Source organism: Tripterygium wilfordii, chromosome 12 (genome assembly GCF_013401445.1).
Source record: "Tripterygium wilfordii isolate XIE 37 chromosome 12, ASM1340144v1, whole genome shotgun sequence".
NCBI lineage: Eukaryota > Viridiplantae > Streptophyta > Magnoliopsida > Celastrales > Celastraceae > Tripterygium > Tripterygium wilfordii.
In genome coordinates, this window is record NC_052243.1 from 3,248,866 (window position 1) to 3,791,978 (window position 543,113).

Consider the following 543,113-nt stretch of genomic DNA (forward strand, 5'->3'; position numbering starts at 1 on the left):
CAGAATGTCTGATTCACGTCAAGAAATGTCGATTGGGTCAAGATGACCTACACAGAAACAAACTTGAGTTGAGAAAGGTTCGAGTTTGTTCTGAGGGGATCTCTCCAATGATGAAGTCAGTTTGGTATGCTATCAATGGGTAGTGCTCCGAGCTCTCCTTCTCTCAAGTAGCTATGAAGTGTGCAAGGTCAAGATCATTTATATAGTGCTAGAAGTACTCTTATATATATATATGTTATGACTCTTGTCCCACATCGGTTGGGACAATGATCACTATGTGGTTTATATGGGCAAAGCCCACCCTCAGCATGCAACAAGACATTTTTCTAGGCTTGAGTGAGTTGGGTTTAACCCATTTGCTTGGGCCTAAAGAGGAATAAGGCCGAGCGGACACGATGTATCTACGAGAACTGAACAATCCAAAGCGGACAATAATGTTGACATGTATGGGGGTGTGAATTTTCGATATGGTATCGGAGTAATTTGGTCCTATTAGACGTAGCCTCTACTCCACTTGTTGGGTCTGGCGTAACCCAACCCACAAATGCGGGGTAGTGTTATAACTCTTGTCCCACATCGGTTGGGACAGACCACTATGTGGTTTATATGGGCAAAGCCGACCGTCAACATGCAACAAAGCCTTTTCTTAGACTTAAGTGAGTTGGGCTTACCCCACTTGCTTGGGCCTAAGGAGAAACAAAGTCGTGCGGGCCCGATGTATCCACGGAAACCGGATAACTCAAAGCGGACAATATTGTTGACATGTATGTGGGTGTGAATTTTCGATACTATATGCATCACATTTTCAATTAAATACACCCCATTAAGCCTTTAAAAATATACTAAAGTAGAGTGTGCTTGGTTAAAAAATGGTGCATATAGTGCTCATCATATATATATGAGTTAAGAAATCTAATTTTGGTAGGAGTAAATATCTCAATTTTATGATTTTTAAGCGGATTTTAAGGATGATGAATCTTATTAAGATTCCTTTTTTAGTTAGAGTCGATCTCCTTCAAGACTCTTGATTCTCCTTAGTGTTTGGTCACCCGAGATGACATAGCTTGGTTTAGTACCGAGATGTCCTCTCAACTTGTCCAGATTGCTCGAGTGCCCCTTACTCGGATCTGCCTTGGTCAGCGCTTCGGGATGAGCATCGAGGCACATCGATTCACGTGTTAGCTCAGCTACTTTGTGCCACACACTGTTCCTAGCGTCACGTGTTGGTATTCTAGTGGAGGGAGAATATTCTTTATTATTGTCTAATATATTTTAAAATCATTGTTGTAAAAAATATATTTTGATCTATAATATATATAATCAAAATTATTTAAGAATTGAATATTTTAAGTCATAGATGATGGTATAGAGGAGCCGATGTAGAGTATTGTTAAATTGTGATCCCGTTATATTTTTGAGAATTTGATAAGAGGTGTTGATGTGGATACTCTTACAGTCTACCGTACTCTCTAAATTCAATTTCTCTTAGCTTCTTTTTTACCTGCTAGATCCTTAGGGCAAATGCAATGGTGAAGTGGTATTGGGCCAACAAAGATGTTGTCTTTTGCTGATGTGGCTGTATTGTAAAATGTGTTTTGCTTATGTGGCTGTATTGGGATAAGTGTTTTGCTGATGTGGATGTATTGATATTTAATGTTTTGGTGTAGTTTTGTTGTGAATAATATGGAGGAATGGAATGTTGTTGGGTTGGGTGGAAAGAGAAAGTGTGTGGGAAGAAAAAGTGTATAGAAATTTGTGTTTTGCTGATGTGGCTGTATTAGAATACGTGTTTGACTTGACTTTTTGTGTAATAGAGGTGGGACCGGGTCAACAAAAATGTTGGCCCAATAAATTGTTTCTTATTGTATTAAGTCATTAATTGCTTGGTGAATCAAGGAAAGCATATTAATTTTTGTGCTGGTCGTTCTCTGCTTTCAATTTTTGAAGTAGTTTTGATGAGCCTTAATAAAAGTCTCATGCATCATGAATGTCATATATCTTTTACTAAAACTGATGATTGATATCAGCGGATCGATGATCCAAAAAGAAGTATATTAGATCAGTGATCTATGTGCATGTTGTATTGGCAAAAAATCGTCATGGACTAATTTCTCAATCAATGCATGACCCAGTCAACAAAGTTGGACGAGACGTCTGTCAACGCACAATTTGACCAACAAAGTCGAACGAGACGAACCCAAGTCAGACAAGACCATAGGTGTTCAAAAGCCCATAAGCAGCCCATATTCGGGCGTCCAAGCTAAGCATCCCATACTCGGGCATCCAAGCCCAAGTCGATCAATCACCAAGTCGGTCAACGGAATCATAACAAGCCTAAGGCAGCCTAGCCCATGGGCGTCCAACGTCTTCTAGAGGCCATCAACGGACGACCAAACCAAATACTTTCAATGCCATCAACTGTCGATAGACGACGCCCAAATCGGTCAACGACCAACTTGATCAATGCCCAAGTCAATTAATGTCCAAGTCGATCAACACTATAGGTATCAATCATCTGACTCAACTTCATTGCATATCATGCATATACGTGCATATTATCAATCATACAACTAAACCATGATCCCTTGCTCTGACTTGGCTGCCCCAAGGCAACGGTCGTCTGAGGCCATTGTCAGATTCAACCTTAATAAGACAAATATGACCTTTAAGCCAAGCACGCCGAGCCAGTGGACCTGCCACCAGTACCTGACATTGAGCCGTCCAACCTTCGTACGATTCCACTCATGACCAACCAAAACAAGCCACGCATCCCGACACCCAACACCACCTTCCCACTATTACTGTATTATGTACTCTCTGTCAGTCTTTGTCGTCACGCAACTCTATTATAAAACCCCCTTCTCTCTTCGTAAGGGAGGACCTTTGAGATTTTTTGACCTGAGAGCTTCAGACATTCACTCTCTGGTTCACTCACCCAAAAAAAGCTCTGAGCTTCTTCAACCTCCAACCTTCCACCTTCGATCCTCCATCATCGACCAATATCCAGCTTATATCTTGCATCTCTTCGGCTGCATCATATGATCTCCCATCTTGCATCTCATGTTGGCATTTCATACTTTACACCTTCAACGGATTTAATTGACTCCGACATACTTGCATTACTTGACAATTACATACTCACGCTCATACTTCACACCTTTGATCTCTTACCTTACATCTTTTATATACTTACTTTACTTGACTTTCTCCGATTACTGACTTGATCGTCGGAGGCTTTTTGACAGATACCCCACCGGTGCCCAAGTCGTTTACTCTCAATCTCACTTTGTTCTACAGGACCCCACCGTAGAAGGGTCAAGATAAATTACGTTGACTATCCAACGATTGTAGATTCAGACATCTACACATGTCTGGCTCGTGGAAGAGCTTCATACTAGCTAGATTAATGGTGAAATTTCTTTTTCTTCTGCTCAGTGAATTAAGCTTCTTCCATGGTGAAGCTTTTGTGTACGTTGTATGGCTGAGCTACATTAGGATTAATCCACAAATCAAAACAAACATTGTAAGCGTCGATATTCATGGATCTTTTTAATTTCCCCGATGAATCATATAGCAAGCGAAAAAGATGATATTGTAGTTTTTCATTTTCTAAAGCCAACCAGCCAAGGCCAAGCCAATGATCATGCTAGCTACCTCCAGTCCAAAGGAAAAAGAAGGGGGAAATTGGATAACCAAGTTGCAGAACTAACCACAAGAATAATATATATATATATATATAGATATAAAAGAAATTAATTGAATACCTCTTTATATAATAAAAAAAAGGGAGAGCTAGAGAGAGTTAAAAGAATGAAAGAATGAAAGAAAGAAAGATGTACGCAGAGCTTCTTTCTTTTCTCCAGGTTGACAAATTAATCTAACTAGCTAGCAGCTAGGGTTTCTTTTCTACAAATTTTCATTCTTTCTTGTTGCTAGCTGTAATTGATGAAGAACATGCATGCAAGCTAGCTTCTTGAAGCTAGCTGTTAATGAAGAAACAAAGGATTGTGTAAAAAAACAAAAACAAAATAATGGGGAGATAAAATAATCACTACATTCGCATGTCAACAGTCTATTTATTTATTGTCTTAACACTAAGAAATTGATTCCACAAGCAGTAACGGCCGACTTCAAGCACTCTTCCTATATATAATATGAAGCTACATTATATATATATAAAATTAAAAACGCTGACTTCAAGCACTTCCACTTGCATTATTCCACCCAAACAAATCCCCAGTAGTCAAACCTGCAGGATGGTTCCCTATATTCACATTTCCAGCTCCCAATCCCATATTGACTCCACCCTCCCCCAACTGCCCACCCCCTCCAGTCACTCCAGAAGACTCATGAGACGCCGTAGTCTCCTCCTTCTCCAAGGACAACCTCTCAAACACGGCATTGGAGAACGAAGCCGCCATCAAAACCACTGGCCCCGAAGCCACCAGGGGCCCCACCACCCTCCCTCCGACAACCTCCCCCTGCCCTCCTGCCAAGAAAATAGACAATCCCCCCGCACCGGGAGGTGCAGGAGGCGGAAGCACCGTACCTGTAAGTGACAGTATCTCGAACCTACCGTGTAGAGTGAGCAGCTGGCTGCTGCCCCCTAGGCCTGGCTGACGCAAGCTGACGTTAGAAACACTCCCGCTCCCATTCATGAAGCAAATCCCTCTCCCTCTCTTCCTGGCGTAGACAGAGACACTCTCCACGATGTCCGCTCCGTTTGTGATCTCCAGCACGTGCGATCGCATCGCGTTCGGGCTGTCGCGCGTGACTATGACTGGGGCTTTCGGTTTGTTTTTGGACCCCGGGGGACGCCCTCTAGGACGCCGATTATTGGAGTTGGTGGCGGAGCTAGTGGCCCCAGAGTCTAGATCGGGGTTTTGATTGGAGTGGTGTTCCTGCTGTTCCTGCTGAGGATCGTGAAGGAGGAGGTGGGGATGGACGTAGGGTGGAGCGGCGCCTGGAGGTTCGTAGGTGGACGCATGATCTAGTCTCTCCCACCACTTATTCGCCAGCATAATTACTTCTTCTTCTTCTTCTTCCTGATGGATCCGATGGAAACTTTGTGGACTTGATAAATTAGATCTGGACTTAAAAAGATGGCTAACCTAAAGCATAGAGTATTGGAGAAGCCCCAAAACTAACTCAGGAAAACAATAAATTAAGACACTACCGACCCATGGGTGAAACCCTATATATGCACATACATGAGTTTGTGGGATCCTATAAGAAATACTGGTCCAAGCTCCAAGGTGTGTGTATATATATATGTATGTATATATACATGATGATGAGATCCAAGAGAAGACATACATGATGACATGCATTACATGCGTTTGTCAAAGTTCCCAAAAGAGTGACCGCTGTTCAAATGACAAATGAAAGACTTTTCTAGTTACGAACAGTAATGGTGGAAAGCCATAATCCAAGCTAAATGTTGGCATGTTGCTGCTATTACACTCAACACTAGCTAAATCACATTACTCTTTGTTAATTACCTTTTTTTTATTTATGATAATGAGATCAATAATATAAAAAATAAAAATGACAAGTAACAATGTAAGTTTATGAATCCGGTGATATATTTTTGCTTTTGAAAAGATGAAATTAATTAAAAATAAACATAACAAATCTGAATTAGATGCATAGTGTATAGTATATAATCTTTTTCTTTCATTTTCAACACTTGAAAACATAATCTAACAATTAAAATCATGCGGCAAGTGAGCCGTTGGTTGAACGGCAATTACATTGTATGTAAAGGATCACCCACCCATTAGGTCGTGGGTTCGAATCCTACCTCTCCCCAAATCCATGTTTCAAAAAAAAAACAATTAAAATCATGCATACCTTATAATTTGCTATTTTTCTAAAAAATTTAAAAAATCATTTTGCAAGTTAAAATGATCAATTGGAAACCGTACAACTACTTAATTAATAATTGGAGAGGATCTGGATAATCATTTGGATGATAGTTTATTTGGTGAATTTCTTTAAGGTCAAACCATATGGATTTTGAAGGTTTTGAATTTGATTTTTACCGAGAGTAATCCCTTATGGCCATGTGTTGGGTCTTGCCCCAACTCAAATTGTTGTTTGGTGGAAAAAAAAATTGCTCGCAAGACATCTCATTATTTACCATGATTTGTGTGACAATCAATTAATCATGGAATTGAAAATACACTAAGTGTCCGTTTGACACACAATATATTGTTCCAACACAATATATGGTTGGGCTACACCAAACAACAATTTCATGGTTAGAATTCCTATACAATTTGAATCCGGGGGAGTGCCGGTGCACTATTGCACCGGCTATTAACGGTTCGTTTTTTAAGTCGTTGGATCTTTAAGATTTGCATCCAACTATTCTTACGGTCTAGATAACGAACCGGTTAATAGGCGGTGCATTAGTGCACCGGCACTTCCCGGGTCCGAATGGAGATTTTGTCACAATGTATTGTTCATTTCAAAATTGTCCATAAATGGACAATTCTATCACATTTTGCAATCATTTTCCATTTATTTCCAAGAATTTACTTGAACTACCGCTAATGCCCTTTTATCACCCTTCTTATCCAGATACCTTGATTTTCATCTACAGATCAAATTGTTGTTGTTTGATGAAAATCACAAACAACTAAAGACATTTTTGCAGAACTCTTTACTTATTTTTTTAATTATAATAATTCATTTAGGTAATTGGGTAATTATTTTGTCAATACAAATATTTAAATAATTACTAATATTTTATTTTGCTATTTATTTAAAACAATTAAATTTAAATGCATAATATATTGCACGTAATTTACAAAACAATTATAACACCATATGTGCTACAATTAAAGTATAACTAAATACCTATCAACATTTTAATCACCATATCTACTACCATTTATTACCATTATTTATAATCTACAATGTATATTATTATCAAAATGACCTACCAAACCAACCTAACAACAAGACTCACAAAAGTGATGAAATAATAGCAGAATTTAGGTCATGATCCATCCTTTCTTTAATACGTCAAATCATGTTCTAGTCCATGAATTTTCAATTAACAAAACAAACACTCTTTTTAATATTTAATAGAAAATTTTGGATCATTGTTGGATATATATTCCACTTTATGTTTTGGAACTATTTTTTTGACAAAGTAATGGTTTTTTAACCAAAAAGTGGTATGTGATCTAATTCAAATACAATATAATTACCCTCTTTTTAAAATACATTCAATCATGAATCATGTTGCGTTATATAAGTTTTTTAACATTAATTTCTCATGTCTAATCTGAATATATATAAACGTTTTCCATTATATATACATATAAACGTGAGTATATATTATGGTGGCAGTGAGTTTTCGGGAAATCGGATGATAATAGATTGTGGCAGGCAGTAGTAGCCCAAAGGGAAGAAGAAGGCGGCATGAAAACAAAGGCGGGCTAGAGGTCACGTGCGGTCAAAAGGTCAGAGATGACCCTGATGTGTCGATACCACGTGGAAGTTGTCGGGACATTGGTACTTGGTCAACATTAGTCTAACTCAGCATGGGAGAGACACTCAATTCTGGGGGCGGCAATCCTATAATGGTAGTTTCGTCTGTCCCAATCGATCTCTTACCATATATGATATACGAATGTCTGAAAATTCAAATACTCGTGTTGTTATCACCAAAAATCGTCATCCATCTTAAATCACCATTGACCATGATTAATCACTTATCATTTAATCGCTACTAATTCCTATAGACGTGGCGCATGAAGTATGAAGCTCTAAAATAACGTAATTAATAGTTGATTAGCCTCGAGACACCCACTATTTACGACAATAGATCTGAAACAATTAACCTTATCTTGGACATTACGACTATAAAAGAAGGCTTTCGACAATAGGTAAAACAGGTTTATCCTTATCCTAAAGAATATACTTTCACTTGAGAAAAACACACATGATTGACTTGATCGTCATAGTTTCTTTGACCAAAACCCTTCCGGTCAAGAAACTTCTAACATCTCTTGTGATTTTTGTAGGATTATTAATGCCCTTCAATCCTAAGTCTATGATTGTGGAAAATTTTCCCCATAGCATACATCTCTAGACTCCGTACGTAAATTATTCATTTCACATTTAGAAGATATATATTCACTGCATTCGTTGAAATATAATCATCTTGGAGCTAGAATATATTATGTATATATGCATATGGCGAGGTGTGTTTTATGTATATGTAATCATGTAGAAGCTGAAATGAAAGGTTCATGCATGGAACCACGTCAGAATCCAACACAGTAACACACAAGTGGGAAACATACATGTAGGTAGACCTCGGCTGACGTGGCCATCACAGACTGATCGGCTCGTCAAATCAAATTATAGTCATGCATGCCCCCACTTAGAGCACTTGCAATGGTGTTATTTTATCTGGGTCAACAAATATGTATGGGGTTTCGAGTTTTGTTGATGTGATTGTATTGGGTTTTGTGTTTTGTTGACGTGGCTATATTGGGAGATGTGTTTTATATTGAAAGATTGTGTTTTGGTGTAGTTTTATTGGGGAAAACATGGAGGGCATGAGAATTTGTTGGCCACCATGTTGGGTGGGAAGGAAAATGTATAGAAATTTGTGTTTTGTTAATGTGGTTATATTGGGAGATGTGTTTTGTTGATGTGGTTGTATTGAGAGATGTGTTTGACTTGACTTTTTATATAATAGAAGTGGGACCCAGTATAAAATTTTGTTGGCCCAGCAAATTATGACTACTACAATTGCTCTTACTTCGCATAGACCTTTTTGTTACCCACCTCAGCATGTTTCTTCGAACAACTGAGTGGGTATAAATCTTCGATCTTCAAAACAATTCACATTACACTGACAAATAAGATTGCATGGATTTGACAACTAAGACTGGATCGAAATTCATGTAGGTGAAAATAAAACTCTTCGAAAACCCATAATATCATGTATAAAAACCCCAAAAAAATATTCTCAATTGATTTGAACTCTCGACCCTACTTTAGCATTCAAAAACGTAAAGATACAACCACCTCTGAGCTATTGCTACGGTTGGCTTCACATAGACCCTACACAAACAACAATTTATCGATCGATTTCCAGCTCTGACCCCACCCACAACATATGGTGTCCGCCTGGATTGGAATTAATTAATCCCCACTTGCACCATACGTCAAAAATTGTGTATAGGGTTTATGACTTTATGCAAAAAGTGAAATCTAGGCAAGTGGATCGTTTCTCACTAGCAGCCAGTTCCAGACCCACTGGATCCTGTCTCATATACCCTTTAAGTCGCTTTCCATCATTTTATCATCTACTTAATTATTCCTTCACTGTACTTTGAGAGTTTTTCACCTTCTCCATCAAGTTTCTACTTTCAATGTTGTCTGCATCAATGGAAGATAACACAAACATATATATATATATAGCAGTAAACAATCGAAACATTTTCATGAAGCCAAGGCATCAGACATGCATGTGTATACACAAAGCTATTAGCAAACTAGTATTACAGAAATACAAACAATTCCCAAATGCTGCAGACTTTTAACCTAATATATACAATATTAGTTTGTAACAAGTTGTCTTCCACTAATTCTATGGTTGCAACTTGCAAGAACCCGTGAGCATTCATACCTCATGGGCGACTTTCAACTTTCTTAAGTTCTTACAACTTGTAAGAACTTCCAACGTTTTACATTAAACAAAATTAAAAGTACAAATAATATATATATATATATATATATTGGTAATGGGTAAAAATATCGGTGTTGAAAGTTCATTATTGTTACCGATACTGATATTAACGGTAAAAATACCATACCAAAGAATTGACAACGGTATAGCAACGGCAACGCACACTCTTTTTTGGTGACTAGAGGGTCGATACGGTATTTCAGTAAATACCATTATCATAACAACCCTAGATAGAGTTAGAAATAGGGATAAGTATCGCAAAAATCCCCTGAACTTATCAAAAAGGGTCAATTGAGCCCCTAAACTTTTTTCGGTGTCAAATCAACCCTTCGACTTCAAGCAACGGTTCAAAGAAGCCCTTCGACTACTTTTCCGTCATAACGGAGATGCCGTGGCCGTTAACTTGTGACGTGTAATTTTTTTGTTTAATTAATATTCCACATGGAAATATTTATTGATATTTTGTTAACACGTGGAAAACAAAAAAAATCAAAAATCAAACTAAATCTTATCTCCTAATCTCTCTTGTTCATTTTTCGTCTAAGAACCTATTGAAGTTAGTTTTGTAACAGTACAGGAATAGGAGGAAAGCTTATCTTATTCAATATGCAAGATGGCTTTATATACAGCCATATAGAAGGTAACAGAAAAGCGAATACAATGCTATTCCACACAAACGTGGGTCATAGCCAAAGAACAGGTCAGTACCCTGATTTTCAGGGATTATTAATAACATAAAATTGAAATACTAAGTCAACACCTAAACTTTCGTAACATTCCCTCCCTTAAACTGATGACTCTGTCTTCAGTTTACTCCTGGATCCTGACAAACACCCAGCATCATACGCAGCTTCTCAAAAACAACTCTTGTCAAGGGTTTGGTCATGATATCAGCTAGTTGCTCTTGAGTACGACAATGCAGCAAAGTCACAACTCCATCTCGAGTCAGATCACGAAGAAAATGATAGCGAACATCGATATGTTTGCTTCGACCGTGCATGACAGGATTTCTTGAGAGCTTAATAGTAGAACTATTATCACAGTATACCACCGTAGCTCCAGTAGGGACATGATTAAGCTTTTCTAACATTCTTCGCAACCACACGGCCTGACAAGCACAAGAGGCAGCAGTAATGAATTCAGCTTCAGTAGTGGAGAGTGTGACTACAGGCTGCTTCTTTGAGGACCATGATACAGCTCCAGAGCTTAGCAAAAAAAGCAAAACCTGATGTACTTTTCCTATCCTCCAAATCGCCTGCATAATCACTGTCGGTGTAGGCAAGAATCTCTTTATTGCCACCTTGTTTATAAAAAATTCCATATGTAAGTGTCCCCTTGATATAACGGAGCACTCTCTTAACAGCTTGGAGGTGGATTTCTATAGGATGTGCCAAGTACCTACTAAGCAAACTAACAACAAACATAATATCAGGTCTGGTAGATGTTAAGTACATCAAACTTCCTACCATTTGCATGTACAAGGTGCTTTCCACTGTCCTGCCAGTAGAGTCTTTCACCAACTTGAATCATGGAACAATAGGATTAAATACGGCATTGCAACCAACCATATTAAACCTTTCCAACACCTCCTGGGCATACTTCTTTTGACCAAGAAAAATACCATCAGCTCGTTGTAGAACTTCTAAACCAAGAAAATATCGCATTCGTCCAAGATCCGTCATATCAAATTCCTTCATCATGGAATGTTTAAAAGAGCTGAACAAAGTCTCATCATTTCCAGTAAAGATGAGATCATCTACATAAAGACACACAAGCAAGAAAGTACCTTGTGAAGATTTTTTGAGAAACAAAGTATGCTCATAAGGACATTTCTCAAAACCTTCCCTTAGAAAGTAAGCTTCAATGCGACTGTACCATGCCCGTGGAGCTTGCTTCAATCCGTACAATGCTTTTCGTAAACGATACACCTTCTTTTCTGCTCCTTTTACCACATACCCAGGGGGTTGCTCAATATACACCTCTTCATTTAACTCACCATGAAGAAATGCAGACTTAACATCTAATTGAAACAGAGACCACCCTTTTTGAGCTGCTAGAGCAAGTACCAGCCGTATGGTGTCCATGCGAGCCACAGGTGCAAAGACCTCCTTGTAATCCACTCCATGTTGTTGCGTGTACCCTTTGGCAACAAGGCGAGCCTTGTATTTGTCGACTTCCCCATGCTCATTGAGCTTAGTCTTGTATACCCATTTCACCCCAACTGTTTTTGCGCCACAAGGAAGATCTGTGAGGTCCCATGTATTATTTTTCCGAATAGCTTCAATTTTGGAGTCCATGGCACATCTCCATTTGGCACTTTGAGCTGCATCCACATAGGATAAAGGATCCTCATTAACAAATAGAGCAAAATTACATTGATGATCATCATCAGAGAAGCCTTCGCCACTGTCATAGTCACGCATCCAGATTGGTGGGTGTCGAGGACGCCTTTCAGTAGGACTGGAAATGGAATCAGCAGTTGTGTGTTCTTCGGCAGCTTGATGCTCCAGACTCTCCTCATGAAATCCTCCAAGATTATCAGTACTAATGGATTCATTGCCACCAATCCCACCTGAATTGTTTTCTATGGCTCATTTTGGGCATTGTTGTTGCTGTCTTCATCTATATCACTCCAATCAAGAGATGCTTGAATTGCTTCAGCATGACTATCATCCCAAGGCCAACTTTCCTCTTCATTAAAGATAACATCACGACTAATAAACACCTTTTGAGAGAGTGGATCATACAAGCGATAGGCTTTGGACTCCTCGTTGATGCCCATCAAAACACATTTTAAGCTCTTACTATCCAATTTCGTGCGTTTGCTATCTGGAACATGAGCATAAGAAAGACACCCAAACACACGAAAATGAGCAACATATGGTTTAGTGCCACTCCATGCCTCTTCTGGAGTTTTATTCCGAACTGCAAATGTAGGACTTCTGTTGAGAACATGTACTGCCCAGTTGACAGCCTCGGGCCAAAAAGTTTTGGGAACTTGTCTACTGGTGAGCAGACTTCGAACCGTGTTCATGATTGTCCGATTTTTCCTTTCGGCCACTCCATTTTGTTGAGGAGTGAAGGCCGTGGTGAGTTGACGATGTATCCCATTGGTTGCACAGAATTCAAGAAACTCATTTGACGTGAATTCCCCGCCTCGATCAGTTCGCAAACCCCGGATACAAGTGCCAGTTTCTTTCTCAACCTTTGTTTTGAAAAGTTGGAACATTCTAAAAGCATCTGACTTCTCTGTTAAGAAAAAGACCCATAATTTCCGGCTAAAGTCATCAATAAAAGTTAAAAGATACCTCTTGTGCTGTTGGAGATAGGAGAAATTGGCCCACATATGTCCGAATGAAGGAGCTGAAGTGGCTGCGATGCTCTCCACAAACTTTCTCGCGGAAAGGAACTTCTGTGTTGTTTTCCCAGCACACAATCTTCGCATAACAGGCTGGAACATTGCAGCTGTGGCAACCCAAGAACCATCTGTTTTTGCTGTAGAGTTTTGAGGCCTCCAAAACTTAAATGGCCATACCGACAGTGCCAGAGATAATCCAGATTTTGTGTAGGAGTAAGAAAACAATGTTGGGCAGGAAGTTGAATCTTGGCAAGAATGAGAAACATCCTATTGAGAGACATGGCTGTGTCGATAGTAAGACCTCTCTCGGGGTGGTACACCTTACACTTGTTATATTGAAATAAAATTGCTAAACCTTTCTCCTGTAGTTGGCCAATGCTTAAGAGATTGTTTTTCAATTCAGGAATATAAAATACCTCTGTAATAACTTGAGAAACATGATTAACTTGGAGATGAATGCGGCCTTTTCCCATTACGCCAATGCTGGAGTTGTCGCCCAGCTTTATAGTCTTGCGAAAGTTCTCATCCCGTTCAGAAAAGAATTCCTTGTATCCGCACATATGGTTACTACAGCCCGAGTCTAAGAACCATGCCGCTTCATCAAGTGCTTTCTCAACATGAGCCATGAGAAGCAGCTCCATTGTGCAGTTGTCAACTTCAAGAGTATCAGATTCCTTGTTCTCCGCAACATCAACATATGCCATGAGAAGTAGCGGTTCAGTGATCTTAGCAAGGTTCAGTGATCTCAGCAAAATGGGCTTGTTGCTCTTTTTCCTTGCCCTTCTTTGGACATTCATACTGAAAATGCCCAAGGTCATGACAATAAAAACATTCAACAAGTGATTTGTTAATACCTTGTCTCCCACGCCCTCGTCCCCTACCGCGAAAGACACTTCCACCATGACTTGTTTTGCCAACACTGTTGTCATAGGTAACCTTTAATGCTTGTTCTTCCACAACGTGTCCTTGCATGCGATGTTCATGAACCAATAGGCTGCTTTGCAATTCATCAATGGACATAGTGTCCAAGTCTTTGGACTCCTCAATGGAGCAAACCACATAGTCAAACTTTGAAATCATAGAGCGTAGGATCTTTTCAATAACAGTAACATCAGTCATCGGTTCACCATGAAAACGCATTTTATTAGCAATAGTGAGAGTACGAGCAAAGTAGTCAGATACTGTCTCACCTTCCTTCATATGAAGGATCTCAAAATCCTTACGAAAGGCCTGTAACTGTGCTCGTTTGACCCTTGCATTCCCTTGAAACTTTTTCTTCATAGAATCCCAGATTCCCTTCGAAGTCTCCTTGTCCAAGATAGTCTCAAGGATTGAACGATCGATGGCCTGAAAGAGATAATTCTTTGCTCGGAAGTCTTTTAATCTCTGATCAGCCACCCCCTTCTTTTGTTCATCCGAGAGAGCAACATCCTCTGCTGCAGTAGAAATTCCAGTCTCAACTACCTGCCAATATTCTTTGGAGCGAAGGAAATTCTCCATCAGCATGCTCCAATGATCGTAGTGCCCATCAAACCGTGGAATTGCTGGTTGAACAAAACTTCCTTCAGTTGTCATCTTTAGCTGCGGCTACAAGATAAAAAAAAAACTTCGATTCAGGTCCGGTTAGGGCTCCGATACCAAATATTGAAGTTAGTTTTGTAACAGTACAGGAATAGGAGGAAAGCTTATCTTATTCAATATGCAAGATGGCTTTATATACAGCCATATAGAAGGTAACAGAAAATCGAATACAATGCTATTCCACATAAACGTGGGTCATAGCCAAAGAACAGGTCAGTACCCTGATTTCCAGGGATTATTAATAACAGAAAACTGAAATACTAAGTTAACACCTAAACTTTCGTAACAGAACCATGTTGAATTTTCTTAAACAAAACCCATTAAACTCATTCTCCAATTTGTCATCCAGAAATGCAAGTCCATGGTCAACTCCAAATCAAAACCCCCAAATGATAGCCTTCGTCACCTACCTTCATTTCAAGCCAAAAACAACCATGGAGTTATGCAGAAGCTACCCGATTTGGATGCCAATCCAAGGAACCCGTTAGCCATTCAAATCGAGTCTCTAACGAAGTCATAAATCCTACCTGATTGAGAGCTGACAACCGAATCTGCTTCGAATCCTAAAGCCAAAGAAAAACCCCAGAATGGATTCCCAAATTGAAAACCCAAAGTATGAAAACCCCCAAATCAAAATCCACACCTTGAGGCTAATCGATCAAACGACACCGATCTCAAAAGCGGCTATTCGTTTACGCGTTCAATTTTTCGATGGCGAAGTTCTTTGAAGGCACAGAGCAAGATGATAGTGGGGGCTAGTGTTGGAGGTTGAAGAAGAGATAGGAGGAGGGAGAGAGAGAGTTTGAGAAACTTTTTCCATTGTTTTAAAATTTTGGTTTATCAAAGGCCATGCCAGCAAATACACCTATTACTAGTTTTTAACAAAATAAAATACATGTCAGCAAATGGAGTCCACGTCAGATATTTTTAATAGCAAATTGATGGAAGGGCAAACGTGGATCATTTCTTAAAGTCGAGGGGTTGATTTGGCCCAAAAAAACACAAAGGCCCAATTGACCCTTTTTGATAAATTTAGATGCTTTTATGATACTTATCCCTTAGAAATATATTAAAATTCTTAATTCATAAAGATACAACCACTTCCTCTTTTATTGTTTAATGTCTCCTACTTCAATTTTCACAACACTTCTCATCGCCACACCATTATTTCTACATTGTACATGACCAAACCATCTTATTAAACATTTGTTTCACATTCATAATTCAACTGAGAGTACCCCCCAAACCTTACTCGAATTCTCTTGTTCAACCTATCCCTCCTTTAGAAGCTACACATACAAGTAGCTAATAGTTAATGAACAATAAAACAACACATGCACCTGCCAATTATTAACTCAATTTAAATGCACCTGCCATTCTATCTAGGGGCTAAGTACACAAGAGAGATATAGGAAGCTGAGAAGCGAGTCCAACAATGTGTCGCACGAAGAAAGGTACGTGCTTATGATGGCATTGACACTTTTATATAGAAACGGAATGAATGGATGCATGGTTGGAAGCTCACATGGGGAATGGAGGGGTAGACACGAAAATATGAGCGACCAACAAACAAAGGGTCGGATAGATTTGGATATACTTCCCTAATTGCAAAACTATCCACGTAGAGATCAAGGAGGTATGCCAGATACATTTTACTTGGTGATTTCATCATTCTCAGTCCACTCATCATCCAGCAACCTCATAATTTTGGAAGCTTATCAAGCGGAAAATAATAATCTTCTGAGTTTTTAATTTGGGTGGAGCACAATTCAGATGGAGCAAAATGGTAAGTTTCATTCAAGGCCGTATATAGATCTCCGCAATCTACCCCCATTCCAAACCCCAGGTGTTCTGAATTCAACTTTAAATCTCGCACATCACAAATATGATGATGTCGAGTAAAAGAACTTGAGCATATAAGACGATTAAAAGATCATGAAAACTCATACTGTGGTGCTGTTACGAACTAAAACTGACATATATGATATATCCAAATAGTTCAATACTGTGACCCAATATTTAATCTCTCTAATTCACAAGATAATTGTAGCGCTACATTCTACATGTGCAGAGCAACAAGCACAGTAGCGATGAATCGCTGATGCTAGGAGCGGCACATGAGCAATGAGACATACTGATCGCAAAATATACATGTGCTTCAGCAAGTAAACTTTACAATTATATGCTGCTATTAATTATTGAAATACTACATATTTACATCATTTCAATCATCAAACAGTTAAGCTGAAGCAATTTAAAAGCATAAATATACATATTTTGTAACCCAAATCACAGACATGCAGAATAGCCAGAGAAGATTGATCATGAACCAACGTCGACAATGAAGCTCTCATTCTCTCTATAAAGCCAAGAAATTATTCCAAGTATACATCAAGAAATTGATCTACGGTTCGGCAACAACAAGAAGGGTGTTCAAAACTGCTTTGTTAGCTACAAAACTGTTGTGGACTGATGTCCACTCAAACTAAAAAGAAATATCCATAACAACAAACTCATAACTTGGCGAATCATGAGAAATCAACATCAATAATCCTCAAAGCTAACTTACAAGTATGATATTCTTTGAACTTTTATTCTTCAGGCTTCTTATATCTTTCCCTGTTTCCGAATATCAAACCAGTTTCCTGCAAACAAATTGACCCAAAACAAGATAAATTTCACGATCAAACAAAACAAGTTGATAATCATTTAAGCGAACACAAGGAATACAGGAGGCGGGCAATCGAGCAATCACCTGGGGATCAGGAATCGGTTCTCATTTCTCCACATAGCGATATGGATCGGGTGATGCAGCTGCAAGTACTGCCCTTTCCTGCAATTGGAAAAAGAAAGGACCTTCTCATCAATTCATCCCTAGAAACCCTAGAAACAGAGCTTTGGATTTCACTCATTCAAATGGGAGAAAGGTGGAAAACCTCTTGTTCACGTTTGAGATCTTGGGAGGGCTTGACCCAGAGAAAGTAAGCGAGGGTTCCGGCAACGACCCAGGAAGCGACGTTGCTTGGCCCTCTAAGGCCTCCCATGGAATTCCCCAAGAAAGACCTACAATTCCCAAACGTCCTCTGCCAACCGCTGGCCATTGACGGAGACAGGACTTGGATGTTCAACTGGAATCCACCACACTTGTGTACGCTTATTCTCAGTCAGAATTGTGCACAGACGATGGAGCAGTGGTGGGAGGAGTAAAAGAGAGTCGGCTTTAGAGGTTGGTAAGGCGGTGCATTAGTGCATAGATATAGAAGATGAAAGTTTCCTTTTCTGGGTCGATGATTCGTTAGTCGTACTCGTAACTACCAACTACCAAGTTTGCGAGATTGTACAGAGGCTGGTTGCAGTCTGTCCGTTTCTTAACTGGGCTGGCAGTTTGCCATGTCTAACTCAAATCTAAAGCCCAGATAATTAAAAATTGGGCCCATCAAGAGTGGGCCATCCTTGCCAGCCCAAGAAGACGGCTTGTTTATGAGGGAGACTTTGGGACCAAAAAGTAAGAGAGGGTAGGGTTTCAATTCCATTATATTAAGTTACCCAATAAATTCAGTAATTGAAATCCTTAAACACTCGTGTTATCATAAGATGGATTAAAACCCATATAACTAAAAAAAAACACAAAGACGACCATCTCTAGACACTCTCGGACGATACAGTCTTACACCCGGAGATTACCGGACAACAGTCGAACGATTCTGTACTCTACAGGATTACATAGATTGAACAAAAAATCTTCACATAAATTACGCATTGAATGTACATCAAGGATATTGGCTTCTCCTTCAATAAGAGAGGTCAATCTCTCTTAAATCTGAGAATCTCATAATTAGAAAACAAATATATCATATCTGAGAGGATCCCTCTTATTACTTTAATGCAAGATAGCATGCATATTGTTTTAATCTCTCTCTTAAATACCCAACTCTACCCACGTTACCTAAATCACATGAGTTTGTTCACTAAGCATTTTGATCAAACATTACACAACTTTGAAAATTCAACCAGCCTTGTTTATCTTATGAACAAGTCAACAAACTACAGTCAAGTTGAGAACCACGAATAATTCGGATGACACTCACGTGTGTGATATCTTATAGAGATATCGAGTTCGAACCTCCACATCCTCTTTCTCTGTATTTTTTTAAAAAAAGAAGAAGCTACAGTCAAGTTTATCTTTCATGACGTTATTAATGGGAATACTCAAAAAGTTTCGTGACTCTTTATCATTTTTTCTTCCCTTTTTTCATTCTTTTTTTCTTTTTGTCAAAGGAACAAGCATCTAATAATTTCCAACACAACTTTGGGAGGTCTAGTTGGTTGTAGAAATTAAATTATAAAAGAAAAAACAAGTACAAAGCAATTCTGGAATTAATTATATATAAAACAAATCTGAAAGTAATTACAAGCCACGAATGCCCCAGTGCCATTGAAGTCATCTGAATGGGAGGTCTGGTTCTTGTGTACAAAGACGACAAAATAAAATTTAAAATATTAAAAAAAAATAAAAATCAAACCACTAGGACTAGGACCACTACCTAACACAACTATGGTCCCAAACTACAAAAGTACAAACAAATAGCACCAACTAACAAAGGGGAGAAAAAAAGGAACAAAATTTTAAAAAATCCCAATTAGGCACAACACAGAGGGGCCACCATCGCACAACAAGATTGACCTGCTTCCATATAATTGCTGGCTTTACAGCTATGAAAGCGAAGCAATGAAATGTGCGCGACAACCCCCCTGTTTTTCTTCTTTCGCCGAGTTCTCTCTCTTCCTTAGTTTCTACCTCTTATTGGTGGTTTAATAATGGTTTTAAGAAGCAATCTTGGAGACATCCTTGCTAGATCTGTTGTATTTCATATGACTCTTCACGAGCTGGCCGGCTGCAATGGCTGACATTAGGGAAAGTTCTCCTGCCAAAACTGCACCTGCGATAATGGTCGCCAGGAGTCTTGAGTTCGACCCTGGTGACTCTTTGTTTGCACCCTTCACGCCAAGCAAATTCAGGCAAGCAGACTGAGATGCGAGTTGAGTACCGCCTCCAACTGTACCCACCTGATATAAAACAGAACTCTTGTGAGCTACGGAGAAATGGATAAACCATTAAACCATTAAATAGAAACCTCAAGTACCTCAATTGACGGCATGGTCACAGAGATGTGAAGATCCTTCCCATCATTGACAGGTTCCATCATGGTGATGCAGTGAGAACTCTCAACATTTTGTGCAGGATCCTGACCAGTAGCGATAAAGATAGCAGAAACAATATTGCTAGCATGGGCGTTAAATCCACCAAGAGTGCCCGCAACAGCAGACCCAACAAGATTCTTCAGCATATTGAGCTCTACAAGACTAGAAATGCTGGTCTTAAGTACCTTTTTAACCACCTCTTCCTTGATAATTGCTTCACAAACAACTGACTTCCCACGACCTTCGATCCAGTTCACGGCAGCAGGTTTCTTGTCAGAACAGAAGTTTCCTATCCAATCGAGAAAGTGCCAAGTATCACAAAAGTAATTAGTTTCTTTATTAAGATGATGTTAGGACCACTAGTGACGTTTCCATACAATGAGGAAACATCAACCCAACACAAGAAAAAAAATCAGCATTTGACAATGACTACCACAATTAAAGTTGAGCGAAATGGAAGACAACAGCTGAAACATGCAACTATGGTGGTTGTAAGTTGTAACAGTAGATATTGCATAATATTGTTGAGTATATCAAGCCAAAACAAATAAGAAGTTGAAGAGAATCAAGACATCATTGAAATACAAATAAAATTGACTATTACGAGGATGCTGATTACCCCAAAATCCAAAATGTTAACAAAAAAGTGCTGTTTTTCTGATCACTTTAAAAATAAAGCCACCTAGAAGTCTGTCAGTATTTGTCATGCAGAGCCCTCCTATGACAGCTTTTCACTCTTATTATCTCTCCTTAAGAAACAGACATTTGCAAAACTCCCTATTTTCTCCCCTTGAATGGATTATGCTTAATTTAACTTAGATTAACATTTCAATTTGACTGGTTTAGGCTTTTGTAACTTCTCATTCAAGGTAATTTGTAAATAACTATTCTTTAATGGATAATATGACAAATGAGGAATCAACAAGTTACCCAATAAACCAACCCAAAGTAATTCAGGAAGTATGGGTTGTTGAACCAAGGAATGAAGGTAATATAAAATAATGATGACCGCATAATGTAATATAAGTGCATCATTAAATTTATATGAATTTGAGTTATAGCTCCTTTGGAAGAAAGAGACATTTATGAAAGTAAATCTTTTCGTTGGTTATTAACATAAATTCAATCAAAGCTATATTCTTACTGCTGTTACAGTCTAATAACCTCATTTATGAACAATAGTTCAATAAAACTGCACATAAAGCCAATTCACCAACTGTGATACGAAATGAAAACAAAAATCAGGGATGGTGACCAGAGGAGGGAAAAAAAACTTACCAGAGATGCCAATCACATCCATGTCAGGAAAATCGTTCTGTAGGTATTCGAGGACATTCTGAACCCCCTTTGAGACCATATTCATCCCCATTGCGTCACCTGTGCTGCAGCAGAATCTCATAAACAGATTTTTCCCAGCGATGGAACAATGAACACTTTGAAGCCTTGCAAATCTACTTGACCTGCAACAAAGGAACACAAACTCTTAATTATGATTCTTCCCAAAAAAATTGATTCCCAAACAGAGTCAAAATCAAAACAACATAATCATATGGAGAGATCTTTCACAGAACGTAAATCAGACTAACCTATTGAAAACGACGGCCAAGGTATCCAAATTATCGGGATTCTCCATGAAGAACTTCAACTCCGCTGCTCTTCTGGCTGACCCGAACCGCACAACGGGCGCCCTGGTCATGCCATCCTTCAACAACCTGCTGGTAGCACCACCGGACGCATAGATCGCTTTGCAGCCTCTATTGGTGCTTGCCACCAGGCACCCCTCCGTGGTCGCCATTGGTATCGAGTATTCATAGTCGTCCAGCAGCAAAGGCCCAGCGATCCCCACCGGAATCTGCACGAATCCTACCGGCATTTCACAGCACTGACCAAAAATCGACTCGTAATCAAATCCTTCCAATGGCAGCCCCTCCAGCGACTTCCCCGTTGTCCTCTGCAGAGCCTCGCGGCGAATTGCCGCAGCTCGTTTACAGTCTCCGAGATTGGATTCGAGCGAATACGACGGGATGGTGCCGTCGACGACGGATTTGACTATGTTCTCGTCTTCTTCAGAGGCTAAAGTTGTAATTAATGGTTCGGGATTGGGCAGTTTCGGAGGAGCAACAGATATTGTGGCTAATTGCGCGGGAGGACAGGTGACGAGGCGGTGATTATTGACATAGTTAGGATCAGATTCATCGTCGAGGTCCCAGGGATCATGAGAAGCGCGTGCGATGAATGACTGCACGAAATCGACGCCGAAGAAACCGAGGAGGTAGATAAAGGAGGCGATGAGGGATACGATGGCAGCGATCTCAGAGAGCGTAACTACGTGGAGGGGAGTGGAGCTACGAATCTTATCGCGCCACCGATGGAGGAGGTAGTAAGCGACAGAGAAAAACAACGTGAAGAAAATGGCGTTGGTTAGGTAGAGCGGGAGAGGAAGCGCGTCCGATGCTTTCGGGGTCGGAGATGGAGACTGATCATCAATTGAAGAAGATTGTTGTTTGTTGTCGCTGTCCTTAACACGCTGGACGCCGGCGGGAATCCGGGAAGGTTTAGGTGGCCGCCGGCGGAGGTCCATTGAAAGGGAAGATCGAAAATGTGATAGTAGGCTTTGGCCTGGGCATGAGCGGCATTAGGAGGACTTTATAGGAGCGCTTGCGACGAGTGCTCCACAGTCCACACGTGTGGTGATGAACAGAACAGCACCAGCATTGGGAAAAAGGGAAAAAAAAAAAGAGAATTACAACTCAACATGACCCGTTTTACACGTGGTTGATGGGGTCCAAAACCCTCTTGGGGGGACGACCCCGCGTTCATACATTTTGTATTTTAAAACATTGACGGAACGAAAAAGAAAAAAGATATTAATTATTACAATTGTTGAAATGTACGCACTTAAATTTAATGTGTATGTGATGTCCTTCGTAACACTTATGTTAACGGAAAATATAACCAATTCAATGGACCGATGCAGCTAGTGGCTAACCCAGCCCATTAGCACAGAGGCCTTTTTTTTTTTTTAACACTAAGTAGGTATACTAGATACCTATGACAAATTGAGCTTTAGACCCTTAATCAAAAAAAGTTAACCCCGATCCACTAATCGTAATCCAACCCATTAATTAACACTCATAAATTGCTCTTAAATTGTCAAGCCCAAACCAACATTCATAAGTTATCAAGCCTAAATCCTCAAATCCTCTCAATATCTCAACTCATCTCTCCTTCTTCCACTAGTTAAAGGAGCCCCAAGCCCCAACATAAAGAACCCAAAAACAATTCTGAGAACGTTGCCCCTGCATCACTTTTATGTCCCCAGTGTCCTTCAAAGAATGATGCTTTTGATTATCGGGACGGGAACTTGGATCTTCACTACTTGGCAAAGAACACGAACTGACCGAGGGTTCCCAAGTCCCCGGCAGTTCCAGCATAAGAATATTGTAATACTCGACAGTCTTGCTTAGCAAGATCCGCGGCTATATCGTATTGAAATTCACCTCCTTCCTTCGCCATCTTAGCCGTTGGAACCCCCAAATCCATAATTTATGCTATCATATGCTTTCCTCAGCGCCCCGTTTATGATGATTCGATCGCTGAAGAGGCCACTTTGGACTGGTGATCAGAACTGGTGACTGGCACCAAGGCTGATTGCTTCCAACAGCCACGTTGATTCCCTTGCTCAATTTGTGTTCAGAAAACTCACATCGGGGATATTAGGTGCATGGGAATTTACTACCGCGTTGATTATGGATTTGAAATGTTTATCACGACAGATTATTTGTTTGTTTCATATAGTATTATTACCCATTCTGCTTCAATTTACAAGTTTCCCAAATAGTTTTGCATTAAAGAATTAACATTTAATTGCACAAATATTCATAAATGGTACAACGACGTTAGTCATCCCAACAATTGGTATCTCAGGATCGCAGTTACTGAGGTGTATGGACATCATTTAAAGTGCATGTAGAGCTCATCACATGCACTTTTATTTTCGTCCATACACCTCAACAACTAAGATCACTGTTGTTATGATGAATATATTTTTCGTAAATGGTATCCCGACTCTTACTTATCTGTAAACAAACAAATAAATAAATAACACTGGAAAACTATTACAACTTTAAATCATCTGGAAAATTTTGGTGGACGATTTTGACAGTATAATTAATACTAGCACCTAAATGCTGGTAAAAAATAGTTATAGATATGGTGCCTGAAATCCTGGTAATGTTTGATTATACTTTTGTTGGTAGCATTTATGTTGTTAAAATTATTGTGGCAAATTACGTGTATGATGTCTGGAAATTTGGGCCATCAAATTGATGTTTGGTGCACCATCAACATTAATTCTACCTAGTAGCATTAATAGTGGTACAAAATTGTATACTAAACGGGTTATTAGTTTTGGTTGCTTGTTTGGGTTATGGTACCACTTCACTTCGTCGTCTGGTTTGTCATGATACTAATAATGGTAAGATGTAGGTCCCTATAATTTGGCTTTGAGTCGGTGAATATAAGGACCACCGCAAAGCCATGCTCTATGTGCTTCGAATTTTTATAAAACATTCTGTATATATATATATATATATGTGTGTGTATCTTTCAACCACATATAACATATAACATATATATATATACTTTAATCTTTTATCTAACTTCATGTATATTTATGTTTTTTTTTTTTTATTACTTGGAACTTGGAAGAAGCATTGTGTCCATATTTTTCTGTCTTCCTTGCTAGTTTGCACCAACCTTTGCTACTTCCAAATTCTAAGGCAACATTAATTTATATTTCTAGTTTTTTTTTTTTGAAACGGGAGAGGAGAGATTCAAACCCTGGTCATCAGAGTGATACACATCATCCTTGCTACTCCAACTAATGACTCGGGTGTAATTTATATTTCTAGCTACCTACTACTCTTTTCAGTTTAAGTCTTTAAAATTTTCATGGCAATAACGTAAGATCACCGTCCATTTGTCTGTCCATGAAGACAATTAATTACTACTTAACAAAAGCTTAGATTAGGCCTAAATGGTGGGTTGAAGATGATGCACGTAAAATCTTATGTGTACAACTTAGCAACTGAATAACTGAAATAATAGTTGTTAGGATTTTTATCATTACTGTAACTACAAATGAATTGCATTGATTGATGATGAGCATTATATGCACTCCATTTTTTACTAAGTACATCACATTCCAATGTATTTTTAAAGGGTTAATTGAGTGTACTTAGTAAAAAATGGAGTACATATAGTATTTATCTTGATTGATAAGGCTGCGGAGGGGATTTGAAGTGCAATGGGTAATCAAAATGCAAATTAACTTCTGTTGGTAAACGTCTGTCTCCAAGTCCAACGGAGAAATCTTGGAGGATGAGGACACAGATTCGATGGAACCTTTGATGCGATGTAGCTTGCTAGCTAGCAGCCTTGCACGTCGAGTGAAAATGGTGTCCATATATCTATATATGGAATGCTATCAATTAATATATCGTACTTGTCGTCTAGAGAGATGATGGTGATGCATGCATTCTCATTTCTTTGGCATTGACTCCCGATTTGAAGTGATGCCAAAAATAGTATGTCGGCAACCTCAATCAAACTTTCTTTTTTCTTATCAATTTCGAACCACTCAAATCAGAGTTTTTTTTTTCCTACCTTTGCTTGTTGGGACAACGTGTTGCTCGTTTTTTATTTATTTTTTCCCTTGTTTCTTACGAGTTGCATGTCTTTTGAAAACAAGAATAAACTACCTCACATCTCTCAATTGTTGTGAACACTCCCAAGTCCCGGCCCACCCTTTCTTTAATTTTCTGCCCACTCATTTTGTCTAACCGAACAAAAGTAGAAGAAACGTTGGGCAACAAACTCACCACTAATTTCATATATCTTATTGACGAGGGTTGTAGTAATTGGACAATATATTCAATATCAAAAGCATCAAATCAATCCACGTGTAAGGGTCCAAAACCAAAAGGTTATGGTAATTTCAAGCACAAGTTTACACACATAATTAGACTATATATATACATACATACAAAATTAGTTTGAAACCATGACCTTTTAGTAGTGGTCGTGTCCTTATTATAATTTGCTATTGGTTAGCAGATATAGCCCTACTATGTGGGAGATAATCGAACCTGTTGAAACAGACAAAAAAAATAAAATAAAGGGCAATATTAAATGGCCGACTGGTTTGTGTATTTGTAAAAGCATGAAATTATAAAGCAATTGAGAATGAGAGATAACTTGGTTGGTCAGATTGTCTGTCCAGGACCTTAAGGTCTAGGGGATATGGCTTAGCGTGTGTGTGACCTGTGGGCCTTTGAAAGGAAAAAAAAAAAGAATTTATAAAGCAATTGCTCATAAAATGGCCTAAATATAAACCAGAAACATATCAGTTGAAGGCTAAATTAATTGATAGGTTTTGCGGAGCAAGGTCGGCCCGGATTGTCTGACGAATCATTAATTATATGATATCAATCTGAAGAGTTCCGAAACATATCACATCAACTTCAAATCCCTAAACAGATAAACTCAAGTAGATACAGTACTGTATGTTAGTGGCCTTGACCTTTTGAACAGTAATGATAGAGCCTTGTGTCTCGAGCCTCTCAGTCGATGTGCTTCGTTTAAGGGTGCAAAAAGAAACAGGGCCTAGTTTGGGCTGTAAAATAGAGTCCATTTCATAGAGTGTCCGAAGTGTTGAACTTGGGCTATTATTAAACGGACTTTGTTTGAACCGGATGGCTGGTTTACTATTACTTATTATTCAGTACTAGTTTCCAATATTTTTTCACCAGCACTAGCATCTCTATCTGTTCAAATGCTTATGTATTGATCAGTGGACCTACACACTGACTCTCAAGAGGATATATTGTCATCACGTGAGAAATTTTTATGCATGTAAGATATTCAATTAAGAAATTTATATAGTGTCGTTATCGGTTAAGAAAAAACTCAAAAGACGGTAACTTAATTGATTTTGCACTTTTATTAAATACAAGTAAACAGTGACTGAATAGCACTTTTATTACACAAGTAAACAATTGACTCAAGACATTAAACACAAGTAAACATTGACTGTGAAGACAGAGTGACTGATTTATCACTTTTATTGAACACAAGTCAATTGGACCCTCAAGACTTCTTCTGTCAGCCAGAGTGACTGATTTAGCTCCAAATTTTCTTTCCATGAAATCACTGGTTCCCATTCTTCAACGGTTGAATTATAATCTGAACACCATGTTGTGGCTGAAGAAGAAGAACCTGAATTGGAGAGTGAGCATAAGTTGGCGATAGCGTGAAGCTATATCGTTGCAGAATCATTGAAAGAGCAATCTTGGCTTCACTGAGTGCAAAGTTGTAGCCCACGCACATTCTGGGTCCAATCCCAAACGGGAAAAACGCAGAGGCATCATTTTTGGTAGCTTTTGCTACTCCTTCTGCGAATCTCTCTGGTTTAAAAAGATGAACATCTTCTCCCCATATCTCCCGATCATGATGGAAACTTATGATTGGAAGATAAATGCTCATTGTAGATGGTAGATTCATGTTTCCGAGTCGAACTTCTCGATTAACTTTCCGGATCAGTCCCATTGCAGGAGGATACAATCTCATTGTCTCATTAAGGATCATACTCATCTGCCCAAAAGGTGAAAACAGAGAAAATTAGTAACTAATTATGTACAAAACTAATTTTAATATATGGGATTGCGTTTTTTTCTTACAATTTTGAGCTTGGAAATCCCATCTGGGTTCGGATTTTGGTCGCCGAATAGATTCTCAACTTCTCTTCTTGCTTCTTCCTGCCAATCTGTATTGAGTGCTAGAAGCAGAATTGTCCAGGAAAGCAAGTTAGTAGTGGTTTCTTGTCCGGCGACGTACATTCCCCTGCACTCATCAATCACATTCTCCACTGCAATCCTCTTGGACTGATCAGCATCATGGCATGCCTTCAAGAGTAATCCAAGGAAGTCTCTTCCATAATCCTCTGCTTCTCCACACATCACTGTCTTTTCTCTCTTCTTTATTATTTCTAAAATGGAGCTTCCCATTTCGCTCACGAGCTTCTGCGATTCCGTCTCGCCGCCAGTTCCAAGTATCTTACTGCACAGATCAGGCAGTGATTGATTAGTAAAGAATGGTAATTAATGTATTAGTTAAGTATTAGTTAATTACCTGATGGTTGAAGACCAGAGGTTTGAAGGAGGTCTGTGAGCTATCATAAGCACCTTCCTTATCTTCTCAAATATGTCCTTCCCTTCAACAAAATTGCTTCCAAAAGCGGATCTTGAAATCACTTCTGATGTAAATAACTTGAATTCTTGAAACACCTCAATTTCTCCACCTTCATGGTTTTTCCATCTTTTTAGCATCATCTCTCCAGTAGCAACCATTTCTGGTATCAAATTCATCTGAAATATATATTGTATCAATTGTAAGTAAGGTTTTAAAGGGGAATTCTTTTATACGGTGCCCTTCAAATTTACGGGTGTTTCATCTTAGTCATTGGATGAGATTAAAGGTGATAAAAAAAATTAAAACACTAGACTAGTTCAAGTCGTACACAGGACATCGGATTCCGACAACTGTTTCGGGCGAAAACTGATTAGGGATTGTGCGCCTCGTTGAAACAAGTCAAATGCTACCATCAATGCCCGAAGAGGAAGTCAGAGTTGGCCAATCGACAACACAAAGAGGAGGCGGTGCAGCTATTTCAAGCTCAATTTCTGACCCGATTGAAGTTGTGACAGGTTGGAAAAGGTTTGTCGCGGTCAGGATCTCAACTTCAATAGTATGTTGTCCGAAATGGTGGGCTAACAACAATTTTTGGTGTTGGGGTCACCGACGGTTAATTTTGTGACATATTTTTTTTATTATCTTTAATCTCAACAGTTGGCTAGATTCAAGAATTGAGTTTAGAAATCCTATAAACTTTAAAATATACGGGTGTCCACACGTGAGAACACATAAGAATTTATATATCTACTATATGAGTAGCAATTGTAAGTAAGTAAGGGGTTGGTTAATTACTTACTTTTAAGGTCTCTCCATGGAAAGCATGATTGGCTATTTTGCGCATATTGGACCATTTTTCACCCTCAAATGACACAAGACTATTTCCAATAAGCTTCTTGATATAAATGACTAAATCTCCTTTTGGGTATGCTTTCTCCTTGTTATTCAGTACCTCTTTCACAAGCTCCCTATCCGATACAAACAAGTGAGGTTTCGTACCAAACCAGAACAGGAAATTCTTCCCTACATTGAACAAACAAACAGAAAGAGCTTAATTAATGAACCTGCATGATGAATTAGATTTCAAGCAATGAACATATAATGTGAGAGAGTAGTCTGATAATTAATACCATAAGTGTTGATCCAATGGTCATAGTGAGGCTCCACCTTTGGGAAGATGTCATGGGAGAGAGACATGGGTCTTGGAATGGATAGCTTCATTTGCATCATCTCATTTACATTTCCATACATGGATTTGTAAGGAGGGCCTTTGATTCCTTGTGCTGCCATTTGGTTTTGTAGCTGAATGGGTTTCCACCATGCATTGTAAACAAACTTGAAGAGGAGGAAGACAAGGTAGAAGCATAATGGGCTAACAATTACTGTCCACATAATTGTTACTCTAATTTCTATATTTGCTTTGCTGTGGGGAATCCCTAGAACTCAAAATGTGCCTCTAAGTTGCTCAAGCTTTGTGTTACTTACATATATATGTACACTTGAGAGTGTATCTATATATACTCCCTTGCGGCAAGACATGGCATCTCTCTCGATGGCTTCGTCATTGATGGCTACATACACTACTACTTTCTTTTTCTTCCATTACAGACACCGGGCAGGCGGCCACGTGTTTTTTTATTATTATTATTATTTTTTTAAGGTCTTGATAAAACGCCCTCTCTGTCTCTCTCATTTTCTTTTTATGGTTCGATGGCTTCATGGTTGATGGCTATAGGCTACAATATTAATATAGAGATGTAAAGTGGGCCAAAGTGGGCCGGTGGGCTGGCTTGGTTTTATTGTGGCACATTAGGCTCAGCCCTTGGGAACTTAATGAGTCGTGCCGGGCCAGCCTATGAATGTCAAAATATAAGGCCCGACTCATTAAGTGCCAAAGAGCTGAGCCTAATATACTGTGGGCCTGGCCTTTTTGAAAAAAATCTTAGTTTTATTAAAAAGTCTTAAATAGAAATTAAAATGATGACTGATGCAGAGATCCAACCCAATTGTTAGAGTCCTTTTAAAAAAAAAAACACCAATTGTTAGAGAGAGAGAGAGATTGTTGAAGAAGATTAGAAGATGAGCCACTAAGAACATGTCCAATGGGTTATCTAAACTCTTATTTATTTTTAGTTTTTACTTTTTGACAACCCAATTTTAGGGTATGACTCATGTCACTCAAATCAATTTTAATAATTTTTTATTCATTATTTTGTCTCTTTTCCTTGAAATAATAGATTAAAGTTAAAAGGTAATTATGTTTAAAATATTTGATGTGATGTTGAAATGAAATATATTGTTAGAAAATTGACAACCTAAACTAGATTTTTATTTAAAATAGAAAAAAATTGTGTATCCAAAATAGGATACAGAGTCGAACATGCTCTAAGAAAAAAAAAAGGTCGAAGATAAAAAGACTTTTTTTTTTTGCTTTTTTTCTTGCCTTCCTTTTAATAAATAGTAGTGCTAGGTAACCCATGGGAGCCCAAGTATCTTAAACAAAATTTTAAAACTTTTTAACTCTGAAAATACATATTAGATTTTTAAACAAAAATACATATTTAGAATCAGTGCATAAAGTTATTTCTAACAAAATCCATTATCGATGAGTTTTATCGGTAAAATCTTAATTCCATTGTTTTTTCCGATGAAATTTCAAAAAAAAAAAAACAATGAATTCATAACTAAAACAATGAATTCTATACTGCGCTTTAAAAAACAATGAAATTTATATTAAAACAATAAATTTTGGATAATGAATTTTGAGATAAAAGAGTGGAATAAAGTTATTCCATTGATTAAATCTGTTGGGCTACCAAATTGATGGGCTACATGTCATTTTCGTTTAAGAAAAGCAAAACCCATAAACCAATCCAAAATATTTTTATTCTTCTCATTTCACATTCTCTTTATGCATTCTTCCATCTAACTTAGTAAATTTGGCCAGACGGGTCGTACCAGGCCTAGCATGTCCAAACATATTTTGTGGGTCGGGATCTCCGATCCAGCCCACGCATGTAAAGTGGGTAGGGCCTATCACGCCCCGTTGAATTCGAAGATACGGGCAGGATCGACCCCAAATGAAGCCCCGACCCACTTCACATCTCTAAATATTATACTAATCCTTACGCATTTGAAAGGAGTCCAATGGGGTCATCCACTATTGGGAACTGAGATTGCTTGATTGATTGATTTTGGTGGGAGTTTTTTCAATTTGAGTTGTCTGGTTATGAGGAAATTAATAGATAATTTGTTTGATATTATGTGGTCATTGGCCATCAAGAATGAAAGATGGCTTGGGAATTTTTGAGTCAAGAAAGCCGCCTATAAAATAGTGGGTAATAAATAATTGCCAAAGCATTCCACATTGGGAAAGCATTCCAAATTCCTGAAACCCTAATTTCTAACCGCATGCTTTTATTTTGTTGGTTGTTTCTGGAAGCTACCTTAGCCGCCTACCTTTAATAGAGGACCAAACGGATTATTACTTCGTTGGGCCCACTAGTTGAACATTCATTAGGCCCATTCGTTGAATACGGTTGAGCTTTGACATGGATTTGATGAACTTTCGTTTGTTGGGCCCACTAGTTTGATATTTGTTGAATTGAACACGCCTGCTAAGAAGAGCCTAAAACAGTAAAATGTTATATGTTAATTAATTAATTATTAGCAGAATTACACTGTTCTGACTTCTGATGGACTTGTCACCCAAGTGGCCAAGCACATATATATATATATACATATATATATATATATATATATTATAAACTAGTAAACAAAACTTTTCAGTCTTAGCTTGAAATAAATAAATCAAAAGGTAGAAAAGTATTGAAAGATAAGGAATGTGAAAACGTGTTTACAAGTATTAGCTTCTCAGAAAGAGGACTCCCCCTTCCAGACATAATTATTCATATTATTCCCGTTCACGTTCTCGTTCTTTTTCCTATCGTCAACCAAACATAATTTTAAAGTATTGTTGGAGCTGCTAGAATGTAAGTTTAACATGAACTAACAAGACATAATATGTATATATGTATATATATATATATATATGTATCATCCCTTTCTAGAACATTCATTCACGAATTAATTAAATTAATTTCATCACATGTGAGATGTCTGACGACTCCTCCACGACTTTTTAACATACAATATTGTCTATATAAGTGTAATTAAGGTTGAGGTGGTAGGAGAATTATAATTAAGCACACCACTCAAGTGTTAAGAGAGTTCTGAGCTAGCCAGCCAGCAAATAGAACAAGCACAATGAGTGATCTAGGAAGCTTAGTTCCAACACTAATTGTTACCCCAATATGTGTGTACCTACTCTTCATGCTCTTCAAATTCCTTAACGTTGTATTGTGGAATCCAATTCGCATACAAAAGTTGATGGCTTCACAGGGAATCAAAGGCCCTGCTTACACATTCATCCATGGAAACATGAAACAGATGAAACAAATGCAGAGCCAATCCATGGCCACACCTTTAGGTCTCTCACATCACATACTTCCATGGGTTGAGCCTCATTATTGCTCCTGGATCAACTCATTCGGTAACATTATTAACTTCATCATTTTCCTTTCATTTCATTAATGTTAAATGATTTTCTATCCTGGATTTATTTATATATGTATGTATGTATGTATGTATCAGGGAAGAATTTCTTGTTCTGGTTTGGTCCGGAAGCAACTCTGTATGTGTCGGAGGGAGAGCTAGTGAAAGAGATACTGAACAACAAAGAGAAGTCATACCCAAAACGAGATTTGGCTCTTCATGTCAAGAAGCTTATAGGAAATAGCGTTGCTGCACTGTTTGAAGGTGAACAATGGACCAAGATGCGCAAATTAGCCAATCATGCTTTCCGCGGAGAGACCTTGAGAGTAAGACGGCTTTTACATTATTGTTAGAATATAGTATAAATGATGTGAAACGTCCCGATCCAACAACTTATTGCGTTGAATGGTAAAATAACGAATCTTAACATTAATTCTATCGGAGAATAAGTAATTAGCTGATATATTGTTGCAGAATTTGACACCAGAAATTATTGCTAGTACTGAGATGATGCTGCAAAGATGGAAAAATCATAAAGGTTGCGAGATAGAGGTGCACGAAGAATTTAAGTTATTGACATCAGAAGTGATTTCAAGGTCTGCTTTTGGGAGCAGTTATGAAGAGGGGAAGGACATCTTTCACAAGTTACAGGAGGTGACCAACATAGCCACCAGACCTCCTTCCCTATTCTTCTGGTTCAATGGCATCAGGTACGTACCCCTCCTAGCTACCTTATTATATATATATATACTTGCAAATCTGTCCCATATATATGTTAATCTGCTTAATTATATATTTATATATTGCAGTAAGATGCTAGGAGCTGATGGTGTAAACGACTCGGAAAGGCTTGTTCAAGAGATAAGAAGCTCGATTTTGGAAATAATAAGGAAGAGAGAAAACAAGGTGATGACTGGAGAGGCAGAGTCTTATGGGAGAGACTTTCTTGGATTGCTTCTACAGTCTTGTCATGATGTTGTTGATGATGAATCCAAGAGGACTACAGTGGATGATGTGATTGATGAGTGCAAAGGAATGTACTTCGCCGGACAAGAAACCACTACTAACTTGCTCTCATGGGCTGTCATGCTCCTGGCAATCCACCCAGAATGGCAAGAAGAAGCAAGAAAAGAAGTTCAAAACATGTTTGGCAACCAAACCCCAAGTTCAGATGGCATTTCCAAACTCAAAATCGTAAGAAATTCATTGCATCAGCAAACAATATTATGGATTCCAGTATTTTTTGTTCCCGTTATCCCGAATGATGGAATAGACGCACACAATTTCACACTCGAATCCTTAACATTTTCTGTGTGATTAATTCCTTATTTAATTTCTTGATCTGTTTTTTTTTTTTTTGGCAGATGAGCATGATCATCAACGAAACGCTGAGACTGTACCCACCTGCATTGGCAGTAATCATAAGAAAAATTAACAGAAAAGTTATACTGGGAAACCTCACTCTGCCACCAAATTTGAACATTTACCTCCCAATCGTCAAATTTCATCATGATCCAGAGATATGGGGAGAAGATGTTCATCAATTCAAACCAGAGAGATTCTCTCAAGGGATTCCACAAGCTACGAATAACAATCCAACTGCATTTTTTCCATTCGGTATTGGACCCAGAACTTGTGTTGGCTCCAACTTTGCAGTCACCGAAGCTAAGGTCGCTCTTACCATGATCTTACAACGTTACAGCTTCAAACTCTCCCCGGCGTACGTCCATTCGCCAGTACAGGTTCTTATACTCCGGCCCCAACACGGAGTTCAGATTATACTTGAACCATTAATGCAGAGTGCATAACACAGCCAGCTTTCCTCGAGATTTTTAGCTATTATATTTACTATCAAATACTCCATAATGGATCCATCCATGTACTATTTATGAAATTTCCCCTGTTTTCCTGTTCAATATTAGTATATGTTTGAATAAAACACATCTCTTAGATTTTCTAAACTCATCTTGTTGACTGAAAAGAAATGTTTTTATTTTTAATAAAGTTACTATTAGGGGTCCACGCGGTTGGTTATTGTCGATTTTTTTAATTTTTTTTACCCTATATCGTTAACTGGACCGAATAATCAGTTTTTTTGCGATAAGGGGGAGTATCAATTCTTGATCCAATTTTTCGCTTCAATTCTCTACCAAACTCATGTTAAATAATGAATTAAAATTTGTGATTGAGTATTTTGGTATTCATAATGTTAGAATATAATATATTTAACTTTTTTTTAAAATACTAAATTTTAAACCATAAACATCAAAATCTTAAGCCCTAAATCCTAAAGACTAAAAATTAAGCCTTAAACTCTAAATTCTAAACCCTAAAATATAAATTCTAAATACCAAATCATAACCCCTAAACTATAATATGTCATTTTAACCCAAAAAAAAAATGACATATTAGAATTTTGGTCGGTTTGGGCCGGACCATTTAAAATGGGCCTAATTTAATGAAATCAGAGATTAAAGTGGCCCTTTCCAATAAAAAAGATGAAACAACAAAATTATGTCAGTTTTGAAGGTCACGTGAGGGGAGAGGGTTGAATATTTATAGAGAAACGCAGAATGGACAACAGTCTCAAACTCACAACACCTTGCATCCATCTGGTTTGTTATTCTACGAATTGTCTCACTCAGTTCCTCAGTTTCTCCACGTCTCCTGAGAAATTCATCCAAATCCAGAGTCCAGTCTCGGGCATACAAGGCTTAACTTGATTACAGTGACAGTCAAAACCGGGCACTGCAGTCGAATTTCTTTCACTAGCGGCGGCCACAGCATCCGAGGTAAACTCGGCAAGACACTCCTTTCGTTCCAAATCAATTTCGCTTGAAACGCCAAATAAATTATTCAATGTTTCAAACCCATTTAATTTTTTTTTTCTTCTGTTTAATCTCTCTATTGAGTGCAATAAATGGATTTTTGATCGTTGTTGGAGTGATATGTATTTTGGATCAGATAAGATGCTTGCTTTTCTGTTGACTTGAGACTCCATATTTGGTGTTGCTATAGTTAATACGACGTTAGGATAGATGAAGTTTATAAGAGTGTTGAAGTTAATTATCCAAAAAAAGAGTGTTTAATTCACCCAAAAATTTGTGCTCCCCCCCCCCCCCCCCGGGTGTCTTCTACTGTAATATCAATAGTGGTGTTAGCTGTATTTTGGTTTGATAGTTAAGAGTCTTCGTTAAGAGTCTTCGTCTGATTCAGTTCCATCCATCACAGCTGTAATGGGCTTCCGGTTTGCTTTTTTTATTGTCTTGTAAATGATCTGTGACGACATTTAGATCATCCAATTGTGATCCTACAAAAGATATTCTATGCTGAATGATAGCTTTCCGTAGTGCCAAAACATCTCTCAATCTTGAAAATGAAATGCAGCTAGTGTTCTATTATGGACCTCTGTGCAGAATTTTGGATCATTTTTTAGGTTCCTGTGAATAGACTGTAATTTATTTATTATTGTATGGATTGTAGGTCTGGTCATCTGCAGTATCTGAGTTCTGAGCACAAAGATGGGGAGTGTGGACGGAGAAAAACTCAGGTTTTGCATTGACAGAGGGGGGACGTTTACTGATGTTTATGCTGAAATTCCAGGTCATTCTGGTGGTCGAGTTTTGAAACTTTTGTCTGTTGATCCATCAAATTATGACGATGCGCCAGTTGAGGGTATTCGAAGGATTCTTGAAGAATACACGGGGCAAAAGATTCCCCGGACTTCAAAAGTCCCCACCGATAAGATTGAGTGGATACGGATGGGTACAACCGTGGCAACGAATGCCCTTTTGGAGAGAAAAGGTGAAAGGATCGCTTTGTGTGTGACACAAGGCTTCCGAGATTTGCTACAAATTGGTAACCAGGCTCGCCCCAACATCTTTGACCTCACTGTATCGAAGCCGTCAAATCTCTATGAGGAAGTTGTTGAAGTTGATGAACGAGTTGAACTTGTGCTTGAAAAGGAGACAGATGATAGACATTCTTCCTCGTCTCAAGTTAAAGGGATTTCAGGTGAGCTTGTAAGAGTTGTGAAGCCACTGGATGAAGAATCACTAAAGCCTTTATTGAAAGGTTTGTTGAAGAAAGGGATTAGTTGCTTGGCTGTTGTCTTGATGCATTCCTACACTTATCCACAGCATGAAATAGCTGTGGAAAAGCTAGCTGTGAGTCTGGGTTTCAAACATGTGTCCTTATCTTCGGCTTTGACTCCCATGGTTCGAGCTGTTCCTCGTGGACTAACAGCTACTGTTGATGCATACTTGACCCCGGTCATCAAGGAGTACTTATCTGGGTTCATATCCAGATTTGACGAAGGGCTAGGCAAGTTGAATGTTCTTTTTATGCAATCAGATGGAGGCCTTGCACCAGAAGATAGATTTTCTGGGCATAGAGCAGTTCTTTCTGGTCCTGCTGGTGGTGTTGTTGGCTATTCACAGACTACTTTTGGCCTTGAAACTGAGAGGCCTCTTATCGGGTTTGACATGGGTGGTACATCTACTGATGTGAGCCGTTATGCTGGAAGCTACGAACAAGTTCTAGAAACCCAGATTGCTGGTGCCATTATACAAGCTCCCCAGCTTGATATAAACACTGTTGCTGCTGGTGGTGGTTCAAAGTTGAAGTTCCAGTTTGGAGCTTTTAGGGTGGGGCCTGAATCGGTGGGTGCACACCCTGGACCAGTTTGTTACCGGAAGGGTGGGGAACTGGCAGTTACGGATGCAAACCTGATTCTAGGATATGTTATTCCTGATTATTTTCCATCCATCTTTGGCCCCAGTGAAGATCAGCCATTGGATGTCAGAGCAACCCGAGAAGAATTTGAGAAGCTCTCTAGTCAAATAAACTCCTACAGAAAGAGCCATGATCCATCTGCAAAGGACATGACAGTGGAGGATATTGCACTCGGATTTGTTAATGTTGCTAATGAAACAATGTGCCGTCCAATACGGCAGTTAACTGAGATGAAGGGCCATGAAACAAAGAACCATGCTCTTGCTTGCTTTGGAGGTGCTGGGCCACAGCATGCCTGTGCTATTGCTAGGTCACTGGGTATGCAAGAAGTTCTCATTCATAGGTTCTGTGGGATTTTAAGTGCATATGGGATGGGACTGGCAGATGTCGTGGAAGAAGCACAGGAGCCATATGTTGCTGTATATGGATCTGAATCTATTGTGGATGCCTCTCGTAGAGAAGCAATGTTATTGGAGCAGGTGAAGCAGAAACTACAAGTGCAAGGATTCAAAGAAGAGAACATTACGACTGAAACGTACTTAAATTTGAGATATGAAGGTACAGACACTGCTATCATGGTAAAGGGACAGCAAAATGATAATGCAGTGGGCTTTGATTATTCCGTGGAATTCATGAAGCTATTTCAGCAAGAGTATGGATTTAGATTACAGAACAGGAATATTCTCATATGCGATGTAAGAGTTCGTGGTATTGGAGTCACTAATATATTTAAGCCTTTGGCCATAGAACCTGCTTCCGGCACCCCAAAACTTGAAGGTCTCTATGAGGTTTACTTTGGCAATGGTTGGCATGATACTCCTCTATTCAAACTGGAAAATCTGGGGTTTGGGCATGTCATTCCTGGACCTGCAATCATCATGAATGGGAATAGTACAGTGATAGTAGAACCCAACTGTAATGCTATCATAACTGAGTATGGCAATATTAAAATTGAAATTGAGTCCATCATAAGAACTGTGAAAGTATCAGAAAAGGTTGCAGATGTTGTGCGGTTGTCGATCTTCAATCACAGGTTTATGGGCATAGCTGAACAGATGGGACGGACATTGCAGAGAACATCTATATCAACAAATATCAAGGAGCGGTTGGATTTTTCTTGTGCTCTCTTTGGCCCTGATGGAGGGCTGGTTGCTAATGCTCCTCACGTTCCAGTGCACCTTGGAGCTATGTCCACTACAGTTCGGTGGCAGCTCGAGTACTGGGGTGACAATTTAGATGCGGGTGATGTTCTGGTTACCAATCATCCCGCTGCTGGAGGCAGCCATCTACCCGATATAACGGTTATCACTCCTGTTTTTGATCATGGGAAATTGGTATTTTTTGTGGCCAGTAGAGGACATCATGCAGAGATTGGGGGTATTACACCTGGAAGCATGCCACCTTTTTCTAAATCCATATGGGAAGAAGGAGCTGCCATAAAAGCATTTAAGCTTGTGCAGAAGGGGGTTTTCCAAGAAGAAGGCATTATTAAACTTCTCCAGTTCCCCTGCTCTGATGAGTTAGCTCATAAAATCCCTGGAACTCGCAGGCTTCAAGATAATTTATCAGATCTTAGAGCACAAGTAGCTGCAAACCAGAGAGGAATTTCACTTATCAAAGAGCTTATTGGGCACTATGGTTTGGACACGGTTCAGGCTTACATGAAATATGTGCAGCTTAATGCTGAAGAAGCAGTTAGAGAGATGCTCAAGTCAGTGGCTACTAGAATTTCGAGTCGTTCAGATAAGCTTGAAGAGAAAAACTCGATAACCATCAAAGAAGAGGATTACATGGATGACGGGTCTATTATTCATTTGCAGCTAACTATTGATTCTGATAAAGGGGAAGCATTTTTTGATTTTAGTGGAACAAGCTCCGAAGTTTATGGAAATTGGAATGCACCAGAAGCTGTTACAGCTGCAGCAGTCATATACTGCCTCCGGTGTTTGGTGGACGTCGACATTCCTCTCAATCAGGGCTGTTTGGCTCCCGTTAAGATAAATATTCCAACTGGTTCATTCCTTTCCCCGAGTGATAAAGCTGCTGTAGTGGGAGGCAATGTGCTGACGTCTCAGAGAATAACTGATGTTGTCCTTACTGCATTTCAGGCCTGTGCTTGTTCACAGGGATGTATGAATAATCTCACTTTTGGGGATGATACTTTTGGATATTATGAAACAATTGGAGGTGGGAGTGGAGCTGGTCCTACCTGGAAGGGAAGCAGTGGGGTCCAGTGTCACATGACCAATACCCGGATGACTGATCCAGAGATTTTCGAGCAGAGGTATCCGGTTCTTTTGCACAAATTTGGACTTAGAGAAAACAGTGGTGGAACCGGAGTTCATAATGGGGGAGATGGACTGGTGAGAGAGATAGAATTCAGGCTCCCAGTTGTAGTTAGCATACTTTCCGAGAGGCGTGTTCATTCACCAAGAGGTCTAAATGGTGGAAAAGATGGGGCTCGTGGAGCGAATTATCTGATTACAAAAGACAAACGAACAGTTTACCTTGGTGGTAAGAACACAGTTGAAGTGCAGGCTGGTGAAATCCTTCAAATCCTAACTCCCGGTGGTGGTGGATGGGGTTCTTGTTGATTCAGCTTAATGTTTCATTTGTATTTCTTTTATGCATTGTCATATGTGATTCCTTTTAATCCTCATTCCTCAGAGTAAAACACTAGTTGGCATTGATCAATGTTACAAGATCATCTTGGGGCTTTTAATAAAATGACATTCGTGGTTTCTTATCAATTAATAAAAGAATGTTTGTGATGTTTGGACTACAGTCCTGATTTATTTCCTTCTGCAAAACTTACGGTTTCACCATGTGAATAATGTGTTGTTTCTAGCAGAACTGGTGGCTGAAATTGAGCCTTTGAATCTTTTGAAGATAAAGTTGTTCCTTTATCTAGTCTGTGAGGTTGACGCACTTCCACTTGTATACGAGAATCCTGAAGCAAAGAGAAGATACATATGTTTATCGCATGTAGTTCTACAGGGAGCGTTGGAGGACAAGTTGAAGAACATGTATCCTAATCTATGTAGCACGGACACTCTGTTTTGGTCAGAGCGTCGGTGTTCGACACGGACACGTCCCGACACGCTCAAAATACATTTGGGACACGTGAATCTGAGTATCCGATTTTTTTTTTTTTTTTAATATTGGATACGTTTTCGACACGTTGGGGACACGTTTTTGTATTTTATTTTTAATTTACTGAAGGATTTTTTATTTTGTTATAAGATATTCGATTTTTTAAATACTTTAATGAGTCTTATATTATGTTTGATTTTTTAAATACTTTAAGGATTTTTTAATTTGTTATAAGATATTTGATTTTTTGAACTATCTTAATTGAATTATATTATGTTTTAATGTATTGTTGTTTTGGACAATATTGATTGAAATGAAATATATGTATATATATATAAAAAAATATAAAAAAAATTAATCAACATGTCCCCAACTTGTCCGTATCCTACTTTTTGGAAAAATCATGTGTTAGCGTGTCCGTGTCGTGTCGTGTCGTGTGTCCGTGTCCGTGCTACATAGATCCTAATTATACAATCCTAAAAGGTATAGCCCTGAGTTGTGGTTGGTTTTCTTGTTCCCTGCATGCATGTGAGGACGGAATCATTTAGGTAGATGAATACGCGAAACTGAGTTCGGAGAAGTTGCAGAACTTGGATGGAAATGACAACCATTGGAGGAGACCCTTGTCGATTGTAGGAATTATGAAGAAAATGCATCCTGCTTATAATCTAGATTGTTACGCTCAAGGTTCATGCCCATCCCATGCTACAGTTCTCCTTTTCCCTTGCCGTTATATCAACTCAATTCTTATGGCTTTCATATCATTTTCTTTTCTTTATGATTATTGTATTTAACAAAGATCAAAACTTACTTTAACTTGTCTTTAGACTCATATAGAACAAATTATATTACGTAATAAACAGTGTTTTGATAACAAGATCCATTCGCTAAGTGCCTAATTCTATTCTCGACTTTAGCCTATGCACCTGAGCAATTTATTTTCGGTTTGTATAGTATAAAATATTTTATTCAACACACATTGTTTAATATGATCCATTCAAGAAGTCTGTGCAAGCTCGACTTTAGCCAATGCACCAGATTCTTCATAGTCTTTGACTGCATCAACCAGTGTATCTTCCAATGGTCTATACTTCCATCCCAAGTTCTGCAACTTCTCCGAGTTCAAGCTCACCCCTTCCCCTTCAGAAAAACTGTCATGAGAATAGAACACAATTGAGCATCTTCATAAAGAGGGAAAACAGGAGAGCATGCAAGAAAGCAATAATATTTCAGCGGCTCCAACATTTTGGAGCTTATTAAAGGAGGATTAAGTACATGGCTCTCCCTTCGCAGCATGTGGGATCTACAAAAGGTCAGAAGTAAGAGATGCAGTTTCACCCAACATTCCAGGTATAATTTTTACTAATCATATAATAGTCAATGTGAGGATTATAGAACTGTTGAAAATGGATGGAGAATATCTCTAAAACAAGGGTATCATTCATTTTGATTACCTTTTAGGGTAATTGTAATAAGGATACATGTTCTTCAACTTTTCCACCAAATCTTGTTCTCTAATTTCATGTGATGAGCATATGTATCTTCCCTCTGCTTCTGGCTTCTCATATAACATTAGAAGTGATTCTGCTGTATCGCGCACATCTACCAAAGCGCGATGTCTATTTTCTGCAGATTCAGAACCATCTGCTTCCAATGGAGATGAGATTAATTGAATAATCAAGGTGTCAAAAAGAAGGAAAAGAGAGATAAAAGGTGCTCATCGAGTCCAGTTTAGAAGAACCTTTCAAGATGCGTAGGAGGTATAAGCTACTAGAATTCATGGTAGGTTGCAGTCTTGGCCCAATAATTATAGATGGACAAACTGTTAGGATTTTCAATTCACTTCTCTTTGCGTACTCCCAAGCTTCCTGTTCTGCTAGTGTTTTGGCAACACAATACCATTGCTGAAGTTTACATTTGATGTAACAGGTACCCTGTTAGACTAGATTGACCGAAAGACAAACTGGAGAACAAACTACACAATTGCAGGTGGTTCTAATCAGATACCTCGATCGACTTGCAGAATTCAATATCGGACCAGCAGTTCTCATCCATGACTTGACCTTTTGAGAGATTTGGGTTCACTACAACAGCACCTATGCTTGACGCATAGACAACTTTGTTCACCTTTGCCTTTACAGATGCATCCAGTACATTCAACGTTCCTTTTACAGATGGTTCAATCAGGTTTATCTGCAAAAAGTGATGATAAAACAGCCACTTTTTTTGGTCCGGATTGAGTTACTAACTCATACCGTAGTTAAGAAATATAGAGACTTGCCTTATAATTGAGAGCACTGATTAAACTGGGTAGAGGAACAGGACAGGCAATATGGAAGACACCACTACACCCAGCAATGGCAATGCAAAGACCATCATAGTCCAGTAAATCTGCCTTGAAGAGCTTCAGATTCTCCTCAGCATGTTCTAGTTTCTTCAGGTGTGTATTCTTATCATCCTCTGTGAAAAGAAAATGAAAGTTACAGAAAATTTTCGAAAGATTGCATTCAAATTAAACTAGTGGAACTTACCTGGGTCTCGGACAGTTCCATGGACTATGTAACCCTTTGAGAGGAGAAACTTGACAACCCATGATCCCAAATATCCTCCGGCGCCAGTCACACACACTTTTTCTCTCTCCACCATCTTTCCGGAGTCCGGACACAGAGAGTTTGATTCTTTTCCTGCAAACAGTTCTATTTCAAGCTGCTACAATGATACCCTACTCTATCAAATTGATGTTTATAGGAACGCAATTTTGTTCTTTGCAATTGGATTTACTTGAAGAAAAACTGTTCACATGCTTCCAAGGATAGGAACATTTGATGAAAACAACAATATATATTTAGGTAATAATGAGAAAGACTACCTGTCAAAGAAGCATCTTTGCCGGAAAAGGAATCCGAGAGCTGACCGCACCAGTCCAATGCTGATATAATGCAATAGCATTGCCCACATCAGATGCCTGGAAAAATGAGAAGATGTCATTCTCTTACCAGTATACATTTAAATTGTCTTTCTTCTTGTTACCTGCACTATATATGCTTTTTAGCCTATCAACTTATGCATTGTTTTTTGTTTGAATTCTATACATGATGGGGGGTAATTGTAGCATAATTTAGCTAGTTTCAACAAACTGTGTTGTAAAAGTGCATTGTTTTGCAGAAGTTAGTATTGTAGACCCTTGATTTTTCTGAGTTCTGAAAGGAAGTGTGTGTGCGTGTGTGTGTGTGTGTGCAGGTGTGGAGGGTACTTGGCCATGGAGCTTGTGAAGTTTCACTTCTCGAAGCTGTTCAAGAAAGACTTGGTGCACTGTGAGAGTCGAGCTGTTCTGCCATTTCTGGGTGCAGTAGCGTTTCCACATTGCAAGCCCATTTCGTCCTGGAAGTTCATTAATTGTAAGGCAAGGTGCAAGCTTTCTTAACAGCGTGACTAGGGTGTCGATCATGCCATTAAGAATTAGAGGTTTTATGATCATTATTGACAGGTAAAATTGATCCAACCAGCTGTGAAAGCAACACCGAATGTATTATCAAAGTTAGGGGTGGCAAAACTCTCTCTCATTCGGATGATCGAATTCGTTTTATCCGGATTAAACATTAAACCAAGTTTGGAGTTTGGACTTAAGTTATATATCTGAAATTCGGGTCCAAATACATAAATCTTTCCATTTACTTGTTCGAACCCTAATCCGGATTAAGTTATATCCGGATTTAAACAAATTCGAATTTGATCAATTAAATACGTCGGAAATCTAATCCGGATTAAGTACATCCGAAATCTAATCCGGATTAAGTTGTAGATATGTAAATATCACGTAAACACCTATTGTTCGACTCATAACTGATTTTTGTTTGCCCCCTAATCAAAGTGATAAACGTCTGTTGCTATTATTATGGTCTCTGCCCCCATTAACTCTCTGGAAAATTGCAAGGAGTGGTGGGCCTTCTGGTCCTTAGAGGTCCAACACTGCAGCTCTGACATATGTGGCCCAGAACAGTTGTGTTGTGCCCCCACTGTAGCCCATCTAATGATCTGCTGTGATTGGTTTGACCTCTTATGGTGAGTTTGCCTACTGGTGATGACAGCACTCTAGGAAGGGGAAGGAGGATATACCCTGTGCACAGCTCTGTTCTGCTCTGCATCATCCAATGTGACGAAACTCACCTTCTTGATTGTTAGCGGGGCTAAAATATTATATATGTCTTTAAACTAACATATTTTTCTTGATTATATCCTTAAATTATAAAATTTCTTTATTTTATTCTTAAACTATTGTTTTGTATATCATTTATGTCCTCAGTCAGCTTTCCGATGTTGATTCCCCTGAAAATGTTGAATAAAAATAAAGAATAACTTTTATTCATTAAGTTTACACTAGTCAAATAAAAAAATTAAGAAATCAACCTAAAATCATCTTGACTGCATAGGCGGTGGGCATGGCCATCGATTCAACGCCGCCGACGAGCTCACTTGCCCTTCGCAGATTCTCTCTCTCTAGAATTTGCTTAGATTTGATCCCTTTAACCAAAAACCCAACCTTGTCTATCCTAAAAGGCTTTGATTTGATGGATCTATAGATCTAAAGCGTTCAACCCACATGTATTGCTCTGTTGCCTTTAGATCTCCATCATTTTCATTCGATTTTTGATTTAGTAACTGACTGGTTCTTGCCAAGCCAGAGATGTGTTCGGTTATTGGGTAAAGCTTGGCGGGTTTAGGGGGTGTCCCCCCTGGCTTCGTCGGGATCGGCTTCGGATGGAGAAAAGTGATGTTGTTATAACAAGTTTGGTGGTTCTGGAGGTCAATTTGGGTCTGGATCTGATCGGCTTGCTTGAGCGTCATGATCTCGATTTGGGCAACAAGTTCCTTCGATTTCGTGATTTTTGTTTTTTTTTAAATTTATGAGACTTTCCACCTCAATTATCTACCTGTCATTATTTTTTTTTTAAAAATACACATGGATGCCATGTCAGCATTTTTATCAGACTCAATAGTTTGAGGATAAAAATGATGTACAAAACCATAGTTTGAAGGTAGAATGGAGAAAAAAAAAAAATTTAAGGACAAAATCGAGAAAAATATGATAGTTTAAGGATATATATAAAATTTTAGTCTTGTTAGCGGTGAAAACTCCATCACTTTCATCCACGGCCAACTCCAAAATATGTTCTCATTCTTCATAAATCATTCCACCCATGGATTAAATTCCAATCTTAATCATATGCTTTTAACCAATACATGTTCATTTGCCTCATGCTTGTTAGTTGGTGCCATTGATTATTTTGACACTAGCTCTAAAAGATGAGCAATGTCAAACATGCTCCAATGAAATAAGGGAAAGGATGCGCCTTCCCTTCCGTATTTCTTCAACTTCGACTTGTGCCATGTCCACCCTGTTCCTCCTCAGCGTTGGCTGGTAGTCTCTTCTCTGTGTTTCTCTCTCCTTTCCAAGAAAAGATTCTTCTTTTACAAGCCCCATTGACCAACCTTTTCCATACACAGACACCCCACATCGTGCTTTCTCTTTCTTTCTCTATTTCCCAATCCAATCCCACCACCGACCTCACCAGGCCCATTTTAACCTAATTTCTTTACGGTTTTTTCTTTTCTATTTTCACTTTTGGAACCCACCTTTTCGTTTTCTTGTCCGTCGTAGGATTATTGTATAGTTCACCTCGTCTTTCCAGTGCCTTCTCTTTCTCTGTGTATAAAAATTAGCTTATTGTATGGATTCACTAGGGTTTTAAAATATGTGTGTTCATGCCCCTTTCCACTTTAGTAATTAGTATCACCCCGTAGCCTCCAATTTGATAACCCTCTATACAAAATTCGTCCTTGATTTTTATATCTCAAATTGAATTGGGTATTTATCTTATTGATTGATTAATCGAATGGCGTATCAAGGAATTCAGGGACCGAGCTCGGGATCGAGTTCGAGTTCTGGGTTTCAGTACTTGAATTCTCCTTTTGGAGATACCACCTACACCAAGGTCTTCGTCGGGGGACTTGCCTGGGAGACGCAAAGCGAAACCATGCGACGATACTTTGAGCAATTTGGAGATATTCTTGAGGCCGTCGTCATCACTGATAAGAATACTGGCCGATCCAAAGGCTATGGTTTTGTGAGTGTGTATTGTTCTCTTTTCTGTTTCATTTCGATTTTTTTCTGGATAAGTTCACTCACTATGGGCATTAGCTCGATAGCGCTCTATTGGTCCTGTTTACAGCGCTAAGGAAGATAATTTAGTTGCTATATTGTGCCATCGATTGTCATTTCAATGATTACTAACCTCGTCTCTTGTGACTGTATTACATTTATGGGTTTATGACGTGATACGGGTTGATGTTTGCATGGAGGGTGTAGGTAACTTTCGGAGACCCTGAGGCTGCTATGAGAGCCTGTGCTGATCCAGCTTCAATCATCGATGGGAGGCAGACTAATTGTAATCTGGCTTCACTTGGGCGACCACGTCCACCACTGCAATATGGTATCCTATATTATCAATCTCATCATTGTCTGCATACCCAACTGAAATATAGCTTCAAGCTTCAAGTTCTGTAAAATGTGGTTGTGTATTACCATTGACACTCAAGATGCATTTGTGTGTTGTCCTGATCATTTTCCCAACTTTTTTTCCACCCCTTTTAAGTGCATAACATGGATGAACTGTCTGTATCTTCTTAAAAATAGTTTTTAGCAAAATCATGTCATCCATTAATGTGAGCCTTGTTGATCAATCTCTTATTGTACTACTTTTCCCCTGTGCTCTCCGCATTTGTTTCATTTAGGACGCATGAGACCTGCTAGTCCATACATTGTAAGTGTGCAAGCTGCTCGGGGGGCTTATGTTGGAAGTTTTGGTAACCCACAACCACTTTCTTACAGCTATCAACATGGACTGATGTATCCTCCGTATGGGTGAGTTTTGCATTCTGAAGCTAATGATAAGATAATGCCAAAGATATTGCAATCTGAAGACTGCTCGGTTTACTAGTCCCGTGCCAAATAGAATTGATAATTGTTTCATTTATTGGAGTTCGTGTGGCTTAAAGTTTTTGGTGTGGGGCAACCTTCCTTAATATGTTGCATGTGGATGAGTAACTCTGACTGTGTTTTGAAGACATCTTTCTGCCACATGCTATGATCTGATAACTTTGGTTGGACAGTATAAGAAGAATGGCTGTGTGGAGTTCAATGAGGATAATTGCTTGATCTTTATGCTCCAAAAATGGCTGAATCTCGCTATATAGTTTCGTATCTCACTTTTGCCTACTTGTTCAGTGATTTTTGCCTAATCTGTGCATCTTTAATGCATGCATGGGCAGTTTTGAAATTATGTCAATATTTGCCTTCATAGCAGTCAGTTCTCCATTTAAATGGGCTTAGTTGATTCCCCTGTACCTAATGTTTAGACCTGATTAATCAATCTTGCTTTCTTTTCATATATGCCATCATGTGGATACACGGTGGAATGATTGGTATCGTTTTGTACAATAGGGTACATATCCTTTGCAGCTACACTATTCTATTCATCTTTTCTTTGTCCCCTGGCAGCTTTTGGATGTACCAATCACAACAGAACTTCTTCTAGGCGTCTTTGTTTGCCTAGGAGTACTTTCCCCCCCTCAAATACAGGGTTGATAATTTGATATAGTCCAAGTGCAGTGTTGTGAGTCTTGTGACATGTTATGATTGGTAAATACTAAATAGTAATTGCAGGAATCAAAATGTGGCAGCTGCAGATGATAAGTGCCCCCAGCTCAATGTCTATTGAACAGGCAACAATCGATACCATGGTTTGATTAGGAAAAATGATAGAAAAGGAAAATGCCCCCTACAATAAAGTATTCTTTTGTTCTTAGGGTGATCTTACTACTGAACTATTGGTGGGTGTCCTTTAACAGTCCGTTTGTAGGATAGGAGCACCGAGCACATTAGCCTCTAATTTCTTAGAGGAACCTATATCAATGCATCATGTCTTATGTCATTTGTCCCTTTCCAACATCTTGTCTCTGAGTTTTGTTCTTATTTGTACATTCAAAATTCTGTTTGAATGTTAAATCCTCTGAATACCCTCAATGGTTTCATGTGTGCAGGTATGCTACATATGGACACGAGTATGTGTACCCACAGGTATAGGGTGCTCCAAAATGTCTTCAATAACTACTTCGTCCAACGGTTAATAATATTTTCATTTGTGATGCTGTCATGAACCTGATACTCTCTTCCCATCCTCTGATAGGGTATCTACAACCCTTACATGCAACAGTACCTTCAAATATGTGGAGTTCCTCAAACAGTTAATGCAGCCATATATCCTAGTGGACAGTTGGGTCAAACCATTCCTGGTAGTCATGGTTATACAGCAGTTCAAGGATATGCAATTCCAGGTCATCAGGTTGTACAATTTGGTGGACCTGGCGTTAGCGCAATAACTACTTCACCCATGCCCACAATTCAAGGACCATATCATACAGGTAATCTTTTGTTTTCACCTTGAGAAAGTATTATTATCATGCCAATGAGAAGTTACCCATCCACTGTGTTGTTTGGTGAATGTATAGAATGCATAATGATGTCAGAGGACATGATATATAGTGAAAAGTATTCTCCTTCTTTGTTTCCCTGTATTGAGTTCATTTACACCTAATTTTCTTTTCAACCAGTTTAGGGAACGTTTAGAATGCAAAGTGACCACAGAGGGCATAATATATAATGAAAGTTATTCGTGTCTTCCTGGTTCTTAGTCCAACATCTACACCTAATTGTCTTTCCAAACAGGTTGGACTCAACATAACCAAATGGTTTGGGGAGGCAAGAATTGAATCCATGATGGCTAGAAGGCATGACCTGAGATCAGTGATTTAAAGAGAACATGATTTAGAAGCTTACTTTTGTTTTTAGGCATGGCAACACCTGTACCAGCGCAAGCACATTTTATAGTTCCTGCTTCTTCTCAGTTTATGCAAGGTAGTGGTTCTGACCTGACGGCTGAGTGAGGGGTTGATCAAGGAAATATTATGGACATCTTGCTTATAACTATGTCATATTGCTATCTTGTCTCCACTAGAGATGTAACGATGCCTATTTCCAGGTATCCTTAGATTGCAGCAGGACTAAGAGTGGCGGACTGCTACTTGAGTGGCAGGCTTCGAATCTAGCCTTGCAAATTTTATATTTTGCACTCTAGAGGTACAAAACTTTTTTTAAAAAAAATTATTTGTGTTACTAGCATTGCATTGCATTGCTTATGCCAGTTATGATCTTGATGGAATGAAAATTTGTACATATATGCTGAATGGTGGCGCCCTTTTTAGTGAGCCACTCATTAACATTATTAATGACTGCCAAAATATCTGATTTTTTCCATTTGCTGGTGCCACTCATTAACATTATTAACATCATCAACATTGTATAGTGATTTGTGGACGTGATTTTTGGGGTGTGAACACAGAGAGATCTTGCCTACGAGATATTCTCCTCGTCTTAGTCATGTTTCTTGGATTAATTTTTCTTTGAAGATTCATGAAATGTCCTGTATGTACCTCTATTAATGGAGTGAATCACAAAGGAAATATAAGATTGTTAAAGTCCAGCATCTATATTAGTATGGCCCTTTGGTCGGGTGGCAACTAACCCTCAACTTTGACCATCCCCTGCCTATTGGTTGGGCCGTACCCACAAAAAATCAGGCATCTATGCAAGGTAAGTTGATTTTTTCCCGTTTCTTTTTCTACTGAGATGTGGCTGTGGACTGGTATCTCCTGCCTAATTGACAGTATGCCGCAAAGAAGTTTTATTTATATGCGATCTTCGATATATGTGAACTGCCATTAATGTTGTATATATTGTATTTTGCAGGTCATACATAGTCATGCTCACCAGGGATATTAGATGTCTGATGGTGGAGAAGGAATTTGGAAGATGTGGAACCATCTTCCTCCACCTTTGTGCATGAAAAACTCTCTAAATACTGCCTGTACTCTCGGGATGAGTGGTTGGCAGCCGTGGATTGGTGGATGCTGGAATCGGTTTCTGGCAGCCATATAGGAATAAAGACGCATGTAAAAGAGATGTGCATGTTAGAATCAACATATGATTCTTTCATAGTCTAGTCCCCAGCATTTGGGTAGAGTCTCTGGTGTCTAGTGTCCTACATTGATCATGTTCAGTGCGTAAACAAAATTGGACGTCGTCTACAAATTGCTTATGACCCGGTTGTGGGTTGAATGTACTTTTCGTCACTGAAAGATTGTTCATTTTTCAACTTAGTAATCGAAATTTCATACGTTATGACTTAGTAATCGAAAGTTTGAATTTGTTTCAAATTGGTTGCTAGATTTGTGTACGGGCACGCTCATGTGTCCTGGTTGTTTGGCATTCTTGCTTGGGGATTGAAAATCTCAAATTCGTAACCTGTTTGGAAGAAATTCGAACTTTTGGGACTAAATGTAAAAGTAGACAATTTTTTAGGGGCGAAAAAGTTACGAACACCCGTTGTAGATGACGGCGAAGTGGCCAGTGGGTATCGAAAAGCAGAGTCCTCTCCTGTCTCCCCATCTCCCAATGGCCATGGCCATGGCCATGCCCATGCCCATGAAGTCACCCATCGAACTGCCAACAACATCAGGAACCTACGCCGCCACCACCACCACCACCACCACCACCGCACCTTCTTCTCAGGTTAAGCCCCAGTTTTCCTCCACCTCTACCGCAGGCGCGACCAATCCTCGTCCACCGACACCAGATGCTGATGTCATCTACGTCCCCAGCTACTCCAGTAAGTTCCTCCAAAAACACTAGCCCGTGTGATGGTGCGCAATAACCATCGCTTTTCTTCTCAAGTTAATTCCTTTTTTGTTTGTGTTTAATTAGGGTGGTTTTCATGGACCGGCATGCACGAATGTGAGGTACGGTTCCTCCCGGAGTTCTTCGATTCGCGGTCGCCTTCAAAAACCCCTAGGGTTTACAGGTACTATCGGAACTCCATAATTAAGCTTTCTTCAGGGAGAATCCTTCCAGGAAGCTTACATTCACCGAGGCCAGAAAGACGCTGGTTGGAGATGTGGGATCGATTCGTAGGGCTTTTGATTTCTTGGAGGCGTGGGGTTTGATAAATTACTATCCTTCGGCTTTGACCAAGCCATTAAGATGGGAGGAGAAGGAGACTAAGGGGCAAAGCAGTGGTGGCACTGGTGATGCTGGAGTTGGTTTCTTTGATTCTTCTTCTCAGGTGAATAGGGAGACTACCAAGAGGCTGTGTAGTGGATGCAAGTCCGTTTGCAGCATTGCTTGCTTTGCTTGTGATAAGGTCACTCGTCTTACTACTTACTATGTAATATTTTTCTTGCATCTAAAGGGAGAAATAAATTGATCAATTATATATTTAAATTGAAATGTTGGAGATATTTTGTTATTTACTCTCTTATGTTGGATGAATGGATAATATTTATCCTGCGTGCCAAATTGTTTTATATTGTAAAGATCAACCAATCTTCGGAATTCAAAATATCTCAAGGAACTAGTTTGTGGGGTTCAAATTCATACTTGCATACATGTCTTCTATTGACATTTTCTCATATTTGTTATTGATCAACAAGGAGTTGCATTCCTGTTTTGGGTGTTTATACATATATTGGAGTGTTACTCCTTTGACAGTCTGGCCCGAGGAGATTATAACTAAATATTGCAATCTCTTTTGGCTGCGCAGTATGACTTAACTCTTTGTGCACAGTGCTAGGTACGTGGCAACTATCGTGTTGGTGTCAATTCTTCAGATTTCAGGCGCGTTGAGATCAGTGAAGAAACAAAGGCAGATTGGATGGAAAAAGACACCTTATTACTTCTGGAAGCTGTTATGCATTTTGGTGATGACTGGAGAAGAGTTGCGCATCATGTTGGTGGTAGAAGTGAGAAAGACTGCGTCAATCATTTTATTAAGCTTCCTTTTGGGGAGGAATTTTCTGGTTACTTAGACACTGGGAAGATGGATAACAAGTGTCACCAAATGAAGGACGAAAGTGCTGCTGAATGTGGATTGGAAAGTATTGGTGCATCATCTCCAAGCAAGAGAATGCGTCTTACACTACTTGCAGATGCTAGCAACCCAATAATGGCCCAGTTATGGATTTTGCTTAAGGTTGTTTAGCGGGATTGGGAAGGGTGAGAAAAAAGATTGGGACTTCAATAGAGAAGCAAGAGTAGGACGTTATTAATGTCGAAGCTTAGCAAGTTGAAGTTATAAGAAATTATATAAATATAATAGGAGTGGATGAATGTAGGTTCCATGATAGAAATGAATGGAGTAAACATATACATGTGGTGGATTTCCAATGATGTTCTCATAGACTCGTGAAGCCAACCCCAAACTTTTTGGGATAAAGGCTCGGATGAGGATGATGATGACGATGAGCAAGTTGAGTAATTTCTTCCATTCACTTAAACGGGAATAGGGCATCTTCATGAGTACTTCCACGAGTTTTAGTTATAGCCCTTGCCTTGATCGTTCACAATCCTATTACCATCCAGATCTTATTAAATTTACTTATGCTGAATTTCTTGAATGACCTGTTTGATTATAGCATCTAAATGATTAGAAAGTCAATTTAGCATTTGGCTCTAATGGATATGAATAGTGGCACTTTCTGAATCATTATTGAGAGTGATCATCTAAAATGGTTGGCTACTTGTAGATATGCATCCAAGTTACCAAATATGAGAGGGCATGTGATGCATTTGACTCTAATGAGATTTTTCATTTGAAGTGTTCTTGTCATCTACAGCATCCCAATATTAGCGATGCTTTATGCTATTGTGTAAAAATGTTTCCCAGGCTGCTTTTCTGTCAGCTTTGGCTAGTGTGGAGGTTGCCAAAGCTGCTGCTCGGGCAGCTGTGACCACTGTGTCTGAAACAGACTCTAAAACTGATGTAGGGGTTCCTGGTATCCTGGCCAAGAACAGTAGACAGCAAGGTATGGCTTTTTTGTAAGTGTTGTGCACATATTGCTGAGACAATTTAACTCTTAGAATGATTGCTGACTTTCTGATGTAGGAGCTGATATTGCATCTAACAGGGACACCTCCCTAACTGCAATGGAAGGAACTCGTGTAGAAGCAAAATCAATGCTTGACAAGGAAGGACAAGATCTGGAGAGAGCAATTTCAGGAATTGTAGAAGTGGAGGTGTGTGTGTCAGTGTGTGTGATTATTGTTCTTTCAAGTCTTCACTGACAAAGTTGTTAACTATTTGCTAAGATTTAATGGTATTGCAGATGACAGGGATTCAAGATAAGATTGTTTGTTTTGAGGAGTTGGATATGCAGATGGAAAAAGAATGGCAATTACTAGAGCAAATGAAGCAGCAGCTCTTTGCTGATAAACTTAGCCTTTTATTTCACACAAGTTGTTCCCCAAATGCTGGAGAAAGTCTTGGTGCATACTACTGTGAGAACAGATTAATGATTCCAAATTCTCATATTTTTTATATTTGTCAAATGGCCATTATTTTATTTCCTTGCCTTGGTATCTATCTCCATCTGACCATCTGTAATTGTACAAAGTGAGAGTCACCCTCTGTATTTTGCAAGGTCTTGTATCCTAATCAGGTGGTGTAAAAGTATATGTCACGTTACTGTATCTGATATATGTTAAAAGGAATTGTATTTAGTTGGCAAATGCAGCCATAACCGTCATGTTAATCACTGTATATAATATATAATAGTCTGCTTCTGTTGTACCAACCATTGAATGTCCAGGGCTCTAACCGGAGCTATGAAATCGCCCAGCCACTACTCATGCTGGAGCAGCCACCAATGTGATTGTACGTACTGCAAGAGAGAATGCAAGGATAAAGAGAAGGGAGGCCTAGGAAGTACGGCCCTCCAGCTCGGACACAATGCCTCCGTGAAGATTGCTCTGTTCCGCCTCTAGACGCCATTAATGCTCTGCTTCTCAATCCGTCCGTCCCCAGCCCAGGCTCTTGGTATTAATTAATAATTATTGTATTGCAAAATCTTGGCCCAGTAACAATCTAATCTTATTCCATTATTTGGGCCATTACCCCATCTATGGGCCCATTACTCTGGCCTCAGAACCCTCGTTTTCTTTATTAATTTAACGGTACAGTTGTCCATCCATGGCTGTTCTGTTCGAGCTGTTCCTCAATGTGTGTCTCAGCAAGAGTTGGGTTTTGAGCTCGCTAATCCTTGCAAGCGAGTTGCTTTTTCATCTGTTTAACCCTAAAGGTAATTCTAGACCCACAAAATCGAATGTTATTCTTCGTATGCTGCTTCTTTTTTCGTCAATTTCATTTTAGTTTCCGGGAATTCATCTGGGTTGTTACTAATGCTTGTAGCTTAAATGTCAAGTTAAAACTCGAAGGAGTGTACCCATCTCCCCTAACTTTGATGTGAGCTCATAAATTCTCAAATTTTCTATTTAACTTCATTTTTTCTGAGTTTGAATTTTCTTTGATCCACTAGTCTTCTATTCAGGGTTGCATGTTAGTGTGCGTTAGGTTCTAAGAACTAGTCTTGCTTGAATTTAAGCCTCTCTCTGCCTATAAGTTTGAAATTATTTTACAAGAAAGCTCGCAGTTGAGGAGATGCACTGGTACATTCAATTTTGATTTCTACATATTAGTAGTTATTGCCTTATTGGGGAGATGCACTGGTGTTGCAAAGATTCAAGGAAGATCTGAAGATGAATCTGTCTTTTAGTATACCTGTCCATCTCAAGAGTTCAAATCACCAAAAGAGTTGAGAAAATAGTATAATTGATTATATGATATTTAGTCACTGGGAGAAGAGCTTGGCCATAGGGTTTCCTTCTTTCTGTCATTGAGGTTTATTGATTGGCGAAGAGTCAGGGTTGAGACAAATGTTTGTGATTTTATACTTTTTTTTTTTTTTTTTTGTGTTTGTAGTTATAGATCCCGCAGCTTCCATTTTTGGTGTTCATGAGGACATTTGATAAAGATGAAATGATGCATTTATGAATTTGTGTTACATGGTAGTCTTGATGAGAGATTGCCAATGCGAAACATATCTATATACTGCATTTGTTTTCTTGATATTTTATCCCGAAATTGGAAACATAAAGGGCCTAGCATTTATTGTATATATTGTGTGATCGCATACGTTTCTGTAATGTTAAAAGCAGCTCATGATTTATGGTCAATAATGTATTGTAGTTGTTGGGAAAGCTAAGCTCTAAGCATGGACATTCAGTCAAGTACTACTACTTGCCGAGACCCGTTCAATGAATCATCATTCAGTAACCAACTTTTCTTGATTAACTTCATTATGGGAAGTTACTTGGGTCCTGATGTCTACTCTGATATTCCAAGACGCTCGGCATTTCAAAGACTGGCTCAATGTTTGCCACCATACACTGCAAACAATCTTGGCAGTTCATTTGTCAGCTTTTCTCAACTGGAAAACTTATATTACTATGTTCTGAGGAAGGCTCATCCTAATCTGGTTTTGAAACCGAACGTGTTCCACACTTATCTAAATGGCAATCTGCCTTTACCAAGCTCAGGGGTTCCAAAGGACTGTAAGCAGTTTACAAGTTTTTTCCCTCCGAATCTTCATGTACTTAAACGACACTCAGATAGCTATGGCATTGTGAAGGGGATTGTTCTTATTGGTGAACCGCTGACTTCATACATGGAGAAGGATGATTTAGAAAGATTCTTATACTTATCGGGTATGGATAATTTGAAGATTGATGTTAACAATCTTCAAAATTATCGATGCAATTTCAGGAAAAGTGGTGAAGAATTTGAGCAAAGTTGCACAGCACATGATGGGGAGGAAATTGCAGCAACTATTTCTAATGGAAACAGTAAAGCATCTGAAGAATTTCTGGAAACCTATAAAAGAAGGCGTCGCTGCGACCTGCTTCCGACACCAGCATCTCATTGTCTTGTTCCCTTCTCAAAATATGAGACCGAAATGGGAGGCAAATCAGATGGACATGTCTTGATGCCCCTGACAACAATTTCTCATTTGGAAGAGCATACTCCATTCCAATCCATTACTTTCACTGGGACAGCGGAAAATGGGATTGCTGGGCCGCCATTTGGTGCTCTTGAAATAGGGGTTAGCAAAGCTTCATATTTCTTTCGCATTGCTCTTCCTGGGTCCCGAAAGGATTTTGGTGAGTCTTTCTTTACCAATTACCATCTTGGTCTTTCTTCAACCGCTCTTAGTGTTGCTTTAATTGTTGGAGAATAAATTGTCTAGCTAGAGATGCGGATAGTTAATTAGGGGCATTTCTCCTTGCAAAAAAAAGTTACAGATATCTGGAATAAGCAGCAGATCATGATCATAGCCTCATAGGTCATTTTATCGATTGACGACAAACCTTTGTCTAGGATTTGCTTCTACTATACAATATTTAATCTATAATTTGTTTTGAAGTGCCAAAGACATGCCTGTGAGAATAGAATATTTGTTTTCTTAGCCCTACTTGTGCTTGTAACAGAGTTGTTACCTCGATACAGTGCTCTCACCGATACTTCTATGGCAGGTCAGCTTAACTGTGAGATTGAATCCAATGGTAAAGTACGCATTGAAGGCGCGGCAACCACTGGTGGAAGGAGTAATATTTCATATTCAAGGGTTTTTGAGATGAACTTGCAGCAGTTTTCCATGCCTGTATCATTTGCACTTACTTTCCATCTTCCAGGACCTGTTGATCCACGGCTATTTTCTCCCAACTTGAGATGCGATGGCATTTTCGAGGGGGTTGTTGTAAAACACCTGTGTTCAACTTCTTAAACAGTAACATATGTATATTAATCCACTTAAACTGAACTGCATGCAGCTACTGCTTTGGTGATTTCTGTATAGGTCTGGCTCCTCCATGATGGTTACATTTTGGTGAAGTAAATTCTCTTTTTGTAGACTCCAATAGGGGAACCTTCTTTGGCAGATTATATGGAATCCTATTGAAACTTACAAATAACAACAGCACAAGAGTTTGATCTTTCAACTAATCTAACTGGCATCATGATTTGGGGTCCGTTTGATAGAATGGAAATATTGATGGAAAAGATATGAAAAAAAAATTGAGATTAATGCTATCTAATATGCTGTGAGGTGTTTTGGTGTATTAAAAACTAACGCGAGTGGAAAAACTATTGAATTAAAGTATTATAATATTATATTTTATGATTTACATATTAAATTTAATATAATTTTTATTAAAATTAATTTTAAGCATTAATTATTATTATATCAAAATTAAAATGATTGTCTTAAAATATTAATAAAATGATTTATTAATTAATTTTTAAAAAAATGTAAATGATTTATTTTGTATAATTGTTAAGTATAAAAGATTTATTAAGGGTTAATTATACTTTTTATCACTGAAAGATAGACGTCGTTCACTTTTAACACTGAAAGATTTTTTATTACGAAATCGTCACTCATTGATTGAAAATGAAACATTTAAGGGATTCCGTCAGAATTGTTACAGTAACAGATAGGGTCAATGCTTAGGTAACAAATAGTCAATGCTTACAAAATTGATTGTGCTTATTTGGATGACAACTTGGCACCCAACTCATCAATTGCTTACGTGGCTGCTGATGTGGCATTTAGGGTTTAATGATTTGTTGCCCATCAATTTAGAGACTGAGATTGAGTGATGACTAATTGGGAGAAGTTCGCAAAAAAATCATATCAAGTTTGAATAGCAGACGAAGACGCAGCTTCTAGGAAGATAATAAAAACGGATATGAATGCGAGTCCAATGGTGGTCAATGATTGCAGGGAAGCGAAGCAACAGCAACTTCTGGGTTGATACCCCTTGAATAATAACCAATAACAAATGAGCCCAAAATAAGTCAAAAATTCATTGATAAAATCAGCTTCGTCTCTTCGGCAACTGCTATCTTTCTGCGATTTCTGACCTCGCTTGGTTTCGGTGATGCCAAATCTGATTGTTTCTGTCTCTTCGATTTTATTTTGTGTGATAGATTTCATTTGGTATGTGTGTAGGTGTATCCATTGTTTGCGTCTTTTGGTCTTGTAATAGGGATTTAGGGTTTTCAGCAACGTTGCACATTTGCAAACGAGGAGAGAGAAGGGAGGGTTAAAAAGAGAGACTAAAACTTTAGGAAGATAGATGTAAGAGGTAAAGTCAAAAGTCATTTTTTATTAAATATTTTTTATAGAAAAATTTAGGTGGAATTTCCACGTAAGTATTTTTAATTAATAATTATTGAATTAATGCCAGATCAACAGAAATCTGACCGAAATGGTATGAAATCTGACCGAATCCCTTAAATGTCTCATTTTGAATCACAATTTTGTAACAAAAAATCTTTCAATGCTAAACGTCAACGATATCTATCTTTCGATGACGAAAGGTATAATTAATCCAATTTATTAATAACCAACTAGAGTTGGCTTGGTTAACAATCGGTTGAGTTAGGCATATGTATGTTCAAGGTTCGATTCCAATCACAAGCATAATTCTTTGTAGTATTTTAAAAAAAAATTATTAATGAACTGCCACCAAATTAGGCTATTAGCCATAATTAAAAATTATTAAGTAAAAAAAAGTAAAGAAAAATAAATAAAAAATTGTTATCAAATTTAAAATAAAAAAATATTTTATTAAATATAAATTATAACAAAACTGTATGTAAATATAAATATAAATATATTATTAAATATATAAATGTTCAGTGGGGCCTACATTTTTTATTTGAAAAGGGGCTAATCTTGTAATGATTGTGGAACCCACGTTTGAAAAAAAATTTTGGGAAAATCAGAGACCGGTACATTGAATTGTATTTAATTATAAAATGATACAATCACTAAAACATCATTTTAAAAAAATTTATTGGACACCTATTTTTATCAAAATAACCATCATTTTAAAAAAATTTATTGGACACCTATTTTTATCAAAATAACCTCAAATTTCTTTCAAAAAATTGATACCAGGGGTTGCAATTTCGTTGTGGCATCTTATATTTGTCCTTTTTGTCAGCTCCATGTGCCCTTGATGTCTAATTTTTTGTAATATCTCGTGGACTCGTCCCAATATCTTTTTTGTCTTTCGGGTAAAGCCTAAAGAAATTTTAGAATTAGACTGCTGATGTGCTATTGGATATGATTGCAGTTTCTATGGCTGCCAATTCGACCCAGTGTGGAATTTGTTGAACTGATATAATAGTAATATTTTTAAACAGAAGGTTCAATTTAGTATTCAATTTATATCTTTTCCTCATAAAATCATGATACAAATATTGGAATGTAAATTTGATTGCATTACATGTCTTTCTGGTTCAATGATATCATTTTAGTGGATTTTTGGTGTTGGTGATACTATAATGATACATCTCTACAACTGTAAATGTGTATTTTATGAAATTGATATTATTTTGATGCAATTGTAGTCCATTTGCATTACATATTTTTATGGTCAAGTGATCTATTTAATACTATAGTGATACATTACGGTATTAGTATAGTAGCTGATACTATACTGATACTATATTTATACTTTTTACCATTTCCTAAAGTCATGTCATTTCCTAGAAATTTAGTTTTATTAAAGGTCTTTCTAGTTCAGTGCTTTAATTTTAGTGGATTGTGGTTTGTTAAATAGTATTTTTTTGGTGCACAAGTGTTTTTTTATCTAGAAAGTTTGGATAAATGATATTATACTGATACTTTTTACCAATTTTTCAATAATTTTTGTCGACTCACATGTATGTTATCTCTTGTAAGAAGAATAATACAGGTATTGAAAACCCCTAGTTTTTGATTAATTTCTAGCTTTTATGGTTGTTTTCTGCGACCAAAGTGCGGAATCTTTGGTTATACGTCTTCGCTTTGTGTTGAGGACTCGAATCGTACCAAGAGAAACCAGATCTTTGCTTCAAAGCCCATCGTTTAGAGTTTCTACGATTGTGACATAGTAAATAAAGAAGAGTGCAACCAAAATTCAGGAGAGCTACGTCAGCTTGTGCCTTTTGTAGATCTAGGGATTTGATTTGTTATTGAGTGGATGAGCTGAGTAATTGACATTATCTGCTTTGATTTTTTTTTATCATCAGCCTAGCAAACTTCAGATCTTTAGTCGAAGAAGATGGGTATTGTAGGTATAAATCAAAAAATGTGCCAAGTCAGATGACCAAATTTTCCTTAAATTACATTTTTTTTACAATTTTAAAAAAATTTAGGTCCTTTTTAATTGCTTTTAGTGTCAATTGAAAGGTTTAGTAGGCGGAAACGCCTAAAAGAAGCTCCCAAACGGATCCGCTGGTCGGTGCAGCGGCTCCGCCCACCAAACAGGCAGTGGTCCAAGAGAGATGAACTGACAAAGACGTATAAGTATTCAATGGAAAATTTCTTTGTAGGTGGGCCGGCCGGCATTTATTTCCCAGTCTAAATAATATTCTTAACAAAAAACGACATGTAAAGGAGGCAAGTATTACATTTAACTTAAACCCAACGAAACCCCCATAAGGGTCCCACCAGGTTCTAGCTGGAGGAGACTTTGACTACCTACCTACATTCTCTATCCTTTCGAGTCCAATTTACTGCCTTTTTTTTCTTTTTTGTAAAATTATTGGACTATTTTTAGTATTTTACTGGTGATGACCACCGACATTATAATATTATATAGTCCTCCAAAGACTCCGCTAAATGAAATTGTGGACGCAGCATTTTATTTCAGGAGGACAAAGTCATGTGGGTGTTTCACGTTTGGGTCAGCATTTTTAAAATTTTTTATTTACTAGGCCTTCCAAAAGATGGAAAACAATTTTAAAAATCAAAAATTTATTGAATAAGGATAATAATAATTGAAAGTTTATTTACAAATGTACTTGATAATTTTTCATATTTTGACAAATAGCATGAAAAATACATTTCTCAATGTATACAACTAAATTATCATGACAGAAAATGCTATTTATACTATAAAGCGATTGCGACTAGTATAATTAATATCAAATTCATAAGTTTATAAACCAATGTGTATAAAGTTATGTCTTATAGTGACTAGTATCAATTTTTTTTTAACAAGACCACTTGTTTCGTTCAGTGTAGAGAAATTAATGCTAGAAGATCCCGTGATAAGATAAAAGCTTAACCAAGCGATTACTCTTAGTGCAAAGACAAACCTGCAATATAGACTGCGGATGCCGATTGAGGATGTAGGACTTGAGATTGAGAGATTTAGAGTAGAACCGAGTCTCGTTGACATAGAGGGAAAGAAGAAGAAGAGCGTGAAAAGGGTGAGATTACTTTCAAAATATTTTGAATATGTATTAACTATTCAAAATATTACAAAGTATTATTGATATTTAAAAAAATCCAAAAAAATCAAGTGCCCCCATGTGTCCATCCTTGGCTATAACTATTTGGGAAGAATTGACATATCAAAATCAAACGCAAAGCATAAACCATTATCATGACCTAACCACATAAATAAAGACAAACATGACATTTCAAAATAACTTGAGACGATAATCACTTTGCATGTACGGGATCGATCCATTCATTAGGGCGTGGGTTCGAGTCCTACCCCTCCCCAAATCTCTGCTAAAAAAAAAGAAGCAACGAAAGACTCCAAGAGGTAAAGAATACAAACACCTTGCATTATTTATCTACTGAAATTACAATGCTAATTAAAATTAATTAATCATAAACCCTCGTCTGATAATTCGCATCTCCATGGAATCATACATACATCCATCCAACTCACACCCTAAAGTCAAAAAGTCAAATCTCCCATCACATCATCATCGCCCTCCAGGAAACTACGTACCTTTTACCTCCCAAGCCCTATCACAGCTGCCTTATATAGCATTGCTTTCTTCAATTTCTTCTCGAGTCCCAGCAAAAACAAAAATGGCGTTGAAGGTCCTTTCCAGGCTAGACACAGCTAGGACACAGTACTACCACTTCAAGGCCATAATCATAGCCGGCATGGGCCTCTTCTCGGACGCCTACGACCTCTTCTGTATTCCTCCAATCATGAAAATCCTAGGACGAGTTTATTACGAAAACGACTCCGAAATCCCCAGCTCCATAGTCTCCACACTTGTCGGCATATCCCTCCTCGGCACCGTAATTGGTCAACTTGTGTTCGGTCGATTGGGGGACAAGATTGGGAGGCGAGGGGTGTATGGACTCTCATTGATGATCATGGTCCTCAGCTCCATCGCATGCGGATTCTCAATCTGCACCACCAAACGCTGCGTTTTGGGGAGTTTGGGCTTTTTTAGGTTCTTCCTTGGAGTTGGGATTGGAGGGGATTATCCTCTGTCGGCAACGATTATGTCGGAGTTCGCTAACAAGAGGACACGTGGAGCGTTCATAGCGGGAGTGTTTTCGATGCAAGGATTTGGGATTTTGGCCAGCTCGGCCGTCACCATGGTGGTTTGTGCGGTGTTTGAGAATACCGAGAAGGTCGAGAAAGATCGGACGCCGGCCTCGGCCGATATTGCGTGGAGGTTGATATTGATGATTGGTGCAATTCCGGCTGCGCTTACCTATTATTGGCGGATGATGATGCCTGAAACTGCCAGGTATGTTTTAAAAATAAAATAAAAATAAATTAAATTAAATTTCGGGTTATAAGTTTCTACGTCAACTATATATTTTGTCTTCAAAAATAATAATACTCAGAATTGGTATCTCAGTCAGGTATCCCAACTATTAACAGTTGCTGTTGGCATCCCTCATTAATGTTTTGTTTTTTCTGTGGAAAATATATTATTGGAACGCCCACAAAATTGAAAAGTCTTCCGCCAGATGAAACAATGTATGCATCATATGCTTATTGTTATACAAGTACACAGATAATCACAATTGTTGTTTGTTTGATCAGATACACAGCTTTGGTAGAGCAAAATGTCCTTCAAGCAGCAAAAGACATGGAGAAAGTTCTGGAAGTTCCCATGTCAGAAATAGCAGAAGATTCCTGTCCATTCCCTCCACCACCACCATCATATACTCTCTTCTCAAAGGAATTCCTCCGCCGCCATGGCCGCGACCTCTTCGCCTGCGCTGCCTCGTGGTTCCTTCTTGACATAGTCTTCTACAGCAACAATCTTTTTCAATCTCAAGTCTACAATCACGTCATACCCAAGAAAGTTGATGTAAACGTCTACAGAGAAACCTTTGATGTAGCTTTGCTTCAAGCCATTGTTGCAGCTGCTTCCACCATCCCTGGCTACTACTTCACCGTCTATTTCATCGATAGAATCGGACGAGTTAAGATTCAGATTATGGGTTTTCTTTGCATGGCTTTGGTTTACTTTGCTATTGGAATACCTTATCCTTTCTATTGGAATGACCATACAAATATTGGGTTTATGTTTTTGTATTTTCTCACTTTTTTCTTTGCAAACTTTGGGCCTAATACTACAACTTTTATAGTCCCAGCTGAGCTGTTCCCGGCCAGATTTAGATCAACATGTCATGGGATTTCAGGTGCAATGGGAAAGGTGGGTGCATTGATAGGGTCTATAGGGTTTCTTTGGATATCAAAGAATGGTCATCAAAATGGAGATCCAGGAAAGGTTGGAATGACAATTGCTTTGATAACTCTTGGTGGGGTTTCAATTTTGGGAATGATTGTGACGTATTTGTTTACTAAAGAAACAATGGGGAGATCATTGGAGGAGAATGAGAATGAAGAAGAAGAAGATAATGGGTTTTGTTTTGTAAGATCTCTTCCCAAGTTGAGTAATCTGTCTTGCTTTTCTGCTGGTGATCAGGTTAGTATTCCAGCATAGTCATGGAATTATTTTTTGGGTTAGTCTCTCCGTATATGTAATTCTGCTGTACATATGTAATTGGCTTAAAGCCTTTCAATTCGATTTTGTATATGAAAGCAATGTTTTGTTAATTACAAATACATACATACATACATATATATAATTATATATATATATATATCTGTGTGTGTGTGTGTTTGTATGCCTTCGTTTTACTTGGTAATTGAATGGCAGAGAAAAATAAGGTGATTAATCAAAGTCAAAGAGAGAAAAGAGATACAAGAGAAGACCAAATGTGAATTGTAGGATGAAAACATATGCAATAAGATATAAATATATGTCACTTCTTTTTAATAGGATAAGAGGCCATTTTGTTGATTCCACAGAGTCCTTCAGGCTTGCCAGCTATGTTCCTCTTCATCCTTATGTACCCTTTCTCTCCCCACTTTGGCCCCCAAGAATTCTTAACAATAATGTAATCCAAGCCCTTGTTTGATCCGTATCCAACGGCTGCAACCCCATGGTCTAATTCGACTCCACAATGTCCATCAAAAACACCCTGTCATGTCAAACGAGTTAGCTAGTTTTGGTTAAAAGTTTCCATCTATGACTATCTGATGTATTGGTTTTAACTACTTACACCACTGTAAAATTGGAAGTCTCTACCGGAAGCGTCAATAGCGACGCTAAGAGGCTGATTTGCCAATGCCTTCAACAGGTTCTCTCCACTGTTTCGAGGTACATCCCGGTAGCTGTCGATGGTTACAACATCCAATTGTTCCTGCAGATTTTTTGTTATATATATATCAGCTCAATAAGGTCAATTGGTAACCAATGTTATTCAACAAATATGTGCTCAAACAATAAAAATAAATTTATATATAATGAGTAACGGGTCGTTGACTGAGATGGTGAAATTGAGCGCGGTAACTCTTAGAGCAAGTGGGAGATCGTGAGTTCAACTAGTTCATGGAGATTGCGGTGGGAAGTTGTGTGAGTTCCACGTTATCAAAAAAAAAAAGATTTTTATAATGTTATGTACCTTTGTCATTTCGCAAGTGCCCTCTTCCATGATATATGGGTAGTCCTCTTCTTTGTGAAGTCCACCATTAGAGATTATGTAAGCAAATGCATAATCCATAAGGCCTCCATTGCAACCATTGTTGTAACTTGTATCACAATCGATTAGCTCTTGCTCCGACAATGAAGTCAAATTTTTGTTAACAATCTGGTTTATTCCTTCCACTGCCGCCACTGTCGAAAACGCCCAACAACTACCACATGAACCTTGGTTCTTCACTGGAGTGACTGCTCCTTTCTTTCTCCAATCCACTGACGTCGGCAGCTCCACATAATCTCTGTACTCAAACTCCTCATCATCATCTCTTGATATGTTTTCGTTGCTGATCTTCAATCCCAAGAACTTGTTCTTGAACTCTTGATGGCTCAAATCAGCATACTCATTGAGTCCAAGCCAGTAATTGCTCGTCTTCTTGTTAGTCTCCTCAATGTGCTTCAAATTATCCTTGAAAATCTCAAATCTTTCCAGCTTCTCCTCCAAACTCTCATAAACCTTCTCGTGCTTCTCTATCCATGACTCGAACAGCTCAATGAGCCTACCAATGGATGTCAGGTCTTCCGGAGAGAAACCAACGATTGAAAAATCGCGGTTAGGAGAGGCTGCTGATGAGGAAGAGAACATGAATGTGGCAAAGGCAAGAAAGATTAAGATCTTAGAAGAATGTGAGAGAGCCATTTTTAGGTAATTAATTGGAGCAAGTGATGAATCATGAATGTGTGTGAGAGTTAGTGTAGTGGATGGTTTATATATATAGGTCTGTACGTTTTCTTGGATTAGTTCGTATGTTGCGTGCAAGTATATATACATATACGTATATATTGGAATAGTAAGTCTTGAAGATTGGTTTTATGAGACATGACTTTGACTCCAAGAAACATATGTTGTTGACTTATACGAGCATGACCTAATAAATACAGGGAACACACATCATTCACAGTAATATATATATATATATATATATATATATATATATACACACACACACTTGGGCCTGAGTTCCAAAATGTGTATAAGTGGATACACATAGACTCGGCCCATATTTGGTATGTTGACTGATTGGGCCTTGACTTTTGGGCCTAGCTTGGGTTCCAAGTTCCAAGATGGGCAGAAGTCCAGTGAAACAGAAACAGTTGCGTGAAGGGGGGCCGTTAGTTAATTGCAGGAGAAGGAGGTGCCGTGCAATAATTGGTAGTTGCTTCCTCCTCTCCTAATCTCCTTCCTTTTTCTATTAAGATATTTTACAGTGCAGGAGCAGATCGAACTCACTGCCACAAAACGACAAAATAAAATAAAAAATATAGAGAAGAGACATGCATCAGCATGAATGGTCCCATACCTATCATTGATAGGCCAATTAGATTATTTACAGTCTGAGTCTGAGTCTGCACGTACGTACGTGTGCAATTCATTTCCCTTCAACTCCTAACCCAATGTATGTATGTATGTATGTCCCACCTCATTGTCTATAATTCTGACAAGCAATATGTCAAAGTAACACTCGATCCTTGTTACATGTTAAATCAAACAATAATAATACAGTAAGGAAAAAAAACAAGTCAACCCATCATGAGTAAAGAAGATGGACGGCCATGATTGACAGGCCAGGAGAGAGTATGTGTATCTATACTATATATATGGTGTCGTCGAACAGTGCTGTGCATGTTAATATGAGATCGATTTCTACTAATTTCATGCAACAAATGCATTAAAATTTAAATGCTTCCAACTCTACGTATATTCAAGTCTTAATAAATAAATAATAAATAATTATATATATATATATTAGATTTTGGCAGTCAAATAATAATATCTTATAATAATATCTTTTACTTGGTGGAGTTAGTAAAGATCTGGAAGCTAGGCATAGTTTCAGTTTGTGTGTATGTATATATAGACTATAACAATGGCAGGCATAGTAGGTTAGGTTATATATAGCTCCCCCTAGCTTTGTATTATTACCTGATCATATATAATATTACACGTGCAACGCCGACACTATTTATGGCATGAACAGAGATACAGATAGATACAGATAGAGAGAGAGAGAGAGAGATCTCATCATCAATCAGACTAATTCCTATTTTTCTTTTTTTAATTTCCACAGTCTGTTTGTATAATTGTATGGTGCTGAATTATTGCAATTTCCAAAGTGTGTGTATATACACACACACACACGGCAAGCACCCATTGAGGGCAATCTAGAGTAACAAATATATAGCAAATTAAGGCAAACGGTGGAAAAAGAGTAACGTAGAAAGGTTACATCCAAACACTCTTAATATATGCGCATGGTCGGTCGGTAGTGAACATACACAAGGGAAGAAGTTGCAGCATGATTTATTGCAAACTAGTGTTGGATGTTTCCTTTTACAGTGGACATATATGCGTTTGGAGTCCAGGGGAGAGAAGACAGAAACTCTGCTTGAATATTAAGAGTGCATGATGATGCCACTGAAGTCTTCCACAGGAGAATGTTATAAACCCACACCCTAAACTACTAATTATATTATCTATTTTCAAATTTTGGTTCTTGTAGATACATTGGATTATCCTCACAGATAGCAGTTTGTTCCTCATGAGCATGACAATTGGGCTGAAGCCCAAGTCATTAACCCCATGAAAAGATACTTAGTTGCTAGTATTGTAAGTGGGTTTGTACATATATACTCATTAGAAGATTTATGTCTTATCGATGTGGTATCCGGGAATCCGGTACCCTTTAAATGAGTTATCAGGCGGGTCACTCCATTATCAAAAAAACTGAGTCAGTCAAATCCGATCCGATAATCCCGTCTGGGGGGTCTTAATAGTGAAGTTGCTCAAGCTACTTTTAGGCCCACTGGAGTGACAACTTCACCTGACTAGATTTAAGTTGAGTTAAAACACAAAATAGGATAGAAGGAAAAACTAAATTTTGTGAGAAACAAGAGAAACTCGGGTAAACTCTTTATTGTTACATTATCAATCTAAGAAGGATTCCTCATTCCAGTGAATGATTGAAGAAATACATACATTAAGTAGGTAGCTGTTAAAACTGTTTTTTCTGACCCTAATAATAAATGCGTACACAGTAATATTATTTATATGGTCTTGATTTTATACAAAGGTGGAGATGATGACCTTACTGTTTCAGATGGAGCTATTGCACACTCTTTTTCCTTCTTTACTGTGTTTTGTTCTTTTATCTGGTAAGTGTAGCTACCTCTTTTAACAACAAAAATCACACTCGCACGCATAAAATTAGATCATAAAACCAATGCTTCTCCGCCCAACTTTCACATTTAATTCCAAAAACCAACCTTTTCTCTATAATTTTATATATAATTTTGAACATTTTCAGGTGAGCTCTAGCTTCTGTAGGGCCCTCTAAGATGTATATATAAACTCAAAACATTTCTCTTACCCACTAGAAAACCTTGTAGAGAGCTAACCCCATTTTCATCTTAATCTGTATAGAAATGTTGGGTGCGGAAGAGGTAAATGATATCTTGAGTGAGCTGATCAATGGTGAGGATAATAATGGTTTGCCTCCAGGGTTTAGATTCCATCCAACTGATGAAGAGCTCATAACTTTCTACTTGGCTTCAAAGGTCTTCAATGGAACATTCTGTGGAGTTGATATTGCTGAAGTTGATCTCAACAGATGTGAGCCCTGGGAACTTCCAGGTCTGTATACTATACATATATATACACACACACATACTATACATAATACATACATTTAGGTGTTAGTAACTTAATTTCTTTCCCCTAGCTTGATTTGAAATGCCCAATATTTGAGTAGTGTGAATTGAACAGATGTGGCAAAGATGGGGGAAAGAGAGTGGTACTTCTTCAGCTTGAGAGACAGGAAGTACCCAACTGGGTTAAGAACAAACAGAGCCACTGGAGCTGGCTACTGGAAGGCCACTGGGAAAGACAGAGAGGTTTGCAGTGCTTCAACAGCTTCTTTACTTGGCATGAAGAAAACCCTTGTTTTCTACAGAGGCAGAGCTCCTAGAGGTGAAAAGACCAAGTGGGTCATGCACGAGTACCGTCTAGACGGCGACTTCTCCTATCGCTACAAGTGTAAGGTACACTCACCTCCCTCTCCCTCTCTTTTCTCGATTTAGCTTATTACACCGACTTTTAAACTTGAGTTGAAAATCAATATAACCGCTCTAACGGAACATTTGTCTCTCCCTAGGTTATTTGTGTGGGGTAGTTTGTGAAAGAGGCCATAAAATCTGTTACTTAATGAATGGTTTGTGTGCAGGAGGAATGGGTCATTTGCAGGATTTTTCATAAAACAGGGGAGAAGAAAAATGGATTTTTCCAAGGACATGGCTATCTCCTAGAATCTGCTGCTTCATTTCCCTTAATTCCTAGTTCTTCTTCTTCTCCGCCTCCATTGCTTGAAACACCCATTCACCAAAAGCCTTTTCTGCTTGATCATCATCATCGCCATGAAAATCCTGACCTTAAATACCTAATTAACACAACTATTTCACAACCTGATCAGCTTCTTAAAACAAATGTGTTTGCACCCTCCTTTTCACCTGCCATTAACAGCAGCTCATCATTATCAGCAGCAGCAGGAGCAGCATCACCATCTATGCTCCTCAAGTCCCTTCTATCATCATCACATCAAGATTTCACTGTTCCCAAACAGTGCAAGACAGAGGCCAACTATAACTTTTCACATTTCCAATTACCACCTCCTGATGATGCTGATAACTTGAATTACTGGATGCAAAAGATTACTAGTAACCAAAACCCATATCAAAATCCCCTGTTTTTTGAAATGGGTTGTGGTAATTTTCAGGTATCATCAACAACAGCTGGAGATACTAGTGCTTCTACTGTTTATGACATGTTTGCTCCAGTTGGCTCTCAGATGATGTAAAATCCTCCTATCAGAGTCCCAGCTAGAGATTCTTGGCCATTGGATGTTTAAGATCCTCTCTTATATAATATACATATATATTTTTATATAGTAGATTTCAATTCATGGACCTATCCATGTAGAAAAACTGGCCTCCTATTGCATGTCATGAATTAGGTGACCCTAGCTGGCTCTATAATATGGGTTCTCTAGGGAGACAGAGAGAACCCATGTTGGATCAGCAAAGGTATGCATTGAGAGATGGATAATGACAAATTGGTACGAACTGAAGACATGAAAATCAGAGTTGGTTTTCCATAACTGTTCCCAAAGACAAGACTTCACAAGTCTCTTTATGGGCCTTTTCATAAAATAAAATAAAAGATCTTCCTTCCCTACTATTGCTCTATATTAATCAAACACAATCAACTACTACAACTTTTTAGAAAATTGGCTTTGATCTCAAATAACCTTTCTCATCTAGGGTAATAGATCATCTCCATTAAGCAAAAACTGGTTGGATTGCTAGTGTTTTGTGCAAATAAATCAGTTGGAACATTTCACAGCAGACTAGGCATGGCATCAAAAGAAGAATCTTCTATTTAACTTGTACTCCTAGTCCTGGAACTAAGAAAATTAAAAGAAAGATTTAGTACTCAAAAAAGGAGAAGAAACAAAAATGTCAAAAGGTAGAGTCTTTTTACATACCCTGCTACAACGAACAGAGTCCATGGTCACTGTTGACATGCCAATCTAGCCGTCAAAGACATCCCTGTGGCTGTGAGAGAAATAATACTTCAAAATGACTATTTCAATTACCAATTCAGAAGGACGTAGAATAGCAGAGCACAAATGGTATACACATCTGTTGTAGTCGTAGAAGAGGAGTACGCATGGTTAGGACTTAGGAGAGTCTAAAACAGAGACCCCTGGAAACCTCATACTTGGCCATCAATGGCTCGTCTCCTTCAATTGATGGGCCTGGAACTTCACTATTATGGGCCGGGATCCGAGCCCCAGAAGATAGGTTTAACTTTTGGCCTTTTGGGAATATTAAGTCTAACTGGGCTGGGCACTAATAAGAAGAAGGAACTTCAGGTAATTTTTACCTTCATGATGGGCCTACAACTTAACATTTTAATGGGCCTTGATCCAAGAATCAAACAGTCGTAAGGACCTAATATGGTTTGAGCCTTCTATACTATGGGCCCGTTTGGATCAGCCTTTTTTGGAGCATTTATACTACTTGCTAGTGCTAGTATAAATGCTCTATGTCAACCAAACAACAATTTACGACACATATTCCGAGACAATTTTTTGCAGCATTTATACTACTTTGTGAAATGCTCCATCAAAGAACAATTTTACAATTTTTACCCAGCTTTTTCCAATCTTGCCCCCAGTATATTGTTGATTTACCAAATATACCCCTGGATGACCTAATAAAATTTAAATAACTTACCAAATAATGTATACCCTTTCCAAATAATGTATTAATTAAATTTAATTAACTTGGTAATTTATTAATTATTTTATAATTTATTATTTTCTTCAATTAATTTAAATACATTTATTGATTTTATAAAATTTGTATGTTTGTATACAGGTATACAATTAAAATGTCTAATACCCCTGTGTAGGTGCCAAAAATGGTATGGCCCCACCTGGTCACACATCGACAAGATGAGCTAGATTGTCTAGGCCCCCAGGTTAACTATCACAGTTAGGCCCGAACCTAAAAGTCAATCTTTGGGTCCATATACAATCTAAAACATTATTTACTACGCAGTATAAACAGTATTTTGACACCAAAACTGTCATATTCTCTGACACTTATCTACAGGATCTTTATAACTTTATAGACTGGTTACTTTATTATGATCCTTCCTTAGCATGATGGAACTAGGTGTCAAAGCATCCGCAGGTGTTGGCGACCCAGTACAGTCGCCAGAACATAGTAATGGCGGCGCCACCTATAAGCGCCATTACTCGGACTACCTCACTCATAAAGCAGTTCTTGTCAGTCTAATCTACAGCCGATATTTACAGGTGTGACTGGCTCACATCCTTAGGTATGACTTTCTTTCATATACATATCTATTCATTAAATACCGCCTACAAAACTTCCATACTATCATCGACACCTGTTTTAATTATGACATATTGTTACTTTACCGCTTACCCTGACACAACCGAGATAGTAGACTTTCTATACACTTCCTTCATACAATTTGGTCCAATGATATAACTGGAATGGAGACACAATTCCCGAGGTCGATCCTCGTTCTCTATTAAGACCCCCCTCTTTTCATATGTGGGGGGAGAGGGTTTTTTCTAAACAAACGAGACAACACAACAAAAACGCTTGCTACCAACTCCAGAAAAGACCTATTCAGACAAAACACCTAAGACTATAGCTGGTCTTCCATCTCTAACAAGTACTAACTTGATCGTCGGAGCCTCCACGACCGGCACCCCCCAAGCCAGTTAAGGAGCTTTCACGATTTGCTTTGTTGTGAAACTTGCAGGATCCAAGGCTGCAAACGGACCCCACAGGAAGAAGGATAGACCTTTCAACTATTGTAGAAATCTGCTCCTACACCCTGCACGTAATTTATCCAATATGCTACACAACACAAATGTTAATAGTAAAAGTTCAACCAAACACCTACGCAGCATTCAAGCAGCATATCTGCTACTAAAATTGTCCAACATTTCTGCTACCACCATTTCTGCTAGAATATCTGCTACTTTACAAATGCTCTACCAAACTAACCCTATATCAACCCAAGAAAAGCTACAGCCCATTAATCCAATTTCTGAGTCAAAAGTCAATCTAATTCGAGTACCGCCCAAACAACCCTAGCAAGCATCCCCAGGAGTCATGGACACAATTCCAAGTTTCCAACTACCAAACAAACCTGGAATGGAAACTGGAAAGTGCAAGAGAGAGAAAATGTGGTTAGCTTCACGGGAAAATAACTTAGTACTTGCTAGAAGGAACAAGCATTTATTCCTCTGGGGACCAATCCTGTCTAATTCAAGGAAATCATTTCACTCACTCTAATGGCCATACAAATTTCCTGGTTTTTGAAAGACCAGCAAATGCATCTATAATCGTCATTCATGGCAGTTTCTCCACCTCAGAACTCTTCAACTACCTGAAACTCCTTGTCTTTTTTCTTCTGCTTCTTCTTTGTTTCCTTGTCCTTTCCCTCTGCAAGTAACCACAACAGTATAGCATACACAACACCTTGTCTCCGGCAAATAGTTTCTTTTGATTCAGAAATGGCAGCAAACTCCAATACCCAGTTGCTGGAAGAGCTTGAGTCACTTAGCCAATCCCTCTTCCAAACTCATATATCTACCACCAAACGTAGAACTGCCTCCTTTGCAGCTCCAAGAACTTCAGTTCCATTCATATCTGCTGTAGATGAGATCAAAACAGCAAAAAATGAAGAGAAATCGAATGCTAGATCGCGTTCCAGGCGCATGTCCTTGTCTCCATGGCGTTCAAAGCCAAACCTTGATGATGAGGATGAGCTGAAGGACCAAGGAAAGGTAGCGAGTCAGCCACAAATCAAGGGTGTTGAGGAAACTACTATAGAAAAGAAGGGGATTTGGAACTGGAAACCAATACGAGCTCTTTCACATATTGGGATGCAGAAACTCAGTTGTTTGTTTTCAGTTGAAGTAGTGACAGTGCAAGGCCTTCCATCATCCATGAATGGGCTGCGTCTTTCTGTCCGTGTTAGGAAGAAGGAAACCAAGGAAGGCGCTGTTAACACAATGCCATCGAGGGTTTCACAGGGAGCCGCTGATTTCGAAGAGACCTTGTTTGTAAAGTGTCATGTGTACTGCACTCCTCCTGGCAATGGAAATCAAATGAAATTTGAATCGAGACCATTTTGGATTTATGTCTTTGCAGTTGATGCAGAAGAGCTTGATTTCGGACGAAGTTCTGTCGACTTGAGTCACCTGATTCAGGAATCAATACAGAAAAGCTTTGACAATTCTCGTATTCGACAATGGGACATGAGTTTCGATCTATCAGGAAAGGCAAAAGAAGGAGAACTTGTCCTCAAATTGGGATTTCAGATTATGGGAAAAGATGGAGGTACTGGTATTTATACTCAGGCAGAGGGATTGAAGTCGAATAAGTCAAAATATTCATCAACTTCTTTCGGCCGTAAGCAGTCAAAAACATCCTTTAGCATCCCTAGTCCAAGGATGACAAACAGAAGTGAAGCATGGACTCCTTCAATGACAAAAGCTGCCGCAGATCTTCAGGGAATGGATGTCTTGAATCTAGACGAGCCAGTTCCGGTTCCTGCGCCTGCCCCGCCAGTGAAAAAGTCAGAAAAAGTAGAACCAAAGATGGAAGATGATATCCCAGACTTTGAAGTTGTGGATAAAGGAATTGAGATTCAAGAGAACGAAGAGACTGGTGAAGATTCATCTGAAGCAAACACTGATGTAAAGTCAGCATCAAGTGAGGTAGTTAAGGAGATTGTGCATGATCACTTACATCTGGTCAGATTAACAGAGCTTGACTCAATTGCTCAGCAGATAAAAGCTCTTGAATCAATGATGGGGGAGGAAAGAACAGCAAAGATGGAAGATGAAACTGGATCACAAAGACTGGATGAAGAGGAAGAAACAGTGACAAAGGGATTTCTTCAAATGCTTGAGGAAGAAGATGCTTTTGGATTCAAGCTCAATGATCCTGAAATTACCCTCCTGCAGCTTGACGGAGCTGATAATTCAACAGAAGCTGAATCAAAAGTGCATCTTCCGCAAACGAGGGATGGGGGCTATTTGGCTGCCATGAATCCTACGGATACTTTAGTTGAAAGGAAAGACACTCCAAGGCTAGCAATGCAGATGTCCAAACCTATGGTTATCCAATCACATAATTCCGCAAATGGGTTTGAACTATTTCAAAATTTGGCAGCCATTGGACCTGAAGAGTTCAGCTCCCAAATTTTCTCATTGATGCCAATGGATGAGCTGATAGGTAAGACCGCAGAACAGATAGCTTTTGAAGGCATTGCATCTGCCATCATCCAGGGAAGAAACAAAGAAGGTGCTAGTTCTAGCGCAGCACGTATCATTGCTGCGGTTAAAAACATGGCAACTGCAATGAGTACTGGCAGGAGCGAGAGAATCTCAACAGGAATTTGGAATGTGAAAGAAAATCCACTTAGAGCGGAGGAAATTTTGGCATTCTCATTGCAGAAGATTGAGGCAATGGCAGTGGAAGCCTTGAAAGTTCAGGCAGATATGTCAGAGGAAGATGCTCCCTTTGATGTTTCTCTGCTCAGCGAAAAAGGTCATGATCGACCCCTGGATTCTGCTGTTCCACTTGAGGATTGGATCAAAAGATACAGCTTGATTAATCCCCAAGAAGAAGCAGGGGAACCAACAACAATCTTCCTAGCAGTCGTTGTCCAGCTACGGGATCCATTAAGACGATATGAGGCAGTTGGAGGCCCAGCGGTGGCGCTTATTCATGCTAGATATGCCAACACAAAATTGGACAAGTATGATGAGGAAAAGAGATTCAAAGTGACAAGTTCCCATATTGGAGGGTTGAAGGTAAGTACGGGAGGAAAGAAAAATCTTTGGGACAGTGAGAGACAGAGGCTCACCGCCATGCAGTGGCTTGTTGAATATGGGTTAGGAAAGGCAGGAAAAAAGCGAAAACCTGTGTTATCAAGAGGGCAAGATTTGCTATGGAGCATATCCTCGCGAGTAATGGCTGACATGTGGCTTAAAGCAATGAGAAATCCAGATGTACGGTTTGCAAACTGAAATGAGACTTTCCATTCGGCTCTTAAAACCTGGAGTAACATTCTGATCTGCATTCCGGCAATGAAAGGTTAGAGCGAAACAAATATTGTTATGTGCACACATACTCTGTTGCCTTACAATAGTAGGCTAGTAGCAATAATTTTTCCTAGGAAACCTTTACTAAACAAGGATTTCAATGTATATGATCTGATGCAGGTGCAAGTAGCTTTGCAAAAATATGTTTGTAATGGAAAAACATTCTCAGTTCAGTACTAGAATTGATCTACACTTTCCCATATTTATAATTTAACACATGTCAAGTGTAAAAGAAGAAGAGATAATGCTAGATCATGGTCAGATGCGGGCTTTTTATTCATTATATACAACCATCAGTTTTAGGCAGGCGCGCACACACACAGAGACACAAGACGAGTTGGAGGTTTTCAATAGTAAATAAACAACACTTGTGCACAAGGCTCTCGCTGTGGCGGGTCAAGGATAGACAAGATGTACGTATATCACACCGCCACATAATATGTGGAGAGTATGTTTCCATGAATTATACTTGTGACCTCTAGGTTGCACCCCCGCAACTCTGTCATTAGGCCACATGGTAGCCGTTCAAGAAAGTCATGGCAAGTTCTCATTCTCATAGCCCCAAGAACCAACAGAACTAGCAGCATCAATATGCTTTCTATTATCTTCTAGTTAACTGTTAATCTCATCCAACATTCTAAAAATGAACTTGATTCGCGGGGGATTAGTGTCATATGCAGGGAACACATCCAGGATTCTTGTGGATTCATCTTCATTTCATCAATTTTCTCACACCGGCAACACCTTCAAATTTACAAGACTCTGAGTATATATTTATCAGTAAAACATAACTTCGAGAGCTTTCCAATCCAACTCACGTAACTTCCTCAAAGAACATTACAATGGATTCGACGAGCACCAAGCAAAGCTCCCCAAATTGGATTTCTCCAATACCATCACAAGCCTTCATTGCACCAAGAGGGACGAAAACCTCTACATTGTCCCCTAATTTCCTATTACGAAAATATCCAGACATAATTGCATTTCGTGCATACAGAATCTCTCGTATGCATTTTATCAAACAGTTCCTCTGCTACCCTCATCCGATCTGAATCAACCAAAAAATCAATCATGGTATTCCAAGTAATTACAGTACTCAACAATAACAACAAGAATACAAGTTCATAAGATGGTTTTGGAGGAAAACAGAAGAGTTCAAACCTGTAGAGATTAGCTGGCATCAAGCTTGCGAAAGGAAGCAGAAAGCGCATTATTTCGTCAATTCGTAGAATCTCTGCGAAAGGGAAATGGAGAGAAGAAGTTCGTTGAGAAGGTCTTGCAGTGGGGGAGAGCCATGGGAGAGGAGCTTCAAAATCATCAACTGGCTACACAAGTAATAATAACGGCTTTTCCATCCCTCTTTGAGATATAACGACCTGGGAAATTTTAAATGCAATCACTTTAAATAGGAAATTAATGACAATATTACCAAAGGGTTTAGTGGTTTTTTTTTTTTTTAAACCGGGAGAGAGATTCGAAACCTATTCATACAAATCATCCTTATAACTTCAACTAGTAAAAAAAAGTAATACGAGGCAGGAGCTATTTATATTACTCTTAAGTGTAAATTATAATATAAATAAAATTATTTATATTACAACGGGCTGGACACCTTATGCAGTTTAGGAATTTTAAGCTTTATCATATATTTATCATTTTAAAAAAAATTTGCGCTTAGCTTTTCTCGGACGCTCGCCTAGGCGTGGTGTGCGTGTTGCGCGTTGAGCATTTGATAGGTGGTGCGCCTCTAGCCTTTGACAACACTAATTTGAACTACTTGTGGTTCTCCAAGTCTCACACTCCTTAAGAGAGGCAAATAAAATCAGCATAATTTATTTACTTTTTTTTAACATGTAGGATAATTTATTTACGTTATTTGTCTATCATTCTTTGTTTCTAAATAACGATTAATTAGTTTAGTGTTAATTTTTGAAGTCAGACAAAACAATATGGATTTGAGAGCTTAAGAGGTTTATTCCATTGATTTAATCAATAGAATAATTTTATTTCATCACAAAATAGACATCTTATGTCTATTTTATGATGAATTTGATTTTTGTTTAGAACAAAAAAAATACTGTTAGACTCGTAAACACGATCAAAACTCATTTATAATTTTATTTTATTTATAAATTTTTTTGAATGGTTTATAATTATTATGGTGGGGTTTGCTGTAATTTGTTTTAGAGCAAACCCCAGACACCCATATGCATGTGTCTTTCATGTGTCATGCGTGCTTAGGAATTTTGTCCAAATTATACAAGAAAATTTAATATACATCCATAATGTTTTATGTAAAAATTATTGTTTCCTGTTAAACACTAATGAAAATTATTTTATAAAAGTTATTTTCATTCAAAGATAAATTCCCTTTTCTATATTGAAAGTTAACACCTGTAGGCTTTATGTAATCAAAAGCAAAGAAAAGATAAAGGCGTTAATATCAAATTTGTACACTGAAAAATGGTGGTTATTTCAATTTACATATCAAAAGCTAAAATGTCTCGATTTAATTGTCGAAAAATGAAAATGTGGGAAATAAGTCACTCAGGCAAAATTTCTTAATTTGACCGTTAAATAAAGATTTCACATGGATAATGGTTTTCCATGTGGAAATAATGGGTGCATTTTGTGGAGTAGTTGAATTGATTTTCAATGTTATCAGAAAAGTTGTGGGAAAAAAATTGAATTTAAAACTGTGAGATGTTTGGTTAACTAAAAGCTTACTCTAATGGATAAATTGTTAAATAAAAATATTATTTAAATTTATAATACTATATTTTTATAATTTTGATAATATATTTTGTTATTAAATTTAATTAATATATTATTACTGTACTTATTTTGTACTTATAGAATTATTGTAAATAATTTATTATAAGGATTTAAGTTATTTTATTGTAAACATTTTCAAATATTATTGTCAAAATAATTTATTATTTATATATTAGGCCCATTTTAGTTTTTTTATAAAATAAATATTTTATTAAATATATATTATTAAAACAGTGGGATCCACTTTATTTTTTTCAAAAAAATAAAGACATAATCATTCACGTGGGGCCAAGTGAATTATTTTATGATTTTTAAAAACAATAGTGTTAGGTAGCCCGTATAGTAGTAGCCAAAGACTCGTATACAAAATTTTAAAGCGTTTTAACTCTTAAAATACATGTTATATTTTCAAAAAAATTACATATTCTAAATCGGCGCATAAAGGTATTTCTAACAAATTCCATTATCGATGAGTTTTATTGGTTGGATCTTAGTTCCATTAGTTTTTTCAATGGAATTTCAAAAATAATGGATTCAAAACTAAAATAATGAATTATAGATTGTGATTTAAAAAACAATGGAATCTATATCAAAACAATAAATTTTGGAGACTTATGGGATAAAACTTAAAAGAGTAGAATAAAACTATTCCATTTATTAAATGGATAGAATAAATCTATTGGGTTTCTATAAGCTACCAAACTAATGGACTACATGTCATTTTTGTTTTAAAAATAGAAAGTGGAGTTGTGAAATGCAACGAATCCGCACGTTTGGTGCAGTAGAGCCACCATTGCATTAAACACTACCAATGGATTTCCCCCCGAAAATGACAAGTAGCCCATCAGTTTGATAGTCTAAAGGAGCCTAACAGGTTTATTTCATTGATTTAATCCACGAAATATCTTTATTCAACTCTTTTATCCCATAATTTATTATCCAAAAATTTATTATTTTAATATAGATTCCATTATTTTTTAAAGCATAGTGAATCCATTGTTTTTGAAATTTCATTGAAAAAAACAATGGAATTAAGATCTACCTTATATAACTCTTTGACAATGGATGTTGTTAGAAAAAGCTTATGCGTTGATTTCGAATATTAATTTTTTTAAAAATCTAACATGTATTTTAAAAGTTAAAATGTTTTAAAATTTTGTTTAAATTATTTGAACTACCACTGTATGGGCTACCTAACATTATTGATTCCCTCTCGCCAAATCTCCTACCAAAAATCCAAAATAATGATTTTCCAACAACCAAAATAAAAAAAACTATGATTATGAAAAAAGAAATAATATTATAATCAAGAAATAATATTAAAAAGTTATTTCTTATTTTAATAATCATGGTTTTTATTCGCTAATCAATTCAAATGTAAAAAGTCAAATTTGTTGTGGTACATGTCGTTTATCGGTTGCTTGACACTCGACGGTTTTTGGAAAGCCATAGATGGGTTGCTGTAATTTGTGGGAGTAGATTCCGGAAATTTCTATGCATATAATTTCCTTTTCTTGGTGGGTTTTCACTCATTTATTATCCCTGGATCGTCCTTAGACGGGGACTCTGGTTGTGGCGTTTACAGATTTTTATCAGTGAAAGAGTCTCTGGGTCTTGACCAGAAGTACCATTTGAAGAGTGTGGGTCAGTGAATTTCTGTCGCTGCTGACAGGTGGTTGGGTTGCCTTTCTCTGTTTTCAATCATGAATCATGAACCTTTACATCACTTGGCAAGTCAAATTTTAACTGGTTATTTGATTTCCACAAGTTAATTTATGGTCTGTACGTACAGGTATCCCGTTTAAGAAAACAGTTCAGGTTCTTGTGTTTCATATCAAAGCAAACGGACACTTCTTTCGGGCCAAAGTTCATTGCTTTTTGTGTCTAAGCTTCACTCTACTTTCCTGGACTATCAAGAGGTGAGCAATCTCGAAGATCTTGATTTTCGGGTTTTTTCTGATTTAGTGTTTCTGATACGTACTGTGCTCTTGACGCACAGTATCTCCTGATAGAGTAAATGGCTTGCTTGTTGATTTTGATGGTTTTGGTGAGGGATATAAGATTTAATATAAGACTATTTACTGAAACAAAAAGTGTAGTAGATCCGCTATCGTTTGATCAGTGCCCTGAGTTCTTCTTTACTTGCAGGGCATTTGAAGAAACCTAGTTTGATTCTCTGGTGAAAAGATGAAGGTGGCTGCACTGGTGGCTATTGCTGCTACGATTGGTAACTTTCTGCAAGGATGGGATAATGCTACAATTGCTGGTAAATCTTCCCAGTATTTTTTCTAATTCTTTTCACCGTCACACTATTATCCTTGAAACATTGCAGTTTGAGGGATCATATCTCCCTAGTCACACTGAACGCCAATATTCGTACATGTATATATATATATGTATGATATTATCTACAATGGTGTTCCATTTGACTATGGAAATGTTGATCGTAAAATTTGGGATTTCAACGTTGATGTTGAGTAGTGTAGAAGATTTTTCTGAAGTTCATGGTGTGTTACCCTCCGCATTTCGATTTGAACAGTTTTAATTTATTTCTCTAGGATATGGACTTTGTTTCATGTTCCCGCTAGTTACGAAAGATATATTGTCTTGGGCTTTTTAGTTATTGGTTCCATGATTGTTGCTCTTTGTTGGTGAATTTCAGGGGGTATTGTTTACATCAAGAAGGACCTCGCTTTGGAAACTAGTGTAGAAGGTCTTGTAGTGGCTATGTCACTCATTGGAGCCACAGCCATTACGACATGCTCAGGGGCCATATCAGATTGGCTTGGTCGGCGTCCAATGTTAATCATCTCATCAATGATGTATTTTGTTAGTGGTTTGATTATGCTATGGTCTCCCAATGTCTTTGTCTTATGCATAGCAAGGCTGTTAGATGGATTTGGTATCGGTTTAGCAGTTACTCTAAATCCGCTGTATATCTCTGAGACTGCCCCGTCGGAGATAAGGGGATTGCTAAACACTCTTCCACAATTTTCTGGTTCAGCTGGCATGTTCTTGTCATATTGTATGGTTTTTGGTATGTCATTGACGTCATCACCAAGTTGGAGGTTGATGCTGGGGCTACTTTCCATTCCCTCTGTATTATACTTTGCCTTAACAGTATTTTACTTGCCTGAATCTCCTCGTTGGCTCGTCAGCAAAGGCAAGATGCGCGAGGCAAAGCAGGTTCTCCAGAGATTACGTGGCAGAGAAGATGTTCAAGGTTTATTCTTTACTCTCTCTGTCCATCCACTAAGGCCCACGCTCTACTTAAGCTTTATGTTTTAAAGTACATTGATCTTTTGCTTGATATATAAGCATATGCTGGGATCTTTCATAAGTCTAACCTGAATATTTGATTGTAGTCGGGTTCGTCTCTTAATTAATACTATTCAGGATCTCTTCCGAATTCCTTAAGTTGCATTGGGTGGAAGTATATTTAATATTTCGCTTGTTCGGGTGGTATAATTTCTTTTATGTGCTGTTATTAATCATTCCTATTATGTGGCCTACTAGTAGAGTTGTAGGGGTGTAACCTAAAGGTCACAAGTTCAATTCCTGGAAATTGTATCTCCACATAATATCTGGGAGTAAGGTCTGCATACATCTTGCTTGTCCCGACCCCACCCAATGCGGGAGCCTTGTGCTGGGCGGTGTTTACCTTTTTATTAATCATTTAATCTCCTTAAAGCTTGCTGAAATCATTGTATTGGACTATGGGTGATTTCTGAAAGATTTGTTGCCAAATTTTCCTTAAGATCTTTCAAATGTTGAGAAACTTTACTTTGTTAGGTGATTAGTATAACTCCACCTCTTTTGTGCTGCTTGCCCTATTTTGAGGGATGATGTGTGACAAATTTCGATCATGGATTTAACTTAAGCTGCTTTATGCACAGGTGAGATGGCTTTGTTGGTTGAAGGCCTGGCAATAGGGGGTGAAACATCCATAGAAGAGTACATTATAGGTCCAGCTGAGAACGAACATGCTGATGGTCGTGACGCTGAGAAAGATAAGATCAAATTGTATGGCCCTGAAGCTGGGCTTTCTTGGGTTGCCAGACCAGTCACGGGACAGAGTTCTCTTGCTCTCGTTTCTCGCCATGGCAGCGTGGTGAACCAAAGCACGTCATTTGTGGACCCTCTTGTGACTCTATTTGGTAGTGTTCATGAGAAACTTCCTGAGACAGGGAGCACACGGAGTATGCTTTTTCCAAATTTTAGTAGCATGTTCAGTACGGCAGAGCATCAAGTAAAAGATGAGCTGTGGGATGAAGAGAGTCTTCAAAGACAAGGTGAAGGTGAAGGTGAAGGTGAAGGTGTGGACTATACTTCAGAGGCTGCCAAGGGAGACTCTGATGACGATTTGCGTAGTCCATTGATTTCACGTCAGACAACTAGCATAGAGAAGGATATGCCCGATCCTACTTCCCATGAAAGGATTCTGAGTATGAGACCCCATAGCAGTCTTATGCAAGGAGAGGGAGAAGCAGTTGATAGTATGGCTATTGGTGGTGGTTGGCAGTTGGCATGGAAATTGCCTGAAAGAGAACGTGAGGGTGAGAGAAATGAAGCATTTAAAAGGATATATTTGCACCAGGAGGGAACCCTTGGGTCCCAGCGTGGATCTCTCGTTTCACTTCCTGGAGGTGATGTTCCTGTTGAGGGTGAGTATATCCAGGCTGCTGCTCTGGTAAGCCAGCCTGCTCTTTACTGTAAGGAGCTTCTGGATCAGCATCCCGTTGGACCTGCAATGGTTCATCCGGCAGAAACTGCTTCAAAATGGCCAACTTTCTCTGCTCTTTTTGAGCCAGGAGTTAAACATGCATTGATTGTTGGGATCTTTATTCAGTTGCTTCAGGAGGTATTTCATTGTCCATTTATCTCACTTATTCTCCCTTGGAGTTGAATTTAAGTAGTATGGCGTAGATTTTATCCATACTTGTAGATCGATTCTGATTTCACTTCTTAAATTGTCTCATTTCCTCCAAAAAGATGCACCCTTTGAAATTACTGAGGAGAGTTTTTCTTATGAATAATATCCAATTTATTACTTAGGAGAGTTACTTTGACTTTTCCAGTAAATTTTAGTAATTAACAGTACTTGGTTTATCAACCTTGTTAGTTCTATATATGATAATGAAAGTAACAGAACAGTGCACGTGATTCTAATATTAATTTTCATGAAACAAAACTAGTGAATTTTGATTCTTTGTATTTTGTAGAAAGATTGGCAAGTCGTCATTTTTCTGTCATCTAGGACCTAAAATCACTGGTTCTAATTTCAATGCAAACGATTTCTCCTATGTTTCCCATGTCACGTGGCTTTTAAATTTTCCATTTTTTTTCTGGTTGAGGTTATATCTGTTTTGTTCAGATGCTAAACCAGTTAGCTCTCTTTCTATACATTGTGCAGTTTTCAGGCATTAATGGGGTTCTTTACTACACTCCTCAAATTCTTGAGGCAGCTGGTGTTGAAGTTCTCCTAGCAAACTTGGGCATCAGTTCTGAGTCTGTTTCATTCCTTCTTAGTGCAATCACAACCTTCCTGATACTTCCCTGCATAGCTGTAGCCATGTGGCTAATGGATATCTCAGGAAGAAGGTGATTTCCTTAATTCTTTTTTGCTTCTCTACTTGCAGTTCTACCGTTTTGAGTACGCTGTCATTCTGCCACTATGCTTCTTTCAGACAACCAATATTAGGTGTGAAGACTCTGCCTTTGTTTATTTATTGCATTTAAGTCGAGGTGACACATCTTCTTCTGTATGAAAGATGTAAATTCGATCCATGTGATGACGTTCAGGCATCATCCGCTATTTGAATTGTCATGGTCAACCAAATAGTTTTCCTGGAGATTCTTTTCCTAAAATTAATATTTATCACATCACATCTTGTGCACCCAACTCCTGCACTCAAAGATGTCTTTTATTTTCTGCCTCCAGGAGAGGAAATAGCTCCAGGTTTTCTGTTGTGGCAGATGAATACATTGTTTCTGTGGTTTTCCATGCTTCTTTCGTTTTCTTGTATTCTTACCAACACGCTACTTATTGCAGGAAGCTGCTACTCACTACAATCCCTGTGCTCGTAGTTTCACTCATTATCCTGATCTTTAGCCAACTTGTCGACCTTGGATCGGCAGTGAACGCAGCAATCCCAACTGCCTGTGTCATAATATATTCTTGTTGCTTTCTCTCGGCCTTTGGACCAATCCCCAATATACTATGCTCAGAGATATTCCCCACGAGAGTCCGTGGGGTTTGCATTGCCATCTGCGCCTTGGCTTACTGGTTGGGTAACATTATAGTCACCTATACATTCCCAGTGCTCCTCAGTTCAATAGGCCTAGCTGGCGTCTTCGGCATTTATGCAGTCGTGTGTGTGATTTCTTGGGTTTTCGTATACTTAAAAGTACCAGAAACGAAAGGGATGCCTTTGGAAGTCATCACAGAATTCTTTGCTGTTGGTGCAAAAGCTGTTGATACCAAGAATGACTGAGGAAATCATGGGAATAGTACATCAATTCTCTGGTCTGAATTTTCTGTCTCTCCCCCTTCTCGTTGCCTTAGCCATTGCATTGAGAATCAGGACCTAGCTTGTAGTTAAACCAGGAAGGAGATCGTGCTATGTTTCATAGGTGACGGTGTGTTATTTGTGAGAGAACAGTGTTTCATAGGTGATGGTGAGTTATTTTTGTGTTTACAGAGAACAGTTATTTGAGTTTTTAACTTGGATATGACATGTCCCGCATATTTATCTACTTAAAAATTATGTATTGTCAGCGACTCATTGTCTATGGAACGGAACGGACAAGGTGGAACTCACTGCAGTGGGCAGCACTAGAACGGACAATGACCCTTGTAGTGGAAGTCACTTTAGTAGACATCACATGCATCTATTCTGTTTATTAAATTCGAAAAACTATGTGAACCTCACACTGATAAATAGGCTAGCATTTGTTATCTGTGATTAAAACTGTAGAGAAACTGCGGTGATCTCTATTGTAGGAAACTCTACTTGTCAATAGAAAGAACACGAGCTGTATCTAAAACGGTTAAACTACGTCTTCATGCTGATGAACCATCTTAATGGCTGATTCTGAAGGGCAAATGTGAATATCTATTCATTCGTCCTCCGTAGGGTGAGAAATGAGTTGCAGAGCAGGTGAAGAACAGCAGTTAAAAATAGCTTCTTACCGGGATTGGCAAAGATATATCATGATCTTTAAGACTAAATTTTAAGACCAATCAGCCTCAAACGGGCCTAGCTCCAAACCTGCTCTGGGGATCGAAGTGATCAGAACTCAACATTGAAAGAGAGAAGTGATAGAAACTTAGCTTCGTTGTTGTCCTACTCCTATTCTAAATCAGAATGATGCTGCTTAGAACGAATAACATATGAAGAGAGCTGCCTCAATAATCAAAGCAAAATTGATTCACTAAATAAGCTTTTGAACAGGATCATAGAAGTAAACAGACGCTACACAAGCATGTTGGTTGTAGTTATTTTCCAACACAAAAATCCACAATGAAACATCCACATTGCTAAAACGAACTCACAACGTGTCTGTTGAGGCAGGTCAGCCATCAAGACTCATACAATGCCGCCATTCTATATTTCTATTTACAATCTGATGTCCCTGTTTCCTCAGATGATGAACTGCTCTTGAAGGAATTGGGGCCATCATCCAATCTAGAAGAGTTGGAATCACTCTCTTGATTACTAAAAGGGTTCTGTTTTGTAGGCTCGGGTGACTTTGGATTGAACTTGAATTGTCTCTCAAAATCTTTCGCACTGCCAGTGTCGATCACTAATTTATTGAGTTTTTGATCCTGTAAAAATTAAATTAAATTAAACGAGAAAACACAACTTGAGTGAAAAGCACTTGGAAATGGAGCACTGTGTGCACCAGAACGTCAAACCCTTGATTCAATGATGAGGATGACCGATACAACTAAAATCAAAATTTTATGACTAAAAAAATTCATGTTTGAAACAATTATGAACTGGCATTAAACACGAACATATATGTAAATATCATCTGATTCTATTCAGTAATACAGGATCAAACACTAAGCTTACACCAACAGAGTGTATTTCAGCCATGAAACACTATGTCAATGTCCAAATTAACCATAAGTTAATTAGGCAAGTAAAATGATTTTATATAAGCTGCTCAATATTTGAGAAAAGTGTGAATTTTCTTTAAGTGAAGAGTGCCAATACCGATTCTAGTTGTAACCTTATATCTAACGAGTAAAGTGTAAAGAGTACTCACACTTTGAAGTGTTTCAAGTTTCTTCTGCAATGCCTCATGCTCTGCCTGAATACGAAATGGAACACCATGTTTTTGATATACATTGTTCTGCGCCAAATCTTCATCAATGTCACTGGTAGTGGTTGCAAATGGATGATTTGCAGGAATCCATCGGATTGTATCGGGATCGACATCAGGAGGTATCAAGTCCCCTTCCTTGAGGAATACGGTAGGTCTTTTCCACTGATATGCCCGTGACCTTCTTTTCCGATGGATATCTTGCTCCTGTTCTGTTAGAATAACTGGAGCCAAGCGATAAACCTTTCCACACATCTCTATGGTAGAATTGCTCTTGCCAACTTTCACCATTGGATTATTGAATGGGTCTTCATACTTCAAAGGCTTTGAGCTGTAGAAAGAGAGCACCACATAATTACGATCCCAAATCGGCACGTACACAACCAGAAATAATCATGGCATGGCCAATTCAGAAATGGATACATTATGAAGATAATTACCTGTATTTCTAGACTAAAACCATATATAATTCAGCACTAACAAGTAACAACTCTAGAGAATCAAACGAGTCAAGATATTAATCCCATCAAAATAAGGAGTACCATGAATCATTTCGCAAAATTAGAAGATTCAGGAAGCCTTCACAGTTCAAACCATAGAAAAGCAATAAAATTTCCCAAGCACATAAACACGGCCAACATTTAACAGGGGATTGGAATAAGAATCCTACATGCCTCTTCGATCAGATCTTAGCTGCCCACGTCTGACAAGATCAGCCACAGAGCCCGGATGGCTGTACCTTGCCTTCCTCGACACGTACACTCTCACAGTAATAACCAAAACTACAGTTGCAGCCAAAAAAGCCATTGCCAAGCTACTTCCAGCTTGCCTTCTCGCCTGATACAATCAGGTTTTACGCATCCGAGAATGCAAAAAGAATTGATGAGTTGATCAACCAAAAAAGCCCAAAACAAACAATGATTTTATAGCATTTCAAAACCCAATCATATGCAATTATTAGAAAACAAAACAAGACGGAGCTCATAGTGATAGGATACAACAAGATTACCACAAAAGCCACCGGAGGCAAGGAGCGAAGAAGCCCTTGAAAGTTGGCAATTGGGTCTTCTTTAACGGTGCCGTTTTCGTTCTTGACTTGCTCATCTTGGGATTGCTGGTCACCTCCATTGGAACCGCCAATTGCTCTCAATAGGAACTTCCCACTTTCGGTGGTCACTCGAGCACGGTTTAAGCGACCGAATCCGGCTCTAAATTTCTCCGCAGCAAGGGAGACCAAGTGCTTCCTAGCCGAAATCGACGGCTATGAAAAAAAAATCAACGCTTTAGAGCTTCAAAACAAGACGTATTGAAATAGCGAGAGAGATAGAAACTGAAAATCACCTGAAATGAGAGAAACTGGAGCTGGAGAGTGTAAATTGAAGCCATCTATGGATGACTTTGTTTCATACTCTACAAAGATTGGGGTTTTAGGATTTTCAAAAATTCACACTTTCTAGTTTCTACAGATGAACATGTGATGTTGGACCTTCCAAATCTGGAAACCCTTGTTTCAAGGTTAAAATAGCACCATCTTACTCTGGTCTTAAAGGATGTGTCTTGGTAAGCTTTTCACTCGAAAAGTTACCTCAGTGTTGATTACTTAAGAGTGACCAGTAATATATGCTTCTTGTTTTGTTCAGCCTGTGCCTCCCAAGTATTTTAGAACTAGTGACTCAAACAAAGTTGAAGACATCTGCATTATCATACCTATGGATGGGAGTCCCAAAAGGTGGTGTGTGAGGTATAGTGCAAAACATAGCAGACTGATTGGAGGGTGGTCCATTTTCGTGAAAGATAATCAGTTAGAGGTGAACGATGTTTGTAAGTTTGAGGGGGTGGAGCAAATGCCTACTGTTTTGAAGGTTAACATACACAGGAAGTGCTGCTAGCTAGCTGTGCAATAATGGAGGAGCAGAGCTGCCTATGTTTCGTGAGGTTTTGGAGTTGGGTCTTGCTCTGATGCTCTCATTTGGTTTCTGGTGGTTTAGTTCGTTGTATTTAGGGGTTCGTTTTGCCCTTCTAGGCATGTGTCCCTGAATTGCTTGTGAATGGTTGTTCAATTTCTCTGTTTTGGGTGTTTTCAGGCCTCCTTTCAAACCTGTTCTATGAACAACAGGACTAGTCCTCTGGTTTTCTTTATGAATTTGCTTTATAGCTGATTGATCAATTCCATGATTTAGAAGAAGCTTTTTTCCTTGTTTAAGGACTCCGAACCACTTGAACAGAACAGGTAAAAATCTCCATCCTTTCTCTCTCAACATTAAAAAGCATAGGTTCAATTCCCTTTTCCTTGCTTAAAGTGCGCCTTATCTACCAAACAACAAAAACAATGAAAAACTTATGCTTATTAAACTGATCAAATCATTGCGTTCTGCGAATATCTGCAGTCTTCCTAATCAGTATCAGCTAAACAGCAGCGTATTTGACTCGGATTACACAAGATAAATCTTCTAAACTTAAAACACCTTACATCAAAAAAGGTTATATAAAGCTCAAGGTTCTATAGATCGTATCTTAAATTCCATCTACCATTCATGTCACCATTGAGTGTCCAATTATTCTCCTTTATCTGCATATACGGAACCTGTGAAAAGAGAAGTTTTAAAATTTTGTTTAAGTAGCAAAAAAAAAAGTCGAGTTGAGGCAACTTAACAACTAGAAGACGAAAATAGAACATTCAAAAATAAGAGATTATGGTTCGCTAAAAGGTGTAATCTAATCCATGTAAGGTGGGCAGGAGATTGACAATGAGAAGAACTTACACCATTGAATTCACTGTCGGAAAAATATGCAAGGGTAATTACTCAGAGCACTTGGCCCCAAAATAACCCCAAACGAATAGATAATCATAATCCCACCCCCAAAAAGGAGAACAATAAATAAATAAACAGATTACGAAAAGGAGAAGGACTATGAAAATGCCATACACGTGCCCATAATTATGAATGGAGAGAATCTACCTTGTCAAATGCTTCATAGCCAATTTTAAGCCTCACATCTTGGTCTTTCTGAAAATTAAGTAGGCTCCAAGTAAACTCAGCACCTCCTTTATAATTTTTCTGTCATGTGACTTGAAAATATTAGCAGCACAGAGAAGCTAAAACAACATTTTAGGATCCAAGTTTTAAATAAACTGTCTATTAATTTGGATTAAAACATGGAGGAAAAATCTACATTATCTAAAATTACAGCTTTGAAACTGCTGAAGAGACGTAACGACAGCATTTTAAGTTCATCAAACAGACCAAAAAAATAGTAGAACCAATTCAGATTTCGACAGAATCGAATTAGAAGTATTTCTAAGAACCCAAATAAAAAAGGGAAAACCAAAAGCACCAACCTCTCTGAATTCTTTATCGACATCACACTGCCCTTTGATGACAAAGCTTAGCAAATCATCACTAGTCACAGGAAATGACATCTTTCCACGTACACTGTATTGGAGCTTCTCATGTTTACTATATTTCACTCCTACACCAAGGTTTGCTGAAGCCTATATTTGATACATCGAAAATCTTATAAAAAAATATCAATTTGCAATTTTGCATAAAGGTCTTAATTTTGAGTCTGAGAGTAGGGAAGGAATATACCTCTGGATAAAAGTGTCTTATCATCGCACAAAAATAACTGGGGGCTCCAATTCTTGTATCTAGCTCTCCATGAAGCTAAATAGAACATAGAAAAAGAAACTTATGAACATTAAATGCTGAGTTTGAAACTAACATCAGTGCAGACATTTTAAATCATTGAAATTCAATAAATACAAAAAGTTTCATATCATCATCATCATCAAAGCCTTTATCTCAAACCATGTTGGGATCAGCTGTTTCCATTCAATAAAATCTGAAAAGATGATTGCCTGAGTTCACATGAATGCGAGGTAAAACTTTCCAAATTATTCTATCTTGTCATCCACACGCAATAGCACCAAATATAATATAAAAAATCACACTGCACATTTTACTAGAGAACTCTGAGAAATCCCTTGTAAACACAACACAAAATGCGGTCTGTGTCACGAAAAATAAAACAGCCTTCAATGGCACCCTATTTGCAGTAATGTGGATACAGAACAGTCCATACTATTCTCCATATCACACTTAAGGCATCAAAACCTACTTAAATCCTAATGCAGAGAACAAAACCCCTCTCAAATCACATAATTCCTTAAAGTTCCCCTATCAATCCAAATTTCAAGCATCCCAATATGAATTCAAAATTTCCAGTTTATACAACAACCATAACCTTCAAGGCTTCAACAATTACACTAAAAACCCAGTTCAACTTCGCCTTAATTGTCACAAAAAGAAATAAACTTGAGCATCAAAATGACGAGAAACATGTAATTCAGGAATAAATTGAGGTACCTGGAGGTGGGTTTTGGAATCGATAAGTAGTTTCTGCTTAGCATGGATTCTCAGGGCTTTGTAGTCTCCTCCGTACCTCAGAGAAGTTTCCATTTGCTTTCTCTATTCAATTCCTCCAGCAAACACCAAATGATTTGCCACAAACGCTATCCAATCCAACCGCTATAAGCCCTAGCGAAGCTGAAGATTGGTATTTGGGCCGGTCTCAGAACCTTTCTCCATTTTGGCCCGCTTAAGCACGCCCTCTTCTTTTGTGACTGCCCAACTTTTAGTTCAGGCCTTCCGCCTTATATTGGGCAGCCCATTATGATGGTGGGCTCATTCTAATATGGGCTCTAATCTAGCAGTCTCGCACCAGTTGACGGAATCCGGGAAAAAGACAATATCCATATTCCTCAAATGCGCTTTGATCGACAGAAACTGAGCTGAACGGAGGCTAAAACGAGCGGGCGACGATGGGGTTTCTCCGGTTCAGTTTGCTTCTTTTCACAGTCGCTCTGCTTACGTCAACTGCACTTTCCGATCTGATCCTCTCCAAGGTCGATCGGTGTGTAAGTCTCTTCTGAAACCCTTGATTTCTGTTCGTTTCTCAGTAAATTTTTATTCTTATTCATTCGATCATTCTGGAGTGCATTTGATCGGTTGTGGTCGGTTCATGTTTGTCTCCTCGATTAGCTAGTGTCAACGTTTAAATCGTAAATCAGAGTAAGATTTAAGAAAGTAATTTGATGAGTTGGGGGATTCTATGGAATTGTTAATTAGATTTTCATTTATTTTGAGGATACTGATTATTTACGATCCGCTATTGCAGATTGATTTGACATCACAAATTGTACGCATTACTTCGACGCTGAAGGTGACTGTTTAAACTTTAAAGCTGCCTCCTTGTTTTACTTCCTATTTCTGTTGTATAGTACGTTACTACAGCTTTTGTGTTTGTTAATGGTGATCTTATTGTTCCTATTGTGCGATATATAGGTGGAGAATCCAGATTCTAACCCAGTTTCGGAGGTTTTGCTGGCCTTTCCTGAGCGGCAAGCAAAAAACTTGGCTTATTTGACGGCAACACTTCATGGGGGCAAAGGGAAAGCAAAAACTTCTGCTGCTACTCTCCCTGTTGAAGTTGCCAATCCAAATGGAAAGCCTCAAGGCTTGAATTTTTATTCAGTTTCATTGCAGAAGAAACTGGTCAAAGGGGATAGCTTGATTTTGGATGTGTTGGCTGTATTTACCCATGCACTGCAACCATTTCCTGAGAAGATCACCCAGGCTGATGTCCAGCTTGGTTTGTTCCAGGAGAGTGCACACTATCTGTCTCCTTATGTGGTCAAGGTCCAATCTCTTATTGTTAAACTGGCTGATACTAGGGTTGAATTCTATACAAAATTGGATAACACAAAGATACATGGTTCAGAGATCAAATATGGTCCTTATGAGAATCTCCCTCCTTACTCATACTCCTCTATAGTGGTTCATTTTACATGCAATCAACCGTTTGCTGTTGCCAAGGAATTGGTGCGCGAAATAGAAATTTCCCATTGGGGGAATGTACAGGTCACAGAGCATTACAACGTCGTCCATGCAGGTGCTCGAAGCAAGGGTGAATTTTCCAGGTTAGTTTAGACATCATTTTATGCGTTTGTGTTGTGACTGCTATGCTAGTTGAACGTTGGATTCTGACTGTTTTCCTTGATGCTACAGGCTTGATTACCAGGCGAGACTCCAAATCCAAGGTGCATCGGCAATTAAGCAACTTGTTGTGAAATTGCCACCCAGGGCCCATTCTGTTTACTACAGGGATGAAATTGGAAATATATCAACTTCTCATCTCTGGGGTGATTCTAAAAAGGTGGGTTTTGTTTCCACATGGAGCTGGTTTTCTTAATTACTATTCCTGATGTTAACTTGAGTCTCCTATTTCAATTGCAGACTGAATTATTAATTGAACCTAGGTATCCCATGTTCGGTGGTTGGAAAACTGCTTTTACAATTGGATATGGTCTGCCACTTTGGGACTTTTTGTTTGAGTCAGAAGGAAAGCGCTTTCTTAACATCACTTTTGGTAGCCCTATGGATGAGTTGGTCATTGATCATCTTATTGTGAAGGTTAGTACTATATAATCTAGCATCCACAAATCGAATTGTGTTTAATTTGTTCTAATACGTCCAAGGATCTATGAATTGAATATTAGAACACAGAACACAGAAACCTCTTTATGTTGAGTTACAGAATGCAAATTGGGTATGCAGATATTAGCCACGACTCTTAACACGATAATCACATCATCAACCTAATCTTCGCTTAACCAAGGTAGAACCATGGAATCAATGTCCAGTGTATCATTTTAATGAGCTCAGGTAGTTTAGATTGCATTGACGGAATCAGTTTAGATTGCATTGACGGAATCATATTAAACAAGCTGTTTTTTACAAAGACTGAAATAAAAAAGGAAGGGTGATCCCATTTCTGAGTTCTCTTGATTCTGCAAGTCAAATTTCTCGAAATTTTAGCATGGTTAGAATCTGAATTTGTAAAATGTTTTTTCTTATTTTTTTTATTTTTATTTCTGGTAGGACTGTGATTGCAGGTTTAAGATATGGCTTTAGTGTAGCATGATCTCATTGTGACTTCAATCTGGACTAGGAACTATATCTGAACTTAGATCCCTGCTAGGTTAGATTTTCTCCAGAAAAAGTCATTGAAAAACATGATGTGGCCGTCTGGGACTAATTCATCCCATGTGCTTAAGTATAGTATTTATTTCAAATTCCTTTTAAGTTTTAACCATGATTTTATGTCAAATGTTAGTGATATTGTACAAGCTGTTTCCCTGTGTTTGTGACTTGATATTGTTGAATTACAGGTTGTTTTGCCTGAGGGTTCAAAAGATATTGTTGTTTCTTCACCATTTCCAGTAAAACAGTCGGAGGAGGTATTATTAGTCTTTTGATTTCATATTTTCTTTCATCCATTTAGTGTTTATTGGAAGTTTTCCATCTATATGTTAAAATTCAAGAGTTCATAATGGTTTAATGCAGGCTAAGTTGTCCCACTTGGATATTGTTGGCAGACCACTGGTTGTGCTGGAAAAGACCAATATTGTGCCAGAACATAATCAGTATTTCCAGGTATTCTTATCGTCTCTTAATGGTTGGATTTGGTCAGTGAAGGCTAGCATGCGAGTAGAGATTTTTGTTTCCAAATTAAAAAACTTATGATGACACCTATACTTCTTTTTTGGTCTCACTTTGAGTTGCGCAAAAGTTGGCCAAAGCCTTAAGGTCGGAACTGCATGATCTTCTTGCCATATATTTCGGAAGCATTTATGCTTTACTAGTTATCTGAGTCTTGTGTTAGTGAGCTATATTCTAATAAGTAGATTATAAGATAATTTTTTTCGTTTTCTCGAACTATCAGAGCTGTTGGATTATCAAGTTTTGGCAATTATGGGTTTTATGGTTTTAGTTATTCCTATTCCAATATACTGTTGTTTGTTGAGGTCAAAGGTCCATGAGCATTTTCTTATTCATAATTATGTTTTCATCACAACAGAAATCTCAAGATAGAAATAACAAATGGAGAAAAATAAAAGAAAATAAAAGGTTCTACGTAACATTCTAAGGAATTGTAATAAATAAGGCAGCAATTGTTGAGGGCATTATTATATGTAGGTATCCATGAGTATTTTCTTATTTGTAATTATGTTTTCATCACAACAGAAATCTCAAGATAGAAATAACAAATGGAGAAAAAGAAAAGAAAAGGCTCTACGTAACTTTCTAAGAGATCGTAATAAATAAGGCAGCAATTGTAGAGTGCATCATTATATGTACATATCAATGTTTTCTAACTTATTGAGACTCGTCTTGGGGGTGGCAGTAAAAGCAATGTCATTATCAGTTAGTTAATTGGCTTCATCTCATAAAAGAAAGAAAAGTTCTAATATTCATATCTCAATTTGCTATATTATTGTTCACAGGTTTATTACAGTTTCAACAAACTTTCCATGCTTAGGGAGCCACTGATGCTTATTTCTGGATTTTTCTTTCTATTTGTCGCTTGCATCATCTATATGCATGCTGACATGTCAATCTCCAAGTCTTCTGCCTCATATGTGGCAAAATTGCAGTGGGATGAGGTATGCAGGTTCTCATGTTTTATATGTGTTTATAGCAGTTGTCTTGTGTGATTTGAATAAATTTATGTGAACAGTGAACTTTACGTTTTGCATTATTAAGGTGCAAGCAGCGGTTCAGCAAGTAGAGAGTATTATCTACCGATGCCTAACACTGCATGAAAAGCTAGAATCATCACTGCGGAATCTTTCAAGAACAGGTGATGTCGAAGCTTGTAAAGCTGCTCGCAAAACATCTGATGCTTCATTGAAAGAGCTATCAAAAGAGTTGAAGCCTTTGATGGCATTTTTGCAATCTTCTCCTGCTGCTTCTCAGATATTGCCCAAGGTCTGATTACGTCGTGTTGTTAGTTATGGAAATGATATGTTTGCTCTGGTACATATGTCTATTTTATCAGAGATGGTTTTGACGAATATATACTGGTCGTCTGTTTAGGTGGAGGAGCTTGTGGCAAAGGAGAGAGAATTGCAAGAGAGGTTAATGACAAAACACTCCGCTGCGGTGGATGGCTACGAGAAGAAGTCCGGAGGACGGGAGATCGAAAACCGGGTTGCTGCCCAGCAGCAGAAAATTGCAGCCTTGAGGCAGGGGCTTGAGGATATTCTCGAGTTCATCGGTGAAATATAAAACAGAACTTGTAATAGTGCTTTAGTTTAGACACTTAGAGCTTCTTCACAACACTGCGATCAAAATTTTGTTGTTATCTAAGAAAAAATCAAGATGGGCCAAGTCTGCATTTAGCCAAGGTTTCTTGTGACGTGACACTGCATTTGTTTCAAACCAATACGCCTGGTCCCGGTACTTCACATTCTTCTTTTTCCACGAGAACTGTATTGGAGTTACTTTCCTTCAGGTGGCATAATTTGCAAGAGCTCAATGTTCAGCTCAAACATACTCCCTGGCTACAGAGAAACAATAGTAAGAAACTCCAGTTAGCGTAATATGCAACTAAAAACTTGTTATCCCTAAGAGCCCTAAAGTCTCTAATGAGAAGGGATGATCTCGCATCATTTCTTCCAAAATCCCAAAACCATGTGAATTATGGCATATTCACCATAATTGCAGTTGGAATAGAAATCAAATCAAGAATCGCGTTCTTACCGGGATCTCATTCATTCCCTTCTGGCCATAGCCTGCCTCTGGAGGAACAATCACTGTTCTCTGCAAAGAGACAAGCATTGACAAAAAAGGAACCAAGAAGTTTAAAGGGAAGGAGGAAAAAAGGCAGGAGAAAAAGAAATAATATTTGATGATTGAGCCTGTTATATAAGTACACAAGAAGAAGCTATCACCTTTCCCCCTACTTTCATTCCTTCTGTAATTGAGTACAGAGCTGGTGGGGGTTTCGGTGCAGCCTGAGCAGAAAACAAACCATTTGGATTGTCCACAAATTCACGCTTACGTTCTTTGCCTGGACGATCTCCAACCTTGAATTCATATGGCTAAACAAAGCAATTATATATGTCAAGATGATGTATTCTTTGTTGTTAAAATACATGCAATCTTTGGAAAGAATCGATCAATTTCATGGGGAGGGTGAGGAGAAAAATTGTCTGCAGTGTAGAAAGTCAGAGACTACACACAGGATCAATTTTAGACAGTACTCCAACGGGTGAGCGTACCGCCAACTTCTCCGCCTCTCTCCAGATACACACTAAAAGCCAAGCATGAAAATGGGTATAACCTGTGCAATGATACGATTTCCAGCTAAAAGTTTAGATTCTCGACTAGACACAGCAGTAATGTTCCGATATAAGCAGTCAAAGTGCACCTGCAAAGGAAGAGGCGGAAAGAAGAGCAAGTTCAAATCACAGAAATACGAGAGCAGACCGGCTTCCTATTCAATTAGTTACACACCTGAACTCTTGATCCTTTTTCAGCTACTGGGCCCTTTCCCTCAACTATATCGTAGTATCTCAATCCATCAGCTGCTATTTTGACATGAATAAAGCAAATGAAGTGTTAAGCTATGCTTCATATCAACATGACAACACCACCTTTTCCTTCCAATGTTTGCATCCACCACATGGATTGCATCTGTTACAAGTATTATTGTTCTCTAAGCATTAAAAAAAAGCTTTATAGCACCTTAACTCTGGAATTCACAATGAAGGAGAGAATTAGTTGCAGGTGCAGGGATTTTAAATGCAACACTTCATTTTTATACTATTTGATTTATCATACTTCTTTTGCTCCATTAACTCTCTGTATTTATCAGCTACCAACATCTATCACGTCTTTAACATGGTTAGAATGAAAATAAAAAATTATATCAGAGTTTCAGATGGATATCCATTTAAGCTTCTCTATCTTGGAATAGCTGTAGCTCCTCAAAACATTTTAAATAATAAAAGAAATCTTGAAGCAGGGTTACATAGGTCTTAAAAGTTTCATTAGCAGTTGAATGGTATATGTATCATATCCCTATGTAAACATCTTCTCTTCTTTTCAATAAGAATAGTTGCTCGCTCGTAGTCTTGTTCGTGCTTTTTTTGTTGCATTTTCATATTTCCTAAATTCAACTACACAAACAAGAGCAGTTATCAACATCATTGGCACATACCGCAGCATATTCTAATCCGACATCAAAGATCAAAGTTGCTATTCAACCAGCGTGAAACGTACTATAACTTTAAATTAACCAAAACGAGAGAGAAAAATTAAACAAGAAGCGCAGAACTTGCAATGCATTACCATATCTAGACCCAAAAAGAACATGAAGAGAACTAGGTAAAGTGTGGGGGCATTATTCATCAAAAAATCTGGCACAGGTCTACAAGCTCATACTCACAATTTGTGGTTCAAATTCCAAATTATGCTTAAAAGGTTGTTCCCCATCAATAACCCATACCTACATTGCTAACTTAGATAACCCTAATCATATAACTTGATATATAGGCAGAGAAGCAGAATAAACAAAAGGACCATTAACAATTACTGGAAGAACAAGAAAACCCAATTACCAATCAACAAAGCATGCCCGCACTTCAAACCCTAGCAAACGCGTGCTAAAATTGATATCACAGCAAATTACAGCATTAGGGATGAGTGTCAAGTTTCAACAACAGCAAGAAGAAGAAAGCAAAGCAAAGAAAAACTATCAAATAAGATACTTACGGCTGGTGAGATAGTCTTCAAGAGGAATACTCTTCTTGTTGCGTCTCTCTCTGGCCTCTGATAACTGGGGTAGTAAAATGAGGCTAAAAGGCAGTGAAAGGATCAAAATCCCACATCTTCTCGAAATGGGTGTTGAGAAAGCAACTACCTTTGGTTGGTGAATCCCTTGATCATTGATGGGTTTCGCACAGACTCGAAGATGATGATGCAGGTGATCATCAACGGTTAGTCTGTTTAAGCTCCTTACAGAAGCCATGGCCATTGGACTCCAGCAAGCTTGTTTAAGGTCACAAAAGACACATCTCTATCCACAACCGTCTGCCCCTAACGAAATTCAGAACGTCTTCATATATTTGTGGCGGGCGTAAATGGGCTGGATGGGCCCTCAGGCAAGCCCAATTTATATGGGCCACCAGGCCAACCACACAGGAGTTCTAATCGTACCAAACCCAATTAGTCTTGTGGGTTTCAAGTATCACCCATCCAGCCCAATTTTCCTGGGCCACCACACAGGAGTTCTAATTGTACCAAACCCAATACGGCCATCAGATTCTTGTGCGCATAAGTTTCCCCTTAGGATAGTTGGAGCTGTCAAATCAACACGAGTAGAAGTTTCCCACCGAAAAACAAGATCAGTTGGATCAAAACCTAACGTGTACCCGCAATAATAACTAACATGTGTATCTCAACAACTACATAAACTATAAGTGGTAGAAAGGCAGTGATTTGATCGACTATTTATGACCCATGAATTGGGGTGTTGGGGCTTTGCTGTAATAAAATTACAGTAGGCCCAGTTATAATACCAATGAATTGGGGTGTTGGGGTGAAATTTTTTTTATTTGATTTTGAAAAAATTATAGATGTGTAGTTTATGATCTAATGAATCCAACGATATATTTTTTTGTCAAAACAAAAATCATATCCTATATGAACTGCTTAACAATTTTAGACCATCAGATATAAACTCAAAACATTTGGTATCTGGATCGCGATGAATTTGATTTTTGTTTCGAACAAAAAAATATATTGTTGAATTTGTTAGATCATAAACTATACATTTATAATTTTTTCAAAATAAAATAAAAAATTTTTGTGGTTCAATCACCTACAGCAGGGTCCGCTGTGGTATGGCACCCCCCATGAATTGGGTATACAATCAAAACTAACAAAAAAATTATCAATCTTCAAATCCCTATAAACCAATAGAAAAGCTAGCCAAAATATTACAACACGGATCATTTGATCTTGTGCTTCACCAAAGTATGAAACTACAACAAAACTGTGATGCTCAGTGAATCAAGGTCCAGATAATAGGTCTGGGAATCCATTGTTATCGTTGCGCTGGCGCTGTTGATCCCCATGAAGATCCACACTGGCGACAATGTTTGCTGTCCGATGAGGTGATGTTGTATGTGCATCAATATCAGACAGTTCAACACCAACATTAGTTGAATTCGGACGCCTATGATTCGCCGGAGAATTCACCAGTGAGTCCCCCGGGCTCCCACCAAGAACCCTAGTCCGCATTTCTGAACCTTCTTCAGTCTTTTTCTTTGCAGCCTTTTGGTGCCATTGCTTTAAGGCCTTAGATGTCTGTTCATCAAAAACTGACCTCTTCATGGTTGATCCCATCTTCACACAAACAAATATCAAGAAGAGTGTTAGTGAGATGATCATTTGCTTAACAATATATGAGAAAAAAATGAGGATCAAGGATGAATTTACCTGAGTGACAAGGGCATATAGAGGAAGTGTGCTGTAGCTGCATAGAAATTGAGCTCCAATCCTAATCAATCAAGAAGTTCCATTACTACTTGTACTTGTAAATGCAATGCTATCAGTTAACTTGGCTTGAACTTACCCGAGACAAACTCTAACAATCACATAAGTAAAGTTGGAGTGAAAGCAGGATTCCAATCCAAACTCATACTGCACCAAGAAGAGAAAGGTTAGAAAATCAAGTATGAAGGAATACGAGGCGAACCAGAGGAGTGGACTATTACCCATATCCAAAAGAAATATGTTATCTCGAATGCATTCTGTAAACACAAAGCAAAACAATCAGGCAATCAGCTGCAGGAAGAGAAACTAAAGAGCAATTTGTTGCCAGATACATTTACAAGAAGTTGTTGAAGCACCTGAAAGAGGACAAAATGGATGAGATAAAGGACTAACGGAGGCCAACTGAACCAAAAATGTCGGTCAGAGACTTGAACGAGAGGTATTCCTTGGACGACAGCATGTTTTTCTTGGATTTCAAGTGCCATTTGTGCTATAATAGCTTGGAGCTTTGTCCCAACTGCTAAAGTTACCTTCAGCCAATCCAATGGTTAATGATTCTCTTATATTCCAACATCGTTGGCAGAAATGTTGGCAAATTATAACTTACCACTAGAGGAAGTATCGATATCCACAGCATTGCCTGCCATCCTGAAAAGAATGAACGCCAAAATTTAGTGCCAGAGAAGACCTAAATTCTGACGGTAATATGAAAAGAAAAGGAATAAAAAGGACTAACCATCGACGTTTACGAGCAGAAATAACACCACAGAAGCCCATAATAGTGGACTACAGGCATTAAAAAGATGTTAGTTTCAAGAACACCAGAAAGTTACCTCTGCATAAAATTTTCCTGGAAAGGAAAAAATGGTTTTCTGACAAACAGATTATAAGCAATGTTTACCTGATTCCAACGACCACTTTGAAATCGTCTTCCAATGACCTTTTAATATATTTTTGGAAATCGAACTTACTTCCAGGTGCTAAGTGAACCTAATGCCAATCAATCAATACATTTACACAAAAAGTAAAAAAGCATAAAAACACTAAGTCAAAAGCTCTAGCAGATTAAGTACTCACAGAAATGAATCCATGTCGCATTGTTAAATAATCGGCCCTTCTAACAGACCTGGAGAACTGCCGCAGGAAGCATACCTGCATTGAATTTCCATTAAAATGTAAAGAAAGGAATTTTATAAAACAAAATGAAAAACATAATTAACAACAAGTGAAACATAGTTCTTACAATATAAAACAGCGCAGGTGTTTTCGTCCAGAAACTATTGTGACCTTTTACAAATGAAGTCTCATGAGTAAGCCTGAATCTTGCAGGATCTGCATAATTAGCAAAACCCAGTTCAACGATTATGAAAATTTAGAAATAAACAGTAATTTGGCTTAAAGAGAACCTGCAAAAATCATATCAAAAAATTTACCATTCATCATTTCATGATTTCTCATGGTCTCTTTTTCCCAGTCCTTCCATCCACGGATCTGCTTATTAAAAAATTTGTACTTACCAAGTAAAACTTCAAGAATTGTAATTATAATAAATAACCATGGACAACTAACCAAAAAGTCATACCCACCTTTAGTTTTCCAAGACCCATTGTTATGCAACTGTATATCACATGAAACACGGCCAAAAAGAATATGAAGATGTGCAACTGGTGCAACCCGTTCACTGAAATAAGGGGTAAGTGCCCCTATAGACAACAAATTACCAACACATTAATGGCCACAGGCAAGGAAAATTCCCTTTTATCGGGTCATTTTCTATATTATGACTAAATTATCTAATCAAAACAAGGTATACGTTCACTTCATATTGATAAGAGTGGTGAATTCGAACTATATGAATATTCATTCTTTGAACTGACCTCCTTGCAGCCTACAGATGGAGCACCACCAGCCAAAGATCTACGTTCGAACCATAAAAGCCTACGATGATGTTCCTCTTTACCCCCAGAAGGTACATTGCCATATTCATGCAAGTCAGCAGCAGGATGGTCATGGGTGAGTCCGGGTTCATGGACTGCACTGGGAGGTTGATGACCCGGACCATGTGTTTTCATATAAACCTCATTTCCTCCAAGTGGACATGGTAACATAGTATCTGCAAATCTTGTGGGAATACAGAATTTGGAAATGTAGTTTTGTCCGAATGTCAGAAGTAGGGATATGAACCCTAAAACCATAAGCTCTGCAAAGGAATGATCAGAAGAATAGACACAATTCAATAATGGAGGCACAGAAACAGTAAAAACTGGAAGGGGAACAAAAGGAGAGAAACCAATAGCAATTCATTACCATTTTTAACTTTCTCAAGAGCTTCAAATAGAGCTTTTTTCTTCCTTTCTTGAAAAAACTGAAAATGAACACAGCATAATAAGTACTAAACTACAAATTCAGGATGATTGATTAGAGTCTTGAAGTTGGTACAAATAATGACAATATTAAAATCACACATCGGACTACTATAACCCAACCGAGTGGTTTATAAGCAAAGATCCACTCCCTCTCATACAACTAAGGCATTTTACGGGCTTAAGTACCATAGGCAACGACCCAGATGAACAAAGCGGTGCGGGTTTTGTGGTGTTGGGGTTGGATTTTCTATCAAACAAACCTATTAACTTGATTAAACCCTCAATACCCATAGAATTTGTAATTACAAAGAAATTAGATCTGAAAAAGGGATCCATGGTTTAATTCACCACATATAGTATTCCTTGAGCACATATCAGTTTCTATACATAGAGGGAGGGAAAGTAGAGGATGAAGAAAACAAAAATATGAAAGTTTCTCTTACCTCCCCAATAAGGTGAAGAACTTTCTCCAGGATGATAGAGATCACAATGATTCCTGCACAAACTGCAGAGACAGCCCATGTCGGCGTCCGATCGAGCTCTCTTGCTCCATGGGTGGCACCTCCTGCCATTTCTCAAATCTCTATTCAAGCTCCTTCAAAATTTAAAAAAAAAATTCAAAATTTTTCCTCTAAAATAGATTAATCAAAAATGAAAGGGGATAATGTATATCATCTAGGAAAACCTAATCTTTCTATTAGATTTTGTTGCAGAGAAATGTGGTGGATGAATTTCCATCAACATTGGAAACGTTTTGAGAGGTTTCAAGGATTGGTGTGGACCGGTTTGCTTGTCAGTTGTTAACGGTATTGAACCGGGAACGTACGGAGGGGAAGAACAGGCGGGTATTGCTCAATAATCTCGGGTTTGCCTGTGGGCTGGAAGGACAATCACTCTAGTCCAAGCTCAGCCCAAGGTCAAGTTCTACATCTTAAATGGGCCTAGTTTCGTGCTACTTTGTAAAATCGCATATCTTTGGCCCACTATTAGAATCCATGGGTTTCAGGCCCAAATTACAACAAACTTAATTCTAAAAAAAAATTGAGAACACCATCTACAGAGCTTACCTATTTTGGACAGTTAAGTTGCGCCTAAACTCGAGCGGAACAGGCCGTGCGCACAATCTACAGACAAATAAGTTGGATTGAGGCTCAACGCGAAACCAAACGGGAGATCGAATCACGAAAACCCTGCACACATAAGCCCTTAGCCAAGGCCGATAACCGATTGCGCTATCCCAGTTTGGTTAAATTACAACAAAACGATCAATAGCGTCCATCATATCCTACCCTGCAGCGCACAAAGGCATCCAATCACCAGAGAAGCAATTATGTATGAAAGGTAAGTAATTTCACAACGTTGTGTCAGAAACTCTTGATTTCTATTGCTCATGAATTTCAATTCTACCTAAGATTATAAAAGCTCTCTGTCCTAGCAAGTATGAATTCCAGAGAGTATTACAGTAATGTGCGTTAACAACATGGCACGGTTGATCCGAAATCCGCAGTGAAAAAGAAAATCAAATGGAATTAGAAAAGGGAATTTCTTCTATCTGTGAACCTGGAAAAACAATTCAGTTCCCCCTATGAGATTGGTTTTGCTGAAGGTCACTTGGAACAAACACAGGGAGCTGGCCACCCCTATGAGATCTTCCCTGCTGCTGGTAATGACTTGACATGGCATTTAGATCCTGGCCAGCAGTCAGTGAACTGTAGTTTCTTGCCCCTCGGTTCTGATGTTCATTGACAAGAGGGCCACCGAAAAATATGGATTGACCCGTGAACAAAAGCTCAGTTCCAGGAGCCTGGGAAGAAGAGCCAACAACTCCCGAAGATGAAGAGACAAAGCGTCCAGCTTCTTGATCCCAATAAACTGAACTTCTCAAATTTTCTGCAGTACCCGAGTTTTTCTTCATAGGAATTCTCATTACATCTGCCTGAGCAGCATATTCATTCCCCTCATTTTGTTTCACTGACCAAGGAGACTGATCAGCTGAGGTTCTATACATGGGGTTAAAGTGATCTACGTTTGATGTTTGTTGCTGCAATGGAGAAGGAGTGAGGTTGGAAAGTCGAGGGCTGCTGAAGTTACTAAGACTGTGATCGCATGTCTCAATATCTTCCCTGCTAGCATGACTAGGCAGATATGAACTCTTGGAAGCAAATAACCTTGATGTCCCTGCTTTCGTATTTTTGTTGTGAAACCCTTGATCAGTACTTATTGGACTGCTTCTTCCACTTGCATTGCTGCTGGATAGCTGATCAGCATCATATGGATGGTGCCGGGAACTTACGGGACGAAGCACCGAAGATGATGCTCTAGCCTTAGCAGCTGCTTTCACTGCCTCATTAGAATCAAGTTTTGCAAGTTTCCATGCGCTGATTCGAACAGGTCGTTGGGATACCTTTATCCCCTTGTCAGCTGGTATTGCATCCGGATCAACAGTAGACGGTAAGCGCCCTGGCTCCAAATGTGGGATGATTTCATCCTGCTCATGGATGACCTGTAAACAGAGAATCCGCACACCAAGGATGTAAGAATAGAATATCGCCCGAAAAATAAACAGAAAACATGATACTTCGATGAATGTTCAATGGTTGTTTGCCAGATGAATATATTTTCAGTAACACCAAAGATAGTAATCATTATTTAAGATCTCACTTTAGGCCCAAAAGTACCATATTTAACAAGGCCATTTAATATAAATAATCAAATTCTCAATGCAAAGACTCACAAACAAGAGCTTCCAACACATATATCAAAGTCACTCCAATAGGCCTACTCTAATCGTAAATGATAAAAACCTGATACATATGATTAGCAACACCTGGTGTTCATAGAAGGATGTAATATATGACAAGATATAGAGTTAGCTAAGAAACACTAGCAAGACAGTAGCAACTATAGTTCATTTTTTTCACTAATGACATATAATGTCCAGATTGAACTCACAAGTCATGACAATTTAGAGAGATTAAGTCTGCTGTATGCACAATGTTAGCAGGTCCAAGTTTCAGAAAAACTTGATTATAAAAGATTAGAGGTACCTGGTGGTCCATGAAAATTCGTGGAGGAGTACACCAAGCACCTTTATATTGCAAGCTCATTCCAAGAGAACTTCTGCCACTTATCGCAGTTACAGCTGAACTTGTTGGCGAAGATGGTAGAGTCTGTTGATCACCTCCATCTACAGATGGTCCAGGAGGTTCGCTTTGTGTTCTCATAGCAACGACATATTCATATGTTGTGATACCCTGTAACCATAGGTAGGAACATTTCGCCATTTGAATATTTAATAGAGCAGCTTCATAAGAAGCAGAATGTAGGTGCAGGTTGTTTAAGAAACACACCTTCCGGAGGAGAATCATATGGAAAAAGAACAATTCTCCTAGAGGCACAATAGCCAAAAGCGAAACGGCTGTGCATAGCCCCTGCAGGTGATTACATAGTTAATTTTTTGTAATATATTAATATACACATTAAACAGAGAGGCTTTTGGATGATGGAAGCATTATGGACTTCCAAGAATTTGGAATGCATAAAATCAACATGGGAGAATCTTGATCTCGCTGGTGCAACAGACGCATTGAAACCGTATAAATGGGGAATGCCCATAAGTTATTACAATGGTTTTAAGTGATAGAACAAAGGAGTGCATGAAATGGTATTAATTCTTTGGCAAGACAGAATTCATTCAACGGATTCTTACTACTTTCTCATATGGATTCATAAAGCTGAATCTGACCCCAATTATGGGATAAAGGATTTGACAATGATGATGATGACTATCAGTTATTTATGCCCAACAGAAGTAACTCCGTATCATGATGTCATCATAACATGTGAGAGTAACAGCATGCATCAAAAAGATTGAGCCACAATGGACCATATAAAGAATCAAGGCCAGTTCCAGCGTAGGATTCAATCAACAGAAGCAACATTTCAAATTTTCCATGAATTTCAGTCATCTGTTCTATGGATCCCTTGCTGTTTCTTAACCAATAGTGATCAGACATGAGGATTTTTTTTACATCCCAAAAAAGGTAAGAAAAATTATACATGCCAACTTGAGAAAAATTATACCATTTCTTAACCAATAGCGGCAGATGAGCCTGATCATATATGCCAACTTGGCGAAAATTATAACAGAACCAACAATATAGACAAATGGCACTAACTACTAAGTATCACAAACTGCAACACCATCGGTCTACAATTTTACCATGTAGAGATTGTGCATACAAAAGAAGCAGGATATTATCTAAAAAATAATTAACATTTGAAGGAAGGAAATCAAGAGATCTACCACCACAGTGGCGAAGGGGGGACGAGAAAATCCAACTCCGAGTCTTTCTGTTATCTGATGCTCTGTAGTGTTTCTGTCCACAAAGCATCGAACAAAGACAGCAATACCCACACCACATTCAACGGTGAGCTGCATTGCAGAAACACGAGAGAATAAACATATTACAAAACTGCCAGAGAACGAGGGAAACAAGAAGTTCAGACTATTATTGTAAACACGATTCATACCCAAAGAAGGCTGGCTGCCATTAGGCATACAAAACTGAAATAGTTTTTCCTCCCAACACAATTATTCAACCACTGCACAACAAAGAATAACAGATTCATTCAAGTCCAACAAATGGATAAAGAATAGTAGGAGAAATATCTTCCCAAAACATGATAAGGGGTTACTTACTAACAGTAAAGAGAATATATCGAACATAAGCACAAGCAGAGTATTGGATCAATTTATAACCAAGCGAAATTACAATAACGGTGCGAAAGAGTTGCAATTATTTAAGCAGAAGATACTAATTTGACCCTTCAGCATAACTTTAAGCTTCTTTATTTTGTATAGTTCACAGGGACGAGGATTGGTGAAGAGCTTGACCACTTGAACAAGGGCTGCTCCTCAAATCGGTTTAACATCGAATAAGTCAGACTCAATGAAGCTATATGGCACAAGGATGAACACTTAATCTTACCCGACAGTGATGATCAAATCCATCAACACATTTGTTGCAACTTCTGCAATGTTTACTGAACTTCCGTACCTGAAAATAGACAATCAACATCATAAGTCACTAGTAAAGTATGCAACAGAAGTTTCTCCAGGTGCTGCATTAACTCGATAAAGCTTCAAGTACAGGTTACATATTTGAAAAGTTATCAAGACCTCTCAAACTCTTAGATCACAATGCTACCTCTTTTGTTTCAGTTCATTGGCACTTCATCTTCTTCCTTTTCTTTTCTTTTTTCATGTTTTGTGGGAAAATATAAAACCAACTTCAAAAGTAAGCAAATGAATGACCTTTGATATAGTGTCTCCTATACCTCAGCATTGCACAAAGTGCAAAACAGAGCCTCTTCTTCTCGAGATTGGTGCGATAGCAGATTTTCATCACTGCGACAATCTTCTCTTACAAGAAAACAACAAAACAAACCACCAAGTTTTGAGCACCAGCTTGAGCCATGTATATCAGACTTTCCTCCATTCTTTAATCTTATCTTGCTGGGTTCTTCAAAGAAAGATTCATTTCCTGATCAACACAATGACACTTTTATAAGAAATAAAAGGAAGATGGCATGTATAATATGCTGTCATATACAATAAATGACTAGATGATAATGAGTTTCACTATCTTTTTGGTCAAACATTAACAAATGCCTCTCTGTCTTCTTTTGAAATTAGATATCCTGGAAATTAGACACCTTAAAGTACTCTATTCCTACAATAATAGACAGGTCCTCAGTTCAGATTCGAGAGGCACAGGAAGGGTATCGCAAACATTTGCGCCACCTATTCCGTTAAAAACACCTCAAAGCATCCTCCCAATGGTAGAACCTGATCTTGAGAACCTTTCAAACAGATAAGCAACTGGAAAGAACCTGACAGACCTGTGTTGTTGTGAGATTTGTAGGATGAAGTCTTGTCAACTTCAAGCAGTATCCCAGGATCAGCAGGATCAATAGCTGTGCATCTTACATAAAGAATAAATACAGAGAATGCCTGAGAAACAAAAGATAAGCACTCAGATAATGTGAAAGAAAGTAAACAAGCTAATATAGAGAAACAACTGGAACTACTGGGAAGCTAACTTCGAGGAACCATTAGAAGTTTCTAGAAAAGTGAAGGCATGCTTACCAAGACCGAATAAACGCCAACAGCAACGTATTCATAAGTGTCCTTCCCAAGAAAGGGAGCGAAGAAGGCGTAGTATGCAACAGAGAGCACAAAAAAGACTGTTATAGCCACAATCTGTCACCATGAGAATATGTATAAGACATTGATTGCCAAAAACAGATAGAAGGGAGGAGATTATCCCATTCATTCCCAAACTTCAGAAACAATAATATACTATTGCTATACGGGGATATGAATATAAACTTCTCAATGCCAAAGTTTTCTACAACAATCATATATGGTTAAAGGAATGCTGCCTTGTAATCTGATTCCATTTCTATTTCATAAGTATTGAAGCATATCCCCAAATTCTTCAAAAGAAGACACAATGTGAGGATTTGTCGGTAAATAATGACACTAGACATACAAAAATGACTTGGTCAGAATTCAATGTGTTGGCTACAACAGACCTATGTTTGCACACAGCATACACAGACACACCCAAAAAGTAAAAACCTCCTGCTCATTTGAGTCTAATAAAACCGAGGGCTAAGTTGCTGAGGGTAAGCTTTCAGCTTCCATAAGTGATAAGTCCATGAACAAAAAAACATAAAGCATAAGAATGAATTTTTTTTTCTATTTCCTGTTACTTGGACCTCTCTTGTCCTTGAGATCTCCTACTTCTAAAGTGAGAGAAAAAAATTTGCATCCTCCCAAAACGCAACAGTTATCAACTAGTACTCGTTCAACCAAAATTTAAAAGTCGCATTAGATTTCAGGGGGACAAAACAAAAGACTTCTTAACCTGCGCCAAATCCAACAGAGACAAAAAAAAATCCCGAGGAAGAAGAAGAAAGGAAGGGAAAAAAAAGTGCCGGAACATTTATATCGCGGTTAGTTTGACTCTTGACAGATGAATGAGACAAGTACAGTAGCGCCTTTGAAATATTAACTGAGAAAAAGAAATCAGAAATCACCCCACCCCACACACAATATCCTACGAATAAAAATCTCAAATTTGATCAAATCAAAAGAACCAAAATTTTAAACGAGATGCTGAAAGGAATGGAAACCCATTAATCCAGAAATAGAAATTGTACACGAGAAATAATATTTAAGACAGCAATTGCCATGATCTATAACCCCCATTGCAACTCAATAGCCAATAAAACAGTCTACATTTCAAAACAGTAGATTGAACAGAATGTAATGGACATATAGAAACGAAAACGAGCGAAAAAAATGTAAAAATAAAGGCTACCTGAAATGTGTGGAAAGGTAGTTGCCATCCATGACGCCGCGCCATACTCCAGCAAACTTAGTCCAAAACTAATGAATTAAAGCCACCTTCTCCCTGAAAACACAACCATTTCCGGCAAAAACCCAAAAAATCACAGTACCATTTCGTGCTCAACGACGGTCCTACGTTCACCGAGAAAACCGGGTCTAACGTCGACCCAAATGCCAAAATCACGTCTTTACACTAACCACAAACTCCGTTTTTAGTTTAAGGACTCGTTGAGTTCGAGTTCCATGGATCAAATAGCGGCTTGGGAGAGAAGAAGAAGAAAGAGAGAAGTCCAAGAAAATTTTTCTTTAAAAAAAAGAAGAAAAAAATGAGGACTGTTGTTGGACTTGGATCGATAATTATGTGTTATTTAACGCTGTTTTGCGCCGGCTTTGAAAGTAATCTTTTCCTTATTCGTTATACGTCCCCGGAAAATCACATAATATTTGAAACTTCTGGTTTAATATTTTTCATTTGCAAAAGAGGGCTTTGTTTGGTAAGTCTTGATTCTTGAATCTATGGAGTAATGATAAATCACACTTTTTGTGGAAATCAAATCAATGCATTCTTTTTTATTGCCTACTTGAATCTAAATAGTGGGTTTTAAATATTTATGGTATTTTATTTTATTTTTTGGAATTTTTTTTTATAGGGATGATAATGAAATTGACATTTTTGTTGACCTGTCAAAATCAAGAAACAACCATATAAGACACAAAATCATTTTGTGGTCAAATAATTAAAATGGTGTACTTACTATTTAGCATTCATTCTTATTTTTGGCAAAAATAATATTATTATGAAAAATTAATAGAATTAAGATATTTTTAGAAATATGCAACCATGTTACCATGGAGATATTTCAACAATTGAAAAAAAAAATTTATGTAATATATAACTACTCAGGGCGACTGAGTTGGTTGAGGATGAATCTTTTCACATAGGGATCTAACTTCAACTCTCCACATTAACACCGTACAACTTGACAAGTATTGTATTTGAAGAGGGTTTTACAGAGAGTCAAAGACCCATGATTCCTCGTCAAAAGAAGAAAAAAAAAGTAAGGCCAACAATATGGAATATTTTACATATTTTCGCCTTTTAGAAGTTTCTTTGCAAATAAGATATCAAAAACACTTTAATCATGATAACTTTCATTGTTCCATTGGCCTAATAATAATGAAGAAAGCATTGTTATCAGCTTTTAGTCTTGGTCTTGTGTTAATATTACTGTATCCTTCTACTCTGCAACTAATCAGTAGTACTGCTTTCATTTGATCTGATAAGTTTTAAAAAATTTATGTTATGATGTCTATACAATACCAAAACTATGATCAGCAAAGTGTAGGCAGTCTTCTTCAAGGCTTGGTAAAAGTGAAATCATCCAGATTATGCGATTCTCCGCGTCCTTGTTGATGCTCTTGTCTGACAGATGTTTTTCCCTGATGACTTGAGCCTTCAAGATCTGAAAGCTCTGTATCTGAATGATAAGATACCGGGGAATTGCCAACGCTTTCGATGTCTGCTTGATGGGACTTGTATTTGTAATTGTGAAGAAGATGTGCTGGTGAAGCAGTCCTGGAAGGTGTGGTTTCTCCACTCATGAAGCCAGAAACAGAACCATCAACTACTGCTCCGTTTCTCAGCTTCTTCTTGTCCTTCGCGGCTTTCCTCCATTTCATGAGAGCCTTTGCCGTTTGTTCCTCAAAGATTGCTTGCTTCATGTGACTTCCCATCTGTAGTATAATGTGGATCACAGTCAGAAACTTGAATTGAAACAGGCCTGGCTACCCCAAATGGAGCCAAAGTAGCTGGTAGTTACCTGTGTTACCAAGGCATAGAGAGGAAAAGTAATGTAGCTGCAGAGGATTTGAAGTGCCACCCCAAGCAAAACCCTTCCCAGCATCAAACCCAGATTTTCATGGAAGCAAGATTTGATGCCAAACTCATACTGCATATATATATATATACATATCACAAACACTCTTTAGAAGGCATTCTTTTTTGCTTTTCAGTTTATTTTATACAATTGAAATGAGTAGAGAATCATGCAGAGTTTGTAGTAGTACTCACCAATGTCCACAAGAAATATGCCATTTGAAAAGCATTCTGCGTCAGCATCAAATCAATAACAAAAGAACATCAAATCGACAGTAGCATAGCAACGATTGTCTAAATAATGCTCGAGCCAATTGTACTAATATTACAAGGAGCTTCAGAAGATGCCTACCTCAAACAATGTATACTGTATCAAGAAGAGAATCCATTCGGGACGACTGAACCAGAAGTATTTGTTGCTTGGCTCCACCAGTGGAGCTCCTCTAACCACAGTACTTCGATCTTGGATTTCATGAGCCATCTCCATGATTATCAATTCAAGCTTCGTACCAACTGAAAGAAGTATCTGTGTATGCAAAATGTTCGGAAAATAAGATCAGAGAACTAATGAGTTACGATTAGATTCATCACATCTTATATAGTGTAGTTCATGTGCATTGACTTACAACAAGGGGCACCAATGTTATCCAGCTAAGTGTATACCAATCTGCACATTATTGAATCCAATGACTAACAGTGATTAATGTGTTTATTTAGGCAATCATTAGAGAAAGAAAGCGAGAGAAGCTTACTGTAGACATTTAGCAGCAAAAAGATCACTGCACAAGCCCATAGCGGAAAGCTGAAAAATAAAGAGGAAAAAAAAAATTGATAATGAGGAATGATAGCATTGTAAATGAACAAGATTGCCATGCTGATACTGGCTAATGGTCTGTCCAGTGTAGTTTGTGCAATAAAAAAGAAATTAGTAGAAAGATCGAGAGAAAGAGAGACCTAATACCGACGACCACCTTAAAATCATCTTCCATAGATCTTTTAATGTACTTATGGAAGTCGAATTTGGAATTTGGAGACAAATGTGCCTGTGAAGTTCATGAAGTTAGTCAGGTAAGAACTCAAAAGTGAGCCAAAACCAAGCAATGCAAATGTGGATGGAGAACCATACTTACAGTAATAAATCCATGTCTCATCGTTATATAATCCACCTTTGATATTGATCCAAAAAATTGTCTAAAAAATGCCACCTGCCAAGATTCAAGACAAGCCGATTGGCAGTAGAGCAATGTTATGACCTATCCAGTTATGTAAGTTTAGGACTTTGTATCAGTAGAAAAACTTACAATCCATCTAATTCCAGGTATTCTGGATATTCCAGAATGACGCCTCACGAAGGAAGTTTGATGGGCGAACCTGAACCTTGCAGGATCTAAAGAAAGAACGATTTAGGGCCCGTCAAATCCAATTTCACTGGCATATCAGATCATTAACCTTAATGTCAAAAAATAGGAATACCATTAGTGAATTGATACTCGATGGACGATGTTTCTGATTCCCAAGCCTGCCACTTCTTCATCTGATCAAACAACCGGTAGATCATTAGGCCTATCCAACATTGGGGTCATAGATTTGAAGGAATCAATAAACTTACCTTGGCTTTAGCCAATGCAATGGTGAGGACACTATAAAGAACATGGAAGACGGCAAGGACAAATATAAAGATATGCAGTTGATGCACCCCTGATTGTGAAATCAATGGTACTTTGTTCTACAGTCACAACACAGAAACATCAATTTACTACGAGTTTAAAAAGCCCCGTTTCTTCTTAACAGATGCTGGCTTCCTTAATTAGCACTACCTTATTAGAACAATAATCACCTCCACCTCCAGCAGCAGCCAAAACCCTGTGCCATATTACATTCTCAGCAACTGAAAGTAACTTTCTCCGGTCATCACCTCCACCGTCTCCATGATCTTCACTATATGCGTTCTTCACATTGCATGGAAGCATGGTGTTTCCTAGGCTTTTTGGGATGCATATCTTAGATATAAATCTTGTACCAAAAGTGAGTAGCAGGGATATGAAGCCTAATAACATTAACTCTGCAAATCAACCATAATTTATCAATTGAGTTAACATGTCTGTGCATTAGCATTCTCACTCGAACTCATAACCATCAAAGAGAAGCAACGTGAATGTCTAGTAGTTACCGGCTTTTATCTTCTCCAAGGCTTCAATCATGGCCTTCTTCTGCCGCTTCAGAAACCACTGCCATTCACCAAAAAAAAAATCAAAGAAAAAATGTCATCCATGGATGGAAAATCATGTAACTTCAGGCCACAAACATACATCAATGCACACTAACCTTTCCAAGGGAATGAATGCCATGCTCAATTGCAATAGACAATAACACAAACACAGCACAGACAGTAGCCACTGCCCAGGTTGGTGTTTCCTTCAAAGACCTCTCTCCGGCAGCACCACCAGCCATGGAATCAAATCAGAGTTTCACTACTCCTTCTCTCAGTTAAAAAAATTGGCGACAATGTCAATTTATTCAATCCCTCAAAAAAGCTTGGAAATACCGCGTCTTGGAGTCCATCAAATGCGCCAAAATCTTGCATTGGACAGCAACAGTTGGTATTGGCGATCCTGCTAGACTTCTTCCTTACGAGAAAATATAAAATCAAAGCCGGCCAAACACAGAGACTACACATATCCATCAAAATTCGGCATTTGTTTTACAAAGATGCTGTCTGCATGAGGTGCAAAATAGATTGATTATAATTGATTGTAATAATTATAATCAATTGTAATTGATTTCTAGAGATCTAGCTAGTTGACAGTCTAATGATTTATTCACCAAACCCATTGTTGATAGAATCATGGGTGGCGAAAAAATCCGGTTTCGAGTCGGTTCCGGAACACACAACATTACGTATTTACGAAATATTTACATGTCTGAACTCTAACCCAGATTAGATTTCAAACGTAATTAATTGATCAAACCTATATTACTTTAAACCCAGACAAATAAATCGGATAACAATCGAATCCGGGTTAGGGTCCGGACAAATAAACCGTTGTGTTTTGGGTCGGACAAATTAGGTTAACCAGATCGAACAAAGTTTTACCACCCCTAGACAGAAGTATACAGAGAGTGAGAGTCAAACAAAACATTGATGGGGATTTCAATGCATTATATTACAAAGCTTAGTTACTACGTTTAGTGCCAAAACAACCGTCCAACCACTTCAAGATTTTCTGGGTTAATTAGAAAGTTTGGATCTTTAATGAAGATTTTGACCGTCTTTGGCTAGTCCGTCAGTTGTTTAAAGGTCATTGTTTTATCAATTATCTAATATTTGATAATAATAGGCATATTCCATGATTTGTTATTGCTTATTATTCCTCTTTTGAAAATTAAGTAATTGGTTTAGAGGACAACGAAGCCAACAATGTTAATGTAGTGACAAAGTAGGAAAGAAGAATAACATAGAGAGTTTACCCTGGTTCGGACTCACTTCATATGTACAATACAACAATAGTCTACTATGACATTTCGAGATGCTTACAAGATGAGTTTACAAGAGTATTTTCGCTTTCTCTCAAACTACTCTTTCACTTTCTTTCGCAACTCAGACATAAAACGACAACGTATATCACAACATATCGTAAAATTGTTCAAGCATATAACTCCCTGGAGATCGCAGCACCATGTTTCGCTTGAGAGCGAAACTAGTTACTCAAGCAACACGCTCTAGCTCACCAGTAACTGCACATGTTCACTCGAACGAGCACTATAATCGCTCGAGCACGAATGTCCCTGCAGTCTATGCCCGATGTTGAACTAGCTTTGCTCGAGTGCGCCAACCAACCACTTGAGCCGCAATGTTTTTGACCAAATTCTCATAGCATCCACAATGGGGCTTATTTCAAGTGCTCCAAAACTCACTTTCTCCATATATTTAGTGCTATATATCCACAATAATAATGGACACTCCAAAAATAAGCAAAATTTAGAGTCACTCCACATTTGAAGTAACTATTAGTTGATGAATAGTTGACTATTTTGGGACCCACTTGTAGTCACATCAACACCTTCTGTCTCTTTCCCTGCATTTCTCTCTCCTCTCCCTCCCCCTCTCTCGCAATAGCGACCAAGATTGAATTTTTAAGTGCTTGATATTTTTTGTGCCATTGTGAGTGTATTTTTTTCTAGTACTTGATATTAACAATAATGCACAAGTTCTCATGTATATGGAGTGTCTCTCTAGCATGGATCACTATGTGGATGCTCTCAGCAGCTTCAACATTGAGCCATACTTTATTTTGCTTAGGGAAAATAAAAATTATATTATTTCCTTTTCTTTTTGTTTTTTGAGTTGTGGGCTTATAAATAACAAACACGAGCCCACGTTGTGAGACCCATTGGGCTGGTTTCCATTCATAAATCCCTTATCCGAACACACTTTCGGCCCAACAAAAACAAAGAAAATCACAGGGTCATAAAGTTCGATCTGGCTGACATATCAAGAGACGGGAGACGAAAGTTCATCATCATTTCCATCTCATTGGTGTAGAGAATCGTTGGGAAGCTTGGGTATTATCGAAGACATCTGCTTCGTTCGTTCGTTTATTTGTTGTTTTTTTGCTGGTATTCCATATACAAGCACCACAAGTCACAAGCTCCACGGTTCATCTCCTCTCTCTCCCTCTGTAAGACATAGAGGCAATGACTTCCATTTCTACTTCCCTTTCTTTGACGAGAAACCCACTAGACTCACCTGGTACTTCTTCAAAGACTTTCCTTCTTGATCCGATGCTACTGTTTCATTTTATTTCCGTACTCTTTATGTATATTTTGTTTGGTCTGTTTCTTTTTGATCTTATTGTGAAATTTTTTTTTGGGTTCTTGTTATTATTTCAGTTTAATTTAATGATTATAACTTAGCAGATATTGCGATATTTCTTCAGGGATCTACTTATATTTTATGTTTTTCTGGATCAGATTTTTGTGGGTGTCATAATGTTAGCTTTTCTTGTTTTTTGGTTCATTTATTCATCTGGGTTTGGATTTCTGCGACTTATACCAAATTTAATGAGTTTCAAAGGCATAGTAATCAGAATATCAGAAGATAGTTTTTTAGCGGAATAATGGTTTATGAGTAGGATGTTTGATCCAGATTAATAATATTTGAAGAGGTGTAGAAAGTAGAATGAGAAATAATAGCTGTTAATGGTAATTGCTACCACTGAATGACTGTGGTCTTTTTGTGGCTATGACTATGCATGATATATTCCTTAAGTAAGCCATTGTCAGCACAAAATGCATATAATTTTATATAGATGATTGGCATAGTCAATAAAGGATTTTCTGTATTAGATGTTCCGGGCTTTTAATATGAAGAAATTCCTACATATTTGTAGGATAGGTTCAAAAAAAATTTGTCCTTGGATGTATTTTAAGTTCATATGCAGTTGCTCGGAATGTAAGACTTGAGTGAACCACATGGAACTCTTAAGGGGCAGCTATTAACTTAATATTAACGCACAGAAATCAATTCATCCGTTCCTCTCTTGAGGAAGACATGCGCAACCCTGTTTCGGAAGGGGCCTGCTCAATACTCATTTACATTGACATCCCACACCTAAGCCGATCTGATGTTTAGTTTGCCACTCTGCCAAATATCCTGGTTGGAGCTGCCAAACATTTAAGCAACTTGCCCACATAATAAATAGTCACACACCCAAATGCAAAAAACTTACCTGGATACATTCATTGTTATGATTCACTCACATACTTAAGGATAGGATCTTGTGCCCCTATTGATGGTGTCTAAGCAGGCTCTTTATTCAACTTACATCTGTGGCCTTGTTATCTTTCGAGAGTCGATGTTGAGTTCCAAAGGCGTAGTTGGTACTTATTCTGGAGCCATTATCTTTGGGAACATGTTTTGATCACATACTATGTTCATTTACACTGTTCACTGTTGGTAGTGCAATACTGTTTATCTTTTCTGTTTTTTGGAATATTTTTGCAGGCTTGCCCCTAAAGCCATTGGAAAGAAGTCTCGGAAATGCTCGCACCACGAATGTGTCATTTTGCCCAAGTCATCCTAGGAAAGCACAACTATCCACCTCTAGAGGAACACTCAGAATTCAAGCGAGCTATCGGTAAACTTGTCATGACTTTGAAATTTGAATCTTGAAGTTATATGTCTGACCAACATGTTGATGATGGTTTTGACGATGATGCTGATTTGTTTGGGCCCTTTGGGGTGTTCGTGGGGGCAGGGGAGAAGATTCTATATATACGGGATTTTGTAGTTCTTGCATTTAAAGATGACAAGTTATTTGTTATATTTTCAAGCCCCTTGTCCTTTTACAGTGATGACGGAAGGCCAAGCAATGGAAGTGTCTTTGTTGGTGGTTTTGTCTTGGGAGGACTCGTAGTTGGTGCCCTCGGATGTGTATTTGCTCCTCAGGTATTACTAAATAATTAAAAATATACCGCCATTTACCCTTAAACTACTTTTATTCGATGGCGATTCATTACTATTTCATAAATTCCTATTTTCGTTTCTCTTTACAGATCAGCAAGGCACTCGCTGGCACTGACCGAAAAGATCTCATGAGAAAACTGCCTAAATTCATCTATGACGAAGAAAAAGCTCTGGAGGTAGGCTCTTACTCATGAATCTATCTGTTATACTTGAATCTTTCCATCGTAAAGGTTTTATAGTGGCCTTCGCATTACTTCTTGTGGCAGATTCGTAACATTTAAGTTGCAGCATAATCTCTCGAACTTTATATATGATCGCATCTTCTCTTTATAGCCGAACACCTATATACTTCTCCTTTATGTGATGAATTTTGTTTGCATATTGCAAAGCCATTTGGTGCCAAGAAACTTAGTCCATTTTGATATCTTTGATCTACAGAAAACAAGGAAAGTGCTTGCTAAGAAAATTGAACAACTGAACTCTGCAATTGATGAAGTTTCTTCTCAGCTCCGATCAGAGGATGTCCCAAATGGAGCAGCTGTGAATTCAGATGAAATTGAAGCAGCCATTTGAGATAACTCTTCACTTTTACATAGAATTGAAAACTCTGAAGTGGAACATATATGTTTTGAGTCATTGTGTTTGTTCTATGTTATGCTTAATAACTACGTGTATTACATGATATAATATTGACATGGAAACATGCAACTTTTTCAAAAATGATATTGAAAACCAAATTCTGACAGAATTTCCAAATTTTTAAACTCTGTCAAAAACTAACTCTACCGAGGCCCAAGGACCGTCATGAACCTTCAAGCCTCTTGCAAGGAGTAAAGGACAACATTTTTGTCAGAAATTGAAAACAACAAAAGAGTGAGGATTAAAAAGGGGCTAGAGCAATAGTAAGAAAGAAGAGAATAGAGATTTAACTCGGGTTAGAGGCTTTGCAACAGAAGTCACTGTAATTTTCCTCCAGTTTTAATAATAAATGTACAATTTGTTACAATTTTTGCATCCGGTAAATGGACCGAACATTTATGGTAACTACTAGAGTGACTTTTAAGAGCATTCGCCTTGGTATCTTTTAACAGATTCTTTATTTTATCTATAAAATGTTACTTTTTGACAGTTTACAGATTCTCTATCCAACAAGTACTGCATCAGTATCTCTATTCTAAATCTCTACAATATTAAAATAATAGTTTCCTAATATTTGATTATTATTATGTGTTAGTTATTTGCATACCATATATTGCTCAACTCTGTGGGTTATGAAGGTTTGGGCGAAGAGGCATGAGATGCGGTGACTAGGGTGGAGCCACGTTGAGGTTGAGGTGTGACGACTTGAGCGGTGACTTGAGCGGAGAGATGTGAGTGACGACTTGTGAGGATGAGATCAAACAGAGACAGAGACGAGAGTGAACAGAGAGACGGAGAAAAGCGAGGGAAGATGAGACGAGAGAGTAGTGTATGGAGGGAAGACTAATAAAATATTAATTTTTGGGATAGCGATCGTTGTAGGACTGCAATAACTCTAGCGCAAATATTAGGTTTGTCAATATTATACAGATCCTTTACAGATACCAATGTAGAGTCAATTTTTAACAAATCTGATGCTTTTTAAATATATAATAGAGACCCACACTGGTTTACAGATACCAATGTGAGTGCTCTAATGTAGGGGCTCTCGTCCTTTTTTCTAGCCTATTATGCCTACTCACAATACATAATAAGAGACTTCCATTTATCCGATCATAATTCAAATTGATTGAGAAGGTGACTCGTATATTGCAATCACAAGCTATCGAGAATCCATTTGTAGTTAGTCAATCAATCAATGGACTGATGGGCCGATTGTTGATAACATTGTAGTGGGCCTAGTGGCCTTGAATGGCTTTTTAATATGTTTGTCTTTTGAAAATCTAATATGGGTCTAAGTTGTTGTGCAAAATCACTAAATCCATCGACTATGTATCAAGTGATTGACTAAATCAAACAACCCAAGCTAGCAAATGCCCAGAGAACAAGCCATAAAGAGGTAAAGAATACAAGATTTGCGTAGTTTGGGAAAATCCTACATCCACGAAAAATAGAGATTCAAGTTCACTATATTTGAGAAGACTACAAGGTGAGAGACTCACCCAATACAAGGAGAAACAAGTCCATTATAGATACGAGATTGCTCTCTCAAGCAATCTCTCTCTCACAAGAAACAATATGGAGAAAATTACAAACACAATAACTCACCCCACTCAAGACAATCGGAACCCAAGAGCTGCTCTCACACCTATTCCTTGGATCCCCTCACTCCCTCTCTCTATTTGCGACGCCCACCCAATTGGGTTATGAAAAACACTACAAAATCAATTTATACACGTTGTCTCGAGAGTGCATTTTTGCGATTATTATCTAGACAACACTTAGAGCATGTCCGGACAACACATGGCTTCCTCGAGCATATTGAAGTAGTAAAGTGCCTCTCAACTCCATGGTGCAATCCTGCTATCCGGACATCACATATCAAATTGAACCAAATTCCCACATAAACTTGGACCTTCAAGCTCGCGCCCGTAGAATTTTTCCACCTAACTACATCGTAAGTTGATCCAACGCCCAACAAGTGACCATATGAATATTGCTCCAAGTGGGAATCGAACATAAGACTTTCTGAATTAATACGATTTGACCCCAATGAGATTCACACGATTATTGATTGATTTTGTTTAGAATATAATTTACTTTTCAACAATTAATAGGATGCACTTGGACAATATAAACCTTTCAATTCAAGTAGGGAGTCATTTTATGCTTTTGATTTGCTTGTGATGGATGGGATGAATTGGAGCAAATGAATCAATGGCAGTTACATTAACATTTATTTGACTTGAATGAAGAAAATAATGAAGTGGGTTGTGGAATGTAATGAACTCGTGCAACCCAACAACCACCCAAAACTCATCATCAACCTTTCTTTGGGCCATGTCAACTACTTTCCATTTCCAAGCATTAAAATTTATGTATTTATTTTTATTTATAATTAGGAATTAGTTAATTAGTATTACTTTCTTTCCTTTGTAATTGGATGGTTTCACCAATTTAAGTATGCTATCGACCGCGCTAGATCGAAAACTGTTAATACACGAGGGCGAGCAACGGCCTTTTTCCTTAATCCAATTACACTACGCCACGTGTTCGTCCTCATCCGATGCTTCTTGATCACTATAACGGCGGTTAACGAACCGTCCAACGTCCATTCATCGAAGCGGGAAGATCTGACGGCTGAGACTTTACGAACTAACAGATAATCATCCCAATCAACCAACAGATCCACCAACCACAACTAAGCACGTGTCAGCAGGCCATCTTCTCTTTGACAGCTTGGAATATCCACCGGTTACCTGGAATCGCCGGTAACCAAATACCAACCTCTTTCTCTGTCTATATTTTCACTTCAACGCCTCTGCTTTTAGTTTTTTATTTTTTTTCTTCTTCTTCGACGATCTATTGAAGAAAGGAACGGAGAAAGGCGAAGGAAAGGATAGGAATCATCATCCTCAATTGTGAGAAATTCTCCCTCACTGTCAACTTTTTCTACACCCTTTTTGATATTTGTGTTATTGGAGTCTTATATCGGATTTTTATAGATTCTCTCTGGTGAAATATCGCTTGGTTGCACGATTGTTTGTATTAGTTTGGTGAAAGTTCGAAAATTTTGCAATTTTTAGGCGTGTTCTTTTTATGCAGTGGATTTGGTGTATATTATTTGATCTGGGAATTCACTGAAATATTCGAGAGTTGGTGAGGTTTTTCTGTCGATTCGTATTTAATGTAAGCTTTGATGGTTTGGCTGAAGGGTTTGGTTTTTATTTTTTGGCCGAATAGTTGTTTGGTTTATCAAGGATCTCTCCAAGAGTGAGTTTGCTAATTTTTGGGCCAATTGTGAAGCATCTAAGTCAACTTTGATTGGAAAATTTTGCGCCTCTTGATTTGGGATTTCGGTTTGATTATACAGTAACAGAATTGTGAGAAAGAGAAACCCGGGTTGTTTTGATTGAGAGTGTTTGTGCTCTGGACAATTTGTGTATGATTGAGAGGGGATATGGCAGCAGGTATGGATTTTTCTCCTCCATTTACCAGAGCAGAAGGTGGGTACAGTAAGGATAATGTATCAGCCAGGGAAAATGAGAATCCTGAGAATTTAGATCATATGAAACAAACAACAAATGGGAAACCTCCAAGGTGTATCTCTGTGATTCGGCATTGTGTGAGCTCTACAAAGCTGCTGCAGGCCACTGATGTGGTAAGTTATTTCTGGCGTTAGTAATCCTCATTTATGTGATGGCGTTGTTTTGGGTTTGCGTATTCAAATCCTATTGATTTGTTGGAGTTACTAGTGCTTATATTAAAGATAAATTTATTTGAAAAGTATTTATATTTTTTTTTATTTCATCTCCATTTTGGCTGTCCATGTTGCACAAGTTCATCAACAAAATAAGAAATAGAAGTGAAAGTGGGATTTATTTGTAACTTTTGTTTTCTTTTTGCATTCTCCAGGAATTGGATATTGGAATCATTATCAAGAAGTCGCCTTTAGATACAAATACAGAATTTTTACCTGTGTTCCGATCAGGAAGCTGTGCTGAAAGAGGGCCCAAACAGTACATGGAGGATGAACACATATGCATAGACAACCTTACAGAACATCTGCATGCAACAGCAGACTTTCCTTCCCTTGGAGCTTTCTATGGGGTGAGCTTTTCGTTTTCATGCTGTACTTGTCGATGAAAGGCTGTTCAAACACGAATACTTCTTGTTAGTATATAGGTTCTTCTGTGTAGTACCTTTTGTATTTATTTTTATGTTTATCGACTCTATCCTTTAGTTTTAGTTAGTAGTTAGTACCTTTTGGTGAATTCAGTCATTGTTAGTTAATGTATTCGTTTTTATGAAGGACGGGAGTTGCGGCAGGTTTGTGAGCAAGTGTTAAAATTTTACCAAAATCTGTTAATGTGAATCCAGTAGAGAATATTGTTCAGGCATCCCAAAGCGAAACAGACATATACAAGCATGCAATGTCATTGGCATCCAAAATCTGTTAATTTAAAAGCCAGGAGGATATTGAAAAGAGAAGACAAAGACCTAAAAAGATATGGGTGCAATTTGTTTTCTTTTTATGTAGACTCTCTGCTCTTCATGCATGTAGTATCTGGGCTGTTGCTGCTTAAAAATTGCTAGGATGTTAAATAGTATTTAGCAGAAGTCTGGAGAGACTTTGGACTTGCTGTAGGGAATTTTTTTTAGAATCCTGGAAGTATCACTGCCCTACAGTTGATCTGATGGAACACTCCCTTATGGAACATGTTTGCGCTAAATTTGCTTCAAAAGAATTAATATCGAGCCTGGATTTATTTTATAAGGCAATGGAATTTTTACTGGAGAAATGGGCTGACTGAGTTAATTTTCATAATACTGTATCAGGACCAAGTGAGATTTTTTTTAAAAAAAAAAATATTATTGGCTTTATAGATAAATTTTCTTTTCTGTGCCTCGTCTGTTACAAATCTGTCACACACCTTTTTTATGTCCCTTGACACTAAAGATCATTTGTTCTTTAAATTTTGTAGTACTTGATACTGTACTGACTTTGGGAGGTTATGAAAGACTTCATTGCCTTTTCCCATGTTCCTGAGATGACAGTTTCAATTATATTTGGACAGGTGTTTGATGGCCATGGTGGTACAGATGCGGCATTGTTTGTTAGAAATAACATCCTTAGATACATAATTGAGGACTCACATTTTCCAGCATGTGTAGAGAAGGCGATTAAGTGTGCTTTTGTGAAAGCGGATCATGCATTTGCAGATGATGGTACTCTTGATATCTCATCCGGCACGACTGCTTTAACTGCCCTTATTTTTGGAAGGTAATCCACTATATGATGAGAATTTCAATCAACGTTCTTGAATTGAGATTTGAGGCTATCTGGATTTTTGTTTTATTTTTCCTTCTTCTTGGAACACTTTGCGTCCAGGAGCTTAATTGCACCCAATTATCTCTGATGTAAATATACCTTTTGCAGGACATTGATTATTGCTAATGCTGGTGATTGTCGTGCTGTGCTTGGGAGGCGAGGTAGAGCAATTGAGATGTCCAAAGACCACAAACCAAATTGTACATCCGAAAAGCTAAGAATCGAGAAACTTGGTGGTGTTGTTTATGATGGCTACCTCAATGGTCAATTATCAGTGGCACGCGCCCTCGGTGATTGGCATATGAAGGGACCCAGAGGTTCTGCTTGCCCATTAAGTGCTGAGCCAGAATTGCAAGAGATGCATTTGACTGAGGATGACGAGTTCTTAATAATGGGTTGCGATGGCCTATGGGATGTAATGAGCAGCCAGTGTGCTGTGACAATGACAAGGAAAGAGTTGATGCTCCATAATGATCCTGAAAGATGCTCAAGAGAGCTGGTAAGGGAGGCACTGAAACGCAACACTTGTGATAATCTCACTGTAATTGTCATTTGTTTCTCCTCTGAACCACCCCCTCGGATAGAGATCCCTCCAACCCGAGTTCGGAGGAGCATATCCGCTGAAGGGTTGAATTTACTCAAAGGTGTATTGGACAGCAACTCATGAAGAAAAGGGCAATGATCAGAGGAGAAAAGGGCAATGGTCAGAGAAGGAGCATCAAAATACATCGCATGTTACAATTGGCGAGGACATTTTTTGGCCGAAGATGCTGCCTTCCCATGGTGATTGGCCTCATGGCTGACAGTCAGTGATCATACAATTCTTTTGAGTTAACAAGATCTTGTATATCTGAGTATATTTATGTTGTTGTACCAATGTCAAGGACTTTTCCCACTTTTTCTGATTACCAGGACCACTGTCATAATTCTATCTCCGGTGTACATAATTTGACAGTTGAGAAGTAAGTTCCCTTGTTCATTGAAATAGTCGACTTTTCCATTGATCAATCATTAGATCAATTGATAGGGATAATGAGTCTTTCTCACGTACTCTTTAACAGTTTTGTTTTGTTGCATGATTGCTAGTCATGGCCTCACTAATCAGGAGCAGGCAGTGATATGCAGAATCAAAGTCCTGATCAATTAGCAGGTTCAAACCATAGAAGCACAGGTACAAAGCAACGATGCGATCCGACTCTGGCCAAAGCTAGAATTTGTAGTCATGTAGAAAACTGTATATGTTTAAAACAAATGAATTTCTCACATCAAATAAGAAATATGTGTATACGACAATTAACTACCTACAACTTACAGTTCACAAACCAAAGCCATAAGTAGGCTCAAAACTCCTAAGCTCAAAGGACAAAGTACATGCATGCAACTCCTTGAACTCATCAGGTGCTCTGAGTAAAACACGGGAAAAGGCCTATCCCACATTTGGAAAGATACCGGAGAAATTCGGTATCTTATCAACATGCTTCAGCGCACGCTCAGCAATCTGCCTGGTACGGTAGTCAGCATGCTGGAAAGCATCAACTAGTGCTGTGCTCAGATTTGGATCTCCAGAAACCTCATATGCTATACCATCAGTCCTCAAAAGCCTCTCAGTAGCCCAAACTGCCCTCCTCCTCAGGTTTTCTGTCGGTTTCTCGTGTAAGAGATCAAGTATAGGCCTAACACCATCTACCTCCCACAAAACCTGCACCCCCTGTTCTATCTCAACCCCATCGTCCAACAAAGTAGAGAGTGCTGCAAGTGCTGCCTCAACTACCTTCTCATTTCTGTGATCTAAAAGTGCAACCAACTTCGCCACAGCCTGTCCTTCTAAAAGGCAAAATGTTTCCTTCAGCGAACATATTCCGCGGTGGAGTCGGCACGATCCACTTATGAAAGTCTGTTTACTAAAGCATGGAAAAACTGAAGCACAAAAGCCAGGTGCTGGCAAATCAGGCAATTTCGTCAAATTTTTGGATTCTTGGGATAAGTTTTCCAATGCCATGGCAGATACCATCTGTACATTGTCAAGTCCATTGGACTGAAGTAGTTCAGTAAATAGGGCAGTAATATTGTGCTCACGGCAGAATGCAATGGCATCTGGCTCATCAGGCAAGACAAAAGTAACCCTAGCAAGTACCCTAACAAGCCCTTCTAAGTATGGTGTCATAAAGCGGGTGCCTCTCATCTCTCCTTGCCGGATCTGTACCACTCTAATGATGATCAGCCGAAAGGAACCTTCATCTAGCATCTGCCGTGTGAGGCCCAAATCCCTCTCTGGGAGTTCAGCTAAAAGGCCTGCAGCTGCTGCCTGCTCTTCAGTGATCCCTATATTTTCTGATATGACACTAATTAGACTGCCAAGCTGTCCAACCGTGCCACGCAGGGCATCAGCTAGTTCCTGACCCATGTGTGGAGAGAGATTTTGGAGAAGTTTTATAGAAGCTAGTTGCAAATCCCTCTGGGGAGCTTCAATGAACTGAACCAAACTGATAGTAGCACCAGAGCTTTTAATGGCAGAAACAACACTGAAAACAGTGAACTGTGAATTGGTCAAACCAACAAGAACCTGAAGAAGTTTACATTCAATAGCTGGACCAGTGTTGCTAATTAGATGAAGTAGCTTATGGACTATCTCTTCCGAAACCAGAGTCTGGTGGTCAGAATCAACAGGAATGGAGTCGAAGTCATAACCTGAGTTCACAATATTAGCGAGAATTGTTGCAGAGACCTCTTTCAATCGTGTGGGAAGCTGATTAGTGCCAACAGTAAAGAGGCCCTTGATGAGAGGGGGAAGAATTCCTGATTCAATCAACACTTTGGCACTTGGATCAGAAGATGAAATTTGGTTGAGAGCTTTCAAAGCAGCTTCTCTTGACTGCATGTTACCACTTTTCATGATATTGATCAGAGATGGACCCACAGTTTTAGCCACATGGATTTTCACATCATTGTTCAAAACCAGATCACCAAGGTATGAGGCCATGGACAGTTTCGCTTCTTGTGAGCCTGCAGGCATTCATTTTAGTGAAAGATTAACACAATGTTTATATGTTCAGAACAGATCTTGACAGTTCAAAGTATTCTGAACAACCATTAAGGATTAAAGAATTAGAATATACACCAATTATTAAGAAAGAGCATATTCTTTTGATAACCAAGACTAAAAAAGAAACTAACAAAAGGTGGAGGGGTTGCAGATTAAGCTACGACTATGGATTCTACAAAAGAGTGGCATGTGCCATCATTGTAAATGTAATGCACAGGGAGCAGCAAATAGAAAATAGGATGCCTTTAAAAATTTGAGCCTAACCGAGGATGCAAAAATGTTAAATCTCGTGGATTCTTTCATTTGTTTAATCTACCAATCTTTTATGTTTTTTCTGCTACTAGCTTTGTTGACAAAAACGTTATGTCCCAACTGAATGAGAAAAACTCTACGGAAAATATGAATGCATCTCAAAGGAATATCAGCAACTGTAGAAAACATTATAACTTCTATAACAAACAAATATAGAACATATTCATGTGTTTTGCAACGAATACAGGGAAGTATTGGGAAGAGCAAAGCAATGTTCAGGTATACGAGGATAGCAGAAGCACCTTCAAGGATTTGGTTGAGAAGAGGCTGCAATCTGCCATTTTCAGCCATCTTCTGGACATTGGTCTCACACCTCTCCAGATTTTCCAATGTTTTGTCTGCCTTCTCAACAGTCAAAACATTTTCTGATTTGCTGCTTGCCATTCCCACCAAAATAAGAATTGCTCCATTGACTGAGCCGATCTTCTCACACAGGACGTCAGACTTTGAGAGCTCGTACAGCAAAGAAACAGCTTCCTCCCTCTCTTTGGATTGCTCATGAGATAATAACTTAACGATAGTTCGGACGGTGTCTCCCTCAGCCAGTACTGCCTGCAAAATGATGAAAACCCATTATTAGGCAACAGTGAGAACATTTAGACTATTGGATCACATATAGTAGACATAAAAATCAGCAAGCCTGTAATGACCTTACTATCAGCATCTTCCTCAACCACAATTCGAAGGGTTTCGAGAGCTATACACCGAACTTTCCTGCTGCTACTCTTCAACAAGTCAATAATCATAGGAATAAACTCAGCATTGAGCACAACATGCTTATTTGACCGGCTTTTGCGGCAAATATACTGGACATGCTTCAAAGAATACAAAACATCACTTTCTGGACTGGCTAGATTCAATGATCGAAGGGCCAAATCAAGCTGAACAGCATCATTCCTAGCAGTCCACTCTTCGATGGTGTTCCGCAGAGCTATACTGGCCTTCAGCTCTGTACTACATAATTCTTTGTGAGTCAATGGGCAAACCGGCCTCCGACCACTCTCCTTGCATTCCTTGAACCACTTCTCAATCGCTTCACGTTCAAAAGTCTGCCCATTTTCTAAGGTGACAGGATCTACCATAACTTGTTTAGTCAAAGGGCAAACAAATGCATCATAAATAGGCTCAACGTGCAGTCTCTCGAAATTACTACTCACATCTGACTGGCTACCAAAGTCATAACTCCCATCCCAGCTCTCAGCCATGTTACCTAAATTACTCGCTACAAGAAAGTAACATTGAAAAGTTGGTAAATGGGTTTATCGGCACTCATCATAACAATACTCACTAACAATGGGAAAAAAAGCAATCAATCATAAACGTTAAGAATTAGAATCAGCCACAAGAAGAATAAAACAACATTAAGCAAAACCAAAGCATTACATGATCTGTATGTTATTTTCTCAAGGTTGAAAGAAAGCAAAGGAATTGTGTTTAACGCAAATAAATGAAACAGCCATAGTTTTCCACTTCCATTTTCTGGCTGAAGGAAAGCCTAGAAAATGAAACAACTACCAATCAAGTAAAATGGTCGTCCTAAGATCCTAAACAACCAACATAATGATAAACAACAAAGGAAAATTTGGGAATACAAGAAATCAATCAAATTGGGTATGAACCCAGCACTTAATAAAATTAAGGGTACAAGAAAAGCACAAAAATTTAGGAAAAAAATAAATTCAACCCTAAGTGGGCTGCAAAATTTATCTCAGAAAGAGTTGGAATTATTCACTATGAGAAGTATTGCATAAACTGACCAAGGCACTAGAAATAACCAATTTCACATTTGAATCAATTTCCCTTAACATATGAATCAGATCAATTCTAAAATTGCAGTCAAACATAAGTCCTTCAATTACATAAACCTTAGTTTCATCTACTTAAATCAACATTACTCAGATGTATCACAACATCAAAGCGAAGAAATGAGAGAAGACCCACCTAATAAAGAGACGATGAAACCCCTTCAGTGACAAAAGCCTTCAAAGCCAATTGTGGAATCCTCGAGAGAAATAGCTTCCAGAACCAAATTCTTCTTCTTCCATTCAGCGACCAAGAAAAACCCAACAAGAAAAGATAAACCAAAATCTGGGTTTTCTTTGTAGTCGGTTTAGTAGGAGTTAGAAAGGAGAGAAAGGGCTTTAGTTGAAGAGAATCGGAAATTTAAGGATTTCCTTAAGAGGGAGAAACCATCAACAAGAACCAGACAAATTACCCCACGATATAAAAAAATAAAAAAAATAAAAAAAGACAAACAATAAATTGTTGACTGAGAAGGAATAGTCTTTGATTCAACGCGTAGCAGAGAGAGAGGGGGATTGTATGTGGAGCTGGACAGTCGCCTTCCACAGACCCCACCAAGCTTGAAAAAAGAAAAATCTATAATATAATTGGAGGGAACCAACCACTGTAACTACCAATTATTCTCTCATTAAAAGCAACTACAGCACGATTGGAAACAAAACGGTGCGCTTAGGGCCCTAAAATGTCATCCTAATCATCATCCAAGCATTTATCCTAAAAATTTATGATCGATTACATGGGTTTATGATAACATCACCGAAAATCCATCACACGTATATAAAGAAAAGAAGTTTCTTGTTTTTCATTGTATATGTAATGGCAAACATGGTTGTTGTTGAATTTGTTCCATCATTAAAGATGTTAAAGCTCATCCATATACAATAAAGTTATGTATCTATGTTTACAACATCAAGCTTCCATTACTTCAAATCCATACAAACATCAAGACTAAATAGCAATTCTGATATAGTTGGCCGCCGCCATGGAAAGAAAAAGAAATCAACTGCATACCAAAGGACACACAGTCAATACTTACTACCATGATACCGGAGGTGTTTCCATTAGAGCATATTCTAAGCAGTAATCAAAGAGTCAAAACATGGTTCTGTAATTGTCTATTTTGTTATTTTTTCTCCTAAAATTCCTATATCTCATGCGATAGGAAGCCTCTAATCTTCAAGTTCCATCAACTTCTATGCAATCACAGCAAGCAGCCATCCGAAGAGGCTGTCATCCACCCATGTTTTGTTGTTCTACCAGACCAAAGGGACGAACGCTCCCTGGAACTTCAACTTTACCACCCATCAACTGGTCAATTCCTACATTCAGGAATCAAAGAGAAAGAAAACAAACTTTAAAAATTATTAATAGAAATTCTAGCCTTCAAATATCTTGCGAGTATAATTTTGCATCAACATATCTATCTCTGTGCATGAATGCATATAAATAGATGCATACTAATTATTGATGTGAAGTTCAATGAGGACATAACTTTCCCCAAGGTCGTGAGTCCAAGATATTCATCCCAGTACCTATCTCAGGACTTTGGAAGAACATATGTTCTGCTATCGGAGGAGAGTTCTCATGGTACTGAGTGTCTTCTGGTTTTGTTGTCTTCTCTTTAGTGAACTCATCCGCCTCTTTCTCCACTTTTGAATCTCCATGGTTTGGAGCTGATATTGGTTGCTTTCTTTTCGAACGTGCTCTCCTATTCTGGAACCAATTATAGACATTTGTTTCGGTGATTTGGCCATGTTGTGACAGTTCAGCAGTTATCTCTTTGATCTTTTCCTTGCTAGGAGTTCCATCGCATAGATCATACACACTCTCAAGAAATTGAAGTTGCATTGGCTTTGGGGTCCAGCGTTGCCTGGCAGGGATCTTCAGCCCAGTGCCCATTAGTGGATCAGAGTATATATTACCAACCCTCATTCCTAGCAAGAAACAACTATATGTTTAAGATAAAAGCACAAAAAGCATACAAATCCGTAAAGTACAAGATGAGCTTAATCTGATTAAGCAACTAGAGATGTATATATGCAGTGACCACTCAACAAGTCATCAGGACTCTTTACCCTTTAATATCAAGAAGTTTCTAAACGGAATGATAAAATTTTCCAGCAGGTATTTAAGCCACACGTCCAAACTTCAAAAGCCAATAGTTTGACTGAATCCGGTATTATAAAGTTCCGTGTCCAGAAATTAGAACAATATCTGAGAACATGCTAGGGGAACAAGTAACTGCAGATCTCCATGATATCATAAAACCAGCAGAAAGGCTATCAACTCTGTGAACTGCTTCAATTCGTGTGTGAGTATGTATAATTCACATAACAACAATGGAGCACTAACTCTTAGCGCAATTGCACGTTTCGATATCTAAGGTGATCAAGTGATGTCGAGCATAAGCTCTTACTAGAAACCAATTATAGAATCTTATGACATTAGATGTAACTTTGATCTATGTTAAACTCAATGAAGTAATCAATAGTCAGAAAAAACGAAACAGTTGCTATGGTAGCGGAATTTCCCACTTGGGACTTGTTAGGGTAGGCAAGAATGTCTGATACTCTCCACTTCTTTAGCTTTTCCCTTCCATCTTTCTGTTATTTTACACCTGATTGAGAGTTAACACCAGAAACTCTAACCCAACTTAGCAATACCAAGATGGTAATCACCACTTCAACTCCTTAAAACTATCGTTGGGCTTAATTAATAATAAACTTCAATTAGCTCTGTGAATCTATGAAAGTGATCTTAATTATAGGAAAATAAGGCATAAAAAAACAACCAACACAAAGATCATAAGAAACTTGGGAACATAGGAAATATACAACAGCCTCTAAAAGAAACTTGATTTGATACATCAAAATACAGCCTCTAAACTCCGAATTGGGGAAAAACACATAAATCTATAGAAACTTAAATAGCTCCAATATGCATATACTCCATTCGATCAATAACTAAAACACCCTTCTAAGAAAATTAATTCCTCATTAAATACCAACACTCTGGAAGCACGACCATACAATAACCCAACGTAGCCAGTTCAGATAGAGACCAACACTGAATCAACAGACACAAAAAGGGGGAAAAAGGCACAAATCCAAGAGCTATAAGTAACAGAGAAAAATAAATTCATAGACACAGAGAGAGGGAGAGAGTGATTACCAACAATATCCTGTTGAGCACAATAGGTTTTATGCATCTCCACAAGATGTTCACAAATTGTTGCATACACAGATATCTGCTTTCTCAAAAGCTCCATTTGTTCATCAGTCATCACTTTCGCACACAACCCATGTTGATTTTGCCCATCAGTTTGAACTAAAAACTGTTCTTGATGCTTACTAGCACCACTGGACTCCATATTTTCAACAACCTCCACCGCCTTGGTCAATACACAAACCCGCTTTTATACTAAACCTAGTTCTCCGACTTTCAATCTTCTCAAACAAAAACCACACTCATAAAGGAAAGAATTAGAATGGAAGCAACTTTCATTCTTTAAGGAAACACGAATCATTATAAAAGTTTTTCAAAGGAAATACCAACAAAAGCGACTGGTAAACGCGCTAATTAAGGGGGTCTTCCTGAGTTTTCAATAATATTAACAACTCTCGAGGTTCTGTCATTGATGTCATCCGTGTGTGAAAGACAGGGCACATAATGGGTCCGCGGCCCATTTTCATATCATGGGCTAGCCCGTTTACAAGAATAATGAATTTTACATCTTTCAGTTTTTCTAATATATTATATCCAAGCTAACGACTCAAACCTCCACAAGTATGACAGTAGTGACAAAATATACGTTAGAACATATGCTGATGATTTATGTAAGAGTATCTAATGTAAATTTAGGGTGGCAAAAAATCAGTTTCGAATCGGTTGACTATGCAAATGTTTACAAAATATATAGATATCCATACCATAACCCGAATTGGATTTCAGACACATTTAATTGACCAAACTCGAATTAATTTAAATTCGGCCAAGTAAATCAAATAATCATCTAATTCAGATTAGGGTTCAGACAAGTAAATTGGACAAGATTTTTTGTGTTTGGACCCAAATTTCAGACATATAACTTATTTTCAAACTTGGTTTAATCCGAATCGGATAAATTTGATCATCCGGACTAGACAAAGTTTTGTCATCCTTGTGTAAAATAGGTTGTAAGGGTGTTTGGTGAATTAGATAAGAGAAAAATTGTTGCCACATAAAAGCTTGATTTAATTGACACTATTTTTTTTATATAAAAACAAGATGATATATTAACGAAAATGAAGAAAGTTTGCACAATCCTTCGCAAGGGAAGAAGCAACACTAGCTGGAGCCTCTTCTAACCAAACAGAGAAAGGCCCCAACTCTTGAGCTTTTGCCTTTGAAAAGACTGTTGTTCACCTCGAATTGTGAAGACCACTAAGTTAAAGCTCACCTGGTTGCCTGAAACCAGTGAATTAATTAATCTCTCACTGTTGGAGTTTGACTTTCTGATTAACTGAGATTGTCTACTCATCTAACTGCATATATAATGGAATCTTTGGATGTTATGATATCCTTCATATTATGAGTTATGTTCAAATGTATAAAAACTGTGTCCAAGCAGAAAGTCTACAGTTGGGGTGTACCCTTCATGTGATGAAAATTTTCCTAAAAATCTTCGTTCGGACCGTTTTCATTTACTCAGATCAAGCATAACGATTGTGATATATATATTTTTATATGTGTTTCTCGTTGATCAATTGAAGCAAGTAATACATTTGAGAGTGAGTGTCTTTGAGAGCTAGAGATGAAGCTTGGCATATAAGATACTGATATATCAAAAGCAACATTATAAATCGATATCAATATTGTTTTAATTGTGTATGCAGAAGTGAAGAAACAAAGTACATGACATGACATGGCATTTAAAGAGTCGATGCATGCATTATTACTTCCTATCATTTGGATTTGGATTTGGATTTGGAGTTGGAGTTGGAGGGGATAGATATAAGACTTGGAACATGCGGAGATGAATAATAACCATGATATCGCCAATAGTTGGCTTGACTATCACTATCATGGAAGTATTGAAGGTAAAACAATAGCTCTCCCTGCTTCATTAAAGACCAAGGAAACAGTATATGAGTATGGAGGACATCCCCTTCCTTAAGTGGATCTTGTTGGCCGGGAAAAACATATTTCTTGGTCCAAGACTCTTTCACCCCATACTCTGTCATCATCCATATCACCAAATCATCCGGGAAAAAATCTACGCAACAAAGGCACCCACCTAATTTGATTATCCCAAAGACATTCTCTGTGATGCTACCTTGGTGATACCTTGGCTTGGCAGGCCCCGGTAGAAGTTGAAAATGTTCACTTTTCACATCGAAACACAGAATACAGTCTTCCTCAGAGGCAACTACCTGCTGCCCATAAGGCGCATGAAGGACTCCTTCAACAAAAACCATTGACATGTAACCACAAAACCGGTAAGGCACTTCCCCAATGCTCCTCCATGTAACATCTCGAGATCCGACAGTATAAATTTCACTCAGCTTAATGTTTTTGTAACACCACATCCTGAGAAAAATTATTATTATTATTGTGAGGATCATCAAATTCAGTCAAGCCAAAGTCACCTGGAAGATCCATATTGCCAAAGATGATGGTTGATCTGCGAAGGGTGGACTTTTGAAGGTGAAAGCGGGTGAATTGAGGGGATTGGATGATCTCAAGCCATGATTTACAGACAGTCTTGCACACAGAGAGGGTGTTGATGGAGAGCTTTGCTAGGATGTCCAAAAAGACATCGTACGGAAGCGTTGAGGATAAATCATCAGTCGTCATTCAGTGGAGTGGAGGAAGGAATGCGCCCAAACAACAAACAGTAAATAGTCTAAACCCTCGACAGACCTGACCTTATAGGGATCACAAATTGACAATTACAATTGGTTTGGCTGTATTTAAATAGTCTTAAACCCTAGACAGACCTACCTTGTAGGGATCACAATTGGTTTGGTTGTATTACTATTTAGCAAGCCCGCCCAAAACTTGCAAACTGAGCCTAACATCGGTAAATTCATCTATCTATCCATCCATCGCTGGCGGTCTTACTCCCTCGTCCTACTTCCCAACTGTCAAATTAATTGGTCTGATAATCTCCACTTCTTTAGCTTTTCCCTTCCATATTTCTCTGTTATTTTACACCGATTGAGAAGGGTAGGACCGTAGGAGTGTAATCATTAAATTTGGGTTCTATGCCTGTTACTTTATTTCATAACCTCTGTTTAATTCAAATGACCTTATTATATGATCCCAAAATCTTACTAACACTTGACCAGTGCTTGTGCTTGCCAACTGCCACTTCTGCTGAGCACATGCAAGTACTTACTGATTCAAGATTGTTTGTAATCCAGTATTAGAGCACGGATTAGGATTTACTGTTCTCTGGATTTAATTTTGTCTTCTTTTCTTTAGTTTAGTTCCACATAAGTTTGGTGAGCACGGATTACGAGCTATTGTGTTCGTGGGATTAGATGGAGAGGATATCGAAAATTGGGACTATTGGGACGAAGTTCAGCTTTGAGGTCTCAAAAGTTGTTGAATTTGACGATAAACATGTGTCTTTGAAATACAATTCATTCAGGACTGAAAAGGGACAGCCACCAATCACTTTCGTCGTTGGAGCACAGGAAACAGAAGATGTCCATGTCTCTGAATGTCATTGCCTTTTGATTTCTGGTAATTCCCATGGTATTTCTACAGAAAGTCTGTGGCACGAGGTTAAAAAGGTTGGCAATTCTCTTAAGAAAATCCATGGTAAGAGTCTTCTTTTTGATCAAGTGGGGGGTTTTTTTTTTTTCTAGCTCTAGTTCTAGTAGAAAAGATAATGGAACCAGTGGGGTGTGTAGCTTCGGAGAAAATTTGGTTTACGTTGCAATAGCTTATATGGAAGAGTGCACTTGAGAAAATCTATAATTTCAATGTCTTGAAGCTGAAAGGAGGAAAGCGAGGTCCACTCAATGGGATGCTACCAGATGGAAGAGTTATATGTCAGCCATTCAATCAAGGGAGCTGGAAAGAGGCTTGTCAATGTGGATACTCCCAAGGCCAAGGAAGAAATGGAAAGAGGCCTGTCAATGTGGATACTCCCAACACCAAGGAAGGAAAGGTGCTTGAATTAAGATATGGGGATAGGGGTGCTCAAGCTCTCTAGATTGACTTGTTCGACTAAGGAGATAAAATTTACAGAATGGGTTAGATTAGAAATCTAGTTTTGATTCAATAGAAGATGTAACTGTCTCTGTAGTAATCTCATTTAACAAGATTCATTAAAGCATGCTAACCATCCTTTTATTCCTCTTCCTCCTCTATTGTGAGGCAGACATTGATTCATTGGTGATATGATGAGTCGGTGATATTCATCATTCATAAAGTGTTTTCTAGTTATAAGGATATTAAAAAAAAAACCCAAAGATTTCAATTATGCAGCCTATAAATGTATAACAAAATATAATGGCCTCCAAAGACCGTGAGCTAACTGTCAAGGATGTAAATGGCTCCAACAAAGGCATTCCAACAGTTAGCTATCGGATATGTAAATGTATGTAATGGCCTAATATGGAGATGTATAACCTTCTAGTGGCGGAAGCTCTCCAACAATCAGGTATCAAATGCAATGGCCTAGTATGTAAATGTATAACCTAGGTATCATGTATGTAATGATCTAGTATGTAAATGTATAACCTCCTAGTGGCATCTGTTGCCGTAAGGATAGTTGTCTGCATATTTGCATTCTTCCTTCTTGTAACATGGATGCCTGATGACTTGAAGCAGCTCGGAGGGATCGTGAGTGAACATACAGTGGTCACCGAAACGACAGGTGACGTTCCATCTTCAGCATGCCTTGACTGTAGAAGATGACTGGACGCAAACAAAAATGATTCAGTGACGCTTACCGCAAATCAGTTTTGTGAATTTATATAAGAACTCGCTGAATAGCGTAGCCAAATAGTAACTGATACACTCAAATTATTTAAGAACTCACAGGCATTCGACAACTAAAATAGGGAATAAAAACATGATTCAGTCCAAAGAACATCTCAGAGTGAGCGAATTGGCAGTGGTCAAACACAAATCGGTTTAGAACAAATCACTTTTCAACATTTTAAACTTAAATTTATATAAGAACTCTGCTGTAACTCACATATACAAGCACAACGGCAGCATTCAATCCTTGATTTTGGATCAGCATCGACGGACGACCGAGAGGACGGAAACCAACAGGATTCAGTGATGCCTGCCGCAAATCAATTTTGTGAATTTATATAAGAACTCGTTGAAGAGCGTAGCCAAAAATAGTAAATGATACGCATAAATTATTTAAGAACTCACAGGCATTTGACATCTAATTGACAGTACAGCCCAAAGAACATCTCAAAGTGAGCAAACTAGCAGTGGTCAAAGGACAAATCAATTTAGAACCAATTTTAAGCATTATATACTTAAATTTATATAAGAACTCAGCTGTAAGTCATAAATACAGGCACACCGGTAGCATTCAGTACTCGATTTTGGATCGACAATGACGGACGACCTAGAGGACAGAAATCAACAGGATTCAATGACGCCTGCCACAAATCAGTTTTGTGAATTTATATAAGAACTCGCTGAAGAGCATAGCCAAATAGTAACTGATGCAAACAAATTATTTAAGAACTCACAGGCATTCGACAACTAGAACCGAGAATAGGAACATAATTCAGTCCAAAGAACATCTCAAAGTGAGCGAACTAGCAGTGGTCAAGCACAAATCAATTCAGAACCAGTTTTTAGCATTATAAACTTAAATTTATATAAGAACTCAGCTGTAACTCACAAATACAGGCACACCGATAGCATTCAGTCCTCGATTTTGGATCGACATTGACAGACGATTGAGAGGACAGAAATCAACAGGATTCAGAGACGCCAGCCGCAAATCAGTTTGTGAATTTATATAAGAATTCGTTGAAAAGCGTAGCCAAAAATAGTAACTGATACACACAAATTATTTTAGAACTCACAGGCATTCGACAAGTAGAACCGATAGTAGGAACATGATTCAGTCTAAAGAACATCTCAGAGTGAGCGACCTGGCAGTGGTCAAGCGTAAATCAGTTTAGAACAAATCACTTTTCAACATTTTTACATTTAAGTTTATATAAGAACTCAGCTGTAACTCACATATACATGCACATCGGCATCATTCAATCCTCGGTTATGGAGCGGCATCGACGGACCATCGAGATTATGGAAATCACAGGATTCAGTGACGCCTGCGCAAATCAGTTTTATGAATTTATATAAGTAGTAATTGGTAAACACAAATTATTTAAGAATTCACATGCATTCGACAACTAGAACCTACAATAGAAACATGATTCAGTCCAAAAACATCTCAGAGTGAGCGAATTGGCAGTGGTCAAGCACAAATCAGTTTAGAAAAAATCACTTTTCAACATTTTAAACTTAAATTCATATAAGAACTCAACTGTAACTCACATATACAGGCACACCGGCATCATTCAATCCTCGGTTATGGAGCGGCATCGACGGACGATCGAGATTATGAAAATCAACAGGATCGACTTGTTAGACTAAGAAGATAAAATTTACAGAATGGGTTGGGTTAGAAATCCAGTATTGATTCAACAAAAGATGTAACTGTCTTTGTAGTAATCTCATTTAACAAGATTCATTAAAGCATGCTAACCATCCTTTTATTCCTCTTCCTCCTATGTGAGGCAGACATTGATTCATTGGTGTTATGATGAGTCGATGATATTCATCATTCATAAAGTATTTTCTAGTTATAAGGATTTAAAAAAAACCGAAGATTTTGATTATGCAGCCTGTAAATGTATAACAAAGTATAATGGCCTCCAAAGACCGTGAGCTAACTGTCAGGGATGTAAATGGCTCCAACAAAGGCACTTCAACAGTTAGGTATCGGATATGTAAATGTATGTAATGGCCTAGTATGTAAATGTATAACTTTCTAGTGGCGGAAGCTCTCCAACAATCAGGTATCAAATGCAATGGCCTAGTATGTAAATGTATTACCTAGGTATCAGGTATGTAATGACCTAGTATGTAAATGTATAAACTCCTAGGGGCATCTGTTGCCGTAAGGATAGTTGTCCGCATATTTGTATTCCTCCTTCGTGTAGCATGGATGCCTAATGACATGAAGCAGCTTGGAGGGATCGTGAGCGAACATACAATGGTCAGCGAAATGACAGGTGACATTCACTCTCCAGTGGTTGACATTCACTCTCCAGTGGTTGCACAGTTCCATCTTCAGCATGCCTTGACAGTAGAAGATGACTGGACGCAAACAAACATGATTCAGTGACGCCTGTCGCAAATCAGTTTTGTGAATTTATATAAGAACTCGCTGAAGAGCGTAGCCAAATAGTAACTGAGACACACAAATTATTTAAGAACTCACACGCATTCGACAACTAAAACCGGGAATAGAAATATGATTCAGTCCAAAGAACATCTCAGAGTGAGCAAATTGGCAGTGGTCAAACACAAATCGGTTTAGAACAAATCACTTTTCAACATTTTAAACTTAAATTTATATAAGAACTCAGCTGTAACTCATAGATACAAGCACACCAACAGCATTCAATCCTCGATTTTGGATCAGCATCGACGGATGACCGAGAGGACGAAAACCAGCAGGATTCAGTGATGCCTGCCGCAAATCAATTTTGTGAATTTATATAAGAACTCGTTGAAGAGCCTAGCCAAAAATAGATAAATTATTTGAGAACTCACAGACATTTGACAACTAACTGACAGTAGAATCATGATTTAGTTCAAAGAACATCTCAAAGTGAGCGAACTAGCAACGGTCAAGCACAAATCCATTCAGAACCAGTTTTAAGCATTATAAACTTAAATTTATATAAGAACTCAGCTGCAACTCACAAATACATGCACACCGATAGCATTCAGTCCTCGGTTTTGGATCGACATTGACGGACGACTGAGAGGATAGAAATCAACAGGATTCAGTGACGCCTGCACAAATAAGTTTTATGAATTTATATAAGAACTCACTGAAGAGCGTAGCCAAATAGTAACTGATACACATAAATTATTTAAGAACTCATAGGCATTCGACAACTAGAACCGATAGTAGGAACATGATTCAGCCCAAAGAACATCTCAGAGTGATCGAACTGGCAGTGGTCAAGTACAAATCAGTTTAAAACAGATCACTTTTCAACATTTTAAACTTAAATTTATATAAGAACTCAGCTGTATCTCACAGATACAGACACAACAGTAGCATTCAATCCTCGGTTTTGGATCGACATAGGCAGACTACTGAGAGGACGAAAACCAGTAGGATTCAGTGATGCATGCCGTAAATTAATTTTGTGAATTTATATAAGAACTCGTTGAAGAGTGTGGCCAAAAATAGTAACTGATACACACAAATTATTTAAGAACTTACAGGCATTTGACAACTAGAATCGACAGTAGAAACATGATTTAGTCCAAAGAACATCTCAAAGTGAGCCTTCTGGCAATGGTCAAGCATAAATCAGTTTTAAGCATTATAAACTTAAATTTATAAAAGAACTCAGCTGTAACTCATAAATACAGGCACGCCAGTAGCATTCAGTCCTCGGTTTTGGATTGACATTAACGGATGACTTAGAGGACAAAAATCAACAGGATTTAGTGACGCTTATCACAAATCAGTTTTGTGAATTTATATAACAACTCGTTGAAGAGCGTAGTCAAATAGTAACTGGTACATAAATTATTTAAGAATTCATATGCATTTGACAACTAGAACCGACAATGGGAACATGATTCAGTCCAAAGAACATCTCAGAATGAGCGAACTGCCAGTGGTCAAGCACAAATCAGTTTAGAAAAAATCACTTTTCAACCATTTAAACTTAAATTCATATAAGAACTCAATTGTAACTCACTTATACAGGCACACCGGAATCATTCAATCCTCGGTTATGGAGCGGCATCGACGGATGATCGAGATTATGAAAATCAACAGGATTCAGTGACGCCTCCGTAAATCAGTTTTATGAATTTATATAAGAACTCACTGAAGACCATAGCCAAATAGTAACTGATACACACAAATTATTTAAGAACTCATAGGCATTCGACAACTAGAATCGGCAGTAGGAGCATGATTCAGCCCAAAGAACATCTCAGAGTGATCGAACTGGCAGTGGTAAGTACAAATCAGTTTAAAACAAATCACTTTTCAACATTTTAAACTTAAATTTATATAAGAACTCAGCTGTAACTCACAAATACAGGCACACTAGCACCATTCAATCCTCGGTTTTTAATCAGCATCGACAAACTATCGAGAGGACGAAACCCAGAACCAGCAGTAGGAACATGATTCAGTCCAAAGAACATCTCAGAGTGAGCGAGCTGGCAATGGTCAAGCACAAATCAATTTAGAACAAATCAGTTTTAAGCACTATAAGCTTAAATTTAGATAAGAACTCAGCTGTAACTCACAAATACAGGCACACCAGTAGCATTCAGTTATCGATTTTGGATCGACATCGAAGGACGACCAAGAGGACGGAAATTAGCAGGATTTAGTGACGCTTGTCGTAAATCAATTTTGTGAATTTATATAAGAACTCGTTGAAGAGCATAGCCAAATAGTAACTGGTACACACAAATTATTTAAGAATTCACATGCATTCGACAACTAGAACCGACAGTAGGAACATGATTCAGTCCAAAGAACATCTTACAGTGAGCAAACTGGTAGTGGTCAATCACAAATCAGTTTAGAACAAATCACTTTTTAAAATTTTAAACTTAACTTCATATAAGAACTCGGCTGTAACTCACATATACAGACACACCGGTGATAGGTATGATAATTCCTATTATTTTTGGTAGAAATCTCCCCCTCTTAAGCTTCTTTTTGATAAATAATGAGTATGTTTATGTGTTGATTTATATTTTTATAGGTTAATTGCAGATTGTATCAAAAAGTGGAAAAAAGGGCTGAAATAGGCACGACTGGAGAAAGAACAAGTCTTCAAGCTGTTCTGGGTGAATTTTAGTCACGCCTAGGCTTCATTATTTGCTCCCAGTCCAAGAGGAAGAGATTTTGTGGGTGAAGAAGTATGCCTAGGCGTAAGCCTAGGCGAGGTGCGCCTAGGCACATGATTTGTGCACGCCCATGATAATTTCATTCGCCCAGTCCAGGAAGCAATGATTTGAAGGGAACATAACTTAAGAGGCTCACGCCTAGGCGTGAATTCAACACGCCTAGGCGCAAAAGACAGCTTTTGGACCAGCTTTAATTCGTGATTTGCCCTAGCCGTAAAGGACTTTTGACACTTCAAACTGATTTTCTGGAGAGCGAATCAGCCCAACTTGAATCTTCTCAACTCATTGGGTTTATTCATGCTTTTCTCATCTATCATCTTTTGTTTTTCTCTCCCTATGTGTAACTAAACTACTTGTACCAAGGCTAGGATGAAGTCTTGGGTTGAATGATTTGTATTTGACTTTGATTCACATATACAATAGTCGATTAATGGGTATAAATCTTGTGTTTTTGTGCTGGATTGCAGATTCTTCATACTCCTTGTGTTTGATCACCACTTAGGGTTTGAATGAAATTGTTTGTTGAATCTACTTAGATGGTAAAATGTCAAGTAGGTTATGCTTCATGAAACTCATGATTATGAATGCGTCTCCCTTTAATTAGGTGACGATTTGTATGAACCCTTATCTCTATGGAACTTCATTAATTCCTATGCATGTTTAGACCAATAGGATGACTAAAATGTATAGTAACATCCAACCTAGACCAATGAGATGGCTAGTAATTGATTTTAGGGAGATTTGACCTAGGTGCGCTAGTACCGACCTAGGCACGGGTTCGTTATTCCCGGATTGCTATTGATGTGTGTGAATCGGTTTTGTTGCAAATCAGTGACGCTTGGTTGATTCCGAAGCCTTGGTGCTTCTTTCTTATCTTGAATCTTATTCCATTTCTTTTAGCTTGTTTAGTTATAAATTGCATTAGCTCGACTTGCATCCTTATTCCACGAAAACACCAAAAATACTTTACTGTTTGCTTGTCCTTAGTTAATTACTGAACAAAACAAACTTGAGTTGATCTTTACTTTGTTTGCACTGTCCATACATACATACAAGTATACTTTTGGATTAGACATAACTCCGTCCCTGTGGATTCGACCCTTGCTTATCATTGTACTGTAGTCGTCGACTAGTACACTTGCTAGTAAGGTTAATTTAGACCCAACAACCGGCATCATTCAATCCTCAGTTACGGAGCGGCATCGACGGACTACCGAGATTATGGAAATCAACAGGATTCAGTGACGCCTCCACAAATCAGTTTTATGAATTTATATAAGAACTCACAGGCATTCGACAACTAGAACCGACAGTAGGAACATGATTCGGCCCAAAGAACATCTCAGAGTGATTGAATTGGCAGTGGTCAAGTACAAATCAGTTTAAAACAAATTACTTTTCAACATTTTAAACTTAAATTTATATAAGAACTCAGTTGTAACTCACAGATACAGGCACATCAACAACATTCAATCCTCGGTTTTGGATCGGCATCGACAAACTACTGAGAGGACAAAAACCAGCGGACACAAGAAGGTTAGTTGATTAATTCTGCATTATTTTATACATGATCTACTATAGAAGTTGCATTATAAAATAGTGTGTGCATGGAGGAAAAAAAGTAACTAAAAGCAGGTAGGGGCTCATAAGCTACCTTGAGTTCACTAAACCCTAAACTCTTAATCGAAACCCTAAACCCTAAATCATACCATAAATCTTAAACTCTAAATCCTAAACCCTAAACATTAAATCCTAACTCCTAAATCCTAATAACGCAAAAAATTCAAAGGAAATTTCTTTTTTGTGGAGAACTAATAGAGCTGTAACTACAGCTAAAATCACTGTAGCAAATCTTTTTTCTTTAATTTCTTCTTTGAAATCTCTTTTGTACTCTTTTATGTTTGTTCTTTTGTCCTTGCCCTTTTCCACTGGTAGCCCTTTTCGTGGTGGTCTAGTCCAATCTCATACCTAAATGAAGTTGAAGTCGATGTCCACGTTGGTTGTACTCAGTGGGGATCTTTCACTGGGTTGAGGCTTACCCGCACCATCAAATCCACTTGTAACTCTTTCCATGGCGATCCAGTCCAGTCCCATACCTGGACAAATGGAGATTCAAACACCCACATGTGCAATACTTGGCCTAGACTGGACCTTGGCAGCTAGGGATGGCAACAGGGAGGGGCGGGGGTAGGTATGCCATCCCCATCCCTATCCCCGAACCCCATCCCCGCCCCGTGAGATTCGGGGGTCCCCGTCCCCGACCCCGACGGGGATGGGGATACCCGGACCCAGACCCAAACCCGACGGGGGAGTTCAATTTTTTTTATATTTAAACTAGTATTTAGAGAATTAGAGTGTCAAGATTATCAAACTAGTATGTTTGAATATTTAATTTGTTATAAACTTTAAAAATAAATTATATTAATATATACATCGTAGTATAAAGTATTTAACTATTTATACTATAAAATGTATCGGGTTTTCTTAGGGTTTATGACTACATAGGGTTTACTTATGGTTTATTACTACATAGGGTTTACTTATGGTTTATTACTACATAGGGTTTACGTATATGATTATAATGATCCAAATTACAACAAAAAAGATATTTTGGTTTTGTTATTTAGTTAGGGTTTAGGACGTATCAAGTATATTTGAGTTGATGAATTGAAATGAAGTATTGAATATATAATTATATATAATATGGACTACGAGAGCATATCACATATTTAGTTAGGGTTTAGGAAGTAGGGACTTAGGGTTTAGGTCCTTAGGAAGTAGGGTTTAGGGTTTAAGAGGTATTGAGTATATTTGAGTTAATGAATTGAAATGAAGTATTGAGTATATAATTATCTATAATATGGATTAGGAGAGCATATCATATATTTCATTATGAAAAATATAAGAAGATAAGTATACTTAATACAAATTAATATTCATATATATATGTACAATATATGATATAATATATATGATATATATATATATAAATGTATATTTATTTATTAAAGTATTAAGTTCGGGTCGGGTTAGGGGTCGGGTATGGCATTACCATACCCTACCCATCCCCAAAACCCTAAACCCGGGTGGCACCCGAACCCGTACCCGCGTGTAGGATTGCCATCCCTGATAGCCAACTAACTCAATCCGTATTGGGCTTTAAAAGGTTACCCGAGTCCCCTCAAACCCGGATTAAGAACAAAAATCTAAAAGGCAGTGTGAGGGTTGTTGAGAGAGCGAAGCAGCACAAAAGAAGACACAAGGATCAACTCCCCTCAAATTTTGACAAGGATCGATGACGTGGCATTAAATTTGCCAAATCCCGCCTGAGCCTCAAACCCAAATTTTCATTTGGTGCGCAATTGAATTTCAATTTACTCTCTTAAAACCAAATATCTCCGCCTTGTCGACTACTACACGCGCTCTCCCTCTATCTCTCTGAAGACCAAAACCTAGTTCTTCAAAGGTAGGTCTTCGCCGATTCTGATCGATTCTGGCTGATATTTGATGATCTACAGGTTATTTTTATCGATTTGTGCTGTGATTTTTGCTGATCTGGCTTTTTGAACTGCAGAATTCGTCATGAAGGGAGGTAGATCAAAGGCGGAGACTAAGAGCACCAAGTGAGTACACGCCATTCCTCGAATCGATTTTGCTCAATTTCTTCCTCCTATTGGTCCTTGTCATGAGTCGTGGATCGTCGATTTCTATATATTAGATCTAGACAATTTTAACGGAAATTCGTTCGTGTTCTGAATACTATTATTCATGTTTCCCTTCTAATAATACTATTTGCTTGATTGAATGATGACAGGCTTGCCGTGAATAAGAAAGGCCAAGCTGGAAAGAAATCCGGAAAGGCAGCCAAGGATCCTAACAAACCTAAGAGGCCTGCAAGCGCGTTCTTCGTTTTCATGTAATTCTCAACTTCTTCTGGTTCGATCTGTAAATTAATTGTTGTTGAAGCATCTGTTCCTCTTGAGTAGTATTATATGCGGGTTTTCAGTGAATTTTATCCGCTCAAGTTAGTTCGATTATTGTAGGGAGGATTTCCGAGAAACATACAAGAAGGAACATCCTAAAAACAAATCCGTTGCCGCTGTAAGTTTGCGTTGGTTTTAGCCTTTTATATGTGTCAGAGGTAGACGACAAGCTGCTGATTGTTATTATAGTTTCGCCCTTTACAATCACTTTTGTTGCATTATTCAGGTTGGCAAGGCTGGCGGTGACAAGTGGAAGTCATTGAGCGATGCTGTAAGTAATTGATTGTCTGGTTACTGTGTTTTAATTAACTTTTCTTATGTAGTAGTTATTTTGATAATTTAGGAGAAAGCCCCTTATGTGGCCAAGGCGAATAAGAGAAAAGATGAGTATGAGAAAAACATGAAAGCCTACAACAAGAGACAGGTATTACCAATTTTTACTAAATTATGAGCTTGCTTGAGTATGCTTAATTCATTGTTGATACGAACTTGTTAAATTGTTGTATCTAGGCTGAAGGTCCGAAGGAGGAAGAAGAAGCAGAATCTGAAAAGTCAATGTCTGAGGTGCATGATGAGGATGATGATGATGAGGGCAGCGAGGATGTATGTTGGAATGATACTTTATTGACTTTGATAATGTTCTTGTTGTGACATTAGACTTATTACCTTGTGTGTTTGATGCAGGAGGATGATGAGTAGGGATGTGCTTAAGGGAAGTAGCATAGTGCCAGTCATGTAGGCTGTGACAATGTTCCAACATCTTTTGTTAATGGTTTGATATTCTTATGTTAACTTTTCTTTTGGTTACTCTATGCTCCCATTGTCATTTCGTCGTATTAGAATGTAATAGCTGTAAAAGGGAGATTGGCCTCCATGTGTACTCTCCATCAAAGCCTAATGATTTAATTAAGTATTTTGGGATTTGTAGAGGATGTTGTCTCTTTTGTGAATATGTTTTTGTGCACTTATTTTGGAACTATTTTTTTGGGATTGCGATTTCATTTTGGATAGTTTTTTCCCCTCGTGGAAGTAGCCATGTTTTGAAATTGCTTTACTTTTGTATCTGTGTTGTCTTTATGGTTGGGGTGTAAAAGATGACGGTTTATAATTACTTATTGTTGGTACTTCTATGCTCTTTCTATCCTTGGTTTTTGCCATTCTCTTGTGAGACATTTGTATATATTTGATAATATGAAATGTTTTGGTTTACTCCCATGGATTATTATGTATTTTCCTGCTGTTACTTGATTTTATTTACTTTTTGTGATCTTCGTTCATTGTTTTGGAAGTTAAATTGATGCTCTCTTTCTTTCAAACTTTTGTTTAAGACAATCATACAATGGTAGCAGGAATCTTTGATGGCATCATTATATTAAAAGTTGCCTTCTAAGTTCTTTGTGGTTGTACATGGCCCGCACTGCCTTTGTGCCAGCTTTAGGTATAGAGTTCTGTTTTGCATTTCATAGAAAAACTTTTGATTTTTATTATTACCTTTTGCTTTCTTGTGTTGTTTTTGTGCATTTAAGTTAAGTGGATTCTTCGAATGATTTTTGGCTTGCACCGATTCCCTTTCAACTGCAATGTTAACCTAGTGAATGTTTATGAATGTTTAGACTCTTTTTGGATCATCAAATTTCCTTGTCTAGGTTCTTTATATTAAGGCATTATGTATTATAAGATAGTCTGATACATACAATTGGATTGATTCTCGCTATTAAGCTTTTTTTTGTATTGCTTGTTTAGAAGTACTTGTATGGTGGAAATTTCTGGAGTCCAATTTTGCTTGCATAGTTTTGGTAGCCTTTTAAATGAATCTCATTGCTGGTGGCTTGTTTCTTTTAGCTTTTTAATTTTAAATGTGAGCTTATTGCCGTCTGAACTCTGAATTGCTCGAGACTATTGATATTTTTTTTTGTTAGCCTGCTTGTTTGATTTGATTGGTTGTCCCATATGTTACAAAGCTCCTGTCCGTACTCCAACTACTCTGGCCACCCGCCTCTGTATGGTGATTGATGCCTTGCCTCTAATGGGATATATGCATTGTTCTGTCTTATTGCTCCACTGATACGTCTGTGACACTACACGCTTAACTGGACTTCCTTAAAAATCCTTGCTATGGCCTGGAAAAAGCTATTTTCTCCGCTGCTCCAACACTTGCAAGTCTCTACCAATTGTGCTTACGCATGTATCTGTTTCGTTGTATTTGTGATTTCTCGCAACCTGAAAGTGCAAGCTGAAAAGTTAAGACATAAACCTCAGTGACTACCGCTTACGGCATGCTCTCTTTCTTTTAAGGTTCTGTTTGCTAATGATTGACATTGCCCAAATTGCTCGTCTTATTTGGAATTATGCAAGCCGCATCAAAGGTTTGCATTGATGGTTGAAGAATCAGTCTGCTATACGTAGTTACTTTGCCAATTAATTGGATGCGAATATGCGATTGTGTGGCCCATTGATCTTATTTGATCTATCGACCCTGGGAGCAATTACTCATTTTCTTTAAAGTTTGTGGGCCTCATGGGCTGGTCACGTTTAATCACTAGTCAGTCAAAACCCATAAGGCCCATAACCAAGATTTGATTCACGTTTCGCTCATGTCGGCATGCATGAACCAAGCAAACCAACTACCCCACGCAAGCATAAAGTACGTGTGAGCAGTTTCACGCGTACCAAGGCACAAGTACCCATAGAAAGTTAGAAACAACTATTAAAAAATTTTAAAATAATAATTTTAACGCCCGAGGGCCGAGAGAGGGAGGAGAGGATCAACGCCAATGGGCCGTCTGGAGGAGGTCCCAGCACCAACAATGGAGACGAAGAAAAGAAAGAAGAAGGGGCGCCCTTCTCTTTTGGATATTCAAAAGCGTACTCTCAAACAAGAACAGGAACAGCAACAACAACTACAACGGAAGTCTGATTCGAAAAACCCTAATGTCTTCTTCGATTCGATTGAGATCCGGAACAGCCGATCCACCCGTCGAAACCCTAATCCCGACCGGAATTCCCCGACACTGGAGTGGATTGGCGGAGAAGATGACGAAGACGAGAGGAAAGAGAAGAAGAAGAAGCCGTTGATCGGATTGAACTTGCAGAATCATAATCTAATTCACGGTGCCTATGGGTCGAATTCGGACATGGATGGCGAGACGGATCTTAAGAGGCAAAGGGTCGGCGATGGTACTCCCGTATCTGATGCAATGGTGATCATCATTTTTTGCACCTTCGCTTCAAATTGATAAACAATTTTCTTTAACCGAAAGAGTAACTCTTTTTTATTTTGAGAAATTAAAGGCAATCATTTTATTTTGGTGATTTTTGAGATGATTCTTTCTTTGTATGTTTTAATGGGTTTAAGGTTTGAATGTTCATGGGAATTCGCGCGTTTTTGAAATCTATGGTGGGGTTGTTTGGATCTGAGGATTTGAGTGGATGAGGTTGACTCGGACAGTTTTCTTTGAGGGACGTAAATTCTTTATTTATTAATTTACTTTTTTGAAATCTGGGTGTTGCGTTGGTGGGTTTCAGTTTTCTATTTTTTCTTATATTACTATTATTTTATTCGTGATTATTTTGTAATTAATCTTCGCAAAATAATACTCAGACAATAGTGTCTGGAGTGAAAAGCTAAACTTTGTCTCTTACCAGTTTTGTGATTTTCGGCTGTACTTCCATCTTCTTTACTATAATATTCCTTTGTATTTCTTCCATAAATTCAATAGTTTCTTTTTCTTTCTTTTCCTTTTTTGTCTTTTTGGGGTCTTATGGGTGATTTTTTTCCTGACTCTGTTCTTGCAGGGTGGAAGGATTTGGAAAGCGACAGATACTCTTCACGGTATCAACTGTCAATCAAATTGAGTTTAATGAAAAGGAATTGTTGGGGAATTTTAATGTTTGTTGCTGTAATTAATTGACTTGTTATGATAATGTCATTTGCATGTGTACAGGCTCACCTGTGGAGTCTGGCCCCACTACACCTTTGCCCGACAAAAAGTTGTTGGTTTTCATTCTTGAAAGGCTTCAGAAGTGGGTGTTGTGTAGCTTATGCGGTTTTCTTTGTGGCGTACTCTAATTTTTAGGTTGGGTTTGATCGTTTTTGTTTTAATCTGCTTGTAGGAAAGACACTTATGGGGTGTTCTCTGAGCCAGTTGATCCAGAGGAGGTCTGTATTTTTTTGTGTATCCTGTTAATCTTTACATAAATGAATAAACTTTCTTACTTTGATGAGGAATTGACTTTTGGAACAGCTTCCGGATTACCATGACATTGTTGAGCACCCGATGGATTTTTCTACTGCGAGGAAAAAACTAGATGGGGGAGCTTATTCCTGCTTGGAACAATTCGAGGTTGGTTTTGAAATATGTGTTTTGCTATTTTGGGTGTGTGTAACCAATTTAAGGCACTGGAGTTCATATGTTTTATTTGTACCACTGAAGCAGGCAACATGAAACGTTTCCTTGTTCTTGTGGTGATGCAGTTTTGTTTAAATAATTAATGCAAGTTATCTAGTGGTTCTATACGTCTATTATTTGTTCTGGCCTCTGGGCAACCATTTACTAAGATTTAGGCCCTACTGGGTACTGGCATTACTTAAGTGATAGAAAATGCAGAATGCAGATTGCTGAAGCTGTGGGACACTCGTTGGCATCTCTGTCCATTTTTAGTTCTAGATGTGGAAGAATTTAAAATATCTTTAGACACATTCTCTGTTGCCATTCTGAATATTGGACTTTAAGATTGTATTGTAAATTGCACACATGAAAAGCAGAGTTTAGCACACATGAAAAGCAGAGTCTTACTTGTTTGGCAAGCCTTTTTAAAGTTGATAGAGCATGGAATAAATGGTTTTTCTTTTTGTAGCACGTGGGTGCGGTGGTGGTTGAGGAGCGATGAGCTTGTTTAGAAAAACATGTTGGTCTGTGAAGTTTTGTTTTTTAAAAGCTTCTGTTTGTTTCCTCTTTAAACCTTGAAATGCCCTCTTTAATTAACTGATTGAGGCCATCCTTTTGCCTTTAAGCTTACTTTTACAACTTTTCTCTGTGTTGTATTAACCAGCAAACTTTGGGATTCACTGCAACTTACTTGCATGGCATTTACAGTTATTGTTATTATGGTATCTAAAAACATGCTTGGTTTGTGGTACTGCTGCTTCCATACACTTTTTCAGTACTGGAGCACTTTTTGCTCTAATCATTTGCATTGATTTGTGCAGAAAGATGTTTTCCTGATCTGTTCCAATGCAATGCAGTACAATTCATCAGATACTATTTACTTTCGTCAGGTTTGGCATGATTTTCACAACGAAGTGTTGCTTCCATAGTTGGATTTGTGTTAATGTTCTGTTGAGATTTGTGATTATTGTTCCAGGCACGATCCATCCAGGAGCTGGCTAAGAAAGACTTCGAAAATTTGAGACAAGATAGTGATGATGGGGAACCACAGCCCAAAGTTGTCAGGAGGGGTAGGCCTCCTGGCAAGGGCATCAAAAAGTCACTTGAAAGATCTCTCTTTGACCGTGTTGGTCCAGAGTTTTCTTCAGATGCTACTCTTGCTTCTGGAGGAGATATTTCCAGCTGGTCTAATGGTTATAATCTAAGAAAATCTACTGCATCTAAGTCCCAGCCTGCTGATGCATCAGTCTGGCACTCTTATGGATCTCACAGTGGGGAAAACCATGCTACTTGGTCATCTGAATGGGAGAAGGAATTCCCAGGTGGGGGATTTTTGTTTATTCTGATCATCGCTGTTGCTTTTATCTTAGTTCTCTAGTTTGCCCAACTAATATTATTCTCTCGGCTTTTAGCTTCTGTTGTGAGGGCTGTGATGAAGTATGGGAAGAAACATTTTGCAGTTGATGAGAATAAGCGTGACACCTATAAGCATCCAGTGACTTCTGTGCCATCTGTTTGGACTACCTTTGATGGAGAACTGGATCAACTAGTTCCGGTATGTACCTTAAAAAACTTTGTTATGCTTATCCTCATCTTTTTCTTTCTCCAGAATGGGAAGCTTGAATGTTTGATGATATAAGAAAATTGTTGGTTACTCTGACTTTGTCGTTGTTATCAGCTAGATGCTTATATATATACATATATATGTATATGGGTTATCTACAAGCTGTCTACTAGATGCTAGTATTATAAGATGGACACTTTTTAGCTGGAACCTTTTCTCATTATTTCCCTTTGTACTAATTATACATCTCTCAGTCATGGTTAACCTTTTTTATTTTATTTCTTCAAACATATCAGGTAGGTGTAGGTTTGGAGCATGGTCATGCCAGAAGTCTAGCTCGATTTGCGGCAGATCTTGGGCCTGCTGTATGGAAAGTTGCCTCAAAAAAAATTGAGTCTGTTTTGCCTTTCGGACTCGGGTATGGTCCTGGGTGGGTAGGAGAGGACAAGGCAGATGAATGCTTGGCATGTTTACCTTCTGAGAAGCAAAATGTCTTTGACAACCGCGTACCTAATGACCATGTAGGTGGACTTCCACCCTCTTGTGGAGCTAACTCAATTGTTGCAAGTAGATTCCTTTCGCAGACTAATCGAGACATGAAGGAAGGCGTCGCAGGACCAAGTTCCCAAGGCGAGTTAAATTCATTGGATGGCGGCCTTAATGGAATAAAACATGTAGGTGCTTTCCAGAATCAAGCGAAACCCGTGCTTCATTCCAATATGAATGGTTTTAGTGGTGGGTTTGGCCATAATTATTTATCTCCAACAGGGACGCTAAGAATTGAAACACCAACAGAAAAATCTAGTTTCGACTCCACTGCAGTGCCTTCTCATTCAACGTCTGGTAATGATTTTGCTTCAAGCAAAGCCAATTTGACTGGTAATTCTCGTGAATTACACTCTGGAAACTCATCAGCGGCGGGCTCTGGCTTTTCATTACAAACGGTACTACCCCATGCAGCAGCTGCTAAATCTTCGTGGCAGGGATTGTCACCGTGTGGTAAGCAGGATGCCCCTCCATTTTCTCCTGACCTAAACGCTGGGTTTCTGGCACCAGGATCACCCAGTTGTACAAATGTTCCCATTGGTTCGCCACAGCAGCCAGATTTAGCGTTGCAGCTATGAGAACATGGCTGTTCATGATCTCTTATAATTTGACATGGTAGATTCTCAGATTGAACATCGGTCGATGATGCCATTGGTTGTGGCATTGGAAATCTTAGGGAAATATTTCATCTGTACAGATCAATATATCATTATTCTTTCCTTTCCGAGGTTCAAAACCTCGCAATGTGTCGTAAATTTGTGTTCTTTAGATTGAGATATCCAGAATTTTTCATTGGAATTTGATGCAACATGGGTAGTATAGAGTGTTTGTAGATTAATATTTGAATTCATACTACTATTTTTGAGCTGCCGACATTCTTAATGATAACTATGATTGACGGGAAGTGAACCGTCAGTGTCAAAACAGCCAAATCCAGCTGCCACGAAGGGTAAGAGCGTAAAATCATACTCATCGTCCAACCAGAACGTTTGAGTCTTCGAATTCAAAGAGAGCAGCGACCAGAGAGATGGCGCCTGCCCTTCGGAGTAGTGAGAGTGAGTAGAGAAAGAAAGCAAGGAGAGCGACTTCTGCATAAAAATCCATTAATGTGCTGCTTTATTAGTGTCTTCTCTCTCACCATATATATTTAGGACAAACCTACCGAGCTTCTCTCTTTTGCCCCCTCCCTTCGTGCCCTCTTTACCTATCATCTGCCACCGAAATCAGCCCAGAGCTATTTTATTTAAATTTAATTAAATCCAAATTGTTTTGTTTTCTCCGTGGAGGTTTTTTTGGTGGGTGGGTTGTATGTGTAGATACATATGGACATGGTTTATAAGGAGTGCTTGGTTTTTGGGTTTTACTGGTATTTCGGCGGGCTTTGCGAATTGAGATCTTAAAAGACTGTACATTGTGGGTGTTTTTGGGTTGGTTTTTTTCCCTTCCCTTTCTAGGGTTCTTTGATCTCTCTCCAGGTTCGGAGGGAAGAGAATTCGAAGCCCATACCTCTCCTCTTTCTCTCTCGAATTGGATTAGACTTTTTATTTTTCTGGGTTGATTTGATTCCTTTGAGAGAAGAGAGAGAGCAAATGAGCTGCTTTTCCTGCTTAACTCCACATGGAAAGGATATAAAGGTCGATGTTGAAAGTAGGTCTCGCTGTGGTTCGTGTGATTCTGTTAATTCCTTAGGCTCGTTTTTTAATCTCCTGTCATGATTCACTAAAATGGGGTGTCCATGTTTTCGTTTGTTTATATTGATTTGTGGATTTTTGTTGTTGCAGGGAGTGGAAAAGGAAAGTCTAAGGTTGTAAGTGGTGGTAAGGATTTTTTTTCTCCATGTATAGCATATTGTGTAAGAAAATGTAGCTGATGTGGACTTTGTTTCTTTTTGTTGAATTGAGTTTTTGTTCTGGTAGAGAATGAAAAGTTGAACGGCAATGGCCATGGAAAAAATAGCAGTCAAACAAGCGATGGTGGGGCGCGCAGCTTCCCATTTCGTGAGCTTGCAACGGCGACAAGGAACTTCAGGGAGGCCAATTTGATTGGTGAGGGGGGTTTTGGTAGGGTTTACAAAGGTCGCTTGGAATCTGGCCAGGCAATATTCAACCTTTGTCACTTTAATTAGTGCATGTGCATGATAATCTCAACTGGTCTTGTAGGAATGTATACGGATCATGTTTACCGTTTATTGATTCCCTATATGATATATCACTGCTCTGTGGAAAGCTAGTCCATGTATGTAATGCCATTAGATGGAAGAATACTCTGTCATTATTATGTTTTTAATGTTCTCATTTGTCAGGGTAGTATGCTTTGTTAGCGTCTTCGAAATTTCGTTTTGGAATGTAAACAATGCCTTTATATGGAATAGATCAGTTGTACATTTGATGATGTACTCATTGTGGGTTTAACATGTACAACACCTCTCTAGATTGGAACGTTAATAACGTTTCTTGACGAGAGAATCTTCGTGTCAATTATTCGTTCTATTTTATTTGTGTTGACCGCTTTTATATATGGCTGGTTCTTGAAAGTATACTTTGTGAATTTTGGTAATTCCTTCTGTTATAAGAATATATTGTTGCCATTATCTTTTTAAAATATATGAGATTATGATTATCAGTTGCTTTTACTGTCCAGGTTGTTGCCATCAAACAACTTAATCGCGATGGTCTTCAAGGGTTTCATGAATTTATTGTGGAAGTTCTAATGTTGAGCCTCTTACACCATGTTAACCTTGTCACTTTGATTGGCTACTGCACTGCTGGGGATCAAAAACTTTTGGTTTACGAATACATGCCAATGGGTAGTTTGGAAGATCATCTTTTTGGTAAACTTCTCATGCATTTTCTTAGCTGAATTTTTCTTCCTTGCTGCCAAATGAAAGGAAATGAATGTTCGAGATATAGTTTATTTCTGTTAGAGGCCAATTGTACGAAATATGTCTGGTATGCCTGAGTTGTTAATTTATTGGTGGGTTCAACTAAAAGGATACGGTTAGACATGGAAAAATGGACCTCTGTTCTACTAGCTAGTAGCCTTTTGATTTCACTTGAGACAGGGTCATACATGAATGAGTAGGGCTGATTGCTCCTAACAATGGATTCATGTAGACGGCCCCAAACTGATTGGGACAAAGGCTTTGATGAAGATGATGATGATTTGTTTGAGGTTTAGAATCCCATCAGCCAGCAGATGAGCTGCATGTCATTAGAAGATTGATATCCAGTGTTAGATCCCCATAACACAAGATGTTCACATTCTCTCATAAAACAGGTTGCTTTATTGGTTAAACATGCAGATTTATGCACCCGCATAAGTTTCTTTTTGTTTATTTCTGTTTTTTCTTTGTTTTCCTGTAGATTATAGACAAAAAATTGTGCATTTTAATGTTTGATATGCTTTGGGTTGTATCATGTGATACAGTATTTGAATCCTAAGTTTTTATGTTCCACTCTGATGACTGATTTTGCTAGACATGTTAAACCTGGATTTCTGTAATGCTAGTAGTGTAATGAAAAACTTCTTATCAATTATTATCACATAGATGATAGATGTCTGCTTGGAATAGTCTTTTATGGTTATGTCTTTATGAGTGATTTGATATGCACCAAATATGCCTTCTGAAAATAATTTATTAATTTGGCGGGAGATTATAGATAGGTCTCATTTAAACTGATTTTACAAGATATGGGAAACCTGGATTTTTAATCCTTACTGAACTTTAAGAAAAAGACTACATGCTCTTGATGTTTTTCATCACCATGTATTAATTGCCTCAACCATATGCCAGGGTAGGATTGTCTCGTTTTAGTTAGATGGTCTTCAATTCATAGTTCATACTTCTAAAACTCTGCAATTTTATGCATCTTCAAAGTTGAACCGTCAACTACTATACATACTTCAAGCCATGCTACTGATTCGGGACTCTCATCTAAACGTAGTGATGGATGTGCGAGCAGCTCAGCGATTGCTTAGGTTGGCCAAATGTATGAGAATCAATGAGAGAGGTCAAATATATGTATTCTCAACCGCTGCTAGCAAGCAGTTATTGTGTATTTGCATTGTTTCAATTTCTTCTTTAATATAAGATAAGATTGAATTGGAATGATTTCTTAATTATGTACTTCTAGGTTTCCTTCTTACAAACCCACAAGTCCAGGGAAGATTTTTTACAATCTGTTTCCATTTTACTGTGGAAATGGATATGAGATTATGTATGTCGCCTTTTGTTCAGCAGCACTGTTTTTGAACGTTGATTGGAGCTTGCATTGTGATAATAATGTAAATTCATTTACTTAATCTTCTGACATCTGATTGCATGCGAAATTTAAATCATTTCAACATCATTGTTAGCAATCATATTTTTAATGTAGTACCTTTTTTCCAGATCTGGACCCAGATAAAGAGCCACTGAGTTGGAACACTCGCATAAAGATTGCAGTTGGTGCTGCCCGTGGTCTCGAGTATCTGCATTGCAAAGCAAACCCACCTGTTATCTACCGCGACTTGAAATCTGCAAATATTTTGCTAGATAATGATTTCAATCCAAAATTATCAGATTTTGGACTTGCAAAACTGGGACCTGTTGGGGACAATACGCATGTTTCAACCAGAGTGATGGGAACATATGGATATTGTGCCCCTGAGTACGCAATGAGTGGCAAATTGACTGTTAAATCTGATATTTACAGCTTTGGCATGGTTCTTTTGGAATTAATAACGGGTCGGAAGGCCATAGATTTTTCTAGAAGACAAGAAGAGCAAAGCCTAGTTAGTTGGGTGAGTAAGAGTTTCACACTTCTGTTTTATTTGCTTTATAATGGTTAAAATTCATTTATTTTTTCTTTTTCAGTCAAGCTCTAGATTTAATTTCTATGTTTGGCTGAGTAATTTGATCCCTTTACTTTTGCAATTCTAAAAATTCTGATTATGCCATCTGTTTTCTTTTTCTGGTTCTAGTCTCGTCCATTTCTGAAGGATCAGAAGAGATTCCCTCAATTGGTCGATCCTCTGCTGCAAGGGCGGTGCCCTCGTCGTTGTCTGAACTATGCAATCGCTATCACTGCAATGTGTCTAAACGAGGAACAAAACTTCCGCCCTTTTATTGGGGATATTCTTATGGCACTTGAATATTTGGCTTGTCAGTGTAGCAACTTTGAAGCACGAGTCCACAATACCACGTCTCCATCAACATTGCAGCAAACGTGAGGCAACTCGTCTTGGGGCCTGTATCTGGAAGTAGTCGACATCTATTTCCCCCTGCTGGAGACAAGCTCTAAAACCCTTCTATCACCTTGTATTATTATCGTCTGGCTTGCTGAGAGCTCTCGGAAATAAACGGAAAGAAAGGGTACTTATGATATCCCTAAGGAAAAGCCCATTGTCGTCGTTATCATACTAGAATGAATTGCTTTGAAATGGCAACCTGTTTAGTGTCAACATTGATCATTTGATTGATTAACATTTGGAAAAATGAATTGATCTAGTATACCTAGTTGCAGGGAAAGACATTGAGACTCAATACATATTATTACATACAGTCTTACAGTAGACAGATATGGATTTTATTAGTTTCTCTTCTACTTGTCTGTTTTAACTTTTCATTTCTTTACCTAGTGGAGGAGCATGACACTATACTTCCTGACATAATAACCTAGTGAATTTCACATTCTAACTTATCTTAGATGTGCTCCTTGTGGTTGCAGGTAGGTCGCCCTGTCAAACCCACATGGAATCTCGCTAGAGCAAATGTTGCATATATATATGAATCCCAGGCTTGTTCTTGTTATATATATATATGTATGTATGAATCCCAGATTGGTTCTTGTTTTCATGTATGTGTGTGTATATATTTATATATATATTGCATTTTGGGGATTGGAGTCGGGCATTTTATGTTTATGATGAAAATTAAATGATAATAGCACGGCTTTGTGTGGTCTTATTTTACCTTTAGACATAAAACTTGACTCTTTTTTTTTTTTGCTGAGAATTGCACTACCAGATTTACGTATTTTGGACAGTTAAGTTGGGCATAAATTCGGGTCGAACAGGTCACGCGAACAACATGCCGACAGATAAGTTGGATTGAGGTCCAACGTGAAACTGAACGGGAATAGATCTCATTGGGAATTGAATGACGGAAACTTTATAAAGATACGTCTTTGGCCGAAGTCGATAATTAACTGGGCTATCATAGTTTGGTGGCCTTGTATCAAATTTGCCAGTTTAGTGATTGATGGTTTGATCACCAGACACTTGTCAAATTCGAGGCTGTGGAGTGTTACTCAAAACACTCTCCTGGTTAGACCAATTCATTTGGAGCTCAACTCAATCACCTTCAATGATTCTTCTTTTGAGTAAAATAAGGTGAATAGTCAATTACATAATGACCTACTCTTACTATTAAATCATGAACAATATTAATTATTAGAGTTATGGCTTGTTCAAAATGTCCTTAATTAATCTGGGATTAACAATTTTTAAATCATTTTTTTTCTTAGATGACATCATTATTTTTCTATTAGGACAACCTTGGTGTGATCAATAACTATACATTATATGAATAATTGAACAGCTTAAGAGGAAAGTTTGTTTGTCCTGTCTAGACCGAATGAGACTAATGATGTGTTTTTTTATCAAAGTTAACCATACCAGATAAAGAAAGCTTGAAAAAAAATTAATTAATTTAATTATAATTTGTGACACTTACTGAATAAAGTAACTAATTTTTAAAAAATAAAATAAAGTGTGTGTGTATATTCTTCACTTATGCGTGATATATCTTTTGTGTATACTATATAGTATGTATTAACATGACCAAGTCATTCCTAGGATAGTTTACTTATTCAATATGTGTGTGTGTGTATATATATATAGTGGTGGAACCCATTAGTATTTAATAAAAGTCAAGAATGGGAAACCATGTGCCTTGAATTTCCTCAACTTGAACCGACCATCAATTAAAGCTCTTTGTTCATTTACATTTACAAAAATAATTGTTAGAAGGATAACATGATTTTCGGATTTAAAGATAAGATATACCCTTAATAGAAATTAAATTTAGGGGTAGCAAAAAAATCGGTTTGGGATTGGACAACATCACGTGTTTATGAAATGTTTATATCTCGGGACCCTAATCCTGATTGGATTTTGAATGTATTTAATTGATCAAACCATGATTGGTTTAAATCCAGACAATAATCTAATACGAGTTACAATCCAGACAAATAAATCAGATAAGATTCATGTGTTTGAACCCGAACCCAGTTTTAAACTAGACAAAAATTTTATATTTGGACCTAGATTTCGAACATATAATTTATGCCCAAACTTGGTTTACTCTGGGTCGGATAAATTCTGTCATTTGGACCAGACAAAATTTTGTCATCCCCAATTAAATTGTTCCATTAAAATGTTACTCGGGGTGTGCTTGACCTAACCCACCTCTTGACCCGCCAGATAAGCTACTGAAAACGAAGACAAATAGTGACATAAAGGGGAGAGAGACGGGAAGGAGAGAGATGTAAATGAGAGAAAATGTTTCTCATCTTAGCCGTTGATCAGAATCAACAGCTGAGATGTCTGCACTTGAGAATTCTTATATATATATATATATATGTTAAGATTAAAATTCCACATCGATCTAACATAGCCTAGACAATGAGTTTATAAACAAAGTTTAGTTTATATCACATTGAAGACACATTTTCATGAGGCTAACAACCAGTGACAACAACTCATGAAGAACTATGTGGGAACATGGCTCAAAGCCAACAGTATCTCTAAAATTTTTTGTGGCAATTTCAACTTTCAACACTATACATATATAAATATATATGTATATTTTTGGTGGACCCCATTCCAAAAAAAAAACATTTATATATACATACATACATATATATATAAATATCTGTCACGCGTAGTTTTTGGGTCCCTAAGGAAGTTGCTTTTGATCTTCTATCCCAAATTATTTTATTATTTTTATATTTTATAATTTCCTTTTTTCAAAAAATTAATCACAAAGCCACATATAACAGAATTGATAAGCATCCCAGTAAAAAGTATTCTAGAAATGGATGTGTCATTCATTGATTCAATCATAAGGTTTTATGGATCCTTACACTTACATCAATCAAGGGACAATATCTATTACTGATAAGGATCCCAGTAAAAAGCATTTCAGTAATGGATGTGTCACTCTTTGATTCAATTATTCGGTTTTGTAGGTTTTTATATTTACATCAATCAAGGGACAAAATCTATTATTGAGATAATAGAGATGCTTTTTATTGAAATCCCTGACATTTTTGCACATATAATATGGGGCTACAAAAACTGCGTGAACCACAAGCGACTTAGACAGGAACACAAAAAGTCCAATTTTTTTGTGTCGCTAATAACTTTCTTTTTTTCCTTCCACTTTCTTTGGGTTGTTTCTTCCTCAATTTCCGAGAGAGAGAAAAAGGAAAGAGAAAGAAACAGTCGTCTTTAAAGTTTGAACATCTCTTGCATATCTAAAATCGTAGTATATTTGGAGATTCTGAATCCAGGGTGGGGGAAGAGAGGAGCAAATATGGGAAACAACTGCTGCTTCAGAAGTCGTCCAGTAGCAGTGAATCATCATAATTCAGACACCACCAAATCCAGAAGCCCAGGTGAGAAATAATCAAAGCTTCTTGATCTGTTTGGTTTGAGAGAAAAATGCCCTAATCTTATAATTTCCCAGAAAACCCTTTTCACACTTTCTTCAATATTTTATGTCTTACTGTTCAAAACATCAAGGCAAGTCAGAAACCATTATAGTCTTTGTTGCTTCATTGGTGTGCAGAAACAGAGAGGGCCGAGAATAGCCAAGAAAATGGAGGGATTATGGTCGGAAAGAATATTAGTGAAAGCCAAGAAGATGTCAAGGAAGAAGTTCGTTTGGAAAGTGAAGCAAATACTTCGACCACAACAAAAAAAATCATGCCATCAAGTGGTAGAATTCTTACACCAAACCTTAAAATCTTCACATTAGCAGAGCTCAAGAGCGCAACCAGGAACTTCAGACCAGATACAGTGCTTGGTGAAGGTGGATTTGGGAGGGTCTTCCGGGGTTGGGTTGACCATAAGACATATGCACCTTCAAAGGCTGGTGTTGGGATGGCCGTCGCTGTTAAGAAGTCAAACCCTGATAGCTCCCAAGGCTTAGAGGAATGGCAGGTCTCTTTTTTCTTCCTCTCTCTTGTTTTTTTTTTTTTTTTAACAATTTAAGCATTGTTGGTCTCAATTATTTCAAATACTGAGATAAATGCACACGATTTACATCCATATCAATATTTGACATAATTGAGGACATGGGTGTCCCTAAGGGCGGACGACATGAGCAGTTTTCCAGAGCCCCATATTTTTAAAAATTAATAGTGTTATAGTAGCCTCAAACTCATCTGATTAACCTACGATATTTAATATTTTAAGAAGTCCACGATTTTTACTTAATATAAGCATTAAAACCTAATTAATTCATACCTTTTTGAAATTCTGTTTGTGCAAAATCATGGTGGTTGAAAAAGTCATGGTCACACTGTGTATAGCTGCAGTTCATGTACACATCGACATAGTTGACTTAGCCAAACATGGCACAATCCCCTTTTGAGTATTTGACGTGAATTTCTGTGGAAAAAGCTGGCATTGCCCCCCCATGATGGAACTTTCCATGGTTGAATTATTAGCCCCCATTTTCTTACTAAATTTATGTGGGTAGCTAAGCTTGCGCGAATGTGTATGTGACGTATTTGCTTACACAACTTGATTGAACTAAGACCCCGTTTGGATGCAGGCGGAAGTCAAATTTCTTGGCAAGTTTTCACATCCTAACCTAGTCAAGCTCTTGGGGTACTGTTGGGAGGAATCACAGTTTCTACTTGTGTATGAATACATGCAAAAAGGGAGCCTGGAAAACCACCTCTTTAGAAGTAAGAACCATGTCAAATTATGTATGCATTGAGAGTTAATTATGAGTTCAAAAATGTTGAGGATTTCAGTGTTTTTTGTTCCAGTCATCTCAAATGTTGATATGGACACACATGATTCATATGAGGTTCTTCTCAATGTTTGAGAAATCGTGTGTGTTCTTCTCAACGTTTGAGATAGTTAAGATAAAAAAAACAATGACATCTCGTAAGATTGTTGTTATGAGTTAATTTTTTTTTCCTTTTAACTGAATGCAGATGGCGGAGAGCCACTTTCTTGGGAGACTCGACTTAAGATTGCAATTGAAGCAGCAAAAGGGCTCGATTACTTGCACACTTCGGAGAAAAGTGTGATATACAGAGACTTTAAGGCATCCAATATTTTGTTGGATGGGGTAATTGCTCTTTACACTCTTGATTTTGGTTCATTTTACGATGTTAATTAATCATTTGGGTGATAGTTTAGTTGTTGAAATTTTATGAGATCCAACCACATGGGCTTGAGAGGTCATTAGTTCGATTCTCAGTGGAAGCAATATTATTGTGACCATGTGCTGAGCTTTGACTAAACTTACCCTATTATTGGGTGAGAAATTTTTGTACTCACAGGCTTGATAGCATGAGTTTAGGCCTAAATCGAATGTTCAAAAGGCAAACTTAATTATATGACGTTGTTCTCGGTTTTAAAAAAAAGAAAGTAGTGTTGATCAAATAGTTATTTTTTCATAGAAATGTCTTTTAGGTTTATATTTATGTATGCCCTAAACTTTTGCAGGCCTTCCATGCAAAACTTTCTGATTTTGGGCTTGCGAAATTCGGCCCATTAAATGGCAACTCTCATATAACCACTAGGGTTATGGGCACGTATGGTTATGCAGCTCCAGAATACGTTGCTACTGGTAAATAAATACAGATTTTTGGGATCTCTATCACTACTGTTTTCTTCCTATTTAGTCGCCCGGCCCATACCATTTTGAACATTGGGCCAGGGCCTGTCGGAACTTACTTGACTAACAATTGAACCCTAAATTTGCAGGTCACTTATATGTGAAGAGTGACGTCTACGGCTTCGGTGTGGTGTTGCTTGAGATGTTGACAGGGTTACGAGCCCTGGACACAAATCGACCCTCAAACAAGCACAATCTGGTGGAGTGGGCTAACCCATCTCTGTCTAGCAAAAGCAAGCTGAAGAAAATAATGGACCCAAGGCTAGAGAAGAACTACCCAATAAATGGTGCAATGAAAGCAGGTGAGCTTATACTGAAATGTTTGGAAGGCGACCCCAAGAAGAGGCCATCCATGAACGACGTTTTGGATGATTTGGTGAGGATAAGTGAGATGAAAGAGAAATCAAAGGAACGGAAATCCAAAGATAAAGAGAGTCATCAACGATCACCGATTCATCGTAAGCATGGTGGTAAGGATATTCCATATATATAATTCTACACATCAATATCGAAGCCTGATGTTGTAGTTATTGCAAAGAAATGTAAACGAGTATTAGTGTACGTATGTAGTTCCATATTAATGGACAGATTTTGTATCATCTTTCGTTTTGAAGCAAAGCAATGTTCTTTTTTTTTTTTTTTTTCTTTTTTCGGAAGCACTATATATCCTTAAACTTACATAACTATGTGTGTTACCACATAGGCATGCTAACAAGACAATTTCAAATTCATTTTTCTTTTTCAAAAGATACAAAAATCAGTCATCACTTACTCTTAAAAGTAAAACCATTATTATCTCTCTCCCTCCTCTCTCTCACAACCAATGACATTCTCTCTTTGTCTCTCACAACCAACGTCGGATCTCCACCTCCGGCCACCAATCTGACTGCCATTGACGCCAATGGAAGCGAGCCAAGCTGAGTTGGGATGGACATAGTGAGTTGGTTAGAGAATAGAAGCAAAGATTCCAACGAATGAAGGTTAGACAAAGTTGTTGGAATGAGACTCGTGAGACCATTCAAGGAAATATCAAGGTGCATGGGGCAGGTTCTTCAAACCACCGAGTACAGGCGCAAGTGACTCACTACTTCCCTTGTTCCATCCACTGAGTTCCTCCCACAAGGGACTCCTCTCCATTTACAACAATTTGGGTTCTTTTTAGACCAATCACCCAAAAATCCTCCTGGGTCTTCTGTAAATGACTTCTTCACCTCCAAAGAGGGACTATATAGTTTTAATTCATGTTGGTGCTTATAGTTGCAACAATTGAAGAGCTCTCTATTCATGGGTCTTTCATATCTTTGTATGGGTTTTCATGGGTCTGTCATATCTTCGTCTGAGTTTTTATGTGTGTTGTAATAATGTCATCGTGAACCCACTAGTACGGATTGAAATTAATTTTAGATGGAATTTTTATGGGATTTTATGCTGAGTTCTTATTACACATCAAATTTAATTAATTACACTGTCAATATAAGTAGTTACACTGTCCATTAGGACATGTAATAAGGAACTGTATCCATTTAAGATAGATAATCCCAATAGGATATTGCCTTACTACATTGTCCAGTTGCAAACATTGAGACTAATCAACATTTTTCAAAAGAGATCTCGAATCAAGGCACTTTCTTCATTTTGTACAATGTAATCAAACCTTGTAGTGACTTATTACATTGTCAATATAATTAGTTACACTGTCCATTAGGACAGTGTAATAAGGAATTGTATCCATTTGAGCCAAAGCATCCCAATAGCATGTTGGTTTTTGTTTTATCTGTTGCTAATTATTGCCTCTTTGTTGTTCATAACATGCATCATAGACTAACAAAGATTAACCAAAATAATGAAAGTTGGAAGCCTTTGTTTTTCGGGTTACAAAATGCACGAAAACAACATGTCTTAAAGACCCAATTGAGAAAGAAATATGAGAAAATGGTATTGATTTTACTCCATAATTAATGTCTTTCAATCAATAAACAACATGTTAAATGTCTGTAAAATATTAAAAACAAAATAAACAAAGAGCCTTATTACACTGTCAGATTCCGACGACATTTCTGACCAAAAAAAAGGTATGTAAGATACTCTTTGTCGAGATAAGTCCAATGGTGATGTTGGTTTCCTCTAAGGGTGGTTGGATTGCCCAAATCTAACGATATTCCTCACGGTGGCCGCAAACTTCCGAGCATGATTTTGGCAACTACGGTTGACAAAACTCATCGGGGTTTGTTGGGTTTTGTTCCTCATCTCTTTTGTGGTTTTTTTGGGACCAGCCACGTCACGAACAGTGGTCGGACGATAAAAACGCCATGTTAGTAGTGTGTGACCTCGGGGTAGAAGAGAGAATTGAGAGAAAATAGGAATAAAGAGAGAGAAAAAGCTAAATCATGTTTTTTCTTTTTTTAAAAATAATCTAGGTGGCATGCCACATAAATTATGTAAGTTTATGGATGAGAAAATTATGGACATATATCATTTTGATTTTTTTTTTGACGAAGGAACTCACCGAAGATACAATTCAACATACTGCACTTCAATACATGCAATATACGCAAACTACATTGGTCGATTAAGTCTTGGACCGAAGCCCAATGTGGAATAATGTCATATCGCCAGAGTTGGTATCAGAACCTGTGACCTTCCACACACATGCTAAGAGGTTTATACAGCTAATTTAACCATTTGAATCAACTATTTTTTGTTGCAATAAGAAAACGAAGTCTATAATGATCAACACACTCTGCTTGTGTGCCGAAGCTCAAGAGCTGAAAAGCATTTATCCAAAGAACATCCCAGAACCATGCATGTGACCTATTTGGTAAATTTGGTGCAAGAATTTTTAGCTTGCACAAAATCTATTAGTTTGTCTCTTTTTTTTTTTTTTTTGCATGAGAACTCGTGGGATAATTGTAGACAGTTGGATATAAACACAAGACATTTTATATTTTGATTACAATATTTATTGGATATAAATTCAAAACATTTTATATTTCGATCATAATGAATTTGATATTTATTTTGAACAAAAATATGTCAATGGATTCGTTATGTTAAATACTACACATTTCTGGTTGGGTAACCTCCTCCTCCGGATTGTTTGAGAACATGATTGGAGATGCGCCAAGGAGGCTTTGAGAGTTACATGCATAGAAAAATGATACATATATATATATATATATATATATATATATATATATATATATATATATATATATATATATATATAGGAGATTAAGAGGCTGATTTTGAAAGGGTGCTGCTATATACATCCCTATTTTTACTTCTCACATCCCTTTTCTCAGGATTGGAACCTTTATGATTTAACTCTTTTTTTTGTCAATTTTGCGAGTCATTATGAGGCACACGGAGTGCGGTATCGTGTTTCCTATGTGGGTCCTAGACTTAACCCAACCGTAAAATTTTGCTCGTTTGACTAGAGCCACGTGTTAATACATTGAACATGGAACACGAGGAAACATAAAAGAAAATATATAATACATAGAAGAGGGCGAGCTGGTGATTCTGCAACAAGAGGAGATCAGTGACAATTTGAAAGACTTCCCCAACAGTGCCGTAGGAAAAATCCTTTCTCACCGGATCTTGAATAAAACTGCTGTCCGAACAGTCTTCCGTAGAGCTTGGGGTTTTGGTGACGATCTCCGCATTTTTGACCTCGGCCCGAACTTCTTCCAGTTCATCTTCCCCAATGAATTCGCACTAAATCGAGTATTAGACGAAGCACCGTGGTACATGGATAATCACCTATTAGTTTTAAAGAAATGGGAGCTGGGTATGAGTGTGGAAAATGCTAAATTTGACTCTTGCCCCTTCTGGATCCATGCCCATGGTCTCCCACTAGTTTGCCATTCCCCAAAAGTGGCTCAATCTCTGGGTTCTGCAGTTGGTGGTTTTATCTCTACAGATGATCGGTCTTTTGGCAAATCGTCCAATGCCTATTTACGCTTCCGGGCATCAGTCTACTTAGACAAACCCATTCGTAGAGGCTGCTTTGTTCTTACTCCGGATGGCTCTAAAGTTTGGGTCTCTTTTCGTTATGAAAGACTGATGGAGTTCTGCTTCTACTGTGGAGTTCTTGGTCACGATGAAAAGCGGTGTAGCCTCCACTTTGAAGCTGTGAAGCACAACAAAGATGTTTCGTCACAATATGGCCCCTGGCTCAGTACTGCATCAATGGGGGGCCGGCATAAAAACAGTAATACTTCTTCGGGGTCAAAAAACAACTCTGCTGGTTCCTCGCTGGGTGAATCTGGGAAAGCCCACACAACTTACAAGAACTTGAATACAACAGCTGAAGAAGAAGAAGAAGGTTCCGTTGGATCCATCCCTGTTGGAAGAAAAAATGGGCCCACTGGAACTGAGAAGCTGTCTGAACCAGAGATGGAGAAAGTCCAATCGAGCTTAGTGGATATTGGGCCCTGCAAGCAGGATTTGGGAGCTAATGAACGACTACAAGCTATTTCTAACACTCTTGTTGGCACCGGGTCAAGTAGTGGTATGGAGTTCACCTCAGGTGGTACCAATACCTCTGGGGCACCCACCCCTTTGAATCAACATCAGAAAGCTGCTGGCTCGAAACAGAGGAAAGGATCACGTTTGAAAGAAAAAGCGAGGAATATCAGAGTGCATACCACTTTAACCCAGATGGAGGTGGATAAACTAGATTTGGTGGTTGGATCTAAAAGAACCAGAATAGAGGAGCCTGATAACTCTATTCCCAAGAAATACAGGCAAGAATATGTGACTGGTGCAACACCCTCACACTCTTTATTGGCAGTGGCTGCCCAGAATCAGCCACGCCAGGCGCAATGAAAATCATACTTTGGAACTGTCGGGGGTTGGGGCACCCTCGCACAGTTCATGCATTGCTCCGGATGGTGCAACATCATTCCCCTGATATTCTCTTTCTATCTGAAACCCGTCTCTCTTCTTCCTCCTCTGAACGTCTCCGCCTCAAATTGCAATTTAACTTTTGCTTTCCTGTTTTACGCTCTGGATTGGGTGGTGGTTTGTTGGTCATGTGGAATGCCAGCTGCCCTTTGACAGTGTCCTCTTTCTCCTCTTCCCACATTGATACTGTAATTAATTTACAGGATGGTCTTTCCTGGAGATTCACCGGAATTTATGGTTCTCCTTCTACTGGTTCTCGTCCGGCTTTCTGGTCTCTTTTGCGGCGGTTAGCTGCTGCCTCTAGTCTTCCCTGGGTTTGTGGAGGGGACTTTAATGAAATCTTATCAAACTCTGAAATTGCTGGTAGTAATGGCAGGGCTGAATACTTGATGCAGAATTTTCGAGATGCTTTACAGGATTGTGCTCTTTGTGATATTGGTTATTCTGGCTACTCCTTTACCTGGTCTAACAATCGCAGTGGGACTGCCTTGGTTGAGGAACGCCTGGATAGAGTTGTTTCGTCGGATTCCTGGAGTCAACAATTTTCGGGCGCTTATTTGCGCCATCTGGCTTCCCCAGCCTCGGATCATTCTCCTTTATTGCTCACTATCTCCAGAGGTCCTACTATTTCTAACAGATCCCGCCGCTTCCATTTTGAGGAATTTTGGTGTAAAATTCCAGAGTGTGAATCTATCATTAAGAATTCTTGGATGTCTGTAAAGGATGACCACTCTATAAGCAATATTGCAGCTTGCCAGTCTTTTTGTACTTCTTCCCTGACCTCTTGGAAGTTTGCTTCCTTTGGGACTCTTGAGAAAAATATTCGAAGTAAAGAAAAATCTCTTTTAGCTTTAAAAAATAGTGTTGGCTTTCGTCATTCCCATGTCCTTCATGATCAATTGCTTAGATTGGAAAAAGAGCTCAATGAATTATATTATTGGCAGGAGGTTGCATGGAGACAACGTTCTCGGCAAAATTGGCTCCGCTTTGGTGATCGCAACACGAAATATTTCCATCGAAAAGCTAACCAACGTAAACAACGGAATTTCATCTCCGGTCTTCGCTCGGCTGATGGTTCTTGGATTGAGGGGGTTCGTCATTTTGAGCCCATTATTCTGGACCACTTCAATGCCATCTATACTACTTCTAATCCGTCATTACTTGAGCACCTTTTTGAAGATTTTGAGCCCCGGATTTCCAATGAAATGAATGATGATCTAATGGCTCCCTTTACTGCAGAGGAGGTCAAATCCATTGTGTTCAGCATGCATCCTACAAAATCGCCTGGATCTGATGGTCTCCCAGGCATTTTTTACCAGAAATATTGGCATATTGTGGGGAACTCTATCACTGAAGCTACTCTAAATTTCTTAAATGGAGGGATTTTCCATGAACCCATAAACCACACCTTGATTGCTCTCATTCCAAAGGTGCGTTCCCCTGAAAATATAACTGACTTTCGTCCCATTAGTCTTTGCAATACTATGTACAAGATTATTTCTAAGTGCTTATGCAGCAGATTGAAGCCTATTATCTCTAAAATTATTTCTCAAGAACAGGGAGGTTTCATCCCTGGTAGGTTGATCTCTGACAATCTGATGGTGGCAGCTGAATCTTACCATTATTTGAAATGCCTTCGACAAGGTCAAAGAGGCTATATGGCTCTCAAACTCGATATGAGTAAGGCTTTTGACCGTGTTGAATGGGACTTCTTGTTCTTTATGATGGCCCGTATGGGGTTTAATGCCCAATGGATTTCTCGGATCAGGACTTGTGTGACCTCTGTCACCTTTTCAATCATTATAAATAGAGAGATTCGAGGTTGTATCCATCCTACTCGAGGTCTTCGTCAGGGAGATCCCCTCTCGCCATTTCTCTTTCTTATATGTATTGAGGGATTATCTCACCTTATTCACCAGAGTATCAGATCCTCTTCTCTCCATGGGATTAGAATCAGCCGTCGGGGTCCCATTATCTCACATCTTCTTTTTGCAGATGATAGTCTCCTTTTCTGTAGAGCAGATTTAGTGGAGGGCAGGAAATTGCTTGATATTCTTCATCTTTATGAGCGCATGTCTGGCCAATTCCTCAATGTTAACAAATCCTCAGTTACTTTCAGTTCTAATGTCCGGGATGAGCTTAGAGTATCTATCAAGAATTTGCTCTGCATGAATGATGCTAGAACTGACTCCAAATATTTGGGCTTACCTACTATGATCACGCGCAACAGAAGAGAGTTACTTAGCTTTATCAAAGAGAGAATTTGGGGCAAGTTACAAGGTTGGAACGAAAAGCTTCTCTCACAAGCTGGGCGGGCTATTCTAATCAAGGCTGTCATTCAAGCTATCCCAACCTATGCCATGAGTATTTTCAGGTTCCCCAAAATCCTTTGCGAGGAAATCAATAGACTTTCTAGAAACTTCTTTTGGAGTGGAAAGACTGATGTTAGAAAGATGCATTGGATTGGTTGGCAGAAGCTTTGTACTCCTATGGCCAGTGGGGGTTTAGGCCTCAGGGATATGTTCCACTTCAATTCTGCTCTTTTGGCAAAACAAGGTTGGCGCCTTCTAACAAATGAGTCCTCTCTCTACAGTCAGATTATGAAGGCTAGATACTACCCTCACACTTCCTTTTTAAAAGCTTCTCGAGGATCTAATCCTTCTTTTGTGTGGTCCAGTCTTCTCTCAGCCAGGGATCTTGTTTCTCGTGGGGTTCGGTGGAGAATTGGGAATGGAGAATCAATTAATGTTTGGAGTGATCCCTGGATTCCTGACCATCACTCTGGCATTCCTACCCCTCTAAACTATGTCTCAGAAGGTTTGAAAGTCTCTGACATTTTTGATCAAACTTCTGCCACTTGGGATTGCAGCCTGCTCTCTTCTCTCTTTGATTCACACTCAGTTGCAGCAATAAAAAGAATTCCACTCTCTCAAAGGAGACCTCGGGACAGCTACATGTGGACTCATAATAGGGATGGCCACTTCTCAGTAAAATCTGCTTATAGACTTGCTTTTGGTTTCTCCCTTCCATTGGAGCAAACTCAGATTACAACTCAGGAGGTTCCGTGGGCCAAGCTAAACAAGCTCTCCCTTCCGCCTCGGGTCCTTAATTTTGTATGGAGGTTGGCTCATAATGCACTACCAACAAAGGACAATTTAATCAAGAGGGGCATTGAGGTCAATGGTAGATGTATTTGCTGTAATTCTGCTGATGAATCTAGCTTCCATCTTTTTTGGAATTGCCCATGGACTGCTCCAATATGGAGGCAAAAAATTGCCACAGTTTGTTCTCTAATTGGCTCTACCCTCTCCCCACGTTATTGGATGGCACAATTGATTGCTTCTCTTCCAAAGGACTTACTAGAAGACTACTTCAGGTTATTCTTTTACATTTGGTTTGGAAGGAACAGTTTACTCCATGAGAACCTTTTAATTCCTATCCAAGATGTCATCATTAAGGCATCTTTTCTCAAGTCTCACTATTCCAGTTCCCCCCCTCAACACTCTCCACCTCTTCCTGCGTCTAGTCATTGGATCCCTCCTCCAGTAGGGAGATTGAAAATAAATGTTGATGCAGCTTGGTCGGTTATTAATTCTTATGCAGGTGTGGGGGCGGTTGTGAGAGATGCTAATGGGGTAATATTAGCTTCTAGCTTCAAACGCATTCCCTCAGCAGGGGGAAGTCTCTATGCAGAAGCTACTGCCTTTCTTTTCGGAATTGAGCTAGCCGTGGCCTTGAATATTACTAGCTTTATTCTTGAGGGCGATGCGCTTATTATTGTCTCTGACCTGAACTCCAATAGGACCGTGCTTGCCCCCTATGGTTCTTGTGTGGATGCCGCTCTTCTCCTTTTGCAGGACTGTCACTGTGAAATAGTCCACACCTCTAGGAGCAATAATCAGCTAGCTGACTCCTTGGCGCGTCATGGAATGAACTGTTTTGATTCTGTTATGCTCATGGGACATGTTCCCCACTATTGTAATATCTATGCTATTGCTGACTCTTCTATCTAATGAACTTTTCCTCCTCAAAAAAAAAAAATGCAAGAAGAATATAGTTTGTTTAATTTTTTAAGTGCGTTAATATATTTTTTTTAAATTTTTAAGTGTTGAACATGTCGCTAATTTCCTTATTCTCAGGAATCAGGTAGACATAGTTGTTCATCTCTTTACAACACCCCACCACTTCCTACGCAAAGGATTCAAGATCGAGGTCAATTGCCCATGAGCTTGCATATCGTAGTCAGTTCCCACCTATATTACATCCTTATATTATGTTCATAAAAGATGTAAGAGCTGATGGAAATTGTGGCTTCCGAGCTATTGTTGGATTACTTGGTTTTGGAGAGGATGCATGGGTAAACGTCTGACATAACTTGATTGACGAGTTGAGAACGTTTTGGGCAGAATATGTTGATCTATTTAGTGGTTATGAATGAACCTGTTTCATTACAACTCACTTGACTTTTGGGAATCCGATAGACCAACACCACTTCAGAACTGGATGACAATGCCAGACATGAGTCATTTGATTGCTTCAAGGTACAATGTCATATTACATCTCCTTAGTTTTGAACAGTACTTAACATTTTTTCCACTGCGATCAATGCCTCCCCCATCGCATGAACATGTTACTATCACTATCGGGTTCGTTAATAATAATCACTTTATCCAGATTGCCTTGATAGAGGGTTATTCGATGCCTCCCATTATGATTCAATGGTTTACATACAGGTATGATTGCGCGGCTGCATGGTTTACATACATGTATGATTGCACAGCTTTGACAATGATATGATGATGATCCTGGTAAGTAAGTAGGTAGAGGTAGGGTGGGGTGTTTTAGAACAACTCTATTTCCTCCAAAATTCATGCCCTGACTTTTTCGACGCGTGTGCATCTGTCTCTGTAATTTGTGTAAGAACACAAGAAAAAATACCTAATTCTCAACATTATAATTGTGTCTAGCTATGCCTTATACATGGGTGGAGGTGAAAAAAGTAAAAAAAGGAGTGTGAATAGTCCCGTCTTTTTGAAAACACATGCGAAGGTAACCGTTAAGGCCACCCTTCCTTAGAAGGAAGGCAACCTTTCAAATCTGGGCGAGATCCAAAGGCTACAATTTACTAGCCGTTAGTTTCAAATAAATAAAAATAAAAAAATTGGCATGTGCGGACATATATCCGCTGTTTCCGTCTCAATTGCGGATGTACGGTTCGTCAGACAAGTCACAGCGAGAGAGAGAGAGAAGAAACAGTGAGAAGAGAGAGATAGATCACACTCCACTGCAGGATTCAATGGAATTATTTTGAGTGGTTATCTCTCTCTTGGGTTTTGTGATTTTTCGACGATCGACGACAGAGGGGAACACCGGGGCAACAAGCTTTGAGTTTGATTGGGTATTTGATAGGAATTTCATATAATCGGTGAACAAATTCTGGCGAGATTCTTGAACTTTTAGGTGGTTTTTCGTTTTCATGTTTTGGGTCTTGGTATTTGATATTTTTTCTTGATTGGTCTTTTGTGTTTCTTGCAATTTGATACGTTTTTGAAGTGTTTCTTAGTAAGGGCGTTTGATGGGTTATCTTTTATGGGTTTATGATTCATACTGCAGAGATATGGCTGGATCGGATGAGAACAACCCAGGTGTGATTGGGCCCGAAAATCTTCAAGGTAATGAAACTAAATCCCTGGATGTTGATATTGTTTCGGGACTACCTGTTTTGTTCAAACTATAAAGAAATTCCGTTGAAACCTTAAAAAGAATAGAGGACTTTGTTTTTGAATCTACAGGGGGATTATTGCATGGAGGAGTAGGGAAGTTTCCAACGGCCACCACAGGACACAACCGGAGAGCTTTGAGCAATGTCAACCGAAACAATATTGGGGCTCCACCTTATCCTTGTGCAGTGAACAAGAGAGGACTATCAGAGTACTTTTCTTACACCTTAATGCCTAAAACCTTAATTGGATGATGAGAAAAAAAGACCAGCGACAACTATTTTTTCCAATTGGTGTTGTTCTGGTCAACTAACTTAGCCAAACGAAGGAATTTGGATATTGAGTCCTAGTTTTTGAGTTGTCATTTTTATCATGGACATTTCCTACGTCAACCAAAGAGATTTAGAAGATGATTCATCCTGATTTTCATATGTCATAGTATTTATTTTGTTATTTTTCCTTGATGGTTAGAAGAAATGCTGCGATATGTGATAAAAACCCACCTATTCCGGCTCATCGACCAATTACTAGGTTAGTAACTAATGTCTTTGGATTTTGAGACACTTTCTTATGTGATTCCCAACTTCATCTACTTATTAGCTCTGCTGTTATCATTTTTGCTGTATGTTTAGGAAGTTTGCTGCCCAGATGGCTAACATGCAACAACAAAAACTGGAGGTAACTCTTGATTGCAAAGAATTGGAATTTCTCGGCTATATAGAGATGTATAGGGTTCATAATGAGAATAGAATATTATGGTTATTTCTTATGACTTTACCTAGGCAACTAAGAATTCACTCCTGCCAGAAGATAGTACTACTGTCGATGTAGAGGACTACAAGGCAGCTGGTGATGTACCGATGTTTGTGCAACATACAGAAGCAATGCTGGAAGAGAATTACTGCATGGCATGTGAAGACCTTTTTTCTGTAGTGAGTGCATTCATGAGTTATAGTTTTGAATTCTTGTTCAGGATGCCATTGTTGTTGTGATTTGATGCAGGAGGAGGTTGAAATGGAAGATGTAGTTGAAGAGCCAGTGGTGGACATAGACAGTTGTGATAAGAAGAATCCACTTGCAGTTGTTAAGTACATTGATGATTTATATGATTTTTACAGGAAGACTGAGGTAATTGCTTCATTTTTATAATGCTGTGCTTTACTTGAGTTCTTTTGATCAGCTCATGGAGAAGGGTAGAAATCGATTTTCTCCACTCATTATTTTGTCTGAAAATTCACAGTGCTGGTGGATAGATCTTGTAGTCATAGTGCAGACTAATAGAATTTGGCATGTTTGGTGTTCTCTTCTAGAGGATTGACAGAAAGAATGCGGTTGCTTTGATTTCTAGTCAATCTATAGGATCAGGTGGAATGAATATCAGGGAGAAGGGTAGATATTCTTTTTGTTATATCAGTTTCTCTCGGAGGTCACAGTGCTGGGGTAGATAGATTTCATAGTCATAGTGCAGATGATAGATTATGGGACATGGCCTTAGATGTTGTAATGGGGCTTGTTTTGGGCTCTGGTGAGGACAATACAACATGGAATGAATATCAGGGAGAAGGGTAGATATTCTTTCTGTTATATCAGTTTCTCTCAGAGGTCACAGTGCTGGGGTGGATAGATTTCATAGTCATAGTGCAGATGATAGATTATGGGACATGGCCTTAGATGTTGTAATGGGGCTTGTTTTGGGCTCTGGTGAGGACAATACAACATGGAACTTTATATTTTTGCCATTCCCTTCCCAATCTTGTTGGATCATATGGAAAGATGATTGATCCTTTCACAGTAAGCTAATGTTGAATTTCTAACATTCAAAAGGAAAAAAGTGGGCAGCAGGCATATTAAAATAACTAACACTCCTGTTTCAAAATTTACATGTAGGCTTCTGGCTGTGTCTCACCGAGTTACATGCTGCAGCAATTTGACATAAATGAGAGAATGAGAGGTATTCTCATTGATTGGTTAATAGAGGTACGTAAAATCCTTTGATCTTTATTGGAATGAGATACTCGGGAGATGATACAAGGCACTGTCTCCTCAAGTTTGAACAGAGCTAATGAGTATGTTTGAATTATTAAACAGGTGCACTACAAGTTTGACCTAATGGAGGAGACCTTATATCTTACCGTCAATCTCATTGATCGATTTTTAGCAGTTCAACCAGTAGTGAGGAAGCAACTTCAGCTTGTAGGAGTTACTGCCATGCTTCTCGCATGCAAATATGAAGAAGTATCTGTCCCGGTTGTAGAAGATCTCATTCTTATATCTGACAAGGCTTACAGCAGAAAAGAAGTGCTCGAGATGGTATGCCTTTCAAACCAAAATTAGTTATGTTTCAAGAATTGATTTTTTTTTTATTCTGATTCAGTGAAGGAATGATCTGCAGGAGAAGTTAATGATCAATACCTTACAGTTTAATCTATCCGTTCCCACTCCATATGTGTTTATGAGGAGGTTTCTGAAAGCCGCCCAAGCCGACAAGAAGGTTCTGATTAAATTGCATTTAGTTTGTAATGTTTGGGAGATATATTAGGTTGATTCTGATTAAATGAATGACAATGACATTGAAACAGCTTGAGCTACTCTCGTTCTTCATGATCGAGCTTTGCCTCGTTGAGTATGAAATGCTCAAGTTCCCACCTTCTTTGTTAGCTGCCGCTGCAATTTACACAGCTCACTGTACTCTGAGTGGCTCTAGAAAATGGAGTAAGACCAGTGAGTGGTACACCAACTACTCCGAAGAACAGCTATTGTAAGCGATTTTTACATTTTGGTAGCACTGAAAGAAAGTTCTTGACAAAGCAATAATTCTGTGATACTTTTTTTTGACCGACTTGTTCGCTCGGGTTCTATTTTTCCAGGGAGTGCACAAGAATGATGGCTACTTTCCATCAAAATGCAGCAACTGGGAAGCTAACGGGTGTCCACAGGAAGTATTGCACATCAAAGTTTGGTCATGCTGCTAAAACTCGGCCTGCCAACTTTCTCTCGGAGGTCCAAGACTAGCGAGCCGAGGAAGAGAGGTTTACTTACTGAATTCTTAGCCAATCAATGGTGGGGTTGAAGATGAAATGGAGCAACATTAGTTGCCCTGTACATAGAGGCCTTAAGTAGGAGGTTGATTATGTTCATATGTGCCTTGGTGTGGATGTAGAGAAAACAACTGTTTCTTCTTCTTTTGCCAGAAATAAAAAAAACGTTCCAGATTTTTTTCTCACTTTACGACGAAATAAGTTAAATCAAAATATGAGACCACAAACAAAAATATTGCTTCCGTAAAAATCGAACTCGATCTTTCAAGTCTCTACAATTTCACCCAGAAAAATTATTAGTCTCCTGATTCATATACATATACAGGGACCTAAAACATTTAACGGCCACCTCAGAATTAAAGTACGGATAAGAAATTAAGGGGAAAAAAAATCATTTTCCTACATAAAATTATGATAAGTGATAAACATCAAAAGACGACGGATAGATATAGTGCAGCTGTGTATAGCTGTCATGCATATCTGCCACATGTCATCTTCTCCACTCGAGGCTATCTATAGCATCGATAGCTCCGAAAATTTCCAAATCAAGAAGGAAAAAGGACAACTGAGGATATCTTTTTGTGATTATTTTTTCTTTTCCTACCTGATGAAAATCGTGAGTCGTCGATCAATCGCTTTCTGATCTATATGCGTAATCTCTGTAAGTTTTTTAAGTCATGTATGGTTTTCGAGCTTCGTGGTGAAGTTGCTGGCAGAGGCGGTCCCATGTATATTCTTCCAGGTAAGGATCGGATAACCCACCATGAAATCTTAGTCTTTTTTGTTTGGTTCTTGTTGTCTTTTTGTTGGGTTTTTGGTGTTTGCAGATAAGGCCAGATTTGCAGATGTTTATCGTACTTTGATAAAATTGTGGTGTAGGATTAACAACGAGTTTAAAGATGTTGTGGGTTAAGATATTTGCCAAGTTGAGGGGGGTTCTAGCATTTTCTGGGTTCCTCCCAGATCGTGGTGTTTCACTTGTTACTCGTCTAATTAGATTAACCTAAGACTGTTTCTTGTCAGCATCTTAAACATATGGTTCTGGTTAATGTCAAGCTCTAGTTATTTGTAATCTTGTCTGCTTTTGATTGATTTACTCTCTTTATTTTTAAAATGTAATTTTTTACTATTTTTGTATGATTGGAAGATTATCTATGTCTATCCAGATTGACAGGGCAGTGTTCCTCATGGAATCTTAAGTTCCTTTAAATATTGTTGGTTTCCTCCGGGTGACTATCCACTGAGTTGAAGACGTCAGGCTTTCTACAAGGGAAAATGATGGAAAATAAAGAGAAGAAGTTCCTTACAGTAGCGCCCTTTGAGTGTGCTTGGAGACCGGATTTGAAATTCCGGGAAGCTGGTAGGGGTTGTGTGGCTTTTGAAGCTTTCGCTCACAATGATGTCACTGTTGTGTTCCGGGAGAATGTTGGGAGCCAGCATTATCATTACAAGAGAGATAATAGCCCTCATTACACAGTGATTATTGGCAGTAACAGGAACAGGAGATTGAAAATTGAGGTGGATAATAAAACTGTGGTTGATGAAGCTGGAGTAGGGCTGTGTTGTTCTTCAGCATTTCAGAGTTATTGGATTAGTTTTTATGATGGTTTGATTTGTGTTGGGAAAGGAAGATATCCATTTCAGAATCTTGTCTTCCAGTGGTTAGATTCAAATCCAAATTGCAGCGTCCAATACGTTGGACTCAGTAGCTGGGACAAGCATGTGGGGTATAGAAATGTCAATGTGTTGCCCCTTAAAGGAAACCATATATTGCTGTGGAAGCAAGTGGATTACGGTGAATATAGTGGGGAGGAGAACAGTGACGAGGAGTTGGAAGATGCACAGATAGGCTATGAAAAATGGGGCCTTGAAAATTTTCTCGAGAGTTGGGAGTTGTCTGATATGTTCTTCGTTGTTGGTGCTGAGGAAAAACCAGTGCCTGCTCACAAGGTGGTCTTGCAAGCATGTGGTAACTTTCCTCTGGCTTCATCTGGTGAAGATGTTATTCAGTTGCAGGGGATAGCATATCCAATTCTACATGCACTTCTTCAATATATCTACACAGGAAGGACCCAGGTATATTCCATATTTACGTTTCTTCTTAGGCTCCATGTGTTCTTTCTTCTCTCGACTCCCTCTGTTGCTTCTAGTTTTTCTTGCTGGCTGCTCGTTTCTGTCCTATATTTTTGAAGTTTTGACTATGGCCTCTTGGATAGGGACGGACTACTTCTTGGTCTACTGCTTTCGGTTACAAAAAACAAACCAATTATTGTGATTGTATTTCATTACTTTTTTTTAATCCTTTTGCCCCAATACATTTCAAAAATTTCAGCATTTGTTGCTCGGTGCATATTCCCCCACCCCATTTTGATATTTTCATTTGAGGGGATGGAGAATGATAAGATATGTTAGTTTATATTGATTTCTCAAGTGTGATGTTGTTTTATGCAGATTTCAGAATCACAACTAGGTTCTTTACGGGCTTTGAGCTTACAATTTGATGTAATGGCATTGGTGAAGCAATGTGAGGAAACCATGGAGCGGTTTAAACTAAACAAAAAGTTGTTTGATTCTGGAAAGAATGTGGAATTGTCTCATCCAAGCTCTAGGCCACAATGTTGTGTCTCATTTCCCTCGGGACTTCCCATCAAGATGCAGAAGCTGAAACAAATGCAATCGATTGGCCAATACAGTGATGTACACATTTATATTGATGGTCATGGTCTTGTTTCACAGCCTCACAAAATCATTCTTAGTTTGTGGAGTGTCCCATTTACAAAGGTGTGTTAACTTAATCTTCTTTTCCTTTTTGAGTAATCTCCTTTTGCACATTCTAGGACATGACGATGTGTCCTTTGGTAAAATGGCCAACCACTTGGTAGAGAAGGAAGGATTTACTTAATGAATTGGAGAACTATTTTGTGCTTCTGTCTAGTATGTATGCTTTTGAAGAACTTTTAATAGAGTAGTTGATGTAAATTTTACACTACTACTGTAAATTTTCTTTAGGATTGAGAGAACTTTCGTAAATTTTCTATGAAGTTCTGAGGAGGTTGGATCAATTATCCTTCTCCTCTCAGCCTATCACCGAGTGTATGCAAGGACTCTCTCCTCAAAGGAATCTCTCTTATAGCAATTTTGCATAAAAACTTCTTTTGTTTTTTTTTTTTTTAAATTCTGGGGCAAGCAAGCCTTTAGGTAGAGGTTTAGAACCATTGGTTAAGGAAACATTAGGATTCCTAAGCCAATCCTAATCCTGACTGGCCTAGAACTACATAATGACTTGAAAAAAAGGATCTGACTGAAAGGGAAACCTTCTTCACAAAGGTCTCCTCGACTCTTTAAAAAAATAAACAATAAAAAAACAAAATTAATGGTCTTCCTGCATCAATAGTACAAGATGCTTTTCTTCTGAATGCATAATGCATCGCTGACTATAATTAGCCTTTGATAAATTTTAATCTATGTAAATGTTGCCTAATTCATTTGTTGGTTTCTTTCCTCTGATTTTCTCTAGAAAGAAAATGTTGATGTAAGTTGAGCGTGTTAACAATTGTCTTTAGAAGTTTATAATGCTCCTAAAGGAATTGATTCCTGGGAATGATTCCAAATGAAAAGAATAGTTTCTAAAGAAAATTGTTGCATTGACAGATGTTTACAAATGGAATGAGCGAGAGCATTTCCTCCATGGTTCGCTTAAAAGACATATCACCAGAAGCATTCAAGGCGATGCTTGAATTTATGTATAGCGGGGAGCTGGATATGGAAGATACTGCAGATTTCGGTACCTTGTTACTTCAGGTTCTTTTATTGGCTGACCAATTTGGAGTCACGCTTCTCCAACAGGAATGCTGCAAAACTCTGTTAGAATGCCTTTCAGAGGTAGTCAATCATTATCCATAAATCTGATTTCAGTGATTTTGTTTAGATCGTGGTGTTGTATTGTTATTGCACTGTGTTTCTTGTGTGACTAGAATAATATGAGCGGAGAAGTCACTTGCGAGGTTTCAGACTTCTGAAAACAAAGAAGAGAACCCTGTTATGATAATGAATTAAGATATTGACACCTTTTCATGTACATATTAAATGCAGGGATGGAGTTCTACTAGTGGGAGGTGGTCATACAACAACAAATTTTCTATTATGCACAAGTTTATTGGACGAGGAAGCAGACATATTTGGCCAAAGTAATTGGCATTTAGTTTCTGAAGCTAACCATTGAACTTTTTTGCAGGACTCAGTATGTCCAATCTTGAAAGCGGTTTCATCGATCCCATCATTTAAACTTGTCGAAGAAACATGTGAGAGGACATTTGCTATGCACTTTGACTATTGTACTACTGCAAGCCTCGACTTCATCTTGTTAGACGAGACAACTTTTATCAGTATCATTAAGGTGGGTTCTCATTTTTGAAACTACGAACTTAGTTTGGAACTGGCTGCTCTCAAGGTGATTGATATAGCCGGACTAGAACACTTGGTCAGTGCTGAAGACCAAAGAAAATTATTAAATTAATCCATACAACTTGGATACTTCATGAATATATTTGACTATTGATATGAGAAGTATCAACAAGAAAAATAGGCTTTACCCCCTGTTAATTTTGTTCTCCTACAAAGTGGAGAAACATTAAGGAGTACGTACTTCTGGTTTGTGAAGAAAAGGTTAGAAGCTTTATTTTTCTTTTCCTTTAGTCCGGATTTGAGTGGTTGAATGATTGATATTGAACTTGGGATGTAGTTACATGGTTAGTATATGTTAGAGATTTCAAGAGATCAGCAACATTTCACTGGAGAGCTGAATTGCTTATGACATTAAATTATCTGCTACTAACTACGGGAAAATTGCAGTTAATATCTGGTTTACTTGAGACGTATGCCCCAATTTTCTAAGCAAGATTTAAGTTAATTGCTGATGCATAATCATAAACTAGCATCTCAGTGTGATTAGTAAGCATCTCAGTGTGATTAGTAAGCATCTCAGTGTGATTAGTTTTGTTCTGTTAGGGTGAATCTGTATAGATAGCTGCAAACATCTCTTATAATAGATCATGGGTATTGCAGCATCCAGACCTGACAGTAACATCTGAAGAAAGAGTTCTTAATGCAATATTAACGTGGAGCACCAAAGCTAATGAATTGTATGAGTGGGAATTGGTCGATGAGCTACTGATAAGTTCAACTCCTGAAATCGTTTTCACTGAGAGGCTTCACTCGGTTGATGTTGCGTTGCCATTCGTGCGTTTTGCGTTGCTTTCTCATGCCTTGCTTAAGAAGGTATGTATTTAGTAGTTCTTGGATATACAGAGATTGCCCAACCTTGGAAAAAAGATGCTGTAATTGGCTACAAGCTTCTTTTGACTATTGTTTTATTCATCAACCTTGCAGTTGGAGACGAGCAATCTTGGCAGGCATATTCCTGCTTTTGGCATACTTGTGAGTTAAACATATTCTTCTCATCCTCATCCCTACCCCCATCCCCCCTCACCTCCTCCTCCTCCTCTGACCCAACTTTCGTGCATTTATTGTTAGAAGATATAGTTTTGGGACAAAATATATGAATTTACAAGGCAGGCATTGTTTTTTTTTTTTTTTTTAAATTAACATCGTTTGATATTTATTTCACAGGTGAAGGAGGCCATTGATTCTGCAGAATCTGGATTGGCAAAGTCTGGAGAGGACCAAAAGTAAGCAAGAAAGAAAAGTTCTGAATTTATTTGATTTCATTTGTGGACTTGATGAATCCCATTGGTGTGCTTCCTCCAGTTACTAGCAAATTATGGGAATTTTTTAATTCCAAAACTATCCATTACTGATCTATTGATCTCAAGTGGCCAACCTTGTTTTATCTTTGTAAAAAAAGAAAAAAAAAAGTGTTTTATCATCAGTAATCCAAAAGATAGGTGCAGAAGATCTAAATAACTAAGTCTTTCTCACCGCTGCAGTATAAGATTTCAACATCGGCAATCTAGTTTTAAAGAGCTTCAGTATATATGTGATGGTGACAGCAATGGAGTTCTGTATTTTTCTGGCACGTCATATGGGGATCATCCCTGGGTTAATCCTGTTCTCTCTAAGGTGGAAACCTATTTCTGCTCCCTCTCTGTCTCTTCATTTAGGTTTGGCATTCAATTCTCAAATGGGCATTTCAATATTGCTCCCTGTGCTCTTAATTTGCATGTTACAGAGAATCACCATAGCAGCAAGCAGTCCTACTTCAAGATACACTGACCCCAAGGTGTTGGCTTCGAGAACTTACCAGGTATGGTAAATCAAAAAATTCCTGTGAAATCCTTGTAAATTGTGGGTTTTTATTAGATGGTTATTGAATAGTAGTCTCTACATTAGGGAACATCTTTTGCTGGACCTCGCATGGAAGATGGACATAATTGTGCATGGTGGATGGTTGACATTGGCCAAGATCATCAGGTTACATCTCTATGCTCTCTATTTCACTTGCTTTTGAGTTTGAGTTGATAAATTCATTGTTGCAATTGATGACTGTTAAATGCACTGTGAAAGTATCACAAAAACTCCAAGTCGTCAGATGAGATTTAGCGGAGAATTACTTGCAGTCTTTGTTGGATTAGAAATGAAAAATCAATGTCATTGTGAGTTATGGACTCAGTTTCACTTCAGAAAATGGGTATATATCTATGTGCATTATTACCTTTAAATGTTTGGCATTTCTCGCATGTTAAGATGCACGGATTCAGTTGATATATGTTTGAATAGAAAAAGCACGGACTAGATGTGCTTATAAGTTTCAATACATGCCTCAGGAGTTCACTGAGAGGATAAGAATTACCTATGAAAATCAAATCTATACCCTTGTCAATCGAAGGAGCATGAGATTATGTGCTTTTTATCATTTTCACCTAAACAAAGATATTTCAAGTTGTTAAATCATTGTCTGAGGGGCAATAGGCCCCTTTTCTTGGTGAAGAACTGCACCAAGTTGAGCCAATAAGTTTTGAGAAGAGCAGTATATAACGTTTTGATGGCTGTTGGATTACAATACAATACAGTACGATACAGTCTATGTAGGATACTATTATCATTGCATGTTCTTAAATCCCTGGTTATACTAATCGTCAATGGAGGGATATGTGAATCCTGAATTTCCCTTCTGATGCCGGATCTTTAATTGACGCAGCTTATGTGCAACTATTACACTCTGAGACAGGATGGATCACGGGCTTACATAAGATTCTGGAATTTCCAGGTAACGGCAATCTTCAACTTCTTTATTTATAAGTCCTATATAAGATGCAGAAAAATGTGATGACCGGTTCAAATGGTTCTTGACTGCGTTCCAGGGCTCTCTAGATGGGAAAACCTGGACAAACTTGAGAGTTCACGAAAATGACCAAACGATGTGCAAGCCTGCGCAGTTCGCCTCGTGGCCTATAATCGGACCAACTGCCCTACTCCGGTTTAGGTTCTTCAGAGTTGTTCTGACAGGTCCCACAGCAGATGCTTCTAATCCATGGAACTTTAGTATTTGCTTCTTAGAACTCTATGGATACTTTCACTGAAGAGTTGGTTAATTCTGGCTTGTATGATAGAACTTCTCAACGTCTGTGTGATATAGAATGCATTTAGAAAATAAAGTTGAGAAACAAGTACTCAGGACATATGCTAAACGATTTTGTTTTTTCTTTTCCCTGTGAGGGAATAATCTCCTTGAAGAAAGTTGTTGTCAAAGGACTCGAAGTGTTTTAAGACAGATTTTATTTGTGGCTGCAAGCGAGTACACGCTTTCACAAAGATGCACCTAAAGAAGACCATACTGACATATAATTAAACCATAATATTGAAGCAGAATTGATCCAAAATCCAAAGGATGGTAAGAGCATCCACATCAGATTACCTAAACATGAGTCTGTCTGTAAAATTTAGAGATTTTGTCAAAATAGAGCTCTGCATCAGATTACCTAGAGGTTCCCTATTTTACAGAATATGAACAGTAGTTCCCTACATCTAGAGAACCACTATTCACTTCCCTAAACATAAAATAATATTTTTTACTACTTTATTTTCTCCTCTCTCCTCTCTTCTCATTTTTTCCCTCCTCTCTCTCCTCACTCCTTTCTTTCTCTCTCTTCTTTCTCTCTCATCTCTTTCTCTCTCCTCTCCTCACATTTTGACTCCTTTCTCTCTCCTCACTTTTTCTCTCTCTCTTCTTTCTCTCTCCTCTCTCTCTCCTCACTCCTTTCTTTCTCTCTCCTCTTTCTCTCATCACTTTTTCTTCTCTTCTTTCTCTCTCCTCAATTTTTTTCTCTAATTTTTAATAACATTAATTTATTATTTTAATTAATATATTGTTTTAAATGTAATTAATTTATTATTTTAAATAGAAGTAGTTTATATGAATAGAATAAATAAAGGAAAGAGAAATAAATATTATTTTAATGCAATAGAGAATATGATAGGTAATCTGATGCAGTGTTGATTGGATAGGGAATCTGTAAAATAGGGGAAAGTGACATTTTGTCTGTATTTTAGGGAATCTGTTAAGAGAAACTGATGCAGATGCTCTAACATTTGCAAGTCGGCAAACACAAAAATCCTAGCAATACTCGATGATTAAGTAACATGTTTACATTTTTTTCCCTTCCCTCGAAAGCATAACGAGAACCATCCTCTTACACCTTCTGTAGGTTTGATTTGAGACTAAAGTTGATAGATTGGAGTGATCCCGCACAGCGGAAGGGGAAGGAGAGACATTAGGAGGGGACCCTACCTCCGAACAGGAGGCGCTGCACCTCTACCTGGTGCTGCACCACGACCAGCAGATTGAGCCTGAAAAGCAAAACAGAAAAACAAAAAAGAGTTCAGGGAACTTTTATCCATATAAAACTTTCAAACTCTGACCCACAGCATGGACCCCTGGTTTTGGTTCTCTAATACAGCAATCGAAACACCCCAATCCAGTCCATTCATCCTTACAAACCAAGTGCACATATTGTATCATTATCCTTTCAATTATACTCAGTGATCATGGTGGGTTCCGAGAAGGGGTCAAGGATGGGAAAAAAGCACAAACTAAGATATGAAAGAAATATTGAACTTACTTTAGCTCGCATGGCAATAGCTCTGCCTCTACCAACTCCAAGTGATGAGCCCTTACCCTTTTAGAAAGAAAGAATTGTCATAAACAATGAATCGATTGTAGAATATAAAAGGTATCTGAAAACATTTAAGCGGAAAAATACCTTGATTCTGGCATCTAAACGTTTGAACATCGGAGCATTCTTCAGCATGTCGGGTATGACCATGAACCTGTTGAAAATGAAACTGTCGTCAAAAGGGTGCCATCTAGGTTCTGAAAGCAAAGAAAAATAAATAAATAATGATTCAGATACCTGACTTTACTGCCTCGGATAAAGACATGCTCAAGCTGTGACACCTTTCCATCCTGTGAAGGGGCCAACAAAAGTCAATTAAAAATATATCAGGAATATGAATTGAAAGGATCAAAGGAAAAATAATAATCAGTCAAGTTGAAGTTTACAACATCAAAGTCAAACACTCTAGCCAATGGTGGAGTCACATATAAGTTGCTACGACTAGGATGGAAATCAATCACTCATTTTAATGCAGAAGAAACTAAATAGGAGCATGTCAATCAGGAGCATTTTTTCTTCAAGAGAAAAAAAATTGCCCTAAATGGCACAGAGGGGGAGAGGATGCCCAATCATTTACAAGAAACGATGTATACCAAAGCAAAGATAGCGTGTTTATCTACGTTGCATGTTCCATTGTACCATAAGCAAAAGAAAGATAACAATCTACCCTTCAAAATATCGAAGTGAACTAGGGGCCACTAATCAAGAACAACCATCATCCTAAAGTGCTACGAAAACCACATTAACATTTATAAAAATCTGTCATAAAGAATAATCAAGCCTAGGCTTATTCAACTATAATAATGCACACAACTTAAAGTGCTTAAGATGACTTCCCCTGAACATCTTCCTTATGATAATCCTCATTACTAATGTAGCCTGATCAAGTTTTGAAAGCGAAAAAAATTATTTGGAATATCTATCAGCACCATTAATGTTATCAAAATTAACAATCTTCCACCAAGAATGGGGAGGAACAGGGATAGGAGACATCACCATCAAGAATCAGTCACTACTCCTCAAATGGGCACGGATATTCTCACAAAGGATAATGCAACACGGAGGAATGTCATAACTGACAAATATAAGCTATCGGACTGTTGTCTGCTGCCCAAATTCAAATCATTCAAGTCTTTCTGCACTATGGAAAGGTGTGGTGAATACTCTGCTTGACAGAGATTCAAGTATTGGGAAGGTAGTGATTGATGGCCTATCGTATTCAGTGGGAAATGGAACACGGATAAAATTCAGGACAGATAAATGGGTTGGTGATGCAACACTAAAGGACAAGTTTAGCAAGCTATTCAATCAATCAGTCCAGGAGGAAGATTCAATTGAGAAATTGGGTTCCTGGAGTAATTAATTGCTGGATTTGAAATCTAAAATGGAAAAGAAGACAATTTAGCTGGGAGGAAAAACTTGAAAGGGCGTTGATCCTATGGCTATCATTCTTTATATTTTTTCCTTCCAGAGGAGACAGAATAGAATGGAAACTAACTACATCTGGTGCTTTCGGTGTGAGATCGCTATGTCAAGGTGTTGAGAGGCTAGAAGCTCAGAATGAGGTGGTTTATGCTCCTAGAGTCTGGAAACTATATATTCCACCTAAAGTACAATTCTTTTAGTGGACCTCCTTCACTATCATGACAGCTCGGAACCAACGCATCCCAAATTTAACTAGGGTTTTATACAACTACAAACACAGTGCAAATCTAGCACCCCGGTCAATCTAATAATCATGGTCCAAGCGTTTCTCAGAAATCGATTAGGGTCTATCAACAGCTTTCAATGTTGAATAAATTTCACTCACCTAATAACTCGAACCAACTGAATCCCAATTCAAGAAGCTAACGATCAAACAATCTCAGAAACCTAGGGTTTTATGGAAACTAGAAAGCGACCAAACAGAAACAAAGAAAAAGGCTATGAACCAGATAATTTACAGTGAAAATGTACCTTCGCCGTGTAAGTGATGTTCTCGAGCTGGCAATTCCAGTTATCTTCACACTCGATCATGCTCCCTCTGTAAAGCTCTCCGCTTTTCAGCTCCACCTGTACCACGTGTCCTGAAGCCTCGTGCAGTAGCTTCACTGGAATCCCCAAGCTTCTGCTCATGGCTTCTCTTGTTTCTCTCTTTTTTCTCTACACCAAAACCCTAATTAAGCCCAGACTCGCTGTCCGTCACTCTGTGGACGCTATATCACCGCGCGGTTACGCTTACGCAGACCTATGGGGTATTTGTGTGTTTTAAGAAAATATTGAGCCCTTTTCGGTAATAAGAAATATATATTTTGTACTGAAATTATTTTTAACGGCGAGTGAGTTGTCACGTGGAATATATCCTTTGCTTTTGCTTTCAAAAGCCATCAAAATCATAAACGATTGACGATGCAGATGGCTTTGATTGGGAGAGGTATCATGTACATGTGTTTCCCACTGATTCCTTTAAGCCTCCATGATTAAGAGTTCTTATGCTTGTTTAACTTTAAAGTCTCTTGCTTTAAGAGATGAAACGGAGAGACTGATCTGGAGAAGATGTACAGTTCTTTGGGTCTAGCTGCCACGCCCTTTCTTGGGTTCTCCTCAGCTCCCTCTGTCAAGGACTTCAAGAGGGTATTTTTAACGCTAATGTGAAAAGTTTTCAGTTTCTGTTGATTTTCTTGCATTTTTTGTATTGGTAATGGAGTTGATTTTGTATTTGTAATGGAGTTGATGAATCTCTTGCTTTTGATCCTTTCTTGGTATTTATAACATGTGTTTTCCTTTAAAGCAATGCCTATTTTGTATGTCAGATTTTGTAGCATTTGGGTTGGTTGTATTTTGTTCAATACGTCCTTCAAGCATGATTTGGAAAGAGCTGTATTAACGAAACATTCTAGTTGAGATTTTGCTAGGTTGGTAGAACTAGATTCTCAACTTTTCAATTTGTGCAAAATGACTGCATCGGTTGTAATCATGCTATTTCATTTACTGGAGTTATAGAGATCGAGTTTTGATTGGAAACAAGCTATAAGCAAGATTTAAATTTAAATATAAGCTGTACTTGAGTTAATATTGATGCAAGAATCTGGCTGTGTCTTTCCTGAATTCCTTTTGTTTTGACTTTAACACCAATGCATTTAGGATCTAGGAAAATACAATGCAACTGATGAAGCTCCACTGTGACTCATCCCTGCTATGATTGCCTATTTCCCTTAAATGTACCATATCAGTTTATATAATCTCTCAGCACACCATGACCCATGAGCTCTTCTCCGTACTTGTAAGCTCTATCATTTATGTTCTTCCATAATTCCATTCATATGGAATTCATGCTAAGTAGTGATTTCATTTATTTGCTTTCTAAGCATTCTATATTCTTTGAGATGCTGTTTATTTCAAATGCCTATATTCTTCCATGATTTAGCTTATTTAGTTTCTTGACGGTTTGTATTTTCATTCTGGTCAATATTTTGTACAGGCTTCAGGAACTAATCCCTGCCTTGCCAAACTACATCCGATTGGACTGACCTATTGCTCCCCGAAATTGGCTGGCCACCAGATATTGACGTTCCCTTTGAAAACCACAATACACGGAAAGGTATTTTAGTAATTCAACCATGGACTAGCTGTACATGGGAACATGTTGTCTAGTAGTAGAGTTGCAGTGGTGCAACCTAGAGGTCACAAGTTCAATTCCTAAAACTGCCCCTGCATATATTATGTGGGATAAGATCTGCGTACATCCTGCCTGTCCCCAACCCCGCCCACTACGGGAGCCTTGTGTTCATTAGTTGTTGTTTACCTTAGCATGGACTAGTCGTGAGCCAAGGTTTTCAACTGAATAATGATCTATTATCTTTATATTGTCCAAACTATTGTTCAAGAATTTGTAAGTATTGCTTAGTCCTATGACTCCTAATATACCTTAGCTAAGTATTGCTTAGTCCTATATGTACGTCAATATTGGGTGGTTTGGATCATGGAGTGGATTGATTCTTGATTAAGCTAAAGTTTCCTTGTAGAGTACTTAATTACATGGAAGGTACACTTGAATATTGTAGCTTCGAATTGTGGGTCAAAGCCAAGGATTCTTCATGATAATAATAGTCCGTTGTTTGTGGGTTATCCAAAGTGCTGTTTGAACTTTGAGATCTGGAGGTCGACCATTGCATTGTTTCCTGCATAAATTTGCTCATTATGTTGTTAGCTTTCTTTGTTGGTTAGCAGCAAAGGTAATAATTAATTCCTGGAATATCATGGGTGCCAACCATGTTTGGTTATCATTAGTTGAGTGCACTAGCAGAAACAGATTTGTTGTAATTATTCCGCAGATGTCCTTCTCTCTCTCCCCAAGAAAATGTCCTACAATCAGTATTATACATGATTTAATCATGGCTGGTATATTTTTGTGACTAGGTGAAGCGCAGTTTCTCGATCTCAGCAGTTATGACAGATGACAACCCCGCATCAACATCAATTGAGGAAGAGATGGAAAGCATTGGCATTCTGCATATTGATCCTGGTTTGGAACCATTTAAAGATCACTTCAAAGATAGACTGAGAAGATATTTAGAACAGAAAAGGCTTTTTGAACAACATGAAGGAGGCCTTGAGAAGTTTGCACAAGGTGACTTTTAGTACTGCGAATCTGCGATTATATTTCTTTTTGTCTTCCGCATTACTAACATATATGAAAATGCTGCTAAATACTTCCATGTATGCTACCATATTGATTGAAGCTAAATGAAAGAGTTGAAAATGGTTCACCTAGATTTTTCTAGTATATGATGCAATAACTTTAATGGAATCAGCTATTTTAAATTCCTTTACTGTTTGATTGGCTTGCTCCTGTCTTTCTGTATTTTAAGGCTTATTTGATATCCATTGTTCGTATTAATTCCTTCTTGAGTGTAAAATTCGTTTACCTTCCTCTATGTTTTAGGCTATTTGAAATTTGGGTTTAACAGAGAACAAGGGAGTATTGTGTACCGTGAGTGGGCTCCTGCTGCTCAGTAAGTTTGTTGGCCTTATTGTGGAAGCTTGCCAATTTTTTATTGTTAATATTTTTTTAATTGTAATTAGAAGTTTTGCGCTTTGATATGTAGGGAAGCTCAAGTTATTGGGGACTTCAACGGTTGGGATGGTTCCAACCATAAGATGGAAAAGAATCAATTTGGTGTTTGGAGCATCGAAATACCCGACTCTGATGGAAATCCAGCCATCCCTCACAATTCAAGGGTTAAATTCCGGTTCAAGCATGGTGATGGGATTTGGGTTGATAGAATTCCAGCATGGATAAAATATGCCACTCAGGACACCACCAAATTTGCAGCACCATATGATGGTGTTTACTGGGATCCACCACCTCCAGAAAGGTGAACTATGGCTTTCTCAAAATTTTCTGTGGAAACACATATTTATCAAAAGTCCAATGCTGTTGGTCGTTGCAATTTTGTGATCCAAGGTTTATACATACTTGATCAGCTTGTTCTATTTGGTTCAAAAATAAGTGAAGACATAATTTTAGAATTGTTCAATATTCAGTTGTGAATTTGTGTTTCAGTGTCAACACAGTTTTCAGTTATCAACTGGAGAAGCTAAATAAAGTTTGGGGAAATATGTAGTTTGCTCTCTCAAGTCATGAGCTTGTGAAAGCAAGTTCTTTGTTGACCCATTCTTCCATTTGTCGTGCAGGTATCAGTTCAGGTACCCTCGGCCTCCAAAGCCCACCGCCCCACGAATTTATGAGGCTCATGTTGGAATGAGTAGTTCAGAACCTCGGGTTAGTTCATACAGAGAATTCGCTGATGATGTTTTGCCTCGTATTGCTGCGAATAACTATAACACTGTTCAGTTGATGGCTGTGATGGAGCATTCTTATTATGCATCATTTGGGTATCATGTGACAAACTTTTTTGCTGTAAGCAGCAGATGTGGAAGCCCTGAGGATCTTAAATATTTAATTGATAAAGCCCACAGCTTGGGTCTAAGGGTCCTGATGGACATTGTTCACAGTCATGCAAGTAACAATGTCACTGATGGCCTCAACGGCTTTGATGTTGGCCAAGGCTCACAAGAATCATATTTCCACACAGGAGATCGAGGCTATCATAAGTTATGGGACAGCAGACTTTTCAACTATGCTAATTGGGAAGTCCTTCGCTTCCTTTTATCTAATTTGAGATGGTGGCTTGAGGAGTTCAAATTTGATGGGTTTCGGTTTGATGGGGTAACTTCCATGTTGTATCATCACCATGGAATCGACATGGCATTCACAGGGGATTATAACGATTATTTTAGTGAGAAAACAGATGTCGATGCTGTTGTTTATATGATGCTGGCAAACTGTCTGATTCGTAATGTTTTGCCAGAAGCAACTGTGGTTTCCGAAGATGTTTCTGGTATGCCTGGACTTTGTCGTCCTAACTCTGATGGAGGGATTGGTTTCGATTACCGCTTGGCGATGGCCATCCCTGACAAGTGGATTGATTACTTGAAAAATAAGAGTGACGGAGACTGGTCAATGAAGGAAATAGCATGGAGCTTAACTAATCGGAGATACACTGAGAAATGTGTGGCTTATGCTGAGAGCCATGACCAGGTATTTAGGCCTTGCTTTCTTGTTAATTATCTATTTCAGTAATTACTTATTCTAAATTCTAAATTTGGCCCTGTGGGGAATTCACAAGCGTCAATTTGCGAAATAATTTGGGAAAAAGGAAACAATAAGAGGAAGTTGGAAGACATCAATATATTGATCATTGCTGATTACCTGTTGTTGGAAATTTCTCCATATCATGTATGCCTTCGTTTGCTTTATGGTTCTGTCATTGTGAACTTTCACACATCTACGCAGGCTATTGTGGGCGACAAGACTATTGCTTTCTTCTTAATGGATAAAGAAATGTATTCAGGCATGTCTGCTTTAGTGGATGCTTCGCCGACTATTGAAAGAGGAATTGCGCTTCACAAGGCATGTCTTTTACCTATTTTTTGGAACTTTTTGTGGGTCTCTACCACACCTGAGAGTTCTATATTATTTCTATAACTATCTTCTACTACATCCCCTATTATTGCGCTATACAACTCATATTCAGCCACATAACTGTCAAGTATTAAGCAGTTGTGATTTTGGCCATGCTAGATACATCCACACTTTAAAGTGTTGTCTTTTCATGGATCTTCATTTTCTGCTGATTCTCATTGTTTTCATTACATTTGCAGATGATACACTTTATTACCATGGCATTGGGAGGTGAGGGCTACCTAAATTTTATGGGAAATGAGGTAAAGGCACTGGTCCATGATCCGCCTGCTGAAATCATAAATCAATAACCCCGCAGTTATATATATATATTTTTTAACATAAGATGTATGGAATGGTATGATAATGATATTAAGCACGACCTTCTGAGGATTTCAATCTCAGAAATGAAGCATTTTTTTCCTTATATTTTCTGAGAAATAAATGCATGGACATGTAATAATTTTTAAGTGTTAAACTACTTATGGTGAGTGCACTTTATAGTTTGGCCATCCGGAGTGGATTGACTTCCCAAGAGAAGGCAATGCATGGAGTTATGAAAAATGCAGACGCCAATGGAACCTGGTAGATTCTGAGCACCTGAGATATAAGGTTTGATATCTGATGATTCTGATTTAATATCCTCGGTGCATTTAGATAGGCAAAACCCTCTTTTGTAGCAGAAGTTTGTTGCATGTAGTTCTTGACACAGAAAGTCCAACCAAATGTGCTTTCATATATAATAGGCCATACATGCATGTGATGTGGCATGGACCTCAGAATCTAATGCTTACTGTCACAATTAAAGGTCATGATCTTAGAGGATCAATGATAGTCCATGTCAAAACTGTAGAATCTGTTTACACTAATGAACTTGTTTCCATTGTGGGACGCATGGCTTTCCAGGAAAAGCACTAGTTGTAAAACTTCTATGATGATACATGATATGACTTAATAAGAAAGGATTGTGTTCAGGTGCATGCTCTTAGCTCATGATAACCATCCAGCTTGAGAAATCTTGATGAACCTTATTTGCACCCCACGGTTTACTAAGTACACCCCAAAAACTTGCAAAAAACCTAATCTATCAGCACTCCCACTGTCCCTACCATTCTCAGCCCCAAATCCTTCGCTCCCTCTTCACCTACCTTCCCCAAATCCTTCTCTCCCTCTTCCACAAACCTTCGACAGAGACCCACTCCCAATCTCACTCTCGAATGGCCCACCGGTATCCTCTCCGCCATCAATGGAAACTTCTCCTGCAGCAAGGTGCATCTATGGGAACTTCCCCCTAAACGGCTTCCCAAATGAAAAAATTAACCTTTGCTGGACCCTTTGTCTTTCAAAATCCACTTCTGATGAAAACTAGGAACTCTCATCTGAGAGTTGTTTCTTTCCGTGAACCTGAATATAATAAGAGACTTGAAAGTGAGTTTCTAATCTGAATGTCAATCCTTTTGTTTTTGTCCTTGGCCAGCCGGGTCCTTACTTAAACTTCGGTGGCTATGCTGTTGCTCATAACCCAATTAATTCCCTTAAGCTTCCGAACTGCTACCCAAACTTTCCTGGTCCAGGAGCAGTGCATCAAAAGGTGATTGATAGATTCTTCTTCGACTTTGCAGAGAGGAACATCTATGGACAAACAATTGGTGATATGAAAATATAGTGTTCTAAGGGTGTAGACTGTGTTTTTTTAGAAAAAACACAAAATGGGGTGAACTCATAATTGTTATATTTTTAGGCAAGGTTTATTTAGAGTGGGTTGTCCTCATAAATAATGGGGTGCAAATAATGTTCATCGAAATCTTTTTGACAGTCATATACAGCATAATCTTTACAGTTGCACACATTATTCTCTGTCTTCTTATTTGCCTACTTATCATTATTGTGTTTTATTGTTTTTCAGTTCATGAATGCTTTTGACAAAGCCATGAATGAACTTGATGAAAGGTACTCATTCCTTGCATCATCGAAGCAGATAGTGAGCAGTGTAAATGAAGAAGATAAGGTAGCGATCCTCCTTGGTTATTCCATTTTTTCCTTAAATTTAAGAATGCACTACTTGGCCCCAATATCCACGAAGCAATTCAAACCTAGAAGAATATTCAAACTATAGTGATGGTACTGTGGAGCTGCAATGTGATAATTGGGTCAATACTTCTTAGAGCTTGATGTATTCAGTAATAGGTTCTCCTGATGGTCCAATAGAAGGGACATTTTGGCCAATTTTTTCAGTTATTTAAGTTATTTATAGTAATTATACAAAGTCAAAAAAGATCCTAATATGTAACTCTAGTTCTATGAGGCATGTTTTTCCCTACTTTTTCATCTCCGGAGACCCACAATAGATGTCAAGAGAAGAACAATAAAATCTTATTTTACCTGGCTCATAAGTATTCACAAGAAAATTATCCTTATAGATTTGCATGACATTAATTTACTGACAAGGATGACATGCAAATTACTTTAAAGCAGACTTAATAACAGATCAGTTCACTTTCTCTGCTGCATTAATGCATTGATAAATAGTTTCATGCCACAGGTTATTGTCTTTGAGCGTGGAGATCTGGTTTTCGTATTCAATTTTAATCCAGAGAACTCCTATGATGGGTATGTATATCTTCGTTTGGGCAAGACATCTTCTGTGTTCCCATGTTTGTGTTTTCGATAAGAAGTAATAGCTAGATGGCATATGTCTGGTTATCAAACAGCTATGAATGGTTATTGGTTTTTGATGATAACGTTATTGTTTTGGCCTTTCTGCACCATTTAGATGACCCATTATCATTGAACCATACAGGTACAAAGTAGGTTGTGATTTGCCTGGGAAGTACAGAGTTGCACTTGATAGTGATGCATGGGAATTTGGTGGCCAAGGAAGGGTAAGTAACCTTGTGTTATATGAATCTGTCTGTGGTGCTGAAAGAGAGTAATTGAGAATGGTTAAAATAAATAGCATGCTAATCCGTTAACATTTAATTTCTGGTTCAGTTGAATACAACTTAACCTAAGAATTTAAGCGGAAAAAGTCTAATCTGTAGTCCATCGGCATCTGTAGATGCCATTGAATCAAATTGGAGCCCATTGCCCAAGTTGCTAAATCATAACATATTGATAGTTTCGTGTAACCATGATTTCCTTTATGTGCATGCACTTGATGATTTGATTGGTTAAATTAGTGGCATCTTTTCACTCAGATGGAGAAGGGGAAAGGAATAAGAAGAGTGAAGTTCCAACACTAACATGGCATTTAATGTCTAATATTCCTTTTTTTTTCTCCCATTAATTGGTTGTTTTTAATCTCGTGGAGGTGAATGCTTGATCAATTTTTTTTTTCTGTCAGGTGGGTCATGATGTAGATCATTTCACAAACCCAGAAGGAATACCTGGAGTGCCTGAGACAAATTTCAACAACCGTCCGAATTCCTTCAAAGTTTTCTCACCGGCTCGAACATGTGTGGTATGATTATACCTTCAAATCTGCAATACTGTTATTTGTTAACATTGTCAAGACTTGGATGGGCTGGTTTAGACATCAAGGATAGCTCACCCTCTCATTTGTACTTATGGAAGAGTTGCTGAATAATTCTTGTATCTATAGGTTTATTATAGAGTTGAGGAAAACATTGAAGGGAACAGCACTAGTGATTTCATTGACGATAATGAGAAAATAGCAACATATGCTGAGCAGGAGAGTTTCGAAGAGTTGGCATCTGTCGAGGGTGGTGACATTGTTCGAACCAGTGTAGGTGACCCAGAAGCAAAAGAGATGGGGAAAGGCCATGTTGGTTCAAGCAACATAGGGGAGACAGAAATAAAAGAGTTGGTTGAAGGGCCAACAGATGGCCATGTTGGTTCAAGCAACAATGCAACATAGCAGACACAGAAGTAAAAGAGTTGTTTGAAGGGTTAACTGACGATTAAGCATCTTCAACATACTGATCTACGCTTTTCGTCTGTTAATCCTTCACTCTGTTTATACAATAATAGCTCTCTCTGTGAATAGGGTTTGTATTATATTAAATGCCAGCAGTGGTGATATTTTATGGTTTGTTCATGTAGTGTTCTTGTGCTGGGATTGTGTATAAAAACTTCGGATTTTCGATATTTGGTTCAGTTCTGCAGAGGACCAACATAATAACTCTTACTGTCATGTACAATTGATGTAAGTTTCTCAAACATGGTAAGTTGAGTCAAAGCCCAATATATGGGTCATAAGGGTATTGTGTCGAGTGAGAATTAATTCAACATCTTATGGGTTCATATGGTTTGATGCGAGAGAGGTTCATCAAAATGCTAAACTCATGTTTGGAGAAACAAAAAATGCTCTGTAAAGACCTGCTCTGATGATAAAAAGAGCAGATAAAAATTGTTTACACAGATATTGAACCAGATTTAAACCGCAAATCAACAAGTTTACCCTAATTTTTTTAAAAAAAAATCCATTCAATCTGACTTTTATTACTTCATCTATGAAAAAGTTTCATACTTTCCTGACCCTACGAGCAGTACCAATTTTCTTCTCTGCGCCAAACAGAGACCTCTCAGAGCTAACCACAGGCAGAGGAGGCTTCTTGTTCTCTTTAGTCATACTTCTCAGCATATACCTCGGCGTCTCCATAGTCGTCTCCAAAGAGTACGCAGCCGATACTGACTTCCTCGAGCTCTGAATCTTCTTCGTGTCCCTTCTCTTCGAAGATTCCACTGTAACTCCAAGATTGTATGCAGAACTGATTTTCTCTTCCTTCCCTGGTAAGCCTTTCTTTCTCTTAAGCCTCTCGTTCCTCCTCGCGGAGTACTCTTCATAGAACCTGCCTCGCTCGAACAACGGAGATGAGTCAGTGAACTGGCCGGTGTTTTCCCCGGCGGTGCCTCCCAGTTCGTTCTGAACTTTCTTCGCCAGAGCTCGCAACTCACATGATATGGTGCGGTATTCGGGTCGGAGATCCGGTTCTTCCATATGGTAAACCCGGCTTGGTTTCTGGGATTTCGTCAACGAACCTAATCCAAATCAAAAAAGTTAATCAAAACCCACAAAAAAGAGAGAATAAATTTGTGCAAATATTTGATAAGATCTACCAGGTGGGGTTTGCAGAGAGCTTGAGTTGGATTGAACGGAGAGTCTAGGCCTGAGTCGAATAGGCGATTTGGCCAGAGGTGGCTTGCGATCGAATTTCATCCTCGACATTCGATGAGATTCAGAGAGAACTGTACACCGAGAGCGAGAGAGAGAGAGAGAGCCGACGATGAAGGTTTTGTTGTTTTGGATTATTTTGTCTCTGTTTCTGGCTTTTATCGGGGGGGACAAGGCGTCGGTTTAAATTTGAAGAGAGAGAATGAGACCGGGCGTGCCTAAACGGTCATTTTTTTGATCCAATGGTCTAGATTTGTTAGATATTTGTAGTAATGTTGATAGGTGAGGGGTCAATACGCAATAATGTGATTAGCTTGCCATATGGAGCCAAAATTTCCCATTAATGACTGGGATTATATTGAAATCGAATGTGAAGACTTATAAGTCTATTGGCATAACTTAACCGAGCGATATATAAACAAAGGTGAAGCACCCTCATACAACAAACGTGTTTCTTTTGGCTTAGGTATTATAGATACGAGCATGAGAACACTTATTTGCATATTCGTGATTCTGAGCGAACAATATTTATTGATATGTTTGTATTTGAATTTCGAATAAAGAAAGAAATATGTGATATAGTGATTTGAAAGCTTAGAAATACTAATATTTTGTATCTTTTTTTTTTTTAACCTCTTAAGTTGTAATAAAAACTCACGATTCACCATGGATTTTCATTATGGTTGTAACCGACCCAAAATAATTAGAGTTAAGTATTAGGCCTCCAATTCAACTCCAATTACTATTTTGTGTGGTTGTAATGATATCAATTAGCAAATTTGAAATTAGAGTTCTTTTATTGGCATGGCATGATTCATCCACAAAATATAGGAATTGAAGCCTTAAAATTGCGGATTTACAAGGTGCTTAATGATATGCACATATTTGATCCAATTTTTGTCCATATTTCTATATTCGTTCTTGGTATTTTTGATGAAATTGGGTTGATAGTACATGAATTCTTTGTGTTTTTATTGTAGGAGAACCCACGAGAAATTATGAAGTGAAAATCGCGTCATAATGGAGTGAATTGAAATTGAATTTCATATAGGACCGCTCGAGCGGCCTAGTATTCTACTCAAGCGCCCCAGAGAGATCGAGCGGAGCATAACAGAGTTACGGGACCAGAAGCTGAAAAACTCCTTCTCTCCAAGCTTTTGCAAGGATCCAAGGAATCAAATCTTACTACCAACAACAATTCCATCAAATCAAGGGGATTTTCTTCAACTCTCTTCCATGATTTCTCTTCTTAGATTTATTTTTGATACTTAGAAGATGAGTTGTAACTAAACTTCTTCACTAGGGCTTGATGTAGCCTAGTATGAAATATTGTAAGTATTTCAATTTAATAATGCAAAGTTTTGGTTCAATGATTCATGTCTTTAATTACCATGCTTATAGTATATTGTTTGTTTGATTGTTCGATCACCAATTGAATGCTCAATTAGGCTCATCTAACTAGGACTAAAGAACGAACTGAATTCACGTGTCTTAGTGGAACCGAAATTAAAGAAATCAATTATCGGCTACCATGAATAAGGTTTAGGGGATTGATTGGTTGTTATAGTTCTTTAGATCGTAATGAGTTATTAGCCTTGGGTTAATGACTGCGAACCGAACAGGATTAATCCATTGTTAATAATATTTGTTGACACCGCGAACGAACGAACCAACATATTTAAGAAAGAATCAACCCTTGAATTAGAACCATAATTGTATGTTTGCTAATTGAATACTTGTGATAGGATTACTAGGTGAAATCATTGTCCTAGTGTTCTTCTTTTATTGGATACAAAATCTGAATTTTATTTCTTTGCTTGTTTATTTTATTTACATCAATCAATCTTTCATTCTTCTGTCTTTTCTCAATCATTCATCAAGTTAGATGCATTAATTAGATTAATTAGTCCATGTGGGATCGACCTCGTATTTGCATACACTGTACTATTAGTAGACTCTTGTGCACTTGCGAGAATTTATTACATCACTTAACCTACATTGTCAAGCGATTGTCACCTCTACGAGCTGGGGTTACAATCATTTTAGTCGTTGGTTGAGATGGTGAACTTGACCACTGTAACTCTTTGCGCAAGTGTGAGATTGTGAGTTCAAATCTCATGGATGTTTTCATTTTCACAATCTACGAGATGGGCACTTGCTCAGCTTAGCGTGTGCGAATGTCACCCTGCATTTTCTTCCCACACTAGGCCTCAAATCTCAACTAATCCACAAGGGTTGCAGAGTCTCCCATTTGGCTTAGGATTTACTAACCAGTTGTCCGGTGGGCAGCTGGGTGAGTTCCACATGACCACCAAAATTAAAGATTTAGAGAATCACTTGGGTGATGGATTTGTTCTTGAATCCCTGTGTGGCTAAACCGTATGAATTCAAAAGATCTTGAGTTTGATTACGATGGGGAGCAATACCCTTGTGGTCACATGCTGGGCTTTGGCCCAACGTACACTGTTGTTCGATGAGAAATTCTAGGTGCGGGTCTGAAACTTCGAGTTTAGACCCATATCGAATATCCTAAGGGCAAAACTTATATAATGTTTTTCTTGGTTACCAAAAAAAATTAAGATTTATAATTTATGATTTTTTCCCTTTCAAAATCTACTATATTGTAACATTATAGCATCCAAAATACTCAAAAAAACACATTTAACATGTTTTGGGCTGGAATTGCAGCCAATTCTAACTAAAAAAATTGTAATCCCCCGTCCCCACGACAACTCCCCTTCTGCTATTTTCAAAAACAAAATGAAGTAAAAAAAAAAAACCTAATGGGCCAAATTCAGTATGTCCCATGGTAAGCCCAGGCTCAATTTTTAGGAAGATCGAAGATGGGCTCGTCTTATTTAAGATGTATGGTTTAGATCCTTGTTCACTTCGCGCTCAATCAAAATGTTCTAACCTGTAAAGGCACCAACAGACCCACTAGGCCATTAAAACACAAAACAAGAAATATTTTTAATTTCAAGAAGAAAAGGTCCCACAACTTTGTTCCATAACTGAAAATCTAGATATATGTTCTAAATCCACACCTCATTACAATCAATTATATTGTTCATTTTGGATTATTCGATTCTCATAGATACATTAGATCAATACGAATTATTTTTTCCAAGCCTAGCTATCAAAGGCCGAAGCCCATGGGTCAAAACGCAATTCATTTGTGCTTGAGAAAAGACCTAATTAGTTGTAAGGGGTGGACTTTACCCTTATTAAGTGAATATTCACATATCCTTTTATGATGTGAAACTTATGACACTCCAAGTTCTTGGGGTTTGCTATAATATTTTTTACAGCATATCACACTGTAATGTCAATCAATGGTCAGATCTAATCCTAATGTATCTAATGGCTGATATTTTAACAGCTGAAAATAATTAATTTCTTTCTCTCTCATATTCACACACACAAACGCTTTCCTCTCTCACTCTCACTCCGACGAAGAGATCTCGCTCATCGAAATGACTCCATGTTTATGATCTAGATGATAAGTTCCTAACAAAAGGAAATTCCAGATAAAATCAATCCTACTCCATGTTTGCAAAAATAGGTGAAACCAAATCAAACCCAGAAATCCACTTACTCCATGTTTGCAAATCTCCATTTTTGAGCACCCAAGAAACATGATTCTCAAACCAAAAATCATAGTTGCATTCGCGGTTCGTTTAGGAAGTTATTACCAAGCCCAAAAGAAGATCTCTTTGAATAGATCTGTTCGTCGGAGAAAGACCGAAAGAAAGTAATAGAGGAAAGCGTCTTTCTCACTAGAGAGACAATGAAAGAGAAAAGGAATAAGGAGAGAAGAAAAGAAAGTGATATGTTCGTCTGGATTTGGGTTTGGGAATAGGAGAGAGAAGAAAACTTAATATTTTTTAGCTCTTAAATTATCAACCATTAGATACAATATAATGATCGTTGGTTAGTATTACAGTGTGATATGCTGTAAAAAATAATACAGCAGAGCCCTGGAATCCAACACTCCCCTGTATTTATGGGTTGGATTATGTGACACCCAACAAATGGAGTAGAGGTCATATCTAACTGGATCGAATTGTTTCGATGTTATGTTATAAATCCACACTTGCATATAACCAACTATGTTGTTCGATTCCCATGAATACATCGAGCCTGTATGACTTTGTTTCTCTTAAATCTAACTATTAAAGTCCGAAACCCATAGGTTTAAACGAAACTCATTTGGATTTGGGAAAACTTATTAAAAGGAATATCCACACAACCTTTACGATGTGGGCACTTCTAACAGCTTTTGCATCGAAATGAGCTTGAAATTCAATAATTGAAGGTATCAGAACAAGGCAAGTGAGCTCAACAAGAGAGAGAAATGGAGATTCAGATAATAATATCCAAACAGAGATCAAGCCTTCTTCTCCAACACCTTCTCACCTCAAAACCTACAAAATCTCTCTCCTTGATCAGTACGGACCTTCTGGGTATGCTCCTTTACTCCTTTTCTACTCTTCTGCGACCCAAGAAACCATCTCCAACCCATCACAGATCTTAAAACAATCTCTTTCACAAACATTAACTCATTATTATCCGGTCGCCGGAAAGATTGGGGACAATCTGTCCATTGATTGCAACGATGAAGGGGTTTTATATATCGAGGCTAGAGTAAATTGTTCTTTGAATGACTATCTCAGCAATCTCGATGCACCATCGATATTCAAATTCTTTCCAGATTTGTTTAGGTAAGTAGTAACTTCAGGAGCTCCTGTTGCTATTGTGCAAGAAAATGTGTTCAGTTGTGGTGGTATGGCGTTAGGCGTTCTTGCCTGGCATGTTATTTTCGATGCAGCAACTCTATCTGCATTTCTTAGGTCTTGGTCTGCTCGTGCTAGACACTCTGTTGAAGAAGCTCTGTTTCCTGATTTTGCAGCTTCAACCCTCAAAATCATTCCTTCACAGAGAATCCATATGCTATACCATCTCGTCTGTACGAGTCGGGTCCTTCTGTTGTTACAAGAAGGTTTTTCTTCGACGAAACGGTCATAGCAAATCTTAAGGCCCAAGCAACAAGCTCTAGAGTGCAGAAACCTACACGCACAGAGGTTGCGGCTTCAGTCCTCATTAAAAGCTTGACGGCTGCATTGAAGATGAAATCGGGAACCCAAAAGCCAACTTTGATGAATTTTCCAGTCAACTTGCGACGAAGGGCTACTCCACAGTTACCGGAAACTTGTGTGGGGAATCTACTTTTGTTCACAACTCTATTGTCCAAAGGTGATGAAGAGTTGGATGGCTTGGTGTGGAAGATGAGAGAAAGCGTGTCGAGAATCAATGGCGATGTTGTGAGGAGCCTTCAAGGCGATGGAGGGTGCTTGAAGTTCACTGAGATTGTACAAGAGATTCATGATGAATTGTTTTCCGACTCTGGGAAGGTCAGTATTGGGCTCAATAGCTGGTGTAACTATGGGTTATACAGTATTGATTTTGGGTGGGGGAAGCCATTGTGGATTCCGGTTCCTGGTTTCGGCATCAAGAATTATATGTTTCTGATGGATACAAGATATGGTAATGGAATTGAAGCATGGGTGTCATTGGATAAAAAAGTCATGGCGGTGATTGAACAAGATAAGAAGCTCCTCTCTCTGGTTTCTTTAGACCCAAGTCCTTTAGAACTAGGAAGTAAGAATTTTGATTCATGTCTTTCCCTTGCTGCTGATGTTTTTTTTTTCCCAGCAAACCAAGCCAGCCAGAGACCTCTGCAAGAGTGACAGCGGAGGTTAAGATATTATCCAAAGAGTGCATTAAGCCTTCTTCTCCAACACCCCATCACCTCAAAACCTATAAGATCTCTCTCCTTGATCAGCTTGGCCCTTCTTATTATTGTTTTCTACTCCTTTTCTATTCTCCCAACAAGACACCATAGCCGAGAGATCGCAAGTGTTGAAACAATCTCTATCAAAACTACATTAACTCGTTATTATCCATTGTGGTTGGCCACCTTTTATGTATGAAATTGGCCAGTCTGATGCAACAAGCAACAAAGAGGACTTCCAACAAACACCTGGAATGCAACCTTGATAATGGAATTGAATCATTGATACTTTCCCAACAGTCCAAAATAACAACACAAGACATAATAGAACAAAGGCCTCTGAGAATCATTCATTCCCATCTTTGAGACTCTCTCAACTGCAGTTCTGACAATACCCAGCATTAACAAGCTACCAAAAGTAATAACGCAGAAAAAACAGAAAAAAGTTACATATATGGCTACTTGTCTGTAGCTTGGGCTGGGCTTGGCTTCCAAAGTGATGCTTCGTGGGCTTCCTGACTTGGGCTCCCTAACTCCTACTCTGCAAGCATCAATACAAATGTACAATTACAAAATTACAAGACATTGGTAATGGAATTGAAGCGTGGGTGGGGTGTCATTGATCCAAGTCCTTTCCTTTGTTGCATGTTATTTTTAAAGTTGTTGTTTAAAGCCTTGTCCAATTCCTTTTTCTTTTGTGTGCTCACGTTTGACGGTTCGAGTTTGGGTTCATAATAAATGTCTAAAGGACAAACTCGTATGATATACATGGTTATAGCTACGACAAGTACTTCATCTTGTTGGCGACATTATCAAAGATATAGAAAATCTTACTTGTTAATCATATTAAACATGCCTTATTTAGAACATGACAGATTGACAATCAACTCCAATGAGGAAAAACTAAACACAATAATTGACACTTGATCCACAACCAACCGGCGGACCACAGAATTTTGTGTCTTAGGAGCTTATATATATATATATAGGCAAAGAGAATGGGGCATATCTAGATTCTAAGCTAGTGCAATCAACAAAAATAATTTATGTGAACAGCATAAAAAACAAAAGTCACAGCAGAAATAAGATCCCAAAATATGTAAGTAGCGTTTGAACAGACAATGAAGGCGGCACATTGGTCATATAAGAACAAACCTAAACAGGTGTACAGCAAGAGCTTCAATGGTGATGGTGATTGTTTGTCACAATAGAAAATGTCAGCATCGTTTCTAGAGAAATTGTAGCACTTGTGAGGTTTTCAGTGGAGTCGTGAGAAGGAGTTTGCAGCAGTGTCCAGGCGGCATTCATTTCTTGATGTCTCATATCAGTGTTTCATTTCATATATATCGTTATCTACTGGACTGGTCAATCCACACTACTACTCCACACACTTTGTTACATCACGTCTCTCTGCACTTGTAACATTTTGTCTGTTTCAAATCAGTCCATACCAACTCATAATATATAGTTTGAAACCAAAAAAATCGCTTTGTTACCATTTGATAGTTTGAACATAGAAAAAATGTTTGTTACTAGTTTGAAAGTTTTGCTTATTACATTATGCAATTTGACACTACAGAGGCTCATGGTCTGCCCACTCACGTTGAGTTCTCATGGGCGTTATAGGATTTAGAGCATTGTGCGATTTAACACTACAGAGGCTTGTGAACCCACCCACTCGAGTCGAGTACCACAATCTCTCACCTAGGCACAGCACCAGCTCATACTAATCAAGGGCGAAGCTAGGACATAATATGAGGAGAATAGCTAGGGTTGACACATGATTTTATGTTAGGGTGGGCAAAGTTAAATGAGAGTCTAGGAGCAGCGTCCCGAAATTTTTTTGAATTATCTATTAATTGTACATTCGAAAGTACGAAAAAATAACGTTAAAAATCAAAAGTTTTAAAAATATGATAAGTAATAATAGTCACATGTCTTCTTGTCTCAACTATTTGAGCATGATGTGAAATAAGGGGTCTAAATTGACAATTCATGGGATCTTTTCTATACTTTACTATTTACTTAGACCTACTTAAATTTTTGAGGGAGTTGACGTCCTTACTAATATGAGAATTCGCCTCTGATATTAGTTTGAGCCTAAGAAAAACGTTTATTACTAGTTCGTAAATTTAACCACTCATATTATGCATTTCACTTCTTACCCTAGCTAGGTGATGTGAGATTTAGAGCACTGAGCCCTCTCGTCACTCGGTAACTCACTCAACACCACCAAACTTGTGGCCCCAACCCCATCCACTCGAGCCGGGTACTACACACTTGCCTGCAAATTTATGTCATAAGTGTAGAAAAAATACACCACGCTCGTCTGTTGAATATTTATGCCGTATTAATGGATGATTGTGATTTGTGGCATTTGCATCGTGGACACCTTAGTCTAAGAGGATCAAGATAATGAGGGTTCGTTCAACCACTTGTTTCTTTAATGCCTGCGACATTAGCAAGTTTCAGTCACTTGACGTAAAACAGTTTACTCAATTGGAATGATCGTAAGAGTGAAAATGACTCATAATTTATCTGCAAATATCAAAGTATGAAGATTCCCTCCTTCAAGAACCAAGGATAAGACAAAACATAGCACTATACATACATACATACATCTATTTTATGCATAAGTTTCATCGATCAATACTCAATTAATCTTTCTATAAATTAAGTCCCAAGTTCTTGTTTCATTTCATCCAACAATGAAAATGGAAGTTCAAATTACATCCAAAGATACCATAAAACCATCCTCTCCAACACCTCCACACCTTAGAAACTACAAGCTCTCACTTCTTGATCACCTTATCCCAGCTCCTTATGCACCAATTGTGCTCTTCTATCCCTGCAATACTGACTATGTAATTAGTCTAGACTTGCTAAGACAATCTCTCTCGAAAACACTAACTCGGTTTTACCCGCTAGCGGGGACGATGAAAGACGACCTCTCTATCGATTGCAATGATGAAGGAGCCTATTATGTTGAAACAAGAGTGAATTGTACTCTTGATCACTTCCTTACCAAGCCTGATCTCGTGTTGATTCATAAGTTCTTTCCATGTGATCTAATATTGAAGGAATCTGCAGGGACTTTTGCGAGTAATTTTCAAGTGAATGTGTTTGAATGTGGTGGCATTGCGATTGGCATATGTATATCACACAAGGTGGTCGACGGTGCTGCACTGAGCACCTTCATCAAGGCATGGTCTGGCGCTGCCCGTGGATGCGGTGAAGCAATATTGCCTGACTTTGTTGCCAGTTCTCTGTTCCCGACAAGCGATTTATGGCTTCGAGACTCGTCGATCGCCATGTGGGGTTCATTGTTCAGACTAGGCAAGTGTAGGACACAAAGATTTGTGTTTGATTCCTCGGCGATAACCGGTCTCAAGGCCAAAGCAAATCTGAAACTCTGTCCTACTCGTGTCGAGGCAGTCTCGGGTTTCTTGTGGAAGTGTTTGATGAATGCCTCTGAGAAAAAACATGGTTCTCCAAGGCCTTCTTTCTTGACTCACTTAGTGAATTTGCGCAGAAGAATATCACATCCCACGTTGGAGAATTCGATGGGGAACCTCCTCTGGATAGCAGCCACTCGATGCGTGGTCGAGCATAAGCCTGGACTGAAACATTTTGTTACTGAAGTGAAGGAGGCCACATCGAAAATCGACGGTGAGTTTGTCAAGACTCTAAGAAGTGATGAGGGGAGTTCTGTGATGTCTGATTCATTTAAAGAAATAGGTGAATTGGGAAGACAAGGAGTAGAATGTTTTGGGTTTTCAAGTTGGTGTAAGTTTGGGTTCTATGATGCTGATTTTGGGTGGGGAAAACCTGTCTGGGTCAGCAGCTTTGGCATGGATGGTTCGGTATTCATCAACTTAATCATGTTGAACGATACAAGGTTTGGCGATGGAATTGAAGCTTGGGTGACATTGGATGAAGAGGAGATGAACATTTTGGAACACAATCCAGAGCTCGTGGAGTTTGCATCCTTGGACCCAAGTCCTCTACATATTGGTGAGTCCAAGCCATGCTGTTGAGAAGGCTCAACTTTTCACTTGGAAGCCAAAAAGAACTTGTGATCTCACTCCTTTGGGCTGTGTCTAGTTCATCTAGCATTGTAATGCTAATAAGGTGCCCAATCCGTACTTATCTTTAGTATAACTTTTAAGTGCAACTAGTTATGTAAATTTGATGTTATGGAAAGTAAATGGTCTCTCATGATCTTTTCCTTGACATGCTTTTTGGCTAACAACACTGATAGGGATCTCAAAAACAGAAGTGATAGAGATCCAAAAATAGGTATGATCGGAATTCTAACCGTTGGTATCTTAGTTATCCTACATGTGGAGTAGAAAACAATTATGATAGGAATCCCAAAATTTGATATCTTAGTTATCACAGCTTGTTGAGTAGTACGTACAAGATTTCATGTGCAGACATGCGGAGTTCATGAATTCAATTGGCTTGTATGCGTCCAACTCAATAGCTCGAATATCAATTATTGGGATTTTTATCATTCGATCCCAAAAAATTAGTTTTCTAATTATCCCAAATATGATGTGTCAAACTCTGAACGATTTACTTTATTTTCAACTTAAAAAAAAACGATGTGCTGAATTAGTAATCTAAGAATGGCAATGGCCCGGGCCTAGTTGGGTTATGTCATGGCTCATGAAAATGCAATGGGCTTTCTGGCCCATGAATAACAAGGTTTTAGAGTAAAAAAAAATTATGTCAAAACTAATTTATCAATTGAACACGACGACTGAGATGGACAATCTGGGCTGCACCATGATTGTCCATCGTTAAGAGAGGATTACAAAGTAGAACAGTTGGCCAAAGAATTCAGGACTAAAAATCACCTGATGTTTTATGCAAATTATAGCTGTCCATTTATATAGGAATCTTGCCTCTTCTTGCTCTGGCTCACAATGATAATGTGCTTGAAAATTTACGAGATTATGTTTCCTACTCTCTTCATTATATGTTTCAGCAATCATTGCTTTGATGGCGCGGATGAATGATGATGGTATGCAATTCAGATAGAAAGTCACATTATTATGTTAACAGCTTTGCTCACAAATTAGCTAAATATATGTGCTAATGATTCCTATTAGAGATGAAAGAAAGAAAGAAACAACTGGTGCTCAAAGCTCATGGATAATTAAGTCTGCTACTGGACTTCAATGTCTTTGCTTCACTGAATAATGTAATTGTGTACTGATGTTTTGAGGTCAAAACCTTAGAAAGCTCTCTGGTCATTGGTTATTCTTTGAAGTTATGCCTCTCGACTCTTGATATATCTATGGTGGAGCCTCATAGTCATGGAGCTAGTTTGTGAATTGCTTCAGTTTCAAAGGAAAAAAGAACAAAAATCTTATAAATGGGACATGTTATGAAAACTGCATCGTAAACGTACGTTGTATTCCATTGTCAATAATATACAATTACAATGAGTGATACATATTTTCTTTGCCATCTTAGGCAGTGTTAGAATTACAATTCAGGATTTCATCGGTTCATTCAACTTCCAAACTGTCAAACCGCCTGATGTATCGCCAGTAAAGAACAGACCCTCTGGACCAAGGTCAATTGCTTGTACTTCCCCGCCGGAGAATATCTTGTCCTTCTCCATAAACGAAGGTAATTCATAGCATCGAACAATTTTGTCGTCGCAGGAGCATAATAAAATTGGTTTACCTTCTGCATCACTCACCCCACAAAGAGCAAGCGCACCATGTTCCACGTCATGGGTGTAAGTCACCTCCAAGTTGCCATCTTCAGTAGCAAACCAAACATGTATCTTCTGATCCAATGAGCAAGACAGCAGGAATTGATCCCAACAAAGGAGTGACATTACAGCAGCATTGTGCCTGTGTAATGTATGTGTACACTGTAATGTGATCAGATCCCATGCCTTGATTGTTCCGTCCAACGATCCCGAGTAGAGCCCCTTTACTCCAACAGTCAGACATGTCACAGCAGAAGTATGACCTTGCAGAGAAGCAGAAATCTGAAAGGGAGGATCAGTTGCAGAACTACCCTTCCATGCTGTAATAGTACCATCTTGTGAACCAGCAAAAAGAACATCATTCCCAACAACCATGGCATGGACCTGCCCAACTGGTCCTTCGAGGCTGTAGTCCACACAAGTCTGAATGTTGCAGGCCTTAACAACGTTCGGCAAACCCAGAAAAACCCATGGACCTTCACTAATTAAAGACCCAATTTCACTCCCAAGATTCACTAATTTCACGCACTGGCCAGTACTGCAATCCCAAACCTTCACTATTCCATCTATGCTGCCTGAACAGAGCTTGTCAGATTCAGCTAGAAGCGCAATCCCAGAGATGGGCCTTTTGTGCCCTTCAAGCTTCGCCAATATTGAGAACCCGTCACCGTAAGAACATGAACGCAAGTCCTGGCATCTATCTCCTTTCGCACTTTCCCCGTAGACCGAATTTCCGCAAACCCTATTTGGGGCCTTTTGTTCAGAGCAACTACCAGTAGGCGCCGTGCTTGGAAGTGATGAGGTTTTTGAGTAATCATAATTGGTATTAATCTTCCTTGGCCGGTCCGGCTGCTGTTTGGTTCTGCCATGAACGGAAGAGTGCGGGCCATGCGGGGGCAATTCTCCATGAACGAAGTTACAGGGGTTTCTCGTGCACCTTCCAGCCAACCAAAACGAACAGACGATGCCCTTTTTACGACTTGTGTATACTCGTCCAGGTCTAGTATAGACAAATCTTTCAGGCCTCCGATTGAATGTAGTCCTCGCAGTCTCAGTCGCCATGGTGAAAATACTTGATGCGAAGCGATCACAACAAATAATGAAACGAGGGGGACGAACCAGAGATTGAACTTGTGTCGAATTGCTTTCAATGGTGTGATTTATATGTAGGGTTTCGAATTTCAATTACTAAATCCTAATCGTATTATGATTCAGACTGCGTCACAACTGTATACTGTATATGATATGAATCATATGATAGGTTAAATCATGGAGAGATTGAGATTACGGACGTCACAAGGATTAGGAATCCTTATTATATTCTTACAAACTTTCTTTCAATCATCTTCGGGTACAAATACTGACAAGCAACAGAGTTTTCTGCAAAATCCTGACACCATGACGGTCATGAAGAGATGCCACTACGACGTGCTGGGTCTTCAACGCGACTGTTTAGAGGAGCAAATCCGATCGGCATACCGGAAGCTCGCCAAAGAGCGCCACCCTGACAAGAGGTTCCAGTCCGGACTGAGCGTGGAGAAAGCCACGGCCAAGTTCCAAGAACTCGTTAATGCCTACAACGTCCACTCCGACCCGTTATCCCGTGTCCAGTACGACCGACAGGTCCACCACCGCCGTATCATCTTTTCCAATGCGAGACCCAAACCAACACCAAAGCGCGAACCGACCCGGAAACCCAACACTAAACAACCAGCCAAATTTCCAATCCCCAACTTCTCATTCATGTCCAACACTGATTTCTCGGGTTACGGCGCCACTGGGAACGGGTTCTACAAGGTGTATTCGGATATATTTAACAAGATACACGAAATCGAGGTGGAATTTGTGAAATTTTCCGGGGCGAGTTTGAGATCGGTTCCGGAGGCTCCGAATATGGGGAATTCGGATACTCCATATAAGGCAGTTAAGGGGTTTTATGAATACTGGCTAGGGTTTAGTACGGTCATGGATTTCGGGCACAATGACAAGGAGATGATCAAGAGGCTGAAGGCGAGGCAGGAACACAATCGGCGCGTGAGGAGTTTGGCAGCGATTGCAATGGAGAAAGACAAGAGAATGATTGAGGTGGTAGAGAAGAACGAGAAGGAGAAGGAGAAGTCGAGGCAATGGATGGAATGGATCGTGAAGAACAAAGTGGAGACGGAGGATGTGCGGCAGTGGAGAGAAAAGATGCAGGAGCAGATGATGCAGAGACGAAGGAGGTTTGAGGCACGGTGAGTACTGAGATATGATATCAGGCAACAATCGGAAGAATCATTAGCATTATTTGGCCATGCTTAATGACGATTATTGACAAATTTACTTCTTCCACAGGCCAATTTGATTCTTGAGGAGGTATAGTTCCACAATGTTATTCTAACTGTGAACTAGATTTCATTGAAATTTGTGCATTTTTTTGTTGTTGAAGTCAATTTGATTTGGTTTTTTTTTTCCTTGTTAATCGAGAACACTTATCATGTGGATATCGGATATGAGTCTAAATCGGACGGACTCGCGAGCTACGAAATTTCTCACTTACGACATGGTAAGTTAGGCCATGGAATTGATTTGTAAAACATTGGAGATTTGGTTATTTCGCTTTCTTATTTAGTTGATAGTTTTACTCTGTTTTCCTTTCCAAGTCAGTAGTACAATTTCATACATCGGTTTTTTTTGTTTGTGGAAGTTAATATATGGGAATTTAGCCATGCCTTTGCATGCTTTGGTAGTTCAGAGCAAGAAGACATAAGTGTGCATGAAACCAAGTCTGCCTTTTCTTATAGTAATGTCTATTAGCTTCAACGTGGACTTGAAGTCAGCACGCTCCTTTGGATATTTGCTTGCTTGAATGGTGAATGATGACTGGTTTGTGGGAAAGGTGAGTACTTGGGTGTTATCATTCACCTCCCTGATTAACTCCCTGTTTGGATTTCAGTACGCTCTTTGGGTAATGCTCATTTGCTTGATGTATTCCTGATATGCAGATTCTAATTCTATGGGTCTACTTGTGATGGGATCCTTGTTGAAGTTCATGGAAGTTGCTGGTAGTGGCGGTCAAAAGTTGTCTGCTCCTGGATCTTCAATAAGCATGGCTTTGGACCTCTTGCAAATGTCCATGAATGTGTCTCCTTGCGTTTGGCCTAACCAGCCCCCGCCCTCCCATACTGAGCCCCAACAACTAGTTTTCCCCATGATGATTCCCAGAGAAACGTACTGCTAACCCATTCTCACTTTCTGATACGTAACCAACTAGCTCACTCCCTTACAGCTTAGAGTCCACACCCAACCCTCTCTTAGTGAATACCACTCCACCCATATATTATTACCATCTCCACCACCCTTCTAGATTTACCCAGCAATATCGTAGTCACTCAGATGCCATCTGCAATCTGAAGTTGGATGTTTCCCTTCATAGACAGCTGCAGTTATGGATTACATCATAGCCATGCAATGAATTCAAATCCTCTATCTACGCCTGACTTTGTGGAATGATTCACTGCATTGTTTCTTTCGCTCCTTGTATGCACAAACTTGCATTGTTGCTAAGCCTGAATACCATGCATTGAGGTCTTCTGTGCCATTTTGCATGGCCTTTTAAGGTTTGTCCATCATCCAGCTTATTCCGTTTAAAGATTTAGATTCAATTATATGTTTAATCCCACAACTGTCTTGTAGATTGGCGCTAACTTCAATTGAATTTCTGATGTCTTTGACCTCAACTTCATTTGAATCTAGGGTTCGACGGGGTTGAAAAGATACACTTGAACTTCCCTGCTTCATCCCTCAACACACCTCCCATACCAGCTTTCCCTGGTTCACCTTAGCAGCACAATCAACATTCCATGTCAACTACCCGCTTGTGGTTCTACCCATTCGCACTTTGGTCTGTGGTACATTTTTCTACTCTCATGGTCCAATTCATTAGTATATATATGTGTTTGGTATTGGTAGTCATAGGAAAAAAATGCCAAATATAATTTTGAACATTTACATCCATCTGGGTTAATTTGTTTTAATAAATTGAACAAATCCCATCATGAATTATTACTAAAAAGGTAACTTTTAATTTCTTATCACTTGTGTGTTATGTTACTGTACTATTCATCATTGTGACTCCTTGCACTGACCGCAAGTTCCATGATATAGATGTTGAACATGCTTCATCACAGTCAATCCGTTTATGAATTCTTTTCTAACGTTCCAAAAACATGAGAGATAGCCTGCAAGGTAATGTATAATCGGGTATTATGATATTGACTTTGAATTTGGATGGTGAAGCCAATTTGTGCTAGCTTGTGTTGTTTCTCCTTAATCGACCCATATTGTTTCATGAATTCTATTGTCATTTAAAAGTTTTCAGATGCCCCTAAGCCTCTCTTAGGGTTGGCTTGCAGGGATATCCGTGGTTCAGGACAAGGAACAATGGCTGAATAAAAACAGGTGATCTCGCTCTACAAATTCAGGTACAAAATTAGTTTTGTTTTCCATTGATGTTCTTGTGATTTCATGTTTTTTTTCCTTTTAACTCGCTTGTGCATAGAAAGAGTGCTTTAGTTTTAGCGGACTCCACTAATTTGAATGTTCAAAATTGTCTGCCTTCCCTCATGTAGCACACCGGACTACCCAACTCTTCTTGTAGTGGGCGTAATGGGCCTACTATATTTGTAGCCCAATTTGTACTCTTCTAGGTCTTATCTTTATAAAGCCCACTTAGCGATTGAGGTGATGTGTCAATGTCACTGTAACTCATACCTAATTGAGTTGAAGAGCACTCTTAATCTCTAAACAACTCTCGAGCTTATTTGAGCGTCGGAGAGATCCACGAGAACAAACTCAGGGCCCCCGTGATGAGGATCAAGGAAGACTGGTAAAAAATGCCTATAATCGAGCTCATAGGATGAAAAGATTAAGGATGGACGTGAGCTGGACAGTCACGAGGAGGTTGGCTTGGATGCCATGTAGACTTTCGTGCATGGGAGCGAGATAATGGATGAAAAGGCCACGTCAGCAGAGGAACAAATTAGCCAAGAATCATGTGGATCAGTTATCGTAAATATTACATAATAATAGGACTCTGTTTGTCCAATAGGTTACCACCTAAAAAACATGTTGTTGTGTAATAATCCCAAAACATGAATAGGAATTCCTATATTCCACATGATAAAATGGCTTCTGAATATTGTGCATCGCATGTGCACAATTTCTAGGGAAAATACGTAATAATTTCTAGAATCATGACTTTTGTGATGAAAAATATTTAATGATCTTGATACACCATATCATACGTTGGCGTGGTGCTAAATTCACGGATATCATACGTTGGCGTGGTGCTTACACACCCAACGTATGGTTGAGGATGATTAGAATTGACTTATAAATGAAACCAGAAATACCTTTTTAGGAGGAAATCAAACTCCACTTCTATATTTGTATTTTCTTTTTCTTTTTCATGTCTGATCCCGTAAAATATTCTTCAAGACATTTTTCTTGATTTAAGTGAACTGATCCAAAATCCGCTTGTCTCTCAGATTCTTTTTCTTCTTCATTTTTATTCTTGACTTCAATATTTTTTATTTTTTTCATTCGAGAATGATAATATAAAAGTATCTCTTTTTTTCTTTTTATTTACCTTATTTTTTTCAAAAACATTTTCATTCAAATCAAAAAGGAGTAACTAGAACCATTGAATAAAGCAACAAGTTGGTCAGACTTTCTTAAGCAAAGCAAGACTATTCATGAATACGGATACTTACACCCACACCACACCACACCACACGTTTGTGTATGGATATTAAATTCACAGTCAACTCCTCTGCTAGAGAGTAACAATGGAGGTTGAGATAATATCCAACCACTGCATCAAACCCTCATCACCAACACCCCATCATCTCAAAACCCACAAGCTCTCCCTTCTTGATCAATTAGGCTGTCAAGTACACTTCCCTGTACTCCTCTTCTATCCCATGAACCAAGTCACAACAGAGCTTGCAAAAATTAATGTTCTCTCTCAAAGATCATTAGTGTTAAAACAGTCTCTGTCCGAAACACTAACTCGCTACTACCCCCTCGCTGGGAAGATTAAGGATGATCGTTCCATTGATTGTAACGACGATGGGGCACATTATGTTGAGGCTAGAGTTAATTGTGGTTTGCTTGATTATCTTAAGCAACCTGATCTCTCAAAACTTCCTAAATTCCTTCCCTATGAGAACCAATTTAGTGAGTTAGGAGGTCATGTTGTTTTAGTACAAGAAAATGTCTTTACATGTGGTGGTGTTGCTATAGGCACTGTTGTTTCACATCGAATTTTTGATGGAGCAGCGGTAAGTAGATTTCTAATAACTTGGTCTGCAATTGCTCGAAACTCGAGCGAATCGACTACCCTTTTCCCTGATTTAAATGCGTCTTCATTCTTCCCACAAATTACTACACTCCCAAAAGATTTACCTTCTATGTCAAGTGTCTTTCTCAGAACAGGCAGATCTATTACCAGGAGATTTGTGTTCGATGGATCCGCCATAGCACACCTCAAGCACAAATCAAGCAGCTCAAGCTTGCAGAACCCATCACGAGTGGAGGTCGTGTCTGCGCTCTTCGTCAATTGGATGACGGCTGCTTGTAATGCAAAGTTAGGTATGTATAAGCCTACTATGATAACACATACAGTTAACATGCGTCGAAGGGCAACGCCACCATTTCCAGAAGGTATTTGTGGGAATTTTTGTTGCCTCGCAGCGACATTAGTAGAAGGTGAGGAAACAGGATTGCCTAGTATGGTGCGCCGAATAAGAGAAGGAATATCGAGAATCAATGGTGATTATGTGAAGAAACAGCAAGGGGATGGAGGATTGGACAGCATTTTGGAGGGTATTGAAGAGATGAAAGAGTCATTTTGTAGTGGAGCACCTGGTGGAACTGGACACATTGGGGTCAATAGTTGGTGTAACTTTGGGTTATATGGTGTTGACTTTGGGTGGGGAAAGCCTTTATGGATTCCCTACGTTGGGTTGGAGGAATCTAAGACTCTGTACAAGAATGTGATTGTTCTCATGGATACTAGGCAGGTTAATGGAGTTGAAGCATGGGTGCGATTGGATGAACAAGACATGGCTTTACTTGAACAAGATAAGGAGTTCCTTTGTCTTGTCTCTTCAGATCCAAGTCCTCTAGATATGGGTGACCCCAATTCAAGCCCTTGAAACTTTCTGTATGATTGAATAAATCATATCTGAAATCGTATAGATATGAGATTGTACAATTATAAGGCTAGTTTGGTAGAGCATTTGTAAAGTAGTAGATATGCCAACAGAAATGGTGATCGTAGAAATGTTGGATAATTTTAGTAGTAGATATGCTGCTTGAATGCTGGGTAGGTGTTTGGTTGAATTTTTGCTGTTAACGTTTGTGCTGTGTAGCATATTGTGATAAATACGTGTAGGGGTATTATACATTTTAATTGTATACATTGTATCCAAACATACAAATTTTATAAAATCAATAAATTAATTTAAATTAATTGAAGATAATAATAAATTATTAATCTAATTAATTTATTTATTAAATTAGAAGGATTTTATTAATAACACATTAACACTATTCATTCCTAAGTTCTTGTATTGTAACTCAGTTTGAAATCCATAATCAAATTGACAAGACATCATACCAATAAAAGAATCAAAACATAAAGCAGGTTTGCAATCCACCTAATAAATCCAAATTCAAAAGTGATGGCAGTAGAACAAAGACATCACAAGGCATGATCATACCAATAAAAGAATTTCAAACAGAACAATTGGTTGTAATGGAAGGATTATTTTATTCGAAATTCACAACAGCGGGACAAGAACTCAGTTTGCAATCCATAATCAAAGTCACGACGCATGGCACAATAAAATTCTATTATATAAATACAAATTCACAAGTAAAAACATAGCACTAGAACTCAGTTTGCAAATTTCATTTGATCAAATTCACAAGGCATGTTAGAATAAAAGAATGAAAAACAGAACAATAGGTTCGTTATACCATATCCAGTTGCAAAAATCATATAATAATTCGTAATACCATATCCAATTGCACCAAGAACATTAGGTTCGAACACATGTGGGAATTCGAACAGATTCATACATGAACCCATAGCGATTGATCGATTTACGCGGTGAGGGAGAGCAGTTTGAGATGGAAGAAGGTTACCTTTTGTCGAATCGAAGTTATTATGCCGTTTGCGGTGGTCATCGACTTGCCGGTGGACTTCGTCGGTACAACGTGGCGATGAGATTCATTTCGTGAACAATACGGCATAGCATATCAATTAGCCCTAATCGTACGTGAAGGATAACTTCAATAGAAGAAGGGTATAACGGGAATTAAGTGAAAATCATGGGGACAAATGAGTTCATAAATGGTGAAATGCTAGTAAAATGGTCCAAAATAAAAGCATTTCAAAAGTAGTCTTTTATGCGGTCAAAAAGCTCATCGATTTTTTAGTTCAAAATTGTTGTTTGGATGTTTATTAGCATTTATACTAGTAAAAAAAGTCATCCTAATGGGCTCATAATGTTACTGTTTCGATGTTACTGTTTTGAAAATGTAACATTATACAATCAAATAATTTAACTTATTTTCTTAATCCTCTATGTTTTGAAACTGTAAAACTATACAATCAAAATATTAGCATATCAAAATATTATTTTCTTAATAATATATAGAAAGCGTCTTTAGTTTTAGAGGGGACTCCACTAATTTGAACGTTGAAAGTTGTATGCCTTCCTTCATCTAGCACACGGGTGACGGGACTACCCAACTATTCTTGTAGCGTGTTTAATGGGCCTAGTATATTTGTAGCCCAATTTGTACTCTTTTGGGTCTTATCTTTCTGCCTGTTTGGCAGGCGCCTCTGCCCTGCAAACAGACGAAATTCATTAACGGATCCGTTGGCACATGTCAACGGATGCTGCCTTGTTTTTTTCTTCATTTTTTATATGTGAAGCCCACGTTATCATTATGTCTCTTACTTTGTTGCATAAATTAATGTGGGCCACATAACTTTAATAATATATATTTAATACATTATTTGGTTTTATAAACAAGCTTTTGAGAAACAGTAAATATTTTGTCAATAAATTTAATATTTATAAAAAAAGAAAATACATATTAATGAGCTTAATATTTTACTTCTAACATTCATCCACTTTTAATTATATTAATATTTTTTATTAATTTATGAGATTTTAAATAAAAATAATATTAACATTGCTAGTGTAATGTGGGCCCGCCCACAGTATTAAACATATATATTTAATGAAGTAATTAATTTATGGAATAAATACACCTTAAATATTAAATTAAATTCAATATTTGTAAAGATTTAAGTGCAAAATTAATCAAATCATTCGTTTAATAAGAAAATGATTAAAAATTTATTATTAAATTCAAGACAATACTTTTTAATCAATAGTTTTATTTTTAATTCTTAAAACATCTCACAACATATTTCACAGCTTTAAGCTCCTATATAAGACCCACATAACGATTGGGATAATGTATCAATGTCAATGTCACTCATACCTAATTGAGCTGAAGGGCGCTCTCAATCTCTAAACGACTCTCGATTTTACTTGAACATCGGAGATATCTCTGAAAACAAACTTAGGGCCCCATAGCTTAATATTCTTCTTATGTAGGTCATCGAAGAACAGTCAAAGTCTACTAAAACAACGAAATGAAAAGTCATATTTCTTCCCTCTATTTCCTTTAAAGTAGAAAAGATTTTCCTTTAAATGGTGTGGGAGTTATCTTCTTCTTTCTTTTCTTTTTTTTTTTTTTTTTGGTCAAAACCAAATAAAAGGTTCTTCTGTCTAAGTTCCAACTATCCTATCATCCGTTGATCATGAAAAAGACTAATTAACATCTATATAGACTATTTAATTTACAACTAATTGAATTCCTACAATCTATGAAGTTGACAATCCATCGATGAATCAGATCCATTTTTTTTTTAATTATTTTTTTTTGGAAAAACTCTCTAAGAAGTTTCGTGGAAGAGTCCCAAGACATGGATAGGAATTACCATATTCCACATGATAATGGCTTCTCATTGTGCTTCGCATGTGGACAATTTTCTAGGGAAAATGCATAATAATTTCCACGATCATGACTTTTTGCGAGAAAAAATATTCAATGGTCCTGGCATATCATATCATAACGTTGGCATATTGGCGTGGTGTTAAATTCATGGATGATTGAGGATGATTTGAAATTTGACTTGTAAACTAAGTATTTGCATGTCCAACCATCCACGATTTAACATCACAATCCATATCCATGAAATGTCATACTACTATTGATGTTGATACACCACAGCATCAGCATGTGGCGTGGAATATGAGATCCACCGAATATTTTCTCATGTGTGAAAGCAAGTTGGCGGAAATCGAAATTTCCTTCTGTACTAATTTGTTAACGCGTTGACCACGATTGGCCAGACTTTCATAAGCAAAGCAAGGTTATTCATGAATATGTCCAAATGACTTCTCGTATACAACACGCATACTTACACCTATATAAACATGTGTGTATGGATATTAAATTCACATCCAACTCTTTTGACTGAGAGTAACAATGGAGGTTGAGATAATATCCAACCACTGCATCAAACCCTCATCACCAACACCCCATCACCTCAAAACCCACAAGCTCTCCCTTCTTGATCAATTAGGCTGTCAAGTACACTTCCCTGTACTCCTTTTCTATCCCATGAACCAAGTCACAACAGAGCTTGCAAAAATTGATGTTCTCTCTCAAAGATCATTAGTGTTAAAACAGTCTCTGTCCGAAACACTAACTCGCTACTACCCCCTCGCTGGGAAGATTAAGGATGATCGTGCCATTGATTGTAACGACGATGGGGCACATTATGTTGAGGCTAGAGTTAATTGTGGTTTGCTCGACTATCTTAAGCAACCTGATCTCTCAAAATTTCCTAAATTCCTTCCCTATGAGAACCAATTTAGTGAGTTAGGAGGTCATGTTGTTTTGGTACAAGAAAATGTTTTTACATGTGGTGGTGTTGCTATAGGCATTGTTGTTTCACATAGGATTTTTGATGGAGCAGCACTGAGTAGATTTCTAATAACTTGGTCTGCAATTGCTCGAAACTCGAGCGAGTCGACTCCCCTTTTCCCTAATTTCAATGCGTCTTCATTCTTCACACAAATTACTCCACTCCCAAAAGATTTACCTTCCATGTCAAGTGCCTTTCTCAGAACAGGCAGGTCTAGTACCAGGAGATTTGTGTTCGATGGATCCGCCATAGCACACCTCAAGCACAAATCAAGCAGCTCAAGCTTGCAGAACCCATCACGAGTGGAGGTCGTGTCTGCGCTTTTCGCCAATCGGATAATGGCTGCTCGTAATGCAAAGTTAGGTGTGTATAAGCCTACTATGATAACACATACAGTTGACTCGCGTCGAAGGGCAATGCCACCATTTCCAGATGGTACTTGCGGGAATTTTTCTTGGTTCGCGGCGACATTAGTAGAAGGTGAGGAAAAGGGATTGGATAGTCTGGTGTGCGGAATAAGAGAAGGAATATCGAGAATCAATGGTGATTATGTGAAGAGACTGCAAGGTGATGGAGGATTGGACAGCATTTTGGAGGGTATTGAAGAGATAAAAGAGTCGTTTTGTAGTGGAGCACCTGGTGGAACTGGACACATTGGGGTCAATAGTTGGTGTAACTTTGGGTTCTATGGTGTTGATTTTGGGTGGGGAAAGCCTATATGGGTTCCCTACGTTAGGATGCGTCAATCCAAAGATCGATACTTGAATGTGGTTGTTCTTATGGATACAAAACAGGGTAATGGAGTAGAAGCATGGGTGCAATTGGATGAACAAGACATGGCTTTACTTGAACAAGATATGGAGTTCCTTTGTCTTGTCTCTTCAGATCCAAGTCCTCTTGATATGGGTTACCCCAATTCAAACCCTTGAAAATTTCTGTATGATTGAATAAATCAGGTACTACCATAACAAAAAAAGAAAGAAATACTAGTATGGGTTGTAATTTGATGTTTCTTGAGCATGTGTGAAATTCTGTCATTCACTTTTCTGATGGTTTCTTGATTTCATGTTCGAGTTGAATTATGTTGGTTAATGTAGTTTGTAGTCACTGTAAGATTAGTCACGTTTCAACTCGGCCATAGGACTTTCCAACGTTTCAACTTAGTAAGTTGAAGTTTAAAAGTGTTCCAATTATGTTGGTTAATGTAATTTGTAGTCATAGCAAGTTGAATTATGTTGGCCGAATGTAAATCGTCCACACAAACATTGTAGTTAACAGTCAACCCCCATGTAAGCGGGTTACCGACATTATAGTTTGTACATTCGATGATCGAGTTGGAACGTGACCAATCTTTTTATAACTGCAAGTTATATTAACCCGAATTTGACAGCACGTGTATCGACGGTTTGACCTATGGTGTGGAGAGTCTTTACAAATTCAGGTACAAAATTATTTTCGTTTTCCATTGATGTTCTTGTGATTTCATGTTTTTTTTTTTCCTTTTTTTTATCAGACACACCAACACAGATTACACACCACACTATGACAGACCAAAAAAATGATACGGTGGATCATGACCATAATGCAACCAGCATTGGAAATCAGAAATAAAATGCGTGGGAATGCTGCCTGAAAGCTTCAAAGCAATGGCCCATTTGGCGAAAGCATCCTCCCAGGCATTTTTCCTTTTAACTAGTTGTGCATAGTGTAGAATTGTATGTTTGGTTTACTCAATTGAGTGCCCCTGATGTCGTATATATCAATACATTTGTAAGTTTACATAAATTACCTTTGTATAGATATACATTAATATATAGAAAGCATGCTTTAAGATCCCTTTGGTAGACAATTTTGACTGTAGCATATATTGTAAATAATAAATGGTGGTAATAAATGATAGCAGATATGGTGATTGAAATATTGGTAGCTGTTTGGTTGTACTTAGAGATGGTAAAAAAAAACCAATCCGAGCACTATCCGCAGGGTACCCGATCCGTTTAAAACACGAAAATCGCTCCCATAGGTTTTGGAAACTGTTTTGGTTTTGGTTTTCATAACCGTTTTATGGTCGGGGTTTGGTTTTTGATGTTGGGTTTAGGGTACCCAAACCTTTTAATAAAAAGATTTATTATAGTAATAATATTATAAATAATCTATAAAGGTATACTACTAGGATACTAAATTATAACATGATAAAACATATTGAAAAGTATATATTAATAAAACTAATAAAACTATAAATTAGAAACATACCAATAAAACTATAAATTGTACTAATTTCAATTATAAAATCATAATTAATATAAATCATACTCCATATTAATTTATATTAACATAATCATCAAAGAAAAAAAAATATTAAAAGTTAAATGATAAACGGGTACACGATGATAAACGATTATAGAATGATTCCGGGTTTGAAAATTTAAATGTTTTTTTAAATGGTTTTGATATAGAGTATCTTAAATGGAAAGTGTTTTGATATTTGCTAATTGGAAGGGTACCCGAATGTCATCCCTAGTTGTACTTTTATTGGTAGCATATATTGTGTTAAAATTATTGTATAATTTACGTGCAGGGCGTTTTATTCATTTAAGTTGTAATTGATTTAAATAAATAACAAAATATATTATAAACAATTTCTAACAGGAATAATAACATTATTAAATAAATTAAATAAGATAAATATGGAGGGACATGTATTGACCAAAGAAGTCTGTACTGGGGACCACACCAGTAGTTGAGCAGCCAAAGAAATGAGAAACGTAAAAAGCTGACATAATTTAAGGTAATTTTGTAATCCGTTTCAAAATGGTCATATTATTTCACTGTAATTGTCTCGATAGATGGGCCCCGAAAGGGCCGTTTGTTCAACTTAACAATATATGGTGAAGTAACCATAAATTGTTGTCCAAACGGGGCCTTAGTTTTGGAGGACTCCACTAAGTTGAATGTTCAAAATTGTATGCCTTCCCTCATCTAGCACACGGGACTACCCAACTCTTCTTGTAATGGGTTTAATGGGCCCACTATATTTGTGGCCCAATTTGTACTCTTCTGGGTCTTATATTTATACGGCCCACTTAGCGATTATGGTGATACATCAATGTCAATGCCAGTTATACCTAATTAAGTCGAAAAACACTCTCAATCTCTAAACAACTCTCGAGGTTACTTGAGCGTCGGAGAGATCCCCGACAACAAATTTAGAGCCCCTGTACCTTAATATTATTTTTGTGCAGGTCATCAAAGAATAGTCGAAGTCTACTAAAACGACAAAATGAAGAATCATATTTCCTCTCTCTATTTCCTTTAAAGTACAAAAGATTTTCCTTTAATTATCTTCTTCGTTCTTTTATTATTTTTTTTTTGTAAAAACCAAATAAAGGGTTCTACAATCTAAGTTCCAACTATCCTTATCGTCCATTGATCATGAAAAAGACTAATTAACATCTATATAGACTATTTAATTTACAACTAATTGAATTCCTACAATCTATGAAGTAGACAATCCATAGATGAATCAGTTCCATTTTTTGTTTTTATTTTTCTTTTGGAAAAACTCTCTAGGAAGTGTCGTAGAAGAGTCCCAAGACATGGATGGGAGTTCCGACATTCCACATGATAATGGCTTCTCATTGCACTTCGCAAGCGGACAATTTCTAGGAAAAAGGCGTAATAATTTCCAAAATCTTGACTTTTGTGATGAAAAATATTCGATGATCCTATACACCATCTGCCTTTCCACAATGTTCCCATGAGCGAAACGTTATCGGTTGATACTCTATCAAACAGCATAGCGTACATAGGAGATTTGCTGTCATTTTGACAACGGATCCGCTAGCATAAAAAAGAAACTCCACATTAGAGCTTTTTTTGATGCTAACACTCAACATATATTTTTTTTTCAATTTTTTTGTGGGTCCCACAATAATCATTATGTCTTCTTCATTATTTAATACATTTAAATGTAAATTATATATTTTTATAATAATGTGGGGCCCATGCTCAACTCTTATTAATTAATATTTGTTATTAACATAAATATTACAATAATAAAGTCACAATAATATAGAAAAAATATTTTACAATATAATTATATTAAATTTACAATATAAATATTTTAACAGTTTAATACTTAAAACTACTTTTTAACAGTTTTAATACTTAAAATAAAAAAAAATATTAAAATTTTATTAATTAATAATTAAAAATATTTGTTAATTAATACTTAAAATTAATTTGAATGAGAATTATATTTATTAGATTTAATTTAATATAAAAATAAAAAACTAATATTCAATATTTTATTTCAACAGTTTTTCCGTTAGCATAACTTTTTTTTCACCAAACACCTCACAACATATTTCACAGTTTTAAACTCGACATTTTTTTCACACTTTTTCTATTACTATTGAAAATCAATCTTTCTACTCTACCAAACAGAACTCATATTATATGTTGGCATGGTGCTAAATTCACGTATGATTGAGGATGATTTGATTTGATATCACAATCCATGACATGTCATAGTATTATTGATCCTGGTACACCACATCATGTGATATGGAATACTAGAACCACCGAATATTTTCTCCAAATGCCAAAGCAAGTTGGCGGAAATCGAAATTTCCTTCTGTACTACTTTGTTAACCCGGTCACCACGATTGGACAGACTTTCAAAAGCAAAGCAAGATTATTCATGAATACGTCCAAATAACTTCTCGGATACAACACGCATACTTACACCTATATAAACATGTGTGTAAGGAAATTAAATTCACAGTCAACTCCTCTGCTAGAGAGTATAGTAACAATGGAGGTTGAGATAATATCCAACCACTGCATCAAACCCTCATCACCAACACCCCATCAACTCAAAACCCACAAGCTCTCTCTTCTTGATCAATTAGGCTTTCACGCACACTTCCCTGTACTCCTCTTCTATCCCATGAACCAAGTCACAACAGAGCTTGCAAAAATTAAGTTCCTCTCTCAAAGATCGTTAGTGTTAAAACAGTCTCTGTCCGAAACACTAACTCGCTACTACCCCCTCGCGGGGAAGATTAAGGATGATCGTTCCATTGATTGTAATGACGATGGATACAAAACAGGGTAATGGAGTAGAAGCATGGGTGCAATTTGATGAACAAGACATGGCTTTACTTGAACAAGATAGGGAGTTCCTTTGTCTTGTCTCTTCAGATCCAAGTCCTCTAGACACGGGCGACCCCAATTCAAACCCTTGAAACTTCCTGTATGATCGAATAAATTGGATCCTACCATAACAAAATTAAAAGAAAAATACTAGTATGGGTTGTAATTTGATGTTTCTTGAAGATGTGTGAAATTATGTCCTTCACTTTTCTGATGGTTTTCTCGTTTTTATTTTCGAGCTGAATTTTTTTGGTTAATGTAACTTGTAGTCATCGAAAGATTGACCACGTTTCAACTCGATCGTCGAATGCTCAAACGTTTCAAGTTCGTAACTTAAAATTCAAAATTGTCCCAATTTGGTAACTCGAACATATTTTCTCATTTTGGAACAATCAACCTGCTTACGGTATGAGTTGACCAAATGAAAATCATCCACACAAGCATTGTAGTTATTGGTAAACCCCACATAAGCGGGTTGACCGTCTGATCTTGGGAAAATATATTCGAGTTATTAAAATGCAACAAATTTACACTTTAGATTATCAACTTGAAACGTTTGAACATTCGGTAATGATAATTGAGTTGTAACATGACCAATCTTTCGATAACTACAAGTTATATTATCCCGAATTTTGTTGCTTAGTATGTATCTTGGGGAATTTATAAGGAGATTGTACTTGAATACCTAATGTCTCCGTTTTACTTGTGATGGACTTTTTAATAAAGTCAGAAAAAAAGGAACTCTAATAAAGTCTTGCAATGGCCAAGGAATAATAAAATTATCTCCATGAAATTTTGGTATATTTGTCATATTAGGCTCATCAAGCAGTGCAACTCTGTCTCTGTTTCTCCTCTGCAACTTATACTGATATGGTTGCAAGAGAGTACCGGTAGACCCCAACCACGCAGCACCACCATGGTCGTTGCAGAGGCGTGGGAAAATTGGTCGCACCCTTGGTGGCCCCCGAGGACTGCCGTCGGGGGTAGCTAGTGGATGAGCCGAGTCTCATCTCATGTGACTCGGTGTATAAAGATACAACTCGGATGAAGCTCGAAGAAGCGGGTCAACGTATTTGACCCGATGAACACCTTACCCATTTGTATATGGATTGATTTGTAAGAATGGAGCCCACATGTGATTGGAGCAAATATGGGCCGTGTACTGTGTACATAAAACTCCTAATGGAGTTTGGACTTCTTTCAAGTTGGCTCACTAGTCAAGAATGAATGTGTGTTTCCGTCACTTGACTAGTTCTTGATATTTGTTCTCGTTTGTTTCATGTTCAATTTTTGGAAATCGTGATCGTTACTTGTTTCATCTTATCGTTTCGTGATCACTATTCATTGGTTTCGCAGTAGTGCACTCGTTGATAAATTCCTTTTGGTATTGTTGATTGCTAATGTACTTTGATACTTGATTGGTTGTTTGGATCAAAGGATCCCTGTAGTTTGTTATCTTGTGCTATTGATTCTCTCTATATGTAGACTTGACATGAAACCGTATTGGGATTTTGGATGGTTAGAAAATGTTTTGAATAAGCAAATTTTATTTTAAAATATTTTGCCCTTAAAATAAAATATTTCAAATATTATTATTATTTTTTAAAATTTTGGGAGAACGTCAAGCTGGTACTCATTAGTGTATTTTTAGACATTCAAATTCAACAAAAAAATACATAGACACAAAAGTACTCATGGTATGAATATTTACCTTTATACCCCTAACCTCACTGTTCTCTTTATTTTCTTTCTTTCTTTACCGTCTCTCTTTCCTCTTTTTCTCTCTCTTCTCTTTGTCTTTCTTTTTCGTCTCCTTCGCTTTCTTCTCCTTCTTCTTCGTCTTTCTCTCGTTTTCTCCTCCTCCTCCTCCTTCTTCTTCTTCTCTCTCTCTCTCTCTCTAGATCTATTGTTTCTATTCTTCTTTGCTTTTATTTAGGTGTAGATGTTGGGTACATGGTTTTCATTAAGGATTTTCTTGAGTTTGTGAGTACTAGATCTGAAATAATTAATCTGTCAAGTTCTGCAAAATCATTCAGACATGTTCATGTTACTGTTTCATAATAAACATAACCCTTGTCATATTTCTTACTAGAACAAATGACCTTAAAACAATACCCGATCTATATTACATGGTTCTGCATTATAACGTCAATACGTTGACATGATAATGTAGATAAATATTAGTCTAATATTAATTTTTACAACAGTAACATGATGAGGTTACTGTTTGAAACAGTAACATGAAAGAAAATCTCAAATCCAGACAATTTCGACGATAGTTCGCTACATAACCACCTCTGTTAGACTCCTCTCACTGAGACGCACAATGCCCAGCCAGATTCCATCCAATAACATATGATCTCAGATTTGTAATAACATTAAAACAGTAACATACGATCTCATATTTGAACTCAGGTTATGATCTTATATCTCAAATTACAATCTCATGTCTCATATTAGATCTCAGATCTAACAAAAAAAAGGAATCCAAACAAAAAAGTCGATCGAAGATTTCCCTTACCGATATCAAGTCGAATCAGACACTTTTCTTCACTGTTGACCGCGACTTCAAGGTCAAAATCCAATGGAATCAACAGTTGATGGCTGGGGATTGATTGTGGTGCTCCGGTACTTCTTTTTGTTGGGTCGGCGGCCTTGATCGGTGGTCGAACGACGGTGGTCTACCATTCCCATAAATCTGGTAATTTTTTATATGTTTCGACTTGCACTTGTTGATATGTTATCTGTTTCTAATATATAATATATGTTTCTTGCATATATCTTATTTTTACAGTGGAGAAGGAAAATTATGTGTATTAAATGTGAGAAGTTAGGAAACCATGATAGAAAGACATGTAATTCCGTCATCTTATTTTTTGTGATTTTTTTTTTAGATTTTATGATTGTATTCATGAACATATTATGATAGATAATGAAGTTCTGGATTGTTGAATATATATGTTATCTGTAAATTTTTAGGCTGGTGAAACTGATTTGGTTTAATTTTGTTATGTTTTTTAGACATATTTCATTTGAAAATTTATGACGGATGAAACAGATAATATTTTAGAGAAATTGATAAAATTTCAATAGATCCAAAACTGATAACATATAAACAAATCCATCATAACCAGAATTAGAAGAAAAAAATACAAAAAAGGAAGAAAGATTATGTGCCTTATCATATGTAATTTCAACATATGCAAAACAGATATAATATTAGCAACTCCAAAACAGATATAATATCAGATATGGTGATGACAATCGAAATGACAACTTTTTCATTTTCATTCTCTATTTCTCTTTAGATCAAGAGCTCTACTTTGCAGATATGTCATTGTCCCAAACGAAGGAAGAAGAAGAAATCTCAATTTTTGTCACAAGAAGAAGAATAAACGCCGATCTATGTTGTAAACAAAGGAAAAAAGAGAGAAGAAACAACAAATGAAGAAGAGAAGAGGCGCCAATCAAGGAAGAAGAAACTGGAAGAAAGAAGAAAGAAGAAAGAAGAAGAGTATTTGTTGCAGAAAAGAAAAAAGCGGAAGGAAGAAGAATAATAAGAAAGGAGAATCTATGTATATGTAGGGGCATTTAAGCCACTTAATATCATTTGTCATTTTTCTCTAAACTTTTCCTCGGTTTGCACTGAGCTGGGGCGCGGCTTTCAGGAGGGAGAACTTGAAGGCGTTATTGTCCAACGGACTGTGTAAGAACAGGTCTGCATTAGGGTACACCTTAAGAACATTTTCTATAATCGACGGCCCCGTAAGTTCAAAATCTTTGAGCCAATGCCTGAGACCATCTCGGAAGTCCGAGTCCTCACCTCCTCAAACTCGCCCAACGGCATCCAGGTTTATTTCTCCTTTTCTCCTCTCTTTTTTCTTCCTGGAAACCAAACAGATTTTTTATTCCAACAATCTTATCGATCCAAGTGTTTTTTTGTCACATCTATCCCAAATCCTGTTATGTAACACAAGATTTTATGTGCGACATGTCGAGCCCAGTTTTTATGCAGCGAGGAAAAAAACACCGTATCCTTAGCATTTTTGTTTTTTATTCCGGTAATACCTGTTTGCTCCGGTTTCTATGCTGGGACTGTTGTAGTACTTTAATCTCGTGGAAGGATGCCTCACGCTGATTCAGTCATACCAGACACAGAAAAACTTCACTTACGACTGGATAGTCCGAACCCGAGTAGACAGTTACTGGAATGCGCAATTGGGCCCCGAGAACTTCATCCCGGGTCAATACGTTGTCCCTTCCGGATCCACCTACGGCGGTCTCAACGACCGCTTCGGTGTCGGCGACCTCAAGACCACCTCCGTAGCACTCTCTCGCCTCTCCCTTGTCCCAGTGCTGGACTTGGCCGGGTTCCGCCGACTGAACTCGGAGACCGCCTTTAAGGCCCAGCTCACTACACATGGAATACCTTACCTTACCAATCGCTTCCCCTTCTGCATCGTCACAGACCGTAAATACTTTTTCCCACGAAATCGATTCGGAGTGCCCGTTGCGGCATTGTCGAGTCCGGGTCCGTTAAGTGGGGCCAAATGTAGGCCGTGCAGGCCCGTGTGTCGAGGGTCTTGTGTGAAGGCTGTAATGTCAAGGCTTCGTAGAAGTTGGAGCTGGACAAATTGGGGGAATGAGACTCTACAGTTATGCAATGCACATGGAGAGTGGGAGAGAGGTTGGGAGAGGGTTTTTGACATTGTCGCGGGGGAGAGATTTGCGGCAGAGAGGAAGCGCGTGAGGGAGATGAAGTTGAACGAGTGTGTGAGTGATTTTGAGGAGATGCAGAGGCGGGCTTTGAACTGGAATTCTCCGCCGGCGGAGGAGATATGCAAGCTCGGTTTGGAAACGTAGAGGGGGCAAGTCGTTGGTGGGTTTGGATACTAGTAGATTATACCTCTTAGTTGAACATATATAATTTGAAAACTTAATTGAAATTATGTTGATATTCTCGAAGCCAATAAAGTTTGCTGATAAACTTTATACAAAGTCTCGTATTGGTTCGGTGTAAGTCAACGACTTGTTTATGTGTGAGCACAACCTTGAGCACTTAGGATGACTTTTGAATGATAAAAAGTGTCGCGGTCCATTGATAGAATATCAGAAAAGGAAGTGATCGATGCTATGCACAAGCTTATCATGTCTTGTAAGAAAACTCTTGGAACAACACAAAGGGTGGCGACGAACAAGCATAGGGGGAGGAAAAAAATAAATAATTGATATCTATTCACCCTTAAGAGTCCGTGCATCATAATAGAACTGCCAATGCTGGTAGTCTCCAGATATGCTTACAAGGTACTTAGATTTGTTCCCTTCCATTAGTAAAGCTGATCATCGTCCTTTCCCATCTTAATTATTGCATTTTATTTTCAAATGGAGAAGATCTGTAAATTAAAATTTCGTCGAGGATCATCATCTTAAAATCGATTTTTATGCTTAGCTGAGTGTGTTTGAACCTTCTTGCAAATATATAACATGGTATTGCATGCCTATAGTGTGCTCGCAGTTCCTGTAATATTAGATCTATTCGATTACATGGCGATGTACGCACGAACACTAGTGTAACGACGAACCAGGAATAGAAGAGAAGAAGGAATTTCGAAAATAATAAAAGTGTTACCTTCTGTTCTAGTCTTATAAAGCTCTAAAATAAATTTACAATTTAAATTTTAAACAGTCACACTTGTTGGTCTTGGTCAAATATTCACTAAAAAGTCAATGAACCTATAGTAGGACAATAAGCCAGCCTATCCCGACAGGGAGTAGGCGGTGTGTGTTTTGTCCCAACTCAAACCTAAGATTATGTAAGACTTTCCCATCACAAAATTTGGGTGCCCTTGGGCCCAAGTTCATACAACCAATGTGGAGTGTTATAAACTCACTTTTGAGTTCATAATTATTCAATATGAGATTGGTTTTCTATTTTTAAAATTTGTATAGACTCTATGAAATTACGGAACTTCCAAATCCATTGGTTTTACACACAAACTTTTCCGACTTTATGTGGATATCTTTGAGATCCATTTCTCATTCATCAGATATCGATTTTTGCCATAATATACTATGTTCATCTACATTGGGAGATGTATGTATTCCAATACAAACCCATCCCAAATGACATGTGGATTCCACATTTATGATGATTTTATAACTAAGGAGAGACTTTTATGATGAAGAGCTAGTTTGGTAGAGCATTTGTAAAGTAGTAGATATGCTAGCAGAAATGTTGGACAATTTTAGTAGCAGATATGTTGCTTGAATGCTAGGTAGGTGTTTGGTTGAACTTTTACTGTTAACATTTGTGCTGTGTAGCATATCAGATAAATTACGTGCAAGGGTAGCTGATAGCATGATATTTTACATATTTTTAAACCTCACTTTACACTTGTTTTTGTCTCTTTTAATTGAACTAAACATGGATTCTAGATAACTTCTCATTATTTTTTATTTTCAGAATATTTATGAGGAAAGTGATGAAAAATACTTGCTTTAGGATGAATCCAATACAAATAAGGAATGAAGAGTACTTGCAGATCAAGAAAGAGAGAAGAAAGGAAATAAGTATAAGAACATAATAACAAGTCAAGGCTTGCTAGTGTGCTTCTCGTGCAAATTTAATCAAATCAAGGAAAGTGAATCTTGGAAGGTTTTGAAGAGTGAAAGAGGTGGGCCCAACTCTTGACAATAAGAGGAAAAGCAATGTAAAAGAAGGAAGGCAAAATGAAGTTTGGTGTGAAGGACTTTGAAGGAAATATTTTGACAAGAAAGAAGGAAACAAAGAGACCGAGTCATACAAGGAATTTGACTTGAATTTTGGCATTAATTGAAGGAAGCTTTTGGCACTATAAAAGGGAGTCCTCTAGCACAATAGAAAACACGAATTGGAGAGCCACATTCTCTAGCTTTTGTTCTTGTTCTTGTCTCTAGCTTTTCTCTTTGTTCTTGTTCTTGATTCATGATGTTCTCATATTTAGTTTCCTTGTGTTCTTATAACATGAGTAACTAAACCTCTTTGCTAGGGCTTGATGTAGCCTAGTATGATTATTGCAAGTACTTCAATTAATTGAATGCATAATTTTGGTTCATGATTCTTGTCTTTAATTTCTATGCTTATAATCTATTGTTTGTTTGGTTGATTGGCCACCAATTGAATGCTCAATTAGATTCATCTAGCTAGGACTAAGAAACGAACTGAATTCACGTGTCTTAGTGGAACTGAAATTAAGAAAATCAATTGTCGACTGCCATGAACAAGGTTTAGGGGATTGATTGGTTGTTATAGTTCTTTAGATCGTAATGAGTTGTTAGCCTTGGGTTAAAAACTGCGAACTGAACATGATTAATCCATTGTTAATAATATTTGTTGGCACCGCGAATGAACGAACCAACATATTTAAGAAAGAATCAACCCTTGAATCAGAACCATAATTGTGTGTTTGTTAATTGAATGCTTGTGATAGGATTACTAGGTGAAATCAATGCCCTAGTGTTCTTCTCTTATTGGATACAAATCTGAAATTTATTTCTTTGTTTTTATTTTATTTTATTTACATCAATCATTCTTCATTTTTCCCCAAATCTCAATCATTCATCAAGTTGGTACATTAATTAGATTAACTAGTCTCCGTGGGATCGACCTCGTACTTGCATACACTGTACTATTCATGGACTCTTGTGCACTTGTGAGAATATTACATCAGTAGCATACATTTTACTTGTATACGTTGTATCTAAACATATAAATTAATTCATAAAATTAATATAATGAATTTAAATTAATTAAAGATGATAATAAATTATCAATTAATCAATTTAATTTAATTTAATTTATTTAATAAGCTCAGGGTTAGGGGTATTATGCATTTAAATTGTAATAAATGCATATAAATGTAAAAAATTAATAATTAATAATTTCTAAAATAAAGATAATTAATTAATGTTTTATAAGTTAATGTTTTATAAACATTTTAATTAATTATCTTTATTAAAATATGAAGAGAGAATGACTTTTTAGGGATAATATGGAGATAACACTAAAATAATGGGGATAATATGGGAAAATAAATCAAAATGCTAGTAAAATGGTCCTTCAAGGTAGCTTTTCCATTTGACAATAAAATGCTAGCAAAAGTGTCTAGGAATTGACGTTGAAAAATTGTCGTTTGACAGGTGAGTAGCATTTAGGCTACATGCAAGTATAAAAGTTGATAAAAAAGCTTTGTCAAACGGGCCTGAAGTTTGTGAATAAACAAAGGAAAATTCATCATTACAACATAACTTCTACTGGTTCAATCTATCAAGAATTGAACTAAAGTATGATTGAGAGAAAACCCTCTGATTTTTATTAAGTCAAGAAAAATTATTCTCCAATGAAAGTTTACAACCTTTTATAGTCTAACAAACAAAGCCCTAATCAATACCCTAAATAATAGAAAAAGAAATAAATATTAAAGCATAAAAGTATGAAATCGCAATCCAATGTGTTAGATACGACTTCTCGCTCGAGCAGAAGGCGAGCGGCAAACATTCCGATGAGCAAACTAATACGCTGGTACAGAGTCGCTCGAGTGGCTTGCCCACGTGCTCCAACGACGACGCTTCTGGTCACTATCCGCAGAATCGCTCTAGCGCCATGCACACACGTTGGATTGTCTAGCTCTCTGGACACAACCTCGAACGAATTTGGCTTGCTTGTGATCCCGATCCACATAGAATTGACTGGCGACTGCATCACCTTATGACAGGCGTGTCTGCTTCATGAAATCACAAAGATGAATTCCACCTCCTGATGTTAGCAATGTACAGAGGCCAAAAGGGATCATTTTCTTGGATCAATTACTTCACTATGCATCTCTTGCCATTGAATTTTAACTTAAAGCTTCGGATCTAAATATGGACATGCAGTATGTTGGTTATCTTGAACTGTAGCAGATAAAGAAGAGAAGTGAGTTAAGTTAGCAGAAGTGATGAGAATTTAGTGTCACAATGAGAGAGCTACTGAGCAAGACCAGAAAAGCAATTTGGGTCTCTGCATCTAATTTGGTGTTCTGATTGTGGAACCTTGAGTGGTTGCAAGGTGTTCATACCATCTTTTGACCAATTTCATGTAATCCTAAATGCTCTTTTGTTTGTTTAATATCTTGTTTTAAAATATCAACCTTTATCATAATAACAGTCAACATTGGTAGTGAAAGATTAGCGCAATTTGACCAGTTTTGTGGTTCATTGGCATTTGGACAAAGTAGTGACTAGTGGTCACTTTTCAAAGAAACTGACAAGAGGTTGAACTATCCAAATCTCCTGATCATATTTATAGAGATGTCGAATTCGAATCTTCCTAAAACCCAACTCCATTCACTATTCAAAAAAAAATGCTAACAAACTCAACATTGGCTCCAGCAACATATAATTCAAATTTCAAATGTACCAATTTTCGGTGAATAGACACCGTCTCGTTGGTAATTCACACCATCCCATTGGTTCTGGTGCACTACAATAGCGATTCGTGGGTTGTTTATTTACTAAATTACCCCTCACCAGGAAAAAAAACAGAAAATCTCGAACAGTAGGGAACAGAGAAGAGACAGATGGTTCTGTCAGTGGGTGCAGGAGAAATGACGAAATAGAGAGAGTGTAAAAGGAGCGATGAGAAAGCAAAACAAGCTCGTCGTCGCTCCTTGAAAAAAGTTGTCTTTCTCCTACTCTCTCATTACTCACTCCCAAACCCTCCCTTCCTCTTCTTCGCCCTCTCTGTCTCTGTGTGTGATGATAAACGTATAAAACGACGTCGTTGATCTTCACTATATGGTTTCATAGTGCTGGTGGAGGTTTGGGGCAGCTGAGTTAACTCTAGACGAGTTATGGGTTGTTGCGGGTCGTCCTTGTTAAGGAAACCAATCCCGGAAGACAAAGTTCACCAACGACAGAGCCACTCAAACGGAAAAAACAACCACGCTATTCCGCCAGCAAATGGTGGTGACACCGGAGGCGTCGGTTCCAGCAGTGTGCCCACATTTGCCGAGTTCTCGCTCGCCGATTTGAAGGCGGCCACTAACAATTTCAGCCCTGACTTTATTGTTTCTGAGAGCGGTGAGAAAGCCCCCAATGTCGTCTATAAGGGGCGTTTACAGAACCAGAACAATCGGCGCTGGATTGCCGTCAAGAAATTCACCAAATTGGCTTGGCCCGATCCCAAGCAGTTCGTTGTAAGCGTCGTTTCTTCGTTTTTCTTTTGAGATTCTTATGTCTGTAATGAGTTTGGATTTCTAGGGTTTTTGATTCTATTTGATGTTTCTGTTCTATACATAGGACGAAGCGTGGGGTGTCGGGCAGTTGAGGCATAAGTGGCTTGCAAATTTGATAGGTTACTGCTGTGATGGCGACGAGAGGCTGTTGGTGGCGGAGTATATGCCCAACGACACCCTTACGAAACACCTTTTCCACTGTATGTTTGAAATTTCTCTCTCTGTCTCTATTATTTATTATTATTCAATGACCAATTTGGGAGGCATTGGTAGATATTAGTTGTTTATTTCATGAATGGTGCTCTTGCAGTTTTATAGTCATGGTTATCTATATTACAGTTGTATGTATGGTGAGCCAAACCATTTTTTCAAACTTGGAAGTTGTGAACCCTTGGAAAGTCTTAATTAGGTTGGGTTCATTGTTATCCCTTTTTGAATTTGTAGGATAAGATTACTGAACTTCCCCCCTAAAGCCATTTGATCCTCTTGGATGGGGCAATGACCAATTATGTGATTCTCATGCTGCACTTCTGGCTTAGTTATAAGATTTGCACAAAATCTATCTTGTGTGGTAAAGTAAACAACTCTCCTGCACAATGCTCTTGTAGTGGGTAGGGTCGGGGACATACTTGATGTATCCAAACCTTTGCTGCACATAATATATTCCAAGAATTGAACATGTGACCTTGCATCCCTACAACTCTACCATTGAGTCACAACTGTACAAATCAATCTTGGTTGATGGTCCTATATATTTGATTGTCCTATATATTTGATTGTCCTATATATTTGGAGGAGACATTGGTAACATTTGAATTGAAATAAGATTTGAGAGATAATGATTGGAAGGTAGCAGTTGTTTGTTGTGGGTGAAGTTTTTTTATTCTAGGGATATTTACATAAGTTACTTTAAGAACTACCAAATCCCTTGCTCACTGAATTTTCCGCATGAAGACTCTTTTTGTATTTGTATCCATCTTTCAGCCAATTGGTTTTGAATATTGTGAGTGAATGTTTCCATGAGTTGTTTGTTATATACTTGCTCCTGTTTGTGAATGTTATTTCATCTACTTTTTTCCTTTTACAGGGGAAAATCAAACAATAGAGTGGGCCATGCGTTTGAGAGTTGCCCTGTATATTGCTGAGGCTCTGGACTATTGTAGTTCTGAAGGTCGTCCATTGTACCATGACTTGAATGCATACAGGGTTCTCTTTGATGAGGTCTTGTAACAATTCTGTTTAATTTAGCTTTAAATTGATTTGCACTTGTGGTCATACTGACATGGCTCTATGCCCGGGGGTTTCTCTTTCTAATTTTGAGTAGTGGAACATTTATGGTATTCTTAAGATGTCCTTTGGAGAATCGTTTGGAACTAAATTTGGTGGTGGTTTTTGCAGAGTGGAGATCCCCGGCTTTCGTGTTTTGGATTGATGAAAAATAGCAGTGATGGAAAAAGTTACAGCACCAACCTTGCTTATACACCGCCAGAGTATTTGAGAAATGGTATAATTTACATTTCACTCTTAAGTTATGTTTGCATAATTTCTGAAAATTAAATGCTTAGATAGATTTCTTTTCTCAATATTTTGATTTGGAAAATCTGCTTAGCTGCTTTTCTGATGTGAGAAACATCTCAGTGATAAATAACTCCCTTGGTACAGACAAGGTATAGTGAAAGAGGCAATATGAAAGCATTTTGACTCTGACATGTGGAATCCTCATAGTTTTGTTTTCTTCTTTCTTGTCCTTATTTCCTTAATGTGATCTCAATTCATTGAAACTCTATTTTTTACTTGTCCAATTTATAAAAATTGTTTTTATCAACTGGGAGATATTAATGTTAGAGAGGAAGGGTTGTTTGTTGTGTCTGAAAAATGAGGAAAGGTTCATCAGCATTGAAAGGACTGGAAGGAAGCACTCAAGGATCAAACCTTTTGGCTCCTGCATAGTAGGAGTATTATAGAACACAAAAGCTTAAGGCTGGATGAGTTTTTTCATAAATGCTTCAAATTTTCCAACAAATAAGAAGTAAAGTAGCTGACCTTTGCATGGGATTGTGTGATGATTATTACAACTGGTTTATCATTTACCTGGAAATAAATTCTTTTGGGCGAACCTTGAAATGCCCTTTTGAATTTCTCAAGGTAATTCGGACAAGGTTTTTTTTAGAATTTTGAATTTGCATTGGTTCCGTTATATATGCCCATAAAGTTCCTCTTTTAATTCAAGCTGTTTATGGTAGACAATAATATGAGAAATTGAGATACAGGAAAATATCATTCCGAACTAGAGAAAATGTCAGGCAAAGATTTGCAAAGTAACTCTCCATTAATTATAATCGAGAAAGAAGGAGACCTAAGGAATATTGATTGCAATACGACACCACCCTGGTTATTGGTGAAATGGTTGTGATGCACTTTTCTCTCATGTTTGCTTTGCAAATGAGTTTTGCTGTTCACCATTTTGCTTGACAGAGGGCACCCTTTTTAGTGCAAAACAGGTTATGTGTGTTGCAATTTTTGTTTGCGTGCATCAGTTACTAATATTTGACTTTGTTTTAAACATATATGTATATATATAAACAACTCTTGTACACAACGCTCCCACAATGGGCGGAGTCGGGGATAGGCATTATGTACGCAGACCTGCTTTCCCTCACATAATATGTGGAGAGATTGTTTCCAAGAATCGAACTTGTGATCTCTAGGTTGCACCTCTACAACTTTACCATTGATCCACATACTCTTCTGTGATATATATATATGCATATGAAACCGCCTTGAAATTGCTGAATGTTCAGGCGGACGGGACCTTTTTTCTTTTAACATTTTAGAAAAGGAGGAAAATCTTGGCTACTAAATCGTAGTACATTTCCATTTGAATTAGGGAGTCAATGTACAAATACAGGTGGTTCCTAGTTACATATACATTTGGTCAGATAGCTATTTTATTTAATCATATCTTCTTTGTAGGAAGGGTTACTCCTGAAAGTGTTACATTCAGCTTTGGGACTGTTCTATTGGATCTTATCAGTGGAAAGCATATCCCTCCTAGCCATGTAAGTATACAGCTTCTCTGCTGGGTAGCAGTAATGAACAATTATGTTGTTTTGCAATTGAGCTTCTTATAAATGTGGGTTCTGAGGATAGAATGGAAGTTTCCATTACGATGCCAGTTGGTGTTTTTGTTGCCATTAACAATAAATTCTGTCTCCTTCCTAATGGGGTGAAAAACCCATTTATTTACATTGGTTCATGTTGGGATCCGTTACCTTATAATATACTTGTAACATTAGGGATACTTTCAAAATCATTATGTATGCTGATTTTATGCTTTCTCTCTATGAAGGCTCTTGATATGATAAGGGGTAAAAATATTCTTCTCTTAATGGATTCACATTTGGAGGGGAACTTCTCAAAAGAAGAGGCAACTGTAGTCTTTGATCTTGCCTCGAGATGCTTGCAGTATGAACCTAGGGAGCGGCCAAATGCCAAAGATCTTGTTGAAACACTTGATCCACTGCAAAATAAACCAGAAGTAAGCTATCTTCTTTGCTTCTTTTCACAGTTTCACTTGTTCCATTTTATGCCTAATGCCTTTCATTCTTATCTCCTGTTCGTTTTTGTGTTTTGCTTTGTGACTACTTTTAAGTTCTGCATACCGAAGCAGATGCATTGTTTCTCTTTATCTGATAGGTTTTCTCATATTCTTTAATCAGGAAGAATGTTTAATAACATTATGCAAATTCAAAATATCTCCATTATCACATGATATGTTAATTCCTATGCTAGCTTTGTTTGTTTGGAATATTTCCTTTTTCTAATTGGTGCCTGCTGTTAAAGAACAGGATATAATTGGAAGAAGAAAGCAGAATTGGCAAGCTTTTGATGGATTTTACTGTTTCTTTTAGGTGTGTACACATTTTGCAGTAACTGTTTGTAAAATGGTGGGGATATAATCTAAGCCAAAAGCAGTTTTTGTTTTTTGTAAACATCATTGTTTGCTTGGCTTATTTTCAGTTCCTCGTCTACATGTGTTTAACTCATTATAGCTTGATGGTTTTGTGGATAATACCACTGGCAGTATTGAGATGATAACTCTTTGCTTGCAGGTTCCATCCCATGTGATGTTGGGAATCCAAAAGCATAAGGAAGCACCACCTACTCCACAACATCCTCTTTCTCCGATGGGAGATGCCTGTTCGAGAATGGACCTCACAGCTATCCATCAGATATTGATAATGACACACTACAAGGATGATGAAGGAACAAATGAGGTAACTTGAACTGTTGAAAAATAGAGAAACGGGTGGCTTTTTTATTCTATCCTGAATTTCTTAATGTCCTTGAATTTCTTCAGTTATCTTTTCAAGAGTGGACTCAACAAATGAGAGACATGTTAGAGGCAAGGAAGCGTGGGGATGTTGCATTTCGTGACAAAGATTTCAAAACTGCTATAAAGTGTTATTCTCAGGTGTGGAATTTTTCACCCTCTTCTGGATGAGTCAGTATTGTTTAGAGGTTCAGTGTTGCATTAATACTGACTGTATGTGCATGACGGGCCATGGTGCTTGTTATCTGGTTGGCGCCCCATGGCGTGGATTCTGTGGCAAATGCTTGGGGTGGTTGGCATAGGTCGCAGATCTAAATTGGTGTTTGTTGGAAACTAATTTACCCCCTATTTCTTTGAGTGGAAAAAGAAAAACGAAGAAAGAAAATTATGTCAGGACTTTAGGTCTCTGTCAAAATCAAAAGGATCACCAATTCTCCACCTAGAAAGGAGGGCAGCAATATGATGATAAACCGTTTACCTAAACCCTAATGTTTGACATTTTAATGGGTATTTGCTTGTGTTTTTGAAGGCCATCAGACCAGTAGTAGGCTGTAGATGTATCATTAGTTTTTTTTAATTATTTTGATCTTGTTGGATTGTGTCATCTTATGGATGTCCGCGGGGCAAGTTTGATCAACTAAAAAATATGTCGTGCGTATTGAAGTCTGTCAACTATGATCCTGGATAAAAGACCAGAAGAATTACTTCCTGATCTTGTCAGTGCTCATCTTATGTCGATTGTTTTATACGTGCAGTTTATAGATGTCGGAACAATGGTCTCTCCAACCGTTTATGCACGGAGAAGTATTTGCCATCTCCTTTGTGATCAGCCGGATGCTGCTCTTCGTGATGCAATGCAAGCGCAATGCGTCTACCCTGATTGGTCCACAGCATTTTATATGCAATCTGTTGCCCTTGCCAAGCTGGACATGCAGAAGGATGCAGCCGATATGTTGAATGAGGCTGCTGCATTGGAAGAAAAGAGGCAAAGAGGTGGGAGAGGACCTTCATAAGCTGATCTCTAATATTTTTTTTTTGTAACCTGGGCTCTGATCAATTGTTGTGGTGGTTGTAACAAAATGAAAGCTGGGAATGTGATTTTATGTTGTGTACCATAGAGGAAGGGAGCCGAGTTCTTCAAAGCTCACTGCTGTGCTATTTGTTTTTCTTCTTGTTATTGAAATAATCAAATTGGTTCGCAATCTGTAAATGCCGTCTAAAACAGATGATACTTACCTGGGTGGAATTAAGTAAGATTTGGGCAACTTTTTGTCGCAGAAATATTTGAATATGAATGGACGTAATGGTTAACAGAAGTTTAGGGGACATGAGTCCCTCATTCCACCCGTATCAGGCAATTATAGGACTCTCGGTCTCGGCCTATAGGGGTGGCTCCAATGAATTGCTGAATGTGGATGTTGAACTGAGCACCTCTTGTCTTTTTGTAAGAGTTAATCCCGTCAACTTGCCACCCAGCCAACTCCCTAGAAGTTTGATGGTCTCTGCTCGCATGGGACAGGGTTGATAAAACTGTAAGAATAATGGCATTTCTGTAGTGAACAAATAACTAATTGATCTTTGATGCGTGTACATGTGTAATAATAACTATAATACAAAATAACTAGTTCAGATGCTTAGACAAGCGCTCAAGCAACATATAACTCAGCTTTTCCATCAATGAAGAGGCTCATGAATTCTTCACCATCAACAGTTTCCTTCTCAATGAGCAGCTGAGCAAGCTTATGAAGAATGTCGATATGGGTTGTGACGATTTGCTTGGCTCTTGTATATGCTGTCTCTACAAGCTCTCTTACCTCTGCATCTACAATATCAGCAGTTGCCATGGAGTAATCTTTTTGGGATGACATCTGCAAGTGGTCCATAAATTAGATGAGTAAGAATTGGTAACATGAATCACACAAGCTGTGAACAAGAAGAATATGCAATTCATTTTGAGGAGCAACATCCATCACCGTACCTGTTGACCCAAGAATGGATTTCCACCAGGTCCACCGATGGCAACTTGTCCGATCTTCTTGCTGAAACCAAATCTCTCGACCATTTGTCTCGCCACACGAGAAACTTGCATGAAATCATTAGATGCTCCCGTTGTCACATTATCTTGACCAAAGATGACCTCTTCTGCTACCCTGCAGTCAAAAGAAGAAAAATGACTATCACATACGATGAAGTTGTACAATCAGTTTGGAGTGGCTGAAATCCTAGATTTTTTTTTTCTTTCCCTGTTTCACTCTTTTAGCTCCACCAACAGAGATCATTTTCAAGGAGTAAACTAGGACTACAACGAAAATTAGAAAGAGCAACTCGTGAGCCATAAGGCAGTCAAATGCTAGTAATAGTTTCCCAGGCATAAACCACGATGAGTCCAAGAAACCAACCTGCCACCAAGTGCCACAGCCATCTGATTCTCCAGATAGCTTCTGCTGTACAGCCCTGACTCGAGCCTCTCTTCACTTGGAGCAAAAAAGGTGAGCCCACCGGCTTGGCCACGAGGAATGATGGATATCTTGGATACAGGGTCATACTCGGGCATTAGTGCTCCAACTAAAGCATGCCCAGCTTCTGCAATGACATAATCACATAAACAAGTTAAGTCATCAAAGACCAAACCATAAGCAAGAGTAAGAGACCAGGATGAAAAAGCAGGAAATTAGCATTTGTTATACCATGATAGGCAACAAGCCTTTTCTTTTCATCAGAGACGACAGCATTTTTCTTCTCTGGTCCTGCAATGATCCTCTCAAGGGCATCCGATATCTCATCTTTGCTGATTTCCTTAAGGTCACGCCTGGCTGCAAGTATGGCTGCTTCATTCATCAAATTCTGTAAATCAGCCCCAGTGAAACCTGGGGTTCTCCTAGCAATCTTATCGAAGTCTACATCCTTGGCAAGAGCTTTCCCTCTAGAGTGAACCTGTCATTTTATACCAGCGCAAGTAAAGAACATATGAATTATTACACTTATAAGCAACAAAAACCTACAAGCTCACCATCTAGTCTGTTAATGAACAAATACAAGAAATACCACACTCATTAAAATATATATAGTATACCAGCGCAAGTACAGAACATATGAATTATTACATTTATAAGCAACTAAAACCTACAAGCTCACTATCTTGTCTGTCAATGAACAAATACAAGAAATACCATATTCATTAGGACATATATAATAGAGGAGACCATTAAATAAAAGAAGCAATCCCTAGAAAATAATTCAAGCTACCAATACCAATTGAGTTTCCATTAAAGGCACAAGCAGGTGCAAACCAGAAACAAAATCATCTAGAAGACATTCGACTACTTTAGCTTGCCAAAGCTATGAATAATTTAGTCGGTCTTAAAAACGGGGGAAAAGGCCAGCTCAATCATGGATTAATCTCAACTCTGAAGATTTCTTTGACCATATGCATAACCAAACAAAACTGAGGTAATAGAGTTTCTGCTGATACTCGTCTACTATCCGATTCCTTCTATATATATTTCAACGTCTCGGTTTTATATGTCAATAGACTGGAAATGCCAGTTAACTGAACCTACTTTTTCTGCCTAAAATCTCACAAATGAAGAAATACCAACAAAATAGAGAAGCAGATGAGTGAGATTTTTATTGAGCAAACCTGAAGAATCTTGACTCTACCAGCAACATCAGGCCTGTCCACAGTGACTTGCCTATCGAACCTGCCAGGCCTCAACAGAGCTGAATCAAGAACATCAGGCCTGTTTGTAGCAGCCAACACTATAACCCCAGAATTACCTGAAAACCCATCCATCTCCGTCAATAGCTGATTGATAGTTTGCTCTCTCTCGTCGTTTCCACCTCCCAAACCAGCTCCTCTCTGCCTCCCAACCGCATCAATCTCATCAATGAACACAATGCATGGGGCCTTCGATTTTGCCTTCTCAAACAAGTCTCTCACTCTCGATGCCCCAACACCCACAAAGAGCTCCACGAACTCGGAAGCTGCACAGGAGAAAAACGGTACTCCAGCTTCCCCGGCGACGGCCCGCGCCAAAAGGGTCTTGCCAGTCCCCGGTGGCCCTACCAATAGACATCCTTTCGGGATCTTAGCTCCCAATGCAGTGTACTTGTCCGGGTTCTTTAGAAAATCGACCACCTCCTGCAGTTCCAGCTTCGCCTGGTCAGCTCCGGCTACATCCGCAAATGTCACACCAGTTTCTGGAACTTCTTGGAATTTGGATTTTGATCTTCCAAAATCCATGGGTCCGCCCAGTCCACCGGGCCCTCCGGGGCCGCCTTGGGCACGTCGGAAGAGGAAGAACAATCCAGCAAAAGCGAGTATTGGGAAAAGTAGGTTTCCTATGAAATTGAATAGTCCGTTACCGGAATCCCCCTCCGAGACCGAAATATCGACACCGTTCATGGCCAAGATGTCAATGAGGTCCGGGTCGTTAGGGACGATGACGCTGGCTCTGCGGCCATCGACGGCGGTAAGCTGGAGGGCAGAACCGTCCTTGCTGAAGCGGACGCGCTCGACCTTCCCCTTCTTGACCGCGTTGAGGAACTCGCTGTATCGCCATTGAGAGCCCTCCGGGAGGTCAGAGACAGCCTGGGACTGTGGTTTCGGTGCTTGAAGAATCATGTTCTGAGAGAAGGGGTTGTTGGTATTGGTGGATTGGGCTTCGATCACCGGAGCTGGGGTTATGACGGTCGGCGGCGACGATGGGTTGTTATCTATTGCTAGGGCTTGGGGCGTCAATGAAGAGAAGAGCAAAGCAGCTAAAGTGGCTTGGGATTGAAAGCTCTTTGAAGGGTCTGAACTAGATTTCTTGTTTAAAATCTGGAACTTTAATGGCAACGCAAAGGGTCTGGATTTGGTGGTTTTAGGCGTCGGAGGAGAGTTTAAGGTTCTTGTACCAAAGAAGCTTGAAGAAAGCAGAGGATTTGTAGTTGTTGAAGCCATGATTTCTGGGTCCTTCTCTGGTCTCTGTCTACTCTTCTCCTTATAAATTATATACTGTTTCTCTCTTCCAGTGCTGTTTGATTTTGATTTGGGAGGTATAAGAGAAGAACCAAGGCAGCTTAAATGCAAGCCATACACTTGGGTGTTGCTTGGATTGCTTGTACGTGTTCAGAATGTTATCCGCTCGTTTCTACCAAGCCAGTTTACAGAGGCTTCAGTCCATCTCCATTCCCAGATATTTGGGCCTAGCTTATGACCTTTTGTAAAGGAACTGAAACTCCCAACTCTTGAAAGACCAAGGTGAAAGGCCCAAAACAGCAGACATTATGACCTTCATGTCATGGCTCAAGCCTTCTCATTCAGTTTGCAGAGGCTTCGATCCAACAAGCCTGCTCATTAAGAGCCCAATAATGGCCCATTAGTTATCGTCGGGGCTCAGACAAGACAGAATATTGGTTGCATACCTCAAGCTGCAACATCAGTGAATGTTTACAAGGCAAATCAATCAGGCTCTCTAAAAACTTCCAAGACCAGACTTCATTCGTCTTCAAGTTTTACATCTTCTACAGTCATAATGCGATAAACAGTAGTAAACAAATGATTGTAAAAGCCAAGGACAATGATTATGGTGCCAAGAAGATTGAATTCCAACTGGTTTACCCTCTATAGTCGCACCAAATCAACCAGTCCCGACCCTGTCCGCCCCCTGTGGGAGTCTTGTATGCGGAAACTGTTTACTTTTATTCAAAACGCTGCAAGACCTATATCAAAAACATGCAAAATCCACCAAGTTTGCCTCTATTCATGGCAGGTATTACTAGTCACCAGATAACGCTACCAACAATACACATAAATCACATAGAGTGTACTCGTACTGTGGATTGCAAAGAACCGTATTCTCACATAATCATCTACCAAATGAATTATGGAACGTAGACTCGTTCATCTAGAATAGTTGAGCACAAACATTGTGACGAAGGATGAAGCAAATCAAGTATTAAACAATTTTGTCTGCGATTGCAAAATTATTTTCCAAACTCAATAGAGGTGCACATCTTCAGAAACGTAGAAAAAAAAACATGCATCCATGATTACAAACTTGGGATTATGCAATTGGAGTTATCAGTCTGACCATCACAGCTGTTACCATATCTTTTCAAGTAGTCATTTTTATTGAACAGGAGAAACTAACAAACACATTCCACGTACGATCCATACCAGCAACGCATGAAAAGAACCATCTATGCTGTCCACTTCATTCTTGTAATGAGTGCCTGCAACCAAGTCAACAAAAGAATACATCACGTTGCTCAAATTCTTTCTAATGGAACAAGAAAAAACAGAATGAAAGAGCATGATGATTAAAAACTTATACATAGTCAAATATTCGAAGTAAAATAAAATCAGAAATAAGAAATCAGAAATCATGATATTCCGCCATGGATTAACACAATAGTGAATGAGGTCATTAGGCAATAAGTAGTCTGTAGTAAACCAGACTTCGTCATGTTTTTCACACCTAGCACAGATATTCATAATGAATAAACATTTTACACTGCTTGTTGCATGACCGGATACCATATATTAAAGCCAGATTCGGCCCTAGATTCACCAACCATTATTTTAAACTGCAAGGCCAGAAAGTGTTTCCTTATAACCACTCGTCTTTGTAATGAAGAAAAAAAATCGTTCTCTGAAGAATAACTAATGCAGGAAGCCATTAGTTCTAGCTAGTATTTATCCAACTTTATGTTTTCATAAGTTAGTATATTATTGGGTCTATTTTAACCAAGTCTCTTAATCTCTTTTAGTTTTAATGGTAATCGTAAGGATATTGTAGGAATTTTCAGCTATGTTGGAATTTCGAATTTTATAGTATTTTCTAGATGTTTTTCATTAGGTTATTTTCCTAAGTCAAGTCATAGTTATAATTGGAGTCATATTAGTTTACTTTTAGGAATCTTAGTTGTATTTGAAGGAAGTTTTTTTTGTTATTAGGATTACTAGGAGTCTATACATGTGGATGTAAGTCATGAATGAATAATATGGAGAGTTTTTATGCAAATTTGCTATAGGATAGACACGCTCGATGAGAGGCTGTGAGGGATGGTGAGTTTATCCGACTCGACCTGAGAGATTCAGAGTGACCTTTTTCAATTCAGAGGTACAAAAATTCTGTTCTAATTTCAGACCTAGGAATTGGGAATTTTTGTCCTAGGGTTCTTAATTTTTTTGGGTTTAATTTGGGGGTTAGGATTTTGGTTGCTCAATCCTACACAAAATTTACATCAATAGTTAAAAAACTACATCAGTAACATGCAATTAAAAGCAATAAGAGCCTCACTGTTTCTTTAAACCAAAGAGCCAAACATTCATAGAGTTGTTCTATACTAGCAAGAGTAACTACCAAGAAATGCATGATATCCAATTCATGAATATAATAAGCAGAAAAGTTACCTAGTGGTCATGCCCATGGCCCTCCCAAGGGTGTCTCCAACCCTAAAAAGATGTCATGAACGTGAAATCAAGTCACAGAAAATAGAGCTCAACTTCAGACAAGTCTAAAACAAAATTCAACTCTTACCAGTACTACCGGACCATCTTGCTTGGCCCTGTAGAGGATCCAAAACCTGAAACAATCAAAACATTCGATGATTCCATCTAAATTCCCAATCTCAACTACGACCTATAAAATTATAACTTTCATTGCACAGCAGTGTATATAATATAAGTGTTTCTTTCAGTATATTGGCAATAAGAAAACTTTAATTGAAGCAAACCCATGTTCAAACCAAGAGAAAGTTCAACAACAACAATGACAACAGCCAAAAAAAAAAATAACAAAGGCAAATAATACTGATCAGTAAGCATCAACAAATGTTACGAACTAGGGTACTATTTTGCATTAGAAAATTTTCCGATGGGGGCAACAATGTTGAGGTAAAGAAAAAACAGCTCAAAACTACAGTAATCAGAAAGAGAACAAGCCAATCAGAATACGCAGATCCGAAACAATAACGAAAATGAACCTAGAATTCAGTCAAAGTGATCCAAACTTGCAATTCGGACAAACAAATCCAAATTAGGTTTAGGATTTCATAGATTGACTTTACCACATGACAGCGCACATGCCCTTGCCGGTGACCGTATGCCAACGCTTAGGCTGATGCAACGTTAAGCCCTTATACGTGATGCCCTCTCCGTGGTGGCCTCCTGCCATCTCTCCACTCTCCTCCTCCCTTTCTGATCTCTGACTATGTAATCGTCGATGTGTAACCGGATACAAATTACAAAGTGAAGAACACTGAAGTTGCGGACGGGTGCCAATGGATCTCCCTTTTGTATTCGGCTTAAAGCCTTAAAGAAACCCTTACTGGGCCGGCTTTTGGAAAAAGCCCATCAGTAATGATAAATAACAGGCAATCAATGGGCCTGACACGTTTTGGGGCAACACTCCTGATAGGATCTGACTTTATAAGAGTAATTTTATTCACACCAAAAATTGTTAAGACTTAAGTCTACATCATAAATTTTCGCTTTATAAATTTACATCAATTTATTATAAGTTTAACCAAATCCCACATCGGTTGGGACAAGAACCAACTATATTGTTTATATGGCCATATGGGCAAACAAAGCCCACCATCATCATAAAACAAAGTCTTTTTTCCAGGCCTAATAAGTTGGATTTTGTCCCATTAGTAGATGAGCTTTAACCTAATGAGTTGAGTTTGGGAGGGAGCTTTAACCCAATGAGTTGGGCTTGGGAGTAACAAAATTGTGCGGACTCAATATATTCACAGGAACCGAACAATTCAAAGCAGACAACATTGGCTTGGGAGGAACAAAACCGTATAGGAATAACGGGATCGATGTATCCACATGAACCAAACAATAATATTGAGCCCCACGAATCATATCACTTTCAGGTCTTTGTTACGAAAGATTACTTACACCATTTCATTTTTTCTTTCTTTTCCTTTCAAATCGCCATTATCAATACTTTCCAAAATTCAGTTCTATTTTTATTTGGCAATAGGAAAAAATTGCAGAGCATAACTGTAATCTGTATAATTGTATGCTAACTTCTATTGATGCCTTATTAATTGTCTGCTATTTGTAAAAACATGGGCATTGAAATTAAATGACAGCTTTTTTGATGAAGAGGAGGATATATTACCAAAACAAAAGCAGGAGACAAAACAATGTGGGTGTTTGGTAGTGCGTTCGCACTGCGTTCAGTTGCACCGCACATCACAGCACCACTGTTTTTTGTGACACGCAAAACAGTTTTTACGTTCCAACTCACCTCACAGCACCACTGCTTTTTACCTCACAGCACCTCATAGCACTCTCAAACGCTTACAATATATGTTGAATTGTCCTACGTAATCAAATTAAGTCAATTATTTTATTTTAGATTAATGTACAATGTAAACATTAAGTGATTTTATATTAATATTATTAGTCATCTAATACAACCGTAATTTAGATACGCCAAACGCACCTCACAGCACCACACCACAGTTTTAAAAGTGATGCGCCAAACAGATTTTTGCTTTCCAATTCACCTCACAGCACAACAGTTTTATAACTCACAGACAACACTCTCAAACAGGCCCAATAAGGCTATCGGTTGTATTCCGCAATTCAGAGTGTATTTTCAACGCACCTCGTTGCGACCAAACGCACTGTGTTGATGCATCATAAACCCGTTTGGCAAAGAGTTGCATGGGGATGTCATTGGAACCCAAAACACGTCTAACAATTCACTATTCTGTTGATTTTTTATTCTCATATAGTGTGTGTATCTATATATATTCTCACATAAGGGTGTAAACTACGGATAAACTTTTCACCATTGATTTGTATATACATTAATGTGCGGCCATCACACATCTCAAATTCTAAGACGTTTTCTAGGAGGCATTCTGCAACTCTTTTCTCTTGGCTTGTATAGATATTTCATCACCCTTCACACAAGATGCAGAAGTTTTTTAGTTTCCAATTCGATCAACTCATGAACAGAACAAATAAGTCTCTCTACATATATGTCTGTGCTGATCATCTCTTCATCGTAGTAATTGTTTTGTGGTTCCTTTGGCTTATTTCAAGAGTTTCATATTCAGAGAGTTTTTCAAGATGTCTGCAGAAGAGTTTGGTCTACCAAGTATTAATTGATGGACCTATTACTTTGCCTAGCTTGTGATTCTACTTTCATGGAGTTATATGTTGATCTAGGCCTGGGTTGGAAGGTCTCTCAACAACTTGAGAAGCAAGGCATTGCTTTCTTTCTTTGGCTTCTGCAATCGGTAATCATTGTTATTTTATTCTATATCGGATTGACATAATTCAACCGAGTGACATATAACTTATAAGCAAAGGTCTTTTCGTGTCACACAACCAACATGTTTTATGAACTTAACCAATGGCGAAGACAAAAGAAAATAAACATATGCGAGTTGGTAACCAATGTCGAAGATCAAAGAAAACAAAACCATGCGAGCCCGGCTTGCAGTGTTTGAATTGAATTTTCTAACACGTAACAGTACCATTATATTGTTTTCAAAGGCTGATTAACTGTAGTGAAATATGCATTTTATTCAAAAGTCACTTTTGATGGCATTATCCTTTTCCTTTATGAAAGTAATTATTGGCCCTAAAATATCAAACAGGGCTGCTGTCAAGGGACGAAAAAATGATCAACAAACAACAAAACAAACATTGAAAGCCACTTTCATAAAGAAAACCCCATGTGGTGCGAAAAGAAAGAAAGAAAGAAAGTAGTGCCCTCTTTATTTCACTATCATATGTACAAAAATAAGAACTCTTACATGGAAAGTGGACTTAATTTGAGTGGTTGGCATCTGCTGTTATAATTAAATTGAACACAAAAAGGATATGAAAATTCTGGATCGTTGAATATAAACATGAAACATTTCTCTGTCTCCCTTGTGATGAATTCGATTTTTGTTTAGAACAAAAAAATATATCGTTAAGACTCATAAACCCGATTAAAACATATTAGTATTTAAAAAAAAAAGAATAAAAATCTATTGCTACTGCAGCTTAAGTACTACCTCCATGGCTCCATGTCCATAACAATCCCTTTATTGGGATAGGAAATCAAATGAATATTGTCTATTGCACAAAGCAACGATGATTCTCGAAACACAAAGCTTTTTGAACAAGATAAAAAGTCACAAAAGAGAAGTGGCACCGCAAATACCAAATATGGCTAGAGGATCCCCTATATTAATGATGATGTAAGGCTTCCTAAAGTTGCTGGCATCATCCCTCTGCGTTCACAAGTTAATATAAACTCTCACTTTAATTGGCACGTCTTCTTCTGAGACTTAGTACTGCGAAGACGACTTAAGTATTCGGTTCATTTGGACAATGACCTACACCCGTGTCCACTAGCTTGTTGAGTCTCACATGATCAAGCCTGTAGTTATGAAGAGTGTCAAGATTTATAGTCCCATGCACATCAAATTGACAAAATCCAACTAAGTAGTATATAAGCAAAAATCCAGCTCTCCTCACATAAATGACGTGTACTTTTCTAGACCTAGATATTTCTGGAAGGTTCCTCTGGTGTCCATGTTATCAATATGGTTAAACCTAAAAATTAGTTTGTAATTCGTGACACACATTAGATTAGAGTTTGCGGTGATTGATTAAAATGTGTTATTTCTTGCCGGCCGGTTATCCAAGTGTATGGTTTCTTCACTAATTATCTTATTTTTAACATTAATTGGTGTAATAAAATTTGCCTAACTTAACTATATGAGTTCGTTACAAAATAATAAAAAAAAATATATAATTGGGGTAATAATTGGCCTAACCTAATTGCTTGATGTGATACGAGTCTAACTATACTCGCTAGCTATATGACCCAAGTAGTGTTTATATATATATCCGAGGGAATCCCAACTCAGCGTGTCACAAAGTGGTACGCTTTGGATTGGGCCAGATTCAAAGTAGTTAATAATATATATGTTTCCAAACAAGTGTTTGATAATGATCGATCATTGATTAAATTATCTTTGCAACAAATAATAGCAGCCATGCAATCAATGGAATGCTGGAGGCTTAGTCAAAGGTTAATTAACTTAATTACTACTTTAATCTTTGTATCATGAGGTGCCACCCTCACCTAACACAGCATCATCAAAATCAGTAAAGCTAGTGACCCCATTTTTAACTAAAAAAATCTCATAAACTTCCTTATATATATAAGATACATGCTCAGTTCATATATATCAAGGATAAGTGTGATTGTGTTTCATTGTCGATCTCCTGAGTGATCGGTCGCCATTGCTAGATACTGATCTCCCCAAAAACACCCAGACAAGTCCTTTGTATTAGCTTTCTAATCATGAGTACTACTACTCCTATGGCCAGTCCAATGAAGAAACAAATCGCAGCCATGCGAGGTTACTTGGAGGAAGTTGGCCACTTCACCAAGCTTGATCCAGATCAAGATTCTTGGCTTCCGATCACCAAGTCTAGAAAAGGCAACGCCTACTACTCTGCGTTTCACACATTGTGTTCCGGGATTGGAGTTCAAGCCCTTGTTCTTCCTCTTGCTTTCACTACTCTTGGCTGGTAAGTAATCCTCGACAAATGCTTGAAACTCTGTCAACACTTATTATCCTACATCAAATTGGCATAATTCAACCGAGTGTCATATAAGTAAAGATCAATCATCTCTCACACAACAAATACGTTTTCTGGGTCTAAGAACTACAGAGACGGACAAACAGTCTATGAGAACAAATCTGTGCGGACAATATTTATTAATGTATAGAGGCTTGGATTTCTAACAAACTCAGTTAACAAAACACTTTCTTTTCTTTTTTTCTTTTTTTTTTCTTCTGATTTTGACTTAATTTAATTTGTTGCAGGATTTGGGGACTATTTTGTCTGTCGCTAGTTTTTATTTGGCAGCTTTATACACTTTGGTTGTTGATTCAGCTACATGAATCAGAATCTGGGATTCGCTATAGCAGATACCTTGGTCTTACCATGGCTGCCTTTGGTGAGCATATATAATTCATACTTTGAAATAAACAAACATCTCCAATATATGCTTGTGGAGGAAACTTGTTTTTTTAAATACCGTTGAAAAATATATATGTTTCTAATTGGATTTGAACATTGAACACACATATGTCTAATCTAATCAATTGCCTACTGAGCCATCTCTCAGTATCCTTGTGGAGGAAATTAAATGGGAGTTTGGTGTGATATTTTCAGGAGAAAAACCAGGGAAGCTACTTGCCATGTTTCCAACCATGTATCTATCAGGTGGCACGTGTGTCTTTCTCGTCATGATTGGCGGTGGGGCCATGAAAATCTTGTTCCAACTCGTGTGCGAACCCGACACGTGCAACTTGAAACCGTTGACTACTCTCGGGTGGTACTTGGTCTTCACTTGCTTAGCTACTATCATTCTTGCTAAGCTTCCCAACTTGAATTCAATCGCAGGAGTTTCTTTGGTTGGGGCAATCACAGCCGTCGGTTACTGTACCCTGATATGGCTAGTGTCCATCATCAAAGGAAGTCCAGTGGGTGTATCCTATGATCCACCAGAGGCTAAATCCGATCTGGCTAGGGTTAGCAGTATCCTTAATGCACTCGGCATCATTGCCTTTGCATTCAGAGGCCACAATCTTGTGCTTGAAATACAGGTAAAGATCCCGAAATTCAGAACGCACAATACATTTTCGAGTTGTTTAGGTTGAATTTATGTAATACCCTCACGAATATCCGATTTATGGGCTTTTGTTGCAGGGAACCATGCCTTCCAGTACAGAAGAGCCGTCTCGGATACCGATGTGGAGAGGAGTAAAGGTTGCATACACAATCATCGCAATGTGTTTGTTTCCTCTTGCAATCGGCGGTTATTGGTCCTATGGAACAATGGTAAGCAACCAAAGAAAATATTACTGCTCCTCTTCCTCTTCTTGAGGCTAACACATTGTGGCAAATAATCTCAGATACCTGCAAATGAAGGGATGCTAAATGCCTTGTACAAATATCACGGACAAGACACATCGAAAGCTCTTCTACAGTTGACAAGCCTCTTCGTTGTAATAAACAGTCTCAGTTCATTCCAGATATATGCAATGCCAACATTGGACAATTGGGAATCCAAATACACCAGCAGATTCAATAAGCCATGTCCGCAGTGGCTTGGCTCAATGTTCAGGGTATTATTCGGGTGCTTGGGATTTTTCGTTCCAGTGGCACTACCATGCTTGCCGAGTTTGGCAGGATTGATCGGAGGCATAGCACTACCAATCAGCTTAGCATATCCATGTTTCATGTGGATATTAATCAAGAAACCACAGAAGCACAGTGCAATGTGGTTCCTCAACTGGGTTTTAGGAGTCTCAGGCATGGTAATAAGTGTTCTTGTGGTGTTTGGAGCAATATGGGCTATAGTGACCATGGGCATAGAAGCTCACTTCTTCAATCCTCAATAAAGAGTTCCACAATATAATTCAGGGAAAAAAAAATAAAAATGCTCCAAAACTCTACGTTCCTGAAACTGACCTTAGCAAAGATTGTATAGTCTGTCTGTAGAGTATGCACTCATGATAGAAACACAGCACACCGAGATATAGTTGGTAAACATGACAAATAAAACGTCTCATGTAGTTCCCCGCTACAAAGCGCTGTCAGTGTACTGTATCACCAAGCCGCATAAAATTTAAGGTGTGCATTGAGCAGCATGACCAACAGATTCGTGAAGATGGCAACAGGATGTGATAATTCACTAAGTCATCCCATTCGATAAACTCACATCTCACAGAATAATAAACAAGTGACAATAATCAGTAGCTGCTAATAGTAATGAGAACATTTTTCATGAATCAAATAGTGTTATGTTTTGCGTGGAGTTACATGTTCAATAAACTGAGGTAAAACAATGGACCCAAATATTTCAACCGCGTGGTTGCAGTAACTATATTAAAGTTCTTGACCTCAGATAGTTTTACATGGATAAAGGAAGAAGCATTCTTCGTTTCTTTTTCCTAGCCAATCTCATTTGCTTTGTAATTTTCATGCATAGAAGCAAAAGCATTGTGATGCATACTAAAATAAAAGCGAGTCGGATATGCCTAAAATATAAAGAAACTGCCGAAAAAACCAGGAAAGCTAGAATGACGAGTTCCCAAATCACGAAAATCACAACATCCACCCTGCATTGACAAAAAAAACGAGGGAAGACAAAGCTCATATCAGAACCAAAGCAGGATTTTGAAGGACAAATAGATATCAAAATGAAATACGAAGAAAAATTCTCCGGGACTAAATATCTGCAAACACAAATTTAAATATCAGCAGTGGCATTGCCATGGGAAATCAAATTAATCAATCTCAAATGGCTACTTAAGCCAATATATACCTGCTTAGCATAGTCAAAGCTCTACCCATCACTCAGAATGATGCGATTCCCCCCACACAGTCCTCCAAAGTAAAAGTAATGACAACTTCTATTCTCTACAGTAAGTTTAAAACGATGTACTGCCACGACAATTACGGAATTACCAACCCCAAAATTATGCATTACCAAATGTCTTGAAAATTCTAAGAACGAAGTGATATAAATGCTTTTCTAAGTGTAGGAAGCATCGGTTAGCCATAAGCATATCATGTTTTACTATTTCCATTTGCGTATGGAAATAAGCATACCCTTACTTGAAGAATATGTCCCCTAAAGATTACTTGCCAAGTAGTTAACTAATATTTCCTTTACATGCATAACGGTATCATGATCTCACCAATGTGAAAACCATACAGTAGTCATTACACAATTTTCAGATTTCTATCAATCTCATTATTAAACACAAGCAAATTGTAATAGTAAACTTATGTAAGTGCATTTTGTTCCCACCACATCAAACACTCCCAATCTCCTGCCCCGTGATCCAACTTGATTCTCCTTTCTTGTTTCAAACCACATATGTTGTCGTTCAAGTGAATTGCACATCAGAATCCTCTGTATAAATTCATAGTTTCCAAGTAAACGAACACCTAGAATACTTATTTCTCTTTAGAAACAACGACAAAGTATTATCTTCATGAACAAAATGATCACACAGGATCCTTTGGTCCACAGCACATTGGTCGACGAAACTTAGTTTTTTGGCTTTATTTTAGCATGAAACTTTCTAAGGAGCCTAAATTACCAAGTTGTAGACAGCTACAAACACTATTTGAGGGACCCAAATTACTCAATTCTCTTCCTGGATGAAGTATTCTTGTTTCTAACAATTTTGGACAAAACTTGGTCTTTTAGCTTTGTTTTGGAGCAAAACTTTTATACGGAGCTTAATCTAGGAAATTAGACACCTAAAAACACTAAATAGAGCACAACAATCCGTTTTGCGGGATCCAAATTACCATTGTTGCAAAAATCGCTATTCGGCCGCTAGGCGGTTCGCAGGGACTAAGGATTAATTGGATTAATCGGGAACTAGTGGGGGATTAATCGGATTAATCGTTTTGAGTTTTTTTAATTAAAAAAATATATATAGCAGGGTTCAACTCTCACCTTCCCTTATGTAAGTATTTGTATAACATTTATGGGAACTCATTTGGGTTTGTTGGGCCCAATTCCTTGAACAAATTTAGTTATATCATATATGCATTGGGCTTAATGGGTGAAGCCCAATTTAGTAAACAACTAGTGGTAAAAGCCCAAGCAAATGATAGCTAGTCCAAAAGAAATTAGGCTTAATTTGAGAAAATAGGAAAATTCACAAATTGTTCCAACTATGTTCTGTTTTCGTGTTTCATCTCTTCTAGTTGCTTCTAGAGTTTTATACGTTGCTTCCATCGCTCTCGACAAATCTATCTGTGATAGCAAACGCGCCATCGATTCAACACGCGCCACCGATGGCAGCAAGGCACTCCCAATCTCGAACCCTCAATCCACGGGTGGTTCCCAATCGCAACCCCCCATTGCAACACCCGCTTTTCGCGCGTTTATCTCACGCATATCCTCCTCTGTCGCCATGGCCTCTGACAGCGTCGCCCATGGTATGAACTTGTTGATCGCACCTCTATGTCCCGACCAGATTCCCTCTCCAAGGCTGCTTCCCGGCTCCGAAAGAATGTCTTATTTCAAGGTCAATTACATGACCATGCTCGCGATTGTGCTGAGACCAGGTTCCATAATAGTCAAGTTTTTTTTTGTTTTTTTTTTATTCCTCCGACTAGGCCGACTAGTCGGGGCTTAATCGGGTCACCGATTAAGTGACCCGATTACCCTCTAGCCGCAGCTGCAAGCGCCGACTACAGACTAGTCGGCCGATTAGTCGCCGACTAGAGGGATTTTTGCAACAATGCAAATTACTCAACGCTCTCCATTGACGAAAGAGAAGTATAACAGTAAGAAAATTTTGTCAATGGAGAGAGTTGAGCAATTAGGACACCACAATCTCAATGCAACATAGTGCAATTCACAAACGTGAGCTACAAACAATCTCTCACTTTTCAACCCCATAGGTTCCAGCTTTGTCTTACACCAGAGCACAAAATTTCTAAGTGACTCCATAATAGACACAATAAGTCAATAGTAAAGGGTGCGTTCACAAAAGAAATATTTTTTAAATAAATCAAAGTAAAACATGTGGCATCAAATGGTGAACACATATTCTGTCGAGGAAATTCATCTTCTAAAGTTTGAATTGCTGATTTTCAAATTTCAAAAATTATACAAAATCTCCCCAAAAAACAGAAATTGAATTATCCTGGTACACCCGAACCCTAGCTAGCTGATCTAGTAATACCAGAAACCATCCAAATAAAATTGAAATGAGAAACTAGTATTCATCAGCAAGCTAAGCCTGTAGATCTCAAATTGATATCATAAACGATAAGTAACTAAAAAACGTAGATGTTTTGGAATCGCGAGATTGGAGTTCAAGCAAACCAATAATCCAACAAGACGAAAAAGGGATTTTAAGGCGAAATTAGGGTTACCTTGAAGAAGTGAGATTAGAAGTGGAGGAGAAGAAGGATACGGACGCCCAATCATGCTTGGATCGAATCTGATACTCCCTCAGCTGTTCCGCCAGATTCGATCGTGTTATCATTTCTACCTTCCCCTCAATCTCTTTCTAAAACTCTATCTGTCCCTCTCCAGAGCTCAAGGAGCATCGAAAATGGAGACGGTGGCAGAGCTGAGACGAATTGAACGATGCACTGAAGATCATCGACCTTCGATTCGCTTCGGCAGCGTTCGTTGCGTTCTTCGAATTTTGAAATAAAAATTAGCTGGCTGTTTTGACGGGTTGACCAATAGCATGATACAGGTGGCCCATGGATAATTGATACCGCAAACGGGCCCGCTGTGCAGCCCGCTTCACCAAACGACGCCATTATCAAAAAGCCCAATATCGAAGATAAGCCCAAACAACAGATGATCCCGATCCATACTATTTTCAAACTATACCCCACCCCAATACATTTACGAAAGGTGATAGGGATCTCAGTAAATAAGATTTCAGTCATCCTAGTAATCAATCATGTCCTTTAATTGATGTATATCAAGTTTTACGGACCCTTACACTTATATCAATTAATGGTCAATATTGATTATTGAGATGACTGAGATCTCTTTTGCTGAGATCTCTAATATTTTTGTATATTTACACCCTACATAAATTGAAAAATATATTTACATGACAACAACCATCACCTCATTAGCACACCCAGTTTTCATTGCCCATTCGATAACTCCCCTCTATGCTCTCAAGCACTGTATTTATAGTGAAAGTTAGAGTTATGTCATATTGTCATTGTTTGCCTCAGTTTTATGATGTTCATCTTTTACATCCGCTCCAATTGATTCGTCAACCAGAAGAAACCACTAAATCCTAAACTAATTCAACTTTAATATATTAATAATCTTATTGTCCCTAAACTAATGCAAAATCTAAAAACAAATAAACCCTAAAACCTCACCATTTTGTTAGATCGAGATGGCGTGCTCAACGAGGATGTAGGACGGTTTGGAAAAATTTTGCTCACCAAACGATGATCACAACAACGAGCCCAGTAAAAGCCCATTTTTAAACAGATTTTACACTTTGAGGTGTTCGTGTACCGGCTTTTAACGAGTGAAAATAGACGTCCCGTATGGAGACAACGACGGCAACACCAGACCCGCCACAAGACCCGTCCGATAACCCTAATGACGTCGGGGCAGGCGGCATCTCCGCGTCCTCCACTTCTTCTCACGAAACAGATGTCACTCGATCTTCAGAGCGAGCCGAAGACCCTCTTCATGACCCGTCGAATTCAGTGGAAGCTCAACGTCCTAACTCCTCAGAGACCACCACTCCCTCCCTCCCCAACAATTCGACACTCGACGCCCTTGTTTCGGATTCCCAAGACGACTCTTCGGATCCAACGCCTCCCGAATCCCAAGTCCAGAACCCTAACCCCACTGAGCCTGTCCCTCCTCCCAGGAAACGACGTCGTAGGAAACGTTTTTTCACCGAGCTCAACGCCAACCCGTCGCTTGGAAGGAATCGTCGTTACAGAATTGCCGGCGGACTCGCCAAGGAAGTGGATACCGAGGCTTTGATCGCGATCTCTGTTGGTTTTCCAGTTGATTCTCTAACTGAAGAAGAAATTGAGGCGAATGTAGTCTCGACTATCGGCGGTACCGAACAAGCTAACTATATCGTGGTGCGTAACCATATTTTGTCTCGGTGGAGGTCAAATGTGTCGTTGTGGTTGACTCGTGAGCAAGCGCTGGAGTCAATTCGGGCCGAGCACAAAGGGCTTGTGGACTCTGCTTACGATTTTCTGGTCAACCATGGCTATGTTAACTTCGGGCTCGCTCCTGCAATTAAAGAAGTGAAATTGAGGGCGTTTAATGGGGCTGAGAGGGCCAATGTGATTGTTGTAGGGGCTGGATTTGCGGGGTTAGTGGCGGCAAGGCAGTTGGTTTCAATGGGATTCAAGGTCGTGGTTTTGGAAGGGAGGAATCGTCCTGGGGGACGTGTTAAGACGCGGAAGATGAAGGGAAATGGAGTAGTGGCTGCTGCAGATCTCGGTGGTAGTGTCCTCACAGGAATAAATGGGAACCCACTTGGAGTCCTTGCAAGGCAGATGGAGTTGCCTCTGTATAAGGTGAGAGACATTTGTCCTTTGTATTTGCCAGACGGGAAGGCTATTGATTCTGAGGTTGATTCTAGGATGGAGGTTTCTTTTAATGAATTGTTGGATAGGGTCTGTAAGCTTAGGCAATCTATTATCGAGGAAATTAAATCTGTAGATGTTTCTCTAGGGACTGCACTTGAAGCTTTTAGGTGTGCCTTTAAGGTGGCTGAAGACCCGCAGGAGCGAATGCTCTTGAATTGGCATCTTGCTAATTTAGAATATGCGAATGCTTCTTTGATGTCTAACTTGTCGATGGCATATTGGGATCAGGATGACCCACATGAGATGGGTGGTGATCATTGTTTTATTCCTGGTGGAAATGATACCTTTGTTAGAGAGCTTGCTGAGGATTTACCAATTTTTTATGAAAGGAATGTTGAGAGTATTAGGTATGGAGTTGATGGCGTTTTAATTTATGCGAGTGGACAGCAGTTTCGAGGGGATATGGTTCTCTGTACGGTGCCATTAGGCGTGCTTAAGAAGGGGAGCATTGAATTCGTGCCCGACCTTCCCCAGAGGAAGAAAGATGCGATCCAGAGACTAGGATATGGTTTATTAAATAAAGTTGCATTGTTGTTTCCATATAACTTTTGGGGTGGAGAAATTGACACATTTGGGCATTTGATGGAAGATTCATGTATGAGAGGCGAGTTCTTTCTCTTTTACAGTTACGCTTCTGTTTCAGGAGGGCCTCTTCTAATTGCTCTTGTCGCCGGGGATGCTGCAGTTAAGTTTGAGACAATGTCTCCAGTGGAGTCTGTGAAAAGGGTATTAAGGATTTTGCGGGGCATTTTCCACCCCAAAGGAATTGTGGTTCCAGATCCTGTAGAGGCAGTCTGTACTCGCTGGGGGAAGGATCGGTTCACTTATGGTTCCTACTCTTACGTCGCAGTTGGGGCTTCGGGAGATGATTATGATATTCTCGCTGAAAGTATTGGCAATGACAGAGTTTTCTTTGCAGGAGAGGCCACTAACAAACAGTATCCAGCGACAATGCACGGAGCTTTTCTCAGTGGGATGAGAGAGGCTGCTAACATACTGAGAGTGGCAAAGAGGAGGTCACTTGCTTTAACTGATAAGTCAAATAATGACATGGAAGGAGACTTGAACCAATTATATGAGACCCCTGACTTGACATTTGGGAACTTCTCTATTCTGTTTGATCCCAGGACAAAGGATCTTGAGTCTTATTCACTGCTAAGGGTGGAATTGCATGGGCAACAATTAGATTCTGGTTTTTTGTTTCTTTATGGCTTGATTTCAAGACAACAGGCAACTGAGCTGAGTCAGGTAGAAGGAGATCAGAAAAGGATGGAAATGTTATTTCACAATTTTGGGGTTAGGTTGGTTGGAAGGAAAGGTTTGTCAAATAATGTGGAATCTCTTATCACTCACATCAAAGCAGCTAGATCCCAACAAAATGTTGGGATATGAACATCCGCGCCATTGTTAACTGTAATAAGGAAGCTCATTGAATCAATCATATAGCTAGGTTCTGTTTCTGTAACCGCAGAGATTGTAACTTTATGATAATGCTTGAATTGTGATTTATCAGATATTGGATTTCCTCCCATTGTGGTGGCCCTCGTTTATAATGGCTTGTTTTTCTTATACAAGGAAACTGTTTAAAGGTGAAATGGATATGATCCTTTTTAACCTCTCCATGGACTAAGATTCTAGTTTCAATACTTTTATCTATCTTGATTGGATTTGCATCCAAATATTACCTGGGCTTTGAATTGTAATATTTTCTTAACCCAGCTATGGATCATTTGACACAACACTTCTCTCAGGCATTTCATCAAAACACCTGCTTGCACTACTCAAATCTTTCATCTTTGCATAACCAGTTACCATTGCTGCCAGCCTGCCAAGTACCATCATTCGTCTTAGGCATCGAAGCAAAGGAGTCTAAACGCCTATGTTTCAATTCCCCACTTCAATTAGCCAGAAATTATGGAATTCCAATCAACATGACTTCTCTCAGACATTTCATCAAACAGTCTCCTGGCAAGCTCAATAGGATCAGGATCATGGGCACAATCAGTCAATCACTATGCAGAATGAGCTGGGCCTGCACTGCTTCTACAAAGCTATCCAAGTATCCAACAGGTAAAAATTCGAAGCCAGGCCACCAAAATGGCCCATAAACTACATCTGTCCATCACATACGATTAGAAGCCAGGCCTTACCAAATGGGCCCATAAACGACTAGTAGTCCTTTAACAGTTTATACATTAAAAAATGGATAATTGACCGACATTGCATATTTGCATGCAACCCAAGATAATCATGGGTCGGCAAGTCTTACTCATCACGGGATGAGTGCCATCAAGCGTGGGATTATTAAAGTAATTAGCGACACTAAACCGACCACCTGTTCTTGACTTCACAAGCCTCGTGGTCGTGGTGTCCTGTCAAGTAACGTATCTACGACAAGTGACAAGACATCAGTGGTAACAAACTTAATCATGGGTGATAATTTAACGGTAAATCTAGGGCCGAAATCAGGGGACTACATTTTTTATAAAAAAGATTTATATACATAAATAAATGTATATACAATTATATACACGTTGTCACCGCAAATGAGTCATTGGTTGAGTGGCAATGACTTTGCATGTCCCTAACTGAGGTCATGGGTTCTAGTCTCACCTCCTCCGAATATTTACAAGGAGGTGTGTGGGTTTCGTCTGCCCCTACGTGGGCTTGATTTGTGCCTCCTGCGTGGGGCCTGTTGACACCTGTACTTTCATAGGCTTGATCTGGTGGTGTGTCGTATATTGTGTTTGTACTTGTACTCAAAAAAAAAATATACACGTTGTCACCTAAATAAAAAAAAATACAATTTATATACAGGCTCATACCAAAATATATAAGACCCTAATTGTATAATGTCCCAAACGGCTAAGAGCTAACAGTACCGTCTAAACCCCTAGTTGGCTAAGTTGTTATCCTCACTGTCTTCTTGTGCAAGCGCAACCTTTCCTTGCCTGATCGATGAACCGCTTCGTATACTACTCTCCTTCGTTGGTACAATTTTGTAAGTGTGTAACTATGTATGTGTTGCTCCGTAAATTCGTCTCAAGACTCTCAACTCTCGATAAGCTTAAATGCTTAATCATCTAATATCAGTAACATATAATGTTAATTAAATAGGTGTAATGTTATAAATAGCCCTAAAAAATTTCCATGGGCGCTATCCCCGTCAACTTTTAGTCCCCTAACTATAATTCTTGGCTTCGCCCTTGGGTAAATCTCTAAGAGCTTGAGTTTAATTCTCATTAGAAGCAATATCCTTACTGTCACTTGCTTGGTTTTCGCTTTAGTAATCACATGCTAAATTTTTGTACACATGGGCACGACAACTCAGTTTAAACCTATATCGAATGTGCAAAAAGTAAAATTTTAGGTAAATTTGTATGTCGTTCTCGATTACTAAAAGAAAATTTAACAACTTCAACCTCATAGTCGGTGCCAACACCATCGATATACAAAAATGATAAAGATCCCAAAAGGTATCATCCAAAAACATATCGAGAATGTGTGACCCTTATTGTATTAATTGGGTGTGATTTTCAAATTTCAATGAGGTCCTTATATCATAACACCCAATGAATGGGTGTCCCCTTGCTGAGATGCTTTTAGGATGAGAACTACTTGTATGTACAGCACTTATGATCTTTGTATTATACAAAACGGCGTACCATACAGTCGTAATTCTCAATTCGAGCCACGTGTCCTCATCAAATCTATTGTGGGTCCCATACACCGACCTTCCACATTCATCCAGCGCTTGCCGACACTTTCCGGGCCCGACGCAGGACAACCCCGCACTTAGTTCCTCCACGTGTTCTCCATCTATCTTGCTGGTCCTCCTAGACAGGACAGCGTGTCTCCGTCAGTGAGTTCGATTGGGCCCCTTTTCTCTTCTCTTAATCGCGTAAGATCAGCGTCGTTTTGATGCTATAAAAGGCATGGCAACCCAGTCTCTAAATTCACCAATTCAACAAAGAATCTCACTTTTCAGTGTTCAATTACTAGCATTCTCTCTTGAGCAAATCTTCAAATAGACTACTCTCTGTTTAGTTTTTGATCAAAATGGCTGAAGAAAACCAGCAGGAGATCAAGATCACCACCCCTGTTGTTGGTGATCAGGACGTTGAAGCTAAGGATCGAGGGCTTTTTGATTTCTTGGGGAAGAAAGAGGAGGAGAAACCACAAGAGGAGGTCATCGCCTCTGAGTTTGGTGAGAAGGTCAAGGTTTCTGAAACAGAGGAACACAAAGAGGAGGAAGAGAAGGAGAAGCAGCACGGTGGTCTTCTTGAGAAGCTACACCGTACTAGCAGCAGTTCTAGCTCTGTGAGTTCTTTAAGAATTGACCTTGTGAAACTTCATTTTACTGAAATTATTTGTCTCTCAGTTCTTGTTTACTAACTGTTCGATGAAATGACGCAGTCAAGTGATGAGGAAGAAGGTGAAGGAGAGGAGAAGAATAAGAAAAAGAAGGAGAAGAAGAAGAAGCAGCATGAGGAAGACGTAACTGTCCCTGTAGAGAAAGTTGAGGAGCCAGCTGCTTCTGAAGAGAAGAAAGGCTTCCTTGACAAAATCAAGGAGAAGCTACCAGGTCAGGACAAGAAGACTGAAGAGGCCCCTCCTCCTCCTCCTCCTCCATCAACAGATTATGCAGCAACTACTGAGGCAGCTCATGAAGGAGAGGCCAAGGAGAAAAAAGGGTTCCTTGACAAGATCAAGGAGAAGCTTCCTGGGTATCATGCCAAGACTGAGGAAGAGAAGGAAAAGGAAAAGGAAAAAGACAGTGCTTCCCATTAAGAATGCAACTTCTGTGTTCCTTAGGAAATGATGATCATGGTCGTCCGTCTTCTTTGTCCAGTTGTTTTCTTTCTTCCTTTTTTGGGCATATTGTTTTATTTTAAAGTTTTTGTCTTTTCATTCATGCTTTGTTACTTGTTCTGGTTTTCATAGTCAAATACAATAGCTTGTATGTGTGCATTCATATATATATATGTTGTCATAGATGCAAAGGAGTGCCCACTGCATGTCCTTTAAATGCAAATAATCTGAAATTGTCAAGTGTTCTTCCTTACACTTCCGTTTTTGGAAGCCTGAAAGTCATTAACTTATTGAACAAACAACCTTGCATAAAAGTGCCCAACAAGTAGGCGGAACAATGCAAGAACAATAGCTGTGCCTGCTGGTGTAGCTATTGCACAAGATAAAATGAGAAAAGAACATACTCATTTCTCCATCCAAATCACGCATCGGAGCGATTCTCCTTTAAGAAGTAGATCAAAAGCTTTGTTTATTTCTTCAAACTTCACCTCGTGTGTGACAAACTCATCAAGTAGCAATTCCTGCAAATAGCACGTCAATGATCATCTGGCCAGTATTCCTCTCATTACAACAGTCTCTCAGTCGGTTATGCAGACCAGACGATAACTGGAATGCAAGAACATGAACAGTAAGAGCAAGTCACAATTACCTTGTCCATATAACGTTGTACGAGTATGGGAACATCCGTTTTAGCTTTCAAACCTCCATACAAGGCTCCAGTGAGGATCTTCCCATCATGAAGGACTTCAAGACAACTAAGGCATACCTGTGATCCTGGCTTGTCCACACCTAAAACAACTATCTTTCCCCAGCCCTGAAGTCACATTAATCATTCGCAACAAAGTAAGTCAATAAGATTAGATAGAATTTGCAGTAATGTGCCTGTGTTTGCTTGTAGCTGAGAGAGAGAGCCAGACCTTTCGGGCGGATGCATATGCTTCCTGCACCAAGGATGCCGAACCCACACATTCGAAGCAATAGTCTGCACCCCCACCAGTCATTTCCTTGATCACCTGCTTTGTGTGATAAAACAAAACAAAATAGATAAATAAGTACTTATAATCATCTAATGGTGCATATGAACTTTAGCCAACAAAAGTGTAACAGCCCGCTCCTCCCTATGTCTAGTGAATATTGTCTGCTTTGGGGCAGCTCAAACTAGCCTACATGGATTTGTTCTCCTAGACCCTTTGGTCCATAAAACGAGTTCACTAGGTTCAAGAGATTTGACATATTGTATTCTACACTCAGAGCACTGAGTCTCTTTTGCCACACGATAGCTCGCTAGCACCGTAAAACTTGGCATTGCAGTCTGCAGATGCTTGCGCCCACGACCACTTAAGCCGGGTGCTATGAAAAGCACATACGATGCTTATTTAGGACAGAGAAAAGAAAAAACACAAATGCCATAGGTAGAGAAGATAACCTGGCTCACAGGTTTGTCCTCGGAGCATTTAGAATTGACAAAATCAGTGACTCCAAATTTTTTCCCTGTATGGACAAGAAACAGAACTATCAGCACAATTACTCAATCAGCTTTAAAAATATAACTATCTACTACTTTCATACTAATCAACCACAACAATTGGGAATTGCTTATGGAGTGCAGATGCATCAGAACTTGCTCATTCTCAGGGAAAGCAAAGCAATATCAATTTTACGCACCAACTTCAAACTTGTCAGAATTTATATCAACTCCTATAATTCTGGCCGCACCACACAGTCGCGCTCCCTCAGCAACCTAAAAACCACCCAACATCCCTTAGTCTTTTGTCAGAAACCTATGACGAGGTAATGAAACAGAAAACAAATAAATATTTTCATGAACATACTGCTAATCCAATAGATCCCAGCCCGAATATAGCCACAGTTGATCCTGCCTCGACATTTGCAGTTCTCCAAGCAGCTCCGACCCCTAAAACGACAATCAATCAGTGTGATAATCCAGAATTAAACAAAAATTCCAAAACCAGATTTTCAAAATATATAACCTGACAGAGACAGACATTGATTGGATGGTCAGACTGAATATAACAAATTTACAGAAACTGATTTGAGTTTTTAAACTTTTGATTCACAAAGAAAGGGGAAATCATCCAGAAAGGAGAATGGCTTACATTGCTAAGCATCTTTGGGAGCCCTGATAGTAAATATTGGCTCCCCCTCATGCTAAACAAGTAATCCAATCGATATAAATCAAATGTAGAGCAAGGAATCATATACATTACACCTAACAGTATCCCCATGAGGCTTAATATCAGTTGAAATTCAGGCATCACATATTTCACTCAGGTGAGAAGTCTCAGTATTCAAAGACCAGCATTTGATCAAGCATTCGCCATTTCATCTATTTTCATTGTTCAACTCTACGACAAAACAAAAAACCAAAAGCTCTACCCTCCCTCTCTATCCATCCAATGGACGGAAGGTCAAAGGCCTTCGGCGTCCCCTTCAGTCAAGAATTGGAGCCTCACAATCACTAGCCAATGTTCTTAAGATTGTTGTTGGATCCACATGTTTGATAAAAGGAATAATCTTCTCCTTTGAGAATAATAAAAAAAAAAACAGAGAGGAAAGTATTCAATTAGAACATGAAACGTGACTGACTTGGGCCTAGTTACTCTTCGGGATGGAGTGGAAGATGGGAGGAGATTCTTGGACGAGTAAAAGTATCCAATGACTTCAAAAGAACTGAAGGAGAAGTCGTAAGAGGTGTTCTGTAAGGGTGACTAATCTGTCAACTTTTCCACTATCACCCCCTAAAAACCAAACTCTACGTTATGTTAAGTTGCCAAAGTACAATTAACCTCTAGATTCAAAAACACTGCTTATATATATACCTAGCATTGACCAACATCTTGAAGGTAAAGAGGAAGTTCTAACCAAATTAAATGCATGAAATCAACCACAATTTTGAAACAAGTTACAGAGGGAATTTCCTGATACGTTTATCATTAGATTGAAGAATGAATTTAGAGAATCATTTGAGACAATGGGATTAGAGATTCATCCCACGATAATAAACCTTCGACTGGATATGCAAAACAAGCTGTAAAATTCAAGCATATTACCTGTGGACACCCCGCAACTCAGTAGGCAAGCCCGATTGGGAGGGATGGCAGGGTTGATCTTTACAATATTAGCCACATCTACCACGGTATACTCACTGAAACTTGACACGAATAGGAAATGGTGTAAAATCTCTCCCTGGAGATCTGTAAATCTGCTTGTCTCGTATCTAGTCATCCAAGGAGAGACCTTGAAAGGATAATTTGAACACAAGTTGCTCTTCTTGGATGTGCAATCCCCACATTCTCTGCAATCTGGCAAAAATACTGGGATGACAGCATCTCCTTCAGTGACATCAGTTACATAGTCGCCGACGCTCTCCACAACCCTGTGACATGTTCAATCAGTACATAGATTTTCCTAATGATGCTACCATACAAAGTTTGCCAAACAATCTCATTCCATGACTATGCATTTGAATCAAGAGGCTCCAACTTATCGTGTTGAAATTCCAAGCCTTAAACACATTGAAGATATTGTCCGTTCTACACCATGGGCTACACGGATTTTTTCTTCACAAACCGTTGTCATTGGTAATGCGTATTCAATATGAGAGGAGCTGAACTTTGCTTATCAATTACTCGGCTGGGTTATGCTAGACCGATATGAAATTTTTAATCACTCGATTGGGTTATGCTAGACCGATATGAAATTTTTTAATCTTGACATATTGGCTCAAAGGGAAATTATGTCAAGAACCTCAGATGCTGGAGGGCATTAAAAAAATTGGAAAAATCAAATAACACAAAAATTAAGATCCAGTAGTAGCAGTGCTTCAAACTTACCCCATGGCCTCGTGGCCTAGAATTCTTGGGCAGATTGCCGGAAAATCCTTCAAGCAAACCAAAACCGATCATCAAGACATGTAACAATTCCAAAACGATTTCAATCGATATATTTGCCATAAGTAGAGGAATTGCAGATCAGTAACTGATGAGAGAAGATACCTTCATTTTCCAAAAGACAATATCGCTGTGACAGAGAGAGGAGCAAATAATCTTGATCCTGACTTCATGAGCCTCTGGAGGAGCCACTATAATCTCCTCCATGACCAGAGGCTTCCCCGGCTCGCGAGCAACGGCAGCTACATACAGTTCGTTTTACATCAATCTCATATATTCATAATACATACAGATACACTCTGCCATGAAAACAGAACCAACAATAAGAAAGTGAAAACGAACACTACCTCTGCATCTTATCGGCTTCCCTGCAGTTTTGCTTGTTGAATTTCCACTATCCATGGCGAAGAGTCACTGTTGTGTTCTTGTTCTTGATGGGTCAACCCTCTTTCGCTTTCTCTTGTTATTTGACGACTTGCTACTCTCTGGCTGGCTATTAATGGCTGTTGTCAGAGAGACAGAAATGAAAATTCCGAACATATAAGGAGAATCTTAAATTGTAAAATAATTTCCATTTCGAAAATCAAAAATTTAAGTTCTCCAAGGGTTAATCATCTGGCATTTGGCTCCAGTTTCGCGTATGAGATCATCTCTATGTCACATTTGCATCACATGTTTTGAACAAGTCAGTTGCAGAGCAGTAGGTCATGCATCCTATTTGAAATCAACCATTCATCCATTTGTCCGAAAGGATATGCTAAACTGGATGATTACTCGGTTATCCAAAAATATATTATATATATATATATATAATATATATTATCTATAATCATATCAACCTCACCAGACACTATAATCCACACAAATGAACAAGTGGGTTTGACCTGCTAGGCAATTGGATAATGATTGATATTGATTTTTTGCCAGAAAAAAGAACAGACAAGCGGCGATAACAGTGGAAATGTTAGAAGCAGAGCAACCGAGTAGTGTCGTATAAGAAAATGTAAAGCAGTGATTCATTATCCAACCAGAGAACCATATTTGGCAAAAGACCAACCATGGTTCACATGTTATACAGTGATACAGGGTCTAACATGTCAAGAAGAAACTCATTTGTCCGTTCAAATCACGCACCGATCTGAGACACTTCCCTTCAATGAGTAGATCAAATGCTTTTGTTAATGTGTTGGGATTCACAAACTCGTCCAGATTCAGTTCATGAAGAGATAAAAACCCAAAAAAAAGAAAAGAAAATGACAACCATTTTAAAACTGTATTATTGTTGACATTTGACATTTCCAGCTTATTACGTGCACTCCCGGATTTTTTTTTATTATATTATATTTTCATGATAATAAATATTATATATAACTATTTTAAATTTTATATTTTTGAAGGGTGGGTGAGCTACCATTATGTTTTAAGGAATTGCAATCGAGTTGCTCATATTCTAGTTAGAGGATCTACGGATAGAGGCGGTCTTGGGGTGAAGCGTCCTAAGCCGTCGCCGAGGAGGCTAGAATCCCCAAATTCTCAGGTCTCAAAATTTTGAAAAGTTTTAGTTATGATAGCTTTAATAGAAAATAGAATCCCTACTCATTTTAGGGATTTTCTAAAAACACCCATCTCAGAGCATCCACAATGGGAAGAATTTGAAGTACTTGAGATGATACTTTCTTGATAAGTTAAGTGCTAGATGTTCACAATGGGTATAATGGAGTGTATTTCAAGTACTTGAAATGTTACTTTTTTGATAAATATAGTGCTATATACACACACAATGGGTGAAAAATTACACTTGAAAATTTAGTTGTAGAAAAAGGATACTTGAGAGTTAGAGTATGTATATAGTTGATGAATAGTGAAGAGAGAGGTGATGAATAGTGAAGAGAGAGGTGATGAAATGGAAGAGAGAGATGATAAAAAGGAAGAAAGAGAAGATGAAAAGAAGAGAGAGATATGAAAAAGAAGAGAGAGATGATAAAAAGGAAGAGAGAGAAAATAGAGAAAGTGAGTATGAAGTGTTGGAATGTATGAAGTGTTGATGAATAATGTATATTGTGGGATTCACTCATCCAATTAAATTGTGCCACGTAGGATAGATGAGAAGAGAGAGAATGATTTTGAAGTGCTGGATATTTGGTGCATCACTGTGGATGCTCTCATTTACTATATGGGTGCTGCAATACAAACCCACTCTAATCTATTATCTAATCATAGATAATAGATTAGAGTGGGTTTGTATAGCAACACCCCTCATTTTAACTTTAAAGGGAAAGCCCAAAAAGGTCAAAAAGAGACAAATTTTTAAACAAACATATTAAGATAACATCAAAATGGAGGGACCAATTAACAAAACAAGTCCCAGCCCAATTTAAAATTTAACTCTAAAATCCATAAAGAACAAGGAATCAATTCTAAAAGAAATAAGGTGTCGATATTTGCACACAAATTTGAACTCAATACACACATATTTTTTAAAAATATTTTAGTTTATCAATTCATCCTTAAATGAAATAACTTTAAAACCTATCTACCTTTTGCACCCATATTTTTTACTCAATACAATACAATTAAATTTAACTTTGTAACCCAAATCTTTTAATTAAATTTGTATACGAAGGATCGTTCTCCTCTCGCCTCCTATCTTCTCTTAGTCTTTCATCTTGCTCCCAATATTGGATATTCATGGATTACAAGAACAATATTATGACAGAGAATTCAATGTCTTCGCCTAGTTACATTGAAGAAGAGAGGAAACTTGCTAAAAATTATGAAAAAAACAACATTACAGAGAATCTCGTTGAAAACAATGAAGAGAGCGATATTGGACAAAATCCCCCAATAAAGTGAGTATATAATTTTTTTATTTTAAATTTTAATTGTGTTAATATGATATTGTTAATCCCTTCCATGTTTGATGGTGGAGATTTATCCTCCAATATGGAAATTTTAACCATCATCTTTTTATTTTCGAGTGTGGTGTATATTTAGGAATTGATTGTTATCGTGATTTGACATTTTCTTTGTTGTTTCACTACAAAAAAGGTATGCAATAATTTATTAGAATTTTTTTTCAATAATATAAAGCCTTTTTTGTCTATTTCTCCTTAATATAATTCAATAATATCAAGTGTTTTGTGTCTATTTCTCCATTTTCTAAACTTAATCTACAGAATTGATTTTGAAATAATTGTCAAAAATATTTCAATGATTATTAAAGGAAGGAAGTTGAGATATATATGGATGGGGAAAGGGTAGTTTAGGATTTTAAATATTATATAATTAATATATATGAAAGAGTTTTTTAAGAAACTCAGTGTGTGTATTGAAAACCAATTAAGAGTGTATTAAGTAATTATGTGTGTTGAGTTCAATATGGTATGCAAATATCGGTTCCCAAAGAAATAAAACATGAAAAAACCTCTTTCATTAGGGCTCGGTATCGTGCTGACCCAGACCCAAGCCCGATTTTGAGAATCGGGCTTCGAGCTGGGATTGGCCCTCAAACTGAGGTCCATGCCCAGCACAAGTCCCTAAGGCTCGGGCCTTAGGCCTTTGGGTCGGGTTGACTTTTGACTATTTAATATTTATATATGTATTATTTATATATGTATATGCATATGTGTAATATATGTATCATGCACATATATGTACACATACATTGCACATATATATACACAGACAATGCACAATATATAGAGAGAGTGCAGTTGTCTGCATATATATATATATATATATATAATGTATAGTGCATAGTCGGTCTTCGGGCCTAGGCCCAGAAACGGAATCCAAACCCACCCGAGGCATCTAGCCGGGCTCAACAGAGTTAAGCAGGCTTATCTGTGACCCTGGCTTCTCCAAACCCTGCAATCACAAAGTTGAAACATTAGACCACACTCACATACAAATATTTAATCCCAAAAAATTACGATTGGCAATCACATCAAAACAGTCACTTGTAAATGTAACAAATCACTACGAGAACATTATATTGATGATCTCCATATGTGGATCGATGATGTGACAAAGCAGCAGCAGCAGCAGCAGAGTTTAGATCTCTATATATATGGCATGCAGAAGACATTTGTTTGAGAACAATCCATGGGCTTCTCCATTTACAAAACCGAACCTTTTCTTGCTCTGCTAATGCAGCCATTAGGAGCCCGGACAGAAGTAAACATCAATAAAGAAGGGCTCACTGGACGGTCTCTCCGCGTATTATGTGGGGTAAGTCTGCGTACTGAATCCCCATCTGGAAGTTGATTCTGTAAGCTGGATTGGTCATGAAAACTACTAGGCACTGTATGCAATGCTGTAACCACATGTCTATATCCTTGGTTTATTAGCGGAAACCTTCTAAGGTGCATGTATATGTAAGTTCTCATGGGGATGGAGTACTAACGGACATCTCCTTGGATCATTTTCTGAAGGATGAGAGAAAAAGGAACCCAACATGACATGCTGGTAATCTAGTATAAGTTACATGGATGCCCATGCCGTTGGAATCTACTACAAGTTGCCTATAATGTTTTACTTGTTATCCCTCGTTTGCTTCTCCAAAAACTCCAATACATTCGGCATCTAAGATGGTCAAAATCTTCATTAATGTTATGTCAAACCAGGATGGATACTGGTCCTGCAGTACTCAAAGGTATATAAAAGTAATAGTAAAACTATTCATGTTATCACATACATGCATTTCTGTGCATGCATGTAATCCAAAATCCAAACCACAAAAATCCAAACATCATAGTCAACAATCCTGGGTTTTCGAATTGAGAGCGGCAATGGAAGATGCATTTTAATGATAGTTTCTCATAGAAAGCCATTATTAAATAGAGAATAGAGATGGAGACCTACACAAGAAACTCTTTTCTTGGCTTAGCAAATGGTCCCTCCCAGACCCTGATCAATACAAAGACCCAAATTCAAAACACAAAGAAAAAGCATGTATATGGTCCCCAAAAGAATCATTACTATCAATGCATACAAGCAATAATCGAAAACCACACCAGTCAAGCTTGTCCATTTGACAATTCACTTACGTGAGCTTAAACTCGAACCGTTAGACCCACGCACATGCACACAAAAGTTTATAACCTGACGTAAGATAAATTGAGACAAAACTCGGCATGTTACTATAACTCCATAAGGGTATTACCTATCATGACCTCTTAAATCCATATAGTTTGACCCAAACAAAATTTTACTAACTATATATGTACTATCACTCCAATAGTTATATATATATATAGCTTTAAAACAATATTTTGAGTTTTTGACCCACTCCAGTAGGCTGAGGTACACGCGCTGTTAAAGAGAGAGATGGATATTCTTTCTCCATTAAAAGAGCACTGACAGAATTCAATCATGATGAGCCTACGTATATGGATTTTGGGGAGTTCTACACTACAAACGAATTAATTGTAGGGCTACCCCAAATAATGAGCCTGTCCTACAAAAAGTTGAATAAATAATTTCAATAAGGGGAAAAAAAAATGCTTTTGCAGGCTGCAAGAGATGATGAAGCCATATCATCAACACAAAATTCTTCACACTTGATTGAGAATTCAAATATTATTTCAACTCTCAACCATGCATGATTATACTCAGTACACTACATAGAGCATATGGTGAAGATGATTAGAGCATACACAGTGATGCACCAAATATCCAGCACTTCAAAATCATTCTCTCTTTTCTCATCTATCCTACGTGGCACAATTTAATTGGATGAGTGAATCCCACAATATACATTATTCATCAACACTCCATACATTCCAACACTTCATACTCACTTTCTCTATTTTCTCTCTCTTCCTTTTTATCATCTCTCTCTTCTTTTTCATATCTCTCTCTTCTTTTCATCTTCTGTTTCTTCCTTTTTATCATCTCTCTTCCTTTTCATCACCTCTCTTCACTATTCATCACCTCTCTCTTCACTATTCATCAACTATATACATACTCCAACTCTCAAGTATCCTTTTTCCACAACTAAATTTTCAAGTGTAATTTTTCACCCATTGTGTGTATGTAGCATTATATTTATCAAAAAAGTAACATTTCAAGTACTTGAAATACACTCCATTATACCCATTGTGAACATCTAGCACTTAACTTATCAAGAAAGTATCATCTCAAGTATTTCAAATTATTCTCATTGTGGATGCTCTTATACAGAAAAACAAACAAGTGGCTAGAAACCCTAAGAGTTTCAAATGAGGCGGCCCTTTAATGGAGCCATCATTGCTGTCTCCTTCACAACAGGGGGAAAAAAAGCCCATCTTTTCTCATTCTCATAATTTCTTTTAAGTTCTCAAGAAATTAACAACTACTTTCACTTATCACAACCCTAGATTTTTTTTGTTGTGTGAGTATATGTCTTAATCATCTTGGTTGAGGGTTTGTTGGCATCAAAACCTAGATCACCGATGTTTACAATAGAATAACGAAATACGGATGAAATAGAGAAAGATTGATGGATGAATTCTAAATTTGCACACAAATGTATGTGTCTAGGGTTCATATTTGGGAGCCTCTTTGAGATCCATCAGAAAACGAAACAGCACACATATATAGATTAACAAAATGAAAAGGATTCAAAGAATACTAGAAATATAAACCAGAAGAAATTAACTAGATAAAGAATTACCTGATCGTTCTCATCATGCAATTGAAACAGCTGAGAAAAAGCTTGTAAGGGAGAAATCATTAGGGTTTTACAAAGAGATGCCAACAGAGCTCAGTTGGCAGTAATGCCCACCTCCTCTTCCTCCTCCTTCCTATTATTATAGCCAAAACGACATCGTTTCTAGTATTACAAGCCAATAGCATGGATCATGGGGAGGTGGACAGAATGCCAATAAACTCTGCAAGGAACCCTTTGTCAAACCCACATGAAAAATCAAACACTGTCCTAGTATTCACCATTGGAACTCACACACCAAATTAACAGAAAGAGAGAGAGATGTTGTTGATGCAGTGAGGGGCATAGAGATGGGTTGGTGATCTGTTTAAGAAGAGAAGAAGGGCAGCAGTAAACTACACACGGTGAATATGAGAGAGAGAAAGAGAGAGAGAGAGAGAGGGAGGGAGGTGGGTGTAATTAATGTTTGGGAAAGAAAGAGTGTTAAAAGAGAGAAGATGAAAGATCAACAAGATCAAGAATATTTGGTTTCAGAGATTAAAAAAAAATTATAAGTGATTCAGATGGGATGGTTCATAATATAGAGTGATAGAGTCACACATACCAACCCAATCCCCTCTCTCTAAACAGACATGGAGTGGGTTATGGGTATTTTTTAGACTGAATCAAAGTATCATCATCATCACACTTATTCTTCTTCTTCCTCCTTCTCTTCTGTCTTTTCATTCCTCTTACATACACATCTCTCTCTTTCTTGGGTGCGGGGGCTCACCAGGGCAGGAAGTAATGGTGTTAGAATTCATATGAACCGTTGGATTCCCCCAACAAACCGACCTGATTAAAAGTTACTCTTGTTTCTTCTTTTTTTTAATGATTATTGTTGTTGTTGTTATTGTCGTAACATTGTTGAAACACGTAAGCAACAGCCATAAAATTCAATGAAGATGGTAACGTTTATCTGTAGAAAAAATAGCATCGTTATTATTATCTCACTTACCATTCGATATAAACTTATTCTTTGAATATCCGATATGAGTCTTAACTCAAATCATCATATCCGCGCACAGAAATTTATCACTCAACGACAAGGTAAGTTGGGTTAAAACCCAACATGTGACCACAAATATATTGTTTTCAGTGATAATCAAACTTAAGACCTCTCAAATCCATACAATAATCTTAGAGACATTCATCAATTAGGTTACCTTCAGAGTGAATAGAAGTCTCTCCACATAAATTCACTGATCATAAGTCAAATTAAACATAAAATTAAGGAAAATTTTGACTACAAATATAAATGGTTTATGCAAATACTTAATGTTAAATGTAGTTTTGATTTTTGACACCCTGAAAGTGACAATTATACTCCTTCTAATGTTCTCGAAGACAAGGACTCATAAATATTCTTTCACTGTCTGATGGATGTGATTGTCATGACTCAAATATGATTTGAACTAGATGGACCAAAACACTTGAATTTTAAGATTACCACTTGAATTAGAAAAAAACTATGTCCCCCATTAATGGGGTCCTACTACCACTTTTACATCACTTGGTGTGGAATCCTAGGAAGAAGAAGAATAAACTTCAAAGTTTCAAGCAAAAATATATGCAACCCTTTTGACTTGTTATGTTTGGCCATGCATGTTAATTAATTTGGGATTAAAAAGTAAAAATAGGTCAAACAATCTTTTGATCACCTTATATGTTTATATATGTATGCGAGTTCTCAAATGCGAATGTTTGTAACTTAAATTTACGAACGTTTGTTTCTTTATGCACGCAAAAATGAAACATATGGAGCCCCATTAACTTGTAAAAATAATAAAAAAAAGATATAACATATAAAGTTACCGACTTCCGAATGTATATCAATAGTCCTATATAATTATTCAACCTGCTGCCAATAGAGATGAAATATTCCCTTCTGTCATTTTTTTATCTTTTCTTTTGTCTATTGATATGTCGGAGTCTGACTCATCATTCCTACAACCCTCTCTCCTTAAATATTGTGAATTTTTTTGTTATTATTTATTTATTTTTCTGAATATTATATTTTTAACTACAAACTCCCACAAATAGTTATAATTACATGTATGAAATTGTATATATATTTGTGAGGGCAACCAATATGTTTAAGCATTAAAAACTCGATATCTACCCCCAATTATACCCAATTAATTATTTTGACAGTACAAAGTTGTGTGAATGTAGAGAAGTTGCAGAGTGTGATATTGACTTTGTTCTCATGCCATACTCTCCTTTAATTGTCCAATTTTCCCACTGAGTTTTATTACAGTGTCAAATTGGTCATGGTTGAATCATCGGAACAGTCAAAAATTACAAAAAGTAACTTTGTCAGCCAAGTATAAATGTGACAATTAATTAAACCTGTTTTCTAATGTACATAAATTAGGTCACAATGTGTGTGTATATATTTACTCACAATACAATGTTAGTGGGTGTGGAAGACTTATTGCACATTGATTGAAGAGCTCGAGGTCGATGCATGTAAAAGTGATGAAAAATCCTTCCAACTTTTTCATGATTGTGTGGGTGTAGGGGTTCCAGTGGATCTGCTAGATCTCTCAACTTGAAAAAGTAAAAATTATACGTGTATGTTATTGGATTTTCAACTTTTGTGGATAAAAAGGAATGAAATGACAATCATATATGCTCATGGTCAGAATAACTTTTCCTAACCCTAGCTACTCCTTACCTTTGCATATTATCTAGGTCGTCTGAGCCAATATATATCATATAGGGTCCTTTTTGTTACTTTCCTAGGTTGCCTTTGTTAGCAAGTATATAATATTCCACAACTATTTCTATTTGTCATGCACTATATGGTCTTCATTGATCTGTAATGGAATCAGTTTCCAAACCTAGTTAAACCTTAAACCCTAAACGAGTCTAACATGGTTGGAAAGTTTAATCTATTATATTATAAACTTGTTCTCTTCCCTTAGGCGATATGAGATTCAAAGCACTGAACCCTTTCGTCACTCGGTGGTAGCTTCAAACTTGACATTGCAAATGTTTATCATGCCGCGTATTCGAGTAGGGTGTTACATATCCATTAATGGGTTTCTTGTTACTTCCCAAAAATTCTCACTAGTTATAACGTTTATGGGTATGATTTATTGCTGTGGTTAATTACCAATCCAGTTGATGACCTTTTCTTGCATGCTTACACCTTCTCATGCACTCATCATTAATATTAATTCAAATGTTAATTAATTATGATCTACAACGACTAGTATTAAAGTAAACATTAGGAAGAGACGTCTAGCATGTCAAGGGAATATACTTAACGTGCCAACAAATATAAGACCCCTGAAAAGCATGCGAACATAATTACACAACACACAAGTCAAAGCATTACAACTTGAAGTTGAAGGAAAAGAGCCGTTGAATAGTGTATATGGTAGGTCAATGTACCCTAAAGTAGTGTACACATAAATAGTTACAAGGTTAGATGGATAGCAAATATCATACATATACTGGTAGAATAGAAAACTATACGAGTATATTGAAGTTGTTTTTGGTAAGTAAACGGGGGGGAGAACTCGGACTTGGGTACTACCAAGTCGAGAATAAACCTTGACAATCTCAGGTGAGGTGTTATTGGTGTGTATATATATACACATGGGCATCTAAAAAATACTATCAAGTGTTATGCCTCAAATACCATATCGGTTGGGTAAGTCTCAATCAATGAGTTAATAAAGACAAAACCCACCCTTTACAATTAATAAGGTGTTTTCCTAATTTAGTGAGTTGGGCGGCTTTGACCCAGTGAGTTAGGTTTCGACTTGTAGAGATAAAATTTGAATACTGATATGAAGTAACACAAAAGAGGGTTTTATTGATTCTTTGATTAATTACATATGTTAAACACAAGCTCACTTATATAAACATGAACCTCAATTACTTAGCACTGTTACAAGACTTTTATTCTTATCAACAATGATAATATTTGTTCAATACACAGTATGGTAATCATAATCTTCTCATGGATGAACGCATGTGATCGTTGATTGTTTGTTATTGATAAGAAGAATTCCACCAGTCTTGGATTAATGTTTGAATTTGTTGTATTTGAGCAAGCTTTACTTTGAAGCAATTTATTATTCCATACATTTCATTAAACCGAACCACCTTATCTCTCCATATAACCACTGTCCAGTATTTTTAATCTTATCATGTGAGGTAGCATCTTATCCCTCCAAGTCATCTCCTTATCTCTGCATAACAAAACCTCACACGAATGACATTGTGTTTGATCATCCGACATATGATTGTCACTGTCTTTTTGTAGTAACTTGGTTAATTAAGGAGAGACAAAGTTATGTGGGCTCGATATATTATTTAGAACTGGACAATCCAAAACGAACAATATTATTAGCATGTATAATGGAGTGGATTTTTGACATCAAGTGAAGTTGAAACCACCATATATATATATTGTTAGTGTATAACATCTTATGATGGTAGACATTCTACCATGAAAAGAAGCTAGCTATAGAGATCTGACCACACAGAAAAGGTCAGTAGAAAATGTTCAATAAAGGTGGGAAGAATGATCATTGAGGGTTGGAACCAAAAAGCATGACAAGATGTCTTGCTTTCTTGGTTTATATTGGGAGAAGGTATGTTGTTTGTGTGGTGGAAGGAGGTCTATGCTACATGTTTTTTGAGTTTCAAAACACAAATGATGATGTCCATTGACATTTCTTTCTTTTGGCAAAAAAAAAAGAGACTATTTCGTTCTGTCTTTCCAGCTCTATTGTCATGTGACCACAGCCTCAAAGGGGCCTAATACGAAAAAGGGTCCACAACTCAGCCCAATTCAGGTCCACCAGTACCAACTGGGCTTCCAGACTCTCACACGCGCCTTATTACTAGTTTGGGCCTCGCCTACATTTCAAAACCTTGCAACAGTAACTCTCTTCCCCAAACCACATTTAATACTTGATAGAAACCAAAATAAAAACAATCTTTCCTGTTCCCACCCACTACGGATTCCTTGCACTAGTGTTATTTATCTATATACGATATCAGAGGCGATTGTAAGAATTCAGTCACAACAAGGTAGCCAAATATGATGCCTTCTAAAAGGACAAAGATTAGAAATGAAATTACCTGAACCATCCCCAATTTTCATGCATACTTTCTCTCCAATAATTGATCACGCGGTGAGTCAATTCCTAGATTTCCCTGCTTGAAACTTCCGTCTTAAACATCATAAATGGGCTACACTACAAGGCCCAACAAATCTCCCTCCTGTCTCAGGCTTTGATTCTGTGAGTCAATTCCTAGATTTCCCTGCTTGAAACTTCCGTCTTAAACATCATAAATGGGCTACACTACAAGGCCCAACAAATCAACCTCCTGTCTCAGGCTTTGATTCTGCCAACGAGTATGATAGTAGACTTTTTTTGCATTTGGTAGGAGATCCCAATCAGTAAATTTTTAACTTCTTTTTCAATGTTCTGCATTTGGTAGGAGATCCCAATCAGTACATTCTTAACTTCTTTTTCCTTCTCTTTCTTTTCGTAGATACCACATGATCCATACAAAATGGGACAAAAAAACCACTGAAATCCCCGAAATTTCCTTCGCAATCTCTGCAATTGAGGCTTGTGTTTCCTTTTTATGCAATCAAGTTTTTTTTTCCTTTTTTGTAAATTAATAAAGTTTTCCTGGTCGTGTACCGAACTGTAAATTCCAACCTTTCATTGGCAAGGCAACAGGTCCAAACTACATTTCCATTTACATTTACATTAACAACCACAAGTATCCTATCCTATCCTATCCTATCAATTACCATAACAAAAACAAAAAAGAAAAGGACATTACTACCCCACATAAACATGGAAATCCCTTGGGGGTCCCTAACTCCTCTGAGGCTATGACTCTATGAGATGCACCTCATGGAGTACATCGATACAGGGGCGTCCACCGACGCCGCACAGTAGACTCTCGGATGATCACTCTCTAATCCATAGTCAACAATCGGACGGTCCTCAAGCTCTTCATCATGATCATACACAAACTCTGGGATCTCCATCTCATTCCTCCTCACATGGTCCCACAGAAACTCCAGTCTGTTCACATACTTTAGTTTCCCATACAATCTGGTCAAAGGGTAACAAAAGCGTACGTTAGCTTTTGGAAAAATTGAAAAGTAGAAATACGCCGGGGTGCTTTTTTAACTTTCAGAATCTGAGAATCTTACCCTCCAGTGAAAAAGAGACGGCCAACAGTGGCGAGAAAGAGCCTCGACCGTAGGCCCGGGTGCACGAAATACACGGCCTCAAGAAGATCCCTGACGTTGACTGGAATCGCGTCGTAGATCGAACGGAGGACGAAGATTCCAGGAAAGTTCTCGCTCCTCTGAACACCTGTGTGCACGTACACCACAGAGAACCGCCTTCCTTCCAAATTGGGAAAAACCTTCTCCTCCAAATACTTCGTCAACCCTTCGCCGCTCACAAGCCGCGCTGATGATAATCACCACCGAACATCAACGAAATTCAACAAAAAAAAATCCAACAGAGAATAGCAAGCGCAAGCAAGAATCAAGAATCGCAATGTGATAATTAGTAATTACCAGGGAATAGCTTGCCGACGACTCGGAGAACCTTGTGTCCGCGCTTGTCCCGGCCTTGGATCTTGAAGATCTCGAGCTTCTCGATGAGTTGTTCTTGTTCACGAAGAGAGAGTGTAAAAGTCGACGGTGAATTCATGGCTTCTCCGATCGGTTTTTCTTTTGAGAGGGAATCCGTGATACAAAATGGATTGTTTGGCTTAGGGAATTGATGGGAGATGATGGTGGGCTTATAAAGCGGAGCGGACAAGGTTGAGGGAGAGAGGGTGTTATCCGCGTGGGGATTGGGGCCTGGTTAATGGTATATTCTAAAGCATCTTCCTTTTTGGACTGGGGTGAGTCGATCTAGGTGTACTAACATTGCCGTATGGGCCATCTCTCTAGTCTTTATCTGGGCTGGGCTCCATCCATTTGAACCGCAAGACGGTTACAGTGAAAGTGTAACACGTGTAAGTCTATGATTTCTGATAATATAAAAAAATTATGTTATATTAATTGATTTAGTTGAGGATTCTTTTCAGGTTAATTGTATTAAATTCATTGGATTATGACTTTACATGTTAACATGTCTGTCTACCTATATATATATATATATGTATTTTTCAATGGCGTGAAGATTAGACTTAAGAGTACTAGAATGGATCAACCAAATCAATGAATTTTATACAATTTTTTTTTTAATCTTTGATAACAAAACCTATATATATGTATTTTTCAATGGCGTGAAGATTAGACTTAAGAGTACTAGAATGGATCAACCAAATCAATGAATTTTATACAATTTTTTTTTAATCTTTGATAACAAAACCATACAAGTTTGTACTTTTTCCATTCGAAATAAGCCTAAACTTGAGTAATACAATAAGCTAACGAAAGAGTAAATTGGGTTAAAGCCCAGCGTGCGACCACAAAAATATCGCTCTTAATAGTAATCGAATTCAAGACATTTTGAATCCATACGATTTGACTCCATAAAAATTTATTACTAGGCTACATTCAAGTGATTAGCAAAACTATTCCCCCTTCAACATGAAGACTTTTAGACCACAAATCTTCAAGCGAAAAGAAAAAAAAAACCACTCTATATCATAGTAGTTCCTATTAGGGGTTTTAATGGATGGTATATATAAATTCCATCTCATTCTTTGAGTCTATATTTAAGTTATCTTTTTAATTATCAATTAAATAAGTCTCGCTAGAAGGAGTGAACCATATTAATGAGCTCACGACAAACAAAATAATGATAATTATTAGTGGTGATCTCATGACCCTACTCATATTAATGAATTTAAGAAGAAAAAAAATTCATTGAAAAGCATTTGTTATGACATCAACCATGTTCCACTTTGGGCTTTTGAAGATAGAGAGTAGTTAAGTGTACAAAACTACAAATACCGAGTCTCGCTGTGGGCCATATAATTGCGATAGTGGTTTGAAATATTTCACTCAAACCTCCTATTCATATAAATATCTCTCCGACACTCAAATCAGTTCGATATGTTATTAGTTGGGACTTGAGAGTGCTCGGAGCTCTCTATTTGTCAATCCAAAGTAGAGGACTGTGAATCGTCTACCTATAGCATTGGAGGCACCCTTTTTATATTAGTTTGAGTAGATATTCTGAAGGATTTTTACAGAGAGTGAATCTTCTTCTAATTCCTTCATGATTCTCGATACTATTTGGTGTTCGATCACTAAAGATATTCAAGGTACTTCTACTCGGTTGTCCTGAGGTGGCATCTCTATTTAGCCTAGATGCTCTTTACTAGATCACATCACTTTTGGGTGCATTGTCTGTCTGTTCATTGTGTACCATTTGCTCGGCTTGGCAGCTCGATTGTGCTTTGATCGAAAGTTTGGTGGGTGCCTCTTTCGTACTTCACCTATGTATCAGCTTGGCATCTATGTGTCACGTGTCATTATACTATGTCATGTGTTGTCATCCTAATGGAGGGTATTTTTAATATTTCTGATCGCTTTCACTGATTTAGAGCCAATATCTTCATATTATTTACTTCCAATTATTGGATTGGCTTGTCCATAACTCCATCTTTGTGTGTGGGACCCTCTTATCATATTCAGACGGTAATACATTTACTCTTCTCTACGATCTCAATGGATCGGGTTTGTCTGATATGAAAACAATTTTTGCTTTCAAACTTCAAAGAGATTGCTCAAAAAAAAAGCAAAAAAAGTTAAAAAAGAAGCCTAGATAGAGGAGTACTCGAGTCCAAATCACTTATGAGCCTCGATGGACCCATTGTTGCTTGCGGCTCTCAAGTGAACTGAATCCTAGTAAGTCAGGACAAGAAGAGTAAAGGAAGAGGACAAAGCCCATTACAAACCCCACCAATGAACTAGTGGGCTCTGCCCACCATGAAGGGTCCATTGGACTTCATGAAAGATACTAACTAAGATAGGATTAGGAATGCAGTCACCTTAAGCTTTTGAATACGTATTTTTTAAAAGAAAAACACATTTATACTCACTTATTTATGTAGTATATATACATTATTACGCATAATTATTTCTTTTTTCGAGTAAGTATGCTTGTAATAAAGAAAATTTTATGGAACTCTAATGTCAGTAATTTAATCTGACTAACGACTAAGATTAAACAGTCATTAAGAAGTTGGGGAATTCACTCGTTTGCTGCAACCCACTCGGATCAAACCCCAAATCTTCTCCCTCGCTAGACCCCAATTAGACTTAAAAATGCTACATTTATGTCACTTCAAAATGGACGGCCCGGCCCATGAAGTCCCCTAACTTGACCTAGCTAGGAGTGTAAACGATCGGTTATAGTTGGATTTTTTTGGTTTTTTACATGAATTTAACCGATCAATCAATCAATTATCGATAGTTATTTCGATCGGTTCTAAGTAAATTTTTTTTTCAAAATAACCGATCAATCGATTAGTTTGACAGCCAATTCAATTTCTACGATTTTTTTTAATGCCTCTGGACCCCAATTCTTTACAAACTACTGGGCCGGGCCTGTTATGGAATGTTAACCAGCTCGGCCCAAAACCGGCCGTTCTGGGCTCACTGGTCTTTGGTCCGTATTATACCTCTATCGGTGAGATAGACTTAAAAGTCAAAAGTCTCGAACCAAAACCCAAGTCCAGTCTCGAAACTCGAAAAGTATTGCTTGATTTACTGTCAAGCCATTTGCGTCCAGTCCAAGTCCAACCAGTCTTCTTCGTTGATCATCGTGATTGATTTGACTTTTCGATTTCTCCAATTTCTCTCTTGCCAAGCTTCTTTTAAATTTCTCGCCCACCAAGCTTTCTCTCTTGGGAAGCTCTGGTCTGATCTCTCTCACGAGAAGGAACTTCGGTTTTCGGTGAGTGCGTTTCGGTTTTCTGCGTATTGTTTGGGTGCTCTATTGTTTTGTGCTTCCGTTTGAGTGTTTTTCTGTTTCGTTTGGGTGTACTGTTCTTCGGTTACACCGATTGATTTTGTTCAGTGCTTTATGACTGCTATATAAAGCTTACGATGGTTCGAGAATAAAAATATGAAATTAGGGTCTTTAGTTGTTTGTGTTTGGATGAACGAGTCAGTGAATGGGGGTTTTCTCAGCCTCTTTCTATAATTAGGGTTTGTTGTTTCTTGCCTTTCTGTGAAGAAATCACTGCATAGTTAATCTTGCTCTGACTGGATCGATCTCGAAATCCTACTCCGTGTCGTGGATACCTGATGAACAAGTCAGTGAATTGGTTTTTCTCAGCCTCTTTCTACAATTAGGGTTTGTTGTTTCTTGCTTTTCTATGAAGAAATCGCGGCATAGTTAATATTTCTCTGACTGGATCGATTGAAATCCCACTCTGTGTCGTGTATACAGGATGATTAGTACATGATTGAAACTGTCTTTAAGATTTGAATCTCAATTTTGTCTCTTTTATTTATAGGCACAAATTGATTGTGTGAGATAGGGAAGCTGAAACTTGTAGGAAGAACAAGGGCTTAAGTGAGTTGACTCAACAGCTTTTGACATACATCTGAGTTTCTCTTAGTTTAATCCTTGGAAGGGTTTGGAAGTCTGCAAATATGAGTGACAATATGATGGAGAAGGTGACTGCTCTTGGGGAACGACTTAAGATTGGAGGTGCTGAGGTGGGGCGGAAGATGAGTGCGGGCATGAGCTCTATGAGCTTCAAGATGAAGGAGTTCTTCCAAGGTCCAAACCAGGCTGATAAGCTCGTTGAAGAAGCCACATCTGAGGCCCTCGAGGAGCCTGATTGGGCCATGAATCTTGAGATCTGTGATATGATGAATCATGAGAAAATAAGCAGCATTGAATTGATCCGTGGTATAAAGAAGCGGATTATGATGAAGGACCCTAGGGTTCAGTATTTGGCCTTGGTGTTACTTGAAACATGTGCAAAGAATTGCGAGAAGGCTTTTTCGGAGGTGGTGGCTGAGAGGGTGCTGGATGAAATGGTGAAGCTGATTGATGATCCACAAACTGTTATTAATAATCGGAACAAGGCTTTATTGATGATCGAGGCGTGGGGAGAGTCAACCAACGAGCTCCGCTATTTGCCTGCGTATGAAGAAACATACAAGAGCTTAAAATCTAGGGGTATCCGGTTCCCTGGTCGTGACAATGAGAGTTTGGCGCCTATTTTTACACCTCCTCATTCAGTATCAGTTCCAGAAGTGGATGTTGTCCTTGCACAACAGCTTGAGCGTGACATTCCTGTACAGAGCTTCACTGCTGAACAGACGAAGGAAGCATTTGATGTGGCAAGAAACAGCATTGAACTTCTTACAACAGTCATATCTTCTTCATCACAGCAAGATGCTTTTGAGGATGACCTGACAATGACCCTTTTGCAACAATGCCGGCATTCCCAGACAACTGTTCAGAGAATAGTCGAGACAGCTGGAGATAACGAGGCCTTGCTTTTTGAAGCTTTGAATGTGAATGATGAGATCCTGAAAGTCCTCTCTAAATATGAAGATATGAAGAAGCCATCAGCTCCTCATGAGCCAGAACCTGCCATGATTCCTGTCTCTATTGAGCCTGATGAGTCACCTCATCATGCAAAAGAAGATGCACTGATTAGGAAACCAGCTGGTTCTCGAGGTGGAACCCCTGGAGCAAGCAATGATGACATGATGGATGATCTCGATGAGATGATCTTTGGGAGAAAGGGCGGAGGTACATCTGATGGTTCGCATGATGGAAAGAAGCAGCAATCCCCCAAAGATGATCTCATCTCCTTTTGAGTTGCTTGGCTGATGAGGGCCTTCTGTTCTGGGATGGAGGAGGCCTTTGATGTTGTTGATGCCTTGCTTAAAGTAATGAGCATTTAGGTTTGATATTTGTGGGTTGTACTTACATATTACCATTTTTTCTGAAAAACTCCGTGCAAGTAAATTTATGGTTGGGTATGATGTCATGATTACTCTGTGTGGTACAAATGGGAGATTTGAATGAACATGTTTTACAGTGTGCCTTGTACGTCTCCTGCCCAGCAGCTGAATTCTGAAGCCCGTTCTTGGTGTTGAAATACATCTATATGTATACTTGCATGCATATTCATAGTTTCTCGCAGGCGACTATTGGTTATTTGGCTTCAACTTCATAACATTCTGAGAAATTGTTATTAGCTATAAACTTTTATATATTTTATATAGCAAATTCAAAGAATCCCAACTTTGTAGAGGAGGTCTCTCAAGGAGAAAATCCTTCGGGATGCCTTTGCTTATGACAATGCAATGAGTCTCTTCATTATCTAGTTATATATATTCGCGATCGCAGCCGAGGATTGTCTGTAAGGAAAAAGCTTCTGAACTGTAAGATATATCTCTCTTCCATGTTCATACGGGTCAAGATGCATCAAAAGGTATGCTTCAACTTATGGGCCAAATGCATAATTTACAACAGTAGTTTCACCTAAATATATACTCTCCGTTTAGTTTCAATCACAGCGGAAGCATGCATCACATAACAGCATCAACCAAACCCTTCAACCATCATATCTTTCATTCAAACCAACAAGAAACCATGTTCAATAATTTCAGAGCACCAATCAAATAGAAATGGCAGTTCGTTAGAGCACGGAAAGGAGATTCAATACTCCTTAACCTTGAGTACAAAACTTAAATTCCAATAGATGAAAGAACAGCTCAACTTAAATTCCAATAGATGGAAGCACTGCTTACCTGGAGTACTTTTCCTGGTAATTTTATAAGTATCCATGTGATTGAAAACTAGGAGAATTGCATTATCATAAGCTTCAGGCTAAGCTTTGAATATTGAAGAGACACTTTTACCATCTTTTACTCAAGAGCTGGTTGATCTTACCTGCAGTTTAGTGACGCTAGCAAGAAAAGCTCAAGTTTTACAACCAAATAATCACTGAAAATAGTGTGGTAAGAGAATCAAAGATTTCCACCAGTGTATTTGGACTATATCATCCATGTTCGGAGTCTTTTCACCGAAAATGAGACGACAACACAGGAACATAACAAATCAGTTATTGCATCATCTACTAGGTCAGGCGGTAGAATGGAGGACTTACCGTACTAATTACCACCTCTCTACTACACCCTTCAGAATGTTCAGGATACTAATGGAGTTTTGCGTTAAAAAAAAAGGACCAAGGCCACTGGTGAGCAGACATTGCACTATTTAGTCATCTCCAGCTCACTGGAAACTTGAGTTTGAGCATGCTCTAATGGGGTGGGGGGTCAAATTACCCTTAACCGTCTTCCAGCAACTTGTTCCCCGGGTGATGCAGAAATAGATCTTAATTACCCTTAACTGTCTTCCAGCAAATGTTAGATATTGTGAAAGGTCTAAGAAAATTCCTTTAACTTCAATGGATTATTCTGGGACAATATGCTAGATTGCTAGTAAATCAAACCAATAAGGAAGTGTGAAAAAAAAAAAGGTACCAGTTTCCAAACAACTAGAAAGCTATATGAGATAAAGTAATATAACAGTCTTCACCCACGCTTATTAAGGCCATGAAAGAAACGGTGCTTTCTCCTTCTCTTAGAATGCCTTCTAGATTCCTTTGTCGCAACATAGGGGAGGAATTGCACCTGCACAAAAAGCAAAATATCACTCCATAACTAGACAATAAAAAGGCATGTGAGCTCAGCCAAGAATGTTTTCTTTTGAGTTTTGAAAGAAAAAACATAAAAGCAGTTTCATGAACTCTTTCCAGTTGAAGTTTTTATTATGGCATAGGATCCCATAGAGCAAAGTATCAGAGAAGTACTGTAAGAAAAATTTACCAATAGATTTTAGCAAAACATAACCTTTGAACCTAATGAAGTCACAAAGACATATACTGGGAAACAATCTATACGTAGATGGTTAGAAGGCACAAACCCACCTGAGAATGGTTGCGGATGCCCAAATCCTGAAGTGCAGAGTTGTCATCAATCAGCTTTTGATTATGGTATGATAGACAATAATTTGCCCACACATGTTTCCTGAAAACCCAGAAACTTGTATTAGTCTAAGAATTAATTTATGCAGTCCTTGCGGTGTGAATATCAATAAAGCCTGAAGAAATGAACAATAAATCTATTGAATCAACCAAGACACAATGAGCTAATGATTGAGCTCATAAACATACCATGAAATTTGGCGATGGCCCATCTTAGATTGTTCCATTTCGTTGACTTTCTTCTTGACTTTCTTCTTGACGGCAAGCTTCAAATCCTTAACGTTAGCCGAATTCATCACCACCACATCTCCACCAAGAAAATGAAAGGGGAACTTTAATTCAAATGAAGTGTTCAAAAAATGTCAAATAGAACCTAACAGTGACAGCATGGTTTGCCATTGATTACCAAAGGAGGTTCCGTCCAATTTGAGGACGGAGATGCGCATCGCGCTACCTAATTCGAGGCTGATGAGGGTCTCAACATCTGATAAGGTGGGCTTCTTCGGAACGTCGGCAAGTACAGGATCATCAAGGAGAGAGGTGAGTGTTGCCTGTAACTTCGTCCTCTTTACGTCGTTGCTGTTGTACCCACTAGCCTCTTCCACGACTTTCACGCTCGGTTCGATGGATCGGTGAGTCCCGTGTGCAACAGACTCACAGTGCTGTAGTTTCCCCCATTTGAGGCGTAAAGGAGGGGAATGATGCCTGACAGTTCCCGTCGATTTACTAAGATTTGGGCCTGCTTATGGGCTTTCGACTATAGGCCCTTCGTTTGTGGAACAATGAACTCTAGCCCAATAAGAGATCTAAATAATCCAATCTCAACGGGCCTGAAAGGAGTCTTGCTTGGCCCTTTATCTTTGGCTCGCTTTAGCGCGTGTTCGTTGTCTTTTATTTTTTTCCTTCTATTTTATGTATAGGAATTAGGAACAGCAATAAAAACTAAATTAGTTGATCTGCTTAAAGAAAGTGTGAAGGAATATACCATCATAGAGTTACATAAGAAGGTACTGGGTGTTGCCAAAATATCATTTTCATCACAATACTAGGCCAGAATACAAAATACCCAAGAAGAGAAAAGGCCAGAAAAAGAAAAATACATAACCCCACCATTTATTTTTTAGTTTTGAGCTTGGAAAGGCTACCTGCCTTCATTTGTTGGCTTGAGTAGTCCAAGTTGAAGGACGCCTATTTGAGACCAAAGGTTGCATGTTTTGGACATTCACATCAAGGGGTAGTAAGCGGTATTCAATATCAAGGTCTCTAAACACTTTGATCAATGCCTCAATCACAAGCCCCCTCCTAGCATATCTCTCCATCATGTGTTGATAGCTCATTCTGTGTGTGAGGTAAACTGATATCTTCAGTTTGTTCATGTCCTCTATGTCGTTGACAACCACCATTGGAGAGGGATGCCAGTGATGACTGTTGTCTTCTGCATAACTGAAGTTACAGAAATCATAAACAAGCTAAGAAAATTATTTTGAAGTAAAAAGGGTTTATGGAAATAGTCTTCTTTGTTATGAAGATTTAATTTAAAACTTACTCTTTTATTCGTTCTCTCATATGGGCAATCTTCTCCATTGGAGTTGATATGTGAATGCAGAAATTGACCGCCTCTCCCATGTCTGGACTGCGATGGAAGTTACCGATCGGCTTGGTGGCCAACACAGTATTGGGATATATGACCTTTTGGTGGTCATGTCTCAGAAATAATGTGGTTAATATATTCATTTCCTCGACCACCATCTGAGGCTCAACAGAATAAAAAAAAGTTAGGATCTGAAGTAATTTGATAGGATGATTTATACTCAGGCTTGATGATGATGGTTTTACCTGGACTCCATCTATTTCAACACGATCGTCTACATCAAATGGGTGCATGATAAACAAGAAGATGATAGCTTCAAACACCGTCTTGCAGGTATTCCCAAAAATAAACACCACCAAGAGAAGCTGGGAGGATATGAAGACTAGGAAATGGGTAATAGGAATTCCGAGTATGACAAGTGAGATTATCACAATGACTAAAGCTACAAAAATGTTCAGCATATTGTGAAGCTCATCCACGGCGGTTTTTGTATCATTGAGAGACAATGCAAGTGCTCGTCGCTCTTTGAACGCATTAACCTGAAACAGAATCAGAAATTCAGCATATTGAAAGTTACCAAAATAACATAAAAGTACTATGGATTTCGATTATACTGACGATCCAATTGTTAAGAGCTGACTTGCTTATTTCCTCGTTTAAGCGTACAGCTCCAAAGAGAGACATTGCTCTAAGGGCTTCTTCATAACCCATAAAGCACATCACATCATCAAGGGAAATGCAACTGATAAGATAACATAAAGTTAGCTCTCAAACATGGGGAGATTTCACAATAGTCATAGACTAAATAGAAACTTAATTGGTTTTGGTTCTTAAAGCCTATTTAGCCCTACAGAAACACCAAGAAAACATAGAACTTGTTTACCAAGAACCATGTAACAGTTTCCTTCCTCAAGCCAAAAAATGATGCACTGGAATGAATCAAACAAAAGAAATCTTACACTTACTTGGATCCTGGTTTGGCCACATTGTGGAATATCTTCTTGGCTGCCTCTTTGGCCTGGAATTCACTTTTAATGTGGAAAGCAGACTCATCTTTAATATCTGATTTCAGTATTTGCTCATCCAGAGTTGACAAGGCTCCATGACGGATGATGTTCATCATCCTCCTCATGTTCCAGGCCGATATGTTCTTCTGATTCATCTTATGGAGACGGCCAATGTAAATCTCCTCATCTAGCCTCTTCTTAGACATTGCCCTAGAGACTCTATGACTTTTCCCAGCTGTAGCTGATCTCTGCAGAAGAGTTGTCTGGTGGTTCCTGTGAGTGGTAACCCCATCACTTTGCAAACGCCTAAGGTCAGGGTTACTCCCTTCTTCTTCTTGTTCTTCTCCGTGCCTTGCAAGTAATCTGGGACCAGAGAGTGTTTCAATAATGTATTGACTGAACAATGCCTCGCGGATTCTTTCAAAGAAGGTATTTACATGGAAAGAAGAAGCCATAGTTTTAACAAGGAATGTTTTGAAGAGCCATATGAAAGCAGCCATCCAAAGACATACCAAAATCTTGGTTACATATGGCAAGACCTTACTCTTAGTCTCCTCCTCAACCTTTTCATCAAAAATCCAATGCCAAACGAGCAAGACAAGACCTAACCAGAAGCAGTTCTGAACAGCCCTTTTCAATCCATACACAAAATATAAGACCCTTTCTCGAAGAAGAAAGTTTCTTTCAATACAGGCCACTACAACCCGGATTCCCCAGCCTATCACCAAACGTCCGCATATTATAGTGAAAATCATCAGCTCCCATTTCCATAATGGAAGATGCCATAGTGTTTGACTCCTAATAGCAGCAACTGAGAGGCTGCAAACTAGGGCTGTGATAATCATAACAAGACTTGCTAATTGGAGTGCTGTCAGTGCACTAAAATTCAACTTCTTAGATTCTTCTGGGTCTTCAATGTCATCACCTTCACCAGAATCCACAAATCTCTGACAACCTTCATATTGTTCCTCAGGCGGGTCAATCAGCCTAGACTTAGTCTTTCTCGCCAGAGTATTCCACAAGCTATGCTGCTGAACGCTTTCTCCGCTTGAGAAGTCCTTGCCCGTGCACCGAACAGCTTCATCCAGTACTTCTTCAAATGATACCTTTGATCTCTTAGATGAACCAGGAACTTTTGTGCTGGTGCTTTCACCAAAATTAGACTCAAAAGCAGTCTCAGTTTCTTTGCTAGAAACATTATGCCTGTCAATCTTAACAACCACTTCTTTCTGCCCTTCCAAATCAGAGGGTTGCGCCATGTGGTAGTCCTTCTGGTCATGCAAGAGAGCTTGCTTTTCTTCTTGTTTAGCAGAACAACGTTGTGTCTTCAAAGCCTCTCTGAAGAGCTCCATAACAGATGTACAGCAACCTTCAAAACATAGTGTGTTCCCAGAGAGCTCCTTTGAAAAGGTTAAGCTACAAGGTTTTGGTGTAAACTACAAGCCATTCGAGAATGTTGCTGGCAAAGCATCGACTTATAATGAGAAAAGATACAGAAATTCGTGGTTAAGTAAGGAAAATTTGAGAATATGAATTCTCCAATGTACATAAAGCTTTGTTTTGACATAAGTGGAGTGACCTGAATTGATATCTTCAACACACAATCAAACAATTCAAACGCTATTCTCTTCCACTTCATAAAGATTATTAGAATAAAACTATACAAGCATTAGATACTGTCCTGTTATCAAGCAAGAATTTCTTATTCCTCTATTAAGTGGCCGGGGAATCAAACACCAAGAATAAATAAAAGAAAACATTCTCTGTTTTGAGCAGAAGAACATAACTATAAGCAATGCAGCATAAACTTACCTGAGAAGGCGGCCATGGCTGAACTGAGAGTGTGGCCAACTGGCCACCGGGTTCATTTCGCTAATGCTTCATCCAGATTAGGTTAAATGCGCACAGATTTCTGAATTTCTCACCTACCATATCTCCATCAACAAAAAAGAACCTGAGGAGAAAGCAAATTTAGTGCGAAAATATGACTAAAGCATCACACACAAACTGGAGAACGTATATATCTAGTCCTCTCTTACCTCTGCAACATGTTTCAAATTTCAATCTCTGTGTGGCAAAAGCGAAAAGTTCTTCACTTTTTTGTGTTCTTCCAAATGCCTCTACAGTTACGGACCATTTGTGTCCACTTCTCCACCAATTCTGGTTATGGGACGCAGAAGCAATCCAGGGACCAGGAGCAGTCCTAATCCTAACAGTGAGCCCGTAATCTTCTTAAGCCCATACGATTGACCCGGACATTTAAAGCCCATAAAATAAGGCCCAGAGTCTATTTTAACACTAATTATCAGCATTTTTTTTTCAAATACTCCATTTGGTAGAGTTTTTATAAGTTATAAGGTGTTCTGTAAAACTTATCGCGGATACTAGTTTATTGTTGTGAAAAATTTATTTTTGTTCGTATATTTTTAATTTCTTATAAATATTTACAAGTACAAAACTATATATACTAAATTGTAAGTATAATTTATTATAAATGTAAGTACTATCTATTACTAAATTTAATTTAATTTAATTATAAATTTAGGACCACAATGAGTCGGCCCATTGCCAAATCTAATGGGCCAATCAAAGAGTAGCCCAAAGTTAAAAGAATTGCATTTGAGAGCCATTTTCGCTGGTGGTTGGCACCCCAGAAAACCTATTTTCTTGATATGGAATTTATATCCTTAGGTATCCATGGTTTGGTCTCCAGTCTCCACATGCGCGAATACGGCGCTGTAGATGATGCGAAGAGCACCAAACCCAATTCAACAACCTGGTTTTTCAAGAATATTCACCGCTGCCGCATACCAGACTCCCTCACCAGTCACCAACCCACCTGTATCTTCTTCTTCTATCTCTCTATATAAAACCCTTTCCTTCAAACACATTTACAGAACACACACTACCACCAACTCTCTTCTAAACTCGACCTTTCGTTACTCTGAGCTTAGTTAGGTTGTTTAACAATGGGGTCAAACTCCTTAGACATCCGCGCGATAATGGATGCACAAGGAGTTAGGGGAAAATTGGTCACTCCGATGGCAAAAGATGGGTTGACTGATTTTATGCAGTCGATCATTATCAAAGAAGCCAAAGAAGAACCCTTCTACGTTCTTGATTTAGGTGTTGTCATGTCTCTAATGGAGAAGTGGGTCCAATGCCTTCCCATGGTCCAACCCTTTTACGCCGTCAAATGCAATCCCGAACCTGCTTTAGTCGGAGCGATGGGGGCTCTTGGAGCTTCTTTCGATTGTGCTAGTCGGGCTGAGATTGAGTCCGTTTTGTCACTCGGGATCTCCCCGAAGAGGATCGCTTACGCGAATCCTTGCAAAGCAGAGTCTCATATCAGGTACGCTGCGAGTGTTGGTGTCGATTTGACCACATTTGACTCCTTGGACGAAGTTGAGAAGATCCGAAAATGGCACCCGAATACTGCTCTGTTGTTACGGGTCAAAGCTCCGGATGATGAAGGAGCCCGGTGCCCCTTAGGCGCCAAGTATGGCGCTCTGGACGAAGAAGTCGACCCACTCCTCCAAGCCGCACACGACGCGGGACTTACAGTCGCTGGCGTTTCCTTCCACATTGGAAGCGGAGCCACAGAGTCGCGGCCTTTTAGGGTAGCCATTAAGGTGGCTAAATCGGCTTTTGAAACCGCAACTCGGCTCGGTTTGCCTAAAATGCATGTTCTGAACATCGGCGGTGGTTTCACGACTGAAACATTCGATGAAGCGGCTCTAACAATAAAAACCTCTCTCATAGATTATTTCTCCGATGTGCAGGACCTGACCGTGATTGCAGAGCCGGGAAGGTTTTTCACCGAATCGGCTTTCACGCTGGCCACCAGCATTATCGGAAAGCGGATTCGGGGCGGGTTGAGAGAGTATTTTATCAACGACGGGATCTACGGGTCCATGAACTGTATCTTATATGATCACGCGACTGTCACTTGCACCCCTTTGGCGGCGGCGTCGAATCGGGAGAATCCAAAATGCGAGGAAGAGAAAACGTATGATTCCACGGTTTTTGGACCCACGTGCGATGCACTTGACACAATCTTGACCGGTTACCTCCTACCGGAACTGGAGGTGAACGACTGGCTTGTGTTCCCCAACATGGGTGCGTACACGGCGGCTGCTGGTTCCAGCTTCAATGGGTTTGATTCTTCAACAATTTTGACCTACCTTGCCTACTCACCGTACTAATTTAATCAAACGCACCGTTTTATGTTTGTTTCTTGACTTTCTGCCTTTCTGGTTCTGGTGACTTGGTCAAGTACTCAAGTCTCGTGTTTCTAAAATTTTGTTTTGTAACCTTAGATATATGAATAATGTTTGAGATCTTCAAAATGTGCTTAGGGATGGCAACGGATCGGGTACCCTTCCATTTATAAAATACCAAAACCGTTTTCATTTAATATACTCTATACCAAAACCGTTCCAAGACCATTTAAAAAACCATTTAAATTTTCAAAACCGGAACCTTTCCGTAACCGTTTATCATCGGGTACCCATTTACCATTTAACTTTTAATTTTTTAATTTTTTATTTGAACATTATATTAATATAAATTAATATTGAGTATGATTTATATTAATTATGATTTTATAATTCAAATTAGTCTAATTTATAGTTTTATTAGTATGCTTTCATAAATATATACGTTTTAATATGTTTTATCATGTTACAATTTAATATCCTAGTAGTATATCTTTACAGATGATTTATAATATTATTACTATAATGAATCTTTTTATTAAACGGTTCGGGTACCCTAAACTCGGCACCAAAAACCAAACCCGACCCTAAAGCATGACGGGTTTGAAAACAAAAACCAAAACCGTTTCCAAAACCTATAGGATCGGTTTTCGGGTTTTAAACGGACCGGGTACCATATGGATAGTGCTCGGATCGGTTTTTTTTACCATCCCTAAATGTGCTCTCCATTTCACTGTGGAGTGTTAGATGTTAATCGGATCCTATATATGAATTTGTAACCAATGATTATTTCAATATCAATATAGATTTAAGGATAAAATGGAGGTCTTATTTTGCTTAAATAAATTTACATATTTCTTTAAAGAACTGATTGAAAAACCGGACCGAAAACCAAAAAAATGACAGAACTGTTCGACTGCTTGATTAAATTTATGTCAAAAAATCGTTGAAAAAAAGATTGAAACCGACCATTCTCACCCCTACTTTGTGGTCATATTTTTCCACTTTTAGTGTTTGGGTGTTTTCATGGTTTGCTACACAATTCTAATGTCTCAATGAACATTATTTTGAGAAAATGCAATACAAGTTAATACCCTGCCAGAGTTGTTTTAGGTGCAGTGTTGCATGTGGTCTAGTAATAGAGTTGCATTGATACAAGTTAGAGGTCAAAGGGTCAATTATTGGAAACAGTCTCCTCATATATTATGTGCCACATATTATGTGGACTAACATATGCGTACAACCGCTATCGAATGACTAAGCATTCTTAAGTTTTGATTCTACAACCACAATCATCTTACGGGAGATAGTTCCACCATCGTTAATGTCCATTTACATTAATACAATTCCCCTCCGTTAAAAACAAAAAACTACATATAAAATGTCAATGTGGCATGTAAACTATGTAGTCTACACATCTACTGCTTTATGGTGCCAATGTTTCTAGCACCACAAATGTAAGTCAACCCTTGGCCAAAATATCTGCAACAAAATGGCAATCTAATTCCACTGGTTTAGGCATACTTCAATCTCCAATTCTCCACCTCACATCACACATCCATTCTACGTCACAACATCCAACCCAGCTAATCAGACCAATCCTCAGCAGATATAGCACAGCCACAAAACAAGAGCCTCACAGCTTCATTCCTGATCTCTTGCTCTTCTGAGCAAACAATAACAGGATTTGTCTCTCAAAAATGGCCACAGTTACCTCGGCAGCTGTTGCGATCCCATCTTTCACCGGCCTTAAGGCAGCAGCCACAAGCAAAGTTAGTGTTCCAGTCAAGTTTGCAGCCTCTGCAGTTCCAAAATTGAGCATCAAGGCCTCACTCAAGGACTTAGGTGCTGCTGTTGTGGCCACTGCTGCAAGTGCAGTCCTTGCTAGCAATGCAATGGCTATTGAGATTTTGTTGGGTGGTGATGATGGGTCATTGGCTTTTGTTCCAAACTCGTTTTCTGTGAGTTCTGGTGAGAAGATTGTGTTCAAGAACAATGCTGGGTTCCCACACAATGTTGTGTTTGATGAAGATGGGATACCAAGCGGTGTTGATGCTTCAAAGATCTCAATGAACGAAGAGGATCTGCTCAATGCTGCCGGAGAAACTTATGCTGTGACTCTGACCACGAAAGGTGACTACAGCTTCTACTGCGCCCCCATCAGGGAGCTGGCATGGTAGGAAAGGTTACTGTTAATTGATTTTGCATAGGATTATCTCAAGCAATACCTTCTTCTTTGTGTTCTTCAATTTATTGTTTTGATATTGTAGATTTGTGATGAATACTTAGTTTGAGAAGGCATTCGATTTTTTCTTGCTTATTATTTTGGTGAATTTGGTCTTAATTGCATATATGACTATATCATTAGGGACATCAGAGCAAAAATATTTTTTTGGTAACCGATAACGATACTAAACAAACTTGCCCTTTTGGACAACTAACATGGACCCATACTCGAGCTGTCATACGTGCACATACAAAGTTCATAACCGATAACAACGCTAGACAAACTTACCCTTGTGGACAACTGACATGGGCTTATACTTGAGCTGTCATACCTGTACGTACAAAGGTATCACTTGATAATACGATAAGTTGGGTAAAAGTATAGTGCGTGGCAAAAGTATTAGAGTAGAGCCACTGAAGTAAATTTGTTTTATTAATTATGGGTCTTAAATCAATCTAAAATCTTGAACCATCAAATATGGCATTACCAATTGGAACTAGGCATTTCTTATGCTTATTCTGCGAGTTCCATTCTCTAATTCTGATATTATATTGTTATTAGGGGACCTGGCTATATAATCTTCTTTTTTGAATGGAAAAAATATTTCTTTTAACAGAGGAACCAAGTGTGTTCCTCAGATGCATCTGCAAGATGGTTGGGAATGCATGATACACTAGTTTCTCTCCAGTATCCAAGTGAATTCTCTCATGTAATAATATGTATAGACTGCAATGTTGATACAAGGTGACCATCTTGACAACTGATTACGAGTTAGCAAGACTCAGACAAAAGCTATTGTATTCCCTCTATGAGCTTGTTACAGTTCATAATGAAACTGTCCCCCTTTCCCTATCAAAATGGGAATCTGTTTGAAATTATAAACAAGGATACTACAAGAGCCTAAGTCGTTAACGCATCAGGAAGGTTTGTACGAGCTCCAAGCACCTTACCACCAACATCTGGGAAAGTCTCTTGTCCGGGCAGAGGGCTTACTTTGCCATTGGCGTCTACCTGAATAGGGTATTTGAGTAGGTGACCCTGCAAAGATGTAAATTCCTCCTCTGTGAACCGTCTCCAGTTATCTTCAGCAATCTTGTTCACCGTCTTAATACAATCGAGAGTTTCAGGCTCCTTAAATAGATTGTCGACCATTCCCATATGTTCAGCCCATAAGGACATTCTGTATCCATATACCTGTGGTTCATCCAATTTAGTTTGAGAAGGCTATCTAAAGTCGATCTTTCAAATGTGCAATGCACAAGGCTCATCCAACGGACATACAAATACAAAGCAGGCAAATGACAGTAACTACTCCTGTGAAAACATTCAGGCACCATTCTGTATCCTACATGCTCAAGAGCTGTTGTAGAGACATGGGTAGTAAATGCTTAATCAAACCAAGGCATTCGAGTACCTTAGTATAAGAAATTTCAGAAGGTCCACCTAAGATCTAAAGCAAGCAAAGGTGTTAAGGCGTTTTAGATGAGACTGAAGGTACAAACCTGTCCACGGGGACGTTTCTTCTTCTTGGCCCATGTGTAGTGCGGCTGATACGCTCCCATGGCAATCTCAGTGTCCCTTGAACCAGCCAAAGATCGTTGATTTATGTTGGCAGACCCCAAAATGATATACTCGTCATCTACTATCATTCCTTTGGCATGCACATAAATCATGAACCGCTGATTCTTTTGTGATGCTGAGACCTGAATATGGAAAGGAAACCACCATGTTCACATGAATGTAAGAAACTCCATAATCATTTGAAAACATGAAAGAATCATTGTATTTTAGCTCTATATTAAGTGCAGCAAGCGCAGACAGTGCTAATATTTATGTGTGTGTTATGCGAAATGGACAAAAAATAAGACAATAGTAGACATCAATAACTAAATTCAACCCACTCTTCAATTCAAATGATGTCAAAATAGACAAAATAAATCCTATGTATATGTGTGTGATGTGTGTGTATTATAATGTCAATTACCGTGTCACCAGTGCTGGAAGGCTGATTGTTGGAACTTGACAGTTCTTTTCGAAGTTCTTCCCTATTACCAAGACAGTAGAAATTTAAGTAGTCTTGCGGATGAGAATTCTCAAGCTGCATGGATTTCAACTCTTCTGCTACTTTATGATACATCATTTGCATTGTTTGTCCCTGTAGAAACAAAGATGCAAGTCATTTTCTAAACAAAAGTATATCTTGTAGATGAGCAAGTCACATGTTTATCCCTAGTACATAAAAAGGCATCATAGATAAAACTTGTTTCAGATTTTAAAGAAGAACGCCAAATTAAGACGAATGGAAGGCAAAAGGAACTATGTTATTTTCTCTGGAAAATGTGGCTTTCCCATCATCACTGAATAGATTATTAAAAAAAAGGGACAGAACATTAGTACATTTTTATCACTAGCTTTAGAGACATTATGTCATAGGGTATACTAATAGCTGGTTCACTGATGGTTCCTTATAATACCAACTTCCCTTCAAATACAGAGAGACTGTTTTCAGTTGCAAAAATATCCTACTATATAAGGAGGAGAAACAATTGGGAGGCGTGGAATAACGACAGGGAAAGATGGAAAGAAGGACTCTCTTAACTGGCACCTCAGGCATGTTGTAGAGCTAGTACGATATTAAGCAAGAACCTAAACTTCTTCTCCAGTAAGGTAAGGAAATGGCATGTTGCATTACCTGCCAAAAAAGAATTTCTTGAACAGAAGCAGAAGAGGGGACACCCTCTGGCCACATAGGTATAACGACATAAACTGTGAATCTTTCCTTTTCTCTGATTTTACTGGAGATCTTCAACGCCAACTCCATGGGAATCAAATTATCAGCACCTAAGATTTACAAATAATGCAAGTTTGAGAAAGAAAATTCATAATACATTAATGGAACAAACAAAATGATGGCAAGGAAACTATTAGAAGGCAATACTGTCATCAACAATATTAAATTGTTTGTTGTTACCAGAATAAACTTGGAGCAGACTGTCGTGTACTAATAAATAGATCACGTAAAAAGAAATACTAGTGCGGTTAAAACCTGCTTCTTTGTAAGCTGGCCATGCGTATGATGATCCAAGGAAATATTGGTTTTCAATATATATAAAGTGTTGGGCAGATCTGATCGCCTGGATGTATGCAGTTTGAATGCTCTTGTCAATTACCAGACTTTTTGCACAGACAAGATTCTGCAAATAGTGGAGATTACTGAGTCGATAAAATTACTTAAAAAATGAAATACCATAATCTAATCCCAGCCAACAGAAAGATCATGCATTGTATTTAATGTTTTATAAAGGAGATGAGAGCAAAAAAAGTTACCTGAGCCTCAGCTTGGAATACATTTTTAGGAAATCCTTTCAAAGATCCTGAGTCAATAGAACGAAAAACCTGTGAACGTACAAGGATGAGCAAAGTTTAGATCGAAACAACTGGCATAAGAGGAAAGCCATGCTTAGATAAGTGCATGCTAATTAACCTGAACATGCCAGTTTTCAGGGTCATCTTCACTGTTGACCCATAACGCAGGGTCATCATTTGGAAGTGTTGAGGAAGGGCTTAGTATCCATGAGATGCGTTCTAACTTTATCAACGCATCATCATGCCAGTGAGATATCCTTTTAAAACGTCTGCCAAACTCTGACCATTTTGTAGCTTTCTTCCACCGCTGCTCGAAGTTTGTAAGCACATCATATGCAGCAGGACCCTCAATTTTGCAATGCAAATCATGCCATGGTTGCCTAGGACCCTTGGTTCCTGCCTATCATTAAAAAATGAAAGCAGGAGGTATGCATACATTAGTTGGGAAACCCAATAGTCGGGGAATACTAACAACAACTACAAGAAGAGAGTCAATAAGTTAGACTTTATAACTTATATGAACAACAAAACTATGAGGCATATCAAGGTAATCAGTATACTCAAGGCTATTACATGCCACTAAATTGCATAAATGGAGAAGACAAAACATGTACTCACAGAAAATGTTGGATTGTGATAATCATCATGAAATACATTATCCAGGTCCCGAAAGAGCCGGTGTTCAGGCGTATCATAACGTCCATCACAGAGGTCTAGACCCCCTATAAAAGCACTTATCTTCCTGTTATTTCCATATGCTTGTGTATCTACAATCACACACTTCTGATGATGCGTAAACAGGGTTCCAACGACCTGGAATGCCACAATAAATGTCATCAGCAATCATTCAGCTTAATAAGAATTGAATTTTCGTTTTCTTTCAGATGATAAGAGAAATCTGAAAAGATCATTTAAAACTTCTGAAGTTTCGCAAGTTTGTTACGGGCGTCACTAATAACCATGTAAAAGCTAAAATAAGATAAGTTTGAGTTTTATCTCCCTTCAGCATCATGTATTTTGATAATCATAATAGCTTCACAAGAAAGTGCAGTTAAACTGCAGCAAAGCTAAGAATTAACAAGCTTCAAGCATTCACTCTGAAGTGAAATAGGAATATAATTTGGACTGAAAGCTGCAAGCATTTCACGATTGTAGTTTCTAAATCTGAAATAAGGGGAACCACAGTGGCACAAAGATTAATGTGCAAAAGAGAAATGATCAGTAAATGAACCATGGTACAAAGCATGCCTGTTGCTTGAATATGCTAAGCTTACTGCTGGCATAACGAGGGGACAAAACACACGAAACAGAAGAATGCTTGAAAAACTTCCGGGTCTCTTCGTCATGAGTTTGCATCACACCCGTCTGCATTCAGAACCATTTCACATTAAAATTGAAAATTTATAACCTTAATGAACATCAACAAAAGCTTAAGATAGCAGCAAATATATCAGTAATTACTGAGGGAAAGACAATTAAAGACAAACTAGACTTCACATGTCGAAAACAAGATAAAAATGATCTTCTCATCAATAAAATTATCAAATATAGAAACCAAAACGTTACATTAGGATAAGCATACCGTATTAATAAAGAACTTGCTATGAGAAGTTTTGTCATCCCAAACCAACAACAGAACTCTCACGCCTTCCTGGGACTTGTACTTGAGCAAATCCCCCAAACTCAGGTTTCCTCCGCTCGGCAATGGCCTCGTCGGCTCCCTCACAAGCTTTACCTTATGATAAATCGACCACCCAACAATGTAAACCAAATGATGCGCCTCTAGAATCGAATGGCATATATCCTCCCAGCACTTCTCGTGCCTGAAAACCTCCCCATTATCCAATTCTATCTCCTTCAACATCGACTCAGGGACGTGCGCGTCCTGGTACAGCGTTACCGATCCTCCGTGCCGCACCGGGAAGTAACAATTATCGATTCCGTATTGATCCGCACTAGCCCCCATGCCATTCCGGTACAACGGAATATCTTCGCATTTCGTGAACTGCATTTCGAGCCTAACCGCGCAGTCCGGCTTCGGTGGTTTCCCATAGAAACTGATAATCGGGAACCAATCGTTGATGCTTTCACCGGACACGACCCTAGCGGCGGGAACGTTAGCGATTCCGATTACATCGGCACCGAACATGTCGTTGTCCTTGACGTGAAACTCGATGTGCGTAACAGGATGAGCCAATGGGATCTTGAACCGCTCGTTCCACTCCGGGTTCTGCGAATTGGAGATCACGCGCGTGCGAGCCACGGTCGCTCCAGCAAGGCAAACTGTCACGTAAGGGTCGCTGGTGATGATCTTCTTGCGGTGTGGTACGTGCTTGTGCTTATTCACAAACGGATTCCGGCAAGTTTCGAACGGCGTTAAGCACCGTCTCAGATGCTCCGTCAGCAAATCCATATTTGGCAAGCACCGAGCTTCTACTATCTTCACATCCAGGTCTCCATGAAGGTGCACTGTCTTATCGGCGTCATCCTCCGCCATGAAGAACAAATTGCTCGACCAAGAGAGAGTATACAGCAGGAAATTATAATGTGACAGGGAATGTGAGGACTAAACGTCGGCTATCAGACGGAGGAACAAGCGAGGTTTTAAACGATTCGCTTTGGTTTCTCCGACGAGAAAGCCAACGGCAGCAAAGAGGCGGATGGAACAGGGAAAGGAGGGACGAGGAAACAAGGGAGGATTTTCAATTTTGGGGTGGGATCGCTGTATTTGCTGTGCATTTGACACGTGGACTAGTATCTACGTGGGCAAAACTTCTAAAATTGGACCTTTTGTCTCAATTGGAATATTGGACAATGCTTGAAAGTTGAAACCTCAAAACACATTTGTAACATTCAATACTCTACATTAAATAAGGGCATTTTAAAGATTATTTTTTAAGGATCTCAAGTATTTGCTATTTTGCTTGTGGGCAAGGTTTTGAAAACCGGACCGGCAGGTTTTGCTATTTTGCTTGTGGGTAAGGTTTTGAAAATCGGACCGGCAGGTCGGACCGGTCCAACCGGTGACCGGCCATTTGTCCGGTCCGGTTGAGGTGTCAGTAATTTGTGAACCGGGATGTTTTCGGTTGAACCGGTCGGTTCTTCAATTGAACCGGTTCGGTTCATTTATTAAAGTTAATAAAATATTTTTTAATTTTGTTATTTGTATGGTTTGAACTCATGACCTTTCGTTCATTAAAAAAGGCTTTAACCACTAGGCTATGAGACTTTCTTTGTTTAAAATGATAATTTATTTTAATATATTATATTTTTATGAAGTTTTCTTATATATTATATGCATATAATATAAATATATATATAAATAATTCATTATGTTAAAACCGATTCAAACCCGGTTTGAACCCCGATTGAACCTTTGAACCTTAAACTGAAGACTTTTCCAATTTGATAACCGATCCGGTTTTAAAAACCTTGCTTGTTGGTTTTGTGCGTTCATTGTGAGGAAGGTTCATTCTCCATGACAACCCAAAAGGATTTCGTACAGCTGTCTACTCCTCTTTCCAATGCTTGGATAGAGGCGCAACGTCGGTTAGAATTTGGTGGGGGTCACGTGAGTTGCAGGGATTGGACATGTGAACATGTGCTGCTATTCTTAGAACAATAAACCCCCATTGATTGTAATCCCAGAATTCAGGCCGATGAGATGAGTTATATGCCTTCTATCTACGGTTGGGGGTAACAAAATTGTGTTCGATTTGGATGACTGAATTTATCCGATCAAAAAAATCAAGTTTAAACATAAGTTATATATCTGAAATCTAAATCTAAATACAAAAATTTTATCCAATTTAAAATAGGATTAAGATCCAAATACAGAAAATATTGTATGATATACTTTTCTAAACCCTAACCAGGATTGTATTATTGTCCAATTTAGTTATGCGAATTTAAACCAATCTGAGTTTGGTTAATTAAATTTGTCTAAAATTCAATCTGGATTAAGACCCAAACATATAAATATTTCATAAACATATGTTGTTGTCCGACCTAGAACCGAATTTTTGCCACCCTCATCTACGATATGTTTGGTAGCAACTTTGAAGAAGTAATAGAAGGATCCATTACGCAATGTCATCGCATTCCTTTTCATTTGGAGTACGGGAATATAAAGGGGTGGATGCGTTTTTTTTAATCAAGAATTGTTCCTCTGGGTATCTCTACGAGCATTCATACCATCTCTTCACGGTTTTATTTCAAGAAATTCTCACTTCCCCTATTTGAACTCGTAACCTTTTTATGGTAGGAAAGTGAGTGACCAACTAGACTTGGATAGGGGATGCGGGATAATTTTCTAGAATAAAAGGGAGGGTAGGAAAGCTCATAAACGTACCTCAGAGCGGACAATACCCTAGTTGCAAAAATCTCATCCACAATAGGTACAAAGCTGGACGGAAGCACGTCTAATTCTTCATTAACGAATAATTAATAAACTACAATGCAAAATCTATAGGCAAAATCTATTTATAGCTTACACGAGCAGAGATTGTCATCACTGATGCACTTGCAGACAGGATCCCGCATCTGGTGTTTTTTCCGGGGAAAAATAAGTCCGACAAATAGAAAACCCTCTGGTATCCAAGTGGCAACCAATTGGTTTGAAGCTAACAGGATATGGCCATCTAAAACTTCATAGGGCATATTGGAAGCCTAAGAGGTAGTGACTTTGGTTTGAGCATTAGCTTTGCTAAGACTAGGCATCCACATAGTTGCAAGTGTTGCTTTTGTTGTGATTTGAAATAGGAGGTGCCGCCCTTATCATCATAGACTGAATGAAGGCCACCATCTGCACAACTTTATTCGTTGAATCAGCGCAACAAAAAAATGAAAAAAATGTGGAACATTTATACATATATATAGACACCCACACAAACTACTAATAACAGCAGTGAAGACTACATATGAGAACATATATCAAATCATTCAGCAAAATATAAAATGTGATGGGGTTCGCTATTAATGAAAATCTATGGATGCAGAATATTTGTATCAGAAATTTTTCAAGAGAATTTACCGACCAAACTGCCGAATGAGGTCTTACTCTTTTGGCTTTACAACTTTTTGTAAGCATTATTTAAACATGGTTAACTTAACTAAGATCCAGATGAACCAAAGGTCATCATTTCCTCAAACCGATGTGCCACCAATGCAGTAAAATATTCCCCTGGCTCTATTTACTATTGCTTTTGTGAGCGAGGGCGGTTATGCAAAATTGCAAATAAGAGATTAATAGTCCACAAGTTTTATTCATAAACTTCCATGTTGTTCTAACTAAGAAGGTCCTGGCATGTTACTTTCACTCCTTAATTTAAGGTTTGAATTTACATTTCGCTGGGTAATATTCCCACATGCTCTAACCTTAACTAAAAGCAGCTGCACAGCAGACATGCGAAGAAAAAGTTTCTATTCAATGTTATGCCATCTCATTTCTCATTTGACCAGAATAAATGGCAACTTCAGATCGGTCACTGAGGGCATCAATCTACTACTACCAGTCACAAAATATAAATGCAGTCATGTGTCATAACAATCAACAAAATTGCTCTTACCGAAACAAAGCCAGAGCACATAAGACTGAAACCAGGGAAATTGAATGGTGCCCTCTCAGATAGGAACAAAGCTGTAAAAAACAACTAATCTTCATAAGTTTCGATTGATAGGGATTTTATAGGATTAAAGGTCACAGATCCAAACTCCAATCACCTGTTAAAGGAGAAAATACTAAAGGCGAAACAACATTAGCAAAGGAACCTATGCCAGAGATGCATCCTTGAGCTTTCCCCTGAAAACAACAAAGAAGTACAAATGTTTGGAGTCAAATAATCAGAAGCAGAGCTTAAAATTTTGTGTGAAGAGAATCTCACTGCTAATAACAACGCATGGGACCCCATGAGATTTTCATTTTTTGATGATAGCTTTGTTAGAAGTACTAGGGACCATGTCACTAGTAGTTTCTATCACATAATTCAACCTATAGGCTTTATTTTGTAATATTAAGACAACAGCTGTCAGTTGACCCAATTCCACTGAAAATATGGTTCATTAACAGAAATATTGAACCTGATCTCCAGAAATACTACCTGATCGCAAGGCCCAACTTGCTTGGATACAATACTCCGTATCTGCATTTCATTTTCAGAAATTCATTTAAACGGTATAATACATCACTGAAAAGAACCTCATCAAAAGAAATGAACCAAGAAACTCACACATGGTTGTGAGAAAACAAAAAAAATGGAGAACATAGCAGCAGCATAAGAGACCTGACACATTTCCAAATGTTAGCCTTGCTGGACATAACAAAATTTCATAAACCATATACCATGAATAGTTGAGGGTATTAATCAAGTCCAACTATAAAGTATTGAAATGGCAGGAATTAAACTTTAAATATAAGTAGAGACATATGATTGCTAGTTAAGTTGCAGAAATTTACCCATGAGGACCATCCAATCCCATAAAGTAACATCTGCATTCAATAAAGAGTTTGATATACGTCAACTAATGTATGGTGGAACCATCCCCGTATATGCATGTGTTACAAAGAGCGCCAGGGACAACATACTTTTGACACAGGAAGACAATCACAGAGGAAGTAAATAGCTTACATGTACACAGTTAAAAAAGAGCCCTATTGAAAGCAACCTCTCCTCTCCTAAACTGGGAGCCAACATAGGCATGACAAGCAACTGCAAATTTGTTTCAAGTCTCAGATCAACCAACAGAAGATTGTGTCTATTTGAAAGCAATCTGCCTAACATACACAGAAAAATATGAATGGGGGCTGAAAAGACATGCCTGTGAAATGGTCCCTGCAATTCCAGATATCACCATTAAGTCAGCAAACTGATCCTTGTTGAAGTGAAACCGAGCCTTTAAATAGTACTGCAGAATAAATTTAAAAAGTCAATTAGTTTGTGGCTAAAGTGTAGAAATGCAAGAAGTAAATACGAGTATCTAGCACTGTCTGAAGTATTTAAGAATTAAGATGACATGCATAGTTTCCACTAACCTGTTCCTGAAAACAAAAACCTTATCCACCAATGCAAAAACTTGAACTGCGTATCTTTGGAATTAAAAGAGCCTAGAGAAGATCAAATTGAGCCAATACTCATTTTTCAGTCTCTTTTAGAAACCCGTGAAAAGATACGTTAATCTAAACTGAGTCAGTCTTGTTTAGTTGTAAGAATATTTTCATTCAACCTACTTTAGCACTCCACAGCTGCAACCTGCAAATACTATGACTTTTAGAGACCCCACCAGAAGATTTTCTCATCCACCATAAGAAATTAATATTCACTGCTCTGACTGCCTCGCTTATGTTTTCCGCCTCATAATTATCTATTACCATTATGGGTACCTAAAACCACGGAGCAAACATAATGCATATGGCATTCACTTCAAGTTAACAGTCATGCTTTAGTTGAATATTATGCCACAAGTGCTCATCATGTTGTGATCCAATACGGAAAATTATTTCACCCTGAAAACCAATTTGTATATTGTAGTGAACCGCAAGCTGCAAGATTAAGCAACCATGTTGCATTCATCATTGGAAATGAGATCTTTTGCAAACACGGTACATTTAATCGTTTCTCACCGTGGGCCACCCTTAAATTGTTCATTCATATGATACCACAAAGTTTATGGCAAATAAATTGTAATACCACAGAGTAAAAACTGATTCTGAGTATTGGATTTGGAGAGGTACCATCAGTGAAGCATGAAGCCCTACATCAGCGAGATTGCTAAAAAACATAACCATCGCGGCTTGAGAAAATGTCACGCTGCAAATTGGGTGTAAATAATTATTTCAAACAAATAGGGAGTACCATTTTAGAGAAAGTTCCTACTCAGAGATAAAACAAACGAATAGGCGCATAGACTACCCACAAGTATAATATAAACAAATTCAAGTGCTTCTCTCAGAGACTAAGAACCATTCACTGTTTGGTCCCCGCTCTAACACAGGCTTTGAGTATCAGTTTCATTAGTAAGAAATTTTTTCATTTATTCTCCCAACTCCCAAAGTACATTCAAAACTTAAACAAGATATAAAGAAAAACCTAATTAGATGTCAAACCGATTGAATGTGAGCTGGGGAATTCCACTAACCTCGTCTTCAACAAGCAGATCGTATCCTCCAGAGAAGGCATCGTTTTAAATACTTCCAAATCCTTTTTAGGTGATTTTCTATCTGAGCAGGCATCATGAACTTCCCCCTTTTTCTCCGACATTAATGGGGCAGAAATATCATCCTCCACGATCGAATCACGAAGAAAAACTCTCATGTACACTGCTGCAACAATCGCCACCGCCACTGAAACCTGGTATCACAACCAGAATATCTAATTTCCAAAATTACAACTATACAAGAAATCGAGGAAGACGATAGAGATAGAGAGGAAGTGCTGGAACCTGAAAAGTGGAGGCGGTTGAGAGGAAACGAGTGGATAATGTGCCACACACGAAGGCGCTGGAGCCAATCCCTGACAAGATCCCGAATGCAGATGCTCTGCGCTCCACCGACACATTGTCTGCCTGAAATTTTACAGACGAAATCGATCGCGCGATTCAGAGTTGTTCGTGGAGGGAAACCAGAAAATACTAGGACTCGTGAAAGGCCTTAATTAAGACTCGGATTGGAGATTTTCAAACGAAAAGCCCGTACAAAAGGCCCAAGTAACTCATTGAGCCTAGCTAATGTTCAGGCCCATCTTTAGACAACCCAGTTTAAATGCTGAAGCCCCAAGTAATTCAATCAGTCAGCCTAAAGTTAATGTTCAAGCCCATCATTATACAACCCAAACTAACCTTGTCAAGAGGAAAAGCCCACAGTAACCACCTATTCTCTATTGGGCTTTATGGGCCACAACATGTTGGGCTTAACAGTATTTAAGCACCATAAACACGCTTGGGAGGCTAAAATTAAGGGGAGAGAGAGAGTTGTTTACCACATAAGCAAGAGCAAGGCAATGAACGCTTCCTTCACAAAACATTGCAGTCAGAATCTTGAGCACATAATATGCATAGAAGAAGCTTCTGCTCCTGCTGTATGCCAATATGGCTGTAAACAAAAGTGTCAATTGTCACTTCAATTACTTAACCTAAGACTTTACCTTTTGATACATTGAATGGGGAGGGGGATTGAAACGCTAGACTTAACGTCTAGGTGTGGGAATGCATTACCAGTTGTTGAGGTAAATTTTCATTCAGTACCATCAATCGTGGAGGACGACCTCCGTGACTCGAACCCTTAACCTCGTAGGTGTGGGCGAGAGCCACTACCATTACACCAATGGGTTCGAGTCACGGAGGTCATCCTCCAAGGTTGATTCCTCCACGGTAGATGGTACTGAATGAAAATTCACCTCAACACCACCATTACATCAATGGGTTCAAGTCACGGAGGTCGTCCTCCCCGGTTGATGGTACTAAATGAAAATTCACCTCAACACCAGCTAAGCTGATTATACACTAACAACAATTTATCCATTTTGAACAAAACACATACGACTTTATCTTCCCATGCTCAATCCAACCCATACTAGCATAAGGTCCATAAAACTTGCTGCTAGTTCAGAAATTTAGACCCAATTATATTCTATACTAAATTTCCATATTTGAACGATGTGGGATCTTGACATTGTTGCTTGTAAAAGCTTCCAATATATATATGGTGTCATTTTCTTATCCCTTATAACACAAAAAAAGAGCATCTTTTTTATGTAACTATTTCATTACAATTTACAAGTGAGGATGTTGAATATGAAAAGACGTCAACTTTTTCGGTGCACATCTCACCCAAAAAGAAAATGATAGGTTGGACGGCACCGTTTTATCCTCTACCTACCAAAAGCCAACCAAATCCAAAAGAAAAACCATTACCAATTACTGCTTGTTATTTTCAATTTGTGGTACACTGATATCCAAATCCAATAAAGGAATGCGATTGAAAAATATATTGGAAATGTGATATGTTAATCAGAAAGTATAATTGGGAAGCTTACCTAAAGGAATTATAGTGAAAGTCAAAGGGACAGTAAGCAGAGCTTTCCTCCCATACTTGTCCGAGAGATTACCTACCAAAGGCATCATCACAAGCGTTCCTACCCCAATAATCTGCATGAAATCATAGTAAAGCTCCTTAATTGTAATTATCGCAATTTAGCACATTGTGAAGTGAAAATGTGTTATCAAAATAAAGTGTATGTCCAAAACAGAGGCAACCCATCATGTAATGACACATGGACACGAACAGGGTTTCTATTGTTATAATTTGAAGAATTAGAGAGGGATCGGATGAGAAGTAGAAGAAGGAATTGAGAGAGGTTTGGGATCAATCCACTTGAGTTATTGTCAATTTGTCCACACTCTGAGTTTAAGACTCGCGTGACTTTGCCCTTCAAAAAACGTTTCAAATTATAAAGCAAAGTGCTTTCATACAATTAGGGAAATAGTTAACATATATCTATGGAGATGTGTATATATTTGAATTAATGTATAAAAAGTTAGTGCTAACTTTTCAGTTCATATTGAATATCAAACACCTAATTTGACAACACTTCTTTTACCTAACACTACTTTCAATAAACAATTTTGTATAATTGAAGAGTAGCATAAATCTAATTTCTTATAACAATACTCGTAAGAAAGTCCGATCCGAATAATTTGTAGAGGTATTAGTCTGCTTTGAACCTCAAAGCCCACATAGTTTTTTACTAAACTACTATTTGAAATTGCTAGATTTTTGTCCATATCTAGGCATTCATTAATTTAGGCATCATAATATTTGAAGGTACTGGTTATGGTACGTTTGGGTTTTTACTTGATTTACATGTACATGGAGGGCCCAAAACCAGTAACATATAGAGACAACTATGTGTTTGGCACTTTGTGTAAAAGCCAAAAGGTATCACCTTAAACGAAATTTCGCCTCTCTTTGTAGTTTTTATTGTATCAACTTCAAACAAATAGCCTCAGAAGATTAAAAGGTTTAACACCAATAAGAATGAGAATTGTTGGTTGCATAAAACATCGGATGCACGATTAACATTCAAAATAAATTTGGTGATCAGATATAATGTTAAGAGTAGCTCGACACGACGACGTCTTGTAACTAATTAAGGCAATGTTTGAGTTGAATTAAGATCAAAGAAGGTAAACACACTTACCGCTTGTTGAAACCCGGATAGGTAGATAGCGAGGGAGCACTCGTCTTGTCCGGGGCAAACTGCGGCCATCGTAACGTCGGTAATGGCCGGAATCACCATGAAAGAAGAGAAATGGTTGAGAAAGATGGTCATGAAGAGATGGCCTAACCCTGAAAGCTTCTCCATTCTCTCTTTTTTTTCTCTCAACTTCAACTACTACTACTTACTACCAAGTTTGCAGCAAAAGAAAAGGCTTCCACTACAATACTTAAAAGCAGCAAAAGGACATTGTATGTATATATATATAAAGAGTAATTCTAACAGCAAATTGTGAACATGGAATGTGACTGACCAATCAAAGGCAACAATGGCCCACCCAAAATGGGCAAGACCAAGGGTTGCCGTATGCTTTAGGGTTATTAAAGGGTAGAAAAGGAAATAAAAGTAAGGACAGCGAAGGATGCGTTGCTTGCAAGCTCATGAAAAAATAAAAGTTTGAGGCGGGGGAGGGGGAGGGCTTAAGTTAAACTTTAGTGAAGGCGTGGATTGAGTGGTTTACTCCAATGAGGCGTGCAAGTTTTGAGTCTTGAGCCCCTTTCATTCATTGTTGAATTATATTCAGTTAATAATTAAAAATATTAGGGATCTCAGTAAATGAGATTTCAATCATCTCAGTAATTCATATTGTTTCTTGATTTATGTAAGTGTATGGGTCCACGAAACCTTGTGATTGAATCAGAGAGTGACATGTCAGTCACTGGGATCCCTATTCACTTCTGGTTAATTATTAGGTTTTCAATGGTTAACCAAACAATTTTAAAATTATTATTATTATGTACCTAATCAAAGGGGTTTATGTTAGATGAAATGGTTGGTTTAATATAATACGTAGAATTTGGTGATAGATTTAACTAATTTGGGCTTCTTTCAATCAATAATTTGTGTTATGTATAGACATTTATCATTATGTTATTCCATGGAAGTTGAATGAATAAGTTGGTTTTAATGAAAATGCATGGAATTTGGAATACATCTAATCAATAAGGCTCGCGCCTCAATCTTGTTGAAGACTCTTAATTGCTCAAGTGTGGTATGGATTATGGAATAAGGTTGAACTCGGTTGGGTAGATTGGGCTTACTCTATTGGGTGTTGGCAATGTGTTTGTAAATGTAAGATGCACCGCTTTTAACTTGATTGCACAATGTGTTATGATTCACCTCACCCTATGAGTTTGAAGATGAAGCTGCAGAGAGCTGCTTCCGCTCGTTGTGTAACGTGGTTGATCATATTTTCGACTTCAAAACACAATTTTTTTCCCAATTTTATCCTCAATTAATTTAATTATTCTACTTATATTTTTTAAAAAATAAATTCATCAATATTTAATTGATATCAATTATAAAAGAAGTATAATTTTAATATTTTTAATGATATGTCAAATATTTTTTTGTCACTATCATTCAGTGCATCGTAGAAGGTCAAAACACAAAAGACTCCCACGGAGCCACTGTATCAACATCACACCTCAAGTAGAGTCCATAAAAATCATTAGTGTATTATTTCCATTCCCGTGCTCTGTTGGGCTCGTTCGTAAAAATCTGTTGGCCCTGCTTTATGAGTTAGGTGGTTTGGGCTTTCTCTAAAATAGGGACAACAATGGGTCGATGGCAATATCAATATTGACATCAACTAAGTCCATACTCCATACCATTCTGTATGGCCCAGATTAACATTCAAGGTAAGTTCATTAAGTTGGGCTTCTTCCTTATAAACCACAACATCAACGCCCACTGAACGTGTGAGTCCATAGTCCATACAATTCTTTGGAGCCCAGATTGATGGGCTTTACCTTCCCGATTTACAGCCCCTGTTCCTTTTGGGCCTTAACTCAAATAAAATAAAATAAAACATTGAAGTGAAAAAAAAAAAAATATTTACTTAATTTTGTTTTAACTTTGATGAACTATTCTTATTACCCAGGATTAGGAATCCATTTAACAAAAAACCAAACAGCTGAATATGGAAACAATAAATAATGCTTAACTATATCAAACATGTCATAAGATCACGTGACCTAAAGTAACGTCTTAGCTTGCAAAGATTCCTATCATGTGCCAACAAATAATTATTAATTTCCGAATCTGATTCAACAAGAGGTTTTAGGTTTCTTTGAATTGATTCATTGGGGATTGAAGATTCAGTCCATGGTAGTAGCCAGTTTGAGCAGCTGGGAGCAGAATAGTGAACGAAAGTTACTGGACCACAACGCGGCAACGCACCATATGACACAGATTTATGGTCTATCATGTTTATATACATCTTTTGTAATTATGTTTATATACATCTTTTGTAATTCTGAATCACCCGTACATGGTCCTACCACACAAAATTTAAACCAAAATACCCGTCCAGAGAGGCAATGGTGCCACATTCATTATCAAGGCTTATTTTTTTTGTTTTTTAAATGAAGGTTTGCTCATGAATCATCGATGCTTTGCTACAATCGGATTTAGAAAATTGTTTACTTGTGTGGATGAAGAAAATCGCAATGCCTAGTCAGTATGACATATGACACGGAAGGAAGACTTAGTAGAGAGAGAAGACCTCACAAGAGGAAGTTCACTGAGTCAAACCCCATCTCAAAGAAAAGAGAATGAATGACATAGAATCCGAGGAATCCAAATGACATGCGATCCCAACAAACGCAACAATCGTGATCCCAACATTCCCAGATTCCCAATCATGTGATCCCAACGATCATCAGATATTGCAAGTATGGCGAGCGCACAGTTCGCTAGAATCTCAATGGCCATGCCTCAGTTATTATAAAAGAGAATGTTCTGACTCACTTAAGGTACACAATCTAAACTAAGAAATTGTGCTCTTAAATCTCTCGAGAAACTTATTGACTTGAATATCAAAGTGTCAGTGGGCCACCCTCTTTTATTTCTACAGGATATGAGGTTCAACATCAACGTCACAACCTAGACTCCAACTGCTGACGTGTAAGTCGTGCACAATTTTGCATCGAGAACCTTCTTTTTAGCATTATTTTGAACATGCGCACTTTAATTTTTTACGATTTTGAAAATGAACATGGTCCTATCCGTCCCCGTCCTACCATAGGATTAAAGGCAAAATAGAGTTTTAAGGTCTAGGCCAAACGAAATTGTTTGTCCTTCTTTTTTTCCACTGAAAAAATATAAAAGTCAGCGAGTTTATTCAGGGTAAAACGGTAAATTGGTTCGTAATGTTTCGAACTAAAATTTACGCCCTAGTTTAATCGTATCCACGTGTTCAAAACGATGCCGTTTGACACTCCCCAAGGCCCGCGCACGTGAGAATTTCAAGTAATAAAGAAATCAAACACCAGTAACGAATCGAACCCAAATAGGAATAAAAGAGGGATAGTGAACCTACTTTCCTTACTCTCACTCTACCACACATCAATGGATTCTCTGGTTCTATTATGTACCGGGGCTCTCCTCGCCGGTGGTCTATTTTGGTTCGTATGTATTCTCGGCCCCGCCGAACAGAAGGGCAAGCGCGCCGTCGATCTCTCTGGTGGTTCGATATCAGCGGACAAGGTCCAAGACAACTACAAGCAGTACTGGTCCTTCTTCCGCCGCCCAAAAGAGATCGAGAAAGCGGAGAAGGTTCCGGACTTCGTTGACACGTTTTACAATTTAGTCACTGATATTTACGAGTGGGGATGGGGTCAGTCTTTCCACTTCTCCCCATCCATCCAGGGGAAATCTCACGGGGAAGCCACGCGCCTCCATGAGCAGATGGCGGTCGATCTGATTGGTGTGAAGCCTGGAGAACGAATTCTTGACGTAGGATGCGGAGTCGGAGGTCCGATGCGGGCAATCGCTGCCCATTCACGCGCGAAGGTGGTTGGAATCACCATCAACGAGTACCAGGTGAACCGTGCCCGATTGCACAACAAGAAGGCAGGGTTAGATTCTCTCTGCGAGGTTGTTTGTGGAAATTTCCTCCAAATGCCTTTCGCTGACAACAGCTTCGACGGCGCGTACTCGATCGAAGCGACCTGTCACGCGCCGCAGCTGGAGGAAGTGTACGCCGAGGTGTTTAGGGTTTTGAAGCCCGGAACTCTCTACGTTTCATACGAATGGGTCACGACTGACAAATTCAACGCTAATGATGCTGAACAGGTGGACATCATTCAGGGAATCGAGAGAGGAGACGCTTTACCGGGGCTCAGAAGCTACTCCGACATCGCAGAAACGGCGAGGAAGGTCGGATTTGAGTTGGTGAAGGAGAAGGATCTGGCGAAACCACCAGCGAATCCGTGGTGGTCCCGGTTGAAGATGGGCCGGATCGCGTACTGGAGGAACCACATTCTGGTTTCAATCTTGTCCGCTATTGGGATTGCTCCAAAGGGGACCGTTGATGTTCACGAGATGCTGTTCCACACCGCTGATTATCTGACCCGCGGTGGCGAGACCGGGATTTTCAGTCCAATGCATATGGTTCTCCTCAGAAAGCCGGAGTCATCCAAACCCGCTTCGTCTTAACCAATGAGGAGGCTACACCTCGCTCCTTTGGCTTTCTCCCCAGGTGTTGTTTTGGGTTAATCAGGAATCTAGGTTTATGATTATCGTCTTTAATTTAATTATCTTTGTATTTTTGTGGTGGATTTATTTAAATTTCCGTGATTGGATCAAGTAATCTTGGGATTCTCCGCCGGAGGTTGTATTTGTGAGGGTGAAATTTCCTGACGAGAGGGAGAGGGAGAGGGAGAGGGAGAGCACATGTGTAGCAGTGCTGGCGCTTGGACATTTGCTGTGTTGTTATTTGTTTGGTTATTGGGATAAGTGTTAAGATCCCGCCAACTCCTTTTGCCGCTGCGTTCGTTTTGTCATTTGTTCACGTCCTACTTGACTACTTGTTCTTTTGGGTTTTGAAAACACGTGGGGCCACCTCTTGTTCAATTGTCTTGTCCTTTTAGTCTATTCATGTTAGTCTATGCATGTGTTTTGATCGGATTTACGAAACAAAAGACAACCTTGTAAAAGTTTGCTATTGACATGCAAGAACAAATGCGACAATAAAAGGATGGAATTGTACTATTTGAATCGAAAACTAAACAAGTGTTTGACTAAATGATGAAGGGTTTGACTAAATGATGAATAACTTGATGGTAAAGGAAAGAACAATTGAATTGAAAGTAAGACTTGATAAGAAGTGAAATGGACAATGTTTGGTGGACTTAGGCTTTGAAATTGAAATTGATCAATGATTTGTTTGTGCGCTTATAATTGACGCTGTGTGTAAATGTAAATTTCTTGTAGTGGTGTAAGAGCAACTCTAATGAGAGTAATTTGAATTGTTTTAAATGGCGCGTTAAATGTTCACAATGAACATCTTTTGACACTTCAAAATTTTCATATATTGAGCTCATACTCCATATTTGGAGTAGCTCTTAACCTGTGTTATCCCATGGCTCTTATCTTTTTCTTTTTCTTTTTTTCTCAATAATTTTTCCATGAGCAATTACTTCTCCATCAATTGTCTGCTTGTTTTCCACTTAGATTTGGTCTTATAGAAATCCAATGACCTTTTGGGCTTAATGATTATGGGTTTTTATCTCTCTCACATTCAGTCTCTGCTAACTTTTCTACACTTGGGGCACTGCTGTGAAGGCCCACTTTATCTCTTATAGGCCCGGTAATCCAGTCCACTCCAAAATTTGTTTTTTAGTGTAAACATATTCTCTTCATATTATCCAATTATCTTAAAGTATTTATACATTTGCTTTTGCACTCCTCTCCCCAGTACTCTTTTTTTTTTTCATGCCTTTATTTCATTATTTATTTCAATAATATAGGCTGATGATGGGATTCTCCATTGGATTTTCATTTGAGAAATGACTTGGTTTCAAGAACGGTATATGATCGGAGTTCCATTAGCATGCATATTCTAGATTTCAAGTTTCAAGTTCAATGGATCTGGATCTACATCTACCTCCATATATGTTTGGAGGATTGTTCACATGGCAAGATTTGTTTTGCTCAAGTTGTTTTTTTTTTTGTTTGCTTGTTTAATTAGACATAGTCCGATGTGTTCTAGTTGTTTTTATTGTTTGTTTGTTTAGTCTATTTTGATATATCCCGATATCATTTGTAATCCAGTGTTTTGTCAGTGTAGTCGGGTCTTTGTTTGAAGCTCTCATATGTAATTTATCTTTATGGTGGCTCGAGTGTCTATGAACCTCAAATTCTCTTGCCGGAGTTATTGAGTAAATGAATACAATTCCACATCGTGACATTTTTCAAAAAAAAATAAAATTGAAATGAATGAGATATGCTTGTTCACGATTGTAGAAAACAATAGGTACAAGTTGAATCTCACATATGCCGACTACATATAATAGTCATTATATATGTGGATTATGGAAGATTTAGGATTAGTTGAATGCGCACGGTTGAAGAGTCAATAGTCAACACTAATGTATAGTAGACGACCAAATCATTTTAGTTAAAATCAAATTAAACATGGGTTTTAACGTCACAAATCCCAATTACGTAAAAAGACGGGTGCCTCTATTACTGACCAAGTCTTTGTATGCAAATGCAATCATTGGGAGACAAAATCAAGGCTAGTTTAATAATCATAATTAAGCCAAATTGTCTTTAGAGCAACATATGCCAGTAAATTAAGGAGTTGAAGTATTGTACGTTTGTTGTATGTTTCAAGCCTACTATTCCATATTAGATTAGCATAACTCAATCAATTGATATATAAGTATAGTCGTAGCTTTCATAACACATGAGATGTTTTTTTTTTGTGTTTAAGAACCAATAACGACCTATGAAAAATAAATCCGCGCAAGCCCATGAAACAGAGCAGACAATATAATGATAACGATCTATAAAGAACAAATCCGTCCGGTCAATGGCTCATGAGAGACAATATACTTAATGTGTTTGACCTTGGGTTTCCAACGGGATGTACTCTACTTAATTCAAAACTTTATTTTTGTCAAAAGAGATGATTACTACAACGACTATACAATTTAATTATCATTTGTAACCAAAATAAGACAATAATAGGATAACAGCGTAACATTGTATTTTATAGTATTTCAATTACTAGATAAACAAGAAGTCCTTATCTGGTTATGTCCAAATTTGGTTGGATTTGACGAAGATGAATGCAAGTGGTTTCTGTAGGAAAAATGTTGGGCCGCCCAAGTTATAAGATAAAAGAGAGAAATAGCAAGAAACGGCGGTTAATTGGTCAAGGTGACTGTTGATTTCGGTATTATTGTATCAACTTCTTCGAAACAACTCTAAAACGGCCATCACATAAATATTGTCAAATTCCGGCAGCTACTATTATTATATATGAATAATAAGCCTAACAGCTTTTACAAGAGGACAAAGCCCACTTCATACACATTATTAATGTAAAGATTATATTTCATTATACTCTTAAGAGAACCATTCAAATCCATCATCCTAACAAATGAAGAAAATTGTACCATCTATTTGGTATATTTGGTTTTCATACATTTTTTGTTTTAATTTTCAGGATAACATAAAAGCGATCCGTGTATGCGTTTGGTTATTATTTTGGAGAACACCCAAAAACAAAAAATTACTTTAAAAAATAATGATGAATAGTTTAGATGACACTCATGTGTATCTCCTCCTTTATATTTTTTTACAAAACATTACTTGAAAAGATCATTTTAATTTAGAAAAAAGAAAATACACGAAAAATAAAAATGGAACCCAATTATCTTGTGTTTTTTTTTCTCATATTTAGATTAACTGTTTCATGGATCAATTAATTCACAATTCAAAACCAATATAATTAAAAAATGAAGAAACCTATGAACTAGTATGAAGTATGAACAAGGCATATATATGCGTGTAATTACTTCATGTCTATGTATGTAACAATTAATACAAAATATCTTAATTCATAAATTACAATTCAATCAATTTGCTCTGATCCTGGAATTCAACTGCAAAGGCCGAGGCGGATTCATGTTTCTTTTCTTCCACAAATTAATTTCTTTTTTCGGCTGCAGAGCCACCCCTCCAACCACCGCGATTGGTGCCGAGAATGGAATTACAACCTCCTCCTCTTCTCCTTCTTCATCGGAGTAATAATCACCGTCCCCTGACTCCTCCGGCGCAATCTGAGCCGTCCAATCAAAATCAGCAATACTACGATGATTACGACCACTCGCGAACTGCTTCATTTTACTCAACGACGGCGCTCTATCGAGCTTTTCGGATTTCCTCGGCGGCTTTGTCCGCCCGACAAAGATCCGCTTAATCTTCGACGCTTGTACTTTGGGAGAAAACAGAGTACTCTTCATGTCTTCACGAGGCTTGGTGATTTTCTTATCATTTTTTGTCATTTTCTTGTGCTTATACTGCTTGATCTGACCCATACACGAGATCTTCGGAGAAGTCGGCTCCTCTTGTGCTTCATAAAAGTCATCAGACCTTAATTTCCGACGAGCTTCTGCTGGAATTATAGAAGCGATCGGACCGGAAAACCCTCTAGTTCGAAGCTTGTGAATGTTGTCTGAATGTCTGATCTTGTGATCTCTCCCAGGACTGAACGGAATAGGGTTGTAGAAATTAACTGCAGAAGCTGCTCTGGGTAGAAGCTTCAAGATGTTGTTTTTATGTCCTCTTGCTTGCTTGTTCTCCATTGTTGTGAACTCTGTACCGAAACAGAGGCTTGAGATATATATAGGAGAAGAAAACTAGAAGAGAAAATTAGATGATGGGACCAAAGTGCTGCGTTTTGACCGTGTCAAGAGGGTGTGTTTGGTCAAAGGAAATGGCCTATCACCTATGCATGGGTTGCGTCTACTTGTTTAGAAAATTTGATTTTGCATTAAATTGTATTTGTATTGGGTGGATTTTGACATGTGAATTCTGTAAGGTTATCTGGTTTGTCAAAGAGATACACGTGGTGGCTAAGAGATATAAGCAATACCAAATGGAAAAAAGAAAAAAGAAAAAAAAGGGGAAATAAATATCATTTTTGGAACCACATAGGATGTTTCATTTTTTTGACATTATGCCAAGCCAGCTAATAATTTTCAAATTGCGACAAAAATGTCAATGGGGGCATTTAATGATAACAATAATGATTTGTTCAATCGGAAATTAAAAGCTAGTTTTCATTTGTATACTACATATAGGGGTGGACCATGATTAGAATCGTGGGATAATAGCGGGTGGGATTTGGGTAGCGCCCTCAAATTTTTTTAGGTTATTTATATGTCATTTGTTGAAAGAAAAAAAACACGAACCCAAAATTAGAGTTAGATGACTATAAAAAGGAGTTAATCTAATTTATTAGTGTAACCCAATGAAATGCATATATAAGTTTGCCTGTTTTATACACTTCTAAATTCTTATTTGGGCAAGATTTTTAAGTCTATTGGGCTAAGATGGTTATGTATTAAGTAACCAACTTCATCTACATAAAGTGATAGAAAGTAGGGTTGTTATGGTAGTGGTATTACCCATTAATATATCGTTACTGATAAATTGGTTATCGAAAATGACGGAATACTGGTAGACCGTTACCAATACTTCGATGAATAAATTTATCGTTAAATTCGATAGCGATAACCGTAATAGTAACAATAAGCAACAACAAAAGGTTCAAAATTGATAAATTTCCGATTATCAACATATATAGATATTAAATATATATTAATATTAATATTATTTTAATTTTTAATTTTATTTAATCATGATCATTAGATCTATTAGTAAAAAAAACTACATCATCCATTTTTTAGGGTTATTGGTTATTCACTTTTATTCCTCACTCTCATTCTCTTTGTTCTCTGCGCAACGTCTCCCTCAAGTCCGCGACTGACGCTACTCCGCCTCTCCCCAAGCTCCGCCCCTCCTTCGGCTTCAGCTTCTCCTTGGCTCCGCGCGTCCCTCGGCTCTAGATCCCCACTACTTTAGCCCCTCACTGGTGGTGCAAGTTCAACTACACAACCAACCACATGGAATCCTTTCAAGACTGGTGTTACAACTACCCACTCCGATGCTCGACCTTCTGATCACCCAAATCAACTCATCGGATGCCCTGATTCCCATGATGCTACAGGTGGGGCACAAGATAAAAGAAGAAGAACGATTTTATGGTTAGGATAATTTCTCTTTAATTTTTTTGAAAGATTGTATGAAGTTTGAATTTGTATAATGCTTTGTTTCTAGTTGGATATTAAATTTGATATAAAAATTATATATATATTTTTTTGAAAAATGTATGTGACAGTAACAAGCATGGAGGTTATAATAAGAGTTGGTAAATTTATCAATTATCGGTTTATCATTATCGGTTTATCATTACTGATCCATTGGTATATCAACTCTTTCGGTAACCGTAACGGTAACGGTAGTATTTTTTGAGTTATCGAAGGGATCGATATGATAACGGTATTCAGAGTTTGGTAATGATAATCGTACCAATAACAACCATAATAGAAAGAATGTTTCTTTCCCCCTATCGAAAATGAATTGAAACGGGCTTTGAGAAAGCCCACCCGTTAATGCGGCTATCCAGCCCACTATCTAGTTAAAAATCCAGATGGGCGAAGTTCTATACTGGTCCAAGTATGAAAATGGGCTTATAACTCGACTCATGATGACTCAAATACATTAGGGAAAACGGGCCATTAAATTTGATTATTTATGGGCCGTTTTTCTCTTATTTTTGTTCATTCATTTATCATTGCTGGGCCTTTCACAGGGCTTCATAGAAACTAAAAAGCAGCCGAGAAAGAAAATGCAGCAAAGAAAACTGTGGATGGTATTGGTGGGCTCCGGATTACTCTTGCTCCGCCTGAATCGATTGAAATTCTACTGCCCGGTCTCAAGTACAGGATTTTCCATCTCAAATAGATTCGATTTGAACACAATGTTTGAGTTGAATCTCATTCTTTGATCCTGTAATGTGCCAGGCAAACGGTGTTGATGCGGGGAATTGAATCGGTTATGGCTTTCTCGTTGGATTTGCAGGATTTTATTCTTCGTGGTCGAGTGCTGAAACTGTACAGACTGGCTCTGAGGACTGCTCGTAGAGCTCCTGTACATTCGAGAGGTGTGTAGTGTTTTAATTAGATGTCTTTTGTTCTATTGAATTGTCGATTAATTAGTCTACACTGTTGTAGTTGATTGGGTTATTTGAGGATGTTCTTTCGGTTCATGTATATTTGGTGAAATTCACAGCACAAACACACAATAATATTGTCCTTTTTGGCTTTGGTTTACTGGCTCACTATAGATACATCTAACCCGCTTTATTCTTCACGAGCCATCTCACAACGGTACTTAGGTACCTAGGCTCAGAAAATATGTTAATAATGTGAGAGGGTCTGTGTTTTGCTTATAAACTACTCTGCCAAATGTAGGATTACAGTCTTGACAGTACATTCTGCTAGCTTCATTGAATTTGGTAGGTATAGATGCCTAAAATTTCCTGCAAAATTGTTGTTATGACTTGTGTTAATGGAATGTTGGACTACGTAAGTGATTGGGCTGTGGAATTGTGTAAAAAAGGTGTGTTTTTACAGCTGACTTGAAGCAGACAATCAGGGTTGAGATGGAGAATAACAAGAACTGTAAGGACAAACAGAGGATCCGGTATTTGATCAGTGAAGGAATGGAAAGAATAAAACGTCTAGATCATATGCTTGATATGCAAGGCCACTCTTGATTAAGAAGAAACTCAAAACTGGTATTCTCAAGTATGTTGTAATTTCTGCCATTGTAACTTCTTTGTTTCTTGTGTTTCAGCTCAGAAAATGCATGTTAATCTCATTGGTTTATTAGCTCAGAGTTTGCTTTGGTTCTGTTTTCATTATCATGAATTGCGCTTGCACTTTTTTGATGGAGTTAAAATGATGATACAATTAAGCAGCCCATTTGCTCCTTTTCCTGCAAAAATTTATCATATTCATATTTTAGCTTCAAATGGATTATAACATAAAAATGGGTATTACTAGGCTATGAGTATTTGGTCTATTATATTTCCTACTTCATTTTTTCTCTGGACGATGTGGGATGTAGAGCATCGAGTCCCTTTGACACTCCATAGCCTCATACGAGGAAGTGAGTCGGTTACCACATAAGGATTGGTGCCTTGGGACTAACATGAAGGCACAAACTAAAGGCAAGAGGAGAGAAGAAAGGTGTAGGATAATTCTAAAATTCAAACCAAACATTGAATAGTATGAGTTTAGTAAGCAGATAGTGTAATCCAACAGGGCGGTGGCCAAATTAGCCAACGAGTAGATTTTGAAAAGCAAGGCAATGATTCAACTTCCCTAGTCTTCATGTTGTAGGCTCCCAAGTCATGTCCGCCAACAAGGTTTTTTGTATAGCCGAACTGGTGGTCGTCTGTGAAGTATATGTGATCGGCTTTACACTCCGGGAAATCCTTAGCGGAAAAAGATAATCCAAAGTTACTTCCGACAAACAACATACAATCATTTAGACCGGTAACCTCAACCCAAGTTCGTCTCTCCACCTCTTCCTCCTCCACCTCTGCATCATCGTCAAGCTCCTCCTCCTCCTCGTCATCATCAGCACCACCACCAACATCCTCCTCATCACCACCACCACCACCACCACCACCACCAACATCCTCCTCCTCCCAGTCCCACTCATCATCATCATCATCATCAACAACAACCTCCTCTTTATCTTCCTCATCATCAACATCCAACTTCCAAATCATGAACCGATTTGTTTTGTATAAATATGTTCCAAATTTTCTATCATCAATCCATTCAGGAATCTCATCTACTTTCTTCTCATTAACATCACCCTCACTGTCATTATCATCATCCTCATCATCTACCAAATGAACATTCCAACCATCTTCATTGCCTTCATCAACGACATCCTCATTATCAAGTTCATACTCCTCGGCAAAACCATCCCAATGCTTATCATAATATTCAAGACTCCGACTATCAAAATTATTGACGTCTCCAAAACCATATCCCATTCGCTTAGAAACCATTAATAATTCATCACCTGATACTAATAGGTATCGTTTTCTTTCCAGAATGAAAGAATATGGAGTCACTAATATCCTGTTTATCTTAGGGACCCGACTCCCCGAATCACTCAAAACAACAACATTTCCATCGGAATTCAAAGCATAGAAGCTTTCCTTCCAGTAAACCACATCAAAGAACCCGAATTTTTCTTCATGCAATAATGAAGTCCAACCGTCGTCCCCTTCCCTACAGAAGGCTAAATCATGATTATCACCGTAAATTGCCATGACAATGTAATCACTATTAAGGGAAGGATTCACAGACAAAATAACCTTCTCAAAAAAGCGATCTCTCATGAATTCTCCACTCCTCATTAACCTGTTGTTTGGATAATGGTATTCTTCTTCGCCAAGTTCAGAAATCCAAAAATCCACAATCTCAGGAAAAGTTGTAATGGGTGGCAGTGGAATTTGTGATCTGGTGAGTGGATTCAGCAAGAACACACCGGGGCGTTTATCCACCACAACCATCCATCCATGAGAGGATCCGCAAATTCTCCTCCCGCGAAGCTCAGGCAGCTCTATACGATGAAACTTGTTCGTACTGAAACTGTAAAAGCGACAAGTATCGCTACTGTCATCTGGCATTATAAGCCATGGAAGTTGCTGGTGCGGTTCGTGTAGAATAGGGATCTGCTTCACCACTGATCTCCACAGCTTGCATACTGCTTGAACACGAATATAATCGTCAAATCTAAGAAGCTTGATAATTGCTTCTAGCAAGTCCTTGTTCAGATGCGCCCAATCTGATGGATGCCTTTTGCACCTGGAGAACATACCGAAACGGAGTGGATAACAAAATCGAAGGTGGGTTATAAGTGGAACTTCAAATCTTTGAACATGGAGTCCAGGGATGGAGAGTCCTATACTTATGTGAATTATGAAAAAGTTGTTTTCCTACTTGTATCAGAACTTAGACAAGTCCGAATCAATCCAGTACAGAATAGATTTGGTCTGGGACTTGATTATAATGAGGGCAGTACCATAATGGGGTTACAGTTTCTGTTCGTTTCAAACTCAAAAGGGCATATAACATACGCCACTCTTAACTTCAAAAACAATCAGATTCAGATTAAACTAGATCGTACTAATCTTATGCGAATTGGGTTTCCTACGTATATATCCAAGGATTAATTTTATTTAAGAGAGTTCTCTTCGTCTTTTTTAATCTTTCTCTTCTAACTTGGGAAAAAATAAAAACACTTTGCTTGTTTTCTAGTTCACTGGGTTGAATGCCCTTGGATTTCAACAAATATTTTCCAATCAAAGAATGAACTTAAAAACCAAAAGGAGCAGGTACGTTGTAATTGTCCAAATACCGTAAAATATCACCATAACTATCACAGAAACAAGTATTCTAGGAACAGAATGAGTTAAAGATCACCTAATTCAGCTGGCCTACAAGGGTCGTGCAACAAATCCCCTCTCAATCATCTTCTCCACCAGCTCTTCATGCTTCTGTAATTGCCCTGCCTTCCTCAATTGCTTTAAGACGGCCTCGTAAACTGGCAAGCGTGGTTTCAAGCATTTCTCCTCAACCATCTCCCTGAAGTACTTGTAAGCATTGTTCCAATGCCCCATCCCACAGAACATAGAGATCAAAACGCTGTACGTATTCACATTCGGCTCAATTTCATTCTCATCCATCTCCTTCTTCAGCTTAAAGACCATGTCAGTCGATTTTGATTCAACAAACATCCGCATCAATATATTGTAAGTCACAGTGTTAGGCTCACATTTCAACTCCTTCATCTTTGCATACATCCTGTGAGCACCATTCACATCCCGTACCTTTGCAATGCTCCTGAATAACATATTAAATGTAGATGCATTCGCACTGCACCCGTTCTTAACCATCGAATTCAGTACTTTGATGGCCTCGTCAAGATTTCCATCTCTACAATGACAATCTATAAGAAAATTGTACGTAATCGTATCAGGGGTGCACTTAAGCCTCTTCATTTGATTATAAATCTGCAGAACTTTCTCAGTCCTACCAGCCTTGACATGAACACGCATTAGGTTATTGAAAGTAACAGAATTCGGCTTAGATCCTATATCAATCATCTCTGCTAAAACATCATGGGCGCGAGTGATTTGCCCCGACCTACACAATGCATCAATCACAATACTGTAAGTAAACACATTAGGGCTTATCCCAGCAATTTTCATCTCCTTAAATAGCCTCTCTGCCTCAGGAATATTACCGGCTCTACACCACCCATGAACCAAGTTCGTGTACACAATAACACCTGGCTCAAACTTATCTTTCAAGTTATCAAAAAATGACTGAGCTTCAATGGCTCTTCTCTTCCTACAAAGTATACTAATCACAATCGAAAATGCAACTTTATCAGGCTTACAGTTATACTCCTCCATACGATTAAACGCATGAACAGCCTCCACAGCCAATCCGGCCCTGACGTATCTGCGAACAAGAATCGAAAAGGTTTCAATGGTGATTTCCACATTTCTCGCCTTCATTAGGTCAATCACATGCCACGCCAAGTCGAACTGCCGCACCTTCCCAGCGAGGTCCACCATTTCATTGTAGAACTCCGGTGATTGTGCTAACCCTTGTTGGGTCGTGGCCCAATTGAAGAAAGACAGCGCCTGACGTATAGGGATTCCATGGCGGACGGCACCGCATTTCTCTATCACGCGCCGGAAGATAGCCGGCGAAACTGGATGAGCAGTGGAGATTTCCGCAAAGTCGATGGACAGAGAAGAAAATGTGAAATTAGATAGTGGAGGGACCGGAGTCGGGTTCGGGTTAGGGTTCTTACGGTGGTGTTCTTTGATAAGGGAGTGAAATTTGTCCGCGATTAGGTTTTCTTCGGGTGATACGGCGTTGGTAGGCGTCGTTTCCGTCTCGTTGTCCTCCAAGCCCTCTTCTTGTTGGAGAGGTGATAGCGAGGTTGAAGAAGAGGAGGACGAAGAGAAAGACTTAACGATGTAACGAGAAAGGTAAGAGACATAGCGTGGTGACCGTAGCTCCGAATTAATTAAAACCATAGCTATGTCGTCGCTGCAACTGCGAAGTGTGACTGGTGGAGGTGGCGGGCAAGAGCCTTTAGCATTTGAGGCTGGCAGGAAAATGGAAAAAATCACGACGTCGTTTCCCTTAGAACTTTCAAAAGTCAATACGACGTCGTAAAGATGCTTCTTAATTAGGTTAAAAGATTTCGTACGGCGTCGTTTAGGACAACAAATTGTTATTTCATGAATGTGTTTTGATTCCAACCATAATCAAATTTTATATAAAAAAGAGAGGCCTATTCGCTGATCTCCATGGCCTGCAAACTGAGGGCCAAGTAATGGGCCTTTGGATCGGCCCGTCTGAGGCCATCGATCGCATTTATTCCAGTCTGCGCTGCCAAACCAGGTGCGCCCGCCCACAACTGCCGGCACAACCAAGTCATAAAACAACGAGCACAATTAAATGGCGACGATACCCTGAGCTCCCCTTCATTTATCCCCACCAACCAAACTGTAAAGTGTAAACATTGGAGATTGTATGGGTCATTTAGTCATTCCACATCCTCCTTCCATATGGGTTTTCAAAACAACGGCGGTTCTTCTATGGATTGACAAACTGGAAACGGAAATTCCAATCATACGAAGTCAATATTTCAGAAGAGATTTTTCAATTTCTTGAATTTTTTGTTAGGGTTTTTGGCCAATTCAGTAATGGCAAAAGGAAAGCTCTATAGAGGACAAGCTATGAAATGGTCGACAATGATGCTGGTTCTGTCAATGCTGTTTATGCTATCGTTCGTTCTTTTGGTGCTTCTTGGCCTTGGAATCTTTTCGCTTCCGGTGGCCAACGACGACTATTCGTCCCCTAATGATCTAACTTCTTATAGGCGCATGGCCGGTGAAAGGTACATTTTTTACTGTAGGAATGTTTGAAATCTTGATTTTGTGTTTGTAGTTGACTGTGATTTGATTTGTAATGTTCGAATTTCTATGGGCGGGATTTGTTGCAGAGCTGGTGGTGGGTTGGAGGAGAAAAGGGAACAGTGGACCGAAATTCTTTCTTGGGAACCTAGAGCTTTCCTTTATCACAATTTCTTGGTTCGTACTTTTTTGTTTCTGTTTGAATCTGCCTTGCTTTTCTAGCTTCATTTATCTGAACACCTAAATTGTATATTCTTCTTGCTTTCCCTGTTTCACCTACCTATGAGGTTCTGGGTTTGCAAAATAAACAGGAACAACTACCATTGTGAAATGAAAAGATTAATGTTTGATGTTATGTGAAAGCTGGTGTAATGTATAGCCCTCAGTATCTGATGTCATTCAATTCAAACGAGATGCTTTGAAATGATTACTGGCAAAAGGCAACCTTTTTGAAACTTACTTTGGATGGGTGGCTCAAGTGATTATTGGCAAGACTAAGTAGTTGCAGACTTTGTTTAATGAGTCATTAGTTGTGCACAGGGAAGAATAATTCACTAATTAATTAACGGTATTTTCACAGTTATTTGGATTTTCACTGTTTCAATCGAAATATGTTCTCCGCATTCAAAAGGCATTCCCTGGATTGATTTGTACATTTGAGTATAATTATATGCCTAATTCTTCTTAAATTGATCGAGCCAGATTTAGCATGAAGTTAACTTATGTTTAGCTAAACCATGTGAGCTCTTGGATTGTTGCCTTTGATACATATTAAGATGAACTGGTGTCTCTCACTTGAATATAGATAGCAAAGTTCTTTATGATTCCTAAGTAAAGGGTAGGAAGTGTCAAGTACAAGTAATGAATGACTCACTTCAATATTGTAAAACTGCTGACTCTGTACTGTTTTTGGACAGTCCAAAGAAGAATGTGAGTATCTAATAACTCTCGCCAAACCTCATATGAAAAAGTCTACTGTGGTTGATCACAAAACAGGCGGGAGTAAAGATAGCAGGTTCACATTTTTCCTTCTCCTGCAATTCAATCATTATCCGTGTTCTATCTTCTTTTACTTGTTGATATTATTTTTACAAAAAAGTTATTCATTGAATCGTGGAACTTCTCTATTTCTTTTGAGTATGCATGTGGTTAATGTACCTCGTATCTCTTGGCTACAGGGTCCGTACAAGTACTGGTATGTTTCTTACTAGAGGACGAGATACAGTAATCAAAGCTATAGAAAAAAGAATTGCAGACTTCACTTTTATTCCAGCAGGTATGAGCTTTCAGAAACTAAGATAAAGATCTGTATGGATTATTTCACACTATATAGTTGTACAAGCATAATTTGTGCTCTATTGTTCACAGAATGAATACACATGAAAAGCTAAAGGATTTTATTTATAGAGCCTAAAAAAGCTGAAAAACTAAGTTCTAAATGCAAAGAGATTGTCTACTCTAGTGAGACCTTTTGGATGTCAATTTGATTGGCATATTGTTTACTAATGAGTCGTAGAATGTTATAATTATCAATTTGAATGACTGTTTTTGACCTGCTGTTATGAGTTTCTATTTTTTATCCATTGAGAAAAAGAGTTCCTGGGGCCTGAAACTGGTGGATCAAAACTCTGCTTCATGCAAACGATAGTATGAATTATATTAGATTTTTTAGTGACTTCCAGGATGAATAGGGAATTGTCACTTTCTGATCACACATAAATTTTAGTTGCCCATGTTGTTTGATGTGCAATTGAGGATGTGAAAGTTCAGAAGCGACAGTGTTAGGTATATCCTTAAATTTAATGGATGCTTATTTTGGTTGCTTGTAAGCTATAATTTTGCGCATGTGAATTAATTTTCAATACAGGGCAAATGATGAGGAAAGATTACATAAATAATGAATAAGGCGACGATGAATACACGTGCTTTGTAACAATAGATGATCACATCAGAAGTCAAGTGTTTTTTTTTCTTCTCACTAAAACTAGTTTGTTACAATGATATTTGCATTGGGCCTCTTAAGGGAGCCGGCATTGTTGATTCCTGCTTGGGTGTTGTTTTGGGTACTGTACATTCATTATGCAAGGTTGAGTTTTTATTTACACACAAAGGGTGTCGAGCCTTTATCAATTTTTAGTACTTTAAATTTTAAATCTCATAAAGTCAGATTGTGGGTTCTGGTATGTTGTTATTTTGCCACTTTGGCTAAATGAATCATTGTCCCCTGATTGGTCGTCTTTATAGATGTAATTTTTATGCATAGCATTACCCAAATACACTTATATATTTTGAACACCAACGATATGTGCATTATGGCTAATCATTGCTTGCTGCAATCGTCCATTCATTCAACTTACAGTATTTCTGTGGGGATATATCGATACCAATTTGCTATATGACTCGGTATCTTTTTTTGTTTTAAATGAGCTGGGCTACAATGCTTGAGTGCCTTTCTAACCTGAGTTTAACCGTCCACAGAAAATGGAGAAGGACTTCAGATTCTCCACTATGAAGTTGGACAGAAGTATGAACCGCACTATGATTACTTTGTGGATGAGTTCAACACTAAGCATGGGGGCCAACGGACTGCGACTCTTCTTATGTATTTGTAAGTGTGTCAGTCTAACATGGTGTTGAGAGACATCTTGTACAGATGCTTAAATGTTTGTATATGCCATTCATTTCTTCTACTGCTGATACAGGTCGGATATTGATGAAGGAGGTGAGACTGTATTTCCTGTTGGCAAGGCATTTCATAATTCTGTTCCTTCATGGAATCAGTCCGAATGTGCCAAAAAGGGTCTATCTGTAAAGCCAAAAACGGGTAATGCTTTGCTTTTCTGGAGCACAAGGCCTGATGCCACAGTCGATCCTTCAAGTTTGCATGGTTAGCAAATCTACTCCCTTTCCCTGGTTGATAATTTAAACTTAATTGTGGTTGTATGGGTTTTCTTACATCTCCGAATGGTCTGTTCTTGAGGCATTAGGATAAATAATTTCCAACCATCACTTGTAGTTTTGAGCCATCTATACATATTGATTCTATGATGTGGGTTATGGCAGGTAGTTGCCCAGTAATTAAAGGGAACAAGTGGTCAGCTACAAAGTGGATGCATCTTCGCGAGTACTAGGCCGGAGCCATTTACAGTTGAGAATAGGAAGTTTACAATAAGAGTTAGTTCCTATGATTACAGAAGAATGAACTTTGCAATTACAGATTCTTTAGGATATGGAAAGAAGGGATATAATTGGGGGTTGCAGGTGATGCGACAACATCATATTGTAAAGATAGAATAATTTTCTAAAATGCAAAAGAGATTACTGCTCGACTCTGACTTGGAAGTTGATTTGCTACCAAACTGGGATTGCCCCGATCACCTTTGGCCAAAGTTGCCTATGGGTTTTCGTGGTTCAATCCCCGTGGGATCTATCCCCCTTCGATTTCGTGTTGTGCCTCGCCCTAACTTATATGTTGGTGGGTTGTGCACTTCATCCTTTCTTCTACCAAAATCAATTTATGTGATCATTCAGAGGTGAAGGTAGGCAGTGTCGATTATGATCACTTTTATAGTACATTAACTGCAATTAATCTACAAAACGACGCCGTAAAGAACGAAGTCATGAGAAGGAGCACTTGAAACGGCGCGTTTTGATTGACAACTGAGCGTCTGTACCTTTTGATACTTGGGAGTCATTTTCATGAAGTCTATCCATTTTAAATTGTTAATGGCGATGAGTTTGACTTGCAAGAATTACAAAACAATTGAAGGTGAGATTCCAATGAGAACTAAGCGAGTTCAATTTTCACGCTTTAGACCCAACTTAACATTGGACCCAACTTAACATGTCATTAGGTGAAAAACTTTTGTCTAAACTCATATCGGATGTTCAAAGGATAACTTGACCATTACAGTAATTCATTCATAATGGATTCAGTGTGAGAATTTATTGACATCAGGAGCAACATATACATATTTGATTCTATAATCATACACTAGCCCCAATAGCTCTGGGCTTAGCTTTTTTTTTTTCTTTCCTTTCCTCTCACATTGTATGTATACAAAATCCACTTCATCTCTGTTTTCCATCAGAATCTATTGTACCCTTTGTCATCATGGCTACAAACTCTTCATAATTTATTTTTCCATCCTGTATGGAGAAGAAGTAACAATTATAAAACAGTACTATGATGAAGAAACAAGGATTGATTTAAAGATTCAAGAAATACATACTCTATCAGTGTCAACATCGTCGATGACTTCATCAATGGTGGCCTCGTCTCCCATGCCATATTGAGTCATAGCTTGCCTCAGTTCATCTCTTGTGATAAACCTGGTCAAGAGTACAAGTCAGTGAAAACTTGACGTGGAGGCGAAAAATCCGAAGAGAAATTTTTAGTCATTTATGGAATGTGTAGATGTGATTTCTGCAAAAGGAACAGATGAACTCCGCAGATTTGTATTATTCCATAATGGTAGGAGTAAACTAACCCGCTATTATCCTTGTCGAAGTATTGGAAAGCTTTGTACAAATTCTCTTCTTTGTCAAGCCTGTGTCGATGCATCGTAGCAGTGATAAACTCTATGTAATCAATAGAGCCACTGTTGTCAACGTCGGCCTGACAGAAGAATTCTAAACCCGTAAACACTTGCTTTCACAGGCTAAAAAAAGTTTCTTGAAGTAAACAGATTTTAGTAAAAGTATGTACACATGTAAGATGAGATAGTTGAAGGTTTCTTACAGCATCCATCAGCTGCGTTATTTCTTGCTCGGTGAGCTTTGATCCGAGCCTTGTCAATCCATCTTTGAGTTCTTCATAAGTGATTGTGCCACTTCCATCAGTATCAATGTTCTTGAACATCTGTTTTAATCCCTTAATTTCGTCTTCTGAAAGGTTCTCTGCTATTACCTTCCAGTAATCCAAATGTCAGAAAAACAAAAAAAAAACAAAGATCAAGGAAAATGTATGGAAAAGCATTCCCTAAACGCGGATCTACACACCATAGAGGCGAGTTGCTACTTAGTATATGTTATGAATAATTCGACCAACTTGGACAGAAGTCAAGTATATTTCATCAAATAATAACACATAAACTTCCAACTTCCTTGTAACTTCACAAAATATCCATTCATAAACCATACCTTCAGGGCAAGTTTCTTGAGCTTGTTCATAGCTCTAAACTGTTTCATCCTAGAAAGAACAGCACTATCAATGAGCTTGTCAGATGCCTCGCCACCCTCCTTCAACCATGGATGTTCTGGTTCGATGACATAACATGAATGAATACGTAATCAACTATAAAACTTAGTCAACTTTTATTTTCATTTAAGAACATGGATAGATTCATCTACAATCATTATAGATTCAGCGAATGTTTGATGACTGAATGATTTTCTTGCAGCCAACTATCAAACTAGAATGGTATCGACAAATTAAAATTCTTAGAACCTGATGGCGTGCCTATTGAAATCCTTAAAACAAGTATTGGTACCACTTACCAAGGGCCTCAGCGGCGGTGATCCGTTTCTTAGGGTCCTTTGTTAACATTTTCTTGATTAGATCCTTTGCTAGAGAAGAGATAGAAGGCCATGGAGACCTACTTAAGTCAAGGTTGCCCTTCAAAATTGCATCAAATATGCCTTTCTCAGTCTCTACAAAACCAATATCCATAAGAAGAATATTAGCCCAGCAAAACAGCAGTCCAGCCCTTCCTTTGCTAGGAAGCAACAACTTAACCCCAATGTAGATTGTGTGTTTTCTTCTAAAAACACCGAGTCGTTGACTGATACGGTGAACTTGATCGTGGTAACTCTTAATGCAAGCGGGAGGTCATGAGTCTTCCATGTGACCCGAGATTTACGTGGGCAGCTGGATGGGTTCTACGTTACCAAAAAAAGTGTTTTCTTCTAACACAGTTAACAATTCTCAACAAAATGCTTTACACAACATGCCATATAAGATCACAGTATGCTACAGCAACACATTATAGATGCTGAAAATTGGGAATCAAGAAAAGAAAATAATGCTCTAAATTTCAATAGATTGTGTTAATTATAAAACAAGATCTAGTGCAAATGTGTAATTTAATCGACCAAATTTATGAAAGTTCACCATCATGTAGGACTTAAGACTGTTAGCAAGATCATTCTGTAATAACTTTGGGTATCAGTAAGAAGAGACCTACCAGCCAAGAATGGAGCCTCCCCACAGAGCAGAATGTATAGAATGACTCCAGCACTCCAGACATCTATCTCCTTCCCATACTTCCGCTGCAATACCTCAGGGGCAACATAATATGCACTTCCAACAATATCCCTATACACTTTACCTGGAGAAATTTTAAGAGTCAAAAATACAGCATACAAGAATTATGAGCTTGATGATAACCACAACATTGCACACATAACACTCCAATAGTAATAACTAATTGATACTTGCACAGCACAAATGATGATAATTGTTTTTGTTTTCAGTGCAAACAGTGACATTATAAGGTAACAAATTGGGTGGTCTATCTAATTACTAGAGCGATCCAAACGCATTCTATTTCAAAGATAAATTTTATCTCGAGAAATTCTGTTGCTTCAATGGTCACAATAGCAAAGATATGCTCACATACATATGCATTCTTGGTTTGCACAGCATTGTGTGACTGAACATATGAGACTACAAACACAAAGACCATAGAAGCTTGGCAATTTTTATTTTATTTTTTTTTATTTTATATACCAAGAACTACTCACAAAATAAAGACTAATCCCTTGTGTTAAATTTACAAGCACTAATCCATTTCACAAAATTGCATATCATTGTGCTGCAACCACAAATTAAAGTTAGTTGCTTCTATGAAGATACATGCATATACTTATGAATGGATCTCTCCCCCCCATGTTCTGTACTGCTTTTTTAATTGGATCTGATGGTTTTCAGTTGGTGACCATTACTCATATCAGATACTAATAGTGTGTTTGGATTGAGGGATTTGGGGGAAAGAAAGGAAATCTTCCCCCTAATCCTCTCAAAATCCCTCCGTTTAATGAAATCTTTATCCCAATCCTCTTTAAATCCCTCTCCTTATTTTTTTCTAGACTATCCAAACAAAGGAATTAGAAGGAAACTCCTTTTCTCTTATATTCCCTTTCCCCAAATCCCCCAATCCAAACAGAGTATAAGTGTCTGTCCTAGTGATGAAATGCTTTATCCACAATATGTCCCCTTATTTCCTGATCTATTCCCTTGATTTATTATTGGAAAAAAGTGGTTGACTTGGTTGACTGATGCAGCGAGGGCAACAACCACGCCTAGCCCAAGCCAGCAACAAGAGGCCCTAACTACCCACTGGAAAACCGGTTGTCCAATGTTAGGTTTGACCCACTTATATACTGCAACTCTAGGCCAGTCACCACCGATGTGGGACTTCTACCCACAACATGGACTATTCATCCTGCATCATTCCCTCCTGCCAACAGAGAGCACGACCACGTGCTCGGTCCAACACCACAACACTGGCTCCGATACCAAACTGATGCAGCGAGGGCAACAACCACGCCTAGCCCAATCCAGCAACAAGAGGCCCTAACTACCCACTGGAAAACCGGTTGTCCAATGTTAGGTTTGACCCACTTATATACTGCAACTCTAGGCCAGTCACCACCGATGTGGGACTTCTACCCACAACATGGACTATTCATCCTGCATCATTGACCCATCCCTGTCCTCTTGGTTGACTCATAATGGCAGAGGTGCAAGGTCATTTTCAAGCTGCCATAGTTTGCCTTTTCTTACTCAAATACGAAATTTGTCCATGCATTTGACATCAAGAACACGTAAATTCTAACATACTTTAAACACTTTGAAATTTGCATCAGAACCCTCTAGAAAAAATCATCTCAGCCTGATAAATTGTTCTAAGTTCTAACCTTTACGAACATATATGATAAAAATCTGCATAAGTAAGATAAAAATATGCATCAAGTGTAAACATATTACAAAGCCTTATCAGGAAGTGAATTTTCGATAAAAAAGTGTTCAAATTACTCCATCAATGAAACCCAAACTAGTAAATCACACAACTTGCAGTTACCAACAATAGAAATAAGAAACAAACAGACATAAAACTGACCTTCCTCTATGAAGACGGAGAGTCCAAAATCTGTGGCTTTAAGCGAGGCTGCCTCATCCTTACTTGCAAACAAGAAATTCTCAGGCTTCAAGTCCCTGTGCATAACCCCCATAAAATGGCACACATTAACCACATTCACAACCTGTCTAATGATCTTGGATGCTTCTTTCTCTGAATATTTCCCCTTCGCAATAATCCGGTCAAAAAGCTCACCACCAGAGCACAACTCCATCACCAAATGCAGATTATGCTTGTCCTCATATGCACCTTTGAATTCAACAATATTTGCTTGTCCAGTCAAATGCTGTAAAATCAAAACCTCCCTCTTAGCATCCTCAATCTCCTTATCATCCACAAGCTTTCTCCTTGAAATAGACTTGCACGCATACTTCAACCCAGTAGCCTTCTCTGTGCAAAGATAAGTTATCCCAAACTGGCCTCTACCCAGTTCTTTATCAAGATCGTAGAGTGTGGTTACGTCAACGTAAGGTTTCCCAAGAATGGGTGGTGGAGATGGAAGAGAAGAAGAAAAGGGTTCCTGGGTGGGTTTCTGTGGGGGTTTGGACTGGTAAGGAAGTGAGTCTGAGGAGGAAGAGTCTATAGGTATTTCATAGGACCTGGTCTTGAACCATCTACTGAAACAAGTTCCCATATTTTGGTTGATGATAATGATGGGTTTTGGTAGATTTCTCAAAGAAATAGCTTAAAAATTCAGGTGGGCTTAATTTATTGAGGATATTTATGGATGTTTGAAATTCAAGAAAGCATTTTTAAGCTTCTGGAGAGGTTTTCTTCGCTTGCTTTTAGAGAATGAATTTGGGTTTGTGCCTTGCTTTTGCCTGGTGGTGTGTTTTGGGTACCGTTCTCTGTGACTTTCGCTTTGTGCTTTGCTTTACGCATCTTGTGACAGTTTTTGTTTGGTCTTATGCGTGAAATTTCCTCAACACAAGCCGACCTTCCAAGACTGACGTAAGGCGTACGCACTGAGGCCCAACTCATAATCCCAAATGAAAGCCCATCGAAATTAAGCCACATACTGAAGGGGTGCCCCAACTCTGCTGTGTATTATAAGACAACAGAGTGAGTGATGGAAGTAAGCAAGCAATGGTGACTTTCTCGCCATTCAACCCCTGCAGAGCTCTGCAGTTGCATTCTTCTCCTCAAGTTTCTTATGTTACGAGGCCGCGCTCAAATTCAATCTGCTAAAGGTCACAATGAAACTTAACTAGGTGATACTTCTAGAAGAAAGTTATTAATTATTGATTGTTTCGCAGGTAGGTGGGGAAGGGGGAATACCAGATTATGCAGAATCTCTGTAACTGGAAAAAAAATAAAAAACCATAATCTGCAATGGATGCCATGAGATTCTATAAGGTTAGGCTCATCCATGTTATAAATACATGCATTCTTAGTCCAATTCATACAAATCATATGAATCAGAGAGTGAAAGAGTACCTGAAACTTGAAAAGATGCAGAGACCAGAACACATAATTCCAATGTTGTTTTTCCTCTTCATTGTTCTATGTCTGAGTCAACAGACTGTGCAAGCTCAGTCTTTTCCCCCAGCAAAACCAGATGGGTTCGTGTATCTTGCTAATCGCTCGCTAGACTCTAACACCATCTTAATCGAAGCATTCTTGGACCCTGCCTGCATCGATAGCAAGGATGCTTGGGAACCTCTCACACAGGCCGTCCAGCACTACAAAGACCGCGTTCAACTGGTTGTTCACCTCCTTCCCACACCGTCAGTAAAACCCCCCGCGTCCTATTCTTCATCACATTTTCTACCTTTTCTATATGACATTTGAGGTTTCTGTCTTTGTTTGCTATTGCAGTTACTATCACAATTCATTTATTCTCGCTCGCGCTCTCCATATTGTAAACAATCAGAGCAGTTCTGCTACATTCGTGTTGCTGTCGCAAATCTTCAAGCATCAGGTTCGTTTTATATACAACAATGTCTTGTCTAGTTGCATCGCTTTAGTAAGAACGGAGATCTAACGTAGTTGCAGAAAGAACGTCACTGATATTCTATGTACTTATGCTATTACATTCATCTTTTTTGCCCATATCAGCAAAGGTTTTACAATGCGTATACACAACTCAAGACTAAAGATACTGTTGTGCAAGAAGTCAGGGCATTCACAACACAAATACTGGGAAATTCTATGTATACCGCGCTAGATGATGGTTATATCCACAAAGACAGTGATCTCAAGTCAAGGATTTCCTTCAAGGTAATGTAGCTTGTTGCAATAAGCAATACCAGGCACAACATCGAATGTTGGTGGTGCATTTGGCAGTATATATGTTTGTACCTGCCAAATGCACCGCTTTTGCCTTGAACGCATCGCGTTTGGAAAAAAAAAAAAGTATTTGATCGTACAGTACATTATGATATCATCGTGGTAAGTTTGAAGCTGAAACTTAGTAAAGCTGTTTTCACACTCGACGAAACACTGTTGATTGCATTTTTGACATCAAAACACGAGATTATTTTTTAAAAATTTTACATCAATCCATCTTATTATTCAATTTATATTTTTACAAAAATAATCAAAAATTAATTGATATCAATTAAAAACATTCAAGTTTATCCTCACCTCTGCACAATATTTTTAATGACCTCGCCTCACCGGTGAGTGGTCAAAACACAACGCACTACCTCCAAATGGACCCGTTGTCTTGCTTGGTTCTTCTTTTTATTCCAATCATTATTGTCTCTAAACATGTTTTTCTAACATTCAAGTGTTTGGACATGCAGTATAGCATCACAAGAGGAGTGCACACCACACCAACTTTCTTCGTCAATGGATTTGCATTGCCTAATCCCGGTACTCCCATAGCGTTCGATGGATGGAAAAACGTCATTGACCCCCTGCTTAATGCAAAGTGAGAAGTCTCTGCACTCTCTCTTATGAAGGAATGGAGGATTTAGTTTATATAATTTGTACTTGAAATCAGTATGTTGAAGTTAAGAATCCCAAAAATAAGAACCAAAAAAGAAAGAGAGAGAATTTATTATGTGTGATGTAATAAAATTGCGTTTTCCAATGATTATTGTTGTGGTTTTTTTTTTTTTTTTTTTTTTAAATATGGAGTATTATTAGAAGATAGTCTCTTTATATCAGCTTATGTTATAAATATCCAACCGATGCCTGAGACAAATAAGAAAATAGGCCCACAAGACCTAGAGTTTGAAATTTAGGATTTATAGTTTAAATTTTAGTTTTGAGGCTATGTTTTGTATTAAGTTTACAAATATTTTGATTTTATCAAAGTTGGTAAGCCTCCTTAATCACTGCAGCTTGTCCACTTCATTGGATCATGTGCATATCATCTGGGATCGTAATGCACCAAGGTTGATGTTTTCTAACTTCTAGACAGAATATGCTTTAACTAAGGCCATGTTTGATGAAGAGGTCCCCGGAGTGGTACCATTAGTGGTTCCTTTGCGGAACCGCTTCACCAAACACCTAAAATTTGACGGTGGTACTGTCCTCACATTTTTTTATATGTGGGTCCCATATATTGTTAAATCAGTTTTTTCAAGTTTTTTAATAAAAAAAAAATGTTGTGACCCACTTGAATAATAAACATTATTGTTCAACACACCTAAAGTATATTTAGACTTAATAAATTAGATTTATGATTATAAATATATATATTATAATTATAATAATATATATTTTTAATTTGATATTTTATTTCATTTATATATGCAGTATATATTATTACAAATTTATTTAAATATTGAACTAAAGTAATTATAATTTTTACTTAATAAAATATATTTATAAATTAATAATCACTATTTATTTATTTAATTTATAATTAATTTTTTATTGAACTAAAAAATTACAATGAAAAAATACAAACAAAATATATTTTACCCAACTTAACCGCTAACAACGGTTAAAAGCTTTACCAAACACCTCACAGCTTTAAGCTCAGTTTTTTTTTTTCACAACTTAACCGTTAGCGTTGAAAATCAACACAACCGCTCTACCAAACGGTACTAAGTCACTAATAATAGGTTGTAGAATATGGAAGTATATATGATGTGTGTATATAGATGTTTCACATTGTGTGATTAACGTGAACCTCCAATCTAAGCTAAGCAATAGTTGAATTGATTCTCTCTCTGGGCTTAAGACGGATGACACTAAGGTCATGAGTTCGAACTAATCAGGAAGGAGTATTTTTGGATTTCATGGGCTTGTTCATTTCCGATGAGGTGTTAGTAGCCCCATTTCTCCTGCATAGTGAGGGAAGTTCTGGCTGCCTAAGGTTTACTCTCACTTAGTATCCAAAGGGCATGCTTGAGTCTAGACTCGATGGTTCCTCAATCGCAAATAAATAAATAAATAAATAAATGAACCTCCAATCTATCTGGCCCATTTGGAAGCCCGTGTATTTAACAATATGGGCCTCAGGGCCTTATTAAAACGTAAGTTAGTTGGGCTACTGGGCTCTACCTGCACAGCTTAGGCCTACAAGCTTCCTAGCATACCAGCGAAGAAATGCCCTATTGATATGGGCCTTATGAGCCTTTCTCAGAGAGAAGCTTGTTGGGCTAACTGGCTCCACCGGCACAGAGGTTCCTGTGAGATTTGTTCAGAAAAGAAAGGCCCATATCTTTCTGGAGTTGGGAACAGTTAGCACCATTGCCAACCAGGTCTGAGGTCTATAAAATTGCGTTTCTTCTTCTGCACGAAGTCGAAGAAGTCTTGAATCGTCATCGAATATTCGATTAAAGATGGTTCGCATTTTTCTTGCACAGTCACACATTCTATGCGTGACGGTGCAAGAAAACCATAAAACAGGACCAGAAGCAGCAGAGGTGGACGCGGGGGCCAAGGAAGTCCGTACCGAGGATTCGCTTTTATTTGTTTTAAATAAATAAAGATAAATCGGGTCAATTAATATTAGCAAATCGAATGGTCAGTTTTGGTTATGAAAATCTAACGGCTGTAAAGGGGTGGGACGGGGATGAGACTGAATATTGGTGGAAACTGAAAACGGTCATGGTTTAGGGCGTAAAAGAAGAAACGAAGCCGTAGAAGAGGGCTCCTTCTGGGTGGTGCAAGCTTCTCTTTAACTTCTTAAGGTAACTCTCAGATCCATTCAAACCTCGTCGATTATTTGGTCAAATTGCGTTTTCACTTCTGTTAGTTTTCGTCATTTGTCTTCGTTATGTGAGTTGTAATTGCATTTGCTTGTGCCGTTTCAGAAAAGAGCGGTAGTGTTGATTTCGAGTTCTTGTTCGTTATTTGGTGCGTAGGAGATTCTGATTTCGATTTTTTTTTTTTTTTTTTAAATTTGTTGTGGTGGAGTAGATGGATCGGTACCAGAGAGTGGAGAAGCCGAGAGCGGAGAGGCCAATTGACGAGAATGTGATTCGGATTACAAGTCAGGGAAGGATGCGTGGCCACATCACTTATGCCATGAGTCTGCTGCAAGTATGTTATGTTCCTCTTTTAGTTTTTCTATTTGCTTTTTAGGAATTTTGGCTGTCATGTTGCCTATTCATGTTTTTCTTGTATGTAAAAGGAAATTAAAACTATACAAATTGTGTTATTGGAACCTGTCTGGACTCTGGACATATAGGCCATGTTTGGTGCCGTAGATGGAACAGGAGATGGATAAACTGTGTAGGAGAAGCTTAGCGGGAAGGATGGATAATGATAAAATATTAGGTTACTTGTTTGGTGTAAGATGCATAAACGACCCTATCATACAAGTACATAAATTAAAAGCATTGTAATGTCTGACTCTACAAGGAACCGGGGGGACAACATTCGTGGGAGATAAATAACACAAAAACACTTAAGAATACAATGACTCAATCTCAATCATATGTATAATCGTAGATCTAAATTATGAAATTTCCTAGCATTTATTAGCAAATTTGCTTATGCATGGTGTGCATCCATCAGCCTCAAGAGTGATTGAAGATCAATGTAAAAAGTGATAATTACAACTTATTATCTTGTGAATGCACATAAAAAATGTACTTTGAAGGAATTTTGGTCAATATTATTTTTAATTTGTTGGAATGTACTTTGAATGTTTTTAAATATTGTGTTTCTCAATTCCTTGAATGGTGACGCTTTGCATAATGAAGCCAAGAATGCATTATTTGGTAGTGTTGTTTTTGAGTTTTGAGTCTTCTGGCTAGAAGATGTTGCGCCTTCCCTTGAAATAGCTTGTGGAAAACTCTCCTCTCACCCCCCCCCCCCACACCCCCAAAAAACAAAACCTTTGCCTAGTTACTTTCTAATACTGTTGCCCTCATTTGTCCTCTTACAATTTTCGTGTAGGAGAAAGGTTCAAATGAAATTGTGTTCAAGGCAATGGGAAGAGCTATCAACAAGACTGTAACCGTAGTGGAGTTGATAAAGGTCTTGTCTATTTTCTGCTACACCATCTCAGTTTCCTATGTGATTGAGCTTTGTTGGCCTTACAAGTTTCGGCTTGTCGATGTACTTATTATTATATCGGGTATGCAGAGAAGAATCGTTGGACTTCATCAGGTTACGTCTATTGGATCCACTGATATAACTGATATATGGGAGCCCTTGGAGGAAGGCCTCCTGCCGTAAGCATAGCCTGAACTTGGTTTTGCACAAAATTTGTTGCGGCCCGCGGGCTTAATATTTGAGAGTATTTACCCCCGTTTGTTTCTTTTGGTTTCTTTTGTGAACTTCTTGTTATAATTTTTTTAATGGCAGTTTGGAAACTACAAGACATGTCTCAATGATTACAATAATCCTTTCAAAGAAACAACTGAATACATCTGCCATTGGGTTAGTCTGCTGTTATTTTTTTCCTTATAAATATGAATGCTCTTATCCTTTCATATGCCGCGATATAGCTTGTAATATGCTTTCTTTGCGTCTTACCTTCTCTCTCTATATTTTTACTTAGTGCTGCAAATGCTCTTTGAATTCCCTCACACATTTTTGTATCATACTTTGAAATCCCCTTTTTTCCCTGATACAAACAGAAAAAATAAGAGTTTTTCTGTTTTAAGTGATAAGTCGTTAGGCTATCACAGTGCTGATTGAGCTGTCATTTACGGCAAAGGATATTTTTTTGAAATTTTGATATATTGCTCTATATGTTTTTGACTGGACATATTGTGCTACATTTTCCTCAGTACATAGTTGATGGATTATAGTGAAATGGTTTTGACTTTGGCCATAAGAAATGGGAACATAATGAAGCCATGATTGCATTGAGAAAGAGGCATTTATTTACTTTTTATTAAAGCTAAACTTTCTTATAGAGAAATGAATAAAAAAACACTCTTTTCTGGTGCTAATTGCTGTACAAATAATCGTAAATTCTTGTTAAAACTTGAAAATCCAAAATCAGATCTTTTATTAATTAGAAGTTAATTGTGTTTCAGTTTGTCTTCACCCTTATTTGTAAGAAAGGTACCAATGATAAACCCAATAACGATAAGTTGTAAACCTTAATACGTGACCCAGTGATAGAGTTGTAGGGGTGCAACCTAGAGGATACAAGTTTAATTCCTGGAAACAACCTCTCCACATATTATGTGAGGGTAAGATTTGCATACGTCCCACCTGTCCCCATCTCCACCTATTGTGGGAGCCTTGTGCACTGAAGTTGTTTTGTTTGTTTGTGAACCTTAATATATAGTGTAATGATGGCTGTCAAAATATAAGATCTTTAAGGTTATGCTACAGTAGCTTGCTACAATTAGGATATTATGTTAGTTTTTTGCTAGCCCTTTTTCCCAACTTCCATTCTTTCTGAGTTGGTAAAAGAACTTGCCCTTGGTTAAATAGAATTTCTGGTGTTATGGTGCCATAAATATAGCCTTTAGGCTGTCACTCATGTGATGCTACCAACTTCAGGTATCAGCCTCCATTATCTGCCGAACTGGTGAAGGTGTCTGCAGATTTTGATTATGGAGGTAACTCTTTACATGATTAAATAAGCGCATTGTTCTCTTCTCTATATTTATTTAAAATTATCTTCTCTATTGCCTGCAGAGGGTTCTACAAATGTTCGAGGTAGGGGTCGTGGGGCCAGAGGAGGGGGAAGGGGGGCTAGAGGTGTGTCTCTTTGATGTATCTTGTTGTTAGCTCATTGACAAAGGGATAAATTTACTTGTTGAATTAATGTTTATTCTCCTTGATTATAATCATCTGCTTTAAGAAAGTTAACATAGGGAAATGTATAAATGATTGGAAATTTAAGACTAATTTAGTAAGGGATTTATAGTATGGTAGTTGCAATGTCTTTCAGGGAATGGTTTTGGATCAGCAGATTATGAGGATGGAGGTTGGGACCGCAATCGTGGCTATTCAAGGGGCCGCGGTCGAGGAAGAGGCCGTGGTTTTCATGGCCATGGAAGGTCGGGAGGAGGATACAACACACCTCCAGTTGATGCACAGCAAGATGGAGGCTACTATCATGAAACCCCTGTTCAAGGCCGTGGTATAGTTGCTTGTATTTACTTCTCTATTAACAGTGTCTTAACTTTTTGTCCATCAATGCTTGAAAGTATCTTATTTTAGGTTTGCATAATGTTTTCAATATTTTTTTTATAAACGTTTTCATTAATTGGCCATTAATTTATGCATGGTATTCTTCATTAATCTTTACTTAAAATTTGATTTTCATATTAATAAATCTTAGGGGACGATCAGGCGTCTGTAAAATCATGAGATAAGGAAGGCATGTCATATAGGTAGCTGTAGCTGCCTTCTCAAATGATAAAGAATTGCATTGCTGAGTGATAATGTTTATGTGAATTTATATGAACATACATTGATACTGTACCATGTGTTTGGTTGACTTTGTTCTAGGTCGAGGTCGTGGTCGTGGAAGGGGCCGTGGCTTTAGGTCTAATGGGCCAATCCAGGCAACAGTATGAGATGTGTGCTGGGCTTCTCTCCCGTGAAATTTGTGTGAGCTGTGTTTTGATGCCTTCTCCAGTTAGTTCTATGCTTTTGTTAGTTTTTCTTTTCTTTTCTTTCCTTTTTTTCCCCGTTTCTTTGTATGTATCTACTAGTAGTCATTTTAACTTTAGGATATGTGAATGCATAACTTCTATAGACTAATGTTATTATTAGCTTCAAACCATGGCCTTGCCAGGAAGTCCCTTTTTAAATTGGTTGATTGTAGGTGACAAACAGTTGTAACTTTTTTTGTGACCAGAGCAGCAATTCTTTTATTAAACAAGTTTAACTCTTTTTTTTTTTGGTAGAGTAGTGCTTTTTGGTTTTAGACTCCTAGTATGTATCATGTATGAGAGAGTTTTGCCGTGCACTTTTTCCTTGCCTTCTCAAGGGTTTTGATTATTTTTGAATTTATTTTGGCCTCTCTTTATTGAACAACTTATGGTAGCAAGATGCAAGTAGCTAGCTGTGTGACTGGCATACTTGTAAGAATGAATTTTGCCATTTCTTGTCAACAATGAAGGAGATGGAAGAAGAGTCTATTCAATATGCTTGTTTTTTCTGTTTTCATTTTTGGGAAACTCTGAAATAATTCGGAAAACAAGTTTGGTACACAAATAAAAAACCAAAAGAAGACATCAATGAGAATTGGCTTGGTTGACAATCGGGTAGGTTAAGTATATGTGCTCAAGGTTCGATTTCAAATGTAAGCATTAGTTCGATTTCAAATGCAAGCATGATTCTTGTGGTATTTTGAAAAAAATATATATTATGAAAGAAGACGCTTTCTGAAAATAAAAACAAAGAAAATAAACCAAACCCAAACGGAGAAAATGATGAGCCTTTTGAAGCAACTCCAAATTTGGGCCTTCTTTATTGTTTGTTTTCTGTCGTTGTTGGATTGGAAACCCGATAACAGTCGGGCCCAACATGTAATGTTCATTGGGTTCCACTTTCTCGTTTGTCCAACTAAATAATATGTTGGGCTCAAAAGTACCAGCCCGAATTACTTGATACTATTGATCCAGCCCATTTAAATGTTCACATTTAAGCCCAACAGGTCCAAAGAGTTATTTGGGCTCGTCCATACTGGCCTGCAAATTTTGGGCCCATTTAAACTAAAGAAGAAGACTACAGAGTACAGACAGAGTAGAGAGAGTTGGGCCACACGACGCTGAAAATCGAATCCAATGAGCGATCACCGGCACCACGATGAAAACGACGGACGAGAAGAAGCTGCAGTGGAAACTGATCCGACCTCACAATCAAAGCAACAACGGTAGCAACTAGAAGAAGGAAGCATGCAAGAAGATCACGAATTGCGCAAGCTTCTGGTGCCGGACATTGGAGATCTTCCTCTTATTCCTCCCTCAGCCGTCGAAACTAACTTCGCCTCTTACTTCGCTGCAGGTTCTTTTTTTCACTGATTGGATCCTCATTCAAATATGTATTGCTATGTTGAACCCTAAGTTTTGCTCTGCTCTAGCTTGTTATGTGAATTTCATGGTACTGATTGTCTTTTCCGTCTTTGAATTTACGAAGATTTTATGAAGCCAGGACATGATCAGTATATTTACCGCCATGCAAACGGGTAGAAGTCTTTTTTTGTGAATATTTTTGATGATGTTTATCTTTTAGAATTATGTTCTATTGTTATTGTGGATCAAAATGGAAATTCAATCAATAAGAACTGATTGTTTCTTTTTACCAAAAGCTTGTGTGTGATTGGCTTGGCTTCTACACATGTTGCTTTTAAGGATGAAGGAGGAATCACAGCTGTTGATTTCAATGTTGGCAAATCTGATAGGAGTGGCGTGAAAGTCACTGGGAAGCGAAGAGGGTAATTATGATGCTAATTTTGATTAGGATTTGTGATTTCAGTGAATATATATGAAAATGCCAAGTATTAAGAAATGCCTTCTTATAACTTGATGAAACATAAGCTGGTTATGACTGCTTATTTGAAAGGATTATTACAGAGTTCAAATTAAACCTAATAATTTTAGAACTCTTTATTTTTCCGGTTGTGAATAATTACTCAGCCTTTATTGCATTATGTTTGTCTTTTCATTTCGTTAGCTTGACTCTCATATAATGCACTATTGTATTTCTTCATGTTAATGAATATACTCATAGGTTCTTGTAAAGCACAGAATGGCAATTGTGCTCTACTAATTATATTTCTAAAATGAATTGGTGCTAGAATTGTAACAAACCCCACCCCCTTCATATGAGCAAGAATGAAAAATATCTGAACTGTAGTTTGAGTTTGGGAAGATATTTTCCACGTTTGACCTTTTGTAATCAGAATCCAGTTATTTTTTTCTTCAGTCTCTTAGATAAGATTTTACTGAAATCAGTGATGATATTCACAGAATGCACAACTCTTTGAGTCGAATACAGCTTTGTGTAAAGTTTGCACGAGCACTTCTTCTTTTATTGTCAGGTAAAGATATGCTCTATTCAATTTTCTTTTTCAGCTCCTCGTTTACTGAGGAAATAAAACTTTGTGAATTTTTGTGGTTTTTGACAGGTGTTGCGTTAAAGGCTCTCTGTTGGAAGTGAATGATAGATTAATTGAAAAACCAGAATTGCTTAATTCTTCGGTGAGAATAACTCAATTCCTACAAGATTGATTGTCACATTAGTTTACACTTTACGAAAACCATCACATTGCTTGAATTTATGATCGAATGTTCCCGTTAAATTACATAATTTATTAGTAGGTTTTCCTTAGAAGGACTATTCTTAATTCTTTTTGGGGCATCCTGATATTACTTTTTTTAAAAAAAATTCTCTACTCGCATCAGTTCAAAATAATGAGAAACCAGTAGTAACTCTTTAATGAATGGTAAATTGTAAGCTGAAATGAAATATATTTCAAAACAATGCTGCTTGTCATTGTTGCCTATCTGTTAGTAACTCGAGATACTGTCATGCCAGCTTGTTTTTCTTTGTTTGATATCTTGCGATAATGCATCTTTCAGTTTATGTTCTTATGCTAGTTTAACAGCAACAATGATATTGCATTGAAAAAAATGGCAACAAGAATACAACTCCCAGGCAATTTAATCAATGCATATGGAGGCTGGTTCTTATCGATTGTTAAACAGCTTATTGGTAATTCAGAATGCTTGTGTCATTGTGCAAAATGATTTGAATGGTTCCAACTGAACTAATTCTGATTCGGGGATGGGAAGCCGATGAAATATTATGGAAATTAGCAGGAGTGGCATATTTGTCTGATATTGACTACCATTATGTAATGATACTAATGTTTCTTTTTTTTATTGAAGTTTGATCGGTATGAGCATCGCAATGTGAGATTTATATTCTTTTGGCCACCACGAAGAGAAATACAGACTTTATTAATCATGAACCGGCCACTATATCCTAATTAAACGTTGGTCCCGTCTTCAAGCTAATTTAGTTTGGGTATTGTAGATTGGTTGGAGTGATTTGGTCTCTTAATATCTTAAATGGAGTGTGTGTCTATGTGGGTAATATTTTTTTGAGATGTGATGGTGAAAAGATCCAGTTGGAGATTTTCAGTATCAGATTACCACAAACTTTGTTGTATTTGTTGGTTATTTGCCGACTCCCACAGTCCCACTCATTTGCTTCTTTCTTGACCAATTTGCAGCCTGATAGAGAAGGGTATGTTGCTATTATCATGCCAAAGCCTGCAGATTGGCTCAAGATTAAGGGTTCTTTGCTGAGCCGTGAAGAATACAAGATATTGAGAGGGTAAAGGCTTAACAATTGAAAAACTTGGAATCATCTCTGGACTTGTACCTTGAAAGAATGCAACAATGAAAGGCATCAGCAGCCTCACTAAATTGCATGCTTTGACTAGAATCCCTCCACCATTGGTGCTTGAGACATTCCCCATCAGGTTGACCTTTTTACTCTCTTTAACATTTGTAGTTCTCAGTCAGAAACCGAAGGATCATCTGGTGCTTTTGCAGTTTTGTATCATTAGTGAAATTTATTTGGCAAAAAATTATTATTGCCATGATCTAAACAAGATTAATTATTGAGTGATTTGGTAACTTTTTTTTTCTTAAGACTTTTCTCTGTTAGTACACCTATTGATTTTAAGCTACATAATAGGATGGCCATCCCTGTCATCGGTCACAATCTGACGAATTGAATTTTTTTGATAGGATGCAAAGTTAGATGCTCTTGTTTCAGTAGTATGGTATAGTGTGAACAAGGGATCGTTGGTTGAGATGGTGCACTTTATCTTAGTATCTCTTAGCGCATGTGAAAGGTCAAGTCTCATGAATGTTTTCATTATCGTAATTCATGAAATGAGTCTTGCTCAACTTACATGTGCAAATGCTACCCTACGTTATCTGGGCCTCAAGTCATGTCTCAATTGGTGGATATGACCTGAAGTGAACAAATGTCACCTTGCGTTATCTGGGCCTTGATTCATGTCTCAACTAGTGGATATGACCTAAAGTTTACCAGCCAGTTGTGTAACTCGAAGACTTGTGCCACTCAATAGGCCTTGATTGGCATATCTAGTCTATTATCATGATTACTATAAAAAAAAGACACAAGTGATGAACTCGATGGGATTGTTGTCATGATATCGCTATGGCTAGATTAGCATAATAGCAATCGGGTGAGAAACACGTAAAGCAGAATGGAAGTTGTTTTTCAGAAGAGACCCCTAGAGCAAGAATTTAAACCAGTATTACAGAGTTTTACACAATACAAGATTAGGGAAACAGCAATCCATGCCAACACAAAATGAAGGGAAGAAACAATATAAATAGTTTGTTTGTTTTTTTTTCACTTCATGTCCCTCACTCAAAAGCCCACTGGTTCTCCCGACGAACCTCCTCCTCTTCCTCCGGTGTAAAATCATTCTTGATATTGAAAGTCTTCCGGATCTCCTCTGGTGTTTTCCCCTTAATCATATCTGCCACTGTCTGACAAGTAAGGTCCAGCAAGCCCTTGATATTGAGATAGTTGGCAGCCTGCAAATCGAATAAAACTATAAAGGCTCACAAATTAAAGATGGTGTACCAACGTAAAATGCAGCATAATGATGCACGAGAATACATGCCTACTGCACAGCGCAGAAGAATAAACCAGAGTTTAAATAAACCCAGTTAACCAAAAAATACTATGTCAATATTGTGCATATCCAAAGAAGCACAAGGTGCATATTGCATGGGCTTGGGGAAAATCTGATGTGAACGCTAATCTCATCTGCCAATTTCAACTAAGAAACCAAAATCTGCCTCATTCCTCGCAACACTTTGATTTAATAAAGGAGGAACCCCCCCCCCCCCCTAAAATTGCTGGAAAAGGCTTTGATGAAAATGGAACCTTCTAGAGCATTTGTTACCAAATTAAGTGAACCAGCACAAGATCTCCAAAAATATATATATGTGTGTGTGTGTGTGTGTGTGTGTTCATGCTTAACATGAACCAGCAATATCAGATTCATATATCACAGTTTACCCCCAATTCGATAACCTTACCATAGCAACATGAGAGAAAATATGATCAATTAAACAATAGCTTGACCATCTAAAACACAAAATAAAACATCATACAATCCAATAATTGTCAAAGGCTTAATCAGTTAACTTGCCTGCATGTCAGCACATTGAAAAAAACGTGACTCTTAGCAAATAGAAGCAATTCGCCAATGCATACAAGATGGAGCTGAAAGAAACAATTAATACTTTGACATTACGGGTGCCAGTTCATTTACTCATGAGGTTACATTCTACACATAACGTTTAAAGCATACAAGCCAGAGAAACAAACACAAACACCCATGATGACTCTCATGGTTGGCAAAGGAAAGTGCAATCAACAATCTATGCTTTCAAGTTTACCAAAAGTACTACCTCGTTTCTTTAAAGCACAGAAAATTGCAAGTAGCAGCCCAGAGACATATTCAACTTTCACCACTAGAATTTTAATTTACAACATAAACTCACAATATATCGTGGGGGAAAGAGAATATCACCACGAGGGCTATCAAATCAAAAGGGGAAAATTTATAATATGGGAAACAAAATCGAAAATCCAAACATATGGATCAAAAGCAAACCAACTCATGCAAAAAATAGAAACCCTCAAAAGAGAGATCAAGGAGTCACTGACCAGGATGAGATCGAAGAGGGTGGCCTGGTCGACCTTGACGAACTCGGCGTCCCAAGCCTTGAGTTCATCGTCAGCTGTCGCGGGGCGCTCTTCAGCCTTTGCAGCGTCGACGTGCTTCTTGCTGTACTCGATAACCTTCGAGAGGATCTTGCTGGTGACGTTGGGAAGCGGGATCCCGTTATCGGCACAATCGTCCTCGATCATGTGCTTAATGGTCTGCGATTCCAAAGCCACGGCCTCGTCGACCTCGAAAGTCTCTCCATCGGAGCTCTTCAGAGTGATTTTCCTGCTAGTCGACATGATTGATTAAAGGAACCGTTTATTAAGAACCCTAACGCTAGCAGAGAAACAGAGAGAAGAGAGGAAGAGAGAGAAAGAGTCCGATGATTGGACCGGATAGAGAGAAGACTTGATGACCGGTTCATGGGGGACACTTTTTTATTTATAGGACGAGAGTAACCACTAACCCGTGATTCCGTGAACCGTGATGGGTAAAAACGGAAATTAACATAGAATTCTCTATTTTTAATTTCAATAATATTTATTTATTTTTTTTTGTCCCAAAGTAAAATCCCATGCTTTGCACGTTCAACGGTTCAAGCACTCAAGCAGCCGACGAGATTGACCCTGTTTTGAATGTTGCCAAAACATTTTTATTTCAAGATATGCTTTGACCAATATACTCAGATTTCAAAAATTGGAAGAGGATTGTATATCTACTAATATTGGTTTGGTTTGGTTTGTTTTTTTTTTTTTTTGTTAGAAACTACCACATCGGTAGTGTATGGGTTAATAGTCAATACATAAAAGAGTGATCTACTTTCTTAACTTACAATAACCATTTTTTCAAGTGAACCTTAAATGTTGATTAGGCCGAACCTCTCTGACCTAATTCAGGGATCACAAATCCATGAGGGGCTCAATTCCAACGAGTCTAGAGCGGATAAATTAAAGAATTATTGTATGTAGGTGTGAGCCTCAAATTATAATTTTTTGTTTTTCCTCGTATTATCTAATTTTTCAAGTGATTTTCGGTTTCCTAATTGGACAATCACAAGTGTTTTCAGAATTTTTTTTTTTTGAAAAATGAAAAATAAAAACGTGAAATGCATGAAAAACAAGCATACTAAAGAGACATAAAACCACAAAGTAATTGAGTAAAGCATTCCTTCCTTCTAAATCAAACTGATTGTCATGCATGTTTATAATTGGATAATTACGCCTCAAGAAAAAGACAAAAGGCACTAACACAAACTGATTGTCATGCATGTTTATTGGTTTGAGTCATATTTGGTCTTATCCAATCATATCTATACACAGGAAAGTTTTTTATAAACTTAATCTGGAGACCAATGTATATAAAGATATATACTAATATACTTTTGAGGGATCAGGACATGTAAAAATGTACTATATAGAGGTCCTAAATTTTAATTTGATTCCCACTGACAGTAATATTTTGACGGCCACGAGTCGGGTTTTGGTCAAACTTACTTTGTCGTCAGATGTTAAACTTATATGCGCGTGGACTTGATGGCTTGAGTTTAGACTCATATCGGATGTACAATGGACAAACTTATATGATGTCGTTTTCGGTTTAAAAAGAGAGTCCTAATTCAAGAACCTAATGAATCACTTAGCGATATGAATTTCTTGGATGATGATTTTGTGCTCTTGTTTCCCAACTGAGAGATTCCCAAAAATAAACGAAACATGTACTTTTATGCATCTGGACATGTACAAGATTCTTCGGTGTACAGAGAGAGATGTAAGACGAAGTAAATCAAGAACCTTAAAATAAAACATATAGTATAGGTTGCCAAATTTAAGGTAGTAGTACTGCCAGTTGCCCAAACTTGACAATATTGAAATTCTAAGGCTTCTGTAACAGGCAACATGCATGTCGTAGCATCAGCACTCTACATTCTACAAGTCTATAAACTGAAGACATAAAAATCTTTAAGAGCCTAACCTGACAAATTTATTCATCTAAACTGAACTTAGCACAATGAGAAATCATTCAAATGCTACGTATTTTCGGGAGGATTTTGGGGATGATGATTTTATATGTTTTTTCCGAGGGATGGCCGGAATCCCAGAACACATACTTTGATGCGTTTAGACATGTAAATGGACTCAAACGGTTGCATAATGGAGCTATTTCAAACCCTCCTGTACCACAACATCCTCTATCGCCAACCTCTAAACCTGAAAAATGACAAAACACAATATGTTCTATCACCAATCAATATGCATATATAATCAGGCCTCTTAATTACATTAACTGTTAACCAATTACCTGATTTTTTAGGATTTTTTATGAGATTGTCGAGCGGGTTGTAAATATCTGCGTAGGTTATTCTAGCTCCGGTAAGATTGTGTTTTAGATTTATGAGCTTGGATTGTAGTTTAGAGTTGAACATTTCCACGGCCCAATTTGCAGACTCTGAGCACACTCTAAGTACCCCTCCTGCTAATGTTCTTCCCACCGGTAGGCATCCCAATGGTAGCGTACCAAAGAAAGCTATTCTTCGCGCCCCTAGGCCATATAAATCCTACCAAGTATATGGTCTAGTACATTGAGAAAAATTCATTACAGTAGTCTAGAAATAAATAAAATTTATATATATATATATACCTTGATAAAGTCTGAAGCCCATTTGACCATTTGAGAAGTGTAGGAATTGAGATCATACTCAAGTACTCTTAATTTGGGAGTAAAGTAGGTGATGGCAATGTCATTATTTCCTGAAGACACAAGAAATATGCTTTCTGATATGATTGATTTTGCTCTGTGTTCTCCAACAACTCCTTTAAGCCTGGCCTGGTACTTCTTGAAGAGACTTAACTGATCTGATAAGTGTCAAAATTGACTTCAGTTTGTTCATCCAAAGAAAAATGATTAATCAGTTGATGATATTAAGATTATTAATACTTCAAGAGTGTTATATATATATATATGTGTGTGTGTGTGTGTGTGTGTGTGTGTGTGTGTGTGTGTATATATATATATGTATATATATATATATGTATGTATATACATGTATACCTGTATTCGAGCTGTTAAATCATCAAGTCCTGAGCCTCCAGAAGCAAAGCATACACCTGTTGGGAGATCTTTATCTTTCAACTTTGGATCAAGATATGCTGACATGGTATCTTTCACTCCAAAAGCTTTAGCTGGAGAAGAAAAGCAACACTTTATTTAGTCAAATGAGCTTAAGATAGAGAATCCGATCGAAAAATATATACGATAAAGGTTTGAATGATGATGATGAAACGTTTGTGATGCAGACAATAAAAATTCATCCTTACCAATCAAATCAGAAGGGACTTTTCCATTGCAGAATCTTCCGGTGGCTACCTGTCCCGGAAAACCCTTCCGTAGGGAGGGAAATTGCATTTTGAAATTGTTTCTAGATTGTTGTTGTTCCCTGTATCAAGAATTGAATCTCCAAATGAAAAAACAGCAGGAACATTAGTGCTTTTTTCAAGCTTTATAGTAACTTCTGCTGAAGCACAGACTAGTAGCACAAGCACATGAACTAGTAGTATTGGAAAATTAGGCCTTTTGATGCTCTGCATATCCTCCTAAGTGTTGCTCTATTAACCTTAATTTTACAAATATGTTTTGGTGAGTATGCACAGTAATATATATATACACACACACACACACACAATAGATCAAAGTGCATCTGGTTTAAATAATTCCATCAGATATTAAATTTCATAATTAATTCAAGGTCACCCAAAAGAGCATTCAATTATATTCAACTAGAGAGTCAGATATATTAAATATTTTAACCTAACTATTTTCAAAGTATGATGATTCAAAGAAAAGATTGTAATAGAAACAGAGGTAAATCTGGAACAGTTTATTTATTTATTTTGTGTAACTGAACCTTAAGTAAGAGTATTAAAAATTGTTTTCATTGAGTATTTAGTTTAAGGGTATATTTTATGCATATATATAGCCATAAATGGAAATTAATCTTCCCATGGAAACGTTGTTAAGAGGAACGGACACATTACTCTAAATTTTTTTTTGAAAAAACGACATTGTACAAGCTTGCTTTTTAGACATTTTGATATGACCTATACTTGGGCTGTCAAACTCGCATGTACAAAAATAGTTTCACACATGACAATGTAAATTGGGTCAAAACCCAGTGTGTGGTCACAAAAATATTGCTTCCAATAGAAAATCGAACTCAGGACCTTCCGAGGCCATGCGGCTTAGCCTAGAGAGATTCACCACTAGGCTATCACCCAAGTGGTTAAACTAACACTTTAGAAAAGGTGCAATGTTGACAACTTTGCTTAGACAGAAGTGCAAGCTTATGTGTGTATACATGTATTGTGTGTTTTAAGGACCTAGCTACTTAAGTGAGTGAACAAGGCATCACCAAGATACATTATTGAAGCTATCACATGTGAAATCAGAGAATACCAGCCACTTGATTCAGGCTACATTGGAAGTAATTCAGATGCATCAGCAAGAAAGGTCATTGCAGAAGAATTTGTTAACATACTTCTGCAGGAATAGAGAGACGAGGATCTTGTATGCTTTGTCTGTAGGATGATCACTGTCCCAAAATAAATAATCATACGCATCCGCTGTACAAATGGCTGGATTCAATTTGTTACATAAAATTGAGGTCTCCATCAACCCTGTGTAAACAAAAATCAGATATAAGCACATAATAAGCTGATGTAAAGGAATATCGTTTACTGTGAACAAAATTTTTACCATATTCTTCTGGGTTTTCTATGAGATCAAACAAAGGATTATACAAGTCCATAAACACTCTCCTGGCTTGAGGAAGGTGTTGTTTAAAATAATCTAGCTCAGACGATATCTTGGTGTCCAGAAACTGTGCTGCTTTGTTGTAATTGTCGGAACATTTTCTCTAAATCCCTCCAGCTATAGTTCTTACTGTTAGAACTCCAATCTTACATGCCCCGAGTCCATATAGACCCTTGTAAAAAAAAAAAAAAAAAAAAAACATGTAAGAGAGATCAAGATGCCTAAACATCAACTAACTAGTGAAATTGTGTCTGCTTTAGTATATCAAGCTCGTTCGTTTACCTTTCAAACGAACACTAATCGAGTTTTGAGGGAGCCAGTTCGCGAGCAGCTCGCTGAATGCCCGTCTCTCCTTCTGCAGCCCTAACAACAGCAAAACGAATGGCCGGACGTGGACGAGATGAATGCGGTTACCTGCTCAATGGACCATGCTAGGCCCGTTTATTGAAAGATCATGAAAGATTAAATTGCATATTATCTTTTTCGGACCGTATTCTAAATCCGTTCACTTATTTAATTGACACGTGATATTGTTCAAAATCAACGTCAGGTATTTAACGATTTATAGATACATCTAATGGTTTATAGATGCATGATTTTTTATCCCATTTTTCACATGGCCAAGACCAGTAAAAATTCCATATTTTTCCAATGTCCAAATCCCCTTGATATAAATTGACATGTCACTTTTCTTGGACTTTTTCTTAGACGATATTGTTCGCTTTTGACAGAAGCGTTCACAGATTTGCTCCTCCAAACCCAGTATCTCCTCTTAAGCCCAAAAAATCGTGCATCTACTAAGTGCTCCTCCCTTTCTTGCATTTCTTTACCGATGTGGGATTCCTCTAGGATACTCCAAATAAATTTAGCGTGCTACCTCACTTGGGAAGAAGCAAGATACCACGTACCAAATTTGGGCCACAAGAAAAACTGTCTACGCATGCCGTGTACCAATAATAGTGCCAACCCTTAAATTGGGAGACTGCCAGACACCGTTTAAGGTGATGACTATATTCACCCGTGTTAAGCTAACTCACTCAATCCACACACATGCACATGCATAGAAAGATCAACTCAATCCATGGAGTTCAATCCATGTGACAGAGAGGTGGTACTGTAAGTCTGTAATTAATCAATACATTTAACATCAAGGTATGTCACCACGAGTCCCAACATCACAGACAAGTGGAATATACATCTTGAGTTGTAAAATATAAATTTGTTGCTTTTATACAGCATGATAAAAGTTGATGAAATGAGGTATCTCCAGAAAAACTTTGTATGCACACCAGAAACCAACTCCAGTTCAACATCCGACAAACAGTCTTAGCCGCATGACAAGCAACGATAATACACAAAAGGCCAACAGTGTGTCTTAGGAGAAGAATAAATAGAGTGAATTCAGGTACCATCATGGCCCAAAAAAATGCTTGTGCTGGTCAATGGGCACTCACGAGGAATGGATGCTGACAAACTCCACACTCGATGGTCTCAGAACCTGAGCTGGGAACCTGGACCTGCAATTTTAGCCGTACAGCCCGCTTGGCATTAGAAATTAGATTAACAAATACATGAATTCCAATATTCCAAAAAATGGTGAGCAAGAACATCAAAAAAACCTGTAAATGAACGGTACATATAGGGCAGGCAACTTCCCTCATCCGCCTCCCAGATCCATCAGTCTTGGATCCTGTGAAAACAATAGCCCACATGATTAACAAATTTGCATGGCCATACATGAAGCCAATCCCACCACTAGACTCATCCATCAACTTTTTTCATAGCACACTTAAGAGTATAAAAATTTACCTACTGATGCCTTGCGATTCTTCTCCATTTCCTCCTATTACAAATGATCTTCGTCAGACAAAAAACCAGGGAGTACCGAAGTATATAATCACATAAGCGCACAACACAAGAACACCACAGTTCCAGAAGAGGTGGAAGGGTACAAGAAGACAACGCCACATGAAAAAAAAATAAGTAAAAAAACACAAAATGAATAAAAAGAAAAATACTAGTGCTTCAATCTCAACAGGAAGTGTTGGAAGAAGACATAAAAGAAGCAGCAAAAGAAAAAGAAGAAGAAGAAGCAACAGCCACATCAACAAAGAAGGAAAAATAAACTCAGGCCAGAAAGAATTGTCTACCTTAAGCTTCCTTGCAAGATCCTCATGACTCTGCACAGCAGGTCTACTAGCTGCATCCTTGGCATTACTTAGTCGCTGGGTCACTTCTGCCTACAAGTAGCGATAACACAAACCATATTGATAATGGCCAACAAGATGTTCACATAACTATGATTATAAGGTATTTATGAAGTATTATAACCCCACAATTCCCCCTTTCTTTTATCAAATTTAAACACTTCCTCTGCATGAGTTGCATGTCATACAATGCCTTAACCACTAAATAGTTCACAGGCTTACTACAAGGGTACAGGAAAATCCTTCACGGTGATATTTTATGATGTGAAGCGAGAAACAATTCTCAAGAAGAGAGTCCAGGCCAATGGCTGAGCCAATACAATAACCAGGAACAGCAAGCAAGAAGGCAAGATCACATCCCCAAGCCCCCATTCAAACATCCGCCACCCTCCGAACCTCCATGCTTCGACAGGGATAGAAGAGCCCCCCATCCCTATCTGCGGTCTCCACCAGCTCCTTTAAACTGGGGGTTGTCAGCCCAGTCTAAGTAACTTAATAATCCAAAACTCAATTAATTTCAATCCAACCAAACATATGACGTTTTTCCATCTAAACGCTTGAGAACACACACTTTTATAACATCAAAAACATTATTAAATCCCCATTATGAATATTCACAACTAGAGTAGTATATTTGTAGCATATTACTACATTTGTACATATAGACAAAATACAGACAGAGAAATATAAACGAGCGCAAGGTAGGCAATGATGAGGATTAAGGCCTCTATCACCACTGTCATGCCTCGCCAGGTATTAAGGATGGTCACCATACAAATACCTGCCCCCATCCATCTCATCAACAGGGTTTCCATACCAACCTCTGTCACGGCTGGTCCAGCAGGTACCCTTTGTTACCCATAAAGTTGCTATCCCTACTTATAACATGGCAGTAAGACTATTAATTGACTTTTCACTAAATAAGGGGCCAGAAAATCCATCGTAACTCCAGCAACCATAAGTATGTCAAAAGAAAGAAATAAGAAAGGTCATCACATACCATGCATCGGTCACAAACACGAACAGGCTGAGCATTCTCGTCTGCACTAAGAGCGATTCTACCTTGGGTACACTTGTCACAGAAAATGTCACCACAATTTCTACAGTGATGCTGAAGTACAATGAAAGTAGGTATAAGGTTTACATAATAAAAGACGTATGAAGAAATTATCATTATTTTGGATAATGAATTTACCCTGCGAACAAATGCCCCAAAGTCTGTACGACATGCTGTGCACTTTGAAGCCGCTTCATCAGGGACCTGAGGATAAAAAACAAGGTGATAATATTTATATCAGCAAAACTAAAACCTTAACATTTACCCATTAATATATAAACCTCAATAACAGGTTCGTTTAGATGCTTTAAAAATTGCATTGGTATGAAACAGTTTTATCCTTCATTGAAGAACCAATTATTTAAAAAAAGGAAAATATATCTTCGACTCAAACACTACCCAGTGATCTTTTTCTTCATTGGGAGGCTTTATCAAGTTCATCCAATCTACAAACCCTTTTTTCTTCTCTGTAGCCTGCTCAGTTGTAACTGAAGAATCCAGGGCCCTACTACTTCCACCCATTTCCTTAACCTGAATTTCAAAGAAGGAAAATATTTGATGCACCAGTAAGATATATTACCATGGAAAAAAGAAAATTTTAATTTTTTAATAGCAGGTCATGCACTTACCGTACATCTTGAAGAACCAGACATAAAAATCAACCTAGGTTGATCCAATGCCTATCTATGAGTTAAAAAGTATATTACTTTTGTGATACAAAATAGGACCTGACCTGAACAGTTGCAGCTGTTATTATGTCCAGAAGAGTGCTTGTAGTATGACTATTTGATTGCAGTCTGATGCGTCTTGGTTCAATGTCCACAGAGCTCTTAGACCAAAATGCCAGAGTAGATGAATCCATTACCTGTATGACAGTAACGCACAATTCAGTATCAAGCCAAAAACTAACCACACGGGGAGTAAATCTTTTAGGAAACCAAACGACTCACTTCACATCTAGTAATTGTCTCCAGGGGATATATCCTCAAATTCCTATTTGTAGCAGGATCAAGCATCCGTATGCCATCTAAGCCAATCTGAAAAAGAAGTTTTCAAATTAAGTCATGGTTACAATATAATGAGCCAAAATATAAAATCTCTCTTTTTTTCGAAAATTATAAATAAACAACCAAAGATAATAGAGTTAATGTGTGATGTTATTCTTTTAAAGAAAAAAAACAAAACTGGAATAACATTTTTTGAAAGGGAAACAAGAATAATTATAGAAGGCCTCCATGAAAGGCATATCCGAAAAGAATGAGTTAATCCTCCATTCCTCCGAAGTTATCTAAACTCGAAAAGTCTTAAAAGAGTTCCTTAATATACTACGGAAACAACTGCAGTTTAGAAAGGTCCTCCACATAGATAATAATTGCAAAAGGGTTTGAAACTCAGCTAAAAGATATTATTCTTACATGGAAGAAGGGATAACCATCATAACATTTGCTCCTTAGTAAGTGGCATAAAAGTTTTGGAAGTCACTCTCAACTTATCATTGGATATATTGAGTAGCTGCCAAAACTATTGAGAAGGAGCCAATGGCAACCAGCCAAAAATCTGGAAGGCCATTAATCTTAAATAGAAAGATCACGGCAGGTAGCCAAGATTTTTTTTATCACTGCAGTACGAAGTTTCTTACATACATTTTCTTAGTTCTTGCGAATACTGAATAGTCGGTCAGCACCCCTAGGTGCATTCTGTCTCTTCTTAGGGCATACAAGAGGGGAGAAAAAAATAGGATAAACCATCCCAAAAGAATCCATTATTGCTACAAATTAGTAACACCAATAGATAATGTTTGATCAGAAAACCCCCACAAAGCAAAAGACCATTTTTGCAGCTGTAGCACCATTTCATGAAAAAAAAAAGAAAAAGAAAGCACCATCATAACCAATTATGCGAAAAGCCGAAAAGGAATCTGAAAATGGAACAATGTGAAAATCCAAAATTGATCTTAGTTTTCATTCAAGAAGAGAGACATGCTAGATACTCATTCACCACGCAAAATGGCAAACAATACCATAATCTCTAACTAGGAAAACATTGTGGTGGAAGACAAGTAACGCACACTCAACCGAAACTACAAAATACTCAAAGCATTACTTCCTTCAAGAGAGCCAAGCTCCAAACTGATAGCAGTTTAATAGCTTAATCGAACTCATCAGTTGGGTAGAAATAAACAGAAGATGAAGAAAAAATTCAGGCACCTGGCAAAGGACATCCATTGTGGTCTGCCCTACGCTTTCAGCCAAGAGCTTGACACGGAACTTCTGAACCCCACTCTTCACATCCTGCTCCGTATCGGTCTTGGGAACAGCTTTAACGATCTTGCTCGAACCCGAAGTTGATGAATTCTCCTTGACCGAGGGAACACTTATGGATCTTCCATAATCATCGAACATCGTCCACGTCGACGACTTTGAGTCCGTGCCCCGGGCACCATATGGTTCGGTCTTGCCTCCTTGATACGCATAAACACCATCTCCAAGCCCGTCATCAGAACCTAGGTCGTATCGAGAGTACCCACCAATCTCGGGTCGCTTCCCATAAAGATCAGACCCCAAATCGGATCGGCTTCTACCGAAATCCCCATACTTATCGTCAATATACCCGCCAGCCTCATCGAATTTCACTGGATTCTCATACGAATTATCGTACGCAGATGGAATAGATGATCCTACAGAACTGTAAGGCGCCGAGTACATCGACGAATATGGAGGAGTGGTGCTCGTGATAGGTGGGGCATAATTGGGAACCGTCTGATGGTGATCATACGGTGGATAAGAGGACTGCTGCGTTGTCTGCGGTTGGTAAGCCCCATGCGAATCGTACGGCGGGAAAGACGGTACCGTTGGTTGAGGCGATGGATTAAAGGAAGAAAGCGGTGGTTGTTGCGGTCGTAGTAAATTAGGGTTCGGGGAAGTCGGAGTATAAGCGGCAGCGGTTGGATGAGCGGGATCGGGATTTAGAGGATAAGGAGGATAATTCTGTGAATAAGAAGAGTAATCGGCGGAGACGTTACCTGCGGTGAAGGGCGGCGCCGAGGCGTACGAGGTTGTGTGGTGATCGGCGGGGTTAACGTGAGGGTTCTGGCTGTAAAAGGAGCTGTAATCTCCTTGTTGCATCTCTAGTGCCTTAATCGAACACAAGCTTCGTCGATTATGGAATTGACGACGTATGGCGTTCTCTTGATCGTACGTGAATTGGCGACGAAGTAAACTGAGAGGTAATCGTAGCGGGATTGGAGGAATATATTTGGGAAGTCTTGTGTTCGATAAACAGTAGAGCGCTTTCATAGTGCGCGGCCCAAGTGTTCCTAATTGGGCCTTTGGCCCATGAAGTCATTGGTAGAACATTTGATATTAGTATAAACTCGGAGCATTAGAATCGTGCATACAAAAATTTCTCATCTAACGATATGGTAAATTATGTCAAAACCCTAGTACATGACCACAAGAATATTGTTGCAAAAGATAATCAAGCTCAGGACATTTCGAGTTCACATGGTTTTATTTTAGATAGATTCACCATTACAATGTATTGTCCTAATTATTCTTCAGGTAGTGGACTCCACATGCCCGAATCGAAATTGATTTGCCACTTTGATGATAATTATAAAAACCACAATCCTCATATTAACACTTGTGACAAACCTTTATATGATGTTATGATATGTAGACCCGAAGATATGCAATCAAGTAAATGTCGACCGAGACCTTCGATAATCCTATAAAGATCACACTATGTAGACCATGAAACTTGACACTGGTGTGGTATTAGTCGGGGAAGGTTTGACGGTCAAATTAGTTGACGGTGGTTGGGATTTATAGTGAGGGAAGTGAAAAACTTTTAAAGAGATAAGAGGATAACAAAGATACTTTGAAGAAGTTGAGATCTTTTAATGAGGAGAGGAGCCTCATGTATTTATACAGGTCTTGGTCACATGAAAACTACGTGAGTTATGAATTGGCAAATCTTGGGCTTCGACTGAGCTGTAGGCCTATAAGGGAGCTTCCTAACAGTGGGCTTTGAGCCTTTGTAGAGTAGACAGCTCAAGTCTTGTGCTTGTTGGACTCAATCATGACTCTCATGGGCCTATGGGCTTTGCTCAAGATACTTGTGGGTCTTGTTGAGCTCGACTAAGGTTCTCGATGGAGTTTAGAGCGTGGGCTTGTTGGCTTGGCTCTCATGGGCATTATTATAAACTGCCCAGATCTGTTGGGCTTAACCGTGGCTCTCGTGGCCCAATATGTTGATTAAGACTCTCGTGTAGAGTAAATGTTTCTGACCATGCTAAACGACGTCCCTTGTCTAAGAAAACGACATACTTAATTTTGTCGTTGTCCTAACTGATGAACACGCCGTCCTTGCGTAAACACTGATCAAAAACACTGTTCTTCAGCTTTTTCCCGATGACGACGAAACCGACCAAAATTTCATCCCTCTCTTTACGTGAAATCTCTGACTCAAAACAAATAAGTTGTACGTCGTGGTTCACCGCCACCCTACTAAAAGCACAGGCTCTCTCTTCTTTGTCTTTAATGCACCTCTTGGAATTTGACAAAACTCCATTTTCTCCCTTTCTTTAGTTTCTTAATCAAGTCGAAATAATTGCATTTTAATAAGATTTCTGTCGGTTTTTTAAACATATTATATAGAGAAAGAGGGGTTTTCTCTTTTTCATAATGGTCTCTTTCAGTTTTAATTTTTGCAAATAAAGAAAGAAAGAAAGAGTCATGCATGTCTTATGATTTTGACAAGAACATCAAGCTTTAAAGCTACCCTCATTTCGTATCCGTTTTGTGGGTTTCTTTATGTTATTTATTTTATATTATATATATGTGTGTATGTGTGTATGGCTCTATAGCCATGAAAGATATGAATAGAAGAAGACGTTTTGCCGTTTCTCTCTCTCTGGAGCGTGTCTTGGTTTCTTGAACAGTTATTATGGCTGTTCAAGCACAGCTGTACCCAGAAAGTCTTTGTTTTCCCATGTCAGACCAACAAGAAGATTGGGTTGTGATGGTTCCTGCTTTTGATTTGGGTTTCAATCTTCCAGAGCCGCCTCCTCAACAGAGTACTCTGTTTTGTCTTCCACGACAAGTGAGCCATAATTTGGATACTGGGTCGTCTTCTTCTTCTTCTGGTCCTTCTACATGTTGTAGTAGCTTGCTTTCAACGGGACTTACTCGGTCATTTGATGCTCAGCTCGAGATGCAATGCCAAGAGATTAACTGCATTCTACAATTACAGGTACGTGAGTCCTTTATTTGTAATTGGGTTTTATTGTTTTTTATTGAGATTCTTGATAGTTTTTCTTTTTGGGTATAAACAGAGCGAGAGATTGAAATCTTCTCTGCAACAGCAGAGAAGGCTGGAGTTAGCAATCCTTTTAAGGAACATAGAATCGAAGGCCATGAGTTTGATGCGGCAGAAAGAACAAGTCTTGGCACAATCCACAAATAAAAGAGTGGAGCTGGAAGCCCAGTTGAAAAGAGCAGAAATGGAGAGCGAATCATGGCAGAGACTAGCCAGAGAAAACGAAGCTGTAGTGACAGATCTGAACAACACACTTGAACAAGTCAGAGAACAAGCGGCCATGGCCAGTAACAGAGCAGGAGATGCAGAGTCTTCAAGTGGTGATGGTTCATTATGGATTGCTTGTAAGCTCTGTTATTCTAGGACCTCGTGCGTTCTGTTTCTGCCTTGCAGACATCTCTGCTCGTGCAAATCATGTGAAGCTTTTCTCTCTTCTTGTCCTGTCTGTAAGTCAGTAAAGGAGGGTAGCTTGGAAGTCTTTTTGGTCTAAACAAGAAAGGAGCAAAACAGAAGGAAGAAAGGAGATGAAAAGAAAGAAAGGATGGGAAATTTTGTTTAGAAAATTTTCTCGGGAAAACAAACACAAGTACTACGTATTGGACTAGCCGTTGTGTTGTCATAACTGGTAATGATGATGGGTCCTTTTGAAGCTTTTCATGGGTATTTCTTTAACAGAAATTTCTTTTCTTTTATGCTCTCCGGCGGGTTATGTGGAATGGAAATGATAATGACAGTATCGATATGGGTAAAGAATCTTAACCCGATTTAGGTTGTATTGATTGTGCATAAGAAATCACCCTATTGCCATTTCTCTTGGACAGTCACTGCCAGTGTTGTTGTTTTTTACTCTGACCAATGAATTGTTGCGTACTAAAAGCAGGCAGGGTTAAGCCCCGCCCAGTGGAAATTACTGCCAGTGTTGTGTGGTGGTATTAAAAGGGAAGACATATTGATTCATCCCTTCAAGTAGAGGACATGTGGGTCCCTCTAGTTGAGTTTTTGTGTGGGTTTTGCAGAGTTTTATAGTGTGTTTGGCCCACTTAGAGGAGCCCACAAATTGCCCACTCCAAGGATGGTGGTGGTTCAGAGTTCAGACCTCGTAAGTGCAGACCAAAGCAAAAAATGGAAGATGATCGTGACACAGAGTTGATACATAGAGAAACGTGAAGGGGATTTGAAGACCCAGTCCACTAGGTTTTGCCCAGTTTATGGGATTCACCATGATTATAGGTAAACTTGGATTAAAACTCATACAAAAAGGGGCTCAAAAGTGGGAAACTCATAGAATCAGGATTTTATAAGAAAATATTCTATCTTGTAGGTTCGAACTCCCTACCACTCTTTTTTTGTAACTAGAAGGCCCCAATTCAACAACCACTTTGTTATCCTTGGGCCAGTTTTAAATCCGGGATGACCATCCCATACACATAGCAGGTCATCAATGTAGTCTTGAGTCGAAACCCAGTGAACGAGCAAGATTGGGCTGAGGCCCATAATAGAGCTCATAACCCCTCTGGGAAGTAGACCCATGCCATAACCCTCAACTCACGGAACCCTTGAAACCCCAATAAATTACATCCCACCTACTCGAACTCCCCACATGAGGGATCTTTTACCTCTAAATCTAAAGATATAACCAATAAGCTAATGCCAACTTTTTTTTTAGTATCGTAAACCCAAAGTCCGAAGAGATAACCAACTACGCTATTGCCAAGTCGTTTGATTCACTTACATGTGGATGGCTGAGATCTCCTCTCGTTCTGAACCCTACTAATAAGTCATAAGTTGATTTGTCAAGAATTTTCTTGTGTCACAGAATAGCTGCAATCAGTAAAATTTCACTGTAAATCATTGGGTCCTTCAAAGCAATAGCTGATCTTTTGTCAATCTTCCGGACAACATTTGATTATAGTCGTAAGAGCAATGAAGAAGAAGTTGCACTTCAAGGCCAATGCCTATAAGTTTGTTGTCAAAGATCTATGTTTCCTTACAAATTAATGAATGGAGAATATCGAAGTTTTCAAACCATACCACATAAAAGGAAACAAGGATTAACAAGAAGTCAGGAACCATATAAATCAGTACATAAGCAAGATACAGAACATGTATTTCTTCCTCAACTGTACCAGAATTTCTCATATTGAAGAGTACAAAAAACTGACCTTCACTCGGCTTTTTATTTCATAAGCTTCTCCTAACAGCAAAGAGTTTATGATTCTTAATCGACCAACGAGAATATAAATCCAATCCATCAAATTTATTCCTTGATCCTAGAAGGTTCACCCACAGCCTTTTCCATTCTAGAGAACCATTCACCAATTTCTGTGTTCTCCACCATGTCTTTACCAGACTGAAGGTGTCGTATGGGCCTCAGAACGCCAAAAACAGCAAGATCAGCCAAACTAGGTCTCGAGCCACCTATTAAGATTTAAGATGAGATATGAAGCACTTATCAATCTTGTCAATGGCATGTGTTTTTCACGATGATGAATTTAATGAGTTGCGGAATTGGCTAAACATACCAAGAAATTCACGGCCCTCAAGAGCATCAATCCATGTCTCTACTGCTTCATACAAGGCTTCACGCTCATCAGTGATGTTGTGTCTCTTCTTCAGTTTCTTTGACACAAAATACATGGCCATGGCTCCAGCATACTTTGCTACCAACCTCTCAGTGAAACTGAAATTTCCTGCATTTCACATGGAAGCATTTCAAGCTCTAGGATGATAACCTATCGTGTTGATCACAAATCAACTTGCAATTAAGCGTTCAGAAAAATTCTCTCCCAGGGCATCATCTATGTTCAAGGATATTAAAACAGAAGGTACAGGATATTAGAACAGAAGGTCCAGGCATTTAGTATACAGGTGTACTACAAATCAAATGAAGTATAGCAGATTACAGGAGTTCAAATATAATATATGAGACTATAAGAACATAGGATGGTAAAAAAACCAACTCAATCATTCTTCTCAAACCTTCAAAACATTTTATATTTAACCTAAATTTATAAGACAATTGTAACCACGGAATAAATATAATATAATCAATTTAACCACCAAATAAATAATAACAATATAACCAGCAACTTAAATTGTATCATACAAGTCATATATTCATATCTCCAAGACAAGTGTAAAACTTTGTCAAACCTATAAACATGAATCAAAATGAAGATGATAATCATAATAACTATTTATACGAGAGCATAAAAACTCCTAAATATGCATAAATATATATATATATATATATCAAAGACTCCAAAAAAAATCTACAAACCCACATAATTAACGAACGATGGGATAATAAAGAGAAGTAAAAGCTATAAATTTATCTGAAAGAAATAAATGAAGACGTTAGAAAATTGTAAATGCACGAATGTTTTTTTGTTATCATCCTATAAATAGTTGTACATGTTTCACATCTCAATAAACAAACTCAAAGATCATCATTATGTGTACGTGGAAAACGTTTGGGCAGCAGACAGCTAAACATTCAAATTTGGCAGAATATGTGTGTGATAAATGTCTTGAAAAGACAGCTCCATTCCTTATTTCACATAAAAAACTCATAAAATTCATCTTAGATTGGCCTCATTTCCTACCGTGAGTGGTAATGTAGTTGAATGACTCAAGAGCCTCAGATGTAGTTCGATATATGTTTGGTGATAAAACGTGCACCAAGTTGTCATCCACCCACCTACATATCAAGTTACCACATCACTGATACAGGCATAAGGCGTAAGGCTATGATGCAAGATGCGACCAAAAATATGATAGAGACCGGTTTTCCAAGACACCCCTATACTACACCACTCGTGAAGTTTAAGCCCCTGTACAATAAAATGTTAAACTTTAAGCCCTCCAACTATATATTTGGGAAAAAAAGCCCTTCCTATCATTTCCGTTAAATCTCCATCCATCAAATGTTGATTTGTCACTAATCATTATTTTTGTTGAATATTTTATGCCATGTCACCTTACCCCATGGCATTGACAAACATAGTACAAAGCAAAGATGTATGTGTCCACGGACTTGCTTGGCATCAATGGAATCTCAATCTTGGTGCTTAAATGGTGCACCAGGTTACCGATAAAAGTCCAAGCATTTTCAACACTTGTCCCCACCTCATTAGGATCTCCCTTGTACGACCAAAGATGGGTGTGTTCTCCCCGAGTTGGGTTTGGAGACAAAAGGCCAAAGTTCCGGGTCAATTCGTGTCTCCTCAGTATGCAAAATACGGGCACGGGTTGATCACGAATGGTGAACTCCAGAATTTCCTTCAACACATGTGAGCAGAGCCATTGTGTGGACTGTTGTGACCCTTATTTTGCCCCCTAGAGACACCTCGTTGAGGGCACTTTGGATATTCCGCATCGCAGGAACCGGGTGATGAGATTCCAGTCGCCGAAGATCATTAGCTCATTGTCGACGGAGATGAGGATGATGTTGCTTGAAGGTTAGAACAGGACCACAATGGTGTTAAGTGTTAACCCAGTTTTTGGCATGATATTTGCTCTGTACTATGTATGTCATAACATTGGTCAATGCCATGTGGTAGGGTGACATGGTATCAAATATTCAACAAAAATGCCAAATAGTGACATGTCAACATTTGATGGATGGAGATTTAACGGAAATCATATGAAGGGCTTATTTTTTCTGGCTTAAAGTTTACATTTTATTGTACAGGGGCTTAAAGTTACAAGGGGCTTGGTAGAGGGGCTTCTTATTGCTTTATCCCTAAAAAAATACCACGTAAGTGTGAAATAATGGCAACCAGCAGTCTACAAAAGCTAAGATAGAAACTTTCTTATTGATTAAAACCAAAAGGTTCTTAATGGAAAATAAGTTTCTTTAAATATGAGGAAATCAAAATGCTTGAAAATCTGAACCACAAAAATGCAGACATACCTGCGCCACTTCCTATCTTCATCACTATCTGGTATAGAGCTGCTAGGATGAATCCTTTGGAACAGCTTATCAATTATATCTGAACACATTGAACATGTAATATTACAAGAACATTCACAAAACATCCACATTGGCATTTAACTAATTTCTTCGGCAACCACGAGAAATCAACCGTCCAATGCTCCAAATGAAAGTGAAAGTAGTAGAGAAATCGAGAAATGGAGAAAAAACCTGATGAGTTGGTCATGTGTTCACCATCAACAGTCAAAATAGGCACCTTCTTGTAATCTGACCACTTGATCTCTTTCTTGGTGATGGGGTTGACTTCAACGACCTTGTATGGAACATTATGGTAATCCAAGAATGCTGATGGAAAAAGAGAAGAGAAACAATAAGAATCATAGGAGGGAATTAAGACTCTAGAATTGAAAGGTTAACAGTATAGAACAAAAAAGAGCATGTATCCAGAGAGTTCACCTTTTACTTCGACCTATACCTTTTTTTCGAATGGCTTCTTTGATCTATATTTTACCAAACCAAAAACCACCATTCATGTTCACTTAAAGTTTCACATCTGGAGATTATTTAAAATAAAAATTTTCATTCGAAACCCTTATTACCTTGGTTACACCTGAGCTATGTTTGTTTGGCCTAGCATGATGACGGGAATAATAAAATGCACATTTTATTATACCATTTGGCGAGAAAATTTTCAGTGCAGTCTTTTTCGGTACAATCCACTTGCAAAATGCTTCTAATTTTTCATTTAGAATTGTTGCAACCCAAATAAACAAGTATTGTTGCTGCTGCTTAGTTGATCGGCCCTTCAAAATGCGAAAAAACCAGACATACAATTTTATATCAGGAGAGAAAATACTTGCAGTTAGATTCCTAATCTCAATGCATCGCTTATGAACCAAAGACCACATCATTTAACTGGAAGTATCGTGTTCGAGGAACTATCTTCATTTTTTCACAGGGAAGTTTTCTCTTTTAACGTCTTCATTTCACATCCTAAACAAAAGCGTATTCTCATTGATAAGAGAATGTGCTGGATATAAAATTTTCATAACCCTTAAGGCCTCAGATGCCACTAGCTCTACATTTCACATCAAAAACGAAGTCTCATCTGTACAATAGAGAAGCTTCCAAGAACAAAATAATGTCTAAAATAGTTTTGAAAACTTATACACAATGACTATAGTATCAGTGACTGAGTTTCAGTTTGATTCTTACAAGGAATCAACCGACTCTTTACAGAGTATCAGTGTTATATTTATTACGGTTCGATCATCAGTTACATATTACCAAGCCAATTTGCCTACTAAAGAGCATAGATATAAGAAAATCCAAATCCAATGGAATACTCGCGAAATTTAACGAATTCAGTGAGTGAAACCACTAGAAACAATTATACCTTTTACTTTGTTGCAGAAGGGGCAAGCTTCGTACTGGTAGAGAACCACGTCCTTAGGTAGAGACTTGATCTCGGCACGTGGTGACTCCTTCGCATGCGCCTCGTGAGCCAGAGACGTAGCCGCCGCAGCAGAGAAGAACATGGTGCCGGTAACACCGCGAGCGACAGAGGGACTTGATAACCCCAAGTGATCGGCAAGTATACGCGAGAATCCAGGAGAATTCTGAGCTGAACTGCTGCTCAACAGCGCCGCTTGCACGAGCCTCTGTTGCCTCCCGGCGACGGCACCGCCTGCGATGGCCCGGCTCAAGGTGGCAACTCCGTTAACGCCTCTCATCGTCACACAATCAAAATGCACCGTTTCTCACTCAAACTCTAGAAATGGTGGCCTGTAACTGTTACTTTATAGTTTAATAGCTCTCTCCGTTACGTTCCGCCGTTACGTTTACTCATGATTTAGGGGTTAGTTAGGGTTTAGGAGTTTTAAGCGATGATTAAATTACGAAAATTACTCTTTTTTTAATCCAAAATTTGAAAATAAAGAGGTCCCACCAAACATACGCTACTTTCCGATTGGTGCGTGTAAAGCACTCCACTAGAGCGCTCGGAAATAAGAGACAGAGCTTGAGTCGGTTCATAAATTTACGTTCCCAAAACGCCCTCACAATTTTCCTTTATCTGTCAAATCAAATTATAAGAAAGTGAAGGGCGATATTGTTATTACACACCAACCGCGTTGAAATAGCTTATGGACGTCGGTAACCCTAAAGTGCCCAAGACACTATATACCCCTCTCGGTTACATGGAAAGGCCCCGTTTCTATTCAGATACAGAGATCGATTGGGCAATTTTCTTTGGTCTTCTGGGAGCGAGAGAAAACCCTAGCCGTAGGCTTACTTCCTGGTCGCTTCGATTAGGTGTTTTATACCCATCTCTGTAAATCAGTGAATTGCTTGCTAGATCTGTAAGAATATTAGAGGCACGGGCATTTTTGCTGGTAAACAGAGCCATGTCTCGGTGCTTTCCTTACCCACCACCGGGGTATGTGAGGAGCGATTCTCGTGTGGCCTTGATCGAATCGATTGAGGTAGCTACTTGAATTTGCAGTTTATGCGGAATTTGCATGTGTTGTGAATTGAATCGTGACACTGAAATTCCGAGTTTGGTTGAACTGAATATTTATGTGCCAATCTTCACGTGTATTGTATGATTGCGCGGTTTTATGAACGAATCAAGTTTCCTGAGTGACTGGGGTTTATTTTTTAATGCTTGTGCCATGTGAATCTCTGAGGAAGGACTGGGATTAGGTTTTTCTGATGTGGAACCGTAGACTCCTCTGTGTTAGCGTAACTTTATGGTTTAAGATGAATTAAACATGATTATGAACTGTAGACTTAAAGGGTTCACCTGCCCTTTTTTTAGTCGTTCTGGATAGGAGGTGGATTGGTAAGGTGGCTAAGATTTGGGTACATGCTTTGAAATCATATGCTGAGGTTTATAAGAACCGGAATGTTTCTTTTGATTGGAGGACTAATATGGCTAGAGAAAAGAATTGTGGCAGCTTTTTTAGAATAAGATAAATGGCATTTAGAATGCCTTTGGTTAAGCTTCGTAAAGAGCTTCAAGGCTTGTAAGTTTGTAATTGATGGTTATATTGTGGTTTTCACATAGAAGTTAATGGTGTTGCGCAGAATTATGGTGAAGAGTTTTGTTTCAAGATCCTGGACAAATTGAAGCCCCCCTTTCCAGGTCATTATGGATAAGGAGTTGTGATGTAACTGGTTCATTATGGATAAGGAGTTGTGAGCATTAGTGGGTTCTTTTTTTGATTCGGTGGTTGATGTATAAGGATTCGTGCAGCAGGTGGTATTGATTTGTCTGTGATTAGGAAATATTAGTAGGGTGAGAGGTTAGTTATTCTGGACTTGATCCTTTGTCTGATATGCCAGTCTTTCTTATAGATAGGTGGAGTTGATCATTTGTGTGATATGCGAGTCTTTATTATGGATAGGTTGATTCCTTAATAGTTGCCATGAAACTTAAGCTGGATCTTGTCTGGCTGCACGAGTGACATTTATACAATTGATTTGTTTCCGTGTTAATTCCTTGAATTCTTGTTTCTTTCTTGCACATTGCCTTTGGGAGAAGGTTGGCGCCTTCATAGTTGCCATGACACTTATGCTGGTAATTGTCAAACTGCATGAGTGAAATGGCAACTATTGTTTTGTCTCTATGTTCTTGAATCATTGTTTCTTTCTTGGTGCCATTTGCCTTTCGTTTTTAAGTACTAGTTTTTTTTTTTTGAATGGGAGAAGGTAGTAGTGTTGATGACGCTACATGGGTGCCACCTAATACAACCATACTTCTGAATCAGTTTGAAGCAATTTTTATCACTTATTGAGAAGTTTCAGTAAAATCATTCCAGTTTATCATGCTATGTCAATGACATACAATTGGATTCCATTTTGATGTCTTCAACTGTGCAATTCTGATTAGATAAAATGCTTTTGTTAACGGGATAGTTGGTGGCTTCCTGATCAATGTGCTTGCATTTATTATTTGTTGTAACGAGTAGGGCATAGTTTGGTCTTTTTTTTTGTTATGATTTAGTTGTTGAATGCAAATGTGTTTTGTCTGATAAGTATTGACTATTGAGTGAGAAATGCTTTTGGTTCCTCTCTTTGAGGGGCATTGTATTCATGTGAAGACCCTGCTCAAAAGGTTTCTGAAATCTAATGATGGCAAGTTTGTTCCCTTGGCTTGAATGATTTGAGAAAGTGATGTTTATCTGGTTATGGAGTGCCATTGTGTCATTAGTTTGGTCCATCGTATTTCTTTGGTCTTCTCTAGACCTCTATGCTAAACTTTTTTTTCCAGAGGGAAAATGAGAATGCCAAATCAAAATTGAAGAAAGAGAAGAGGAGGCAGAGGCGAGAGAGGAAGAAGGTGAAGAAAGAAAGTAAGAAAGGGAAATCCTTTGATATCAGTGATGATGCAGTTAAAAAGCATAGTGGTGAGAAGCTTTGTCAAGTGGAGAAGAGTAGATATGATGTGAATGGTGGTTGCATATCGAAGGGAAAAGAAGACGACACTGAACAATTGGAGAGGAGTGGTCTGACTGAAGAACATGGGATGCCTGTCTCATCGCAGAGTATTTGCTACTTGTCTGATGGCACACAGAGCAGCAAAAAGAGGAAAGCATCATCGACTGAGGGCAGTGATCATCGTGGTGAGGCTTAGCTGCATACTCTTCATGGGCATGGCTTTGATAATTCTGTTTTTTAAAAAGTTTTTTCGGGTTGTTATGTACTGATCTCTTTATACTGTTTTGATCATATCAGGGAACATTGTTCGTATTAAACTGACCTTGCGAAAGCACAAAGAACCCGATGCTACAGTCAGCGGGGAGCAGTCATGCTCTACTTCTGGAAGGGCAGAATCCAATGCTCAGTATGAGGAGAATACATGCACACCAGACCAAAAACAGTGGTCCTGTGCTAAGCAAAGCATGGCCAGGCTGGACAGAGTAAAATGTTCCGGTTTAGTTGAAGTTCCTGGTCTCGATATTAGGCCCAAATCATACCAGAATGAGACGCAGAAAGTAGAATCTCTGTACAGAGATTTGATTGAAGAATGGCTGCCACCTCCAATTCAGTTGGATCAAGAGAGTTTAGATGATCAAGATTGGCTTTTTGGGGTAAGGCGGCAAAATGGGAATGGTTCTAAAAGAATCGCAGCCTGCCAGGATGTTGCCCAGTGTTTGAGTCCTACACTGTGGCCTCGTGCCCATTACTTACCTGAGGCCGATGTATTTGCGCTGCCCTTTATAGTTCCATTTTGAAAACGTCGTTCAACTGCATTTTTACTGCAGCGTTATTGTACTGCAGGCTGTGTGCAAGCTGTATGGTGAGAGAAGATTCTCTCGTACATGGCAAGGAATTCCATTTTTTACTCTGGTCTCTTTTCCATTTTTACCAGGTTGAGAAGCGAAATACAAGTATTTACATTAATAGTTAGAACTGGGCTTTTGATCCTATAGTAAAAATGTGGAGGTCACAAAATATAACTGCTCGCTGAGACCTGAAAGAAAATTAATTCTCTCCGACTTTCTTCAACTATGATCCCATGGTTATGATTATTTTTGGCATTATTTCGGTCGCTCAAATATTTGATTAGATCAATTCCATCATGCATGGCATGTTTTAAAAATTTTCAGTCCAGACCAAAGAAAAAAAAAAGTCCACTCTCCCAACAACTCCTGTATACGAGTCTCTTCTGCAGTGCACGATGTAGAAGTTTCCGACGTGTAGAATGTACACCGACTTTATCCCATCCCATGTACAAGTCTTCCACTGACTTTATCCCAACCCCAAAGAGAGCGGGGTGGGAGAAAATTACCATAGTCATGTATGATGTGGACAAGGATTTTTAATTTACAAAAGAACACCAAAACACCTGCATGCTCTTTCTTGACTTACAATGATCAATGATAAGAGAGGTCAAAACTTTCTCTAAAACCAAATTGCCTCGTTGGTTCTTTCACAAATTTAAACTTATCCTATTCATCTGCTTAAATTAGCAGAAAGCATCAGATTATCATGTTTACAAATTACAACCCGAAGCAGTTTAGAAAGGATTCTAGAGTACACATACATTCATTCTAAGTTCTAACACATGACAAATCTAAACATGTGGTGGTGTACATGTTAACAAGGAATGCAGGTCATCAAATAAAAGATCATAAAAATAAGTGAATGATACACAAACCATCTGTTTCTTCAACAGAAATTCCTAGAATGTCAGTGGACACTGGGACACTATACAACAAAGCTTGCTCCTTCAGAAGGAATAAGTGAGGGTGTGGCAACTGCCACAAAGATGACAGAGCAATCTTTCTGCGGTAACTACTGGTTCCTCTGGTCACAATATGGAGCAAACCTTATGTGACTTTCTTTTCTTCTTCTTTTGCTTTGGGGGCTGGAGGACTACCTTAATAGCCGCATCGAAAACTGCCTTTACATTCTGCAGTTACAAATCAATGTATGTTGTGATCAGTCAGTCGGTATGAATAAATATCTCTGAATGTGAAAATATGAGGATTTGCATACCTGCTGTGTTTTTGAACTGCATTCGATGTAGGCAGGAGATCCAATTAGTTTCCTCAGTTCCTCTCCCTTTAATTAATAAACAATATCAGATCAAAAAATTAGACTAATGTAAAAGGGGGAACATAGACAAGAGGCAAACAAATGACCTATATTTTCAGTTTGCAGTGGGGTCTTTACCTGAGCAGTTGTAATAGGCACTGCACCAGGATGGTCTATAAAGAACTGTTTATCATCACGGAGATCTGCAAATGAATAAGAGTAACACATTAGCACCGATCTAAGCAGCACGGACACGCCAAAATGGGCTCCGCACCCGCACTGAGTGCGGCAGGGACGCGGATGCAGCTGGGACACGCCGGATTCGGCTGCGACTCGTTGAGAGAGAATTTCGAAGCACAATTTTGTTTGCTTCGAGGAGAGAGAGAGTGCTGGTGGGGTTGAATTGTCAAAGAAGAGGGGGAAAAAAGCATCATTAAATGATGCATGAAAGACAGACTGACTGAGACAGAGAGGGGCATAATATTATAATATTTAATACCTTTGATTCATCGACAAAACTCTCTCTGTATTAATTGGTTCCAAGTTCCAACCATCTCAATTTTACCTTTTTCTCTACTAGCTCCCCAGATTCATCATTAGTTGGTTTATTTACCATAAAAGAAATGGGTGGGAGCGCTGGAGTTCTAACATATAAATTATAATTATAAAAAACATTTTTTTATTAGCCGAGTCGCCCCGCACCCGCATCCTAGATTTTTTGAGATGATGCAAGAAGTATTTTGGAATATGAGCACTGTACGAAACTACTAATGATGTTGATCACCAATATGGACAAACTTACCAAGTTTTGTCCCAACCAGAATAATAGGAACGCCAGGTGCATAATGCCTTAGTTCTGGAATCCACTGAAATGGAAAGTACGTGTACAATTCGTTAGCACACATAAATGCAGTTACAATCTCACATTAAATTAATCATTCTAAAGGAAGCCATTCAAGACCAAAACCTTCTTGGCAACATTTTCATAGCTGGCCTTGCTAATGAGCGAGAACGCAAGAATAAAGACATCTGCCCCTCTGTAGCTCAGAGGTCTGAGCCTATTGTAATCCTCCTGACCTGATTACATAGATATATTTTAAAACAAATAATTGAAAAACTAGAATGAAAAATAAAAGAGAAGAAGCAAGAAGGTTTTGAATTACCGGCTGTATCCCATAATCCTAAGTTCACAGTGCTCCCATCCACAACCACATTTGCACTAAAATTGTCAAAAACAGTTGGCACATAGTCCTGTTTGACAATAACAATTGCAAAAAGAAGATGGTGAACCAGTGAGTCAATTACTATCGATTTCAAATTGTTTTACCAGGTAAATCACTGTTATAGATATTCAATAATGTGAAATAAAGAATGAAGAATCTAAGAAAGAGATCAGAAGCTTCAAATAAGTACACCAACGCTAAAATAAATGACAATAACTTTGCATTACGATTTAATTTTTTGAAAAATGAAGTACAGACAACATAATCTAGAGGACTATCAAATCAGATTCCATCCTCTAAACTGAATACAAAAACACCAGAAACTAACTCAGGTTTGAAGAAGAATCAAGTTACAGCTGCACCTCATATTTGCACTCCAACTCTTGCACATATGCATGATATCAACTGCTTCATTCTTAGTCTATCATCCATATATTTAACCTCCTCATGCCAAGGAAGTCCAGAGCACATAAACACATATGTCCTTATGCAATATATAAAATTGGCAAAGTTTCGAAAAGCATAGCTGATCATCTTCTTTTCAAGACCAAGAAACTGGACTTCCCTATGTAAACCATTAACGTCAATCAACTTGAACAGACACACAACTAAGTTTCAAAAGAATAACTATATCTAGAATCTTAGGATCGCATAACAATAAATAAATAATGACATGATATGGCAGCAGCTGATCATCAGTGCGCATACATTAAATTCCTCTTTCTTTCTCACTATTTTTCCCGGAAAATCAATAAACCATGAGATGTTGTACAAGAATATCGAGAAAGACAAAAAAGAAACAGGACAGTGTGAAGCTCTCACCGTTGGGAAAGTGTTGCTAGTGTAGGAAATCAGCATACAAGTTTTGCCAACAGCGCCGTCACCGACCGTCACGCACTTGATGAACCTGGAGGCGCTCATTTCCGCGGCCACCAACACATCAGATCTCCAACTCGATCTCTCTGTCTCCACTCACTTCCTATTCTCTCTATCCAAGATTTCACTCCACTTCTTTCCCGATCATCATAAACCGAAGAAAGATCAACGAAATACTCTTTGAATCGCAGAAAACCTAATTGAACCAGGAATTTGCTCGCAAAGGGACAGACTACAGAGAGAGAATGAGTTGAAACAAAACGAGAGCGTGAGAGAGAGAGAGAGAGGGAGATAATGGCAAAAATGGGATACAAAAAAACGGTTGGCTGTCTGGGCTGACCTTGCCAACTATTTGCCAGCTATGTTTCCAACAACTCATCATCATTTACCACACACTTTAATGTCCTCATCAAAGACCTTACTCTGTTACTCTTTTTTTATTTATCATTTATATGTAATTAGGAATTCTCCCCCACTAAATTTAGAAATTTAGAGTTTGTTTTGATTGAAAGATTAGAAAAAATTTAATAGAAGAAAAAAGTGAATTTTCTTCTAATTCTCTTATTTGAATAATTTAATAAAAATTATGGGGAGAGATTTTGAGAGGATTGAGGGAAAGATTTCATTAAACTTTTGTCAAAATACTTCTTATCAAGATATGATTATTTTGGAGAGAAAAAATGATTAATTAAGTTTAAAATTCTATTTTATCATTGGACATAATAATTCAACATAAAAAATAAGGATAAATTAATAAATTAAACCAATTTTCTTTCCTTTATTTTTTATATATTCAAATATATTTTCACTTCTCTCCAAAATCCCTCAATCCAAACACTTTTAAAGTGCGGATCATTTTTTGAGGGTGTGGATAAGTATAATAATAAGTGGGGCCACCACTTTGGTTCCCATATTTTCACATCAACGATGAAAACATATGTTCGCATTTTAAGTCCGTATGTTAAGTACACATAAGAGAATTCATATACATGTAATTATGTTTGTAAAAAAAGGAAGAATCATGTATTGTTTTGAGTTTGAGCTATTAAGATACGATATATCTAAAAAAGCAAATGTGGCAAAAACGCAAATATTTCGTTGGATGTGACACGAAAGATTTGATAAGAAATTAGATTATTACATCTAAGGTAGAAATAACACTAATTTAAAACAAGTTGTCAGAAAATTGTTTAAGATGACATGAGCATGTATAACGTAGATATAGCGATGCGACGGTGAAGAGAATCGAGAGAATTTATTTAAGAGAGACTAGGAAGCAAAGATAAAAATTTAGAAAGACATAATTTGAAGTAATACGTAATTATACGTTTTTAATAGGAGTTGATGGAAGTATAATCATAGATAAATGAATGACGAAAATAAATACACATAATGAAATTCTGTTCAGTTTTTAAAGAATTTATGTAACCAACCTCAAAATTTTAGGATAATAACTCGAATGATGATGAATTTTGAACTTTTCAAATAGGGGAGGAGACAAAAGCGAATCTATTTACTTTTTAGTCCTTGTGTTGCAATTTTTTTATATATTATTTGTCACATAGGGGACAACAACTAGTATTATTATTATGAAAAACATTGGTGTTATTGAATCTGATAGACGTGCTTGGGTCTAAACTCTGGACTGACCAAAATATTACTTTTATTTTCAATAATCATCATGTACAAGGTTCAATTATAGTAGGTATAATAATCACATTTACCAAATAAACAATATTGATGAACATAGAATAGTGGCTATTACATCAAATATTAAGAGTAAAAAGGGCTTAGTCTAGTAAATTATCGTTGGGTTTGGATTTGCTAATTTGTGAAGACAAAACAAACTCAAACTTTATTCGAGTTCGATGAAAATTTATTTGAGTTGACTTGGCCCATGAGCTAAAGGCCTTTGGGTCTGTTGTGGTTTAAGAAAAAATTTTGAAAAAAATTAGGGTTTAAGACACCATATAAACTTGTTCTTCGAACTCCACAGTCTTCCCGCGCACACAGAAATATGTTAAAATCCCACTACGTAAATATAGTATATATCAGCAAGTTTTACTTACCATTCAAGTCCTTATATTCATATAACAATCTTCATTTTGAACACATCTACTTAACTTGGTAAATCACTTATCCCCTATAGTTTTCTTCAGGAGCATCAAGATGACACTGGTAGCGGAGCTGTTTGGCAAGCCGAACGCCCCGTATCAAGAGGCTGATAATCAGATGATATGCTGATGGCTTTTTACTTGCTCAGTAGTCAGTCCTTCAACTTGCATTATCTTCTTACTTTCCTTGGGGTTCCCACTGCAAGAAACATAATTAAGCTTTATAAACAATACTCTCTCTCTCTCTATATATATATATATGTATATATTGCATTTGTATAGTCTAGAATCATACTGTAAACACGCAGAGTATGAGGAAGGAATCACCTAAAATGCATTTCCTGTGATTTTTAATCTTTCAATGGTAGAAACTTCCCTGCTACTGATCTTCGTTCATGTTCTTTTCCTGTTGTAGACTGACTAAATGCTTATAAAGACCACCTGGTTTTGCAGTAAGCTCCCTATGACTGCCAATTTCAGCTACCCTCCCATGTTTTAGCACAGCAATACTATCTGCATCTCTCACAGTGGACAACCGGTGCGCGACCAAAACTGTCGTTCGGCCTTCCATGAGCTGATTCAGAGCCTCTTGGACCAGCTTTTCTGATAGGGTATCCAATGCACTAGTAGCTTCATCCAGGAGAAGGATTGAAGGGTTTTTCATTATGGCTCTGGCAATTGCCACTCTTTGTTTTTGTCCTCCTGATAACTGCACTCCCCGGTCCCCGACATGAGTCTGGTATCCATCAGGCATTGTGCTAATGAATCCATGAGCATTTGCTGCTTTTGCTGCCTTCATTACCTCTATCTCTGATGCCCCTTCAGTTCCATACTTGATGTTTTCAAGAATGGTTGTGGAGAACAATGCTGGTTCTTGCTGAACAAGGCCAATCTTTAGTCTTAGTGATCTCGAGTTCAAGGTTTTTATATCACAGCCATCAATCAAGACTGAACCGGAAATAGGATCGTAAAATCTAAGGATCAGTGCAATTACAGTACTCTTTCCGGATCCACTTTGGCCCACGACAGCTAGACTTTTTCCGGCAGGAACGTTCAGGTTTAAGTCCCGGAAAACTGTAATATCAGGCCTTGCAGGGTACTTGAAACTCACATTATTGAATTCTATGCGTCCTTCGATATTTGTTGCCACCTTTGATGCTGCATTGTTAGGCTCGATGGTGGTTTTCCTGTTGATTATACTGAAAACTGATCCAAGAGCTTCTGAACCCTTCATGATGTCCGGTGCAAGAGCAAGTGTTTCTGCTACCGAAAATGCTGTGATGATCAGAACCATGAAGGCCTTCATTGCGTCTCCGAAGCTGGAGTCCTTGTGCTTGATAAGTATTGATGCATACCAAAGGGCAAGTGCATAGGAACAGTAAGCCAAAAGCTGAGATAAACCATAGCCAAAACCCGAGATGTGACCGCGTAAAAGTGCCTGTTTGTTCGGTCGATTAAGTTCAGAGGCAAACTGTCTGGAAATCTGGTCTTCAATGCCAAATGCAGCAACAGTGCGAATATTTATAAACGCTTCGCGAGCCAAAGCAGTTGTCCTAGAATACGTACAGCTATAATCTCCTCCAAATCCCTTGAGAAATAGTTGCTGCAGATTTGAAGTAAAATAAGTTAGGAAACCAATGACTGGTATTCCACAGAGCAAATGTGGTTATGGTGGTCCTGAAGATTTACCTCAGCTACGGTAGATCCAATAATTAGAGGCACAGAAGCAACGATAACAGACGCTAAGCGCCAACTTAACATAAAGGCGATAACGAACGCTGTGACAGTGAGGGATACATTCTGAACAATTGTTGACAAGCGATCAGCAAGAGCACTTCTTACTAAGGTAGCATTAGCAGCTAACACTGATGTTAGTGAGCCTGTACTATTCTCATCCAAATCAAACCAGCCGATTTCGTTGGAAAGGATAGCTGCAGTTCAAACAAGATAACACTTTCAGAACAACAAATTTAACCTTCTTGACATTAATAACAAGAAAGTACGCATGAAAAGAACCTGAGAACATCAGCAAACGAACGCGAGTTGTGAGCCGCTCGCCCATCAGTGTGTAAAAGTAGTGTTGCAGTAGATATATTGGAATGGTAACAACCCCCACTCCTAGAAAAACAAGAGAGACCAACCGGACATCTTTTTCGATCTGAGAACCGTCATGAGAATAAAATGCATCCAAGACATGTGATACTGCCAGTGCAAAGATGGGAGTTTCCATTCCAGACAAGACTGCTCCAACTGACCCAAGAGCCGCATAAGGCCACTCTGGTGCATTTAGTTTTAATAGTTTCCAAATTGATCCACCAGGAGCAGTGCTTGTCGTCGTTACCTTGAATTCCGGCTGGTGATTTTGACTGCTTGGAGGTTCTTGAAAACTATCTCTCTCACCAGCTTCAGAATTGCATATTGAGCTTGAATCTGTACTGAGATCAGTCACTTGCAAGCTCACAAGGTTAGCATACTCTCCTCCCTTGGATATTAATTCCGAATGGCCACCACTTTCAATAACTTGGCCATCCTTTAAGACAATGATTGTATCAACATCTCTAATGGTGGACAATCGGTGTGCAACGACAACTGTAGTTCGGTTTGACATTATTTTACCCAGTGCTTTCTGAACAATGACTTCTGATTCTGCATCAAGAGCACTCGTAGCCTCGTCTAGAAGCAATATTCTTGGGTTTCTCATCACTGCTCTTGCAATGGCAATTCTTTGTCTTTGCCCCCCAGAAAGCTGAGTTCCCCCCTCTCCAACCTAGCTTCAATAACACAATATCAAGCATCAGCCAAAAGAATGGGCAATGAGTGATTTTATAGATGATGGTTGCAAAGAATCCGATAAGCTAGCCACGGAAAAGTACAGACTCACAGATACAAGAGGTTTGGAGACAGAAAGCACCTGAGTATGATAACCATCAGGCAATCCTTCTATAAAAGAATGTGCATTGGCGGCTCTAGCCGCTTGAACGATTTGATCCATGTCTGCATCTCCTTTACCAAGCTGGATATTACCAGCTATAGTAGTGGCAAACAATGCTGGTTCTTGACTCACCAATCCCATCTGTTCTCTCAACCATTTTAACTTGAGATTCTTGAGATCATTTCCATCCAATAGTACTTTGCCTATTAAAATCAATGCAAAAAGCCACAGATGTATTCTTAAAGTGGGTAAAGATTGGTGAAATTCATCAACTTAAATCTAATAACCAAGTCTAGATACCTGAAGTAGGGTCGTAAAAACGTTGAATCATGGATATAATGGTGCTCTTTCCTGAACCACTTGGACCAACAACAGCAAAGGTCTTCCCAGCACTTATTGAGAAGCTCAGATTCTGAAGGACAGTATGAGGTCTTGACGGATATGCAAAACAGACCTCGCAAAATTCAAGTTGTCCGATTACTTTTGGCAACACGATTCCTTCATTCGACCTCTTAGAATTGTCGGAATCCATTTCAATCATGTTCTTGATATTGGCAGCAGCAGCGCGGCCTTGAGAAATGGCTCCAAGGTTATGAGCAGCTTGACCAAGACCACTGCAAAGACAAAAGGACTGTTCTTCATCAGGGAAAGAGATATTATTAACCAGGAATAAGATCGCGGAGCTATGCGTTAAACCATCCAGTCTGGACTTACAATCCACTAAATACGATGTTGATGATGGTGGCGAATGCTTTCCCTCCATTCGTGCGTCCATGCTTGACAAGTATGCTGGAATACCAGAGAAGCAATGACCAGTTACAGAACAACAGTGCATATGTAAAGCCTACACCAATCCCTTTTGCAAATCCACTCTTCTTCCCCAATGTAAGAGCTTTCTTAAGAGACTTAGAGTATGCTTCAACGGCTTGGTTTTCTCCTACAAAGGAGTATACAGTCCTTATCTGAGAAATAACCTGAAACATAAAAACACGTCATCCTCATCGTCATCCGAGCCTTTATCTCAAACATTAAAGGTGGCCAAGAGTAGAGGTACAGAAAGCAAAGGTATACCTCCTCGGCTATTTTCCCAGCTTCAGCATAAGCAGCCTCAGCCTTTTTTGATAAGGTAGACATAGTTACAGCATAAAATCCACCTGCAATTGCCAGCAGTGGAGCCGTAGCCAAGGTGACAAGCGTAAGCTGCCACACCGACGTGAATCCAATAGCAAAACCAGCAATGAATTGAGAAAGATAACGCAAGGCATGACCTGTCTACATTAAGATACATGACAACAGTATTAGTACTCCCCTCAAAAGGGAAAAAAAAAATCCATTAACCCTTTCATCATCGATCTACCTTGTCGCCTATGGCGTCTTGCACTAGTATTGCATCACTTGAAATGTGAAAAATGATATTGGAGTCCATTGCTTCTGTGTCAAAAAAGCTTATATCCTTTGTTAAAACAGATTGAAGATACATTAGACGTAGGCGCGCGGTCTGCCTCTCCCCGGTTTGCATCCAGAAGGCAACACCTGAACAAAAACACATTCTAAATGATGCTGGTACTTCACTAGCTGAAGAAAAGAACAAGTGAAAATTAGGCAGTTCAGAAGCAACAAGAGAATGAAGGACCTATCCAAGATGATGCCAAGACAGCAACCCCAAGATAAACCAGGTACAATGCATACTGCAACAAAAAAAGATATCAGGTGTGAGTGCTTTACTCTTTTGGCAGTTCTCTATGGATGTTCAGATTGAATGTAGATATGTCTTCAGGTGGAAAACTTCTATGTGCGCGGGTCTGATGACTCGAGCTTAGACCCATATCGAATGTCCAAATGACAAACTAGTATGGTGTGTTCTCGGTTACCCAAAAAATTGATTGTCATTATTTACTTCATCTTAACATATACCCATTCATAAATTGGAGCCAACACTTAACTAGCGTCCAGGACTGAAAATTATAAAACTTTCCACTGTGTACAATCAGTTCAACATATACTCTCAAGTCTGAACCACTAAATATTATGAAAAATACCAAATTGATAATTATAGGGATTTCACCCATTTCAGTAAGAATTGTACCTTTGAAACCTGTGATTCCAACATATGAGGATTGAAAGATAGCTGTCCCAAAGAATCGATCATATGACCAAACAGAATAAAGAACACAGGAAGTGCAGCTCCATGGATGCAAGCTCCAACACTTCCAAAGAACATCAAGACATAGTCAATTTTATCAGCAGCTGCAAATAAACCAAAGAAAGAAACCCTCTTCTTTTTGCTCGAATTTGACCCCTGCTCCATTTTCGAATCCGAGATCCAGTTGGGGGCAGGTTACTGCTGCTTCTCCATTGTAAAACCTGCACTTTTCAAGGTATCTGAGTAGCAGATAAAGAGAGGACTATTTTTATGAGCAGTCGTGTCGTTGGATAGGTTTCCTTTCCCGCCAATAAATGTACAGATGACCAACTAACATATTGGCTATTTAAATGCCAATAAAGCGAAAATGATGGTGAAAGTCTAGTAATTTATAAGGAAAGATCTAATCTTTCTCATACAACCCTGAACAAAGAGCTAACCAAGCCATAAGGGTAATCTGATGTATCCACAATTAATCGAAATCTCATAGCTGTTAATATTGTTGTGTGAGATGGTCAACTCTCTGATCGTCTATTCTACACTTAAGTATGATAGACGACCGCCCAAAAGAACAAATAGGCGACCGCTCATAAGAACAAATTCGTACGAATTCAGATTCAAAGCAGATAATATTGATTTGTAGTTTGGGGTGGATTTTCTAACAATACATCACATTCTCTGCATTAAAAAGGAAACTTCTTCGCCGTATTAGCAGTTATCAATTATCATCGCTTTCACCGGAACTCTCTTTTCCCTTCTTTAGCTTTCATGGTCCCTCCATTCCTAGAGCAATTGTGTTGAACGAAGCCTGTTCTGATGTGTCCATTAGTTTACTTACATATGATATGTCCATTATTTGATCTAAAAATACGTTATGCCCATTATGCTAGGCAACGGACAATCCCACTACATCTTTTCCCTTGTCCTCTACTCTATGCGTGCACCTAAATTTCCATTTACTCTATGACGCATTCGAAAACGTAAGACGGAGGCTAAACCTACATTTAACCATAAAACTCCAAAAATTGGAATCCGTTGGAAAGAGACAATCTCAAATAATTTTATAAATAGTCGAATGATATTGTGGAAGATTACGACCCTAATTAAATAAGAAACTTGAATACTTAGTAAGCAAGGAAACTCAACTAAAGGAAATCGCAAAAATAACGAAAATGTCAAAAAAATAGTAAAATGCTAATTGGAAGGTAGCAGAATTTGGCCAAAATAGTGTGGGACTAGTGGCAAAGCACTAGTCTTGAAAAGCACGATGAATCAAGTCACCTTGTCGAATTTCGCACAATTCCAAACTCTTGACTTTTCGATCCTACTTGAAGGTATTCTCAACGGCTGTGTAAGCCTTCTCATGGTGTTCTACACTACTTATTGAAGGTGTTGATGACTCCAAAATGTTCAACAGTCTCTTGTTTCATGTGAGAGTAGTTCATTATTTGCACAGTTTGCACAATGCTTTATCATTCACATGGAAGGACTGTGACCTATATCTGTCTATATTGTATGTTCTTTTTCTGTCTTGAAGGGCATAAGAAGGGCATTGGACATATATATCATACTTCTATGAAGGGAAGGTGCAGAAGTCTAAGGTAATATTTGTTTCATCAACGGATCAACAACAATGTGAAAGATGTCTGAGTACAGAACTATTATTTTTCAGCAGATAAGTAATTGGTCTCTCAATGCACAGTCTTTTTACTTGGCTCTTCCCCATCTCCCTCTCGTATCAACATTGATATTAAACTAATGTTCCTTTTGTTCCTGTCCACAGATGAGATCAGCTGATAAAAGCCAGACTACCTTCTATGAGTGCCCCTAGTGTGGGGGGTATACATTCTCTGAGAATTAAGATCAGCTTGTTGACTGCCTGACAGGTCGGAAATCTGCCCAACTGAATCTGTATATTAGAATAATTTTCAACTTTCGGTTACCATGTTATAGAATGTTTGAATATTCGGTGACTGAGTTTAACCCGACGACTCTCTTTGACCAAGAATTGATTAACCCAATTGAGAATTTACCAGATGGGTCGAGATGAGACTTATTTTCTTGGTTTGAAGGCCAGTTGAACCAATTGCAGTCAGAAATCAATCTATGTAGGCTGTATCATGTCATTGGAATCTTTAATTCCAAATTTTGTTCAGCTCATCAAATGTATGCCAATTTGATTCAGCAAAGAAAATTTCAGTACTGGTGCAGATTGATAGAACAGAAAATTCATACTTTCTAAAAATAAACAGAAAAACATCAGCTTGTGCACACCAATTCAAAAACAGCTGGTGCTGATCACAACAGAAAATTCTCAAACTGATCCGAGAGAGAAGGAAAACTTCTTATGTCTAGGACCCAAACACAACTAGATAACGAAGGAATTGCAGCATACCATTCGATAAGGTTTTATTTAAGTAGGATCGATCTTCTTCAAAGGAGACGTAGCATTCGCCGGAGACTGTCCGTTGCTCCGGCGTCAATACCGGCAGCAGCTTCAGCCTTGCAACTGAGTTTAGGCCTGAGAGAGAATTTCGGCAACGGCAAGCTGCTCGGAGGTGGCGAGAATGTAAACACAGAACCAGAAAGCTTCTCCAACTTAGGAAGATCATTCGGGTCGGGTCCTAATGGACTAACCGAGCCCATAATCGAAGACTTTGTTGATTTTGAATCTTGCTTTGGCTCTTTTTCTCTTATGTTCTGTGGTGGTTGCTTTGCTTTCTTCGGCGTGAGAGACTGGTCTCTTGGGGCTCTGTTGGCCTTTCTGGTATTGGGTGGGCACGATAGGCCTCGGCTTAGCGAAGAGATTGGCAGAGAGAGCAGAGGCGGTTGCTGTTGATTCATCAATTTTTGGTAGTTATATAAAGATTGATTATTGAACGGCGGAGTCGATGGAGGGTAAGAGTAGGAGAGAGAAGGCGGAGGAGGACGGAACAACAAACCTCCACCACCATTGATGACGTCATTTCTAGGAGCCGTGTTTTCACTGTGTCTGGAAATGAAACCACGAGTGCTTGTCCTCTGAGATCTTCTCATTTCCATAAGTCAGATCCTTCCGAGAAGTCGAGTATTGTGAACTATAGAAGGAAAAAACAGGCGATGATCTCAAAATAACACGATCAAAAGCCTAAAACTTCGACTTCCTTCCAGATTTTCCCGAGAAAGTAAGAAAATTATAGCAAGCAAAAAGATGCTGAAAACACAAATTAATTTACAGAAACGATGTATAAGTTGAATCAAACGGAAGACCTTGATTACCAAACAAAACTATTAATAAGAAAACAGAATGGGCTTTCTATAAACAAGGATTTGGATCCATTTTCAGAGCCTAATTGATATTCGATCCAGAGCCTAAATGATATTCATGAATCTCTGATCCGTGAACTCCCTGCCTTGTTATATAGAACAAGAACGGCCGCCAACGGCTACTTTATTATTATTTATTTTATTCTTTTAATATTCTTGATTTTTAATGTTAAAATGTCAATGTTACCCCTAATTCGGCGATAACCGCTAGGGTAGGTTAGTCCAAGTCCGGGGGCAGTGTAGGCCGGCAACCGTCGATGGGAATCTGACCGTTGGATTGCTATTTTACAAATAGCCGTTGGGGATATTTGTGACCGTTGATGTTCTCCTCGGGTTCTTTGAAGTTGGCCGGGTCAGATTTTGCACTAGATTAAGCCTGGCCATACACGTCATCACAAGGTAGGGCCTAGAGATTTAAGGTAGTTTTCTTTTGTGGCCGGTGTGAGTTGTGACCTCATGTTCAACACAATTAAGTGGAGATATTTTTTTGATGGACAATTAAGTAAAGATTTTGAGGGAATGATAATGAGTGTACTGACATTGAACCCTTGGTGTGGTCCTCCTACAATAATACGGTATGGAGGGCCCCCTATCGTACACGTCACGGTAGACCATTCATACCTATTTTCAAGTGGTTTGTGTTGAATCTAGATCTAATTAATCTATCGGGTGAATTTGTATATGTCTAACTCGACTTGAGTTTGGGTTTACTGTTTTGTCCAAATAGCACGTCTTACCCAGCATGAGTTTAAGAGGGCAGCAAGTGTAATATTTTAATTCTTTTTTTAATTGGGTGGAGGTAGGTTTCAAACATAAAACCTCAACGTTAGGCTAAATGAGTGATACTATATAATATGAAACAGTTGGATTTGAAGTTCACAAAATTAGTTTTGTTTCATTAGTTTTGTGACACAATTATGTGTATGTATGTGTGTGTATATATATATTATGGTCTCCACTTTTGTTTTGTTTTATTAAATCAATGGATTTGAAGTTCATAAAATTGATTCACATAGGAGAATTTATGTAAATTACAAATTATTCTATGTGAACAAAAAGTGTCAACATACTTTTTAACTATAAATGTGACGGGTCCCACATAAAATTTATAGTCCCTACTTTTGTTTTGTTTTTTTTTACAATCATTGAATTTGAAGTTCACAAAGTCGGTTCACAGATAATTTTTGTATACATATACATATATATATTATATTTGTTTTTTGGCACCGACCATTTAAAGACGTTCACATGTTTCCCTAGGATGTGGTAAACAAATTGTCGCCTTGAAAACAACGTATGGAACTTATAAAGCTAACACGTCATCAAACTTGGATTCATGCATTGTAGAAGGAAAAAAAAAATCTTAGTTTACATAATGTGAATTTGCTTGGATACCACCATTGCTATGCTATGTTAAAATAATAAGTATTCACAAAGTAGACATTATCGCACATGAATGAGTTAAATGTGCATCAGTAAAGAAAGACACAAGGTCGGTGTCTCAAAAGAATGGCCAAATGATTAAATAAGAAAAAGGAAAGAGCCCCATTGTTGGCTCCTTTTTAGATCAGATCAAGTAATGGTAAAGCCATTCAAGTTTCCATATTTAGTTATCTTGAAATTATTTTATGCCGACGCACGTATAAGCCTTTAATTTATGGACGGTAATTGCTAAATACACAGGTTTTTTTGCTAAATGCACAAGTCTATCTGTCTATGGTCTGACTGATTGATTGCATAGGGTCCCTAGATCCTTGGTCAGGGCAAAGCACTGTACAAACAGTTTGATGATTACATCACCATCGACTTTGTTCCATTCTATTACCGATTACCAATAAAAAGAAAAAGCTTGGTCTAAGAACCGTACGGATAACACAACCCCAAGAAGTCCCCCTTCTTCTCCTACTGTAATAACTTGCACTCTCAATTCTTAAAAAACTTTAAATATTAAATTACTATTTAAATATTAAATTAAGGTAATTATAACTTTTACCTATTAATAATATAAACAAAATATATTTTACACTATTTAACCGCTATCAAAATCCTGATTTTAATCGTAAGATCGTATGATCTTAGGTAACCAAAACGATTCGAATAAATGTAAAATCCCAAAATTGATAAGATCTATCGATCTTACCATATGGTCTTATTGATTTTACCATCTTACTAATTTTATAATCTTATCGATTTTACTGATCATAACTTTAATAGACTTATGGAGTTATGGACTTATCGATTGTGGTTTACTAATAGGGATGGCAACGGGCCAGGTTGGGTAGGGTTTTTGAATACCCAACCTGGCCTTGATCTCTTAAAATCTTTCTCTAACCCGTTGAACTAGCAAGAAAACAAACAACACTTTCAACACCGCCCTTAACAGAGAAATAGAAAATTAAAATAACCAAACTACACAACCTGTAATGAAGTTTTTTTTTAATAAAAGGAAATAAACCAACTAAGAGGGGAATCCAATTTAACTAGTTATTCAGAATCTTTCAATATTCATTTTAAGAAAAAAATTATTTATTATAAGTAAAAATCTCTTCCAAAAATGAAAGTCCCTAAAACCCTAAAAATCTATGTTTTTATACTCCCAAAAACCCTAAAGTCGTTTTTCTAACAAGTCTGTGTGGTTTTGAATTGGACCCACTTGATTTGAGGGTAATTTTGGCCATGTAGAGATCTTCAAAAATCGTGAACTGGAACAGACCGATTGATCGGAAATGGCCACCGATCGATCGAATTCTCTCTCGGGTCTTCCCAGCTTCAAAGTTGTCCGATCGATCGGATTTCTTCTCTGACTCCAAATTTGGTTCTTTTCTATCCATTTAGCTCATTTTATTCCATAATTGCCCTTACACCTGAAATGCACAATTAACCACTCTTTAGGTAGAATTAATTCCAAAACGACTCTAAACAATGCAAGATTTCATGTAAAATGATGTACAATTATATGTATATAATTGACACATTACTAATACAGTGACATCAACAAAAAGTGAGTTGAAAGAGTGAGGATAGAATTGATAGAAAGTGATAAAACAAGTATCTTAACTTATACAAAATTATTATTTTCTTTTGTTATCTTTAATTATTGGAACAATTATTTTTTATAGATTTTTTAAAAAATAACATGCAATTTGTTTAGTATTACCATTATTATTGGAAACGAATTTTCAAATATTTTTTTTCTATGTTTACGATAATTTTTGCTAAATACCCATAATTAATTTCTTGAAAAAAAAAAACAAAAAATTGGATTACAGTCTTTGAGAGACACTGTCTGTCCTGACTCCTGACAAGTTCAGTGTTCAATGCAGGGTCTAGTCTCAGACTCAAACCATTTAATAAAAGTAGAAACAAAACCCAACAGTTTGCATGCAGTATCTTCACTCTCGTATGCTGGCCTTTTTTATAGGTAATTACAGACATCTCACAGACAAATCAAGATTGACAGAATGAATCAGTGTCACATCACGTGTGCATTTAGCAAAAATAATGTGTATTTAGATGCACCCTTTATGGACCTTCATCTCAATCGTTGGATCTGATAATGATTGAATCAAAACCTATTTTATACATGTTTCAAACAAAATCGGGACAATCATCAGGGCCCAAATCATACCTTCATCGCTCCTAACATCTGTTTTCTTAAATGAATTACTAGTTCATTTGTATTCATTCAATACTTATTAAGAAATATGTTCCGACCACAATCTATATGTTCCACAAGATCAATATAAACTGGGGAAGGTGGCGGGGCGCAGAGATGGGCCTGGACTGATAAATAAGCCAAGAAATGGGCTTATGGTAAAAAGGCCTAATCCTCATTGGATCAACGATCCCGATCAAGTCCCTTGGACAAGTCCCCACTCTTCCTCCAATGAACTAAATAATCTGGTTGGGGCCTCTAAAATTTATGGGCCTGGGCTTAGGAACGTGGGAGTAAATGGGCTTATAATAAAAAGACTGATTCGTCATTGAACAGACCACTATGCTAACTGCTAAACTAAAAGCCTAAGACAATCCTTTTTGTTAGCAGGCCCAGCACTAGTGTGTTCATGTGAATATGAGAGTAATGGCCCAGTCCAATCTAAATCAACAAAAAAAAAGCCCATCCATCACTGAAGGGTACTGGGGGGGGATGAGCCCAAAACGGCCCAGTTGGGGGTGTCGTTAACTCGTTATGGTGATGTGACCCTTGCCCCATCTTTACACTCTTCATTGATTGCAAGTTTGAAACGCTAGAGAAGAAATATTCTTCACAGATCATTAAACAATTGAACTTTGTAAATTGTGTAACTGATCGTCAGGTCAGTCTATCTCTATCTATCAATCGATCAATCAGTTCCACCTACAAAAAAACTGGCGAAGAAGACGACTCGGCTTTTAAGGTAACCATCGGATTACAATCCCTCACCAGGTTTGATTCTTCCAGTAAAGATACATATTCTTCCTGTAAAGGTAACTAGGGATTGCACATTTTAAGTCCCTAAGAAAAAGTTTTGTGCAATTGCTTTAGCGCCGACCAATTGTTTTTGACATTATCATGCTACTTGGATTTAGTTATTAAATAAACTGATAATTTGTTGTTGGGTTAACTTAATTTGATCCGATGACGTCCAAAACCCCCTCGGTCTTGATGTACAAGGTAGTTGGATTAGCGTTAGGAAGTGACTTCTTGGCTATGTCTGATGACATGCACCAGAAGAATAATAAGCTATAGGGGGGTCGTGTTTGTTCTCACGAGGACATTTCTGACTCTCAAGTTAGTTGAAATACTAATAGGAGAGTAAGTGAGTTCGATGCTCGAAACTCTCTCATATGACAATCAAAAGTTGAGATTTTGAAATCATTTACCTCGCTTTGAAGGACGCCCTTTATACGAATATAAGTAGTAAAGTTATGGTAGGACGAGATACATTTTCTCTTGATTTCTAGGTGAATTTCGAGAATGATGAATCTCATCATGATTCCTTTCCTAATTAGAGTTAATCTCTTTGAGGATGCCCGGTTCCCTTTGCTGACACTAGAGGGTTTCCAAGGTGATTATACTCGATTGTCCCAAGGTGGCATCTCGATTTTGTCGAGATGCTCTTTACTCGATCATATTGCTTCGGGTGCATTCTCTGGCAACTCCTCAGGTACCGTTGCTAGATTATACCTTGGTCAATAGTTCTATAGATGTCACTTCAATACCTCGACAATGAGTCAACTTTATATCTTGGTGTCACGTGTCGTTCCAATGTGCCGCATGTCATCATTCTAGTTGAAGGTATTTTTAGTATCATCACGATAATGTCTCAAAAAATATATTTGTTTAAGTTCGTTTGAGCTTAGCATAGTCGTTTATATATAAAATCCAACCTTCTAGAATAACATAATGGCAATGGTAGCTTCTTCTTAGTTCTTAATACTCCTAGCCCTAGGCTGCTAGGCATCTAAGCAAATCTTTACCTTTTGGTAGATATGGAGAATGCACTCAAATATATCATAAATTTCCAAATATGTTTTTTATTGTTGTAAAAAGTATCTTTACCTTTATTCCACAAATCAGTCACTTAAGTCTTAAAGGTCAATTCTAATGGAGAATATGAGTTGGTTCCCTAAGTAAGTGCACAAAACACATTTGATGGTTCAAAGAATAAATGCCTGTCTTCCTACTCACAACTTATTGTACATCTTAATCTACTTAGGAACGATTCTACATCCATTTATTTCAGGCATAAAGACAAACCCAAGACTCACTTTACTGAATATATCAATACATTTATTTATTGTTAAGACTAAAAATCTCAAACCGGTCTGACATAACCCAATTAAATGGTTTATTAGCAAAGTTCAATTCTTTCTATATTGGAAGATCGATTTTTGAGCCAAAGAATAGTTATCGACGACTCATAAATAATAAATTATTGTGAGCTCGTGAATGAGAGCGGACAATTTCTTCAACGTGTGTTTGGGACGGGAGATTCAACAATTATTGTATAAATTATTTGAAATACACGTAGGATAATATGAACTCCGGTGAAAGTGTGAAGAACATGGATTATAGTAGTGGAAGCTTGGGGGTCCCCCCTCTTTGATTGGTGAAGAAGAGAAGAGAACAAAAGGAGTGGACTTTTAGCTAACGGACAAAATTGTGAGAGCACAGAGACAAGGTCTTTTGTTTAGGAATAAGACACAGACAGCCTTTAAAACTGGGCCCATAAGTGCCCTATAGCCCATCCAATGCCTCTTATTCAGTTCTTAAAACGATCAGCATCCCCCGCATTGACCCACAAAAACGACATCGTTGGTTTGGAAGAAAACGACAGTGTCCTGTGAGTCTTCTAGGCCATCCCCTTGACAGGTCGTTTCAGAGTCATCGCGTCAAAATAAGGTCCTCTCTTCATGCAGCAGAGTCGTTCTGACGTTTCTCTCTCTTACTTTCCACTGTTTTCTTTGTTTATTCGTTCAATTTTGATACGGCGAGTCGTCCATTCATGGTTTTTTTCTTCAATACTAGTGAATTGAACACAATTCCCATCCACCATAGGTGCTATTGGCAATGTTTTCCACAAGCCAAATGCTTTATTTTTGGCTTGAACGCACTTCCGATAAAAAAATATTTACCGCAATGAGTTCAAAACGTTATTATTGTACTACAGTGAATTTGAAACTAAAGCAACATAGAGTTATTTTCACTTTCCAACGCAACATGATTGATTGCATTTTCGGCGTTAAATCACAAGACTTTCCCAATTTTGATAAGTATCAATTTTATTATTCAATTCATATGTTTACAAAAATTAATTGATATCAATGAAAAATATGTAATTTTATCGTCACTAGGTCAAAACACAATGCACTCTCAAATGAATCGTATGTTAAGACTCTCAAACGATATTCGATAGTCTTATGATTCCTAATGTTTTTTCTTATCCACCATAGATGCTATTGGCAATGTTTTTCACAAGCCAAATGTATTATTTTTGGCTTGAACGCACTTCTAATAAAAAAATATTTATTGGCAATGTTTTCCACAAGCCAAATGTATTATTTTTGGCTTAACTCACTTATGATAAAAAAAATGTTTATCACAATGAGTTCGAAACGCTATTATTGTACTACAGTGAATTTGACACTAAAGCAGCGTTAAGTTATTTTCAATCCCAACACGGCATGGTTGATTACATTTTCGACGTTAAATCATAAGATTTTCCCAATTTTGATCTCTATCAATTCTATAATTCAATTCATATGTTTACAAAAATTAATTCATATCAATGAAAAATATATAATTTTACCGTCACGAGGTCAAAACACAACGCACTCTCAAACAGACCATAAGTTAAGACTCTTAAACAATATTCAACAGTCTTACGATTCTCAATGCTTTTTGACCCAACTATGTCTTTTTTTTTTTGTTCCAACTATTCCAATGATAAGATTGACATACAATTTCAATTGAATCGTGTGAGACATGTGTGATCTACCATTTTGTGTGTCATCTCAATATTTGGGACAACCCTCGGAAGAAGAAAAAAAAATAAAAATAAGAAGAAGGGATCTTAAACATTTTTGAATGCTATTTGATTGAACTCCCACTCCAACTTTCTGTTTAGTAGTAACGAACGAACGAACGAACGAACGTTCACTCCCTCTCACATACAAAGTACAAAATGAGGATCTCTTGTTTCCTTCTGATTCTCATACTGTTCTCCAGTTCCTATGCTTACAATGATCTTGATGTTCTGTTGAAGCTGAAATCCGCCATGATCGGACCCAAAGGCTTTGGACTGGAGGACTGGAAGGAGAACAACTCGTTGACGCCCAATGCACACTGCAGTTTTTCCGGAGTCACGTGCGACCAAGACTCACGTGTCGTCGCTCTCAATGTGTTTTCTCATCCCTTGTTTGGTACGGTTCCGCCGGAGATAGGGCTGTTGGACAAGCTTGTGAACCTTACCATCTCCAACGATAACCTTACTGGGAAGCTTCCTGTAGAGGTGGCGAACCTGACGTCACTCAAGGTCCTCAATATCTCTTACAATCTCTTCCAAGGAAACTTTCCCGGTGAAATCACTCTTGGCATGACGGAGCTTGAGGTCCTCGACGCCTACGACAACAACTTCGCCGGTTCTCTGCCGGTGGAGATAACGAAACTGAAGAATCTGAAACATCTTCATTTTGGAGGGAACTACTTTACCGGTGAAATTCCGGAGAGTTATTCTGAGATACAGAGCTTGGAGTACCTAGGGTTGAATGGTATTGGACTAACCGGGAAAACGCCGTGGTTTTTGTCAAAGTTGAAGAATCTCAGAGAAATGTATATTGGGTACTTCAACTCATACGTCGGAGGTATTCCACCGGAGTTTGGATCGATGAGTGAACTCCGGCTTCTTGATATGGCAAGCTGTAACATCACCGGTGAGATTCCCACGAGTTTAAGTAATTTGAAGAACTTGCACTCATTGTTCCTTCAATTGAACCGGCTTACGGGTTATATACCCCCTGAACTATCCGGTCTAATTAGTTTGAAATCATTCGATGTCTCGAACAATGAATTGATCGGAGAGATACCGCAGAGCTTCTCTGCGTTGCAGAACATTACGTTACTCAATGTGTTTAGAAACCGCCTCTACGGTGCAATCCCGGATTTCGTCGGTGATTTCCCGTTTCTTGAGACGCTTTATGTTTGGGGAAACAACTTCACGTATGAATTGCCGCAGAATCTCGGCCGGAATGGTAAGTTGTTGTACGTCGACGTTTCGGAGAATCACTTCACTGGACTCATTCCTCGGGATTTGTGTAAAGGAGGGAGGTTGAAGACGTTTATTCTCATGGACAATTTCTTCTTTGGAACGCTTCCTGAGGAGCTAGGCGAGTGCAGGTCGCTGGAAAGAATTCGCATCTCGAAGAACCTTCTCAACGGCACCATTCCTGCCGGGATTTTCAGCTTGCCGGCAGTGCAGGTGATCGAGATGTATGATAATTACTTCTCCGGCGAGCTCCCGTCTGAGGCATCCGGTGATGCGTTGGGATTCTTGGACTTGTCTAACAATTGGATCAGCGGCAGCATTCCTCCGGCAATTGGGAATCTGAAAAATTTGCACATATTGTCCCTTGCAATGAACAGATTTAGAGGTGAAATTCCACATGAAATCTTCGGTCTAGAGTCCCTCTCGAAGATCAACATAAGCGCAAACAACATTAGCGGGAAAATCCCTGATTCAATTTCTCGCTGCACATCCCTTAACGCAATTGATTTGAGCCGAAACAATCTTAGTGGGGAAATTCCAAATGGAATCGCTATGCTAACGGTTCTTGGCACTTTCAACATTTCTCAGAATAGAATCACAGGCCACATTCCCGCTGAAATTCGAAACATGACAAGCCTAGCAACTCTCGATCTCTCCGACAATAACTTCTACGGCAGAATCCCGACCGGTGGGCAGTTTCAGGTGTTCAAGGACAATGCATTCGCCGGCAATCCCAATCTCTGTTCACCAGGAAATGTTTCTTGCCGGTCTTTTGTTGATTCTGCTCAATCCTCTGGTCACGGCCATAAGAAGTTCTTCTCTTCGTCCAAGCTTATTCTCACAATCATTGTGTTCTTCACTGCTTTGCTGTTGATAATCGTCACCGTCTACAGATTGAGAAATAAGAAGCTCCAGAAATCAAAGACTTGGAAGCTCACTGCATTCCATCGGCTTGATTTCAAAGCAGAGGATGTGCTGGAGTGTTTGAAAGAAGAAAACATAATAGGCAAAGGCGGTGCCGGGATCGTTTATCGCGGGTCCATGCCGGATGGTGTTGATGTGGCGATCAAGCGACTAGTGGGTTGTGGCAGTGGACACAGCGACCACGGTTTCTCGGCCGAAATCCAAACATTGGGCCGAATCCGTCACCGGAATATTGTTAGACTGTTGGGTTACGTGTCGAACAAGGACACGAACTTCTTGTTGTACGAGTACATGCCGAATGGAAGCTTGGGAGAGATGTTGCACGGATCAAAAGGAGGCCATTTGCAGTGGGAGACGAGGTATAAGATCGCGGTTGAGGCTGCGAAGGGCCTTTGTTACCTTCACCATGACTGCTCGCCTTTGATCATACACAGAGATGTAAAGTCCAATAATATTCTTCTGGACTCGGACTTTGAGGCCCATGTCGCTGATTTTGGACTCGCTAAGTTCTTGCAGGATGCCGGTGCATCAGAGTGCATGTCCTCCATCGCTGGCTCGTATGGCTACATCGCACCAGGTTAGCAGATTTACCCATATAATCTCTTTAAATTAACCTGTATTTTGACTTGTATACTTGGTCTATTTGTTATTGATTTAGTCGATCGTTGTGTTGTGTGCTTTGTCTGTGTGTGATTTTAGCACAACATTTGATTATGGTCAAAACACTGAATCATGGTCTTATGGTTTGATGAACAACAGAGTATGCCTACACGTTAAAGGTGGACGAGAAAAGCGATGTTTACAGCTTCGGCGTAGTGTTGCTGGAACTGATAGCCGGGAGGAAGCCAGTGGGGGAGTTTGGGGATGGAGTTGACATAGTGAGATGGATTAGGAAAACTACATCAGAGATTTCTCAGTTGCCTGATGCTGCTGCTTCAGTTCTAGCAGTGGTGGACCAAAGGCTTAGTGCTTCAGTGCTTGCAGTGGTGGACCAAAGGCTTAGTGGGTACCCGCTATCAGAGGTCATAAATCTGTACAAGATAGCCATGTTGTGTGTTGCAGATGAGGCATCTCATAGACCAACTATGAGGGAGGTGGTGCATTTGCTTACTAATCCTCTCCAGTCTGCCCCAACCCTCGTCAACCTTTAGACTTGCATTGCATGGTAGAGTCAGGGACTTGTGCAAATAACAAAAGCATGTGAAATTGTAATAATCTTGTGTTTATTAGTTCTGAGATTGGGAGAAAGCATTAGCTAGGGACTGGGGTGGGTATAGAAGAAAGGTTTCTGCAATGGTTGGTTTCCAGTTTTTCTTTATTTCCACTATGTTGTTTGTTAAGCACATTCTAGCCATTCTGACTAGATTTGAAGGTGTTTATATTTTCTTTTGTTTTGGTTTCATTGTTCAACTGCGCAAGTGTAAAAAAGTTCTGATATTATAAAAATAGTATATTGCAGGATGACTGAGAGTTGCATTTGTAAAATCAAAAACTAGTATCAACATAAATTTGACATTCATAATATCAAAATTACCCCTCTAATGAGATGTTGTCATGCGTTACTCTTCTGATTGAAGAGGAGGTGTTTGGGCTGGGGAACATATCGGTTGGTCAAGATGTCACATTGGCAGGACTCCTCAGGACGGTCTAACATGTATAACCTTGAGAATCCCAGGTGACCAAAACACCTCGGGGTATTGAGGATGACTCATTATCGAACATGAAGGGAATCAAGAGGGTATTCATCCTTGGGTATCTTGCCTACAATCAAGGATAATCAGTTATGCCTGTTTCGTATAAAAGGCGACATCCACCTGAGTAACTATCTCTCACGTTCTGACTTTTATCTACTAGCTAAAGAGAAAGCTCCAAGTCCTAATCAATTTTCATAGCATCCGAACTAAGTTGAGCATCTCCTGAGATACTCCGTGGGACCCCAAATCTCATGTTTTCTCCTGTGCAGGAACATAGCAACTAGGGTTGTCCAAAAAAATCGTGTCAAACCGAATCGACTGTTTGGTCAGTTATTGTCAAACATATGTTAGTGAGAATTGACCGAAAAATAAAAATAAAAACCGATCAAACCACTAATAACTTATCTTGAACACACTTAATAACAATAGCTTACTGACCTCTACCCCGACCACTGATATGTCGGAAAAACCAAACAACTGGATAACCAAGTCGTCAAAGAACTACCTGATTTTGCCCGTTACCAGGCATAATCCTGAATTTTAATCTCATTAGTAGACTTGGTGGCATTGTTGTTCAAGCAGGATATATGGTAATGGTAGCTTCTTGTGACTACATCTAGTCCTATTGGCATCTAAGGAAAGCTTAGAATATGAATCATTCACTTAGAAGGTTCTTCTAATGGAGAATGTGAATCAGTTCTCCAAGCAAGTGCAAGTGCACAAATAAAATAAATGTAGTCTAATTGGGAACAATTCTACATCCATTTATTTCAGTCCACGGGGGTTTGCGAGTGTGGGTAGATTCAAGAACTCACTTGAGATAAAAGTTTAAGTAAGGTTGGACCAAAATTATTCTTTCTTAATTCTTTATTTGCGAGTGTGGGGAGATTCAAGAACTCACTTGAGATAAAAGTTTTAACTAAGGTTGGACCAAAATTATTCGTTCTTAATTCTTTATTTCTTTCAAGGCAGAATAATGGACAGCAATAATCCAATTTGAACCGATATTGCGAACATTTGAAAAAAAAAAAGTTAGAATCTGCGGAGCGGAGAGTAGTGTACTGTCCTTATCACGAATAACTCATATGAGACTCATGTATATGATATTTTATAGAGGTCTCGAATTCGAGAATTCTCGTTCTTTTCCTCTGCATTAAAAAAAAAAAAACATTCTATAAAAAAGAGAGTGTACTGTCCTTTTCCATGACCGCGAAACATGGGATAATGTCAACTGTGGAAGCTGGAAGTTTTGGGGCCCACCACTGGCTGGTTTTTGAAATTTGACTGGTGAAGAAGAGGAGAACAAAAAGAGTGGACTTTCAGCTTACAGACAAAATTAAGCCCAGATTCAGCGACAAAGGTGTTCTGTTTTAACTGGGCCCATAAATAATCCGAAGCCCATCCAATGGTGCATGGTTCAGAACAAAACGACACTGTTTCTAGGCCCTCCCTGCCTCCTGGTTTTTAGTGGCCATCTCTTGCCAGTATTGTGAACTTGCAAGTTAGAAACCTAAATTCGTGCCCACCAGACAACTAGACTAGCTCTAACCCCGCTACATGCTAGCGACAGTTAAGACCGGTCCAGAACTGTTGATGGTGAGAATTGAACTTGCGACCTCCCGACAAAAAACTACAATCAACTTCACCCTCCCGATGCAAACTACTTTGTTACTTAGACACCTAAACGTTAAAGAAAAACAAATAACATCCAAGTGACATAGTGCAACACCCAAGTGACGCATTACTATGAATTAAAGAAAATGCAGCACTAATTTTTCTTAACATAATAACTCCATCAAATTATATGTCAAAATTTAACCAATGCCAACTTCAAGGTCCACTTACTAAGCAGGACTCTCTATAATAAGCTACAAGAAAAGAAAATGAGTGTACAAACAATTTTGCTTAGAGGAGGAAAGGCAGTTTACATTCCCAGATTTCCATTTACTTGTGGAAGTTGTGAATGCTACATCGCCAATCTTCTACTTCCAACCTCTGTGAATTGAACTCATACGACTCCGGAGGGAAGACGCAGAACAAGTTGTCCGCCGACAAGGCTGTTAACAAGAAAAACAGTTCAAGAATGCTCCTCCAAGTATGAAATCTCCAAAATCTAGCAGGATTAAGAGTCAAGTACAAACCTCTTGACGTAATAGTAACAAAAATCCGCAAGAATGAATGTCTGGACAACTTCTGACAGGAGAACCATGGAAGGCCACAATCCATAACCCAGGGCAGTCAATAGGCGTCCTCGAGTATCCAACACCTGCATAAAAGAGTTTCAGGAGGAGCCAACATTTAAAGATGCAAGAATTGACCATCACTAAATGAGGTTAATGTATGGAGAGTTCATGAATAATCAAAACCCGGAGAGTCAGCAACGTTGAATGACCGATGAAGCAAACTAAGGTCATCAACAATCTTAAGTGACTACTGGTTAAAAGTCTAAATGTAACTTACAGTCAATCTGAAACTGATAAGGATTGAATTTTACCAAATCAAATTCTACTATGATAAATCTCGCGCCGCCAATGTAAACTAGGTTCCAAGTGATCAATTAGAGCATGATAGTACCAACCTCACATAGACCGTGGCTATTTTGCATGGGAACCCAGACGAAATATAAGCCCTATATATTTACCAACAGCTATAGCATGCACTCTGTGTCTCTTATGAGGCCATATGGCTGGCTATACAGTAGAAAAATCATGAGGGATTGACCTCATCAACAAGTATTGCCACAACACTAACAAATATCCTAGGTGCCGTGGGTCATGTGTAACCGATAATGTTAATACATTAGCCTGAGTATTCACAAGGAGTGTGCAAGGGCCACACATTTCACACATCTTTGCTACTCATACTAGTGTTTGGTCTATTCTCCATATCAATATGTTTCTCATAAAGCAATTTCAAATAGAAGGAATCACATGTATTGTCATATAAACAATCGATAAGAATTATAGGCAGCATAACCAAACCTGAAGGACCCAATGCGCACAGCTCAAAAACCTAGCAACTCCAAGTGCAAACACATAATGCGCCGTGAATGGTTCAACAATCTGAAAAGTGGACGGAATAAAAGGTTATCTTAAGATGCAGTAATAATAAACATTCAAAGTCAGAACTCCAAAACACTTGTGAAAACTAGAGGCATGTATAGGTATTTTTCTATCATACCTTTGTATTCTGCATGACCCGTAGCTGAGGGAGTACTGAAACAGCTTCCAGATAGACACAGAAACCCCAGCAGATCCTGTTAACTATGTTATGCTGGGTGGTTGGATGAATAACTAAAGACAGAAGAGCACAAGGTATCACCTACAATGAGTTAATAAAAACACAGTATATTAGGGAAAAAAACCTTTAATCAACTAAGTTATTGCAGCAGCTTACACTGCTCCACCTATCTGCATTTTAATTTGTATAACACTTCAAGAAAGAGAAGATGCAAGAAATTAACGAGTACAATAACACTAACGGAAAAAAAATTTCCCGAGGCTATAGTCCTAGATGGATAATCGGATCTCACAAGAATGTGTCTATTTAATGAAGAATTTAACATATGATCATGCGCAACGCTAAGGTCGTTGGAATTGAGATTATTAATTCATACAAACTTAGGTGAGCAGAAAAACACCTCAATACTCCTCAAACCAAAATAAATGATATTTACATCTCAACAATTTAGAAAAATGATAATTGCTAAATTCTAAAGGAGGCCAAACATGAAGACACAAGCTAAACTATCATCACCTTGTAACTATTGATACTTACCAAATCCTAGAAGTATCGAGTACCAAACTAGGAATAACTGAAGGCAAGTAGGAGATACAAAAGACCAACATACTTGAGCCCAAAAAAAAAAGCTTCAAAAGGTAAAGCTAAACAACTCTCATGCACAAGTCTTCCATGGTGGAGGCAAGGTTCGAGAAATGCTAGATGTAAGCAGGCTTAATCGTCGAGCGGCTATTTCAAAAATTAGAATCCATGACCTTTAGATTGCAGCAAAGCCGCCTCGCCACTAGGCCAAGGGTTTGTCCATAAGAAGAAAAAGGAATTAAAAAACGTGACAAAAATCTTTGCTCGCAAATGTGCTATCAACGATCCAACCAATAACTTGATAGTTTCAACCACATTCCAGTATCTTCCCAGAAGAATATTTTTTTGGTTTCTGGAATCAGGCTTTTAAGACAATTGAGAGCTGAACCCTAAACTTGTAGATAATTTATTTGTAATGCGTGCTTAACTTCCTATATACTGAACCCACTATATGTTTGAAATCTTCGGTCTTCCCATCAAGTGTATCTCACTTTTGATTAGAAAACTTTGGTTTCATATGTCTAAAAAGGAAAATAGACTTCTGCAGTGCTACCGTCACCACAACATACACCTTCAGAAACATTAAGAACACTATGTCAATATGAACATAAAAAAGAAACCAAACTGAATGAAAGACTTAAAGAGATTATAAAGAAGTACAAAAAGGAAAGTAAAATTTAAACAAAACTTACCACATAGTAAATTGCAAGGTTGTCTTTGTCATCCATGTAACTGGACCGCAGCTTAAAACGAATCATATATATAACCCACAAGGTTGTTGCCAGTGTAGCTGAGTCAAGTAATGTATGTATATCATATTCCATGACAAAGCTGCAATAGAGTCTAACAGCTAAAAACATAGCTGTTAGTTCCTGTGATTTGAGTGAAAGTCCTGTAGACTGTAGAGTGTTAATATCAGAGCAAAACATATGAATTTGAAAGGATGTGAAGATCAGGAAAAAAAATCCAACAAGCGCTGTAGGAAAAATCATAAAGAGAAAGAAGGATAACAACAAAGAACCAAACTACAGGTTGTCAAACCAAAGTGATAGGTTTGCACACAGTAAGGGTTTTCCACATACCGACACTATTAAGACCATCTAATAGATGTTATCCCCTAAAAATAGTCGGAGCTTGCAAAGAAATTAGCTTAGATTCAGATAAAGAATTTCATCTTTCCATCTATAAGGGGAGCTAAACACATTGTATGAGACTATGTGTTAGCAAGAACAGTACACTTCCTTTTCGATGCACACCAGATCAGTACACTTACAGAAATTTTACATGACATTTTCAATCTTCATTATATGTAATGTAGCTGGTAGAAAATCAAGCTGCAAAAATAGGTAGCACTCACTAGCACCCAAAAGCATGATAAGACAAGGAAAAAACATTGGACATTGTACCCATAAACTTTGATATTCCAATTTTCATAGGAAATTCAAGTCCAAGAATATGCACCAGGTTACTGCATTTTTATTCACAAAAATAAAAAACGACTGGGTTGTGCAAGAAGCAAATTAGGGTACAAAGGGGGTGCTACCGGAGTACACCTAGACAGGTTAACCATATCAACTACTTTCAGAAGGAAACACAATATTACAAATTACAATCGTCCAGACAGTTACCAGCTACATTACTCAGATATGGTCTGAAATTAATACACCGTTCGATCATCATGGAGGGAGAACCATCTAATGATGGCACCAAATAATGGCCAAAAGCAGACAGCTTCCCTCTCAATTTCAAGCCACCAGAGATCGTGCATTTAGACAATGTAAGATTGTAATAGTCAAACCGGCTCTCAATTTCATAGACTAAACCAGCTCCAGACTGTATTGTTTCCTGTAATGTACTATTCCTCTCAGATAATTAAAATCTGAATATCGAAACAAGACTCAACATTTTTTGTAAATAGAACTGAAAACCTACCAAAAAGCCCCCTTCAGATACCCAAATAAATCAACTCAGTAAACCCGACGACATGATATGATCAAGCCTAAAAGTCCGAACCAGAATCGTAAAACCCAAACCCAGCATTCTATGCGAACAAAAGCAAATTACAAACAAAACCCAAGAAAGAAAATACGATAAGATTACCAGCACAAGTCTTCTCCTTCATGAGCTTGAAGATGAGGACGGAGATTCCAATGGCGTGAACAGCCTCGGCAGCTACAAAGAGGTTGTCGTGATCTTCAACGATCAATCGAAGAGACACCAGAACAGCAATTCCTGACATTAACGCCAAGAATGCCTTGATCTTCGTTGGTTGCCGCCGGACCCATGTCGACACCGCGTGGATTGGTCTCTTTGTTGCCTTCATTGTCCCTAACTCCCTATCCTTCCGCTCTCTCTTCGCGCGACTGAGAAAGTCGAAGTTGCAAATTAATGATGTTTTTGTTTGATCGATTTGTGATTTGTAATTAAACGGTATTTGGTGGGAGTTGGATATTGTCATTGGGTTTTGGACCTTTTGGTTGTTCAACTATCACGTAAGAAAAACGCTGGTGTAAAAGTGGCGAGCCCACCCAGTGGCAGATCTGTAATTACCTAATGAATATGATCAAGCCCATTATAATTTCCAAAGATAGCCCATAAAACAAGATGTTTGGGCCTGGACATTGGTCTTAGTTAGTATCTTTAGGGAGCCCGCTATTTACACATTTATTTTGCCTGGTAGTACTTATTGTACATAACCAGACATCTCTAAGTATCTATAATTACTTTTTCTTTTTCTAACCGAAACTTCAAAACATTTTTTCCTTTCAAAATATATGTTAGATTTGGAAATAAAAATTACATATTCGGAATCAGCATGTAAAACACTTTTCAACAAGACCCATTATCGATATTTTTCGCATGATCGTACCTTATTACACTATCTGCAATAATAACAACATGAACATTTATTACATTATTTCGGCTTTTATTACCTATTACATTATTTTCTCAATGAACCAGACATCTTTTCACATTGTTTTTATAGGAGCGTCCAAATTGTTTGTGGCAAGCTAAACTTGTCGGAATCGAGCTCAGGGTAGTGAGACAAGTCGAAATATGCTCTTAGTGTCGCCGGGAAAAAATTCAATAAGATCCAAGTCGAGAATTTTCTGACGATTTCGATATATGTTCACATACCTTTATTACATTGTTTCAACATCTTATTATGTGATTTCAGCCTTTATTATACTGTTATAGACTCTTGTTATTTTCATATATCTCTAGCTAGTAGGGTTATGGATACTCATGGATAAATAATTGTATGGAAGTTTTAACATTTTTGTATTTTGTATTTTGACCCACTGTACATGCATTTTTTAAAAATATTTAAATTTATCAAATTATTCCTACATGAAATTATCTTACTTTTTGTGTCTATATGTTGTCTCGATAAAAAAATTTACAACTGTAATCCTTTAATTAAATTTATTATACAAATAATCATCCTCTCATCTCCTCGTCTCTCATATCCTCCCAGTATCACATATTCATGGATAACAAGAAAATAATATTATGATGACAAAATCAATGTTTTCGTCCAATCAAGAAGAGAGGAAAGTTGACCACTTTTTGACCGGGAATGGTAAGAATATGTGGAATTAAACTATATATAGGTTGAAAAAAAAGCAGGGGGATATAACAGAAGGAACCCAACCCATTGACAATGTGATTTGCATTAAAGATCCACATTGGCATATCTTTTTGTGGAATTTTGTGGGTGATGTGCCTCTCCAACAGTTACAAATCCCTCCACTTTTTCCATTGTCGTACCTCTCCCTACAAAACCCACCGCAATCTATTATCGTTAAGAGGCCCTTTTAACGTCCTTTGGTCATATCAAAGAAGAATCTACAATGAGACATTTTTTCCCTCTCCCTCCGCCTCTCTCTTGAGGGACTCTGTACAACATTTACAAAGCCCTCCATGTCCATTACTTTTTGACTTTGTGGTAATGTGAAGATAACAGTCATAAGACATTCATTAGTAGTTTATTTAGTACCTGAATATAATAATAGTATTGCTGTCACTTGCATGCCCATAGACATCACTTTTTCTTTTTTATTTTTTCTCTTTTTAAGTTTCGCAGAAACAACAATTCTTGGATATTAAAATAGAATGCTCTGTCTTGCATCCTTCACACACCTTGTGGGTACATTTTTTAACTTACTTCACTCTCATCATCCCATATAGAATATCTTAACATTAGAGCATTCAGAGTATTTTTTTTTTTTTTGTTTTGTTTTGCAATTCAAGAGTTTGAATATGACTGAGATAGAAGGCGGTTCTCCTTTAAATGCATTTTTCTTATTCTACTTGTTAATCACTTCATTTTCTTCATCTCATATACACTATCCTAACAATTGAACATTCTAAGTTTTTTTGTTTTGTTTTGCAGTACAGTGCCTTGAATATGGATGAGATACAATCTGAATCTCTTTTTGATATGTCTTTCACAAAGAGTTTGAAGATGAATTCACAAAAGGTTTATTACTGATTTTATTTGTTTTTGTTTGGAATAGTATGTGTTTTCTTTGTCCATTTATCTATTTATTTTGTCTGTTATGTTCTGACTGCAGCTCGAATCAATTTGTCAAATCAAAAGGTGGAACTATCTGATTTGAAGCATAAACAAATTGTAGTGGTGAATGAAGCAGAATCCATAATTGCTAGTCTGTGTAGTAGTGTGAATTTCTTTTCATTTAGTAATTCCTTCCTAGTTGTCGCGGTCAAATCGACCATTTCTTGCATTTCTTTGATATCGTCCGTTATAGTTGCTGTAATACTATTGTGTACCCTGTTTATCTTGCCTTCCTCCGCATGGGGGCGGTCCTTCTGGACTTCAATGAATTAGCAAGGGAACAACTTAACTTGATTGAAACTCTTGAAAAGCCTTCCAACCTGGTGGAGTTAATGGAATTATGTGGTTCTCCAATTAATTCATCCTCAGTGTTGGAGAGTCATTTTAGTGAGGTGAGCAGTATGATTAAGCGCCTCAAATCAATGAATGGTTCCTTATATGGGACCATTTACAAGGGTTGTCTTCGTTCTCTCCTAATCTCTCTCATCATATATATTGGAACAGTATTTTGGATGGCTAAGTGGGAGACATGCTGTAGTTTCTCTCACATTTAAACGTAGTTAAATTATTAGTTCTTAAATATTTATCATTCTTTAACGACTGGTGTTACTGTTTATTTCAGAGGCGTCTACCCCTCCTGCATCATCTTTTGATTTGGCAAAGACGATTCATAATGGAAGTTGAAAACCATGGATTAATTTGTCTTTTAAAATTTTCTCTTGGTATTTTAGAGTTTGGACTACTATTTTGGCCTACTCAGTAAGGATGAGGGCAGTGTCTTTTGGGATTTGGCATATGTATGCTTAATATGCCCTTACGTGTGGGGTTTATTTGACAATAATGTTTCTTTCCTCCTCCTCTTCCGGGACTTAATAAATATGGTTAGTATGTGGCTTTATTTATAATACCAATGTAAATTAGCGTATTTTAAAATTACTTTGAAAGGAAGCCACCAATAGGTGTTCCTGAATATGGGTTGGATTTAGTCGGGTTTGGACTTAGACCTCATCCGATCCTAATAAGTTCGAATATGACCTGTGACTGACCCGGTTTAAGGTTTGAGTTGGGTAAGGTTGGTTTAAACGGATGTGCAGGGTCGGGTCGGGTCGGGTCATGGAACGCAATAAAATAAATATTAACTTTCAGATGGCAAATGCCAAATGCAATCCCCTTTTCATACTTTAAAAAGTGAATCCAAATAAAATAGTCCAAACTCAAAAGTACTGGAAGAAATAAAAAGGCATCTACAGTATAGAGAGATCGACTCATTTTAAATAGTCAACATTCTGTCAAATAACAAAGTGACAACAATGGAATCATGGATTCATCTTACAGAGTTTAGTCCCAGACAAAAAAAAATAAAAAATCTTACAGGGTTTAGTCTGGTTTAATAGGTGAAAAATAAAATACAGACTTACACAGAAGAATTTGGAATACAATAATCATCCACCACATATACAACATGCAACATAATAGTTCAAAATAGTCCAAAAACACAATCCACATAACAGTAGTCCACAATCCACATTCCCTAGTCCAAATCCTAACATAAATCCGAATTTTTATATTAGATTTGAACTCTCATGGAAACAGAACATGACTAACATACACCTTACCACTAAACCAACACGATCGTATTAGAATTTGTATAAGCTCAATAAAAAATTTGAAGTAAACTTGTTATAAACAAGGATTTGATTAGTAGTCTCGACAGCTTTAAATAAAACATACATGTCAATATACATAAATGAGTAAAATACAAGTAAAAGTATGGAAAGGTGTTTTTTTTTTTTTGAATGAAAAGTAAGGAAGGTGTTTCAAAAGGGATAACTCCTAGTCTTAACTGGTTATGATTTTATGTCGTGAGTTCAATTCTTACCGACTCAGTCATAACATTACCAAGCATTCGCCTTGACAATTACGGGACTACAAAAACATGCGCGCAAAGATTTAGCTTACTTTGTGGGATATTCTCAGCAAATCCATGAAGGAAATTGATTCTGAGTACTCGAAGAATTTGCAAGGTGAAGAAGGGTTTGAGAAAATTTCTAAGCTACAAGCACATTCTTATTAATTTTCCAACCTTGTGCCTTATTGAACAATCATTCTTTATCATCCGCATCCCCAATTTTCCTCCAGAAGATGATATGCGGAAAATAAAAATGGAAGAAAAAGAAAACCATACAGGCTACTCAAAACATATAAGAATATATTAGTTTTTAACATCAATCAACTCGTATTACGCTTAAAATGTTTCAGAATTAGCCTGCAAATCTGACAAAAAATGTTTGGACATGTCGAATGTAGAAGAAGTTGAAGAGATATACGTGTGAAAAATATAAAGAGTGTCAGCATGTCCATGAAGCGGATCTCTTCACTAGCGGCGTCATCTGCTTGTCCTCCTCGAGTGATATCATGCCCAGATGAGATGGATCTTCAAGCATCATCTTAGCCACCAAGTATCCAGCAATGGACCAAGTCTGGTTTTTACGAGCCTGCTTTCCGACATACCTGCCAAGCTTCCCATCATAGTACTCAGGCCAATGGTCTTTTGACAACCTACTTTCAGCAAGATCAATGGCGCGTCTTGCAATTTGAGGACGCCCCGTCTTGATACAAGCAGCAGTGAGTAGCCACAGAAGCACTGCAAAATAATGACGTACAAAACTCTTTCAAGACGAACGCAATTTAGCAGGTGATAGGCTTTAACATGTCGTTTCTAGAATTCGAACAAGAAATCGTGCAAGAAGGGTAACCGAGAGTCTCACCTGGCCAAGAACCTCCATTGTGGTAACTCCACCTAGTGTTCTTTGGGTCGCAGCCAGTTACGATTCTCCACTCATGGCTCTCTATGGCTGGGTAAGATATTTTCAGTGGCATTTCACCAACCAATTCATCCCAGCGTGATTCAATCAGATCCATTATGGCTGCAGCTTGTTCAGGAGTTGCCAAAGATGACAAAATAGCCACACAGTTACCCAAGCAGAACCAACGGAAATCCATTCTTGCAGGACTCACATTTCCGATAAAGTAACCACCGCGCTTTGGCATGAAATCAAACACCCAATCTGGTAAAGAATCAGGCATTACATTAAATTTGTTAACTGCAGTATGAGAGTACTCCTCTGTTTTATACCGATATATGTCATTAAGTTGCTTCAGGTCCAGCCAAAAATAGCTCCGCATGTGATAGCTCAAAGCATGAAGGCGTTTCACTATTAGCTCCACAATCTCCTTGCCCTCTCCATCTTGCTTAAGCAAAAGCAAAGCACATCTTAAAGCCATAAAAAATAGTGCTTGTATCTCAATAGGATAGCCATATATACCCTGAATGAAAATAAACACAATTAGCTTTCTGCAACACAAAAGAATGATGTAGTTAGAAAAGACGATATTGCATTTGGGGGACTTAAAAGAGATCAAAAGGTCCATACGACAACTAATTGGTTTGGAAGCACAAAATCTATCGATTGGGGCATGGACAACGGAAAGGCTTTGTTGACAGAAGCAGGAACATAGGAGAGTTCATGGAGCATGATAGGGAGTAGAAGAAACAAGTAATATGGAACCGTCTGCAACTTTACAGATTCACTTGTTCTTAAATGCAAAGCCATAAACAAGTAGGAATAGATAAAAAGGAATATAAATAAAAATAATAATAATTGAAAGAGATGAAACTAGAAGAAACCAACCATTCTACGATCTATCATACAGCATCCGTCAGCACAGAGCAGAGTTGGAAATGTGTCGAAGCCTTCTGAAAGACAGAGACTCAGGATAAGGCGCATACCCCTTTGGCATTCAGGCATTTCAGCCAAGGAAGAGTCCCCGGTTGACCTTGTATATGCACGGAGTAATATGATCCACCAAAACCCTGAATCAACTGGAGCCACTCTTCCTATTGCACTCTCACCAAAATCTGCTATTAAAGTTTCATACTTTCTCACAGGATCGTGTAGCACTTTAAAACTTGCCGGCATTACTCCTTCTCCCAATTGAAACAAGTCAACCTTTTTCTCCCATGATTGAAGGCGAAGAGTTTTCAAGAGAAAATTCTTGACAATTTCATGTTCTCCATTCATCAAAAAGGCCAAGGCACTTGGGACAAAGTCCCTAACAAAAACCTGCAAATTGGGGGGAAAAAAAGTATTCTCATGGTGGTCGAATTCCTGACAATGGCTTAACACAATCAAGCAATGTCAAATACTTTATACAAGTATAGTATAGATAGGAAACTTATGACGAAAAGGAAAAGCAACAATAATGGATCAATGATCAATCATCTTAGTTCTTGGAAGTCAAGATATGCATATTTTCATCATCTCAGTGTCATTTCATATCATAAATTTCTTATACAAGGGAGATATCTATATTGGTGACATCCATCATCGTTGAACCCTTAAAACTAAACCCACAATGGATTAATTGGCATTCCATTGGAGAAAGTTGTAAAAATAAACTGATAGGAAATTAATTCCAGACCTCAGCATGTAAAAATTTTCGCTAACTTCATTCATCAATTTGATTAGAATATAAGCAGTAGTGATCAATAACCATGGAACAAAGACAGAGGGTGAGGATTCACCTGATCATAGTTAAGATCTTCCACAGAATGGTCCAGTGCAGCAATAGTCCCAACTGGTTGCCCACGAAAGTGAACCAATGAAAGCCTCAATGCATCCCAAGCATCACCAACCATTTGATGCGACTCACAGTGATTGCTTGATCTAGGTGTGTTAATTCCCGACCTTCGTGGAGATCCATAGTCAAAATGGTTATCATGGCTTCTATGAAACAGATGGGGAGAAGCTATTGACAATTCACTGAATGACCTTTCATCAAATGATCTGTTCCTCTCCACATTTAAAGGTTTTGCCTTATCCAATAGCTTCGTGATATCGGATTCCCCTATCTCAAATATGCTGCGCCCCGTCTCATGATTCTTGGAACTTCCATTTTGAGACAAATCCAAGGCAATTGGAGACATTCTTGAATTGTCAGAGCAGTTCAATGCTTCAGTCACCTGCAATTCATCATCAAGTACATGTCCAAAAGTTAAACAATCTTCCATACTGAGAACACTTGGGGCGTAGATCGCATCGAAATCGACAGGAAATTGAGACTTCTAAACTTATCACATTTAAACAAATGAAAGCACTGCATTCCAAAGTCAACTATCTTACATCACCTGAAAACCCAATTAATCAAACATTTCAAGCAAACACTCGTGGAACCAGCATTGCATAACATAATACAGAATAAGCAAGTGTGATCGTTGACATCACGGGATAATCTAATCCATGCTTACCAGTTCAAAACAACATGTCGACCTCAAATCCCAACTCCAGAACAAAATGGCGACAAATACATATGAATTCCAAATATTCACAAAATTGTAGATATATGAATCACTATACAGTGTATCTATAGCAACTAAATCATACCCAGAAAGGATTTTTAACTATTAAAGCCGAGAAATCAGACCTGGGAACAGACAAGGACACACCAGCTTCTTCGTGCGGTATAACGAATGAAAGGAACATGCCTCCTCGATGTCCGGCATTTTATATGTGATGAGTGTTGGTGGTAGGTGGAGGTAGCTGTAGAATGCAAGGCAAGTCTGGTAGATTGAACCGCTAACAAAATCGAATCAACAGTTAAGGACAGTGCAGATTTCTCGGACTATCCGAATAAGGCTTCGGAACACACTCCGTTAGTCTTGTCCGCATTAAAAACAAGCTAAAGCCGGTTGCCTATGCAAGTCCGTTAGTGAAACGCACCGTTTTGGATGGGATAGTCGGCCACACGTCAGATCGAGCTCACCTAGGTTACATGGGTCGAGTCGTTTCATTATTGACCGAACAACCAATACATTCGACTACCGACTTTGCTCAAAACTCAAAATTATTACTGACCTAACTTTAGAGATTGGGTAATGATTGACAACCGACTTTGTCAATTGCTTATTGGATCAATATAATGAATCCAACCATATTTTCTTTTGAAATAAGAATCAAATTCATCATGATCGAAATATTGAATATTTTAAGTTTACATCCGACGGTCTAGAATTATTATACATTTTTCAACAATCAAAACATAAATATTTTGAATTTATATTTGATGGTTTAGAATCATTATATATTTTTCATATTGAATTTAACTTTTTTTTCAGAAAAAATATGGTTAGATTCATTTGATTTAATAGAATAGACCCGGCATCCGTACGAATGGGGGTCATACTTCCCAATTCGGCAATTCCCATGCCCTTGGAGATCATTGAATACTGATCAGCTTTTTTTTTATGGGTTTTCCTTTTTAAATAAAATCCCTTAATTCCCTTTCCTTTCGAATTCACTTTTGCCTTTTATACAATTACGAAGGTTGGATGAAAGAGAAGGTTAGTCATACCCCGATTTTTATTAAATATATCCCAACCACTTCCTTTGATTTTGCGTTGACTGCGTCTTTTTTTTTTTAAGGTTAGGTTGATAACATCCCAACCCCTACACGCTATTGAAGAACAAAACAGAGCACAGTGAGGGAGAAACCTAGTACCCTCTAGCACGCCGCGGAGCATGGAAGGGGGAAGGGAGACTCTTCACGCCATCGACAAGCCGCTGGGACTACAAATAATGTGCCAAGCTTCAACTTGGTTGCTGGATCGAGACCTTTGTTGCGAACAAGAACAATCGAATGCGTTCTATCAGGCTCCACTATGGAGAAATTTTTCAAGATCTTATCAAGCGCTTGCGTTCTATCCCAGACGAGCTCTTTGTTGTGAGAAAGGCCTTACCAGATTCACTACAAGAACTCGTTGGAGGAAGATTTGGCATCCCACGCCACCGATGACATACGCAAGGTTTGCACCTCAACAAGCAGATTTGTAGTGTAATTATATCATTAGTAATTAAGTTCACTAACACTGCTTGTCACAGCTCTTGGTTGGCCTAGTGACTGCATATAGGTCCACCAGAGATGAAGTGAACGCGAGATTAGCCGACGATGAAGCTGAGATTCTTCACAGTGCCATTAAAGAAGGGGAGTATAATCATGAAGTTATCAGGATCTTGACTACAATTGAGCATTATGGGTCATTAATGCTAAATTCCTTCTTTTTAACCTATGTTTAATGCTTGGGTTACACGTGTAAAATGTCTGATATTTTTCTGTATTTTTGGTGTCATTATAAAATTTAAAAATTTTTTGAGTTGCACCTAATAAGAGGGTATTTTTACTTTTTCATAAAAATCGGAGTGTGATTAAAATTTCCGTTGATGAGACGGCAACTTGCATATTACAGAGAAGCCCAGCCCATTTAAATATGGCCTAGTTAGGCCCAAAAAGTGGCGAAGTGGCGAAGAAGCGTGATACTTGACACGAATACAATCCGATAAGACTGATATGACCTTCAGTTTCTTTCCCTTTTGAATTACAACGGTCATTTTTTAGCCATCGCCGCCTACTCCTCTCTCGCTTTCTTCTTCTATTAATCGTTAGCTCGTAGAAATTCACGATGGTCACAACGAGGCGCTCTCAGGGATCTCCATCAGAACGTCAAAAATGGGACAAAATATTCAACGGCTTGGTGAAGATGTTGAAGTCCCAGGAACAACAGCTTGAAACACTCGTCAAAGAGAGGAAGATTCTCCAAGATCGCATCAAAATGCAACACGATCAACTAGTTTCTAATATTCGATTTTACGAAGATCGTATCTCCCAAGTAAGCCCTAAATTTTTAGGGAATTTGGAATTTTGAGATTTAGGGTTCTGAGAATTTCTTTAAAGTTAGGGTTTTTATTTTTTTTTTTTATTTGCGCAGATGAAGGAGGATTTAGTGGAGAAAGATAGAGTGCATATGCTTGATGCGGCAAAAGCGGATTTGATATTAGCTGTGAAGCAGAGAGAGACTGCTATTCACAAATTGAATTTGGGTCAGTGATTCTGGCTTCTTTATTATTTATAGTCCTCATCATCCTTCATTTGGATGTATAAATTTCTCTAAGAGAAAGTTAAATTCAACTTCCAAGTTCTGCTGTGGGGCTGTTGGGTTTTGCATGTTAATTTGTGATTTATTTGGTTTACCAGGATGAAATGCAGCTCATTTCATTGGCATTGAAATTTTAAAGTAGTGAAATTTATTTGTCTATATGAACATGTGATTCTGAGAGTTACAAAAAAACTACAATAATAAAGACTGTTATTTTGACATTGCCAATGACAAAGTTATGGAATGAAGTAGCAACCAGTCACATGTGCATTTAAACACGCTGACCGTTACTTTGGCCAGTCGTTGACTGCCAAGGGGCACAAAGTGGTCTTAATTATAGTTTGGGTATATAGACATGTACAACTTCCAAGTACATATCTCCCTCCTCATATGATATTTATGATATGATAATGAATGGTTTCTTATGGTTTTTAAATCATATGTATGCATATTGCTTGTATATTTTTTGAAGGGCAAGTGCTGCAACTATGCATTATTTTGTGTAGTTGCATTTTTATGTTTTGCCTTGATTAAACTATGCTTCATTGCATTACATTACATTTTCCTAATTGCAGGGGATAAAGATGATGAGTTGGCAGATTTCAAATCTTGTTTTGACTACCTCTCTGAGTCCATAAGGGTAAGTCCAATTATAATTTGTTGAAGTTCATCAATGGATGTTTCCTCTGATTCTCTGGGTTTCACCCTATTGGTGCTTTAACAGAATTTTAGCCATACAAAAAAGAAAGGAAGATATTTCCTCTGAATATATGCCCATTTTTTTTTTATGGTTTTCAGGATAATTCTTCAAGAAACTCCTCAAAACCTGACAAAAGAAAATCTGGAAACAGAGATACTGACAAGGATGTTGGTTCTAGGATGCTGGATGGTGAAGTACGAAGGCTGAAGCATGATTATGAGAAGCTAGCTTCAGAAAAGAGTTCTGAGATATCTGCTTTATTGGCTGAGAAGAAATTTGTTTGGAATCAATATAATCTCATGGAACAAAATCTCACCAATCGACTAGAGAGTAAACATTCTGATCTTGAACGAGCAAATGGGAAGATTGTGCAACTTCTTGGCAGTATGGAGCAACTTCAATCCTCTAATGATGAGAAAAATGAATTGATTGCAAGACTCAATGCTAAAGTAGCTGGGTTAGAGACTGACGCAAATAAGTCAGTGGAACAAATTTCTAAACTTTCTCAGGATTTGGAGTTTTTAAGAAAATGTAGAAGCACTTCAAGTACACCTGCTTTAAAGCGTTGCACGAGAGGGGGAACTTCTATGATAGGAGACAAGAACCATGGTAGAGATGGGAGTAATATCATTATGAAGAAAGAAGTGTCTGCTGCGAGTGACATTGGAAAGGTACATATGTATTAAATATTTTTATGAACACTTTTTGACCACTAGTTGCTCTGATGATGGTGCTGCAATCATTGTTTCCTGCCATATCTGCCTTTTCTTTTGGTTCTTGTTTTGAAGGTTCATTGATCAAACTTTATCTAATCTTTTTAACTGAAAAATAAATTTCTTAGGAGATCAGCGCCAAGAAGGTGCAATCAAAAGAAACAATTTACGCGGCATTCCAATAGATTGTTATGAGAGTCTATTAACCAGAATTTACTAGTGCAAAGCCTTGTATCAATGAAAATATCTGAGGAAATTTCTGTCATTGAAAATCCTGTCTAGAGGTAATAGTCACATGTTCAATTCCTGAAAACAGTCTTTCTACATATCTCTAAATATTATGTAAGGGTAAGGTTTGCGTACATCCTGACTATCCTCCTCGACTTCACTCATTGTGGGAACCTTGTGCATGAGAGTTTTTTTTACCTGAAAAATCATGTCTTTTCTCCCCTTTCAAATTAGTCAGGTGGTGAGAATTTTGGCTGTGACAAGTAGTCACTATTTTCCGTTCAATGAGGCTGTATTTGTTTTTTGAAAAAGCCTTTCATTCTGAAACTGAGATATCAGAAAAGGTTACAAAAATAATTTTTTACTTTATTCGAGGATATAAAATAGAGGGAACAAGAGGAAAATCCACCATTTTCTGGGGGCTTATGGATACTTTTCTTGAATAAAACATCAGGTAAATAACATTTGGGAGGCGCAGCATTTGGAAAGATTTTTCCAATGATCTTAACATTTTGAATCTTGCCTTTGTGTTTCTGTTTCAGAGCTTTTTTGTGTTTGAATCCACTTAGATGCTTTAGTGTACAAATAAGGAATATTTTTGGTTGCCGTGTATGAATTTAACACTAAAGTATCCATTTTTTATTTTTTTTGAAACTGGAAAAGATATTAAAACCTGTCTTTTTCATCTCTTTGTAAAGGAAAGCAGAAGTTTAAAAAGAAAAGGAGTTGACAGTGTGCCCATTTCCAAGTGTCCGAAGTTGTTCACTTCTGGTTTTAAAGTTCCCAAATTGAAGAACTCGCCTTCAAACTACAGATGACTCCTACTCCACAACATGAAGCATTTCTTGTGTGTATTTTTTTTGGGGGGTTCCCTTTTATGTTTTCTTGTATTCTTATGGGCTTCATGTTAGCCTGTTAGGTATAGTAGCTTGGAGCAAATTAGTGTAAGCCCTCATTGTAGTGTGATCTAGTTCTAGGTTTTCTAAATTAAATCTGCTAGAAAATTGTAGCATGTGCTAGTTTCAGGCTGTTGAAATCATTCGAGCAAGACATTGTAAAATATAACTCTATTGTGACTGAATGAAGCTTGTTTATTCTCTCATAACCATATATCATACATAAATTACAAAAGAGTTCCCCTTCTTTCTGGACTTTTGAAAAGAAGAAAAGAAAGTAAAAACTCCAAGTTCTACAAGAACAAATATGAGCAGGTAATTAGGCCTCCATTCAAGAGGAGACCCCATGGAGTTAAGTGAAGAGACCTGTGAAGAAAGAGGAAGCAGAGGACAGGAACGATGCTATTTCAGCGAGTGTTAAGAGACAAGAGCCCCAAGAAGATAGAGATTTTGAACCACCCGTTAAGGCTGCTACTTCCAAGGCATCTAAACTGAAGAAGGAAGAGAATGACGACGGCGATGATCACAAGCCTATCTCCAAAGAGAGCTCCATTGTCAAGCCCGGTAAGGTTTTATTCCTTATCCTTTTCTTTTCGGGTTTTATTGGATGTGAAGAGGTCGAAAGAGGGTTCATTGGTACTGCTTATGTGTTTGGTTCCATGAGTGTGATTTCATTTTATTGGACTTTTGGGACTGAAGGAGGTGAAAAGTAGAAGACAAAGGAGGAAGGGGAAATGCAGTGACGGAGCAGAATGTCAGGAAGGGAGAAGAAGGTTTATGACCTGCCTGGCGAGTGGAGAGACACTCGTAAGGAGGGTAATGACTAATGAATAATGATACTCTTTTAGTGTACATAGTTGATTTGCTATCAAGCTAGATTGTTTTTGAGGGTACAAAAGTCTTGAATTTATATATTCTGAATTGCAGGGAGATCCGCTCAGGATTTTTTACGAGACCGCTTTACAAGTAAGTTCCTGGTAGTGTGAGATGGCACTGTTTTGGTGAGTTTTGTGATGAAATCCCTTTTATTTCTTTGGTATTGCAGCAACTTCTTTCTTGGTCAGTTTCTCTTGATTGTATCCACTTATTTTGGCCTTGTAAACTAAAAATGGGAAGGGGTGAAAAAGAAGAAGAAGTAAGCTTCACAATCAATTCACAGCAGCCACATTACCGTTATTTTTCATGTTTGGGAAGCTGACAGATGATTAGAGATTTGATAATGTCTCTTTCAATGGGGTGTTGAGGTGAGATTCTGCCGGAGACTTGGTCTTTCAGTTGGGCTTGACACTAGGCCAAGCCTTTGGGCCTAATGAGGCTTGCGAGCCTGTTAATGTCTGGGCCTGATGGCATCTCGATTCCTTCTCCCCTGGTCCAAGCTTCTCTCAGGTTACCGTAGCGTAACTGAGGCTTTTTAATGGGGGCGTGGATTGTTTTGTTGTCTCATTCTAATGGCACAACTAAAAGAAAAGAAATAGTTCCAATGGGTGTCATTTGCTTGCTCATTTTTGTTGGAGCATGAATATAGGCATGGCATTGGTCATGGCCATATGTTTGCCCAAGTGGGCTCCACTGCACACCCACAAATAATTTACACCAAAATTAATATTGAGTCTCATCTCTATTACATCAAAAATTAAGTCAGTAAATTTATATCATTATATCAATACATTTTGTTGGTCCAATCACATCAACGAAAAACATCTCTCAATATAATCACATCAACAAAACACAAATATCTATATAATACCCATGTCTCAACAAATAGAAATCATTGTGGTTGCTCTAGTTTAGGGAGGGTAAAAAAAATCGATCCGAGCACTATCTGTAGGGTATCCAATCCGTTTAAAACCCGAAAACCGATCCTATTGGTTTTGGAAACGGTTTTGGTTTTCAAACCCGTCATGATTTAGGGTTGGGTTTGATTTTTGATACAGGGTTTAGGGTACCCGAACCGTTTAATAAAAATATTCAATATAGTAATAATATTATAAATCATGTATAAAGTATACTATTAGGATACTAAATTATAACATAATAAAGCATATTAAAACGTATATATTTATAGAATCATACTAATAAAACTATAAATTTGACTAATTTGAATTATAAAATCATAATTAATATAAATCATACTCAATATTAATTTATATTAATATAATCATCAAAGAAAAAAATAAAAATATTAAAAGTTAAATGGTAAATGGGTAGCCGATGGTAATCGGTTATGAAATGGTTCCGGGTTTGGAAATTTAAATGGTTTTTTAAATGGTTTTGGAATGGTTTTGGTATAGAGTATCTTAAATGAAAACGGTTTTGGTATTTCCTAATTGAAAGGGTACTCGATCTGTTGTCATCCCTATGCTCTACTAGTATAGCCTGCGAACCATTGGGTTGGATTCAGGCATAATGTCAGATTTGACCCCTACAACTTGAAGTGTAAGAACGAAGTATGAAGAACCCAAAATTTTAAGATTAGTTGTCTGGTATAAATAGGAAGAGAAAAGTTCCGGTGCAATCTCTTTCTACACTGGTCATTCATTGGTCGGTACAAGCAGACGGTTATAATTGTGCCAGCGAATAATTGAATTTTAATCACGGTCAGGATAAATACAAAAATAAAAAAAAAATTACATCCATAAAAAAAATAATTAAATTATGAAAAAAAAACCCACATAAGCCCTAGATAAAGCATCATCAAATTCATCATCAGTCTTCTCTAAACGCCACGTGTCTATATGACCTTGGATTTACGTAGTCTACTAATCTCTCATTCCCTCACTGCCAAGATTCGGAACCCTTTTCCTTATCTCGCGGTTTCTCCTCTCTCTCTGCTCCTCTCTCTCTCGCTCTCAGATTATTGGCCTGTTTATGAAATTTGACTGCCGCAACTGAGAGAGAATGGAACAGAGCACAAGCGATTTCGAGGATTTCGATTTTGACAAAGACGAGAGAGAGGTCGTCGTAATTTTGTTGGAGCTTCCTCAATTGATCGCTAAATCAGAAAAATCTCTCGCTTGGGGATTTAAAAGAAGAAGAACTGCAGTGCCCGAGAGATCCTCTCACTTTCGGTCTCCTTCATTACATTCACCGAGGCCACCGCGTCCAAGTGTTGTTGTTGTCGATGAGAATTCTAGGTCTCTGGTGGTTGAAGCAGAGGAACCCACTGTCATGGCGGTCCAGGCGATGAGCCCTGTGACGCCTCTCTCGTTGTCGCTCAGTGAATCCGATGAGAATCCGGAGTGCTCCAAGCGAAGCAGCTCTCATAAGGTAATTATTTCGTACATTCTTCGTCGTTTCTTCAATGGATTTTACTGATTTATTTATTTAACGGGTTTTCGAGTTCTTCGCAATTTCATTAATGGGTTTCAGAGTTTAAAATTTATCTGTAATGGGTTTCTCTAGGATTAGTGGGTTCTACTGATTTGTCATATCTTCATCGTTCTTGATTATCTTGTAGAAATTACAGGTGCAAGAGCGATGAAGTGCCTTTTGGGGCAAGCTTTGTCTTTCTTTGAATTAAAATTATTGTATGTTCAAGCAGACTCCATTAACAATAGAGGAAACATTACAGGAGTTAGAGGATGTGAATTGTCAATTTCTAGATCTTCAGACTGAAAATCAGTTGATTTGTTTTTATCTGCTTTTGTGTAATCTTCTCTGATTCCTTCTTTTCCCTTCATTTGTGGGTCCTAATTTATTTTCCTCTATTGTTGATTTTAGGTGTTCGGTCCTGAAACAGAGGAATCCAGGTTGAATCTTGCTTCAGGATTTCCCCGAGACACGTCAAAATCCCCCACCGTTGATCCCACTCCGGTCATACGCCACCACCAATTGTTCCTTATACCCGACCTTAATGTCTCTCCGCCTCCGCCAGAGTACTATTTCCAAGCCTTACCATTCTTGCCCTACTTGGCAAAAATCAACAGAGCCGTCGCTGCTCAACGAGCAAGGCAGAGAAGGATTGGGATTTGCAGAGCTAATAAACTACGTCCACGAGTTAGGTAATTTGTTTTCTTTTTTTTTTCTCTATAAATTTTGGCAATACCGAGTATGATTATTAGGTTTTAGTTTTGAATGCTTTGATTGATGAGAATATTTCTCTGTTAATGGGGGGTATTTGTAATTGTGTATCAGAGGAGCCCCAAATGGAATATTTTATATGATTCATTATTAAGTTTGGATTCCAGGTATAAGATTTTTGATTCACAAAAGATTGGTCTTTTAAAGGGTTTTAATGGAAAAATGAGATAATTTGTTTGAAATAAATGTGTACGGATCCCATATTAAAACGAAATAGATGGTGATAGAAGAAGCTAAAAAATAGAATCAATAGGAGTAAACATGAACTACAGATAGTGGGAATTGAATATATGTATATAAGACGGGGAATTGAATGTTGCAATGAACCACAGAAATCATCTGTAAGCAGGAGTTTATGAACATGCATTCAAATGCTTGAATTGAACAAACAATTATATATCAAGAACTCAAACAAGAAGGGAAAACAAAGATAAGACTGACCCGCAGGTGTGTAGTAGTAGACGATACGTGTGCAAGATAATTCTGAACGCAATGTCAAATTTGTACACTTATTACGCCTCATAACTCTCGTCAACTTCCTCCTCGTACTCACCTTCATCATCAGCAGTTGCATCCTGGTACTGTTGATACTCTGCCACCAAATCATTCATGTTGCTCTCTGCCTCGGTGAATTCCATCTCATCCATTCCTTCACCAGTGTACCAATGCAAGAAGGCCTTGCGGCGAAACATGGCTGTAAACTGCTCACTCACCCTCCTAAACATTTCTTGGATCGAAGTGGAGTTCCCTACAAAGGTTGATGCCATCTTTAGACCACTTGGTGGAATATCACAGACACTCGACTTCACATTGTTGGGAATCCACTCCACAAAATATGATGAATTCTTGTTCTGCACATTCATCATCTGCTCATCCACTTCTTTGGTGCTCATTTTTCCCCTAAACATGGCTGAGGCTGTTAGGTAGCGGCCATGGCGAGGGTCAGCAGCGCACATCATGTTCTTTGCATCCCACATTTGCTGAGTAAGCTCTGGGACAGTGAGGGAGATGTATTGCTGGGAACCACGAGATGTGAGCGGGGCAAATCCCACCATAAAGAAGTGTAGACGTGGGAATGGGATCAAGTTCACAGCCAGTTTCCTGAGGTCTGAATTCAGCTGTCCAGGGAACCTCAGGCAGCACGTAACACCACTCATAGTCTCAGAGATCAAGTGGTTCAAGTCACCAACTGCAAAATTAAGGTGCAGGAAGCTGAGCTATACAATCTCATTGTCTTACTTCAAGCTATCAAGTTTACACAATAAATGATATACTACTCACAGCTTGGATTACTGAGCTTTAAAGTCCGGAAGCAGATGTCATATAGGGCTTCGTTGTCAAGAACCATGCATTCATCAGCATTTTCTACCAACTGGTGCACAGAGAGGGTAGCATTATACGGCTCTACAACTGTGTCTGAGACCTTTGGAGAAGGGAAAACGGAGAAGGTCATCATCATCCTGTCAGGGTATTCCTCTCTGATCTTAGATATCAGAAGAGTTCCCATTCCAGAACCTGTGCCTCCTCCCAACGAGTGACATACTTGAAAGCCTGGCCCAAATACAGAGTAACAAAATAATTCATCAGCTAATGTACAATGATAAGAAAGCTATGACCAGTCCTCACCACTAAATTTAACATATTGCTGCAATAATCATTGAAAGACTCGTATCATTCTACTCCGAAATCCCCTTTTCAATAGAAGAAGTTTCTGAATAAACAGAACTATTTTCATGTGACATTTCTTTTACAGGTAGGTAGGTCATAAACATAAAAATTACCAGCAATAATCATCCATTCAAGAGAAAGGCATATCAGCTCTCACTCGCAGCAATCCCAAACAAAGGTTTTATATTAACATCCTTTTGCAGCTAACTGACGACACGAGGATTACAAGTAGGCACATTAGTTCAACATCTCATTGATGCATAAGATTACTGATCACAAGTTTGACATACTATCATAGCAAGAATCAAACGCATCATAGATCTCAAATTTTGATGGACATGAGAAGGTGATATCACAATTTTAAAACTGAAAGTCTACAGGAGAATGACAAAGAAAGACGAAGACAACCAAAAATGAGATCAATAGGTTCACTCTGGCATCCAGTATAATCACAATTTTAATTCAAAACCTAAAATGCTAGCCCATTCATATCCAACTCTGCATTCAGATTCATATTTGAAAATTCTAAATCGCAAACTATGCAAATGTTCGATCGATAAAATTCATCCAGTTTAAATCTAAAAAAAGTAATCGGAGTTAAAGAAATATGCCTTGCAAACAATCGCAGTTCTCCGCCTCTTTACGTACAACATCAAGAACGGCATCGATCAATTCCGCTCCCTCGGTGTAGTGACCTTTCGCCCAGTTATTGCCAGCACCAGACTGTCCAAACACGAAGTTATCCGGGCGGAAGATCCTCCCATAGGGACCGGATCTGATACTGTCCATGGTTCCCGGTTCAAGGTCCATGAGAACAGCCCGAGGTACGTACCTTCCACCGGAGGCCTCATTGTAATACACATTGATCCGTTCCAGTTGGAGATCCGAGTCCCCGTCTCCATCGTACTTTCCGGTAGGATCCACGCCATGCTCGTCACAGATCACTTCCCAGAATTTGGAGCCAATTTGGTTCCCGCATTGGCCGCCTTGAATGTGCAAGATCTCTCTCATGGTGGAAACGTTTGATTTCTTGGTTTAGGGAAGTTGGAGAGAGAGGGGAAGAGAGCGTATATGGAGGGAGGGAGAGAAAGAGGTGGAGCTTAAATAGTGAGCGGGATATTTTTGAAGTCGGGGGTCATGTGGCGTGTGTGACAGCACGAGAGTACGGTCGCCTCAACTAACTACATGCCTCTCTGAAGGAAAGGTGGGTGCGTACGTTAAGATCGGGTGTCCCATCCGTCCGAGATATAAGTGGCGGTGCCTGTTATAAAATTATTGAAAAATCATTGATGTATGGTATGCGATCTAATGAATCTAACAAGGTTTTTTTTTTTTCGAAATAAAAATAAAATTTAACATAAAAATGTATAAAAATTATAGAATATCGGATATAAACTCAAAATCTTCGATGTTTCGATTGCGATGAATTTAATTTTTGTTTTGATAAAATATATCGTTAGATTCATTAGTACAAATATATGATTTTTTAAAAAATATTAAAAGGATTGTTAACCCTCAAATATGTCACAACGGGGTCTTCTGTAGCTCTACTTACTACTCTACAAGGTTTGGAAGGAAAAGCAATCTAAAAATGAAAATTTTTAAACGATGTCGTTTATGAATCTCGATAGAAGAAAAATTAAGGGGCGGGAACTAATGATTGCCAGTCATCTATTTCTCTTTGGTAAACTTTAGTCACACCCCTATATTTATTAAAGACGTCCTCGTCAATTGATTTTTACAAGAGATGGTCAATTTAAATTGGGGTATTTTTAGTAAACTTAGAGATCTGACTAAAGTTTACCTTTCTCTTTTTGTTAGTTAGCCCATATCTTCAATCTTCAACCCAAATCACGGCCCATAAGGTAGAAAGTCAAATCAGTCTCTTTCTACATAATGGGCCCAGTTCATCAATCTTCAACCCAATTTACGGCCCATAAGGTAGAAAGTCAAATCAGTCTCTTTCTAGATATGGGCCAGTTCATCCATCTTCAACCCAATGTATGGCCCAAAAGGAAGAAACTGGGGCAGAGTCGTCATTTCACCAGCAACGAAACCCTAACAACTAAACCCGTAGACTTCCTATATAGTTCTCGCTGTCGCTGAGACTCCATACTCGGCCATTGAAGTGCGATTCTGGTCAGTTACCGTAAGTAGGAGCTACGGCGAGATCTGTTTTTCTTTGTCTTTTTGAGATTTCCATGATATCTATGTTTCTGTGTGGAAGAAATATTGAATTCATGTGATGAAATTGGATTTTTCTCACGACGGTCGTCTGAGACACTCTTAAGTGTCGGCGCTGATACAATTATCCAATACTTCTGATGATTTTTCGTATGTTATTTTTTCTTCGTGAAATCTGTTGAATGAATCGAGTTTTTATTTCAATTCCTGAATTTTGGCATGCGATTATACAGCGAGCATGATGATGATAATTTGTAAATCGTCCGATTCATTTGATGACGGAAGAAACACCTCCTACTCATACTGAGTGCTTGCTTTCAGTTCTATTTTTGTTTTGTTTTTTGTATTGTGATCCATATGTTTTCATGAATATTTGTTTGTTGTGGAAAAGAAGAGTCTCTGTTTTGGCACAATGAGGTTATATAAGCGGATGAGATCGAAAGATCTTTGATTTCTCTTGCAAAATTCAAAGTCCTTTTCATTCTGAGTGCCATTATTGAACAATTCAACCTTGAAGGTTTTTGGTTTTGTGGTTTTCTCATCATGCATTGTTTGTTTGCAATGATACTCTCAGTTTGTCTTGGCTCTCAGATTCAGATTGGTCCTTATGGATGAATGATGATACAATAGAAATAACAGGCTTATTTGACACACACAGAGAAAAGTAAAGGATGTGGTTGGTGGATCCTATTTGATAAGCAAACCACTGGGTGATCGCCAAGAAACTTTCTAAGGCCATGTCTTGGAAGATCTTGATTTCCACCTTGAGTAATACTCTTGTTGTCATTATTTGCATGATGAAGTTTGACTCAACTTATTCTGCGGGAGATTTCTGTGTGTGCAAACAATAGTCGCAAGCTTGTACTGTATCTTTCTCGGTATAAAAAAACCAGAGTCTTCTTTCATTGTATGTAGCAATGATGGAGAATCAATCAACAAATAAACAATACAATGATAGTAATTGGACTCGGCATAAATGTTGCATGACAATTTTCAATTGATAAACGGGTTATGATACACAATGCTCATAAATAGGAAGGGATGAGTAAAGGAAGTAAAAGTTATCAGTAGTTTGGGTTTGTCATTGAAACCTGGATTTTGCCATCAGAAGAGCTAGCATAAAGCATTCCTCCATCTTGATCAGTAGCCATGGATGTAAGTCTGGTTTGTCCTCCAGCTCCCATTTTAACGGCACCCACACGTTTAACTCTTTCTTTCAACAAAACCTCAAATCACCTCAAACTTTGTTGAGGTGAATATGATGAAGTCATTGTTGGCGGTTATCCTTTGGATGTCAAACCCAGTTGAGAATGATCCAGTTACTTCCTTGGTGGAAAGGGAAAAAGTCTTCCATATATGAACTTGTTTCCAGCAGAAGATAAAATAGTGAGTGAGCGAGTGAGTACCTTATGAAATCTATTCAAGTATCTGCAATAAAAAAAAATAACAGCAGCAACTGGTAGCCGCTCACCTTTCCTGCTGTGCCATCAACTGTAGAACCTCCAGCAAAGAGAAGGCCATCATGAACCTGCATGGCATTCATACAGCATAATAGCATTAATGGAGACGATGGACTTCCTTACTTCCTCCCTTTCGAAAGAATTAACAAAGACAGGAATACCATTTGCAGGAATAACACAAATGGCATTAAGGGACCTGCTGTTTTCATCTCCTCTCATCGGTATCTGATCAAGAAAATCGAAGGTCATCGAAGTTTCTTCATTTTTGCTGAGGATTATATTGACAAGGGAGGGTACTAATTCATGAGACGAAAGCTGAATAAATGCTGCTCTCAGCTGCTGGTGCACAGCTGCTTCGGTTAAACCGTTTTTTAGCAGAGCAGCCGGGCACTCAAAATCAGAATCGACACTGCTGAGAGTCTCTCCAACATCTTCATCTGCAAATATTAGCTCTGAAAGAATGTAAATCGATGTTCGGAGAACTTCTCTGCTAAGAGAAGCAGATAATATCTCCACAAATCCGTTTATAATTGTCGGTTTGGACAAATAAGAATGAACTGCATGATCTGGCTATTGCCAATACAGCTGCCTCACATTCTTTCAAGTTGTCTGAACTACAGATACAGGAAACATGAGGTTCTAGTCCACTGTCATTGTCTCAACTGCAGCTTGAGATATTATACTGATTGGGGATGTAGCTACTACTGCTCCCGCAAATCTTTTGTTCCTACAGTTACTATAAGCATCATTACTCTTTTTACTAGAAAATCAAATGTTCCGGACAAGGGGGAGAGAGCTGGATATTGTCTTGTAGATGAAGGGCTTAACTAATTCATCGCCGTCTCAGAATATGAAAATTCCTGAGCCAGATCGGGATTCTGATCTTTCCAAGATGTTATAAGCCTCTTCAAGACATAGTTTGTTTTAGGCAGTGTACTTGACAGAATGAGCTGCCGAGTAATCAGGCATGTTGTATTTCCTTTTTTAATCCATTCTTGAATTGCTTTTCTTTCATACGTCTGACCAGTTTCAAGAGTAACTTCCATTGAAAATATGGCTGGTAATAGGGCAGACAAAGTCTTTTGGTGGTCTGGATCGAGATGTCAACTTCTCAGGCAAGTTAAGTGAAATGCAGCTCTGGCTTCCCTCATCACTGTCATTAAAGGGACTGGAGAGAACAACAATATATGCTGCAAAGGTAGAGAACAGCATTAGAAATGGATAATTTCCCACGGAAAAGTTAACTGAAAGAACAAAAGGAATTGTTGGCTACCTATTTTCTACTACTTCACCATTGGAGTCCGCTGAGCTGATGCTGTCATCATGACTAGTACAAGGAGAAATAGGCAAAGAGCTGGCCATGGTTAAATCATTGACACGGATGGAAGACAGGCGGAGACGCGCAGTACAGATGGTTAAATCATTGACATGGTGTTTTAGGGAATCCAAGGGAGAAATGCCTGCAGGAGAGGGTGGTTGGCTATTAATTGTAGATAGCTGTCCCTTTGATTCAGGTTCTTCATTCTCAGTCATTTTCACCTAGCTAAGAGCTATGGAGGTATGACTCATATCCTCAGAATCCATATAAGCATCAGCAAGCTCATAATCAGATTCATATTCATTCTCCTCAACCTCAAGCAAGTGCACCTAACATGTTAACCAAGAAGCAAGATGTTTGTTAAAATCCCAAATTGTGAAGAGAGTCAAGAGACAGATTATACAAAGACTTAAGCCATTGGCCTTACTTGAGGACCCCAAATAGCATACTCTTACTTGAGGACCCCAAGTTGAAGCTTTAATGCGTCTGATTAACCAATAAGTAAACAGAAATTAGATCCTTCAAGTATGAAATATAAAAATTGAATTAATAGCTTCATAATATAATCCAACTTAGTGGTATAGTGGTATATAAGTAAGGTCTAGCATCTCTCATACATTGACGCATTTATGATGTGAATCGGAGCAAAGACTAAATCAATTTGGACGTGATCTCTACTTGTCCACTTATTCAGTCTGGCATAACGGAAACCACAAGTGGTGGGAGAGTGTCAAGAGATTCAAGACTAATATCTCACATCGGATTGACATAACTCAACCGAGTGGTATAGAAGTAGAGTCCTAGCATCTCTCACACACAAGTGACTTGTTTTCTGATTCTAAGAATTAATGGCGACGGCTCATGAAGAACAAATAGTGTAAACTCGTAGCGCACAATATCATTTATGTGTTTGGGTTTGGATTTCAAACAAGAAGCATAGCGAAATGATATACTATAGGTTTCCATATCAAAATAAACAAATTTCAAGCAAGCAATAACAGTTGAGTCCTAACCTGCTAGCCTCTCTTGCAGCATGTTGAGATTGAAGAAGTGAAGAAAACCCAGCACTCTTCGGCAATATAGGACCAAATTTTACATGATCAGGAATGGAGCGGTTAACTTCATGCGAAGGAGTCATCGGTTGCTCTGGTCTCATATAAAGGATCGAGGACTCAATGAAAAATTGATCCAAATCAGAAGAATCAGGAATTGGATCCATCATAAGCCCCTGCCTCTCTTCAGAATACCATCCAACAACTGAGCTCATTTGTGGACGAAATAAATCTCTCCTGAGTTGAGTTGAGGAGTAAAATCAATCCGTGAATGGGCCACATCAAAGGCCCAACAATTGGGCCCGAAGTATGTCTATTTTTCCGAGGGCAGTGGGCACAGCCTTGTCAATAATCCCACATCGGTAAAGAAGAAACTTAGAGAGTCGAGGTGCTTGGTATAGAAAGATGAAAAGACGTTGAGATAAATCATGATCCTTCAGGCAAGTTTTACGGGGATATGATGAGTGGTCATTTTCTTGCATATCTGTGCGGGATGGGCGTCCGCCCTGCCTGGTTACGACAACTGGGCGCTCCCATCATAACCGATCTGATCCCTATCTTGAAGGAACCTAAACGCAGAGTTTTACAGCAGTGAAAGTCATTATGATTTTTTTTAAAAAACAAAATTATATATTTTTGATCGAAATTAATTGCATGTCAAGAGATTCTTTTGGGTTCATAGTGAACTTTATAATTTTCATATTCATATTTAACGGTTCAAGAAAATTGTTTAAATCGATTTTTTTGAAACAAAAAATATATATTTAACCAGTAATTTCGATCAAAAATACATTCATAAATTGTTTTTCCTTAAAAAATTGAACTTGGAGTCTGCCGCAAAACAATTATAGTAGATCCAGGCACCCCAATCAACTGTCACGAATAAAGGCCATGAATTCTGTCTCATACGCATCAAAAACATGGCCTATAACACCACTCCAAACTTTTTAAGCTCTAAAACCTCGCTTTCAGGCACAACAAATTAGTGACGGTAAATGCATAACAAAGAGTGTATATATATATATATAAGCAGCGAACCAGAATTGCATAACAAAGATGAATTTCCTGGCTCAGAAACCAAGTTCACATCTTATTAAAAAAAATGAAGTTTTTGGATCACTTCCATCATTTGCTACAATCATGAAATCATGTTATCATAAAGTTGATGAGGGAAACCATGACATTCCCTGTGCTAAAAAGGCCTATTGTAAGTTATGAGCTATGACTCTTGACAGGGAGAGCTTTCCGATGTTTCAGGAGTATATAAAATATTATAATTACGGGATAATATAAGAAGATCCTACCGATGACATTTTTTTTGCTAGTGTACAAAGGAAACGGTTCAGAGACCTTTTGGCACCTAAGAGAGCTGCATCAGCCTCTCTCTCATCCTCCACAACAATGGCCAGGTGTTCCTGAACAGTATGCACTTTCCGGACCAGTTTACGCAACTCCTGTAATAAAGATGTTGCTATGAGAAGTAGACAGCAAAATAAACCATCAAGAATTAATTGCAAACACTGCTATAAGATTATGTCAAGGTAGGTAGTTCCTTAAGATGAAATGGCCAAGCTCTAAACTGCAGATGGTTAAGCGAGGACCGGCAAGTGTTGATAGCATTCAATGCAGGAACTTACTTTAAATGTGTCTTATACCATACATAAGACTTGGAGTATTTTTTTTTTTGTTTCGGTTTCCTAAGTAAACCTTTTAACAATTTATGATTTCACATGGGTTCATATTTCTTACCTGACGGTCAAAATCGACGTTTTGAATTGAATAAACTTCATTGGTAATGTTGACATCCTTACTGATTAGGCCATCTAGCCATTTACTAGCTACATCAGTATATTCATGTGAAACCTGAAAAAGAATGAGCAAGAAGTTAGACGAGTCTCAACTGAGCTTGCTGAAACATAAAATCATGAGTAAAGAGTAACTTCTCTAAAAACCCAATTCTTGATGGAATTTACTTGCATACAAAAGCCCAAATAGTAGGGGAAAGATTTGGCTGAATGTCCTAGGATGCAAAGAAATTACCAAACAAAAGATGAATTACTGAACAGTGGCTTCAAGCAACCATAAGACTTCCAAGTTCCAACATACTATTAAGAACAAAGAAATTATACCATACCTCCTCTTCCTCTACATCCTCAATTTCTTCATATTCTTCATCCTCTACAGAAATATATGTCTTTGTACCGGATAAAGCCTGCAGCCTACTGAGGTCGCCATCTTTTGTAGCCTGAATTAAACCGTCCATCAATTCAGGTTCTACATCTCGTAGTAATTTCCCTAACAAATATTTGACAAATAACTATAATCACATCCGTGCAAACCACAGAGCATAGATAGATAAAGTTCATCATAAAGATTAAGCTAAATGCTTCAAAATAAAGGAATAACGCAAATTTGTGGAACAGAAAGATACTAGCACCAATAAAAGTTTTGGCACCAGAACTCAATAACAGTAAAAATTGCAAACTTGATTTTACAAGCATGAAACGTAAATAATTTAAGACCTCAAAAAAAAAATTCCAACCGCCATTGTATACCTCTAGATGCTCCATAACATCCTAAAATCTAAATTACATTATTAGGAGAGACTCTTGAACTTTTTTTTTCAAAATTAGAAAAAAAAAAGGGGGGGTTATGGTTCACTACAAAAGCAGCCTTGATGTGGTAATTGCTACTCAGGAATGCCTCCTACATGAAAAAAAAAAAAAAAGAAGAAGAAAAAAAAAGCAAATAGCTAGATCAAAACCTATCCATTAAATTACAAAACTACTACATTTTTATCTTGCCCAACATTCATGTCTACCTTCTAGCTATTGCAGACTAGACATGCATCTCAAGCCACTGATCAAATGCTTTTCCACTGAAAGGAATATCAATCTCATGCCACTACATACATGTCAAACACAATTAATTCAGCATTATAAACAAAATTTACAGCTTGATTGAAAAATAAACTGATTCTGTAAACTAGTTGAATTACTAATTTTGCACGAATGCATACCAATTAAATTGAACTGCCTTCGTTTTCCTTCACGTACATCAGGCCTTAATCTCTGCGACAATAAAACAAACACCTCGTCTTCAAAAAAAAAAAGTAGCCCGAAAAAGCTTGTTCAGCATGTCATTGAAAGATTACAACTAACCACAGAGTTGGACCAAATGAAGCACCTTAACTAGCAATATAGCATCCAACACTTCTTGCTCAAGAGAAGCCGCACTAACATCCGAAGCAAATACAAGCAAAAGCAAGTTATACGTTAATTGCCATACCAAGACAAGCATCAAATAACATATCAGCCAGTATATCAACCCGTTGCTCACCAAAATGTGGAGAAAATCTCTTGGATTTACCTGAGGATGCGTTTGATTTGTGGTGTGGAGAAGGAAGCGAGATCTATGCCCCACTGGACCCCGCGCTTAGCATCCCGCTTCTTCTGGTTGCGGCTCTTCCTCTCCTCGTCACCAGAGTCACTAGCATCAGCTTCTTCAGGATTGGTCTGCCGAGAATTATCGCGTAATCTGAGCCCGCGCGAGCGTTGATGGATGCTTCGGCGAGTGAAGAGTACGCTGGGAAACGAGAGACTACGGGAGGTTGCTTTCGTGGATACAATTGATGGCGGGGATAAGAAGTGCATTAAGGTTGCGCAACAGTGGTAATGTTGATGTAACTGCGGCAATTGCCTCAGAGGCCGAACCAGTCGAGCCATGCTCACTTCTCTCTGATGCTATGGACCAACGAAGACGGTGACTGCTTGTTACGTTTAATTAGGAGGCGCAGGCCGTTTCTTATGGGCCCTATAACGGGGCTCTACCTACGAAGAACTTTTTTTTAAAGGCCCAATAATAGAATGAGCCATTGTTGATTTGTTTAGAAGTCCAAATTGGGGCCCATATGAACAAAGACCATTTGGACTCCAAATGTGGGCCTCAGTGTAAGCTTCGGTAGATCCAAACTCTTTCGGGCCATACGTCCAACGTTTAGCCCAATAGCATAGGAGGAGGCAACGATGGCCCAGTGAATACACACCTCTGAAAAATTGCCAAACGGTAAAATAGACATAAAAGGCTAAAAAAGAGATCATTTGAATGTTGAGGAAGAAAAAAAAACTGACGACGGTTTATGCGACGAGAGAAGCAGTTCAATAATGGAGGCTTCTGTCTCAATTAAGGTACAAACCCAATGTGGATGGAGCTGTCTTTAAGAAGAGAAATTGTGTACTTGAAGTCTTCTGCAAAAATAGATATTAGCATATAGGATATATGGATAAGGTGAAAGTGATGGAGCAGTGAAAAGTGGGAGGAGTTTATGAAAGACACAATGATCAAGCAATGGTACGTTCATTTAATAGCCAATCTAACATGTGGGCATATACGTATAAATGATATCTAGTTGTCCTTTACACTCCAATAAGGGAGACTCCAACCCCTCAACAACCTACAGCAAGACAGCCCGCAAAAAAAGCCTTCCCAACTACATGGCTGGCTTAGAGGAAAAAGGCTAATAAAACATTTGTTAGGACCTTGCACCGATGACATTTATTTCAAGCATGAACTGGTAAACGCAAAACCTAGTCTCATTCATTAATTAGATAGTAAAGACAATTCCTGGGAATATGATTACATTTACCTCTAGGATCTAACTCCCTTTTTCCCACAAAAGTTCACAATGAAAAATGCATGATGCAGTATCTGGCTGCAAGGCCCATTGTCGGGCGAAAGGCTGGGGAACTGAAGAAAATCCATCTGACACACGACCACAAAGTGTTCAAATCAAAGAAAAAAGTGTCAGCCCACATATCAAACAATCTACAACTCATCCTTGACAGCAGAAGGCTCGGTATCCACATCATCTTTCGTTGCTTTAGCTTCTTCATCCTTCGAAGTTGCCTCAGCATCTTTTGTTTCACTTTCAGCCTCAGCTTCTTCTACTTCGTCTTCCTCCTCAACAGCGGCATCTGGACTGATGTCTAGGCTAGACTTCACCGATCTGTAGATGCGAGAAGCAAAATCCTTGGGGTCTGAGAGTACAAAACCACTTTCCATGAGAGCTGTTTGGTACACAAGCTGTGCTGTTTGCTTTAGGCCATCATCCTGAAAAGCAAAGCCAATGTTCACTGTTAAAAAAGGAAGTAGAGGTACTTCATTAAGTAATTACAAGAACTACCAATTAAATATCAGCAGTATCCGGCTACTTCAGGTCCAGGGAATCCTAAACCTAAATGAAGCATTTGTTCAGATAGTCATGGCAACACATTCACAAACACTTATCCCACATATTCTTCCTTTTTTCCCAAAGCAAAATCATCATAATCAACTCTTGCCTAATCATCTTACATCTATCCAGTAGGTCATCTTTCATGCCATGTACAAGAATTAGAGGCCATAATATCTAGTTACATAACCACCCTCCCCAATCACTTTCATACTTCAAAGAAAGAAACAAACAAAGAAATTTGAAGATTAAACAAATATCTTGCATGCAAGTAAACAGGCAAATGAAAAGAATCATGGGAATATATGGCATGCTTCTTAAGTCATATTTCCTGCACAGGTTTCGTGAACATTTGCTTCTCAAGTCATATTTCCTGCACAGGTTTCGTGAACATTTAAACTTATCCTCCGTAATATGTACCTCAGGGTCCTTTACTACTCTCTCCTGGAGTTCCTTGATGATTGGATGCCTTGGGTTGATTTCAAGCACCCTCTTGCCACGCATGTAGGCTTGCTTGTTTGCATCTGTTAGCGTCTGAGACTGCATGATCCTCTCCATATTTGCACTCCACCCATACTTGGATGTCACAACCACGCAAGGAGTATTGTCCAATCGGTTGCTTATCTTCACGTCATCCACATTATCGCTGGCTAGAACACCCTTCCACCATTTTGTGAGATCCTTGAACGACTCCTTGAGTTCCTTGACTTTTGAATCTTTCTCAAGTTTCAGGCCTTCCTTGGACACATTTTGGAACTTTTTGTCTTCATAGTCCATCAAATATTGCATTAGGTATTCATCAACCGGATCTGTAAAGAAAATGACCTGGCAATGGTACGGAATAAAGAAGTATGAGGACATAAGGCAGCCATTTCCAAATTCTGGGAGAAGAAAGAGCTGAATAGAAGACTATGAGACAATTGCCTTATACTACAACAACTTGGAATCATTCCACATGAGAAGCATACCTCATAATTTTTCTTCTTAAGCCTCTCAAGGAATGGAGATTTTTCCAATTGTTCCTTGCTGGTTCCTGTTATGTAAAAGATATCTTTCTGCCCTTGTCTCATTCTTGAGATATATTGATCAAGTGAGGTCAGTTTGCCATCAGACTTTGTGCTGAAAGAGAATCAAATACCATAAGCTATATCTATGGAAACAGCATACTAAAAAAGTAGAATGCTTAAAACAATAAATGCACATAATAACCAATAACTATAAGTCTGTTACCTCTCAAATCTCAGAAGTTTTGCCAAGCGGTTTCTGTTAGTTGCATCCTCAATGATACCAAGCTTGATGGATTTGCCAAATTCATTCCAGAACTTTGTATATTGACCTCTCTTCTCGTCATCACTAGAATTTTCAACATCTGCATCAATTGGGATTTGACAACCAGTCAGCAACAGTTCCATAAACATTCCCAAAACTACCAGGTCTCAGACTAAAAGATAGGATAGTGTATAACATACCTTTCTTCTGTTTATCATTAGACTCATCAGGATCCTCCTCAGCAATTTTGCGGATCATATCAAGGGCCTTTCGGATGAGTTTCTTTTTGATTGTTTTCAAACTGCTGTGTTGTTGTAGCATTTCTCGAGAAACATTGAGTGGTAATGTGTCAGAATCGATAAGACCCTGCAGAAAATGTCACAGTCCACAATCAATCTTGAAAACAAGTCCATCTGCTAATTTGATAAAGTGCATCCTGTTAAAATAACAATTTAGCATATTTGCACGCACCATCAAAAAGTTCAGATATTTGGGTAAAAGCTCATCAAATTCATCTGAGATGAAAACTCTTCTAACATACAACTTCAAGTTGGATTTATTAGAATTATAATAGCTCTCATATAGATCATGCGGAGCCTTTGGTGGCACAAATAGAACAGCCTTAAACTCCACATCCCCTTCAGCAGTAAAGTGACTCCATGATAATGGTTTCTCATCGCCAAAGTCCTGTTGAGGAAAAAAAATTACAAATTAATGGCTCCTATACTTTAAAAGGTTAATAATTTCTCCGGGTACACAATAACCATTCCATGGCCACAGAACTTTGTTTATTACCTTAGCAAGAGAGTGATAGAATTTTGTATACTCTTCCTCTGTCACCTCCTTTGGATTCCGCAACCATATGGCCTTAACATCATTCAAAAGTTCCCACTCATAAGTGGTTTCTTTCACCTTCTTTGTCTTTGGTTTCTTCTCGGCTTCTTCATCCTCATCTTTCTCAGTCTCTTCATCTTCTTTTTCTTCCTCAGAGCTTTCAGCTGTTAATATAAAAGCAAAGGGGGAAAAAGGAATCAGCACATGTAAGGAGAAGATCAGCAATGTTAAACATATGTATTGCAGAACTATGGCTAAAAAAAGTAAAAAACCAAACTATTAGCATTTAGCAGTCCACAATTAAAAGAAAATATACTTGTCTCATCATCAGTTGACTCGTCTTCATCAGCAGGAACCTCTACATCAACCTCTTTGCTAGCCCAGATAGAGATGGGGAAGTTGATGAATTCAGAATATTTCTTCACCAGGTCCTGCAGGAAACGAAAATTATAATATACAATGATAGTCTCAAACAGACACTTAAAGTGACACCTAAGATGAGACCAGTTCCCTAAAATTAAAAGGCTAACCGGACCGTTCTTAGCGTGTAATTAAGTAATTATTTTATAAATTACTATTCTAGGACACAACAACGACAATCACACAACCAACAACATGTTCTCTGAATTTAGTGACAACAAAGAGGAAGAGATCTTATGCAAGTGGTCCGCATCAAATGTACCCAAACAAGTATGCAGAGGGCAATATCTTCAGTAGCAATCTTTCTCCCTCATCAATACGTGTACCAGATAGGCCATACTTAATCGGAAAGTAATCATTCTAGTGGAGAAAAGAAATAAATGAAAAAAGTGGTCCACTACTTCTGAGAGCAGCAGTGGAAATTAGAGAAGTAGAAGGAAAACAGGAGCTAGCTTGTCCAGACAGAGAGAAAACCACAGAGAAAATAGAGTGGCCCTGAAATTGAGTAAAGGAAAATTTTATGGGTAAAGGAGAACAATGTATCTCATTGTAGAATGAGTCCTTACGTTTGCTGAGAAAGAAGAAGCAATGAGAAAGTGTTTGAATTGCGAAACAAAGATAGACTATGAAAGTTAGCAGTAATACATTAGGAGAAATCAATTCCCAGCAAAGCAACATCCGATAAATAAATATATGCATAGAAAAATCGCTTTGCATTGGAGCTTTATACAATTACAAAGAAAAACATCGGGGTCCACTATGAATGCAATTACATCAACAAACAAGGTCTACGAAGTAAAAGTAACCTTGAGCAGGTATAAGATATTCTCACCTTCAACTTGACCTCCTCTAAGTACTCTCCAGCCTCATCTCGAAGATGAAGTCTAATTTCAGTTCCACGACCCAGTGGTTCGTTCCATGTATCCTCAGAGATTGCAAATGCTCCATCAGCCTTTGATTCCCATACATACCTGAGACCAAGAGCATTTTAATGGTTATTGTTTCAACTAACATAACATAAGCAGGTTTGAAGAATAAATTCAACAAAAGGACGGATCAATTTGAAGAGCTTACTGTTTGTCATCGTTATGCTTGCTAATCACTTCAACGTAGTCAGCAACAAGATAAACTGAGTAGAATCCAACACCAAACTGCCCAATGAGATTAAGGTCTCCACTTGTTTGCATTTTCTCCACAAATGCTGCATGACAAAGAACAATAATCAGCAGTGTTAGAAGATATTCCTTAAAACAAAAGAAAGAATAAGAAGAGTCTCTGTTCGCCCATACATAACACAAATACCTGAAGTTCCAGACTTGGCAATAGTTCCCAAATTCTTGATCAAATCCTCTTTAGTCATCCCAATACCTCTGTCACGGATAGAAAGGATTTTCTTTTCCTTATCCAATTTTATCTGCATTAGCCCCATCACAAGGTTAAGATGCCTATAAACAACAACTAATCAACCTTATTTCAGCATTTATAAAATCTACCTATAGATTTAAGTTAATCCTGTCTATCATAGTATCATCACATGATATTACTATTATTGTCATAAAGCCATTTATAAAACTCAATTTTTTAACATATAAATAAAACCTATTATGACTGCGGCAGCATTTACCTTTTTATTAAATAAATCATTCAAGTTCTAGTTTTAGCATTGGAAGGAGAAATAATGCGGTATAAGAATCAACAGCAGCGATGTTCTATTTTCACTAACCTGGATCTCGAGTTTCGCAGTATCACCTTCACCCAAAACCTCTTTGTCTGTTAGTGCAAGGAATCGAATCTTATCTAAAGCCTGAAATTCGAACAATGTTTCATTAACACTCCAGCATAAAAACAATGAATAAGTTAATCAACAATGACAAACTTCGGCATAAGCTTACATCAGAAGCATTTGAGATCAACTCCCTGAGGAAGATGTCTTTGTTGCTGTAAAGAGAGTTGATGATGATATCCATAAGCCGAGAAACCTCAGCCTGGAACTCAAACTTCTCCGCAGTATTACGAAGCGACCTCTTGGAGATCGACTCCGCTTCCCTGAACCAAATTTAACACATACACCTCCGAAATCACTATAGCATGAAAACAGATACAAAGACCGGGGGAAATGATTATATAAGCTGGAGACATGCGAACCTCTTCGCGACATCAGAATCAGTAGATAAACCATTTGGAACGGCACCGATCTTCTCCTCTACCTTCGGAGGATCTACAAGCTCCTCGGAATCACCCTCCGCATTCGCGTGTAGCTTGCGACCTAAAATACAGTAAATTCAATGATCCGTGCGTCAGAGCCTACTGAGCCGAAGCGAGATTCAAATCTCAAACGAAATGCACCAAATGGATCAAAATAGGAAGAAAAACCCTAAGCCCTACCTTGATCTGGTAGCAGAAACAGAAGGCACAAGAGAAGCAGAGCAGAAGGGATCGTCCACTTCCTCATTTTGATTTCTAGTAGCTTCGGTAAGTGAAGTGAGCCTCTAATTGATGGATTTAGCTTCGCGTAACTATATAACGAGGGTGCTAAGGGCTTCAGTTACATAAGATCTGACGGACGACACTTCTCTTAGCTATAGCGTTTTCATTGGCTGGATTATCCGACGCGGACGATCGAACGGTGAAGAACTTGTATCATGCAACGTGGCGGATTTTGATTCGCAGTAGTATGTTTGTTTGACGTGGAGAAGCGAAGTGGTCCGGCCGGTCCTACAAGAAGACTTGGAAAATAACGTCAATTAATTAATTTGCCTAATTGGCTAAATCACCACTTGATGATCAAACGGCGCTTATACGTTCCCATACGTGGCATAATGTTATTGGGCTTTGCTCTCTCCTTGACGTGGAGATTGCTCTATGGAACAGTTCTTTTGAGTGGAATCGTGGATATCCATAGTCCATGGGCGAAGTCTCGCATCGCATGGGTCAAGATTCACTTCAAAGTTCAAACAACGTGGATTGTTTGTGCTAAGCGTGACTTGAGTCTTGGGCCTGGCTTCTCTTCTATAAGCAAATCATTGTTGGGCCAAAATTAATAAGCTTAAAATGCAAACTGTGACGTGCTCTTCGTGTGGCCTTTCTTACTGAAAGCTAAATAGCGAATGAGATCATAAGATAGTTCTGTGACAGTATTCTAACTCATATACTTTAAATTACTTACTGACCAAGAGGAAGATCTCTGAGCCATCTTCTCAAGGTTAATATTGTACTGACTTGAACGTTAGAAAGATCCCCCAAACACACCTTCAAAGCCTTACCGTAGCTTAGGTTTGCTTCATGTGCATGAAATAAGGAAAGGAAATACTTACCAACAAAGAATGAATTCAACTACTCCAATTGGGCCTGACTTAGCTGATTCGTCTGATAGATCGATCCTATTTAAGACATCATGACAATTCATTGATTTCAATACTCGATGCATTATGGAACTTGACAAATATCTCAATTTTATGCACCTTTATTTGAGAGTTGATGATTACATTCACGCACCACCTAGAATCACTAAAGCACTATTGGAAATGAGCTTAGATACTATGAATCATCGAATCCCAATTTTGATCTTAAATCTTCACAACTATTAGTGTCCATTTGGTAAAGCGGTTGTTTTCATTTTCAACACTAACTGTTAAGCTGTGAAAAAAAAGCTGAGCTTAAAATTCTAAAATAAGTTGTGAGGTGTTTTGTGGAGCTGTTAACTGTTGTTAGTGGTTAGTTTGTATAAAATATATTTATTTGTATTATTATTAATTTATAAGTATAATTTATTGGGGAAAAATTATAATTACTTGAATTTAATATTTAAATTGTGATATAATATGAATTATATAAATATATTAATGAATAAATACAATTTAATATATATAATTATAAATGGATAAATATAAATTATTATAAGAATTAATAATTCATTAGTGTTATTAATTTAATAAAATATTTATTAATTATAATTACTTTAATTTAATATTTAAATAGCCATTTAATAAGCATAATTATTAATGTATAAATGAAATTATTAATTTATCAATATTTAATATCAAATTCTGGGACCCATAGTAAATAAAAATTAGAAAAAAACAAATAAATCACTTTTATCAAAACGCCCAACAAAAAACTTCTAATTGGAGCTTTTGTTTGAGGGCGGTACCACCCAGTTTTATGGGCGGTATCGCCCCAGTTTTATAGTGTTTGGTGAGGCGGTCCCGCTCACCAAACACGGCCTTAATCTCAATAAATATGACATTGCATTCGTACCGTAATCCATAGATTTCATTCTCATATCACGAAATAATGACTTGACCTGGTTTTTCACCAACACTAGTGGCGCATTATGATTATGGTACCTTATCATTTTCGCTAATCAACTTTATGATTCTGTATAATAAAAAATGATTCGGTTGATAATTGATTGGATTGACATATGTGTACTAAGACTCAATTCTAATGTGAAGGCATAGTTTTTCGGCGGTCTTTTGGAAAAAAATAATCATGATTCCGTATATGTGAACATCATGACCAACCCTTGAGCAATAGAAAAGTAAGCTTGGAACTTTGTGATATATAATTATAGGGCTTGCTGATTCACAGGTGGCATGCATCGTCCATTTAAAATGCCAGACACTCTAAACCCTCCGTCTGATAGGCCAACTGAAAGTATACTTGTCAAAAAATTTAATGCAGCTGACCATGCTTATTGTCTTTCAAAGAACGACGTCGTAGCTGTCTAACTAAAGGAAAGCAAACCAAAGCGGTTCCATACTGCCACGTATGCATGTTTTGCAAATAGCGAATAGAAAGTGAACACGTGGCAATGAATGATTGTCTGCTTTCCCGTCCAAGAAACATATAATAGGACTAAAGATGAGCTTAATCTATGGCAGAAGATCGGATGAACCCTCTCATCGTAATTTCACTCCGACGATTGTCCGGTGACTATTAAATCCCCTTCCCTTCAGTTCTTCGATCCTTTCAGATTCGCTGTTACTGGTTCTCTCAATTAGAAAACAAGTGATTTGAGCAGCTGACATGGCGATATCTGATGCAATTACCGGTAATCTAATGGCGATCTACGTGGCAGTGATCGCGGGGATCAAGGCGTACGGGTTGGTGTGTGGACGGAGCTTCAACGGTGGATTTGTGCTGATCGTGTCAACCACGGTGGTTGCCGCCGTCTTGATTGCGACGCTGACGTGGGACGTGTCACGCAAGGCCATGTACGCCGTCTCGCGGGACCATGTGCACGAGATGTGCAAGGGCGGTATCTGTTGGCACGGCGCGGCGGTCCGGTCTTCGGCTTCTCAGGTGCGGTTCAAGCTTCCGCAACAATTAGCTTATGGTCAGTTGTGAATAGAAAAGAGCCATAGTTGAAAATAGTCTTTTTATTGGTTGTTGACGGTGTTTATTACTGGTTTCGGCTTCTTTTGGTCGCTTTACCTAACAAAGCTAGCGCAACAGGGGCTGGCCTTTTCGTTTCAGCAGGATTGGAATGTGTAAAAATAAATGAAATAAATAAATGTTTTGGGTATGTTTTTGCTTTAACCGTCGAAGCTAGTTTTTTCTTTGTACGTAATCGATCTTTCCAAAGAATTGTTCTCCAAGTGTAATTATGACATCACATAGAAAACCGAATATGTGGAGTAAGACAAATTAAAAGGGGTGTCAGAGTTGTTGTAAATAAAATTACCGAGCCCTGTTGTAACAATTTTGAACATTTATATTATTTTTAAAAATAATAAAAAAATTATACGCGTGTTGTATTTTGTTTAATGAATTCAATGATTTTTTTTGTTTGAAATAAAAATCAAATTCACCTTGAAAAAGACATAGAAAGTTTTAAGTTTATATCCAATAATTCAGAAATGTTCATTCTTTTTTTATATTGAATTTTATTTTTGTTTCAGATAAAGGATATATCGTTGTATTCATATAAACGATCAAAATACGAATATAATTTTTTGAAATTATATTATATTTACTTGAGACCGTAACAAAATTACAGCGTACGTAAAAGGGAAGGAGAATTGTGAATTGTCATTTTATTTTTATCATATGATTTTTTTTGTTGAGAAAATAAATAAATAATATATAGAATCACCAATTTGCCATACGTGGTCTGTATTACAAATGGTAGGTGATGCCTCCACCAGGATCACGACACATGGCACAAGATACCGAGTTGTCACAACAATCAAGAGCCACACATGCTCGGCTACCAACTAAGGCAAAGTCGAGGTGTCTCCAACCGAGAATAAGCCACCCGAAAAGTCCACAAAGGGCATCTTCTCAACAAGACCGAGATGCCCCTTCAATACAAATCGAGCATTTCACCTCCATAACTTGTGGTGACCAAACACCTCGGTGAAATCAAGAGTCATGAAGGAAATCAACTCTACTTAGGACAGGAATCAGGATGAGATTCATCCTATGTAAATAAGCCTAAGAATCAGGGAATAAGAGATCTACTCCTATTGTGAATTAATAAAATAGTTCAAGCCAAGTCAGCATGGCAAATGGGATCATACCAGGTCAACCTGACACATCACGTTAGAAAGAGAAATTTATCCTATTAACAAACGTTCAAAGGCAAAGGTGATCAAAGATTAGGGGAGATCAAGGATCAAGAGAGATTTGAACCTACCCACCATGATTCTCCATATCCCATCTACCATCAGGATAACATATCAGTCTAATAACCATGCCATCTACCATCAGGATAACATATCAGTCTAATAACCATGCATGAATCACCTAGACTCAACCCAAAGAATGAAAACTTCCTAACGACAACCTAGGCAATATTCAAACTCAAACTAAAAGGATCATGAAGAATCCTCATATCATGGCCTTAACCTCAAGATCTCAACAGACTTAATAATTGGGATATGAAAATCCCGACACATATATTCTACAACACTATAAAAAGAGAATGAACAGACTCATCCCAGGTATGCTTTCACAATTGAGACATTTTACTCTCACTTTGATTATCTGAATAAGATTATTGACTTGAGCGTCAAAGTGTCCCCGGGCCACGAAGGACCACCTTCTCCTTTGTTCTTATAGGATTTATGAAGGTTCGTCGCTGCGTCAGCCCTCTCAGTAGCTGACATGTGGATCGTCTAGATTTTTACATCCACAACCTATCAAAGTTAGAACTCTCCAACTCATATATAAGGGCACCTCCAGCTCCAGGTAACCGATTATGAATCCTACACTCCTAATAGCTACTTGAGAGAGAGTCTGAGCATTTCCTTATGATAATATACTGACTTGAGTGTTAGAGAGATCCCTCGAGAACACCCTGAAGGCTCCATGACTCACATCTTCTACTATACATGTCTCCTCAGTAGAATTGAGGGTATTTCCTGACGTAATTCTACCTCCTAAATCCTGATACGTCACCAGGACCAAAATAATTTTGGACATCATCAGTAGGTTACGTAAAATCAGTCGAATATTGATTAATACGTAATCGATCGAAGACTACTTGAAAATGAAAATGGCTCTTCGGCTCAGAAATGAAATGTTCCTGGAAATTCTTGCTCCCATTGGACCATTTGTATCTATATGCATTAGGATCCCGATTCATGGATCTCTCGGTTCGAGAAATCCAAATAAGAGGGTCGAACCATTTCTTTTGACTCTTTTTCAAATTCGATAAATGTTGGTTGATCGTATATTTCATTATAGTTCTATGATTTAGAGTATCATTTCCTATTTGGGTCTCCAACTTGAAGTTTTTTCCGTGTCCCTCACAAGACTTTCCATTGTTTTTTTTTACAGAGCCCTTTCTTTCTTTCTTTTTTTTTTAAAGGCCCACAGGCCACACACGTTAAGCCATGCTCGAGGGGCATGAAGGCCATCACAGCGGATGGAAAACTACTCAAATCCCAAACTCCCCTGGTGAGAATAGAACCTTGAACCTCAAGGTCCTGGGCAGATAATCAGACCAATCAGACTATCTTCCATTCTCTTTACAAAGTTGTTTCATTAACTCTGCGTTGGTTCACTATGTATATTTATTTTCGTCACATTTCTATTTACGATCATACTTTTTTAACTCCTATTAAAGTGATATTTTTGCATTATTTCAAGTCATCTATTTTCAAGTAGCTACTGTCTCGCATACAAATTCTCCCTATGATTATTTAACTCATTTCTACATTGAAAAGGCTTAATACCATCTTAAATATATCTATCTTTATATCAGCCGTTGGATCTTTCTTCAACTTAAATAATTCTTTAAATCAAATCCACCAATTTTCCATCCAAGTGACCTCAACATATCTGACGACTCGAGAACAGAAGCTTTAATAAACTGACGTACACATGGGCCCCACGCGTACATACATTTCAAGTTCCTGACAAGTCACGTTTCAGCTGCCTTCTTCGGGGGATGGGGGGCTGGAATTGGTTTTGCTGAAATTAAATGAAATGTTTTATATCTCATCCGCTCATGTCATCTAATGGTATTAGGAGATGCCAACTCATGTCAGTTAGTGAAGTCAATTTTATAAAAACTTTCAAGTCCGTGAACAATGATCACCGGAAAGAGAAACACAGAAAGAACATAGTGAGAGAGAGAAATGCTGCCTTAGTAAAAGACAGGCTTTCAATCGACTTGACACACAGAACTACCAAGTATAAGATTATGGGATAATGTCCATTAACGTTGCCTAGAGCTACCACTGTTACTAATTGAATTAGAATAAAAGGGAAGGGAATCTGGCTCCATATTGCCTAGATCTACCACTGTCATCCAATTCGATTCCCACAAAAGGTAATCTGGTAAAAAGTTAAGTAGTCGACGCGGTATAGCACGCAAATTCTAGCTGCCCAGATCTGATTCACAAACAAGCCCTTCGTCGAACAAAAGGCGATCTAATACAGTTGGACAGTCGTCGCTGGTTGTGTCACTTTGCTGGTGGAGAACTAATTTTGGGAGGGATAAGTAAGAGAGAACCCTAGCCTAGTTTAAGAGATTTACTTACTGATATTAAATCTCAGCCATCAATTTCATCTAATGGCTGATATTTAATTAATTCCACACAATTTCAGTAAAGCAATTCCAGCCCCCCCATCCCCCTTCTTCGGCCCTCTCACCGCCTTCTCTCTCGTATTTGGCGGTATCGACACTTAACCTGGATACCATGGCCGATTCCCTATCACAGACGCCGGCCTCCTCCGTATCCGAAGAAGGGGTGGAGAGGTCGGATTACTGGTGCTATCACTGTAACAAGCGCGTAGCTGTCGAAACCGTAGGCAATATGGCAGACGTTATCTGCCATGAGTGCAAGGATGGCTTCGTCGAGTCAATCCCAGCCACCTCACCTCCTCCGTCGGCTCCGCCGTCTATAACATCCGATCAGGCGGACGATCCTTCATTTGGTTCGCAGTTCCTTCAAGTGCTGCGGTCAATCGCGCCGGCGGCTCATGATGGGGACGCACCACCACCACCGCCGCCTCAGGATCATCAGCATGAAGGAGATTTTCTCAGAATTGAGCTTGACGGATGGGACAATGATGAGGATGAAGACTATTACGATGGCGATGATACTAACGAGAACGAGAACCAAGAAAATAGAGGCGAATGGGAAGACAACGGAGGAGGAGAATTGAACGAAGTATTGGATGAGGAAAATGAAGAGAACAGAGACGAAGATGAGGCAGATCTGAGACGTAGGCGTCAAGATGTCCTCCGTCTTCGGCTCCGTGATTTTGCGACCCGTCGAAGGAGCGGGCGCAACCGGATCCTTGATTGGGCCGAGATTCTGATGGGACTGGAGGATAATTCAATTGAATTTCGATTTGAAGTTCCAGAATCAGAACGCTACGTCGGAAATCCGGAGGACTACGTCGATGCTGCTGGATACGAGGCCTTGCTGCAGAACCTGGCGGAGAGCGATGGAGAAAGGAGAGGAGCTCCACCAGCCTCCAAATCTGCTATCTCAGGGCTGCCAAAGGTGAAGATCCTATCGGATGAGGTGGTTATGCTCTGTGCTATATGTAAGGATATGGTTAATGTTGGTGAAACGGAGACGAAGTTGCCGTGCGGACATGGGTATCATGGTGATTGCATTGTGCCGTGGCTGGGTTCCAGGAATTCTTGCCCCGTCTGTAGGTTTGAGCTGCCAACCGAGGATGCTGGGTACGAGGAAGAGAGGAAGAGGAAGTTGACCACCAGTGTTGGCGGAGCTTCAGGTTCCGGTGGAGATAGTTCTGGCTCCAGTTAATTCCTTGTGGTATGCTTTCTAATTTGACGATTCACTTCTTTTTCGTTTATCCCCTCTATGAACTTTTAGTTGTTTATTTACGTATGGATTAGATGGATGAAGTGAAGTTCATTTGCTTCTGAATGTGAATATTTTTTTGTTCATTTTCTTCTTCTTTTTTTTCACAATAATCTTAGTTTCATATACCTATAGAAATTTGAATAATCGAAGTGCTGCATTCTTGCATTTATAGAGAACTAAGCAAATAAGGGCTAACCCCATCCTGGAGATTGAAGAATATTCTTTATAGTTGTTACACTAGCTTAAGTATCAGAAAATCTGGTTCTCATATAGTTCAGTTTTATGGTTGTAATTTTCTTTTCTTGCATACAAGTTTCCTTAACCTGCATTTATGTTCATTATCTCATCAGTTCAACTCCGTTACAATGTACTCTATGGCATATGTATGGCATTGGTACAAAGTCGACCCTTTTCCCCTTCAGTTATGCATAGTTCAATTTATATACTTATGAACGGTGAGGAAAGGGGGAAGCTGAGCGTTAGATAAGAATGATGCTTAAGCTTTGTCGAAACTTCGTAGAAGCTTCACTTATTCTTATTCCTTGAGAATCTTCTCTTAGCTGGTGAAAATGAGACCAGGTTGATTGTTTGGATAACTGTATCTAACTTGTTTTTGGTTCTAGTTTAAGTGCTCATCTTCTTAGAATGTCAGAATTTCGGACCTAATACTGGCCAGAGGTTATAACGCCTAGTTGGCATGTGGCATTAGCACAAACCAAAATTAGCTCAAAACCAAATATTAATTGAGCTTATTTTGAAATGTATGTAAACCTGCAATTTGCAGTTGGAGAGAAAAAAAAAAAAAAGTAAACCTGCAGTCGTTAATGTCCTTAGGATTTCATTAAAGTATATTGTTTTTCAGCTGGTACCCAAATGTAGAATATTACCAAATCTTTTGTCTTTAATTCTCTTCTTGGTCTTAAATATGATATTAACTATCAGTCTACAGCAGTTGAAGTATAACCAGGTGTTTTGTTTTGATACATATAAAATCGATGCATATGTTGCTTTGGAAATTGTCCTTTATAGCGTGTGGCCTAATCTAGGCAATTTTCAGGACCTGTGACATCTAGTTGGTATTAGAGTGATTGTAGTTTTCTCCTATTGGAGTACTCTTAAACTATTACTGAGTTCATCACCTTCTTCCTTTCTTTCTTTTTTTCAAATTGAAGACTTTTGGTGTTTTAGCTCATTGCTTCTGTATGTCAGTAGAACACATGAATAATTCTTCAAGCTGTTTTTATTCCCTTTTTGTGTACTTTGTTATTTTTATAATTTGCGACATCATTTGTCATTTGTATGTATCCTTGAAGAGTGGAAAGATTGTTTCTGCATTAGGGAGAATCCTCTTTTCTTATAGGAAATTACTACTTGAATAATTTTGCTGGTTGCGCATAGCAATTGGTCGTGGTGGCTCGTCTATCATTTGGCTTTTGGCTTTTTCCCAAGCTAATTAGTTTTCCTTGGGAATTTAATTTCCTTTTCCCGAGTTATTTATATATTAGTATTTAGACTAATTGAATTTTGCTTATTTCTAGTAACTTTAATTCATAGCAGTGCATCCAACTGTGTCATTTTGCCTTTTTTAAAAGCTAAATTAATTCTACTTGGCCATGGCTAGTGGTTCTGTGAGTTGTTTATAATTTGCTGTTCATTTAGGGTGCTGATATACTCACAATAGCTACCTTGTCATTGTTCATTAACAGCTTCAAATATAGTAAAATAATATGTACCATGCAATTTTTGGTTTTAGATATGGCAAAAAGAGAGAGCCTCTCGGGGTTTAGATTGATGTCACTCAGATAGCTAGGTTCTAACTTCTAAAATGAGGAACATGTAGATATTAAGAACTTAAAATCTGAATCGTGTAAAGATTAAGAGTGTGTTTGGATTGAGGGATTTGGGGGGAAGGGAAGAGAAGGGAAATGTGGTTTCCTTCCAATTCCCTTGTTTGGATAGTTTATAAAAAATTAAGAGAGGGATTTGGGGGGAAGATTTCAGTCAATTTTTGTCAAAATTCTTCCTCCCCAAAATGGAGTCATTTGGAGGGAAGGAATGACTATTTAAGTTATTTATAAGTTAAAAATTTATTTTACCCCTTGTTCATAACACTTTAAGATAAAAAATAAGGATAAATTAGTAAATTAAACTAATTTTCTTCCATTTCTTTTTATATCTATCCAAACATGGGAGTGGGAAAGTATTATTCCTTCCCTTTCTCTTTCCTTCTTTCCCCTCCTCTTCTCTTCCCTTCCCTTCCCCTCCCCTCAAATCCCTCAATCCAAACACACTCTAAATTGCAAATGAAGGGAAACCTTTTCCATTATAGAAAGCAAAATGTGGCATGGTTTTGAATTATCAGTATGTTGGACTGTTGGTAAAAAGTACACAATCATTCCTTGATTACAGTTATAATTGGACCTTACTTGTAAAACTGACATCATTTTTAACATAGTAATCAAAAAATGTGGTTGGGTCAATCCCATATGAATGGAACCAAATGACCTTTTATCCAAAAAGGCTTCTCCTTTCTCCATAAGGTGGAGTGGAGGAGGAAATTTTGAATTCTATTTTATTTATATTAATAGGTAAACTTAATATAAAACAAAAGGTGTTTGGATGAATCTTGTTAATGGTCTTGTAGTTTGCTGTATCATAAACCTCACATTCTTGAGCAGACTGGCTTAAAGTATATCATTAGCAAATAAACTCTGATCATAGAGGCAACATGAACATAAGAAGCTGGTGAGAGCTTTTATGCTAGATAAGAATTTTTACGTGGGATGTTTTTATTTTTTTGGTTTTGAGAAGTATTAATCATATCAAATCAAACTAGCAGTTACGAGAAATAGGTGACCGAATCAATCTGAGTGGTGTTTGCTTACCGGTTTCTAAAATTTTTGAACATTTAAATTTTTTAGAGGCGGTGAATGAAGTTCTGGTGTAGGAACAACCTCCTTTTTTTTCTTTTTTTTTTCCCTGTTAATTTGATCTAAAGCTTAGCAAGTTATGTGTTGTGCAGTATGATTCGAGTTTTGTTGCTTAAGTCTTTTCCGGCAGGAGTGATGACAAGTAGTATTTTTAGTTTGAGGTGAAGCAGCCATATGAGAAAGTAACTTGAATTGTTTCTCATTTTTCTTTAGGGCTCAACATTAATGAAAGACAGGTGGTTATTGTTGAATTGCACATTCAGACAGTGGGAAGAAGCCAAGTTATAGGATGTCTGGCCGCTTGTTGTTGTAATACTAAGTCAACATGGAATAATGTTTGTATATAATTCTCTTTCTCTCTTCTATCTCTTCCCTTCTCCTCAAAACCCCGACTTTTTCTTTACCTGTTCAACTCGAAGTACTGGCATGGAAAGCTCCCATTGGGGAGGCACAGTCTTTGTAGGAGTGGAAAATCAAAATTAGCCCGAATTACTAATTTTGTTAGTGTTTATGTTCTTCTAAATTAGTGACCTTATCTGCTTTGTGTCTGGAGCTCCTCTGGTTATTGAGATTGTACCCGGATGAGTTACTTAGCATGCAGATTGTAACACCACGCCTCTTAAATTGAGTAGTAGCAGACTTGGCCGTTGAGCATTTCTGAATGAAATGTTTTGCTTGATTGTAAGAACCCTGCTTGATCAAACGGGTGCGGACCAAATGGGTCTGTCTCCAGGTATGCTTTGGTTAATTGTTCTGAGACCACTCATAGCTCCAGTTACAGCTTCCAGGTTCAGTCACTGGATCTGAACCCTTAACAAGTAATGATCTGCGCATGGCTTAAAATTTTGTACATCTCCTTTTGTTTTACTCGTCATAATTTGTGTCCATGTGGATTTGATAATTGTGATATCTCCTTTTGTTTTACTCACTTGTTTACTTGCATATCTTTGGGGGCTCGGCCTGGTGGTTGCTGTGGATGAATTATCTGCAGCTCGTAGTATCGTTGCAAAAAAAATGGCAACTGGATTGTGCTGAGTGATCATCATCATTCAGATGGTTATTGTTCTCGTAACCCGTTTTCATTGGTGTTGTTTAATGCTTTGTTGCAAAATACTGGGATTAGACTCTCACCAGGAGTTTTTGCCTTGTCAGGTATAACTTATAAGCATAGGTAGCAACTTCGAGGAGGCAATCGAAGTTCGATATTATGTGGTCCTCTACAAAAGCTGGATTGATCCATCATCTGCGCAGGTAGCTGCAATACTCAGCCCCATTTGGTTTCAATAGGAATCGCGTAATCAGAATATGAAGTTTTGATAGATATTGTGATTACAAATGTCATAATATATGTCAATTATTGATATTGTGATTACTAAAAATAAAAAAAAGTTATAATTAAACCAATATCGTCACTAATATGAATATAGTTACCATAATAATATAAGAGTAACCAATCGGGCCCTCAATGTCGCAATTGCATATAGTTCAAATACTATCTTGTACGATACACCTTGATGTTGTGCCATAGTTGAGTTGGATGTTTGTTGATGATGCAAGGATTGAAGTTCATTTTTGAGACATTCAATTAGACTTTTTACAACTTCGCTAACAGGTCCAGCACTATGTCTAATGCATCCCGAACTTTTTGAAGGACACCCCGGTATATCCAAACAAGGTACTCAGGCGCAGGTTCTTATACCAAACAGGTTCACAAAATGTCCATCATATCTCCACTCGACAGGCCCTATATCGAATCGACTTTAAGCCACCCTTGAGCCTGGTGTTTGTGATAAGAATATCACATCGGAATATGATGGATTTAGAGTTTAGTTTATGAGGAATGACAAACTTCACATTGTCAATATGGATTGTTAATAGAGAGTTGGGTCTAAACTTGTGAAGTTAAATTTGAGTCTTATTCCGTGTGACGGGTGTTCATCTACTTATTTAGTCATTGATTTGTAGTATCCAATCACCGGTTGATGCGGCATCTTCCCTCGATAGCTTACCTCGGGACTTGGGCTCCACATGTTCTTGACAATGCTCACGTCACCTAGAGCCTTTTATAAATATCAAAATCTTCTCCACGAAGAGAGGATTGGATTCCACGCATTCAGGAAACTCCAGCCTTAAACACTCACTTTCTACAGAACCAGAACAGAAAGAGCTTCCTTCATCTTTCTGTTTCATCACCATCACTGAACACTTGTGAGGTACTAGCATTAACCATCTGCCTTGGCCCTTGAGGGTCGTCCTTCCATATGTATGTGGCTGCATCCCCATGGTGTTCTACTGTTCTTGCAAAAGTTTACGATGGATCGCAATCATAAATGTATCATTTTGTATATACTAGATGTGGTATCATAAATGGATCATAACTTTACGATGGGTCGCAATCATATAAATGTATCATTTTGTATATACTTGATGTAATAACATGTAACGATGACAAACAGGACCTTGAAAATGATTTAAAACGTTAATATAGGAGATAAAAAAGCAATGAATATCGTGCCAACAATGTTTAAGCATGGTAAAAAAAAAGAAAGCAACTCATGGCGATCTATAAATTTAGGTAATGAACATCCGGAGGAACTCTCTAAACTTTTGAATATAGCTTTGATTGTTTAAATAAACTAATAAGTAAACCTACTGTAGCTACACAAGATTAGTTTCTTCCTCTGAGTTTCTCTGATATATATGGAAGAGTAAGTTACAGCTACATGTGCCAAGCCCTCTACTGTCGCAGTGTTCATCTATAGAAAACTCCGAAAGAAAAATAAAAATTATAAACCAAAACTAAACAAAAAAACCTAGAAATTTTTTCTTTAGCAAATTTATCTCATGAATCATACTACATAGTCAATTCCCCCAGTCTTATTCAACTTCCTTCCCACCACAACGATAGAGCTCGGCCTTTCTTCCAGAAATTGTCTGGAAATGCAAGCATCAAATCTCCAATTCTAGGGCCTTATGAACTGATCATAAGGGATAAATAACTTCCTCTATCTCCAAGGAGGTTGCTGATTTCGGTAGTTAAACGGGAAAAGTTCCCACCCACCATCTGGTTCCTTTCTTTTCCCACCCACTCCAGAACTCGAGGAGGGTTGGGAGCTGGTTCTAAGATGTTCCTCCATTGGCCTGCTTTGAACAGGCATCAAAAACTGCCTAAAAACTCCAGAGTCCCTGTTTCCTCCTTCAACTGTGAAACCAGAATTCAAATCAAAGTTGGGTCGCGGAGGCATTACGCCATTCATGGGACTGAGCCACGGGGGCGCATGAGAATACGAGGGGACTGCCGATGCAGAGCCCACAACTTGAGGCACAACAGGGGTTCCCCTTGAATCCACCATATAAGGGAATGCGGCGCTGGAACCGGGTCCATACATTGCCGAGGAAAAGGACATTGTTGATGCAGTGGTCAGTCCATTGTAGCCAAAAACATTAGATTGTGTGTAGGACATTGTAGGAGTCATTCCCAAAATACCTCCCTCCCTAGCTGTAATAGCATCCATTGTAGCATCCAGATCCTTTCCATTTGGCAAGGATGTAGTCTCGGGAATAAAATTCTTTCCTTTGACCTCCACTCTGGTCCCCATGATAGATATAACAGGATCATCTGGTTTAGGCCCTCCATAAGCACTTGAGCATTGGGAAGGCTTGCCGAGAAAGAACCCTTGATCAGAAGTATAATCATTGAGAAGATATGGTCTGTCATTCAAATCAAAGTTCCTTGCTGAAGCCTGTATTGATGATGATGATGAGGCAGGAGATACGCTGCAATGGTCATTCCAGTTGTGAAAAAGCCTCCCTTCTATTCTCAAATCTGATGGTGGGGCATAACCATCATCACTTGTGAGATTTAAATCTAACTTGTGCCTTTCTAATTTTATTGAACTCGCTTCCAAACAAGATTCCGCAGTGTGATGGGCAGATGAACCAGGAATTTCATTTCCAGTCATTTCAGGAATTTTATCATCTCCACCATCAGCCACATTCAGATCAAATTCAATGAAAAATTGCCTCTGACTAGAACCACTGCTGGTTCCCCCAGCAGGAAGAGGATTATCGTTAGAGATCCGGCGAGGTGATGCTGGACGAAAAGCACTAGTGGCGGCAGATCCCTTCCATCCAAGATTCCCCTCAAACTGCAAAGGAGCTACAGAGGATCCATAAGCTGCTATTGGCCTCGACACAGGAATAGAAATTGGGGCAGTCATAGGATTCGCAATACGCTCAGTTTCATCAGAATCGACATCTTGATTCAGATCAAAATCACACAGGCCTTTCTTTGTGTTCACTTCAGGTTCTTGAGCTGCCTTGGTAACATGAGAAGTTTCAACATCATGTTTGTCTCTTCCAAGTTCAAAGTCCAGATTATCTAAAGTTTTTTTCGCCAGTCGCTCATCCTCAGCATAGGCATCTGCCGGACTAATTTGCGCAGTAGGCATATCCCTAGGTGGGATCTCAGCAGGTGAGTCCTGCTTTCCATCTACAGAATCCGGGCTACCTGGCCACCTTGCACATTTTTCTGTAATTTTGTCCATAGACGAACTGCAAGAATGTTCTCTGTAATCTACCACTTCCCTCTCCACAGCCTGAGCAACTTGTCGAGCAACTTCAAGAGCATCTACTATGCCGTACTCAAGTTCCATATCAGATCTTCTCTCGTCAATCATATCAGGACTTCTAGCATGGATTCTTGATCTAGAAATTTCAGAAAAGTTTCTCACATCCTCATCTTCATCATTACTGCCATGCTCCTTATCTTCCTCGGAAACTTCATCATCTTCCATCTGAGAAAAGCTAGTATCTATATGCTCAGTTTTACCCAACCTACACTCAGTAGAAGACAAGTCCTGGAAACCATCAGATCCACATTCACCATCAGTATTTGGTATCTGTGCACTGTATCGACTTGTACTGCCTATGTCATCCATCCCCACCTTTGGTATAGATGCAGGAGTCCTAACATCACCCACATAATTGTTCTGTGAAGTAGGTTCTGTCACAACATCTTGAGCAGTTGCAACATCATTGCCGCAAGAAACTTCTCCATGTCCTGTTGCACTAAAGAATGAAGCTCCCGTACTCAATTTTTCTGGTGAAGTGTTGAGCTTGAGAACTGGCTTTTCATCATTAGAGATCTCATTTGACTTCAAAACTTCTGGCTGCACTTCAGCAGTGCTCTGCTTGGAATCATCAGCAGTGGTCCCTTCCATGGTACCTGTTGGAGATGCTTCCTTCAAAAAATTTGGAGATCTATCCTCAACTTTCGTCTGGTCGCAAGTAAGATTGAAGCAAGGTTCCTCATTATGAGATTGAATATTTCGATCTTCAACCACTTCTTGTATAGGACAATCTATATCACTTGAGACCAAAGTGTCAGATCTGCTAGGTTCTGCTGAATTATTTTCACCATTGCCATTTCCTACAGAAACAGAATTATCTGCATCAACACATTCTGGCTTAACACTCTCACCATCAGGCAAACTAATATTGAATTCCCCAACACTCTCTACAATACTGTGGACTGCATCATCAACAGTACCCTGCTTCCAGCTATCAAACAGCGTCTTTGCTCTATCCTGAACCTGAAAGCTTTTGTGGTTAAGAAGATTCATGACAGTTATAGAGATCCCAGAGGCAACAGACCTTTCATTGCCTATATGCAGCTTTTCCACTGCTCGTAACAGTGCAGTTAAAGACTCTTCCACAAGGCCATCACTTGTGTCAGCGCTAAACTTTGAAGCATCCTTTAGCCATCTATCAATAAACCATAGTCCATTTAACTTAATAAAGAGATCAAGACAATCTTTATTATCCGTTGCGGCAATGGTGCTTGCAACAGCAGCCCACTGTCTGGTTGCATCACCAATGTTCTTTACAATATCTGAATCTTTCTCCTTCCGCATGACAGTGACCAGTTCCTCAACTCGAGAAGAGGCGGTAAGCCCATCTTTCATCTCGGTCAAGGTGAAAAAATCTTCTAGTGTCATATCACTACGCAAATCATACCTCTAACCATAGCAGAAGTCCTATCAACATGCTAATTTTCCATCAAAGAAAACTTCAATGAACTCTCAGGAGAGTATTTACAAGATTTCCTGCGAAAGACGACATGAAATGGCTAAGCAGACAGCTCTAGAACCCACTCACTAAGCAACCATGACCATATCCTTAAATTGAAACTCAATAAAAAACAGTAGAACCATCTAAAAAAAAAATTTCCCATTCTTTTTGCGATTTTTATATTTGGGAAATTAAGGGAGTAACAAAAGATTAAAGTTGCATCAAGAACATATTACTTTAGATGCATCATGCATGGCTATCCGGAGGTTAGTAACAGCAGAACAGTGGATACAACCCATCTGAACTAAAGATAAATCTGAAACAATACTAAGAGAACTAACTCTAATATGAAAAGCTTGTCTGCTGAATCCATCATGAATCCAAAGTTTAAATTAGCACACGGCCAGGATATCTACAAGGCCAATTGATAAGACTGTCTATTATGACTTATGAGTTTGAAGGACGAAGAGCCATCCCAATATTCTGACCTGAGATGCATGGCTACTCACACGAATTAAAAGAGTCATGGGCAAGACACATGTAAAATAAGTGAAGTAATTGCAGCAACCATTAGAAGAAAAAGGAAATTGGTGCACAAGACTGCCACATTGATGGTGAGCCCCATAGACATCCATGGTCTTATCCCAGCATTGGGAAGAAGTTGTTCCGATGGTTCGAAGTTTGAACCTATGTTGTCTAGGTTCTAATGAAGAACCTCAACCATTATGCCAAGATTCACCCTTAATGAAGTGATTATTATACAAGGAAATGTAAAATACTTCCAAACATTCTCAGGTTGCTTTTTGAGAGTTGGCTATATACCATAATGACTATAAGCAGGAATGGAACATGAAACGAAAAGTAAATACATCACTTGTTAGTTGCTACATGCTAGCTAGACAATAAACAAAATTTGTGGAGAAATTTTGTTAGAAGATATAAGTAATTTCTAAGGTAGGTGGGGGCTGGTGCTGGGGGAGGGTAAATAGCAGAATAATTTGTGTGAGAAGGGGGGGGGGGGTGGAGGTATAAAACATTTTCCATCGAAAAGTTCTAACCAACAGTTCAGTTCAGCGAATGAGAATCCTTGAGAATCAAAATCAAAGCACCATCTCGCAAATTGATCAAGTTCGTTAGCTCATTCAAAAAAAGTGTCAAAGATCTACTCACGTCAGTTGGTAAAACTTTCTTCATATGATTTTTTTTAGAGCATAATAATTGATGAACATTCTTCATATGAGAGGGAAATGAACATGAAACTACACATGTAACACAATTTAGATATGCAATACACTTATCAACTTGAGTAGCAAAGCCAGTTACGCAAAATGAAGACCTGATACAATCCCAAGGCAAAGCACCACAAGGCTCACACTTCTGTTCATGTCCACAAATCATACCATCAACATGCAATGATCTCAATGGTTTTCTACGCCAGATGGGTATGGTAAATGCCTTGACCTTAATAGCATTAAGCAGCCAATCAATTACCAAAAACCACATTTTTTAGACGAGAGCATATAAATGAGAACCTTGTTAAGCTAGACCAACTTTAGTCGCACAAAACCTACCACACCAAGTTTGTTTCTATGTCTGCACCAGCCAGTTGGTGTTTCTGACAACAACGACACAATCAACTTGACTCTTTCAATTAGAAGAATTTATTCTGTGGTTTCTCAAAGCATAAGAACATCCTTTAAACATGGAGGGAAGGGGAAAAAAAAGGTGTGTTAGTAAAAGACAACATGAGAAGTGAAGGTAAGAAAATAATCAAGTTGGGTTGGCCACAGCCAGCAGTTTCATATTCATAAACAGTATAACATTGAGTTATCAGCAAGTTTTGCCTTGAACGCTCACATGAATTGACCTTATCTAGTCACTCTGCCTCAAGGCCACAAAGCCTTACCAATCATATCACTGAACTTATAACTGCGTATATCTTAACTATACTTCTTACAGCAAAAAAGATAACCTTTTTGGGATAATTCCTTATTGTTCTCTCTACATTAGTTCATGCACGCATTGATTAAAAAAAAAAACTCATCAAAGAAGACGGAACCTTGCAATAAAAAAAAAAAAGAAACACATGCTAATACCCAACCTCAAAATAGGGAATGCAACATCCTCATGGAAGCGCTAAATTATGATAAGTATAATCATAGTGCTGATGAGCGTGAAAACATTTTTGATGTATAATAAGAAACACATTGGCAGAGACAACAAATAAATAGCTCAATAAAATTGACCAATTACATAACATTGGTGTCATAATCCACTTCCTACTTTGTCATGTGTCTCGTGCTTATGGTTAACTATAATAATCAGTGGCAGTAATACAACTGAATGCCAGGCTCACAAGTGGGAAGTTAGTAACAAAAACCCTACCAATGAAATTTCTTTTTGTTAGACAAACTCTTATATTACTCCAAATGACTTCCTTACTACCCCTGATTCCCGTACCCTGCTAACTAATACTAATAGAAGGTCAGAGGATATGGATTAAATCCAAGACAATACCAGAACTTTTAATTGAGGATTGTGGATTCCAGAATATCCTTGTTGGAACTCAGCTGCAACTTGTGTCATTTTTTACCAAGAAACTGGCTTCAAATCGAAGTGAACAAGAAACAAACTAACAAACAGAATATCCCTAAAATGAGGAAACCTCACAACCCTGTCATTTATGTTGTGAACAGGGAGAAAATATTCAACAAACAGAAGCATGGCAGGCACCCACTGCATGAGTAAAGAGCACCAAGAATTGGAAATTACCTTAAACTTTGCAGGACTGTAGTGGGAATTGCAAAATATCCAAAGATAAAAGAAAATTCCCAATCAGAATTTCAATCCTGAAACAGGCAAACAACAAGATGATTGAGAAGAGTAAGAGAGGAAAACAATCAAAGCCTATACAGATACTAAAGCAGAGCAGCAATTTACGAACGAACTAAACAAAATAGCTACCCAAGAGGAACATAATTTTTTTTAATCCAAAAAGCCTGAATCGCATACCTATTTCTAAGCCAAGCAACTTAATAGTTAATACCATGAAAAAACTCCATTTACTTTAATTTCATCTAAAACACTCACAGTAGGCAAAGAAGAAGGGATTACCAAATACAAAGAAGATCAAACCCTAGAATTCAAGACGAAGAAGTGAAAACAATGAAAAACCCTACCTTTACGACTCTATATCGCAAGGGCATGGTGCCCGGTTGAAACAGATTTGAGAATTTAATTCAGATTACCATAATCAATACGGAGCGATATGCAATTACTATCGCTAATACCAAATGCGGAGAACAATTAAAAAAATCAAACAAACATATGAAATACTAAAAACAATAAACAATAATTACAACGCGAGAGGAGTAGTTTTTCTTCACCAATACATTGAAATAAAACCCTAACTATATGAATACCTGAAACAGCTCGAACGGAGATGAAGACTTCACTTACCTTCAATGAATCTGCTCTCGAAGCCGAATTATACATTCTCTCCGGCAGCGAGCTCTAAGCTTTCCTCTCTCTATCACGAAGCCGCTTTCACTCTCTTCACAGAACCCTCGCTTTGTCTTCTGTTATACCTTTTTCGAACCAGAGCAAGAGCGCAACGTTTCTTCTTCTTGTTTTGAATTTCTCAATGTTTTCTTGTTATTTCTACAATTTGCTAGTCGGGTTTAATAATCTCTCCTCTTCGCAACAAATGGGGGAAAGGGCAACCGCATGGGCCGAGCGTGTGAGGTTCTTGTTTGTGGGGTCCGCTTGGAAGGGGCTAGACTGGCTTGTCCCGTCAACCGGTGACTGTGAAACTGTCAATTCCTGGTATACTTTTAATGTGGTGGGCCTTTTCTATGATGGGTTTGGCTGAAAGAGGTAGAGGTGGACAAGATCTTCGAAGCTCTTCGTTATCACTGCAAAGTGGAGCCCACAGTCTGTCAATATATTACTGCATTTTTTGGATAACTCACTTCGAGACGAGAGCATACAAATTTGATTTTTTTACATACATTGTGCTGAGTTTTTTTCCGTATAGGGATTATGGGATGTTTTAAATGTCAATATAGAACTCGCAAACAATTTTTTATTAAAATGGTATTTGACGCTGATAATACCAAAATTACCCCACCAATAAAACTAGGACACGTGACAACTGAAGTGTCAGCGGGCTCGGATGAAGGGAGAGTCGAAGTACCCACTTCGGTTCCTCTAAAAATTATATACTGAAATCAATGAATCTGACCCAGCTTCTATCACGCTGAAGTGTTGCCTTGGTATTGTCCCTACATGACCGAAGTAGGTATATACCAAGTCATACAATGAAGAGTCCCATAGGACACCAACCCTCAACAGAGTCCAACTCCCTTTGGGAGAGTGATACGGATGGAATTTACCCTTCAAGAAACCCTCTGGAAAGCCAATGAGAGAGAGTCTGACTCTTACTACAACTCAAACACTTCAAGCTCATATAAAAGGGGAACCTCTGCCCTCAGGTAAAGATCCTAACTCTTGCACTCAAATTTACTTACTGAGCAAGAGGCAGAGCTCCAAATAGCGAGCCATCCTCCCAAGTTTAGTACCGTACTGACTTGAGCGTCGGAGAGGTCCCCCCGAGCACACCCTTGGGGCTCTACCGAAGCTTACGTTTGCTTATTGTGTAGAAAGGAAGGCAACCGATCAGGAAGGAAGAACTTGGTCTGACTTACTGATTCGTCTAGTAGCGTCGGGCCTATTTTTGACGTCATCAGACGCTGTTACAAGGAACGTCATCACAATTTTTTTAAACTAAAGACGCTATATACAATAGCGTCAAATGTTTTTTAAAATTACTACACTAATGACGCTTTTAGCAATAACGTCATTTGAAGATATAAGTTTTTATACTTATGACGCTATTAAATATAGCGTCTTTAAAGATTTGTTTCAATTGACGCTGTTAGCAACAACGTCATTGTAGATCGTGAAATGACGCAGTTTGGAACAGCGTTATCTCTTTAAAAATAAGAAAAAGGTCTGGAGGCAGAGTCATTTTGCAAAACGGGTAACAAAACCTAAAATCAGAGAAAAGGTAAGGCACCGCGCATTCGCCCATCTGTGGACTCTCCGTCACCGGTGTGGCTCTGGCAACTCCACCACGTGCGTTCTTCCTCGTCCGACGTGCCGCAGGTGTTCCCCACTTTCTTCCTCCCCGGTTTGAGTTGCAGCAGCCTTGGTTGAGAGATAGTCAAGGTTCATTGTCCTGATCGTGTTATGAGACAGTTCGGGCTATCTCAACATATACTTGATCCAGTGGATACCGTTGACAAGTTACATGAAATTACCCGAAGGGGTCGCGGGGATGTTAATTGGGTTGACCATAACATGGAGTGGCTAGTCCAATGGGATGATCGGTTAAATAGAATAGCATAGGAGCGGTTCCCGTATACGAGTCTCAAGGCCTACATGCAGTGATATTCATCTATTACAGCTGTCGCTACAGCCCCTACTCGTCCGATATTGGAGTATGAGCCTCATGGAAGTAGACTACAGCGTGTGGTAAATCTTCTATCATTTATCCATAAATAAATTGTGCATTGTTCCAAACAACTAATTACTTTATCTTTTATTGGTACGCAGGCAATTTTGGCATTGGTGGGTGCTAGGAGAGCTGCTGCTTCTTTGAGGGATGCGATTAATGATGTCTTGCCCACAGCTGGTTCGCAACTTGTCGTGATATTCTGGATGAGCTCGGTGAGGGACATCGTCTAGCTGATGTTATGACAAATGCTGGAGAAGGTAGACCACCACGAGTTCCTTGACGTACACGAGGTAGAGCACGCGGACGTGCTGGATTTGTTACCGACTTCACATTTCAGCAATCACAACTGACACAGGAAGCTCAGGCTCCAGCACCATCTACTACCCCTAGCACTTGGCCGCCACGTACTAGGCGGAGGACTGTCATTTAAACCGCTTTGATTGTATTACTTAACTTTAGTGTTTGAATGAATTAGAAACTTGACTTCGTACTATATGTTATATGATGCCATGTCGTTCACTACGTGTTATTATGCCACCAGATATTGTGACTGTCTCAATTTTTTACAGGTTGGTTTGTTGTGGTTCTCATAAACGATTTGTACATTTCAAATTGACACTACAATGACACTGTTTGTGCTAGCGTCATTAATGTTTTTACTAATGACGCTATTATAAACAACGTCACTTTTAAAATATAATGAAAACGCTGTTCCAAAGAGCGTCTTCCGATTTAAAAAATTACTAACACTAGTGACGCTACTAGAGACAACGTCATTCCTGATGACGCTGTTTGTAACTGCGTCAAATACCATTTTGGTAAAAAATTCTTTGCGAGTCCTATATTGGTATTTAAAACATCCAATAACCCCAGTACCGAAAAAAACTCCAATGTGCTTAAACTCAAATCTTTAAGTTCGTGCTCACAAAAGTTTAATTGTAAGGTATTGTTTTTAATGAAAATCGAGCTCTTGAAATTCTTAATTTATACGATTTGGATAGAGAGATTGACCACCCAACTATCATCCAAGATAGGAGTGTTCAAAATAACTGTCAAAATCACAATGACCTACTAAATAGACTAATTGGTTAGTTTTTATTTTTTATTTTTTAAATTCGGTTAACCAAGACTGACCGACTATATGTACATATATTTAAAATATCAATTATATAATCTAATTAATTAATTATATGTATAGTTGTACAATCTTTCATGAAACTAATAGTTCACTCTTTTTTTTTTAATAGAAACTAAAGATGCATTAATGTAAAAGAAAACTCATGTATTTGAAAAAAATTAAAAATATTTTTTTATTGAACGTTTTTTTGCCTGGTGAGGTTCTATGTGCTTAGCAAATGCTATTTGAGAATTAGCATGTAGTGATCTTTGTTCGTCAAATAATCTCTCTTATGAATTTTAGTTGCCCAATTCAACATTCATAAAAAATTGAAAACCGACCTAAACAGATTGAGCGAACACCCCTGATCAAAAGGGTTCATATTTTGTCTCCCAAGTCTCGACACACCTGTAAGTCCATTAACATTGTACATAAAATAATTATTTGATGTAGATGGTAAGTATATCAATTCTATGAACATGTTTTCAAATAAACTTGATCATGTGATTCACGTGTTTGATCAAAATGTATATTTAACTTGTTAATGTGTGTATATAAAATAAAATTAAAATAAATAAATAATATTTATGGGAATATTGATTTTGACATGCATTTCAATTTTCAACCACAGCACACTTTGCATAAATGCTAAATAAATAAATGAATAAAAATGCAGGGCTTACATGTGGATGTGAATAAATGATAGTCAAATCACACCCATATCGTTTGACCTAGGGTGTAAAAACATCCGCATCAATCAAAGGTGGTGGGCCCAATCAAACCCACTGTTTGACGATAAGAAGAGGCCCATAAAGTGGGCCAGATGAGTAAGTCTTACCTTTTGATTTTAAAGGAAGCCCCAATTTTTTCGGCCCAATCAAAATCCACTATTCAATGGGAAGAGGAGGGGCCTATAAACTGGGCGGAATAAGTCCTACCTTTTAATTTTAAAGAAAGCCCCATTTTTCGAGCCGAATCCGCACGAGCTTTACTGAAAACTAGCCCATGTACATTCGTATGGACACTCTCACCAAGGCAGAATACCAAATTTCTAAGGGGGCTAAATGGTCGGTTTCTTGGCTTATTGACATAAATTTAACCAATCGATTATCGATAGTTATATGTCAAATTGGTTATATTGGTAATTTTATACAGCCCTACAAAATTCAATGAACATATTAAATCAAAGACTAAACTTTCTATCCTCAAAGTTTAATATTTTGATGTGGAAAAGCATTTTGTGGGATCTAGGCACATATCTTCCAACAAATCCTCTTCCTTTCTCAAAACTTTTGTATTACATAGGACTGGATCACCCCAATGCACCAATAAACTCTTTTCTCCATTTTGGTGTGATGCAGATTACTGGGTTATATCATCCGTCAAACACATTATGTGCATCTCTAACAAAACTAATAGCAAAGCTTAACAACAAAGGTGGTCGCCATGTGTCTAACCCAACCCTACGTCCCAACACCATCAACAAGACGATATCTCCAACATCATAACAAAACCCACATATATAATTAGCCTCCAACAAACACCAACACATCCATAGATAATTGTTACAAGCAACTATAATAAGAAACTAGTTCACACACAAGGTTATAAGGAGATTACAAACCTAGGATAAGAACCCCAAATACCGATTGAACTTTTGCCTAAACTAGTATAGATAAACCTAAGGACGAGAGAAAATAAGAACAAGAGTTCACCAAATATCAAAATCTGCCCCCCAAACCTCAGCTGCCCCGTATGTATCATTAGCATAAAGGAGCCCTCCAAAGTTAGCTTTCATGGGCCCCGGCCTTAACCAATCTTCACTACCAAACGGGCTTTAATTATAAGTCCTAGAAGAGCTAAGTTAACTCTCATACTTAGGACCTATTTAGTGGGGCGATCCTACAAACGGGATCACCAACGGAAAGCGACACCACTCCATCAAACAAGTTAGATAAATCAGTGGTACTATTGGTAAAACGTAAGCTTTATTTTGAAGCTTATGTTGCTGGACCGATCAACCATCTAGCAATTATATATACATATATATGTTTTTATCTTTTATTTTGTTTTAGGAAATTATAACTATTTTTAATAAGAAATATAAATAGTTTTCATCGAGTTATCATCATCTAAAAGTTTCGTTAAATACCATGAGTCGGAGACTGTTCAGTAAGGGCATAACTGTCTACTCATAAAAAAAGCAAGGGTTTATGCGTCGTTTCACAGATTTATCTGAGAAGAGCTGGAGTCACGCACAGCGCATGAGTCCTTGCCATGCCGCAGATCATAGAAGAATCAAATCAATTACATCCCATCAAATAATCGCCATCATTTTCTTCAATTAATTGCCAAGAAGTCACCAACCCCCCATCGCGTCCCTCGTGACCGACGAACTTTTCTTTTTCTGGAATGCAAGTCGCAGAGCTCTCATGGAGAATGATTAACCAATGCTTTCAAAACTCAAAACTAATCCCACTCTCCCGTCGGCGATTGCAAAACACGAACCGAATATGCATACATCAGTGAAGGTACAGAGTATATTTTTTCTGCAGACTGATCGATGGAGTCCGTACAGTGAAGCAGTACACAAAGCACTCTCCACAACTCTGCCCGTACGGAGAGATCGTAAAGCCACGCGGCTTCCATCTAGGAATTCTGCTATAACAGCCGTCGATGATGGGGCCGGATTTTGGATTTTGGCTTCTGCTGCTTCGATTTGAACGCCTGCGCTGTCCTGATGGAATGCAGAGAGATGTGATGGTACGTTTTGAAGGAACAGTGGAACTGCCATTAAGGAGGAAGAAGTTTACACGGTGGCAGGTTGGTTGTCCGATGTGGATGCCACGTGGAGCTGCTATGTCTAATGTCGCACGAGATTCGACTGCTGTGGAGCCCTAAATCATGAACCGTTGATGGTAGTTTGTGTATGGTAAATGATAAAACTTTGATAGCGAGCGCGAGAGAGAGAGTGTCTGTTTTGTCGTGCATTTAATGGGTGCGTAAAAGCTTTGGACTTTTCGTCTTTTTTGGAAGTTCAGACTTCACAGAGATGGAGAATAGAGAGAAGCTATCCTATCCAGAGCTGATATGGGAGTCTCTGTAATGGTGTAGTCTTCATTGATTTTGTGATTTTCCTACATTTACAGTTCAAAAGTATTGTTTTCCTAGTTTTCAATTCAGATATTGTTCAATTTCAAAGAACCTAATTCGGAGAGTTCGTAATGGTGGGATCTGTGTGGAGTAGAGTGATATTGAGTTGTGGGAGATTCGTGAATTAATTGGGTTCAATTCATCTGAATTTGGAAGAGTTGAGATTCAATCTAATTGGATGAAACCATAGCTTTTCTTATGGTTTCTTTCATTTTCTGGGTTTTTGTCAGTAATTTTGAGTGCATTTCCCTTTGTTTTCTCTTATCCTTCTTTTATTGATTTTCTTGTTTGGGTGCGCTTTCCTCTCCTCCTGTCACTCTCACTCTCACTCTCCCTGTATACGTGCTTTGTTCACGAAGAACCTGATTCTCTCTGAACACGAGAAACGAAAACTTTTTCGCTTTGTTTTTCCTCAAATCTCTTTTGCGTTCTTCTCTCTCTCTCTCTCTCTCCCCCTCTCCCTCTCCCTCTCCCTCTGTCTTCTCTTCTCTTCGCCGTCTCGCACGGAAGATAGATATTCGGCAACTAAATTGATTTTCTCTCTCTATCTGGAAACTCAAACTCCACTTTCTCGCTTCTCTCCTCGGATAACATTTCGCTATCATTAACTAAACCAAACAACTCCTCTCCCTCCCTCCCTCCCTCCCTCCCTCTCTCTCTCTCTCTCTCACATGTACCCTGTTTGCCATTTTGTTTCATCACTGAATTGTGAAATCCAGAAGAGCTCAAAACCAATTGATTTCGGTCTTGAAGCTCAATTTGAAGATAAATACTGACAAGTGAAGGTAAAATATCTTTTGGGTCGCGTTGTTCTTGAGGTGTTCGTCTCAGGTGCGACTGATTTGGACCGATCCGAAGCCATTGAAGCCGTTTTAAAAGAGCAGATGTCGTTAGCGTTGTCGTTGTTATTGTTGATATTTTGAGGACGGAAATGGACAAGGTTCGGGACGTGAAGCGTGGAGCGAGTCGGTTCTCTAAACAATCTGGACACAAACTATCTTCTGGTGAATTGACGCTACTCTCCTCCCTCTCTCTCAAATCTCAATTCTTATATTATTTTTTTTACTAAACGAAGAAACAAATGCCGCCCCTTTGGGTGTACTTGTCGTTTTCTGCTGATAAGAGTTCTACAGATAATGGGTGTCCTTTCATCTCCCTCTCTTTCTTCGGTGGTTGTTTACTTTTTTTGTGTTATAAATGCCCGTATGCTTTGTGATTTGAAGGTTTGAATGGTGTTTTCATTGGTGGTGACTTTGGGTCTTTGGAGAAATCGAAGGAGAGAGTTAAGAGACTGAGTGCAGTTTGTAAAGATAGCTCGAGCAACGAAGAGATGGGTTGCTGCGATGTCTCTGATAGAGAAGATGAGCATCATCCTTATGTGACTAGTGTTGGTTCTGGTAAAAGATTTAAGCTTCCCAAAATGGTATGCCATTGAATCTTGCTGAAAGATGGATATTTATTATTTTATCTGTTCTTTTATTTTGTAATTTTCAGTGAATTTTTGTAAAATATGCAGTTCTTTGATGATTGCAATGGAGTGAATAATTCCCTTGTTCCAAGGAAGCTGCGATCAGGTTCGAAGCTGCGATCAGGTTCGTAGCTTAGGAATCAAAAGCCGAAGATATTGCTTTTCCGGTGATCATGTTGCTTTGGTTTTATGTTCCAGTGGATTTTAGTCTTTTTTGTTGTCTTTCTTTCTTGGGGTAGTCTCTTTTTTTAACTCTCGTAGTTTTGGATTAGAATTGAAGCAAACCTGCAGCTCTCTGTCTTTCCTTCTGTCGCTTTCTTATTTCTTTCTGCGAACGCAACGTTTGTGTTTATTTAATTCAATTTAACATTTTTGAACTTTGGCTGAACTTCCATGGTGCATTTTCTCCAAATTATTATAGTTTGTATCAGATTTAATTCCTTTTTCTATACTGAACTTTACTTTTCCAAAGGGATTCCTTAGCTTTTATGGAATAAAAGTTAGTTTTCTCTTTTTTTTTTTTTTTTTTTTTTTTATGGAAACTTAAAATGTTGATTCGGGATTTGCAATGGCATTAAGTTTTGGCATATAATTTGAATATTTCATATGCAGCCATGAAGAAGCGCAACCGAGAATCTGTATCACCACCTTTACCGGATTCAAAGAAGCTAAACCAAGCAATTGGTGAAGCTGGGTCACCCAAAAAGGATGGGACAAAGAAATCCAAACTGAATATGGTTATTCATCTCTGCCTAACAATCTTGATTCTTTATTAGTTCTTTAATTTTGTGGATCCAAGCATTTTAGTTGATGCTGATATGTTGGAATTCACTTTGCTCTCCTTAGAAAGAAGGAGGCACAGACTGGTCCCACAAGCAAGCTGGCTCTGGGCCAATCACTAAAGATGAGGAAGAAGTTGTGGAGACCTTGTATTCTTTGGCTGGGATGTTCCATGACAGTGATGCTACGGATCAGGATAAACTAAATGGTGAAAAAGCCAACCCTCCAGCTTTTCCAGCTTTGCTGGAGGCAGAGGAAGGTCCAACATCGACTAAAGAAGGTCTTCCTTGTTTATTATTTCTATTCGCTATCTTAATTTGTTCATTTTCGTTGTTTTATGGTCTGCTAAGTATTGCTGTCTCTCAGATTCTGTGGCTGTTAAGGAAGACTTAAGTTGCCCCTCTGAAACTGCTGAGCCTTCTGATCCCTCATCCAGTGTTCAAAAGTTTCCTGAAGAAGCTTTTGAAGTGGATTCTTCGAACCAACCTGTTGTTCAAGAACAATCTAATTTACTCAACTGCGAAAAAATTAGCGTGGATTTAGATATTGTGGTTCCTGAATTAAATTCACAGGCCATTCCCTTGTTGGTAAACAATGGTGGTGAGAAGCCACTGTGCAATGCTATCGACTTATGTATTCCACCAAAGCAAAATCAAGACACTAAGTATGTAGTAGCTTATCTTTTCAATAATTGGCACCAACAACTTAACTTTTTCGTTGTAATTTGATTATAATTTTTATGGTCTTATTTGCCTTTGATGATGCAGCATATTAAAGGAAGCCAGTAACGAGGAAAGCTCCCCTCTTCAGCAGAAACCAGGGACTGCATTGGGACTAGTGAGCACAATTTCCAAGCCTAAATCAAATGTAACGTTCAAAACATACTCTGACTTGAGGTTGTTTACGGGTTATTTTTTAGGCTATGGCACTCGGAGTTCAAATGAATCAACCACAAATGAGAAACAAGGAACCCAAGAACATTGGTATGCTTCTTTCTTTATCAGATGTTTCAAATTATTGATTATCGTTCTTCACCAGAGAACTTATTTCACATTTGCTGCAATTGCTTAAATTCTGAGCGTCTGATAGTTAACTAATGTATATCTATTATCTGCACTGCCACAATAATTGGTTATTCATTCAAATGACTCAGCATTGTGGCCAGGCTTGTCTTCAACATTGCCAACTGGTGCTCAGGGTCATGGTCCTCCTCAGTGGTAACTTCCTTTTATCGTTTGTGAGTCTCTCTCTTTGTAAGAACCATGTTTTCCCCGTTTTTCTAATTTAATTTTGGTCTATTAGGTCCTCAAATATTAAAGTTCCTGCTTGGTTGGGTACGTCAATATCTGTTACTGGACAAAATTCATTTGAGAATGATTTTTCAAGTGGAAAGGTGAAGAGGACTTGTAATTTAGCTTGTATTTGTCTCGCGTGCTTTTCAAGTTGCCCAAAATTGTGCAATTGCAGGCAACTGTTTTATAAGTTTTTTCTATTTCATGGATCTGAAGGGGAATTTCTGGTGTTCTATGGAATTGCACGTTTCTCAGGTGAAGAATGGTAAAATTTCATGGAAAAGGTGTGCGGCTCATGTTTATATCAGTCATCAAATTCGAGCTTTAAAGATGCCAGATAGTGGAAATAGAATGCAGTTGTTGCCCAACCAGTTGAGACAGGATGAGATACCCAAGCAAGGAGTACTTGTCGGGGTAAACAAATTCAGTGGGGTCAGAAGTGGTTTAGATGGAGTTTCCTCTGCTATCAGCTCTGGTAATTGTTCTGATAAAAAATTAAATGAAGTTCATAGTGATATTTATCGGCATGGAAGGCAACATCAAGATCAGCCTCAGGCTTCTTTGGCACCCAAAGAATACACTTCACCAAAGCAGGTGAGCTTTCCATTGCCAATGCTGTTAGTATCTTGCCTTCTGAATGTTCTGATTGATCTTTGTCTCCTGGCAGGGCTTTGATTTCTTGTCTTTGTCGGCTGGGAGTGGTGGGATTGAAACTAGCAACAGTCTTAGCAGAGCTGTAAATGGATCAGAACAATCTTCACAACTGCAAGTTCCCTACCTTCAATCACATGCCCATCATCCAATGCTCATGTCGTTGTCTGTACCCCAAGTACATTACACCTCTGCTTACCCGGATCAGCCTGCAGCAGCAACACAGCAGGTTTGGTTTTTCTATTGGAGCTTGCACACAGTTTTATATTTGGAAATTAATGAAAAACTTGTTGAAAAGACATTTTGTAACTCTTCCAATCTGTTCATACTCTTTGTATGGTAGTTCATGGACTTAGGTACCCCGCATATACTGCCCTTTGACTCAGTAAGTACATATGTATTGACACTTCTTGGTAGGACAGGCCGGATATTAGGACTATGATCTGTAATATCCAACATTCTAGCAAGCTGCCTATGTGGAGCCACCTATTTGAACAGTTAGTTTGTAATACCCAACCTTCTAATAAGCTGCTCCCCATCACTATCATGAAACCCGACAAGTTATCTTTCAATAACACAAGATTACATGTTTCACCAAGCAAGCTATAACTTGTCTACTCTCTACTTATCCAGTTTCTTTGTCTTCATTGTTGTCTTAATTCGTAATGTGATGATGTTATGCCTGCAATGCTATACTGCAGGCTCAACAGCAACTATACCATCCTTATCTTGGCAGACCATTTTATGGTCCTAATACAAGTACCACATCATTGACAAAGCAGCAGCAGCAGTTGCAGTACCAACAACGGTTTTGGACGGCTCAGCTGGCCTCGCAATACAGGCCTGCTAAAACTTCTACTTCCCTGACACCATTTCCCAGCTGGCAAAATGGGAGGCAAGACTATCCAGCCCTGATCCCGCGTTCCCAGCCTGCGATCCCTCTGCCCTTGTCTTTCGAAGTACTTGGCCCCATGTACCCTAAAGTTTCTCAACAACAGCAGCAGCAGATTCTTTGTTCCCAGCCTGCTATAGCTCCTTCGCTATCGTCTCTAGAAGTACTTGGCCCCAAGTACCCTCAAATCTCTCTACAACAGCAGCAGCATCTTATGTCAATCAGTTCATCATTGCGACCTGCTGGGGAGAAAAGCCAAGATCACCACCTATATTCTGTTTATGAAGAAACTGGTGGCAGTTTCCGTGCAAATGGAGCACTGCCATTGCAGTTACTCTGCAATGAGCACCTCTGAAATTCAACAGGCATAATGTAGTTGATCAGATTTGAATAGATAAAAATTACATTGTTTTATTCTTTTCTTCTGTTGATACTTTTGCCCTTGATGCTTCACTTGGCATGATCCTAAAGAGAATATTTGCTAAAGATGTTTCTTGGGATCAGCATAGAAGGGAAAAGCAGACAACATATGAACATACAGAAGCTTAGTTTTAGCCTGAGACCTAAACTGTTTGGGTTGGGTTGCAAGTGTCCTACGTGAGCATGCTTGGTCCTTGAAGCAGACAACATATGAACATACAGTCATACAGATAACAATGGATTGTTAGCTTAGATTGTAAACTTAAATGGAACGGGAGGTGATGAGTTCAAGTTTCATAGATTTTTCCATTGTCGTAATTTGCGAGATGTATCCTTACTCAATCTGTGAGATGGTAAACTTAACCGCAATCGTAATTTGCAAGATGTATCCTTGCTCAATCTCTGTGTTATCTTTTGAGTGGATTTAATAGTTATGTACAACTCCAGCCTTCAGAGATTAACTACCATTCTCTGTTGTCCCTATTTTTCATACATTTGCAGTTCTGAACATTCTGAAACTTTGTTCTGTCAAATCATATACAGAGGGAGGAACGTTATCCATAACTTTTAAAAACAGCTAAAAACAACATTGTGATGGACCTAGGAAAACCATGCAAAACTCACCCATTACTCCAATTTCCGCAGTACAACGTTTATATAATACATATTAGAAAAAGGCAAGCTAATAAACTGAAGTTCTAACAGACACATTAGAACCTATAAAAAACACATTACTATAGCTAATACATGAACTAAACTGACAGCATAATTGGTTCTCATAGCTTTTCACTACTTTCTTCCATCACCTTCCATGATAATATCGTCGAAACCTCCACCACTTGGGATCATAGGCAAGACATGTTCTTGATGAGGAACTATCACATCCAATAAGTATGGTCCAGGAGTTTCCAACATTGTTTGAATTGCTGTCCTAACATCATCCTTCCTTGTCACACGAGCAGCAGGTATTCCACAAGCTTCCGCAAACTTCAACATGTTCGGGAAAATCTCAGCTTCTTTCTCTGGGTTCCCAAGATAAGTGTGTGCCCTGTTAGCCTTGTAGAAGCGATCCTCCCATTGCACAACCATGCCTAAATGCTGATTATTTAAAAGCAATATTTTAACAGGAAGATTCTCCACACGGATGGTGGCTAACTCCTGAACATTCATGATAAAACTTCCATCACCATCAATGTCTACAACAACTGCGCCAGGATTCGCAACTGCAGCTCCAATAGCAGCAGGTAATCCAAAACCCATAGCCCCTAACCCTCCTGATGTCAACCACTGGCGTGGGCGTTTATATTTGTAATACTGAGCAGCCCACATTTGATGCTGCCCGACACCAGTACTTATAATCGCATTCCCACCAGTTAATTCATCAAGAACCTGGATTGCATACTGAGGAGGGATTGCATTCCCAAATGTCTTATATGTCAAGGGATATTTCACTTTTTGCTCATCCAACTCCTGCCTCCAAGATGAGAAATCAAGACCAAGCTTCTCTCGTTTGCTCTCCAACACCCTATTCATTCCTTTCAACGCCAACTTCACATCTCCACAAACTGAAATGTGAGGCTGCTTATTCTTTCCAAGCTCTGCCGAATCAATATCTATGTGAACAATCTTTGCACGACTTGCAAAGGCCTCAAGCTTTCCTGTCACACGATCATCGAACCTTACTCCAAAGGCAAGCAACAAATCACTCTTATCCACGGCATAATTAGCATACACAGTCCCATGCATTCCAAGCATCTGAAGTGATAACTCATCCGAAGCCGGATAAGTGCCAAGACCCATCAAAGTATTTGTTACAGGGATCCCTGTCAGCTCCACAAACTGCCTCAACTCATCAGCAGAATTCAAACATCCACCTCCCACATATAGTACTGGTTTCTTAGCTTCTGATATCAACCTAACAATCTGCTCTAAATGTGCCTCATCTGGGGTTTTAGGCAACCTTGACACATACCCGTTCAACTTAATAGGTTGGTTCCAATTAGGACAAGCTAACTGTTGCTGTATATCTTTTGGTATATCAATCAAAACCGGGCCAGGGCGACCCGAAGTAGCCACGAAAAATGCCTCGTTCACAACCCTAGGAATGTCATCTACGTCTAGAACAAGGTAATTGTGTTTGGTAATTGAGCGAGTTACCTCAACGATTGGGGTCTCTTGGAAGGCATCGGTTCCAATCATCCGACGAGGGACCTGTCCGGTAATGGCAACAATGGGTACACTATCGAGTAAAGCATCGGCAAGACCACTCACGAGATTGGTTGCTCCGGGTCCGGAGGTGGCAATACAGACTCCGGGAAGACCAGAGGAGCGGGCATAGCCCTCGGCCGCGAAGATACCGCCTTGTTCGTGACGGGGAAGCACATTCTTGATAATGTTGGAACGCGTGAGAGCTTGGTGGATCTCCATGGACGCGCCGCCTGGGTAAGCGAAGACTGAGGTGACTCCCTGACGCTCCAGCGCCTCCACGAGTATGTCGGCGCCCTTTCGTGGCTCATCACACGCGAATCTGGGAGGAGCATCAGTTGGGGCAGCGGTGGTAGTGGTGTTGGCGGCTGTGGCGGTGGCGGCGGGTTTGGGGATGGAGTTGGTTATGTAGAGGGGGCGAGAAAGAGAGGTTTTTCCATGCTTAACAGAGAAGAGGGTGGGAAATCTGAAAATGGGTATGAGAGATTTGGTTGAGGAATTGGAGGAGGAAAGGAATGGAGAATGTGACGAGAATGTAGCGGAGGAGGCAGCCGCCATGTTCGAGATCTTCGAAAGCTAGAGGTAGGAAGAGGAAGTGATTTGCGTGGCTGAGGCGGCTCTAGAGTTTATATTTGAAGGGGAGGGGCGTAGTGTTATTTACCTAAATAACCTAAACTATTTCTTCAAAAAAACCACTACTATTTGGGTTCTATATAGGGACATAATGGTCAATTTAGGTCTAGTAGTCCAAGTTACAAAATAAAAAATTAAAAAAAGAAGACAAAAAAGTGACAAACTCCAATCCAATGTATATGAAAAACTCATTTTTTCCACTACTTGTTTGTGTTCATCCTCTTAATAATTAATACGCAGTACAAGTGTCTTAATCAATCAATTAACCATTACAATAATAGTTCTTATGCTTTGAGCATTTAAAACATGCTAGATTGAATTAGAGGGTGAAATCAATAGGCTAGTTAACCGCTTAGAGCAATAACAAACCATGATTTTTTGATGGGGAATGAATGATGTATAGCGATTCATATTTTATTGATGTGATTGTATTTGAGGATGTGTTTTATTGATGTGGCTGAATCAATAAAATGTATTGATACAATTATGTAAAATTACTGATTTGATTTTTGTGTGATAGATATGGACCCGACATTAATTTTTGTGTAAAAATGTGAGTGTGTGTGCTATGGGGCCCACTTGAGAGCAAAGATATGAGTATGACATTTGTCATGCCCACATCCCACATCCATGCCACATCAAAATTGAGGCAACATGTTGTCATTGTTGAAACATGAAAATTTTTATTGACCCATTAGAGTATTACTTTTTGGCATCCATGCCTTAGCAAATTGCAACCATTGTGGTTGCTCTACTCATTTTTATAGGGCCAAATTGTAAGGACTTAGAAGGTTTTGAGTTTGATTTTCACTAGGAATAATACCCACGTGCCTATGCATTGTATTTTGATTTATAGGGCCAAATTCTTTGTTTCGTATTTTGATAGGTCCAAAAGTGGAGGATATATGAAACTAAGGCAGATTTTCTTCACCCTTACGGCCTAACTCCTTGCTGTTTCCAAGATGTCTTTTGGTTCGTTTACTTTTTTCCCTGAATAATTAGGTACCTGTTCTTAAAGAAGGGAAGATATAAGCAGCGTTCAACAGTACTTCCAGGTCAATATTGCTGTGAATCTTGGGAATTTAAATTGTATTTCACTCTTTAACTAATCATTAATACTAATGTTAATGTGATGGTTTCGACTACATTTGGTCTGCATCTTCTTCCATTACTAATCGTGCTCTCGTCTTATATATGTCCACTCCAACCTAGGTATGAGTTTCAAAAGTCATGGTCTTACACTACATTTTGTCTGTGCATGTCTTCATCATTTTTACTTATAATCTTTTCTATAATATCAATGTTGATGTTTCCAGTGAAAATGAAGGCAAAGGCCATGATAACAATGTTGATGTTTCCAGTGATTGATGATGGCCTACTACCAGAGAATTCCCTGAAGCAGCAGCGGTGAGGCAATATTTGATCCTTCATCATATCTGATATTTTACATTGGTATAAATGATATAGAATGTATTAAGTACTGCAAATCTTTAGTTGATTTTGGTGAAGATTAAGGTATTGTATTGTATGCCTCATTTCATGCTAAGCCTGTGCAAAACTTAACTTGCATGTCCGGACAAGCAACTGCAATGGTTAATTCATCTGTGGTCATCCATTGAGTGCTGGTAACACAATATCCGGTGTAAGTACTTATTCAAGGTATATCCAAGTTTTAGGCTGGATTTGGTTCTATGAATGTGCATTGTTCTAGTGAGGGCATCTCGTTCATCTTATAGGGATCGAATTGACATAACTCAACCGAGTGACATTTAAGTAAAAGATTAAGTCATACATGTATACATATATGTGTGTATATATGTGTTTGAGAAAGACAAATTGTATTTGGCTTGCATGGATGGCTTGACTTTTTTTCAAGATTAGGTTCTACCAAGAACCAAATCTTGAAAAGTGGGTGGCAGTTCAATGCTTGTATTAACTGCATGATTAAGTGCGTGTCCCGAGATGTGATGTGTAGCCGCATTTGGTGTAGTGCAACACTAATGATATTTCGGCAATGAACTCTATAACTTGAGTTGATGCAGCCTGGTTCAGCATGTGACACAAAGAAACAAAACAACAACAATCATCTGAGAGAGTGAGCGGGAACACCACGATGGAGATGGTGGTAGTGGTGTGAAGGGGTATTCACGGTCGGTTTTTTGACATAAATTATCTTTGGTTCGTTGATATTACTACAAAGGAGGATCTTAGGGGAATTTTCCCAACACTGCACACAATCAACATATTTCCTGACCCTAAGAACAAATTGTGCATCGCTCAAGAAAAACAAAACCGTGCGAACGGACACTAATGGTTTGTACTTTGTAGTGTTTTGAGTTGGATTTTATAATAGGTTCACATACTTGCAAGGATATTTTTGATTGGAAACAAGCGATATTCAGTTCAGCAATCTAACTGAAATGAATGGTTTCTTGAACATCTATTTTTCAGTTTTGACAATTCTTTTCAATTGGTATGACCGCCTGAAATGTTATTTGGCCATTCTGACTGCCAACTCGTATTACCAGCGCTGGTTAAGCTACCGGTAATTTACAGAGGAATATGAATTGTCATCTTAGATGATTGAGCTGAACAAACTGCGCAAATGCTTATAGAAGAGAGAAGAAAAAAAAACTGTGGAAGTATCAAACAAGAGCTCAGTGAAGACTTCTCAGCAAGCTGGACTCAGGAGAGATGGTTGGCATCTCCCCTGATAGGGTCGGGATTGGGCATTTGTTCATCTTTTGTAAACACATCCGTGTGTTATTAAGGCTATCTGTCTCGGCAGATCTCCAACACAAATTAATCCACGGAAACCATCAAACCCGCTCTGCCACTTGACTACTTGAGGCAACTGGCAAGCCACAACACAATTGTGATGCTCATGGGCCTCATTTTAAAACAAAATTTTAGTGTTGAGCCTGGCATTTTTTAATTGGGCTTCCCATCTTAGGATCCATCAATTTTTATTTTCGGCCCATGGAAGTTGAAAATGTTGGGCTCTAATTATATGGTCTCTAATTTCCTTATGGTGGTCTCCAATTTCTATTTTGGGTATAAATCGCACCCTTCCAACCACCACCAGCTTTCATAGTCGCATCAATCAATGCCCCTACCAAAGTCACCATCCCTTCAACAGCTAAACCATTGGAAAAAAATAAAGCAACAAATGGAATTGAAATTTAAAGATGAGAGATTTACATCAACTGTCAACAACAAGAACTAAGAACTCAATTGCCCCAACTACTGATTTTTTTTTTCCCTCCACCTACTAATTTGGCGTTACATTCACGTACTGACTAATTGCCAGTGCAAAACGCTAATACAGGGGAAGGGTCTGAAACAAACCGTTAGCGAGTTCCTGCAGAACGGGCTTTCCTCAATCTGCCACGTGTAACCCGGATGGTTTCGTCCATGATAGTCTCCTCAGTTGCTGGGTCTGCATTTTCATTGGCTGAAGAAGGCACTGCTTCAATCTGCTTTGCTTCTGCTTCATTTATCGTAGACTGGCCCTTGGTTTCAGAAGCAACAATCGATTTTGAGGAATTCAAAGCTGCTGTTGGAGCTGCAGGAGGCACTGCTGGAGGTACTCGTGAAGGACCCACCTCTTCCACTACTTCCATTTGGTGTTGACTAGAAGATGTGCTAGAAGTGGGAGATGGTGGCTCTTCAATTTGTGGTTGTGCTGCTGTTGATGGTTGACGGATAGGAGAATTGGGAGGTTGACGGTTGGGAACAGTAGGACCTTGGCGAGCCCTTGCTCCTTGTGGCTGAGACATCATTAGTCAGAAAATTCAGAAAAAAAAAAAACATGCTTTCAATGCAGTAGCATCAGATAGTGGCACTTCATATGAATTGAACAAGAGGAAATAACATAATCAAAGCTTTTTAAATTGGCATTCAAACATTGGCATCTTTGTCTACATTGAGAATTTGAGACATACTAGTCACGAGTAAATTGCAAACCCGTATAGAAAAGGATTTAGGAAATGGTAAATCATATAAAATGCAGGATTCAATAACATTCAATGGAAGACCAAGAGACAATTCAAATTGGCATGCAAACATCTTCAACTATAAACCAGAAATGCATGTGCACCAGTATACAGAGATCCGACCAAGATTAAATATTCAAGTTCTATGGGAAAAAAAAATTAACAAACAAAATGAAATGCACATCAAGATCAAATTGTACATTATCAGCTATGTTTGCATTGAACAATGCTATTTTCTCATTTTCTTGCCACAACCTTACATGGCACATTTTTTGCACTAAAGAAAATATAAGAAAAATAGGATCTACAAGCACATTACTTGTGATCCATTGGCATGGGAGTTCCATCCAAAAAAGTCATAAGGATATTTTGTGGTTTTTTTTTTCCCTGTCAATCTATGCCAACAAACTAATCCAGTTGTTTTCCATTAAAACCAACACTATAGTGCATGTACACCATTTAACCATACGAGAGAGTACAACAAGTTTACTATTTACTGTTTTTATGGTTTACCAACAGAATCAAGTTGCAAAAGTTCATGGAAAGAGATTATAGTTAAAGGACAATGTTTCATTCAAGAACTACCTATGGTAGAGAAGTACCTGAGGCCTAGGGGTTGACTGTGAAGCAACATACTGCAGAATCTCAAAAACCCTCGTCTGACCATAACTCGCGGCTCTTTGCCAGTATAAGACTGCCATGTCACCAGCCCTAGTCCTTAGTTCCAACAAGTTGCGATCGATATCATTCTCATGCATTGCAACATAGGGTCTAAAGAAAGAGTCATACACATAAGTAGTTCCCTGATACAAGGAAAAAGAAATGCACAGTTACAATAAAGTAGAGACTTGTGACCATTTAAGAAGATAAGAGTGTTTCTGATGCCCCTCCCAGTTATTCACCTTTGTTTTAGGATACCAAAGGTATATAAAGAACGCCAGCTTTGCCTCACTATACATAGGAACCCTTCAAGAAAGCAATATGGAGAAACATAATCAAAATGTAAAATCATTATACAAAGCATGTAATTGCCTCCACAATCAAATAAAACGAATTTGTACCAGGAAATAAAAGCATCACCAATTCTCTCACATACTGTCAAGACAGCCACCAAAATCCTGCCACCCAAAGGAAGATAAAGAACTCTTTTTATCATGCCTACAAACATAGTTTCAGGATTTCAAATGAACCAAATGTTCATGAATGACATACCAGTACTGGCACCAAAAGCGAAGTTGCTCAATCTCTAGCTTATTCTTCTCTACAGTTTTATAGCATTCATAAGCTGGATAAGCATAGCCAAAAACCATCCTGCCATCATATCAAATAAGATTTTGATTCCACCAACAGTAATGTAACAGTAAAGAGTCAAATGTAAAAAAATATATAGATTCTGGAACATACACCAGTCCTCTCGTAAGAAATGACCCAATCATTTTGTATACCTGAAATACACAAAGTAAAGAACCAAAGAAGTTTAAAAAAACACATTGCAAATAATTTTGATTGATCAACAGATCAATAAATAGCTCAATATCATTACAGAAACTGTCATTTAAAAGTACTAGCAATCTTCACAGCATCATAATCAAAATAAATTGAACACTAAACTTTTCTCAAATTGCCAGGTCTCTGAAGCTCAGCATTTGCCTACATTTAAAGAATCTATTTAATTTCCAACCTGTGCCTAAATGGAGCTGTCGCCTGCCAATGAATTCAACTTATCCGTAACAAAAGAAAATCTCACATCCGACTAGAAAATCTTTACAAAGTGGAGTCTACTTTCTTTAGTGACAGTTCATGACAGAAAACCGACAGACATTTGCAAAGAAATTATGGCAATAAAATATACTACAATCTAAAATCTCCACCAGTTGTACTATCACTGACCTGTAGATGCAAAACTCCCTCTCAAAATCTTATAAAACTGCTATTAAACCGAGAGGAAGACTTGGCAAAGCAATAAATAATTAAGTAGACAATCACACTTCAGTTTAATGAACCCCATAATCACATCAGTAAACGAGCTTTGACACTACCCAAAAAAAAAGATTTAAACCAAAACCTGGCGATGCTGTATATGAATCAGAGTGTCAGAAATGGTGGAAAACTGTGCCTATAGATCAATCAAGATACTAATTAGTATTTTTTTTGTGAACATATTTTGATTTTAATATTTGCTTATTTTAGCATGTGAGAGAATTCGAACCTTCACCTGTTGGATTTCCTAAAGAGTGACTGCTAATTAGTATCCTTATCCAACTCTAACAAGCAAAATCAAGAATAAATCATATCCAAAACATAAATATTGACGATAAACAATAGAAACACGATACATAACTCCAGAAAAAGACTAGAATGCAATATTAGAGAAAAAACAAACAAATAAATTCTTGAATTATAACGCCAGAAAGCACCGAATGACAGCTAAACTTGAATTCAACTATCGATCAAAACAATCAAACTAAATATCGAAGCAAAATATAAGATGAAATAGAACTAGAGAAACCGATTAGTACCTCTCGGTGCTGATTATCGTATCCTCAGATGAAAGGACAAATAAATTCAAAATCAAAAATCGGAAAAATGAGAGTTGACACGATGAAGGCGAAGTCGATAGATCAAGAAATCGTCGGAGTTCAAGAACACGGCCGGTGTACAGACCAATCGCCGTCACCGAATAGCCACGGCGAACCGTTACAATGTCGGTGCTGGGGAGATCGACAGACAGAGCCAAAAGGAAAAGGAGAGCCTAGCCGTCGTCTTTATGTCGTTTTTTAAATTCTCTTTGTTTTCTCTCTCTCTATTTAGGCTTCAGGCTTTCGGATATGGTTTTGCGGAATTTATAAAAGCGAAAACCCACCGATTAACCGGAGGACAGGATCCCCTACGTTCACCATCACAAGTAGAGTGCATCGCTACTGCTTAATCACCGTCAAAAGTACAATGGACGGCTTATATAATTTCATTATTAGAAGGACAAATGGCTGTAAACCACCAATACTGTAGATGCTTGCCTCAAATTCCCTCCCAATTGTTAAAAACTTCCCTCCTATTTTTTTTACAGTGGACAACAGTAAAATTCAAAAGTGTACGTCGTCCAACAAACTAAGTTACAATATCATCCAACAAAAAAATTAGATCAATTTTTTTAAATCAAAGATAATTTTAAAGGGTTTTAATTGAACTAAATTGATAATTGACTCTAGGTTATTAAGGTTTCAAATGCTCATGTATTTTGTAAAGGTGTGAGTTGGGTTAATGCAATTTTTGATAATTGAAATAACTGTCACATTCCAACTTGATTATCCAATGTTCAAAAATGTTGGAACTTAATAAATTAAATTTCAATTTTGTTCCACATCTTTTAAGTTATTAAGTTGTAACATTTGGAGAATGGGAGATAGTCTGGTTATCTGCCCAGGACATTGAGGTCCAGAGTTCTATTCTCACCAGAGGGTTTGGGATTTGGGTAGTTTTTCATCCGCTGTGGTGGCCTTCATGCCTCTCGGGCATGGCTTAGCGTGTGTGTGGCCTGTGAGCCTTTCAAAAAAAAAAAAATTTGTAACATTTGAACTCGATGACCGAGTTGGAACATACAACTCTTTCAATTACCAAAAGTTGCATTAACCATTTAACTTGATGTGAGTCATTAGCATGTTATTAATGTACAACCCGAGAAAAAGTCAAATGGAGAAGAGATTTTGGATCAACTAGGGTGAATTTAGTTGTGAATCTCTCTATGATCAAAATATATGTATGGACTCGAATTGTCTTGAGTTAAATTCTCATTTTGAGTAATATTATTATGGTCACGTGCTCAGCTCTAGCCCAACTTATCATGTTATTGTATGAGAAACTTATGTGAACATTGATCTGACGGCTCGAGTTTAAATCCATTTCGGATGTCTAAAGAGTAAATTTGTATTGATGTCATTATCAATTTAAAAAAAATTTGGTCATTATGGTATCTACTATAAACAGTTGTGGATAACGGGCAAAAAAGTATCAGTTGTATGCTTTTAACCCCATGAAAGATGACAAAATTTAAATTAGAAAAAATGGGGTCTACAAGAAATCAAGAATAACGTTAAACTTCCCACAAATAAGATAGAAATCCAAATGGGTCCTCTCCAAGTTTCATGCTTAATTCTTTAGTCTGTATCATTTCGTTTTTGTTAAAGTCCCTATCTTTACTTTTTATCTCTTCAATCTCGAGCTCACGTATAAAATGCATGAACGTCCCTAAAAAGAGGAATATTTCTACTGTTTTTTAGATGCCCGGCTGCATCTTCTTTGCTTTGTGTACATAATCCGTAGTAAGGTTGTAATATCATATTGAAATCCCTTCAACGAGATTACTAAACAAGTAAACAACAGCTACTCTCACACAAGCGCCATTTTATGGGTTTAAGTACACTTCAGTGAGGGCTCAGGATAACAAATTTGTGCGAGTCTTTGGCTCAGAGTTGACCATGTCACTTTCATGTATTTGGCTAGATCTTCTTACACATGATATCATGGTGAAAACTCGATTCATCCCACTTGTTGTGTATTGTATAACAAAACCCACAAATGCAAGGAGTGTCAAAACTTGTAGCTAGTCTTACATCGAATTAACATAACCTAATTGGATAGTATGTAAGCAAAAGTCAAACTCCTCTTACACAAGTGCAGTTTATGGGCTTAAGTACTTCGGAGATGGGCTAAGAGAACAAATTCATTCAACCTTTAACCTAGAGCAGACAATATTATAAGAAAAACAAATTATGCGAGACTTTGAACAGAGCAAACAATATCACTTTGATGTGTTTAGCTGGAACCTAAACATACAACAAGCTTGAAAATGTCGAAACTCTGCTGCGCTTGAAACGTACAATTCCATTTTTATGGAGCAATAGACGGGGGCGGACCCAAGGTATAGAGAGTGGGGTCAATTGACCACACTGGAATTTTTTTCATATATCTATATAAGAAAATTTGATTTTTGACCCCACTAATATTTTATGTGTATAAATATTTTATTGGGCCAAAAAAATAATTTAATCTTGTAAATTGTTAGTAGACCATAACTTATCAATAAATGGCATAGTCAATTAGTCTTATAAATTACAACTAATGTATTTTAAACTTTAAAGGCGTATAACTAATAATTTATCATTTGGAGTTTGGATTTTGATACTTTTATTGTGTTTGTGGATTGTAACGTAATAAGCCTGAAAGCAGACATGAGACGCGAGCACTTGAGCTTGAGCAATTATGATTTTGTTTGAAGATTTCACTTCGCTTCTAGAACGATAATTCAATCTCAAAATATAAAAATTGTCGACAACATTTATAAATTAGTTTTCAATTTTTACTCACCCTATCCTATAATATTTTGATTTTTAGTGTTGTTTTTCATATTTTTAAAGACATAATTAATAAGAAAAAAAAATCCCGGGATGTTACCTCCAAACCCTCGTGAATTTTTTGATTATAGAATTTTTTTAACTTTTATATAAATCCAATCCCATATGCTCAGAAGACTGAGTCCACCCCTGAGACAAGTAGACAACAGACACTCAACAACTCAACGACACGGTCATTCAGATTTCAGAGCCTCCTCATGCTCATGTGCACTATAATTATATCTATACGTTGGGGTGTCGCTCTCAACTTTACTCAACCGAAGCATCCTCCCGATGCACCTTTCTTCAAAGACAAAATTGTCATAAAAATAAAACTGTACGTTTCACTTTCACCCAAAACATTACTCATCTTTATTATCACTTAACGGCTCTTGCTAATATGTGGTGTTAAGCAGATCTTAAGTGACTGTCATGATTATGATTTGCTATCTTTATAGAGAAAAGGACAAACAACCATCTGGTAATTGGTTTCTTTTTTTTTTTTTTACTTATCTTTATACCTGTTTAGATAACCGAGGCCTCCTTTGCTAGAAATCAGAATCCACGTGTGGCATTTATACCCAAAAAAACAAGGGACTTTTGGAGGCCGGTACATCAGATTATACTTAATTGTAAAAAAGTGCAGTCACTAAAACATCCTTTTAAAAAAGTACACTGGGATCATCTTTTACCAAAATAACCTCAAATTTGATTTTCTCTCTCCACGAATTGTGATACAATAGTGATACTTTTAAATAGAAGATCCAATTTAGTGTTCAATTTATATCTTTTGCTTATAAAATGATGATATAAATGTTAGAATGTAAATTTGATTGCATTACATGTCTTTCTAGTTCAATTATGTCATTTTAGTGGATTTTTGGTGTTGGTGATACTATAGTGATACATCTCTGCAGCTGTAAATGTTTTTCCAAAACGAGCAAGAGATGTACAAACCAAGAAAAGAAAACCAAGAAAGGAAAAGTGATTAGGAAGAAGAAGTATGCACATTGGTTCAATTACATCATTTTAATGAATTTTTGGTGTTGGTGATACTATAGTGATACATCTCTGCACTTGTAAATGTTTTTCCAAAACGAATAAGAGAGGTAACCAAGAAAAGAAAATCAAGAAAGGAAAAGTAATTAGGAAGATGAAGTATGCATACTAGTTTCATTGTATCATTTTAGTGATTTTTTGGTGTTGGTGATACTATGGTGATACTATAGTGATACTATAGTGATACATCTCTGCAAAAAACGAACCAGAGTTCAGATCTGCAAAAAAACAAAGCACAGCCCAGATTGAACAACGAAGCATCGTCCAGATCTGTCAAAAACAAGGCAGAGCAACTCGACGCAGTCCAGATTGAGCAACGACGAAGAAGGCGATGAAGAGAGGAGAAACTCGACCAAAAACGGAGAAGAAGGCAACGAAGAACAAATTCAGATCGAGAATAAGAAGAAGAAGAAGAAGAAGAAGAAGAAGAAGAAAAGAAAGAAGGAGATAACTTTTAGTAGAGAAGAATGAGAGAAAGAGAGGAAGTTGGATAGTTGGAGGGAGAAGAAGAAGAAGAAGAAGAAGAAGGAGGGTATTGTAGGTATAAACTAAAAAATATCTTAAGTCAGATGACCAAATTACCCTTAAATTGTACTTTTTTACAATTTTAAAAATGTCAATGACCTTTTTACAATTAAGTTGTCTAAAGTGCTCTTATTGCCAATTGTCCGAAAAAACAATTTACTCTCTTTGTAATCTGCGTTGTGTAGCTTATTCCTAGATTTGAGTTTTGGGCCAATCTTGCAGTGTAAAACGGGCCAAGGGCCTGTTGACCAAGGTCAACGGGTAATTAGCATGGATTGCATATTTGCATGTCTAAATAGAGGAAAAACAATTTTTGGTCATTGAAATATCTGACCAGGTTCAACTCGGTCACCTATTTTTTAAATGTTTATGGATATCTAAATGTCTAAATTATTTCAAACATGTTACACGAGTAATCTTTAGCAGTTTCAGTCAATCAAACTTGTGATATAGAAGACAAAAGTCAAATTCAACTTATTTTTACTGATGTGGACTGACAAATTGATGACTTGGATATTATGAAAATAAACATAAAAAAATAATATTCAAAAAAACCAAATTGCTCTTTAGCCGTCGGACGTAGCCCTACAACCAAACTTTTGTTCGTGTTTCTGCCACTTGTTCATGTCGCATTGGAGAGCACGGGTTGGAGAGACTCAGGGATTTCGAGCATCAAGTGAGGTCAATTGCTAAGTTGCGACATCAAAATTTTGTTAAGGTTCGTGGGTTTTATCGGAGAGAAATGGGAAGTTGGGAGAGCAAATGTGTTTTATTGATACATTTTATGTTTGTTCTAATTTTTAATGCCAAGTAAGCTCTTTTTTATTTTTTATTCCATGTAGATAATTTAACTGTTCGAAATAGCTAAAAACTGCCCGTACGACTTGTTTGAAACAATTTAGAAATTTGGATACCGAAATTGAAACATTTGAAAAATAGGTGACTGAGTTGAACCTCATCAGATATTTCAGTGACTAAAAGTTGTCTTTCCCCTGTCTAAATAACTGATATTCCCATTACTAAATCCTCCAGTCAAAGCCAAGATATAAATAAACTTGCTCATTAAACTAAACTACTAGGCAAAGAAGATGACTACAATTTCAAAACAGCAACAAAGCCATCCCCTAACTACTTATAAGCAGCAGCAGATTTACCGATCTTTCCTTGCAACCATGGCAGCCTTATGTCATTGCCTTGTAGAGAAATGAAAGTTTCCCTTGAGTTGGGGTCCTCAAAAAGGTCCAAAGCAGCAAAATAGAGCTGCTGATCGATGCCTTCTATCGCATCCAAGGCTTTGATGCAATTAGTTATAGAAAATTTCTCATCACTAGGTTTTGTTGCTACTGTTGTTGTTGACTTTGAAGCAGCAACCATCTCCATCATTGCTTTTCCCATGGCTTCAATTGTTTCTTGATTGATTACACTTTCACTTAAAGAAGTGTGTGATTCAGCTCGTTTCCTTTTTCTCTCCGCTAAATTCTTCGCCACCTTTTCTTTTGGCAATGAAGGATCCTCGGAACGAGTAGTTTCACCCTCCAGAGATGGATTCAATCCAACTGTGTCATCGCAAACAGCTTTGTCCATGCCTTCAAAATGACTTGACTGGGCGTACTTACCCTCAGCTGATGTATCTGTGAATATTGTGCATAGCTGATCATATATCGGACAGTCCTTGACTTTTATTGTCTCAGACCGAGCCTGTGCCTGTAATTAAAACTAACAGGAATGCAGAAGACAAGTTTAAGAAGAAACAAATCACAATTGAAACAGAGAAAGAAAGCTTACCGCAATGTCATCCCATAGATCAAATCCGAGAAAACAAGAGTCATCCATGGCAAAGTCATTTTGAACAAAAGCTGTCTTCAGATTATTGAAACGCGTACGGAGTACATCAAGGTGCTTTCTTAACTGATTGTTATTGAAGTTAAGATCTGTCTGCTTATTGAACTCTTCACGTATATGATTCCACGTTTTCTTATCAAAGATATTGTTCGGCCTGTTCCCCAGTTGAATCTGCTTGACTACCAAGTCTGCAAATATTTTATCAAGGGATGCCGTCCACCTCATTCTCGAACGTTCTGGCTTGTGTTGCTGACTGGCTTCACCATCCATTTACAACTATAGAAGATGCATCCAAAATCAATATTGTGAAAGTGGCATAAACTTCAAATTCTTTCCAATAAAACAAGAATTCAAAACTACTAAAATTGAATTGCCTGAATCGCAAAGAATCTCGATATGATCGTGTATACAAAGTAAAAGAACCAAAAATGTGGATAAAAGTTAGAGAAAAAGACAATAGTACAAGACTGCTTTACAACAAGCTAAGATAAATTACACCATTTTATGCACAAGCAACACAAATAAAAAATGACACAGAATCACAGAGCTTAATTATGCCCAAACCTAGCACAGTTAAACTGAGGAGAGAGTTATTTATCCCATTTTTCATGTACAGAAAGAATCCCAACAAATGCAGCTAAGAAACATAGCACTTAAGAAAAAAACATCAAAGACCTGGCTTCAACCCTAAAACGATCTAAACTCAAATTCTGATCAACAATGGCATAGAAATATGAAATTATGAACAGAAAAACTCGCGCGTAATTCGCATCAGTCCCATCAATCACAAACACCGGAAAATTAAACCCAATCGAAACAGAAACAAAAACCCTAAATTAATCATGAAAAATCCCTAAAGATACTCAAATTTTCAAATAATGAGATCAAACAACAACCAGTGAACGGAGAGAATGAGAACTACCTTTGAATCGGCGATCCTCTCCTCTTTTCCGTTTGCAGAATCGGGCTTATTAGAGTGTCATCGTCATCAAAACGATGTCGTGCTCATACGCACATATTCGAACTCCGAGGACACCGGGAAAGAACACCAACTCAACAGCATTTATCCGGTTCGCAGCTTCCGGAATCGGCATGAGTGCAGAGTGCATGACACTTGTATGTCCACTGTAATTCAAAACGCGTCGTTTTGTTGATTAAAGAGAGGAGCCAACCGGGTGGGTCATCCCAGTAAATGGGCCGTGGGTACCAAAATCGAATAGCAATTATTGGGCAGTAATCAAATGACTGAATATTAATTAACCGATCAAAGCTCACCAAGCGGGGATAGCTCAGTTGGGAGAGCGTCAGACTGAAGATCTGAAGGTCGCGTGTTCGATCCACGCTCACCGCAATCTTTTTGCCCAATTTTAAGGCTCGTTGGGCTTAACAAAAACAAGCCCAATACTGGGCCCTGACTCTATTTTACAAACCAAACTTTAACAATAAGAAACAAGCCCAATAATGAGTTTTAATGTCTAAAGAATAATGCTTTAGACTCCCAAAAAGTGACCCCCAAAAGACCCCATTTAATATGAAGTGTTGGATATGAAGTGGGCCCGATATGTGTGTTTTCAATCAATGGCTATTTTAATACCACATAGATTTGGGGGTCTTTTGAGGATCAAATTTTGGGGATCTCTAGCATTGTCCATGTCTAAAAGACTTATTCTATCCCTATTTTAATAATTTTTTTTAAAAAAAAATAATATTAAAACTTTGTTATTAAATTTCTCATACTCACTATTTATTCCACCAAACGAATATGGCCATGCTCTCACTCACACTAATTATCACACTCACCTCATGCTCACACTCATTCAACTATGAATCAAATGTGTATACTAACACTTATTTTACACTCATTCAATTATGAACCAAATGTTCACTCACACTATTTAATTATGAATCAAATGCCTTGTAATTGTGTTGGGGGAACCGGTCCACATCCACTGCCAGTTTTAGTGGACTTCTTTAAAATTTATAAATAGGCCTGAGGGGCTTCTTTTACTTTGCAATAGGCCCAATCAATAAGTGTGATGGACTTGGTCCACTTGGACAATTATTAAGGGACATAAAAGTAAATTGCAGTTAGAACATGCTGCAATTAAATATTTAATAAGAGAAAAAAGAAAAGGGGTTTAAATGCAAGCAAACACAGCTAAAAAGTAGATAGTTCCATAGAGACATAGGTCACAAATAATGCATAGAATCACAGCAGTCAACAGGAGTGCCAAATATATACAGTGAGTGTCCATACACTCTATTTACACTTCGCCTTAAGCCAGGCCAATCTAAAATCACTTTTGATGGATATGAATGTCTCTCTCTTGTCAGGCTCTAGGAAGAGATCAGAAGCAGCCAGATAAAGATATTGATCAATCCCCTGCATCCCGTTCAGAACTTTGATGCAGTTAGATATTGAAAATTGGTTAGAAAAATGGGGCAATGCAGCAACCCTTTTTTCTGTCTGGGAAGTTATCTCCACGTCGACTCTGGCAGGACGACTGGTTCTCGTATGGATTCTCTTAACACGGCGTGAACTGGTTGGTTCAACATTCCGGCGCTTGTTTCGACCATCTGATTTGTTACCCTCTTCTGCCGACTGCGAGGATCCTTCGTATGCTATGGGTTCCGCTGCAATGCTAGCAACTTCAGGAGTACCCATTGAGATAATATCTTGATCTAACTCAGTGTTGCGGGTTGGTTGAACTTGTCTCCCTTCAACCCTATCTTGTTCTGGTTCAATGTCGCGGCTAGACTGAACATCTCTCCCTTCAACGTCCGGCTGGGAGAATAGCGTACATAACTGTTTGAATATTGCACATTCTTTTCCCCTGATCGTGTCTGCCTCAGGATGTGCCTGTGAAAGTATAATTACAGAATTACTTACATTGTGAAGGTAATGACAAGAGGAAGTAAACTGGAAAATTCGTGAATGTACATACCTTAATGTAACTATTCCACACTTCATCGTTAGCGATGACCATGTGCAGGGGGTCATTCCAACTGAAGCCATTTTGATCAAGAAGCGACTTAATATTATTATACAACCTCCTAAGTACACTTTGATGATTCCTCAACTGCTGCTCATCGAATTCCAAACCAGTTCGCCTATTGAATTCTTCCCTTATGCACTTCCAAGCCCTCTTATTGGAAACACTACTTTGTTGTGTCTGCTCAATCAACAAGTCTACAAATGTCTTATCCAAGGATGCCGTCCACTTTGCCCTTGATTGATCTTGCTTCGACTGATCTTCACTAGGTACACTATCCATATCCATCTATCAAGTCGTGCAACCAACTGTGAGTAAGCTTACTTCTACCAGTTAATCACTCGTTTGATAAAATTACATTCTTCATCAGCAAGACAGCAACAAATACCATAATAGACGAGTAGGTTAGAATATATGGTTGACCAATAAATATTATACATAACAATGAGAAAACCCATGAAACCACCTTAGTATCAGCTGTTTGTTGATCAGAGAGAGCAAATTTTCCATCGCCACACGGGTCTGAAAATATTTTATCCAAGTGTTCAAATACAGGACATTCCTTGCCTCTTATTGCTTCCATCTCAGGATGCTCCTGTTAGTAATAGTGTGCATATAAGAAACACATCGTTGAATAACACCAAAAGAAAATGCTCAACTACATGTGTATGTGTGTGTAGTGGGTGGGTGGGGAGAAGGGGGTCATCCCTACCTTTATATATTTGTCCCACACTTCTTTCTCAGCAACTACTGTGCAGTGAGAATTTTCCCAACTAAAACCGTTCTGCCCAAGAAGCCATTTTATACCGCTATAGAATCTCCTCAACACACTGTAACGATTTTTCAGCTGTTGCTTGTCAAACCTTACCCTGGTTTTCCTACTGAATTCTTCACTGATCCACTTCCATGCTTTCTTGGTAAAAGCATTGTTTGATCTGTTTCCTTGCAAAACCTGCTCAAGCATCAAGTTTACGAAGACCTTCTCCAGAGATGTAGTCCACTTTGCTCTAGATTGTTCTTGGACTACCTGCAAAAGTATGAAACCTCTTAACAGGTAGGGAAAGAAACAAGATAAACAAAGCCTGTAGTCACCGTTCAAACATTTACCTCGTGCATGGCTTTTACTGAATCGGAAAGAGCACATTTATCATCACTTCCAGATTCACTGAATATGATGCATAGCTGCTTATATATAGGACACCCATTCCTCTTGATGGACTCAGTTGCAGGATGTGCCTGTATATATTGTTTATATGAGATGTTCAAACAGAACCAATAGGATTCACAGCATAGATGAACAATAAAATCACCAAGAAAAGAGGACTGAAAGTTTTCAAAGAGAAAAGGGACTGCACCTCAATATGTTTTAACCAAACATCCTCTTCGGCTACAACCATGCAATTAGCATCATCCCAGCTGAAACCAGCGTGCTCAAGAAGTGCCCTGACATGGTTATATCTCTTCCTAAGAACATCAAGGTGATTCTTTAGCTGTTGCCGATCAAATTTAAGACCAGTCTGTTTATGAAATTCATCTTTTATGCATTTCCATGCTTTCTTGCTGAATACATTGTTGAATCGATTCCCTTGCTGAATCTGCTCAACCAACAAATCTGCAAATATCTTAGTAGATGCTGCCATCCATTTAGCCCTTGACTGATCTCGATCTCGATCTCGATCAAACTGGTGGTTAGCCATCTTAGAAGCAACTTCAGCTTAAAGCCTCAAACTTGGAAACCTCGCCAATTCACCATCCTTTGGATCTACCCAATAAGAGCTGAAGAATATGTAGAAAACCAGACCTTCAAAGCAGGCTCAATGGGTCTTGGTAGACATAACATGCAAGGTTAAGGGTTCAAACAATTGCAGATACTCTCCCAAACACATTAGATGTAATCATTCACACTCTTAAAATTTTCCAGTGAAGATCAACACAGAACTAAGAATTACACACCTGCACTCAGTAAAACACAGGTTTGCAAGCTCAGAGTTCCATTAAAACCACAAATGGACTGCAGCCGGCCATCTTACCGAAGCTAGTACATAATTATTTATCTCCCACAAATCTTTTAAACTAGTGCTCTACCTCACATCACTTTTGAGTCTCATTTGAGAACCCAATACATCGATCTCAACAATTGTATTAATTTTCCAAAGTATGTATAAGAAAACGGATCAAGATCATAATTTTTTCAAGCATTTCTTAAGAAAAATGCATATTCAGCAACGAAACGATGTGTTCCATATGAATGTGAAGAACAAAAAACGAGAGGATAATACCAGTTCAAGAACAAGGAAAAACCCAGAAGGAAAAAAAAACGAGAAAAAGAATCAAATTGGTTCAAGATTGATTACCGGTAATTCTTCCGTGAAATCACAACCGTTGGATTTGACGGCAGACAGATTCAGAGCAAAACAAGAAGCCTAAATGTAGGAATCGTGTAACTGAGAGAGAAGAAGATGATATCGATTCATATTTTACTTAAAAAGGGTTTGCAGCGTTTTCTGTTGATAAAGACTGCCAGATTTCGGCGCTTTTGAGGAAAAAATTGTTTACACGGAATTCGGTCGGAATTTTGGTTGGACTCGGCCCATTATGCATTGTTAGGCTTTTTTTGGCAGGCCCTTAAAGACCCTCCTTTGAAGCCCAAATTGAGGAGAACTGACACAGTGAACGGGCCTTGATCTAACTGACCCAACTAAAAACCATTCTGGTACTGATAGAGTGATACGGACGGTCCACCTTCTTCGATTGTAGGGCAAGATCAGTGGCCAGATCATCACAAATTTGCGGTAGCCCAATCGATCTAGTAGGCCCCACAATATCGACGGCAGACATGGGTCCTCTCATCGCTGATACCTGGTTTGTTTGGGAATATATCACTGAACGCGACCAGCAACATTGAGACGCATATGGTTTTTCTTACCTCCACCGGAGTAAGTATTTTGACCTCCTGCACTAAGGTGAGTCGAATTTTGAAACTATTATGAGTTGGGTTAGGTTGCAATAACAAAAAAGTTTTTTAACGTGTCATTAAAAATACTGTCCGCGAGTGGTAAGGTGAGGGTAAACTAAAATTTTTTTGTTGATATCAATTAATTTAAATATTTTTTTTAAAAAATTATAAATAGAATAATAAAATTGAAAAAACAAAAAACTTGTGTTTTGACGTTAAAAATACAATCAATCAAACTTCAATTTAGAATTCATCGCGGTGATATCGTAACACTTAATTTCACCAAAAATTTTTTTATTCATACCACGCCGCTTACATAGGTTTGTTCAAGTAAAAAACGGTGTGTTTGACAATTACCAAGAGACTACCAAACGTACTTAGAGTCCATTATTTGTTGCTTCTAGATGTGTTAAAAAACTTAACTGACAGTCAAACTGACCGATTAATTCATTATTTTCAAAATTTGTCGTTTTAAAATCGATGGATAACCAACCGATTGATAAGTGAAATTCATATTAAAAACAGATCATTTACACCCCTAATTGCTTCGTTCGCAAACCCGGCACCAACACGGTTATTTCCGTCATTCCATCTCCAAAAAGTCCGGAGAAACCAATTCTATCCCGCTTAAATGCCAACGTCGGTGTGCTGTTCGCCTGTTTATGTCCAAAGGAGGAGAGATATCACTGTCGTTGATGAAGAGGGCCAATCTTTTGGGCAGATCCATCCTCGCAAACCTCCTAAAATTACATAAATCGCCTTCTCCATCGCCTAATCCGCGGTCCGTTCCAGAGTTAAACCGCATTGTGTCTTTGCAGAGCTATCGTGCTCTGTCTCAAAAGCTTAGGATGCAAGCAGCGTGAGAGATCTAGGAATCAACGGCATTGTTGTTCTTGTTAGAAAGTGTACAATGGGAGAGAAATCGAGGTCGAAAGGTTGTTGCGGTTGGTTTTTAATTTTGGTAGTGTTGGCTGTGGTGGTTGCCGCCATTGTTATTACCGTAAAGAAGAGATCTGACCATCATTCCGGTTCAGGTGAACCGGAACCTGTCCCGGGGCCTCCTGGCGCCATTGATGAGAAATACGCCGACGCTCTCAAAATCGCTATGAAATTCTTCGATGTACAGAAATGTAAATTATCTTTCTCTATTGCTCCAAACTCGGTTTATTGTTATGTGTTTCTGCAATGTAGCATTGATGCTCTTAGATTCGCGTTGAGGTTTTGTGTTCATTACATTTCCTTACATGATACTATGAAAATATATAGTGACTAGATTTAGCTTCACCTGCTATATTTGTCTTCTGAAAGTAAAGTAAACGACCATGTGTACAAGGGTACTTTACCCCCAGATGATATGTGGAGAATCTGTTTTTAGGAATTGATCAACGCGTTACCTCTAGGTTGCACCCGTGCAACTCTATCACGGACCACATGTTCACGTATGAAGGATAAATTTAATTTTTGTTGACTAATTTCAAATTTTTGAATCTGCTGCACTGTTTGATACTTACATTTGAGATGGAGTGTTGTGTTGTTGATGCAGCTGGTAAGTTGGTAAACAATGAGATATCTTGGAGAGGGGATTCGGGTCTTAAAGATGGAAGTGAAGCGAAATTGGATCTCTCAATGGGCATGTATGATGCTGGGGATCACATGAAGTTTGGTTTTCCAATGGCTTTCACTGCCACAGTGTTGTCTTGGGCAATTCTTGAGTATGGAGATCAGATGGATGCTGTTAAGCAGTTGGAACCTGCTCAAGACTCCCTGAAGTGGATCACCGACTACCTTATCAATGCTCATCCTTCTGAGAATGTGCTATATATTCAGGTAACAGTCCTTCAACTTCTATTTACAGTGTGGTGCGCGAATGCCTATTATGTGTTGTGTATCTTATGACCATTAGCTGAGTTTCTTTCTCACCAATCACCTGACACTTTATAGTTTCCTGCTAAAATATGATTTTACTTGGACAGACTAAGAGCTATAGTGAAAATAATCGTAGACATACTCCCAAAATATTTGATTTTTCATATTCTTTGTGATTGCAATACATTATTCTCAATTCGTGTCCTTTTACTTCCTTGTCAAGGCTTACCCTGAGAACTGAACCATATTGTTTAAGTGGAGTATTTCAGTTTACTTGTTCAAGGTTTATGGGAAGTTGCAGTTGTATCTCCGTTCTCTGGAACCTAAATAAGTGATAAGTGTTACCCAAATGATGTGCATTTGAAATTTTGGCCTCAATCGTGAATTAAGCCTCTGAAATACATCATTTGTTATGACATCAATTTCTTGGGTAGGTGGGTGATCCAGAAGCAGACCATAAATGTTGGAATAGGCCTGAAGACATGACGGAGAAGAGGCCACTGGTACAAGTTAACGTATCTTCTCCAGGAACAGAGGTTGCAGCTGAAACTGCAGCAGCTATGGCTTCGTCGTCTTTGGTGTTTAAGACAATTGATCCCACATATTCGAGCACGCTTCTTAAGCATGCTAAACAGTTGTTTACCTTTGCTGACAAAAGTAGAGGATCTTACAGTGTCAGCGTCCCTGAAGTCCAAACATATTACAATTCAACTGGATATGGAGATGAGCTCCTATGGGCTGCTAGCTGGCTCTATCACGCAACAGGGGATGACTCATACCTTCAATATGTCAGTGGACAGAATGGAAAATTATTTGCTAAATTTGGAAGTCCATCGTGGTTTTGTTGGGATAACAAACTTGCAGGAACTCAGGTATATTTCATTTCGTAAGAGTGGGTATTTTAATGCCAATCTGTTATCCTTTATATTTACCAAAGATAGTAACAACCTAAAGATGTGTCGACTCTTCAGCACAAGTTTTTGAAGTGCAATGAAATGTAATAGTATAATGATGTTGCAAGAGTCATTGTTTCTGTTCAATAGGCTGTTTCTATCTGTTAGCATATGTTAATTGAAAGCCAAGAAACATGTAAGAACTCACAAACTCATTAAGCTTGTAAAATTCTTGAATTATTTTTTACAAGGCTTGCTGTATACCTGATCAATGTAGCAAACATAGAATTGCTAAACATGAGAAGAAATGTTGAGGAAAAACTCACTTTGAGCCTTATTTTTAAGGAATAAGGATGGTAACGAGATCATCAATATGTCATTAGAAAATGTGTTATAAATATGAACCGATTGTCTTTCAGGATCACTTGTGACAAAATTAAATAATGAATAGAATGATGCATAAACTGCTACATTGTGCTTGATCCTTTTATGGCCAAAGCCAAATAAAAAAACAAGAGATGCTTACCACTTCCAAGAAGAATCTATATTTCGACCAGCTTCCTAGCTCAGTAGGTATCTCTGTATTCTGTTGCAGGTTTTGCTATCCAGATTAAGCTTCTTTGATGGCAAAGACAATGGTGGACTTGCAATGTACAAGAAAACAGCTGAAGCTGTTATGTGCGGCCTCCTACCAGATTCAGCAACAGCCACAAAAAGCCGAACTGACGGTAATGTCTCCACTTTGATGGCATAAGTTTTTGTTTTTCCTTGAATGCTTTCCTCACACTTAATTTTCTGTTCATGCAATGTGCAAGATCATATGGTACATCAAGCTTTCTTGTGTCTTTCTTATACCCAAGTTGCAATCCCATGATTAGGTAATCTTAAAAGCATGCGATTCATGAATGTTGGGGGGACTTGGTTTATCTTCTCAGTCCATGTTGTTCCATATCCTTGCTAGGGGACCTGTGATGTTACTATTTAGGGAGTAGTTCCACGTCTTTCACATATTCTAGCCTTCTTGGGATAAAAATTTATTTAACTGGTGCGTACAAGTATATAGAGAGGTTTATTCACTCCTAGTGCTTCTTAAGTACGCAAATGGTAGAATTGTCTTTGAGGCACTTTTGCACTTTATGAGTTGAAATATTCATTTTCTGTGTCAGGACCTTTCTCATTTAATATAAATGTCTCTTAATGCAGGTGGTCTTATATGGGTCAGTGAATGGAACTCTCTGCAGCACCCTGTCGCTTCTGCATTTTTAGCTGCTCTTTACAGTGATTACATGCTTACATCGCAGACTTCTTCGATATCCTGTGATGGAGAAACCTATAAACCGTCTGATCTTAGGAAATTTGCCAAATCTCAGGTATGCCGACCATTTTCACCGAACCATTGCTCACTCAAATAACAAGTAGATTTTAGAATTGACTTTATTGCCAGGTCCATTAAAGTTTCTTTCTTTCTAAATCTTATGATATTTTCGCTCTTTTTCTAGGCTGACTACGTACTGGGCAAGAATCCCATGAAAATGAGCTTTCTTGTTGGCTATGGGGATAAGTATCCACAATATGTGCATCATAGGGGAGCCTCAATCCCAGCTGATGAAAATCCTGGCTGCACTGATGGATTCAAGTGGCTTGATTCTACTGATCCCAATCCCAATATAGCCGAGGGAGCACTCGTCGGTGGACCCTTCCTAAACGAAACATACATTGATTCCAGAAACAACTCCATGCAAGGGGAACCAAGCACATATAACAGTGCTGTCATTGTTGGCCTCCTCTCAAGCCTGGTTACTACTTCTTCAGTAGTCAAATCCTTCACCTGAAGCAGCCCTGGTACAGGTAATCTACACTTTTTTTTTGGTAACGTATAACCCCCCAGTTGTCTACCGGACAAAAGACTGGTAATACAAGGTATCTACACATTTTGTTGTGCTATATGTAGCTGCATGCATTAAGCAGTGTTGCTGCAGATTAAGTGTCCTGTTAGTAGATGGACTGAAGCTTTATTACCTCAACCCTTTAGCTCTATATGATCATTACACCTGTAAAGATATTATTACATACCTCTACCTTGCACATAAGTTATTGTTCAGTTTGGGTAGAAACAATGATGTGCGGAGCAGCTGTTGTTATGAAACCTTCATCCACAGCCTTATCTATGAAAGACAACAATGAGTTATAGTGTACCCATCAACATTCAACAATCCCACCTGTACCCAATAAAACAGGATCGTTAATCTCCCCTAAAATTTCTTTTTCAGGCAACTTTGATTCTAAATAAATGTCAAAATCCAGTGCACAAAAGTACGGTCTTGAACTAAGCTAGTGGTGAACCTCTTTATCCTTTGGGGCCAAATCGTATGGACTCTGAATGTCCTAACTTTGATTCTCACTATGAGTAATATTTTTGTGCCACATGTTGGGCTGTAGCCTATCTTACCATGTCGTCAAGTGGAAAAATTTTATGCGCTCGGGTTTGATGACCCAAGTTTAAGTCCGTATTAGATATCCAAAAGGTAAAATTGTATGATGTCGTGTTCAATTTAAAACATGGTTACAAAGATAAGAATCAGGACTACCTTTGGAAGTCCCAAAGGGTCATTTTGTTGTATATCTTGGCGAGAACAGAAGCAGACACATTCTGCCTATATCTTTCTTGTCTATAGACTCCATACCTGAGTTTCAAAGCTTGCTTCAACAAGCAGAAGAGGAGTTTGGATTTGACCATGACATGGGTCTCACAATCCCTTGTGAGTAAGTGTTTTTTTTCAGTCTTTAACATCAATGCTCAGATGAGAAGAAGAAGATCAACTATGTATATATATATACACATATAAAGTCAGGGTTTAGGCGACCTTTTCTGGGTTTTTTGTTCGGAGAAGAAATCTTATTTGATTGAAAGATGAAGCTGCTTCACTCTCTTTCAAATTTTAAGGCAGGAAGGAATTGAAGTCGAGAGACTCTACATAAGTTTCAAACTCCCACATCGTAAAGAGAGGAAAAGAAGCACAGGGAAAGGTGCTTTAAAAGCTCATAGAAGCCCAGGAATAACTCATACCTTTCTCGGCCTTTTGGCTAAGATCAAGTGTAGTATCTGTTCTTATCAGTTTAATATCTGATACGTGGGCCATCGGTCCACATGATATTAAATTAGTTTTTTAAAGGGGAAGCCCATCACAGTAGCTTGCTACTGGGGCTTCAAGCGTCGCCCATGCGTTGCACTACAGCTTGGGCCTGGCGCACCCTCCAATTATCAATTAAATTTGTACTTATTCGGTCCATAGACATAACAGGCCTGACTGTGGCAGTTTGGGCCCCCTGGCTTGTGGCAGTATTGAAGCACTGGGTCGTCTGGCTGTGTGTTCTGCGTTGGTTATGTGTTGTCTGATTACGGTGCGTTAGGCAGGTGCAAAAACGATAGCTCCACGACCTGGCTCTGGCAATTCTTCTGAGTAGGACTTTGGATCATAAGGTTGGTCAGCCACCAAATTTGATCAAACTTCCAAGGAAAAGGGAAAGGATGAGTCTGAAATGGGTTTTAGACTACTTGTCACTAGCCACATGTGATGGGGTTAGTCTGTTTTCAATGGAATCCCTGTCCAACTTGAAAGAGAAAAACTAAAGACTGACACAGAATATATATATATATACTGATTAAGGTTTAAGTTTAGTAAACCCAATTAAGAAGCCACAGTAACAAAGAAATTAAGATATGTATGCCATCTACAGTCACTAATTACAAAAAAAATCACTTGGGAGGAGGACATTGGAGGGTATTATTGCTGCCCAAGTGATTAGCTGCACAACCTAGCAAAGTGATTCTAATAAGACTCACACAATGATAGATATTGACTCCATCTCTTGTGCTTACCAAATAACCATGCTTGCGAGCTGCAAGCCTACTGACCGTTCTTTCCATTTGAAGAGAAGAATCTTTTAAATCCCCTTGATTGTTTTTCTGGAGTTGGAGTAGAAGAACCAGAAGACCTGTGTATTGGATGCTTTGAACTGGTCAGTGATCTCAGGAGGTCTACTTCAGTATCTGATTGATTGCGTGAATAGATGGGAGACTCGGCACCTACTCTTTGCAGATTAGGAGAAGCAGGGGTTTCCATCTCGGCTTGATCAAAATCCTGCAACTTCATACCACTGGAAGTAGGTTCCTCCTCGGTGAATCCTTCACCCCTTTGACTGCTCTCATTGTGTGGAGATCCGATGAGCTTTGTTTGAGGACGAAGTGATTTCAAGTGCTTGCCTAGAAGAAATATGGTCTCCTGACATTCTGCCAGCTTCTCTGTGGCTGACGCTATCTCTCGATCCTATGATATGAAAAAACAATTTCAGGTTTTTTTTAGCAGTAAAGAGGAACATAATAATATGAAATGGAGAAAATGAAACAGGAATTTCAGGTTTTGAACGCGGCACACAAGACCATTTTTTTCACCTCAAACAAATGCCAAATTTATTAACTATGTCTTTAAAATCCAACTACACTATCCATTTATTGTCAAGATGAGATCCTATAACTGGAAACATGAAGGTCAGAAAATAAAATTGCCTCTTCTCACGACATAATCAGCAACGTATATAATATTCCAAGATTTTGCCAGTTCAAACACATTTGCAATGTCTACTGCATATGACTACATGGAACAGTGAAATGGCAAAAAAAACCCAAGCTAAGAGTCTAAACCTGAAATTTTGTTAAAAGTAAAAAAAAATAAAGGGAAAAATTGCATGCGACCTTCACCCAAAGAAAAATGATTAATGGTTGTACACTTGTACTGCTTGATATTTATCTCTTCCCAATGACAGAATCATCAATTAAGAAACTGAAAAAATTGAGTTGTCTGTCAAGATGCATGTAAAACTTTAATTTCAAGAGATGACTCATCCAAATTTCAAGTTAGAATTCTACGTCCACTGTCCATCAACATATTTGCCTATACGTACCAGAGTCCAGAGGACTAGCTCCGCGAGGCACTTTCATTCAGTGCATGAAACTATTAAAGGGACAGAACTGCACCTTAACACTACTTAATCGCATATTCATAGAAATTGAAAAAATGTTCAACAAAACCACTAAATAAACATTCTCATGGTAAATTTCTTTGCTTGCAGCGCAATGATAATGTACAAGAGTACTATGATGAGATGTCTATTCACAAATCCTTGTTTTCGGAAGTATGCATATGAAATTTCTTTCAGATCTGAGATGTGAGAATATGCAATTATTTCCCTAGTTGTTTCCTAAATATCCACTAAGCCATTGCGGCAATCAATGCTGTTTGGCAATGTTCAATTTCAGGAAACGTAAAAAAAAACAGACTCACCTGTTTCATCTTGACATCATTATCAGATGCTGAAGAACAAACAGAGCAGCTCTCCTTCCTAGCAATACAAGAATAAGCACAAGTTAGATAGAAAATTAAGCATCACATAATTGCACTAAATACAGCATTTTAAAAACCAAAACCATATCTTAGCCCAAGGCCCATCACCAAATCCCTTCATCTAGATATAAAGAAAAAAAATCATTTTGATATATTAAAGATGTGTAATGGCCTAAAAAAATTGAATAGCTTTGAATCTCGTTTCTGAGAACACCTGTCATATCAGCTTAACCTGATCTTAGAAAAAGGCAGGTGCGTCAGTATGATACTATATACAGACAGATGCAAACAGCCTAAAGTCACAGTTTTATACCAACCTTTTCAATTGCTCTTGAAGTTCATTGCATCTTTCCGTGGCATCCAGACTCCTCCTTGTTTCATCCTGAAGCTCATTTCCCAATGTTTCTGTTTTCATTCGTAGAAGATTCACCTCAGTTTCCAATTCCTCTGCACATGCTTCTAGTGACCGATAAGACTCTGCCATACATTTCAGCTGCGTCTCAGCCAAGCTGTTTGACCTTTGAACAGAAACCAATTGCAACTTGACTTCCACTAAAAGCTGTTCAGTTTCATGCAACTGAGACTTTGTCATTTCCAGATTTTCTGTGCATCTAACCAGATCTATTGCCATGCTATCTTTCTCTGATCTCAACTCTTCAAATTCCTCTAATGAGAATTTGCATGATCTGGCATTTGACTCATAGCTTGGAACTAAATTCCCATAATCTGGAACCTCAGGGTCAGAGGTAGAACTAGAAATGACGGCATGGCCATTCTGATACATTCCTCCGGACCGTTCCTTCTGAAGAATCTGAACCATCTTGTTTTCTGGGAGAGCAACCTTATCTATGCAATCAGGACTATTAGGTTCTGCATCACTGTTCTTAAAGCCCAGTATATTAAATCTGAGCTCACTGGCTTTAGCTAACACGTGAGAAAGGTCAAAAATGAAATCATCCAACAGTATACTGCCACATGAAATCTTATTGAATGTGACTGAGAATTCCGCAATTTTTTTACTCAATTCATTGTTATCGGAACAAGTGTCGTGAACAATCATGGCTTCTTTACCCAAAAACAATATGAAATCATTAATCTGTGAAATGGCATCTGCCAAGTCTTGGCTTGGTTTATGCAGAGTCTCTGTAGCGACATTACTGGCTTGTGACGATGAGATATCCTTCTCTGCTGTTAATTCTGCATCGCTACCTAAAGCATCAGAACAATGTACTTCATCAGAAATACAATTAACTGATGGCTGAAACTTAGTATCTTGTGCTTCCTGCATAATTTGTTTGATATCCTCCACAATTCTCCCCAAGCCAGTATCCCTCGACTTAGACTCAAATACCATTGAAATTCTTGATTGGAGCCTAGTCGCTAGCAACTCATCTGCATCATTTCCAGAAGTAACTACTGACAAATCCTTATCAGAGGATACATGGTCAGCTGATGGATCCAAATCAAGATGCTGCTTTGACGGTGAATCCTTGCCAAGAGTGGGATCTCCTGACACATGATTCACACTTTCTGATATCTTATTGTTAGAAGTGTATGAAATAGTGATGGGACCATTAGCATTTGAATCATTAGATAAGCAAGCCAACTTCTCCATCTCCAAGAAGTCATCCATAAGCTCCAAGTGCTTTCCAGTTTCAGCCCTGTTTGACTTCTCATCGATCTTTTCCTTCTTAAATTGAGAGATTTCAGACATCATTGCAGTTGCACAAGAGTTGGCACAACTTCGCTCATCATCATTTCCATCTTCAGACATGGATGTCACGCTTGGTGGATTGCTGGCATTATTACTCAAGTAATTTTCTGGTTGATTGCAGATTTGAAGTTGTGCTTCCAAAATTTGAAGCTTACTGGCTGTCTTAGCACACAAATTCCTTGAAGCCTGCAATTCACCATTACGCTTTGCCAAAGCTTCTTTCAGCATCTTTGTTTCTTCTTCCATAGCCAATAAGCGTTCTGTGAGAAACTCATTTTCTTTCTGAAATTTCTGTACATTGTCAAGGGAGAATTCGGTAACTGGGGACAAATGAGGGCTAGATGGCTTAACAGCGGATCTTTTATTTCTAGTTTCTCCATAATCACGGCCCAAATTTTCAACTTCTAGCTTCATTTGGGCAAATGCAGCAGGACCAGGCAACTTCTTCCTCACAAGACCACGTAATCTTTGGCACTCTGCTTCAAGCTTAGCTATTTTCTTTACACCCTCCATATGCTGCTTGTTAGTCACTTCTGCAGATCTCATGCTCATATTCTTCTCTTCATTACGGATTTCTAGTTCTTTGGAAACGACGTGAAGTTCGTATTTAAATGAATTTATTTCTCTTTCACAAGATTCGATATTGCTCTTCAAAAGTTCTATTTCAGCCTCAGCTTGTGACTTCTCTTCACTTATCTTGATGAGCATGTTAGAACGCTCTTGCAATGACCTTGAAATTGCTGTATTTTGAGCGGCAGCTTTCAGGAGCTCTTGGTCTAAATTGCCTATCTTTGCTTCAAGCTCAAGTCTAATTTTGTCCCATTGCTTGGTCTTGATAAGAGAAACTTCCTGCAATTTCTGTTCATGCTCCTCCTTTAGATTACGTATCTGCCACATGCACTCCTTAAGAGCACCATCTAGATGTGATGCCCGATCTTCAGCAGTGAGTTTTGAAAGTGTAACAGTCTCCAGATGATTCTTCAATGCCAAAGCTTCTGCTTCAGCCTTTTCCCAACCTGCAGGCAGAGAAGTAGCCAACCTAATGAAAAATTCGATCCAATACTGATTAGACAAGGTCATCATACCGTCACAATGTCAAATATTTCATACCTGATACTGCTTCTTCAGCAACTTTAGCATGTTGTTTCACCAGGCCTTCTTTTGTAGTCATCTCTGAATGAGCCGCAGACAGCCTTTCATCCAATTCCTGGATCTGGCCCTCCAGTGACTGAACTTGTTCTTCATATATCTTCACTTGATCCTCCAAATCAGTAAGATGCGTGTACGACTCCACAGAAATTTGAACATAGTTTGGCTTTTTGTAGTTATCCTGACCACAGAAGAGGAATACTTTCAGACAAGTAAAGGTAATAACCCTAGATAGCCATACTACAATAAGTTGGCATACAGTTAACCTAATCAGTATACATGCATGAAAGATTTGCGGCTCATTGGAACTCCACTTACAGAAGAAAAAATTTATAATTGACCACAATGAAATATGTTGCTTTTGATATTTTGATCATGTCAGTTTGCATTTCATATTTCATTAATAGCATCTTGTGTGGATTCATGTAACAGACCCCAATTTATTGGGATAATGGCGATGATGCCATATGCTGATGGTTTCACTCATCAGTATGATAGCAGCATTTCCAGTTTCTCTAAAAGTTTCTTGGTAAAATATATTGTGACTTTGTGAGTATGCAGAGACCAGATCAGGAATTCTTTAAGATCGAAATGTAATGGAATGGAGTTCAGCCTGAAGAAAAAATTTTGGTCTCATCCTAAAAGGAATATATTTTTTAAGAAAATTTCCTATGATATGCATAATCTTAAATTGGTAGAACTGTATAATAGAGAAAAAAACAAAACTTCATCACAGCAATAATCTCAGATACACCGGTTTGTACATAGTGAACAACAATGCTCAAATTTACTCACGATTCAAGGTACAGTTGTCAAATCAGTTCAAGAAACTGCTCAACTTGCAGACACATCAAGTATTCAAGTAAGTTGGGAGGCTGCTCAAGAACCAGATGATCAGTATATTCAAGGAACTAAATTGCTGTCATAGGAGAGCTAACTTGTATAAAACTGATAGAAGAATACTACGCGGTTTAGAACAGAGACAAGTACTAAAGAAAAGCACAAAGGTAACGCATTAAATTATATCCCTGATTTCCATTAATATACCTGCTCATCCTTAGATCCGGTAGATGCCAAAGCAGCAGCAGCATCTGCTGCCGCGGCATTTGCAACGGCAACTTTGTCAGCCTTGTCAGATGACTTTTTCTTCCAGGGCCAGCTCCGGCGATCCATCTTACACTTTAAAGTTTGCACAACTCTGCTAAAAATTTAAAATGCCCCAAAATCAGTTGAAGAATATAAAAGAACAAGCAACGTCTAGATACTAGTGGCACCAAATCTCTATATTAAGCGTGAGACCATAAACTCAAACAATAATACATTTCCTTCCATCGAAACCAATAACCAAAACCAGTAAGTTGTTGCTACTGAATTTCAATTTGAAAACAATATGTGTGTTAAGTGTTAACCAATTGGGTACAAAAAAAAGGATCACTCCATTTCCTATTGCAATATTTTGAGCAATCACATTTAATGAACTGAAACTAGCCTCCAGCAAAACCGCCTAAACTTGTGGCTTGGTAGTGTCTATCCCTTTCAGCAGAGGAGTCCCCGCACCGACAAAGGATTTGCGTCTCCAGAAATTTTGAGGCAAATAAAAGAACATTGATAGTTAACCAGCCCCAATTTAATCACAAAACCATGTCACAAATGCAATGCAGACGGCATTCATTAGAACTGGAAAATTTTTTTTAAAAGGGTAGGAACCTGTGCAAGTAACTGATGATTAACAAATTGGTGCAGTGAAATTAAATTCTAAACATCACAAAAAAATTTTGAAAAAAAAGAAAGCATAGAATGGCATGCATTGATCAATATCAAAAAGAATTTCAAGGCTTTATATCAAGACATTCAAAAGATATTTCAATGCAATTTAATTGAAGAACTATGAACCGGATAAGCAAGCCAGAGATGAGTCAGATGGTGAAAGCAATTGGCAAGATCTCTAATTACAGCAACCTTAGCTTAATGTCAGCATTAAACACAATCAATCATAGAAAATGTAGAATTAAAAGTTAATTAATCGATTGATAATCTATTAAAAGCCACGCATTAGCTCTTCGAAATTTAAGAAGTCATAGTTTCAGTTTCTTACCCAAATGGGATCCAATTAAACAGATACACAACAATCAAAACCTCAATGAGTACTAAAAGCGTATGACAAAACGAAGAACCGAAACAGAGATTTCCGTTGAGGAAATACTGACATGCGGAGACTAGAGCAGCCACACTTTTTTCCAGAACCCAATATAGAGAGAAGAGGATAATGGCAGAGAATGAAAATAGAGAGAAGCAAAACTGGGCATGAAATAGTAAGAAATACTGAGCAGAACCCCCATCACCGACACAGAGAGAGGGAGAGGGAGACATAATAGCTACTTTGACAAATGTAAAGAAGAAAGTTCAAATAAAACCAAACATTGGCTTCAATACAGCACAAGCAAACGAAACACGCAAACAACCGGCTCCCTCTCCCCTTTCAATTTACTCACCATTAACCAATCACAACCGAAAACAACGCACACCATACAAAGTATCGAACCCTCCGATTAAGAAAAATCCACTCACCAGAAAAATGTTGGTCCGAAATGGATAGGAAGATCGGAGAAAATGTCACTGGATTGAGGTTTCAAGATTCAGGTAGAGCTTAATGCTCGAGGTAATAAGATCTGAAATTAGGGAACCTACTTCAGTTAGTTTTGATTACCGTCGATGATATGATTAGTGGCGGAGGAGTGGTGGTTATGGTGGTGGAGATTGTAGTGCTGGTGGTTGGGGTGAGATATTCGGACTTAGGTGTCACTTAAAAAGCCAAGAAGTTGCAGACTTGCAGTAGCAGAGGCTATAAAACAAATCACCTTTAAATTATTATATTTTACGAAGTACAAATTTAAAAAGGCAACAGATATGAAATATATTTATTTAATTAATTTTTTCAATTGTATTTTATATATGTAGTGTTGAACACTTTTTTAATAACCGAAAACAACACGTACTTGTCCTTTCAATATCAATATAGGTCTAAACTCGGCCTCAGCCCACACACACATGAATTTTCCACCTAACAAAAACACAAGTTGAATCAAAATTCAACGCGTAACCACAGGAATAAAGAATCAAACCTTTTTACCCCTCGAGTTCTACAATTTGACCCGTGAAAATCTTTAAATATTTAATATTCAATATGAGTCTAAACTTGACTATCAGCCTCGCACACACATAAGTTTTTCACATAACAAAAACATAAGCCTGGGCAAAATCTAACGTGTGACTATAAGAATAAAGAATCAAATTTTTAACCTCTCGAGTTCTACGATTTGACCCGTAAAATCTTTGACACGATGTGATAGACAAAGCGTGTTTGATTGACAAATTTAGCCCTATCTAATCATCATAATAACAAATTTACCCTTCAAGTGAGAAGCAACAAAATGATCCGATATTTGAAAAGTTATGACTTTATTTGTGTACGAGAACATTTGGCTTGAACACACCACATTCATGCAAAAAAAGTGTTTGACATAGTGGTGTATTATGGTGTCATCACACAACGGTAGGTTCGAATATGAAACTATAGCTATAGGGAGCTGCTTCCACTAACAATGCAACACGATTGACCATATTTTCAATGACAAAACACGATATTTTTTTTTCCAATTTGTCTCTCAATCAATTTAATTATCCATTTATATTTTTTACAAAAAATTAATTAATGTCAATTAAAATAACTGTTACTTTTATCCCCACATTATTTTTAATAACTCGTTAAACACTTTTTATAATTTCATCTCACCTCATCACACCACAAGAGGTCGAAACGTAACACACTCTCCAACAAACCTATATGTTTACGGCTTTGGACCACCTTCTCTCACTGGAATATGTGGCTGAGATTTAATGTCGGCCATTAGATGAAATAGATGACTGAGATTTAATTAATTTCAGACAATCTCATTAAAACGATTCCAGCTCCCCCCCCCCCCCCCCCCCCCCCCCCTCGCAACGTCGCTAGTCAACTCAACTACAGCCAATAAATGTTTTTTTAAAAGTGGTGTGCCCAAGCCCCTTCTGCTGCCACCGCATGGGCCTCCCATGCATTAATATAGCTGGGCCGTGAATCATATCACAATCTTCTAATCAGGCCCCAGTAGGAAATCTCGGGTGATTAGGTTATTGGATGCTAATTAACAGCCTAATCTTTGACCAAAGCCTTATTTAGAATAAGTTTTACATGATCAAGAATACTTAATTAATGAAATGAAGAATGTGACATTACAACAACATTGGGTCTATTAACCACCATTGATGCCCACGACTTAATAATAAAATCAACCCATTTTGTGTGGATTCGTATTATTACCTTTGTGGTAACACGTTTTGTTTTGACCGAACTAACTTTATCGTCAGGTGAAAAATTTATCTGCATGCAGGTGGTCACGCGCTAAGTTTTAGATTAATTCTATCATTAGGTGAGAAACTTATATGCATGCAAATCCAATAGTTTGAATTTAAATTCATATTATATATCTAAAGAATAAACATGTATGGTAATATATATATATATATGGACAATGCTAAAGACTCCCAAAATATCATCTCCAAAACTCCCCTAAATCTATGTGGCATTAAAATAATCATTGATTAAAAACACATATGTAGGACCTACTTCATATCCAACACTCCAAATTAAATGGGGGTCACTTTTTGGGGTCTTAAGCATTATTCTATATATATATGTATATGTATATATATAACTGTATATATTTTTTATTTGCCTATGAAAAATTGACAAGTAGATTCTTACATTGGATTTTAGGGATCTAACTTCTAAGAAGAGGGAATCTATGTCGTTTTCTGGAAGGTTAAAGGGTCGTTTTCCGGCGTTTGGAAATTGTAAAGTACAAGCTATAAATAAAATAAAGGAAATTCAGCTTCAGAAACAAAATAATTAACTTTGAAGAAAAGTAGAGGAAGAACAACAATGCACCACCAGATACGAACTCTCTTTAACCGATGCCAGGAAAAAAAATTGATATTGGAAAAGAATTACTCGAGGAGGTGATAAAGGACAAAGGCTTGTTTGTTTTTTATCACATACAGTCAGGGGCCTCGCTGGAGTGGGCAACAAGGGCGGCAATCTAGAGACTCCAAATCTACGTAACCTCATATTTTTTAAAAACTATTAATATTATAATAATCTCAAACTCATTTAAATAACATACGAAATTTAATTTATTTTAAGAAGATCTCTTTTTTAAAATTCATCTAAAATCCCTGGAGACTCAAGTACGTTACTAAAACAATAAATGCAAATACTTTGACAACATACATTTTTAACTATATGTAGCTGGAACTGCAATAGACCAGTTCACAAGCAGAAGCTGTCTTTTGATTGATCGATCTAATTGTTGTTGCAGTGTATTTGTCTGCTGCAACAACTTACTTGACAACTTAATTCATTGATCTCATTTTTTTTATAAAAATTTTTGTTGACGGTTCAGATTTGCTTGTGCTATTGGAAGAATCGAGAAAATTTATATAGAAAATAGTAAAAAGCAAAGAGGAATACCTAAAAAAAATATGGTTTGAAATAGTAATAAAGGATATGGATTCAATAAGAGTCGATGAATTTTTTTTTTGGATGGCATCGATGAAAATATGATCTTGAATATAAATGGATGGTGAAAACGAAAATACATAGTGGATTTCCATTAATTTTTTCATAAATTCATATAGCCAACCACAAATTTTTAGGAGAAAGACTCGGGCGATGATGAGAGATTATTGTATCATTTTTCGACACGTGACTTATGAGCTATTGTGCGAGTCAATGAATTACAGTCGAATATATATGGTTTAGTGATAGAATTGTAGGAGTACAAACTAAGAGATCACAAGTTTAAAACTTAAAATAATTTCGCCACATATTATATTATTATTATGTGTTGTTAATATTCAAACATCAATGGTGAAATTAGAAGGAAACAAAAAAAACATGTGGTTCCCACTTCATCACATTCACACGTTACCAATCTATGGGAGACATTTTTGTCGTGTAGGGACCACAATCTGTTGAACACGTGTCGTTAAAAAGCAACCACGTTTCATGAAACCCGGATTGCTTAGGCTAGTCATCGACTTTTAATTACAAGAAACCGACAGCGTCGGCAGGGACAAAATTATGCGATCGAACAAACCCCAAAATCATTCTCCGCTTCAAAATCGTGTGTACATAAGTTTTTTTTTTTTTTTTACGTTATAATAAGATAAATTAAGTCAAAATCTAATACATAATTATAAAAATATAGTTTCATGAGAGAATCAAATTCAATATATTTCGAGTCCATATGATTGAACTCGAGAGAAATTCATCACTAGTAAATACTCTTGTTCTTGAAGCTCCTCCACTGTCATGCTTGAACCACAATAAACATAGTTAACCTCTTTGTCGTAGCAGATGAAATTAATTACTTAATTACAACAATTAGAGTTTGAGTAATTTTTTAAAATGAGGGTGTACTTCGGGTGAATAAAATTGGGGGAAAGTAAAGTACTGTCAGGAAATGAAGAACAAACATTTGACCGTAGCTTTGGTATTCTGAATTTGGTTTGGTTTCTGTCACTTGTTCTACCCAGTTCTGCTTCCTTACAAACTAGTGACATTATTTGTACATGTATTGACATGTCAAATCTATTTACCAATTGTGCATATCATAGTAGTTCTACATTTAGATTCGATTTTTTTAACCGAGAACGATATCATAGAGTTTGTCTTTTAAACATTTGATATGAGTCTAAATTAAAGTCATTAGACATGCGCGCATAAAAATTTCTTACCTGACAACATGATAAGTTGAACCAAAACTTAGTAGATAACCGCAAAAATATTATTTATAATGAAAATCTAACTCGAGTAGTTATAACGTGCAAAAGGGACGGCATTAGATAAGTAGAACTAGTACATACAACTGCTAGGAGTAGCTACTAGTTGATTAGACAACATTAGTATTAGTAATGGTAGTGGTGTTAGCTGGACATGCTAATCAAACGTAATTATCTGATAATTATGTCCAAATTTAGTCATGATTAGCAAAAACTAAAACAAATAGACTAAACATTGTCAATCACCAACCTGCATTTTTATTACATAAAAACAAACATCTCCATTAGGCCCCAACTCGTTCATTATTCCACGTCCAAGTTGAAATATGCCCAGCCCACTAGCCCATCTAAAACCAACTTAGACGGCTAGAAAGTCTAGAAGATTAGGCCCAATCAATCGAGGCCTGTTGAGCATTTGGTTACCAAATTTAAACATGATCAATCTTCAGATGAGACAAATTATATTAACCCTGCAAAGTATCGATTGGTTTAACTGTTTTTTTTTTTAATCTTAACATTAGAATCCACTTCAATCCACAATCATGACCCTTTGGGCGCATAGATCGAATCACCAATAATGAGTCGTTAGTTGAGATGGTTAATTTGATCCATTGTTGGTTGAAATGATGAACGTGATCACGTTAACTCTTAGGATAGAGTGCAAAGTATTAATTGGTTTCATTGTTTTTTTTTTCCTTCTTAAAAATAGAATCCACAACCCCTATCGTTTGGGTGCATAAATCGAACAACCAACAAGGGGTCGTTGACTGAGACGGTAAATTTAATCGTAATAACTCTTAGCGTAGCCAATGCCTGATGTTCAACAAATTATGAACCTGTTGAGATAAAGAAACATGAAAAACCACACAAACACAGGATAATCCACAATGCTTCGCTATATTGTTGCATCTAAACAAATTCATAAAAAAAATCCTAGACAAACACTGAACATGATCACATATCATGCATAGATTCATATAATGCACTATGACCTCACAACAAAAACATATCCCAACCTTCATTTAAGATTTGTCTGGGAATCCAAAGTGAAATAGCTTGTCATAAGTTTAAATTGTAGCATCTATCTGCTAAGCCACGTAGTATAAATCAAGCACCCAAAGAGCAATTGCAAAACAGAGCACAAGAAATGAATTGGATACCTGCTACTGAGATTGTCAGAAACAAACCAGGTAATTAGAAAATAAAACGGAAAAGAAGAACAGAAAACATGTATGATGTAAAGGATACCTGCTATTGAGATTTAGCCGTAATTGATTTAACAATCTCTGCCTTCTTCATGCTTAAGCATGTTCTTACATGGCTACATCTATACATATCAAAGAAGTTTATGCAAAAGATCTCTCTGTCTAATGCATACGAGTTCAGCAGGCTACTATCACTAACCTTTAACTTGTGGGCAAGTTTCAATTAAAAATCCAATTAAGGGAAACAAATACAAAGTAAGAGAGAAGTCGACCAATCTCCTAAAAAAGTATGGATAGGTAAATTTTTTTTTTCATAAATAGCATTGATGCGGCGTAGATGGGTCAAAACACGCTCGTTAACCATGTAGAGAATATATACATCTACAAAAAAGAACATACAGAGATGCAACGCCAGTTGACATTGATAGCATAAGGAATTAAGGACTCACGCACGCCGTTTGCTAAGACGCCATGAATTTGGCTCATGATATCTGTCATAGAGAGGTTCAATGCGTTCTTGACGCTTGCGCTTGCTCATTTTCGTGGGATCAGACACCTTAAAGAATCTTGGTGCAAGTTCCACAAGCCACTTGGGATCTATAACCGTTACTTCACGCATGTACTCCTTGGTGGTCATTACCAGCTCGTGGTAGATAACCCAGTCTGGCTGTCTCTGGAATAGAGCACTGCTAGGATGGATATAAACTGGCTGGTTTTCAACTAGGGTTCGATAACCTTCCTGCGGGTCCTTCCTTGCCGCATGGAAAAAGAACCCTGCTGCTATTGCCTTCCTTATCTTGGTGAAATTCTTTCCAGCACTTACGACATCCAATTTGTACCTGAAATGCATCATCAGCAAGAGTTAGGACCAAAATTTAAGCAAATCATATTTCTAGAAGCACTCTTCCTCTATCACTGCAGAAATGGCAGGAAAAACAAGAACAACTCTAAGCCTGGTTCACTACATAATGCAGGCAGCAGAATAGTTCACAATTAACGTTTCCAGATTTGTAGTGGTGAAACCAACATCATATTAAAAGAACAAAATTCCTCAAACGGGAAGATCACAATTATGAAGCTAGTATTGAGACATTCTCCACATATCTGATGCGAGATTTTAGCGTGTTGCAATACCAACCACTCAAATCACTGACCTCCTTGTCAGATTACAACTCACCCTTATCCATATCCTCTCCATAGGCCACAGATCCCCTATTTGGCCTGTGACCATGTGGGTTTGTGGCCCTGATACTAGTTGGAACACCCTAATGGCCTGATCCAATTTTGCGAAGAATTTCACACTTTGGCCAACAAGGCTTCACGACTTCACCCTCAAAAAGGCCCACAAAGTTAAGGTTATAGTCTTAAGGATGTAGTATTGAGCCATTCTATACATATTCGATGTGGAACTTTCAAGACTCACAAAGGCTAGGTACAATTTTCAGACAACCTAATCGAATATGATGACAATCTTACACATGGACTGTTACAAAGATATCTAACAAAAATATGTCAAGGAAGCAAAAAATTACACACACACACACATGAAGTGAAGATCAGCTTAAAACAACAGTGTAAGGATTAAAACAGATAGAAGTTGGATGAACTTACTTATCCATGATAGAGAGAAGCTGTTTTCTGACATCCTGTGCCCTTCTCAAGGATCGAGACTGAACAAAGTTCTCAAAACACCAAGGCCCAGAGAAATTTTTAGCTTTCCAAGCCTCATACACAGCAAGTAAAGTCAAATGGTCTCCCTCAGGTTGGAAAAACTTGGCCCTCTTCTGATCTGCTTGAGCTTGTTTTTCCCTTGGCCTGTAGAAGATGTTCCCAGTTTGAATCATGGCAATCATTGTCAAGATCTCATCACTACAGCCAAGGTCAACGCTGGCCAGTAACATCTTAGATAGTGGCGGTTCAAGAGGAAATTCTGCCATTTTTCTACCCAATTTAGTTAGAAGCCCCTCCTCATCCAGAGCTCCTAGAGTATACAGCTGTTCCATGGCAGAAATGAGAGCCTGGGGTGAAGGTGGATCCATAAAATCAAAAGACAGGAGATCATTTATTCCCATGGCTTTCATTGTGAGCGTGGTAAACCCTAAATTTATCCTTTGGATTTCCGGTATTGAGGTAGGTGACATTTCATTTCGATAGGCACTCTCAGTGTAGAGGCGGTAACATTTCCCAGGCCCAGTACGCCCAGCACGTCCTGCTCGTTGCTTGGCTGACGCCTGTGAAATTGGAGTTATGACCAGAGAATCAAGCCCTTGCTTAGGATTATATACATTTTGTTTTGCAAAACCAGGATCGACCACATAAAATATACCATCTATGGTTAAAGAAGCTTCAGCGATATTGGTGGCCACAACCACTTTCCTCTTCCCTGGGGGAGCAGGGTCAAATATTCTCGACTGCATTTCACTAGGAAGGGCACTATAAACGGGTAAAATAATCAATTCAGGAACATTTTTACCGAGTCCTTTCATCCTCTCATAAAGAGACTGGCATGCGAAATCAATCTCCTCTTGACCAGTCAAGAAGACAAGTATGTCACCTTCAGGTTCTGTCAAGTGGATCTGTAGGACGGTGATCAAAGCCGCATCCAGATAATCACTTTCTGGCTGTTTTGTGTAGAGTATCTCCACTGGAAAAGTTCTCCCAGGAATTGTGAAGATATTACAGTTAAAGAAATACCCAGAAAACTTCTCTGCATCTAATGTGGCCGATGTGACGATCAAACGAAGATCGGGTCTCCGCTTTACAAGTTTTTTCAGCAATCCAAAGAGAACATCAGTGTGGATTGTCCTTTCATGAGCTTCATCAAGCATTATGACAGAGTACTGGGAGAGATTCTCATCAATCAGAATCTCTCTAAGAAGCATACCATCGGTCATATACTTGATTACAGTATCTGGTCCAGTGCAATCCTCAAAACGAATAGCATACCCAACTTCCTCCCCAAGACGACAACCAAATTCTTCAGCAACTCGCTTAGCAACAGACATAGCAGCCACCCTACGTGGTTGAGTACACCCTATCTTACCCCTAGTAGTGTAACCTGCCTCAGCGAGATATTGTGTTACCTGGGTAGTCTTACCTGAACCAGTCTCACCAATGACTACGAGAACTTGGTTGTCATGCACAGCCTGAATCAGCTCTTTCTTTAACTTGTAAATTGGCAAACTCTGCCTTTGTTCCTGGAGGGAGAGTTTTGATCTCTGCCCAAAGGTCAATGCTTTCCCAAAAGCATCCTTCTTCCATTCAGGCATGTCATATGCTGACAAGCCAACGCCCCTAAGCTCCTGCGCAAGATGTCTCTCACCGGTCTCTGGCATTGGGTCTTCCCAAGGACGGTTAAGATCCTTTGGTATCGAATCAAGCATTGTCCTTTGCTGCTGTTCCCGAACTTCTCTCCTTTCTTTTATGAGTGCAGATTGGAGTGCCGCGGCACGACTCAACGAGCCTTCTGGATTCTTAAATATCTTCACGGGTGACATATCTACAGAGTACCTGGTCTGGCCTTGCAGAAAAGCTGGTTCATCCTCATTCATCTCAATCTCAAGCTCCTCTTCAGCACCCTCTTCCTGATATAATACTCCATCCCCTTCATCATCATACATTGGGTATTCTTGAACGCTGAAAACTCCTGAAGCAATCAACTGTTTGGCTTCCCATTTTTCAGGGGAGCTCATTCTTTTCAGCGGCCTGCGTGACGGAACAGAATCCTCCTCCTCCACAATCCTGATCCCAGAAAGCCCTGTCCTTGTAACTGGCCCATCCCTCGACCCTGATGGGTTACTCCTGTATGCATCATCGTCTGAGCTCTTCTTTATAGGAAGCAAATCCTTCCCAGTATTCTGATCAACATCCCTCATAGACAAGCTCAACTTCTGGCCTGAAACCGAAATCACCTTCACATAAACCTCCTGATCCCGCTTCACAACATCCTTAGCATTTCCAATTCTCCTAGTTGCCATCTGAGAGACATGAACCAATCCCTCCTTCCCTCTAATATCAGTCAATTGCACAAAGCATCCACTGTCCATCACTCTCGATACCCTCCCTTTATACACCTTATACAATTCAGGCTCATCTGTGCGGTTTTGCCCATTCCTTCTGTCCCTATTGTGTTCACCATCCTTTCTAACATCTCCATTCTCTTCATAACCATCCCTTCCATGCCTGTCATGCCGATCCCAGTGCCTCCCTCTATCCCTAACATCATCCTCTTCGTAATCCTTCTCTCTATGCCTATATTCTCTGTCGTATCTATCTCTGCGTATGTCCCTGTCCACATTCCTATCCCTGTCTCTATCTCTGCGTCTGTCCCTGTCTCTATCTCCGTCTCTGCGCCTAACAGCACCGTCTTCTCGCTCCTCTTTCTCTCTTCGGCGCTCCCGAGTCTCCATTTCAATTTCTTTTTCGAGCTCCTTCACTCTATCCTTACCATCTTCAATCGCTAAAGCACCATACTTCGTCTTCTTATCGCTTACCTTCTTGGGTTCCTTCTCCGATTTGGGCTTGGGCGGGAGGATTGCGTGAATGATGGTCAGCAATGTACGTACGAAGTAATCGGGCATCTCGGCACCGTTTTCCTTCAGTTTCTCATCGAATTCGTCCACCGTCTCCGAGTCCCTTCCCAATTCGGTGATGAACTCCGCTAACACTTTGTCAGCAACGCCTATATGCGTTTCGAGTTCGTTGCAGACTTTGGAGACGAGAGAGAGGTATTCTAGCTTCTTCAAACCATCGTCGGTAGGTGTAGCCATTACAGTCTGAGAACACGATGAATTGAACGGAAAAATACGGGAGAGAAGATATTTGAATGGGACTTGCAACGATTTGGGTTCTTTGGCCTCTGCTAAATCAAGGAGCTTCGAGATACATACCTCAGATGTTATTGGCGGTTAGTTCTTCTTCCTCGAGTTGTCGTTAGGGTTCGGTGTCCGCTTCACTGAAACGTCGCCGTTTAGCAGCAGTGATGATGTGATACCGTGATACGTGATGATGCTCTCTTGTAACTCAATAATATAAAAAGAAATTTAACAAAGATTTTACCTTCTTAAAGTTAACAAAAGTGGAGTATTTGTTGCCGGTTTCATATTTTAATGACTTTTTGATATTACTTTCAAAAAATATGAAAATAAAAAATGAAAAATGAAAACACAAATTTGATAATTTTTTTGGTTGAGTAGCTAAAACCAACTGTGATATCAAACAAAGCTTAAAATTTATAGGCCACCTTTGAGTTTCACCAATGACTAAGATTAAAAATGATAAAAAAATTGAAGCACAACTGAAATCAATCATCTTTATAGCATAAATCGTTGTTTGACTATTGTTTCGGATGGTTGACCTATCAAAACGAAACTCTTGATGTTACAAATCTTTACCGACAAGCCACAACTCAAATCATGTCGGAAATTGAAATTGAGTTTGAGCTTTAACTCTCGAAGCATTGTTAAATCTTTTATCATCGACCAGACCAACTACAACGTTCTCTCCGGCCATCGATACCATTCGTCTTGTCTTGATGAGGTACACTTTTCCCAATTAGTTTTTGGCCGACATAGTCATCAAAATTAAGCGTATCGTGTACAACCTTGACGGGTCAAACTCTATTTTTTTATCATTTCTATTCCCAATATTTATAATATATATATGTAAACATACGGAAGCATTACATATTCATAATTGTCCATAATCTAAATGATATGAGGATAAGTGTATTAAATGGTCATCATAATTCTCCTCATCTCATCTAAATTATGGATAATTATGGATACTAAAATTATGCATACATACAATTTTGGATAAATATATAGTATCATTAATCTTTTATCACCATTGCGGAGGAAATAAGTGACGAAATTGGGTGAAATTTTTTCTAAGGACGAACGAAAACTTATATTTAGCCGAGGAATAACTACTCAATTTTCTCGGGAACCAAACGAGAGGCAGGAAAATCTACTCAATTTTCCTTTTGGAGAACACGATCGTTCTGTTTGGATAAAGAAGTGAAGAAGAGATGGGAGCGTCGTCGTCGACGGAGCAGAAGGTGTCGAGCGAGCAACGAGAGGTGGAAACCCTAGCAGCTTCCACTGGAGCTCTTCCTATGCTTCAGAATTCCTTCGCCAAGCTCGCCGATCCTCTGTCAAATTCAATTCCCCTACAGCGTCTTCAGGTATTTCTAAGACTAACACCTCTCAATTCCCTTACTATTATTGAGCAACATCAGTGAATCACATAAATCATTGTGGGTTTTGTTTGTTTGGATGTTCTTTTAATCTACTTGATTTTCATATATTTGAGGTTTGACGTTTTTATCTAACATAATGTAATGGTTTCAGCAATGCTTCTGTTTGGATTATAAGAATATAATATGGGAAGCATCAACTACGGTTGATCAATTTCAAGTGTTACTGGGTCATGTGGGTTTTTCTGTAACAGACGTCTTTTTTGTGCCATCTAAAGAAGGAATTAGCTGGACTGATTTTCTTAGAGGTTATGTTAAATGCTGTGGGAGGATGTCGTCGTCCCAGTCACTTAATACACTGTTGAGAGTGTTTGCTTTGGCTATGTCAAAAGCTGGACTTCCTTTGAAACTGGAGTTCGAATCCGATGATGCTGACTGTAAGCTAAGTGGGTCCCTTCTGCCCAGTGATATGCTTATGATTTTCTGGATTTGTTGGACTATGTCATGGAATATAAGGACTTCAAAGTTGTCAAAAGGAAATGAAAGTTTGTGTCTTCCTGATATCAGTCATTTAGTACTATCGGCTGTGGTATCATGTTCGGAAGCTGGTGATGGCTTGAACCTATGGAACTGTGACATCTTGACCTTGGATGTTCACATTCCTGTTGCAAAGTTTCTTACATGGGCTGTGATGACAGTGCCTTGCCTCACAGATTGCTTAACACAGTTTGTCCATGGGAGACTCCAAAACTCCATCACTTCAGAGGTACTGCATTCAAATTTCAAATACTCTCTCTGGAGTTTAAAAGGGTCACTGGCTCTTTCATTATAACCTTATCTATTGGTTTGGGGTATGTGTTGTCTTGCTAGGCTCATAGTGGGGACCGGTATTTCATGATCATCAAACTGAATCTCACAAAGTTTATTTATTTTTAACCTGTAATTATGCATTTATTCTTATTCATTCGTTTCAGAAGACATTATATTTCCTACTTTTGAGCCAATCTTGATTTTCATGTATGGTTTAGACAGATATTGTAATCAAATATTGGAAAATATATGAAACAGCTGATTATTCTATCAAATTGTCTGAGAAAATATCATTAGTGGCACTTCCACATTTCAATTTTTGGGCTGATGATAAGCCTAATTACCCTTGAATTGATGATGGTTAGTTTTTGGATTACAATGTGCCTGCCTACTGGCCTTTATGCGGCAAGGTTGATGGTTAGCATTCTAGTAATAAAGCAATTAGGTTAAAGAGATAGATTGCCCACCAGCGTATTCCCAAAACTTTCTGTCTTCATGTTGTCATCATTTAAACGTCATCAGACTCATCAGTGTGATAGATCTATCTTTGTCTGAAAGAGAACAATGGTCAGATTGTTGTTGTTGATCTTGCAGGAAGAGGCAGACCCTTCAAGTTTGTCCATAGGAGAAGTCTGTTTTGTGAAGTCAAGTCAAAATGGCCTTCTAACTCATGGAAGGGCATGGGCAATTTCCCTCACATTCAGAAATACAGCAAGGGAAGAAATCTTAAGGCAGTGTTTCCCTACTGATGGTGATGGAACAAGGGAAAATCTTCTTTATCGGTTTGTATGCTCATCTTTTTATGGTCCCCCATATGTTTTGCTTCTGCGTACTTTTGATACTTGTAAGATTTCCAACAGTTTTGATAAATTTTGAATGTAACTAAAGAGAAGGACACTATACAGTAGACAAACAGCTGCTTGCGTGGGCTTCTATCGGCAAGGACAAGCAGCTAAAGAAATTCATTCAACTCATTCCTATGTCAGTAATGTGGCTGACCTGGAAAGAAAGGAACAACAGAATTTTCGATAACAAGGAATCCTCCCTAGACTTTTTCATTGATAATTGGTTTGAGTGCCTTAAGTTTTGGAGTCTGTCTCTCCTTGTAAATGTTTATGATCTTATTAACCTCGTCCTTGTTGTAGTTGTGGGTTGCGCCCTTTTGGTGCTTGAATAAAATTTTTCTATTAAAAAAAACCCTAAATACAAGGACACTTGATGAATTATTGTTTCTTACACATTTTTGTGCTGATTGTGCTTTAGACATCTGAAGGCAAAGTTCCTCCTTCCTTGAGAAATTGTAAAATGTTATCTTCTTGATTTTTGACATGTGAAGCGTATCTATTAGAACCCCTTACAAAATTTCTTTAGCATTTTATCCTCCCTCTGTTGATTTTTGTAGGTCATCGCTTCATGGGAGGGGCCTGAATAGATTCTGGTCTAATATCGAAGGTTATCATGGTCCACTGCTTACTTTAGTTTCTGCTACTTCTAAAGATGCAAATGAGGATAATTCCTGCTCAAAAAGCTGGATTATAGGTGCACTCACGCAACAGGGTTTTGAGAATAAGGACAATTTCTATGGAAGCTCAGGAAAGCTATATGCTATAAGTCCGGTTTTCCATGCAATTTCACCTTCTGGTATGTTGTTGAAAAAGAGTAGGAGACCAAAAAAATGTTTTAGGAAATAGTTCCTATCATCATGGCCATGTGAAATTAACTTATCAATGATGAAATTGTTTACAGGGAAGGAGAAGAACTTTGTTTACAGCCATTTGCATCCTACCAGTAGAGTTTATGAGCCACATCCAAAACCTGTGGGAATTGCATTTGGAGGAACCATTGGGAATGAGAGAATATTTATTGATGAAGATTTTGCTAGGGTTACTGTTCGACATCATGCTGTTGACAAAACTTATCAACATGGGTCCCTCATCCCTCACCAGGTATATCAAGATAGCTCTCAAAGAAGAAAGTATGGACCAGTAATTCTCGTGTTGTGTTTGGTAGACTTCACTAATCTCTAGCTATTAATGTTCTGGAAGTTCATTTGTCACCACAGGCAATCTCTGACTTGATAGTCATCTTAGCACTTTAACTATAGATTTTCATTCTTTTGCTATATGCTAGACTTATCCTATGTGTGATGCTTGTTTTTATTCGATTTCCATTTTGCTGCAGGGTTATCTTCAAGTCGATGCTTCGATACTTGAAGTGGAAGTTTGGGGATTAGGTGGCAGCGTGGTGAAGGAATTCCAAACTTCATATAAGAATAGAGAACAACTTTTCACTGAGCAAAGGCGCAAGGTAACCCGCCATGATTTAATCTTGATTTCACTGGGGAGTTTCAGGTACATAGAAGACTGAACAAAGATAAGAAGTCTACCTTGTTGATCTTTGTAGGTTGACTTGAAAACATTTGCAAGTTGGGAGGATTCACCGGAAAAGATGATGATGGGCATGATCTCTGATCCCAATGCTGTTCAAAGGGAAGATCGCTAAATGAGATTGCATCAGTGAATTTTGGTGTTTATTTTTCCTGGTTTCTGGTTGGTTTGGCTGTTCTCCGCGGTGTTGTAATTATATGGGTGAGAAAGGTTACTGGATTAAACAAGTTTTCATATAACATGATAAAGAATGCAGTTGGGAGATGTATGTGTCCTCGGTTTGGCATATCTATAAAGCACATAAATTATTTTGTTTTTTAGTAATCGAGCAGGCATGACCTAGTGCAAAACACTTGGAAATAGTGATGTCAACTTAGAATCGAATCTTTACGTCTTAAGTTTTGAGTAACTAGCTAAGCTATCATCGAGTGGTTCATCAATTATCAAATAAACACTAAAAGTACATTTGACATGACAAAACGCGGTTAGATTCTCCTTAAAAAGATCTATAAGAGAGCGTAGGAACCACTTATGAATCATATTTAATATAGTATAGGAACGGGCCTCTAGTGATGTATTCTTCCATGGCCTTACCTCCGCTCATTTCTTAGATCATGAGTAGTCCGGTTGTTATATTTGTTGAGTTTTCAGATTGTCTAGCCCACAAGTAAGAGGTAAGAGTGAATGTCAAAGAGAAATGCCTAACATCTTTTAGTTTGGGTGAATTGTATCTATGTGTATACATAGTATCTTATCCTCTCTTAGTAGGTCTTTTTAGAAAGAATGTATGAGGCACTATGAGCTAAATTTAGAAAATGAAAACATAGCAGTTGAATAATAAAGTTAAATAAGATCAAGAGAATACACAAACCCGTCAGGTGACAGCATTCTGAATGCCATCCACTTCATATATAAACTCTCAACATTCAGATAGACAAACCACCCACATGTAACAAGCAGCCTTAATAACATCACACAACATCCCCTCAAACAAACAAACAGACGGACAAACTCAAGTACTCAACCCTCCAGCAGGAGATAAACAATAGAGTTTCTTTGTTATATATCTACATGGATCAAATATATATCCCCATGCCAAATGTTAAATCCATGCATAAAACAAATAGAGCACACCATCCAAGAGCCAAAAGATTGATATCAAAAATCTCAGCCAACCTTCCAGCAATCCAAAACGCACTGTCGATTTCCACATGACCGGTCCAATTCCTCCGTGGCACCTCTGATTGTTTCAATTTGAGGTAGTATAAATATCTCTTCACCTCTGCCATTTTCTCTCTGAAACAAGTAGGATTCAAGTCAGTGCGCATCCAATCAGGGATGCAATGACACAATTATTTCTTTTTCCTCTTACAACAACTAGAATATGGTCATGGAGACCCAGTCCCACCCGGTTTTCGGCATAAGCCTTCATTACCACATTAAGATCAGACGAACAAGTGCCGTGTACCGATGTACGTATTTAAAGGATGAACTATAAGCACCTTTTGAAAGTAACACAAAAGCTGATATGAGAAATAAGTCCTAACAAACTGCAACTGCAAGGATACTTGACTACACAACTAACTCCAATAAGAGGTAGTCCACATTAAAGGGTAAATGAATGGCAGGAGGGGTAATGGCACAAATGTTTTGATCAACTCATGGCCACTAAGCAATAAGCATAACACACATAAGTTTGAAGTAGACCAAATTAATATCGGAATTGAAAGGCTGATAAAGTATAATGTTGATTGTTACTTCTAAAACAAAAGCAACCAACAACCAGAGCTAAAGCATGTAGGCAGAAACCAAAAGAACTGTTATGCAGATATAGCAGTAAGACTGATCAAAAAGTACACAAAATAGTTCGAAAATGCCATGAAGAGCATGCGTACCATTTCCTTTTGCACCTGCCTGTGCTTGAGAAGTCGACCGCTGAATACGAGGAGAATCCTGTTTTCCACTTGCACCAGGTAAGGAATGTCTCTTCTTGATGTAATCTCTGTCATGCACATCTGGACTTGATCTAGGAGAGTTATTAGCATTGAGCTTGGCTCTTGCAGATTCCGTGGCTTGCATGAAACGAGGAATAGAGTTACTGCTACTACTACTGTCCCTTGGCTCTTGATCAAAATTATCAGATGCACCAAATGAATTGCGTATTTTCCCATTCTTCTGATCTTTGGGCAACTGTTCCACACCATTTCTAGCACCGGAGACAGGGTTTGCGTTTGATGGAGATCTCTTACCCACTAAAAAGGATTTGCTCTTCTGGCTGGAGCCACTCCTATCAGTTCTACTCCTTTTAGCTTTCACATCTACCTGACTAGAAGGCGTCCCTTGTGATTCGGTGACAGTCATATGGCTTTTGGGAGAAGCTTCTGGAGATGAAACACATGCTTGACAACCTTTCCCCGAGTTCAGCTCTTCTGGAATATCAGAAACACTTCTTTCTTTCTTCTGCTCTACCAGTGGTTGGGCTGCAGCCACACTTAAATCGGGTGCTTCACCTTTGGTATCATCAACCTTCTCTGGATTATCAGCCAGCTGAGACAGATTAGAAGCCAAAAAGAGGGATGTGTGGTTGGCTTTCACATGTAGATTGCTTATGCTGCTTGGGAGATTGCAAGTTTCTTCCAATGCAACTCCAGCTTCATTTTCACATTCTGCAGCTCCAACTTCTGACCTTTCAGGTGAATCAAGAGTAGAAGAAATAGAAAGTTCCGTGCCACATTCAGATCCATCATATTGGACCCTTGAATTATGAGCAACTGAATTTTCTTCTACTATTTTCTCCTTTGCCCTAGTCACAGTATCTTCACCAGTCAAAATTGTGTCCATGCTTGATTCAACCCCAACATCTTTATAGGATGAACTCATAGATGTGTCCAAATTGGCAGCTGAACTCAACTCCTCAAATTTGGACTGCACAGCAACAAAAGCAGAGTTGCTTCCCTTTCTTGATCCAGATACAAACTTCTTTCCCTCAGGCTCAAGTTGTTCAGAGGCATCCCTTCTCAAGGAATGTTTTGGTTGTTCAATTTCTCTCTCTGACTTAATATGACGAGAATCGAGCTTCGACTGAAATTTTGCATCAGATTCCATAGTGCAATCTGTAAGAAAATTATTGTTTGCCATGGAGCCCTCGACATCAAATGTTGATGTCTTATCAGGAAGAGAATGCTCCAATCTATCTTGAACGTACTGAGTGGGATTACATGCCTGTTTAATGTTGTCTACCCCATAGGTGAAACGATTCTCTTCAGTCTCTGATGGTACAGCCGTGTCTACTCGCTCACAAAAACCTTCAGATGAAGTTCTAGTTTCCAAAGACGAGGAATATTTTCCATGCTTCTCCGTCTCCCCTTGCTCGGTAGTTATCTCTGAGTTTGATGTTGGTGTTTGTGCTGGCGATGCAACAGACATCCACCTTTCCATCCAATTCCAACCAGAATTTGCTTTTGCAGGATCACACTCAATGAATATAGGCTTAGACTTGGAGTTAGCATTCGATTCCATTAGCTACAATTATTAAAGATTTAATGAGGCAAGTGTTGCCAAAATAAAAGTTGCAGAACAGTAAACCAAAAGATGATAATCTACCATACCTGGCGAGCAAACTGATTGCGAAGCAACTTCTCAATGGATACATATTTCACACTTGGTTTTTTCCCCAAGTTTTCCTCCTGAACGTGAAATAACGATTGGATGAGATTGCATAACCATCAAATTCTCCGCAAGTCAATGAACACAAAGGATGATATATTGATATTGTAACATAATGCAGCATTTCATGAAAATACGGACTTTGGAGACCTCCTAGTGCAAAAATCTTACTCGTGCCCAGTAAGATATAAGGAACCATATGCCATATGTATGGATAAAACCCATGTAGGAAAAAAATCCCATGTAGAAAAACAAAGACTCCCTACTTTCAAATGACATAAAAAAACAACCAGACTATGTACATTACAACCACTTATTGACCTCTGATTTGTTTTCTTGATTACATAACATTTACATGTGTTAGTCGCTGCATATGAACCTTATTAATTATGCTTAACAATATAATTTTTTCATTTTCAATCTGTACTATATTGATTACATCTCACAAAGCTTCATTAGCACCTCCGCACAATGCACGGAATTATACACATCCGGGGAAATTGTTGAATAGCCTTGTAAGAAAAAATATGAGCCGATTGAGGCTGGTGTGATGTTAAAACAGACCCCTCTGCCACCGATCATGAAACAAAAAGGGCAGGGAAACAAGAATTGTGTAGCCAGCCCTTGTGATCAAGAATACACTCAGTTTTGAGTAACCAGTATTACCTGGGTCCTTAAGCCATTGCAATCTTTTGGATGCTTCTCATCCACCATACTTTCAGATCCTCCTAGAGACAAACGAGCACGAACAAGAGCTTGCATTTTCACAATGGCTTGAACACAGCGCAGTGTTCCTACGGCATGCCTTCGAACCAGATGCCCACGTACAGCAGCTTGCACCTTCACTACATTCTTAAGCTTTAGGAGTTCTCTTTGAGCCTGGTAAACAATTAAAACCAATGGAAGTTGGAAAGAATGTTTATTCAATTACTTCCTAATTAATCTATTCTAGGAGGAGTAAATACCAAGATCCCCCTGATAACAGCCTGGATAAGAATAACAACAGATTCCTCCACTTTGACCTCGACTTCAATTCCATTGTTGGAGGCAGCAATCGTCTCAGATCCTTTTGCATTCACTAACAGTGGCAACTGGGGTTTCTCATCAGTGCATTGGATCGCAGATATTTTTTCTTCAATGGTAGAGGTATATGCTGGCTGGAAACTAAAATTAGCAGATTGTGGGCTGTCCTTGTTTCCAGAAGAAAGGGTTTCTGAGATCACATTGTTGCTTAGCACTCGATGCCGGGGAGATCTTTTCCGAAAGCTCCACCCACGCTTATCACTAGTGCCTTTGCTCTGGAAAAAATAACATAACATGAATACGAGTTAACTGCCCAATGCTCGAACACATAACTCCTCACACTGAACACATCAACAATTGATCTCAAAACATCCCTTCAAAAGATTTACAAGCAGAAAGCTGATTCAAATTTCATAAAAGACAATCTCCCATAAACAACTATCATGAGAAGAATCTCAATTTAGGAGGCAAGGATGTAGAGGATCTAACGGAATACGTCATAAAAAAATGTTTCCCAGTTTCCGACTCTCTTTCATTGACACAGACACTATAAATGATAAGCAAATTCCACATGATTGCAGCAAATAACAGCAAAAAATGCCAGTAAGACTTAGATCAACCAAGAACAATCAAATAAACTTGAATCTTCTGCCGAATCCAAACAACACCAATGCTTGTCCTGTTGTACACTAGCCTTTGTATTATGAATATATGCTAGATTTACAGACAGCAATCAAACAAAAAAAAAAATTATTCATTTTTGTACACAATATACACCTAATGTACATATCAGGTTAGAAGACACCATTGTCTTCAAATTCCAATTCATTCCATCAGTAGAAGAACACAAACTCCAGCCCCAAATATAGAAACTTTGAAGAAAATCAACTGGTTGTACAAACCCATTTAAGATCAGATTCCAAAATTTCCCAAATCTTTAAGAATATAAACTAATTAATCAACCTCGAACCCCAACCACAATAAGAAGTCAAAATAGAAACAGCATCAAACAATCAATTCCAGGCCAATCAGATAGATACCTCGGAGAAGTCCAGATCATCTTTGTCTCTCTGAGCTGAATCGCTGCCGCATGTGATTATCTTGAAACACGCAGTGGGTCTTCCCATGTTGCTTCCTCTTATCTGGATTCTGGGTACTGTTCGTCTGTTCCTCTCTCACACTCGGACCTCACTCTCTCTCTCTCACCGAGACAAGACAGAAACGCATCCTATGTTACTGTTAAGCGTGGCGTTTGTTGGAAATTGTACCAAATAGACCACGGACCTCAACACAATCCTCAGATCTAGCTAAATGTTTGCGTTTGAATCCGCCCGGAACCCGTGTATTGGTATCTCAGTTATACACTGATACCATATGTCATCTGTTTGTATGCATTATTTACGAGATTTCATGGGCGTATATAGAGTCTTACGAAGATATGTGAAGTTAATGGATTCGCTTGAATTTGGTACGTTTAACTCGATAATTTTAATAATTAAGATACCAACTGCATGTATATCATTTTTGTTATAATCCACTTTCAATTAGACAAAAAATAATAACCATTCAGTAATAAGACTATTGGGAATCAAGAAGCCCAACTACTTTTAATGCAAGGAAATTTGAATTTACACAAAACCTGATATAAATTAATATTTCCAAAGTTCAAAGGACAACTCATAGTATGTCCCTCTGCCCTCTGGCTTTGGGGACATCCCATAAAAAAAAGTATATAGCGAAGTTGCAATGACAAGAAAAATTTAATTAGACCTTGAGACATATGTAATATGTATGTAATGTAACATTTAAATTAGGCAAAATTAAGGGTTACAATGTTTTATCAAATCACAAGTCAAAGCCTAAATGTTACATAATATCTCGAAAGGTGTTGAGTTCGATTTCACTGTGAGCAATATTCTTTGGGTTAAGCATTGAGTTTTGGATAACTTCACCAACCATCAGATAAAAAAAAAATTGTGCACGAAAAGATCGAGTTTTGGCTTATATCGAATGTTTAGAGGACAAATTTATATGATGTTATTCTCGATTAAAAAATGGTGATGTAATATCATTGAGTTTAAATGTATAAAGCAAACTCGTACAACAAACTTGAGATTGTTTAATCAATCAATTGGAGCCCCATTAGCCAATGATTCAAGTTATCACGAGAACAAACAAGGTTGCCGAGAAATTGACAAGGACAACTCGGCGAAAAAAAAAAGACGCTGGATGGTGGGGTCCAAACACATGTGAGGAGGAGAACCAAAAACGGTGCGTTAAGAGGAGGCAACGGAAGAGGGGTTGTCGAGTATCCTGTGACAATAATTCTGCGACACAACGGTATGATTTGGCATCTAACCAGTAACCACTCCCCTATTGACAGTTCTTTTGTCATTATCTCCACGTGTCCATATCTTACGCGCGACACGTATGATCACATGGGAGTTCTGATGCATTGTCTGAACAAGGCATGGTGGTGGAGGGCGCTATGAATCTGTCAAAGTGGGACCCCTCCACAAATGATGTTCTTGGGGAAGTTTTGTATATATGACGGTATATATATCTCCATATATATATATAGACCTACTTGAGTAGTAATCATCATTGTTTCATTGTTTAATCAAAAGTCTATGTTGATCTAAGCTTTGATTATCATGTCCTTTTAGTTAAGTGGAAGTTTGTATATAAGATGGTGTATGTACTAATCATAATTGTTTCATTGTGTAATCAAAAGTCTAGGTTGATCTAAACTTTGATTATCATGTCGTTTTAGTTAAGTGGAAGTTTTTTATATAAGATGGTGTGTATATATATATAAAAGAATTCTCACATAAGAATATAATGTAATAGTGTAAAATAAAGGTTTATGTTTATACCATTAATTTAAAATATGTGGGACCCAAAATAGTAGACCCCACTTGTCATCTTATTCATTCATACAATTAAAAAGTCATCCTAATTTTACACTTTTACATTAGACCCTATGTGAGAAATCATATATATATATATATATTTGGACCTACATAAGTATTAATCATCATTATTTCATTGTTTAATCAAATGTCTATGTTGATCTAAGCTTTGATTATCATGTCCTTTTTAGTTTTATAACTGGGACATTCTTTAATTAACTCCACGCGTTTGCAGCTTATCCCAAGTACGAATAAATGAAGAGAGTTGTGGTGGGTCAACAATTATCTTAAAATTTTGTCAGACATATGAAGATGAGTTAAAATGAAAGATTCATTGTGTGTGATAATTTCTAACTGATGGATTAGCGAATGATCGAACACTTGCAATTCTCATCATGAACGACCACTAGTCAATAATAAAAAAAAAATGCTTCACACTCAACCCATCAAGAGTCAAACTCTCACGAGTTACCATTACAAAAGCCACTTGAATACTCTATTGAAATTCAAGCTCAAACTCCCCCAACTAGAAAGCACACAATCAAGGCGGATTGGATTTTCTGGGGCTCTTTTTAAGCTCTTTGGACTTTATATCGTTGTCTTGATCTTCATCAAGAGTTGGGCCCCCGATGAAATTTTGGACCAGATATGGGTTGGGCTTTGTGTGTAGTGAGTTTTGAGCTCTTTCGACTTCATATCAGTTAGGGCTAGGATTATCATGGGCTACCCGAATCTCAGCCCTCAGGCCATGATCAAAGCTTCAAACTTTTTTACATGGAGATGGAGAAGTATCTTCTCTGCAGAGAGAAATTCAACAGTGAGTTTTGGGTTTTGAGTTGATCTTGCAACAAATTATACCACACTTTCTTATACTTGATGTTTCAGATATACTTGGGCCGCGGTTGCTTGCTGTTGAGAACATGGGCGGGCCTCTTAAGTTGACAATTAGACCGTGGACCTGTTAGGTTGATGCTTAGCTAGGCTGTGGACTTATTTAATCCGTAGTTGTTTAGGTTGCGGGCTATACACAGATTGCTGCAGATGCATAAGCCCACGGCTTGTTAAGTTACTCTTAGACTATCAACAGCAAATACTCTTAACAGAATATCTAAATTTACAGTAGAAGTACACTTTTAACATATTTACAGTTTCTCTAACAATATCACTACTCAGCAGATACTCTAATTCATACTCTAAAGTATTTAAATATTCATTTCTACTAATTTTTTTTACATTACAATAATTTCATAATTAAATTGTAATGCATAAAGAGAACTCATTTTATATTTAATATGTGGCTGACACATTACTTTATATCATAATAAATTAATATACTTCATATCATAATTGATAAATGTAAAAAATGAAATATTTTAATATTTTACAATTAATTTAACGAAATTGTCCATTTACTTGTATCCAATAGAAAAAGACTCTTCTTTTTCATAAATATCCGATAGTCCATTTTGTACCAAGATCTCCCTTGCGAAGCCGAGTCTCGACCGCTCCAATCTTGGTTTCTTCATCTGCACCCTTGGTGGCAGCGGTGGTTACAGTGGGGATGGTGGGGGATATTGTGGTGGTGGTAGATCTGATTGGAGTGGTGGTGGAGCGATGGAGGAGGAAGAAAATCAAATTAAAAATAGACTCGTAGTCGGAGTCGGGGGCTGGCAGTGAGGGTCGACCGGTGAGACGTCAACGACGGTCTTGGATCATATATGCAATAGGTGCTCGTTGTTGCATGAGAGAGATGTTCAGAGAATGAGAGAAATTGACAAAAAAGAAAGAAAGAAAAAAAGACAAACGAAATTATTATTTTGATTAAAATATTGGATCCAGTATCTATAGTGAAACTGAACTTCTACTGTTGCACTGTGCAAAATGCAGTTTTATAGTATTCAATAGAGTATCTGACGAAGTGTGTTTTTTTGTCAAATACTGCAAATCATACTTCAAATTTACAATATATGTCATTTTTCAATATCTGCTGGAGATGCCCTTAGGTCGTGGGCTTGTTAAGTTGGTCTATGAGTTTGATAATGTTGACCTGACCCCTACGTTATTTGGACTCATCACTTTACCATGTTGTACTAGTGTTGACATGATATGACTCTGGTGTTGGTATGAGATCTGTGTTCGATTTGGCAAAATTCTTTTGGACACGATTGAGGTGGAGACGGCGTTGGAAGAGTGTGGATTTCTTTGTTGCTTCTGCCAGGGAAGAGAAGGTGGCGGTGTTAGTCTGTTAAATCAGTGCTCTTTTTGACTATTTTTTCGATTTCAAAAGATATCGATAGTGGGTCTCATTAAAAAGAGCTTTCCGTGTTAATTTTGGATATATAATTCTTTTAATTCAACATGTATTTTGAGAGCTTCTGTGATATATATATATATTTTGTAGCCCGAAGCAATGATCTCACCTTAGTGATCCCAAATCACTCCTCCCACCAGTAACCCAACTACCATCCACATTGACTTTGTAATATCCCACATGCAGGTGGATAATATTTCCAGTGGTTAAAACAATTGGAGGGTTCACCGTTAACGTAGCATGTGGGGAAGCTGATTGAGCCTCCTTCAAGTCCCTAAGCAACCGTGGGGTTAAGGCCATAACACTAATACTAATCTATTATCTAATCCTAATATAAAACGATTGTATTTCTAGCTATATTAAATGTAAATTTTTTCATCACTAATACTAATCAATTATCTAATCATAATATAAAACGATTGTATTTAATTTCCACTCTACTTGAATCTTACATGAGCAGTAACGTACATTTGTCTAAAATATTTACAAGCTACGTACGATAACATTTTTCTGGTCTAATTCATATACTTTTATGCTAAATAGTTAATTTAAATTAAAATGTTTTTTTTTTGCCCATGTAGTAACTAGTTTTAGTCAGGACCAAAAAAACAAAAAACAAAAACTAGAAAGTAAAATGAAAAGAACACAAAAATAAAAATAAAAATAAAAATCCAAACTCATGAGCTCAACAAATCCACAAAAATTCAAGGTTTTTACATCCTAAATAAGCCCAAATCTTGGCTCAACATTCTAAGTCAAAACCCTAGAAAATATCTAAAGAAGATGGGTGATGTGTGGTGTGGATTAAAGGAAGAGAAAGAGACAAAAAAAGGGGTAGCTCTTTGTGTAGGTGAAAAAGACAAAAAGTAGGGTTCTGGTTTTGTTTAAAAGGGAGATGAATACGGTTTTGAAAGGAGGTAGTAGCTTTTTGGTGGAAAAGGGGAGGCGTGAGAGTTGGAGAGAAGGGGAGGTAAAAAGAAGAGAGGAGGGTTTTGGTGTGGAAAAAAGGGGAGAGCAAATACAGCCGAACAAAAACAAAAAGAAAAAAGGCAAAGAGAAGGGTTTGGTTTTGAGAGCAAAAGCGGCCGCACAACACAAAGAAAAAGGGAAAGGAAAAAAGAAGAAGAAAAGAGAGGAAAAAAGAAACAAGAAGAAGAAAAGGGGAAAAGAGAGTTTATTTCATCTTCTCATCTCATGGGTTCTATCATTTGAAGGTAATAATATACATTCCTTGCATTCATTTTTCTTTGTTGGAAAGGACATCTAGATTTGATTTCTTGGCTAGGATCTTTGTGTGCTTATTATGTTAATACTTGGTTTTGATATTTGGTGTTGCGCACTACTTGATATCTAGTTTGTGATATTTGGTTTCGATTTCTGATGATTGATACCTGGTTTTGATATCTGGTTTTGATTTTTCGGGTTTTGATATTGAAATATTGGTGGATGATGAGACGATTTCCATGAAAGAAACTGCCCAGACCTATTTTTGATCAATCGGACCATGTTGAATAAATCTTGACCGAAGAAATTTCCGATCGATTTCCGATTGATCGAATCATGTGTTCATGAAACTTTACCCGAGGCTATTCCCGATCGATCGACTAGACCTCTGATTGAATAGGAAACTCATATTTTTGATGTTTCAAATTTGATTTGAAGAGGTGTTTATATGTAAAAATGAAAAAATGTGTTTATATGTGTGAATCTCTTGATTGGAGCTTGATATATGTGTTTATATGTGTGAATCCATGTTGGCTTGTATAATTGGGAGATTTATTATTTGGATATGTGTATGAGTATGGATTATGAGTGGGTAAAGTTCAACACCCTACAAAGAACCCAAGTCAGGCAGATGTATGAATATCTTAGATAAATCTTTGCTTTCATAATGTCTATGTACTCATAAATTTTCAATTTTAAAAACTTGACCTGATACACGAATATGCACCATTACCCGACAACCGCGTGCAAATCTTGGTATAATAGCCGTATACGTCTTGCAGACTAGGTTGCTGATCTTTTGGTTTCTAACCATTATGTGGAAGAAAAAATGCCCACCTTTTAGACACATTTATGCGGCCTCTCTCACTATCCTAAAATTCAACAACAATGATAATCAACATGATCTTTTCAGCTGCACGCGAGTTGCAGTTTACATGTTTCGCGTTTTGACTCAATGATTACTTGATCGGTTAATATCACATTTGATCACTAAAAGATATCCCGTGTTTCAATTTACACGTTGAAAGATTTTTTTTTTTTGTCAATTTGATACACCAAAGTTTCAATTTGTGCCAAATTGCGCAATCGATCATATTTGCCCAGTTTATGGCAGTCAGCGTGTTTATGCGACATGTTGACAAAAAAAATCTTTGGGTGTCCAAATTGAACACGGGATATCTTTCAGTGATCCCAAATGTGCTAGTAACCTATTACTTGATATATTCATAATTTATATTATTTTATATCCATAATTATATTTCTTTGTCTCGTTTGGGTTGAATTGAACTACCTTATTACCTAAAGTCTGCATTTTATCTTAATTTCAGGTTTGGGATGAAAAGCTATTGATTTATGCAAAAATAGGAGATGAAACCAGATTGCCCTTCCTAAAGGCCCTTCCTCGAGGAAGGGTGTGACTTTTAGCAGATTCTAAGTTCACGTGAATGGGGAAAAGAAGGCTAAAATTTTGGTCGAAAACTAAAAAATTAGGATGAATCTCGTTGTGATTTTTTTTAAAGTCCATATAAATTTATTTATTTATAAATAAATAATTATATGTTTTGATTGTACATACGAATCCGGCAATATAATTCGAAACATTCTATGTGAAAACACGTTCAATTTGACAAATATATTAACCCGATCAAAACATTCTTTTCAAAATAAAAATAAAAAAAATTATATCCTTAAAAGTCATCACAGCGGAATGTCATAGATTGTAATCAAAATGACTTCTTCTATCAAATCTGACATCTCTCTTCTCAGTTCTCACTCATGCCACGTCAAATGCACATATTATGTTACCGGCTTGTTTCACATGTTCTTGAATATTCAAATATTTCACTTTCCTACTGTTGCATTAATGTTTTTGATTAATTTAAGGAAGATAACACTATGCTTAAACAACAATTTTACATTGAGATAGACACGTACAAATTCATATAGATTATGTGGGACATGAACGGAACCACAAAGGGAGGCACGTGCCCCCTCAATTTTTTTTTTTTTAAAACAACACATATTTATATACATATAAAATAAAAATGAGATATTATTGCATTAATATCAATATTTATTAAGTTAGTCTATTAATGTACACTGAAATATTAATTGTATTGATTTTTAGTGATCCATATAGTGACTTAACTCTACAATTGATTATTAGAACTCGTAATTTCATAAGATGCTTTTAACAAGCGAATATAAATAGCCCTAAAAATTGATTCACGCACACTAATCCTTAATTGAACAAATTATAGTTACTTATTCTACTACATTCATGATTACTTATTAATTATTAAAACTAATAATGGTAAAAGATATCTTGTATTGTGCTTGTTTTTTTTTTCCTTATTTTTTAGTAATATAAAATAATATATATAATTCGGTTAAAGTGATTATAGTCTTACTAAACGTTAACAGAGATATATAGATAGAACCCCATAGTATCCCTTTCATTTCAAATCCTAACTACACTGATGTGGAATCCACGATTTCACATAGATCATATGCTTCCATCTCGGCTGCAATTGGAAAAAAAAATTGAAATCCTTAACATTTTCTGACTCTTTATATACAAAGTTTGTGCTCAAAAGGTTCTCATATCTCCAGTAACTTTGTAAGAAGACAACAATGGTGGCTATTCTCATCTTTGTCCTTGTAGCTCTCCCTATCTTTTTTTTTGTTCCTCTTCCGAAACCGCAAATCCAGTGACAATGTTCGTCTCCCGCCCGGCCCCAAAGGTCTTCCCTTGATTGGTAACATGCACCAACTTGATAACTCAGACCTTTCGCACTATCTATGGAAACTCTCCCAAAAATATGGTCCACTTGTGTTCTTGAGATTAGGGTTTAAGCCAACTCTTGTAGTTTCATCAGCTAAGATGGCTAAGGAGGTACTGAAAACTCAAGATCTTGACTTCTGCAGTCGCCCTACGTTACGTGGTCAGCAAACTTTGTCTTATAATGGCTTAGACCTGGTTTCTCACCATATGATGCTTATTACAGGGAGATTAGGAAGATTTGTGTTGTACATCTCTTTAGCTCTATTCGAGTCCAGACTTATCGTCCGATTCGAGAGTCTGAGCTTTCTCTTATGCTTAAAAAGATATCCAAATCAGCTGAGGTTGATGCCTCTAAACCTTTTAATTTGACTGAAGCAATGATGTCTCTCACTAGTACTATAATTTGTAGAATTGCTTTGGGTAGGAGGTATGAAGATGAAGGAGTTGAGAGAAGTAGGTTTCAAAGTCTACTTAATGAGACTCAAGCTTTGTCTATGGTTAACTTTTTCTAAGACTATTTTCCTTATATGAGTTGGGTTGATAGGATTACTGGTTTGCTCTCTCGTCTCGAGAAAAATTTCAAGGAATTCGATGAGTTCTACGATGAAATCATCAAGGAACATCTTGATCCTAAGAGGCCGAAGCCGGAGTGCGAAGATATTCTTGATGTTTTACTTCAAATTTGGAAGGATCGTTCGTTCAAAGTTGATCTCACCTTAGATCACGTTAAAGCAGTGTTAATGGTAATCTCGTTATGAATATTCACTTTTGTTTCTGTTAGACTTATAATATCATATCGCTTGGAGAATACCAAAGTAATGTGGTTTATAAGAAAAACTCATGCTTCTCTTGATCAATAAATATTTTTTCTAACTCGAGTATCATTGAGTGAGATGATCCACATAAATAAACTTTGTGGGCCCGATGTTTACACAATCAACCTTTCAACCCAACGCAAACAATATTTGTTGATAGTTTCTTCTACTACAACTAATTCATGTTCTTTCCCATTAATCTTGTAGAATGTTTTTGTCGCCGGAACAGACACAAGTGCAGCAACTGTGATTTGGGCCATGACGTTTCTGATGAAGAACCCAACCACCATGAAGAAAGCACAAGAAGAGATAAGAAGCTTTGTCGGGGAAAAAGGTTTTGTAGATGAAGATGATGTGCAGCAACTTCCATACCTCAAAGCAGTAGTGAAAGAGACAATGAGAACACAGCCCACATCTCCACTATTAGTCCCCAGAGAAACACCTCAAAAGTGTAAGCTAAATGGCTATGAAATCCCAGCCAAAACCTTAGTTTTTGTCAATGCATGGGCGATTGGAAGAGACACTGAAGTTTGGGAAAACCCAGAGGAGTTCAACCCGGAAAGATTCATCGATAACTCGATCGACTTTAAAGGGCAAGATTACGAGCTGATACCATTTGGAGCTGGTAGAAGAATTTGTCCAGGTTTATATATGGGAGCTGCAACAGTGGAGCTTTCACTTGCTAATCTTCTCTACAAATTTGATTGGAAAATGCCAAATGGGATGACGATTGAAGACTTGGACACTGAGGGACTTACTGGTATTACTGTGCATAAGAAAAATGCTCTGTGTCTTGTCCCTACCAACTATCTGTCTTGATGGCCACAAGAACAAGCACAAAATGCTTTGCTTCCAGTATTTTTCTTGATTAATTATGTGTAATAATGAGGCCTATTACTGTACTAAATACTAATTATTTATTACAATATAATTTCAACCTGTGAACGCCGTATATTTTTAATATTTATCATTTTTAAAAAGTACTATTTTTTGCTGACGTTTATATAGATTTTTTGGTTGATTTATATAAGATAGTAAAGTACGTAATACAGACACACCTAATTTAGTTCGAAACTTCAAATCATAATCCTAGTGTCAGATAGGTATGAAGCCATAATCCTAGTGTTAGATAGGTATGAAGCTTGTTTGGTGACGTGACGACATGAGCATGTTTCTTCAATTGTGCCGAGGTTCCACTTTATAATATATAGATTAGAATTGGTTACAATTTCTTCTAGATTAGTGAGTATTTTAGTGTTCATAAATAAATTCTTTAAATTTATTTAAAAATTTATATCTTTTTAACTATACCCGCTCATCGAGCGAGGTTTGAATGTTTAGCCAAAAGACCCCAAATTTATGTGGTATATGAAATAGTTATTGATTACAAACACACATATATAGCACACTTT

At 38.2% G+C, this 543,113-nt stretch overlaps 94 protein-coding genes, 4 long non-coding RNA genes, 7 other non-coding genes and 4 pseudogenes across 142 annotated transcripts; 58 read left to right on the top strand and 51 right to left on the bottom strand.

Annotated features, from left to right (window-relative positions):
* Positions 1-4,032: 4,032 nt before the first annotated feature.
* Positions 4,033-5,254, bottom strand: LOC120010078 (AT-hook motif nuclear-localized protein 29-like). The gene has a single exon (XM_038860770.1). It carries the CDS (start codon positions 5,019-5,021, stop codon positions 4,197-4,199), a length of 825 nt encoding a protein of 274 aa, XP_038716698.1. The 5' UTR covers positions 5,022-5,254; the 3' UTR covers positions 4,033-4,196.
* Positions 5,255-16,982: 11,728 nt separating this feature from the next.
* LOC120010890 lies at positions 16,983-17,960 on the bottom strand (annotated as a pseudogene).
* A 1,054-nt stretch (positions 17,961-19,014) lies between these two features.
* Positions 19,015-22,489, bottom strand: LOC120010889 (3-hydroxy-3-methylglutaryl-coenzyme A reductase 1-like). The gene is made up of 4 exons (XM_038861800.1): positions 21,446-22,489; positions 21,138-21,319; positions 19,802-20,148; positions 19,015-19,724 (listed from the first exon to the last, which is right to left on the bottom strand). Exons 1-4 carry the CDS (start codon positions 22,438-22,440, stop codon positions 19,482-19,484), a joined length of 1,767 nt encoding a protein of 588 aa, XP_038717728.1. The 5' UTR covers positions 22,441-22,489; the 3' UTR covers positions 19,015-19,481.
* Positions 22,490-26,854: 4,365 nt separating this feature from the next.
* Positions 26,855-29,574, bottom strand: LOC120011507 (cytochrome P450 CYP749A22-like). Its single transcript, XM_038862633.1, has 5 exons — positions 29,240-29,574; positions 28,909-29,132; positions 28,050-28,285; positions 27,599-27,977; positions 26,855-27,512 (listed from the first exon to the last, which is right to left on the bottom strand). The coding sequence occupies exons 1-5, from the start codon at positions 29,499-29,501 to the stop codon at positions 27,069-27,071; spliced, it is 1,545 nt and encodes a 514-aa protein (XP_038718561.1). The 5' UTR covers positions 29,502-29,574; the 3' UTR covers positions 26,855-27,068.
* Positions 29,575-32,307: 2,733 nt separating this feature from the next.
* LOC120010641 (cytochrome P450 CYP749A22-like) lies at positions 32,308-34,683 on the top strand. The gene is made up of 5 exons (XM_038861432.1): positions 32,308-32,661; positions 32,763-32,989; positions 33,138-33,373; positions 33,473-33,857; positions 34,028-34,683. The coding sequence occupies exons 1-5, from the start codon at positions 32,376-32,378 to the stop codon at positions 34,469-34,471; spliced, it is 1,578 nt and encodes a 525-aa protein (XP_038717360.1). The 5' UTR covers positions 32,308-32,375; the 3' UTR covers positions 34,472-34,683.
* A 549-nt stretch (positions 34,684-35,232) lies between these two features.
* LOC120010780 (5-oxoprolinase) lies at positions 35,233-40,179 on the top strand. Its single transcript, XM_038861633.1, has 2 exons — positions 35,233-35,455; positions 36,147-40,179. The coding sequence occupies exon 2, from the start codon at positions 36,185-36,187 to the stop codon at positions 39,989-39,991; it is 3,807 nt and encodes a 1,268-aa protein (XP_038717561.1). The 5' UTR covers positions 35,233-35,455; positions 36,147-36,184; the 3' UTR covers positions 39,992-40,179.
* Positions 40,180-40,998: 819 nt separating this feature from the next.
* On the bottom strand, positions 40,999-43,717 carry LOC120010653 (cinnamoyl-CoA reductase 2-like). The gene is made up of 6 exons (XM_038861446.1): positions 43,022-43,717; positions 42,772-42,950; positions 42,496-42,683; positions 42,232-42,419; positions 41,945-42,134; positions 40,999-41,641 (listed from the first exon to the last, which is right to left on the bottom strand). Exons 1-6 carry the CDS (start codon positions 43,134-43,136, stop codon positions 41,488-41,490), a joined length of 1,014 nt encoding a protein of 337 aa, XP_038717374.1. The 5' UTR covers positions 43,137-43,717; the 3' UTR covers positions 40,999-41,487.
* LOC120010654 lies at positions 42,117-44,066 on the top strand. The gene is made up of 3 exons (XR_005470891.1): positions 42,117-42,272; positions 42,420-42,930; positions 43,731-44,066. It is a non-coding gene; the product is annotated as an uncharacterized LOC120010654 (long non-coding RNA).
* Positions 44,067-45,611: 1,545 nt separating this feature from the next.
* On the top strand, positions 45,612-49,415 carry LOC120011008 (RNA-binding protein 24-B-like). The gene is made up of 6 exons (XM_038862004.1): positions 45,612-46,615; positions 46,858-46,981; positions 47,283-47,412; positions 48,591-48,627; positions 48,737-48,971; positions 49,276-49,415. Exons 1-6 carry the CDS (start codon positions 46,385-46,387, stop codon positions 49,317-49,319), a joined length of 801 nt encoding a protein of 266 aa, XP_038717932.1. The 5' UTR covers positions 45,612-46,384; the 3' UTR covers positions 49,320-49,415.
* Positions 49,416-49,457: 42 nt separating this feature from the next.
* On the top strand, positions 49,458-54,222 carry LOC120011007 (annotated as a pseudogene).
* A 367-nt stretch (positions 54,223-54,589) lies between these two features.
* On the top strand, positions 54,590-57,465 carry LOC120010616 (increased DNA methylation 3). The gene is made up of 3 exons (XM_038861398.1): positions 54,590-54,737; positions 55,685-56,655; positions 57,028-57,465. The coding sequence occupies exons 2-3, from the start codon at positions 55,710-55,712 to the stop codon at positions 57,276-57,278; spliced, it is 1,197 nt and encodes a 398-aa protein (XP_038717326.1). The 5' UTR covers positions 54,590-54,737; positions 55,685-55,709; the 3' UTR covers positions 57,279-57,465.
* A 4,882-nt stretch (positions 57,466-62,347) lies between these two features.
* LOC120010222 (probable inorganic phosphate transporter 1-9) lies at positions 62,348-64,396 on the top strand. The gene is made up of 2 exons (XM_038860949.1): positions 62,348-63,058; positions 63,361-64,396. Exons 1-2 carry the CDS (start codon positions 62,379-62,381, stop codon positions 64,268-64,270), a joined length of 1,590 nt encoding a protein of 529 aa, XP_038716877.1. The 5' UTR covers positions 62,348-62,378; the 3' UTR covers positions 64,271-64,396.
* Positions 64,397-64,480: 84 nt separating this feature from the next.
* On the bottom strand, positions 64,481-66,055 carry LOC120010223 (cysteine protease XCP2-like). The gene is made up of 3 exons (XM_038860950.1): positions 65,295-66,055; positions 64,893-65,033; positions 64,481-64,811 (listed from the first exon to the last, which is right to left on the bottom strand). Exons 1-3 carry the CDS (start codon positions 66,006-66,008, stop codon positions 64,593-64,595), a joined length of 1,074 nt encoding a protein of 357 aa, XP_038716878.1. The 5' UTR covers positions 66,009-66,055; the 3' UTR covers positions 64,481-64,592.
* A 2,715-nt stretch (positions 66,056-68,770) lies between these two features.
* On the top strand, positions 68,771-70,242 carry LOC120010224 (protein CUP-SHAPED COTYLEDON 3-like). The gene is made up of 3 exons (XM_038860951.1): positions 68,771-68,999; positions 69,132-69,406; positions 69,589-70,242. The coding sequence occupies exons 1-3, from the start codon at positions 68,792-68,794 to the stop codon at positions 70,216-70,218; spliced, it is 1,113 nt and encodes a 370-aa protein (XP_038716879.1). The 5' UTR covers positions 68,771-68,791; the 3' UTR covers positions 70,219-70,242.
* Positions 70,243-73,080: 2,838 nt separating this feature from the next.
* On the top strand, positions 73,081-77,129 carry LOC120010651 (protein PLASTID MOVEMENT IMPAIRED 1-like). The gene has a single exon (XM_038861444.1). It carries the CDS (start codon positions 73,486-73,488, stop codon positions 76,009-76,011), a length of 2,526 nt encoding a protein of 841 aa, XP_038717372.1. The 5' UTR covers positions 73,081-73,485; the 3' UTR covers positions 76,012-77,129.
* Positions 77,130-80,275: 3,146 nt separating this feature from the next.
* On the top strand, positions 80,276-85,824 carry LOC120010975 (monosaccharide-sensing protein 2-like). 5 transcript variants are annotated; one of them, XM_038861954.1, is made up of 8 exons: positions 80,276-80,533; positions 80,654-80,780; positions 80,861-80,917; positions 81,010-81,127; positions 81,524-82,084; positions 82,758-83,722; positions 84,275-84,462; positions 84,914-85,824. In XM_038861954.1, exons 4-8 carry the CDS (start codon positions 81,049-81,051, stop codon positions 85,353-85,355), a joined length of 2,235 nt encoding a protein of 744 aa, XP_038717882.1. In that variant the 5' UTR covers positions 80,276-80,533; positions 80,654-80,780; positions 80,861-80,917; positions 81,010-81,048; the 3' UTR covers positions 85,356-85,824. The 5 variants fall into 5 exon arrangements, with proteins under 5 accessions (XP_038717882.1, XP_038717883.1, XP_038717881.1 ...); XM_038861955.1 differs by having other exon boundaries at positions 80,861-80,908; positions 80,984-81,127; XM_038861953.1 differs by having other exon boundaries at positions 80,861-80,908.
* A 431-nt stretch (positions 85,825-86,255) lies between these two features.
* Positions 86,256-89,370, bottom strand: LOC120010815 (protein MULTIPLE CHLOROPLAST DIVISION SITE 1-like). The gene is made up of 5 exons (XM_038861691.1): positions 88,534-89,370; positions 88,202-88,453; positions 87,863-88,029; positions 87,136-87,523; positions 86,256-86,689 (listed from the first exon to the last, which is right to left on the bottom strand). The coding sequence occupies exons 1-5, from the start codon at positions 88,576-88,578 to the stop codon at positions 86,477-86,479; spliced, it is 1,065 nt and encodes a 354-aa protein (XP_038717619.1). The 5' UTR covers positions 88,579-89,370; the 3' UTR covers positions 86,256-86,476.
* Positions 89,371-89,516: 146 nt separating this feature from the next.
* Positions 89,517-91,717, bottom strand: LOC120010817 (outer envelope pore protein 21B, chloroplastic-like). The gene is made up of 5 exons (XM_038861697.1): positions 91,560-91,717; positions 90,783-90,857; positions 90,533-90,685; positions 90,153-90,251; positions 89,517-89,776 (listed from the first exon to the last, which is right to left on the bottom strand). The coding sequence occupies exons 1-5, from the start codon at positions 91,650-91,652 to the stop codon at positions 89,693-89,695; spliced, it is 504 nt and encodes a 167-aa protein (XP_038717625.1). The 5' UTR covers positions 91,653-91,717; the 3' UTR covers positions 89,517-89,692.
* A 211-nt stretch (positions 91,718-91,928) lies between these two features.
* Positions 91,929-96,497, top strand: LOC120010814 (dolichyl-diphosphooligosaccharide--protein glycosyltransferase subunit 1A-like). The gene is made up of 10 exons (XM_038861690.1): positions 91,929-92,110; positions 92,371-92,415; positions 92,538-93,172; positions 93,261-93,408; positions 93,489-93,665; positions 94,424-94,492; positions 94,599-94,688; positions 95,540-95,698; positions 95,799-96,023; positions 96,132-96,497. Exons 1-10 carry the CDS (start codon positions 92,015-92,017, stop codon positions 96,321-96,323), a joined length of 1,836 nt encoding a protein of 611 aa, XP_038717618.1. The 5' UTR covers positions 91,929-92,014; the 3' UTR covers positions 96,324-96,497.
* A 19-nt stretch (positions 96,498-96,516) lies between these two features.
* LOC120010816 (peptidyl-prolyl cis-trans isomerase FKBP18, chloroplastic) lies at positions 96,517-99,132 on the bottom strand. Of its 4 annotated transcripts, none has more exons than XM_038861696.1 (7): positions 98,962-99,132; positions 98,814-98,877; positions 97,554-97,624; positions 97,381-97,467; positions 96,989-97,138; positions 96,798-96,857; positions 96,517-96,598 (listed from the first exon to the last, which is right to left on the bottom strand). In XM_038861696.1, the coding sequence occupies exons 1-7, from the start codon at positions 99,073-99,075 to the stop codon at positions 96,536-96,538; spliced, it is 609 nt and encodes a 202-aa protein (XP_038717624.1). In that variant the 5' UTR covers positions 99,076-99,132; the 3' UTR covers positions 96,517-96,535. The 4 variants fall into 4 exon arrangements, with proteins under 4 accessions (XP_038717624.1, XP_038717623.1, XP_038717622.1 ...); XM_038861695.1 differs by having other exon boundaries at positions 97,554-97,627; XM_038861694.1 differs by having other exon boundaries at positions 98,814-99,132.
* An 893-nt stretch (positions 99,133-100,025) lies between these two features.
* LOC120010144 (MLO-like protein 9) lies at positions 100,026-103,587 on the bottom strand. Its single transcript, XM_038860853.1, has 16 exons — positions 103,408-103,587; positions 102,906-102,963; positions 102,691-102,798; positions 102,476-102,612; positions 102,185-102,301; positions 102,032-102,089; positions 101,842-101,930; positions 101,676-101,750; positions 101,500-101,588; positions 101,335-101,384; positions 101,206-101,246; positions 100,955-101,128; positions 100,820-100,855; positions 100,678-100,745; positions 100,542-100,602; positions 100,026-100,448 (listed from the first exon to the last, which is right to left on the bottom strand). Exons 1-16 carry the CDS (start codon positions 103,534-103,536, stop codon positions 100,113-100,115), a joined length of 1,626 nt encoding a protein of 541 aa, XP_038716781.1. The 5' UTR covers positions 103,537-103,587; the 3' UTR covers positions 100,026-100,112.
* A 739-nt stretch (positions 103,588-104,326) lies between these two features.
* Positions 104,327-110,717, bottom strand: LOC120010145 (protein S-acyltransferase 21-like). The gene is made up of 10 exons (XM_038860855.1): positions 110,356-110,717; positions 109,116-109,229; positions 108,869-108,980; positions 108,305-108,510; positions 107,956-108,024; positions 107,498-107,569; positions 107,271-107,399; positions 106,315-106,395; positions 106,012-106,218; positions 104,327-105,467 (listed from the first exon to the last, which is right to left on the bottom strand). The coding sequence occupies exons 1-10, from the start codon at positions 110,398-110,400 to the stop codon at positions 104,538-104,540; spliced, it is 1,965 nt and encodes a 654-aa protein (XP_038716783.1). The 5' UTR covers positions 110,401-110,717; the 3' UTR covers positions 104,327-104,537.
* Positions 110,718-111,740: 1,023 nt separating this feature from the next.
* On the bottom strand, positions 111,741-114,711 carry LOC120011440 (MLO protein homolog 1-like). The gene is made up of 14 exons (XM_038862551.1): positions 114,586-114,711; positions 114,431-114,488; positions 114,078-114,322; positions 113,870-113,986; positions 113,734-113,794; positions 113,562-113,647; positions 113,391-113,465; positions 113,215-113,303; positions 113,013-113,062; positions 112,887-112,927; positions 112,613-112,786; positions 112,456-112,491; positions 112,205-112,333; positions 111,741-112,118 (listed from the first exon to the last, which is right to left on the bottom strand). The coding sequence occupies exons 1-14, from the start codon at positions 114,709-114,711 to the stop codon at positions 111,741-111,743; spliced, it is 1,665 nt and encodes a 554-aa protein (XP_038718479.1).
* Positions 114,712-116,793: 2,082 nt separating this feature from the next.
* Positions 116,794-119,474, top strand: LOC120010431. The gene is made up of 5 exons (XM_038861230.1): positions 116,794-117,010; positions 118,265-118,397; positions 118,612-118,708; positions 118,816-118,902; positions 119,165-119,474. The coding sequence occupies exons 1-5, from the start codon at positions 116,956-116,958 to the stop codon at positions 119,297-119,299; spliced, it is 507 nt and encodes a 168-aa protein (XP_038717158.1). The 5' UTR covers positions 116,794-116,955; the 3' UTR covers positions 119,300-119,474.
* Positions 119,475-122,142: 2,668 nt separating this feature from the next.
* On the top strand, positions 122,143-125,723 carry LOC120010086 (probable protein phosphatase 2C 27). Of its 3 annotated transcripts, none has more exons than XM_038860779.1 (5): positions 122,143-122,286; positions 122,745-123,026; positions 123,281-123,475; positions 124,444-124,649; positions 124,806-125,723. In XM_038860779.1, exons 2-5 carry the CDS (start codon positions 122,826-122,828, stop codon positions 125,362-125,364), a joined length of 1,161 nt encoding a protein of 386 aa, XP_038716707.1. In that variant the 5' UTR covers positions 122,143-122,286; positions 122,745-122,825; the 3' UTR covers positions 125,365-125,723. The 3 variants fall into 3 exon arrangements, with proteins under 3 accessions (XP_038716707.1, XP_038716708.1, XP_038716706.1); XM_038860780.1 differs by having other exon boundaries at positions 122,268-122,286; positions 122,739-123,026; XM_038860778.1 differs by having other exon boundaries at positions 122,270-122,286; positions 122,609-123,026.
* A 172-nt stretch (positions 125,724-125,895) lies between these two features.
* On the bottom strand, positions 125,896-130,279 carry LOC120010085 (U-box domain-containing protein 44). The gene is made up of 4 exons (XM_038860777.1): positions 129,994-130,279; positions 128,703-129,274; positions 128,295-128,604; positions 125,896-127,700 (listed from the first exon to the last, which is right to left on the bottom strand). The coding sequence occupies exons 2-4, from the start codon at positions 129,255-129,257 to the stop codon at positions 126,124-126,126; spliced, it is 2,442 nt and encodes an 813-aa protein (XP_038716705.1). The 5' UTR covers positions 129,258-129,274; positions 129,994-130,279; the 3' UTR covers positions 125,896-126,123.
* A 453-nt stretch (positions 130,280-130,732) lies between these two features.
* Positions 130,733-133,423, bottom strand: LOC120010070 (WUSCHEL-related homeobox 13-like). 2 transcript variants are annotated; one of them, XM_038860762.1, is made up of 3 exons: positions 133,027-133,423; positions 131,314-131,789; positions 130,733-131,174 (listed from the first exon to the last, which is right to left on the bottom strand). In XM_038860762.1, exons 1-2 carry the CDS (start codon positions 133,223-133,225, stop codon positions 131,332-131,334), a joined length of 657 nt encoding a protein of 218 aa, XP_038716690.1. In that variant the 5' UTR covers positions 133,226-133,423; the 3' UTR covers positions 130,733-131,174; positions 131,314-131,331. The 2 variants fall into 2 exon arrangements, with proteins under 2 accessions (XP_038716690.1, XP_038716689.1); XM_038860761.1 differs by having other exon boundaries at positions 131,388-131,789; positions 133,027-133,418.
* Positions 133,424-134,576: 1,153 nt separating this feature from the next.
* On the bottom strand, positions 134,577-135,422 carry LOC120010455 (F-box protein At3g07870-like). Its single transcript, XM_038861255.1, has 2 exons — positions 134,862-135,422; positions 134,577-134,669 (listed from the first exon to the last, which is right to left on the bottom strand). The coding sequence occupies exons 1-2, from the start codon at positions 135,420-135,422 to the stop codon at positions 134,577-134,579; spliced, it is 654 nt and encodes a 217-aa protein (XP_038717183.1).
* Positions 135,423-146,257: 10,835 nt separating this feature from the next.
* LOC120010456 lies at positions 146,258-154,241 on the top strand. Its single transcript, XM_038861256.1, has 18 exons — positions 146,258-146,482; positions 146,591-146,639; positions 146,831-146,932; positions 147,060-147,117; positions 147,226-147,270; positions 147,343-147,423; positions 147,510-147,637; positions 147,684-147,734; positions 148,743-148,795; positions 149,733-150,199; positions 150,795-150,831; positions 150,944-151,022; positions 151,113-151,158; positions 151,244-151,342; positions 152,209-152,277; positions 152,364-152,709; positions 152,800-152,942; positions 153,248-154,241. The coding sequence occupies exons 2-18, from the start codon at positions 146,599-146,601 to the stop codon at positions 154,073-154,075; spliced, it is 2,673 nt and encodes an 890-aa protein (XP_038717184.1). The 5' UTR covers positions 146,258-146,482; positions 146,591-146,598; the 3' UTR covers positions 154,076-154,241.
* Positions 154,242-154,400: 159 nt separating this feature from the next.
* LOC120010759 (probable serine/threonine-protein kinase PBL21) lies at positions 154,401-159,449 on the top strand. Of its 6 annotated transcripts, XR_005470915.1 has the most exons (7): positions 154,401-155,159; positions 155,279-155,314; positions 155,399-155,592; positions 156,138-156,327; positions 157,888-158,279; positions 158,460-158,850; positions 159,206-159,449. XR_005470915.1 is itself a non-coding variant. In XM_038861600.1 (6 exons), the coding sequence occupies exons 1-6, from the start codon at positions 155,087-155,089 to the stop codon at positions 158,706-158,708; spliced, it is 1,119 nt and encodes a 372-aa protein (XP_038717528.1). In that variant the 5' UTR covers positions 154,401-155,086; the 3' UTR covers positions 158,709-159,158. The 6 variants fall into 6 exon arrangements, 5 of the variants coding, with proteins under 5 accessions (XP_038717528.1, XP_038717529.1, XP_038717530.1 ...); XM_038861600.1 differs by lacking the exon at positions 159,206-159,449 and having other exon boundaries at positions 155,414-155,592; positions 158,460-159,158; XM_038861601.1 differs by lacking the exon at positions 159,206-159,449 and having other exon boundaries at positions 154,401-155,144; positions 158,460-159,158.
* A 2,402-nt stretch (positions 159,450-161,851) lies between these two features.
* Positions 161,852-165,043, top strand: LOC120010168 (probable serine/threonine-protein kinase PIX13). Its single transcript, XM_038860879.1, has 6 exons — positions 161,852-162,157; positions 162,331-162,704; positions 163,321-163,456; positions 163,712-163,848; positions 164,229-164,352; positions 164,490-165,043. Exons 1-6 carry the CDS (start codon positions 162,076-162,078, stop codon positions 164,891-164,893), a joined length of 1,257 nt encoding a protein of 418 aa, XP_038716807.1. The 5' UTR covers positions 161,852-162,075; the 3' UTR covers positions 164,894-165,043.
* A 9,359-nt stretch (positions 165,044-174,402) lies between these two features.
* LOC120010412 (G2/mitotic-specific cyclin-2-like) lies at positions 174,403-178,251 on the top strand. 4 transcript variants are annotated; one of them, XM_038861206.1, is made up of 12 exons: positions 174,403-174,768; positions 174,922-174,980; positions 175,101-175,239; positions 175,503-175,559; positions 175,661-175,706; positions 175,811-175,960; positions 176,031-176,156; positions 176,916-177,005; positions 177,117-177,338; positions 177,421-177,519; positions 177,608-177,786; positions 177,896-178,251. In XM_038861206.1, the coding sequence occupies exons 2-12, from the start codon at positions 174,926-174,928 to the stop codon at positions 178,038-178,040; spliced, it is 1,308 nt and encodes a 435-aa protein (XP_038717134.1). In that variant the 5' UTR covers positions 174,403-174,768; positions 174,922-174,925; the 3' UTR covers positions 178,041-178,251. The 4 variants fall into 4 exon arrangements, with proteins under 4 accessions (XP_038717134.1, XP_038717133.1, XP_038717137.1 ...); XM_038861205.1 differs by having other exon boundaries at positions 174,408-174,768; positions 175,500-175,559; XM_038861209.1 differs by having other exon boundaries at positions 174,410-174,768; positions 175,811-175,936.
* Positions 178,252-178,551: 300 nt separating this feature from the next.
* On the top strand, positions 178,552-185,810 carry LOC120010854 (BTB/POZ domain-containing protein At2g30600). Its single transcript, XM_038861750.1, has 13 exons — positions 178,552-178,808; positions 179,233-180,142; positions 180,518-180,847; positions 181,718-181,948; positions 182,301-182,462; positions 183,131-183,343; positions 183,455-183,502; positions 183,695-183,753; positions 184,012-184,144; positions 184,254-184,328; positions 184,415-184,495; positions 185,223-185,291; positions 185,386-185,810. Exons 2-13 carry the CDS (start codon positions 179,342-179,344, stop codon positions 185,602-185,604), a joined length of 2,421 nt encoding a protein of 806 aa, XP_038717678.1. The 5' UTR covers positions 178,552-178,808; positions 179,233-179,341; the 3' UTR covers positions 185,605-185,810.
* Positions 185,811-186,622: 812 nt separating this feature from the next.
* LOC120010857 (small nuclear ribonucleoprotein SmD3b-like) lies at positions 186,623-189,411 on the bottom strand. Its single transcript, XM_038861752.1, has 5 exons — positions 189,154-189,411; positions 187,435-187,487; positions 187,285-187,351; positions 187,144-187,200; positions 186,623-186,871 (listed from the first exon to the last, which is right to left on the bottom strand). The coding sequence occupies exons 1-5, from the start codon at positions 189,310-189,312 to the stop codon at positions 186,809-186,811; spliced, it is 399 nt and encodes a 132-aa protein (XP_038717680.1). The 5' UTR covers positions 189,313-189,411; the 3' UTR covers positions 186,623-186,808.
* A 154-nt stretch (positions 189,412-189,565) lies between these two features.
* On the top strand, positions 189,566-198,407 carry LOC120010853 (1,4-alpha-glucan-branching enzyme 1, chloroplastic/amyloplastic-like). Its single transcript, XM_038861749.1, has 14 exons — positions 189,566-189,810; positions 190,658-190,777; positions 191,596-191,806; positions 192,122-192,191; positions 192,285-192,554; positions 192,874-193,780; positions 194,036-194,152; positions 194,404-194,466; positions 194,708-194,815; positions 196,110-196,211; positions 196,746-196,813; positions 197,004-197,085; positions 197,547-197,663; positions 197,805-198,407. The coding sequence occupies exons 1-14, from the start codon at positions 189,733-189,735 to the stop codon at positions 198,078-198,080; spliced, it is 2,589 nt and encodes an 862-aa protein (XP_038717677.1). The 5' UTR covers positions 189,566-189,732; the 3' UTR covers positions 198,081-198,407.
* An 80-nt stretch (positions 198,408-198,487) lies between these two features.
* Positions 198,488-199,463, bottom strand: LOC120010856. The gene is made up of 2 exons (XM_038861751.1): positions 199,283-199,463; positions 198,488-199,204 (listed from the first exon to the last, which is right to left on the bottom strand). The coding sequence occupies exons 1-2, from the start codon at positions 199,389-199,391 to the stop codon at positions 198,687-198,689; spliced, it is 627 nt and encodes a 208-aa protein (XP_038717679.1). The 5' UTR covers positions 199,392-199,463; the 3' UTR covers positions 198,488-198,686.
* A 1,995-nt stretch (positions 199,464-201,458) lies between these two features.
* On the top strand, positions 201,459-205,084 carry LOC120010457 (vinorine synthase-like). Its single transcript, XM_038861257.1, has 3 exons — positions 201,459-201,630; positions 203,653-204,058; positions 204,247-205,084. The coding sequence occupies exons 1-3, from the start codon at positions 201,459-201,461 to the stop codon at positions 205,082-205,084; spliced, it is 1,416 nt and encodes a 471-aa protein (XP_038717185.1).
* A 2,752-nt stretch (positions 205,085-207,836) lies between these two features.
* Positions 207,837-209,355, top strand: LOC120011590 (stemmadenine O-acetyltransferase-like). Its single transcript, XM_038862744.1, has one exon. It carries the CDS (start codon positions 207,837-207,839, stop codon positions 209,163-209,165), a length of 1,329 nt encoding a protein of 442 aa, XP_038718672.1. The 3' UTR covers positions 209,166-209,355.
* Positions 209,356-210,531: 1,176 nt separating this feature from the next.
* Positions 210,532-211,936, bottom strand: LOC120010315 (zinc finger CCCH domain-containing protein 63-like). The gene has a single exon (XM_038861085.1). It carries the CDS (start codon positions 211,919-211,921, stop codon positions 210,632-210,634), a length of 1,290 nt encoding a protein of 429 aa, XP_038717013.1. The 5' UTR covers positions 211,922-211,936; the 3' UTR covers positions 210,532-210,631.
* Positions 211,937-211,959: 23 nt separating this feature from the next.
* On the top strand, positions 211,960-213,372 carry LOC120010316 (DNAJ protein JJJ1 homolog). The gene is made up of 2 exons (XM_038861086.1): positions 211,960-213,093; positions 213,194-213,372. Exons 1-2 carry the CDS (start codon positions 212,129-212,131, stop codon positions 213,201-213,203), a joined length of 975 nt encoding a protein of 324 aa, XP_038717014.1. The 5' UTR covers positions 211,960-212,128; the 3' UTR covers positions 213,204-213,372.
* Positions 213,373-216,645: 3,273 nt separating this feature from the next.
* LOC120010314 (stemmadenine O-acetyltransferase-like) lies at positions 216,646-223,154 on the top strand. The gene is made up of 2 exons (XM_038861084.1): positions 216,646-218,023; positions 222,816-223,154. Exons 1-2 carry the CDS (start codon positions 216,688-216,690, stop codon positions 222,848-222,850), a joined length of 1,371 nt encoding a protein of 456 aa, XP_038717012.1. The 5' UTR covers positions 216,646-216,687; the 3' UTR covers positions 222,851-223,154.
* A 3,718-nt stretch (positions 223,155-226,872) lies between these two features.
* On the top strand, positions 226,873-231,978 carry LOC120010459. Its single transcript, XM_038861258.1, has 7 exons — positions 226,873-227,036; positions 227,895-228,061; positions 229,015-229,095; positions 229,652-229,706; positions 230,387-230,488; positions 230,747-230,843; positions 231,183-231,978. Exons 1-7 carry the CDS (start codon positions 226,873-226,875, stop codon positions 231,939-231,941), a joined length of 1,425 nt encoding a protein of 474 aa, XP_038717186.1. The 3' UTR covers positions 231,942-231,978.
* A 4,672-nt stretch (positions 231,979-236,650) lies between these two features.
* LOC120010104 (serine/threonine-protein kinase BSK1-like) lies at positions 236,651-242,975 on the top strand. The gene is made up of 9 exons (XM_038860805.1): positions 236,651-237,292; positions 237,396-237,531; positions 238,419-238,552; positions 238,730-238,835; positions 240,305-240,390; positions 240,681-240,869; positions 241,444-241,608; positions 241,692-241,805; positions 242,420-242,975. The coding sequence occupies exons 1-9, from the start codon at positions 236,948-236,950 to the stop codon at positions 242,675-242,677; spliced, it is 1,533 nt and encodes a 510-aa protein (XP_038716733.1). The 5' UTR covers positions 236,651-236,947; the 3' UTR covers positions 242,678-242,975.
* A 210-nt stretch (positions 242,976-243,185) lies between these two features.
* On the bottom strand, positions 243,186-247,442 carry LOC120010103 (ATP-dependent zinc metalloprotease FTSH, chloroplastic). 2 transcript variants are annotated; one of them, XM_038860803.1, is made up of 6 exons: positions 247,270-247,442; positions 245,305-247,172; positions 244,352-244,598; positions 244,064-244,247; positions 243,643-243,814; positions 243,186-243,532 (listed from the first exon to the last, which is right to left on the bottom strand). In XM_038860803.1, exons 2-6 carry the CDS (start codon positions 246,607-246,609, stop codon positions 243,311-243,313), a joined length of 2,130 nt encoding a protein of 709 aa, XP_038716731.1. In that variant the 5' UTR covers positions 246,610-247,172; positions 247,270-247,442; the 3' UTR covers positions 243,186-243,310. The 2 variants fall into 2 exon arrangements, with proteins under 2 accessions (XP_038716731.1, XP_038716730.1); XM_038860802.1 differs by having other exon boundaries at positions 245,305-247,442.
* Positions 247,443-247,585: 143 nt separating this feature from the next.
* LOC120010105 (NADH dehydrogenase [ubiquinone] 1 beta subcomplex subunit 2-like) lies at positions 247,586-249,939 on the bottom strand. Its single transcript, XM_038860806.1, has 4 exons — positions 249,723-249,939; positions 249,194-249,239; positions 249,067-249,108; positions 247,586-247,883 (listed from the first exon to the last, which is right to left on the bottom strand). Exons 1-3 carry the CDS (start codon positions 249,827-249,829, stop codon positions 249,067-249,069), a joined length of 195 nt encoding a protein of 64 aa, XP_038716734.1. The 5' UTR covers positions 249,830-249,939; the 3' UTR covers positions 247,586-247,883.
* Positions 249,940-253,866: 3,927 nt separating this feature from the next.
* Positions 253,867-256,292, top strand: LOC120010081 (lysine histidine transporter-like 8). The gene is made up of 5 exons (XM_038860773.1): positions 253,867-254,220; positions 254,520-254,653; positions 254,872-255,305; positions 255,409-255,540; positions 255,615-256,292. Exons 1-5 carry the CDS (start codon positions 253,991-253,993, stop codon positions 256,101-256,103), a joined length of 1,419 nt encoding a protein of 472 aa, XP_038716701.1. The 5' UTR covers positions 253,867-253,990; the 3' UTR covers positions 256,104-256,292.
* Positions 256,293-256,458: 166 nt separating this feature from the next.
* On the bottom strand, positions 256,459-259,906 carry LOC120010082. Its single transcript, XM_038860774.1, has 2 exons — positions 259,612-259,906; positions 256,459-256,823 (listed from the first exon to the last, which is right to left on the bottom strand). Exons 1-2 carry the CDS (start codon positions 259,722-259,724, stop codon positions 256,616-256,618), a joined length of 321 nt encoding a protein of 106 aa, XP_038716702.1. The 5' UTR covers positions 259,725-259,906; the 3' UTR covers positions 256,459-256,615.
* Positions 259,907-260,654: 748 nt separating this feature from the next.
* LOC120011085 (lysine-specific histone demethylase 1 homolog 1) lies at positions 260,655-263,414 on the top strand. Its single transcript, XM_038862125.1, has one exon. The coding sequence runs from the start codon at positions 260,770-260,772 to the stop codon at positions 263,233-263,235; it is 2,466 nt and encodes an 821-aa protein (XP_038718053.1). The 5' UTR covers positions 260,655-260,769; the 3' UTR covers positions 263,236-263,414.
* Positions 263,415-265,792: 2,378 nt separating this feature from the next.
* Positions 265,793-266,822, top strand: LOC120010360 (phosphoprotein ECPP44-like). The gene is made up of 2 exons (XM_038861133.1): positions 265,793-266,163; positions 266,260-266,822. The coding sequence occupies exons 1-2, from the start codon at positions 265,903-265,905 to the stop codon at positions 266,632-266,634; spliced, it is 636 nt and encodes a 211-aa protein (XP_038717061.1). The 5' UTR covers positions 265,793-265,902; the 3' UTR covers positions 266,635-266,822.
* On the bottom strand, positions 266,704-271,316 carry LOC120010359 (alcohol dehydrogenase-like 7). The gene is made up of 10 exons (XM_038861132.1): positions 270,914-271,316; positions 270,672-270,808; positions 270,510-270,556; positions 269,727-270,052; positions 268,488-268,570; positions 268,321-268,396; positions 268,082-268,146; positions 267,573-267,668; positions 267,305-267,469; positions 266,704-267,176 (listed from the first exon to the last, which is right to left on the bottom strand). The coding sequence occupies exons 1-10, from the start codon at positions 270,966-270,968 to the stop codon at positions 267,060-267,062; spliced, it is 1,167 nt and encodes a 388-aa protein (XP_038717060.1). The 5' UTR covers positions 270,969-271,316; the 3' UTR covers positions 266,704-267,059.
* An 11,613-nt stretch (positions 271,317-282,929) lies between these two features.
* LOC120010361 (ganglioside-induced differentiation-associated protein 2) lies at positions 282,930-284,055 on the bottom strand. The gene is made up of 3 exons (XM_038861134.1): positions 283,832-284,055; positions 283,457-283,721; positions 282,930-283,355 (listed from the first exon to the last, which is right to left on the bottom strand). The coding sequence occupies exons 1-3, from the start codon at positions 283,965-283,967 to the stop codon at positions 283,136-283,138; spliced, it is 621 nt and encodes a 206-aa protein (XP_038717062.1). The 5' UTR covers positions 283,968-284,055; the 3' UTR covers positions 282,930-283,135.
* A 2,919-nt stretch (positions 284,056-286,974) lies between these two features.
* Positions 286,975-289,351, top strand: LOC120011011 (TOM1-like protein 1). The gene is made up of 2 exons (XM_038862007.1): positions 286,975-287,174; positions 287,740-289,351. Exon 2 carries the CDS (start codon positions 287,879-287,881, stop codon positions 289,061-289,063), a length of 1,185 nt encoding a protein of 394 aa, XP_038717935.1. The 5' UTR covers positions 286,975-287,174; positions 287,740-287,878; the 3' UTR covers positions 289,064-289,351.
* Positions 289,352-290,627: 1,276 nt separating this feature from the next.
* On the bottom strand, positions 290,628-292,353 carry LOC120010460 (U11/U12 small nuclear ribonucleoprotein 25 kDa protein-like). Its single transcript, XM_038861259.1, has 5 exons — positions 292,341-292,353; positions 291,647-291,979; positions 291,430-291,547; positions 291,184-291,283; positions 290,628-290,887 (listed from the first exon to the last, which is right to left on the bottom strand). The coding sequence occupies exons 1-5, from the start codon at positions 292,351-292,353 to the stop codon at positions 290,789-290,791; spliced, it is 663 nt and encodes a 220-aa protein (XP_038717187.1). The 3' UTR covers positions 290,628-290,788.
* A 36-nt stretch (positions 292,354-292,389) lies between these two features.
* LOC120010669 (mechanosensitive ion channel protein 5-like) lies at positions 292,390-296,011 on the bottom strand. Of its 2 annotated transcripts, XM_038861464.1 has the most exons (7): positions 295,878-296,011; positions 295,651-295,792; positions 293,797-295,297; positions 293,450-293,573; positions 293,077-293,370; positions 292,787-292,989; positions 292,390-292,683 (listed from the first exon to the last, which is right to left on the bottom strand). In XM_038861464.1, exons 3-7 carry the CDS (start codon positions 295,188-295,190, stop codon positions 292,392-292,394), a joined length of 2,307 nt encoding a protein of 768 aa, XP_038717392.1. In that variant the 5' UTR covers positions 295,191-295,297; positions 295,651-295,792; positions 295,878-296,011; the 3' UTR covers positions 292,390-292,391. The 2 variants fall into 2 exon arrangements, with proteins under 2 accessions (XP_038717392.1, XP_038717391.1); XM_038861463.1 differs by having other exon boundaries at positions 293,797-295,792.
* A 796-nt stretch (positions 296,012-296,807) lies between these two features.
* Positions 296,808-298,043, top strand: LOC120010461 (ornithine decarboxylase-like). Its single transcript, XM_038861260.1, has one exon. The coding sequence runs from the start codon at positions 296,808-296,810 to the stop codon at positions 298,041-298,043; it is 1,236 nt and encodes a 411-aa protein (XP_038717188.1).
* Positions 298,044-299,661: 1,618 nt separating this feature from the next.
* Positions 299,662-300,373, top strand: LOC120011488 (plastocyanin A, chloroplastic-like). Its single transcript, XM_038862613.1, has one exon. It carries the CDS (start codon positions 299,756-299,758, stop codon positions 300,233-300,235), a length of 480 nt encoding a protein of 159 aa, XP_038718541.1. The 5' UTR covers positions 299,662-299,755; the 3' UTR covers positions 300,236-300,373.
* Positions 300,374-300,975: 602 nt separating this feature from the next.
* Positions 300,976-306,405, bottom strand: LOC120010325 (phospholipase D delta-like). The gene is made up of 10 exons (XM_038861098.1): positions 305,231-306,405; positions 304,897-305,013; positions 304,267-304,461; positions 303,767-304,048; positions 303,610-303,678; positions 303,329-303,476; positions 302,975-303,123; positions 302,267-302,437; positions 301,785-301,985; positions 300,976-301,476 (listed from the first exon to the last, which is right to left on the bottom strand). Exons 1-10 carry the CDS (start codon positions 306,143-306,145, stop codon positions 301,183-301,185), a joined length of 2,541 nt encoding a protein of 846 aa, XP_038717026.1. The 5' UTR covers positions 306,146-306,405; the 3' UTR covers positions 300,976-301,182.
* A 1,649-nt stretch (positions 306,406-308,054) lies between these two features.
* Positions 308,055-315,096, bottom strand: LOC120010254 (hippocampus abundant transcript-like protein 1). 2 transcript variants are annotated; one of them, XM_038860988.1, is made up of 14 exons: positions 314,841-315,095; positions 313,677-313,788; positions 312,621-312,733; positions 312,085-312,207; positions 311,782-311,993; positions 311,378-311,453; positions 310,465-310,551; positions 310,275-310,355; positions 310,103-310,135; positions 309,876-309,929; positions 309,747-309,788; positions 309,370-309,448; positions 309,216-309,286; positions 308,055-308,452 (listed from the first exon to the last, which is right to left on the bottom strand). In XM_038860988.1, the coding sequence occupies exons 1-14, from the start codon at positions 315,003-315,005 to the stop codon at positions 308,360-308,362; spliced, it is 1,341 nt and encodes a 446-aa protein (XP_038716916.1). In that variant the 5' UTR covers positions 315,006-315,095; the 3' UTR covers positions 308,055-308,359. The 2 variants fall into 2 exon arrangements, 1 of the variants encoding a protein (XP_038716916.1); XR_005470848.1 differs by having other exon boundaries at positions 308,385-308,452; positions 309,727-309,788; positions 314,841-315,096.
* Positions 315,097-318,214: 3,118 nt separating this feature from the next.
* Positions 318,215-321,005, top strand: LOC120010247 (24-methylenesterol C-methyltransferase 2-like). The gene is made up of 2 exons (XM_038860980.1): positions 318,215-319,401; positions 320,672-321,005. The coding sequence occupies exon 1, from the start codon at positions 318,270-318,272 to the stop codon at positions 319,356-319,358; it is 1,089 nt and encodes a 362-aa protein (XP_038716908.1). The 5' UTR covers positions 318,215-318,269; the 3' UTR covers positions 319,359-319,401; positions 320,672-321,005.
* A 1,569-nt stretch (positions 321,006-322,574) lies between these two features.
* Positions 322,575-323,602, bottom strand: LOC120011188 (uncharacterized protein At1g76070-like). The gene has a single exon (XM_038862253.1). The coding sequence runs from the start codon at positions 323,516-323,518 to the stop codon at positions 322,790-322,792; it is 729 nt and encodes a 242-aa protein (XP_038718181.1). The 5' UTR covers positions 323,519-323,602; the 3' UTR covers positions 322,575-322,789.
* A 1,996-nt stretch (positions 323,603-325,598) lies between these two features.
* LOC120011189 lies at positions 325,599-326,759 on the top strand. Of its 2 annotated transcripts, XM_038862254.1 has the most exons (3): positions 325,599-325,717; positions 325,802-325,941; positions 326,414-326,759. In XM_038862254.1, exons 2-3 carry the CDS (start codon positions 325,815-325,817, stop codon positions 326,554-326,556), a joined length of 270 nt encoding a protein of 89 aa, XP_038718182.1. In that variant the 5' UTR covers positions 325,599-325,717; positions 325,802-325,814; the 3' UTR covers positions 326,557-326,759. The 2 variants fall into 2 exon arrangements, with proteins under 2 accessions (XP_038718182.1, XP_038718183.1); XM_038862255.1 differs by lacking the exon at positions 325,599-325,717 and having other exon boundaries at positions 325,724-325,941.
* A 319-nt stretch (positions 326,760-327,078) lies between these two features.
* LOC120010462 lies at positions 327,079-328,683 on the bottom strand. Its single transcript, XM_038861261.1, has 2 exons — positions 327,562-328,683; positions 327,079-327,492 (listed from the first exon to the last, which is right to left on the bottom strand). Exons 1-2 carry the CDS (start codon positions 328,681-328,683, stop codon positions 327,079-327,081), a joined length of 1,536 nt encoding a protein of 511 aa, XP_038717189.1.
* LOC120011183 (pentatricopeptide repeat-containing protein At1g20300, mitochondrial-like) lies at positions 328,523-331,020 on the bottom strand. Its single transcript, XM_038862249.1, has 2 exons — positions 329,291-331,020; positions 328,523-328,672 (listed from the first exon to the last, which is right to left on the bottom strand). Exon 1 carries the CDS (start codon positions 330,919-330,921, stop codon positions 329,305-329,307), a length of 1,617 nt encoding a protein of 538 aa, XP_038718177.1. The 5' UTR covers positions 330,922-331,020; the 3' UTR covers positions 328,523-328,672; positions 329,291-329,304.
* A 458-nt stretch (positions 331,021-331,478) lies between these two features.
* LOC120011185 (probable prolyl 4-hydroxylase 3) lies at positions 331,479-335,135 on the top strand. The gene is made up of 7 exons (XM_038862251.1): positions 331,479-331,790; positions 331,896-331,983; positions 332,724-332,821; positions 332,985-333,082; positions 334,285-334,414; positions 334,509-334,693; positions 334,870-335,135. Exons 1-7 carry the CDS (start codon positions 331,597-331,599, stop codon positions 334,935-334,937), a joined length of 861 nt encoding a protein of 286 aa, XP_038718179.1. The 5' UTR covers positions 331,479-331,596; the 3' UTR covers positions 334,938-335,135.
* A 567-nt stretch (positions 335,136-335,702) lies between these two features.
* Positions 335,703-340,820, bottom strand: LOC120011184 (calcium-dependent protein kinase 29-like). Its single transcript, XM_038862250.1, has 8 exons — positions 339,930-340,820; positions 337,992-338,135; positions 337,306-337,458; positions 336,949-337,064; positions 336,548-336,715; positions 336,297-336,424; positions 336,039-336,138; positions 335,703-335,955 (listed from the first exon to the last, which is right to left on the bottom strand). Exons 1-8 carry the CDS (start codon positions 340,579-340,581, stop codon positions 335,878-335,880), a joined length of 1,539 nt encoding a protein of 512 aa, XP_038718178.1. The 5' UTR covers positions 340,582-340,820; the 3' UTR covers positions 335,703-335,877.
* Positions 340,821-344,882: 4,062 nt separating this feature from the next.
* On the top strand, positions 344,883-349,168 carry LOC120011187 (ribonuclease P protein subunit p25-like protein). Its single transcript, XM_038862252.1, has 9 exons — positions 344,883-345,040; positions 345,270-345,392; positions 346,254-346,334; positions 346,443-346,531; positions 346,665-346,739; positions 347,820-347,878; positions 347,958-348,020; positions 348,214-348,405; positions 348,777-349,168. Exons 2-9 carry the CDS (start codon positions 345,270-345,272, stop codon positions 348,842-348,844), a joined length of 750 nt encoding a protein of 249 aa, XP_038718180.1. The 5' UTR covers positions 344,883-345,040; the 3' UTR covers positions 348,845-349,168.
* Positions 349,169-350,014: 846 nt separating this feature from the next.
* Positions 350,015-353,007, top strand: LOC120010463 (protein Abitram). The gene is made up of 7 exons (XM_038861262.1): positions 350,015-350,279; positions 350,412-350,460; positions 350,584-350,709; positions 351,073-351,076; positions 351,245-351,315; positions 351,403-351,475; positions 352,513-353,007. The coding sequence occupies exons 1-7, from the start codon at positions 350,171-350,173 to the stop codon at positions 352,618-352,620; spliced, it is 540 nt and encodes a 179-aa protein (XP_038717190.1). The 5' UTR covers positions 350,015-350,170; the 3' UTR covers positions 352,621-353,007.
* Positions 353,008-353,492: 485 nt separating this feature from the next.
* Positions 353,493-355,415, bottom strand: LOC120011354 (SKP1-like protein 1B). The gene is made up of 2 exons (XM_038862451.1): positions 355,005-355,415; positions 353,493-353,860 (listed from the first exon to the last, which is right to left on the bottom strand). Exons 1-2 carry the CDS (start codon positions 355,302-355,304, stop codon positions 353,687-353,689), a joined length of 474 nt encoding a protein of 157 aa, XP_038718379.1. The 5' UTR covers positions 355,305-355,415; the 3' UTR covers positions 353,493-353,686.
* A 1,342-nt stretch (positions 355,416-356,757) lies between these two features.
* On the bottom strand, positions 356,758-360,309 carry LOC120011055 (GDSL esterase/lipase EXL3-like). Of its 3 annotated transcripts, none has more exons than XM_038862079.1 (8): positions 360,094-360,309; positions 359,755-359,983; positions 359,537-359,675; positions 358,320-358,438; positions 358,054-358,184; positions 357,643-357,857; positions 357,304-357,559; positions 356,758-357,212 (listed from the first exon to the last, which is right to left on the bottom strand). In XM_038862079.1, exons 2-6 carry the CDS (start codon positions 359,804-359,806, stop codon positions 357,849-357,851), a joined length of 450 nt encoding a protein of 149 aa, XP_038718007.1. In that variant the 5' UTR covers positions 359,807-359,983; positions 360,094-360,309; the 3' UTR covers positions 356,758-357,212; positions 357,304-357,559; positions 357,643-357,848. The 3 variants fall into 3 exon arrangements, with proteins under 3 accessions (XP_038718007.1, XP_038718005.1, XP_038718006.1); XM_038862077.1 differs by having other exon boundaries at positions 357,643-357,877; positions 360,094-360,303; XM_038862078.1 differs by having other exon boundaries at positions 357,304-357,575; positions 357,643-357,877; positions 360,094-360,303.
* A 565-nt stretch (positions 360,310-360,874) lies between these two features.
* LOC120011054 (protein FREE1-like) lies at positions 360,875-366,327 on the bottom strand. Of its 2 annotated transcripts, none has more exons than XM_038862076.1 (10): positions 365,283-366,327; positions 364,026-364,112; positions 363,809-363,940; positions 363,475-363,606; positions 363,214-363,279; positions 363,019-363,129; positions 361,962-362,051; positions 361,621-361,651; positions 361,431-361,501; positions 360,875-361,328 (listed from the first exon to the last, which is right to left on the bottom strand). In XM_038862076.1, exons 1-10 carry the CDS (start codon positions 366,198-366,200, stop codon positions 361,251-361,253), a joined length of 1,716 nt encoding a protein of 571 aa, XP_038718004.1. In that variant the 5' UTR covers positions 366,201-366,327; the 3' UTR covers positions 360,875-361,250. The 2 variants fall into 2 exon arrangements, with proteins under 2 accessions (XP_038718004.1, XP_038718003.1); XM_038862075.1 differs by having other exon boundaries at positions 361,621-361,654.
* Positions 366,328-367,917: 1,590 nt separating this feature from the next.
* LOC120011491 (BOI-related E3 ubiquitin-protein ligase 1-like) lies at positions 367,918-369,198 on the top strand. The gene is made up of 2 exons (XM_038862616.1): positions 367,918-368,328; positions 368,411-369,198. The coding sequence occupies exons 1-2, from the start codon at positions 368,023-368,025 to the stop codon at positions 368,882-368,884; spliced, it is 780 nt and encodes a 259-aa protein (XP_038718544.1). The 5' UTR covers positions 367,918-368,022; the 3' UTR covers positions 368,885-369,198.
* A 1,194-nt stretch (positions 369,199-370,392) lies between these two features.
* On the bottom strand, positions 370,393-375,144 carry LOC120011552 (prostaglandin E synthase 2). The gene is made up of 6 exons (XM_038862697.1): positions 374,727-375,144; positions 373,541-373,675; positions 373,310-373,388; positions 372,000-372,094; positions 370,917-371,084; positions 370,393-370,812 (listed from the first exon to the last, which is right to left on the bottom strand). Exons 1-6 carry the CDS (start codon positions 375,061-375,063, stop codon positions 370,652-370,654), a joined length of 975 nt encoding a protein of 324 aa, XP_038718625.1. The 5' UTR covers positions 375,064-375,144; the 3' UTR covers positions 370,393-370,651.
* A 400-nt stretch (positions 375,145-375,544) lies between these two features.
* LOC120011553 lies at positions 375,545-378,742 on the top strand. The gene is made up of 3 exons (XM_038862698.1): positions 375,545-375,813; positions 377,604-377,955; positions 378,068-378,742. The coding sequence occupies exons 1-3, from the start codon at positions 375,736-375,738 to the stop codon at positions 378,565-378,567; spliced, it is 930 nt and encodes a 309-aa protein (XP_038718626.1). The 5' UTR covers positions 375,545-375,735; the 3' UTR covers positions 378,568-378,742.
* A 510-nt stretch (positions 378,743-379,252) lies between these two features.
* LOC120011554 (rac-like GTP-binding protein RAC1) lies at positions 379,253-382,279 on the bottom strand. The gene is made up of 7 exons (XM_038862699.1): positions 381,919-382,279; positions 381,037-381,124; positions 380,841-380,950; positions 380,676-380,739; positions 380,012-380,076; positions 379,835-379,900; positions 379,253-379,748 (listed from the first exon to the last, which is right to left on the bottom strand). Exons 1-7 carry the CDS (start codon positions 382,015-382,017, stop codon positions 379,647-379,649), a joined length of 594 nt encoding a protein of 197 aa, XP_038718627.1. The 5' UTR covers positions 382,018-382,279; the 3' UTR covers positions 379,253-379,646.
* Positions 382,280-383,990: 1,711 nt separating this feature from the next.
* Positions 383,991-389,633, bottom strand: LOC120010344 (ABC transporter B family member 13-like). The gene is made up of 11 exons (XM_038861115.1): positions 389,105-389,633; positions 388,652-388,706; positions 388,376-388,551; positions 388,090-388,290; positions 387,733-387,992; positions 387,319-387,632; positions 386,998-387,221; positions 386,103-386,853; positions 385,776-386,017; positions 384,414-385,689; positions 383,991-384,285 (listed from the first exon to the last, which is right to left on the bottom strand). Exons 1-10 carry the CDS (start codon positions 389,324-389,326, stop codon positions 384,466-384,468), a joined length of 3,669 nt encoding a protein of 1,222 aa, XP_038717043.1. The 5' UTR covers positions 389,327-389,633; the 3' UTR covers positions 383,991-384,285; positions 384,414-384,465.
* A 1,961-nt stretch (positions 389,634-391,594) lies between these two features.
* LOC120010464 lies at positions 391,595-392,197 on the bottom strand. Its single transcript, XM_038861263.1, has one exon. The coding sequence runs from the start codon at positions 392,195-392,197 to the stop codon at positions 391,595-391,597; it is 603 nt and encodes a 200-aa protein (XP_038717191.1).
* Positions 392,198-400,075: 7,878 nt separating this feature from the next.
* Positions 400,076-403,599, top strand: LOC120010429 (receptor protein kinase CLAVATA1-like). Its single transcript, XM_038861227.1, has 2 exons — positions 400,076-402,715; positions 402,898-403,599. Exons 1-2 carry the CDS (start codon positions 400,135-400,137, stop codon positions 403,287-403,289), a joined length of 2,973 nt encoding a protein of 990 aa, XP_038717155.1. The 5' UTR covers positions 400,076-400,134; the 3' UTR covers positions 403,290-403,599.
* Positions 403,600-405,583: 1,984 nt separating this feature from the next.
* Positions 405,584-410,104, bottom strand: LOC120010260 (ER lumen protein-retaining receptor erd-2.2-like). Of its 2 annotated transcripts, none has more exons than XM_038860999.1 (6): positions 409,755-410,104; positions 408,347-408,444; positions 407,013-407,153; positions 406,814-406,894; positions 405,974-406,098; positions 405,584-405,889 (listed from the first exon to the last, which is right to left on the bottom strand). In XM_038860999.1, exons 1-6 carry the CDS (start codon positions 409,975-409,977, stop codon positions 405,841-405,843), a joined length of 717 nt encoding a protein of 238 aa, XP_038716927.1. In that variant the 5' UTR covers positions 409,978-410,104; the 3' UTR covers positions 405,584-405,840. The 2 variants fall into 2 exon arrangements, with proteins under 2 accessions (XP_038716927.1, XP_038716926.1); XM_038860998.1 differs by having other exon boundaries at positions 408,347-408,546; positions 409,755-410,098.
* Positions 410,105-414,419: 4,315 nt separating this feature from the next.
* On the bottom strand, positions 414,420-417,929 carry LOC120010262 (probable alkaline/neutral invertase B). The gene is made up of 5 exons (XM_038861001.1): positions 417,718-417,929; positions 416,819-417,256; positions 415,926-416,357; positions 415,002-415,560; positions 414,420-414,877 (listed from the first exon to the last, which is right to left on the bottom strand). The coding sequence occupies exons 2-5, from the start codon at positions 417,218-417,220 to the stop codon at positions 414,582-414,584; spliced, it is 1,689 nt and encodes a 562-aa protein (XP_038716929.1). The 5' UTR covers positions 417,221-417,256; positions 417,718-417,929; the 3' UTR covers positions 414,420-414,581.
* A 1,753-nt stretch (positions 417,930-419,682) lies between these two features.
* LOC120010623 lies at positions 419,683-422,966 on the top strand. 2 transcript variants are annotated; one of them, XM_038861405.1, is made up of 5 exons: positions 419,683-419,956; positions 420,056-420,167; positions 420,799-420,863; positions 421,022-421,594; positions 422,563-422,966. In XM_038861405.1, exons 1-5 carry the CDS (start codon positions 419,750-419,752, stop codon positions 422,680-422,682), a joined length of 1,077 nt encoding a protein of 358 aa, XP_038717333.1. In that variant the 5' UTR covers positions 419,683-419,749; the 3' UTR covers positions 422,683-422,966. The 2 variants fall into 2 exon arrangements, with proteins under 2 accessions (XP_038717333.1, XP_038717334.1); XM_038861406.1 differs by having other exon boundaries at positions 422,571-422,966.
* Positions 422,967-425,433: 2,467 nt separating this feature from the next.
* LOC120010067 lies at positions 425,434-426,950 on the top strand. The gene is made up of 2 exons (XM_038860759.1): positions 425,434-426,027; positions 426,481-426,950. Exons 1-2 carry the CDS (start codon positions 425,659-425,661, stop codon positions 426,763-426,765), a joined length of 654 nt encoding a protein of 217 aa, XP_038716687.1. The 5' UTR covers positions 425,434-425,658; the 3' UTR covers positions 426,766-426,950.
* Positions 426,951-427,314: 364 nt separating this feature from the next.
* On the bottom strand, positions 427,315-429,660 carry LOC120010066 (tubulin beta chain-like). The gene is made up of 3 exons (XM_038860758.1): positions 429,120-429,660; positions 428,122-428,391; positions 427,315-428,029 (listed from the first exon to the last, which is right to left on the bottom strand). Exons 1-3 carry the CDS (start codon positions 429,517-429,519, stop codon positions 427,353-427,355), a joined length of 1,347 nt encoding a protein of 448 aa, XP_038716686.1. The 5' UTR covers positions 429,520-429,660; the 3' UTR covers positions 427,315-427,352.
* A 904-nt stretch (positions 429,661-430,564) lies between these two features.
* Positions 430,565-431,597, top strand: LOC120010273. The gene is made up of 2 exons (XR_005470853.1): positions 430,565-430,657; positions 431,267-431,597. It is a non-coding gene; the product is annotated as an uncharacterized LOC120010273 (long non-coding RNA).
* LOC120011633 lies at positions 430,744-430,838 on the top strand. Its single transcript, XR_005471078.1, has one exon. It is a non-coding gene; the product is annotated as a small nucleolar RNA Z161/Z228 (small nucleolar RNA).
* LOC120011627 lies at positions 430,926-430,999 on the top strand. The gene has a single exon (XR_005471070.1). It is a non-coding gene; the product is annotated as a small nucleolar RNA Z105 (small nucleolar RNA).
* On the top strand, positions 431,096-431,186 carry LOC120011634. The gene has a single exon (XR_005471079.1). It is a non-coding gene; the product is annotated as a small nucleolar RNA Z162 (small nucleolar RNA).
* A 159-nt stretch (positions 431,598-431,756) lies between the features above and the next one.
* On the bottom strand, positions 431,757-433,364 carry LOC120010465 (annotated as a pseudogene).
* Positions 433,365-433,431: 67 nt separating this feature from the next.
* Positions 433,432-435,086, top strand: LOC120010274. Its single transcript, XR_005470854.1, has 2 exons — positions 433,432-433,710; positions 434,503-435,086. It is a non-coding gene; the product is annotated as an uncharacterized LOC120010274 (long non-coding RNA).
* LOC120011632 lies at positions 434,975-435,077 on the top strand. Its single transcript, XR_005471076.1, has one exon. It is a non-coding gene; the product is annotated as a small nucleolar RNA Z279/snoR105/snoR108 (small nucleolar RNA).
* A 492-nt stretch (positions 435,087-435,578) lies between the features above and the next one.
* Positions 435,579-438,352, bottom strand: LOC120010912. Its single transcript, XM_038861836.1, has 6 exons — positions 437,892-438,352; positions 437,709-437,757; positions 437,542-437,593; positions 436,657-436,817; positions 436,272-436,385; positions 435,579-435,976 (listed from the first exon to the last, which is right to left on the bottom strand). Exons 1-6 carry the CDS (start codon positions 438,245-438,247, stop codon positions 435,800-435,802), a joined length of 909 nt encoding a protein of 302 aa, XP_038717764.1. The 5' UTR covers positions 438,248-438,352; the 3' UTR covers positions 435,579-435,799.
* A 723-nt stretch (positions 438,353-439,075) lies between these two features.
* Positions 439,076-444,821, bottom strand: LOC120010911 (endoplasmin homolog). Of its 2 annotated transcripts, none has more exons than XM_038861835.1 (15): positions 444,661-444,821; positions 444,421-444,541; positions 444,168-444,321; positions 443,999-444,079; positions 443,578-443,689; positions 443,350-443,476; positions 443,108-443,246; positions 442,172-442,286; positions 441,817-442,016; positions 441,493-441,708; positions 441,222-441,387; positions 440,983-441,121; positions 440,721-440,871; positions 440,173-440,577; positions 439,076-439,631 (listed from the first exon to the last, which is right to left on the bottom strand). In XM_038861835.1, exons 1-15 carry the CDS (start codon positions 444,725-444,727, stop codon positions 439,347-439,349), a joined length of 2,478 nt encoding a protein of 825 aa, XP_038717763.1. In that variant the 5' UTR covers positions 444,728-444,821; the 3' UTR covers positions 439,076-439,346. The 2 variants fall into 2 exon arrangements, with proteins under 2 accessions (XP_038717763.1, XP_038717762.1); XM_038861834.1 differs by having other exon boundaries at positions 441,817-442,019; positions 444,661-444,820.
* Positions 439,638-440,405, top strand: LOC120010913. The gene is made up of 2 exons (XR_005470952.1): positions 439,638-440,091; positions 440,134-440,405. It is a non-coding gene; the product is annotated as an uncharacterized LOC120010913 (long non-coding RNA).
* A 2,094-nt stretch (positions 444,822-446,915) lies between the features above and the next one.
* Positions 446,916-447,816, top strand: LOC120011168. Its single transcript, XM_038862236.1, has one exon. The coding sequence runs from the start codon at positions 447,304-447,306 to the stop codon at positions 447,622-447,624; it is 321 nt and encodes a 106-aa protein (XP_038718164.1). The 5' UTR covers positions 446,916-447,303; the 3' UTR covers positions 447,625-447,816.
* A 3,520-nt stretch (positions 447,817-451,336) lies between these two features.
* Positions 451,337-457,315, top strand: LOC120011377 (E3 ubiquitin-protein ligase CIP8-like). Of its 4 annotated transcripts, none has more exons than XR_005471014.1 (3): positions 451,337-452,519; positions 456,653-456,751; positions 457,113-457,315. XR_005471014.1 is itself a non-coding variant. In XM_038862482.1 (2 exons), exon 1 carries the CDS (start codon positions 451,428-451,430, stop codon positions 452,508-452,510), a length of 1,083 nt encoding a protein of 360 aa, XP_038718410.1. In that variant the 5' UTR covers positions 451,339-451,427; the 3' UTR covers positions 452,511-452,519; positions 455,714-456,162. The 4 variants fall into 4 exon arrangements, 1 of the variants encoding a protein (XP_038718410.1); XR_005471013.1 differs by lacking the exon at positions 457,113-457,315 and adding an exon at positions 456,460-456,556 and having other exon boundaries at positions 456,653-456,918; XR_005471012.1 differs by lacking the exon at positions 457,113-457,315 and adding an exon at positions 456,492-456,556 and having other exon boundaries at positions 456,653-456,918.
* Positions 457,316-458,093: 778 nt separating this feature from the next.
* Positions 458,094-465,242, bottom strand: LOC120011376. The gene is made up of 3 exons (XM_038862481.1): positions 465,032-465,242; positions 464,345-464,421; positions 458,094-461,607 (listed from the first exon to the last, which is right to left on the bottom strand). The coding sequence occupies exon 3, from the start codon at positions 461,497-461,499 to the stop codon at positions 458,506-458,508; it is 2,994 nt and encodes a 997-aa protein (XP_038718409.1). The 5' UTR covers positions 461,500-461,607; positions 464,345-464,421; positions 465,032-465,242; the 3' UTR covers positions 458,094-458,505.
* Positions 465,243-470,515: 5,273 nt separating this feature from the next.
* LOC120010739 lies at positions 470,516-477,615 on the top strand. Of its 4 annotated transcripts, none has more exons than XM_038861562.1 (13): positions 470,516-472,364; positions 472,584-472,783; positions 472,877-472,934; positions 473,441-473,565; positions 473,675-473,888; positions 473,975-474,272; positions 474,376-474,445; positions 474,528-474,591; positions 474,774-474,825; positions 474,911-475,001; positions 475,147-475,494; positions 475,568-475,780; positions 476,253-477,615. In XM_038861562.1, exons 1-13 carry the CDS (start codon positions 472,292-472,294, stop codon positions 476,796-476,798), a joined length of 2,352 nt encoding a protein of 783 aa, XP_038717490.1. In that variant the 5' UTR covers positions 470,516-472,291; the 3' UTR covers positions 476,799-477,615. The 4 variants fall into 4 exon arrangements, with proteins under 4 accessions (XP_038717490.1, XP_038717488.1, XP_038717489.1 ...); XM_038861560.1 differs by having other exon boundaries at positions 470,518-472,364; positions 474,762-474,825; XM_038861561.1 differs by having other exon boundaries at positions 470,520-472,364; positions 474,762-474,825; positions 475,156-475,494.
* Positions 477,471-479,683, bottom strand: LOC120010740 (acetolactate synthase 2, chloroplastic-like). Its single transcript, XM_038861564.1, has one exon. The coding sequence runs from the start codon at positions 479,624-479,626 to the stop codon at positions 477,653-477,655; it is 1,974 nt and encodes a 657-aa protein (XP_038717492.1). The 5' UTR covers positions 479,627-479,683; the 3' UTR covers positions 477,471-477,652.
* A 2,705-nt stretch (positions 479,684-482,388) lies between these two features.
* Positions 482,389-482,510, top strand: LOC120011640. The gene has a single exon (XR_005471084.1). It is a non-coding gene; the product is annotated as a U6atac minor spliceosomal RNA (small nuclear RNA).
* A 338-nt stretch (positions 482,511-482,848) lies between these two features.
* Positions 482,849-486,511, bottom strand: LOC120010221 (putative HVA22-like protein g). The gene is made up of 7 exons (XM_038860948.1): positions 486,216-486,511; positions 485,101-485,141; positions 484,909-485,007; positions 484,758-484,814; positions 484,599-484,662; positions 484,299-484,499; positions 482,849-483,471 (listed from the first exon to the last, which is right to left on the bottom strand). The coding sequence occupies exons 2-7, from the start codon at positions 485,130-485,132 to the stop codon at positions 483,052-483,054; spliced, it is 873 nt and encodes a 290-aa protein (XP_038716876.1). The 5' UTR covers positions 485,133-485,141; positions 486,216-486,511; the 3' UTR covers positions 482,849-483,051.
* A 5,203-nt stretch (positions 486,512-491,714) lies between these two features.
* Positions 491,715-498,025, bottom strand: LOC120010466. The gene is made up of 11 exons (XM_038861264.1): positions 497,860-498,025; positions 496,861-497,281; positions 496,613-496,741; positions 496,218-496,532; positions 495,968-496,100; positions 495,458-495,795; positions 494,779-495,372; positions 494,313-494,333; positions 493,788-493,929; positions 492,456-492,784; positions 491,715-492,374 (listed from the first exon to the last, which is right to left on the bottom strand). Exons 2-11 carry the CDS (start codon positions 497,200-497,202, stop codon positions 491,799-491,801), a joined length of 2,919 nt encoding a protein of 972 aa, XP_038717192.1. The 5' UTR covers positions 497,203-497,281; positions 497,860-498,025; the 3' UTR covers positions 491,715-491,798.
* Positions 493,791-493,863, top strand: TRNAF-GAA. Its single transcript has one exon. It is a non-coding gene; the product is annotated as a tRNA-Phe (tRNA).
* An 856-nt stretch (positions 498,026-498,881) lies between the features above and the next one.
* On the top strand, positions 498,882-503,366 carry LOC120010279 (endoglucanase 10-like). Its single transcript, XM_038861034.1, has 6 exons — positions 498,882-499,591; positions 500,005-500,288; positions 500,762-501,199; positions 501,816-501,948; positions 502,424-502,590; positions 502,720-503,366. Exons 1-6 carry the CDS (start codon positions 499,372-499,374, stop codon positions 503,050-503,052), a joined length of 1,575 nt encoding a protein of 524 aa, XP_038716962.1. The 5' UTR covers positions 498,882-499,371; the 3' UTR covers positions 503,053-503,366.
* A 304-nt stretch (positions 503,367-503,670) lies between these two features.
* LOC120010467 (auxin-responsive protein SAUR50-like) lies at positions 503,671-503,987 on the top strand. The gene is made up of 2 exons (XM_038861265.1): positions 503,671-503,680; positions 503,797-503,987. Exons 1-2 carry the CDS (start codon positions 503,671-503,673, stop codon positions 503,985-503,987), a joined length of 201 nt encoding a protein of 66 aa, XP_038717193.1.
* Positions 503,988-504,283: 296 nt separating this feature from the next.
* On the top strand, positions 504,284-504,477 carry LOC120011602. Its single transcript, XR_005471055.1, has one exon. It is a non-coding gene; the product is annotated as a U2 spliceosomal RNA (small nuclear RNA).
* A 381-nt stretch (positions 504,478-504,858) lies between these two features.
* Positions 504,859-512,309, bottom strand: LOC120010129 (filament-like plant protein 4). 3 transcript variants are annotated; one of them, XM_038860834.1, is made up of 6 exons: positions 512,054-512,309; positions 510,533-510,683; positions 509,447-509,666; positions 506,940-509,352; positions 506,563-506,620; positions 504,859-505,548 (listed from the first exon to the last, which is right to left on the bottom strand). In XM_038860834.1, the coding sequence occupies exons 2-6, from the start codon at positions 510,656-510,658 to the stop codon at positions 505,129-505,131; spliced, it is 3,237 nt and encodes a 1,078-aa protein (XP_038716762.1). In that variant the 5' UTR covers positions 510,659-510,683; positions 512,054-512,309; the 3' UTR covers positions 504,859-505,128. The 3 variants fall into 3 exon arrangements, with proteins under 3 accessions (XP_038716762.1, XP_038716761.1, XP_038716763.1); XM_038860833.1 differs by having other exon boundaries at positions 510,533-510,686; XM_038860835.1 differs by lacking the exon at positions 512,054-512,309 and adding an exon at positions 510,281-510,360 and having other exon boundaries at positions 510,533-510,673.
* A 5,329-nt stretch (positions 512,310-517,638) lies between these two features.
* On the bottom strand, positions 517,639-522,585 carry LOC120010863 (probable pre-mRNA-splicing factor ATP-dependent RNA helicase DEAH5). The gene is made up of 2 exons (XM_038861757.1): positions 519,184-522,585; positions 517,639-518,411 (listed from the first exon to the last, which is right to left on the bottom strand). The coding sequence occupies exons 1-2, from the start codon at positions 522,339-522,341 to the stop codon at positions 518,018-518,020; spliced, it is 3,552 nt and encodes a 1,183-aa protein (XP_038717685.1). The 5' UTR covers positions 522,342-522,585; the 3' UTR covers positions 517,639-518,017.
* Positions 522,586-523,431: 846 nt separating this feature from the next.
* On the top strand, positions 523,432-527,285 carry LOC120010200. The gene is made up of 7 exons (XM_038860920.1): positions 523,432-523,756; positions 523,923-524,534; positions 525,173-525,360; positions 525,981-526,219; positions 526,325-526,524; positions 526,760-526,885; positions 526,982-527,285. The coding sequence occupies exons 1-7, from the start codon at positions 523,601-523,603 to the stop codon at positions 527,078-527,080; spliced, it is 1,620 nt and encodes a 539-aa protein (XP_038716848.1). The 5' UTR covers positions 523,432-523,600; the 3' UTR covers positions 527,081-527,285.
* A 540-nt stretch (positions 527,286-527,825) lies between these two features.
* LOC120010923 (protein IQ-DOMAIN 32-like) lies at positions 527,826-532,934 on the bottom strand. Of its 2 annotated transcripts, none has more exons than XM_038861854.1 (6): positions 532,695-532,926; positions 531,597-531,929; positions 531,298-531,510; positions 530,574-530,651; positions 528,861-530,487; positions 527,826-528,261 (listed from the first exon to the last, which is right to left on the bottom strand). In XM_038861854.1, the coding sequence occupies exons 1-6, from the start codon at positions 532,779-532,781 to the stop codon at positions 528,242-528,244; spliced, it is 2,358 nt and encodes a 785-aa protein (XP_038717782.1). In that variant the 5' UTR covers positions 532,782-532,926; the 3' UTR covers positions 527,826-528,241. The 2 variants fall into 2 exon arrangements, with proteins under 2 accessions (XP_038717782.1, XP_038717781.1); XM_038861853.1 differs by lacking the exon at positions 527,826-528,261 and adding an exon at positions 528,283-528,467 and having other exon boundaries at positions 532,695-532,934.
* A 7,786-nt stretch (positions 532,935-540,720) lies between these two features.
* On the top strand, positions 540,721-542,664 carry LOC120011103 (annotated as a pseudogene).
* The last annotated feature ends 449 nt before the right edge of the window (positions 542,665-543,113 follow it).

What these genes read in the sequence shown, in the direction of transcription:
- LOC120010078 (XM_038860770.1), bottom strand. Translation starts at nt 5,021, where the DNA reads ATGCTGGCGAATAAGTGGTGGGAGAGACTAGATCATGCGTCCACCTAC.
- LOC120010889 (XM_038861800.1), bottom strand. Translation starts at nt 22,440, where the DNA reads ATGGACCTCCGCCGGCGGCCACCTAAACCTTCCCGGATTCCCGCCGGC. An exon ending in TTGGCCGTCGTTTTCAATAG is followed by an intron (nt 21,320 to 21,445) that starts GTTAGTCTGATT and finishes CCTTTGTTGCAG; the next exon opens with GTCAAGTAGATTTGCAAGGC. An exon ending in TGACCATGCCGTCAATTGAG is followed by an intron (nt 19,725 to 19,801) that starts GTACTTGAGGTT and finishes GTTTTATATCAG; the next exon opens with GTGGGTACAGTTGGAGGCGG.
- LOC120011507 (XM_038862633.1), bottom strand. Translation starts at nt 29,501, where the DNA reads ATGTGGACAGTAATTGTTAGCCCATTATGCTTCTACCTTGTCTTCCTC. An exon ending in CTCTGGTCTTCAACCATCAG is followed by an intron (nt 27,978 to 28,049) that starts GTAATTAACTAA and finishes TGATCTGTGCAG; the next exon opens with TAAGATACTTGGAACTGGCG. An exon ending in GGATTTCCAAGCTCAAAATT is followed by an intron (nt 27,513 to 27,598) that starts GTAAGAAAAAAA and finishes CCTTTTGGGCAG; the next exon opens with ATGAGTATGATCCTTAATGA.
- LOC120010641 (XM_038861432.1), top strand. Translation starts at nt 32,376, where the DNA reads ATGAGTGATCTAGGAAGCTTAGTTCCAACACTAATTGTTACCCCAATA. An exon ending in CTCCTGGATCAACTCATTCG is followed by an intron (nt 32,662 to 32,762) that starts GTAACATTATTA and finishes TGTATGTATCAG; the next exon opens with GGAAGAATTTCTTGTTCTGG. An exon ending in GCATTTCCAAACTCAAAATC is followed by an intron (nt 33,858 to 34,027) that starts GTAAGAAATTCA and finishes TTTTTTTGGCAG; the next exon opens with ATGAGCATGATCATCAACGA.
- LOC120010780 (XM_038861633.1), top strand. Translation starts at nt 36,185, where the DNA reads ATGGGGAGTGTGGACGGAGAAAAACTCAGGTTTTGCATTGACAGAGGG.
- LOC120010653 (XM_038861446.1), bottom strand. Translation starts at nt 43,136, where the DNA reads ATGGTGGAGAGAGAAAAAGTGTGTGTGACTGGCGCCGGAGGATATTTG. An exon ending in TTCTGCAAGTCGATCGAGGT is followed by an intron (nt 42,420 to 42,495) that starts ATCTGATTAGAA and finishes CTAACAGGGTAC; the next exon opens with CTGTTACATCAAATGTAAAC. An exon ending in CCTCCTACGCATCTTGAAAG is followed by an intron (nt 42,135 to 42,231) that starts GTTCTTCTAAAC and finishes CATTGGAAGCAG; the next exon opens with ATGGTTCTGAATCTGCAGAA.
- LOC120011008 (XM_038862004.1), top strand. Translation starts at nt 46,385, where the DNA reads ATGGCGTATCAAGGAATTCAGGGACCGAGCTCGGGATCGAGTTCGAGT. An exon ending in ACGAGTATGTGTACCCACAG is followed by an intron (nt 48,628 to 48,736) that starts GTATAGGGTGCT and finishes ATCCTCTGATAG; the next exon opens with GGTATCTACAACCCTTACAT. An exon ending in TCAAGGACCATATCATACAG is followed by an intron (nt 48,972 to 49,275) that starts GTAATCTTTTGT and finishes CTTTCCAAACAG; the next exon opens with GTTGGACTCAACATAACCAA.
- LOC120010616 (XM_038861398.1), top strand. Translation starts at nt 55,710, where the DNA reads ATGGACATTCAGTCAAGTACTACTACTTGCCGAGACCCGTTCAATGAA. An exon ending in TGGGTCCCGAAAGGATTTTG is followed by an intron (nt 56,656 to 57,027) that starts GTGAGTCTTTCT and finishes CTTCTATGGCAG; the next exon opens with GTCAGCTTAACTGTGAGATT.
- LOC120010222 (XM_038860949.1), top strand. Translation starts at nt 62,379, where the DNA reads ATGGCGTTGAAGGTCCTTTCCAGGCTAGACACAGCTAGGACACAGTAC. An exon ending in ATGATGCCTGAAACTGCCAG is followed by an intron (nt 63,059 to 63,360) that starts GTATGTTTTAAA and finishes TTGTTTGATCAG; the next exon opens with ATACACAGCTTTGGTAGAGC.
- LOC120010223 (XM_038860950.1), bottom strand. Translation starts at nt 66,008, where the DNA reads ATGGCTCTCTCACATTCTTCTAAGATCTTAATCTTTCTTGCCTTTGCC. An exon ending in GCACTTGCGAAATGACAAAG is followed by an intron (nt 65,034 to 65,294) that starts GTACATAACATT and finishes AAAAATCTGCAG; the next exon opens with GAACAATTGGATGTTGTAAC. An exon ending in ACTTCCAATTTTACAGTGGT is followed by an intron (nt 64,812 to 64,892) that starts GTAAGTAGTTAA and finishes TTGACATGACAG; the next exon opens with GGTGTTTTTGATGGACATTG.
- LOC120010224 (XM_038860951.1), top strand. Translation starts at nt 68,792, where the DNA reads ATGTTGGGTGCGGAAGAGGTAAATGATATCTTGAGTGAGCTGATCAAT. An exon ending in TGAGCCCTGGGAACTTCCAG is followed by an intron (nt 69,000 to 69,131) that starts GTCTGTATACTA and finishes TGAATTGAACAG; the next exon opens with ATGTGGCAAAGATGGGGGAA. An exon ending in CCTATCGCTACAAGTGTAAG is followed by an intron (nt 69,407 to 69,588) that starts GTACACTCACCT and finishes GTTTGTGTGCAG; the next exon opens with GAGGAATGGGTCATTTGCAG.
- LOC120010651 (XM_038861444.1), top strand. Translation starts at nt 73,486, where the DNA reads ATGGCAGCAAACTCCAATACCCAGTTGCTGGAAGAGCTTGAGTCACTT.
- LOC120010975 (XM_038861956.1), top strand. Translation starts at nt 81,049, where the DNA reads ATGAAGGTGGCTGCACTGGTGGCTATTGCTGCTACGATTGGTAACTTT. An exon ending in GGATAATGCTACAATTGCTG is followed by an intron (nt 81,128 to 81,523) that starts GTAAATCTTCCC and finishes GGTGAATTTCAG; the next exon opens with GGGGTATTGTTTACATCAAG. An exon ending in ATGGATATCTCAGGAAGAAG is followed by an intron (nt 84,463 to 84,913) that starts GTGATTTCCTTA and finishes TACTTATTGCAG; the next exon opens with GAAGCTGCTACTCACTACAA.
- LOC120010815 (XM_038861691.1), bottom strand. Translation starts at nt 88,578, where the DNA reads ATGGCTTCAATTTACACTCTCCAGCTCCAGTTTCTCTCATTTCAG. An exon ending in TCCAGTTTCTCTCATTTCAG is followed by an intron (nt 88,454 to 88,533) that starts GTGATTTTCAGT and finishes TTTTTTTCATAG; the next exon opens with CCGTCGATTTCGGCTAGGAA. An exon ending in AGATCTGATCGAAGAGGCAT is followed by an intron (nt 87,524 to 87,862) that starts GTAGGATTCTTA and finishes CTCTTTCTACAG; the next exon opens with CTCAAAGCCTTTGAAGTATG.
- LOC120010817 (XM_038861697.1), bottom strand. Translation starts at nt 91,652, where the DNA reads ATGGAAACTTCTCTGAGGTACGGAGGAGACTACAAAGCCCTGAGAATC. An exon ending in ATTCCAAAACCCACCTCCAG is followed by an intron (nt 90,858 to 91,559) that starts GTACCTCAATTT and finishes TGTTCTATTTAG; the next exon opens with CTTCATGGAGAGCTAGATAC. An exon ending in TCGATAAAGAATTCAGAGAG is followed by an intron (nt 90,252 to 90,532) that starts GTTGGTGCTTTT and finishes GTCACATGACAG; the next exon opens with AAAAATTATAAAGGAGGTGC.
- LOC120010814 (XM_038861690.1), top strand. Translation starts at nt 92,015, where the DNA reads ATGGGGTTTCTCCGGTTCAGTTTGCTTCTTTTCACAGTCGCTCTGCTT. An exon ending in TTGATCATCTTATTGTGAAG is followed by an intron (nt 93,666 to 94,423) that starts GTTAGTACTATA and finishes GTTGAATTACAG; the next exon opens with GTTGTTTTGCCTGAGGGTTC. An exon ending in CAAAATTGCAGTGGGATGAG is followed by an intron (nt 95,699 to 95,798) that starts GTATGCAGGTTC and finishes TGCATTATTAAG; the next exon opens with GTGCAAGCAGCGGTTCAGCA.
- LOC120010816 (XM_038861693.1), bottom strand. Translation starts at nt 99,075, where the DNA reads ATGGCCATGGCTTCTGTAAGGAGCTTAAACAGACTAACCGTTGATGAT. An exon ending in TGAAGACTATCTCACCAGCC is followed by an intron (nt 97,628 to 98,813) that starts GTAAGTATCTTA and finishes ATGTCAAAATAG; the next exon opens with CAGCTGATGGATTGAGATAC. An exon ending in AGGGAATGAATGAGATCCCG is followed by an intron (nt 96,599 to 96,797) that starts GTAAGAACGCGA and finishes GTTTCTCTGTAG; the next exon opens with CCAGGGAGTATGTTTGAGCT.
- LOC120010144 (XM_038860853.1), bottom strand. Translation starts at nt 103,536, where the DNA reads ATGGCAGGAGGTGCCACCCATGGAGCAAGAGAGCTCGATCGGACGCCG. An exon ending in TGGGTCTTGGAAAACTAAAG is followed by an intron (nt 102,090 to 102,184) that starts GTGGGTATGACT and finishes TTTAATAAGCAG; the next exon opens with ATCCGTGGATGGAAGGACTG. An exon ending in AAAGTGGTCGTTGGAATCAG is followed by an intron (nt 101,385 to 101,499) that starts GTAAACATTGCT and finishes TAATGCCTGTAG; the next exon opens with TCCACTATTATGGGCTTCTG.
- LOC120010145 (XM_038860855.1), bottom strand. Translation starts at nt 110,400, where the DNA reads ATGGCGCGGCGTCATGGATGGCAACTACCTTTCCACACATTTCAG. An exon ending in GATTTGATCATCACTGTCGG is followed by an intron (nt 107,570 to 107,955) that starts GTAAGATTAAGT and finishes TTTGTTGTGCAG; the next exon opens with TGGTTGAATAATTGTGTTGG. An exon ending in ATATGATTCTCCTCCGGAAG is followed by an intron (nt 106,219 to 106,314) that starts GTGTGTTTCTTA and finishes CTATGGTTACAG; the next exon opens with GGTATCACAACATATGAATA.
- LOC120011440 (XM_038862551.1), bottom strand. Translation starts at nt 114,711, where the DNA reads ATGGCTGGTGGTGCTGCCGGAGAGAGGTCTTTGAAGGAAACACCAACC. An exon ending in CTTGGAGAAGATAAAAGCCG is followed by an intron (nt 114,323 to 114,430) that starts GTAACTACTAGA and finishes GTTGATTTGCAG; the next exon opens with AGTTAATGTTATTAGGCTTC. An exon ending in GTGATTATTGTTCTAATAAG is followed by an intron (nt 113,987 to 114,077) that starts GTAGTGCTAATT and finishes TTGTGACTGTAG; the next exon opens with AACAAAGTACCATTGATTTC.
- LOC120010431 (XM_038861230.1), top strand. Translation starts at nt 116,956, where the DNA reads ATGACTTCCATTTCTACTTCCCTTTCTTTGACGAGAAACCCACTAGAC. An exon ending in AGAATTCAAGCGAGCTATCG is followed by an intron (nt 118,398 to 118,611) that starts GTAAACTTGTCA and finishes GTCCTTTTACAG; the next exon opens with TGATGACGGAAGGCCAAGCA. An exon ending in ACGAAGAAAAAGCTCTGGAG is followed by an intron (nt 118,903 to 119,164) that starts GTAGGCTCTTAC and finishes TTTGATCTACAG; the next exon opens with AAAACAAGGAAAGTGCTTGC.
- LOC120010086 (XM_038860779.1), top strand. Translation starts at nt 122,826, where the DNA reads ATGGCAGCAGGTATGGATTTTTCTCCTCCATTTACCAGAGCAGAAGGT. An exon ending in TGCTGCAGGCCACTGATGTG is followed by an intron (nt 123,027 to 123,280) that starts GTAAGTTATTTC and finishes TGCATTCTCCAG; the next exon opens with GAATTGGATATTGGAATCAT. An exon ending in CCCTTGGAGCTTTCTATGGG is followed by an intron (nt 123,476 to 124,443) that starts GTGAGCTTTTCG and finishes ATATTTGGACAG; the next exon opens with GTGTTTGATGGCCATGGTGG.
- LOC120010085 (XM_038860777.1), bottom strand. Translation starts at nt 129,257, where the DNA reads ATGGCTGAGAGCTGGGATGGGAGTTATGACTTTGGTAGCCAGTCAGAT. An exon ending in AGGAAGATGCTGATAGTAAG is followed by an intron (nt 128,605 to 128,702) that starts GTCATTACAGGC and finishes ATCATTTTGCAG; the next exon opens with GCAGTACTGGCTGAGGGAGA. An exon ending in TCTCAACCAAATCCTTGAAG is followed by an intron (nt 127,701 to 128,294) that starts GTGCTTCTGCTA and finishes GAATGCCTGCAG; the next exon opens with GCTCACAAGAAGCGAAACTG.
- LOC120010070 (XM_038860761.1), bottom strand. Translation starts at nt 133,225, where the DNA reads ATGGAGTCCAGTGGTGCTAGTAAGCATCAAGAACAGTTTTTAGTTCAA. An exon ending in TGCTCAACAGGATATTGTTG is followed by an intron (nt 131,790 to 133,026) that starts GTAATCACTCTC and finishes GTTTCTTGCTAG; the next exon opens with GAATGAGGGTTGGTAATATA. An exon ending in CTTCCAAAGTCCTGAGATAG is followed by an intron (nt 131,175 to 131,387) that starts GTACTGGGATGA and finishes TCCTGAATGTAG; the next exon opens with GAATTGACCAGTTGATGGGT.
- LOC120010455 (XM_038861255.1), bottom strand. Translation starts at nt 135,422, where the DNA reads ATGTGGTGTTACAAAAACATTAAGCTGAGTGAAATTTATACTGTCGGA. An exon ending in GTTATTATTCATCTCCGCAT is followed by an intron (nt 134,670 to 134,861) that starts GTTCCAAGTCTT and finishes TTGATATATCAG; the next exon opens with TATCTTATATGCCAAGCTTC.
- LOC120010456 (XM_038861256.1), top strand. Translation starts at nt 146,599, where the DNA reads ATGAAGGGAGGTAGATCAAAGGCGGAGACTAAGAGCACCAA. An exon ending in GCGGAGACTAAGAGCACCAA is followed by an intron (nt 146,640 to 146,830) that starts GTGAGTACACGC and finishes GAATGATGACAG; the next exon opens with GCTTGCCGTGAATAAGAAAG. An exon ending in AGCGACAGATACTCTTCACG is followed by an intron (nt 150,832 to 150,943) that starts GTATCAACTGTC and finishes GCATGTGTACAG; the next exon opens with GCTCACCTGTGGAGTCTGGC.
- LOC120010759 (XM_038861604.1), top strand. Translation starts at nt 155,087, where the DNA reads ATGAGCTGCTTTTCCTGCTTAACTCCACATGGAAAGGATATAAAGGTC. An exon ending in TGAAAGTAGGTCTCGCTGTG is followed by an intron (nt 155,160 to 155,278) that starts GTTCGTGTGATT and finishes TTGTTGTTGCAG; the next exon opens with GGAGTGGAAAAGGAAAGTCT. An exon ending in TTTGGAAGATCATCTTTTTG is followed by an intron (nt 156,328 to 157,887) that starts GTAAACTTCTCA and finishes CCTTTTTTCCAG; the next exon opens with ATCTGGACCCAGATAAAGAG.
- LOC120010168 (XM_038860879.1), top strand. Translation starts at nt 162,076, where the DNA reads ATGGGAAACAACTGCTGCTTCAGAAGTCGTCCAGTAGCAGTGAATCAT. An exon ending in CCAATATTTTGTTGGATGGG is followed by an intron (nt 163,849 to 164,228) that starts GTAATTGCTCTT and finishes AAACTTTTGCAG; the next exon opens with GCCTTCCATGCAAAACTTTC. An exon ending in TCCAGAATACGTTGCTACTG is followed by an intron (nt 164,353 to 164,489) that starts GTAAATAAATAC and finishes CTAAATTTGCAG; the next exon opens with GTCACTTATATGTGAAGAGT.
- LOC120010412 (XM_038861205.1), top strand. Translation starts at nt 174,926, where the DNA reads ATGGCTGGATCGGATGAGAACAACCCAGGTGTGATTGGGCCCGAAAAT. An exon ending in AACAAGAGAGGACTATCAGA is followed by an intron (nt 175,240 to 175,499) that starts GTACTTTTCTTA and finishes CTTGATGGTTAG; the next exon opens with AAGAAATGCTGCGATATGTG. An exon ending in GTGAAGACCTTTTTTCTGTA is followed by an intron (nt 175,961 to 176,030) that starts GTGAGTGCATTC and finishes GATTTGATGCAG; the next exon opens with GAGGAGGTTGAAATGGAAGA.
- LOC120010854 (XM_038861750.1), top strand. Translation starts at nt 179,342, where the DNA reads ATGATGGAAAATAAAGAGAAGAAGTTCCTTACAGTAGCGCCCTTTGAG. An exon ending in TGGCTTCGAGAACTTACCAG is followed by an intron (nt 184,329 to 184,414) that starts GTATGGTAAATC and finishes TCTCTACATTAG; the next exon opens with GGAACATCTTTTGCTGGACC. An exon ending in ACATTGGCCAAGATCATCAG is followed by an intron (nt 184,496 to 185,222) that starts GTTACATCTCTA and finishes TAATTGACGCAG; the next exon opens with CTTATGTGCAACTATTACAC.
- LOC120010857 (XM_038861752.1), bottom strand. Translation starts at nt 189,312, where the DNA reads ATGAGCAGAAGCTTGGGGATTCCAGTGAAGCTACTGCACGAGGCTTCA. An exon ending in ACATCACTTACACGGCGAAG is followed by an intron (nt 187,488 to 189,153) that starts GTACATTTTCAC and finishes GCCCCTTCACAG; the next exon opens with GATGGAAAGGTGTCACAGCT. An exon ending in CTATTGCCATGCGAGCTAAA is followed by an intron (nt 186,872 to 187,143) that starts GTAAGTTCAATA and finishes TTTGCTTTTCAG; the next exon opens with GCTCAATCTGCTGGTCGTGG.
- LOC120010853 (XM_038861749.1), top strand. Translation starts at nt 189,733, where the DNA reads ATGTACAGTTCTTTGGGTCTAGCTGCCACGCCCTTTCTTGGGTTCTCC. An exon ending in GAGTGGGCTCCTGCTGCTCA is followed by an intron (nt 192,192 to 192,284) that starts GTAAGTTTGTTG and finishes TTTGATATGTAG; the next exon opens with GGAAGCTCAAGTTATTGGGG. An exon ending in CCAGAGAACTCCTATGATGG is followed by an intron (nt 196,814 to 197,003) that starts GTATGTATATCT and finishes TGAACCATACAG; the next exon opens with GTACAAAGTAGGTTGTGATT.
- LOC120010856 (XM_038861751.1), bottom strand. Translation starts at nt 199,391, where the DNA reads ATGTCGAGGATGAAATTCGATCGCAAGCCACCTCTGGCCAAATCGCCT. An exon ending in CTCTCTGCAAACCCCACCTG is followed by an intron (nt 199,205 to 199,282) that starts GTAGATCTTATC and finishes GATTTGGATTAG; the next exon opens with GTTCGTTGACGAAATCCCAG.
- LOC120010457 (XM_038861257.1), top strand. Translation starts at nt 201,459, where the DNA reads ATGTTTTCATTTTCACAATCTACGAGATGGGCACTTGCTCAGCTTAGC. An exon ending in GTTGTCCGGTGGGCAGCTGG is followed by an intron (nt 201,631 to 203,652) that starts GTGAGTTCCACA and finishes CAATAATTGAAG; the next exon opens with GTATCAGAACAAGGCAAGTG. An exon ending in TTCTTTCCAGATTTGTTTAG is followed by an intron (nt 204,059 to 204,246) that starts GTAAGTAGTAAC and finishes CTGATTTTGCAG; the next exon opens with CTTCAACCCTCAAAATCATT.
- LOC120011590 (XM_038862744.1), top strand. Translation starts at nt 207,837, where the DNA reads ATGAAAATGGAAGTTCAAATTACATCCAAAGATACCATAAAACCATCC.
- LOC120010315 (XM_038861085.1), bottom strand. Translation starts at nt 211,921, where the DNA reads ATGGCGACTGAGACTGCGAGGACTACATTCAATCGGAGGCCTGAAAGA.
- LOC120010316 (XM_038861086.1), top strand. Translation starts at nt 212,129, where the DNA reads ATGGAGAGATTGAGATTACGGACGTCACAAGGATTAGGAATCCTTATT.
- LOC120010314 (XM_038861084.1), top strand. Translation starts at nt 216,688, where the DNA reads ATGGAGGTTGAGATAATATCCAACCACTGCATCAAACCCTCATCACCA. An exon ending in TGTCTCTTCAGATCCAAGTC is followed by an intron (nt 218,024 to 222,815) that starts CTCTAGATATGG and finishes CAGATCCAAGTC; the next exon opens with CTCTTGATATGGGTTACCCC.
- LOC120010459 (XM_038861258.1), top strand. Translation starts at nt 226,873, where the DNA reads ATGAACCAAGTCACAACAGAGCTTGCAAAAATTAAGTTCCTCTCTCAA. An exon ending in CCCGAGGACTGCCGTCGGGG is followed by an intron (nt 228,062 to 229,014) that starts GTAGCTAGTGGA and finishes GCTTTTATTTAG; the next exon opens with GTGTAGATGTTGGGTACATG. An exon ending in AATAAACGCCGATCTATGTT is followed by an intron (nt 230,489 to 230,746) that starts GTAAACAAAGGA and finishes CGCGGCTTTCAG; the next exon opens with GAGGGAGAACTTGAAGGCGT.
- LOC120010104 (XM_038860805.1), top strand. Translation starts at nt 236,948, where the DNA reads ATGGGTTGTTGCGGGTCGTCCTTGTTAAGGAAACCAATCCCGGAAGAC. An exon ending in ACAGGGTTCTCTTTGATGAG is followed by an intron (nt 238,553 to 238,729) that starts GTCTTGTAACAA and finishes TGGTTTTTGCAG; the next exon opens with AGTGGAGATCCCCGGCTTTC. An exon ending in CACTGCAAAATAAACCAGAA is followed by an intron (nt 240,870 to 241,443) that starts GTAAGCTATCTT and finishes CTTTGCTTGCAG; the next exon opens with GTTCCATCCCATGTGATGTT.
- LOC120010103 (XM_038860803.1), bottom strand. Translation starts at nt 246,609, where the DNA reads ATGGCTTCAACAACTACAAATCCTCTGCTTTCTTCAAGCTTCTTTGGT. An exon ending in GTAGAGTCAAGATTCTTCAG is followed by an intron (nt 244,599 to 245,304) that starts GTTTGCTCAATA and finishes ATAAAATGACAG; the next exon opens with GTTCACTCTAGAGGGAAAGC. An exon ending in AAGGCTTGTTGCCTATCATG is followed by an intron (nt 244,248 to 244,351) that starts GTATAACAAATG and finishes ATGTCATTGCAG; the next exon opens with AAGCTGGGCATGCTTTAGTT.
- LOC120010105 (XM_038860806.1), bottom strand. Translation starts at nt 249,829, where the DNA reads ATGGCAGGAGGCCACCACGGAGAGGGCATCACGTATAAGGGCTTAACG. An exon ending in GGCATGTGCGCTGTCATGTG is followed by an intron (nt 249,240 to 249,722) that starts GTAAAGTCAATC and finishes TGATTGTTTCAG; the next exon opens with GTTTTGGATCCTCTACAGGG. An exon ending in AAGATGGTCCGGTAGTACTG is followed by an intron (nt 249,109 to 249,193) that starts GTAAGAGTTGAA and finishes ACATCTTTTTAG; the next exon opens with GGTTGGAGACACCCTTGGGA.
- LOC120010081 (XM_038860773.1), top strand. Translation starts at nt 253,991, where the DNA reads ATGAGTACTACTACTCCTATGGCCAGTCCAATGAAGAAACAAATCGCA. An exon ending in GCTTTCACTACTCTTGGCTG is followed by an intron (nt 254,221 to 254,519) that starts GTAAGTAATCCT and finishes AATTTGTTGCAG; the next exon opens with GATTTGGGGACTATTTTGTC. An exon ending in TCTTACCATGGCTGCCTTTG is followed by an intron (nt 254,654 to 254,871) that starts GTGAGCATATAT and finishes TGATATTTTCAG; the next exon opens with GAGAAAAACCAGGGAAGCTA.
- LOC120010082 (XM_038860774.1), bottom strand. Translation starts at nt 259,724, where the DNA reads ATGATAACACGATCGAATCTGGCGGAACAGCTGAGGGAGTATCAGATT. An exon ending in TCTAATCTCACTTCTTCAAG is followed by an intron (nt 256,824 to 259,611) that starts GTAACCCTAATT and finishes TTGTCAATGCAG; the next exon opens with GGTGGATGTTGTGATTTTCG.
- LOC120011085 (XM_038862125.1), top strand. Translation starts at nt 260,770, where the DNA reads ATGGAGACAACGACGGCAACACCAGACCCGCCACAAGACCCGTCCGAT.
- LOC120010360 (XM_038861133.1), top strand. Translation starts at nt 265,903, where the DNA reads ATGGCTGAAGAAAACCAGCAGGAGATCAAGATCACCACCCCTGTTGTT. An exon ending in CTAGCAGCAGTTCTAGCTCT is followed by an intron (nt 266,164 to 266,259) that starts GTGAGTTCTTTA and finishes GAAATGACGCAG; the next exon opens with TCAAGTGATGAGGAAGAAGG.
- LOC120010359 (XM_038861132.1), bottom strand. Translation starts at nt 270,968, where the DNA reads ATGGATAGTGGAAATTCAACAAGCAAAACTGCAGGGAAGCCGATAAGA. An exon ending in GAAGCCGATAAGATGCAGAG is followed by an intron (nt 270,809 to 270,913) that starts GTAGTGTTCGTT and finishes AACTGTATGTAG; the next exon opens with CTGCCGTTGCTCGCGAGCCG. An exon ending in TTCTGACAAGTTTGAAGTTG is followed by an intron (nt 268,147 to 268,320) that starts GTGCGTAAAATT and finishes TTGTCCATACAG; the next exon opens with GGAAAAAATTTGGAGTCACT.
- LOC120010361 (XM_038861134.1), bottom strand. Translation starts at nt 283,967, where the DNA reads ATGAATTCACCGTCGACTTTTACACTCTCTCTTCGTGAACAAGAACAA. An exon ending in CGTCGGCAAGCTATTCCCTG is followed by an intron (nt 283,722 to 283,831) that starts GTAATTACTAAT and finishes GATTATCATCAG; the next exon opens with CGCGGCTTGTGAGCGGCGAA. An exon ending in CGTCTCTTTTTCACTGGAGG is followed by an intron (nt 283,356 to 283,456) that starts GTAAGATTCTCA and finishes CCCTTTGACCAG; the next exon opens with ATTGTATGGGAAACTAAAGT.
- LOC120011011 (XM_038862007.1), top strand. Translation starts at nt 287,879, where the DNA reads ATGAGTGACAATATGATGGAGAAGGTGACTGCTCTTGGGGAACGACTT.
- LOC120010460 (XM_038861259.1), bottom strand. An exon ending in ATTGGACGGAACCTCCTTTG is followed by an intron (nt 291,548 to 291,646) that starts GTAATCAATGGC and finishes TTCTTGGTGGAG; the next exon opens with ATGTGGTGGTGATGAATTCG. An exon ending in GCATCCGCAACCATTCTCAG is followed by an intron (nt 290,888 to 291,183) that starts GTGGGTTTGTGC and finishes CTTTTTGTGCAG; the next exon opens with GTGCAATTCCTCCCCTATGT.
- LOC120010669 (XM_038861464.1), bottom strand. Translation starts at nt 295,190, where the DNA reads ATGGAGCTCTTCAGAGAGGCTTTGAAGACACAACGTTGTTCTGCTAAA. An exon ending in GTGGCCAAACCAGGATCCAA is followed by an intron (nt 293,574 to 293,796) that starts GTAAGTGTAAGA and finishes TTATCTTATCAG; the next exon opens with TTGCATTTCCCTTGATGATG. An exon ending in ATGAGAGAACGAATAAAAGA is followed by an intron (nt 292,684 to 292,786) that starts GTAAGTTTTAAA and finishes CTGTAACTTCAG; the next exon opens with TTATGCAGAAGACAACAGTC.
- LOC120010461 (XM_038861260.1), top strand. Translation starts at nt 296,808, where the DNA reads ATGGGGTCAAACTCCTTAGACATCCGCGCGATAATGGATGCACAAGGA.
- LOC120011488 (XM_038862613.1), top strand. Translation starts at nt 299,756, where the DNA reads ATGGCCACAGTTACCTCGGCAGCTGTTGCGATCCCATCTTTCACCGGC.
- LOC120010325 (XM_038861098.1), bottom strand. Translation starts at nt 306,145, where the DNA reads ATGGCGGAGGATGACGCCGATAAGACAGTGCACCTTCATGGAGACCTG. An exon ending in TATTCCAAGCTGAGGCTCAG is followed by an intron (nt 303,477 to 303,609) that starts GTAACTTTTTTT and finishes CACTATTTGCAG; the next exon opens with AATCTTGTCTGTGCAAAAAG. An exon ending in GCCAGCTTACAAAGAAGCAG is followed by an intron (nt 303,124 to 303,328) that starts GTTTTAACCGCA and finishes TGTAAATCTTAG; the next exon opens with GTGCTGATAATTTGATTCCC.
- LOC120010254 (XM_038860988.1), bottom strand. Translation starts at nt 315,005, where the DNA reads ATGGAGAAGCTTTCAGGGTTAGGCCATCTCTTCATGACCATCTTTCTC. An exon ending in GCCTTGCTCTTGCTTATGTG is followed by an intron (nt 312,208 to 312,620) that starts GTAAACAACTCT and finishes GTAAAATTTCAG; the next exon opens with GCAGACAATGTGTCGGTGGA. An exon ending in AAGTTGGGCCTTGCGATCAG is followed by an intron (nt 309,449 to 309,746) that starts GTAGTATTTCTG and finishes TGTTGTTTTCAG; the next exon opens with GGGAAAGCTCAAGGATGCAT.
- LOC120010247 (XM_038860980.1), top strand. Translation starts at nt 318,270, where the DNA reads ATGGATTCTCTGGTTCTATTATGTACCGGGGCTCTCCTCGCCGGTGGT.
- LOC120011188 (XM_038862253.1), bottom strand. Translation starts at nt 323,518, where the DNA reads ATGGAGAACAAGCAAGCAAGAGGACATAAAAACAACATCTTGAAGCTT.
- LOC120011189 (XM_038862254.1), top strand. Translation starts at nt 325,815, where the DNA reads ATGCGGGGAATTGAATCGGTTATGGCTTTCTCGTTGGATTTGCAGGAT. An exon ending in AGCTCCTGTACATTCGAGAG is followed by an intron (nt 325,942 to 326,413) that starts GTGTGTAGTGTT and finishes GTGTTTTTACAG; the next exon opens with CTGACTTGAAGCAGACAATC.
- LOC120010462 (XM_038861261.1), bottom strand. Translation starts at nt 328,683, where the DNA reads ATGTTCTCCAGGTGCAAAAGGCATCCATCAGATTGGGCGCATCTGAAC. An exon ending in TCATGATTTGGAAGTTGGAT is followed by an intron (nt 327,493 to 327,561) that starts GTTGATGATGAG and finishes TGGGACTGGGAG; the next exon opens with GAGGAGGATGTTGGTGGTGG.
- LOC120011183 (XM_038862249.1), bottom strand. Translation starts at nt 330,921, where the DNA reads ATGGTTTTAATTAATTCGGAGCTACGGTCACCACGCTATGTCTCTTAC.
- LOC120011185 (XM_038862251.1), top strand. Translation starts at nt 331,597, where the DNA reads ATGGCAAAAGGAAAGCTCTATAGAGGACAAGCTATGAAATGGTCGACA. An exon ending in TCCTTTATCACAATTTCTTG is followed by an intron (nt 331,984 to 332,723) that starts GTTCGTACTTTT and finishes GTTTTTGGACAG; the next exon opens with TCCAAAGAAGAATGTGAGTA. An exon ending in CGATCCTTCAAGTTTGCATG is followed by an intron (nt 334,694 to 334,869) that starts GTTAGCAAATCT and finishes GGGTTATGGCAG; the next exon opens with GTAGTTGCCCAGTAATTAAA.
- LOC120011184 (XM_038862250.1), bottom strand. Translation starts at nt 340,581, where the DNA reads ATGGGAACTTGTTTCAGTAGATGGTTCAAGACCAGGTCCTATGAAATA. An exon ending in GGAGGCTCCATTCTTGGCTG is followed by an intron (nt 337,459 to 337,991) that starts GTAGGTCTCTTC and finishes TTGGTTTTGTAG; the next exon opens with AGACTGAGAAAGGCATATTT. An exon ending in TAACGCAGCTGATGGATGCT is followed by an intron (nt 336,425 to 336,547) that starts GTAAGAAACCTT and finishes TTCTTCTGTCAG; the next exon opens with GCCGACGTTGACAACAGTGG.
- LOC120011187 (XM_038862252.1), top strand. Translation starts at nt 345,270, where the DNA reads ATGGATCGGTACCAGAGAGTGGAGAAGCCGAGAGCGGAGAGGCCAATT. An exon ending in ATGCCATGAGTCTGCTGCAA is followed by an intron (nt 345,393 to 346,253) that starts GTATGTTATGTT and finishes ATTTTCGTGTAG; the next exon opens with GAGAAAGGTTCAAATGAAAT. An exon ending in TGCAGATTTTGATTATGGAG is followed by an intron (nt 347,879 to 347,957) that starts GTAACTCTTTAC and finishes TATTGCCTGCAG; the next exon opens with AGGGTTCTACAAATGTTCGA.
- LOC120010463 (XM_038861262.1), top strand. Translation starts at nt 350,171, where the DNA reads ATGCAAGAAGATCACGAATTGCGCAAGCTTCTGGTGCCGGACATTGGA. An exon ending in CGCCTCTTACTTCGCTGCAG is followed by an intron (nt 350,280 to 350,411) that starts GTTCTTTTTTTC and finishes GAATTTACGAAG; the next exon opens with ATTTTATGAAGCCAGGACAT. An exon ending in ATTTACCGCCATGCAAACGG is followed by an intron (nt 350,461 to 350,583) that starts GTAGAAGTCTTT and finishes TTTTACCAAAAG; the next exon opens with CTTGTGTGTGATTGGCTTGG.
- LOC120011354 (XM_038862451.1), bottom strand. Translation starts at nt 355,304, where the DNA reads ATGTCGACTAGCAGGAAAATCACTCTGAAGAGCTCCGATGGAGAGACT. An exon ending in CCCTCTTCGATCTCATCCTG is followed by an intron (nt 353,861 to 355,004) that starts GTCAGTGACTCC and finishes TTCGATTTGCAG; the next exon opens with GCTGCCAACTATCTCAATAT.
- LOC120011055 (XM_038862077.1), bottom strand. Translation starts at nt 359,806, where the DNA reads ATGGACTTGTATAATCCTTTGTTTGATCTCATAGAAAACCCAGAAGAA. An exon ending in AGAAAACCCAGAAGAATATG is followed by an intron (nt 359,676 to 359,754) that starts GTAAAAATTTTG and finishes TTGTTTACACAG; the next exon opens with GGTTGATGGAGACCTCAATT. An exon ending in ATTTAACAGCTCGAATACAG is followed by an intron (nt 357,878 to 358,053) that starts GTATACATGTAT and finishes AACAAACTGAAG; the next exon opens with TCAATTTTGACACTTATCAG.
- LOC120011054 (XM_038862075.1), bottom strand. Translation starts at nt 366,200, where the DNA reads ATGCAACAAGGAGATTACAGCTCCTTTTACAGCCAGAACCCTCACGTT. An exon ending in TAACAGCTGCAACTGTTCAG is followed by an intron (nt 363,607 to 363,808) that starts GTCAGGTCCTAT and finishes TTTGAAATTCAG; the next exon opens with GTTAAGGAAATGGGTGGAAG. An exon ending in TTGGGGCATTTGTTCGCAGG is followed by an intron (nt 363,130 to 363,213) that starts GTAAATTCATTA and finishes ATTGTACTTCAG; the next exon opens with CATCACTGTAGAAATTGTGG.
- LOC120011491 (XM_038862616.1), top strand. Translation starts at nt 368,023, where the DNA reads ATGGCTGTTCAAGCACAGCTGTACCCAGAAAGTCTTTGTTTTCCCATG. An exon ending in ACTGCATTCTACAATTACAG is followed by an intron (nt 368,329 to 368,410) that starts GTACGTGAGTCC and finishes GGGTATAAACAG; the next exon opens with AGCGAGAGATTGAAATCTTC.
- LOC120011552 (XM_038862697.1), bottom strand. Translation starts at nt 375,063, where the DNA reads ATGAGAGGCGTTAACGGAGTTGCCACCTTGAGCCGGGCCATCGCAGGC. An exon ending in ACACATGACCAACTCATCAG is followed by an intron (nt 373,389 to 373,540) that starts GTTTTTTCTCCA and finishes CAATGTGTTCAG; the next exon opens with ATATAATTGATAAGCTGTTC. An exon ending in CAACTACATTACCACTCACG is followed by an intron (nt 371,085 to 371,999) that starts GTAGGAAATGAG and finishes TGTGAAATGCAG; the next exon opens with GAAATTTCAGTTTCACTGAG.
- LOC120011553 (XM_038862698.1), top strand. Translation starts at nt 375,736, where the DNA reads ATGTCTCGGTGCTTTCCTTACCCACCACCGGGGTATGTGAGGAGCGAT. An exon ending in CCTTGATCGAATCGATTGAG is followed by an intron (nt 375,814 to 377,603) that starts GTAGCTACTTGA and finishes TTTTTTTTCCAG; the next exon opens with AGGGAAAATGAGAATGCCAA. An exon ending in TGAGGGCAGTGATCATCGTG is followed by an intron (nt 377,956 to 378,067) that starts GTGAGGCTTAGC and finishes TGATCATATCAG; the next exon opens with GGAACATTGTTCGTATTAAA.
- LOC120011554 (XM_038862699.1), bottom strand. Translation starts at nt 382,017, where the DNA reads ATGAGCGCCTCCAGGTTCATCAAGTGCGTGACGGTCGGTGACGGCGCT. An exon ending in ATGAAAATGTTGCCAAGAAG is followed by an intron (nt 380,740 to 380,840) that starts GTTTTGGTCTTG and finishes TTTCCATTTCAG; the next exon opens with TGGATTCCAGAACTAAGGCA. An exon ending in TGCCTATTACAACTGCTCAG is followed by an intron (nt 379,901 to 380,011) that starts GTAAAGACCCCA and finishes TATTAATTAAAG; the next exon opens with GGAGAGGAACTGAGGAAACT.
- LOC120010344 (XM_038861115.1), bottom strand. Translation starts at nt 389,326, where the DNA reads ATGGAGCAGGGGTCAAATTCGAGCAAAAAGAAGAGGGTTTCTTTCTTT. An exon ending in TTTTTACGACCCTACTTCAG is followed by an intron (nt 387,222 to 387,318) that starts GTATCTAGACTT and finishes TGATTTTAATAG; the next exon opens with GCAAAGTACTATTGGATGGA. An exon ending in TTGGATCTACCGTAGCTGAG is followed by an intron (nt 385,690 to 385,775) that starts GTAAATCTTCAG and finishes TCAAATCTGCAG; the next exon opens with CAACTATTTCTCAAGGGATT.
- LOC120010464 (XM_038861263.1), bottom strand. Translation starts at nt 392,197, where the DNA reads ATGAGAAGATCTCAGAGGACAAGCACTCGTGGTTTCATTTCCAGACAC.
- LOC120010429 (XM_038861227.1), top strand. Translation starts at nt 400,135, where the DNA reads ATGAGGATCTCTTGTTTCCTTCTGATTCTCATACTGTTCTCCAGTTCC. An exon ending in GTATGGCTACATCGCACCAG is followed by an intron (nt 402,716 to 402,897) that starts GTTAGCAGATTT and finishes GATGAACAACAG; the next exon opens with AGTATGCCTACACGTTAAAG.
- LOC120010260 (XM_038860998.1), bottom strand. Translation starts at nt 409,977, where the DNA reads ATGAAGGCAACAAAGAGACCAATCCACGCGGTGTCGACATGGGTCCGG. An exon ending in ACCTTGCAATTTACTATGTG is followed by an intron (nt 407,154 to 408,346) that starts GTAAGTTTTGTT and finishes AACTCATTGTAG; the next exon opens with GTGATACCTTGTGCTCTTCT. An exon ending in TGTTACTATTACGTCAAGAG is followed by an intron (nt 405,890 to 405,973) that starts GTTTGTACTTGA and finishes TCTTGTTAACAG; the next exon opens with CCTTGTCGGCGGACAACTTG.
- LOC120010262 (XM_038861001.1), bottom strand. Translation starts at nt 417,220, where the DNA reads ATGTCTCCAATTGCCTTGGATTTGTCTCAAAATGGAAGTTCCAAGAAT. An exon ending in AAGATCTTAACTATGATCAG is followed by an intron (nt 416,358 to 416,818) that starts GTGAATCCTCAC and finishes CCCAATTTGCAG; the next exon opens with GTTTTTGTTAGGGACTTTGT. An exon ending in GTATGATAGATCGTAGAATG is followed by an intron (nt 415,561 to 415,925) that starts GTTGGTTTCTTC and finishes ATTTTCATTCAG; the next exon opens with GGTATATATGGCTATCCTAT.
- LOC120010623 (XM_038861405.1), top strand. Translation starts at nt 419,750, where the DNA reads ATGGTCACAACGAGGCGCTCTCAGGGATCTCCATCAGAACGTCAAAAA. An exon ending in ACGAAGATCGTATCTCCCAA is followed by an intron (nt 419,957 to 420,055) that starts GTAAGCCCTAAA and finishes TTATTTGCGCAG; the next exon opens with ATGAAGGAGGATTTAGTGGA. An exon ending in TATTCACAAATTGAATTTGG is followed by an intron (nt 420,168 to 420,798) that starts GTCAGTGATTCT and finishes TCCTAATTGCAG; the next exon opens with GGGATAAAGATGATGAGTTG.
- LOC120010067 (XM_038860759.1), top strand. Translation starts at nt 425,659, where the DNA reads ATGGAACAGAGCACAAGCGATTTCGAGGATTTCGATTTTGACAAAGAC. An exon ending in AGCGAAGCAGCTCTCATAAG is followed by an intron (nt 426,028 to 426,480) that starts GTAATTATTTCG and finishes TGTTGATTTTAG; the next exon opens with GTGTTCGGTCCTGAAACAGA.
- LOC120010066 (XM_038860758.1), bottom strand. Translation starts at nt 429,519, where the DNA reads ATGAGAGAGATCTTGCACATTCAAGGCGGCCAATGCGGGAACCAAATT. An exon ending in GAACTGCGATTGTTTGCAAG is followed by an intron (nt 428,392 to 429,119) that starts GCATATTTCTTT and finishes TATTTGGGCCAG; the next exon opens with GCTTTCAAGTATGTCACTCG. An exon ending in AAAGCTCAGTAATCCAAGCT is followed by an intron (nt 428,030 to 428,121) that starts GTGAGTAGTATA and finishes TTAATTTTGCAG; the next exon opens with TTGGTGACTTGAACCACTTG.
- LOC120010912 (XM_038861836.1), bottom strand. Translation starts at nt 438,247, where the DNA reads ATGGCTCGACTGGTTCGGCCTCTGAGGCAATTGCCGCAGTTACATCAA. An exon ending in AAGGCAGTTCAATTTAATTG is followed by an intron (nt 436,818 to 437,541) that starts GTATGCATTCGT and finishes AATATTTGTTAG; the next exon opens with GGAAATTACTACGAGATGTA. An exon ending in ACGTCGATTTTGACCGTCAG is followed by an intron (nt 435,977 to 436,271) that starts GTAAGAAATATG and finishes TCTTTATTACAG; the next exon opens with GAGTTGCGTAAACTGGTCCG.
- LOC120010911 (XM_038861834.1), bottom strand. Translation starts at nt 444,727, where the DNA reads ATGAGGAAGTGGACGATCCCTTCTGCTCTGCTTCTCTTGTGCCTTCTG. An exon ending in TGCCAAGTCTGGAACTTCAG is followed by an intron (nt 443,477 to 443,577) that starts GTATTTGTGTTA and finishes TTTGTCATGCAG; the next exon opens with CATTTGTGGAGAAAATGCAA. An exon ending in AAGCATAACGATGACAAACA is followed by an intron (nt 443,247 to 443,349) that starts GTAAGCTCTTCA and finishes TCTTGGTCTCAG; the next exon opens with GTATGTATGGGAATCAAAGG.
- LOC120011168 (XM_038862236.1), top strand. Translation starts at nt 447,304, where the DNA reads ATGGCGATATCTGATGCAATTACCGGTAATCTAATGGCGATCTACGTG.
- LOC120011377 (XM_038862482.1), top strand. Translation starts at nt 451,428, where the DNA reads ATGGCCGATTCCCTATCACAGACGCCGGCCTCCTCCGTATCCGAAGAA.
- LOC120011376 (XM_038862481.1), bottom strand. Translation starts at nt 461,499, where the DNA reads ATGACACTAGAAGATTTTTTCACCTTGACCGAGATGAAAGATGGGCTT.
- LOC120010739 (XM_038861560.1), top strand. Translation starts at nt 472,292, where the DNA reads ATGGACAAGGTTCGGGACGTGAAGCGTGGAGCGAGTCGGTTCTCTAAA. An exon ending in AGAAATCCAAACTGAATATG is followed by an intron (nt 473,566 to 473,674) that starts GTTATTCATCTC and finishes TGCTCTCCTTAG; the next exon opens with AAAGAAGGAGGCACAGACTG. An exon ending in AATACACTTCACCAAAGCAG is followed by an intron (nt 475,495 to 475,567) that starts GTGAGCTTTCCA and finishes GTCTCCTGGCAG; the next exon opens with GGCTTTGATTTCTTGTCTTT.
- LOC120010740 (XM_038861564.1), bottom strand. Translation starts at nt 479,626, where the DNA reads ATGGCGGCTGCCTCCTCCGCTACATTCTCGTCACATTCTCCATTCCTT.
- LOC120010221 (XM_038860948.1), bottom strand. Translation starts at nt 485,132, where the DNA reads ATGATTGGGTCATTTCTTACGAGAGGACTGGT. An exon ending in TTTCTTACGAGAGGACTGGT is followed by an intron (nt 485,008 to 485,100) that starts GTATGTTCCAGA and finishes ATATGATGGCAG; the next exon opens with GATGGTTTTTGGCTATGCTT. An exon ending in CGCTTTTGGTGCCAGTACTG is followed by an intron (nt 484,815 to 484,908) that starts GTATGTCATTCA and finishes TTTGGGTGGCAG; the next exon opens with GATTTTGGTGGCTGTCTTGA.
- LOC120010466 (XM_038861264.1), bottom strand. Translation starts at nt 497,202, where the DNA reads ATGGCTAACCACCAGTTTGATCGAGATCGAGATCGAGATCAGTCAAGG. An exon ending in AACAGCTGATACTAAGGTGG is followed by an intron (nt 495,796 to 495,967) that starts TTTCATGGGTTT and finishes GCACGACTTGAT; the next exon opens with AGATGGATATGGATAGTGTA. An exon ending in ATCTATGGGATGACATTGCG is followed by an intron (nt 492,375 to 492,455) that starts GTAAGCTTTCTT and finishes TTTTAATTACAG; the next exon opens with GCACAGGCTCGGTCTGAGAC.
- LOC120010279 (XM_038861034.1), top strand. Translation starts at nt 499,372, where the DNA reads ATGGGAGAGAAATCGAGGTCGAAAGGTTGTTGCGGTTGGTTTTTAATT. An exon ending in ATTCTTCGATGTACAGAAAT is followed by an intron (nt 499,592 to 500,004) that starts GTAAATTATCTT and finishes TTGTTGATGCAG; the next exon opens with CTGGTAAGTTGGTAAACAAT. An exon ending in AGAATGTGCTATATATTCAG is followed by an intron (nt 500,289 to 500,761) that starts GTAACAGTCCTT and finishes TTTCTTGGGTAG; the next exon opens with GTGGGTGATCCAGAAGCAGA.
- LOC120010129 (XM_038860834.1), bottom strand. Translation starts at nt 510,658, where the DNA reads ATGGATCGCCGGAGCTGGCCCTGGAAGAAAAAGTCATCTGACAAGGCT. An exon ending in CCGGATCTAAGGATGAGCAG is followed by an intron (nt 509,667 to 510,532) that starts GTATATTAATGG and finishes TTCTGTGGTCAG; the next exon opens with GATAACTACAAAAAGCCAAA. An exon ending in CTTCAAGAGCAATTGAAAAG is followed by an intron (nt 506,621 to 506,939) that starts GTTGGTATAAAA and finishes TTGTATTGCTAG; the next exon opens with GAAGGAGAGCTGCTCTGTTT.
- LOC120010863 (XM_038861757.1), bottom strand. Translation starts at nt 522,341, where the DNA reads ATGGCTACACCTACCGACGATGGTTTGAAGAAGCTAGAATACCTCTCT. An exon ending in CTTCTCTCTATCATGGATAA is followed by an intron (nt 518,412 to 519,183) that starts GTAAGTTCATCC and finishes GATGCATTTCAG; the next exon opens with GTACAAATTGGATGTCGTAA.
- LOC120010200 (XM_038860920.1), top strand. Translation starts at nt 523,601, where the DNA reads ATGGGAGCGTCGTCGTCGACGGAGCAGAAGGTGTCGAGCGAGCAACGA. An exon ending in AAAACTCCATCACTTCAGAG is followed by an intron (nt 524,535 to 525,172) that starts GTACTGCATTCA and finishes TTGATCTTGCAG; the next exon opens with GAAGAGGCAGACCCTTCAAG. An exon ending in TCACTGAGCAAAGGCGCAAG is followed by an intron (nt 526,886 to 526,981) that starts GTAACCCGCCAT and finishes TGATCTTTGTAG; the next exon opens with GTTGACTTGAAAACATTTGC.
- LOC120010923 (XM_038861853.1), bottom strand. Translation starts at nt 532,781, where the DNA reads ATGGGAAGACCCACTGCGTGTTTCAAGATAATCACATGCGGCAGCGAT. An exon ending in GCAATGGCTTAAGGACCCAG is followed by an intron (nt 530,652 to 531,297) that starts GTAATACTGGTT and finishes TTTCACGTTCAG; the next exon opens with GAGGAAAACTTGGGGAAAAA. An exon ending in GCAATCAGTTTGCTCGCCAG is followed by an intron (nt 530,488 to 530,573) that starts GTATGGTAGATT and finishes TAATAATTGTAG; the next exon opens with CTAATGGAATCGAATGCTAA.